Below are 487,456 nucleotides of genomic sequence, written 5' to 3' on the forward strand. Positions count from 1 at the left end.
GGCTCAGTCTTTCAGTTTCCCAATTCCCGAGAGAGGAGTTGGATTTTTGGTCCAGCTAATCTTTTCAGGCCTGTCCTATAAACCCTAGGTCATGGCTGATCGTGACAGTCCTTTCACCCCTACTGCAACCTGAATAGCAATGCCTAAACAGTCACATAGTGCAGGATATAGACATTTAGGGCAGCAGAAGTTTATGGCAGGACAGATTCTAGCACTTATCCGACAAATATTTACTGAGGGTTTGCCATGTGTGTAAGCCACTATGTGGGAGCTGGGGACTGTAACTGTGGACGAGATTGACAAGGTCCCTAAAACCCTGTGGAGGCCAGTGAGTTTTAGACAAGTGAGATAGTAAAATCAAAGACTGTGTTAAGTCCTAGGAAGGAAATAAACCAAGCGATATGATGGTTACTAGGCTGGAGGTAGAGGAGATTACTTTTAATGGGATGACACAGAAGGCCTGTTTGCAGAAACCATCTCTGAGTTGAAACCCAGGGAGAGAATGTAAAGGCTTCAAGGTGGGGAAGAATTTGGCATGTTTGAGGAAAAAAAAAAAAAGAAAGAGGGGCGCCTGGGTGGCGCAGTCGGTTAAGCGTCCGACTTCAGCCAGGTCACGATCTCGCGGTCCGGGAGTTTGAGCCCCGCGTCGGGCTCTGGGCTGATGGCTCAGAGCCTGGAGCCTGTTTCCAATTCTGTGTCTCCCTCTCTCTCTGCCCCTCCCCCGTTCATGCTCTGTCTCTCTCTGTCCCAAAAATAAATAAACGTTGAAAAAAAAAAAAAAAAGAAAAGAAAAGAAAAAGAAAGAAACAAAAGGAGTCAACTGAACAGAGTAAGGGGTGAAGTCGGAAAAACAGCGGTCAGATTATGCAACACTTTGTGGCCCCCAGTGAGGGGGATGGTAACCAGACCCTCCCAAGGTTCAGACTATCAGATGCATGCAGAGAAAGTTTGAAGTGCCCTTATTGGGCACTCGTTGGGCGTGGAGCCCACTTAACATTCTCTCTTTCCCTCTCTGTCCCTCCCTTGCTCATGTGTGCTCATGCATTCTCTCTCTCTCTCTCAAAAAAAAGTCCAGTCTGTCTTTGCTTTCTGCTCAGTTTTGCTGTGAACCTATAATTTAAAGCTTCTACCCCCTCTGACTCTCAGTGGGAAATTTGTGTTTAGCTTATACTTTTCCTCTTTTCTTTCTCTTCCCTCTCTCACTCTGCTGTGTCTGGGTCTCCTCTGGCATTAGGGGTGGGGTGTATGGGTTTGGGGAGGGCAGAGAAGTGGGAAGGAAAGGAAAGTAAATAAAGTCTGTCACATGACTAATGCCATCAGAGGCAGGCGTCCAGGTGCTGATTCTCTTGTTAGGAGCATTTAAGGCTTCCTTGGAGGCCATACCTGTGGAACTTAAGATCCCTCTTCAGTCATAACTTCTTCTTTTTTTTTTTTAACATTTATTTTTGAGAGACAGAGAGAGGCAGAGCATGAGCAGGGGAGGGGGGAGAGAGAGAGAGAGAGAGAGAGAGAGAGAGAGAGAGAGAGAGAGAGATACAGACTCCGAAGGAGGCTCCAGGCTCTGAGCTGTTTGTCAGTACAGAACCCGGTGCAGGGCCCGAACTCACGAACTGCAAGACCATGACCTGAGTCGAAGTTGGACGCTCAACCGACTGAGCCACCCAGGCACCCCAGTTATGACTTTTTGATGTCCACTCTTCCAGCCTCTTATTTGAGTTGGCCACTTGTCCATGCCAAACACAGGTAGGGGAGGCTCCCCCATTGCTGCCCTTTCTCCTTGTCCCACTGTGGAATGTATCGGCCCCCTTCCCTAATTCAGAATTCTGCAGGCCAAAAGTGGGTAACCGCCTTCATGAATGTGCATGAAGACCCCAATTTCCTGGACAGACAGGTCTGGTTCACCTCAAAGCTCTCACAATGGTGGTTGCACAGAGATGGCTTTCTAAGTTCCTGTAGTCAGCAGGACTCACCAGCTTGGGAGAAAGATCTGGCAAACACCACCAGTCTTTTGTAGTGCTTCCTCTTTATAGTGGGGTGAACGTTTCATCCTCTTTCATGATTTCTTCTAATGGATTCCTTTTGAATTTTTCTCTCTCCCTGATGGAGGCTGGAAGTGGAGGTTTTAGAACTGGTCTAGTCAGTTTTTAGTAAGTCTTTGGGGATGAACAGGTAGGTCTTCTTTAGAAGGTGAAGATATTTATGACTTGTTCTCTGCTTTGGAATTTTATAACTCATTAGCATCCATGCCAAATTGAGGAGGGAGGAATGCCTTTTTTAAGCAAAGCAAGTCTCAGTTTTATACTGAGATTCATGGCATCTCAGAGTTTGGAGAAATCTAGAAGCCATTTAATCTGTTTCCCCACCAATGCCATCAGTCCTGTTTACAACTTGATGAGATGTTATCCAGTTTTCATCTGGATACATCCAGGAAGTAGGAGCCCATTTCCTAACTTTCAGATCTCAGCTCTGTCAGTTACCATATTAATTTCACCAAATCATTTTAAACCCAGTTCCTCATCTAGGAAAAATGTGTAAATAGTATCTTATTTCAGAACATTGTTGGGAGGATAAAAGAAGATATATAAATTGCCTAACCCAGTCAGAGAGGAGAGCAATGTTGATTCCCTTTACAGGTCCCTTTAGGGGACAACATATTTTTTTTGGATTGTCTTCACCCAGAGAAAAATATTTCTCATATTGAACTGCCTCTGTTATATTTTTAGCCCTTCCCTTAGGCTCTCCCTTCAGTGGTCACATAGAAGGTCTTTTCTCCTGCCACTTGACAGCCTTTCAGGTATCTCTGATTTTAGTTGAAGGCACTGGAGATATTAGAGAGAAAACTCCAGTTTTTTTCTTTTCTGAGCCTTGGAGTCCAGGTAGCCGTTAGACTTTGGTGTGACTGCCAAGAGGGATATTGAGTGAATGGGGCAAAGATGACATTTCACTTTCCAACATCAGTTCTCCCCGGCATTGGTGAGTTTAATCACAGGCTGGCTATGATTCTATAGGATCCTAGCCTGGAAAGTGTGTGCGCGTGCGTGTGTGTGTGTGTGTGTGTGTGTGAGACAAATGTCGTTAGACACTTGAACGCCTTTGAATGGTGCTATTCTTTGCCACATTGCGAGCACTTTATAAGATCGTTCATTGCCCTGAATGAGTGGTTAAACGTGGAAGCTACAAAGGAAGCCAAACGGCTCTCCACGAATACCTAGGCGAGGGTTCAAAAACTCCTCTCAAGGGCGAGCTAAGGGAGTCGCCGCTAAGAGGCCTCTTTTGGGGTGGGTGGAGACTAGCCTCCGGCTCCAGTTCTTAGGCACCGCCTCTTTCGCCCGCGGGCTGACCGCTAGGCGGTGCTGGGGAGTTTGCCGCCCACCAGCCAAGGCGCCCCAGTGCTCACTCTCACTCCTCATGCCCTGCCCGGCTGAGAGACTCCAACTCCCGTGGTGCTCTGGGAACGGGAGGGAGGGAGGGGCTATGAGAGAAGAGGGACGCGAGGGCGGGCTTTCCGGGAGTGTGCTTCCGGCGTCGGCGGCCGCGGCCGGGGACTGTGTGAAAGCGGTAAGATGGCGGCGGCGGCGGTGGTGGAGTTCCAGAGAGCCCAGTCTCTACTCAGCACCGACCGGGAGGCCTCCATCGACATTCTCCACTCCATCGGTAAAGGTCGCCGCGCCCCCTCCCTGACCCTGCCGACTCAGCTCGGCCTGTGCGGGTCGGCGGCGGCGGAGCGGGGCCGGGCTATCCGGCTCTGGTGCTGCTGACTCACTGTGTGTGAGGGGGGCCGGGCCGGGGGCACAGGCCGCTCGCAGCTCCCTGGAGCCCCCTGGGTCCCACCCGGGTGGGAAGCCCCGAGGCAGCCCTGGCGTTCCCTCGCCGGCTGCTGACTCACGGTGGGCTCAGCGTGGAGTGGGAGGGTGGGCCGAGCCGGGGCCCCCACCACTCCCCAGCCTTGCCCCAGCTCTGGCCCATGCGGGCTGGCCCGGGACCGGGAGCAGTGCCGGCTGGCGGGCTTGTCGCGAGCAGGACTAAGAGCCTCGATTTGAAGGGCCTTGGCGAAACCCGCTGTAGACAGGGTTTCCCGCCGTTGTTATCAGCACAGCCCGCTCCGGGTGGCAGCGCGAGCGCTCGCTTTGCTCTTGGAGTTTTCTTCCTCGGGACGCTGGGAGCTGCTACCTCTCCCCAGCCTCCCATCGGAAGTCTCCACTAAAGGGAGACCTCTCTCTGAATGTGGAAAATACCGAGGGGACACACACTGACAATTGGCATTTGGTTTGAAGAGGTGCCCGAGACGTTCCTTTGCCCCCGTGTAGGGTGTAAGAGCGAGATGGGAGCGTCCGACTCGAGGAGGTGACTAATCGTCCTGGTCTCCCTTGTAGAAGGTGGGAAGTGAGTTCGGGGAGTTAGTTGTCAGCCGCGGAGTTCGGGGAACCGGCCGGCTGCACACGGCCGGAAGAAATTAAAGACACTTTTCGGTACATTGTAGTATGATTGCCTTAGCTTTGCGCCCAACAGGAAAACTGAAATGGGAGCTCCAGCCAGTCCCTTACGACAGGTTTCTATCGGGATTCAGGTGTGAACAGAAATTTGTGAGGACAGAAGGCTTTTAATGTTCAGTCGTAAAGGGTTCGGTTAGGGCATGGGCTTGCTCTTCACTGCACATGTAGTAATGTGATCTTTTTAATGTAGCTTGAGAAGATTCGAATTGGATCAACAAGTAGTGTAAGAATGCACGTGTATGTGGGACCTCCAGGATGTTGGCTTTCGTGTTGACTTCCTAGTCTGTTGTATTTTGATATTCCTGACTTGCAGGGGAGAAAAGACAATGACAGGATCTTGATGTCTTTGTCTTTGGGGTTTTTGGAGGCTCGGAGAGGAGATGGGGGTTAAGATGCATCTGTGGATGGATCGTATTGGTAAATGAAAGGTTTTCGTTTTGAAGTTCTGATCTTGAATTAAGTTGTTATAGTTACAGAACTGAGTCATCTCAGTCACACATGTATTTTTATTCTGTGAGTACACACGAATGTGAGAAGTATGGATTTTATTTTTGTATGTGTGCTTAGTGCCTAATATTTTGTCTTTTATAATGTGAAACTACTAGTAAAAATTGTAGTTGGAACATTTTGTGATTTCCACTCTACTAGGAGAGAGTTGCCTGAAAGCCTCCCTGTTAGAGCAAGCTTGAGTCATGATGGTTACAGCCGTACTTTTTCCAGACTCCATCATGGAGTATCAAAGTCTTGGTTTTTGTCAAGTCATGATGCTTTGTAAGAGAAGTGATAACTAGTGATGATCGCTAAAATTATCACCACAAACTCGGAGAGGTTATTCAGTGTGTGAGTGGTAGAGTAGTTATTAACAGCTGAAAGTGGGACAGATAGAACAAAGTTATTTTAACAGGTCCTGCATCCATTACAAAGCACCAGTCCTTCCTAAGGATCACACTGGAGCTTTGATTGGGTTGTTCTTCCTGAACGGCTTCCTAGAACTGCTTATCCCTAGCACACCCATCAGTGAGGCTTTACACAGGTTTAAAGTTTATTGAAAGACTTTTGGCTTTTTACTCATCAGTAACTTGGTCATTTGATTTTAGTTTGTGGCAGGTAAACGTATACGTATGTTTAATATTTTCAGTAACATAGTGCCCAGCATGGGGCTTACCACCACAAATAAGAAGAACTTGTTTGAATTTTGCTTTAACCAAGTGACTGCAATGGAAATTTCAGTGTAGGTGGGTAAGGGAAATTCTAATTGATAGAATGAAAAGGCACATTTAAAGTCAGAGAGAAATCTATTTTTATGATTTACATGGGACGTATCCCACATGTTGATTTCACTTTTAGAGTTTGTGCGTTTGTTTGTTTTTAGCTATCTAGAACTTGTCTTTTGGTGACAGTGTTTGTAATTGGTCTTGTGAGGGTGAAATTTCCCTCAGTCTTCATTTTTTGTCAGAATTTTAAGAAGGTTTGCATTTTCCTCTCCTAGTGAAGCGTGACATTCAGGAGAATGATGAGGAGGCAGTGCAGGTCAAAGAGCAGAGTATCCTGGAACTCGGGTCTCTCTTGGCGAAGACTGGACAAGCTGCAGGTAAGTGCTGCAAATGGCTTGCTTTCTCTTTTGCCTGAAATGTTGGGTGAGGTTTTTCAAGTTTCTGTAAAGGATCCTAGGAATGCATCCACACAGTTTATTGGTAGTCATTTTATTGTCAACTTGTTGAGCTTCGGTTCTTTAGGAGGAAGCTGGGTGAACTTTAAACTCTGTTCTTCCGTGGAACGGTTTTGTTCTGCGGGTGAGGGAAGCTCCTGGCCCTGCTGGGATATGGTGGTCTCTGATTTGCTTCTGGCTGGAATTTTCACTGTGTTCCCTTACATAAGGGCAGCAGCACGGGTAGCAGCAGTCTTCAGTGACTTCAGCTCTGTTTTACTTAAGATGGATAGCGACTTGGGCCCTTGTCTTGAAAATGACTAGGGACTTTGCATCCAAGTGAGTCGAAGAGAGAGAGAGAGAGAGGGAGAGCGAGAGGGAGGGAGAGCGAGCGAGAGAGGTATGAGTTTCTTTGGGGGGGGGGGAGAGTGAGAGAGAGAGTGAGTCCTTTTTTCCTGATACAGAGTAAGTAAGACAACAAATGGAAAGAGCCTTCCCGAGATTTCTCCACTGTTACCTGGGACTCTGTGCATGTCACTGCCCAAACATTCTAGTTGTAATTGAACCACTGATTTTGTAGGCTTCAGATGCTATTCTGATGATGGGTGTGTGTGACCTTGGAATAAGAGACCAGGAAGGGTCTTTGACCAGTAAAGTAATAGGCTTGAGAGAGAAGGCTGCTTAAGCTTAAAACGGGTGATTTTTTGTCAACTTTAACGTGAATTTAGATCTTATTTAATTAAGTGGATTAAGCTCTGGTAAGTGACCTCCTGGATTACTTTCCCCGAAATAATATTCCCCAGAAGGTGTAAGTTAGCAAAACTTCTTGAACTTGAGAACTAAGATTTTTCGCAGTTGAGGATAACTAACTTATTATTAAGCTTAGGCAATAGAAAGTTGAGTAAAGATGTATGCAATTAGGAGGATGTGTTTATATGGGTTTTGTATCTTACTTAAAATATCATTAAAAATATTTAGGATAAAAACAGTTTTTAAATGCTTACTATCAACTAGTTGCATTTTTAAGCACAAAAATGATTTAGTTTATTGCATCCTCAAAACAACTTGATGATGTAGATACAATTGTCCATTTTACACCTAAGGAAACTGAACACAGAAAAGTTAAATAACTTACCCAGTCACTTATTTAGTATGTGGGAGAGCCAGGATCTGAATCAATTAGTCCCACTTCAGAGCTCATAGTCTTATGGTATAATGGTTATTGCTTTCTGTACTTAATCATTTATGGATTATCAGTGGTTGGTACTGGTTTTTTTCCCTCCATTTAGAAAATTTATTTATTTACTTATTCATTTACTTATTTTTGAGGTTTATTTATTTTTTTTTTAGTAATCTCTACATCCAACATGGGACTTGAACTCATGACCCCAAGATCAAGAGTTGCATGCTCTTCTGACTGAGCCAGCCAGGTGCCCCTGTGTTTGTTTTTGTTTTTGTTTTTGTTTTGTTTTTTTTTTTAGTCTGATTTCCCTCCTATTTAACATATTTATGGATTTCTTTGGACTGTCAGTTAATGTGAGCTTGGTGTTGCATAATAGTTTTGATAATTAGTCCATACACGATATAATTAATAAGGTAATTTTCTTGAAAGAGGTAGAAAGTCAGATGAAGTGATTTAAGGTTTTTCGGTTGTTGAAATATCCAAATGTTTGTTTTCCTCCAGTAGCACGGATAATTACAAGTAGCATGTAGTATAGTCAACACTTCAAAAATTTATCCCAAAATATTAACTATTCTGTTTGAATTTTATTTATTTGTTTATTTCTGCTTGAATTTGTTTATAATTTTATTTATTTATTCATTTTATCTTCTTATTCCTTGCCCTTCTCCTTTTGGTGACTCAGTACCTGAGAACTTTAGAAGTTCTTTTGTTTGATTTTTGGTTCCCTGAGAAGAGATGTCTATTCCCAACCTACAGTTTTGTTTTATTATGCATTTAATATACAGCTAGCACTGTGCTAAGTACTCCATTAAAAAAATGTAAGATAAGGTCCCTGACCTACAGCAGTCATTTGGGAATTAGTGAATAAGGCAAGGTTGGATGCATGATAGTAGTTGAAAGTGGTGCTGAGCACCATCAGACACGATGGCCGGGGTCAGGATCTGCAGATATCATAGCCTGAGATTCTAAAAGGATTATGTTGAATTCTGTGAGGTTCTAAAAAGGAAATTCTGGTCATATAAATATAAATAAATAGGAGGAAAAAGTCAGTAGATTCTGTGGGAATAAAAAAAAATTGGTGAGTCTTTGGCAACGAAGAGGTCATTTGTTTTCTGGTTAGGGTAAGAAGAGTAACACTCAGCGTTTAGAGCAACTACTGTAATGCTAGCAGGTGCTAGAGGGAAGGCAGGCTGCTTAGTTCATGTTTCACTTCAGCCTTTTCCGGGAAGGAAAATGATTTTCAAAAAGAGAAAGAACATATCAGAAAGAGAATTAAAGCCAAGTTAGGTGAGAGAAGAGAGAGCAGATAGTCTCTTTAAATAAGTTCAAGTCTCTAGGCTCTGACAATTTTTGTCTTTTAATATCAAAAGCGTAGTTCTAGCAGATATATTTATAGAGCCACTATTATTATTCCGAGAAAAGTCATAGAGGATGAAGAAGTATTGAGAAAACTGAGGATGGGCAAATATTATTTCTCTTTGCGTGAAGATAATGAGAAGAATAATTTCTAGACACTTTAAACTGGTAATCATTAATATCTGGGACAGATTATTTGATAAGTAGGTTTTAATCACTTAAGACAGTGGGTTTATTAAGAAAGGATTATTCCAAACTCACCTCCATTCTCTTCTCTGGTTAGCTTTATCAGACCAGTAGATTTGCAGAGCTCCATAGGCAGGGGCTTGCCAGCTGTTTTTGTAAATAAAGTTTTGTTGGAACACAGCTACACCCACTTGTTTACATATTGTCTGATGGCTTTTGCACTACAGTGGCTGAATCGAGTACCCGCCAGTGAGACCACATAGCCCAAAAAGCTGAAAATATTTACTATCTGGCCCTTCACAGAAAAAGTTTGCCCATTTCTGGGTTAGAGGAATGATACAGATTACATGTAAGCAAGATATTTGAACATTTTCCATAATATTAATGATAGGTAAAGGGTATGAAAATCATTTGTCAACCTCAAGGGAAGTCTCTAGCATCATGTCCTGGGGATCTGTCCCTATTTTTCTGGTCAGCATCTGGCATTATGGCTAAAGCCATTTCAGAAGGCCTGCTTGTTTTTGTAGATGACTCAGTACAGTAGAGGACAGGATTAAGATTCAAAGTTACTGCCAAAGCCAGCAAGATTAAATTCAGTGTGGTAAGTATAAAGATACATACTTAAAAGTATTTATCAAAACAGGGAGATGGGGAATTACCTGTCTATGCAAAAAAGACCTTAATGGACTCGGTCTAAACAAAAAATGCTATTAGGAAAAAGGAAGTAGGCTACCTTGTGTTACATGTGGTGGCGAGATCAAGAGAATTAGGCCATGGCTTTACTGGTCAGATCCTACCTGGAGAGTTGTTTTCAGTTCTGGGTTACCACAAATGGTATGTTTGCAAACTAGAGTTTATTCAGTGACAAGGAATCTAGAAACCAGGACATTGGGGGAAGAGTTGAAATAGCTAAAGATGGTTAGCTTGGAGAAAGGGAAAGTTAGAGAGATATAAATGGTAGTTATCTTCAGAGATTTGAAGCCATGTGGAAAGAGGGTACAGACTTGTGTTTTAAATAAAGGAACAATTTAGTTTGACCAACATCCGAATAGTCTACTTTCTGAACAATTTCTGTCATTAGAGATTATTCAGAATTGTTCTGTCATAGTAGGAAATACTGTGGGAGAAGGGACATCGTACTAGACTACTTTTATTTATTTATTAAAAAAATTTTTAAGTTTATTTATTTATTTTGAGAGAGAGTGAGTCGGGGAAGGGCAGAGAGAGGGAGAGAGAGAATCCCAAGCAGGCTTTGAGCTCTGAGCACAGAGCCTGATGCGGGGCTTGAGCCCACTAACTGTGAGATCATGACCTGAGCCGAAACTAAGAGTTGGATGCCCAACCGACTGAGCCACCCAGGTGCTCCTGTACTAGACTACTTTTAAAAAGCTATGATTGTGAGGGCGCCTGGGTGACTCAGTCAGTTAAGCGTCTGACTTAAACTCAGGTCATGATCTCACAGTTCGTGGGTTCGAGCCCCGTATCAGGCTCTGTGCTGACGGCTCAGGCTGGAGCCTGCTTCAGATTCTGTGTCTCCTTCTCTCTCTGCCCCTCTCCTGCTTGCACTCGGACTCTGTCTCTCAAAAATAAATACTAAAGAAGTTTTTTTTGTAAAGCTATGAGCATATAATTAAGATTTGTATAAATGTAAAAAGAATTTGAGAGGGAGAAATCAGTGTGGTCTGGAGTTGTCATGGAAGACTCAGCAGGACTTTAGCTGGACCTAAAAGGATATGTAAGGTTTACATAGGTCAAGAAGGTGGGGGAGCGATTCTACATGGGAATGCAGCAGGAGTGAGACATGAGAGCAGAAGCATGTATAGTCTATGCAGGGATGAATGGAGTGGCAGAATGGGAAAAACCTTAGTGGAATCAAAGGTCAGTACTGGAGAGTGAAGAGAAAGATGAACTTTTCTATGTATAAAGTTCCTTTTGTACCTGATGCAGCCCCATGCATCCTGTTACTGTTCAGGCAGATGAGGATTTCAGGACCCTGAATTAGCATTCTCGGGAGGGTGAGGTTTGCTTGCCCTGAATTAGAATCCTCAGGAGGGTGAGTCCACAATTGAAGAATATTAAAGAGGCGGTGGCACTAAAGTAATTTTAACCTACATTCCAAATACTTTCTTAGTTATTGAGTTGAAATATTCTACAGTTTTTACTCTTGTTTCTAAAGATGTTCCCTTAAAATTACTGTTCCACCTTCTTTTCCTGTATAAGAGGAGAAAGACTTCTGTGGTGGACACCTGTTTTGGTCATAGTTTGGTCAAAGATGCTCCCTTAAAATTACTGTTCCACCTTCTTTTCCTATAAGGAGAAAAACTTCTGTGATGGACACCTGTTTTGGTCATAGTTTAAGACTTAAGCTTTGCAGATTAATGAGGAATTTTAAATATATCTTTAATGGATAGTATATCTTTAAGGGGAATACATCCTAACTTTTCTGTGAAAAGTTTATTCAGAAGAGTGCCAGGGAAGGGATATTGCTAAAAGTCTAACCTGGGGGAGAACTTTGAAAAGGGAGGAGGAGGAAACCTGGAATTGAAAATCTTCATCTGTTTAAGGGGGAGAGCTGCCACGGTGGACTTGGAAATTCAACAACAACAACAAAACAACCCTCCTGTAACCTGATCAGATTTGTTGGCTATGAGGGAGTGATTTTCGCCTCAGGTGTCAGAAGCACAGCATATTTCACGTTCTAGAAAACTGTGTTCTGAGACTGAGGGCTTTGCTTTTTATCTCTCATTAAGATGGGTAAATGAGGCCTAGAGACGTGAGTTTTTCCCAGGGCCCTCATAGTAATCCAGGAGCTGAGTTACGGAATGGAATATGTATTTGGTATATGTTGTTGACTCATTTTTGCTACTCTGTTACCTGCTAAGAATGCTTTATGTTCCTACTATGCTTCATTTAGATGGATTTTATGAGCTTGGATCATTATTTTAATGGGTATTTTGTCTCTAATATTGATGTTTACTTTTTCTTTTCTGAATTACCTTCCACGCAGAGCTTGGAGGACTCCTGAAGTATGTGCGACCCTTCTTGAATTCCATCAGCAAGGCTAAGGCAGCTCGTCTGGTCCGATCTCTTCTTGATCTGTTTCTTGATATGGAAGCAGCTACAGGGCAGGAGGTAAGCTACTTTAATGGCAGAAGGTAGACCGTACGGAAAAAAATCTGTTTCAGTGAAAGAAATGCCTGCCTGCACTGTGGTGCTAATGTGGAAGGGACAGCTGGGAGGACAGCTCAGGACTTATCATGTCAGTTTCTCTTTGTTACAGGGCATTTGATACTTTGGGTCTGTTCCATGCTTTGCTTTGTAAGTGGAGATTGTCAGTGGTCCCTGGAATCCTCATTACATCAGGGTTACAAACTGATTCTTGTCTTTGAGGTATTGTATTGCCACACCTTTGTAATGTTTTCTGTGTCTGTGGTACCTTTCATTCTGTGTCACAAAGCTCCTTGTGAGCACTAAGTCTTGTGGCATCCCTTCCTGGCGTGTTTTGTACCGCATATATGCCTTTATTGAGGGGTGAGCATCCATGTGTTTGTGTCTTGTGTGTGCGGAAGTGACTCTGGTGTACCTGTACCTGTACGTGTTGTCTGCAAGTTCAGACCAGACCTGTATTGAAGAGTGCCTCTTTGGAATCAGTGCCTGTTTGGAATCAGTGAGCCTCTTCTGAACTTTTAAAGATAGCTGTATTTCTGCACTTCGGGAGGAGACACCACCAAAGTTAAAACTTACTCTGTAAAAAGCAGCAGATTCAAACAGGGTATATTCTGGTTGCTTAAATCTGTTTGTAGGAAGAATATAGTTGTTGTCTTTCCTATAGACACATTGCTTAGTAGTCACCGAGTGCCTGCTGTGTGCCACGCACTGTTTCAGTACTGGGGATACATTTGTAAAAACACAGTCACTGCTCTCATGAGGCTTATATTTTAATGAGGAAGGCAGACAATAAATATATAAAATGTCAGCTATGTAAGGACAGGGGTAGGAATTGCTGGTTGGTTATATGTCTAATTGTTTGCTGTAATCTCTGTGGCTATACAAGTAAAAGGTATGAAAGGGCACAGTAAACATTGAGTAAATAATGAATTTCAGAAATCTAGGACATATGGATCCCACTTTGAAATCAGGTCTTTTGTAAAATCTGCTCTCTAGTCTTAACGATTCTTTGAAACCTAGTTTAAATACCATATGCCAAATTTATTTGTAGAAAATCCATTTGTAGAGAAGTCTTCAAATTTGTGGCAGAACTATGTTTCATGATGGTAGGTCAAAAATATTTATTTATTTGTTTATTTATTCAAAATGTTTACTTATTTTTGAGTGAGAGAGCGTGTGTACGTGTGAGCTGGGAGGGGCACAGAGAGAGGGGACAGAGGATCCCAAGCAGGCTCCGTGCTGACAGCAGAGAGCCCAACATGGGGCTCGAACCCACGAACTGTGAGATCATGACCTGAGCTGAAGTCAGATGCCCAACCAATTGAGCCACCCAGACACCCCAAAAATAGATAATATTTAGATGGCTGCCTTTTGAACCAAAGCATTAGAACTATTTTTATGAATGACTCAAAATAAAAAAGTGATTTTAAAGGAAGGGGTGTTACTCTACTCTAACTCAACTTTCAAAAAAATTTATCATACTTTGTTCTCGTGAAAAAGTGACACCATCTTTTGTTTGAAATAGGGTGCCTTATAATGGGCTGACCAAGAAACATTAGTGTGAAACAGATTGATATGTGTTACTTGGAACTTTTTTTTTTTTTTAATTTTTTTTTAATGTTTATTTATTTTTGAGACAGAGACAGAGCATGAATGGGGGAGGGTCAGAGAGAGAGGGAGACACAGAATCCGAAGCAGGCTCCAGGCTCTGAGCTGTCAGCACAGAGCCCGACGCGGGGCTCGAACTCACGGACCGCGAGATCATGACCTGAGCCGAAGTCAGACGCTTAACCGACTGAGCCACCCAGGCGCCCCTACTTGGAACTTTTTAGGCAGGAAAAATTAATTATCAAAGCTGCTCCTTTGTACACCGACGTCTCTGGAATTTGTCCCTTCACAGAGCGTAGAGTTAACTCCACGGATAGAGCTGGATTTGTTTAATCTTCAGTCTTCCTACTCCTTTGTGGAAGTCTATTAAATCATAATTTAGCACTGTCCTGTAATTGACTAGTGGGATTTACTGGCCTTATCATGTGGCCCCATGTCTGGTTAGGCCCTCCTGTCTAACATATCCTTGTCTCTGCTTTACTTTTCTTCATATTTATTTTACTTTTAACATCTGTTTACTCCTTAGAATATAAGTTCCGTGAGGGTAGCTACTTTGTCCTGTCCATTGCTGTACCCTTGGTACTTAGAGTAGTTTGGCGCAGAGGAGCTACAGAACTAGTATTTGCTGGAGGAGTGTGTGGATTATGCCTTCCCTGTGGTAGATGCGTAGGAGATACTTTGTTGAATTAAGACATAAATTTATTGAATTGAGATAAAAGTGTGTTGTTACTACATTTCTCTAGGGGACTCAAGGTCTCTGGCTTGGGGAAATTGGAGCTAGTGTTCATCTTGGAAAAACCTAGGTTCTTTTAATATTTGATTGAGTGATGGGAAAGGATGGGGAAGCAAGTTATAGGTCCCTGTCACAGTAGTATTGCAGCCTGAGGCAAAAGTTGTTTCAGAACATTGTTAAGAGGGCTAGGAGTTTTATGCTGGGGAGTTTGGTACCCAAGAGGTTGGAGGAAGGAATTTTTCCTTGCCTTTTTCTGATTGGGGATTGAGCAGAAGTCAGATAGATCTACAGAACAGTTTTCAGCTTGTCATATTCCAAAAGGTGAGGATTGGGTCAATGACAGCACTAAGGGTTGGAGCCCAGAAAGTGAGGATGTATGTGTGATGTAAGGGGGTGGGGTAAGAGAGTGAGGGGATGGTTGGCAAGGGGAGAGGAGTGGAGAATTGGGGTGAGGAGGGGACTGAACCTGACTCTTGCCAGAGTGAACTGAAATTTCATTTTTTTTTTTTGTAATTTTTTTTTTTAAACATTTATTTATTTTTGAGACAGAGAGAGACAGAGCATGAACGGGGGAGGGTCAGAGAGAGGGAGACACAGAATCTGAAACAGGCTCCAGGCTCTGAGCTGTCAGCACAGAGCCCGACGCGGGGCTCAAACTCACGGACCGCGAGATCATGACCTGAGGTGAAGTCGGCCGCTTAACCGACTGAGCCACCCAGGCGCCCCTGAAATTTCATTTTTTAAAAAGATTCATTTTTTAATTTTATTTTAAAATTTATTTATTTATTTTGAGACAAAGAAAGAGTGCGTGTGTGCACACATGAGCAGGGGAGGGGCAGAGAGAGGGGAGAGAGAGAGTATCCCAAGCAGGCTCTGCACTGTCAGCACAGAGCTTGATGTAGGTGCTCGAACTCATGACCTGTGAGATCATGACCTGAGCTGAAATCAAGAGTCAGATGCTTAACCGACTGAGCCACCCAGGCACCCCTGTAAACTGAAATTTCAAAATTAACTTTACCTTTCAGGGATCTCTAGGTAATTGACTATGGAAAGCCATTTTTTGGTATAGTCTATCCAACTGAAACCACAATAGTACATTTTAAGAAACCTTATATTGAATCCTGTTATTGAAACAGTTATTTCAGTGGAAAGGAGTTCATGCTAGAGGACTTCAGACTTGGAATAGTAGTAATTTTTCTCCCATAAGGATTTAGTTAGTAAAGTCATTTTAAAAATACTTAAATGTCTGAATGGGAGCCCGGGGAGTCAGAGCCTGACTCTTGATTTCGGCTCAGGTCATGATCTCACGTTTTTGTGAGTTCAAGCCCCACATTGGGCTCTGCGCACTGACCTTGAGTGGAGACTGCTTAGGATTCTCCCTTTCTCCCTTTCTCCATTTCTCCCTTTCTCTGTGCCCCCCCCCCCATCTCTCAAAATAAATAAATAAACTTAAAAAAAAAAAGAAAACTTAAATGTCTGATTTCGACCACATCAAGGTTTAGTACTCAATCAAGGTTTAGTACTCAAATAAGGGCTTCCTCTAGAAGCATGGGCTTCTCATACATTCTTATCCCCTTTATCAGTCATTGTCAGCATTAACAAGGCACAAAGCCTCAAACAAAATAGTTGTGTAGCAAGGCCAATGGCCTTTAAAATTTTTACTTAATTTGAGGCGCTGGTGTCACCAATTACAGTCCTAGATAGTGCAGAATATGCACACCTGTAATGGGTAATAGGTCTCAGTTCAGTTTGTAAAAAAGTCCCTGCTTTAGGAGAAATACCAGTACTGACCTGAACGAGAGCACTGGAGATAAGGTCAAGTTCTGATCCCAGTAGCTGTTACGTGACCTTGAGCGAGTCACTTGACATCTGGACTGTCAGGGAAATGGGGACAGGTGAGATGCTGGAGTAGAATTCAGTGTTTCTTAACTAGAAGTCTACATCCAAGTGGCCAGGTTCTGTTCGAGACTACTGAATCAGGAGCCTCGGCGTCCAGTTTTGTATTCTCTGAAAAAGCTCCCTGTGTAAAACTGGCATGGTAAGCATTTCTTAGCCCTCCCAAGACTTACAGGACTAAGGACTCTTGTATTTTCATTGTTAAACATATTCAGCAAAGTATTTTCAGTTCCATTCACATTATGAACTGATCTGACTTTGAGGTTGGCTTTTCAGAACATAATGCAGAACACTGAAATTGTGGTTGGCTTGCTTTTATTTTAGTTTTTGTAGAATTTTTATTAGGTCGGTTGAATTTAGTGCTGGAGATTAAGTAGCCACCAGGGGGCCTCAGTGAATTGTAAAGGTTCCAGTGACTCTTATGGTGGTGAGTCCGGTAAATACCATGTAATGTCATCTGTTTCTTCACTGAGCTTGGAACTTAGGATCTAAAGGCAGATGATCTGTCAATCTGGATTATGTTCCTTTCCTTTTCCTTCCTTACACACCTCTTAAGAGAACTTTGGATTTAAAGACTTGTTGTATTAGCAATTAGTTCTCTAGAAAGTTCAGTTTCTTTTTATCTTATGCTTTCATTAGGAATCTTAATAACAAAACTTGCCTCAACGGAAGTGATATAAGATCTTAATATGTATATAAGTGATATAAGTAGTTAATATGTACTTTCTCAAAGCTAAGATGTCACAGATGCCTGATGGCATGTAGACCATCTAGCGACAACACTTCTTTAAATCAGTTACTTTGCATGTTATATCACTGTTTGGGTGGCAGATAGAACTGGGGGTTCAAAGCACCTTTATTTATTTTTATTCATTTTTTTAAAAGCAGGCTCTGTACCCATTATGAGACTCAAACTCACGTCCCTGAGATCAGGAGTCACATGTTCTGCTGACTGAGCCAGCCATGTGCTCCCAAAGCATACCATTAAATAAAGCTTTAAAGTCCTTTTAAGTGCTAGGCTAATTCTAGTTTTTTTTTTAATTTTTTTATTTTTTTACTCCGTTTAGTATGTGCTAAGTGTATTGTATTGTGATGATGAATCGGTTGGTTGCACTTCTTAGTATTGGAAAGGGCCTTTAGAGTCATATAAGCAAGTGTTAGGAACAAGGCATTTGTGCTTAGTCTGAGAATTTCTCCCCTTTATTACCAGTGGGTTCGTATTAACACATTACTGTTACTATTTGCAGAAGTTTCTGCTTTAAAGATTTCTCATCCATTGTAGAAATCTATATTCCAGGGCTATATATGTTGGAAGTTCTGGGTTCCTTTTGGGAAGGTAGGAGAGGAATCTTAAAAAGGAAGCTCTTTTCCAAAAGAACACAATCTAAGCACAAAAATACTTTGTAAAAAACCAAGTTGATTCTCCATTATGATGTAACCATTACACTTTGAGATACTGTGGATCAAGGCATGTCCCCTGTGACATTAAACAGAGCAACATGGGTAATATATAAGGAGGGAATTAAAGTTGTTCTCCAAAGCAAGGTCTGTGGGAAGAATGTGAGGACATCATGTTGCACGTACTGTCTCTTCATTGCAGGTCGAGTTGTGTTTAGAGTGCATCGAATGGGCCAAATCAGAGAAAAGGACTTTCTTACGCCAAGCTTTGGAGGTATGTGCCTACACTAGTACTGATTTCAGGTCTTTGGGCATTAGACTGTGAATGTAATTAACACCATTCTGATCAAAAGTATTTTCAGTAATTTTGTATTATCCAGGCAGCCAAAGGTTATTGATAGTAATCCCACTCAGGAGAATACTCTGGTGGCAGTTTTGAGATAGACCTGCTGTTTGGCTCAGAAGAGTAAGCAGTAGCACAGTAAAGTTAACAATCACTGGCCATGGTAGGAGATAATGGGCTGGATTTGGTGCTCTCTCCAGGACTTGTGTATTCAACAGTAACAGTTCTGTGACTGTCAATCTTTGATTTCTTTCTTTGGCCTTTTTCTTTCTTTCTGTCAGTCAATGCCTTTTCTCTTTCCTAGGCAAGACTGGTGTCTTTGTACTTTGATACCAAGAGGTACCAGGAAGCATTGCATTTGGGTAAGTAAGCTGGTAGAAAGTAATAAGGCATCCTAGCTGGCTAAATAAATGTATTCTGAACCTGGCCACTCTTACTAGTTACATACTAACAACTTATGTTCTGTTTACTTCTAAGAAGGATTTAAAGTGGCTTACATTTACTGAACCTGTCATGGAAAAATGCCATTTGGAAGTTGTGAATAACTACCCAGAGTTAGTCTGTCAGATTTAGAAACCAAAAGGATCAAACTGCAAGTGTTTGACTATTACATTTACTATACTTGTTTATAATTATATTTAAAATCTCTTAAAGCCCAAGAAGTTAACTGGTGCAAATGTATATGGCAGCTAGAGTGGTCCGACTAAAGGCTTTCCCTGTGTGGCCTTTAAACACCCTGGAGTCTTTGCCTGCTGCTTTTTTTTTTTTCTTTCTTTCTTTTTTTCTTTTTTCTTTTTTTTAAATTAGTGGGTAGATCTGGACTATTTTCCCCAGATGAAAGATTATGGTTCTCTATTAAAGTTGAAAAAATTGCCAGTATTAGTTTTTATCCAGCAAAATGGGATTTCATATGATTCAAATAGTAGCATTAAAAAAATAACAGTTTTATTGAGATGTAATTCATAGACCATAAAATTCACCCTTTTATTTATTTAATAAAGTTTATTTTGAGAGAGAGCGCACACATGCGTGAGCAGGGGAGGGGCGGGGGGGGGGAGAGAGAGAGAGAGAGCGAGGAAGGGAGAGAGAATATGAATATACTGACATGGGGCTTGATCTCGTGAACTGTGAGGTCGTGATCTGAGTCGAAATCCAGAGTCAGACACTTAACCAACTGAGCCACCCAGGTGTCCCCAAATTCACCCTTTTAAAAGTGTACAATTCATTGTTTTTTTACCACTGAATTTACACGAATACAGTATATTCACAGTTGTCCAATCATTCCACAATCTGATTTCAGAACATTTTCATCACCCCAGAAAGAAACCTTGTACCCATGTACCCATTAGTTATCACTTCCCATTGTCCCCCCCCCAGCCAGGCAAGCATGAATCTACTTTGTGCCTCTATGGATATTCCTATTCTGGGCATTTCTTATAAATAGAATCTTGTAGTATATGGTCTTTCACTTGGCATATTTTCAAGGTTCGTCCATGCTGTAGCATATATCAGTACTTTATTCGTTTTTATTGCTGAATATCCATTGTGTGGTTATGCCACGTTTTATTTATTTATTGTCTTTTTTATTTTAGCCATCTTCGTGGGGGGTGCAAGTGGTATCTCATTGTGGTTTTGATTTGCATTTCCCTGATGACTAATGATGTTGAGAATCTTTTCATGTACTTATTGGCCATTTGTATGTCTTTGGAAAAATGTTTATTCAGTCCTTTGCTTGTTTTTTAATTGGGTTGGTTGTCATTTTATTGTTCACTCTAGATACAGGTCCCTTACCAGATACGTGGTTTGCAAAATTTTTCCCCCTATTTTATGGGTTGCTTTTTTACTTTCTTGAATAGTGTCCTTTGAAGCACATTAAAAAAATTTTGTTTTTAGATGTTTATTTGTATTAGAGAGCCAGACAGTACGTGAGCGGGGGAGGGGCAGAGAAAGACAGAGACAGAATCTGAAGCAGCTCCAGGCTCTTGAGTTGTCAGCAGAGCCCAACGTAGGGCTCAAACTCACCAGCTGTGAGATCATGACCTGAGCCGAAGTTGGACGCTTAACTGACTGAGCCACCTAGGCGCGCCCCTGAAGCACATTTTAATTTAAAGTCCCATTTGTTTTTTCTTTTGTTGCTTACATTTTCGGTATCATACCTAAGAAATCATTGCCTAATCCCAGATCACAAAGATTTACTCCTGTGTTTTATGGGTTTAGCTCTTATGTTCAGGTCTTTGATTTATTTTGAGTTAATTTGTATATATGATGCAAGTCTATTTGGATTTGATTTTCTCATCTGAGATGAGAAGAAGGTGTATTTGGAGAACAGTGGCATATCCAGAACTCTTTCCTTCCCCCTCCAATCTTAGTGCCTGGCGTTTCTTATGTAGTATTATGATTGCTAGACAGGAAGAGAATGAGACCAGGTGGCTGTCTGAACTGAATAACTAGTTTCAGCATGTTCTGGGTGGAGATTCTCACTGTATTCAGATCTTCTGAGTAAGCTTATAGGATTTTTGGCCCTAATGTTGTCTTTAGTATGTAGAAAACTTCAAAGAGGTCTGTGTTTCTCTTTTGGAAGAGAAAATAGCACATAAGTAAAAAAAAATTAATTCTTGCAAATAGACTACCTCTCTTGAGTTCAGGCCAGTTTCTTTATCCTGAGTGTTCTTATGAGGGTGGGAGAGTGAGACGTTACAGTATTAAGGTATTAAGATTATGGCTAACAAAGGGGTATATATTTTTTCCTGCTCCAGGTTCTCAGCTGCTGCGGGAGTTGAAAAAGATGGATGACAAAGCCCTTTTGGTGGAAGTACAGCTTTTAGAAAGCAAAACATACCATGCCCTGAGCAACCTGCCGAAAGCCCGAGCTGCCTTAACCTCTGCTCGAACTACAGCAAATGCTATCTACTGCCCCCCTAAATTGCAGGCCACATTGGATATGCAATCAGGTAACACCCTAGCTACTCATGGCATGTTTTCTTAAAGTTCATCTTATCTTACAGTGGGGAGGAATGGGGGGCATGGGGATGGAGAATGTAATTGGCTGATTCTACTCAAGCTTCTCAGAGAAACCAATTAGAAGGATACATTCCTTCCTATTAACTTGCTGTTAACTGTCTAAAATATATTAAGAACATGGTTATCTGTGGTGGTCCAGGCGACATGATGGTTGTTATAGCCAAGAGCCTAGAATGGTCTCACAAGTTTAAAAAGCTCCCTTAACTTCCATCTTAGTCACTCATTTAGGGTGGTAGCACTTCTCTTCAGAATTAGACTACCCAAGGCTCTTGTCACTTGGAGACCTTGGTAAAGCATGTTGGACTTCTCCATAGGGCCTCAGATCAGGGCTAAAGGAATGCCTCCCCTACTACCCCCAATTGCAGTTGAGTGTAGTGGATACCTTTCTGATGGAGTGTGTGAATATTGGGGCTAGGAGGCCATGGATTGGCAGGAGAATGCTTTTTCTTGTAGCTAGCAGCTTTTATTCTAGTTTATCATCATTATTGAAAGAGCACTGGAATTGGAGGCAGAAGACTAGTTTAGGGGCGCCTGGGTGGCTCAGTCAGTTAACCATCTGACTCTTGATTTCAGCTCAGGTCATGATCTCACGGTTCGTGAGTTTGAGCCCCTGAGTTGGGCTCTTTGCTGATAGTGTAGGGCCAGCTTGGGATTCTCTCTCTCTCCCCCTGCACATACTCCCACCATCCCCCCTCTCAGAATAAATAAGCAGTAAAAAAAAAAAAAAAAAAAGACTACTAGTTTGAAGTCCTGGTGTTACCTCTGCAATCTTTGTTTATAATTGTATAAGCGAAAGAATACCTGTCCTACTTGCTTATCAGGTATTGTGAATATCACATGATATGTTTTATCATTCAGAGGTTAAGAGCAGAAGCTCTACAAACTACCTTTCCTAGGTTGAAATTGGGGTTCTGTCAGTTTCTAGCTGTGTGGCTTTGGGCAAGTTATTTATCTGTAGCTCATCTGTAAAATGGTGATAACAGTCGTACCTTCTCATAGGATCGTGGTGAGGATTAAATGGGATGATGAACGTGAAGCTCTTACCACAGCACCTAGCTTTCACCAGTATTGGCACTTGCTTTAAGCTGCTCCTCTTTCCTTATGCCCTCCTTCATGGGCAAGAGATGAATTTGCATCTGATTTCTCAGAGGAAATGGAGGCCCTGTGTACATGAACCCTCTTCTCATTCCTCTCCAGAATTTCTGTCACTGATTCTTTTACCTGTCCTTCTGTTCATTCTGAGTCTTCAGTCTTTCTTCTCCCCTTGGATCTTCCTGTTAGTCCTTGAACTGCCCCAGCTACAAAAGCATAGGCCTTTCTCCTTTCTAAATTGCTGTCTTTTTTTCTGTCAAGTTTCTTGAAAAAGCTGAAAAAGTATCCTTCCTTTACTGACTCCTTGAAAGAAGTCAATAACTTCCTTATAACCTCTCCTTTTGGGGGGAAATTGACCCTATTGAACACTCTAGTCTTCTTTGACATCAGTGTCTTCTTGGTTCTCCTCCCTTGACTGACTCTCTTTGGTCACACTTTGCTGTTTCTTCTTCCTTGTGACTGACTTTTAAGTGTGGGTGTTTCTCAATGTGTTTCTTAGCTTCTTTCTCTTCCTGTTCTGTTTCCTGTCTCAAATCTCATACTCACCTGTGGCTTTCGCTGCTGCATGCCACCAGTGGTCTCTTCACCTAGACCTTCAGTAGCTTCCCTCTCTCCTAAATTCCAGGTCCAGATTTCCAGCTGCATAATGGACATACATACCTAAATGTCTCAGGCGTCTCAGTCTCAACATGTCAAAAAGCAAAATTATTATCTAACTCCTCTCTCAACCTTTTTGTCCTGTTCAAGTGAGTAGTATCATTATTGGTTTAATGTTTCTCAAGCTACTGTCTGGGTTAATTTTGACTCCTTTTTCTCTTCACCCTTCATATCTAGTCAGTTGCTAGATCAGGTTTAGTTTGTCTCCAAACCTGCCTCCTCCTTCCCCATCCTACAGTCACTGTGCTAATAAAGGTCTGGGGCATTGGAGCAATGTTTTGCTGATGTAACCGTTGCTGATTACTTCTCCCAATCCACTACTGACCCCAAAGTCATTTTTCTCAAACACAAATCTGATCATGTAACTCCTTTATTTGAAATTCTCCAGTGGTTTCCTATTATTCCCAGGCTACATTTTACTTTAACATGGCAAGCTAAAGGAAAGCATCTTTTCATCAGTTACCAGATAACTTCATGTGTTCCTACTTTTGTGCCTTTGTGTATTTTGTCGTCTTTGCCTGGAAATTCCCCCTTCTCATCTATCCCCTTGGCAGACTCCTGTGCACCCTTCCAGATCCAGTTGTGCTTTCTTTTCTTTTGGACTTCCCTATCAAAGCTCTATTCTTTTGTACATGGTGCTAGTCTTGTTTCTCTTTTGGTGACCATGTTTCCCACTGTGTGACTGTGAGCTTCATGAGGGCCTTTTCTTCATATTTTCTCTGTAGTAATTATATCAGTTTCTGGCACATAGTAGGCATTAATATTTGTGTTGAATGAGTGACAGTCTCAGTTTTTTTGTTGCTGTGTTGTTTTGTTTTTTAAAAAAATTGTTTTTTAACGTTTATTTATTATTGAGACAGAGGGTGAGCAGGGGAGGGGCAGAGAGAGGAGGAGACACAGAATCTGAGGCAGGTTCCACGCTCTGAGCTGTCAGCACTGGAGGCGGGGCTCGAACTCATGAAACTGTGAGATCATGACCTGAGCTGAAGTCAGACACTCAACTGACTGAGCCACCCAGGTGCCCCATTTTGTTTTTTAAATAATAAACCTCCTGTGGGATATGGGTGGCTCAGTCAGTTAAAGGACCAATTCTTGATTTCGGCTCAGGTCGTGATCTCATGGTTGTGAGGTTGAGCCCCAAGTCAGGCTCTGTGCTGGGTGTGGAGCCTGCTTACGATTCATTCATTCATTCCTTCATTCATTCTCTCTCTGTGTCTCTCGCCCCCTCCCTCCCTCCCTCCCTCCCTCTCTCTCCTTCTCCTTCTCTTTCTCCCTGCCTCTCCCTCCCTCCCTCTCCCTCCCTCCCTCTCTCGCTCTGCCTGCCCCCACTCCATGCTCACGTGTGTACTTTCTCTCTCTCAAAAAATGTTCTCTTTAAATAAATAAATAGATAAACCTATAATAGCCATGTTGCTTGGAGTCCTAATGTGGGCCCTATTTATTACTGTATTTGGGAAAGCAGTATACCAGTTCTTGGCCCTTATTTTACCTTTTCTTTTTCTTTTTCTTTTTCAAAACTAGTCTTACTGTGGGTCTGGTCTGTTCTCTTCTAGCTCAGGACCAGGAGGTGTGGGAAATGGGGATTTGTCTAATCTAGTTTATCAGTGTTAATAGTTTGTTGGACATTCTTGAGGGTGCTCTCCTTGGCTACAGAGAAGGGTGGATTTTCTCCAGCTCTCTTTAGTTAAGAACAGTAGAGAAGAAGGGTGATTCCTTTAGCCTCAAAATGAGAGGTTTCTTGGGTAGAGTATTTTAAAAGTACTGGGGTGTGGCACATACACTCAGTAAATGGTTATTAAGTCACAAGTTCCCAGATGGTGTACAGGCATGCAAGTATATGATAGGTGGGTTTAAAATGTGCTGAAACACGGGACACCTGGGTAGCTCAGTCAGTTAAACAACTGGCTTTGGCTCAGGTCATGATCTCACAGTTCGTGAGTTCGGGCCCCGTATTGGGTGAGCTCGAGCCCTGCCTTGGGTGACCTCCACTTCTCTCTCTCTCTCTCTCTCTCTCTCTCTCTCAATCTCCATCTCCATCTCCATCTCCATCTCCATCTCCATCTCCATCTCTACCCCCCTCTCCCTCCCTCCCCCCCTCCCCCTTGTGGGATTCTCTATCTCCCTCTCTGCCCCCAGCTCACTTGCACCCTCTCTCAAATAAATAAGTAAATAAACAAACAAATAAATAAAATGTGCTGAAACATTGTTCCCTTGGGTCACGTGTAAGCAGTTTTATCCTTTTATTTCAAGTTGCTGAATACTTTTTCTGTGCATCTTGATGTTAAGAATGTTGGGAAGCACTGTGGTAATAAACAAATGGGGCTGAGGTCTGTAACCTCATAAAGGCTGAAGTGGAGTTAGAACTAATACAGACTCTGAGGGCTTAGATGCCTCCCAAGCTAGAAAAAACTAAATTTCACGTTATCCCAAGTGATAGTGTAGGTTGCAAGTAATAGCAAGTTCAATCAAAGTTAGCCTTGTTGGGAACAACCCAGCTTTTTTTTTTTTTTTAAGGTTTAGTTTTTATTTTTGAAAGAAAGAGAGCACTGGCAGGGGAGGGGCAGAGAGAGAGGGAGACATAGAATCCAAAGCAGGCTGCAGGCTCTGAGCTTGTCAGTGCAGAGCCCGATGAACCCACAAACCATGAGGTCACAACCTGAGCTAAAGTCGGACACTTAACTGACTGAGCCATCCAGGTGCCCTTCCAACTTCTAAATGATAGAGAATTATTTAAACTGTAGTCTATCAGCAGAAGGAAGTACTGCTTAACCATGTCCAGTTAAATTAAGTTCATATGTCTAGCATTATATGAAGTCTATTGATTGCATCTAGGCAAAAGCACACCTGTAAATGACAAGTATCTGAAATGAGAGTATAAGAGATTGGATTTCTTTTTTCTTATGAGAGCTGCTTACATATAAAAATGTCAAGCTTAGGCAAGCTGTCTTAAAGACATGTTACCAAAACAAGTCATTCAGGCAGTCCAGGATATTTGGTTGAACTTCCTGACCTATGAGGGTGATGTCCTGGAGGCTAAACGTGGCCTTTTCTAGTGGCTTCAGAAGATAGCAGAACCATGGTGGTGATGTGATGGGAAGCCTGGGGAAAGATGTTAGCGCTCCCCACCTGCCCCTGCGTTTTAAAGGTTTTTAGGATCCCCTTTGAGTAGGGTCTCTAACTCCTTTGGAATTTATATTGTCAAGATGACATTGAACTTGGTGACTAAAGAACTGGGTCTAATCCCAGCTCTGCCACTAGCTGGCATTGACTTTGGGGCAGGCCCTTTATCCCTTCCTGACCTCATCACTAAGTAGATGGGGTTGGGATAGATTTCTGAGGCCCTTCCCAGCTCTGATCTTTGATGGTTCTATTATTTCATATGGTTCTTACTCCTTTCTTTTTAATGCCCAGGTATTATCCATGCAGCAGAGGAGAAGGATTGGAAAACTGCATACTCATATTTCTATGAGGCATTTGAGGGTTATGATTCCATCGATAGCCCCAAGGCCATCACATCTCTGAAGTACATGTTGCTGTGCAAAATCATGCTCAACACGTAGGTACACATTAACTTGGGGGTATGAGAACTCAAGTTCTTCACCTCAGTTTTTGGCCATACAGATGGCTTGCACAGGGAGTTGGGCTGGTTACAGAAGCAGAAGTGGCCACCTCTGGGGCTGGTTGACATAGAGTGGGGGGATTGAAGGTGTTCCAGAGCACATTTCCTTGCTAGTCTTTGAGAATCAGGGAGACAGATTTTAGAAATCTCCTTTCCAGACTCTCTTGGAGTGTTCTCATCATCCTGCAATTATTATGACCAGAGAGTTGCTGAGCACCAGACAGTGGGCCTGGAAATTAGCTTACAGTCCAGCACTGGCCAGGTGGGCCACCCAGAATGGGGGTGGGTTAAGGAAGAGGTTAGGGAGAGGTTTGAGAAAGGGGACAACAGCAAGTATGACAGATCTTTTCATAAGGAATTCTACAGAATTTATCAACATTCCTTTGGGAGTAATGAGATATTGACCGACATTATTCTGTCTGTTGGGTCTACTACTTTTGGGACGTTCAGTGCTGCTTTCTTTTTAATGCTGGAGTTTTTCTGCTCTCAAGTCCTGGGCTTAGGCAGAGAGTGAAGAAAGCCTGCCTTCTGTGAGGTGAGGGGCCTGTGGGTTTGGGTGTGGGGACTGTTACCTCTATGGGCGGTCTTCTCCATGGAATTCTGAGACAAATTTGCCTCAACCTATACTTAGAAGCCTAACATCCTGGAGCAGTTGACCAAGTTTGTCTTTTTTTTTCTAGCCCAGAAGATGTCCAGGCTTTGGTGAGCGGGAAACTTGCGCTTCGGTATGCAGGGAGGCAGGTAGGGAATACTTTGACTGCAGTTCTGATCCTCTTCTCACTCTGAGGCCAGCACATTGTCAGTCATGATGCACAGTGAGACCAGTGCTCTTCAGCTCTCCATTCTGTATTCTCCATGTGATCCCCCTCGCCCCCTGCCACCCCTTTCCCTTAAGGCCATGCAGTGTGTTTCCTGTACTGTTAAATTCTTGGCCTGGAGAGTCTGTGCTTGGTGCTCTTATGGACATCAGGTGGTTTGAGGGAGTTATAAGAACTGAACCATAGCACTTGCACAAGTTAGGTTGCATTTTGCTTTGACCAAAAATTTTATCTATCTTGAGCCTGATTTGTTAACTTAATATGTGCAGACTATGAAATCTTGGGTTCTCCAAGAATCTGGAGCCTGGCAAGGTCTGGTGCACATGTGCTTTAGGGAGGTTGAAGTGCTTGGTGCAGAAACTAGGTTTTGATGGCTCATCCAAGTGTTGCTCAGTACCTTTCCAATTCATGTCCTCAGTGTGTGTGGTGCAAGAGGCCTTTGATAGTCAGGAGGGGCCCCTTTTGTGCCTGAGTAGGTATGAGTATGACCTGTGTAAAGGTGGTCTCAGAAGTCTGGACCATCCCTTCTTTGTACTTTGCTTGATTATCACTAGTAAAGTAAAAGTAATCTTTCTAGATTTCAAATGCAGTTGTCTCTGAACAATAGACCCATTAACAATCCTATTATGCCCTTGGAGGAATGGCCCTAACAGATGGAAGAAACTGTCCTTCTCTATAAGTGGTCCTAAATGGCTTTTCATCCAAAAAAGTTTCAGCTCCCCTCGTAGTTTTGACCACAGGAATAGTCGTTATTACTACATTGAAGGACTCATTGCCTGTATGGAACTAGAGTTCAGGAAATGGGCTAAGAGAGGTCTCAAGTGTCCAGGACAGGGTCAGGTAAGTAGTAAATGGTGGAGCCAGACTTTGAACTTGGGTTATCTGGCTCTCATTTCCAGGCGTTTCTAATTGTGACATCTGTTCTGTCTGGCATAAATGCTGAGACAGACTAATGATTAGTTTTGCACCATTTCAAAGTCTGCTGTGTAACACATAGCGTCCTTATGTAAGTGCATAGGCTGGTACGAGAGGAGGTCCTTCTGGTCCTTTGTACCTTGATGACCACTTTCAAGCAGGAGTCAGAACAGTCTCCCAGAAAGATTGTAGATGTCTTGCTGAGTGGAGACTTGATAGCTTGGTGAAGTGCCTTTTATTAACCAGGTTAGAAGTTGCTCTCAGCCACTGATTGTACCTTCATCCCTCTGTGGCATTTTAACATTGAGTGTAATATGTAGAATTCTGGTGTCTCAGCCCTAATGAAAATAGACCTTGGCTCATGCTCTGTACCAAACCTGGGAGAATGAGAGTTGATGAAGCAAAGGTATGATCAGGTTTAAGGGCAAAAAGAGTCTGGGGGCTTGGGCATAAAGAGCCTTGGAGGAGGGGTAAAGAGATCATAGTTCTCTCGTCATTTTCTAGCTTTTCTTCCCAGGCCTCTGAAAAACAATGGTGGGGCAGGTTCTTCCTTGCATCCAAAAGTTGTGTGGACATAGCATACTGCTTATGACATTTAGTGGATGAGGTCTGAGTGCAGAATAGATCACTTTCACTGCTTTTCTCTTTACTCTTAGACAGAAGCATTAAAATGTGTGGCTCAGGCTAGCAAGAACAGATCACTGGCAGATTTTGAAAAGGTAAGCATGGTATCGGGTTGGTAGGGAATTGGGTGGAGGAGAGGGGCATTTACATACTTAAAAAAACCTTTTTGTTTGTAAATAATAATAGTTCCACAAGAAGTTTCAAAGATAGTACACAGTGATCCCATGTACCATTCACCCAGTTTCCCCAATGGTTACATCTTAATTATAGTACAGTATCAAAATCTGGAAAGAGTTGAGCACTTTTGTACAATGAAACTTGTTGAGTTGTAATACCTCATTTATATATAGTAACTTTCAGTTTCAAACATTTGTTTCTGTCATCCTTTTCTACTTAATTTTTCACAACAACCTCTTACCTGCATTTTATAGTTGAGGGAGCTGGGGTTCAGCGAGAAGGCCCGAAGCCCCACAGCTCACATGTCAGGGTTCGATGCCAGGCTTGGCACTTGTTCCACATTCCACGGTCTCAGGGTTTCCTTCAGCTCCAGAAATGTCAGCTCTGCTTCTCGTCTGTCGGCAAAGGAGAAGTCTTGATGTATGCTAGTGGACTGGAACACACTTCCTCAGTTCACTCTTCAGGCTCTCTTTGTCTCCTCTGCCTTCCACTCATTGTTAGTGACGGTTTGAAAAGGGAGAACTTGCCTGAGCAGTAGTGTGAGACTTATCTGTTCTCTTCTGAGCCTCTCTTCTCTTAGTCTGAGTATATTGACCAACCTAATAAAAACAAACCTAGATCTAGGAAGAAAAACGTAGTGTGGACAGAGGCTACACCATTTGGCTCTGGGTGATCCCCAAGATTCATCATCTTTGCAGAGCTTTCTTGCTGGTTTCATTCACTTCCTTACTTGTCATGATTTGCTTGCTTAACACCTTATAGCACAGCTGGCATGAGGCTGGATATTGAGACCACTTCTCAGGGTAGATAAATTACATTCATGAATAAACAAAATAGATCATTTTATTTTAAAGTTTGGGATGTTTGATGGGACACTTCTGTTAGTAGGTGTTCCTTGGGAAAAGGGTCTGGGAAACCCTAGGGCTAACCAAAATTAGATGCTTTGCTTTCTGTTAACTGCAGAACTGTATGCTGATGTTCTTTGAACGTTTATTTATTTTTGGGACAGAGAGAGACAGAGCATGAACGGGGGAGGGGCAGAGAGAGAGGGAGACACAGAATCGGAAACAGGCTCCAGGCTCTGAGCCATCAGCCCAGAGCCCGACGCGGGGCTCGAACTCCGGGACCGCGAGATCGTGACCTGGCTGAAGTCGGACACTTAACCGACTGCGCCACCCAGGCGCCCCAATGTATGCTGATGTTCTTGTAAAACTCCACGAGCCAGTTGTGGAATGCATTTCCCGTTATTTACCTCAAAAAACTTTTTTCCTTTTTTTTCACGGAGACCCTATTCACTCTGTGGATACATCTTGAGAACTGCTTGTATAGTTGATTTGGCTTTCAAGCTGAGCTGTTCTTGGGGCTTACGTGGTTTGAGCTGTCAACGTGAGACTTTCCTATAGAAAGATGGTGCTGAGAAGGGGCGCCGTCTTTTAGTTCTTGATGTTTCTTTTCTTCTACTTTCTGTCATAACTGGTCTTTCATCTCAGACCCTCCATAACTTCAGTCAACCATGGATTTACAAAGTCCAGCAGACTACTTAGGAAGCTAGGAGTAGTGTGCCTTTCAGGTGCTTCTGTGTGCCAATCTCTGTGACCGGCTCTCTTGGCAGGCCCTGACAGATTACCGGGCAGAGCTCCGGGATGACCCAATCATCAGTACACACTTGGCCAAGTTGTACGACAACTTGCTGGAACAGAATCTGATCCGGGTCATTGAGCCTTTTTCCCGAGTTCAGGTAAGGACCCTGCGGGGGACCCTGGTTCTTCTCTGGCTAAGCGTTCTCTCTAGCTCCCTCCCTTCCCACACCTATCCACAATAGGAACTTGCTTCCAGGGCTGTGTCTGGAGGGCTAGAGGCTTGAGCTTTTCTTGTGGAGGTGCTGTGGGGTGGAGGCCGGGGAGATGGCCTCTGCTTGTAATCTGAGAGCAGTCCCCTCCTTGCTTCTGTAGTCACCGTGCCTGTGGTAGATACTCCTGTAGGGGCATGTGGGGTAGGAGTGTGTGTTGTCTGGCAATGAGAGGCAGGCAGACGGACAGAGCACGAGAGACCTAAGCATGACCAGAGACAGTCCGTCCCAGAGAGACGCTGGGCCAGGTTTCAGGAGACACAGCAATCCCACCCCCACTCTACCTCCATCTTAGAGGCAGAAGCATGACTCTCGGTGTCGCTGTCTCTCTGCCTTTTCTTTTAGATTGAACACATATCTAGCCTCATCAAACTCTCCAAGGTAAGCAGTCCTGAGCTTGTCTTGGGGGTGGGGACGGGGAGAGGGGCACATGGAGGTGCTGGCATTTACACTGGATGGGCCTGGTTGGAAGGTCCTCAAGCTTCTTCATGTGGTAAGGAGACCACGAGCTCAGAGCTCGAGTTGCATTGTTGCCGTTTTGTTTTCGATCCATTTGCCCTTTTATACAAAACTTTCATGCCCGTGTGATCTTTGACTAGTGGATACCAGTCCCTTTCATCATGTGCTTTGATTTTAGGCCGACGTGGAAAGGAAATTATCACAGATGATTCTTGACAAGAAATTTCATGGTGAGTAAGTCATATAGGCGAGGGGGCTGCTGGTGGTGGGGATGCGGATGAGGCATCACGCTCTTGTTTATCTTGAAAGGAGATGTTCCATTTGTTTCACCTGGTGGCTCCCTGGGATCCTTGCCCCTCTTATCCCCATAAGAGAATGTGTAATAGACATGTGCACATGGAACATGGAGATGCTTTCTGGTTCTCCTCCTTTCTGCAGAAAGGGAGGCAGCTAGGGAGTGGGCTGCTTCTCAAGTGCTTTTGTGTCTAATCCGTTCTTTTACCTGGGTTGCCCTTGTGTTTCCTGCAGGGATCTTGGACCAGGGGGAGGGTGTCTTGATTATTTTCGATGAACCCCCAGTAGATAAAACTTATGAAGCTGCTCTGGAAACAATTCAGAACATGAGTAAAGTAGTGGATTCCCTCTACAACAAAGCCAAGAAACTGACATAGGTGAGTGCTGGCTCCGGGACCCAGGCCTGGGCAGCGCTGTCTTCTGCCTGTCGAGACTGAAAGCCTCCTGGTGGCCTCGCAGCTTCCCCGATTGACACTGCTCTGTCTTCTCTTGCAGAGTTGGATCTGTAGCGGTCCTTTGGAGAGTGTGTGTGGCGGGAGAGTGAAACCTTTGGGGAAAATGCTAGGAGATTCTTTTTTCTTTTTGTTCTACTTTTCGCTCGGAAAGTTTTTAAATCCTCATTTGGTGCATCTGTATTCCAGCCAATAGGTGTGCCAGTTTTCATGTAATCTTTACTGGCCCGACTTGGGAGTGGGGAAATTGCTTAAAAAAAAAAGAAAAAGAAAAAAAAAAGGTTATTCTAAATAAAAGGAAAAAGGCTTACACTACCTAAAGCTGTGCTCTCTGCCTCCTGGGAGAGGGCCGCAAAGCCAGGCGCTCCGCCAACCACTGGGGCTCCTCATCCACCTGCTGGGCGTCAGCTCTCCTCCTCTTCAGAATTGGGTGTTTGCCTGACCATCAAAGCAACGACTTTTTATTCTGTTTGTACTGAACCAAAACAAACAACTGTGTATAGACTGCTATTTTCTTTTTTATTTGAAATGCGGCGTTTCGGTGTTCTTCCCCTGCCACGTGGCCTGTCTCCCGTCCTCCCCCCGACAGTGGCTCCAGCACACCGGCCGGAGGTCCCGCCGCAGCCGCACCCGCACAGCTCGCGCCGACCTGTGGAGGAGTGGGGACGCGGCCAGGAGCTAGTGTCCACCAGGGCCACGCGGGAGCAGTGTGGGCCCTCAGGGGGCCTGCTGTGCATGTGGCTCTTTTTAACACAGTAAACTAGATTAGACGTCAGTGTTTTAATTGCCCTTCTCTGCTCTTTTCTGTCCCTTCTCTTTTCCTCTCAACCAGGAGACCGTCACATGTCTCTCTCCCTCCCTCCTTTCCTCCAGGGGAGTCAGGCTGTCTGAAATCCATCAGCTTCTCTCCCTGTCCCCCTCCTCCTCCTGCTGTCAGATGGATTTAGTCTTTTTTTAACAAGTGAACATTGGAAATGCGACTGTGGGGTGTGGGGCTTTTGGTGTTTTTGTTTTCGTTTTTGTTTTTTTAAAATCTTCGTTGTTGGGTTTTCGAGCAACCTCATGTCCCCCTCCCAGGGAGCTTCTTTATTTACCTCTTAGAAATCGAACGGATGGGAGGTAGAGCATTGTATTTCCGCATGCTTTGTTTTATGATGAGATCACATAGCAAGGCTTTCATGCCGTTTGGGCAGGTAAGCTTCTGTACCTCCGTCGTGCTCAGCTCTATTTTCTTCCTCTCATCTCTTTGTCTTCTCCTCTCCTCCTCCCCTCATGCCTCATTCCCGCTGGCCTCCTTTTTCTTTCCCTTTCTCAGATGATCCTTCCAGGTTTTCGTAATAAATTTATATTTTGTAAAAGGATTTTGTTGTACCAGGTTTTGCATCCTCACTGAATCTGACTGGCTTTTACTTTCCTCTCCAAAATCAGGTTTTTTGTTCTCAACATCTCTCCCCGTCATGTCCAGTCACTGTTTTGGTTTTGGCACCATCAATATCAAATGTACAAACGGTTCTTGCTAACCAACACCAGGTATATCTGATGTTCAGATGAGTTCCAATAAAAACAATTTTTTTTTTCAAAAAGTGTCCTTTCTTGAGTGCTGGAGGGCTTCTGATCAAGTCCACACAGCTCTGTCTAGCCTTCTAGACTGGCCAAACCTCTGGTATCTCATTTGCTTCATGGGAGACCTTTGGACCCAGGGTGAAGTGGAGGGCTTCGGGTAAGAAAGTTGTCGGTGAGGTCGGAGGCGGGAAGTGGTGTGCAGGTATCCTTCCGTTTTTCCAAGGCAACACGGTCCAGTGAGGACACGGTTTGGGTTGTAATCCTCTGCCGCTTCCGTGGTAGGTAATTGTGGTGTGAGGGTTATATGAAGTCAGGGGAGTCCTGACATTCAGTTGTGGTTGTGCTTCTAGTTGGAATCTTTTGGAAAAGCCGTATGATTTTTCACACAGCCCCTCAGACCCCGGGAGTGGTGGTTTGAGGGGCTCTGAGGCTGACAGGAGAGAGGTGTGTGCTCTGGCCGCCAGTTTACTTCAGTCCAAACCACTCTCATTCTGTTTTAGTTTTGTATAGTCTCTTTGTAGTTTCACTTGTGGGAGGATTTTGCTTCACTAAAGGACTTTAAGAGATCTTCCAAAGGGATCCAGTCAGCCCTAGAGCTGGAGAAGAGGGAGGGTTTCCCAAGCCTAGGGCAGCCCCGAGGAGCTCAGTCGGCAGCAGCCCTTTCCTCTGCTCCATTTGTGGGTCTGATGACCTCCTCTAGACCCGTGCTGTCCACTGTGTAGCCACTAGCCTCATGTGGCTGTCGAGCCTTTGAGATGTGGGTAATTCGAAGTGTGATGCGTTGCAAGTGTAAACACAAACCAGACTTCGAAGACTTGGTATGAAACAAAAAATGTAAAATAGCTCAACTTTTTAATATAGATGTTGAAATATTTTGAGGATCATGGGTTAAATAAAATATATTATTAAAACCCACCTGTTTCTTTTTTTTTCTTATTTTTTTAATGTGGCTACTAGAAAATACTCAATTTTATCTATGTGGCTTGCTTTTGTGGCTCACGTTACACTGTTTTGGACTGTGCTGCTCTAGACCTCTGGGACTGCTTTCCCTCCCTGGCCTCCAGGAGGCTGGGTCTGGACACAGCTGAGAGGGTCCGGTGGCCCATGGGCTGGCCTGGGCCAGGCTTCCTCATCTAGGGACCCTTCCTGGCACCAGCGTGCATCAGTGCCAAGGCTTTCTTGTGTGCTAATGAGACAGCGCTGGTGTTGGGAGCAGAGGCTGAGGCGCTTGGCTCTGGAACACTGCTGAGTACTAGTTATGTAATCTGTGCTGCCCAGAAGGGCCACTAGATGCTGCTCTGTGATCCCTGAAGGAACAAAGCATGGCTTCCTCAGAAGCCAGGGCTTAGCCTTGCTTTATCTGGAGCCCTTTCTGGAAGGTAGCTGGCTGGGGCCTTGGCCTCTCCTTCTTGGGGTAGTATGGGAATGGGGCCATGCAGAGGACGGGATTCTCTGATGATACACAGGAATGCCAGCTATAGCATAAGGCTAATGGCATAGATAACAAGGAGGCTGGCCCTTCTAGAAGCTAGAGGCAGGCTATAGGATAAGTAGGCTGATTGATGGGGTTTGGAGCTCTTCTCTGAAGAAGACTGGGAAGAAAACAGCTCTGCTTCGTTCAGCCGGGTCTGCGTTCTGGGGCCTTGATTCTGCCATTTGTGGCAGAATATTGACTTTTCTTCCTTGCCTTGCAATTGGAGCTGTGATGGGGGCTTGGGGTGGTGGTGGTGACGGTGGGTACCTTGAAACAGTGGGCATGGCCGGGTGGATAGGACTTCCGGTCAGCCTCTTTCCTCAGTCACAGTAGCAAGCGGGCTGGCAGTGCACGTTTCATTCATGCTGTGCTGCAAACATGGCTTTGCCTTTGACACGTGAGGAGATTGAGGTAGTAATGCAAAGAGCTCTTTTTGAAAGTGCTAGGGAAGGCTGGCTGAACAAAGGCAAGAAGAGAAGATACCAGAGTGTGGTCAGATTGGAAAAGGCCCAGGCAAGTGCATGCTTCTTAGGTTTGGGAAATTGAAATGGGGTAAGGTGGACCTTGGTGCTGTCTGCCATGAACTGGAATAGCTAGAACTGAAATTTGTAGGTACAGGGAACAGGGTGGGTCCAGACAGTTCTAAGGGGAGGATTACAGGCTTCGAAATCTAGGCCCGTTTTGTGAAATGGAAAGCATTTAACCTTTGCTCAACACGAGAATCTGAAGGCGACCCTGAGAGGCAATATGGACAAAGGCTGGGCCTCTGGGCCTCTCCACCTGGGGCTGGTGGGAGAAGGGCTTAGCCTTAGAGAAAAGAGAGTAATTGGGCCAGGGGGCCTGGAGGAGATTACCTCTTCAAGCTCCTTACTATAGGGAAGGAGGGTTGAGGATCACTCCATTTTCAAAGCAGGCAGAGGTTGTACACCGAGGAACATTTGGAGGGAGGGGCGCAGACAGCTAAGGGCCTGCTTTCATCTAAGTTAAGATGACAGCTGCTGTGGAGGTTTCAGAAGTAGCCCTCTGGGTACAGAACAATGCATTTTCCATTCTACGGTCACCAAAGTCCCTAAAGCTTTCAATTGCCACTATTGACAGAGAAATCGCTGGGTAGTACATACACAAATTCTAGCGCTTTCTGACTCGATAGCAGCATTGTTCTGTGTAGGGCAGTAGGCAGAACTGGCAGAGCTGGCACAGGTTGACAGCCTCGTGTGAAGTGGCCAGGGAATTGGGTAGTCTAATCTGGATTACCACTTCCTTATCTTTTGGTCCAGAGGTGATAATCTGGATTAAGATACGGATTGGAGCTTCTGTTTCTCTGGTTTGTGGTCTACTCTAAATCAATTTACAGAACAAAACTAAAAGAAAAACAAATGAATGATTCTTGTGAAGGATCTGAATTCTTGTCTGTGAGAGGAATTGTTCTTAGTCGAGTCAGAATTTTACAATTTTACTGGTGCCAGATCTTCAAATAATACATGTTTTGCATGAAAACCAGTTAAATCAGAGGATCAGAGGCTGGTTGGAAAAACGGTTGCTTCAGCTTTACTAGAACTGGTAAGAGGGCCAGTGGAAACGTCGAGGTCACATCTGTGAAGGACTGGCCCGTCTCTGGGGCAGCGGACGACCCAGGGGCTCTCAGAGCCCTATTGGTGTGGGAAAGCCAGGCGGTATTTGCGGACCAACCCGGAACGCCTACGCCTCTTTGGCCTGGATTTCTATTTACCTCTAGGCCCGGGGCATTTACCTGGAGTGCGGGAACAGAGGACCCGGAGGGGGAGGCACGAAAGTCGATGGGACAGCCCATCGGGATGCGAGTGGCTTCAGCAAAGGCTTCTCCTCCCCCGGCGCCCGAGCATCTTTCCCGGGTGGCGAGGATGTTAATGGAAAAAGGGATCTCGGAGTCCCGGCCAGCCTCTGTGGATGGCTTCTCGTGCGGCAACCTCAGTCCGGGCGGGCCGCGCGTCGCCAGGGCGGGGACGCGGCCGAGAGCGCCCCCGCGGCCCGCGGCTGCGGGCGCCGCGGCGGGAACAAAGGCAGCACGTGTCTGGGCGGGGCGGCGGGCGGGTTCGGCCCTCGGCTGCGCGGGGCGCCCGGGACTCTCACGCGGCCGGGCTGCTGCTGGCGCGGCGGCGCAGAGCGGGCGGCGAGCGGTGCGGGAGGGGCGGCCCCAGGGGCGGGGCGGGGCTGGCGCCGCGAGTACCCGCCGCCACCGCCCGAGTCCGGGTCCTCCAAGGGGCGCGGCGAGTAGAGGCGCTCGGGATCGCGGCCGCGTCCCTGTCCGCACCGCGCCCGGCTGTCGCTGAGGACCGCGGCGGCCCCGGGCTCCCCGGCCAGAGCAGGCCAGCCCGGCGCGTGGGCCGCGCGCGCGCGCCCCCGACAAGGAGGCCGCGGAGGAGCGCGCCGGGGCGGGAACGGGAGCGCGGCGGCGGCGGCGGCGAAGGCGGCCGGCGGGGGGCGGGGCCGCGGCGTCTGCAGAACCTTGGACAGAAGCTCCGGAGCCGCCGCCGCCGCCGCCGCCGAGCGCGAGCCCCGCCGAGCCGCGCCGAGCGCGGGGGACCGCGGGCCCGAGCCGCGGCGCGCATTGCGGAGGGAGGGCGCGGAGCGCAGGAGCCGCCGCCTGCCGGGTAAGCCTGCGCCCCGCGGCCGCCCGCTGCCCCCGAGGAGCCGGGGCCGGGGTCGGGGTCGAGGCCGCGCGCGGTGTCGAGGCGGGGGTCCCCGGGCACCTCCCGCCGGCGCCCGGGCCCCACCCGCCGCCGTCCGGACCGCAGCGGCCGCGGCAGGCGGGCGGGGGGTGCTGCAGTGGAGGCGGCCGGGCTGCGGCGCGGGGGCGCAGGGGCGCGGGGCCGGGGCCAAGTCCGCGGGGGCCGCCTGGGCCAGGGTGGAGGAGCGCGGCGCCGAGCCCCGCCTGGTGCTGAGAACCATCTTGTTTTCCACGCAGATCCGAAGGGGCAGCACGCGCCCCCGGGAGCGCCCCCGCCTCCTGCCCGGGGCCGCCGCGGGCTCGCTGAGCTGTCTTCTCCCTCCGGCCGGCAGGCTGGGCGCACAGGGGCGCGGGCCCCCGCCCGGCGCGCAGCGGCACCATGGGCACGGTGCTGTCCCTGTCCCCCAGCTACCGGAAGGCCACGCTGTTTGAGGATGGCGCGGCCACGGTGGGCCACTACACGGCCGTGCAGAACAGCAAGAACGCCAAGGACAAGAACCTGAAGCGGCACTCCATCATCTCCGTGCTGCCTTGGAAGAGGATCGTGGCCGTGTCGGCCAAGAAGAAGAACTCCAAGAAGGTGCAGCCGAACAGCAGCTACCAGAACAACATCACGCACCTCAACAATGAGAACCTGAAGAAGTCGCTGTCGTGCGCCAACCTGTCCACGTTCGCCCAGCCCCCACCGGCCCAGCCGCCCGCACCCCCTGCCAGCCAGCTCTCGGGCTCCCAGACCGGGGTCTCCTCCTCGGTCAAGAAGGCCCCGCATCCTGCTCTCACCTCCGCAGGGACGCCCAAACGTGTCATCGTCCAGGCGTCCACCAGCGAGCTGCTGCGTTGCCTGGGCGAGTTTCTCTGCCGCCGGTGCTACCGCCTGAAGCACCTGTCCCCCACGGACCCTGTGCTCTGGCTGCGCAGCGTGGACCGCTCGCTGCTTCTGCAGGGCTGGCAGGACCAGGGCTTCATCACGCCGGCCAACGTGGTCTTCCTCTACATGCTCTGCAGGGACGTCATCTCCTCCGAGGTGGGCTCGGACCACGAGCTCCAGGCCATCCTGCTGACCTGCCTGTACCTCTCCTACTCCTACATGGGCAACGAGATCTCCTACCCGCTCAAGCCCTTCCTGGTGGAGAGCTGCAAGGAGGCCTTTTGGGACCGCTGCCTCTCCGTCATCAACCTCATGAGCTCCAAGATGCTGCAGATCAACGCCGACCCACACTACTTCACACAGGTGTTCTCCGACCTGAAGAATGAGAGCGGTCAGGAGGACAAGAAGCGGCTCCTCCTCGGGCTCGATCGGTGAGCCCTGTAGCCCGCATCCTGGCTCAAGGATTCAATTCATTTTTAAAAATTTATTATTAAGCAAATCAGATTTTGTGTACAGTATGTGTCTAGCAAAGCCACCGAGGGCCTGTCCCTTCCCACCTTCTCTCCTTGGGGTTTTCCTCAGCCCTGCTGAGAACTCTGGGCGCTTTTGAACTCCCGAACCTTGTGCAAAACCCAGAAGATGTATCCAGAGCCACCCAGGCCACCGACCTCTCGACTTTGGGGAATTCAAAGGACTGACCTGCCTCTGCCACCTGTGCCCTTGCTGGACCAGGGCAGGTGAGGCTGCCCGCTGCGTCTGGCATGGGAGCCGGAGTTGGGGGGGGCCTCTGGCCAGTTGGCCCAGGGAGCAGTTGGCATTTCCGGTTGGAGGTCCTTTTCTGGCTCCTGTTTTGGGTCGTCCATTCTCCCAGAGGCTTGTGGAGCTCACCGCCCTGACCGAGCCACGAGTGGGGTTGTGAAGGCCGGATGCCCGCCACCCGGGGACCACTCTTCAATCATGGAGAAGCCGGCCTGGTACAAAGATTGCGTCCTGTCGTTTGGCCGCACACGACCCTGGTTTGCTCTTTTTTCTTTTTTAGGGAGAAGGGCTTTCCTTTAGTGAAGACACAGAACTTGCCCCCTGGCCACCCCTCGTCCCCTGCTCCCAGCCATGTTGGTGGTGTTGGTCAATGAGCTGGTTTGACTCATGAAGTTCTTTGATTTGGGGTCCTAAAGGAGTGGGGTGGAGCTAGGGACAGTTCCTTTCCTGGGGGAATTTTTCATTTGACTAATGCAGCTCACTCACCCTGTGGCGGAGGCCAGGGCAGCTGCAGGTGCCCATTACCAACAGCCTGCCTTCCAGGCGGGTGGGGGAGTCGTGCCCGAGACCGGCCAGTGCCCACCTAAGGGCTAAGGCCTCTTGCCGGTGCATGTGACATTTTGGTCCACAGAGCTGGGGTGAGGGGGTGATGTCAGGGATCAGGGTGATGTGGTAGTGATTGCAACCCCCACCCCCTTCCCCACCCCTGTTCATTTAAAGCTGTTTCCAAACAGTTCAGTTTCTTCTGAAGACGAAGCCTTGCCCTGCAAGGCCCGAGGAGACCACTGGATCTTGGAGACAATTCCAAGACGGGAGTAACGCTCCTGCTTGCTTCCGAAGCCTGCTGATTCTGCGCCTGATCATTTGCAGCTGCTGCTTGGGGTTTCCGCCTCACCCCAGCGGCTGTGAGAACACGCAATGTGTGCTTAATCAGTTTCCTTTCTGATTCTCCCAGATTTGGTGGCTTGGGACTTGGGAGAGGAGCGGGAGAAGGGAGCCAGTCTTCCTCCATGGCCCGGCACTCCGGCTTTGGGGAACAAAGAGCAACGTGAAGCCGCTCTGGAGACTTCTCTCTCTTCCAGTCCCAGTCCCCCCCCCCTCCTCCCGGGGAGCGCTGGCATGGGGGGGCCGGGGGAAGGCAGAGGGTCCTTTGACACAGGATTAGGTTCCAGGTGGCTGCTGGTTTCGGCACAAACACTACTGAAATTGACGCTTAACAAGAGAAAGCTGTGAAACTGAGGCCCCGGTTTAAGAGGAGCGTTCGGTTCCCAGACCAGAGGAGGAGGGCCTGCCCCGTGCTGGGAGGGCGTTTGCTCGGCTGCGCCTCAAGGCCCACGGAGCCCTCCCGGGGCCTGCCAGATAACCTGCCGTGGAGCTGGAAGGAACCTGCGGCTGCCCGCACTGCTGGCGCAGACTGGCCGCTGCCCGGGCGGAGCTGTCGCACGGCCTGTCTGTTCAGATCCCGCCGCCACGTGCGACCTGAGGTAGGAGGCCCTCGGGGGCAGCAGGCCCTGGCGGCTTGGAAAAGGGAGGTTCGGGTGCCAAGGCTCAAGAGGAGGGGGCACGTGTCCGTAGTCCACTCGTTGGGCGGCTGAACTTGGCCTGAAGCTGTGCAGTTAAGTTGCATCCCCAGGATTCCGGTTTTGTGCGTTTCCTTCTCTTTCTCCGTATTTATTTTTTTATTTCTTGGAGGAGGTGCAAATTTCAGGAGTGGTCGGGGACTTAAGGAAATAAGTCTGTGGTCCGCGCCACCCCCCCCCCCCCAACCCCCAGTGTGAAGCCTGCCACGTTTCTCCTCCCTGCCCTTGCGCCGGTCAGGATTGTGTGAAGGAACCCATGTACTTGAGCGTGCAGGCAGTGAACCCATTTGACATGCTGCTATGAAGACTACTTTTAGAACAACACTTAAAAAAAAAAAAAAGGAAAAAAAAAACCTAACCTACGGAAAAAAAAAACAAAACCCTTTATTCTTTAATTGTTGCTTTTACAGTGATATTGTGCATGCGAACCAGGAGCATTTTGTGTCTTAAGAAAAATAATCTTAGAACAGATGGCTGTGAGCATTACACCCGTCGACAGAACAAGTCACAGGAATAATAGTTCAGGATTTGGTTTTCCTCTTTTTCTTGTAAACCTGAAGGGTTGATATATTCTTTCCATACATTATTAGAATCTAGTTTTGTTCCAAAGTTGTTAAACTTGCAATGAAAAGAAAATGTGCCATTTTTTTCCCACTCGGAATTATTCATAGCTGTATATTTGAAACTGCTAATTATGCGTGCGGTGTATGTTCTTAGTGCAATTTGTTCTGTAGTTCCTCTTTGACCAAACCGTGGGTATTGTTAACATTAATTTATATTTGTCTCATCCTGTATGTGTGTGTGTAGTGTGTTTGTAAGTATGTGTGGTTTATAATCTGACAAGGTCATGAAGCTCAGTTTGGCTGTAATTTAATTCCCCTTCCCTTATTTTTATTTATTTTTGTACTGTGCTGATTAAATAAAAATGCACTGACCATCCATTACATAGGCCTCTTTTTGTGGGCATGCCATTCACAAGTGGGGGTGGCGGGGGGGCTAGTAGAAATGATTCCTCCGCTCCAAACGTAATTGGATTTGTGTTATGGGTTGTGGGGGGAGAGGAGGGAGGTCAGGGCTCAGGGCAAGGGCTTAACCAGTGTGTTCAAAGTTAAGGTGATTAAGAGAGAAGCACAGGTGAAGTCAACTCTGGCTTAGTAGGGCATCGGGGGCAGGAGTTGCTCCTCAGAGGCTCCCTTGGCTCTGCGGAGCTGGGTGAGAGGGCCCTGCGGCCAGGGGGTTGGGGGGCGGGGAGGAGCAGGCCTAGGCGTGTCCTGGGGAGGTGCCGAAGGGGCACCAGACCCAAGACCCCATTTACGGGGCTTGGCTCTGAGGCTGCTGCCCCCACATGTCCCGGGCCAGGCTCTGCTCAGTGCCCGTCGCCGCGATGCCAGGATGCCGGGATGCTTCCTCTCTGGCCAGCGCGTGTGGAGGGGTGTCCGCGTGGCTTGGCCCTGCCAGTTTAGTTCTGTGCAGGTTTCCAAGAGTGACCAATCCAGCCCTGGGGCTCCCAAATCAGCAGCCACCATGGCCCATGATTGTGGCAAGGGTGGGGCCCCTACCGGCTACATGGCCACTGCTCTGTGCCCACTCCTGCCACCCGCCTAAGCTTCAGGGCCTAGGGCAGCATGGACTCCAGCCTCCCCAGGACCTGCACCCTGTGGTCCGGAGGTGCCCCTGGACACTAGGAAGGCATTTCCACCCAGCTTGTACCTTGAGAGCTGTCGGCTTTGTGATCGAGGCCACGGACTTTTCTCAGGGCGTCTCCCTTGGTCTGATTCACAGAAGCGGGGCTGCACGTGCTTCTCCCCCTATCTCCTCCCCATCTCCCCCCCCCCCCCCGCCCCAGCTTCCCCCCCCTCCCCCGCCCCATGATGGTCACCGGGTGGCTCCAGGGCGTGGGGATGCTCTGCCATCTCTGCACCTAGCTCACCTGCAGCCCCCGCCCCCACTCTGTCCTGAGAGGTCCCGATGCCTCCGGCTCATTCTCCTGCCACCCCCATGGTCCCCAGCCAGCCGCTGTGGGCATCGGAGCCCTTCCTTCACGTAGGCGCTTGGACTTCAGTCACGGTGAACCAGGTGAACTTCGAGCCTAGCGCACGGGCCTCAAAATGGTGGAACAAAATGCTTCCATTGAACGCCGCCGCCTCCTGGCCTTCCCACAGCTTTCTTCTCGCTAGCTGTTTAATATTTTTGTTCAGAAGCCTCCAGTAAATTACCCTCCATTTTACCTTATTTGTGCCTCATGCTCCCTCCCATCCCCTGGGATAACAGCTTTTTACCAGCTGAAATGTCACAATTGTAGGTATAGTTCTCAATTACAGATAAGCAGGACACCTTTAAAAATAAGATTTAATGCTTTATTGCTCTTGACGGTAAATCAAAATATGCTCTAGAAATAAAGTTAATTTAATGGAAAATAGGAATAAACGCAGCAAACCATAAAACTGCATTTAATTAGATCAAGAGAAACACTTCATTGCATACAATCACTGTGTCCTCGGGCTCTCCCCGGGCACCCAGGAAGCATGACTGAGACCACACCCTCAGTTCCTGGTCGTTCTTTCCTCCCACGTGCTGGGATAGGACATCACGAGAAAGTGCTTGTCGACCGCCCTCGGCGGGAGGCCCCTGCGCTGGGCCGGGGAGCCACAGGCGGCCCTGGAAGGCAGGAGAAAGGACTCCAGCCTCAGAGAAACCCTCATTGGCATGTTCCATTTCGGTGTGTCTAAAACATACCTGTGCACATATCTAGCGTAAAGCAACAGGTGTGGGGAAGTCAGTGGAAAGGAGAGGCGCCGTTCCAGTTAGGATGGTTCAACTAGTGTCAAGGTGATTGGCAAAACTCTGTTGCTAAACCAGGCTGATGGCACCTCTGTGCTGTGCAGGCAGCTGACCAGGCTTCGAGAATGAGAATGGGTGTCGGAGGACAGGATGCCAAGAGGACTTTTTGTTGCAAACTGCACGGGGTGCGGATGTTTACAGACCCTGGGAAGTCGGGGCTGGGGGCGTGTGTGCATGAGAGCAGGCTGCTGGGACCACCTGGGGGTCAGCCAGGTGACCATGTCAGGCACAGGACGCTGTGCTCAGGCACTTGGTGTGTTTTGCAGCGTCAATGTGGCGGGTCGGGAATGTGGCGGGGTTGGGGGGGGGGGAAGTGGGTGGGGGGTAGGGTGCGGGCAGCGTCTGTGGCAGAAAGTGAAGAAAACAGCAGCACGTCCTTGTGACACCCTGCCGGTCTCCTCCTGAGCCGTGGGCTCACCCTCAGCGCCCTCCCCACACGGCGTGTCCCAAGTCCCTCCTTTTAAGGCTCCTGGCCTGGAGGCCTGGGCTGCCCAGAGGCTCGGGGCGGAGTCCTCAGCTGTGGCTCAGGAGCAGGGCGGTCTCAGGAAGGCATGTGAGGTGCCCGTGCTTTTGGCCGGGCACGGACCGGCAAGACGGTGGCCCTCTCCCGGCGCGAGGTCTGTGTGCCCAGCCCGGGCCCCAGCTGCGGCAGGGGGTGTATGCAGGGCAGGGTGGGCATCCTGGCCTGGCCTGCAGCGCCAGGACCCCCCAACTCTGTTTCTGTCACTCCGCCCCTCTGGCCCCGGTCCTCATTCTCCAAGTAAGTAGGAAACAGAGGTGTGGGAAGGGGAAAACATCCCAACTCCCCCCTCCCCCCCCCCAAGCACTCACTCCCTGGCTCCCGTGACTCCGTTTTCTTATTGGTGTTCTGACAGGAGTGTGGGCACCACAGACGCAGTACCGGATGAGCAGCCCTGCAAGCCACACCGTGTCCGTGTGCAACCACCACGGGCCCAGGCCGTGTGGTAAAGGAAGCTGGCCTTTGGAGCACCTGCTCCCTCTCGGAGAGGTGGCCTCGGGCCCCGGGGCACCCGGCTGGGCTGCCAGCTGCCAGCTCCTGGGCTGAGGGGCCGGCCCTGCAGCTGAACCTGCTCACCTGGTGGCTTTGGCTGACTGCTGGGGGAGGGGCTCCGCCAAGGAGCGCTGAGCGAGGTCCCGGGGCGGGGGTTGGGGGGGGGGGGGCTGTGGTCACCTTGGGGGAAAGAGGGGTGGCAAGCTGGACTCACGGAGAGAGCAGGGCTCCATCCCCGGCCAGTCCCCCAGGGAGCACGTTTTTGGTTGGGGACATCGCGTCCACCCCTCGCAGCCCGGGTCGCTGGTCAGCGGGTCAGGGCACACTGACCTGACCTGGCCAGGGGGCGCAGGGAGGGCAGAGGTTTCTCTGACTCCAGGCACCATCAAGTTGTCTCCGAGGGTATGAGCCCAGGGCTCTGTGGCAGGGCACCGGGGTCTTGGGTTTGTGGAGTGAGGACCGTGGAAAGTTGGGGCAGAGGAGGATGGAGACCAAAGGCAGAAAGGCAGCAAGGAGACCTCAGGGGAGGAGCCTTGGAGGAGGCAGAAGAGGGCTGGGCTCCAAGCACAGACCCTCCCGAGCTGGTTTGAAGCGGGCAGCAGCGGGCAGTCAGCAATTAGACGGGGGCCTGCGATGCGGAGCGGCTGGGGGCGGGGGGCTGCCCGGCTCCGCGGCCCCCGCGCCCTGGCGAGGCCTCCCCGGTGAGCGGTCAGTTCCCGGGCACGCTGAGGATGAAGCCTGAGCGGTTCTTGGTGAAGTCGGGCTCCGGCTGGTTGAGCCGCGTCTCCACGGAGACCGTGCACTTCTTCCCGTGCAGGCTGCACTGCACGGGGTTGGTGACGTTGACTTGAAGGTGGCGCTTCTCACTGGAAGAACCGAAAAGAGAAAGCCCAGACGGGCAGTTAGCAGGCAGCCGGAGTGGGGTGTGCTTCCCTGGCAACCCCTGGGGCTGGCCGATCGCTGAGCTGCTGTGGGCCTCGCGGGTGCCCTGGGGTCACGGTCCCAAGTGGTGCCCCCGGAGAGGGCGAGGGCGGCCAAGGCCGGGGCTGGGCTGCAGCCTCAGGCCAGAGCCAGCAGCCATCAGGGGCCTGCTGCCCGGCTCCGCAGCACCTGGCCTGTAGGGCTGGACCGGAGCGGGGAAAACGTGGTGGCACCGGGGCCGCCGAGGCTCTGGCCTCAGGCTGAGGGCCTTGGGGAGGGGCGTGGGGTTCTGATTCGGGACGACTGGTTGTCTTTGGTGGCAACTGGGAGGCGCGTCCAGGGGTGACTGGAGGTTCTTGCCCGCGCGCCTTCCCTGCCCAGAGGAATGGCTTCCAGGAGTCCCACCCCGGCTGTGCCCAGCGGAGAGAGGCGCCTTCTGTCCATCCGCTCACTCCTGCTGGCTCAGCCCCGGCGCCCGGGCTCATGCCCCTTCAGCTGCTTTGTGCCTGAGAGATGCAAGGGGTTAAGAGGAAGGCCTGCGGCATCTGTGGGTGCTGGCCTGGTGCAGCAGGGCCCCCCGGGCCCCTGCCCTTGTGCCGCGGAGGACGGACGCAGCCGAGGTATTTCAGGCTTCCTCCCGCCCCTTTCCCGCCTGCTCTCTCACGGGGTGTGTCCCACGGGCAGACAGTGGATCAGGAAGAGACTCGAGGTTATCACTTGTGGGCATTAGGTGTCTTAATACTTAATGTCTTGCTGGCTGCAGCTAAAACCTTGGCTTAGCTATTTTTAATCAGACTTGGACATAAAAATAGAGTCCACCAGAGGCAGTGACTCAGGCACGGCTGGATTCCTGGGGGAGCCAGGGCTGCTGTGCAGGGTCAAGGTGTGGGGCCCCGAGACCCTCGTCCCGCTGTCGGGCTGGCCCAGGGCAAGCCAAGCCCCTGCGCTCAGCTCTGCCCGCAGCTGGAGATGCCTCCGGGACCCCGAGCCTGCACCTACCAGGGCTTGGTCAGCCTCCGTGTCCCTCTTGTCACCCTGCCACAGCCTCTGGGCACCTCTGGCTGGAATCATGTCCTCTGGGGATGTCTCCCTTCTGACCCTGGCAGAGGCCTCCCCTTTGGCCTTCCCTCAGTGCACTGCTGGGGACAGCCTCTGCCTCCCGCCTTCTGTGTCTGCGCCTCTCCTCCCCATGGTACAGCAGTGTGCACACAGTAGGTTCTAGATGCACCTGGCGGACTCAGACCTGAGGAAATGGCTCTAACAGGGCCACATTCCAAACACTGAGGCGGGGGATGGGACGCACCAGCCACCCCCACGTTCTTGTCTTGGTACAACTGGGACATTGCTACTTTCAATAGGGCCCTTCGGACTCCAGACCCTTCCCAGTGCCCTGAGTACAGTATCTGCAGAGAGCTGCCCCCGACTTCACTCCTCCTCCCTCTTTTGGGCTCTGGGTGTCTCCAGTATCTGCTCTGCAGTCTTGGTGCAGGGTCGAGGCAGGTGGGAAACCTAAGAGGAGCGAATGGCTACCGTGGAACGGGTCACAGGGTAGCAATGCCCGACTTTGCCTTGAAAACGGAGGCCCCGGTGCAGGGTTGCAGGACAGAGAAAACCGTAGAGAACCAGTGCTCCGATTTGCTTCTCCCCACACTGGGCGGGGCTGGGAGTTTCTGTCCCAGCCTTTCTGTGTCCCAATCGGGGAGCAGTCCCAGCACGGGTACTGGTCTCCGCTTAAAAAAAATTTTTTTTTCAACGTTTATTTTTTTTGGGGACAGAGAGAGACAGAGCATGAACGGGGGAGGGGCAGAGAGAGAGAGGGAGACACAGAATCGGAAACAGGCTCCAGGCTCTGAGCCATCAGCCCAGAGCCCGACGCGGGGCTCGAACTCCCGGACCGCGAGATCGTGACCTGGCTGAAGTCGGACGCTTAACCGACTGCGCCACCCAGGCGCCCCTGGTCTCCGCTTTTAGAATGAGAGCCCTGGAGGGCAGGGAGGACCTATGGGGCTCACACACCGCACTGTGTGCACAGGGACGCTCCCCAGGTGCTGTCGGGGGACATGTACATTTGTAGCTGCACTGCTGTCATGGGTTCACAGGGCCACCATGACGTGCGGGCTCATGTCCTCTGCTCGGCCGGCTGCTTCCTCCCAGGAACACATCTCTGCCAACCTCAGGTGCTCCCTGCAGCCTCGTAAGTGCCGGGCACGATTGGTTGAGATCCTTGTAGGGCTCCAGAAGGGAGGCCTGCTACTTAGCAAAGGAATATTCCGTACTGTCGCCTTAAGTGACAGTCTGTGCCTGTGCTCCTGCTCCTTCCCTTGGCATAGCACTGAGTGGCCCTGCCCTGATTCCCAGCCTATCTTCATGGGGTGCCGAGGGGTTTTCCCAGAAGAGGGGGGTGAGGGGCTACATGTAATGCTTTTTAAGTATTTATTTATTTTGCGAGAGAGAGAACAAAAGAAGGGGAGGGGCAGAGAGAGAGAGAGGAAGAGAGAATCCAAAGCAGGCTCCCCACTGTCAGCGCAGAGCCCAGTGTGGGGCCCGAACCTGTGAACCGCAAGATCATGACCTCAGCTAAAAACAAGAGTCAGACACTTAACCGACTGAGCCACCCAAGCGCCCCTACACGTGATGCTTTTAGAACAGAACAACACTGCAACAGAACAACATTGGCTGGAGGAAGAACCAACTTTCTGGTCTCAAGAGCTGGGCTAAGCCATCATCTGCCGGTGCCATCCGTACACGGCCATCGACAGGTGACAAAGGAAGATGACGTGGTTCCTCAGTAAGTCACACATAGAATTATTACCACGTGACCCGGCGATCCCTTCCACTCCCGGAGATCTATCCGAAAGAACCGAAAGCAGATGTTCACACAACATGTACAGGAATGTTTATGACAGCATTATTTACAGTAAACAAACGGCAGGACCAATCCGAATCTCTACCAACTGATGAAGGGACAAAGTATATCCATTCGATGAAGTGTTATTCAGGAAGTACTGACACAGGCTACAACATGGATGAACCTTGAAAACATGCCAAGTGAAAGAAGCCATGTAGTGTAGAATCCCACTTACAAGAAATGTACAGAGTTCCCAAATCCATAGAGACAGAAACAGGAGTGGGGCGGATAGGGACTGCTTCCAGGCTTTGGGAGGATGAGAATATTCTGGAACTAGACAGTGGTAATGGTCGCACAGCACCGTGAATGTGCTGAATGTGACTAATGGTAAATTTACGTGTCTTTTACAACAATTAAAAAAAAAAAAAGTGGATCGATCTAAAGGAAACCTAAGAACTTGCCTTCAAACCATGTTTTCTTTTCTCATTTCAAGCTCAACTGAAATGGTTTTAAGACCAGCAAGGGGGTGCTTGTGCCTGTGCTGGAGACAGGACAGTAGCTGGGTACAAGCGGCAGACAGGAAGTGGACATTCCGGAAGGGTCATCTGACCTCTCTTGCTGGAGCTTCCCCACATTGGAGATCTTCATAAAGCTCGAGCACCTTCTTCATTTCGTAGAGAAAGGAGAGCAGATTTAATAGGTGGGGGCAGGGTATCTCCCCCTGATGGCACGCCAAGCCAATGACAGCTGCCGTTGGAGGCTGGCTGCAAGGGGGAGGGGCTTTTTCCTCCCCATCTTCTGTTACAGGATTTAATGGCTCAGCAAACTCTGGAATTCGGGGACTTTCATCTTGTTTCATCTGTTCGAAGCCATCACTGCCGGCAAATGGCCTTTATCAAATTACGTTCCTTCATTTTGCACCTAGGCTCCCGTCCTCATGAGAGAAATCTGTGGATAAACGCAAGACCCGATCCATGGGGGCCCCCAAGTGAGCCCTGTATTTTTTGTAGGGCCTGCACAGAGCAGGGCAACAAAAGTCTCCTCTCGTCCAGCCCCGCTCGGACGAAGCCCGCTCAGCTGGGACGTGGAGACGCCCACCCACTGGTCTGCTCCGATGCCCCCCAGGACTCGCAGAAGCGAACGGGCCAGCTTCTCTTCTCAGTGGCGTTGCTGGCATCCCCTGCTGGAGTAGTGGTGACCCTGTTCTGCTAAATGCACTTTGAAGGAAAATGGAACGGGAGAGGGGGGCAGGGCAGGGCACTGCCTGTGAACGCATCCTCTGGGGGCTGGCGAGGTGTTCCCGAGAATGTGAGGCTAACGCTACGCGCTCCCGTGTTTGCTCACAGGATGTGGCGGGAAGAAGCTCGCCTGGCACCGAGCACAGGCAGGCTGTAAACGGACGCTTCTCACAGTCATCAGAGGTGTAGCAAGCGTGCCGTGACGGGCCCCAGGGTCCCCGGGTCAGGCCATTCAGCCAGGCGCAAACGCGGAGGCTCGGGTGCTCGCGGGGGCAATGCCACGGAAGGGGCGACTGGAGCTCGTGTGTGTAGCTGCGTCACTTCAGGAAGCAAGGCCCGCTGCTCGTGTCAGACCACAGAGGCCTAGGAAGTGCTACTTCTTTCTCAAAACCCGGCTCTAGGAAGTGCTACTTCCGTTTTTGCCAGGGCCGAGTGGCTCCTTGGACTGCGGGCACTTCTAAAGCGAGTCTAACGGTCCAGTGCCATGCGGTCCTGAGAGTGGGGGTGTCCCACCTCCTGGTCTACCGAGTCCCGTTCGAGTTTGCCTCTGGTGAGGTATGGGGTCACCACTTCTTTGTGGAAGATAAAACTCCCCTTGTCATTGCGTGGCTCTCCGCAGGCAGCTTGTCCCAAGGCCCCCCGCCCCTCCCCAGCCTGGCGCCCGCCTCCACAGCACTGAACCGGTGGGCAGAAACCCCACGTGCCCTACTTGTGGCCCTGCCTCTGCTCTCTCTGCCCTGGCCACCATCACCCTTTAAAAAAAAAAAATTTTTTTTTTAATGTTTATTTCTGAGACAGAGACAGAGCACGAGTGGGGGAGGGGCAGGAGAGAGAGGGGGAGACAGAATGTAGAGCAGACTCCAAGCCCTGAGCTGTCAGCACAGAGCCCAACTCGGGGCCTGAACCCATGAACCACGGGATCATGACCTGAGCCGGAGTCAGATGCTTAACCGACTGAGCCACCCAGGTGCCCCAAGGCACTCCCATTCTTGACGGGGTGACAGGCACACACGAACACCCTGTGATTCACATGGGATGCATGCAGGAGGGCCACGTGGTGACATCAGACTGGCACCTCAGAAGAAGGGGGACTCCTGCAGGAGCAAACTTACTCCTTAAGTATTGTTTTATCTTTAGTCCCTTTCATCTCAGACATTACCCCACAGTAGTGTCACCCATGCCTGTGGTTTCGATGACAGTTACCCAGTCAGCGTCCCCAGCCTAGCATGAGGTCCAAGCACATATCTGCGGCCACCTGCTAGACAAACGCCCTGAGCTGCACCGACAGCTGGGTCTTCCTGTGTCCAACACTGAGCTATCGTCTCGGACCTTTCCCCCAAACTGGTCCCCTCTTGTCACACCCACGACTGCAAGAGTGGTCATCATCTACCTGGTCACGAGACCCGCAAGCCGGGAGTCAGCCTGGATCCCTCCTCTCCCTCTGCTGCCCTCAGCCAGTCATCACGCTCTGTTCACCGAGCTTTCTCGGTTTCTCTCCACTGCCACCATCCCAGCCCAGGACTCAGCCCTGCTGAAGCCTCCCGATGGATTCCTCTGCCTTCGGTTTGCCCCACACCCCACTTCAAACCTGTCCTCCACCTTGCCCTCAGACATATCTCCTCAAGGCACAAAAGGAGCCCGTTACTCCCCTGCTGAAACCCCTTCAGTCATTCCCCAGAGCTTTCGAGAACTGCCCGCCCCCGCCCCGGGCTGAGCCGAGTGTCCCGTGTCCACTGCTCTCTCGCGGCTCCGAGTGTGCAATGGTGCTGTGCTGGTTCCAGCAGCACGATAGGAGCTCACAATGGCCCTGATGCTTACCAGGGTCTAGAAACGTGAACGAAATTCCACCGAAAGAATATTTAAAATCAAAGTGGAGGCTGAAAGAAGGAAAGGATGACCTCCAGGAGCTGGAAGGAAGGAGGGGACAGGAGGCCACTGTGAGAGGGAGGGTCCTGCAGATGCCAAGGTGGGCACATGCTGGCTTGAGCAGGAGACATGCCCACGCGGGCCACATGGGAGGGTAACTGGGTCTGAGGTCTGGAATGAGGCTGAGCCCTTGCAGGCTGCCGGATCCAGAAAAAGGTCACCCGAGTCTGCCTTCTAGCCTGGCAAAGTGGGAAGACACACAGTTTTCCAGTAAAGACTGGAACCCTCAAGGTGTCCTCACTAAACCTCTTGAAAAGCAAACCCCACTGCAGATCACCAAAGGCAACGAGCAAACCTTCAGAACTCCCACAGGGAAAAGACACATTCCTTGCAAAGGTACAGACCTTTTTATCAAATGTGAGAAAATAATGAAAACACAGACTCTTCCAAGTGTTTAAGGAAAATTACCACCAACCTAGAATCATCGAGCATGAGGGCAAAAACAAAGACTTTCTCAGACACCAAGGTAAATTTAAACAAGCATTCACTGTATGCATGTATGTATGAATAAATAAATACGACTAACTTTGGGGGTTCAACCCAACACTGATCTAAAGTCCTGGAAAACAACAACATGAGAGATGGGGTGATGGTCCAAGGGAGGCATTTGGAGGGCCTTCATCATCTGGGAGGAGGGTAGGGACGCTGATGAACTTTAGATTTCCTAAGACCTGCGCGGGTGTGAAGAAAACTAATGGTAAACAAGAATGTTCGACGGAAACATGCAACTCTGGAAGAAGTGGAAGGAAGGGGGAGAGAAACTCTGCCTCATCTAATGCAAGGCAGAAAACAGGAACCAAAGCAGCCAAGAAGCAACATGGGAACAAGAAATCACTAGCGTGGATGTGAACACCGAGGCGTGTGAACCTGTTACAAGGGACTTCTCGCATTTAATTTAGAAATGCAGCTACCTATTTGCAAGATACCCATCTAAATCATCATGACAAAGAAAAGTTAAATGAAACCAGACACGAGGCAAATACGAATCACAAGAAGGCTGGCAAAAGACGCCGCCCGAACGAACTTATTAGGTAATTGTTTTCTAAAAAAAAAAAATTTTTTTTTAATGTTTATTTATTTTTGACACAGAGAGAGACAGAGCATGAATGGGGGAGGGTCAGAGAGAGGGAGACACAGAATCCGAAACAGGCTCCAGGCTCCGAGCTGTCAGCACAGAGCCGGATGCGGGGCTCGAACTCACGGACCGCGAGATCGTGACCTGAGCCGAAGTCGGCTGCTCAACCGACTGAGCCACCCAGGCGTCCCAATAATTGTTTTCTTTATCAGAGAGTAGTTCAGCAGGAGGGTTGTTATGTTTATCTGCCATCATAGAAAATGATCTTAATGTGCTTTCCTAAAACACAGATCAGCAGACAATATTAAAAGAACATAGATTTGGGGCCCCTGGGTGGCTCAGTTGGTCAAGAGTCCGACTCTTGATTTTGGCTCGGTCACGATCTCACGGTTCGTGGGGTCGGGCTCTGTGTCGGGCTCTGCACTGGTGGTGCGGAGCCTGCTTGGGATTCTCTCTCCCTCTCTCTCGGCCCCTCCCCTGCTCACATTCTCATTCTCTCTGTCAAAATAAACTTAAAAAAAAAAATACTTTAACCAAAGAACATAGACTTGAACCCAATTAATAAGCTTGGGTGGGGGGACCTGGGTGGCTCATTCTGTTAGGCGGCCGACTTCAGCTCAGGTCATGATCTCATGGTCTGTGAGTTTAAGCCCCGCATCAGGCTCAGAGCCTGGAACCTGCTTAGGATTCTCCGTCTCCCTCTCTCTCTGTCCCTTCCACGCTCGTGCTCTCTCTCTCAAAATTAAATAACAATAAAAAAAATAATTTAAAAACAAGCCTGTGTGTATGTGTGTATTCACTATGCTCAACAATCGGGCACACGTTAGAGAAGCGACACTGGGCAGGCGGATCAGGTACTAGACCACAGAAGGAGTGCGGTAAATACCTAAGAATTACCATCAGACAGAAATTACCTTCTGACTATGCTATAACAAAAATAAAGGTGAATACAGGCATACCTCGGAGACCCCGCAGGTTTGGTTGTAGACCCCATGATAAAGCAGGTCCCTGAATCTTTTGATTTCTCAGTGCGTGTAAAAGTTAAGTTTACACTATGCTGTAGTCTACTAAAGTGGGTAATAAATAGCATTATGTCTAAAAAAAATGTACATACCTGATTTAAAAAATACTTTATTGCTACAAAAATGCTAACCCTATGTGAGCTTTCAGTGAGTCACAATGTTTTCGCTGGTGGAGGGTCTTGCACAGTGTTGACGGCTGCTGACCGATCAGGGGGCCGGGTGCGAAGCCGGGGTGGCCGTGGCGGTTTCTCAAGATAAGACAATGAAGTCCGACTCTTCCTTTCACGAACAATTTCTCCGTAGCACATGATACTGTTCGATAGCATTTTACCCACAGGAGGACTTCCCTCAAAATTGGAGTCAGGCCTCTGGAACCTTGCTGCTGCTTCATCAACTAGGTGTATGTCATATTCTAGATCCTCTGTTGTCATGTTGACGTCTTTGCTGGGAGTAGGTTCCGGCTCAAGAAACCACTTTCTTGGCTCAGCCGTAAGCAGCACCTCCCCATCTGTTCCAGGTTCCTCATGAGATGGCAGCCCTTCAGCCCCACCCTCAGGCTCCACTTCTGACTTTCATCTTCCTGCTATCGTACCACATCTCCACTGAAGTCTTGAACCCCTCAAGGTCCTCCAGGAGGGTGAGAATCAACTTCTCCCAAGTTCCTGTGAACATTCATATTCTGACCTTCCCATGAATCACAGATGTTCCTAATGACATCTAGAACGGTGAATCCTTTCTAGAAGGTTTTCACTTTACTTTGCCCAGATCCCTCAGAGGAATCACTATCTGTGGCAGCCATAGCCTTCCAAAATGTACTTCTGAAATAAGACTTGAGAGTTGAAATTGCTCCTTGACCCATCTCCATCGGCACTCTTGGGTCACCGGGTGCTTTGTCAGGGAGCAGTCCTGTTTTGAAAGGAATCTTTTTCAGAGCACTAGGTCTGAAAAGTGGGCTTAAACTATTCAGTAAGCCATATTGTAAACAGATGACTGTCATTGAGGCTTTGTTGTTCCATCTGTAGAGCACCGACAGAGCAGATTTAGCATAATTCTTAGGTGCCCTAGGATTTTCAAAAGGTCAACCAGCATTGGCTTCAACTTACAGTCACCAGCTACTTTAGCCTCTAAGAAGAGAGTCAGCCTGTCCTTTGAAGCTTTGAAGCCAAGCATTGACTTCTACCTACGAAAGCCCCAGATGCATCTCCTTCCAAGAGAAGGCTATTGCACTTACATTGAAAATCTGTTTCTTGCAGCTGCCTTCCAGAATGATCTTAGCTGGACCTTCTGGAGAACTTGCTGTAGCTTCTCCATCAGCACCTGCTTCACCTTGCACTTGTGTGTTACAGAGATGGCTTCTTTCCCTAAACCTCATGAAGTAACTTCTCTGCCAGCTTCAAACTTTTCTTCTGCAGCGTCCTCACCTTCGTCAACCTTCACAGAACTGAAGAACCTTAGGACCTTGCTCTGGATTAGGCTTTGGCCCAAAGGAATGTGGTAGCTGGTTTGATCTTCTCTCTGGACCACTCAGACTTTCTCCAAATCAGTGATTGGCTGTTTTGATTTCCTTTCCTTTCCTTCCTTCCTTCTTTTCTTTCTTTTCTTTTCTTCCTTCCTTCCTTCCTTCCTTCCTTCCTTCCTTCCTTCCTTCCTCCTTTCCTTTCCTTTTTCCTTTCCTTTCCTTTCCTTTCCTTTCCTTCCTTTTTTTCTCTCTTTCTTCCTCTCTTTCTCTCTTTCTTTCAAGTTTATTTATTATAAGAGAGAGACAGTGTGAGTGGGAAGTGGCAGAGAGCGAGGGGGAGAGAGAGAATCTCAAGCAGGCTCTACACTGTCTGACGTAGGGCTCGAACTCACAAACCATGAGCTCATGACCTGAGCTGAAACTGAGAATCAAATGCTTAATTGAGCCACCCAGGTGCCCCTGGCTGTTTCGTTTTCTTACCATCCATGTGATCACTGGAGGAGCACTTCTAATTTCCTTCAAGCACTCTTCCTTTGCATCCACAATTTGGCTATTTGGTGAAAGAGGCCTAGCTCCAGGCCTGTCTCAGCTCTCGACAGGCCTTCCTCACTAAGCTTGATCGCCTCTAGCTTCCAATTTACACGGAGAGACGGGTGACACTTCCTTTCACCCGAACGCTTAGAGGCCACCGTAGGGTCACTAACTGCCCTAATTTCAATATCGTTGTGTCTCAGGGAATTGGGAGGCAGGGGGAAAGGATGAGAGAGACGTGGAGTGGGGGTGGGGACAGAACGCACACATCTACTTATGAATTCACCGTCTTATATGGGGCGCAGTTCTGGGCACCCCATCACAATTAGAGTAGTAACATCACACAGATCACCACATCCAATACAATAATCATGACAACATCTGAGATAGCGGGAGAATTCCCAAAACGTGAGAGATACAAAGTGAGCAAGTGCTGTAGGAGAAACAGTGCCAACAGACTTGCTCGACGCCAGGTGGCCACAAACCTTCAGTTTGTAAAGAATGCGCTAGCTGCGAAGGGTAGTACAGTGAAGCCTGATAAAATGAGGTATCCCTGTGTATGTGCTTCCAAGGATCCTTAAAAATTTTTTTTAATGTTTATTTCTGGGGGGGGGGAGGGGCAGAGAGAAGAAGGGGGAGGGGCAGAGAGAGAGGGAGACACAGAATCCCAAACAGGCTCCAGGCTCGGAGCTGTCAGCGCAGAGCCCGACGCAGGGCTCGAACTCACGGACCGCGAGACCGTGACCTGAGCCGAGGTCGGACCCTCAACCGACTGAGCCACCCAGGCACCCCTCCAAGAATTCTGATTACACTTCTCCATCTTTGATCTGTGAAGCACAGCAAAGGGACACACCATGAAGCAAGGCGTGTCTGGATAATAATAATAGAACGATAGCAGAAAAGCATATGGTACGTGCCTCGCAAATACCGGTTCGTGAGATCCTCGTGAGAGCATGTGGTAAGTTCCATTTTCAGAAGAGGAAATAAGGCCTGAAGAGGCTAAGTACCTGCCAAGGTCACACAGCACAGCCAGAATTTGAACCCAGGCAATGAGGCTAGAGTCCAAGCCTTAAGCTCTGTGCATCCTGCCACTAAAATAGTCATTGGACTTTGTTAGCTGCTCTGCCTCTTTACTACATGCTCTGAGCACAGCAGAAGTGTTTTTCATCCCCCCATTGAGAGCTCCTAGCGCAGCATCTAATACAAAATAGGAGTCGCATAAAAGTCTAGAGAAAGAATTTTTTTTTTTTTTTTTTAAAGACATGACTGAGAAAGTTGCGGGGATTCACTGTGACATACGACACCAACCGGAAGACCCGAGGCCAGCCTGGCGCATCTTCAAAGCAGTGTTGCTGAGAGGTGAGTCCGTCAGGCTCTCGGGCACACGGGCCCCTGGCACCTCACTCTGAGCAAGGGTCTGTTTACGTGGAAAGGCCAAGTAAGAGGCACCAGGCATGCTCACGGGGATGCTCTTTGGAGAAGGATCCCTTTGCAAAGTGAATCATGGCCTTGCTTGGTGAATCCAAGCTTTCCCATGGTAGGCGCTCCTGCCCCTCTGCTAAGGAAGTGCTCAGGGAAATAAAAACACATGGTAGGATGGCAAACATGTGGACTGATGGGTTCCGGAAACAAAAATACGTAAACACACACGTGGTGACTAAGGCTGGTATTACGTAGCAGCATGCCTCGTGCGGTCATAAAACGGTCTTGAATTGGGGGAGCGGAGGCTGAAAACCACGCGTTCATCGAGAACCTGCCACGTACGAGGCAGTGTATTAAACATTTTGCCATCCTCAGTGCCTCTTTCAATGCTTCCCCAAATCTTACGAGGCGCTGAGATCATGCCTGTGCTGTAGACGGGGACAGAGAAGCTGTCAAGGTCAAGGATTCCCCGCCGTGCAAAGTGCTGAGGCCACCCACCCCTAGGCCCAGGGGGTCCACTGAGCCCCCATCTGTTCAGTCCCACACGGAGGCGCTCCTCTGGCTCTCGTGCCGGCCACCAGCTCTGTGGCGTGGGGTTCCTTAATCGTTGGTGCTCGTGAGTCAGATTCGAAAGCATTTGTCATCCGCTGTGAGGACGCCGAGGTTTGGACTTTCTTGCCTACGACCGCGACCCCCTTTTACCACTTGTGTGTTTCTCTTTCTGGGCATTTCCTTCTTCGGCCCCTGGCCCGAAGGCGGTTGACGTTGCCAGGCCTGGCTGATTCCAGGCTGCCAAAGAATGGGGGCTCTGTCCCGGCGCTTGAAGAGTTTGTGCACGGTTTTGACTATTCCCTGGTGCGTGTTGGTGTCTTGACTTTCCATTTGGTGTCCCCGAGGAGGACACCGGCAGGTTGCTGTCCCCTGTGTGTGGGCAGCCGTGCCCTGGCGAGGTGGGGCAGGGCCCGGCCTCCGCGTGCCGGGGACCACCGCTCGCTCTGTGATTTGTCTCCCCCTCTCGCCGTCGGAGACCAAGGTGGGGAGGATGCTGCATTCTGCTTTATTTATATATTTGGAATCTGGACTCTTTCTTTAAAGGCTGCGTTCCTCTGTCCCTCCCAAAATGCCCAAATTGATGCTTTACGCGAGGGATAATGAAGCCTCTGAAAACCGAACTGTAAGAACAAAACCATACCCTCAGCTCCCTCAAATATACGAGGAAAGAACAACAAACAGAAGTAACAAAACACAACACCGCCAAATCAAACAAAAAGCCTACCACAAAACAAATGGGCCCGCGGCTGTGAACACAGCTGCATCTCAGGCTGGGTCAGGGGGACACCCAGGCCATGTGGCATCACCTCTGACAAGAGGACGGTGCCTCTGGAGGCTGTGGAGCCTTTGGGGGACATCTGTGTGAAAGCTCCACTTTCCTGCCTCTCTCTTCCACCTCCCCCTTCCTCTCTCCCCCTTCAACTTCTCGTCTTGTGCTTGTGCTCTAAGGGGCTTTATTTTACCAAAAAATATCTGTTTGAGAGTTGTTGTTGTTTTTTTTTAACATCTTTGCTGTTTCCTGCTTACATCTCTACTTCTCCTATCTTGACACTTCTGTTAACAGCACTGCCAAAGTTAGCACCATCTGTGAACACTGGTGTTTATTTTCTCCTCACATCATTAATGAAGGTGCTAAATACGACTGGACTGAACACGCACCAGGACCCACATCTTCTTCTGAACAGATGTGCGTTAGTGGCTTGTCAGGAACACCATCCTATATTTGCCTATTCAACTCCCCATCATTAAGAGGCATTTGGGTTTCTGTTTGCGTGTGGCCCTGGGCCACTCTACAGAGGGGCTAACAGGATCGCAGTCCCCGCTCTGAGAACTGAGCACTGAGGGGGGTTACACACTGGGGGCGTACATACTAAAAGAGAGTCGTGAAAAGAATGTATACATAAGCTTAGTTATTTTCACTGGGTTGGGACTTATAGCATTAAAAAATATTTATTTTTGGCACAATACAGCGGGAGGGGCAGAGAGAGGGGGACAGAGGATCTGAAGCGGGTTCTGTGCTGACAGGGTGACAGCAGCGAGGCTGATGCGGGGCTCAAAGTCACGAACTGTGAGATCCTGACCTGAGCCGAAGTTGGATGCTCAACTGACTGAGCCACCCAGGTGCCCCTCTTTTTTATTTTTTTTTATTTTTTAAGGATGGCATTTCTTAAAACATTTTTTAATGTTTATTTACTTTTAGAGACAGAGATCGAGCATGAGCGGAGGAGGACACAGAATCTGAAGCAGGCTCCAGGCTCTGAGCTGTCAGCACAGAGCCCGACGCGGGGCTCGAACTCCCGCACCGTGAGATCATGACCTGAGCTGAAGTCGGATGCTTAACCAACTGAGCCACTCATATGCCCCAAAGGATGGCATTTTTGAACAGTGTTAGGAACCAAGAAAAATCCAGGGGCTCCTAGGTGGCTCGGTTAAGCGTCTGACTCTTGATTTTGGCTCAGGTCAGGATCTCACGGTTTGTGGTTCAAGCCCTGCATCGGGCTCTTGTGCTGACAGTGCGGAGCCTGCTTGGGTTCTCTCTCTCCTTCTCTCTCCGCCCCTCCCCCGCTCACTCTCTCCCTCAAAATAAATAAACTTACAAAAAAACGTTTATTTACAGGCTCAGGAATTTGTCAGCATTGTCTTGAAACACGTTCTACATCAAACATCTGTGTCTAAGGCTCTGGGCTGCAAGATCAATAATAAAACAGCTCTGTTCTGAAGGAGCTCCAGCCCCTGGAGGGAGGCAGACTTAAACAGCTACTCTATAAGGCGCTTGAGTTGGCACCATGAGGTCTAGAGAGTGCGTTCAGGAAGCTCAGAGTGGAGGGAAGTGCCCACCACCAGGCAGATGTGGAGGCTTTTGTCGAGAGGGGCAGCCTCTTGGGCTGTGTGGCCCATGGCTCTGCTAGGCAGATACACTGTCTGAACAAACTGGGCTCTCTCCATGACGACAGGCTCTCAGTGAGCCCAGTGGGCTCGCCCAGCATAGTCAGTGTCTCTCCTTCCTTCGATAACATCCCCCTTTCTCTAATTGTGCCTCCTTCCTGAGGCCTACCTGGGCTTCCCCAGCCCACAGAGATCTCTAGAACCCTACAGACAGGAGGCAATGAACTGCCCCTTGGAGGGTGAGGAGGACTTAGAGATGACCCTGAAGCTTGACCTAAAAGTGAAATTTAGAGCGTGTGCAGAAAACGGCAAGCATGGGACTGGAGTTCAGGATTGAAGTGTGTTTGGGAGAGGGTGGTGAGAGCCGAAGCCAGCCAGATAGGCGGGGGTAAAGACGAGCAAGGAGTTGAGGCTTAACTTTGTAGGCAATGGGGACATCCTTAAGGGATCTCAAGGAGGGAAGACAGATAATACTTTGTCTTCTTCTGTGCACATACCATGATCTGAAACTGACTTGTTTGATTGGCTTGCTCACTGTCTGTCTTCCTATGGCTCCCAACCCCTTCCCAAAAGTAAACTTCACGGGAGCGGAACCTTCTCCATATCCCCTGTGCTTGAAAGAGTGGCTGGCATACAGTAGGTGCTTAATAAAAAGCTAATATGTAAAATTGATAGAGAGGAAGCAGGTATGTGGATGAGAGATTGATGTGGGCATTTTCAGGCTGGAAGACCAGTTAGGAAACTGCCAATCAAGGGAGTAAGGACTGTGGTCGGTAAGAGGGCAAAGCTGAGTTAAGTCTGAGATGCATCAGGGTAAGAATCTGGTGACTGACTAATGTAGGTGGGGAAAGGGAGTCTACCAATGTTCCTAGCTCTTCAGCTTGGGTGAGGGAAGAGAGAGAATGAGTTTGGTTTTGGCCAGTGTGGAGCTGAACTTCCTCTGGAAAATCATCCAAAGGGTTTCACTACACATGATGTATGATGTCGACTCAGGGGTACACAACTCATTGCTCTCCTTTTCTTAAGAGAAACACATGAACCGGTAAGGCAGGTCATGTATCACAACTGTTTCACAAAACCTACTTTGTTCACGCATGCTATTACAATATGATTGTGGTGCTGTGTTCTATTAGGCAAATAAGCCTAGAATTTGAAAATGCACTGTTAACCGTGGCAAGCACAGCAGCCTGTCTGAGCAACTGTGCCTTCTGCGACCTGGCTGCCATTCTCCCCCATTCCGAGCCCCTTAGTATTTCAAACTCCCTGTTAAATGTTACCATTTTTTTTTTTTTTGCACTTTCCCCACCATTCCTTCCAGCAATCTTTATCTGAAAGTACCCAAACTTTTAAAGCAGTATTTCTAGGAGCGATAGTACACATTATAAAGGAAATAACAAAGAGAAAAATGAAAAGAAATCTTGGCTTTGCAAACAGAAGGTCACATTCTCTAAAACTGTGGTGCCCTACAGGAATTTGGAAACTGGTCAGTGTCCCATGACAATCGGCAAATTATGTTTTACTCAATGGTTAGTTCAAGTCCCCGTTTAGGGGCCGTTACCACATCCAAGTGCTGCTCGCCGAGCCTGGAAAAAGTGATTTCTCTCGGACACCCAGCAGTCTTGTGGAACTGACTATACCACACCTGAGAGTCGGCCATTCCAGATAGTGGTGGCAGTGGCAGGGCAGACCCGGGGCCTGGGGACCTCTAGGTTCTTTGTATCTCTAGGAATTCTGCTTAATCAAGGGAGGAGACCATGGGGCACAGTGGAGGGAACCTGCCCTTTGGAATTAGCTGGTCTGGGGTTTGAGCTCAGCTGTCTGGCCCGGGCCCATCACCTGCTCCTTTGAAGCTCAGTTTCCTCCATGGGGGTAGTTAATTAACAGGGAGCAATGCCCTCTCTCCCCAAGGGCTTTGGTGAGAGGTGGAGAAAATCCAGGCAGAGTGGCTAGCACAGAGCCTGGTGCTGAGTACGTGCTCCATGAACGTCTGTTAATGGAGTGAAGTGCTTCAGTGAAGGAGGTTCTCACGTTTAGGAGGTTGGTTCAACAACTGACGTGAGGCCAAAGGAGCCCTTGTGTCTCAAGGCCTCTTCGCTTGATCAAGGACAGCCCTTTACCCAACAACTCTGCCACCTTCTAGGGCCATGCTGGCGAGAGGCTTGTGATCCCAGAAGGTCCTTTCAACCTGTTCTTGGGTACTTAAAAAATCCCATTTAAGCCGACAAATGATGATGACACAGTTCTTTTTATACATTTTCCACCTCACTCTTACTAAATTTTGCTGCCCATCCAGGCAACTGTAACCCACGGCGAAGCATATTTGATTAGGCAGCAAGGCACTGGGGATTTTTGTTCTGAGGGGAATTCAAAGAGTTTAAAACAGAAGCAACCATCTCATAAACCAACTCCAGAGCCCTGAGATGAAAAGAAACAAACTGCCCACTTTCTACCACCTGTTTGAGAACAGAAGGGTTTGCATGCAGTTATGTTAGCTAAAAAATGTACCCTCATCTCACTGCGGTACGGAAGCCTTCACCACACGAATGCTTTTGATGGAAAATCTGCCCCCTGCTCCGATACACCCTTTCATGCTGGTAATAACAGAGGCGAAGCAGGCCTTTCTATCAATATGTTCCGCACACTTCTTAGCAGCTCTGGTTTTTCTATTCTGCATTTGCTATTTTAAGCGAGTACATAATGCATCAATTTTCAGACTCTTACTCAACGCCACTGCTATAGAACTGAGAACTCAGTAATCTTGTCAGGCAGCACAGAACAATATTCCAACAGATGAAACATTCCATGCAGCCTTATTTCCCTTTTCCTGGGATGGGGCATCTATTTCTGGCCCTGTAATGAGAGAGGAACCAGTGGCGGTGGTCCAGTCCTTCTTGTTCAGGAATCCCACATCACAGAAACCACTCACCATGCTGTTGCTGGTAGACACATCAAAAGCCCCATGGGGTCTCAAGTCTATGCGACTGCTCTCTTACTTTTCAAGTTCCCAGAAATGGGTTGTATGGATCCAGGCTGGAGCATGCTGGCTGGAAATGGGAATGTGGGCTCTCTTAAGCCACATCTGAGCTTTTCCTGCCTGCCATGAAGAGTTCCAGTTCTCTCCATGATCACTAACTAAAGAGCCCAAGACTAACCTTGATTTCCCTGCCGCCCAGTCTCCTAAGAGAGTTCAACGGGAAGTGCCCCCAGGTGGCTGCTAGCCAAATTTGCCTTGACCTCGAGTGTAGGCACCACTCTAGTTGAAAGTCAGTTGCAGGGGCGCCTGGGTGGCTCAGTCGGTTGAGCGTCCGACTTCGCTCAGGTCACGATCTCACGGTCCGTGAGTTCGAGCCCCGCATCGGGCTCTGTGCTGACAGCTCGGAGCCTGGAGCCTGCTTCGGATTCTGTGTCTCCCTCTCTCTCTGGCTCTCCCCCCGTTCATGCTCTGTCTCTGTCTCAAAAAAATAAATAAATGTTAAAAAAAAGAAAGTCAGTTGCATCTAATATCTTGGTGGGCAGTGTAGGCAGATTTCCCTGCTGTGTGTGTACAGCCTTAGTGGCCTTATTTACTGCTTGCGGGGTCACCTGGGAGAGAGGACAGAACAATCCACCTCTACACCTGTTGGCTCACAAATGGGTTAGTCACACTTTTCAAAGATCTACTCTGGCTGGTACAATGGGCTGAGGCATTCCTACCAACGTTCCTCCAGTGTTTATCTCCTGACAATTAAAAATGGCACAACAAATTAGATTGCATGAGTGCCTGAGTGATTCTGCTGAAAAATGAACAATTCCATAATAACCCTATACCACTGCTTTCTGTCTAAAGAACGATTTCATAGCATCGAATGATTCAGCCATCCCGATGGGGACCTTGCATTACTGGCTCAACTTCATTAGCATGAAAACAAGCAAACCACATACACTCTTCCTCTGGGGCTGGAAGTCAGACACCCTGAGCAATATTTAGGTCACTGCTGCCCGGGCAAGTCTGAAAAATGGTTCGTGCCCTGGATAGATAGTTACATATTTGTTTTAAACGACTATCGCAGAAAGGGACCCACAGGCTTTTTAAGGCAAAGAGAGGGAGAGGTTCCACGAGCAGGACTGAAACAACCTGAAGTGGGCTAAAGCAAATAATCTCTTTGTCCAGGATAAAGTGTATTAGCGTCAGCTTATTGGCCGAAATAGAATCTCTGGGTTTGGTGAGCAAAGTGTCCCCACTTCCTCTGAGAAGCCCACAGAGCAATGATTCGTAACCTTGACTGTGCACCATGACTAGAGAAGCACTTGCAAAACAGGGCCCTGATAGTGGTCAGGCTCCACTCCTACAGACTGACTCATTTGGTGTGTGTGTGGCCCCCGGACATTGGTGCTGTTAAGCCCCAGGTGGCTTCCTGAGCCACACCGTACTGCAGATCACCAGAGCTTCCAGAATGACTGGAAGAAGAGCTGGCCCTGACCTGCCTCAGACAACTGCTCCAATCAGCTGCTTGGGAACTGCTTTGGCAAATGACAGGGTTCCCTTTATATACAGTTTAACTGATTCATCAAGTTTCTTATTGTGATGCATTTCAATTACACAAGAATTATTTGGAGCAAGTATGTTATAGAGCTATTTGATACAGGAGGGGTTGAGCCTCTGAGAGGTCACAAAGCAGGGCACCTGGGTGGCTCAGGGTGGTCAGGCATCCAACTTTGGCTCAGGTCACGATCTCACGGTTCGTGAGTTTGAGTCCCGCGTCAGGTTCTGTGCTGACAGCTCAGGGCCTGGAGCCTGCTTGGGATTCTGTGTCTCCCCCTCTCTCTGCCCCTCTCGTCATGCTCTGTCTCTCTCTCTCAAGAATAAACATTAAAAAAATAAAAATTTTTTGAAAGGTCACTAAGCTTGGAGGAGGGCTGTAGAGATAAGCACCCTGCCAACCCCCTGGTCCCATCACTCTGTCAGTACCCTCCCATCCACTTCTCTTCACCTCTGTATTCAACAGGTACATACTAAGTGCTGACTGCGTGCCAGCCCCTGAAGACCCAGTGGTGTGTAAGACAGGTCTTGCTTCTGCCCCGCCCCCAGCTTACAGTCTGGTGTGGAGACTTACACACTCATCCCCATTTAGCCAGGATTCTGGGAAAAGCACTGAACATAAACAGTACAGGGTGCTATGGAATCACATAGATCTACTCTGGGGGAAATATGGAAATGCATTCTCGAGGAAGTGATGTTAAGTTTTAATATCATGCTTTGTTTTAAAAAGTGAATAATAAATGCACATGGTCTAACACCCACAGGTACGAGGGTATATGTAGGGAAAGCAAGTTCGCCTTCTACCCTGTCCTCTGGCCTCTTGGCCCCCTCCCTACAGGCACCTGCACTTCCACTTTGCCATCAGTGGTCCAGACAACTTTTGTGTGTGACTCTATAGGATAAATTCATTTATTTATCAGCGGGTGACTTTAAAGCTGAAACCTCAGCCATACCCATCCTCAAGAATGCCTTTTATTTCTGATGTAGGAATGATGGCAATGGGGCCATGGTATGCTGAGGAAACCAGAGGATACTAGAGAGCCACTGACTCAGGGCCATGACAAGAGCGGTCCCGGCTTTGGGCTGTGAATCAGCGTTTCATCACTTAAATGCTGAGTGTGACTTTCAGAACATGGAAAAGGTTGTTTCAATGCCTACAGGTAAACCAAATGCCTACTTATGTGTTGGATAGATACAGCTAGTATCTAGAAACTGTTTCTTTAGACCACGCTGTACCACAAATGTTTTCTTTTTGTATGATTATTACTTTTTCTTGTAAAGAAGAGGGCACCAGCTAGAACATAAGACAATCTGACGTGTTAAGCTGTGCCCTCCACTAGAGCTGCTCTGTTGCCCCAGGACACAGGTGGATAACAGAAGGGTTTATGGGTTGGGGGTCATTACTGTGGCCTCAGCACCCTTAATTACCAGGTGACCCTGAATGCTAACAGCAGCACAGCACATTTTGGTACACACTGCCAACCCAAAGAGCCCAAGCCCTGGACGTCCTGATCTGGGGGCAGCAACCTCACCTAGATAAGGAGCTCGTAGTGGATGAGCTCTCTGAGGCCCGGATGCAGTGAGTTTGCAGGACTTCCAGGTCCGAGTCACTGGGGTGGGGGGTGGGGGGTCGGGGGATGGAGGGCAAAGTGGGCAGCACCTGACCTCCTTTGTCTGTCCTGCGCTCCGGTGGCCAGAGAGGGAGGGCCACGGCCCCAGGGACAAGGAGCCACGGATGGGCGTCCAGGTGAGAAAGACCAGCTCCTGTTCTCCTGATCCCCCTTTGAAAAGACTGGTTTCAAGTGAGGCATTAAAGTCTCCAAGATTAGCAAAGGGGCGCGTGTGGACCGGCCCAGTTCCCCCCGGCCCCCTCCCCACCCCCCCATACCTGCAGCGGGAGGGTGGGGGGCAAGGCGACAAAGGCGAGGGGGAGGGGGAAAGAGGAGGGGGTTGGGACGGAGGTGGGGGCGCAGGCGGCGAGCGAGACAAAGAGAAGCCGCAGAGCCCAGGGTGGGCTGCGGCGGGGGAGGCGGGCCCGCAGAGGCTGCTGCTTTTAGCTCCGCCGCTCCCCTGGTCGCCATGGCGACGCGCGCATTAGCGATTCCCTCTGACATTGACAGGCCGCCGCCGCTGCCGGCCTGGGGCGGGGGTGCTGCGGGTGGAAAATGTGTGCTCACACACACGCACGCCCACCGAGGAGGCCCGGCAGCGCCAGCTCCTTCCAGACTGTAGTTTAATGCATCATTTATGCACCGCCCCCCCCCTCCCCGTCCACCCTCCCCCCTTCCGGCTGTTTTTATTTGTTTGTCTTTCTAGAGAAGGTGATGATTTGGGGCTTAGCTCATCTGCTGGCACACTGAGCTCACTGGGTGGCTGAAAGGGAATGGGGATATGGATTTGGGTCAGCTAACAGGGTGTGATTGGTTTAAGGCAAGAACACTAAGAAATGGGGTATCTGGGCGAATTGCAGGCTCTTTCGTTTTTCTCCTTTACACCAGGCATATATATTGGCCAGAAATGCTTAAAAGCGGGGGGGGGGGGGGGGGGGGAAGGGCTACCCCTGCAGACATGTGAAATAGGATTATTGGAAACCCTGAAGACTGAGGCCGCAAGAATCATCCTGCAGCCGTTTGCCACACATGACAATTTTCCTGCTCAGATTCCTGCTCCAGAAAAATCAGTCTGTTTTTTGTTTTTTCTTTTTTGGTACTTGGAGCCCAACCTCATGCTATTATCTCTCAGACTGTATTTCTGCACGAACAGGGAGAGACTCGTGAAACTACCCTTTGAGGGCAGAAACTCACCATCTCTGTAACTGCTGAGCCCGTGATGGGACACTAGCTGAGGGGGATGGCCTGGGTACTGGGCTCAAATGAAGTCTCTAGAGAGGACTTCCCAAGGTCAGCCTCCCGAATGCAATAGGGACTGAGCCCAGAAACATCCTGTTAGCACAGATGCCTCCCTTTGAACTCAAACAAAGACCAAGGGGTGTGGTTGGGAAGTTTCTGAAAACTCAGCGAATAGCAAAAACGTGGGCAGGAACACATGCCTTTTTATCCACCAGGCGAAGTCTCCCCTTTATGACACATCTTGCCTGGGTCTGGAGCATCACACTTTGTAAGATATTAAAGAGGCATGTTGATGAATAACAGGCGTGTGATGGGGTGGTGTGGGTTGGCAGGAGCTGGCTCCCAGCAGCTCTGCTCTCAGCTGCTGTGGCCAGGACTGTGGCATTCCCAGGGATGAGAGCACACCGAATCTGACCGGAGTGCCATTTCCTGACCAACAGAACTGGCTCTGTCTGGCTAGACAGGTGCTGTGTCCATTCCAAGAGTCCTCTGTGTTCTGTGCTAATCTTGGAAGTCACCCTGGGATCCCAGGGTAAGGAAGGATTCTCAACCAGGCCTTGCCAGAGCCACCGACAGAAAAACTGAATAAAAGCAATAAATGTGGGGGCACATGGGAGGCTCGGTCCGTTAAGCGTCCGACTCTTGATTTTGGCTCAGGTTATGATCTCCCAATTCGTGAGATCGAGCCCCGCATCGGGCTGTGCGCTGACGGTGCGGAGCCTGCTTAAGATTCTGTCTCTACCTCTCTCTCTCCCCACTTCCCCTCACACTCGTGCACGAGTGCGTGCGTTCTCTCTCTCAAAATAAATAAACTTAAAATCAAACTAATGCGAACTGCTCTTATGCCTGCATTCCAGAACTCTAACCTTCCTGTATTCAAAGATGACTGGCAAGGCGACGTTCGTCTTCCTTGCAGGTGGAATGATGGAGGTGGAACAGGGGACAGAAGGATGAAGAAGCTAAGAACACAGGGGCAGGGAATTAGCCCCTTTGTCCGGCATTTCCTGACCAGTACGACTGGGGAAAGCCTACAGACAACACACTATCTTTCTACACGTTGACCTAAAAGACCAAACCTCAATTCTGGAAGCTCAGAATTCTAGAAGTGGGCCTTGAGAAATGATCTGACCTTGAGTTGTACTTTAAGCAGAGAAACATCTCAAACATTCTGGCCAGAGGCTATTTATTTCCTGAAGACCTCTCCCTGAGGGACAGATGGCCTGTGCCTCCCTCTGGTATTACTGGATCCTGACAGCAAAGTTCTTCTAAACCATGACAACCAACCTACTCCTTGGAAACACACCTAAAATAGGGACAAGGCCCAAGCGATATACGGCATTTCTGTAGTCTGGAATGAGCGTTATGACAGTGACATTAGAGCAGTTTTCCTTTAGAGGCTGACTCTCTGTGATAAAGGCCCACGAATTCCCACACAATCAAGAACAAACTGAGAAGGAGTCTGAGGAAGTGAAAGAGGAATTTTCAATGCCTCACAGAAGCCGCTTCTATGTTTGGGAGGCAGAGCTTGAAGGAATACTTAAATATACATAAGTAGTGAAATGAGTGGCCAAAAACTTAAAATGATTTGGGGAAACGTGAATTTGCAGAGATATGGGTGGTGATGACTTCTTTGTCCACAGAACCCTAACCAGTCGCCCTCGAAATAAATCCCGATTTCCCTGAAATATTCCACATATTCATGTCTAATAAAAGGTACATATCCTCCATGAACAAATAATTTTATGTTCTGTGGTTAAAGAACATGTTAATTTAAAGTGGTATCTGGGGCTCCTGGGTGTTTCAGTCGGTTAGGCGTCTGACTTCAGCTCAGATCATGATCTCGCTGTTTGTGGGTTCAAGCCCTGCGTTGGGCTCTGGGTGGACAGCTCGGAGCCTGGAGCCTGCAGCCTGCTTCAGACTCTGTGTCTCCCTCTCTCTTTGCCCCTCCCCCGCTCATGCTCTGTCTCTCTCTCTTTCAAAAATAAATAAAACATTAAAAAAATTTTTAAATGGTGTCAAATACATTATCTTCACAGGGCATCACCCACTTTTTGTCTTGACTCCCATCCCACATGGAAAGCGTGATTTTGTCTCCTAATGGTGAGCAGAAACCACCAGACCTATGGATCTTTTGGTTTCCCATTGGAAACCAGAAGGAAAGAGTTCTGTCCCAAACTACCCTCATTTCCTGGAGGCCTTTCAAATGTCTGATGTGAAGATGAGTTAAAGCACTACGGGGTTTGGAGGGGACATCTGAGAACATCTCACCTGCAGGTGAGACCCTGTTACCCAAACCGACAGCAGACTCCCAAGGGACTGGGGCACGGAGCAAGATGTGAGGCCGAGACGGGGAGGGACAGGGGGAGGACGGGACAACCTGGTACAAAGCCGGTGTGAGGCTAAGGGGCAGTGTGAGGATGCTAAGGATAGGGAGACCCAGGAGAAACCCGAGCAGGGGTGCAGAGCTCCTAAAGCCAAGTCCGATTTATGCTTCGCGGCTGAGGGGGTCCGGCTTCACCTGTGCGTTCTACCGAGCAACATCACGCCGCTTGATGTCCTCACTCTCTCGGGGTCCCCCGAGCCTCCTGGACAATAGCCGGCCCTCACACCACGTCCCCTGCCCATCCGCTGCATGTGAGAAGGATGGCCCGGAAGAGAAGGAAGGGAAAGAGCAGGCAGGACCAGCAGGGGAGAGAGGGGGTGAGCACAGGGGTGGACCCCTGTTATACTCCTGCAACTTCATTTTACAGACAAGGAACCGGGTGCAGGGGGATGGTGAATTGTGCACGATCACTGAGGTGGTGAGTGGTGAAAGTGAAACCCTCACCCGGGCTTCTGCTCTCCGATTCGGCACCCATTCATCCAGTCTCTGGGAGGAAAAGGAAGCACCGGGTCTCACCAATAACGAAAGGGCGAAATAAATTCAAATCAAACGCAGAAAAACTCTCCACAGGAAACTGAGGAGTCTCTAAAAAACCAGTCCATTTAGCCTCTGTGACAAATAACGGAACTGGGGCAACTGAGCATCCACACTGCCAGGCAGTGTGCCCTGGGCAAATTTCTACACCTCTCCAAACACACGCTTCCTTGGTCATGGAATGGGGATCACAGTTGTATTGCCCTCATCCAGATTTTGTGAAGATCAAAGAGTCATGAGCCATGGCAAAGAGCTTTCTTAGCACAGCGCCTGCAGCCTAAGCACTTAACCAGCGTCTGCTGGTACTATTATTATGATTACTACAGGGCTGCTACAATCGGGGATAAACCTGTTTCCTTACTGGAAAAAGGCCATAAAAAAAAGTCTGCTGGTGCTTTTCTATGCATGGGAAAGTATATCTATTGTTTGGGGAGGGGGGGTACTAAATGGGTATATTTTTTAAATTCCCCATAATAATAATAATAATAATAATAATAATAATAATAAAAGGATCCTTTTGCTTTTGTCTTGGTGGAGCAGGCTTCCTTCTGACATCAACTTTTTCTTCTACTGGGGAGAAAGTCCCAGTCTCAATTTCACAACTAAAAAAAAAAAGGGGTTTCTTAGGAAAGTGTCATAAACACCTCCACCCTAACGGGCTCAGACTATGATGGAAACCACGAAGAAGTGACTTACTTCTGTATTTCATGACTTTTGTTTTCCTTAGGAAGTCACCTGGACCTGGATTACAGCTGAGAAGAGGAACTCTTAGTCTGAAAGAGCTCAGACGTCAACGTGTTTTTTCCTCCATCTGTAAAATGGGTACAATGAGGTTCACGCAATTTGTTCGAGTGGGGAACTGCAAGTTCCCGGTGTTATGTCCTCGGCTCCTGGGGTGATACACCTCTGATCACTGATCCAATGGCCCAAAGACAAATCTCCCTCCCTCTCTCCCTCATTTCTGTGGCTATCTCATTCAGAAACCCAGCTCCTCAAGAATTTTACATTCCTGGTTATTTTTAGACTCATTTAGTTTGTTCAGACACGGTCACCACATGGCATGCAGCTGTGGAAAGCAGCTGCTGTGGTTTGATTTCTAGTCAATATTACTTGACATTTCTTGTCAGGTGATTTCTAAAATTTCTTTCTTTCTTTCTTTCTTTTTTTTCCCCCCGGGGGATCTCAAGACTTTTCCCCCTGGATTTTGAGGTGCGACATCAGAGCTGTGCATCTGAGAGCCTGCTCCAGGCTGGGGATGGGGCCAGAATCCTGCTAGAAAGGAATATTTCTTTCTATTCTCAGGACCCAAACTTCTCAGCCCCAGAACACTCAGGTCCTGACAGCTTCCTGAAGACCCTCCTCTCAGTTTTGTGCTTTGAGTGAGGGGCTGCTGTCGCCTGGTCTCAGGAAGAAACGAGGAAGGATGAGGCAGGTAGCTGGCCTGCCAGGAGCCTACCTCAGTGACACTAGCTACCATGTACCAGAGGCTGGGTCACTCCGCTGAGGTGAAAGCCGGACTGGATTGGCTGCAGGCTTCCTCCTGCTCCCCCTTAACAGCTTTTCTCCCCAACAGGTGCTTACCTGCCTTTCTCTGGCTCACTCAGCCATCAGTCTCTTGGCTCAGCCCATAACCCCATCCACCATGATGCTTTTGCCTTTAGGAGTTTTGCACATTCTGTTCCCACCTGGAAGACTCTGGGTCCTTTTTCCGGACCAACGCTATTTCTCATTTGATTCTCAACATCAGCATCCCTTGGGGAGCCTCTCCCGATCCTCTAAGACAGGGTTAACTCTCTCTTTGATGCACTTAACACCTCGGACTGTAATATTTTTATTACAAACAGGCCTGTTTATTCCTCCAGTCTCCCCACTAGACTCTAAACTCCTGGGTGGGCTCAGGTCTTCTCCACACTTGCACCCCCACTTCCCAGCCCAGCGTCCGGCCTGGCATACAGCAGGTGCCTGGCAAATATGTGCTGAATAATGTTCCAGGCTCACCAAGAACTCCCTCCTCCTTTTCTCCCCCCCCGCCCCCCGCACAGTATTTTTTAGACTGTGTCGAATTCTTTGTTCTTCAAATCACTTCTGTAATAAGCTTTCTATTTTATCACGGCATCTATTCAAGTCAAGTCCTTTGTCAGTTCTGAGTTTGAAAAAAATCTTCAATTCTGCAGGTACGGACAAAAACGTGACGCCGTGTCTGACACAAACGAAAAGTGAAAATCGTGGCTGGATAACCTGAAAACAGCTAGCGGCATCTGTATCCTGGCCATCCTTCCTCATGAAGCCTTCGTTTTTGTGGGCTGGTAAGTTTTGACCCTTGTTTTTAAGGTGCGGTTATTCTCGACAAGGAGACAGCATAGGTTTCCAACTAGGAGAGAGTTCTCTCAAGAGAGTCCTTCTTACAGTGGAGGAAGTTTTCAGTTACATACGGTCTCCACTCGCGTCCCTTCTCCCCGCCCAACCGTGTGCTTTAGGCAGACAGGAACGAACGCACGAGCCACGGTTATCGGGCGGTTACCTTCAGCAGCACTGCCAGCTTCTCCACAACTACTTTGTGCGAGATGACGTTCCCCAGCCCTCACTGCTGCGAGGCGTTTGGAGGTGGGAGTGCACACAGCGTGTACCACGGCGGCACAGCCCTCTTCTAACCGCAGCTCGGCAAATTCAATGCTGGGCCGCAACAACGGCCAGAGGGACGGGGTCCCCGCACACACAGGGCTTCGGAGTGGCCCCAACGGCATCTGAAGCTGGGCCTGGTGCTACCAAAGCAGCCCCGGGTCCTGGCAAGAGGACCGGAAGGGAGGGGACGTGCGGCCGTCCGAGGGCCGTGCGCAAGGAGGCAAACGTCACGGAGTGTCCAGCCTGCTGGGGACACTGCCGGGCACCATGGGCTATAAGCTGAGGGTCTGCCTTCTGTCCTCGGTGACTTTACGGTCTAGAAATATTGACAGGAAGGCAGAGGCAAGACATCTCGCACAGCAGTCGAGGCTATGCAGATGAGAAACAACCTGATTCTTGTGGCAACAGCACTGGCCTGGGCGGGATCTACCCTGCTTAAGGCTTATACCTCTCCTGCCCCGGCCCCGGCTGATGTTTGTGGGGAAGAAGGGCTCGCCTGACTGGAGGAGAAGCAGGATACCAAGGACGCTGTTGCTACCACAGGTGGCAGAGAGTGACTGGGTGACGTGTGCTAAGAAGCTGGTCCCCTCAGATTAAGGAAGTCAAAAGGGAGAGGAGCTGGCCCGTATAAAAAACTTGGGGACACGTGTCTGGGAATGATGGGGATGGGTGGTATGGCAGGCTGAGTAGCGGCCCTGCAAAAGGTATCCACATCCGATTCCCTGGAACCTGAGAATGTTACCTCACACTGTAAAACAGGACACTGCAGATGTGATTACATAAGGCTCTTGAGATGGGGAGGTTATCCAGGATGATCCAGGTGTGCCCTAAATGCCATTGCAAATGTCCTTGTAAGAGAGGCAGAGGGAGATCTGACACGGACAGAAGAGAGAAGGCCACATGACTGCGGAAGCAGAGACGGGAGCGATGTGGCCACGAGCCAAGGGATGCCAGCAGCCCCCAGCAGCTGGAGGAAGCTTGGAATGGATTCTCCCCTAGGGACTCTGGAGGGAGCTCCGTCCTGTGGACACTCTGATCTGAGGTCAAAATCATTTCAGTGATAACGACTTTCGACTGCTGGCCTTCAGAAATGTGACAAAACAATTTCTGTTGTTTAAGTCACGAAGTCTGTGGTCACGTCTTACAGCAGCAATGAGAAACTTAAGATACAGTTTAGATGTGCCACTTGATGAAGCTTCTGATTCAGTTCCCACAGGCATCGTGTGCTGGGACCAATAAGAGAGAGGGACAATCATTTCCTATTATCATATTCACTATGTAGAGCCAGCATCAAAATTCTGCACACATCCGCACACACGTGCACGCACACGCACGCACACACATGTGCACATACGCGCATACCCCTCTCCTGGATTTGAATCAGCAACCGCTCTCATCCAGCTTTGCAGTGTTAGGTCATTTCTGAGAGGAATTCATAGTAAATTGGAACAGGTAGCTGTGAACTGAGAAAAAGAATCATGAAGGAATCGCGGAGCCAGGGGTGGGGGTGGGGGTGGGGGGAACGGTGCTCCCAGAAGGCATCATGGACGCACAGTGGAGACAAGAGTGGGAAGCAGAAGGCAAGGACTCACTTTAGAGGAGCAAGCAGCCTGGACAGAGGGAGCACCGCCCCCACCCCCTCAAGAAAAAGGAAAAGAGGAGGACTTCTTTTGCAGTTCTAAGAAGATGCTCTGTCAAGGAGAATTTATAGGGATAAAGGAATGCCTGATGAGTTTTCTTTCTATTTGAAACTCTTTTGTAGGGATAAGTGTTATAACCTTGGGAATGGGATTTACTTGAAAAAGAGGAATATGGGAACATTGCAGAGCGCGCTGTGTGAACGTGGCCAGGACAGTGTGGTGGGAGGGGGTGCTGCCTTTTGGTTGGGGGGCAACTTTGGGCTCCTGCTGCATTTTAAAGGCGGGAGGTAGGTGCCTTTAGCTTAAGGAATGATTTTGGGTTTGGGATGCTGAGGTGTTTCTGTGGTCCTTGTGAGGGAAGACACAGAAGGGGCACAGGGGGTGAGAAATCCCCCGGGTTGAGAGAAGAATGCCCTGTCTGTAGTTGTGGCACCATTCCGAGAGGCTCTCCAGAGACAAGGCTCCTGACTATAGAACAGGTCCTATGCCATCTTCTGTCACATCAGCAAGCTTGGGGAACCAAGCAGCCTTCTCGTTGCACACTGGCTCCACAACGTCAAGAGCTCTCCGACGTACCTACATTTCAACAATAGCGTCTGGAGTCCCTAATTCATTACTGGTCAGCATCACCTAGTGAACATTCACAGTATCCACAGCACTGGAGGTTCGTGAGGGTTTGCAGGAAAAGTGGATGGCACAGGTCTCTCTATTCTCCAGGAAGAAACAGACAAATACAAGTAAATCCAAACCCAAATGAAAACACAGGTGACAGGTGTCTCAGGTGCTGACACCAAGAGGAAGTAGCAAAGAACCCAGAGGATCTGTATTCACCGAGCCCCCATTTATACTGTATCTGTGGTCTTGAAGAGTCACAGAACTGCTTTAAGTCTTTCTAGCCATCTGTAAAATGGGTTTACTAGAATAACAAATGGCTCAGATTGTTAAAAGAGCTAAATGAGATAATGAATACAAAAGCCATCTATCTATTTATTTGATTTTATTTTTTCGTAATCTCTACACCCAACATGGGGCTTGAACTCACAACCTCGAGATCGAGAGTCACACGATCCACTGAGCCAGGGGGTGCCCCTGAAAGCACTTTTAAAACATTAACTGTGGTCTTAACATATGTTACAATGTATAGCATAAGGAAATATTAAGAAACTTACACTGAGGAGGGTAGAAAAATGATAGATGGTTAGTGTAGTTCCAAGAATATCATAATTTCCTTGTGACTCATCAGGACACTCTGGGACAATAATTAGAGCTATCGCTCAAGAGAAAAGAACATCCTGATATTGAGCATAGTCCACATGGGGGTTGGTCTGCCCCCTTCTTTTGGTGCTGTCTTCTTTCCCTTTGGAGAACTGACGCACCCCTACTCCAACCATGGGCGCAGCCGCCCATCACAGCGCCTCACTCCCCGGCCTCAGGGCACGTGATCTGGACCCTACTCCCTGGCCTCAGTGCTGGAGCCAGGGTGGAGGGCACGTGATCCAATGTGGGCCACTCACAGACTTTCCTTGGAGGATTCATATATTTGAATGAGGCGAGCTTTCCCCTTTCCTTTAGGTTGCTATGCTGGCATAATGCAAGCCTGGAGCGGCCTGTGGCCGACAGTTCCCCTGTGTAGAAGCAGCCTGTGGTAGGACAGAATGAGGCCAACACACAGAGACTGGGGAGTCGGGTTAGGGGAAGAAAAAGGATCTTGACAGCAAGCAAGTCCTTAGTGCTAGTGCTTAAACCCCCAGGGTCCTTCACCTCCCAGTTCCTTCCAGGATATTCAATTTCGGGTTTCAACTGGTCACGTCATCTGAAAGAGTTCTGATTTATATAGTGGGCTTACTCGGCGATACCACATAAACCCCGACGAAGGGCAAGTAAGAATGTTGTTGGAAAAAGATTCTACAAAGGTCATTGTTTTCCCGGAAAGAAAAGTGGGGGGGGGGGGGGATCAGCTCAGCATTTAGAGATATTAATCCCCAATTTTCTAAACCTGGCTCAGCACTAACATCCTTGGGTATTAATCAAACAAAAAGGCCATGTGCATGTATTATGATGCATGCCAGCAGAAGCATTCAGTGAAGGTTTGACCAGATTATTTTAATACCTGACAAGCACGATCAGCATAGGGGAGTGAATTCAAAATATACACAGACGGTAACGCTGAAACGTGCAAGAGAGTGACTGGGACAACGTTTAAGCTTCTGGAGTATTAAGCACCAGATACTATATATTTCTTCTGGTTTGCTTACCGAACAGGGAAAATTCGTGCCTCTACAGTAGTATCAGGGACCACAAAACGGTACTTAGAGGTGACTGCACTTGAAGCTTATACTTGCTGTCCGTGGTTACCTCGCTGCCCGGCTGCAGACTGCCATGAGCAAAGAGCCCAACTGGTGTGGAGTGGGATCCAATCCGTTGTGCTCCTCTAGGAGGAGAACACTCTGGAGGTCCCGCACTGCACCATCCCTGCCTTCAATATGGCCACTGAGAACCGCACAGACAACTTCCAGTCTAAGTGCTGAGAAGGCAGCTGTCTGGAGCAAGTATCAGAGACAAAGGAAGGATAAAAATGTGAATGGTGTTCTGACCTCCATCTCCATTTTATTGATCAACCAGGTACATTCTGCCTTCTCCTGAGCTACTACGAAGTTTCTATTTGCTGTTAATTGTGACCACGAAGTGACAGGAATTTAGGAATTAAGAGATTGCTCGCAGCAAATGAAAGAGTGTAGAGCCAACATCTTATGATGACCCAAGGCCTTAAAAGGGGTGCCCAGAGTGGGATACTTGGGTTACTTTAAGAAGCATAGATGGGAGAATATTAAAAGTTGAGGACAACCATTATGAGGTGGCTAGTGTCACAAAAAAATTTTTTTTTGGTCTTTTTTAAAGTTTATTTTTGAGACAGAGAGAGTGTGAGTGGGGGAAGGGCAGAGACACAGGGGGAGAGAGGGAGAATCCCAAGCAGGTCTCATGAGGTCAGTGTGCAGAACCTGACGTGGGGCTCAAATTCATGAAACCATGAGATCATGACCTGAGCTGAAATCAAGAGTCAGACGGCCCAAACCTTGGACTGAGCTGGCTTCTGGACACCTCCTCTTGGGTAGGAGGCCGTCGGGGTTACTGTGCAACCACCCACCCAACTGCTCAAGCCTGATGCCTCCAGATGCTCCTTGACTCCACCTTCTTTCTTTCTTTCTTTCTTTCTTTCTTTCTTTCTTTCTTTCTTTCCTTCCTTCCTTCCTTCCTTCTTTCTTTCTTTCTTTCTTTCTTTCTTTCTGCAGCAATCCTGTAGATTTTTACCTTCTAAATCTCGTCCAGAACCACCTTTCCTCCCTTAATCCTTACTGCCACCTATCCAGACTTGCACCGCATCTCACCAAAATTCCCGTAACAGCTTCCTCTCTGCTCTCCCTGCCTCCCAGCCCCTCTTCAAGCTGCAACCAGAAGGATCTTACTAAAACACGAATATGTGAGTTACAAATCTGATCTCTTGCCTGAAACCCTCCTTCTGTTTCTCATTGGCCTCAGGAAGGGGTCTGAACTCCTTCCAGTGTCTCTGGGCCCTGCTTCCCTCTCCAGTTACGGGCTTGTCACTCTCTGCCCAGCTGGCTCAACTATTTTCAGTTCCTCCATGCACCAGGCGCTCTGTCCCCTGCTGGATTTCACACTTGCTTGTCTGTTTGTTAGCACACTCTTTCCTCTAAGATCCTTCCCTAGTTGAAGTTCATGCTAAGGAAATAATCTGCAATGTCAACAGATACTTACTACAGGATGCTCACAATATAATATAATATAATATAATATAATATAATATAATATAATATCCTGCACATATTATAACAAAAAATTTGGAAACTTCCAAAATGCCCAGAAAACACAGAGCATGAACAGGGCAGGGAGGCAGAGAGAGAGGGAAACCCAGAATCCGAAGCAGGCTCCAGGCTTTGAGCTTTAGCACAGAGCCTGATATGGGGCTTGAAGCCACCAGCCGTGAGATCATGACCTGAGCCAAAGTCAGATGCTCAACCGAATGAGCCACCCAGGCGCCCCCAGAAAACACATTTTATAAACAATTTTAAACATTTGCACAAAGTTTTGTGTTAATGGGAAATTACTCGAGTCATGTAACTTTCCAAAACTTCATAGATATTAAAATAAGAGTGCAGGGGTGTCTAGGCGGCTCAGTCAGTTAAGTGGCTGACTTTGGCTCAGGTCATGATCCCGTGGTTTGTGAGTTCGAGCCCCGTGTCGGGCTCTGTGCTGACAGCTCAGAGGCTCCAGGCTCTGATTCTGTGTCTCCCTCTCTCTCTGCCCCTCCCCTGCTCATGCTCTGTCTCTGTCTCTCTCTCAAAAATAAACATTAAAAACAATTTAAAAAATAAAGTAAGAGTGTAGTTATTTTTGCATGACAACATTATTGGTGATTTAAATTTTTTCTTTAGATTTTTTTGTTTTCCAAAATTTACCCACGAACATGGAGCAATTACTTTCATAATCTAGAAAACACACACACACAGTTTTTATAGCTTTGTATCATTTTTAAAAAGAACATCTATGAGCAAGGTTATATGAATGTAGATGTAAACAAGGTGAAGATCCCTTTTCTCAGGGAGAATGTGGAAAGTTGAAATCCTTAACTAGGACGGTATCTAGAAGCTTTCAGTGAGTCCTGCAATAATCTGTTGCAAAGGGGGAAGTAAAAAAACAAAAACAAAAACAAAAAAACCCAACACGGCTGAAGAGTTTGGGGGAAGTTTCTGCTAATGTACCACGGACAAATGCTAGGGCTAATATTAACTCCTCATTTTGGGACGTGTGTTTCAGTTACTGAAAAAAATCCCCCCCCTTCCTTTTTACCCCCTGTGGATATGGGCACATGTTTTGGTGGTGTTGAACCAACCAGCTGGAGGGCCACAAGAAGAAATGAATGGAGTGAGCAGAATATGGTGAACTCTCCAAATCCCCAGCTGCGATGCTTCAGTCAGCAGGGAACAACAGGTGTCGTCCTTGTCAGTCTGTGTGACCAACTACAGACAGAGAATGGAAAGTTAACACACAGAAGTTTTTGTTCTCCAGAAAAATGAAAATCATTCAGCCAAGTCCATACAGCTGTATCTCGTGGCCATTTGCGATCTGTTAGTCTTTGCAAAGTAACGGGAGGCATTTAGTGTGGGCCTGAGAATATTACATACAAGGGGGAGTTTCCCACTGAAATAAGAAGCATGGATGCTGTTTCCATGGAAGGTTCCTGTCTAAATTAAATCTGGAGTTTAATCCACAAGCAGTGGTAGAAGAAAATGGTATACTTTTGGGAAAACAAGACAAAACTTTTAGCTTACACAAAGATGGCATTTTAAAGCATAAAATGAAAATACAGCAACTTTTGCTCACTTGACTGCTGATTAAATTTTCACTTTAGGGGCGCCTGGGTGGCTCAGTCGGTTAAACGACCGACTTCAGCTCAGGTCACGATCTCGCGGTCCGTGAGTTCAAGCCCCGCATCGGGCTCTGGGCTGATGGCTCGCAGCCTGGAGCCTGCTTCCGATTCTGTGTCTCCCTCTCTCTGCCCCTCCCCCGTTCATGCTCTGTCTCTCTCTGTCTCAAAAATAAATAAAATGTTAAAAAAATTAAAAAAAAATTTTTTTCACTTTATACGCTGTGGAAAATGGTATGGAGTTTCCTCAAAAAGTGAAAAATAAAACTACTCTCTGATCCAGCAATTGCGCTACTAGGTATTTACCCAAGGAATACTAAAATACGAATTCAAAGGGATACACGCACCCCTATGTTTCTAGCAGCACTCATTACAACAGCCAAGATATGGAAGCAGCTGAAGTGTCCACCGACTGATGAGCTGGCAAAGATATGGTGTACCCACAATGGAATATTATTCAGCCATAAAAAAGAATGGAATCTTGCCATTTGCAACGACATGGATGGAGCTGGAGAGCATAATGCCAAATGAAATAAGTCAGTCAGAGAAAGAGAAATACCACATGTGGAATTTAAGAAACAACACAAATGAGCAAAAGGAAAAGAGAGAGAGAGAGAGAGAGAGAGAGAGAGAGAGAGAGAGAGAGAGAGGCAAACCAAGAAACAGACTCTTAACTGTAGAGAACAAACTGACGGTTACCAGAGGGGAGGCTGGTGGGGGCATGGAGGAAATAGGTGACAGGTATTAAGGAGTGTGCTAGTCGTGATGAGCACTGGGTGATTAAGATGCAAACTTTAAAAAGTGTTTTTAAAAGTGAAAAAGATTCACTTTCTGACCTACCACAGAGCATTTGCTGCAAAGCATATAGTAAATAACTAAGTAATCGAGTAACTAATTTAACAACAAAGATTTCAGTCTCTTTGAAGGGAGGGAAACAATACATTGTGCTTATACAGTATTTATATAAAAGCCTATAACATTGAGATAATACTTTTGGGGATCTCAGAGTGTTTCCCTCCAGAAGCAAGGTTGTAGCAACTCGAGGGGGGAAGGGCAAATTTCTTTCTTACACTTAACTCTCTTCCTGCAGTCTGTACTCAGTCCTGAGAGGCAGAGCCCAGCGAGAGGCAGGGGAGCAGAGCGGAGTTAAGGTCTCCAAGGCTACAGACTTGGGTTCTGCTATTTTCTGGGCCTGGTGCAAATGAAATCACAAGTCATAACTTGATGAGGGGAAACAAAAGAAGATCCTAATGTGTCAAGTCATTTAAAACTGCAAACTGAGTTTTATTATTGCAGCTGGATAAAATGAGTAGGCTCTTATAGGTTTAGATATTAAAAGGAACCATAAATATGGATGTGTGGGTTAAGTAAGTGATGAATCGTCAGGCTGGCTTAATTTCTCAGATTTTTTTTTTTTAAGTTTATTTTATTTTGAGAGAGAGAGAAGGTGTGAGCAGGGGAGGGGCAGAGAGAGAGGGAGAGAGAGAGAGGGAGAGAGACAGAATCCCAAACAGGCTCCGCACTGTCAGTGCAGAGCCCAATGTGGGGCTCGAACCCACGAACCGTGAGATCATGCCCTGAGCTGAGATCAAGAGTTGGACGCTTAACGACTGAGCCACCCAGGCGCCCCAATCTCCAGATTTTTATTTATGCATTTATTTATTTGTTTATTTATTTTTAATGTTTATTTTGGAGAGAGAGACACAGAGAGAGAGAGAGAGACAGAGACAGAGACAGAGAGTGAGCAGGGGAGGGGCAGAGAGACAGAGAGACACACACACACAGAATCCAAAGCCGTCTCCAGGGTCTGAGCTGTCAGCACAGAGCCTGGCACGGGGCTTGGACCCACAAAATGTGAGATCATGACCTGAGCCAAAGTCAGATGCTTAACTGACTGAGCTACCCAGGTGCCCCTCAATTTCCCAGATTTTCATATGGATAATTCTAAAGGCAAGGCCAGTTTATTAGCTGCTTAGGATTACATGTGAGTTGGAAAAAAAATGATAGTATGAATAAAGAAAATACTAGTATGCCATATATATTTCATTATCAAGTTTGAATTATATCTTGGAATCTGATCTGGGTCTGATCTGTAGAATTTCCCACTTGACACCCTTAAACATTGGCAATGTTCCAACAATTGTTACTGACTTCTTTTAAGCTTCATTACTCAGGATTTCATTTTGGTGGTTTGAAAAAAAAGTCCCATGAATTGCATCCTTTCACAGTTAGAAATCGAAGGGTTCACACTTCTTGTCAGCAGGAAGTGGAGGTTGGGAAGAATTCTATTTTTGGAGTTGAAAGGCCACCTTTGACCCAGAAATGTGCGGTTGGATGAAAGCTGTTTCTCTGTTCTGTCTTACTTGATTTACCCAAGAAATGGAGAAACGTACAAGAGTACAACTTCAGCAGACTTGTTTCCTCTTAGGGCTCTGACATAGGCCCATATCAACCACATCTCAAGAATTTGAGATTTTCAGGTGTTTATTTTGGTCTTGTGTGACCCATGTAACAGTCATTTAAATTATTCAAAAGCTTCCAAATTGAAATCCTGACTGTCTTCCAAGATATAAAGGTCAGAATTTATTCTTCTAAGTCAGGGGATGGGAAAAAAAGGCCCATGGGCCAAATCTGGCATACTTCTTGATTTTATTAAAAAAATTTTTTTTAATGTTTATTCATTTTTGAGAGAGAGACATAGCACAAGCAGGGGAGGGCAGAGAGAGAGAGAGGGAGACACAGAATCTGAAGCAGGCTCCAGGCTCTGAGCTGTCAGCACAGAGCCTGATGTGGGGCTCAAACCCACAAACTGTGAGATCATGACCTGAGCTGAAGTCAGACGCCCAACCAACTGAGCCACCCAGGTACCCCTACTGCTTGATTTTAAACAAAGTTTTATTGGAATACAGATATGTCTGCTATTCATTTACATATTATCTATCGATGCTCTTTGTGCCCTAATGGAAGAGTCAAGTACTTGTAATAAAGATTGCATGGTCTGCAAAGCCTAAAATATTTACTATCTGGCTCTTTACTGAAAATGTTTGTCTACTCCTGGCCCTGATGAGAAATTGAGGGATTAAAGAGAAGGTCTATAGAAATAGTGACGTTAAAGAGCAGGCGCTACAAATGCCAGTATCATAAATGATTAGTTTTGGGGGCACCTGGGTGACTCAGTCAGTTAAGCACCCAACTTTGACTCCGATCATGATCTCATGGTTCATGAGTCTGAACCCCATGTCGGGCTCTCTGCTGTCAGCACAGAGCCTGCATCAGATCATCTGTCCCCCTCTCTTTTTGCCCCTCCTCTCTTGCTCTCTCTCTCTTTCAAAAATAAGTAATTTTTATTTATTTTTTTACTAAAAAAATTTTTTTAACGTTTATTTATTTTTGAGACAGAGAGAGACAGAGGATGAACAGGGGAGGGGCAGAGACAGAGGGAGACACAGAATCTGAAACAGGCTCCAGGCTCTGAGCGGTCAGCACAGAGCCCGACGCGGGGCTCGAACCCATGGACCGTGAGATCGTGACCTGAGCCGAAGTCAGATGCTCAACCGACTGAGCCACCCAGGCTCCCCTCAAAAATAAGTAATTTAAAAAAAACGTTTAGTTTTTAGAGTCTAATTACTTCATATAATGGCATGAGATGTATCTGTGACAAATAAAGTCTTTTTAAAAGTTTATTTATTTTTAGAGAAAGAGAGCAAAAGAGAGTGAGCACATGAGTGGGGGAGGGGCAGAGAGAGAGAGAGAGAGAGAGAGAGAGAGAGAGAGACAGAGGGAGTCTGAAGCAGGTTCCAGGCTCTGAGCTGTCAGCACAGAGCCCAATGTGGGGCTCCAGCTCATGAACCGTGAGATCATGACCTGAGCCGAAATCAAGAGTTGGACACCTAACCGACTGAGCCACCCAGGTGCCCCTGAAACGAATAGTTTGGACTGAGGGCCACTAAGTAACACAGGTGTCAGGAGAGAAAGAAATGACTCCATAGGGAAGGAAATGTAATCCTAGTATACTACTTGGCACCAAAAGAAACAATGTTTATAAAATTATAGAAATATAAATCCTAGTTAGGGGTTTCAGCTTTAGAGTCAATCATCAAAGTATAAAACAATGTAAATATTAACGATGTAAACCTGTAGGTGTCAAAAGTTCAAGCAGGGACAGTTACATCTTCCTCCTTTGACACGGTGGTTGGTTAAGAGAGGTCATGTCTGAAGTTGATGGAGCATGAAAAAGAGATTCTTGTATGTTTTTGTATTTCACCGATTCCAAAACTCATACTTTTTTTCCTGGCCTTTAATATCTTTGAAACCGGAATGCTCCTTACTCTTGGCAATACTTTAATGTTTCTTTATTAAAAAAATTTTTTTTAAATGTTTATTTTTGAGAGACAGAGACAGAGCGCAAATGGGGGAGGGACAGAGAGAGAGAGAGAGAGAGACAGACAGACAGACATAATCTGGAGCAGGCTCCAGGTTCTGAGTTGTCAGCACAGAGCCCGACGCAGGGCTCCAACTCACGAGCCATGAGATCATAACCTGAGCCAAAGTTGGACACTTAACTGACAGCCATCCAGGCGCCCCATTGACAATGCTTTAAAAGTATAATTGTTTCTCAAAAATTAAACTTAAAAAATAAGGTATAATTGTCAGCATTATTTTTCCTTGGGGGAATATAAAATAGTGGTGCATCTTATAACAGATGGCATCTTACATCTGATTATATGGTATTTTGAACTGTAAAAGCAACAAAGAATAAACCGAAGGTAATGAAAAAACTAACAATAATTGGAAGGAAATAAACCATCATCTTTTACAGTCAAAGGTCAATCTTATGTCTAAATATGAGAAATTAAAAAGATGACAGTATAGCATGTTGTTTATATATTCATTTTATTTCATTATTTTTTTAAAGATTAAAGTAATGTCTACAACCAACGTGGGGCTGGAACTCCCAACCCTGAGATCAACAGTCCCACGTTCCACAAACTGAGCCAGCCAGGTTCCCCTTTCACTTTAAACCCATCCACTATTTGATTTTTTAAAAACCACATTGTATTAGTTTCTTGCAGCTGCTGCAACAAATTACCACAAAGCTGCTGGTATACATGCATTCTCTCCAACGGTTCTAGAGGCCAGAAGTCTGAAAGCAAGATGTCACCAAGGCCACGTTCCTCCCAAGGCTCTAGGGTTCCCTGCCTCTGCTGGATTCTGGGGGCTGTGTCACTCCAACCTTTGCCTCTGTCCTCACCACCCCCTCCTCTGGGTGTGTCAAGCCTCCCTCGGCCTTTCTCTCATAAGCACATTTGTGGTGGCATTTAGGACCTGCTTGGATAATCCAGGGTAATTTCCTAATTTCAAGATCCTTAATTTAATTATATTTGCAAAGACCTTTCTTTCAAGTAACTAATACTCACTGGTTCTAGGGATTAGGACATGGACATATCTTTGGGAGCCATTATTAGCTTACCCATGCATTAGTTTGATTTTTTAAAAATATAAATCTTGGGGCGCGTGGGTGGCTCAGTCGGTTAAGCATCCGATTTCAGCTCAGGTCATGATCTCATGGTTTGTGAGTTCGAGCCCCACATTGGGCTCTGCATTGACAGCTCAGAGCCTGGAGCCTGCTTCGGATTCTGTGTCTCCCTCTCTCTCTGCCCCTCCCCTGCTCATGCTCTGTCTCTTTCAGTCTCTCAAAAATAAATAAACATTTAAAAAATTACAGAAAAATTATAAATCTTGTCATTCTACAACTTGAAGTCCTTTGGTAGCTACTCATAACTTCTAGGATCAAGTTCAAATGATGTATTGGTTAAAATTAGTCTCTACACCAAAAGCAAAAAACACAAGAGAAAAACAGATCCACTGGACTTTAAAATTAAAACTTTTTGTGCTTTAAAGGACACCATTGAGAAAGTGAAGAGACAACTCATAGGAGTGAATATTTGCAAGTCATATCTGATAAGGAACTTGTATCTAGAATATACAAAGAACTCTTTAAAAATTTTTATTTATTTATTTTGAGAGAGAGAGAGAGAACGAGAGAGAGAGAGAGCGCGCATGCAAGTGGGGGAGGGGCAGAGAGAGAATCCCAAGCAGGTTCCACGCTGTCACCTCAGAGCCCGATGTGGGGCTCGAACTTACAAACAGTGAGATCATGACCTGAGCTGAAACCAAGAGTCGGACACTTAACTGACAGAGCCACCCAGGTGCCCCAGGATATACAAAGAAGTCTTTGAGCTACATAATAAAAAGATACAATGATTTAAAAATGGGCAAAGGATTGGGGCACCTGGGTGGCTCAGTCAGTTAAGCGTCTGACTTCGGCTCAGGTCATGATCTCATAGTTCATGGGTTTGAGCCCTGTATCGGGCTCTGGGCTGACAGCTCAGAGCCTGGAGCCTGCTTCAGATTCTGTTTCTTCCTCTCCCTCTGCCCCTCCCATGCTCGTGTTCTCTCTCTCTCTCTCTCTTAACATTAATAAATTTATGAATGGGCAAAGGATCTAAATAGACATTGCTTTAAAATGATATAAAAATGGCCAATAAATCCATGAAAAGGTGCTCTACATCATTAGTCATCAGGAAAATGCAAATAAAACCACAAAGATACAGTTCATACTGACCAGGATGGTGGTGATAAGAAAGACAGTACCCAGTGTTGGTGAGGAATAGAGACACTGGAACCCTCCTACACTGTTGGTGGAAATGTAAAAGGGGTACACCTGCTTCGGAAAATAATGTGGCAGTACCCCATAAAGTTAGACACGGAGCTACCACATGACCCTGTAATCTCACTCCTAGGTATATACCTGAGCAAAATGAAAACAAGTCCACACGAAAACTTCTACAGGAATGCTCACAGCAGCATTGTTCATAATAGCCCCAAAGTGGAAACAACTCATACGTCCACCAACTGACAAATGGATAAACAAAATGTAAGTATATTCATACACTGGAATATTATTTGGCAATAAAAAGGAGGTACTGACAGGACACACTGCTACGGCATACGTGGACCCTGAAAACATGATGCTCAGTGAAAGAAACCAGTCCCAAAGGACCACATGTTATACGACTCCATTGGATGAAACGTCTCGATAGGCAATCTATAGCGACAGAAAGCAGACTGGTGGTTGCCTGGGGTTGGGTAGGGGTTTAGAGGGAATGGTGTGTGGGGGGTGACGGTCAAAGAGTATGGGCCTTCTACTTGGGGCGAGGAAAACATTCTAAGTTGATAAGTGGATCGTGCACAATTCTGAACGTACTAAAACCCACTGAATTGTAGGCTCTGAATGAGTGAAGTGAATGGCCTGTGAGTTACAGCTCAGTGGAGCTCTTCATGGCCAGATAGACAGTCTATAGCCTCAGAGGGTCCACACTCCAGTCCCAGCCCCAAGAGAACGTGCAGGTGGACAAGAGAGGGCATGCGTGCAAAGCCTTCACAGTCTCTGGCACGAGGTAGATCCCCTACACGTGCGGCCGTTACCCACCTGACATTTGAAGCTTTATAGCACTCGGCCCCTGCCGATCCCTGGCCCCCTTCCACCACTTCAACCCTCCTTTCAGGCAGTCTCCACACCCCCTCCCACCCCACACGAAGTTATCCTTAGAGCTCCCTGAAACAGCGTCAGCACATCCTGCTCTTACTAGAATGCTCCTTTCCCCCTGCCTCCCCCCGCTAATTCCTCCTTTCTTCCCCTTCTGTTTCCTCAGCTTTCTCTCTTCTAGAAGCTTCCCCCCTGTAGGCTCCGAAGACCGCCCTATCCTTGGCTCCGGGTCAGCCGTTGTTTCTCTCGGCTCCCACAGCTGCCGGCACACCTCTGGATGACGGCGCTTACCATTCTGGATGGCATCTGTCCACCTGCCTCAGGTCTCATTCGTCTTTTTAAAAAAAAATTTTTTTTCAACGTTTTTATTTATTTTTGGGACAGAGCGAGACAGAGCATGAACGGGGAAGGGGCAGAGAGAGAGAGGGAGACACAGAATCGGAAACAGGCTCTAGGCTCTGAGCCATCAGCCCAGAGCCCGACGCGGGGCTCGAACTCACGGACCGCGAGATCGTGACCTGGCTGAAGTCGGACGCTTAACCGACTGCGCCACCCAGGCGCCCCTCAGGTCTCATTCGTCTTTACGTGCTCGGGCCCAGCACAGCGACACAGGGTAAGGAATGGCAGTGCCAAACAGCCACCAGGACTACACAGACTCATCGTAGCAGCCGGCAGTCTGGCAAAAGCTCTCCTAGGGAAAGGGGAGGTTTCCCCCTCGCTCTCCAGACTGGAGAGCTCCCCTGTTTCTCTGGCACAACTGCTCTGGTGCCCGGGCTTACGTGCACGTGTGTGCAGACTTGCCCCAGGGCCCGCTTCCCACAGAGTGGCAGGGAAATGGGGCACACTGCCTTTCCTGTGACACCGGTCAAGCCCTCTCCAGCTGTGCCCCTGTGAGTTTATTAACACTTTACTGACGCACGTGTTCAGACGTGTGTACTTAACGGGAAGGGACGTCTGAAGAGCACACACAGCATGATGTTTACACCTTGCAGCATATGGAAAATACGTTCGCAAAGCCTGTAGGAGGTAATGCTCAAAAAGAGCCGACAGTCTGGGGACAAGAAGGAATGACTACTTTCTGAATACTCCCCCCATCATAAGCACAGTCAGTAATCCGCCCGGTGAGGTCTGTGTGAAATGCCCCGTGACACTCAGAAGCGGCGGGTGCCCCAGCCCAGACGCATCCAAGCCAGGGTGGCATGGTGTGGGCAGCAAATACCACGGGAAACTGGGTGCAGTGATCTTTATCTTCACTCCAAGATGGATTTATCTATCCCTGAGAGTTTAAACACAAGGGCTGCCATGTTGCACGGCTCCAGGGCTGCCCTTCGTATCACCGCCGAGGTGACAGGCGCCCGTAAGATGGTGCATGGCAGTCTGTGTAGCCGTCAGAGGTGGCCTTGTTAAATCTTGATCACATACTGGGGCGCCTGGGTGGCGCAGTCGGTTAAGCGTCCGACTTCAGCCAGGTCACGATCTCGCGGTCCGGGAGTTCGAGCCCCGCGTCGGGCTCTGGGCTGATGGCTCAGAGCCTGGAGCCTGTTTCTGATTCTGTGTCTCCCTCTCTCTCTGCGCCTCCCCCGTTCATGCTCTGACTCTCTCTGTCCCAAAAATAAATAAACGTTGAAAAAAAAAATTAAAAAAAAAAAATCTTGATCACATAACCCTGTGTGTATTAAAGCAAAAAGGGCATGCTTATTTTCATATGGCACTGGTCTCTTATTTTATTATTTTCTTAACACTGTCCAAATTGTCCACATGACTTAATGAAACAGTGATGTATTTTAAAGGAACCTCCAAACATGAGGAGGGTGTAGTTGGTAAAAACTTGCGTTATTAGCCACATTGTAGGGCAGCATTCTTAGCAAACGCAAGCAACCTTCTCCTGTCCCATGTATTTTGTTGGTTAGGGTTAGAAAAACAGTGAAAGGCCACTGAGCTCTCAGGCACCCAGGAAAATACGATAGATGTCGTTTCTGAAAGTCAGCACCTTCGCATCTCGACAAATGAGAGTCAATGACACATCCTTCCAAGGTGTGCCAGTCAGGCAACTGCTTGTCCTTATCTTTATTAAAACACAAAAGGATCAATACTGGCACGTGCATGTCACATCCCCCTTCTATGTTCTATGCTATTCTAAGAGTATTTTTAGTTCGCTGTGATTTTCCTGTCTCTAAACTGCCTCTCCTCCTTGTAACTGTGTGCAGACTGGTCCACCGGCCTCAGGATACCTACCTGGGGTCACTGCTTAATGTAGGAGGGGGAATCTGTCCACCTTGTGAGGTCCCATTAAGTCGCACCTCCTCTCTGACCTCTTCCCCCCGAAGGCCCTGGCCTGGACTCTGCACCTCTCTTTACGCAAAGCAGATGAGAACATGGGCCGAGTTGGAGAGGATGAAGCAGAAATCCTGACTCTGCCACTTACTAACCACGGGCACCTCTGGCGAGTGATGTGGCTCTCCAGGTCTCAGTTCTGTCATTTGAAAAGTGGGGGCAACACCCATCTCAGGGGGCTCTTAGAGGGCGCAAGGAGAGAGCGCATGTAAAGCAGGTGGTACGGTGGTCATGCCCGGCAGTCAAGAAACCGCAGCACGTCTCTTTCCTTCTGAATGTATTCTGTCCCTGTTACTGGACTGTGAACACTTTGAGGGGTCAAATATTTACCCAACTAATGGGGAAATGGATGTGAGAGGAATGGAGTACCATTCTGCTTCCTGCCACCAAGGCGCTCCCGAGGAATCATGGCCACTCCCTCACTTGTGTCCCGACCTGGCCCCTAGTTGATCGACCAGACTGCGGCTGTGTTATCCTGGCAGCCAGATAGTAGATTTACATTAGCAAAGACAGCAAGGTATGGAAGGTTAATTATGATTCATTCTTATTGTGATACATTACCTCTCAGTTCAAATTTTATATGCAATTGACCAAATGAATGACACCACTGATTTCTGATGGTATCCACGTGATTGTGTTTTTTGTTCCATATTCTCTCTCTCTCTCTCGCTCTCTCTCTCTCTGTACGACACTGAAGAATGGAAGTAGGGTCACAAGCTCCCCCCCCACCCCCCACTTCTGTTTGTATGCTCTGTGAATTTAAGGTCTGTTTCCTTTTCCTTAGATTTTTCTAAACGACATGGGATACTGGGGCGGTACGGAAGCCCCTGGACTAGATTGCTATGATCATTAATTTCATTAGGCTGGATCAGGGCGAGCTTATAATGAAGACTCTCGGGATTCTCACACTCTCAGAATAGCAGGCACTGAGGCCCTCACAGACCACGTGGCTGCACGTTCAGGCACGGATTCCCTCCCCTTGGCACGCCCGCCTTGCAACACCCAGCTTGTCTGCGTGTCGGCCCTGGCTGCATGGACAGAAATGGCTCTCCCACTATGGATTTAGGCACTTTGGGGGCTGAACAGGAGCTCATCCGCTCTCTGCTTTTCCTTTGGAATTCAGTAATGAACTCATTAAATCGCCAACTTGTTGTGACAGGAAGTCATTCAGATGCTGATGCTATTGCCATGGAAACCATCCCTGGGCTTGGAACTCTGTCTGTCTCTGCCGAGGAGCACTCTGGCTCCGTAATTACTGTCATCCCCAAATAACACGGAGCCATCACGGTTCTGAGCAAGTCCAGAAGCAGGGGCATACACAGACTCTCTTCTGCTTTCAGATGAATCCTTGTTGGTTTTAGTATTTTTAGCACACATTTCTGTTCTGTGCCAGTTGTCTTTTTCTTTCCTACATGCTGGCTCCTTTCCAGCACCTTTCCTAGAGAAGCAGACAAAGGATTTTTTCGGGGATGATAGCTGTCAGGAATACTGTTTAAAGAGAGCCTACCGCTTTCCCCAAATCTCTGTGCTTCCAAATATGGAAAAATGAATTCTCCTGCCTTTTAGGAGGAGCCCCAAGAAAGGAAAGCCAAAGTCCATTATAGTTCATATTCTATAAAACTTCAACGTTTATGTTTATGGGTAGGTCAGTAATGCCCAAATGCAAATTCAGAGATGCAACACAAAGTACATCGTGATGTTTCCTTTCCTTTGCATTATGGAGAGTCCTGTTGAGCTCTGTGACTAAAGGCTGACCAAACCACCAAGAAGGAGAACCCATCCATCCCAGGCAGCAATCAAATCATTCTTGTATATGTTATGGCACCTGGACTACAGCAAATCTTTAAACATAACCGTCACTTATGCAGTGCCTGAGACACTGGGCCAGGCATTTCATATTCTGTTTCATGATTTAAATGAATCTGCATGAAAATCCCACGAGGCAGGTATTTTCATTCCAATTTTACAGTGAAGGAATGTGCAGCTCAAAGCAATTAGGTACATTAAATAAATGCCATACCTTCCCATACGGCACAGGTGTTACCACACCACACCTCCTGTGCTCCTGTGTCCACAGGCATCCAGGTGACTTCCACTGCCTTAGAATCATAGATGCTCAGATTAGGAAAAGTCTTTTGTGATTCTCCTTCCAACTGACACCTTCTAGGACATCCCAAGCGTAGTCTGGTTTAAGCTTATGTGTCTCCAGGGATGGAGACTTTACTAAGAGCAGCAGCATTTGGACAGCCTGGCGTGAAAGCCCCTCTTAGTCTACTCCTGACACGAGGAAAGAGCAATTACTGGCTCTTCTACTGAGCCCCAAAGTGAGAAAATCTGGCTCTGGCCAAGTTTGTCCTCTACAACATCCAGGTACAGATGGGAGAAGAGGGAAATGGGGAAGGGGTCAGAGCTATGGCTGGAGCTGGCTTCGGGCCTGAGCTGAGCAAGAAGGTCTGGGCAGGTCATGGACCGAGGTTGTTCGCCCCACAGGAAAGAGACCTGCTCCCTAGTGCTGGAAGGAAACTGCCGTTTCGGATGAGACCATGAATGGATGTCTGGCCCTTTCTTCAGTGTCATTTTTTATTTCTGTATTTACACATCATACACACACACTCTCCACAAGCTGCATAACTTTTTACAAATATGAACACCGACATTTAGAGAAAGGCAGTGAGCAGAGACCTCTGGGACACCTTCTGAAAATGTCAGCAAGGTCATGGGAGGAGTTCAACAGGGACCTTACAACTTTACAAAGCCCTATGGTAAGTGGTGTTAAAGGTACTGCTTTCTGCTCATGGGAATGAGATTTACTCTTATAAATGTTCATTTGTCCCTGCCTTAGAATATAAACTCTTCTGTGGCAAGGTCTGGGAGGTAGGCAGGTTATCTACTGTCCGTGTGACCTGGGGTACGTCTCTTTCATCTGAGTGCCTTGATATCCTCACTGGTCACGTGGAGGAGACCATTAATTCTGTTACCCACCTTACGGGAGTACATTGAGGTTAAAATGCAAAGTGCAAAAAAAAATCTACAAAAATCTTTCTAACTTAGTATTCTACGAGAGTGAATAGTTTACAGAAAATGTAATTTAGAGCCCAATATTTACAATATGTTAGGTCAAGTCTCTTTACAGTTACCAATGAAACAAAATGATTTTCAAAGCTTCCAGCAATGATTTAAGCAATATTCAATATAAAAAATTTTCAATAGTGGGTTTTTGTTTGTTTGTTTGTTTGGTGTTCACGGTCTCATGATCTAACCTGTTGCAAAGATTAAAGCAAAATTTTCCACGCTTAATCACAAAGGATTAGTAAGGCCCCTGTAATACTGCATCATGAAAAACAAGCAGGTCACAGAGCCCAACATTTTTAGTCTTTCTGGATTTGTTTTCTAAGTAATTTTAAAAGGTACTTGTAAATACATCCTGCCTTACTTCTAAAAAAGCATCTGGGGATAGCCTATAATAAAAGGAACAGATATAATAAAAGTGAAGTCATTTAAAAAGAATCTTTTATTCAATTCACAGCCATTTCTTCTTAATAATATCTGTGAAACAGATATGAATGTAGAGTTACAAATGAGATCTCCTATAGTTTTTGATGCTGAAAATATTTTAGGCACTGTAACTAAGCAGGGAGTGGCCAGTGTCTGGTGACAAATGACTTCTGGGCGGTGGGGATCTGTGAGATGGTCTAAACTATAGGACTCAAAGAGAATGGACATTAATGTGATTACAAAATGGATTAAATCAATGTGTGGTCCATTCCCAGATCCTGTGGCTTATTTCTCTTTGGATGTAACAGCTAGTCTCAGGCAGAATATGTTAAGAAAATCGCACAAAGGGGAAATGAGTCACTTACTAAAACCCAGAAAAGCTTAGGCTAACCAGCTAGACAGAGACTCGACCATGTCTTTTTCTGCCTCTGTTCTACTTCTACATCCCGAGAGCATCACCTCATCTGAATCATGGGAGAAAACTGTTTTTGGCAAATACACGTTGGACATATGCAGACTTCCTCTTGCTCTTTCTTCATGACACACACACCCCATATCCAGTACGCTTTGCAATGCATGTGGTTTTTAAGAAATTCAGCAGTCTCACCTCCATAATTATGTCTGACCTAGACCAACATTAAAATATTTTGTTCTCCCTGTGAGGGCAGCAGTAAGCGTGAGGTTCCACCTTTCCTTGGATGACAGCCCATTATCCTTTCCTGCTCTCTTGCAGTCCTGCTGAGAGGAGACCCCTGGCAAAGGAACTCTGTTTTGGTCACATATCGGTACAGTGCCTAGCACATTGTTGCTACTTGATAAATAGTTCTTTCTCGAGGGAGTTGAATAAATATTTCCAGTCTCTCCTCCACTGGCTATTACTTTTTCCTCAGCTTACAAACACGTTCAGGTCTTCTCCGTTACATAAAAGACCAAAAAGGCTACCTGTTCATTTTTTCCCCAGCAGCCATGAAATGCCCCAAATTAAGATAAACTATAATGCTGGTGCCTTCTCGCTACTGCTTTCTCTCTCATCACACCCTCCAGTTAAGCTTCTTACACTGGGGTGTGATTCCCTTGATCCTCCGCAGTGTGCTATAGAATGAGGAGCCACAGAAGAAACACAGAGAATCTTCTGGGAAGATTGATTCCAAGTATGTAACTGGAAATAATTTAACACGCGTTTAAATTAAAGCCAACATCTGGAATGACAGAATGAAAAGTAGCGTTGATTATTAAAACAGGATTTTGAAAGAGACATGCCAGAGGCCGCCTCAGTGTCTGATTCTAGTAAACGTTGAGTTTACTCTGTGATGGCGAGGGGAGTTCCTTAGAAAAGCCTGAAAAGCACTGGTAAGTAGATGACTATCACAGCAGGTGACACATTAGCCTAGAGGTAAGCACTACAGGTGCTGTGGGATCTCTGAGGACAGACAGGACAATGTTGGGGAGGGATGGACAGTATTTCCTTTACAGAAGAGCTGATATAGTAGCTCTTGAAAGATGAGTGGCTAACCACATGGGGGGGGGGGTGGGCTATCGCTGTGGGCAGAGGAAGCAGTATGGACAGCTCTAAGGTGTTGATGGATCTGACATGTAAGAACAGGGAGTCTAACGGTAGCTGAAAAAGGAGGTGGGTTTTGACTGTCCGGTGAAGAACCCAAGTATCGTGCTAGAAAATCCCAGTGCTGGAGACCATTCTCTATCTTTGAAACTCTTTTTCTCTTGGCACCTCTTGGAACATTCTGGTCCTCTGGCTTCTTTGACAGTTTCTTGGTTCCTTTGCTTATTTTTCCTCTTCAACGCCCCCTCTCTGACTCCTTGAATTCTGGTGTTCCCCCTGAGTTCCTGTGTGGCCATGTTTTTCTTCTGGTTCTCCACACAAGGACTGTTTCATTCCCTCTCTCCGCTTTGACTTCTGTGAAGCCACAGGCTTCCAAATCTTTTTTCCCAGGGCAGACATTGCATGGATATCTCCACCTGAACTGACAGATAGCCTTTCAAAATGAGTAAGTCCTAAGCCTACATCATTTCCTGTGCTCCTCCCTCCCCTCCATTCTAAGGCCCTGTATCTACTAGTCTCTACAGTCTGGATTAAAAGAACCACGATCTACCTGGTCACCCAAATAAAAAGTTGGGAGTCGCCAGCTCCTTTGCTCATGACCCACAGCCTATCAGCGGCCGCTAACTGGCCTCTGTTAAATAGATCCTCGCCTCTCAGTCTCCACCAGGGATTCTCAACAGACCAGAGGTTCTCCCATCCCCTGCACCCCAGTTGAGAATCACCGTGCAGAATGAGAGAGGGGGCACAGGCTGTGCAACTGGACCATGTCAGGATGGAAAAGGTTAGAATCACTGGCCTATGTCTCTCTGGGCCACAGCTGCAACAGCTAGTTAACCGGTCTTCTGGATACCAGCTCCTTCCCCTCTAAAGCCTCCTCCACAATTCTGCACTTATCTTTTTAACACAGAAATCTCATTAAAGACAAGGAGTTATTGAAATTGACAAAATAAAATGAATACGGAATAAGAAGAAAACATCAGTGAATATTTATCTGGTCTTTAGATGAGTGAGACTTTTTAAATCATTCATGCAAAAGTTAAAGGAAAAGGCAGATTTGACTACCTACAAATACAAAGCTTCTCTAGAAAAAAATACTGTAATTTAAAAAGATGGGCCGGGAAAACATGTGTAACGTATACGAGGGTTAACAGTCCTAATATCTAAAGCGCTCTTACAAATTAGTAACCAAATGATAAAGGCACCAAAAGATAAAAAGAGGCAAAGGAGGGGCGCCTGGGTGGCTCAGTCGGTTGGGCGTCCGACTTCGGCTCAGGTCATGATCTCGCGGTCCGTGAGTTCGAGCCCCGCGTCGGGCTCTGTGCTGACAGCTCAGAGCCTGGAGCCTGTTTCGGATTCTGTGTCTCCCTCTCTCTGACCCTCCCCCGTTCATGCTCTGTCTCCCTCTGTCTCAAAAATAAATAAACGTTAAAAAAAAATTAAAAAAAAAAAGAGGCAAAGGATATGAACAGTTCACAACACATATACAGATAACAAGTACTCAGACCGATGGGAGAAAGTATTCAATCTCATTTAAGAAAGGTAGATGAAGAAGCGCCTGGGTGGCTCAGTCAGTGAAGCATCCAACTCTTGGTTTCAGCTCAGGTCAAGATCTCATGGCTCGTGAGATTGAGCCCCATGTTGGGCTCTGCACTGACAGCATGGAGCCTGCTTGGGATTCTCTCCCCTACTCTCTCTGCCCCTCCCCTGCTTACGCTCACTCGCTCCTTCTAAAAATAAATAAATAAAATTAAAAAAAAAATGTCGTACTAGAAAAGAATACTTAGTGACCCAGGAAGACATTTCAGAATGTTTGCTTCATATGCTTAAGTGAAATCACAATGATAAAACAGAACGTATTAAAAAAATCTCATTTTTGGAAAACTACATATATCTGTATGCGAAGAGGATATAAAAATGTTAACAATGGTTTGAATGTGTGCTTACAGATTGTTTTTCAATGTCTCGGTGTACATTTTCCAAAATTTCCAACATATAGAGTTACTTTTGTTATCTGGGAAAAAAAATGTTTTTAACTGGAGACACAAAATTCTCCTGTGTTTGGGCTGCCTATTGTCTACTTGGACGGAGCCCAAATCCTGTGCCTGATAGGCAAGCCCTGTCACAATCTGGCTCCTCCGTGGCTTCCTAGCCTGCTCTTCCTGACGGGAGTCCCACATTGGAGGCCTCCTCAGTCATGCGCGTGTCCACCAACAAGCCTTGTTGTTCTAAGCCTCTGCCCGCACAGCTCTGCCCCTCCTTCCTCTGCACCACACTCCCGGGATTGGTTAATTTCTCATTCTTCTAACTGGTCCACCTGTCCTACTCCTGCTCTTTCAACTCCTCAAGCTCACCAAGTTCTCTGCTGCCTCGGGGCCTCTAGATCAACTATTTTTCTGCCTGGACAGGTCTCCACATGACCAGCTCCCTTTCATCTTTTCAGACCCTAAATGACACCTCTTCACTTGGCCTTCTCTGATCACTCTATCCCTAAGTAAGTTCTCTTTCTCAGAGCCCTGCTCACTCCTCCTGAGCACTTACTACGAATAAAATTATTTTTATTTATTCGTTTACTTGGTCTCAGTGTGTCTGCCCCACTTGAGTGTAAGCTCCGGGAGGCGGGGGCTGTGACCCAAGGCCTCACAATTTAGCCGCACACAGTTGTCTGTGGAATGGACAGACAATGGAAAGACCAACTGTCCTGAAAAGCCTGCCTCTATGTTCCTGTGGGACCTTGTATGCACATCTCTGCCAGCTTCTCCCCTCTCTAGTTGTCCAACAACAATGTGGTTGCTTCCTTACAGCTGCTCCCTGAAGTGGTCTGCAACTGCTCTGAGAGGAAGACGGGGTACGGTGTGCAGGCCTGGAACGCCACAGGCACTCACCAAGCGTGCGCTCTGATTGAATGCACGAGGGGGGTTTCTGTGGGGTTTCAAGCGGTCGAGGAACCCCTTCTGGGACTGAGCAATCACTACAACACAAGCAGATGATGAAACGCTGCCTGGGGGTCAGCCTCAGCTCACAGAAGGTCACCAAAAATTAGGCAGACACGTGGGGTTTGTGTCTATGAAAAGTTTTAACTGCATTAAAAATTTTTTTTTAAGGTTTACTTATTTTTGAGAGAGAGAGAGAGAGAGAGAGAGAGACAGAGAGAGAGAAAGGGGCAGAGGATCCAAAGCAGGCTTCGTGCTGACGGCAGAGAGCTGGATGTGGGGCTCAAACCTCTGAACCATGAGATCATGACCTGAGCCGAAGTCAGAAGCTTAACCAACTGAGCCACCCAAGCACCCCATTTTAAGTATATTTTTGAACAGATTTTAGCAACTAGTTAGCAACTAATTCTTGAGCTTCAAAAGAAAAAAAAAGGCAGGGCAAATAGGGACTTTACAGTGTTTTTGAGTCTGTCAGAAAGTACATTACGTAAATTCCTTAATCTGAAGAATTTATAGGTTCCTTGTGGAGCCTGATAATTGATGATGTTTCTTTGAAAATGTGCTCCCATTTAAAAAAAAAAGGGGGGGCACCTGCGTGGCTCAGTCAGTTGAGAGTCCGACTTTGGCTCAGGTCATGATCTTACGGTTTGTGAGTTCGAGGCCCCCGTTGGGTTCTGTGCTGACAGCTCAGAGCCTGGAGCCTGCTTCAGATTCTGTGACTCCCTCTCTCTCTGCCCCTCCCCAACTTGTGCTCTGTCTCTCTATGTCTCTCAAAAAATAAATAAATGTAAAAAAAAAATTAAAAAACAAAGTAAAATGAATTTCAGGGGCACTTGGGTGGCTCGGTCCATTAAGCGTCCGACTCTTACCTCAGGTTCATGAGTTCAAGCCCCGCGTTAGGCTCAGCACCTGGTGTGAAGTCTACTTTAAAAAAAAAAAAAAATGAGGGGCGCCTGGTTGGCTCAGTCGGTTGAGCGTCTGACTTCAGCTGAGGTCATGATCTCACGGTCTGTGAGTTTGAGCCCCGCATCAGGCTCTGTGCTGATAGCTCAGAGCCTGGACCCTCTTCGGAGTCTGTGACTCCCCCTCTCTCTCGCCTTCCCCCTTGCTCTCTCTCAAGAATAAATAAACATTAAACATTAAAAATAAATAAATAAAATGTGTTCCCAGAGACCCCAAATATTTTACAAATAGTGCAGGGAGTCACTCCAACTAAGCAGCTGATGAATGACTGTCCAGTTTCACTCTGATGAGTGTACAGATGGTTAGTGACTCATGGGATAAAACATCAAGTCCAAGATCTGAACAGTGCAGGTATCATTCAGTAGGCTCACGTGATCCTTTCACTCACTGGCCTTAACCTACTCTGTAAAAGTGGGCCCAACCGAGATGCTCTGTTGAAGCTTGTGAGGGGCTGGCAAAGTTTTCCTGTGAAGGGCCAGGCAGTAAACATTTCAGCTTTGCAAGCCACACAGCCTGCCTTGTAACTAGTCGACTTGGTTGTTGCAGTGTGGATGCAATGAACGGACATGGTGGTGTTCCTATAAAATTTTATTTGTGGACAATGGATTTGAATTTTATAGAAACAGGTGTCACAAAATATTTTCTTTCTTTTCATTTTTTTCCTCCAACTATTTAAAAATGCAAAATCATCTTGGTGGTGAGCCAGATTTGGCCTGTGGGCCAGTTTGCTGACTTCTGGGTTAATTAAAAAAAAAAAATTAATGTTTGTTTATTTTTGAGAGAGAGAGAGAGCACAAGTGGGGGAAGGGCAGAGCGAGAGGGAGACACAGAATCGGAAGCAGGCTCCAGGCTCTGATCCGTCAGCACAGAGCCCGATGTGGGGTTCGAATTCACAGACCGTGAGATCATGACCTGAGCTGGTCGGACGCTTAACCAACTGAGCCACCCAGGCGCCCCTGGGTTAATCTTTGACAGTTTATCTGTGTGGGCAGCTGTGGGACACTGAGAGATAGGGCTCTGATCTCAAAAGACTTAGGTTCCAACACCCAAGTGCCCAGGCCTGACAGAAACAATTTATTTCTGAGTCCAACCAAACTAGAGTGATGTCAGGCACTAGACAGTTAACATTTAATTTGAGATGGAGTGACAAGGAAAAAAGACTTCACCCTTGGAGGTGGAGAGAGTTCTTTGAAGTTTGATTAAAAGTGATTTATACACACTTTATGGGAGCACATTATATTAGTGCTTTTTCACTGCAGGATAAACAGAAAATAAGTAACGGGCCACTCTCATCACATGCTCGCACCTGTGGTTCGAAACAGCCAACAAACACTCTCCATTCAAGGGCTCATTGTCAGATAACCACCGCTGACAGGAAGGCAGCCCAGAAATGTCTGCTCTTTTCAAGAGAAAAAAGCTTCCTCCGCAATTCTCACTGGTTTCTATAGAATGAATTCCCAGGGAGATGAGAGGAAATAGAGGTCATCTACAAGGTCCGTCTCCTCTGCCCCTCTCATTTTCTATTTTAAAATGTGCTTCCGTTCTAGATATTTCACGCCTCCTGCGCTGGGTGGTACCGGTACCTTACACGGTGGGGTAGCAGGGTCCAGAGCACAAGACGCAGAGGGTACAGACACTGGAGCCGTACTGCCTGGGCACATGTCCGTTACGAATTAGCTGTGATCTTGAGCAAGCTACTTAACCCCTCTGTGCCTCAGTTTCTTCAGCTATAAAATGGGGATAATAATAGCACCCACCTTCAGAGCTGTTGTGAGGCTTACATGCGTGAGCATATGCAGCACAGGGCTTTGAACAGAGCCTAGCATGGAAGAAGGATCGGGTGAGTGTTAACTCTGTTTAGTACTGTCTTCACGTGCTTACCAAGCACCGCATGCACGTGTAAGCACACACACATGCTCACACAGTCTTAATCTGATCCTCAGCTTGCCGGGTATCACCCCCTTGTTATAGAGAATAACAAACTGAGGTTTACTGGCCCAAGACCAATCGGCTATGAGTCTTCTGTGAGCCAAAGTGTCCTTCAAGGGCTTCTAAATCACTGAATGGGATCTTAAATTTCCTTCCCTTTACCTATTGGGGAGGTTCCTTAGAGAAAAGATTGTATAAAAAAATGTTGTGAAAAAAAAATCACATACCTGTCAGCCATATGCAGTAGGGATCGCAACTGTTCAAAGTTTATCTTCCCCGGGTTTTATTACCATTATCTTTTTCTCACATGTCATTATTTCCATCCTCATACTCTTCCTGCTATCTTAAGCTTCCTTCTCTTTTTACTGACTACCCATCTTCAGTTTCTGGGAATGTAAATAAATTATGTCCATTCCTAGCCCCAGAACTTTAAATGAAGGATTTCTTTTGTCACCTTCTGTATTTATCACTTCTGTGCTGTTGCAATGCGATGACCGAGCAGTCACCCTGTAGTAATCCTCCTTCAACTGCAAGAGTGTCTGCAACAAACTGAATGTTCCTGTTGTTAAAATATTAAACTATCTGGGGAAAAGCCTCATCCCTCCTTTATGCATAAGTATGGTAATTGATTCACATGGCCATGGTTGGCCAGCAGAGACATGGTTTCTAGTCTGTACACACTGCTGAGGCAAAGCCAAAGAGAAGAGTAGGGAAATTTGCTGCACGTACGTTAGGGAGGGTTTGAATTAAAAAGAAATTTGAATACGCACAGACGTACGATAAATGATCCATATGTAAAGCTTTTACACATCAAGTTACAATTCTGACTCTCAAGATGAGCTGGTGGATCATTCAGAGGAAAGCTACATTAAACAATTTTTAAGTTTATTTATTTACTTTGAAAGAAGTGGGGGAGGGGTAGAGAGGGAGGGAAAGAGAGAATCCCAAGCAGGCTCCGAGCTGTCAGCACAGAGCCCGATTCGGGGCTCAAACTCTCCGGTGGTGGGATCATGACCTGAGCAGGTCTGACTATAACGCGCAGCTGCTCAACTGACTGAGCCCCCCACGTAGAAAAGCTACACTTTTGAAGATACTGACAAGCAAACTAGCATCATTGAGAGCCACTATTGCTAACTCAGTCTTGTAAGTTCTGCACTTTTCATGCTTTCATTTTTCCAACTTTTTTTTCTTTCTAATTCCCAAATTTATGCATGTTCATTATAAAAATTTTGGAAAATGGGGAAAGTATAACAGAGTAGAAATAAAATTTTACTCATGACTATCTCACCATCCAGAGAGAGAATCACGGTTAATATTTTGACATAGTAACACGGTAATATTCATATTTTACATATCCTTCTACTAATTAACTTGTCAATAAAAAGTTAAAATTATTTTTTCTTTCAATTTCCCCTTGATTACCAAGCAATGGATGGTCACTGAAATAAAGCCAGAAAGCACAGAAAAGTTGAAAGAAGTATAAACTAAAGCACCTAGCATTGTCCACTTTGGTATATTTTCTTCTACACTTTTCATGACTTAAAAAAATTTTTTTAATGTTTATTTATTTATTTACTTATTTTTTTGAGAGAGAGAGAGGGGGAAAATGAGCAAGGGACAGAGAAAAAGAGAGAGAGAGAGAGAATCCTGAGGGGCAGAGAGAGGAGAGGGAGAGAGAGAGAAGTGGGGCTTACTCGGGGCTCATGTTTTACCTGAAGCAAGGCTCAAACTCACCTGATGTGGGACTTGAACTCACAAACTGTGAGATCATGACCTGAGCTAAAAGTCAGATGCTTAGCAACAGAGTCACCCAGGTGCCCTAATGTTTATATATTTTTGAGAAAGAGAGAGAGAGAGAGAAAGAGAGAGAGCTCGTGCATGAGTGGGGGAGGGGCAGAGAGACAGAGGGAGACACAGAATCTGAAGCAGGCTCCAGGCTCCAGCTGTCAGCAGAGCCTCACGTGAACCGTGAGATCATGAACCCGAGCTAAATTGGATGCTTAACCGATTGAGCCACCCAGGCGCCCCTATGACTTTTTTGAAAATGTTTTTTAGTGTTTATTTATTTTTGAGAGACAGACAGAGTGAGAGCAGGGGAGGGGCTGAGAGAGAGAGAGAGAGAGAGAGAGAGAGAGAGAGAGAGAGAGAAAGACAGAAAGACAGTATCCAAAGCAGGCTGCAGGCTCCGAACTGTCAGCACAGAGCCCGATGCGGGGCTCGAACGCACGAACCGTGAGATCATGATCTGAGCCGAAGTCAGACATTCAACCGACTGAGCCACCCAGGTGCCCCAACACACCTTTGATTACCGATGAAGTTGAAATGTTTTCAGATGTTTATGAACCATTTCGTTTTTTTTTTGAACTGTCCATTTTCTTTGCTGTATGAGGTATTTTTAAATACATAAATAATGAAATTACTGGAGAGGAGGTTAATCTAAAGCTCGTAAGTATGAGCCCCAGCCATTCCAAACTTACACGGGAGGAGCCAGAAGGTCTATCAGGTCTTTCTCTCTCCTCCCTGCCCCTCATGGCATGCAGTCAATCCCATCTTAAACTGCTATGCATCGACCTGAGCTGCTTAATATCTGATTTAATGTATTTAGTTTCATAAACCCTTTCTTGATTAAGTATGATGCTTATTTTGGTTTACTGTTTTTCCTGGGTGCAAGGCCACATGGGAATGTGGGAGTAGCAGCAGCTAGTGAGATGGACCAACAACAGATTAAAATCTGCTTTGCTTTGCTTTATCTGTAAGAATCTGGAAGTCAACTTGCTGCCTCCAGCCTGCCCACTGACGACAAGTGGACTGTTGGGAGAAGCCCCTCCCATGTTAACAGTGGCGGCTTCCAATGACCCACGTGGAGTCCTCACCACTGTGGGCCATGCAGCTCTTGCGTGGGGGCTGTGAGCAGAGCCCAAGCACAAAATGAGTGGGTCCTCGCACCTCTCCCGTTTCTTTACCTTCATGATTTGGCCACAGTGGGCTCAGAAGGGGGCTATCGAGTAGCAGGTAGCTTTTTCTTTGTTTTTTTAAAAAACTTTTAAAAAATGTTTATTTTTGATAGAGAGAGGGAGAGAGTGAGCGAGTGAGCACAGGCAAGGGAGCAGCAGAGAGAGAGGGAGACACAGAACCTGGAGCAGGGTCCAGGCTCTGAGCTGTCGGCACAGAGCCCGACGCGGGGCTCGAACCCAGGAACCCACGAACGGCATGATCATGATCTGAGCCAAAGTCATACGCTCAACCACCTGAGCCACCCAGGCGCCCCGGCAAGGTAGATTTTTCTTAACCTGCGCTCTGAAGATTCTAATTACTCACACAAACCTGGATATGAAGCTGACATCAGCTTCCTTCAGAGTCACTTAGAAAATCTCGGTCAGCGTGAGTCCCTTCCCTTTCTGAGCTGACACCCTATACTTAGCAATTACAGTTAAGTGGCCACGCAGGCAGTGCTGTGGTGCAGGAACACGCCAGGGTGAATTACACACCCTCCCTCCCGTCTAACCAGAGCCTACTGACTACCTGCTTCCTTCTTTCCCGCCTTGGATATTTATTTAGTGCTTCTTGTGTTAGGTGCAGTGGATGACCCAAATACATGCATGGCATATCCCCTGCTCTCAGTGAGCTTGTAGTGCAGTGGGGGAGACACACGAGGCCTACGGCTAACTATAAAATGAGAGGGAAAGTGACAATGACCGCAAGAGATAACGAAGAAAAAGCCACAGAGGCCCTTCCATGTATCCCACTTTCAGGCCTTTCCCTGAGGAGCCATCAGAGACTCAAAGCCATGGACACTGCCAAAAGCACTGAGCGAAAGCACAGTAGTGAATCCCAAGGCCCGTGTGCATTGCTGTCACACTTATACAGTGATATGTGATCACGCTAGAGACAACATACCCCCCAATCTCACAATTACCCTTGATGGGAGGTATCCCTTCCTACTTCATAATGTGTAGAAACTAGAAATAATTTCATTAGCCAGAAAATACACTCATGTGCTAAACCTGTTCCTTAAAGAGGAGATTCTTCTTTCTAGCAACAGAGGGCATCTTGGTAGTGTCCACGTTTACGGTGTAGCTCCCAGGTCTGTGCCCCTGAAACTGTGTCCCCGCCGGGCCCTGGACACCTGACCACAGGGAGCAGTGGCCGACATTCTGTAATCTGTTCCACCCTTAGCTCTCGAACCTCTGCCTTGCCGCCGCTGCCCCTGAGAGCAGCTGTCCTTTACCTGCCCAGCAGCCCTCTGGTTGTTGTGGACATCGACCTATTCAGGACCAACCTGAGCTAGAATGTGGCCATCAGGAGACACTCTCACCTAAGGACTCTGTTACCGGTGATATCGGAACAGGGAACCCAGAGTTGAGGGTCAATTCCATGCACCTGCTCTGGTGTGTTTCTAACTAAGATCAAACACATTCAGTGCATAGAAGTCCTTTCATAGCTTCCCAAATAAATACTCATTTAATACGTAATTACTGAGCCTCCAGAATGTAGACACAGTCCTTCTTGTGGAACTCACCACAACTTCCTGAAAGGGACAGATGCACCCCTTCCTTGAGAAAGTAAAGGCAGCCGGTGTGGCTCTGCAGGTGAGTGACAAGAGCAGAAGGTACAGCTGCTGGCCTTTTATATAACATACCTAACAGGGCGAAACTACCGAGGAGACAGAAGGTTCTCGGCGAGGCTAAGGGACACTGAGAAAGGGCCACGAATGGAGGGGGGTGGGCCGACAGAAGTTAATAAATTAAGAAGCAAATGAAGAAGGAAGACGTGAATCTGGGTGTTTGTCTAAGCATCCTGAAGACAGGAACCTTGTTTATCTTGTTCCTGGCTGCACCCCTGGTGCAGAGAACACTGCTCAGCAAGCAACAGGTGCTCAAAAGATACATTTTAAGCGAATGACTGTTGGGACAGTAAGAATCATGATGACAATAATAAGGAAATTGGCCACTATCAACTGAGCACCTACCCTGTGCCACACCTGTGCCAGGTGCTTGGCCAGACTAACCTGAATCCAACAACATGCGAAGCTGGCATTGTTCTCCTCGCTTCACTGATGAGGCATCGAGGAATTAGGAGGTAGACAGAGGTTCATAAAACACCCAAGGTCTCTTGCGCACAGATGGACTTAAATGCATACCAGTGTCTGTCCGGAGCCTGTGTTTTCCCTGCTGTGTCACTGCTTCTCAAGCATGAATGTACTAGTAACTCAGGCCCTGGGCCCTTCCAGATGACTGGGCCACTGTGGGGTCTCCTGCTGTCATCATGCTTAGTCATCAAGCCCAAGCAGCCCCACGGGAAGGAAGCGCAGGTGCGCCACAAGGGGGCCAGCACGGGTGCACACCTATGAAGCATGTTGACTGAAAGCGCCTTGTGTATTGAGGCCTGCTTGGCCCAGTGGTGCGAACGAGGCCACTGTGACAGCTTCCGTCTCCATGTCCAGTGAACTCATTTCTGTGGCTTAGAGATACACCCGGTCCGAGGCAGCCATGTCAGAGATGCATTTACTAGTTTCAGAAAAGGTAGCTGTGAACCGTGGGTGGCTCAGTAAAACCGGTTGGTGACACTAGGAAAGCAATCCAAGCATGTCGCAATAATGGCCCGCAGCAGCTTCCCAGGACAAGACCATGCCACCTTCTAACCCAAACTTGGGTGATCAGAGCTCCTCGACCTCACTAAGATCTTTTCTTCAAAAAAAAACCATTAAAAATTCTCCCCTTAAGACTTTCTCAGAACCTTCTCCCCATCTCTGTTTTTTTTTAAAGGCAGGTTGATAAGGTACATAGCTACTATTATTTCTGAAAATTACTAAGACCTTAAAAGACTAGGGCCACATTCAGAATATCTATGCAACTTTCATCCTGTTCAGAAAATTACAATTGGGCACAGAGGTATTCTTAGAACCAGCACTTAAGCAAGTTTGTGTTTAGAATATGGTTAGAATATAGTTTGTTTTCAAGGCAAATAGTTGCTAAATCTCCTTCCCTCTCGGGGCGCCTGGGTAGCGCAGTCGGTTGAGCGTCCGACTTCAGCCAGGTCACGATCTCGCAGTCCGTGAGTTCGAGCCCCGCGTTGGGCTCTGGGCTGATGGCTCAGAGCCTGGAGCCTGTTTCCGATTCTGTGTCTCCCTCTCTCTCTCTGCCCCTCCCCCGTTCATGCTCTGTCTCTCTCTGTCCCAAAAATAAATAAACGTTGAAAAAAAAAATTAAAAAAAAATCTCCTTCCCTCTCTGTGAGAGTCTTCTCTGCCTCTAGACTCTTCCGTCTACAAATTGTCATCTTCATGGCATAGAGCTGTCTTTCCAGAACACAAGTCTGATTAGTTCGCTCGCTTTATACAACCTACCAACTTCTTCTATATAGTACATGTCAGGTGGCTATGGGATTTATCATCTGTCTGGGCCACTCCTGAGAGTTAAAGGGACAGCTCTATCAATTATTATGTTGGGGCAACAGGCCTAACCAGGCCTGTCCCTGGCAAGCGAGGATCTATGGTCATCCCACAAAGAAGGTGCCTGTCAGCTCTCCCTGACCCTTCCCCACCCACACCAGCTTCCCAGAGGTACCTGCCCTTCCTGCACTTCCCAGAAGCACACCTCAGCTCTGGTTAACTTCTCTGCTGGATGAGTGAGTGTTCCTGCTCCCAGACCAGCTCCCAGAACAGCCTCACACATTCTCCGAGGCAGAGGTTAGTGGGGGGGGGGAGGCATGCAGTTTTAATAAGCCTTTCCTGGATTATCAGTATTTGTATTTATACACACTTCCCTCTCTAGGTTGTGAGCTCCTAAAGGTCAGGGGACTGAAATCACCCTGTGGATACTCCCAGTGTATAAAGAAGGGTGTTTCATCTGTCTTAGGTGCTCAGTGAATGTTAGCTGATAATGAATGAACAAATTCCATGACTAGAGAATGTTGCCTTTCCAATAAATACAGAGTTCTGGGTTATAAATAAATGTTTATGACTATCGTGTTTTATTAAGAGTCACCGACTGTCTGGCAATCATGGAAACTTCAGTCAATTTCCACATACGTGAGTGTATGGAAAAATAGTATATGAGTAATTTGTTTTCTCGGTGGTGAAGACGGTAACAGGCATATTTCATTTCCATTGTTCACTGGGGATCGTATTGCTCTGGGCCAAAATGCTGAACCTGCCGAGTGGTGACTAATGTCAGAAGTGCTCTGAGTTGTGTTGGGCCCAAGGGCATGCAGGGCTCCTAGCCTTTAACTCACATGTGGTGCTCTCAGACCCGCGACAAATTGCGGATCACTGTTTGCTACAGAGAAGACACGGTGTGAATTCTTGTGTGGCCCTTCCCTATCCAACCTGTTTCTTACAGTGGTGAACACCCAAGAGAAGTGGAAGGAAACTCCCCAAAGAAGACTGAAAAATGTCACCTCCCACGGGGTGAGCAATGGAGTACACACCCAGCAGTGTGAATTCCCTCAGTAATGTTTTCCCTCTCCCAAAGCCTTAATCTTGAAGTGATGAGCAATGATTGGTAAACTCTTAAATCTAGAGAAATCTGCATTTCCAGTTACTTTACAGAGTGAAGAAGAAAATGCCCCTCAGTAGTCATCCCCTATGACAGCTTTTTGACTGGCGTTGATCCTTGGCACACCTAACTGCATATAGTAGAGAGGCAGAGAGTAAGATCCGTGAATAAAGGAGACACGAAAGGTCAGAGGTGAGTCTATGAAAGTGTCACAGGTGAGTCACTAGGTGGTGGTGGCTGTTCCCACAGCCCCTGAGAACCAGAAGAAACCACAGCACAGGGAATTTTGGTTTAGAAACAGGACAAAATTTCCTGAGTGGGATGTTTAAGATCATTAAATAAATCACCAAGGGAGCTGGAGGTCCTTTAAAACAGAGCAGTTACCAAGCAGTCAGGGATGAGTTCTGTTTAAACCTGACCACTGCCTTGAACTCACGGGGATCATTAAGCTCTTCCCAAACCCACAGTCTCTCACGATACTCCATTAACTGCCAGCGAAAGATGAGCAGAACTCAGAACCAGAGGGGCCTCAAGAGGTCGTCTGACTGGCTCTCGTCAACCAGTATTTTTAGGGTTCACTAAGGACAAAAAGCAGTAATACCTGGAGGTGCCATCATTTCACCTGTCTCTGACAGTCAAGAACTTGTCCTAATGTTGAGTCAAACTTTCTTGGTTTAAGATGGGGACAAGACATGTAAACACTTATCCACAATAAGCTAAGATCATCGCACTTTCTCAGGCTTTTCTAGGCTCCTCATGCTTCCAAAGCCATTGCTGGAAAGTTCAAGAAAATCTAAAAGACTGGGTGAAATCTGACTTTGACATGACTGCTCTGTACCCAGGTGGATTCTACAGTGCCAAGTTTTGGGGTCTGAGGTATTAAATATTAAAAATTTTTTGTTTTAATGTTTTTATTTTGAGAATAAAATATTTTTATTTATGAGAGAGAGAGAGAGAGAGAGAGAGAGAGAGAGAGAGAGAGAGAAAGAGCACGAGTGAGGTAGGGACAGAGAGAGAGGGAGACACAGAGAGCAGGCTCCAGGCTCTGAGCTGTCAGCACAGAGCCCAATGCGGGGCTCGAACTCATGGACTGTCAGATCATGACCTGAGCCGCAGTAGGACACTCAACCAACTGAACCACTCAGGTGCCCCAATATTGAGGAGTTAGGGATGGAACATGGATGGAATTTTTGCACATTTCTGCTCCACACACACACACACACACACTCTCTCTCTCTCTCTCTCTCTCTCTCTCTCTCTCTCTCTCTCTCAGCCATAGCTAGGCTTCCAAGAACACAAGCCACAGGGGGCACAGCTCTGTTGCTGGGGAGGTAAGGGAAAGAAGTAACATACTTTTTACCCCAGGCTCCAGGGAGGACAGCGTCTGGGAGGCAGAAGGTGGGGCAGAAGGAGAATCAGAAGTCACAGCAGTAAACAGGCTAAGAGGATGGAGGGAAAAGGGAATAAAAACACACAGAAGAACTTCTCCTGAAAGTAACCCCAACCACTTGGAGGAGGCCTTGGAAGGATTTTTCTCCTGCTCCTGCTACAGTAGGTGAGTCAGCAGGACGCGTGCTAGCTGGGATGGAGAATGAACGCAAAGGGGTGGGAGGGGGTTGGGACCTGCTGGGAAGGTAGGTCATTGCCAATGAACTGACCACAGGTTTCTAGCTAAAACATTATACTTGCAGCCCCCACCCAGCCCTCCCTCAGCTGTCACCTTCTCAGTTAGCACCTATCCCTATGGCTGCCGTCCTTCTGGTCCTTCTGACTGGCTCCTTCAGCAAGCCTTTCTTCCTTGCCTGGAGCTCTCCGTTCCATCAAGGTTGCCAAATGGCCTAGAAAAACCGCAAAGGCTGGTAGAGACTGGGGTGGTTCTCTAGAAGGTGAAAGAGGACAGGGAATTTTTTTTTATGTTTATTTATGTTTGAGAGAGCAGGGGTGGGGGAGGGGCAGAGAGAGAGGGAGACACAGAATCCAAAGCAAGACCCAGGCTATGAGCTTTCAGCACAGAGCCTGACTTGGGGCTCGAACTCACGTGAGATAAAGACCTGAGCCAAAGTCGGATGCTTAACCGACTGAGCTACCCAGGCACCCCTAAATGCAAATTAAATTAAAAAAATGTTTATTTATTTTAAGGGAGAGACAAAGAGCCTGAGTGCAAGTGGGGGACAGATGGAGAGGGATGGAGAGAGTGAATCCCAATCCCAAGCTGACAGCACAGAACCCAACGAGGGGTTCGAACCCATGAAACTGTGAGATCACGATCTGAGCCGAAACCAAGAGTCGGTCGCTTACCTGACTGAGCCACCCAGGAGCCTCTCAAATTAAATTAAATTAGAAATGTTCAAACTCCTACAGGTCAAGAAAGGAACTGACAACTAACCTTTTCTTTTGCTACCTGCTGGCACATTTTAACGTGGAAAATTCTTGGTATTATTTTGACAAAATAAGACTTTTAACATCCTCCCCCCACCAACCTACCACCGTTCAATTAATTTGGGGGAATCAAAAAGCACTTCCATTCCACATGCAGAAAATCCGACGCTGTTGAAGTGACTGAAATCATTACCCTTTTATTCTTTAACAAAGTAACCCACGCAGAGGACTGGAAAAACCCCACAAAACTAAAAGCAACGGTCCCTTGACCCGCTGCTCCTTTCTTTGGTACTTGTTTCAAATCGCTTCTATTTCTAGTTCTTCAATCACTGAATAATACGCTTAGGCTGTTCTTTCTGACTTTATCAGGTTTAGACGTTAGCTTCTGTCTTCCTTTCATGGCAGATCTGCATGTCTATCACTAGGAAGCCCCTCTCTCCTCCTCATCTATACCTTCATCAATACAGCTCTATCACTCTTGATCATCTTTATTACTTTAAATAACAGATGCATCCTTTTCACTTTATTCTGTCAAGAAACCATTTCTTTCTGGCTCACCATGTGAAGTAAGGATATCGGCATCCAGCTCCTTTTAGCGCTTCTGGCTTCCCTCCAGCTCCTGCCTCCTGTCAGCTCTACTTTCATATGCTTGGGGGCTGAGAATGCTTCTTTTGTGACATCTCCCGGCATGGGCTCTTGACTGTACCTCCAAAAGGTGCTTCTGTCTCAGACACCCCTCTCTCAGTCAGGGCTACCCCAGCTACCAGGGGCTCCGGCCAGGTATCAGTCCTGTGGTCCCCTTCCGTCTCATGTGAGCCCTGTCATTCTCACTGTGTCCACTGCTAACATGCTAGTGCAGGTGACCACCTTTGATGTTCCGGACCAGCCATGCCCTTGTCCCTGCTACAGTCCATCCTCTACAAAATGGCCGGGGTGATTTTCTTTCCTGAAACATAAATCAGCTCACATTGCTCCCCTTGCTAAAAAAATAGTCTCTCTCCCTGCAACCCCCTCACTGTTGCCCATAAGGCCTTAAGTGATCTGCCCTGGGCTATCTCTAACTTCCATTCCCTGCCCTCCCCCCTCAGGCACACTGCTCCAGCAGGACTGGCCCTTATCTTTTGACCATCACAGAGAATTCCAGTTTTAGGATGTTTGTTCCTGCTTGGGAGAACCCCGGGTCTTTTCCCTGTCATTATTTAAATCCTAACTGGAGCGTCCCTCCTTCTGAGAGGTCTTTCATGACAGCAGAGAAACCTCCTGACCCCAGCTATGCTCTATCATCATGTTATCCTTCTTCTTCATGGACTCGAGACATTATTTTACTGATTTATGTCTGTTTATTGTTTACCTCCCTTCCTAGAATGTGAGTGCTGAGGGCTACTTTGTTCACTGCCTGCATCCCGGTCACCTAGAGGAGTGCGCCTGGAATATAAAAAGCATTAAAAAGATTCATTATTACCAACTCGTGTTTTGGTAGGGTCTCTATGCTTTGTGTAAGATTAAGTTCAAAAGCTGGAAATCAAGCAGTGTTTTATTATTGCAACCATGTATTATTCATTACTTAATGGAGTGCGTAAGTAATGTCCCCAAATACATTCTCTCTTAAACTCCACCCTCCCCCCATTTACAAATTGCCTTTTCTCTTTCATGATCTAGTTTTTACAGTTAGATAAAACCCTCTGAATCCCCCTTTCCCTAGGTACCATTCATTGAAGTCCTCTACCTCCTTGCTCTGAGCTACACTGATTCCACACCCGCCACTTGGACTTTATTTCCCTCGTGATTTGGACCTACTACCTCTCGGCTCTCATCTCTTCCTGCTTCTTCTTTTATTACCGTAGTTTGTTGGAATACATCTTCAGAACATTTCCCAAGAAAGGGTGTATGAAAAGTCCCTGTTTGTCCGATTGTGTTGTTTCCCTTTCTCACCTTTTCCTTTCTTTTTCTTTATTAAAGATTTTATTTTTAAGTAATGCCTACACCCTACCTGGGGCTCGAACTCACAGCCCTGAGATCAAGGGTCACAGGGTCACAAGGGTCTACTGACTGAGCCAGCCAGGTGCCCCCTGTTTTCTTTCTTTCTTTGCTTGCTTGCTTCCTTCCTTCCAACTTCACACTGGACTGACACTTCCCTGCTGGGTAAAGAATTATCTGGTTTGACAACACTTTCTCCTCAGGGCTTTAAAGACAATTTTCCATTGCCTTTTGGCACTCACTATAAGGGGAGAGAATTCACATGTCCACACTTTTAGGTATAATTCCAGTCTCAATTAAGACTTCGCACAAAAGATGTTTACAGTAGACAGAGGGAACACAATTGTATCAGTCCTGGCAAGGAATGGTTGCTCAGACTGGTGCATACAAGACAAAATTACGTCAGGTTAGCAAATTTAACTGACTCTGTTTGAGTTAGTATGTTAAGCAAATAAACTCAGTTTGATTCCTTCCAAATGTAGGCACTGCGTCTACACATTGTTCTCTTGATCAGGCTACCTACCGTCCTGCGTCATTCCTAATACTTTTCTTTTTTTTTTTTTTTAAATTTTTTTTTTCAACGTTTATTTATTTTTTTGGGACAGAGAGAGACAGAGCATGAACGGGGGAGGGGCAGAGAAGGAGGGAGACACAGAATCGGAAACAGGCTCCAGGCTCCGAGCCATCAGCCCAGAGCCCGACGCGGGGCTCGAACTCCCGGACCGCGAGATCGTGACCTGGCTGAAGTCGGACGCTTAACCGACTGCGCCACCCAGGCGCCCCCCTAACACTTTTCTTAGCAAACCTCTTCTTTCCAGTACTCCCAGTTCACTTTCATGGCCTTTGGCACAAGTGCAGCTGCTTTTCGTTACCCATTTGCACACTTGGTGTGGTAAGGAACGGGGTCTGGCTTACTGCTGGATCTCTGGCACCTAACTAACCTAGAGAAGGCCTGGCATTTTTGAGCCGGGGCTCATTGTCATAGGCTGGGAAAATGAAAGCAAAGGCATGCAAGGTGAGCTGCTGTTGAAGCCCAGAGAAAGTCAAGACGCTTACCCCTCTCGAGCTTTTTAGGCCCCTGGTCCTAACATAAAGGCAGTGGCTCTGAGAGATCATGAGCTTTGGAGTTGGAGAACTTGAATCTGACTCTGCTTTGCCACTTATCAGCTGTGTCATCTTGGGTAAATCATTTATATGTTCTGCTTTTATTTATTTTTAAATTTTAATTCATTTATGTGTTTGGAACCCCACTTTCTTCCTGTAAAATGGGGGTAAGTACATCTACTTTGTTGTAGAGGAACTTTGAGGATTAAATCACATACTTTATATAAACTGGCACAATAGTAGGATCTTTTTTAAAAAAATTTTTTTAGTGTTTATTTATTTTTGAGAGAGACAGAGACAGAATGCGAGTGGGTTAGGGGCAGAGAGAGAGGGAGACACAGAATTGGAAGCAGGCTCCAGGCTCCGAGCCGTCAGCACAGAGCCCGACGCGGGGCTCAAACTCATGAGCTGTGAGATCATGACCTGAGCCAAAGTTGGACGCTGAACCGACTGAGCCACCCAGGTGCCCCCACAATAGTAGGATCTTAAGAAGCAGTTGTTGCTATTATTGATACAAATAAAAGCCATAAAAAGTGGACACATAGAAATCAAACCTAAAGCACTAATTTGGATGAAAAATCCAGTCCATATTCTGTGAAATAAGACTAAGCATGACAAAAATATTCTAGAGTAAAACTGAAATAATTAACAAGTATCTAAATGATCTGAGGTTCCTTTCAGTCCAGACCAAATGTCCTTCATGTTTCCTGTGGCTCTGCCCCTACCACCATCGACTGATCTGGTCTATATAGCTCCGTCCATTAAAAAATCATTAGGCAGAAGCCTCAAGCTACCAAGTCTTACATTCGATTTCTTTTGTATCCTTTTACTTAGTGATGAACATTTTGAGTAAAAGGTAGAAATTAATAAGGTGTTATTATAAGTTTTACATTTATAATATGCTTTGATTACACAAGATTAAATATACATGTGGTGTGACTGCATACAACACGGGAAGTGACTGTTGGGGTGATTTACGGATATCGACCTCATTATTTTAGTCCTATTGGATGTGGTGAGTGCTCTGTCTGCCCAGGGGCTTCCTCTTTCCATCCCATTCCCTTCAGGTGGTCTTCCTTCTATTACCTTTTTAGGGTTCCTGTTCCTTTCCTTTGGAACTTGCCCAGATGGCTGCCCCTTGGGGAGATGACAGCTAGCCTGAAGGATCTGGAATGAACTCATCACACAGACTGGAGGATTCCCAGGCTGCCTCTCTGCTCAACTACCCCGAGTGGCAGCCAGCCCAGAGTGTGTTCATGTACCCACAGCAATGGAAAAGAGAAGAGGACTTTTGAAAAGGTAGGTTCCCATTATGCTTAACCTCAAGGAAGCGTCGTTTTATTTTGGTTTGTGGTCAATCAATGCCCTCCCCTGAGAGACGCGGCAACAGGGGAGGTGCAGAAACAAGGCAGGCAGGAACCTCAAAGCCACAAAAAGCCTTACATTTGATTCCTTTTTGCCTACTAAAGGGAATCCACTAATAGAATAAGAGAACAAAATTGCAATACACTTAGCTTGCTGCCAGGCAGATCAGGGGTGAGGCAAGGAGAAGGAAGAGGAAGCTTGTCAAGCATCTGTTTTCTCAAATGTGCAAGACAAAGAACAGCATGGAACCGGCAAGCTTGCCACTCTGCCCTATTTGCTATTTGGGTTCCAAGGACTGGAACTGATGGCAAAGTTTTGAAGCTTTATATTTAAAGGAACGTGGGTCCCTGACCCTCTTACCCCTCTGTCCAGGATGGACACAACACAGGACAGCCGCTTTAGAAATCTGCATTAGCCACCTGCCAAGGCTTCCTGAGGACAATGTGATGTTCTAACTCTAATCTTTTATATAATAAAGGTGGAAGAGTTTTCTCAATGGTACAAAACTCTAAAGAAAATTCGGTAACACATATCAAAGACACCTCACACCCTGTTCAAGATATCAAAATCACTTATCGGACTAAATATGATGGTAGTCTGTGTGCCTAAGAAGTGTGCTTCTACAAGTTAGTATCCGTATTTTCTCAATCTGATAAACATCAGCTTTGATTTATTACTGCTGCTCCTTTAAAAAGAGTCAGTGACTCAGAGCAGAGATAATGTGCAATATCTAATAGTTAATCAAGACTTGTCAGGTGCTCGGATGTTTATTTTATACCTTTCATTTTGCCAAAGGTGTCCTTTCAGGTTTGAGTTCTGTTCTTCTGAACAGATGGCTATCATGTAACTAACAATGCTGAGTTTATTTACCAAGGATTTGTGGTCTAGTCACACGAAAGTGAATATGATTGACCTTCCACTGGTGACAGGTGAAAACAGAGCCTAAATAAGAGGCCAGCAGATGGAACTTTGAACATTCAGAAAGAGGTTTCAAAGAGACCCTAGAGTCGGTTGTTAGAATGCTTCGGTTTATAAAACATAAGAAATGCTTGGCAGAAATTGTATATAAGAAGGTAACAGAATATGGCTTTGAAATTTCATATACATAAAATAAGTTACTTGGTGAAAATATTTCCCTTTGTTAGTGGTCCTAAGTTCTTTTTTCAACCACATGAGAGGTCCAGTAAGCTGCCATCAAATGACAGGCGGTTCCACGGGTAGCGAGTCTCAAGACTATCAGAATCCCTGTGTGCACAGGGTTTAAGAACTGCACCCTGGTATTCTCAGGACCCCTAACTACTTCCCAATGACAGAATTACTGCTTTTATGGCCAGCAGAGTAACAACTGTAGAACTTTGCTCACCCGGGAATCGGGATTAGCCAGCTGAGTTTAGAACACATCTGCAACTGGTTTCAGGTTCTTACACCACACACGGCGGGAACTGGTCTTTTTGAAAATGTATGGTACAAAAAAAATTAAACTTTTGAGTTTAAAACCATAGAATTTCACATAGAAAGAGAAGGTAATATTTTAAAGATCAGACTATACTTCCATTCAATCTTATTATTATTTTTTAATAACTTGGCTTTTGCCCCCAGTGCTTTAGTAACGGCACTTCCAAAGGCCACCAAGTCAAATGGACTTTTCTGGGGCTTAATCCCCTTCACTGGTGAGGCATCTGGCCATGTTGCTCCTCTTCTTTCCAAGAGATGACTTCACCCAAGCCTCCTTCTATCCTGCTGACCTCCCACCCATGACACCCAGGAGTTGCCTCGGGTTCCAACCTGGTCCCTCTTTTCAGTCTACATGTTCTCCTTGGTGACTTCTTCCAGCTTTGGCATCAATTCAAACTCATTAAACTGCCTTCCAGTCTTTGATGATCTGGTCATTCTTCCACACCTTTCTGGTAGTATTTCTTTTCTTTTTAAATGTTTATTTATTTATTTTGAGAGAGGGGGAGAGGGAGAGAGGCAGAGAGGGGGGAGAGAAGGCTGGAGAGAGAGAGAGAGAGAGAGAGAGAGAGAGAGAGAGAGAGAGAGAGAGAATATATATCCCAAGCAGGCTCTGGGCTTTGAGCATGGAACCCGACTCGGGGCTCGATCTCAAGAACTGTGAGATCATGACCTGAGCTGAAATCAAGAGTCAGAGTCATGACTGAGCTCCCCCAGGAGCACCCTTTCTGCTAGTGTTTCTTGCCACTCCCATCCACACAGCCTCTCATGCCGCCACACGAGACTACTTCTCACTGTTCTCAGACAGGACCCACATGCTTTCAAATATTTCCTTTATGGCTTTGTTTATGCTTTCTTCTACCCAAAATACACTGCCCCATCTCATCTGCACATCCCTCCCCAGGCCCCAGATCCCAGGCCCACGTTTGTTAACTGCGTTATTGACATATCACTGATATACGATAAATTCCACATATTTCAAGTATGTAACCTGACTAGTTTTGAGGTGTGTGTATACCTGTGAAAGTATCACCACACTTAACATACCCATCACCGCCAAAAAAAGTTTTTGGTTTTTTTGCAATCCTGTCTTCCTGCCCCTCCCCGCTCACTCTCTTTTCCTAGACAACCACTAATCTGGTTCCTGTTACTATAATTTGTTTTTCCTAGATTTTATATCAATGAAGTCATAGTATGTACACTTTTCAGGTGGACTTCTTTCACTAAGCATTTGTTTTGAAATGAATTTTGAAATTCACCCATGTGGTAGTGTGGTTGCACAGTTCATGTTTTTCATTTCTGAGTAGGGGTCGCCTAGATGGACCACACTTTACTTATCCATTCACCTGCTAATGGACGTTTGGATTGTTCCTTGGTATTTGGTTGCTACAAATAAAGCTGCTGTGAACATTTGTGTGTAAGTCTTTACGTGGACATTTGCTTTCATTTCTCTTGGTTAAATACCTCACAGTGGCATGACTTGAAATATATGGCAGGCATGTGTTTAAACTAAAAAAAAACACACTGCCAAATTATTTCCCAAAGTGATACAATAAAGGTGACAATATAAATTATTCAATTAATACAAATTTCCCAAATGGACAGTACAGTTATCCAAAAATTGTTCAATAGCGCCAAATCCTATCTTAGGGAGAAAACATTCAGTCTTTCATTATTAAATACAGTAGCTTTAGATTTTTCATAGATGCCCTTTATCAGATTAAGGAAGTTACTTCTATTGTTAGTTTGCTGGAGTTTTTATCAGAAATGAATGTTGAATCTTGTCAAGTGCTTTTTCTGCATCTACTGAAATATCTGACGGTTTTTCCTTTTAGTTTTATTTATATGGTAAATTACATACATTGATTTTTACATCTCCATTTCCAATGAATACTGCTGTAGTTGTCTTTCCTTATCATATTTGCTTCTGGTTTTGGTATCAGGGTAAGGCTGGCCTCAGAGGATGAGTTGGGAAGTATCCCCTCAATTTTCTGGAAGAGTCTGTACCAAACTTGTATAATTTCTTTCATAAGAATATAGAATTCACACCGGTGAAGCCATCTGGACTTGGAGTTTTCTTTGTGGGAAAGTTTTAATTACTAATTTAACTTCTTTAAGAGGCACAGAACTATTCTGGTTATTTATTTCCTCTTGTGTGACCCTGGGAAGTTTGCTCCTTGCAAGGAATTTGTCCATAAGTCATCAGACTTACGGGCATAAAATATTAATAAAGATATTCCTGGTTATCTTTTTAATATCTACAGAATCAGCATGCATGTCTCATCTTGGTATTGGTAATTAGTGTCTTCGGTTCTTCCTCATTACCTGACTAGATGCTTATCAATTTTATTTTGGTCTCATTGATATTTGCTCTTGTTTTTCTGTTTTCTGTCTCATTGATTTCGGCTCTCATCTTTATTATTGTGTTTCTTCTGTTTGCTTTGGTCTAATTCGCTCTTATTTTTTCTTGTTACTTGAAATGGAAGCTGAGGTTACTTATTTGAGACCTTTCTTCTTTTCTATTCTAGGTATTTAGTGCTATAAATTTCCACCTGAGTGTTCTTTGAGCAGCATTACACAAATGTTGATATGCTGTGTTTTTATCTTAATGCAGTTCAAAATGCTTTCTATCCGTCCTTTTAATTACCTCTTTCACCCCTGGGTTACTTTGAAGTGTGTTATTTAGCTTCCAATTATTTAGGGATTTAGCAGAGATCTTTTCGTTATTATTTCATTATGGCTGGGATCTATGAATCCATTATATTAATTGTGACCTGTGTCATGGTCCAGACAGAATGCAGTCTATCTTGGGAGATATGTCTGGAAAGAATGTGGGTTCTGATGCTGTTAGGTAGAATGCTCTATAAATGCTAATTAGGACAATTTGGTTGATAGTGTTCTTCAGGTTTTCTATACGCTTTCTGTTGATTTGTTCTATCAGTTATTGAGAGAGGGGTATTGAACTTGGATTTGTCCATTTTTCCCTGCAGTTCTACCAGTTTTTGCTCCCTGTATTTTGAAACTCTTATTAGAGGCATAAACATTTAGGTTTGTTATATTCTCTTCAGGAATTGACCCAATATTACTTTGTTACTGCTATTTTTTAAACTGATAATTGTCTTTTAAAAAGAATTAAATAACAAGGAAAGAATCTGATAATATTTACTCATGTAGCACTTATTTCTAATGACCTTTATTCATTTGTGGAGATCTATATTTCCATGTGCTATATATAATTTATTTGTTTATTTATTTTTTATTTTAGAGAGAAAGAGTGAGAGCAGGGGAGAGGGGCAGGAAAGAGAGAGAAAGAGAGAGAGAGAGAGAGAGAGAGAGAGAGAGAGAGAGAGAGAGAAAACAGAATCCATGCCAGTGTGGAGCCAGATACAGGGCTTGATCCCAGGACTCTGGGATCATGACCTGACCCGAAATCAAGAGTCAGATGTTCAACCAACTGAGTCACCCAGGTGGTCCAAACCTTTTTTTTTTTTTAAGTTTTTTTTTTTTTTTTGAGAGAGAGAGAGAGAGAGAGAGAGAGAGAGAGAGAGAGAGAATATGAATGAATGGGGGAGGGGCAGAGAGAGAAGGAGACAGAGAATCCCAAGCAGGCTCCTCACTAGCAGCACAGAGCCCTACGTGGGACTCAAACTCACAAACTGTGAGATCATGACCAAGAGTCAGATGCTTAACCTGTTGAGCCACCCAGGTGCCCTCCATGTGCTCTATTTTTATTCTGCCTAATGGACAAAGTCTTCAATTCATCTTCATTTTGAAAGGTAGTATTGCTCGGTATAGAATTGTAAGTTGACAGTTTTTTCCATTGGTATTTCCATTGGAAAGATGTTGTTCTGGGGTGTGTGGCTGGCTCAGTTGGTAGATCATGCAACTCTTAATCTCAGGGTCATGGGTTTGAGCCCCATATTGGGTGTAGAGATTACTAAAAAAATAAACTTAAAAACCAAGAAGATGCTGTTCCATTGTTTTCTCGCTTTCATTGTAACTAATGAGAAATCTGCGATATCTTTATCTTATTTCCTTTGTACATACTATGTCCTTTTCCTCTGGCAGCTTTTAATATTTAATTTTTTACTACTGGTTTTGGGCAATCTGTGATATGCCTTGGTGTAGTTTCTTCATGATTTCTTGCATATAACTTTTAGGATCTGTGGGTTTATAAAATTTTTATTAAATTTGGAAAATTTTCAGCCATTATTTCTTCAAATTTTTTTCACTCTTCCCCTCCTGTGGTGGGAACTTCATTTACACATGAAGTTGTTCCACAGTTCACTGGTGATCTATTTCTTTTCCAAAAAATTTCTCTTTCTTGCCTGTGTTTCATTTTGGATGGTTTCTACTGCTGGGTCTTCAAGTTCACTAGACTTTATTTCTGCAATGCCTAATATGCTGTTAAATCCATCCAGTGTATTTTCATGTCTAACACTGTAGTTTTCACTTCTGGAAGTTTGATTTGGGTCTTTTTGGATACCTTCTGTGTCTTCAACTGTTATAATGCAGTGATAATAACCATTTTAATAGCCTTGTTGGCTATTTCTAACATCTGTGGCAATTCTGAGTTGGTTTTGATTGCTTTTTCTTCTCATATTGGGTTGTATTTTTCTGCTTTCCTGCAGGCCTGCTATTTTGATTGAATGCCAGATATTGTGAAATTTACCTACTTACATGCTGGATAATTTTGTATTCCTTTAAATATACTTGAGCTTTTTCTGGGCTGAAATTATTTGGAAATAATTTGATCTTTAAGTTTTTATTCATTTTTTTAAAGTAACCTCTATACCCAACATGGGGTGTGAATTCCCCACCCTGAGATCAAGAGTTGCAGTCTCTACTGAATGAGCCAGGCAGATGCCCCTAATTTGATCTTTTTGGGTCTTGCTTTTAAGATTTGTTAGAGGAGGGGCACCTGGGTGGCTCATTCAGTTAAGTGTCCAAATTTGGCCATCATGATCTCATGATTCATGAGTTCCAGCCCTGCATTGGGCTCTCTGCTGTCACTGAGGAACTTGCTTCGGATCCTCTGTTCCCCTCTCTGCCCCTCCCCTGATCACATTCTCCCTCCCTCCCTCCCTCCCTCCCTCTCTCTCTCTCAATAAATAAATAAATGAATGAATGAATGAATAAATAAATAAAACTTAAACACAACAAAAGGCTTTATCAGGGGAAGCCAGAGCAGTGTTAAATCTAGGGCTAATTATTCCCTAGTACTTAAGCAAGACCCTTCTGCATGCTATATGCAATGCCCTGTTAATTATGAAGTTTTCCAGTCTTGCTACTGGGGACTGGCACTACTCCTCACTCTCTGTGAGTGCCAGGCATGATCACTGTTGACATTTTTGCATTATTCTTTTTTTCTCAGGTAGTTTTCTAAAACACATGCACTGATCAGTGTTCAGATGAATACTTAACAGGAATCCCTGCAGATTTCCCGAGTTCTCTGTGTAGCTGTATCCTCTGTTACCCTGTCTTGCAAACTTTAGCGGCCTTGGTCTCCCAATCCCCAGGTTCCACAATGGTTCCCCCTCCGTGTGCTGCGGCCTGGATATTCTCTCAAGGCAGTAAGCTGGGGCAACTGCAGGGTTCATCTCATTTGCTTGTTGTCTCTCATAAATCATTATCCTTTACTGTCTGATATCCAGTGTCTTGGAAACTCCTGTTTTATTTACTTTGTCTGTTTAGAGCTATAATCAGAAAGGAGAGTAAATCTCATCCTTGTTATTCCATTTTGGCTAGAAGTGGAAGTCTGCCACTTTTTTTAAAAATAATTTTTAAACATTTATTTATTTTTGAGAGACACAGCACAAGAAGGGGAGGGGCAAAGAGAGAGGGAGACACAGAATCCGAAGCAGGCTCCAGGCTCTAGGTTGTCAGCACAGAGCCCGATGTGGGGCTTGAACTCAAGAACTGAGAGATCATGACCTGAGCCGAAGTTGGAGGCTTAACTGACTGAACCACCCAGGCGCCCTGGGAAGTCTGCCACTTTTAACTTAGAGATCTCTGTGTAAGCCTAATACAAATTCCACTTCTCTTCGATGAAGTTTTCCCAGAACATTTTCCCCATGTCTTACTCCTGTCAATATACTCTGACTTTAAAGTGCTTTAAGCCACTTTCTTTAAACTTCTACAAACTTATTACCAGTTATACACTTGTCTCCTTTGATAGATCACCAACTTCTTGATGGGAGGAGTTTGGTCTTTGTATCCCCATGTGTGAAGATGATATCTGATGTGTGACTGAGCCTCAAGAAATATTTTTTCCCTGTTTCTTGGTGCTGGCTAACCAGCACTGACTTTCATTTTATTTTTACCATCTTAGCCATTTGTAAATGCAGAGTTCAGTACTGTGAAGTTTATTTACAGTGCTGTGAAACACTGCCAGAACTTTCTCATCATTATGCAAATAGAAATATATATTTTTTTAACTGAATGAACAAACGTGGTGCAGACCTTTAATTTTACAGATAAGCCATGGAACAAAAAAGTTTGATCTGCTCAAGAGCTTATAGCTAGCTGATGGCAGAGCTAGGCCAGGAGCCACACTGTCTGTTTCCTGTCAAACATGCATTTCTACTAGGTCTGTTAACTCACTGCATATGCTAAACACAAAGACGGAGAACTGTTCTGCATCAAAGAAGCTTCAGATGTGGAAAGCCAGAAGTTACTAATTCTGAATGGCATAATTTAGCTAGGCTGGGCTTGATTTTTTCCCCCCCATTTCTTTTGGTCAGCAAGGAATAGAATATCTCTTAACAACTTGTTCCCTGATTTTTTTTTTTTTTATGACAAGGAGTTCTCTGAGCCATCTAGTCCTATAAAGTTGCTTTCCTTTTCCATTTCGTACAAAAATTTCTTTTCTCTTTACAACCTCAGTCGGATTCTTTTCATTTTGTGTGATATCTCTATCCTGACACCTCTCCTCCTAAGACCAGGATATAACTCCTTGCTTCATTTCGTAATGATTCTATCTTACCAAGGATGGTGTGTGGATCAAGCTGATTTTTTTTTTTTCTCCACTATGAAAATTTTATGTGAATCTACTGGTTACTAGCTGCTTTGTTTCTGGAAGAAAAGATATCCTAAAATAATCTCATAACTTTTAGATATATATATTTTTTGGTTTTCACATTTAAAACGACAATTATAGAAAATGTGCCATTCCATAATTTTTGAGACAAGTTACAAAGGAGTCTGAGCCTTTCTTATTACTACTGCTCTTCACAGATCTCATGACTAAGGAGACATTTGTTTGGTCCAGGAGCTCTTGCACAAAGGGTGCACATGGGTTCTTCTGGATTCCTTTCCACACAGCACCTGTTCGTAGTTAGGACCCACTTCTCAGCCTCTAAGCTGGGAGCCGGCTTATGCACACAGCCTCTCGTTGTAGTTTTGAAGTCTTTTACTCATTCTGCAGTTGCTGATCTGAGCAGGAATCCCTACATTTTGCACCCTTGTCAGCTTACTGACAAGGAGAGTCTGAAATTACTTGGAGTTCTTTTGTTGTTAAAAATAAGTTAAGGAAAAGCTGCAACCCCCAGCATACAGTGTATCCATGGCTGTTCTGGTAGCTCTTTTAGTTGATTTAATATCCTGAATACCCATTCACTTCTGTCCCTAGACGTATGACATTGCTTAGAGCTGTAATCCTGTAGCCAGTACAAGGCAAGAGGTGTTCACTCATAAAGGGAAGGAGACTGTAATGGAGTTCTTCCTTTCTTTCATATACAAGGAGGGCTAAGTTACCGTCTTCTGGCAGGCAAGAGCATACATCAGTGGGGAAGGGCTTAGAGCGTCCTACAGCCAGGGGGCCCCAGCGGCCAGCCTCAGTGTCCAGGAGTCCCCAGCGGGAGCCCGCTGAGTGCTGGCCACTATTCCAAACACCAGGGCAACTGGTGTGAACAGCTCAAGTACAGTTCCTGCTAACTTGGGGGCTTATACTCTAGCTGGAACGCATGTGATAAAGAAAGAAGTAAAGGTATAGTGCCAGAAGGAGATGAGAGCCGTGGGGAACAGTTAAGTAGGGCTGGGGGCAGGGAGCATGGGGTGGGGGGTGGGGGCAAACTGTTATTCTCTACCAAGATGGGCAGGGAAGGCCTGATGGGATGACAAGGGAGTAGTGGTGAAGGATGTCCCTGTCAGAGTAATACTGTGGTTGAGTAATACTTCCAGTTTCTAGTACTATGGAAAGTGGGCATTTCTCTCTGTGTCTTCCTATGTATCTCTATTGGGGACACTGAGGATGGTAAATTGTGGTCACTCACTTTTCTCTCACCATAAATCAGATGTTTTTGATAATTATAATTTTAACTGGCCCAAATACTCCATGAAGGAGATGGACTATAATTTAACTAACAAATCCTTTACAGTTAGCTATCTACATTGTTTTCACCTATTGTATTTTCATTTGTTTTACACTTTTAGTTGTTACATACACTGCTGTGATTAGAAACCAGGCATCTCAGGAAAGCAGTTTGGGAATGCAGAGGAAGGGCCATGAGAACACGCATTTGGGGTCCAGGACAGAGGAGAGGGAGACACACATGGGAGTGGCGGGCAGGCGGTGAGCAGTGACTGTTGGATGAGAAGGGCCAGGAGCAGAGGCCTTTGACTTCCTCTACCTCAGGTCAAGAGGCCTCATTTCCCCTGGCCCCCTGCCTGTGCTTCCCGGGACAAACCAATGGCCTGCTTATTGGTCTGAGTCTACTCTTGAGTTAAAAGAACAGAAGCAATGATGTTCTTTAAAAAAATTTTTTAATGTTTATTTATTTTTGAGAGAGAGGGTGGGGGGGGAAGGGTCAGAGAGAGAGAGAGAGAGAGAGAGAGAGACAGACAGACAGACAGACAGAATGCGAAGCAGGCTCTAGGCTCCGAGCTGTCAGCACAGAGGCTGACGCCGGGCTTGAACCCATGAACCGTTGAGTTCAGGACCTGAGCCGAAGTCGTATGTTTAACCAACTGAGCGACCCTCAAGTTAAGCAGATATTACAGATACTGCTAAATAAACAAACAAACAAACAAACCCAAAAAACAAGAAGCAGATGGCACTGACTTCAGGCTTTCATCCACAAAAACAAAACAGGAAAAATAAGTTTCTATGCTTATGAGTTGGGGTTATAATTGAGGTTTCCAGCATCCAGACAGGCAAATGCCTGGACAGCTGCTTAGGGCAGATGGGTCCTTTGACAGCTTAATATCGCTGAGTTTCTGGTGACTCTGCAGTCAGGGCAGCCAACGTGAGACCATCTGTTTACTAGTGGGCAGAAAAGCTCACGACCAGCAGGTAGCCACTGCTGAGGATGAGACACAAACCCAAAACCGAGTCAGCCATTTTCATAACCTCTGCAAAGCAAACTGGCCTGGCGGGCCGCTGGCACCACCACCAGAGACAAGGGCTACGTGCCTACAAAACACGACCACATGGAACGAGGATATGCCCAGAGGTTTTAGGTTTGTAACGTTTTTTTATTTTTATCTTTTTTTACTTAAAAAAATATGGGATGCCTGGGTGGCCCAGTTGGTTGAGCGTCCAACTTCGGCTCAAGTCATGATCTCAGAGTTCATGGCTTTGAGCCCCGGGTCGGGCTCTGTGCTGACAGCTCAGAGCCCGGAGTCTGCTTTGGATTCTGTGTCTCCCTCTCTGTCTGCCCTTCCCCTGCTCACGCTCTGTCTCCCTCTCTCTCTCTCTCAAAAATAAACATTAGAAAAAAAAAATTTTTTTTTGAGTATAGTTGACACGATGTTACAGTTGGTTTCAGTTGTGTCCCAAGAGGTGTTATTTGGGTTTATTTCAAAGTATTCAAATGCCATAAGATAGATCATTCACTCAGAAAGCTTTTTTGTTCTTTTGTACTTTTCTAAATGGGAAAAGAGAATATCCAGGAATTCAGGCCTATATAATAAGCCTAAAAACTAGCTGTCATTTGTTTATTATTAAAAATGAAAAATTTTTTTAGATAAGTAACACATATATTTAATTGCAAAAGGTTTACGAGGAAAAATAAATAAATCTCCCACCTACCTTTCTCCTAGTACCCTATCTCCCCTCTTTCCCTCCAGAGATAACATTGTTACCCATTTCCTGCATATCTTTCCAGATATTGTCTATAATATACATAATCATGTATGTATGGATACATATATACACACACATATAAATATATACAGATATGTCCTTATAACTTTCTTATTGGCTATATTTAAAATGAACAAAGCCATATTAAAGCCTCTGAGAAGAACCACAGTAAAGAAGCCTGTTTAACTTTATTAGCATATCTACTGGTATCTGACTTTGGGTCCCCTCCCCTCCCCTTTGGCATAATTTCTGATCTGTGGAACAGGGCCAGGACTTGAATGGTATGGCTGTATCAGGTGTTTCTGGATGGCATCTACCCTGGTTGGTCTGTGCTTGAGCTGTCCTTTTTTTTTTTTTTTTTTAAATGTAAAGTTTATTCTTATATTTTTCTTTTTTATTCATCTGCCTTTTCTTATTTTCTTTGCTCCTTAGTTTCATATCGCCTATGCACAGTTTTCTTGCTCTTTTCTTTCTGGTTTATTATTTGCTTTGAGCAGGGCAGCTATTTGCTGAAATGCAGTTGTTTTTTTTTTAAGTTTACTTATTTATTTTGAGGGAGAGACAGAGAGAGAGAGAGAGAGAGAGAGAGAGAGAGAGAGAGAGAGGGAATGAATCAAGAGGTGGGGGTGGGATGGGTGGGAGAGAGGATCCCAAGCAGGCTCCGCACTGCCAGTGCAGAGCCCCATGTAAGGCTGGATCTCATGAACTGCGAGATCATGACTTGAGCAGATGCCAAGAGTCAGACACCTGACCGACTGAGCCACCAGGCACCCCTGAAATGCAGTTCTTGAAGAGGTGAGGGCACCATGTATGGCTGTCCTATAGCTTCCTTTCAGGATGTGAACTCACATCACCCTCTCTCCAAACTGCAGTATCGTCTGCACGAGGCCACTTCTTCCCTCAGCTGGGTGTGTCCTTTCTCTTGACCTCCTCCAGACACTGAGGTCAGCATGACTTAGAAGTTCCTTTACGCCACAGACACTCTTGGACCAATTTGGGAGCATTTTATTTAGGGTTAAAAAAAATCTCCACATGAAAGTGAGATTAGACTATAATTTTCTTTTTTTGTGCTATCCTTCCTTGTTTTGGGTATAGTGTTGTGCTGGCCTAATAAAATGAGATGCTCTTTTAAAAAAAATTTTTTTTTAATGTTTATTTTTGAGAGAGAGAGAGAGACAGAGAGAGAGAGACAGAGAGAGAGAGACAGAGTACAAGTGGGGAAGGGTCAGAGAGAGAAGGAGACATAGAATCTGAAGCAGGCCCCAGACCCTGAGCTGTCAGCACAGAGCCTTAGGCAGGGCTAAACTCACAGAGTGAGAGATCATGACCTGAGTCGAAGTCAGATGCTTAACCAAATAAGCCACCCAGGCACCCCAAATGAGATGCTCTTTTATCAAATTTTTTAGTTCTCTCTCTTCTCTCTGATACTTGGTTGGAATTTTGCTCATGGATTTTAAGTCCTAATCCTCTCTCTTTATAATTTTTTTTTTTAAAGTTTGTTCATTTATTTTGAGGGAGGGAGGGGCAGAGAGAGAGAAAATCCCAAGTAGGCTCCATACTGTCAGTGCACAGCCCAATGTGGGGTTCAGTCTCACTAACTGTAAGATCATGACCTGAGCCAAAATCAAGAGTCAGACACTTAACTGAATGAGCCATGCAGGCGCCCTTCTCTTTACGATTTTTTGAAGATAATGACTCCTGTTCAAATCTAATCTATCAATGCTATATTCAGTTATTCTGAGCCTTTCCTTCTGAGTTCTAACCAGAGAACCTTTCAGAATGTACTTTAGGGAAATTACCTGGAAGATAAAATATTTGTCTGAACTTAAATCTCTCTCAACTTTGGATTTCTGCAACTAACCCAGGGACAAATAAGATCATGTGCCACATCACTGTACTTGTAAAACACAATACAATTTTCTTTAATGTTCATTGATTTATTTTGAGAGAGAGAGAGCGAGCGAGGATGGGCAGAGAGAGGGAGAGAGAGAATCCCAAGCAGGCTCTGTGCTGATAGCACAGAGCCCATCATAAGGCTCAATGCCATGAACTGTGAGATCACGACCTGAGCCGAAATCAAGGGCTAGATCCTTAACCGATTAAGCCACCCAGGTACCCCAACACAGTGCCATTTTTAAAGTCACACCAATGATATGATACTTGGTAATAAGGGAAAACAGCTAGTAAAGAAATCAAATTAACCATTCCTTATGAAGTCAATATCAAGTTGCTGACTAACTCTAAGTCGAAATTCCAAGCCTGAATTTCCTGGGGGCAGGGAGGAGGGGTTTTATCTCTTGTCTATGCTTGACCTTTTATTCATAGAGTAAGAACATCAAGAATAAACTATAAAAAAATCTAGCATTTTGACAGCCTTCTCTTCCTCCCATTGATAATTTTTAAAGATGTTTAAAATTCTTCCATATATTAAAGATCGGAGGGAATACAAGTAGAAATGTTATCTCAGAATGCATATGCTAGGGAGAGACAGCAACTGACCGTGCTAGGACCAGTTTCCCATTTCCCCCTACTTACAGAAGCATTCAATAAGAGTTGGAATTTGCTAAACAAGGACCCAGACTGAGAAGAAATATTTTCCAGGCAAAAACTATGCATTAGTACAGGCATGCGGATTAAAATCCCTTTAATTGTCCTTACTTTGTTCTAACTATCAGAAGGAAAAGAAGCCTCCTAAACTGAGCCATGACTTTACTGTAGAGATGCCTTCTCCATGTCTTTCCCTTCCATTCTAAACTCCTTAGTATCCTCTTAGCACTCTTTGGCAGATGGAAGGGAATTTTTCAAACTTATCTGTTTATCATTGTTTTTTGGTAATTCCTTAGATTCTTATTTTTTTCCCACCAGATGACCATTACGCATTATTTTATCCACACCACCGAAAAACATTTAACTACATATCTAAGGACCTATTTTGATCTAGGATACAAAGTTTAATAACATAAAATAAATGGTCTGCTTATACTGCACACACTGATCAGCAAAATGAACACAGTCGAATTAGACAGGTGGACATCTGATTCTAGATATGTCTTTGTTTAGGGAAAGAAAAGCCATATCTAAGTGAGAAAAAACAACAACACAATACTGATAAGGAAAGTCAAAGACCGCTTCTGGCAACTTAGGAAGTGTCATCGAGGAAGAAAAGGAACTGGACCCTGAGTTTTGAGAAGCAGTCTTCCCCTGGCATCAGGGTGGGGGGGAGGCGGAGACAGACAGTTTGCCACACTGGAAAGAACATCTGACTTTGGAGTCAGAAACACTCTACCCCAAATGCTCGATGATGTCCTATGGGAAGGAAGACCCCATCTCTAAAACAACTCCAGTAAATATCCAGACAGATCATTCTCTGGTCCACATCGTCCTCCGGGTCCATGCTCTGTGCATATTTCTCACATCACTGTTCACAACACACACCCACACACAAATACCCCAGACATCTAGGTTCACTGTGAATATGTCATGTGCCACACCCAAACTCTGCGTTTTTGTATAGGTTGTTGCTTCTCTTAGAAATTCCTTCAGTCTTCATGTACCTATATGTCATCCTAAACCTGTCTTCTAATTTACATTCACAGTAGACACAATTGCTGATTATATTTGGGATAAATGAGAAGCTGTGACAATAAGTATATAAAGTAATTTTTCTGTCTTTTGGATTTCTGTCATTGGACTGGTGATGAAGAAATCACACTTGGGGAAATTCTGTCATTTTTCGTTCAGCTGGAGGCTGGAATAGCAGAGGATCATTCCTAATCTTGAAACTAAGCCTAGATGCTAATTTTGCCTTCTGTGGAATGGATGATTTATGTCGTTCTTCTAAAGGAAAATAACTCAATACAATGAAATTGGCACAAAGCAAGTTCAGTAAGAATTATGATGAAAGATTTCATATGTTCAAAACCTGCCTCAGTTACAAAAATCAAGCTTTACCTCTTGAAATGATTCACCAGGACTCCAACAAGTTCTCCAATTCGACTCTCATGGGTTGGCTGTTTGCTGAAAAGGCAGACAATGAGGTCTTTGTTGTCTTTTGTATGGAACACTACAAGTTGGTCCTTTCCATTGGAGACACTCAGACCAGTCAACTGCAAAGACATAAAACATGGAAAACTATTAGGATGGTTTCTCAAAAGAATAAATTTAAAAATACATTTCGTAATTATATGCATAATATACATATTATATTATATATGTATAATTTTAAAAATAAACTTATATATAATATATATTTATATATATATATTTCAGTTTATTTATTTTGAGATAGAGAGTGTGTGTACATGAACTGGGCAGGGGAAGAGAGAGAGAGAAGGAGAGAGAGAATCCCAAGCAGACTCTGCACTATCAGTGAAGAGCCTGATGTGGAGATTGATCTCCCGAATCATGAGATTATGACCTGAGACGAAGTCAAGAGTCAGATGCTCAAACTGACTGAGCTACCCAGGCACCCCTAATAATGTATTTTTGATCAGTGACCCTGGTAGCTTCAGTCTTTTCCAACTTTCATGGAACAAGCAAGATGGAAGGAAATCATAAAGATAAGACTAAAAATCAGTGAAACTGAAAACAGAAAAATAATAGAGAAAAATCAATGAAATAATGAGCTGGTTGTTTCAAAAGATCAATAAAATTGCTAAGCCTCTAGTCTAAGGATAAAAGAGAGATAACCTAATTACCAATATAGAATGGAGGAGGGGATAGCACTATAGACCATACAGACATTAGAAGGATAACAAAGAAAAATATTTTCAACAACTCTGTGTACATAAATTTAATAACAAGTAATTCCTTAGAAGCCACAAACTACCAAAACTCACCCAAAAGGCAATAGATAAGCTGAGTACTGCTTTATCTATTAAAAAATGAAATTTGTGGTTAAAAACCTTTCAAAAAAGAAAACTCTAGGCTCAGGTGACTTCACTGGTGAATCCTACCAAATGTTTAAAGAAGAAATAACACTGGGAACACTTTGTAACTCATCTTATAAGGCCAGCATTATCCTGATACCAAAAAAGGATAAAGGCAGTACAAGAAAACTGTAAACCAATATCCAAAACCCTTCATCAATGTGGATGTAAGAATGACCAACAAAATATTAACAAAGAAATCCAACAACATATAGGAACAATAATATACTATGACCAAGTAGAGTTTATCTAAGAAATGCAAAGCTAGTTCAGAATTTATTAATTAACCAATGTAATCCATTGCTGCAACAGAATAAATAAGCCATGTGATATTATTTGATGCAAAGAAAGTGATGAGGGATAGAAGCAGAAAAATATTCACCTTTAGCCCAGAAGGCTGACCTAAAGCCTGCATAGTTTCAATAAGGATTAAATATGTGCTGGTTGCTGCTTTCTTAAAGGGTCTCATGACTGCCTTTAAATCTCACCGACAGTTCACATCAAACTGAATGACAAGCACTAGACAAATCTTGAGAAAGCAGTTTCACAGGCAGAAATTTGAGCATTTATTTTTATTTTTTATTTATTTATTTTTAAGTTTATTTATTTATTTTGAGAGAGAGAGAGAGAGAGGTAAAGTGAGTGCCTGCACGCAAGTGGTGAAGAGGCAGATAAAGAGAGATGGAGAGAGAGAATCCCAAGCAGGGGCTCAACTTGGGGTGTCAACTCACAAACTGTGAGGTCACGACCTGAGCTGAAATCAAGAGTCAGATGCTTAACCCAATGAGCCATCCAGGCGTCCCTAGTTTTAAATATTTTTAAAGATTTTATTTTTAAGTAATCTTTACACCCCACGTGGGACTTGTGTTTACGACCTTGAGATCAGAGTCACATATTCCACAGACTGGGCGAGAGGGGCTCCCCTTGATCTACTAGTCCCTGCACGTCCCTTCCCCCTTGAGCACAAAGCATATAACCACCAGCTGCATAGAGCAAAAGTGCAGCTCTTTCTGCCCACAGAGCAGAGAGCTTTCCCCGTGCTACTTACATAAACTTACTAATTTGCACTGTAAAATGTCTGAAGAATTCTTTCTTGGCCATTGTGCTCCATGACCCACCAACATTTTTGGTGGCCCTGCAAGGGGATTATAGGGGGAATCTAACAGCCTCAGTGCGACCTGCTAAAACCCCTTTATTCCCCCAGCCTCTACTTCTTGTTCTTTTCCAGAGATGTCCTGAATAGTACAACCCTTCGGAATGTGTCTTGTCTGAGTGCTCAGGAGAGAACCTCTTGCCCGTGGCCCTACTAATGGGAAGACAAACTTCTGCTGCCTGGCTGGACACCAGTACCTTGGCTGTAATGGCGTTGGGCTCAGAAATCAGTCTCTGTTTCATCTGCTCTTTTAATACTTGTATACTCAAGTATTTTAATACTCTTTTAATACTCATCACAGGACAGACATACATGTCCCTAGGATGGCCGCTGATCTCAAGACTCCCATGGAAGGTTTCCTCCTAAATAATCCAGTGTGATCCCTCAAATGGGCATAAAATCCAAGATACATCTGACCACATGTGATTCCTGAAAGTGACTGGTGGGAGCTATTATCCAGTTGAGGCACTCACCCAGCGGGGGACTGGATCACAGAGAGGGCTCACAAGAAAGTTTCCTGGATTAGATAGGGGTTCCGTACTTTCGTTTCTTCACGTCTTTCATTTGTCTTGCCCATGGGCTGTTTGGCGTTCTCAGTCCTACTCTCAGGCTGAAAGTACTTCTAGCTTAGATATATGTCACTTAATATGATACCAAAGGGCCTCTACCTCATCCATTAATAGTAGATCCAGAGTCTTACAAAGGGTATTGTTACTGGTTACAAAATATATTGATACCCCCAAAATGGAAAGAGGCAGCTCCAATTTCTGTGGCATTTCAGTCCAATCACTGACACCCCTTCTCAGGTAGTACAATGGTGTCAGAGTGGTTGAAACTGAGGGATGCTTCCCACCACTCTGAATCCCAGGGACCTTCAGCAATATTCCTGGTGGGATGCCACTTAGAAGCTGAGGAGGATTTTGGTAATGGACTCCTAGTTAGTTAATGGACTCTCCTCCATTTGTAGGAATTAACTACAGGATCAGCTTCCTTGATCCCAAAGGATTTTCCTTTGGGCTGTTGTTACCTAACACAACAGAGTCAATCTGGACAATAGGATTTAAAGAAGAAGTGCCTCATCTTTTTCTGTAATAATGCTTGGCCTCAATGTTCTCTGAAGGATGATAAAAAAAAATGACCCATTGATGGGTCTTTAAGGTTCAGTACTATTTATCAATTGGACCTTTTGGTAGGCACCAGGGAAAATGGACCAAAATCCCATAAGGTCAGGCCTTTATGGCCCTCTACCAAAACCCTCATCTGTCCATACTCCTTTAGGGGGCCCGAGGACACCCCTCTCCTCACCCTTTTCTTCTCAATCCACCATCAGCTGGCTGCCCAGGCCCGTCCTACTTAACCCACCACCCTCCCTGTGTTTTGTCATGTTTTCTATGTGCACCACTCCCTGCCCCCATCTCTCTGCCAAGATCCTGTATATACCTCCTTCTTTTTCCTGAGTTATTCTCTCCTCTTTGTTTGCTTCTTTGTGTGTCAGAGCCGGAATATATCTTGAGAGTACTGGATGAATGTTACCTGACTCTGGTTGTGTGGGGTTTTCTCCCTCATTCATTTCGTAGGTTAATGGCTATGATCATTGGAGCCAGTTGTCCTGTAAGTCTACCTCAGGATGGGGACCTTAAAGAATACTCCCAAGAAGCTTTCAAAATTCCTTTTGCTTCAGGGAGGTTCCCTGTCTTCTCCACCAGACATGGACTGCCTATTTTCACTTTTTGTGGATGGAAACAAAAGGTGTGCCTGTTCATCTGTCTGTGCTGATGAGCTTTAGGACTGAGAGAGTCCTTTTTCTCTGCCCTCTTGCTGGCAGCACCTCACCTCTTCTGCCTGCACCTCCCCCTGCTCCTCTTTCCCCACCATGTTGGGTGCCACTCGCATAATGGCTCCTGTACCATCCTTCATGCCCTCAGTGCCATTGGCTCCTGTTCCTCCTCTCCTTGCTATCAAGGAGTGGAGAGCACCTCTCTTTGGACTTAAACCGCTCACTTCAGATTTCCCCACCGGTGCCCCAGGTAAAAACTGACAGTGGGGAACAAACTGATTGACATTTAGTGTGCCCAGGTGCACACTTAAATTTGGCATTTAAGCTAATTTGAGTTTGTTAGTTTAATTAAAGGTAAACATGTCTTTAGAGTTATCAGCACTAAATATAAAACTTTTATTCTACCAAGGTTTACAAAAGGTCAAATAAACTCGTGTTATCGCTGTTGCAATTTGTCAGCAGAAAGATGACTTAAAATGATGGTTAATTTTGTCTCAAAGTTTTCACGAGTAATTGTTAAGAACAAGTAGGCTGAATAAATAAAAGATTAATGGGTAAAACTTTTATTTATTTATTTATTTATTTATTTATTTATTTATTTATTTTTAAATTTTAAAAATGTTTGTGTATTTTTGAGACAGAGGGACAGAGTGGGGTGGGGGACAAAGAGGGAGACACAGAATCCAAAGCAGGCTCCAAGCTCTGAGCCGTTAGCACAGAGCCTGATGTGGGAACTAAACTCACAAACCACAAGATCATGACTTGAGCCAAAGTTGGACCCTTAACCCACTGAGCCATCCAGGCACCCCATAGGTAAAACTTTTAAATAGCTTTCAAAATTTTTGGTAACATGAAACTGTGAAGTTTTTTTTTTTTAATATTTATTTATTTTGAGAGAGAGCTCACGTACTCATGCAAGCAGGGTGAAAGGCAGAGAGAGAGAAAGAGAGAGAGAGAGAGAGAGAGAGAGAGAATCCCAAGCAGGCTCTGCACTGTCAGCTCAGAGCCCGACACAGGACTTGATCCCATGACTGTGAGATCATGACCTGAGCTGAAATCAAGAGTTGGAAGTTTAACCAACCGAGCCACCCAGGCGCTCCTGACACTTGGAAGTTTTGCTAAGTTAAACAATAAATTGGATTGAATTTATTGGATATCTAAGTCTTTTCCAAATAAATGCTAAAGCATATTTACTAAATGTAGGTTTGGGCTTTTGGCTTCTTACCACAGAGAAACTGAGGATGTTGGGTCTATGGTAAACTTGCTTTATGCTTGGTTGAAAGGTTGTACTATGGAAAAACATGTTTTTAGAAATTATGAAATATGTTCATGAAGTTCAGATCTAAAGAATTTTGGTGTAACAGACCATTCACAAGTGATTACTACTTAATTTTCTTTGGAGATTAATGTTTCTAAGAGTTAGAATTCTGCTAAATATAATTAAGACTGAAGGACGGGCGCCTGGGTGGCTCAGTCAGGTAAGCGTCCGACTTCGGCTCAGGTCATGATCTCACAGTTTGTGGGTTTAAGCTCTGCATCAGGCTCTGTGTTGACAGCTCAGAGCCTGGAGCCTGCTTTGGATTTTGTGTCTTCCCCTGTCTCTGCCTCTCCCCTGTTCATGCTCTGTCTCTTAAAATAAATAAATGTTAAAAAATTTTTAAAAAAGACTGATACACATAAGGAAAGCAACTCTGTACGTAGGAGTGGAGGATTATGAGAAAGAATACCTTTTGTTGAGGGAAAAAGAAATTCTGTCCTAAAATGAGATTGGTTGTTTGGGCAGAAAATGTTTACAACAAAATCTGAATGCAAAAGAAAGTTGTAGAAGGTTTGTAAAGGGAATTTTTTGGAAAAGAATTTTATGTATGGTCAAGATTGAGCTTGAAATGAATGGATTTTAAAAGTACATTGGCATAAAATTGAAATTCTGCTTTTCTCTGTGTGAAAAAGACAAAGTTTTATTGGATTGTTGTCTGCTTTTGATAAGAAAATACAAATGAAGTTTTTTTTCTTTTTCTTTATCTGCCCAGAAAACCAAAGCTTCTGTGTTTTGTCGTTATCAGGTCTTTGATTACTTAAGAAAGTTAAAACTTCTCAAGTTTTGCTAACAACTCTAGCTTCCTGTAGAATCTCTTACTGCCAGCGCAGTTAAGTGTAAATATTAAATTTAGAATGATCTATAATCCTGTTTAGGCATATACTTAAAAATATATAAAAAATATAATTTCATATATTGTAGAAAATATATGAAATTCCTGAAGTTTTAATATGTTCTAGTATAAGGTCAAAATTAAATAGTTTTAATTATTAAAATGCTATGTGTCACAGGAATAACTAAATTTCCTTGTCAGCTACATTATAATGAACTCTCTTATCAGATCTTTAACCATTCTATTTTTGAGTCTCTTGTGGTTTACAGTTATTGTTCCGATGCTCTTGCAGAATGAGTTTTGTCTTCAAGGAGATTCAGGAAACTGACTTTTGACAAATACAGGTTTTTGATATCTTTAAAATCATAAAACTAAAATGGTTAAGCATATCCAGAACTAATGGAAGAAGCTGCATCTGAACAACTAGAATTAGGAGAACGGGACTAAATAGACTGAGGAAGATGATTATGGTTTTTGTGACTCTTATTTGACACACTGCTGGTTTCCTAATGTTTGCTCTTCTAGATTTAAAGAAACCTTCTCTTAAGAAATCCATGACTTATAGAAATGTGATAAAGTTTTCTTTCGTGAACAAATTGAAACATTTAAATCTTTTCTTTATTGGAATCCTCCAGAATTCAGAAACTCCCAGTGGGTATTCTATCTTTCTTGGCAATTAGTTATTTGCATAAGTTCAATAAGAATTTGTTCTATTTGTAGTCTCCTCAAAAAGTTAAAAATAGAACTAACCTCCCATCCAGCAATCACACCAATAGGTATTTACCCAAAGGATACTAAATACTAATTCAATGGGATACATACACCCTGATGTTTACAGCAGCATTATCTACAATAGCCAAATTATGGAAAGAACCCAACTGTCCAACTACTGATGAATGGATAAAGAGGATGTAGTATATATGTACAATGGAATATTACTCAGCCATAAAAAGAATGAAATCTTGCCATTTGCAATGACATGGATAGAGCTAGGCAGCATAATGCTAAATGAAATAAGCCAGTCAGAGAAAGACAAATACCACATGATTTCACTCATATGTGGAATCTAAGAAACAAAACAAATGAGCAAAGGAAAAAAAAAAAGGGAGAGAGGCAAACCAAGAAACAGACTCTTAACTACAGAGAACAAACTGATGGTTACCAGAGGGGAGGTGGGTGGAGAGATGGGTGAAATGGGTGAAGGGGATCAAGGAGCGTACTTGTGATGGAACACCAGGTGACGTATGGAACTGCTGAATCACTGTATTGTACACCTAAAACTAATATTACACTATATGTTAACCAACTGGAATTTAAAGAAAACTTAAAAAGAATCTATTCTCCTTGTAAAGGACACCATTGGAAACACTGGTTATATTACTAAGGCTTTGACTGGAATGTCCTATGTAAGAGAGACATGCATAGACTCAGATATGACCAGACAGCTCTAAGGAATTAAGGTTGACTTTATGGAGTCAATAAAGCCCCTTGAAAATGTTGGCCTGAGGGGCGCCTGGGTGGCTCAGTCTGTTAAGTGTCTGACTTTGGCTCAGGTCATGATCTCACAGTTTGTGAGTTCAAGCCCCGTGTCGGGCTCTGTACTGACAGCTCGGAGCCTGGAGCCTGCTTCTCATTCTGTGTCTCCCTCTCTCTCTGCCCATCCCCCCACTTGCACTTTGTTTCTCTGTCTCTCTCTCAAAAATAAATGAACATTAAAAAAAAAAATAGAAAATGTTGGCCTGATACCTTGCTTACAGAGTTCCCAGCAGCCTTACCAGGTGAGTAAAGAATGTCACTTCCTGGCAGGTGCAGGAAACCTCAGGATATTTTAGGGACCTCAAGAAGAGGAATGCACCCAAATCTATAGGTATTGTAGGCAAGTCTGATGACAACAATTTGGCTCGGCTCTACCCTTGAGCAGCTATTAAAAGTTCAATCGAGAGGGGCACCTGGGTGGTTCCGTTGGTTAAGCGTCTGACTCTAGATTTTGGCTTAGGTCACGATCTCACAGTTGTGAGACGGAGCCTCGAATTGTTGGGACTCCTCATGTGGAGCCTGGTTACGATTCTTTCTCTCTCTCTCTCTCTCTCTCTCCCTCTCCCTCTCTCCCTCCGCCCCTCACCCACTCACATGGTTGCGTATGTGCTCTCCCTCTCAAAAAAGTTCAATCTACAGATTCCTTATAAAAAGTTTCCACAAAACAGATTTTATTATTATTTTTTTTTTATTAAAAAAATTTTTTTTAACGTTTATTTTTGAGACAGAGAGAGACAGAGCATGAACAGGGGAGGAGCAGAGAGAGAGGGAGACACAGAACCGGAAGCAGGCTCCAGGCTCTGAGCCATCAGCCCAGAGCCCGACGCGGGGCTCGAACTCACGGACCGTGAGATCGTGATCTGAGCTGAAGTCAGACGCTTAACCGACTGAGCCACCCAGGCGCCCCAAGATTTTAAAGGATCTATATGATCAATCACTATTCTTGCTGAGCTTATGTAAATAATTAGGCCAAGTTTGTTAAAACTGGACTTGTTTTACAAATGAATCAGTCTTGATTTGGCTATCTCTGGAAATAAGGGTGAACTGAGAAAAATTATGTTTCTCAATAATGCATCCTTATGGATGTTAGGTTCTAGTTTTAATTAGCTGTCTTTAAATGCTTGTTGTTTGCCTAAGCTAGACAACTTGGGGTAAACTTCAGAGATACTGCCATAATAGCTCATATATAGATAGTCTTCCTGTTTGTTACTCTGTGGGGATAATAAAAGGGACCCCATGGACATAGATTATTTAAATAGCTGGACAATGGAATGGGTACCCCAACAACTGGGTAACTCAGCTTTTACCCTGATCAATTCTATGTGTCTGGGATAACACAATTGCTCCTTAAAACCAGATTATACCCCACTCCATGGAGTTAACTATGGACTTATAGAAATAATGGCTGGCTGAGCCCTGGGTTAGCCTGGATGTGGGAGAATGACAACGAACTGAACGACGTGCCCTCATATTCCTGTGAACCAGTGGAAGATCTCAAAATACTCTTTAAACAATGAGATAAGAAAAAAAAATGGAGGTCTTTTTTCTTGTACTTGACATCTACACACCATACCTAAATGGAACTCTTTTGTACAAGGGGCACAACACTACGCTGAGCTCCAAAACCAATCTTCGGGCTGGGCTTGTGGGTCACTGTCCACATCAAGCACTTAAGGTCTCCCTTGCTAAGACTCTCCATTACAAGGTACAGATTGGCATTATTTACATCCACACATAGCTGAAATGATACTACATCCTAATACCAGCACATGTAGGGATGCTTTTATCATTAAAAAGAATGTTTCTTGCTGACCTATGGTAAATGTTACATGGGACTCTCCAGGCCAAAAGAGGCCTTTCTCTTATCCTCAAACTATCAAAATTTTAACTGAATATGCCAATCTGTGGATAGTCTGACGACAACAAATTCCTTGACTATTATTTGAGATAATACCCAGGAAGGATTATCTCAAATACGGGATGGATATATGTGGCTTACTACCACAATAGGACAACTAAGCCAAAAGGCCCGTCCCTTATGCTAAGAAGAGAAAAACCATACCCTTGATTCATAGCCCAATAGTACCGGCTAAATGGAATGGTTACCCCCATAAGCCTGTGACCATACCATTATTTTATAGGCAACTGACTGGTTTGCTATTGATTAGACAAGGTGATCAGGCATCAGATGGCTAGCACCTAATGGAACACAATGGTTACATGGGCCAAATTTTTGGCCATGGCTTCCACCAGGCTGGATTGGAAGATGTACTATAGGTTATGCCTAGACTCATAGCCATAGCACTAAGACTATCACAAGTCCAGTGAATCTTCCATAGCTAAAACAACGATGGACAAGGTCTGCATTCCATTATATGATGATATGATGATCTGACATCTATTTTTCTTCCATCAGTAGGTCTAGAAGATGTTTTATGGCACATAGAGGCCCTTGATAAATATGCAATTAAGATCTTAAAATGACTCTCAAAATAGCATTACATTATTAAACACCAAAATGACCTGAGTGCATAAAGCAGTTCTACAAAATATAATGGCTATAGATGTCTTAACAGCAACACAAGGAGGAGTGTGTGCCATTATTAAGGCAGAATGCTGTGACTCCATTCTGGATTATGACAAAAATATAACAGGACTACTTAATGATATGAATAATCAAATTGATGCTCTTAAAGACCCTACATTTCCACTTAATGACTGGTTACATTTGTGGTCCGGAGGTGGACTATGGTCCACACTAAAGTGTCTTCTCATTGCTTTTCTTTTCTTTTTTTTTTTTTTAACTTTATTTATTTATTTTTTTGAAAGCAAGAGAAAGAGAGCACGAACATGGGAGGGAAAGAGAGAGAGGGAGACAGAGAATCCCATGCACTGACAGTGCAGAGCCCAATGTGGGGCTCAAACTCACAAACCATGAGATCATGACCTGAGCTGAAATCAAGAATTGGAGGCTTAGCCGAGGAGCCACCCAGGTGCCCTTCTTATTTTCATTATAATAATAATGCTAATGTGTTGTCCCTTTGGCTTTGTTCTTTTCTATTGCTGAGATACATGCAAGCAGGTGCCAATTCCTTCACTCAAAAGATCCTTACTACTCAAAACAAATTCACCCAGATGTCTTCTCTGTACTCTACAGCAATGGCCTTCTATTATACTTACTTGTAGGGACAGAGAGTGACCAATTTCAGTCCAAAGGTAGGGATATCTCTATGATCCCTGACAGCTTGAAGAAGTTACAGAAGATGAGCCCCTCGCCCTTCAACAACCTTAAAAGATTTAAGGACCAAAAATTGGTCAGGGGGTAAATGATGAGGGATAGAAGCAGAAAAATGTTTACTTTTAGCCCAGAAGTCTGACCCGTATACAGCCTGCATAGTTTTGATAAGGATCAAATATGTGCTGGTTGCTACATTCTTAAAGGGTCTCATGACTTCCTGTACATCTCACTGATAGCTAATATCAAACTGAACGATAAGCACCAGAGCAATCTTGTGAATGTAGTTTTTTTTTTTAATTAAAAAAAATTTTTTAGTGAATGTAGTTTTACGAGTGGAAATTAGAAGAAGCATTTATGATCTACTCCCTGCACATCCCCTCCCCCTTGAGCACTAGGCATACAGACACCAGCTGCATAGAGCACAAGTGCAGCTTTTTCTGCCCATGGGTCCTGTCCCCATGCTACTTAAATAAATTTCCTAAGATGTACCTTACGATGTGTCAAGAATTCTTTCTTGGCCGTTGTGCTCCACGAGCCCACAACAAAAGCACCTGACAATATTCAACATCCATTCATGATAAAAACCCCTCAAGAAACCAGGATTAGAAAAGAACTCAACCTGATAAATCACATCTATATAAATGCCACGGCTAACAACACACTTAGTGGTGAAAGAGATCTTTCTGCAGAGATCAGAAGCAAGGTAAGGATTTCCATAGTCACTGCTGTCGTGCAACATCATACCAGAAGCCCTAGCCAGCGCAATAAGGTAGGTTTAAAGAAATTTAAAAGGCATATGGGTCAAAAGGGAAGAAACGAGAGTCTTTATATTATTTGATTACATGATTGTCTGCATAAAAAAAACCCCAAGGAATCTACAAAATAGCTCCTAGAACTGGTAAGTAGGTTTAGCAAGGTCACCAAGTCTTGTTGGTCACAAGGCCAACATGCAAAGATATTTCTCTATACTAGTAATGAACAACTGGAAATACAATTAAAAAAAAATTTTTTTTAACATTTATTTATTTTTGAGACAGAGAGACAGAGCATGAATGGGGGAGGGGCAGAGAGAGAGGGAGACACAGAATGGGAAGCAGGCTCCAGGTTCTGAGCTGTCAGCCCAGAGCCTGACGCGAGGCTCGAACTCACAGACTGTGAAATCGTGACCTGAGCTGAAGTTGGATGCTTACCCGACTGAGCCACCCAGGCGCCCCTGGAAATACAATTTTTAAAAATAAAAAATTTTTTAAAATGTTAACTTAGTTTTGAGAGAGAGAGAGCGAGAGAGGGAGAGAGGGAGGGAGAGAGAGACGGAGAGAGAATCCCAAGCAGGCTCTGAGCTGTCAGCACAGATCCTGACATGGAGCTTGACCTCACTAACCACGAGATCATGATCTGAGCCAATATCAAAGAGTTGGAGCTCAATCGACTGAGCCACCAAAGTGCCCCAAAAATTAAAAAAAATTTTAAGTATAGTTAGCATATAATTTTGGAAACAGAAGTTTATAAACAAAACCATCCACAGCAACTCCAAAAACAAAAATACTTATTTTTTTTCCAAAACCAAAAATACTTATATGTAAATCTAAAAAAACATGCGTAGGACCTACATGCTGAAAAGTACAGAATCAAATCAAATTGTTGATGAAAGTAAATAAACAGAAATAACAAATTCATAGATTGGAAAATACAATATTGTTAAGATGCCAATTTTCCCCAAGTTAATCTATAGATTTAATGCAATCCTAACCAAAATCCCAGCATAACATTTTGTAGATATCAATAAGCTGATTTTAAACTGTGTATGGAGGGGCACCTGAGTGGCTCAGTCAGTTGAGTGTCCAACTCTTGATTTTGGCTCAGGTCATGATCTTGTGGTTCAAGAGACTGAGTCCTGTGTCAGGCTCTGTGCTGACAGCACAGAGCCTGCTTGGGATTCGCTCTCTCCCTCTACCCACCCCACTTTGAAATAAATAAATAAACATTAAAAAAAAAAAGTGTGTGTGGAAAGGCAAAGGAACTAGAATACCCAAAACAATTTGAGAAAGAAGAACAAAGTTGAAAGACTCACAGTAGTTCATTTCCTTACTATAAAGCTAAAGTAATGAAGATAAGGTAATTGTCAAAGGGATAAAAACAGATCAGTGGACCAGAATGAAGAGTCAGAAATAGGTACAAACACGGCCAACTGATTTTTCACAAAGCTACAAAGGCAATTCAATGGAGAAAGGATATAACTTAGACATTTGGATAACTTGGACCATTTCAACATTCACAAGTCAAAAGAAATAAACATCACTTTAAATCTCAGGCCTTCTGTAAAATGAATTCAAAATGGATCATCGATGTAAATGTAAAATGTAAAACCATAAAACTTTTAGAAGAAAACAGGAGAAAATCTCCATGGCCTTGGATTGGGGAAATATTTCTTAGAAATATCACCAAAAGTGTAACTCATAAAAGAAAAAAAAAATGTTAAATTGAATTTAACCAAACCGAAAACGTTTCTTTGAGGAAGACGCTGGTAGGAAGATGAGTATATAAAGAACTCTTAAAACTCAACAATAAGAAAGCAAACAACTCAATTTAAAAATAAGCAAAGGGGACCACGTGGGTGGCTCAGTTGGGTAAGCATCTGACTCTTGATTTCGACTCAGGTCCAAGATTAAGCTGTCAGCGTGCAGCCTGCTTGGGACAGTCCCTCTCCCTCTGCCCCTCCCCAGCTCATGCACACATGGTTTCTCTCTCTCTCTCTCTCTCTCTCTCTCTCTCAAAACAAATAAACATTAAGAAAAAAGTTAAAAGTGGGCAAAATATTTGAAGTCACTTCACCAAAGAAGACATACAGGTGGCAAATAAGTACATGAAAAGATGCTAAACATCACTAGCTATTAGGGAAATGCAAATTAAAACCATGAGATACCACCACAAACCTATCAGAATGGCCAAAATAAAACAAAAGCAACAACAAGAACAAAGTGACAAGCTGGTGGAGATGCAGAAGAGTTGGAATTCTCATACACTGCTGGTGGGAATGTGAATTGATACAATCACTGGGAAAACAGTTTGGCCATTACTAAAAGAGTTAAATGTAGAATTACCATGTGGGGTGCTTGGGTGGCTCAGTCAGGTGGGCATCTGACTTCGGCTCAGGTCACGATCTCATGGTTCGTGAGTTTGAGCCCTGCGTTAGGCTCTGTGCTGACGGCATGGAGCCTGGAGCCTGCCTCAGATTCTGTGTCTCCCTCTCTTGGTGCCCCTCCCCCGCTCATGCTCTGTCTCTCTCTCTCTCTGTCTCAAAAATAAATAAAACATTAGAATTACCATGTGATCCAGCAATTTCACTCCTACGCATATATCCCAGAGAAATGAAAACGTATGTTCACTCAAAAACTTAGACAGGAATGTTTATAGCAACTCTATTCACAATGGCCCCAAACTGGAAACGAATAGAATATCCATGGATAAATCAACTATGAACATCTCTACAATGTAATGCTATTCAGCAATAAGAGGAATAAACTAATGAAACAAATTATTGATATGCAACAACATGGATACATTTCAAAGGCATTATGTTGAGTGCAAGCAGTCAGCCTCAATAGGTTACATACTGTAGGATTCTGTCTATGTGATACTCTCTAGAAGACAGAACTATAGGGATGGACAACAATTGGTGGCTGTCAGAGTTTAGGGTCAGGGGTAGTCTGACCTAAGGGAGTTGTCTGGGGATGATGGACGACTGCGTATCCTGCCTGGCGTGGGGGCTACACGAATCTATACATGTGCGAAGACCCGTAGACTGTACACAACCACCAGCAAAAGCCAATTTTGTTACATGCGAATATAAAAATACAGCTCCTTGCTTATTTTGATCCCCGGATAGTCTACTTTGGTCAGTAAAACAGAAGTCTCAGAGATTTCTCACTCTGTGGTTTGTTCTTTCACTGCAGAAAATACCAAAGTGCCACCTCCTGGCCGCCACAGGTGCTGTCAGTCTGGCAATCAACACCGACAGGGCATCCGCTGGGGGCAATGCAGAGCGCCAGGCTCCCTGGCGGGGATGGAAATATCAGAGATGCTGAAGGCATAAGCCTGCTGTAGGGGGATTCACAATCCAGTTGGACCAGTGGAAGAGACAAACAAACAACTGGAAAACATTTTAGCAGTTCGTATATTTGGAAGGCCACTTAGTTTCATGTCCGTATTTTACGGATAGGGAAACTGAGGCTCACAGAGGTTAGTGGGGTCTGTAGACGTTGGAACTAGAACTCAGGTCTGCAGACTAAGCCAGCACCATGCCCTTTATCATAAGCTTTTTCAAATGTCACGTACAAATGAACAGAAGCTGCATAAGTAAGTACTCCTAAACGTCAAGTGAATACATGTTCATAGGAGGTGAGTTCTCGGGTTGATTTTAAAGAATGCCTGGGTCAGTGCTTGAAGGAAGAAGGAGAAGTATTTAAGGCATTGGAAATCACTTCACAAACCTATGTGGATCATGGACTTTCTGAGGCCACTGGTAAGAGAACATATCAATCTTTCTGCCACGTAGATGTATCCCATCCAGATGATTCTATACAATTAAATTAAACATACCATTGTCATTTCTAAAAACATTTTATGTCTGTGATGCTTCCCTCTCATTTGATTTCATATGCAAAATTCGAAACTGAATTTATGTAGCACTTCGCAGGAGAGCTTAACTAGAGCCTAATAAAATGAGGATTTTAACAGCAGCGACTCTGCCAACATACCCCGGGAGCCTTGGCTGCAGAGCTTCAGGGAGAAGAGGTTCAGTGGCACATGCTGGAACCGTCCAGATGGAAGACCCCTTCCAGGTGCTGCCTGGGCCAGGGGGAAGGAGCCCAGGACTGTTTTCTCAGCTCCCTTCCCCTCCAGGGGCAGGCTTCTGCCCCTGCCTGTCCAGCCCGTCTGGCGACATGCTGCTTCTGGTCCTAGGAAACCCTCATGTGTAGGCTCAGACCTGTAGGCCAGAGCCCCAGACAAAGAGAGGGAAGAGACCACCCAATTTCTTCTGCTACACAAATAATGAAAGATTAAGCCCCTGGTGGGGCCCAGGCGGGACACACAGCACCCAGAACGTCTCCTGGTGTCGTGGGAGACAGGACGGTAAGTGGGGAAAAGCAGCACGGAAAGGGAAGACTTGGGTGCTAATCCCACTTCGGCCCTGTGATTATTCGATCACATGACGGAGTGAGTCACTGGATTTCTTGGAGCATCTGTCTCCTCTTCTACAAAATGAGGATCATACTAGACGCCTCATCTACCTTATAAGTCTGTGGTAAGGATCAAATAGCAGCAACTCAGAGGTATACGAAGATGAACAAGCAAAATCCCCTCCGCCTTCAAGGGTTTTTACACCCTAATCTAAAAGGAGATATGCCAGCAATGCCTGCACTGAGGTACATCAGTTAGGGAAGGGGTCACTCTCTCAGCCACACACATAAATCAGCTTCTCTGAACAAAAGTGCAACTCCTTATCCAGGCTTCACTCTGTTAGTTACCTTCTTCTCTCTCATCATTGGTGGGATCTCTGTGCTATTATAAATCAAAACCTCCCTCTTTTTGATATTTAAGATTTCGAACAGGGCAGATACAGTCTCTGATTGTAAACCACCTCAGTCCTCCCAGGCCCTCCTCAGCAAGGACGAGCAAACGGCGGACACAGCTAGACAAGTGAAAAGCTCTGGCAGTTCAGGAGGAGGAGGCTTAGTCTGGGGAATGAGAGCAGGTGTTCTTCTTTGCCATGGAGTAAGTGCAAGAAAGCAGGGCAAACTAGAACAAAATCCCTAATTTGTACTTGCACTTATAAGTACAAAACAGACCAATATTAGAAACAGAAATCATTCTGAAAGATAACCATGATAAATTAAAAACACAGTGGTTCAAAACATCACACTGCACACCTTAAATATATGTACAATTTTTATTTGTCAATTATACCTCAATAAAGATAGGAAAAAAACCAAAATGAAAGCAGTAAATAACAAACAGATACTGCAGAAAATCAAGTAATTAGAAGAAAATTTCTCAATGTCACAAAGATTTTCAGTCTTTAGATAGAAAAGAGTCACAGATACCAGCCCAATTTAATTAAGAGAGAATCATATGGAAATGTAGCCCACAGGAAGTTTTACATTTCTGAAACACAGGGGATAATATCTTCAAGTATCTGGGAACAAAAAATAAGTTTTCTGCACAGGAAAATAACTTTAAACTTTACATACTTTTTAAAAAGTGTGTCTCTTTTGTCTGAAAATGTAGGAAGACATGGAAGAGGAAAAATATTAATATTGTCATCACTCACAGGAGGAAATAACTAAATCCATTTCAAGTTTTTAAATTATTTTAGTTTAAAAAAATTTTTACACCAGACTTCAAGCTGTATTACGAAGCTATAATCATCAAGACAGTATGGTACTGGCACAAAAACAGACACTCAGATCAATGGAACAGAACAGAGAACCCAGAAATGGACCCACAAATGTATGGCCAACTAATCTTTGACAAAGCAGGAAAGAATATCCAATGGAATAAAGACCGTCTCCGTTGAACTAATGGAGTTAGTTAGAAAGAATATCCAATGGAATAAAGTAGTGCTGGGAAAACTGGACAGCCACATGCAGAAGAATGAACCTGGACCACTTTCTTACACCACACACAAAGAAACTCAAAATGGAAGAAAGGCCTAAATGTAAGACAGGAAGCCAACAAAATCCTTGAGGAGAAAGCAGGCAAAAACCTCTTTGACCTTGGCTGCAACAATTTCTTACTCAACATGTCTCAGGAGGCGAGGGAAACAAAAGCAAAAATGAACTATTGGGACTTCATCAAAACAAAAAGCTTCTGCACAGCGAAGGAAACAATCAGCAAAACTAAAAGGCAACCGACAGAATGGGAGAAGATATTTGCAAACAACATATCAGATAAAGGGTTAGTATCTAAAATCTGTAAAGAACTTATCAAACTCAACACCCCAAAAACAAATAATCCAGTGAAGAAATGGGCAAAAGACATGAATAGACACTTCTCCAAAGAAGACATCCAGATGGCCAACCGACACATGAAAAAATGCTCAACATCAGTCATCATCAGGAAAATACAAATCAAAACCATAATGAGATACCACCTCACACCAGTCAGAATGGCTAATATTAACAACTCAGGAAACAACAGATGTTGGCGAGGATGTGGAGAAAGAGGATCTCTTTTGCATTGTTGGTGGGCATGCAAACTGGTGCAGCCACTCTGGAAAACAGGATGGAGGTTCTCAAAAAATTAAAAATAGAACTATCCTACGACTCAGCAAGTGCACTACTAGGTATTTATCCAAGGGATACAGGTGTGCTGTTTTGAAGAGACACATGCACCCCAATATTTATAGAAGCAATGTCAACAACAGCCAAAATATGGGAAGAGCCCAAATGTCCATCGATGGATGAATGGATAAAGAAGATGTGGTATATATATACAATGGAGTATTACTCAGCAATCAAAAAGAATGAAATCTTGCCATTTGCAACTGCGTGGATGGAACTGGAGGGTATTATGCTCAGTGAAATTAGTCAGTCAGAGAAAGACAAAAATCATATGACTTCACTCATATGAGGACTTTAAGATACAAAACAAATGAACATAAGGGAAGGGAAGCAAAAATAATATAAAAACAGGGAGGGGGACAAAACATGAGTCTCTTAAATATGGAGGACAAACAGTGGGTTACAGGAAGGGGTGTGTGAGGGGGGATGGCCTAAATGGGGAAGGGGCATTAAGGAATCTACTCCTGAAATCACTGTTGCATTATATGCTAACTTGGATATAAATTTAGAAAAATAATAATAAAAAAATATTCAATATGAAAAAAAATTTTATAGAGAGGGGTACCTGGGTGGCTCAGTTGGTTAAGCATCTGACTTTGGCTCAGGTCATGGTCTCACAGTTTGCGTGGTGGGTTCGAGCCCCACGTTGGGCTCTGTGCTGACAGCTCAGAGCCTGGAGCCTGCTTTGGATTCCGGGTCTCCCTCTCTGTCCCTCCCCTGCTTGCGTTCCTGCTCTCTCAAAAATAAATAACATATATATAAAAAAAAAAGCAAGCCATGTGGCGCCTCGGTGGCTCAGTTCGTTGAGTGGACAACTCAGGCTCAGGTCATAATCTTGTGGTTTGTGGGTTCAAGCCCCGTGTCGGGCTCTGTGCTGACAGCTCAGAGCCTGGAGCCTGCTTCAAATTCTGTGTCTCCCTCTCTCTGTCCCTCCCTAGCTCACACTCTCTCTCTCTCTCAAAAATAAATAAACTTTAAAAAATTAAAAAAAAAACTAAGCTATTTACCAGCAAAATGTATTAAAATTTTTTTTTGATGTTTTTAGAGACAGAGAGAGAGGGAGAGTGCGCATGAGTACGTGTGCATACATGAGTAAGTGGGGGAGGGACAGGAGAGGGACAGAGAATACCCCCCCCCCCCCCCCCCCCCACCAAGCAAGCTACATGCTCAGCGCAGAGCCTGCTGTGGGCTCATCTCACACCGTGAGATCATGACCTGAGCTGAAATTAAGAATCGGAGACTCAACGGACAGAGCCACCCAGGTGCCCCAGAAAGTAAATCCATTTTATTCTTGGTATTGATGAAGAGATCAGTTTAAACTTTTTTTTTTTTAATTTTTTTTAATGTTTATTTATTTTTGAGACAGAGCATGAATGGGGGAGGGGCAGAGAGAGAGGGAGACACAGAATCAGAAGGAGGCTCCAGGCTCCGAGCCATCAGCCCAGAGCCTGACTCGGGGCTCGAACTCAAGAACCGTGAGATCGTGACCCGAGCTGAAGTCGGACGCTCAACCGACTGAGCCACCCGGGCGCCCCGAGATCAGTTTAAACTTTTAACAGTAATCATTATTAGAGTTAAAATGAATGTATAACTCTTGAATCATTAGTAAAAAGAGGATAAATAAAACTTGACCAACATAGCAACTAAAAAAAAAAAAGAAAGAAAGAAAAAGAAAAAAGCATATAAGCATTAAAATAGAAAGCACTGGGGCACCTGGGTGGCTCAGTCGGTTAAGCATCCGACTTTAGCTCAGGTCATGATCTTGCAGTTCTGAGTTCAGGCCCCAGGCCCCACATGGACTCTGCTGTTAGCACAGAGCCCCCTTTGGATACTCTGTCCCCATCTATCTTTGCCCCTTCCCCACTCACACACTCACTCTTGCTCTCTCTCCCTCTTAAAAAAAAAAAAAATTTAAAAACAGAAAGCATTTAAAACATACGATTAAGAAAAGAAAATCTTGTCAGTTTCTATTAAAAATGTGAATAGGTTACAACTCCTTTACTGGGTAAAACCAAAACTAAACCAAAAGTTAACTGTTTGTTTGTTTGTTTATTTATTTTTCCTTTCAATATATATATACTTTTAATTGTATTTTTTATTTTTTAAAATTTACATCCAAATTAGTTAGCATATAGTGAAACAATGACTTCACTAACCCTTACCCATTTAGCCCATCCCCCCTCCCACAACCCCTGTTTATTTATTTTTTAATGTTTATTTATTTTTAAGAGAGAGAGAGAGAGACAGAGTGTGAGCGGGGGAGGGGCAGAGACAGACAGAGGGAGACACAGAATCCAAAGCAGGCTCCAGGCTCTGAGCTGTCAGCACAGAACCTGATGCAGGGCTCGAACTCATGGACCGTGAGATCATGACCTGAGCCAAAGTGGAATGCTTAAAAAATGACTGAGCCACCCAGGCACCCCAACTATGCTGTTTATAAAACATCTAAAACAAAGACATGGAAAGATAAAAAATGAAAGGATGGCAAAGACATATCAGAAAGAAAGCAGGGATGGGAATAGTAGTAACAAAGCAAAATTCAGGGCTGTTTTTTTGTTTGTTTTATATCAACAAAAAGTATAACTTAAAAAATGAAACCCACCAGTCTTCATGCATTGAATAAAAAGTACTGAAACATATAAACCAAAACTGTTCTAATACAAGAAGAATGGACTGAATTATGATTTTAGTGGGTGGCTGAGTCTTTAGCAGTTCAAGCAAACAAAAAGTAAATGAGGGTGGAGGGAGGCTGAATAATCAATAGATTTGATTAGCAATTAAATGGAACTTCTAGACACATTTAATATGGTCCCTGAAACATTTATGCATATTTATTATGTATTTTTGTATTTACTTATACATGTTTATTAGGTATTACGCAATGAAGAAACGCCTCCTCCCCCATTACAGAAAGTAGGGTAAGTGGTTGGTTGCATTCTATAATCACGGTGCAATAAAACTAGGAATCAAAGAAAAGGTTAATAACAACAAAATAACTTCATTAGTGAGAATGAAAAGGAAACAAGCCCTGGACTACAGAGATTAGAGTTGCAATTACAGATAATAAATTAACGAGAAAGAGATTTTACACATCGAAATTCACAGATGCAGCTAAAGCTATGTTCAAAAGAAAACAGGTTGTCTTAGATACTTTTATTATTAAATAAGGAAGTAAATACCAAAAATCCAGAGAAAGACTAAAAGAAATCTATCAAAATAAAAATTAGTTAAGAGAAAAGCAAGAGTGGATGAATGAGAAAAACAACTTCTATAAATCCAAGAGGTCTTTGCAAAGACCAATAAAGGAACCAAACCCTTGGCAGAGTCTAATTAAGAAAGCGCAAGGCAAAACCACAAATACCTAACATTACAAATGAGAACGAGAGTTAAGAAAAGGTGTGTTGACTTTAGAAATTATAAGAGAGTAACATTTGTAATTTTATATTAAAGGAAATGAACGAAGGGGTGCCTGGGTGGCTCAGTCGGTTAAGCGGCCGACTTCAGCTCAGGTCACGATCTCGAGGTCCATGAGTTCGAGCCCCGCGTCGGGCTCTGGGCTGATGGCTCAGAGCCTGGAGCCTGCTTCCGATTCTGTGTCTCCCTCTCTCTCTGCCCCTCCCCCGTTCATGCTCTGTCTCTCTGTCTCAAAAATAAATAAATGTTAAAAGAAAATTTAAAAGAAATGAATGAGTTTGTGAAACGAATGAATTTTAGGAAAAATACAAATTACTGAAATTGACTCAAAGAAAAAAAATCAAAATAGATTCCTAACTGTGAAAACATTCTTTTTTTTAATTTTAGAGAGCGAGAGAGAGAGCGCACAAATCTTAAGCAGGCTCCAGGCTTAGCACAGAGCTTACTTGAGAGCCTACAGAGAGTTGTCTCTCTCTGCCCTCCCACCCCCCAAAATAAATAAATAAACAAAAAAAAAAAAAAAAAAAAAAAAAGGAAATCACTTTCCTAAATGTTACTGGGCACAGATGATTATTAGGGGCAAACTTTCCAGGCCTAGGTAATTCCTATGCTACTGAAAATGCTTTAGAACCTAAGAGAAAGGCAGAAACCATCCTGGCTCATTTAATTCTAGTAGCAAAATTTGAGGAAGATCTCTTCTTACACACACACACATGCACACATGCACGCATGCACACACACCACTCTGACAAGGACAAATAAAAAATCCAAAATAATTAAGAAACTGAATTCAGCAGGCTAATACACCATGACCAAGAGGGCATATTCCACAAGTGTAAGGATGATTCAGTAATAAGAAATGCATCAGTATCACTCAGTTTATCAACAGGTCACATTTATGTAGTGTCTTTGTGCTTGTCCAACTAGAATTATTTCCTTGCAGTCAGGATTGACAGCTTTCACTTTTATAGGCAAGTATAAAGTCTGGTATTTGTATCATTTTTATTTTACAATACTCCATGGTATTTCTCTCCATAGTAGGCTGGTAAATACTCAAATGTATTTATACTTATATCATGACTATAACATTTGGTTTAATTTTTTCCTGACCACCTAGTAATCTTTGAAAAACAATTTTAATATGTATTTTGAGAGAAAGAGAAAGAGAGAAAGCACGCATAAGTGGGCAAGGGGCAGAGAGAGAGGGAGAGAGGATCCCAAGCAGGCTCTACCCTGCCAGCACAGAGCCTGATGTATTCTCACAAACTGTGAGATAGTGACCTGAACCAAAATCAAGAGTCGGATGCTTAATCGACTGAACCACCCAGGTGTCCCCACCCACTGTGGAATGGATAAAGGACAGAACAGTAAGAACAAGCATCACGACTGAGCATAGAGAATTGTTGCCTGGATATTTTAATACAATTTTTATTTTTAAAAATTTTTTAATGTTTATTTTTGAGAGAGAGACGGAGAGAATCTGAAGCAGGCTCCTGAGCTGTCAGCACAGAGCCCAATGCAGGGCTCAAACCCACAAACTATGAGATCATGACCTGAGCTGAAGTTGGACCCTTAACCGACGGAGCCACCCAGGCACCCCAATACAATTTTTAAATGAGAGAGACTAAGTATATTAATAGATACCTTTTACCTCTTATTATTTTTACAAATAGCAGGTAAAACAAGAGTTAAGTGGAAGTTAAAGCATATAACTCTATTCCCACCAAAATACTCCATATAACTTGACCCATCAGTCAAATAAGATTTTAAAAATCGAGGTATAATTAACATAAAACAAAATTCACAGATTTTTAAGTGTATTGGTGGATGATTTTTGACACCTAGGATACAGAACATTTCCATCATGCTAGAGAGTTCCCTCTGACTGTTCTTTTTAAGTCAGTTCTATATTTGTAAGTCAAATTGGCTTATTTAGCTCTTGAGAGATCAAAAGATGAGCTCATTACTTTAGACCTAGAAATCCATGGTTCCACAGTAGTAAGAACAAAATTCACAAAACACTGAATTTTCTCCTTATCCGTTTGCTGTTTTCATGGGTTGTACAACTAGGACTATGAGAATGTTACAAAGAAAATTGTTATTCTTTGAAGATGATCAACCAGCCAAATGCTATTAATGGTGATCTTAGAGGAGCCACTTGAGTTCTTATAATAATACAATACAGAGTCATTCAAGATTACTTAAAATAGGTGGTTTGGAATTTAGAGTTGTTTTTGGTTGCCTTCTTGTAGTAAGATTTCTTGTGCTAGAATTCAACTTCATTTGATTTCCTTTAACAGACGGACCGTCCTTGGCCTCTTGACTTCCAGTTTTCAATACTCAAAAAAAATTATGTTGAGGTTATGAACCCATAGTTGTTGGACTAGATTCGATCTCACTTTGTAGGACAAGAACCAATGCCAAGTGGAAGTCTATAGTTGCAGAACTGTTCCTGGAGATATAATAGCACACAGGGTCAGGGGGCAGGGTTAATAGTCCTCCAAAGTACACTGGAACTACATGTCATTTTGCTATCTTTTTTGCTCCATATTCCTCTTTAGTTCCCTGTTTGCGTCTTTATGTCTCTGCCTTTCTGTGTGCGTGCACATGCTTTGTCGGTGAAATTGTGGGACCCAAGATGCTAGCTGTAAATCCAGAATCCCAAGCAATAATTTCAAGAAGCTGAAGATTTCCGGAGATACATGAATCACAAGAAAAGGCTCTGACATTTTATGACAAAAGACTCTAATAATGTAATAGACCATGAGCCCTTCAGCTCTTGTTACTTTAAAAAGAATTAATCTTTTAAAATGATGATTGAGCCCTTGAAAACCATCAAGGACTAACTAGGGAGGAGAACATATGCTTTTTTTTTTTAATGGTGTTTCATGTCTGGTTTTCTCTCTGGGGCCTCTTTTTCCAGACCTTGTCTTCTCGAGTGGGAGGATTTTGTCTCTTGTGTGGTTAATGCTCTCTACCTACACTCCCCCCGCCCCAAATACCACTTAATAAACAAAGTATTGTGCCTACTACTTTTTACCCCCAGTTTGAAGTTTCTGTTCTAAGAGTTGGTCAAGGAGAGGAGAGGCAACCTCTGGGAATAACACCCCACAGAGTTGGCATGAAACACAGCAGGAAAAGGCATAGCGGGGTCCCTGGGGCCGGGGACTACACTGTTCCAGAGTTGCCAGGTGGGAACAGGCAGGGGGGTGGGCTGTCGGGCTCAACCCTCCCCGATTTGGTGCATTCTGCATCTGTGCTGACCCTGCCACTGGGCTGGCAGCAAGGAGGTCAGCCCGCCCAGGACACTGGTGAGCAGGTCAGAACGTCAAGGGAAGGACATGAATCTACATACGCTTCTAAGGGACTTCATTATCTTGTGTTTTTTTTCCCCTCTGACCAAAGATGTGCCTAACACACAAAGAGCCTTCATAAAATTCTAGTGGCCACTTAATTTCTTCATGTATCTGCTTGTATTTTGATACACACACTTGGCCTTGTGGATTTACTATTCTTTCATTCTTTGGTTTGACTGCAGAATCATAATATTTATGCTCTTTTGATCTCAATTAACAAATTGATTTGGCTGCTCAGTGATGGAGAGAACATTCTGTTCATGCTGTTTTCCATTCAGAAACTTGGAAGGCAGACGCTCTGACTTTCTGCAGGACGCCTGGTGACTTTATTTCTCATTTTGTCTCTCGGTTCTCTGTTCATCTGTCTCTCTCAATCTCCATCCTTCTCTCCCTTTGACTCCTTCTTTCTCCTCCTCCTCCCCCTCTGTGGCCCAGCTAGCTATAAATCAGAGACCCTAACTGTGCAAGGCTGTCATAATAGCACATAGTTTAGGGAAACTAAGAGTGCACCCCCTTACAAACGACCATCACTTGAGCTAATTACCCCTGAGCCCCTATGTGAGGGGGCTGGCTGTCCTGGGGCTGCTGTGCGAGAGGAGCCCAAGCCGCTCACAGAGGGCAGGTGTTGACGCTCTGGGCAGCAGAGCTGGCTCCCGTTCCCCGGCCCCAGTGCCACACAAGTGAGCGTCAGCGGGTTCCCATGATTCCAACCCTCAGTTGTTGAGTCATCTGTCATCTTCAGCCTCTGAATCTTCCCAACTGAAGCTAGACACTGTGGAGCTAGGACAAACTGGTTCCACTGTGCCTTTTCCAGATTCCTAACTCAGGGAATCCATGAACATAATAAAATGGTGGTGGTTTTACTCCACGAAGCCTCGGGAGATTTGTTATACAGCAATAGTAACTGTAGTAACTGGAATAAAAATTGGAAGGAGGAGTGAGGTGCTATAACACAGCCCTATGTAGCTGGCGCTGGCTTTGGGAAGTGGGGGGAAGCCTGCTAGTAGAATCGCGATGGGCTTTAAGGAGGTGGCCGGCGAAGGCCACAAGGGAAGCAAGGAGAATGATATTTCAAGCTTGGGGATGGGAGACCCTTGTTATGATGCGGCAGAAAATCTGACAATGCTGTTGCCTATGGGAAGGTCGAGACTGGAAAATGTACCAGACAAATTCAACGATTTAGATAAGGATTTCTAGATAGAATATTGAAAGTGCCATCTGGCTTCTTCTTGCTGTCTATGAAAAAAATGTGAGAGGCAAGAGTTGGTCTTAATAAAGAACTGTTCAGCTTTCATACAAAATTTAGAGGAAGTATAAAGAAGCTGGCACTTGCGGGGTTTCAAAATACAACTGTTTCTTATTCCCAGCTTCTCCAGATGGCAAATGAGTCTCAAATTAAGAAATGGTTTCAGGGCAATGATCAAATCCGAGTGGGATTGTAAAATCCTCTGTCAAAACCTCAGAAAGATCTAAGGCAATGCTGCATAGAAACTTCCAGACAGACTAAAGGCTCTCTAAACATCTTTAGGCCATGTCTTACACATTTTCTCTATTAAACGGTAGGGGCTTTAAGACTCTTAAGAGCCGTGTCTCATGGTAGCTCGCAAGGAGCCCAAGGTACTGGAGAGTTTGTCTTGCAGAGATCTGTGGGTGTGGTTTCTGTCTAACGTAGTGGATTATAAATTGATGCACAGTAGGTCCGTGAATATCTCACAGGAATTCTATCAGGCTGGACTAAGAGGGATGTTATAAAATGTGACAAGGCTTTTGGACCCTCAGCCCCTGGTGGGCAAGAAGCAAACTAAGAAGGCTAACTCAGATGCAAACACTGTGCCCTCCGTTCTCCATCTCCTGGAATAGACGGTGTCCACAGGAAATCCCACTCTTGCATCACCATTGAGTGTTGGCTATGTGGGGCAGATAACTTGTCTTTTTATTTTATTTTTGAAAAAAATTTTTTTTAACATTTATTTATTTTTGAGAGAGCCTGAACAGGATAGGGGCAGAGAGACAGGGAGACACAGAATCCAAAGTAGGCTCCAGGCTCTGAACTGTCAGCACAGAGCCCGAAGCGGGGCTTGAACTCACAAACCACGAGATCATGACCTGAGCCGAAGTCGGACACTTAACCGACTGAGTCACTCAGGCGCCCCTGACTTGTCTTTTTAAAGACCTGAAGTTCAGGGGGCGCCTGGGTGGCGCAGTCGGTTAAGCGTCCGACTTCAGCCAGGTCACGATCTCACGGTCCGGGAGTTCGAGCCCCGCGTCAGGCTCTGGACTGATGGCTCAGAGCCTGGAGCCTGTTTCCGATTCTGTGTGTCCCTCTCTCTCTGCCCCTCCCCCGTTCATGCTCTGTCTCTCTCTGTCCCAAAAATAAATAAAACGTTGAAAAAAAAATTAAAAAAAAAATAAAGACCTGAAGTTCATAGTCTTCAGATTGGAAGAACTCTAGCTGAGGAATCGCACCTGACTCAGATGATGGGAGCCTGGACCTCAACCCTGAACTTGTGCCATATGGGGAGGAGAATTGGGGGCATCTTGGGAGGGGTGAGTGTATTCGGAAAGTCAGAGCAGTGAAAAATAATCTACCAACGGGTAGACTGTGGAGGATTTAAAACAAAGTCACAAAATCTTTGATGTTCTTCCTGCTGAGAGATGGGGTCTCTGTCCTTTCCCCTTGACCAAAGACTTACTTTTAACCACTAAAATGCAACTGAAGGGACGCTGGTGACATCCAAGTTTAGGTACACAAGGGGTGCGGCTTCTGCCTTAGTCACTGGCACACTCATGCTCTGGGCCCTGAGACACCTGGTAGGAAGTCTGACTACTCTGAGGCCACCATGTTGTAAGGAAGCCAAGCATCAACAAAAGACCTTAGAAGGCTCTCCAGTGAGCGGCCCCAGCCTTCAAGTCCTCTTGGCCGGGGCAGCAGTCAGGTGAGGCAACAAGCCTTCAGTTATTCCACCCCCAGCCCTTGGATCACACCCCAGCCTTCCAGTCTTCCCACTGGAGGCCTCAGACATTGTAGAGCAGAGATGAGCCATCTGCTTTGCTGTTTCTCAATTTGTGCCCTACAGAACTCATGTCCATAATAAAATGATTGTGGTTTTAACATTGGGATAGATTCTTAAGCAACAATAATGACAAGAAAATCGAGAAATCTTCATTTGGTAAATGTATCATGGAAAGAATGCATCATTTGGGAAACCTAAGTGTATTCCTTTACAAACAAGTATCACTTTCAACAACTTTTTGAAAATTTTACCATGTTGGAAGAACATTTAAGGAAATACTGTATTTTAGAAATGTTTTCCAGTTTCATTAAACGTCATAAAATTAACTCGTTTACTTTCTTAAGGATTCCGAGTTGTTATGGGTAAACATCAATTAGTAAATGTGCTTTAAAACATGCATCTGCATGGAGTTCATATGATCGTATCTCTGGATCACAAGCTCCAAAAATCAAACATGTGTAAACCACATGACATTCTAATGGTGAAATAAAACCTATCATACAATATGTGCGTCATGAGCAGTAACAAAAAATTGTCTTGGGGTGCCTGGGTGGTATCCGACTCGGCTCAGGTCATGATCTCGCGGTCTGTGAGTTTCAGCCCCACCTGGGGCTCTATGCTGACAGCTCAGAGCCTGGAGCCTGTTTCAGATTCTGTGTCTCCCTCTCTCTCTCTGCCCCTCCCCCACTAGAGCTCTCTTACTCTCTCAAAAATAAACATTAAAAAAAACTGTCTCAAAGCCAATATAAATGACCTTATACACAAGCATTTAGTTATGAGCCCAGTACTATTGATCAGTGAAAATAATTGTAATCAATTGGTTAAAGGGCTAAGTTTATATCACTGATTGACAGGGGCTTTCAACCCTTGATTTGAACAGCTTGATGAAGTAACTCAGTAAAACTCTTCAGTAAGTTTCTAATACCAATTCATCTAACTGAATGAATAACATGGCTGTATTGAATTCCAATTGCTTCCAAATATTCCACATCTTTTCAGGGATTTAGGGCACCATCAAGAAGAAAATGCACAACCTAGATAATGTTCTCATTATGAATCAACTTCATACTTAACAGAATTAAACAAAAACTCCTTTAGAAACTATCACACAGGAAGCTGGGCCTGTCATAGCCTTCTCTATTAATTTAAAAAAAAATTTAAGTTTTTATTTATTTATTTTGTGAGAGACAGAGACAATGTGAGCAGGGGAGGGGCAGAGAGAGAGGGAGTGAGAGAATCCCAAGCGGGCTCTTGCTGATAGTGCAGAGCCCGATGTGGGCCTCAAACTCAGGAAACTGTGAGATCATGACCTGAGCTGAAAGCACGAGTCAGAGGCTCAACCAACTGAACCACCCAGGTGCCCCTCACTTTGTTGTGCATACCTCATTTGTGACATGCAAATTTGGCTGTTTCATATTTAGATTAAACCTGTCAAATTCCTTACTAGAAAAGTGGTTAGAACCTACAAATTCTTGGGTATCAGCCAAGTGGCTAATTGCTTTCGATTTGCTAAAAATCTCAGACAGGCCTGTTGGAGGTCTCTATTCTAGAATATCTGAATATTTGAGTTCCTGGATTTGTCTTGCAAGTTGGAATTCAGTAGTTTCATAAGAAATTGAATTTTAAGTCCAAGAAGGCTGCTCTCAGGAAAGAGCTCAAGAAATCACTTCAACAGATTTTAATACCAAGCCATCTAGTGGAATCAAACTCAGTCCCTTCTGAGTCTTCCCATACTTCAATTTTCATATATTGCAACTGTCAATATGCCTGCCTGTAAGAGACTGCCTTTTAATTACTGCTTCAGGTTTACTGTTGTGGGCTTGGAAACAGATCGTCAGATTCATCACAAGGGTGCACGAAACAAGACAAATGGCCCAAGAGGGCACTCCTTGAGAAAGAGCATGCAAAGTTTAGCGTGCAAACTCTGTCATGTGTATTCTGACTATTCAGAAGGTGGAAACGAATTCTGACAAAGGTAAAAATCCACTTATGTTCTATTTATCTCCTATGGCTATGCGGTCAGTTGCTATCAACCTTGGCTGAGTATTAGAATCACTGAGGATACTTTGATGTATATGGTCTGGGATCGGATTGCACATCTACAGTTTCTTAAAGCTTCCCAAGTGATTCCAACCACACACAGCCACTGACTTAGGTAAAGCTATTAAGTAACTGGGTCCCACACAGTCAAATTATTATTAAAAAAATTTTTTTAATGTTTATTTATTTTGACAGAGAGAGAGAGAGAGAGAGAGAGAGAGAGAGAGAGAGACAAAGCGAGTGGGGGAGGGGCAGAGAGAGAGGGAGACACAGTATCCGAAGCAGGATCCAGGCTCTGAGCAGTCAGCACAGAGCCCAACGTGGGGCTTGAACTCACAGACCACGAGATCACGACCTGAGCTGAAGTCGGATGCTCAACAGACTGAGCCACTGAGACGCCCCTCAAATTATTATTTTAAAAAGCTAATTGTTTTACTAATTGAATCACATTTTATATTATCCATTTTAAGTTCATTTTTTTCCCTCTCTTAAAATACCAACTTAATTAAGTTACTGTCCTTATTGGTATTTTAATTGAATTTTTTTACCCTTAAAAATTTTTAAAAAAATTTTTTTTTTTTAATGTTTATTTATTTTTGAGACAGAGAGAGACACAGCATGAGCAGGGAAGGGGCAGAGAGAGAGGGAGACACAGAATGTGAAGCAGGCTCCAGGCTCTGAGCTGTCAGCACAGAGCCCGACGCGGGGCTCGATCTCACGAACTGTGAGATCGTGACCTGAGCTGAAGTCGGACGCCCAACCGACTGAGCCACCCAGGCGCCCCTACCCTTAAAAATTAATGATCCTCTCGATGCAAAAATATTATTCACTCATAATTTTAGGCTTACTTTCCTTAACCTGTGTTTGTCAACGAGTTGAATCCATTTACACTAGTACCTTTTTCTTTTAGGGATGATGAGTGATTTTCCAGTTGTATCCTGGTCATTTTGGGTATTGTGCTATCAGACACCGGATCTAATTTAAGCCTTCTATTTGAGCAGGCTTTTGCTAAAAATGGACCAGTAGGGGAAGAAGGCACCAATGCATTATTAGTGCTGGATGGGAGTGGGAGTCCAGGCCTCCGAATTTGGTCTCTATTGACACCACCGTTTTTTAAAAAAAATGTTTATTTATTTTTGAGAGGGAGAGGGAGAGAGAGGGATAGGGCACAAACAGGGGAGGGGCAGAGAGATAATCCCAAGCAGGCTCTGCATTGTCACTGCAGAGCCTGATGTGGGGCTTGAACTCATGAACCGTGAGATCATGACCTGAGCCCAAATTAAGAATCAGATGCTCAGATGCTCATGTGACTGAGCACCCGGGTGCCCCTCCAGTGGTACCACCTTGGCGAGGAGTATGAGAGGAACCTCACAACCCCCAGGAGGGGGTGGAAACCTAGGATCCTCACCCAGCCTCCCCTGATACTATGGAAAGGGAAATAGACACCTACCTTGCCCTGGGTGGGAGGTGGAAATACGGGCTCCCCTTTGGGTCTCCTCGATAACACCCTAGCAGGGATGGGGAGGGAGGCCTCTTTACTGCCAGCCAAGGGCAGAGGTCTAGGCTTCCACCTACGCCTTTACAGACAGAAGTGTGGGGTGGGGATGGGGTTTTCTGGAGGAGTGTTTATTGTCACAAAGGTTTCTGTTTTATGAGGCTGCCCATTTCCTGGTCCTTTTTCAAGAGACAGCAAGCTTTTCTCATTCATGCCCGTTAGCGTTTCTGGGCTGGGGGCTTTTCCAGCACCCAGTCCCAGGGTGTGTAGGGGGCAACAAGAGAACTCCGAGAACGTTCTGCCATGCAGCTTTTCAAGTCCTAACATCCCTAGCTAGTCTATCTTCTATCTTTCAGAGTCTCCTTATGTTTGTTTTATAATATAATTTCCAGGGTTTTTAGTTGTATTTAGTGAGAGGGACAGGGCAAAATGCATCTATCCCATCTGGTCCAGAACTGGAAGTCTGAACACTCTATTCCAGATTATACATGCAAACAAATGAGAAAATGTGGTTTTCTCCTTAGGGAATTTGTAATGTGGTTGAGGAGTCAGAAGGCACAGATCACACGCGTGGACAACATGAGCCCTGTTTGGGGAAAAGAGGCTGCAAGTTTCCCTGTCATTAAAATACTGCTAATTCTCGAATGTGAATGTCAAGCTTAGACCTTTCTCTGGGGCTCTGGATGGGTGGGTATTTCTGCGTGTCTGGGGAAAATGCAGGCAGGGGTCTCCTGGAGGGCCCATCTGTTGGACCTGGCCAAAAGGAAACCCCTCACCTTGCCCTAACCAACCTCCCTCTCAAAGGCCCTATTTCAATTAAGAGCCACCAGTCATACCACGTCCCAAGCCCAAAGGAGAGGGCAGGGTAGGATGAAAAAATGATCTAAATTAATGCAGATAGAAGATGAAACCAGTGCCTGGCACACAGAAAATATTTTTTCTTAATGTTAACTTTAAGACTATCTCAGAAACCTCCTAGGGCTTGTCTCTCCCATCTCTGTTGCCATTGCATCCAACGAGATTATTCCAAGAGTCTCTGAAATGGTCTGTATTTCACCAGCCTCTCCGCATTTCAGTCCATACTTTGCTGTCAGAATTAGCGTCCTAAAAAATAAACCTCATCGTGTCACTTAAAATCTGCTGCTCTGCATTGCCAAAGGCCGTAGTTCACACACCCCATTAAGAATTTGAAAAAAGCAGGGGGCGCTTGGGTGACTCAGTTGGTTAAGCGGCTCAGGTCATGATCTTGTGGTTCGTGAGCTGGAGCCCTTCACTGGGCTCTCTGCTGTCAGTGCAGAGCCAGCTTCAGATCCTCTGTCCCCCTCTCTTTCTGCCCCCCTCCCCCACATTCTCTCTCTCTCAAAAATAAACATTAAAACAAAAAAAATTTTGAAAAAAGCAGGACAAGATTTGGGTCAAGAAATCAAGAGTTGATTAAGAGCTCATGATTTGAGCCCTGCACGGGCTCTGTGCTGACAGTTTGGAGCCTGCTTGGGATTGTCTCTCTTCCTCTCTCTGCCCCTCTTCCACTCTCTCTCTCTCTCTCTCTCTCTCTCTCTCTCTCTCAAAATAATAATCTTAAAAAAAAAAAAAAGAATTTGAAAAAAGCTGGGGCACCTGGCTGGCTCAGTCAGAGGGCATGTGACTCTTGATCTCAGGGTCATGAGTTTGAGCCCCATGTTGGATGTAGAGATTTCTTTAAAAAAAGAAGATAAACTTAAAAAATAATGTAAGTCAGATTATGTCACTCTTTAAAATGAAAAAATGAATTTTGAAAAAAGCTACAAGTGTCCACTAAAAAAATAATAAACTTAAAAAATATGTAAGTCAGATTATGTCCCTTAAAAAAAATTTAGGGGCACCTGGGTGACTCAGTTGGTTAAGTGTCAGACTTTGGCTCAGGTCATGATCTCGCAGTTCATAGGATGGAGCCCCTTGTTGGGCTCTGTGCTGACAGCTCAGAACCTGGAGCCTGCTTTGGATTTTGTGTCTTCCTGTCTCTCTCTGTTCCTCCCCTGCTCACACACTCTCTCTCATTCCCTCTCAAAAATAAAGTTTAAAAAAAAATTGAAACATTTTGACACAAGCTAACAAGTGCCCAGTGCAGAAAAATGCAGAAGTGATTGCATATACTTATGAACCCCGGGAAACTCTTCCTTGTCTGAGAAGCCATTTCTACCCACTCTATGCACGTGCACAGCAATTCACGCTTATCTTTGTTTTAGCATTTAATAGTTTGTATCGTGATGATTTCTGTATGTTTGCTTCACCCACTTAAAAATTAGAAGGTGCCCTGTCTTTCTCATCTTTGTTTCCCTGGTACATAGCATAGTGCCATAGAACCAAAGTTAGCAGATAATCAAATGTACTGAATGTGTAGAAGACAATGAGAGTAAAAGGTAGAGATGAGTCAAAGGTTCTCTTTGCTCAGGAAGTTCTGATGGTTCCCATGTGTTCCTCTATCAAACCCACACCCTTATTCGAAGCCTCCAAAGCACGTTCTTCCTGGTTGCCTTACAGATAACTGCCGCCTCACTTCACCTCTGGATGTTTTCGTCTACTCTCTGGTCTCAGCTACCACCCATTAATTGCTTCCCAATCTATGTCTCTATTCTGGATTGTTCTCTAGACAGTCCAATGTCATCCGGCCTCTCTATTTTATGTTCCTCAAACACCTGAAATGAAATCCATTTAGGACTGAACTTACTTTCGTTTCCACACCCTCCTACCACAGCCCTGCTTCCCTCTGCACTTCCCACCTCGGTTAGTAACCAGCGCTGCCATCTGCCCAAGCTGATCAGGAGAGAAACCTATGAAACTACATTCTTTCCTCCCCTCAGTGTCTATGTCCTGTCGTTTCTACCACTTAAACAGCTCTTGAATCCAGCCCCCTTAGTTTCTTAACAGGATTACAGCAGCTTCTTAATTGCCTTCTCTGTCTCCAGTCTTGACTCCTCCAACTCACTCGTCGACACCCATTTACTGAGCACATACTGTATGGTAGTAGCAAGAGTCCATGACCCTTCTCTCATGGCATCTCTGTTCTAATGGGGAGCCTTGGGGAACCAGACTGTAAACAACTGTGTAATGTGAAAGGTGGTGACCCAGTCAATGAAGAAGAATAAAGTAGCAGTGTAAAGGCATAGAGAGGCCCAGGATGGAGCTGGGGGGTATCATTCTAGAAGACCCGTTTGAAGTTATCTGGGGCCGGGACCCCAAAGGTATCTGGGAGAAGAACACTCCAGGCAGAATGAAAATCAAGAGGAAAGAGTCAACAGTGTGGACGTGGAGGGGGACTTTATCCTATTCCTGTGGATTCGCCAGGCACAGGATTGCCAGTTTGCAAAGGGGGCTACGAGCAGCCTGTAATTATTGAGTATTTTGCTATGTAACAAGAACTACACTAAGGACTTTAAAAGCATTATTCCAGGCTTATTTACATGCATCTTATATCAGGCTTCAATACTCTGCTGAGGTGGGTGTTTTTGTTAAAATGGGGCGCGAATTCAACAAACCCCCATAACACTTCCATGCATCCTACCATGTGCGTTTGCCAGACCCCACTGGGATGTGATTTCTCTTTTATCCTTCACCATTTATAGTGCAATACTCCTTAACTGCAAAGTAAGATATGTTCACAACTCAACCAGCTTTTGTAAAAGGGTAAGGCACAATGGAGCAGGGACGTGAGGACAGCCATTGGAGGTGGCTGCCTAAGGAGCAAATGACTGCTCCATCCACAGAAGCCAAAGAAGTAATTTAGCGAAGCCAAGAGAGACGATCCCGAACTTGTTGACTTAGCCCACCAGATTTACCCCCACCCCTGGCACACTGTAAAGATGTTTTCACTTAGATATAATTCTAGTAAGATGAAATATTTATGGCTGTTACATTAAAAAATCAGATTCTCTCTGGGGTGCCCCACTACTTCATTATAATAATTCAGTGTAAAGAAAGTTTGCTCCGGACTTCAACCAGTAACAGAGAGACAAGCTCATTTAACACCTATGAGCTCAGGACCAGTATAGGGTGCCTCCCAGTGATGTGGGGAGGGTCAAGTGAGACAGTGTATGCAGATGTCCATCATAAGGGATGAGAGCCATCATGTATGAGGTGATTTTACTGTTATACTACCCTTGTTTAAGGAGACTCTTCCTTTTGAAGTTGGACGCTTAACTGACTGAGCCACCCAGGTGCCCCAAGGAGACTTTTCCAATAAGACAGTCCTCAAACATAAGACCATAGTCAGTACCTTAAAGAAGATTTGATTTTTGATGCAGCGGACAAGATCTCAGGGCTTTCCAGAAAAAGCATACACATACACACTTCCTCTCTCTCTTCTCCCTTCCTCCCTGTCTCTGTCTCTCGGTCGTGTGCGCGCACACAGGCAAATGTAATGGCAGAGGTGAGTTTTGGGGTAAGCCCAACTTTTGACAGAGGTTTTTAAGAAACAGCCAGAACAACAAAAATGAATATATTTGGGGAACAAAATAATTAGATCAGTGGTTCTGGGACCTGACTACACACTGCACTCACCTGGGGAGCTAAACCATGCTGATGCCTATGTCTGCCCACACAGAGTCCATTTCATTGGTCTGGCTTGTGTGTGTGGCCTGGGGATCAGAATTTTTACAAAACTCCCCAGGCTATTCCAATGTGCAGCCAAGTCTGAGAACCCCTGAGTTAAAAAGCTACTGACATTTTCAGTTTGGCTTTAAAAGTGGATACTAAATAAAAGCAAATTCAAATACTCCCAAGTATCAGGTTAGCAATGGAAACATGCCATTTTTTTTTTCGTGGGTTGCCTGAGACTGGAGTCCCTTTTCCTATTTGTTCCTTCTTGGAAATGGGAGGATTGCAATTCAGAGAGAAACAGTTGTGCAAATTAGAAGCACAATGTGGCAGCTCCCTTCACAGGTGCCGGTTGGCGGGTTTTTTTCCTTTCTGACAAATAAAACAAAAGGTTTTCTTTTTCTCTTTTTGTATCCCCATGGACTGTACCTCGAAAGCCTCTGACATGCAGAACACAGCCAATACATGGGCCCTGGTCTTGATCATGTCATTTCCTGAAGGATCCCCAGGGCCTACAAGTCACTTATCCATAAAAGGTTAAGATGAAATATTAAAAAAAATTTTTTTTAAGTTTATTTATTTTTGAGAGAGAGGGAGACGCAGTGTGTAAGTGGGGGAGGGTCAGAGAGAGAGGGAAGTGCAGAATCCGAAGCAGGCTCCAGGCTCTGAGCTGTCAGCACAGAGACTGACGTGGGGCTTGAAGTCACAAACAGTGAGATCAGACCTGAGCTCAAGTCGGACGCCTAACCAACTGAGCCACCCAAGCGCCCCAAGATAAAATATTTTAGAAAGCAATTATGATTGTGAGAAAGACATAAATAAACAAGGGAAATGGGGGAGACAGAAAGCGAGAGAGCATTCTAGAAGCCAGAAGATGCCTCGTCATATGGCTCACTTCGGCTTGGGTGTCTAAAAAACCTGTATTAAAATCCTGCGTGATAGGAGAATTGGTTTATCCGTTTATAGAATGATACTGAACTTCTTGCACAGGATTCTTACAAAGATGGAGATGTAACATAGTTAAATTACCTAATAAATGCCTGGCATCGGGTGCATGAGAAATGTTAGTTCTGTCATTTCTTTCCTCTTCTTGAAATAGGATATTAGTTGTGTGTGTTGTTTGTTACAAAAAGGAGGTAGTGGGAGCAGTTCACCATCGGGACCGTGAAGTCCAAGGTCCTCAAGGGTGTGGGATAACAGACTAGGGTGGGAGAGTTGTGGCCTTGGGTGGGTTGCCTCCCTCTCTGAGGGGTGGGTTCCTCCTGAGAGAGAGGTACCATGGTCATCTGAACGTTAGGGCTGCCGCGGGCCTGTGCGGACGGGCTGGGACACTTCTCTGCCTCTCTCCTGGGTCCATGAGACTTTGTGGGCAGACTGTGTGATGTGCTGTTGCACTGCCAATGCCTGGCAAACGCACAGCGTGTAGTAGGTGCTCAAAAGTGTTTCCTGCATAAGAGAGCTCCGATAAGACACTTATGTAAAAGGAAGCCTATTATTGCTTCAGCTTAGTGACATCTATTTCTGCAAACGCAGAGATCTTTTTATGTATATGCCTCCATTTAGGGCTTTGCTTTAAAAGGATCTTGTTCCTGGCAATCTGACCTCTGGATAAATAGGGTGGTGCTGTACTAATTTTCCTATACTTTAGTGGTTTAAAGGCTTTGTGCTTCTTTAATGAGATAGCTTTTTAAAGGAGTCATAAATTGGTTCTAATGATTGTTGCTTTCAGAAACTGATTTAGTGCATCTTTTACATTTGTAATTGAATTTCCAAGTATAGTACTGATGAAAATGGACTCTACCTTGTGCCCCAAAGCACTGACTTTTGACATTATAAATCGGTTGACTTAGTAGTTTAACATAAGCAATGGTCTCTAACTGGTTTGACAAAAAGCATCTACTTCTAAACAAATGCCAGGAAAATAATCAATTGGGTAGCTCTGAAATTCTGACTTCTTCGTCTCTTACTAAAAAGAAGAAAATTAGAGAACATGGCTAACTGTCACATTTCTTAGAAGTGTTTTCAAACCATGTGACTTACTTGAATCCAATAATAAAATCATTGAGTGTTTAAAGAAAATTATAAGGAGAGTGGAAAAGTGGTTTCATTGCCAAAGCTGCCAGAGCAAGAAGAGATTTTTGAAAAATTAAACTGAAATCTTAATATCTGTATCTTCACAAAAAATTCCTCTTTAATACAGACATCACTGTTTTCTAAGAACAGAGGTTCTAGAGTCTAATACTTCTAAGCAACTCTTTGTTGTAATTGGCAAAAATATAAACGTTTGCACAAGATGTTCCAAATAATACAGATTCTGGGACTTACTGAGAATTAATTAGGAAGGTAAATTTATTACCTACATAAATAAATGAACAAACCCGAGCACATTCCATGTCGACATCAAGGGGCTATATACTTTCCATTAAAGAGGACTAATAAATACAGTTTAAAGGCTCGAGGGAGGAGAGAGGGGAGAAGGCTGGCGCACAGCAGCTCAGGCGGTGCCAGACATCAGCTGACCGCCTTCATTGAGATTACCATGGAAACACCTTCTCCTGGGACTCCGCCATGAGGGCAGGGTGCTTTAGCAACGGTGATCGGGAGCAGAGCCCACAGCGATGGATTTCAGCAGGGCTCACCCCTGTACACATTATAAAGACGATCCATCTTCCAAATGAAATGATAGCTTTCTAGCCAGTCACTGTCAGATGGAGTAATAAAGCATGAAGCCCGGCATAATTACAACCCGTTTACCTCTACAAAACACTCACATGGGTTCTGATAATTGTCTCTTTTCTCTTCCCTGCTTGCCTGTATTCTCCACAGAACTAAAGGAGATATTTGTGTAATTAATTGGCTACTTCCTTGGCCATCAAGCCCACACCGATAAAAAGGGACTATATCAAACAGCATTAGTGGGCAGATTCAAGCATTTTTCAAAACCAACACAGCTCACCAACAAAAGGACAAGAAGAGTCCCAGCTGAGGTTGGGTTAAATGTTTCAGTTTATGTGGTCTCACTTGAAACCAGTGAACAGATTTTATGTTTACGCAAATTAAACTCGATCTTGGCAACCAGCTCCCTGAGTGCTGGCTGGGGTGAGCCCATGTCCCCGTGAACTCACAAGACACAAGCTCGTTGATTCACACGACTCACCTCAGCCATGGGGTGCAATCTTTTCCACCCATCTATAGTGATCTCTAGGTTGATTCTCAGAGTTAAAGAGGTTGTGATCAAAGTTCTGTACATGTTACTAATTATGTAAGTTACCTCTTGACTGTTCTCCATATCAAGCCCAGCAACCACGAGTCTCCCAGCTTTGCAAAACATTCAAATTCTGACCCTCCTTCCCATGTAAAACTTTCAACCTTTCTTGACATTGGAAATGATGCTTTAATTCGCTATTACAACTTACAAATACAGTGTAGAGAGTGACTCAAGGCGGATGATGCTAATCTGACAGTAACAAAGAATCCAGCTGGCTGAAACCCTATCCCAACTCCGCACTATTTGTACAAAGAAAGCCACTCTGTGGCTAAGACAGGGGTCACTTGTAACTTGAATGTTTCATTCTCAGACTGCTGTTTATAATTACTCGACTGTGCCATTTGTGAGAACAGTGCTTACTGAAAACAGTCTCAAAAACCTGTCATGATTTCCTATTTTTATATTTCCTGCGAAGAGCGACTGGACTCATTGCTAAATGATAAGCAGGCTGGATCGTTTTTGCTAATGAAAGAGAAAAAAGGTGTCAAATTTATATTTTAATTACATTTTGTTTAGGCTTACATAAAGATCAGTCTTTCTCTCTTGAACACAAACCAACTGATGACAGAGACTGGACGGTGATTCCTGAAGAGATTAACTGGACCCCGGCATACACTGAGCTACGTAGCTTAGGCTACGAGAAAAATACATGACGCTACTACATGACTGTTAGAATGGCTAGAATTTAAACTGACACTGGCAAATACTGGTGAAGACGCAAAGCAGTGGGAACTCTCATGCACTGCTGGTAGGAATGCAAAATGGTACAGCTACTTTGGGAGACAATTTGGCAGTTCACATAAAGCCGGACTTAGTCTTGCTACATGATGTAGCAACTGCACTTGTAGGTATGTACCCAGATGACCTGAAAACTTGTGTCCATACAAAAACCTGGACGTGAGTGTTCACAGCAGCTTTATTCATGATGGTGCCAAACTGGAAGCAACCAAGATGTCCTCCAATAGGCAGAAGGATGGACAAACTACGGCACACTCATACATTGGAATAGTATTCAGTGATAAAAAGAAATGAGCTACCAAGCTATGGAAAGAGATGGGGGCACCTCAGATACCTACTGCTAAGTAAAACAGGCCAACTTACAAAGGTTACAAAGCATATGGTTCCAGTGATATGATATTCTAGAAAAGGCACAACTGCAGAGACAGTAAAATGATCAGAGGTTGCCAGGGTTTGGGGGAGAGAGCTACAAGTTGTAGAAATAAATAAGAAATATAGAGCTTTCCCTCCTGGCTTGCCTGACAATTGACCACCATTACGAACAACATAGTTATTCTCTGAGCCAGGAAGTTCATGACTAACTGACTAATATGGCAGAAACAAATGGTCATCTATGTCCTTCACCCCAGAAAGGCAACAGAAACTAAGAAATTTGGGAAAAACTGGCCAAAACATACAAGACCACATCAGACACCATCTTTGTATTTGGATTTAGGATGCATTTTGGTGGTGGTAAGACAAATGACTCTGGCACGATTTAGGACTCCTTGGATTACAGGAGGAAAATGAACCCAAACATAGACTTGCAAGACATCGCCTACATGAGAAGAAAAAGACCTCAAGAAAATAGCAAAAGGAACACAAGAACAGAATGGAGAAGGTCGGGGCGGGGTGGGGGGGGGAATGCAGAGGACAGTGCCGATGCCAGCACAAGGGAGTAAAGGTTCTGTGGTGGCTGTAGTCACCTGCAGGGACGGTGCAGGCTTTTCATGAGAGGATTAATAAGCTGTAAAAACTTAAACAAAAAAGATCAAGAACAAAGTATTAGAAGAATTCGGTTATGAAAAAAGACTGGGAAAAGAAGCTGAAAATAACAGGTATTGTTATAGTGATGGGCAACTTATCAATATGTAATTATGTGATGGTGATATTTATCTTTATTTTTATGCTAAATTCTAGCCGTGCAGAGGAGAATTTGTCTGTTTGGAAACAGACAAATCCAGACGAGACCAGTTCTAGACTCTAAGAAGTCAGTGTCATGCAGACTGTGTGCTGGTGGGGATGTAGAGAAACCAGAACTCTCATATACGGAAAAGAATGTAAAATGGAGCTGCCATGTTGGAAAAGTTTGGTAGTTTCTTACAAAGTTAAACAAAGGCCATATGTTAGAATAATTAATTCCACTCCTAGATATCCACCAGGGAGAAATAAAAGCACATACCCACATAAAGACTGGTATGCAAATGCACCTAGCAGCCAAATGTCCATGACATGGTACATACAGAAATGAAATATGGTATATCCATTCAGTAGAATATTACTCAGCAATTAAATGAACAAATCAATGACATACGGCCCAACCTAGATGAACCTCCAAAGCATACTGAGTGAAGGAAGTGAGAGACACAACAATACCTGTTGTATGATTCCATGTATATGAAATTTCTAGAAAAGGTAAAAGGATAGGCTGAAGTTGGGAGCGGGGATTTACTGCAAATGGGTACAAGAGAACACTCTGAGGTGACAGAAATGTTCTAAAACTGGACTGTGTGATGTTTGTACAAAAGCATAAATTTACTAAAAGTAACTGAACTGTACCTTACAATGGGTGAATTTTAGGGTCAGTAAATGTAGGAGTTTGCTAGTACAGCCATACAAAGCCCCACAGAATGGATGGCTTAAGTAAGTTCTGGAGGCTCGAAGTCCAAGATCAAGATGTGGAAGGGTGTGGTTCTTCTGAGGCCTCTCTCCTCCACTTGTGGATGGCCATCTTCTCTCTCTCTGTCTTCACATAGTCTTCCCTCTGTACCTGCCTTTGTTCCAGCTGCCTCTTCTTAAAAGGGCACCAGTCATACAGGATCAGGTCTGACCCCAATGACCTCATTTTAACCTAACTACTTCTTTAAAGACCCTATCTGCAAACACTGCCACATTCTGAGGACTAGGGGTTAGAACTTCAACCAATGAATTTGGGGGAAGCACCGTTCAGCCCATTACAGTAAATGATAATTTAATAATGCTGTTTTAAGAAGTCAACCTCATGAGGGGTGTCTGGGTGGCTTAGTCAGCTCAGGTCATGATCTCACAGCTCATGAGTTCAAGCCCTACATCGGGGTCTATGCTGACAGCTCAGAGCCTGGAGCCTGCTTCAGGTTCTGTGTCTCTCTCTTTCTCTGCCCCTCTCCTGCTCATGCTCTGTCTCTTTCTCCTTCAAAAATAAATAAATGTTGGGGTACCTGGGTGGCTCAGTTGGTTGGGCGTCCGACTTCAGCTCAGGTCATGATCTCACAGTTCATGAGTTCGAGTCCCACGTCAGGCTCTGTGCTGACAGCCCAGAGCCTGGAGCCTGCTTTGGATTCTGTCTCTCTCTCTCTCTCTCTCTCTCTCTGCCCCTCCCCTACTCACACTGTCTCTCTCTCTCTCAAAAATAAATAAACATTAAAAAAATTTTTAAAAAATGTTAAAAAAAAATTAGGGGCGCCTGGGTGGCTCACTCGGTTGAGTGTCTGACTTTGGCTCAGGACACGATCTTATGGTTCGCAAGCTCTGTCCCTTTCTTTCTCAAAAATAAATAAAAACATTAAAAAATGTAAAAATAATAAACAAATAAATAAAAAGCCAACATCATGAAAAAAAGACTGTATGTGGAGGTACAGTTATGGACTAAAAGACATGTACCTCTACAATAGGAACCTATTTTGAAAAATAAGTGTAAGACATTCTTTGAATGAGTGGAGAAATTTGACTAAGTGCTAGATACTAAGTGATATTATGGAAATGTTTTTTTCTCAGATATGAAAATGGGACGATAGTTATGAAGGAGAAGGTCCTTGTTCGCAGAGGCATATACACACAGGAGCATTTGGTGGCAAAGTGTCACGAGAGAGAGCAAATACAGCAAAAAAACAAATATTTATTGAATCTAGGTGGAGGGCATAAGGGCATTTATTCCCTTACTATTCTTTCAGCTTCTCTATACATTCGAAAAACTTGATAATAAAAAGTCAGAAGGATGGAATTAGCATTTAACACTGAGGAGGCAGAGAGTTCTCCAGACAGGAAAGACACCGCTCCCCAAATTTCCTTTATTCCTTTCCTTCCTTGCTAATTGAAGTAGGAAACGTATCCTTCTATGAAGCTCACACCCAGTTATAGCTTTTTGTAAGTGAGAAATGGTTAGTGTTTCTACGGTTCCTGCCACACAAAATCCAGAATAAAACATAACGTAGATTCTAGAAGTTTTAAAGTTTGGCATGGAAGAGGCTGAGACACACAGGTATAGCTCATTTAAACTAACAAATGACAACAGGGTACCTGGGTGGCTCAGTCGGTTAAGCACCTGACTCTGGATTCTGGCTCAGGTCATGAGCTCATGGTTTGTGGGAGCCCTGCACGGGCTCTGTGCTGACAGGGCAGAGCCTGCTTGGGATCCTCTCTCTCCCTCTCTCTCCGCCCCTTCCTTGCTCTTTCTCTCTCTCAAAATAATAAATAAACTTAAAAAAAAAAAGAAAGCAGATGACGAGATCTTTTTTTTTAATGTTTATTTTTGAGAGAGAGAGAGAGAGACAGAGCGTGAGTGGGGGAAGGCAGAGAGAGAGAGGAAGACAGAGAATCTGAAGCAGGCTCCAGGCCCTGAGCTGTCAGCACAAAGCCCAACACAAGCCCCAAACCCATGAACTGTGAGATCATGACTTGTGTCAAAGTCGGACACTGAATTGACTGAGCCACTCAGGTGCCTCAAAGATCTTTTTTTTTAAATAGGAGTAGCAAAGCGGTGACCTATGGGCTGAATATGGCCAACAGATGTGTTTTATTTGGCTTGCATGACATTGAACAATCAGGAGACTAACATCAAATACAGACTTCAGCTCTTTTTAGGGGAATCCAAAGGCCTGGCATAGTGGGGCTCAGGCATGGCCATGGCGATTACAGTGGAGGGATGACTGCCCTGTGGTAGAGTATGGGCTTCATTCATTTCTGAACCTGCCAGACTCCCAAAGGAATTTGACATTAAGACAAAGAAAATGAGGAAATGTTGTCACTTTTGATGAGATCTGCTTTACCACCCTCCTCTGCTCTCTTTCCATGTATATGGCTGTGGCTAGTGAGAACATCATGCTGGGAGGAAGGTGAAATGGAAGGGGAGGGATTTGGAAATTAATGAGTGGTACTAGGCCGATTGTTTATACGCAGGGGGGAAAATGAATGCAGGGCTACAGCGTCACACACACACAGAAATCAATTCTAGGAGCACTGTGGCTGTCGATGTGAAAGGTAAAGCAATAAAGTGTATAGAGTACAACAGAAGATGCCTTTGTGACCTTGGGATGGGGAATGACTTCTCAAACAAAAAAACCCCTGCATCAACCTCAAAGGAAAAAAGTGCTCAGCTGAGCTGCATTAACATAAAAAAAATTTTGTTCAAACCCACCATTACAGAATGAAAAGTCAAGTCACAGAGTCAGAAAATATATGTAACGTCTGTAACTGCCAAGGGGCACTTGTGCAAAATATAAAGAGAACTAGAAATCAACTTTTATTTTTTATTTTTTAAAATATTTTTTTGACATTTATTTATTATTGAGAGACAGAGAGAGAGCACAAGCAGGGGAGGGGCAGAGAGAAGGTGGGGAGACACAGAATCAGAAGCAGAATTCAGGCTCTGAGCTGTCAGCACAGAGCCCAGTGTGGGGCTTGAACTCACAAACTGCGAGATCCTGACCTGAGCCTAAGTCAGACGCTTACCTGACTGAGCCACCCAGGCGCCCATAGAAATCAACTTTTAAAAGACAACTGAATAGAAAGATGGGCAAGAGAGTCACAAAAGGCATCCAAATGATCCATAAACACACAAAAAAGGTGCCAGACCTTATTAGTAAAAAGGGCAATGCAAATACAAAACACAATCCACATCTATCAACAAGTGAATGGATAAAGATGTGGTATATATACATAACTGTATATTATTCAGCCACGAGAGAAAGAAATCCTACCATGTGGACCAAATAAACCAGACAAAGAAATACTATATGATCTTGCTTACACGTGGAATCTAACAAAGCCGAACTCACAGAAATAGAGAGTAGAGTGGCGGTTACGGCGGCTGGCGAGCAGGGGAAGTGGGAGATGCTGGACGAAGGGCACAAGCTTCCAGTTGTAAGATGAGTAAGTTCTAGGAAACTGCTGAACGGCAATGGTGATGGCAGTTAATGATACTGCATTATATACTTGAAAGTTGCTAAGCGAGTGGATCCTAAAATACTCTCACCACAAAAAAGAAACTGTAATTATGTGATGTGATGGCGCTGTGGGCCAATGCTAAGGTGGTAACCATTTTGCAACGTGTAAGTGTATCACATTGGCCCACTGTGCACCTTACACTTGAACAATGTTATATGTCAATTACATCTCAATAAAGCTGGTGGAAAAACACCCCACAATGAGTAACTGCCACATACCTACCCAAACAGCTAACACTGAGGACAGTCTCCATAGCCAGTGCTGGAGAGATGGCGGCTGCACCTGGAACGGTCACACGCTGTTGGTGGAGGTGTACATGAGCACTCTCCTTTGGGAAACTGCATCTGTCCACTACAGTTTCACGCCGGGGTAAGTGTCCAATGAAAGCGTATGCACATAGACACTAAAAGACAGTGACCGGGAGGGAACATAATGGGGCTTTCTGGCCTATTAATGGCCTGTGTCACGACTTTGGTAACAGCTGAATAGATGGGTTCACTTTGTGATCATTCATCAAGCTCTACCCTTAAGCTTTGTGCACTTTTCTGCATGTAGGGTATACTCCAATAAAAGAGTTAAAATATTTGCCCGGATGTGAACAGGTGGGCGGGGTATGCCATATGTCAATAAAACCTTCCAAGGGTCTGCTAATCCAGTGACCTCAGGTTTACTTCAATTACCCCAAGCCTCATGAGAAAGTTTGAAAATCTCTATTCTAATGGGATCCTGTCACCAAAAAATAGAATACAAAAGCAAAGATATATTCAGTTCTAGTTCAGACACTCATTTTCAAAGAGAAATTGGACTGGGACTATTTTACGTATTGATATAAGGGATTAATAATACTGCTTGTCTGACCTGTTAGAGAGATGGTAAGAGTGAATATTGGGGCAATGGCAGAGAAGAAGGGGATTCCTTTCTTCCGTCCTTCCCTCCTCCTTCTCTCTCTCTTTTTCTCTTTCTTTCTTTCTTTTCTTTCTTTCTCTCTCTCTCTCTCTCTCTCCCCCCCTTTCTCTTTCTTCTTCCTTCCTTCCCTCCCTCCCTCTCCTTCCTTCCCTCCCTCCCTCCCCTTCCTTCCTTCTTCCTTTCTTTCTTCCTTTCCTTTCCTTTCCTTTCCTTTCCTTTCCTTTCCTTTCCTTTCCTTTCCTTTCCTTTCCTTTCCCTTCTTTCCTCCTTCCCTTCCCTTCTTCCTTCCTTGTAGGCTTCATGCCCAGCACAGAGCCCAGTGCGGGGCCTGAACTCACCACCCTGATATCAAGACTGAGACGAGGGGTGCATGGGTGGCTCAGTCGGTTAAGTGTCCGACTTTGGCTCAGGTCACGATCTCATGGTTCTTGTGTTCAAGCCCTGCATCTGGCTCTGTCTGTGCTGACAGCTTGGAGCCTGGAGACTGTTTCACATTCTGTGTCTCCCTCTCTCTCTGCCCCTCCCCTGTTTGCACTCTTTCTCTTGTTCTCTCAAAAATAAAACATCTTAAAAAAAAAAAAAGACCTGAACTGAAATCAAGAGTCAGTCAGATGTTTAGCCAACTGAGTCACCCAAGTGCCCTGAAATTTCTAAGTCATAAAATGAAAAATGCTTAGGGACACCTGGGTGGCTACTTGGTTAAGCGTCCAACTTTGGCTCAGGTCATGATCTCACAGTTTGTGGGTTCGACTCCGTGTTGGGCTCTGTGCTGACAGCTCAGAGCCTGGAGCCTGCTTCACATTCTGTCTCCCTCTTGCTCTGGCCCTTCCCCGCTCGTACTCTGTCTCTGTCTCTCAAAAATAAATAAAACATTAAAAAAAGAAAAGAAAAATGGTTATCTTTTAGTTTGTTCTTTTTTCTTTCTTTTTCCTTCCTTTTTTAAAGTTTATTTTTATTTATTTTGAGAGAGCATGAGAGAGTGAGAGAGCAAACGGGGGAGGGGCAGAGAGGGAGACAGAATACCAAGCAGGCTCCATGCCATCAGCACAGAGCCCAGTGCAGGGCTTGGACCCATGAACTCTGAGATCATGACCTGAGCCAAGATCAGGAGTCAGAAGCTTAACCAACTGACTGAGGCAGCCAGGTGCCCCTCTTCCTTCTAGATTTTAATTCACTTCTCTTTAAATGTTTTTAATTCTGCAGTATGTTTTAGTGTTAACAGAAACTGATGAGAACAATACAACAGATACTGATCTGATAGATTCTTATATTTAAAAAATAACTTAGGGGTCGGGGCGCCTGGGTGGTGCAGCCGGTTAAGCATCCGACTTCAGCCAGGTCACGATCTCGTGGTCTGGGAGTTCGAGCCCCGCGTCAGGCTCTGGGCTGATGGCTCAGAGCCTGGAGCCTGTTTCCGATTCTGTGTCTCCCTCTCTCTCTGCCCCTCCCCCGTTCATGCTCTGTCTCTCTCTGTCCCAAAAATAAAATAAAACGTTGAAAAAAAAATTAAAAAAAAAAAAAAAAACTTAGGGGTAATGCCAGTGCAGTAGAATGTTGGCTATAGGGTAACAGATTCATGTGGTGTTATATACATTAATTCTTTTTTGAATTTTGAATTTTTTAAATTAATTTTTTGTATACATAAAATGTATACAAAACAGATTGTTTCACAATAAATGAATTTGAAATTTGTGAACTTCCTCCCTATAGAAAACACATACACACATGTACTACGAATTATCATATACAAAATAATTGGAAAATATACCACTAAACAGCCCATGGCTTAAAGAAGAACTCACAATGGAAATGACAAAATAATTAAAATGGAACAACAAGGATGATACCACATATTAGAACATGTGAAGTTCAGCTCAAGGTCATTAATACACACAAATTTACAGTTTTAAATGCATTTTTAAAAACTAAAATTTAAAAACAAAAGCATCCCTATCAAAATAACATCAGCATTCTTCACAGAGCTAGGAACAAACAACCCTAAAATTTGTATGGAACCAGAAAAGACCCCGAATAGCCAAAGCAATCCTGCAAAAGAAAACCAAAGCTGAAGGCATTACAATCCTGGATTTCAAGCTGTATTACAAAGCTGTAATCATCAAGACAGTATGGTGCTGGCACAAAAACAGACACTCAGATCAGTGGAACAGAACAGAGAACCCAGAAATGGACCCACAAACGTATGGCCAACTAATCTTTGACAAAGCAGGAAAGAATATCCAATGGAATACAGTCTTTTTAGCAAATGGTGCTGGGAAAACTGGACAGCGACATGCAGAAGAATGAACCTGGACTACTTTCTTACATCACACACAAAAATAAACTCCAAATGGATGAAAGACAGAAAGCCATCAAAATCCTTGAGGAGAAAGCAGGCAAAAGCCTCTTTGATCTTGGCAGCAGTGACTTCTTACTCAACACGTCTCTGAAGGCAAGGGAAACAAAAGCAAAAATGAACTATTGGGACCTCATCAAAATAAAAAGCTTCTGCACAGAGAAGAAAACAATCAGCAAAACTAAAAGGCAACTGATGGAATGGGTGAAGATATTTGCAAATGGCATATCAGATAAAGGGTTAGTCTCCAAAATCTATAAAGAACTTGTCAAACTCAACCCAAAGAACAAATAATCCAGTGAAGAAATGGGCAAAAGACATGAATAGACACTTCTCCAAAGAAGACATCCAGATGACTAACAGACACATGAAAAAATGCTCGACGTCATTCATCATCAGGGAAATAGCAATCAAAACCACAATGAGATACCACCTCACACTTGTCAAAATGGCTAACATTAGCAACTCAGGCAACAACAGATATTGGTGAGGATGCGGAGAAAGAGGATCTCTTTTGCACTGCTGGTAGGAATACAAACTGGTGCAGCAACTCTGGAAAACAGTATGGAGGTTCTCAAAAAATTAAAAATAGAATTACCTTATGACCTAGCAATTGCACTACTAGGTATTTATCCAAGGAATACAGGTATGCTGCTTCAAAGGGGCACATCCACCCCAATGTTTATAGCAGTTCTACTGACAATACCCAAAGTACGGAAAGACCCCAAATGTCCATTGACAGATGAATGGATAAAGGAGATGTGGTATATATATATAATGGAGTATTATGTAGCAATCAAAAAGAATGAAATCTTGCCATTTGCAACTATGTGGAAAGAACTAGAGGGTAATATGCTAAACAAAATTAGTCAGAGACATTTCTCCAGAGAAGACAGACAAGTGGCGAAGAAGCACAGGAAAAGATGTCTGGCATCATTAGCCGCCAGAGAAATGTCAATCAGAACCACGATGAGATACCACCTTCACACATATATGTCTGGCACATATTCGGCAATCACTTGTTGAATGAAGAGTTTAGTTATTGAGGCTGTAACAAGACAATGTGATCTACAGCTCTCTAAAACCCCAAATGAAGATAATTCCTACACTGGCATTCTAACTGAGGTGTAACTCCCCATTTCTTGAGTCTCCTTAAGTCTCTGTTCATTATGCCTCAAGATCGAGCAGAAAGAAATGAGGCACCAGGATGCTACAAGAAACACCTCTCAGACGGGATGTGCACCTGGTTGCTGCAAGCTTGTCAACAAGGAATAGGATCTCTCCACCCAGCATGTAAAGCTGTGGTTTGGAGAGATAAAGCAGTCATTTAACCGATCTCTGGGGAGCCCCTAGGAGCTGCTGCATGTGCCCATTAGAGTTAAGTGCCTGGGGCATTTAGGTGCTACTGCTTTATACAAGGTCAATGGGTTAGGAGATGCAGAGATAGTAAATTGGTTGAGTACTTTTTACGGTGCATTAGGAAAGCAACAAATATTGGTCCCATATTGCGGGCTGGAAGCAGTTAAGGAAACACATTCTGCTAAAAAGCACTGATGAAGACCAGATTTAGAAACTGATTAGACACATAGCCAAACTACAGCATCACCTAAACTCTTACCGCAATGGGCATCCATGAGCATGATTTAGTTTTTGTTTGACGAAGACTGGGATCCAGGAGATTGGAACAGGTGTAGGTGGGAGGAGTCCAAGGGTGCCTGAGGAAGCTGCCTGTTTGAAGCACTTCTCTCCTATTGACCCACCCCAGCATGCTCTGTGACCAGGGCCCAAAGATGACTTTGGCCTAAGGTCAGCAGTCAAAGATTGTAGGGGGAAGGGATCAATTATGCCCCAAATGAACTGTAGTAATTATCCATGCTATCCCAGGAAAAGTCAGGGAAGACGACGCATGGATTAACAAGTGCTTAACAAGGAACTACGGTAGCAATGTGGATCATACGGAATTGGTTGCTATGGGGAGGCCTCATCTGGAGCCTGTGTGCAATATGTTACTGCAGGATGACACTCGGATGGTTTGTTGGGTTGGCTGATTTAGATCTAAGCCTAGTGCTGGCCCATGCCATCTGGCAAGGACGGCGACTGTTAGTAAGAAGACACACAGAGAGAAGTAGAGCCTGAGAGGATGGCAGGAACGCAGACTCTCCCAGCACTCGTGCTGCTCAGGGGGCTACAGGATAACACAGCCCCTTAGAGCCTCTTTCAACACCGAATGGTAGCATTTCCTTAGCTTTCGCCAGATTCTTCTCCCTGACTACCATGTGTATCCTCATTAAAAACATTACTCAAGACAGTATATGGTCCCAATCTGTTTCTTGGGGGCAGAAAAGCTTAACTGAGACAGGAAAGGAGCCTATGAAAAAGACACGAGAGGCATGAGAATGAGAAGGGTGTGGGCCCCTCAGCTATCTGTTCTTAGCGATTACTCTGACTTCTGAGAACTTTCCAACTGGATTCTGAAACAGTGTTCCTATAGTTCTTATCTTTCTTAGAATAACTCATAACCGATGGTACTAAAGGGAAACTAGAGCTCTTTCAATGCATTAAAAGAGAGGTGAGCAAATGGAAGCCCATTGAGAGATTTCCTTCTACTCCATTTCCTTCAGCGATTCTTTGCTGACCATTTAGCTGTGAATGTTCTCGAGTCACCTGCCCCCTTTCTCTCTCTAGACTCATAATTTCAGCCTCCAATTCGAGAGTGGATCCACTCTCGAATTTTTATCTTGAGTGCTGAATTCTTTCCTCCTCTATATTGGATTTCCAATTATCTGTGGAATGTATACCTTCCAGGTTTCACCACTGCCTTGAAACACAACATGGTTAAAACTGAGATCATCTTCTTCCTTCCCTTCCCAGTTTCTTCACTACTCTTATCATTGTTTAAAGGTTCCTTGTCTTAAACTCTGTTTAATTTCAAAATATTCTGATCATACAGAAAGTTTAAAGAAAAAAGCCACAAAGACTCATGTTTTCACGATCAACACTTAATAGTTTGCCATAATTGTTTCAGACTGAAAGAACATTTTTATAGATCCAGTTGGAAGTCCTCTGTCCCCTTCAACCTGGCACCCTCTAAGACGCAGCCGCTACTCCAAAGTTAATTCTTCCCAAAGCAGACCCCGAGACAAAGGCTGGTAAACATACAGAAGTGATTTGGGAGGGGCAGGGACGCTGGCAAGGGAGTGGGGAGATGGTTCAGGGAGAGAAAGGCAGCCAACAGGGCCTTGTTAAACCAGCTACCACCGTGGGCTGCAGGCAAAGGGGGTTCTGACAGCCTGATGGGGGACTTTTGACAAGGACATTGACGGTCGGAGTCAGGAAGGTGTGCCCAGAAATGATCAGGGGGTGCAGTGGGATACAGGTAGAGGACTGATAGCATCCGTGACAGTGTGCACCCATTCTACTGACATTGTTTTACCTTTACTGCAATTGTTAAACGCCGTTAATTTTTATATTATATATTGTTTACAACATTGACAACGATGCTGATGATGAAGGGGAACAGTGACACACAAGTCACCATGAAAAAGGACGGCAGTTTGGCAAAATAACTTCGGTTCAAAGAGTTGCGTAGCTATTTATTGAACTTGTATCAAGTGCTCTGATTGATCTCCCTTTAATAGAAAATAAAGAAATAAAACACAGGCCACAATTTATTTTTTTGTTTGTTTCCACACTTCATTTGACTTTGACAAAATCTGATTTTCTCCCATATCCTCCTTCGTCTCCTACTCTAAGACTGCAGTTATTAGGCTTAAACTGTGATTGATACATGAGATTACAAGTGCTTACCAAAAAGACAATATGAAATCAAGAATGTCCTAGAATATTATTTTCTTCTTAGCTGCAATCCATTAGCCTTTTTATTGAAAGGGAGAAAGATGCATGTGTGTGTATTGGGTTGGGGGCAGGGAGTGTAATGGACACAAATTGCAACCCCATAATCAACCCTGCAGTGACGTCCCAGATCATTTAGCAAACCCAGGAATAGTTTCCCTTCTGTGGTCCCTCACAACCAACAGGACTCTTGATTTAACAACATAAAACTACAAAACAGTATGTTTCCTATTCCCTTTTGCAGATACCAAAAGGATTTAAAATAATCTTTAAATAATACTCCTCATGGATTCTATTATTGGACAAACACAGACCTCTCTCCTTAGGAACTAGCAGACAGACAAAAACCACCTGACTCTCAAAAGGATCTGGTAGTCAGGAGGATCTTTCTGAAGAATCAGAACCAACAGTCACTTGTAAAGCAGACCACATACAGCAGGAGAAAAATTAAAAAAAAAAATCTTATATTGAGATTCGGGGAGATATCCACCAAATTTCATATTTCAAATGAGAAATGATTATAGAATTTGAAAACCCCATGGAGAACAGCTGAGTGAGTTTAGATCAGAGGGAAAATATATTGGTGAAAAGAACTTTTGGGAACAGCACACATTTTACCTCTGAAAAAGAGGTAATGGTTTCATAAAGTAATTCTCTACTGTTTTTCTACCTGATTCCATTTCCCTATAAAAACAAACCTCTTGAAAATATATAAGAAAATACATTATGTGTCACAACATTTAAGCAGTACGTAAGATTAGGAATACAGAAAGATCACACAGAATGCAGAACGCTTACACTTGGCTTTTTAAAATGCTTCATTAATTTATTGGTAACTTCAGATCCTTCTTCTTCTTCTTCTTCTTCTTTTTTTTTTTTTAAATAGGCTCCACACCCAACGTGGGGCTTGAACTCATGAACCCAAGATCAAAAGTCACACGCTCCAGCCAGGCACTCTTGGATCCTTCTTATGGAAAATTGTGCATTTGTACAAAACATAAGATTGGCATACAATTTCAGGAATTCATGGGCTCCCTAAAGCCCCAAAGGTTGTAGTGATCAATTACTGAACCACTTGGGGTCCAGGAATACAGGTTAAGAATCCCTTATTCAGAAAGGAGCAGAAAACACTTACATTATAGAGCGGAATTGTCTTCATCACCTTGTACTGTTTAGTGGGGTCCATCTTATATAGGTGACGGTCAGTGACAAAAATTGCTCGGTCTTCCACCTTACTAAATCGATTCACCTGTAAGAAAACAAACCAATAAACTATAATATCTCACCCAGAATGAAATCAAATTATCTGCAGGAAAACCTCTAGGGGCAGCAGTGGCTGGTGGTGGAGACACATTCTTGAACAGGTATGTACCATGCAAGGCCCGTTCTCCTGGATGAACAGAGATCTAGAAGGAGTAGTGGTTTCTGGGTTTGTAGAATTTTACAATTTAAATTTCACAATTTTAGGGGCGCCTGGGTGGCGCAGTCGGTTAAGCGTCCGACTTCAGCCAGGTCACGATCTCGCGGTCCGTGAGTTCGAGCCCCGCATCGGGCTCTGGGCTGATGGCTCAGAGCCTGGAGCCTGTTTCCGATTCTGTGTCTCCCTCTCTCTCTGCTCCTCCCCCGTTCATGCTCTGTCTCTCTCTGTCCCAAAAATAAATAAATGTTGAAAAAAAAAATTAAAAAAAAAAATAAATTTCACAATTTTACAGTTTAACAGGGAAAACAAGAAAAACCCGGAAGAATTATGGGACTAAAAACACGTGACCGGACACTATTAAAAAAATGAAAAGACGACCCAGAGGATAGGAGAAAATGTTTTGCAAATCACATTTCTGATAAGGGGCTTGTATCTCTAAAGGAAGAGAACGTATATTGAACCTAGGATATGTAACTCAATAATAAAAAGACAAAAAACCGGGTAAAGGATTGGAACAGACATTTCTCCAGAGAAGACAGACAAGTGGCGAAGAAGCACAGGAAAAGATGCGTGACATCATTAGCCGCCAGAGAAATGTCAATCAGAACCACGATGAGATACCACCTTCACACCCACTAGAATGACAATAATAAAAAAGACAGGTAATAACAAATATTGGCCAGGATGTGGAGAACTGGAACCTTCATCACTTCTGGTGGGAATGTAAAATGATGCAGTTGCTTTGGAAAACAGTCCAGCAGTTCCTCAAATAGTTAAATATAGAGTTAGCGTATGACCCAGAAATTCTACTCCTAGGTATATACACAAGGGAATTGAAAACATAGTCACACAAAAACTTGTGCATGAATGTGCACAGCAGCAGTAATCATGACAGTGAAAAAGAAGAAACAACCTAAATGTCCATCAACTGATGAACGGATAATAAAATAGGATATATCCGCACAATGGAATATAACGTGTCAGTAAAAAGAAGTAAGTATTGATACACGCTGTAACATGGATGAACCTTAAAAAGATTATGCTAAGTAAAGGAAGCCAGTAACAGAAGACCACATATTGTGTGATCCCATTTATATGTAATGTCCAGAATAAGCAAATCTGTAGAAACAGAAAGTAGATCATTGGTTGCCTCAGCTGGGGGAGATGGAAAGTTTGCAGGGCTGACAGCTAAGGAGTTATGAAAACTGTGGTAATGGAAATACAACTCTGTGAACACAGTAAAAGCCAATGAATTGTATACTTTAAAATGGTGAACGGTATGGTATGTGAATTATATCTCAATAAAGCTATAAAAAACATAACCCCTATTTGAAACAATGCATTCTGCCCTTTTCCTAATGCAAGGGATAGGTGTATTTTAGATGAAATGTCCTTAAGTATAACGAGTATGTCACTAAATCTACATGCTCAAAAATGGACAGTGCCTTCCACAGGCAATGGTACAAATGCCTCATAATTACTACCGTCCGTAACAAGAGTGGGCCATGTGGAAGGGCAGTAAATGCCCCCCAAGGAAAGGATTCAAGCAGAATCAAAGTGAATGCCTGATGTGGATGTGGTAGGGGGATTCCTGCTTTGAATACAAAGACTAGAGTCTCCAAGGTCTCCTGACACTCAGATTCTGATTCCTTTACCTGACTTTCAAGAGTTTTTCCTTTTTTCAAAAAAAATTTTTTTTAATGTTTATTTTTGAGAGAGAGAGAGAGGGAGACAGAGACAGAGTGTGAGTGGGGGAAGGGCAGAGAGAGAAAGAGAAGGAGATGCAAAATCCGAAGCAGGCTCCAGGCTCTGAGCTGTCATCACAGAGGCAAGGCTCAGACCCATGAACTGTGAGATCATGACATGAGCTGATGTTGGACGCTCAACCAACTGAGCCACCCAGGAGCCCTAAGAGTTTTTCTATCTGCCACTTTTCTTTTTATTTTTTTTTATCTTAAAGATTTTAGTATTCTTCTTATTTTTGGGGAGTCTCTACACCCCACGTGGGGCTCAAACTCACAACCCTGAAACCAAAAGAGTCACACGCTCTACCGACTAAGCCAGACAGACACCCCCCGTTCTCCTTTTTAAACTTTATTTCTGGAAGGGCTCTGCTCCTGACAGGTTTCTTCATGTTATTCTCTCTCTTAAATGTTTGTGATTTTCCACTCTCCCCTTTTTTTTCTATATATATTTTAAGATATTGCTCAAGTTCTCATTCCGTTACAAAGCCTCTAAAATTCCTAAAGTAAAAAATGATCACTCTTTCCTTGGAACTTCTATCACACAGTTGTAGAATGAATATATAGGATGCATGTAGAGTTAAGAGTGAAACCAAAAATTAACATCGCAACTAAAGGCACAGGGTTTTTCTAATAAAGCAGGATACTTGAGAATACAACGAGCTATTGGCCAAAGCATTTTTGCTCACGTAAAACACCAGATCCTGTCCCAAACCCTTTGTTCTGAAAGAAAGGAAGGTTTGCTGATGCTTATAAATTCCAAGACAATAAAGTTAAATCTATCCTTAGTCTCTATCTTCTTATTGTGAAATTTAGTTACTATCTACACTTCTCTACTAAAAGGGCAAAAGTTTTCATTTAATAATTGTAAAGTTTTAATAATTTCAAAGACACTTGTAATTTCTAGACCATGGATGCTTGTTATGAAAAAAATATACTTGTTAAAATAGTTGTGCAGAACACTGTGTTTTATTTATTTTTTTACGGTTTATTTATTTATTTTGAGAGAGAGAGAGCAAGTGTGGGCAGGGAAGGGGCAGAGAGAGAACCCCAAGCAGGCTCCATGCTGTCAGCACAGAGACTGATTCGGGGCTTGAACTCACGACCATGAGATCATGACTTGAACTGAGATCAAGAGTTGGATGATTAACCAACTGAGTCACCCAGGCGCCCCTTAGAACACTGTTGGTTTTTTTTTTTTTTTTAATTTTTAACGTTTATTCATTTTTTGGGGAGACAGAGCACAAGCAGGGGAAGGGGCAGAGAAAGAGGGGACACAGAATCTGAAGCAAGCTCCAGGCTCTGAGCTGTCAGCACAGAGCCCGACACAGGGCTCAAACCCATGAACCAGGGGATTGTGACCTAAGCTGAAGTCAGAGACTCAACCGACTGAGCCACCCAGGTGCCCGCTTTGTTGTTGCTGTTTTAAATATTTTTTAATGTTTATTTATTTTTGAGAGGGAGAGAGACAGAGCGCAAGTGGGGGAGGGGCAGAGAGAGAGGGAGACACAGAATCTAAGCAGGCTCCAGGCTCTGAGCTGTCAGCACAGAGCTTGACATGGGGGCTCAAACTCACGAATCGTGACATCATGACCTGAGCTGAAGTCAGACGCTCAACCGACTGAGCCAGTCAGGCGCCCCTAGAACACTGTGTTTTTAAACTTATAGTTGAAGCTATGTTTGGCACAGGAGATTGATTTTACTCATGAAACTTGTGATAATCTGATTATAACCTCACTAATCTAGATTTAAGTAACTCAGCCAGTATAAGAGATTACTCAGATTATCTTAAAATTGGAAGTATATAAAAAAGCTGCTTCCCTTGTAAAGTAGCCAAAAATAAGTTAGCAAAATAGTTATAAATAAAACTTACTTCAAAACAAAGTAAAAACCTTTTTTTTTTTTTTTAAATGAAGGTCAAGAAACAGCAGAATATTTTATGGTAAAAGTACTCAGAAGAGTGGTTGCCTTTGGTGGTGGTAGGGCTTGGCTCAGAAGGGGCACGAGAGGGCTTTTCAGGGTGACGGAAATGTTTTATATTGGGACAGGGCTGTGATTTACATGGGTGTACTCACCAGCCAAAACTCACTGAACTGTATACCTCAACACAACTACAGAAGCAAAACAGTGTAGCATCTCAAATATCCAGGGCTGATTCTTATTTACTGCTTTATTATTTCACAGACAGTAATTCTGTCTTCCAGCCAGACTGGAAGCTCCTTGAGGGTCACTGTCACATGGTGGCTTTTTTCTTACACCTTGCAGCACCCAGTACCAAAGTGGGAGACTTGTAGCATTTACTCATCTGTTGGTTTTGAGAGCACTTTTAACCCCACAAGATAATTTCAAGAGGCATTCTTCCCCACGTGAGCCAGTCAGTGTTGGTGATAAGAACTGTCAGACTAGAAAATACAGCAGCACACTGGGGAGGTTGCGTAATGTGCGAAACAGATTTCCCCAGTGGCAAATGAAAGCACGTTTGCTCAACAGCTGAAGTCCCCGTTGCCTGGTTTGGTCTTGGAAAACCATTTCTGCACTGAAGAAAGAGGAACTGTGGATTCTGGCCTTCTTGTTTCTGAGGCTGGAAGACTATCAGTTAAGCTATCTTTTTAATAAAAAGCTCCCTAACATAGCATGCACTGTAGAAGCGCATGGATTGCTCATCTGGAATTATTTTCTTCTTCTGGTTGGAACTGTTGAGATTTATTTGCACATTTTCTTTTATCTCATGAAGTGTCTGTCCCATGAGTTACTCTTTTCCTTCAGAGTCTATGTCTCTGGAGGGCAGGATCCTCAGCAGCAGCCATCACTACAATACTCTGCACAGAATGCTGACTGGCCCCGGGAACTGTCCCGGGTGGATCTAGGAGAAACATTTGTGTCTGTACTTGCAACTCCGTATTACTTGGTCGTAGCTACCCTTAAAAATAGACTCACACTTTCATGGAGAAAAGGGTCTTTCTATAATCGGACAGCTAAAAATGATATTGAATTAATTTTTTCCTACATTTTAAAAAGATTGTATTTATTTATTTAAATATTTATTCATTTTTGAGAGATAGAGACAGAGCTGAGTTGGGGACGGGCAGAAAGAGAGGGAAATACAGAATCCGAAGTAGGCCCCAGGCTCAGAGCTGTCAGCACAGAGCCCAATGCGGGGCTCGAACTCATGGATTGCAAGATCATGACCTGAGCTGAATTCGGACACTTAAAACGACTGAGCCACCCAGGTGCCCCATTTTTTCCTACATTTAAAATCCAACACATGATTCCTATTAATTAGAAAAAAATTATACTGGTAAGCATTTCCTTAAATTAAATAATTTGATAATTTTTTCCCAAAATTGCAACGTACATTAAAAATATTTTTTTAAATGTTTTTATTTATTTTTGAGACAGAGAGAGACAGAGTATGAGCAGGGGAGGGGCAGAGAGAGAGGGAGGCACAGAATCTGAAGCAGGCTCCAGGCTCTGAGCTGTCAGCACAGAGCCCAACGCGGGGCTCAAACTCACAGACTGTGAGATCATGATCTGAGCTGAAGTCAGACGCTTAACTGACTGAGCCACCCAGGCGCCCCTCAATGTACATTTTTTTTAAACATTTATTTATTTTTGAGAGACAGAGAGAGAGTGTGAGTGGGGGAGGGGCAGAGAGCGAGGGAGACACAGAATCCAAAGCAGGCTCCAGGCTCTGAGTTGTCAGCACAGAGCCCCACGTGGGGCCTGAACTCACGAACTGTGAGATCATGACCTGAGCCAAAGTCAGATGCTTAACCTATTAAGCCACCCAGGTGCCCTGCCATGTGCATTTTTAAGCACTCTATAAGCTGCTGATGATATACAAAGGAACAACATGAAGCCCTTGGTTATAAGAATCTGAGTCTAGTAGTTGAGATAGATAAGAAATTAATACGTGAAAATAATTTCACATAAAAGAAAATAAATCTAGATAATGGGATAGGGAGAAAATGTACATGTCTGTGTGATTCTGTAGAGTGCCAGAGAGAGTCAGAGTATGCCCATGTTTGTAGGTAAATCTTTCCCTAACAGGTAGAATTAACCTCAGAACATTTCATAAACAAGGAATGATCTATATGCTAATTGGGATGCTTCAATCTTAGATTTGGGGAATAGTTAAATCAAAACTGAGCACAAAAAATTTCTGAACCACTATAATGTCATGTTCCTCAGTGGAAAAAGTTCCTCAGAAGGAAAAGCAAAGCAAAACAAAACAAAACAATGAAGAACACTAAACGCCTCCCCCCTCCCCCCAAGGTAAAGGGGAAGCCACACTTGTGATTATATATTCTCCATCCCTGCTCCCAAGACCACATTTTCAAGATGCAAGTGAAGCAGTCAGAGATAAATTTGAACACACCGTTACCTTTGGCAGGATCCACAGCTAACTAAATTAGGACAGGTAAGACGGGACACAGCAGGGTAGCAAACAGCACACTCAAATTTAGGTTTTTGAATTTTATGGTCTCCTCCCTTCTGCCTCATAGTTTTAGAAATCAGTCAATTTGCTAAACATTTCTTTTTGAACCAAAGCATATTTTTCAGCCTTCAACTTGACGAAAAATGGTATCTGTAATTAAGAGGAAACTAGAGTCCAAGTGGCAATTACTACTCTTGGTAGTAATTATTTACTTCACACAGTAATGGTTTTTGCCATGAAAGGGAGGTGGCCCTTGTCAGAAGACTTGAAACAAGGTGACTGTGGAGCTTCTGTGTCAGCATTTTTTCTAAGTGGTTCTACACAACACCAACCTCAGATGAGGCTTCGTGAAAGAAAGGGTTCCAAGTCAGGTAGGTTTGAGGAACGCTGCAAACCATGGCCTCCCCAGGGATACTCGTAACCCATGAACATATTAAAGGTTCTGAGAATTCTGCCCTTAAAAGAGTATATTTAACTGCTGAACCCAGCGTTTCCCAATTATGATACAAGGAATCCTTTTCAAAGACAAATTAATATACATTCAACACAACACTGGCCTGTGAAACTCATGTTGGAGAACACTAATCCACTCATCATTTGTATCCATCTTAGAGTATGGAGACTACAGAGCATCTACAGTGGATCCTGAATAATAAGTAAAAGCAGTCCCTCCTCTTGGGCAAAATCTCATGAGGAAATACATGTGCGTTGCACAAGAACATGAGAAAAAGGAAAGCTTGTTGCATAATTTCATGAGTTCACACAAGAGTCAACAAACAGAGCACACTGGTAAAGTGGAGAGGACTTTCTTTCTGTGATGGGTCCATGAGTTAACCTGGAAACCAGAAGACCAAAACCTCAAAGCAGAAATGTTATTGAAGTGCTGTTTAGAAATGTTACAGTCCTTTTTACATAAAAATGGAATTTCTAAGGAGAACAGGTCATAAATCTCTACCTTGGGTTTTAACAACTCAAATCATCCTTAAAACAGAGCAAGTGAGTGGCAAGGACATCATGTACCAAGGAAAGAGCTTTATGTTGCGTAACTCAGCTGAATCTAAGTGGCAGAGAGAAAATTTTAACATGTCTATATAAATTTATAAATTCAAAGTTAATTAAAATAATTATGGCATAGGAACACTCTTTTTCTTTCTCTTAAATTCATAAAGTAATAGAAAAATTGGCTCACAGACTCACTACTGGATGAGAGCTCATCTTATTTCTTTCTATTCCCCATGCTGCAATCCTCAACCAAAGAATCTATTTATAGTTTTAGTCACCACCACAGGGGGCCAGAGATAAAGTTCCCCTGGACAGTTAGACCAACAGAAAACACATTATTGGTGAAGGGAGCTATTTGCAGACATCTCCCACCTTTAAGGACATTTTATAACTGTAGTTAATGGAAAGTGGTCGTTTCAGAAAGACTCAAAGCAGAAAGGAAAGGGCTTTACTGAAATCATACCAAGTTTACCTTGGCATGTCCTTGGGATTGCTAAGTTTCTAAAAAAGGCATTATCTAAACTCAACACCAGCAAACCAAACAATATGATTAAAAAATGGACAGAGGACCCAAACATTTTCCCAAATGTATGCAGATGGTCAACAGGCACGTGAAAAATGCTCAACATCACTCATCGTCAGGGAAATACAAATCAAAACCACAATGAGATATTACCTTACACCTTGTCAGAATGGTCAGAATCAAAGACAAAAAATAACAAGTGTTGGTGAGGATCTGGAGAAAAAGGAACCCTCATGCATTGCTGGTAGGAATGTAAATTGGTACAGCCACTGTGGAAAACTGTGGAGATTCCTCACAAAATTAAAAATAGAAATACCATATGATCCAATAATTCTGCTACTGGTTATTCACCCAAAGAAAATGAGAACACTAATCAAAATGATATTTGCACCCCTATGTTTACTGCAGTATTATACAAATAAGGAAGATGTGAGATATCTATCATAGAATATCACACAGCCATAAAAACAAATGAGACCTTGCCATTTGCAACAACATGGATGAACCTAGAGAGTATTATGTGAAGTGAAGTAAGTCAGACAGACAAAGACAAATACCATATGATTTCACTCATATGTGGAACCTAATAAAGAAAACAAATGGTGCGCCTGGGTGGCTCAGTTGGTTAAGCTTTCGACTTTGGCTCAGGTCATGATCTTACAGTTTGTGGGTTTGAGCCTCACGTTGGTCTCTGTGCTGACAGCTCAGAGCCTGGAGCCTGCTTTGGATTCTGTGTATCCCTCTCTCTCTCTGCCCCTCCTCTGCTCACACTCTATCATTCTCTCTCAAAAATAAACATTAAAAATATTAAAAAAAATAAAAATAAAAAACGAATAAAAAAAAAGCAGAGTCAGACCTATAAATACAGAGAACAAACTCGAACTCATGGTGGCCAGAGGGTAGGGGGGTTGAGAGGGATGGGCATTTGCATAAAGGGGTGTAGGAGAAACAGGCTTCCAGTTATGGAATGAAAAAGTCATGGAAATACAAGGGACAGCATAGATAATACAGTCAATGATATTTAATAGTGTGGTTTGGTGACCTATGATAGCTAGTGAGCATAGCACAATGTAGACAGTTGTTGAATCACTATGTTGTACCTGAAATTGATGTAACACTGCATGTCAACTATACTCAAATAAAAAAAAATAAATTATTTAAGGCATAGTATGAAGAAATATTATTTTCCACTGAATTTAGAAATATAGGAGCATGACTAAGAATTTTTCAGCTTTTATCCAGCAGGATCCAGGTAGAGACATGCTGTCAGACATCAAACTGTCATCACTGGAACGACAGAATCAGACATCAGGTTTTTCCGTAGTAGATGACATAATTCTTACAACCATTCAATGCTCTTTGGTCAACTGTTCTGATTACTAATTTCTCATATAGCTTGATACTAGAAAGGGAGTACCTTAGATAGTAGATATGAGAATTCAATAAAATGATACATTCTGTTGTGAAATTCACCAATTGACATTGTGGCTTATATATGGTTTTGTGTCTGATTCTGGTCAGCAAAACCATTTCTTGATTGTCTGATCAACTCCAGGTCTACTTCTAAAAGAGTTTCCAGATCTATGAGTTCAGAATTAGACTCCAACATACTGTCAGCAAGCTTTCCTTGGTGATGTTTATTTCATTCGGAGTTTAAAAAAAGTTACTGTCTATTTTGTTAAAAAGTCTGTATCGTATTGAGGTGATCTCTTCTTCCTCAGAATATTTGAATACCCCAGCCCGGGGTCACCACTATCCTACTTTCTTTCTCTATCAATGCAACTAATCTATTACTTCACATAAGTGTATTACAATCTTTGTCTTTTTGTGTCTTATTCACTCAGATAATATCTTCAAGGTCATCCACCCTGTAGCATGTATTTCATTCCTTTTTATGGCTGAACAGTATTCCATCATGTGGATACATGTATTCTTTATTCATCTGTCTGTGGACATTTGGGTTGTTTCTACCTTAACTACTGTGAAGAATGCTATGAGCATTGGTATGCAATTGTCTTTTCAGGAGATCGAATGATTGATTGATTGAAAGTTTATTTATTTATTTTGAGAGAAAGAGAGAGAGAGAGAAAAAGCGGGGTAGGGGCAGAGAGAGAGGGGGACAGAGGATCCAAAGCAAGTTCCATGATGACAGCAAGATCCCGACCCAGGGTTCAAACTCACAAAAGGTAAGATTGTGACCTGAGCTGAAGTCGGATGCTTAACAGACTTGGCCACCAGACGCTCCCGTGTCACTTTGGTTTTTAAAAGATGTATTCGGTGGGTGGTGACTTCTAGGTTGACAGCCTTTGTCTTCTTTCAGTACAAGAAGCTCTCACATCCAACTGTCTTCTCATTTGCATTGTTTTCTGACAAGGAATCTGATGCATCCGCATCTTCCTCCTCAATCTTTTTTCTTTTTAAAATGCTTATTTATTTTGTGAGAGAGAGCATGAGCAAGCAGGGGAGGGGCAGAGAAAGAGGGAGGGAGAGAACCCCAAGCAGGCTCCGCACTGTCAGCACACAGCCCAATGTGGGGCTCGATCCCCAAAACTGTGAGATCATGACCTAAGCCGAAATCAAGAGTTGGACATTCAACCGACTGAGCCACCCAGGTGCCCCTCTTTTTTCTCTTTCACTGCTTTTAAGCAATTTGATCATGTTGTGCCTTGGTACAGCCTTCTTCATGTTGCTTTGTGTTTGGGGTTTGTTGAGTTTCTTGAGTCTAAGAGTTTGTAGTTTTCATCAAATTTGAAAAAATTTCAGCCATTATTTTTTCAAATATTTTAAATTTCCCCCTTCTCTTCTCTCCTACAGGGACTCCACAAGCACATGTATTGGGCCACTTGACATTGTCTTGCAGGGTCCTAATTTTTTGCTCTTTTTTAAGGCGGTGGCATCTTTTTCCCCCCTTTTCTCATTGTGTCTCATTTCAGGTACTTTTATTGCTGTATCTTCAAGTTTACAAATCTTTCTTCTGCAATATCTACACGCTGTTAACCTCATCAAGTGAATTAAAAAAAAAAAAAGACCTTAGAGGCTGTTTTTTATCCCTATCCGTAACATATGCATAACAATTATTTTAATGACTTTGTCTTTTGTTTTTTTGTTTTAATGTTCATTTATTTTTGAGAAAGAGACAGAGCGTGAGCAGGGGAGGAACAGAGAGAGAGGGAGACAAGAATCCGAAGCAGGCTCCAGGCTCTGATCTGTTAGCACAGAGCCCGACACGGGGCTCGAACTCACGAGCCATGAGATCACAACCTGAGCCAAAGTCGGATGCCCAACTGACTGAGCCACCCAGGTGCCCCTGACCTTGTCTTTTAATTCTATAATCTATGTCAGTCCTGGATCAGTTCGAATGACTGACTTTTCTTCTCATTATAGGTTGTAGTTTCCTGCTGTTTTGTAAGCATGGTAATTTTGGATCCAATGGCACGAATTCTGAATTTTATCTTTTGGGTGCTAAAGAGTTTGTATTCCCATAAATATTTTTGAGATTTGTTCTGGGGCACAGGTTTCTTGGAAACTGTATGGTTCTTTTGGGTCACGTTTTCAAGATTTGCTGGCTGGGATTAGGGCAGCATTTAGTCAAGGGCTAATTACTCCCTAAGAGCAATGCCAAGATTTCTGTCTGTACTCTCCCTGGTATCCAATGAATCATGAGGTTTTTCCAAAGGTTGGTGGGAGCAGGTACTATTTGCAACCCTTGGTGAGTGCTGGCCATTGTTGCTTCTTACCCTTTGGGGTGGTTGTTTCTCTGACCTTGGGTAGTTGCTTCACATGCACATGCTGAGCAGCGCCCAGATGAACACCTGCTGTGGACCCTCTGAGGCTATCTGGAGGTCCCCCTATGCAGCATGCTGTTCTTTGGCTCTCTGCTCTGCAAACTCCAGCTGTGTGATGTCTCCCAGCTCAGCTCTCTTGTTTCACTAGCGGAGTCTACTGAGCTCTGCCTTGGCTTCCCCACTCATCCACAGACTAGAAAGTCTCTCAAGGAAGTAAACCAGCTAACTGCAGGGCTCACTCATTTACTTCTTGTATCTTAGGAATCGCCATCTTCCCTTGCTTGATGTGAGTGACTGGAAAACCATGGTTTCAAGTTTCTTTAACATTTATCCTTCTTTTGTTCATCTTATAGCTACACTGTATTCTACGGTGCACATACACAATTTGTTTGTCTAATCATATATTTATGTAATTTTTTTCCCAGTTTTTTGGCTGTTACAACATATAAAACTCTATTTTTTGGATATACGTGTGAATATATTGTACACTAAATCCTGAGTTGTGGAATTCCTAGATTAAGTGGTCTGAGCATTTAAATTTTTGATAGCTATTGCCAAACTATTCACTCAAAAGGCCTCCTACCAACAGTGTTTCCTCTAAATTCTTGCATACACTGGTTGCTATCAACATCTTAAAGTTTGCCAAACTTACAATGGAAAAATATTTCATTATTTTGACCTGAATAATATTGCAATTGTGTATTGTTTCAAGATTTGAAAGAAAACAACTGTAAAATCACCCAAACCTGGGCTTTTGTTATGAGATAATTCTTTCCTCCTTTGGGAATATATTGGCATATTTGTCAATATTTCTTCTGGGGTCAAGCTAGGAAATATTTTTCTTAAATTCACCCATTTCATTAATATTTTGAAGTTTATTTGCTTAATTTTGCACAATGCTTTTATTAATTATTGCAATGTCCTCTGTATGTTTTGAAAACAAGTATTCTACAATTTTAAAAAACCAACTATGTCCCCTGCCTTCCACTCTCCAACTTCCACACTTCTGCCTGCCCCAAGGCCATCATCTATAGGTAAATAACAGTCCACACCCATGTGTTGCCTCAGATAAGCAACTATATTCATAGTTCATAACGTCCCCCTTCCCCCACCTCCCAAATTCTCTGTCCTTCTCCTTTTTCTAACCTATGTCCTTCCTCCCTCCCCTCCTTTAAAATAGTAATAAAACATGTATAAAAAAATACTAAATAACCATCTGGGGTGCCGGGTGGCTCAGTCGGTTGGGCATCCGACTTCAGCTCAGGTCATGATCTCGTGATTCGTGAGTTTGAGCCCCGTGTTGGGCTCTCTGCTGTCAGCCCGGAGCCTGCTTTGGATCCTCTGACCTCCTCCCTCTGCCCTTCCCCAACTTGTGCTCACTCTCTCATTCTCTCTCTCAAAAATCAATAAAATATTAAAAATAATTATTAAAGGGGCGCCTGGGTGGCGCAGTCGGTTAAGCATCCGACTTCAGCCAGGTCACGATCTCGCAGTCCGGGAGTTCGAGCCCCGCGTCAGGCTCTGGGCTGATGGCTCAGAGCCTGGAGCCAGTTTCCGATTCTGTGTCTCCCTCTCTCTCTGCCCCTCCCCCGTTCATGCTCTGTCTCTCTCTGTCCCAAAAATAAATAAACGTTGAAAAAAAAAATTAAAAAAAAAAAATTAAAAAAAAAGGTACTAAATGCCCATGAAATGCAAGGTAGACCGGCACGTGCTAGGAAAGACTCACACGCAGTAAAATACAAATCCCTGATCTCGGGGAGGTTCCTCCCTAGAAACAGTTACCAAAAATCTCCACTTCCCTTACAAAGGCTTCAGAACCTATCCCTGAAGCCGAAGTCACGTCAGCCATTACACCCATGCCTCCCCACAGGCAGGCAGAGCTCACTGGTGGTGTAGCTAGGGATGGACCTTGTGTGATGTCTTCCTGCAGTCACGGCTAGTTTAAGTTCATCTGAATGCATCTTTTCTTCCCACGGAGGTCTGTTTCAAGCCCGCCTCACCTTACGGACGTGACAGGAAAAGAGGATGTTCATGTATTTGTCCTTCCGTTTCAGTTCATTTGCGACGGGGACAAAAGTGCCTGAGGTCTGAGGTGTATCTGGCTTCTGAAAGAAAAAGGAAACATGACAAAATGAGTCTGCTTAGCATTTTAGATGAAAAGGGAATCTTTCGGTTGCCTGCTTTGTAACCATGCTCAGTTTCACACACATACTTTTATCTCCCATCCCAGATGGTGAGCAGCTAAAGGGGTGTCACAGTAATACCGGAGGGCCTATAAAATTTTTAAAATAAGGGATGGGAGGGAGAATGAAATGTTGCTTTGGGAATAATTAATATAAAGGTGGTAATTAAAAATTGCTGCTGACTTATGCAAGGGAATGTTTAAATGTGTAAAAATTAGGTTGTGGAGTGTACCTAATACATATGGCACAGAGACACAGACAACCTTTTTTAAAGCAGGAGAAACATCAAATATTGCACAGTTAGAAGCAACAAAATCTTTTTGTTTAGTATCTTATCACTTATAGAAGTTTAGTTTCTGTAGGTGTCTTGTTCTTTCCACAAATTCTTGCAGAAAAATTCTTCCCTTTCTGTAAATCCTTCCCGTAAAGGGAGCAGGAGTCGACTGTACTTTGTTCTCCTGGACGTACCGAAGCAAGATAGTTGCCCTCCCAGGCTCTTTGCAGTCCCAGGTCGGCCCTTTGGCCTTTCAACATTTCCATGGCTGCAACCTTTGCCCTGACTTGGGGCAGGTCAGAGGCGGGCATGCTCTTGATGAGCTGGGATGCTCTCCATCTGTAAGTCAATAAACGAAATATATTAGGATTTACAAGCCCAATCCCATTCATTCCCCAAAATAACTGAGCTGCCATTAAGCAGAATTTAAACCAAAGTACTTGCATGCTACTCAATACAACAACAACAACAACCAAAAAAAAAAAAAAAAAAATCAAAGATCTCCAAAATATACACAGAGCTTGTTAGACAAAGATTTGCATAACTTTCTTTGTCATTTGTGTGTTCTGAAAGCAACTAGAACTTCATGATACGTGGGTTCTCCTAACAGTTATAGTTAGAGCACAGAGAGTTTGGATTCATCACTCATTCAATCAATAAATGCTTCCTAGGCACTTACTAAACTCCTGATGCTGGGTGGTGGAGGCCCAGCAGTGAACAGTCGGATAAAGGTCCTTTCTGCTAGGTGCTTACATTCTAGAAGCAGGGACAGACAGCAAAGAAACCAACAAGCAGGAGTGACGTGCTAAGTGCTATGGAGAAACTCAGGCAAGGAAGGAAGGACAGGGGTGCAGTGGAGAGCAGGAATGGGTTTGGGGTGTTATTGATATAGGGAGGTCTGGGGGGCACCACTGATCAGGATCTGTGAGCAGAGACATTCAGGAAGTGAGGGGGCTGCGTGGATATTTGAACAAGAGCGTCTTCTCCAGGAAGAGCACAGTAGTGCAAGGGTTCTAAAGTGTGTACCTGCTGAGTGGGTTGGGGGACCAGTGAGGAGCCCTGTGAAGCTGCAGCAGGAAGGGTGTGGGGGAGGGGAGCAGGTGGGGAGGCCAGAGAGGAGCCCAGGGACAGATCCACACAGCCACGGAGGCCATGGTGAGGACTCTGGCCTTTACTCTGAATGAGACTAGAAGCCACTGGAAGTTTCTGAACAAGGAAGGGACATGACTTGACCCCTGCTTTACAGGATCATCCCAACTGCCGTGTGAAAGAAGGCTGGAGTGGGTAGGAGGCTCTCTGTGTAATGCACATGGGAGAGATCAATGGCTGGGATTGCAGAGGGAATGGTAGAGGCAGAGACAGGTGTTGGGCCAAGATGTGTTTTGAAGGACACGCCAGGACAGATGCTGATGTATTAGATGTGGAAGCAAGAGAATAAGGGAGAATTTAAAGACGACTCTGAGATTGTTGGCCCAAGTAACTAAAAACATAAGTTAATCTATTCCTGATTGAGAAAAACAAGCACAAAGCTTTTATTCTATCAGAGCCATCTGAGCCCTGCATGCACTTATGCCGTCTTAAAGCAGGGGAATGGAAGCAAACCCAGAATAACAACATGCCCAACTCCATCTCATCCTCCTCCTTCTCCTGCTCCTTGAAAGAGAGCAGGGGTAGAGGGAGGAAGAATCTTAAGCAGGCTTCATGCTCAGCACGGAGCCTGACACGGGGCTGGATCTCACGCACCATGAAATCATGACCTGAGTCGAAATCAAGAGTCAGACACTTAACCAACTGAGCCATCCAGGTGCCCCCAGAACTTCTTTCTATCAGATGGAGTAATCGGGCTGGTGGTTCTCTGGCTGTGCTTCCTCAGGACATGAGGATGAGACGCACCTAACATGGAGAGGCGGTGCTCTCTCCCCTAAGTAGGTACACGAAATGTTAGACTGCTTCCATCTAAGACTTGCCCAAGATGTATTCCATTTTCAAGAGGGTGACTTGAGCCTAAAGGTTTGTTTTTCTCTCTTAAATTCCTACTGAAATAACCAAATAAATATAAAAACGAGGAAAAACTCTGTAGCAGCACCAGCAAACGAGAACGATATCAATGAACTGAAAGACATGAAGCATTTCTTAGAGATTCGAGGCAGACGGGCCCGAGCCGCTGGTGAGGTGGCTCAGTGCTGAACTGTGCGGTCCACTTGGTGGGAGGAGAGGAACCTCTTCAGCAGAAATGGTACGGACAGTCCTTGGGCCTGAAGTAGCCAGGGCTGGTGGCCAGGACAGGCGGTGAAGGATCTCACGGTGGGCGATGTGCCAGTTCTCCTCACAAAGAATGGCTGCCCATGGTGAGATGGGGCCATCTGCTGCAGCAGACAGCGTCAAAGGTAGCAGGATACAAACACAACAGCCATGGAAGAAGTAAAGGCTCAGCCTAAGAGTGCAATCCTCTTCTCTGCTCTCTGGGGCCAACTGACACTCCAATGGGACAGACTGTCCTAAGGTCATTCCACAAAAGGCTGGCAGAATGACAGGCTGGGAGCAGTTGGTGGTCATAGTCAAGGTCAACTGGTGACGGGCACATCCTACAACACTAAGCGGCTTGCTGAGCAACTGCCCCAATTAGCCCTCAGGTTCCAAATTTTATTCTCAGTGGGGGGATGTCTTTGCTCTATCTGCTGGTCTGTTTTTGGCCTCAGTGCCCAGTCCGTCTGTCCCTTCTTCACTACCCACAGTGGCCCAGGACAAGGCCTATACGTGACTGACTCCAGAGGCATGCTGGGCATCTGATAAGTTAACTGTCATCTATAAACCTATGTAGCCCCCAACCACATGTTTATGGAGGCCATAAAAATCACCAGTCTCGACAACATGGTAAGGGGGGCAAAGCTGAGCATGAGGAAGGCTCCCAGTCTTTCCAGAATGGAAAAGAATTACTGTGAGGAACAGGAGCGAGCTTAACCATGATTAGACAGGCTGCGATTTTAGAAAACAAACAAAACAAACAAAAACCCATGATCAGAGTGGAATCCTTTAATTTCTCAGTAGTCCACAGATCAAAAAAGTTAAGAATAAATTAAGTAGGATACAGTGACTACATCAGGGGTTGGTAAACCACAGTCTGTGCCAAATTCAGCCTATGGCCTGGTTTTGTGCTGCTCGTGAGCTAAGAATAGTTTTTACATGTTTGACAAAACCAGAGCAAAACAAAGGAAAATATGTGACAGAGACCATATGTAGCCCATAAAGCCTAAAATATTTATTATCTGGCCCTTAACAGAAAAAGTCTGCCTTTAGATGAGATTAACACAACTGGCAGGATTCATTTAGTGTGTGTGCACACGTGCGTGTGTCTGTGTGTGCGCAAGGTTAGCAGACACAGCAGATGCGTTATTTTCAAAGTGCTCATTAACCTAAGCCCCAAGAAGGCTGGGACTATCTCTTATATCTTTATTTTTTGTCACCATATCCCTGGAACCCAGGCCAGTGACCACGACACAGTTGGCCTGGAGTAAGTATCTGCTAAACGAATAAACTGAATTTTGCAATAATTAATCAATTATAGGCCATATACAAAACCATCAAAATCTAAAAAGAAGACTGTACAGGTCACAGTGCGACACAGTCAAATCAATAATTCTTGGTGGCAATTAAAAATACTACATAGATCTTTCTTGTCATGGACAGGTCTCCCCACCCCCCCCAATTTTTTTTTTTTTCAGAGAGAAAGAGAGAGAGGGAAAGACAGTGATTCCCAAACAGGTTCTATGCTGCCAGCATAGGGCCCAACGTAGGGCTCGATCTCATGAACTGAACCTTGACATCATGACCTGAGCTGAAATCAAGAGTCAGACACTTAACCGACTGAGCCACCCAGGTGCCCCTCCAAAAATTTTAAGTAGTCATATAACCTTATTTGTGTAAAAAAAGAAAGGAAAAAAGTCTCAAATGATATGTGATATGCATACACACTCTTAGTATGAACAAACATTTCTACAGTGTTTATTATGTGTCAGTTACTATCTGAAACGCTTCATAGATCTATTTACTCATAACCTTTTCAACAACCTTACAAGCAGGTACTACTATTATGCTACTTTTACCGTAATACGGTATGGAAACTGAGGCACAGAGAGATTATCTAGTTTGCCCAAGGTTACACAACCAGGCAGCAACAGAGACCGAACATGGACCCAGGCTTCAGGGTTTGTGTTCTTAACCATTATACCATGCTGTCCCTTACATGGGGGCATGTGTTTGTAAACGCACAGACACAGACATATATAAGGGTGCAAACTAACTGTTAATGAGTGATTATCTCAGGGGAAGGAAATATGATGGAGGAGAGGAGAGGAGAGGAGGTATGGAGAATTTCAACTCGATATCCTATATATTTCCGTATTATTTCACTTAAAAAAAACCATAGTGAGCATGTATTCATGTACAGCTTAGCTACTTTTTAAATTATGTCAAAAGTGCAGGTTACAGATACCGTTCTTGAAAAACACTTACCTGTGCGTTAAAAAGCCTGCCAAGGTTTACAGTGAACATTGATTGTATTAGATCTGAGAACAGAGGTAATTTTGCTTTCAGTAATTACTGTTTGATTTTTTTCCTTTTTATGAGGTATCATTCCTCTTTCTTTTTCTTTTCTTTTTCTTTTTACAAAAGGCAAATAGGATACATATTAAAGCATTTTTTTCCTCTGCATTTTTAAACATCTTTTGATATCTGCCACCAGTTATACAGAGCTAACTCTAAAAGAAGATGAAATCTGATTTAGCACAGAATTAGAAATTAGTTCTTTTACATTCAGTAGGCCAATTATTTCATCGTGTTCTTTGGGAAATACCCCAAAGCCACATGACCACATTTGAGACTCCTAGCTTAGTGTGTGTCACTGGACGGCTGTATCTAAGCCACAGCTAAATGTACCTGGTGCCCAGTGGCAACAAACAGGCTACGTGATGAAGGGAGGGAGCTGTGAGTAACTAACTGCACACTCAGATTCAGGGCAGCCTGCCAAAAACGAAGATCAGCTGAAAAGATATTAGATTTTACATGGGTGTTTATTTACTGTGTTAAAAAAAAAAAAGGTTGCTTTAAAATAACTGCGTTCCCCCTTGAACTTTAAAGTCATCTGGGAAACTTTAGAAAGAACCTCTGTTTGGCACGCCTGGGTGGCTCAGTTGGTTGAGCGTCTGATTCTTGATTTCAACCAAGGTCATGATCCCAGGGTTGTGGGATCGAGCCCCGCGTGAGGCTCCGTGCTGGGTGTGGACCCTGCTGGAGATTCTTTCTCTCTATCCCACTTGCACTCCTCTTTCTTTCCCTCTCTCTCTCAAAGGAAAAAAAAAGGACCTCTGTTTGGGCCCCCCTCCCTGGTTCTGTTAAACATGACTTTCTGGAGGCAGGATGTGGGCATCGGCATGTTTCATAAACTCCTTGGTATGTTTCATAACCAGGATAGAGAAGCAAAGGATTAACAGACTTTCTGGTTTGAGTTTTATGTGGTGATTTTAATAAATAGTTATTTCTTGCTCATAAAAGAAAGAGATAGCATGTAACAGCTTAACTATGGCATGATTCAGGGGTTGTGCACACTGCTGTCAGCTGTGTGCTGACACAGGGAAAAATACAAACAGGTTCCGCTATTTTGAGAGGTAAACAGATGCCCCGTTGAAAGCAAAACCTTCAGACCTGAAGACATGAGGTAAAAGTCACATGGGCAGATGGCTGGGCCAATACCACGGTCTCAGATTTGTGACTTTATATATTAAGTGTGTTACCATAAATGGAAGCAGCAGGCTCTTACCTATTAAAAATTGACTGTAAGGCCTCCTCGAAACGGCGAAGAACTTTAGGTGGGGTTGGCCACTTCACGTGCTTCCCGTAGTCCTTCATGCTCTTGACGCCGTGGAAGCGTCTGGCAACCTCGTGAATGTAGGACTTCACTTTGTAACGTCGGTAATATCTGATAATCGTCAGAGCTGCCTTGGTTCTCTTGTACCGCATGCGGGCCAGCGTGCCTCGCCACACCTTCACAACAGAGAAAGAAAAAGTGTTGCTGGCTGGCTCAGTCAGTAGTACATGACTTTGAAATCGTATACGCTCCTCTACTTATGAAGTACCAACGTGGGATCTTGCGTATTGCCAACAAAATCAGGCAGGGACAAAGCACGTCAGTTCTGCCTGCCACCAACAGATGGCGCCAGGAGTCACGTTGGTCATTGGCTTCAGCGGTCTACCTGTTCATGACGTCCACCGGGCTGGGCTGTGTGCTGACTCTGAAGCAGAGTCCTTGAACAGTCATGAAGAGAAGAAAGCCAAAATGCAAATGTATCTGGACAAATATTTATTTATTTATTTATTTATTTATTTATTTATTTATTAAAAAAATTTTTTTTTCAATGTTTTTTTTTTTTTTAATTTATTTATTTTTGGGACAGAGAGAGACAGAGCATGAACGGGGGAGGGGCAGAGAGAGAGGGAGACACAGAATCGGAAACAGGCTCCAGGCTCCGAGCCATCAGCCCAGAGCCTGACGCGGGGCTCGAACTCACGTACCGCGAGATCGTGACCTGGCTGAAGTCGGACGCTCAACCGACTGCGCCACCCAGGCGCCCCTAAAAAAAATTTTTTTTTAAACGTTTATTTATTTTTGAGACAGAGAGAGAGCATGAACAGGGGAGGGGCAGAGAGAGAGGGAGACACAGAATCTGAAACAGGCTCCAGGCTCTGAGTGGTCAGCACAGAGCCCGACGCGGGGCTCGAACTCACGGACCGTGAGATCATGACCTGAGCCGAAGTCAGACGCTTAACCGACCGAGCCACCCAGGCGCCCCTCTGGACAAATATTTTAAGGATGCTGAAAGGAAGCAGGATGAGTCAGAACCAAAAGCCATCAACGTCTACAGTTCTCTAATGAAACCTAGCTTTACACAGACTACACCACTGGCCGCTAGTGTCCCCTCACGCTGCATTTACAAACGGACTTCTACACAGCCTGTGTGGCTCCCCTCCCCAGGTGCTGTGTAAATTTAGATGTAATCCCGCAATTTAGATGTAATCCCAGGGAAAGGGTAAACCAGATGACCAAGAATCTTTTAACATCTTTTCTGTGCTCAGAAATCAATCACACAATATATAAATGTCTCTGTGCCTGCTTTACCCAAGCATGGTGAAGTCAGAGGTACCTATGCTTTTCCTTCAGGGTCCTCTGCCCACATTCCCGTACTTCTCAGTCTCTCAAGTAAAAAGGAATTTGGCATAATCTCTACTTCATTGTTGGCTCTTCCCCTCCACCACCAAAACTTACTCCTTCTACAAGACTTCCAGCATAAACCCCTTTCTCTTCCTTATTTGCTACTACAGTCTCCAAGACCCCAAACTACACACATCACTTTTTTCAACAAACTGCTCGTACACACTGCCATCATGTTCTGGTTGATAGTTACTGCTGCTAATTAATTAGCCGTTCCAGTTCCTGGGCTGTTGGTATCGACCCCCCCTCCCCACCCCGTCTCCAGCCTCCCAGGACCAAGATTTTCAACCTCTAGTTCAAAGCCCACAGTATGGGGCTTCCAGACTCCCTCAGGTTTCTTTCATTTCCTCTTAAATCCCCACCTGTGCCCACCAATTTCTCAGAAAACCTTGTGTAATGCCTCCTTTATTACAGTCATTTTAGGATTTCTTCATGCCGACTCCTAAACTGGCATATCATACGTGCTTGCGATGTTCTCCTTTTTTCAGCCTGCTGCATGATACGGATAGATTTTTTTTTTTTTGCAAGCGACATGTGAGGTCACCAAGGGACCCCGAAGAGGAACCAACGAGTCAAGAAAAGCCATGCTATGTAAGGGAAACACGACACATGAGCAGTTTGCGATGGGAACCTAGAGCTCACGTATAAACAGAATATATAAAGACCATGAGGCAGGGAAAACTTGTTTCTGCACGTGGCGTCAGTACAGCAACCCTTTTTAGCCAAAATGGCTCTCTTCCCCGTTGCCAAATCCATCATGCAGATGGCTTTGTTACGCCTCCACCCTAGTGCTAAAATAAAGGTCCCTTCTTTAGCATCTTGAAAAACCAAAAGAATACAATTACAGGGTGGAAGTCTGTGATTCAATTTCTTAAACAAAACACAATTTTCAAAGTTTCATTTTGTTGGTTGTTTTTCTCTTTAACAGAAAGGCAGTTAAGACTCCCTGGAGCCATACCTGTATAGGAAATCAATTTTTAATTTTTAAGGAGGGTTCACAGAGTTTCTCATTAAAATGTTTTTGGTTTAATTCTTTAGTAATTTGTGGGGGGGAAAGTATTTTATAAGTAAGTGCTTCTTCAGGGGGAGGTTTTAACGTTTAACAACATTTCATCTTTGTTTTTGGCTTCTTTGGGTTTTGCCTAGTTAAAAAAGTCAGATGGTATTTTACAAATCAAATGCTGATTTAAAAAGACAGCAGCTTTTCCTTTCGCCCACCTGATCCCACTGCCCCACCTCACAGTCTCAGTCCACACAACTGTTCTAACTACTGCTTCCAGTAGTAACAAATAATGCACATATACTGTTATTTCTTGGCTAATCCCTTTGGACATTATCCAGATTATAGACATTGGTGATTTGGCTCTCTCACCTCCCTCTTACCTCTCCTTTATCATCCCAATAATAATCACATCAAACATTTAAGTCGATAGTATTTACATTACACGTTATACTATTATATAATGCACAAATGATTTACATAGAATATACACTAAATATGTTACATATAGATTCCCTCTATCTCTGCGCTTTACTTTGTCATGTAAATCCGTGCTTGCTTATAGTCAATAACTGACTCATTTTAAAAACCTGCTTTACTTTCTATATACCTACTGCTAATTTTTGATGGTGCTCTAACAGATCCATCAAATGATCAGTGATGACTTTTCTGATTGTTGAGTACATCACCTGTCTTTTTCTTTGATATTCCCCGTAACCTTTATGCCCCTTTGGCCTAGGGCACAGTTCCTATCCCAGAAACTTTTTAAACTACTCTTCCATATTGGATCCCCGAGGATTTGTCTTCCTTTTTCTTGGTTTTCCTCCCTCCAATAGCTTCCAAGAAAGGGTGCATGTCCTGTAAATTTCTGTTCTCTTTGATTTCCTTGAGAGTAAAGCAGTTGTCTAAAATGCTGTGTCTTGGAGGGCAAGAGCAGAGGGGCTGAGAACAGGCTCTGGACACAGAATGCCTGTGTTCAAACCCTGGGTACACTTGGGCCGGCTTCTTAACTTCTCTGACTTAGTTTTCTTACCTGTGAAACAGAGATGACAATGGTGCTTAGCTTGTACCCGTATTGTGAAGATTGAAGGCGTTAATACACATAAAACCCTTAAAAAACAATGCCTGGTAGATAGCCAGTACTCAATAAGCACGGGTAGTTATGACTATTCTTTATTTGTCATCAGCGGGCTGTGTTACTTTCTTTTTTGTGTGTGAAGACTTTTTGCCTCAGTCGCGTGTCCGTGCATCCTGGAAACTCTAATGAATGTGAGCCATTCTTTCTCAGCCTACTAACTGCCCCCAAATAGTGTTGGATTGGGTATTGTTTCATTCTTCCACCTGTAATGTGGACCAGATGTCCATTATTTATATGCTTTATTTAGTCTCCCGGTTGTCCAAGAGGAAGGAAAAGAGAGCTGGGGCTTGAGGTAGCTGCCATCGAGCTCCTTCCTTAAGAGTAAAGAAATGTACCAGGGGCGTCTGGGTGGCACAGTCGGTTGAGCGTCCGACTTCGGCTCAGGTCATGATTTCACTCGCGGGTTCGAGCTCCGCGTCGGGCTCTGTGCTGACAGCTCAGAGCCTGGAGCCTGCTTCCGATTCTGTGCCTCCCTTTCTCTCTGCCGCTCCCCTGCTCACACTCTGGCTCTTTCTCTCAAAACAAACATTAAAAAGAAAAAAAGAAAAAGAAAAGAAATGCACCAGAAGTTTGCTTCACTGAGTCTGGGGTGTCTTGTAATCTCGTAGCTTGATTGAGGACAGCTATTCTTTTTTTCCACGTCTTGTGGAGCTTTCTCTTGATTCAGCCCTAATATTATTTCTCATAGGCGCTTCCCTTATTCCTTGTCCACTTATTGATATATCAGAGGCAAGGAAGGATGGTAAACCTTCTGGACTCTTCCTGCCTGAGGGAGAATGTCTTCTGGATGGAAGAAGGGATCCCTAGACGGGTGTGGATTATTCCAAGCCTTCCCTCTGGCACACCTATACTCAATGCTAACACCAGCAAAAGCAGTGAGACTTTTCAGAATTCCCTCCTTGTACTTTTCCATGTTCCACTCTTCTCTTTGAAGAATGTACTGATCTTTTTAGTACCTTCGTTCAGTTTGGTCCCACTTTTCTTTTTCTGGGTGGCCTTTCTCAGCTAATGGTATGAAGTTGGGATCTTTTCTTGGTTTTGGGGTTCACAGCATGTTCTTTGGAAGTTTTACATTTTTGTTAATTTCAGCAAATTTTGGGGAAAGAAATTTTTGTGAGCCTGCGGGTATAGTGCCAACTTTATCAGAAGTCCCTTAGGCTTTAGTTTTTTCACTCAGAGAAAAAGTAGCATTGAAAAACTACAGAGGAAAAGGACTACATGAAAAAAATTATTCATGTATTTTTCCTTGTAATCTAAGCATATTTGGTTTAAACAGATATACTCCCATAAGAGTTTGTTAGTCTGTGCAGGGGAGGGATGTTGTTGATTTTCCCACTTTCCTCTTTGTTTAAAGCAGCTTAAGCTGTTGGATTTTTTGAGAGTCATATAAAGCTTGTGCCTGTAGAGGACTTTGCCTCATGATGGAATGTCAGAAAGCAGAGAATTAAATGTTACATTCAATAAGCAAATGTTTAATATTTATTTGCATATGTCTAGAGAGGTTCAACAAAAAAACAAGGGAGCCAAAGGGGCCCTTGTTAAAAGGGTATTAACATTAAAGAGGAACTAACTAGATACTATATGTTTTAGGATATGATGCAAGAGTGGAAGCTGAAAGCTGAAGGAGACACAGTGGGATCTTGGAGGGAAAGTTAATACGAAGATATAAAGCAGAAGGCAGGCTGACAGGGGAGAAGGCCAGCAAGTCATTTCTTAGGTAGGAAAAAGGACAGAGGCAAACAGAGAGGCTGACTCGGAATAGCCCAGGTACAAAGAGACCATCAGAGAACAGTGGATACATCCTTGCTACTGAGAGAATCCAATTCCTCTCCTGTGTACCTTTACCCCCTGTAGGTGACTCTGCCGACACAGTAGCCAGAGTGATCCTTTCAAGACCCAAATCAGATCATGTCACTTCTCTGCTTAAAACTTTGCCACCATTCTGCATTTCCCTGAGTAACAGCCAACCAAAGCCCCCACACTAACTTACAAGGCCCCACGTTCTCTGGTGTGGTTACCTACCCCCTGCCCTCGCCAACTGCAGCCACCCTGGCAACCCCCCTCCCACACAGGCCAGCCACCCTGCCATCTACCCCCAGCTACCCCCCCCCCCCACTCCTCCACCAACACCCCTCACACAGGCCAGCACCCTCCTGAGTCCAGGCCTTTCTTTCTTTTTTTTTTTTTTTTAATGTTTATTTATTTTTGAGAGAGACAGAGAGAGAGCAAGTGAGCATGAGTGGGGGAAGGGGCAGAGAGAGAGGGAGACACAGGACCCAAAGCAGACTCCAGGCTCCCAGCCATCAGCACAGAGCCTGACATGGGGCTCGAACTCACGAACCGCGAGATCGTGACCTGAGCTGAAGTCAGATGCTGAACCGAGTGAGCCACCCAGGCGCCCCGAGTCCAGGCGCCCCGAGTCTGCTAATTGCTCCCTCTGCCCAGAATGATCTTCCCCCCAGATATCACATGGCCAACTTCTTCACTCTCTCTCTCTGCATCCTTGCTCAGTGGTCACTCTCCCAGTGAGCCTGGCCCTGACCATCCATTTAAAATTCAACTTGTCTCCATCTTCCCCTTCTGGCACTCTCTGTTCTTACCATGCTCTATTTTTTCTCCTGCCTCTAACACTTGACCCTCTGCAACACCATGGAACTCACGTATTATTGCACTGTTTACACTCTCCTCCTACTGGAATGTAAGCTCTACCAGGCCAAGAGCTCTTTGTCTTTTTCGCTCACGGATGATACACCACTGCCTAGAATAATGTCAAGGACACAGTAGCCTCTCAACAGTATCTGCTGAATGAATGAATGTTTTCACCTTCATCTTCCAAGCCTCATACTAAATCTTTTATTTTGGCTGTCATGTTTTCCATTTTCAAGAGCTTATCTGTGTTCTCCAAATATTTCTTTTTTTTTTTTTTAATTTTTTTTTCAACGTTTATTTATTTTTGGGACAGAGAGAGACAGAGCATGAATGGGGGAGGGGCAGAGAGAGAGGGAGACACAGAATCAGAAACAGGCTCCAGGCTCTGAGCCATCAGCCCAGAGCCTGACGCGGGGCTTGAACTCACAGACCGCGAGATCGTGACCTGGCTGAAGTCGGACGCTTAACCGACTGCGCCACCCAGGCGCCCCCAAATATTTCTTTTAAAAGCACATTGCTCTTGGTTAACAAAAACAACATCTCATTTTTCCTCTCTGTGGATATGAATCATGGTTTTACTTTTTACACTGCTCCCTGCATTGTATATTACTTCTAAGTCCCTTATTCTCCCATTTGTCTTGGTCTCAGCCTTTTGTGCTAGAGGCCTTCCTCAAATGTCCAAATGTCTGGGGATCTTTGGCCGTCCATTACGGAATGCCACTCAAAAAATCTGTGTATGTGCTTTATGAATGGGAGCTTTAATACATAGAGTAATTAGGTGGGGACCATCTGTGAGGAACTCCAGAATGTCAGTGTCTTAGTGTTTTTCCTCTTTGCTGCCAGAATTCTGAGTAAAGAGGCATGAGGTGGGGTGGGGGTGGGGCGGTGGGGAATCTTTAGAATCCAGATTTTCACTTAATTTCCTTGGTTTCAATGTCGTGCCTGACTCCTCTCCTCCACTGTGCCTGGTGTTCCCCAGAGCCCAGAGCTTCTCTGGTTCTATTTTTTCAGAGTAAGCTTCTTCTACCAGAGTGAGACTGAGGTCGTCACCTGGCTTTGTGAGGTCTGGGAGGAGACCTTTATTTTGCTTTTCATACAGGTTGTCAACCAACTTCCTCCTTCAGCTCTCCTCCTTACCCTTACCTCCAGAGGTTCTTGGCCCTTCCCACTCCTGAATTTTCTACAGCCCTGTGGATGGGTAAACTGGCTTACCTGTCTGCCTTCTTCTCTGCAGGCACTTAGATGTCAGCTTTCTCCACCTGCTTGGGGGACTAATCACACATCCACTTACTTCTAAAATTATGTTGATGTTGTTGCTCTTGTCTGTTGTTGCTACGATGGTTCTATTTGTCCTTGTGGGTTTCTACCATTTTTATCCCTTACTGCTCATTTAGGGGTTTTGAGAGGGAGTGGATATAAACACAATCTGTCGTGTTTAAGCAGATGTTTTTATAACGCCATCTTAATTCTACCATGTTTTCCTCTGGTGCATACTTCCTCAGTGGTCAGGCATTTCAAAGCAACATCTGGCTGTCATTAAAGTACAAGATCCATTTTGCAAAATATGTAGGATTCTAGGTTATGCTCTATTAAGAAGTAGGTCAATTATGTATCTTCAGCTTAGTCTCAGAAATAAACACAGGTCAGCTTTCCTCCCCCCCTCCCCCCCGGTTCTCTGTGTTTTGTTTTTCTGTTTTTGTTTTCTAGTACTCATGGGGGTTGTGCCCTTTCTGTCCTGTTCTCAAACAGTTCCCCAGTACTCTGAATTGGATATTCTCTTGGTTTCCACAACCAGAACCCTTCAAAATTTCAGTTCCCCAGGCCCTCCATGCCTAGGGACAACTTTTGGGAGAAGCATCTTCCCTATGTTTCTAAACTTAAGTTCCCCCAGATAGTTATTCTGGCAGAGTTCTGACAGTTTCTGATTGTTAAAGAGTTGTAGAGAAGAATTTATTTAGGTAAAGGTTGAACTATAAGCAAACCGTAAAATCCACAAAATCTATCCACATACCCCATCAAATTACAGTAGTTCCCCCCACTCTTGTCCATGGTTTTGCTTTCTGCATTTTCAGTTACCCACAGTCAACCATGGTGTGGAAGCAGATGGTACTCCTGAGGTATCATCAGAAAGTCAATAGTAGCTTAACGCTGCATCACAAGGTCAATGTCATTCACTTTACTTCATCTCATCACATGGGCATTTTATCACCTCATAATATCATCATAAGAAAAAGGTAAGTACAGCACAATAAGATATTTTGAAAGACAGAGTCCATATTCATATAACTTTTATAATATAATGTTATAATTGCTCTATTATTAGTTATGGTTATTAATCTCTTATGTACTTTTTTATAAATTAACCTTTATCACAGGTATGTACATATGGGAAAAAAGCCCACAGTATATACAGGGTTCACTTCTATCTATGGTTTCAGGTACCCACTGGGGATACTAAAATGTATCCCCTGTGGACAAGGGGGAACTACTGTAGAATATGATGGCTGCATCCTATTGTGGATATTTCATGACTGACTGATTAATGAAGGATTGGCCTCTTCTAGGAGTTATTTTTTTAAAAAGACTCAAAGACAGTAACATCTTCCCAAGTTATTCTTCTTCAACTCAAATATTCTATGAAGGATAAAATGAATAAAGACTTAAAGTACTATTTACGAAGTGCCAGTGCCAATGTTTTTACCAGAATAGCAGGTTAGTATGTAACAAGAAGAAAATAAGACTGAGTGGATAGAATTTGTAGGTTCTTGGCATATATTTAGACACAAAATTCTTTAGTTTTATAGATAAATTAATAGCATCTCGAGGACACAGGGGGAAATTAAGAAGTAATGAAATAACCAAAGCTTTAGTCAATAAACAAATGTAAAACCAGTAAAATAGACAAGAACAAACGAACGAAAGAAACAAAGAAAGATGTGAGTCTGATCATTATAAACTGTCCTGATGAACTTAGTAGAGTGTGTGTAGGCTTGTGTATGCCTGGTGGAGTGTAATTTACCATCCCTCAGCTGCTTTACCATCGTCTGGCTGACTAACTTGCAAAGTCAGCTGACTTGTAAACCTTCATTTAGGACTCATACATTTTATACACGGCCTTGTCCAGAATGGATCTGGCTAATGGTGGCCTCACAATTCTTCAGTCTACACAATACTGCCTGCTAATCACTTCTTTACTATGATGATACCATGATCTGACAGCCTACTTGCAACTGTAGCTTCAAGAAGCAATTGGACCTCTTGGTCAATTAGTGTCAGAAGACCAGCTGAGCATTAACTCTATCAAAGCCCCACATGCAATTATTTTGAAGACAATTAAAAATAGGGGCGCCTGGGTGGTGCAGTCGGTTAGACGTCCGACTTCAGCCAGGTCACGATCTCGCGGTCCGGGAGTTCGAGCCCCGCGTCGGGCTCTGGGCTGATGGCTCAGAGCCTGGAGCCTGTTTCCGATTCTGTGTCTCCCTCTCTCTCTGCCCCTCCCCCGTTCATGCTCTGTCTCTCTCTGTCCCAAAAATAAATAAACGTTGGAAAAAAAAATTAAAAAAATAATTACTCCAGCTAATGGGTTAAATAGTTCCGATGAGCCTTTCAGGATTCAGCCCTGTTCAAATGTAAACACTATGTGGCACTGTGCTGAAGTGACTGCTCTCTCTGGTTTGACTTTGTTTTCTTGAAAGAGAGTGTATAAAATTGATAACTCACGTTCAAAATCTCTTGAGGTCAAGGCTATCTCAAATCTTCTTTTTGACAGAGAATAATAGGCTTTGGTCACGTGTGTAGGCATGTGAACAGATCCGATGAGGCATCTTAGGGATGTTTCAGCTTTGTCTGAAGATGTCTACTGCTTTGTCCACCCCCAGATCTACCTCCATCTAATACTGATAGGTACAAGTTGGGCTTTTACCTTGTGTAACAAATGTCCTGACTTTTCTTCCTTTATGTTTAGTATTTAAAACATGCAGGACTCCTTAAAAAGGTAACCCAGTAGACCTTTGCTTTCAGATGCTTGCAAATGATCTCAATTTTAAATGGTTCCCTAGACCATGCAAAAGCTCACACAATAACTAATATTTGAAAGGACCTGCCAATGGTTCATCCTAACATTCTTTTCTATAGCGTTCCAAAAGTGAATTCTGGGACACAGAGCCTTTGAAATGCTCTCTGAAAAAGAGTTCCATTTTCATTAAATCCAGGAAAGCTGCACACTGTAATTTCTTTTGGGAAAGTCATGATGCACATTTAGCATATTAAAAGCTCTGAAAAGTTTCATGTAAATAAATCTATTTTAACTTTGTTCAACAGAAAGTAAAAAACATATTTGACTACAGAATCCTTTGTGTACAGATTACTCATTTGGAAGGGAGTCAAGATATACCATCCCAAAATATGCTGCTTTGGCATAGCATTATTTTGAGCATTGGTTCATTCTACAAGAATTTCCTAAATTCCTACTGTATGTGTAGCATCCATAGGGAATATGAAGGAAGAGAGGAGATACCCATGATATCCTAGAAAAAATGCCTATGAGATCTCTGGAAAACAGCTACAAGTAATTCCTTAAAAAGTAAGATCCAGTCATGTAACAAAGCTTGAATCCTCAGCCACAGTGAGACTTTTTCAAGAAGTCCAGCACTGCCCAGAGGGACAGCTCCCTGACTAGCACAGTCTGGGGGTGGAGTACAAAGAGTCCTGACCCGGAGCAAGAGGCTGGCATTCCCCTGGACTACTGGGAGAATTTTTCAGTCAAATTTTGGAGGCTTCAGGTTCTTCACCTGAAAAGTGAGGGTGTTGTATTAGCTAACTTAAAAAAGCAAGCACTAGTATTCTGTTAAATAGTTACCGGTAATGAGAAATATTTAAGAAAAAATTAAGAAAAGTTTATTCAAAGGTTCTTTCCAATCCAAAGTATACATGGAATTGACAACCACAATCTTTGGTTTCCCTCTGATTACTGTTACTACTCATAAGGGAAGGGAGAGACAACGTTATTTTACTACTATGTGCCAGGCCTTGTGCTAGACACGTGACGTACATTAAAAATAGGTATTTAAGGGGTGCCTAGGTGGCTCAGTTGGTTAAGCATCCAACTCTTCATTTTGGCTCGGGTTCTGATCTCCCAGTTCATGGCTTCGAGCCCCGCGCTGAGCTCTGTGCTATGATTCTTTCTCCCTCTCTCTCTCTCTGCCCCTCCCCTGCTCACATGCTTGTTCTTTCTCAAGATAAAGTTAAAAAATATAGGTATTTAAAAAGCACTTCTTTTTGAAATATGCTGTTATAAGTTTCTCTAATAATTCCCCATAAGAAAAACCACAAGGAATATATTTGACTTAAGTTTCTTTGAGTCATACATTAACATATTTCTACTGGCAAATGCTTGACTTTGGGGAACACTCATTTTCCAGACCTGAGATCTCTGCTTCTACAGAGGAATGCAACCCACGTTCACAACTCTTGCTAACAGCCTGGCTCTGGTTCTAGGCAATGTAAGATGTTGCTAGCAGGGTTGTGTTTAGACGAGTGCTCCTCAGTGTGTCCCCGTGTCTCAGCATGCCATCAGTTACCAGTGCAGGGCTGTGTTTAGACGAGTGCTCCTCAACGTATCCCTGTGCCCCAGCATACCACAGTTACCAGTGCTCACCATGACAGGGATATTGGGGAAAGATGTTTCTTGGGGGAAAGAAATAATCTGGACAAGGGTGCTTGGAATACTTAGGGTGAACAAGAAATATTCTTCCTCTTTTCATTTCCCTGTCTTAGACTGTACTTAGTGTAAGGGGGAATAGCATAAGAAAATGTACACTTAATAAGGACAGATACTTTTTTGACAGTTCAAGTTTACACAGGTTGAACATAATAGGATTAAGGAACTATGAAGACCATTACTGGTCATAACTCAATTACCACCCCACCCCAATACAATGGCATTGAGTGCATGATTTATAAGAGCAGGCAATACATGGGATCAAATTAGTATGTAGTTCATGCTAGAATAATGTGGTGACACAGAAAGAGATGTTACTATTTAGAGAAAGATCTAGATAAAGTAAAATGCTAGATATGCTCAGTGATGTTGAGGTTTTACATTTGCCCACCTAGCTGTAACTATTATTATTATTGAAAACCCTACTAGAAACATAATCTTGTAAGAACTCCTACCATTTCTTCCCCCCAAAATATTTTGTAATACAATATTTGAAAAGTGAAGTTTCTTAGTTATGTACCAAGCAAGTCATAACAGATCTAAAATTGATGTCAGTAGGAATGTGATTAATTTTTCAATGAACTTCTCTAGAATCTATTTAAAAAATATTTATATACATATATGTGTATATGTTATATATATAGATATACATACACATACACACATATTCATTCATTCATTCATTCATTCATTCATTCATTCATTCTCAAGCTAGTTAACATACAGTGTAGACTTGGCTTCAAGAGTAGAATCCAGTGATTCATCACTTACAAATAACACCCAGTGCTCATCCTAACAGGTACCCTCCTTAATGCTCATCACCCATTTTCCCCACCCCCATCAACCCTCAGTTTGTTCTCTGTATTTGAGAGTCTCTTATGGTTTGCCTCCCTCTGTTTTTACCTTGTTTTTCTTTCCCTTCCCCTTTGATCATCTGTTAAGTTTCTCAAATTCCACATATGAGTGAAATTATGTGATACCTATCTTTCTCTGACTTACTTTGCTTAGCATAATATATATTTCTAAAGTAGGCATCACATGCAGCGTGGAGCCCAACTCAGGGCTTCAACTCACGTCCCTGAGATCAAGACCTGAGCTGAGATCAGAGTTGGACGCTTAACGGACTGAGCCACCCAGGCACCTCAAATAAATTTATATTTTTATCTGTCATTTGTAACTCTTTTTCATGAACTGTGTATTTCTAGTCTTTTCAATCCATTTTCTTTCACTTGTCTTTATTGACTTATATGAGCTCTTTATAAATGAAAGGGATGATCCTTTTGTCAATGGTGTTTTAAATCTGTTTCCAGGCGGTGACCTTCTGATTCTGTTTATGGTATGCTGCCATCCAGAAGTGGTTTTTCTGTTTTCTTCATTCAGTTTTAGGTAGTCAAATGGACTCATTTTCTTTTATGATTAAATACATATTTTATACAAAACTGGGGCCACATAATAATCATAAAATGCTCTGGAATGGTTTTTATTTGATACACCAGGTACATTTTCCCATGTGATCAAAAAGCCTCCTGTAATGTGATTCTGAATGACCTGATGGTACTCAGTCAGATAGATACACATGGTTCAGTTAACCAATAGTCTGCTGTAAGACAGTTTTGGTGTTTTCTGTTTTTGGCGTATTCTATTGGTGTAAGATATTTTTGATGTTTATTTATTTTGAGAGAGAGAGAGAGAGCAAGCCAAGGAGGGACAGAGAGAGAGGGAGAGTGAGGATCTAAAGCAGGCTCTGTGCTGTCAGCGTGGAATCCAATGCAGGGCTCCATCCCACGACCCTGGGATCACAACCTGAGCTCTTACCGAGAGTCAGACGTTTCACCAACTAAGCCACCCAGGCACCCCAGAGTATTTTCTATTTCTTTTTTGGCAATCAGGAATATCATTTTAGTGGTATCATCATACCTAAATTATTGCATATAAATGGTTTACGAGGTTCTAGACACAGAATTGCTGTTGTTTTCACCTACCACATACTAAAGTTCCCATTTCCAAACTCTACCATGTGAACAGTTAAAAAGAAGTGACTAGGGGCACCTGGGTGGCTCAGTCGGTTGAGTGTCTGACTTCAGCTCAGGTTATGATCTTGCAGTTCGTGAGTTCAAGCCCCGCGTTGGGCTCTGTGCTGACAACTCAGAGCCTAGAGCCTGCTTCAGAATCTGTCTCCCTCCCTCTGCCCCTTCCCCACTCATGCTCTCTCTCTCAAAAATGAATAAACATTAAAAAAATAAAACTAATTTATAAAAAGAAGTGACTAAACTGATAATATATTGTTGCTATGATGAAATTACTTTATTAGTGTTATTCAACTTTTTAAAATTCACCAGCTATTTGAAAGGTTTCTTTTGTGAAATATCTCCTCATTCCTTTTTTTTTTTTTTTACCTATCACACACTCATAATTTTACATAACGATTTGTAAGGGCTTTTTATATATGAAAATAAGACAACCTTTTATTACATTTGTGAAGATTTCTTAGCATTTTGCCCTTTACCATCTCCTGGCCATGGTTTTTGGGTCAAGCCAATAAAACACAAGAAGAATTTGGACAGGTGGTTCTGAGGAAGGAAATTTCTCACTCTTCTGAGAAAACATCCAAGGACTTCTTTCTGAAAGTGACTCTCCTTGACCATGGAGAAAATGTGGCTGCTGAAATTGTTAGCAGCTATCTCACAACCACAAGGGGGAGCCACACTTAGAATGAAGAGGATTCATAAGCAGGCACAACGAAGTCTTGTCATCAAATCCGTTACAAATTCTATGCTGGTTTGAACTGCACTTTCTTTTGTTTTCTTTTACTCTCTCTTTTATTTCTTTCTTCTTTCTCTCTCTCTCTTTTTTTTTGCAACTGAACACACTGTGATACATTTTTGTTTTTTAGAAACAGAAATTTTATATGCTTATGCAGGGATACCTATCAATCTTTGTCTTTTTGTATTATTCTTGTGCTGCTGCTATACTTAAAAAGGCCTTCTCCACTTTAAAATCAAGTATGTGCCTATAAAATGATTTTGTTTCGTTAAAATGTAAACTCTGTTGGAGATGCGATGGGGGAACTCAATCACAAGCGGAAGAGAGCCTTTATTTTACAATCACTTCATGAATGTCAGGACATTGTGTCCATCCCAGTAGATTATCCATAATTAAAGATGTGTGAAATGCTCACTAAAGCTTTGGCTTCTTTGAAATACAAATGAGTTACTAGCTATAGCCATGCCTGTGACAGGAGAAATGTCCTATTTGGATCAACCTGTTGGGAGTGGACTGAATCTAAGTCAGCTCCTACCTGGGCACGCACTTTCATAGTTAATATTGGAAATGAGGATGACTCCTCTGAAACAGTGGTGGAAAAAGCCACTGGTAAGTAATCAGCAGGGGGATTATACACACACACACACACACACACACACACACACACACACACATATGCTAACAAATATTTAATAAATAAAAATAAAATATTAGTATGTATATATTATACATATAATTATATGTATACATACATACACGTATCTACACAGACATACATACAAACTCATAAAATTACCTGATTGCAAAAGGCATAAGGTATAGTGAAAAGAATATATACTATGGATCAATTATAAGAAATCAGCAGTTTCATGCAAAGTCAGAGCAAGCATCTTTTTTTTTTTTTTTTTTTTTTTTTTAAATTTTTTTTTTTTTCAACGTTTATTTATTTTTGGGACAGAGAGAGACAGAGCATGAACGGGGGAGGGGCAGAGAGAGAGGGAGACACAGAATCGGAAACAGGCTCCAGGCTCCGAGCCATCAGCCCAGAGCCTGATGCGGGGCTCGAACTCAGGGACCTCGAGATCGTGACCTGGCTGAAGTCGGACGCTTAACCGACTGCGCCACCCAGGCGCCCCAGAGCAAGCATATCTTGAATTCAGAGAACAAATCAGACTGCTTTTCAAATGAACACCAGCATTAGACCGCCTAATGTGTTCTTTGTGTATGTGAACCTTAGAGATATTTTAGGATCATCAAAATCCACCTCCTCCTCCTCCTTTTAATTTTTTTTCCATTCATCTCCACTGGCTTGTGATCAATATTTCATGGACTTTTCTATAGCTGCCCTGTAGGCATCCTTCCAGAAAGGCAAAACCCAAATTCCAACTGAAAACCTGCACAGACCTAAACCCTGCTGCACTGAACCTTGAAGAAGTGGATGTGCACCAGCAACAAAGCAACAAAAAGTGAGAGCACATTGTACTGATATCGTTTAATTTTGAGAGAGCACAGGAGGGGGCAGACAGAGAGAGGGCGACAGAGGATCCGAAGCGGGCTCTGTGCTGACAGCAGCGAGCCTGAAGTGGGGCTCGAACTCAACAACCACGAGATCATGATCTGAGCCGAAGTTGGCTCAACCGACTGAGCCATCCAGGCTTTTATTTTTTTTAATTAAAAAAAAAATTTTTTTAACATTTATTTATTTTTTGAGAGACAGAGCACAAGTGGGGGAGGAGCAGAGAGAGAAGGAGACACAGAATCCGAAGCAGGCTCCAGGCTCCGAGCCGTCAGCACAGAGCCCGACGCAGGGCTCGAACTCATGAACCACGAGATCATGACCTGGGCCGAAGTTGAATGCTCAACCAACTGAGCCACCCAGGCACCCCTATACTGGTACTGTTTAAAGTGCCTTCAAGATGTTCAAGCTTTGTCTTGTTGCAGCCTCTCTGTGTATGTACCCCCCACCCCTGCTTGAACGTTCTCTCCCCACACTCTTCCTAGGGTCACATCCTTCTCATTTTTTCGGCCTTAGCTTAACGTCACCTCCTCAGCGAGGTCTTCCCTGACCAGCCTATCCAAAATACGTTTCCCTTGCCCTTGGAATGACTGCCCCAACCGAGCCCTTCCTTTCCTTCATGGCTGTACCCAAGGTGTAATAACTTACGGACTTATTCTCTCACTACTCTTCGATGAGAATGTATGCTCTGTGAGGACTCGGACTGTTTCTATTCATCACGGCATTTCCTGCAAGTGCCCAGCAATAAGCACATATGCCGAATGAATGCTTATTAGCTTGAATAAACTAAATGATCTTTTTTGTAAGTTTAAAAAAAGAAGACTTGCTTGTGTGTCAAAAAAGGCCCCAGAGGTGTTTTGCATTCAAGAAAAGCTCGGTAACCTTGGGGTTTAAGAGCTCATTTAAAAGAAATAGCTTATCCTGGTGCATAACTGCGAATATGTGCCAAGCAAATTATGAAGTGTTTAAGGCAGAAATACACGGCAGCTGCTGGGTCTCGAGTCTGAGTGGAATTTCTAAATCAATGCTGACGGCTGATATGACGGTTCTAGGATGGTTCTAGAGCAATCCAGTCATTGAGCACGAATAAGTGACAACCTGAGACGCTGCTGCCCATTGCCAGTGAGTAACCTGCTGTGTGAAAGTCTGGTTTTCAGTGAATATTCCTTGCACATTAAAAGAATTTCCTGAAAAATATAACATCTATGTCTTAAATAAGTTGGCTCTGCTACAGCTATGAAAATGCAGATGTTCGAAATTAAGTTCCTTCATTCTAGTTACAAGACTTTTCATGAAAAATTCCCCCTTTGCCTTATTTTCCTTCTTTTGACCAAAGTCAACACCTCAGTGTGAGTGCATTTTATCAGGTGATTTAGGAAAATGTGACGCACTACATCCTTATTCTCTCTCTTAAGGTCAACGAGACTTAAGAGCCCATAAACTCTACTGTGTGTTATTCCTTCTCATGCAAGGCCTATGGGTATGACAGAATCCCTCTATTATTAGAATGAGAGGAGAGAAAAAAAATATCACAGGCTGGGAAATGCTATCAAATTCAAATATACAAATATTGTATACTGGTTTTTCAAATGAACAAAAATCAGATTCCAGTTAATGCATATGGAACCAACTCCTGGTTGGATTACTTCGATGAGCCACTATTCAAGCTCATAGGGTACAGATGACATGAGAAGATACTGTGATTACTACAGCTTTGGCTTTAACTCAGCAGCCGAGTTTTGGCTTTAACTCCGTCTGCTCCAGTTTATGGCTCTTTTTGAGAGGCTATCCAACAAATATTCTGTTCTTCCACAGGGGCAGAAAAATCTTTGCTTCTTTTTCATATCTCCATGGAATCCTCTGAGTCACTCCATGATGACAAAGAGACTCCTAAAGAGTCTTAAAGTTTCCATGTCTTTAGAAGTTTATCTCCTAAGTAAAAAATCATGGAACAAATCCTTTAGGATCAACACTTTCAGGAACATATTTATTTGGCCAGACTAAGTCCATAACGGTCATAGCTCCTTGACTTACCAAATAAGAACTATAGAAAATGGTCTTATTACTAAATAGCTTTGCCTTTAGTCTTGGATTTTATTCCCCCTCCCAAATAAGTATATTACTAGTTTGGCTATAAGTCACTGTCACCTACAGAGAACAATGTGCTAGGTTATATTATTACAGCAAATATTTATTCCTTCCCTCCTGACATCCATGGGCCATCCCAGTGATATGATCTGCTTTGGTCATGGGATATAAATGCAGATAACCTGAACAGCTTGAAATGTGCTTGTGTGGTCAACCTTAACCTCTTAGGCTTTGCCATCACCATGAGAACATGCCCCAGAGACCTACTAACTTCAGAAAAATGACCAATATGTGGAGCCAATCTATACTCCACCTGTGGCCTGAGATGGGATGGCCACATCCCAGATGCATGCGGAAGAAATACATTCTGACTGCTGTATCCATTAAGTTTTAGGATGATGTGCTAGGCTGAATAATGGACCCTTATTTATTTTGAAAGAGAGGAGAGTGAGTGTGAGCAGGGGAGGGTCAGAAAGAGGGAGAGAGAGAGAGAGAGAGAGAGAGAGAGAGAGAGAATCCCAAGTGTCACGGGGTTCAAACTGACAAACCATGAGATCATGACCTGAGCCGAAATTAAGAGTCAGACATTTAATCAACTGTGCCACCCAGGTGCGCCTCCTACCCCCCACTGCTGAAGAGACTTCTACCTCTTAATCCCTGGAACCTGTAAACATTACCTCCAATGGAAAAAAAAGGACTTCAAAAATATGATTTGGGTAAGAATCTTGAAATGCATAGATTTTCTAGATTGTCTAACTGGAACCTAAATGGGAATACATGTATGTTTATAAGAGGGAGGCAGTGGGAGAGCCGAAGACAGAAGAGGAGGCAGCCTTGTGACTGTGGACACAGAAATCGCAGCCACGAGCCATGGAATGTGGGCAGCTACCAGAAGCAGGAACAGGCACACAGTGGATCACCCCCTATAACCATCAGGGAGGACAAGGCCCTGGCCACGCCCTGATTTGGGCCCAGGGACACTGATCTCACACTTGTGGCCTCCAGAACTGTAAGAGAATCAATGTGTTTTTAAGCCACCAAAAATTGGTGATAATTTTTTACAGCCCTAGGAAATTAATACAGGCAGAGTGTGGCATAACTATGACAATAGTTAACCGATACAAACCCAAACCAATATTGCTAATAATATTAGTATTGATGACATCAATGTTAATATTAATAGTGAACCCATGGCATTTACCACGTGCTAGGCATTGTTCAAAGTATGCTGAATATGTTAACTCACAACCACACTGTGAAGTGGGTATATTTTCCCTTCATAGACGAGGAAACTGAAGCACAGAGGCCTGAGAGCATCCCCTCCCCCGTCCCCCGTAAGCGTTGAAGCTGAGAGTGGAACCGAGTGCCATGTGGTTGACTCAAGTGAACAGCTACCTGCTGGTCAGGCAGGGGTGCAGTCTAGGAATCACACAGAAGCGAGTGATGTTCTTCAACTCTGGCAGCAGAGTTAGAGTGTAAAGTTTGTCTTCCCAGTTGGGAACAGCTCTTGTGCCTACTAATTAATTACTCCATTTGCTTGGTATTCTGAAGGTATCTCATTTAAATGCACTTGAATAGATCATAAGTACGAATGAATATCTTTGGTTTCCTACAGAACGTAACTAATATGAAACTTATAAATCCCGAAGCACCTAGTATTGAGTAATGATAATATAATTACACTATTGACAAATGCCACCCAGTGTCACTGTGTTGGGGCCCTGGGTAAAACAGAAACAAGGGTAGAGACACTGCCGCCCTCAACAACTTGCTATCTAGTTAAGGAGATAAGGCAAATGTGCAAAATTAATAGATGATCTACAGCCTACAGACATAATAGGAGTCAGCAGGAATTCTGGAGCTGAAAACTTCTTTTTCTTAAAAAAAGTTTATTTATTTTTGAGAAGGGAAGGGGGAGGGGGGGAGAGAGAGAGAGAGAGAGAGAGAGAGAGAGAGAGAAGGGATGTGTGTGCAAACAGGGGAGGAGCAGAGAGAGAAGGAGAGAAGAGAGAGAATCCCAAGCAGGCTCTACACTGTCAGCACAGAGCCCGATGCAGGGCTCAAACTCACGAACCATGAGATCATGGCCTGAGTTGAAATCAAGAGTCAGATGCTCAACAGACTGAGGCACACGGGCACTCCGGAGCTGAAAACTTCTTATGATGGATCATCTAGCTGAGAGATCCTCCACCCTGGCTCTCCCGTGGCATTCCTTAGGAAGGACATTCATGTGTGCAACACATTGCTCTCAGGGGTTGTAAAACCCCTAATGTGCTTTTCTCACACACTCAAGGAAGCAAGTATAAATTTTATAGAAATAACCTCGAATCAGCTCTTACTTATAAAATAATTATCTTCAATAACTTAGTATTAGTAGCAAATTACTCATAATACACCTCATACCTAATTGTGATAGGTGCGCCCATATCCACATCTATCATTTTACAGAAAAAAAGAGGTGACGATTTAAACCTTACACGAGCTTGAAAGTGACAGCCGGCCCATGGCTCCTGCCTCCCATTGCAGTGACTGCCTCAGAGCCACATCCAACTGACGAATGGGTTCTGGAGCCAGAAGTAAAGACAGCTTTATTGAGACTGGAATAGCCGGGAGGGCTTCAGTGAGGAGGCAGAATTGAGAAGAGCACTGAAGGCAGGGCAAACAGTCCATGAGAAAGCACACAGGAGGAGAAGTAAGGTCTGCTTGTGAGGTCAGTGAAGAGACACTGGTGTTGTGCAGTCACTGGTGTGTGTAATGGAAGATGGAGCTGCTTGGAGCCAGATTCTGGAAGAGCCTGATCTTCACTCTGTATGTGATGCAAGGGATTTTGAACAGAGAAACATCACTAAAACAAATGGGGATATTGTACAGAGGAGGGTCAAGGAAGGACACCAGGAAGATCACACGGAAGTGTTTCAGGGGTAGAGGACCACGGCATCGCCACGGGTCTGCTGATTTTCACCCTGGAAAAGCCCTTACAGTACACACAGCATGACCACAATTTAAAAGTGTGTGTGTGTGTGTGTGTGTGTGTGTGTGTGTGTGTAGGAGAGAGCAGGACAGAGCCTAGAATGATACATTCCATAATGTTAAAAAAATTTTTTTTAATGTTTAGTTTTGAAGGAGAGAGAGACAAAGCGTGAGCGGGGGTGGGCAGAGACAGAGGGAGACACAGAATCTGAAGCAGGCTCCAGGCTTCGAGCTGTCACCCCTGAGCCCGACACGGGGCTTGAACCCACGAACTGCGAGATCACAGGCCGAAGTCGGACGCTTACTGACTGGGCCACCCAGGTGCCCCATTCATAATGGTAATAGTAAGTTACCTTTTGGGGATGAGATGATGGGTGGTATTATTTCCTTTTCAAAATAATTTTCTATATGTTAAAATGAACATGTATTACTTTATAATAGAAACTGTTAATTAAAATTTTGGATAGAAATAATGTAATGATAGCTATATGTTGTTCCTATTTATAATCCATTTAAAGTAAAACAAACTTGTGAATAATTCAAAGTACTTTGCGCTTAAATGACAAATCCTGGCTGTATCCTCAGTTCTCCAAACCAACATATTTTCTATGAGTATTCAGTTTTTTTCAGTGTTTGTATCTAGACAAATACAATAAAACCAACTCAGGACAGCTGACAACTAAACATCTTATTTTGAAATTAAATTTTCTTCAAAATACAGAGTCTCATTGTAGTGCTGAATTTGAATAGATAGCGATGTTTGGCAACATTAAAGCTTTCTGACAAAAACCACTGAATATAAATAGTCCTAAATTTTCTTTAGTAATGAATAAAGCTCCAGAATGGAATGACTCATTAGATCCTCCTCAGTATATATAATGGGTGTGTGAATGTGTGTGTGTGGAGGGGTGTGTGTGGATATTTCTAGAATTAGCAGTGTGGCTAAAAAGGAATCATATGGAGCATCCTGTGTTGTAACATGTTTTCACTTAGCATTTATTATAAACACTTTTATTATTATTAAAGTTAAAAAAATTTGTTTTTATGTATTTTTGGGGAGAGAGAGAGAGAGAGACAGAGCACAAGCAGGGGAGGGGCAGAGACAGAGAGAGGGAGACTCAGAATCTGAAGCAGGCTCCAGGCTCCGTGCTGTCAGCACAGAGCCTGACACGGAGCTCGAACTCATGAACCATGAGATCATGACCTGAGCCGAAGTCAGACGCTCAACCGACTGAGCCACCCAGGCGCCCCTACTATTAAATTTTTTTTACATAGTTACATTGTTATATCTGTTCTCGATTGTACAGATATACCATAATTTATATAACTAATTTCCTAACATTTTTCTCCACTATTTTCCACTTTCATGACATGTTGAAAATTCTTCCAATTGAGTTTTTATATTACATTCACAAGAATTTCCCTAGTAAAAATTTCCAAAAGATTAGAGGCAAACTAATTTTAAAGTTTTTGGAAACACATTGCTAAATTACCTTCCAGAAAGTTATCAATTTACTCTTATGCCGACAGTACGCATATACTCAGCAACACTGAGTATGATTTTTTTTAAAATACTTTGAGTATTTGACAGGTGAAAAAATGGCTGTTGGCCATTTCCTCTCTCTCTCTCTCTCTCTCTCTCTCTCTCTCTTTTGGCAAACTGATCACCCATATTTTTGCTCAATTTTTTAATGAGGTATTTTTTTGAAGGGCCTTTTGTCTGTTAAAGGTATTTATATTCTGCACTTGCTGAAATAATAAAAAAAAGGAGTTTAAGGCCACTATATGTCTTCCCATAAAGACAAAGTGAATGCTCTAAATATAGGCAATAAATAATGATACATTTCCCAGAACATGCTGAATATTTCATCAACTTTTTTTTTGGTTAGAAAAACTTAATCGTCCAAGCAGGCTGTGTGCCACCTGCCACGATAAAGAATATGAACAATTACTGATAACACTTGGATTTCTTGGTAGTAGTTACATAAATTTGCTATAGTAAGAAAGGGAATAAAATAAACCTCAACACTGCAGCCCTCACACTTAAACCACATGTATTCCATTATATACCTAATTTGGTAGTTAGTACATACTTTATCATCCATTAAGTGTCTTAACTTAATGAAGTATGTGGCAAAATTATGTACCTTAGAAAAGTCTTTTTTTCTTTTTAAAGTTTTAAAAATCATCTTTTTTGGGGGGGTGATTTTTTACATTAAATATCAATGTGGCCACTAAGCAGTAAATGCCCATTATAAAACATTTTCATCATTGTCTTTAATATTTGTCACCCAATTATTTCCAAAAGGATCTGAGGGAGCTTACAGTAAAAGTTCCATAGACAATGGAGTCACCCAAGTAAAGATAAAGGAAAGACAGCTGGGCGACAGGGCAGGGGTGTGGGTGGGAAGGGAGACAATCACACATGAAATCCAGGGCATCTGAGTACAAATCTGAGCCCGGAGATTCCTGGCAGCAGCAGTAAATGGGAAACTTAATGAGCGGCAGGGATTTCATTATTTAATAAGGTTGGTAATTAAAGCAAATACTCCCTGCACCTAAATATGTTTTATTTTTACATAATAATTTTTGTTCAGGGGGAAACAGTCATTGCTCAGCAGTGATTTAACGGTATTGTTTGGCCTGGCTGTGCACACCGTCAGCTACCTGGGTAATACAGCCCTCCTCCAGACAGGCTGTTGGTTGTACACATCTTCTCTGCAACATCTTTCATCTGAGTCTGGAACAGCAATCCTCACTGAACTGTTCAGAAGTTTTGTAATTTAATGTAAACATCCATTCACAGATCACTTCCCCTTCACTAATTAATTCCTTACACACAGTCCATCTCTTGAGCTTCCAGCCATTAAAAAAAGAAAAAGCGCAACGAAAAATGCAGCCAACGTTTTTTTTTTTTTCCCCTTCCTTTTTTTTTTTTTCCTACCACCACCTATAGGGGCCAGAAAATGTTGTCATGGAGACGACAGCTGCTGGGCTATGAGTGACAGGTCTCAAGAGAGAAGTGTCTTGGAAAGGGAACATCTCAAGTTAAAAAAAAAAAAAAAGTGGCGAGGGGAAAACCAATGCAAGTTCTTTTACTAAGCATAGCAGGGGAGCTCGGTTGAAAGGTGTCTGCAAAGCTAGCACAGAATAAAAGCAACATTTCACCCTTTCTTTCACCTAACATAGGAAATGTTTTCCTTCCAAAGGGGAACGGGTTCCTTTTAAGCAAATCTCAAGCATATGTACATATCTTGGCATAATTACATTTTAAAATTGGGATTCACACTGATGCACCAAATTGGTTGCCTTAGTAATGAGATATCACCCGGGCAACGGATTTGCTGCTCTTTCAGGAGAGCAAATCATCTGCTTCCAACTTATGGGGGAGCAGGCTGGGGAAGGGGTGGCAGGGGTTTCTTACTGGCAGTATCTGAGAGGAGATAAATAAGAAACAAATTATTTTTCACATGTCACCGTTATTTTCCAAATATGCTTTTATCTTTTTTATTCATCAGTTAGGTGGGAGGAGAAAAAAAGGGAAGCTGAAGTGGGGGCATGGAAAGAGGGTGGGAAGGAGGGAGGGGAGGGAAGGGAAGGAGGGGTGGGGAGAGAGGGAGGCAAAGAGAGAGAGAGGGAGGCAAAGAGAGAGGGAGGGAGGAAGGGGAAAGAATGCTCTGTTGTTCTGTTAAATTTCTGCTGAAGCACTTTTATTGTTCTAAGAGGCCTTTGCATTTGTCTCTATGTAAATACTACATGGCATCAGTTATTGGCTATATTATAAATCAACAGAAATTTTCTTCGCAAGAGTAAAATAAATGACTTATTCATGGTAATGTTACTGTGACAGTGCCGCTTAGTAACACACACAGTGGTAGGGCTTCTGTGTTCAGTATTCATTTACAAATGCCTTACACATGAACAATTCTCCCTGGTTTCTTCATTAAGAACATACATCCTTTCCCATACCTATTTTCATTACCACAAGATACCAAGAAATGTTCAGTCTACTTTCTCACTCAAGGATTCCGGTACTTGGTCTGTGTTCCTTCTCCTCCTGCCCTCTGCTTTCATCCTGATCAGCTTTACCATGATGGTGACCCATAAACCAGTGGTCTCCTAAAAGCCCGATTAAGTGGGCACTTCTCGGTCCTTGTTTTGTTGGGTGCTTCTAGGCTTGATACTGACCAGTCCTTCTCATCTGAAATCTGCTATACTCCTTTTGCCTTCCTGACTCATATGTCCAACGGCTTGCTAGTCATCTCGACTTGAATGTCTGAGGTGCCCACTGCTAGGAGGTGATAAATACCCCTACACAGAGTGAGCTTGCAGGAGGGTGAAGGACTGACTTAGGTGTCAATATCAGATTGGTCAAAATGAAAAAATTCTGATAACTGAAATTGCTGATAAGGTTAGGGAACAATAAAAACTCTCATATGTTTCAAGGTAAGTTTAAGTGGGGACAATTATTTTGGAAAGCAACTGGGTAATCCTTGGTAAACTTGAAAAACGTGCAGACTCTAAAAACCTAGCATTTGCAGTGTGTGTTCTGTTCCTTAGAGAAGGAGTTCTTAGGATGTGGATTGGAGAACCTTGAGATTGCTGACACCCTTCCAAGGGAGTCTCAAAAGAAAAGCTAATTTCATAATACAAACCAGCAGGTTATTTACCTTTGTAATTTTCATGCTCTCATGAATCTAACAGTGGAGTTTTCCAGCGTCTCTATCACATGTGATAAACATCACCACTCTGATAGCTAATGGAATGTGAGCTGGTATACTCTTGAATTTTCTAAAATTTTTAAAGTTTATTTATTTATTTTGAGAGAAAGAGAGCGTGAGTGGGGGAGGCAGAGAGAAAGGGAGAGAGAGAATCTCAAGCAGGCTCCTCACTGTCAGCGCAGAGTCCGATGCGGGGCTCGAACTTATGAATGGTGAGATCACGAACTGAGCTGGAACCAAGAGTCCAACACTTAACCGCCTGAGCCACCCAGGTGCCCCCTACTCTTGAATTTTCTAAGGTGGGCTCTTGGGGTCCTCAAAATTTGAGAAGACCTGCCCCACAGAGACTCAGGCACTTGTAGAAAGGAAATGTGTACAATGTTCACTGTAGTAGGAGTTGGAAGGATCAACTGAAAAACTGAGTATAATTAGGAAAACAAATGACTCTTTAACAATGAAATGGCATAAAGAAGTAAAAGTAAATAAACTAGAGCTACAATTACGGACCCAGAAAAATTTGAGAAACAAGCTGCGTGAAAAAAGATCAAGTTGCAAAAGACTTTGTACAGCACAGTGTGGTAACAGGGTATCACAACCATGACAAAAAAAAATATACTCAAATCAGAGGCTGCCAGCCTTGAATAGTGGTTATTAATGAGGAGCCATGACAGAATGGGAGCTTGTGGACCAAGTCCTGAGGACAAGTCCTGAGTTAGTTCCTTACATCTTGTTAGGTAAACAAGAGAAAAGGTTAGTAAATATTTATATACTTGTTATAAAATGCAAGCTAACTCTAAATTTAATTCTGTCATTGGAGGTTGCACCACAGCCGTGTATGAGTGCGTCCTAATTATCCATATGGCTGTTTTCTAAGAAGGGCAAAGAACTTCCCTGTAACATCAAAAGAGCTGTTTCAGTAACTCCAAGGACTAGGACTAGTCTCTGTTGATTATGGAGAACAACATCTGTTATTTTCGCAGAAAAGTTTGTTCCCTGTATTTGTCATAGTTTATCCCTTAGTGATGATTAGCCCACTGCAATAACAATGATCCAGTTCCAGTGAACTCAACCTGTATCAATGGTTCATGAAATACAGATTAAGGTCTGTCCTCCTTATGAATGTATTTTCAAGTAAAATGTGAATCTAACAGAGTGTTTTTCAAACTTCTGGTACCTCTTCTTCCAGAAAGCCTTCTGTCCTCCCCTCCGGAGGGTCAGGGTCTCCCCTCTGGGCCCACCTAGTAGTGATTATATGCCCAAGAGTGTCTCAATTACTCCATTCACTGGTTGGAGTTCTAACACCTCTCCCTCCTCACTAGGCTGTCAGCTTCTTCTGGATGGAATACTGTTCATTTTTATGTCCCTATTCAGTAATGAATGAACAAATCCAGCTTATTACTTACATAAAATGCATCTGAGCACCCTTCTCCCACACAGCCACATCTCGCAGTGTTGGGAAGGAGGTGGCAACTAGCCACCTACTTCTTGCAACGTACTGAACAGACATATAGTCAATTTGGTCAAAGGCACAGTTTTTCCTTATTCCTTTCAACATTTAGGCAAGGTCAAGTGGCTTTTTTTTTGGACCATAAATATTCCCCATGAATGAAGCAATGAATGGATTGGCACTGGGGGGCCACAATCTCCTCTCCTCCTCCCTGTAATTAAGATTATGCTTTGTCTACAGTCATCCTAACACACCTTTCCCAACCTACTCGTGGCTCAAAAGTCACCTTCACCAAAACAAATAAAAATCTCTTCTCCTGGAGCCTATATTCTCAGTAAAAAAGGTAGAGTCATTGATTACTTTTCATTACTGTATAAATATACATATATGTCAAAAGCTAGTTCATACTTTCAACATAAATGTTCCCTTCCAACTGCAGTAAAAATGTATCTTAGTTCACATACTTAATAGTAAATGACTCGGACATCATTCGATGTCTACCAAGGTCCTTTGATAAAGGAATTTTGCCAAATCACCTTCTTCCTCTCTGCGTATGATGCCACAATCACCTTTGTGTCTGGATTTATGACCTTTTCTTCAACAGTGTGAGTCATGCCATTGTGGTTAAAGAGAACAGTGGGTAAGAGTGTGTGCAGAAGGCTGGCCTATGGGACACGTCCCAGTGCTGGCCTTCAACAGCTGTGTGACCTTGAGTGAGTCCCTCGGGTACTCGTGGCTTTAGTTCTCTTTCCTCCTAAATGAAAGTAATACCAGATGCTCATTCACAGGATTCTTATAAAGATCCAGTTAATATATGTAAAAGTGCCCAAAATATTGCCCATCACTTAGTAAAGATTAGTTACTGCATTAGATTTTTTTTTTTTTTTTTAGGGCAAAAGTAATCAATTTCAATCAGTAATCATTTAAAGATAATTATTTTGCTTTTAGTCTCAGAAAGAAGATACTTGACTGGTTTCGCAAAGAAGTCAGTGAGCCTTGTTTGAAAATGACATGAAAGCCCCCGAAGCTTTATGCCGCTACTTGACCAAGTTTCACAATAAATGATACAATAGGGAATAGGGGCAAATGAAAAACTAAACCAATAAAATCCACTTTTCAGAAAGTGATTCTATTCACACTTTTTCTTTTGGCTGGTTTACAAAATTATTATACTCAGGTCGGTGTCAACCTTTGAGACTATTTATAATTAATAGCTATGATCGGGGCACTGGGGTGGCTCAGTTGGTTAAGCATCTGACTCTTGATTTTGGCTCAGGTCATGGTCTCACAGGTCGTTGAGTTCAAGCTCTGGGTGGGACTTTGTGCTGTCAGTGCAGAGCCTGTTTGAGATTCTCTCTTTCCATCTCTCTGCCCCTCCCCCTCTCGCATGCATTTTTTCTCTCTCTCAGATAAACATAAAAAATAGCTATGATTGTATTCTCAGTTTTAGAATTTGCTATTTTCACTCTCTGCTTATGTTTTAATGAGCTACTTTTAATCCTTCACAAGATTCTTTTTGTGATTGGGGCTATAATATAACCCAAGCATGAAAATATAAAATGCACGTTTAGCAAGTAAGTACAAGAACATACAAACAGTATTATAGTTAATTAGGACAAACCAACCAGGCAGTCCTTGTGATACATGAGCTGCCTTTAAAACAAACCATTTTTAAGGATGAAATGATATGTCACTGAAAATCATAATTAATATGCTGAAGCCTAATGTGTTCCCTTCTAGAAGGTGCCTCAGCAGCAGGGCTCCTATCCCTAACAATCTGTGGGAAGACATTTCTAAGTCAACTGGGAACAATAAACACAAGCTACATATTAGGTGATGTTAAGGAAGTATTATGAATTTTAAGTGGAATGATAGTGGTGTGCGAAAGTCCTTATCTGTAGAGACTATAATAGCATGTGAGGGCAAAATGGCCATACATCTGGGAATCTTCTTTTAAAAACATCAAGCCAGGGGCGCCTGGGTGGCTCAGTTGGTTGAGCGTCCGACTTTGGCTCAGGTCATGATCTCACAGCTTGTGAGTTCAAGCCTCGTGTTGGGCTCTGTGCTGACAGCTCGGAGCCTGAAGCCTGCTTTGGATTCTGTGTCTCCCTTTCTCTCTGCCCCTCCCCACACATTCTGTCTCTCTCTCAAAAATAAGTAAACATTAAAAAAAAATTTAAAAACCCATCAAACGAAACCAAACAAACACACATAAAAACATAAGGTGAGTACTAGACAAAATAGAATAAAAACAGCAAAACACTGATAATTGTTGCAGCTTGGAGAAGGCAACATGGGGACTCTTCATGCTCTTCTTTCTACTTTTGTGAGGATTTGCAATGCTTCCTAATAAAAATGTCCAAAAAGAAAGAGAAAATACACCTTCTTCCAAGTTATACTCAAAAAGCGGCTGTATATTAGGCCCTCCAAATTCAATAAATTCTAGAAACTAGAGTTAGTACACTTCACATTCCATGATTATAATGCAGTGAAACTAAGTTACTAACAAACTAGAAAGTGAAATAAAACATACCCATAAAGCATGGTATCACCTGGAAATGATTTTCAAATGTTTATCAATTTTGAGAAAGAGTGAGCAAGTGAGCAAGGGAGAGGGGGAGGGGGAGACAGAGAGAGAAAATCCCAAGCAGGCTCCGTGCTCAGTACCCCAATGCGGGGCTTGATCTCACGACCATGAGATCATGACCTGAACCAAAACCAAGAGTTGGGCACTTGACTGACTGAGCCACCCAGGTGCCCCTGGAAATGACTTTTAAAATATTCTTAACTAGCCAACAGATACATGAGAAGATGCTCAGCATCACTAATCATCAGGGAAATACAAACCAAAACCACAATGAGATACCACCTTATACCTGTCAGAATGGCCAGAACCAAAAAGACAGAAATAACAAGTGTTGACAAGGATGTGGAGAAAAACAAACACTTGTGCACTGCTGGTGGGAACGCAAACTGGCACAGCTACTATAGGAAACAGTATGGAGGGTCCTCAAAAAATCAAAAATAAAAATACCATACGACCCAGTAATTCCACTACTGGGTATTTACCCAAAGGAAATGAAAACACATTTGGAAAGATATATGCACCCCTATATTTACAGCAGCATTATTTACAATTGTTAAGATATGGAAACAACCCAAATGTCCATCGACAGATGGACAGAATTTGTGGTATATATATATAAAATGGACATATATGGATATAGATATACACACACAATGGAATATTATTCAGCCATAAAAGGCATGAGATCTTGTTGTTTGTGACAACATGGATGGACCTAGAGGGTATTATGTTAAAAGAAGTAAGTCAGACAGACAAAGACAGATATCATGTGATTTCACTTATATGTGGAATCTAAAAAGCAAAACACACAAAAAAGAGAAACAGACCCATAAATCTGATGGCTGCCAGAGGGGAGGAGGAGTGGGGGGCTGGGCAGAATGGGGGAAAAGGAGTGGGAGGTACAGGCTTCCAAATATGGAATGAGTAAGTCACAGGGACAAAAGGTACAGCACAGGAATATAGTCAATAATATTGGAATAGCGTTGTACGATGAGAAATGGTGGTCACACTTGTGAGGACAGCACAGCATGTAGGCTTGTTGAATCACTGTCTGCTACACCTGAAACTAATGGAGCATGTGTATCAGTTAGCTCAGCTCAGGAAAAAAAAAAAACAGTAAATACTTTCAAACAGAAAAAAAGAAGTTTAAGACAACTTTTTGGGAAAGAGGAAATCTAAACATAAAAATAAATGATAACCTATCAGGCCCAACAGTCACAGCAAAAGTAGTTCTGGAAACAAATTCCATATCCATTAGCAAATGTGAAAGACCAAAATGCATGAAGCACCTAAAACTCCAGAAGTTGGAGAAAAGATAATCGCCTGCTTGTTCCTGCTCTTTTCGTTCCAAAAAGAAGGGACTGCTGAAGATAAAAGGCAAAATTAATAAATTAAAGATGAGAAAATGGTGGAATGAATAAATCAGAGAGCTGGTTCACTGAGAAAAAAAAAACAGTGAAATGCATCATTAACTAAAGTTGATAAAGAAAAAAGACAATGGGCATAAAGCAAATACACAGAGTAAGAATAAGAAATGTTAAGAGGAATGACTAAAGACACAGGGAAGATGAAAAGAAACCTAAAAGGTTTCTCTGTTCAATTCTATTCAATTAAATTTGAGAACCTGTATGATTTTCTAGGAAAATATAAATTACCCAAACTGATTCCACAGAAGACACAAAATAAAAACACATCAATGATTATGAAGAACTAGAGAAAGCTCCTGAAGAGTTGTGATCTAAAAAATGCCCCTTCTTAGATGTCTTCACAGGAAATTCAACCTGAACAGATCACCTCCAATGTTACTAGATCATTCCAAAACATGGGAAAAGAAGGTTACCTTGCTGAGGCAAACATAATATTGACACTGAATTGATTAGTACAATTCTCAGAACTGATGGCTCAAAAGAGGAAAAAAAAATTACATGAGCATCTTGGTTCTCGTGAAGAAGTAGTTTCACTTACTTCAAATCTATTCTTTTTTTTTTTAAACATCTATTCTTGATTTTGAAAGTACTCTTCTTAACACAACAGAAATAGATGGAAACCTCCTTCACATGCTCAAATGTATCCACCTCCATCAGTGGCATGCAAAAATAGAAACCCACTAGAAGGAGCACCTGGTTGGTTCAGTGAGTTAAGCGTGTGACTTCCACTCAGGTCACGATCTCATGGTTCGTGAGTTCGAGCCCCACGTAGGGCTCTCTGCTGAAAGATCAGAGTCTGGAGCCTGCTTCAGATTCTGTCTCTCTCTACACCTCCCCTGCTTATGCTCTATTTCTCTGTCTCTGTCTCTCTCTCAAATATAAATATTTATTTTTAAAAAAATTTTAATGTTTATTTTTGAGAGAGAGAGAGAGAGAGAGAGAGAGAGAAAGAGACAGAGAGACAGAGCATGAGCAGGGGAGGGGCAGAGAGAGAGAGGGGAACACAGAATCTGAAGCAGGCTCCAGGCTCTGAGCTGTCAGCACAGAGCCCGACGCGGGGCTCAAACTCATGAACCGCGAGATCAAGACCTGAGCCGAAGTTGGATGCTTAACCGACTGAGTCACCCAGGTGCCCCTATAAAATAAACATTTAAAAAAATTAAAAAAGAAAAGAAAAGAAACTCACTAGAAGCATTCCCCATAAATTCAGGAACACTTCAAGGATGTCCAATATCACCATTCCAGGAAATTTCACAAAGGAGGTTTTGCAGCAGTGTGGTCCCTTCCCCATAACGCGACTGCCAGTTTGAGGGCAGTGGCTCAGAAATACAGCTAATCCTCACAAGAGCAAGAAGAAATTTTCCCATGTGCCATCTCAAAAGGACTCTGGACTTTACATGCTTCTGTATGTCCTTTATCAAACATTATATACAATGTGTTCAAATACTGCTGACTTATTGAAGATCACTATCCTACAATTCCATCCTGAACTCCACATAAAATTGGAAACAACAATCACATGTGAGGTTAGCCCACATTTTGAATATTTTTATCTCACTAGCTTGAGGTCTTTTCCTCCTTCATCAGCTTTATCAAAACCTCTTTTTCATACTCACATATTTTCCACCCTTTCTTCCCCACTCATTCCTTTGTTTCCCATACCTGCTTATGAGACTGTGCCAATTTTTCTAAGACCTAATAATCAAACCACTACCATCTTCTAATCAGGAAGCTACCGTTTAAGCAAAAAGAAAATTCTACGAGCCTATGAACTTCAGGAGGCCGATGGATCTGAATCCTTAGAGCGTGAGGCTTCTATTATTTCCTGTAAAAACACATCTACAGTTTCACATAATTGTAATAGAAGACTGCCAATTGACTTTAGACTCAAACTTGACTGTGTCCCTGACAATTCCTAGTGCCATGGGTGCTACAAGGTTCGAGCCACATTTAGGAAACAATAAACACTGGGAAACCCATGGCATGTAGTGTGAAGCAGGTCAGGAGCTGGCAGCTGTGGAATTCATGAGCTATAATCCCAGGGTACCCACAACTGCTTGGAGGAAAATGATTAAAGCCTTAAGATATTCCTTTAAGAAAGAATGCCTATGGTTAGTAGCCTTCAGTATGTGACGTAAGGGCCTTGAGCTCATAACTACACCACGGCACACTGGAAAGGATAATTCCATTCTTAGAGCTAGGATCAAAGCTGTGCGAGCTGAAATGGTCTCAGTGACCATTAAGACCACTGTCTACAATCAATTTAGACGCCCTTTAAGAAAGGGCTCATTCCCTCAAATGAAGACACAATTCACAGAGGCACTATCTTATAGATGGATCGAGAAAGCCACTCTTCAAATCCATCAACCAATTCCAAATTTGTTAATGGCCACACAACAGATAAATTTCTCTAATCCTTTTCCATCTCCCTTTGAGAATCCGTCTTTCATATCACCTTATGTGACAATTTTGATCTTGCCCTATGATTCCCTAAAATGAGAATATAAACTTAAAACTACACATGCATCAAAAACAAGAAGGGAGAGTTTCTTGAGGGAAGCCATACTCTACTTCTCTTTTAAGACAGCAACGTATTTTAAACTAAATGGGTACAGAATATTAGAGAATCATGACTCTTTGTAATGCATTTGGTATGAGATTTTCATTAAGAATTTCATTAGGAACTACTGTCTTCTTTCAGGATTTCCCAATTTATGCAACAGATAAGCATCTTATTTTCTGAGAATTAATGAATACAGCATATAGAAGAGAAATAGTAAGAAAGCCCAAACCAGAAAAATCCAACCTGAAGACTGAAAAAAGCTGAAACAACAAGATCAGCTGGGACAGACAGGCCTCACAATACACGTGCTCATTACACATGTCAGCTCAGCCCCGTGTGCTCACTGCTGAGCTGACTGCTGATCTCTCAGCACCTCCTTGCTTAAAGCTGTAATTCTGAAATCTTTTTTTTAAATTTTTTTTTTCAACGTTTATTTATTTTTGGGACAGAGAGAGACAGAGCATGAACGGGGGAGGGGCAGAGAGAGAGGGAGACACAGAATCAGAAACAGGCTCCAGGCTCCGAGCCATCAGCCCAGAGCCTGACGCGGGGCTTGAACTCCCGGACCGCGAGATCGTGACCTGGCTGAAGTCGGACGCTTAACCGACTGCGCCACCCAGGCGCCCCTGTAATTCTGAAATCTTTAAATAGTGTCTTCAGTGCTGCCTGGAAACACCATCTTATTTGGTCTCTCATTCAAATGTGATGTAAGGAACACACACACACACACACACACACACACACACACACACACACACCCTCAAATGTAGAGGGTAGGTGGGTAAGTGAAACAATTGTGTACTGTGAAAGAAACCGAAGTATGACCTTTAAAAAATCTCACTGGCCGTTCTGATTCTTTTCCTATGGTGATGCAGAGAGGTATACACAACTGGGGTTTTGCATAAAAAGCTTTTTTCAGCAGTCAGGCAAGACATTCAGGTTTCATGTCATTCAGAAAGGGTGTTTATAAGACTAAAAATATCCAGTGCTTCAGTGAGTCAAGCTCTTTCATGCATTAGCTGGTGGGAGTATAAACTGGTCCAATCTTTCTGGAAGCCATCTGACAAAGGGGACAGAAAATCTTAAAAGTGCATATCTTTTAAACCGAAAATTTTGTGCCTGAGAATTTATTCTGAGAAAACAATCAAGGATGATTACTAGTACTTACTAGTAGCAGGAATAGCAGTACGAGTAGTAATAACAATAGCTAACATGTATTGAATTCTGGGTCAGACACTGCAGACCTGTGCACTGAAGCGGGACCTAGAGAGTGAAAAACTGGAGAAACCTAAACATCTGGTGATAGCACATTGATTGAGGAAGTTCTAGTAAATCCTATTAAGGGCTAAGGCAGCTATTATGAATATGCAAATAAAAATTTACACACATAAAGACAGAACAAAAAAGTTTACACAAGAATATGGCATGATTTAATTTATATTTAATATAAAATTATATTTTAAAAATATAAAATTATTTCTATGTTTTTCATCTTCCTACATGAAAACTTGTACTGCTACTACTTATGTACTATAAAACAATAAAAGTCTTGGAACTCTAGATGTCTTTTTTAAGATGGTCATTTCTTTTTTTTTTTTTTTTTTTTTTTCAACATTTTTATTTATTTTTGGGACAGAGAGAGACAGAGCATGAACGGGGGAGGGGCAGAGAGAGAGAGGGAGACACAGAATCGGAAACAGGCTCCAGGCTCCGAGCCATCAGCCCAGAGCCTGACGCGGGGCTTGAACTCCCGGACCGCGAGATCGTGACCTGGCTGAAGTCGGACGCTTAACCGACTGCGCCACCCAGGCGCCCCAAGATGGTCATTTCTTAAAAAAAACCCAAGATATCTGGAGCAATTTCACAGATCTCCTAAAATGTCAAGCATATGACTAAGTATATGATGGAAAACAGGACGCACTAAACAGATCATCTGTAATTCTTGATACTGAATGCTTAGTGGTTTAGATAGTGACAGTGTAGAACTATACATTTTTTACAAATCAGAAAGCAATGCAATTTGTATCTCTTCTGCAGTCTCTGTGGTTATGCAGTTTATTTCTTTAAGAACAACTGTTTTGGGAGCGCCTGGCTGGTTCACTCAGAGGAGTGTGAGACCCTTAATCTTGGGGTCGTGAGTTCAAGCCCCACGTTGGGTGTAGTGATTAGTTAAATAAAAATTAAAGAAAAAAAGAACAATTTTGGAGGTTCTGGTTTTGGTCAACATCATTAATTTTGCCTCTTCCAACTTGCCATTACATTTCTATTAAGGTACAGAAACAGTATGACAATACACTGAAAGCTAGTTCTCACAAGTTAAAAACTGTAACACAGTATGACACTGGCATAAGAATTGTCAATGGAATAAAATAGTGAGTTCTGAAAACAGACTCAAGTATATATGGGAATTTATTATTAGACAAAAGCAAAATTTCAATATAGTGGGAAAAAGAGGAATTTTTAAATAAACTGGATTACAACAGCTGGTTTTTAATTTGGAACAAAACAGAGCTGGACCCTTAGATAACACCATGTATAAAAACTAAATCCCAGAACCATAACTTTTTTTGAAGAAACTCAAAGATATAAAGAAAAAAAAAGATAAGACCTATTAAGTGAAAAATTTCATGTCAAAGAGTATACCATAAGTGGAGTCAATGACAAATGATAGCCTAGGAAAAACACCTGCAATAATAAAGATAATCGCTCCCACAAATTCATAAGAAGACAAAGAACCCAATAGAAAACTGGGCCAAGGATGTGCATAAGCAAGTAACAGAAAAGGCAATCCCAAAAGACCAACAAATACACCTTGTCATGAGAATACAAAATTAAAGTAGCAACGAGATATCATTTCTTATTGATAAGAATGGGAAAAATTCAAAAGCCTGGTAAAAGTCATTGTGGTTAAAAAAAAATTAGGGAGGGAAGCCTGGGTGGCTCAGCCCGTTGAGTGTCTGACTTCGGCTCAGGTTATGATCTCGAGGTTTGTGAATTTGAGCCCCACATCCTGCTCTGCTCCTGACAGCTCAGCTCGGAGCTCGGAGCCTGGAGCCTGCTTCAGATTCTCTGTCTCCCTCTCTCTGTCGCTCCCCTGCTTGTGCATGTTCTTTCTCTCTCAAAAATAAATAAATAAACTTAAAAAAAAATTAGGGAAAAGAAGTTCACTTACATTGTGGGCTACAAAATGTGAACTGTTTATATGGATGATGATTACAAATATAATATATACCCTTCAACCAACAATCTTGCTCATGGGAATCCAGTGCACAGAATGAAGGCATTAGCTGGGAATGCAACCTGGTGCAGCCACTCTGGAAAACAGTATGGAGGTTCCTCAAAAAACTAAAATAGAACTACTCTATGACCCAGCAATTGCACTACTAGGTATTTAACCAAGGGATGCAGGTGTGCTGTTTTGAAGGGACACACGCACCCCCATGTTTATAGCAGCACTATCAACAACAGCCAAAGTATGGAAAGAGCCCAAATGTCCATCGATGGATGACTGGATAAAGAAGATGTGGTATATATATATACACAATGGAGTATTACTTGTAGCAATCAAAAAGAATGAAGAGTATTATGCTAAGCGAAATTAGTCAGAGAAAGACAAATGTCATATGACTTCACTCATATGAGGACTTTAAGATACAAAACAGATGAACATAAGGGAAGCAAAAATAATATAAAACAGGGAAGGGGAAAAAACATAACAGATTCCTAAATATAGAGAACAGAGGGTTGCTGGAGGGGTTGTGGGAGGGGGGGATGGGCTAAGTGGGTAAGGGGCATTAAGGAATCTACTCCTGAAATCATTGTTGCACCATATGCTAACTTGGATGTAAATTAAAAAATAAATAAATTATTAAAAAAAAATGAAGGCATTAGCATTGAAGTATTGGTGCATAGGATGAAGTATTCCTATATGTATAAGGAAGTCTATTAAAAGTATGGAAGATTTGGGGGTGTCCAGAAAAGAGTTAACACAGCAGGCCTGAGACTGTACCCTTAGAAAGGCCTGCTTCCTTTTTTTTTTTTTTTAATTTTTTTCCCCATTTATTTTTTGAGAGATAGAGCACAAGTGGGGGAGGGGCAGAGAGAGAAGGAGACACAGAATCCAAAGCAGGCTCCAGGCTCTGAGCTGTCAGCACAGAGCCCCACGCAGGGCCCAAACCCACAAACCGTGAGACCATGACCTGAGCCGAAGTTGGACGCCCAACCGACTGAGCCACCCAGCCACCCCTAGAAAGGTCTGCTTCCAAGGTTGGCCCTTGGCTAGTATCATGTCTGGGAACTTGGCTGGAAAACAATTTTACATGCTGATATAAAACTTTCCCTAAATGGTAAGAGTGGCTCGATGCGGTTACACTGCTTGTGCAAAGAATGAGGTTTATGCTAAATGCCTGATTTTCTTCTGGGTATCTGGGACTTGGGTACATGTTAGGCAGAGGGTGCCTACATAATGAATCCCCAGTAAAAATTTTGAGCACCGAGTCTCCATTGAGCTTCTCTCGTAGACAACACTTTGCACATGCTGTCACAATCCATCTCTGGAGGAATTAAGCATGTCCTGTGCAACTCCATAGGGAAAGAACTCTTGGAAGCTTGGTCCTAATTTTCTCGGGATTTTGCCCCATTTGCCTTTTCCCTTTGCTGATTTTTGCTTTGCATCCTTTTGCTGTAATAACTTTTCCTCATGAGCACAACTATATCCTGTTAGTCCTTTTAGTGAATCACGAAAACTGGAAATGGTCTTGGGGACCCTGTGACACAGGTGGTGAGAAGTGGGCAGGCAGAGATGGTAAATGTGGGGAAAGAGAGTAACAAAATATTATTAAAAAGTCACCATGTGAACCACGACCTCATTTATTTTATAGCATATATGCTTGAATATATGCACAGAAAGATATTAGCAAGGATGGGCACCACAATGTTAATGGTTTGTTACCTCTGGATGGTGGGATTTTAGGTTATTTTCCATGATTTCTCTTATGTTTTTCTATATGCTTTGAATTTGTTTTTCAAAGTGTACGATAAGTACACTTTAATCATATAATCAGAAAAATATATAAAGCTATTTTTTATTTAAAAAGGAAATAAAAGTCAATTGTTAGATGATTCTGGTTTAAAATAGCATTTCCTAATGCTGCCTCTCTTCACTTCCTGTTCCATTTCTATAAGGTTACAGAAAAAATAAAAACACATATCACGTAAAAAGTTAGGTGGTTAATGACCTATTCCCAGAAGCTGAGAGAAATTTCCAATAATTTTATGGCTTGTGGAGTTGGTTTAAAGAACATAATCAGTAGATCACCTATATCCTACCCTAGAATGGCCTGCCTGAGAATTCAGAGGAAGATCCTTATTTCCTGCTTCACTGCTTTATGTTTAAGAAATGCAAGATCTATATCACAGAGAAGACTGGACAGCTTTTCCTCCATGGCACGGGTGATGGCTTCTGAAGTAGCCATCCTTTCTCTTTTAGAATCTCCCCTTTCTAAGTAGAAATTGTAGTTTCTCATCAGAAACAAAGCAGAGGTACTGTAGAGAGGACAAAGAAAGAGTCATAGTAGGTGAGAATACGTACTGTACAAGAGCTGGCTTGTGGGGCTGGGGGCGCCATCTTTGATTAGCAGAACTGCCGCAGACTAAAGTCTGTGGGACACTGTCAACTGAGGAGGTGAACAACCTGCCAGTGGAGACTTAAGAACAGGATTCTATCAGTCATCAGGTGGACAGAAAGTGAGTTCAGGGTAGGGCAACTAAATAATGTATGTTCTATACCGTGACACTTTAGAGAGCGAAACTAACAGTTATGAGAGACAACAGGCACGGACCAGGACTGTCCCAAACAAATGGAGAGAGACGGTCACTGTCCTTCAGGGCCAAACCCTGAGCCCGAGTCAATCTCTTGAATAGGTATAAAGGAGAAAAACAAAGTATCAGATCTGCAAAAAGAACGACAACAAAAAACATCACTGGTAAGTACTGAAGATCACTGAAGATCAACATAAAGGATTTAAATATACAGAGGAACAAGATGCAGGCAAATAATTTACCATGGCAGACAGAAAACAGACACCAACTGCATAACACAGATCTGAGTAAAGGCAATACAAGAAACAAAACAAAACAACAGTTAATAGAAAAACTGTTTCAGGATGAAATGGAATTTAGTGTGCTACTCCAAAAGATTTTCTGAGTTCTAGGCAAAATACATGATAGAGACCTAAACTTAGAAACCTGTTGGCAATTGGGAAGGAAGAGAAAACCTTCATTATTTGCACATGATATAATCAATTCCCCAGAAAAACTAACAGGATCAACAAAGGTTTCATTCTGGATACAGATAAACCAACATAAGCCCATATTATTTCTCTGTACCAACACTGGCATGTAAAAAATTCACAGCAGTAACAAAAACAATCTAGGAATTAACCATGAATTCATAAGGCCTCTCCCTAAATCTAAAGGTCAAAGAAATGATTTAAAGAAGCCCATTTTGTACTCTTAAGATGATTTAATACTATCAAAATGTTAATTATTTCAAATTAATCTATAAATTCAATGAAATCCTAATAAAAATTATTGTTTAATTAATGAATCCGATAAACACATTAACACATTAATGTTTATATTGCAAAATCAAGGTCTATGTATAGGTTAATCCACCTTCATAAAGAAGAGTAGAGAAGACAACTTATTCTACCATCCACTAAGACATACTGCAATAAAACCCATGTGGCATCAATGTAAAAATGGGCAACTGTATAAATACAACATTCAGAGATGGAATATATACAATGACAGTTGTTAAGTGTTGCCCCACAAATCAATGGGAAAAGGTCACAGTGTTTAGTAGACGGTACTGAGAAAACGGTTCACTATAGTGAAGAAAATGAAACTGGATACCTACGTAAAACCAAATATGTAGACAGGTTCTAAATGAATTCAAGATCTAAATGTGGAAGATCCAAGAATACAGTTCAGTGGAGAAAACAGAGGCTAGTGTCTTTGTGACTTGGAGACAAGGAGAGCCTTCTTCAACAAAACATAAGGCAAAGACTTGATTACATCAAAATTAAGGATTCTCTTCAACAAAGCATACGACAGATACAGTTCATGAGAACACCTACAGAATAGAATGTATTTAAAATGTCTAACGTGAAAAAGTGATTAATGTCCAAAATATTCAAGGAATTCCCACTAATCAACAAGAAAATGATGCCAGCTCCAGGAGAAAAACAGACAAAGGATACAAACTGGCAGTTTATAGGAAGACCCCAAAAGCAAGCAAGCATTTAATGAGATGCTCAGGTTCAATGGTAACCAGAGAAATACAAAGTAAAAGAACAATGAGATATTATACCTATCAGTCTTGCAAAATTGAGGTGACTAGAAGGTACGAGTCAGGATGTGGGCCCTCGGTAACTCCCACAGGGAGCTGGTGGCCATGCAAACTGGGAGTCCTCCCGGGGAGAAAACGGGCACTACTTATACCAATCAGGTCTATGTACACCCTATGGTCCAGCAGCTTTTCTCCTGGTACGTATCCCACAGAAAATTCTCGCAGAGGCACAAGAGTTTTAAAAATACCCATCTATAACTTTTTATCTTAAAATGGCCCATATGGAAGGTATGGAAATAGGTATGGCATACAAGAAGAAAAACATGAGTGAGTGAATGAAGTGAGAAAGGGGGCCCTGCGCAGAATTATGACAGATACTACAATCCACTGAGCTTTATGTCACTACCCCACTCTTGAGTCAAGTGCTGGTGGTGGGTAATGACGGGTGAGGAGGGGGTGTCAAACACATTGACAAAACTTCTGAATTACAAGGTAAAAAAAAAAAAAGCCCGTTACCCAGTTAAGCTGAGGGAAAAAACTCAGAAAATAACAAGAGACAGAAAGCTGGCTGCTTCAGACATCCCTCCAACTTTAAATATCAGAAGATAAAATGCCTTGAGTTTTGAGGATAGAATAATTTTGAGCTCAGGCAGCCAAATAAATTTCCCATGTGTGAAGACAACAGAAAACATTGTAAGATATGCCCCGATACAAAGAATATACCATCATGAACATTTCTTGAATCAAAGAAAACATTCAATAAATTTTTGAGAACATAAAAGCAAGAGCTGATCCTTATATATAAAACATAAAACTACCTTTTGTAGAAAGAGGACAATCCTCACAAGCATCTGGGCACGGAGTTCTTCCAAGGTAAACAGTGTTCGGGGTGTTCGAATGAAAATTTTGGTTTTCCCATAAGCCACATCATCCTGAAAACCACAATGTTCAACCAGCTTCTTGACAGCCTCTTTGTCTGAAGGGAGGTCATGGTTGGGCCAGGTGAATTCAGAGATCATCTTGTATCTGTGTGAACAGGGCATATGTTAATGGAGAAAACCTTATGGTCTCAACAGATACAGAAAAACTATTCAAAAATATTCAATAAATTCAAGACATTTCATAGAAAAACAACTTAGTAACGAATTCTATTCATTAATCTGGTAAGAGATGTAGAAAAAGACTTGAATAGATACAATACTCCCTCATGATAACAACTCTTACTAAACCAGAAGAGTCTTTTCTTAATTTAATACAGGCTCACCTACCAAGAACTTACAGCAAATATCATTCATAAATGGGTTACCTTTGCTAATTCTCTCATAAACAGAAATAAGACAAGGGATACCCCAATCATGGCATTAGTGAGAACCATAAACAAACTGGTATACGACTGGGGAAGGAACAAAATGAACATTATGACTTGCTTCAGAGGAAATCAAGCAGATTTGCAGATAAACACTATTATCACTAAAAGAAAACCAAGCATATAAGATCAATACACAAAAGCAAATTGTGTTTCTAGGTACAAGCAGCCATGTTGGCCCCTCGTAAGGTGGCTCACTACACACCAGCTTCTCAGGAATGAAACTGAGCAAGAGTCACAGCCTGCTTTCAAAAGCGACATTCTAGGGGCATGTGGGTGGCTCAGTCGGTTAAGCGTCTAGCTCTTGATTGTGGCTCAGGTCATGATCTCATGCTTTGTGAGAGCCAGACCTGCGCTGTCATCACGGACCCTGCTTGGGATTCTCTCTCTCCCTCTCTCCCTGCCCCTCCTTTGCTCTCTCTCTGTGTCTCTCTCAAAATAAAGAAACTTTGAAAAAAGTGACATTCTATTACTTCTGCCACCGGGAGGGGATTACCAAGGGCATGAGTACAGAGAGGTGGGGATCTCTGAAGGCTGGGGCCATCTCAGAAGGCTGCCTACCACAGCACTGTTTTCCCCCAGTGCCAAGTTGTTTACTACATGTAGCCAAATTTAGTAATTTTTTTTTCATATATTACGTCTGAATTTTAATCCATAGCAAGAAAGGCTCTCTTCCTACTCAGGCGACAGAATAATTCACTTATGAGTTCTTCTAGTAGTTGGATGCTTTCATTGTCTACATTTAAATCTTTCAGCCATTTGGGGTTTATTTTGGTATACGGTGTGAGAAATGGATCCAACTTTAATCTTTTGTCAAGTGGTCACCCAACTGTTCCAACACTATTTACTAAAAAGTCCCATCTTTCTCCCTGTGATTTAATATGCCATTTTAATCATATACTAAATTGTATGTACTTCAGTTTATTTCTAGTTATTATTATTATCACAGACATTCTGGTCTGTTTCACTGCCTTGTTCATCTGTGCATCAGTCCCGTTTTGTTTTGTTTTGTTTTTTGAGAGAGACAGTGTGAGTGGGGGAGGGGCAGAGAGAGGGAGGAAGAGAGAAACCCAAGCAGGCTCTGCACCACCCACCAGCACAGAGCCTGAGGCGATGCCCAAACTCATGAACTACAAAATCATGATCTGAGCCAAAACAGAGTTGGAAGCTCAACCGACTGAAACCCAGGCACCCCAGTCCCATGTGGTTTTAATCACAGATGTCTTAAAGTATTTTTTAATATCTGATGGTCTCTCCTCATCCTTTTCTTTTTAAAGGTTCTTTCTAGCTACTCCTGCATGTTTATTTTTCGATATGACCTTTAGAATCAATTTGCATAGTTTCCAGAGGAAAATAATCACAAACAAACAAAGAAATCCTTGCTGGCATTTTTACTGGGTTCCCACATTAAATTCATTAAATTTATCTATGATGTGGAACTGTCTCATCTAAGAACAAGGGATATCTTTCCATTTGTGCAAGTCTACTCTTGTGCTTCTTGGGAGTCTTTAAATGGCCTTCCCAGGGTTTTACACATTTCTTGTTGAGATAACACAGACATCTAAGTGGCTTCTAATCCCTTCTTCTTGATTTATCTCTCTTTTCTTAGATTCCATGACACCATGCTCTCCCTGGTTTCCTTCTGTCTCTCTGGATATTTCTTCTCAGTCTCATTTTCTGGCTACTTCTCCGCCATTACTGGACCCCAAAATGTTGGTGCAGGCCAGGGCTCGTAATAGGTCCTGTTCTACATAAACCTCTCCACATGACCTCATCTATTCCATCCACTTTGTTTGTGTGTGTGTGTGTTTGAGAGAGAGAGAGAGAGAGAGAGAGAGAGAGAGAGAGAGAGAGAGAGAAAGCAAGCAGGAGAAGGGCAAAGTGAGAGAGAATCCCAAGCAGGCCCCGCACTGCCAGCACAGGGCTCTACTCAGGGCTCAAACTCACAAACCATGAAATTATAACCTGAGCTGAAATCACGAGTCAGATGCTTAACTGACTGAGCCACCCAGATGCCTCTCTATCCACTTTAGTTTTCAATTCATGAATTTATTATCCATGCCAAGCTCTCAATTCTGAGCTTCAGATGCATACATCCAACGCCTACATAAATCTTGAGGGCATTTTATATTTCTCTTTCACTCTTTCCCACTTCAATGCCTTCAGTTACTAAAGCCAAAATCCTGTGAATTGTAATTTGATCCCTTCTCTTCTCTATCCGTCCTTCTAATTCATCATCAAATTCTTTTGGGTCTACCTCCAAAATATATTTAATATTCAACTATTCTCATCTTTACGGCCACAATTCAAGCCACCATCAAGTTTACTGCTATAGACTCCTGAATTGTTTTCCATTTCTTCCCCAATCCATTCTGTATGCTCAGCTGCCTCAGTGGTTTTCTAAAAAGCCATACATCATTTTTATCTTTTACTGCTCTCCTCTTTTAGCACAATACTCCAATCACCCTGGACTTCTCTAGGGACCTATAATGTGGTTGCCTCTTTCCAGCTTCAAAACCTTTGCATATGCTGTTCCCATTGCCTCCAATGCTTGTTAATCCACTCCTTGAAAGGCTGGCTCCTTCTAATCCTTGAGTCTTTTCTTCTTTCATCGACCATCAATCCCCCATTATTCTTCTCTATACACTTAAAAGCCTATTCACCTGCCCCATAGGGAGAGAAACAGAAACCAAATACAAGCATTCAACTATGAAGACAGAGGTAATACACCATATGAAGAAAGGAAACAAAATCAGAAGCATCCCAAATTCATTATAAAACTGGAATAAGAGTCAACATCTGGGCTATAATACAGGTAGTGATGGTGTGTTTGAAGTTTTAGGCACACTGTAGAAACTGGAAGCAACTTCTCTGCCATAGCGCTCAGCTAGGGTGTTCTTCCTTTCTTCCCAGTTGATAAAATGGCATGGACCCCAGTTCTCCAGGAAACCAGCATCCTGAACTTGTGGATTAAAAAGCTGAACTCCTGTGCTTCCTGACAACTAGTATTATCTCCCTGAAAGACTTTAGCAGGTTATCAGAACATTTAAACTCCTTCTCTTTTTTCAATAAAAGAAATAAAAACAAGGAAAAGTGACAAGTAAAAATTTAGGTTCAATCCCGCTTCAAAACATCTGCAAAAATTCAGAGTGGAAATATTATTTTTTTCTCCTAACATCATTGGAAACATTAGTCCAATGTCCTTCCTACACACCATCTATCCCACCCCATGTCATACTGTTAATTCGTTCAGTCAGTATGACAATAAAATAAAATGGCAATTTCTCAACTTGAACAAATTCATTTTATGTAAAGTGGATGATAAACACAGTCTGCAGAGTAGAAAGGGGCTATTTTTCCCAAATGCATACCCCACTGTCTCATACGACACCCTTTCTAGATGATTCTAGAGAGGACCTAATCTCAACTCACATAACCATCAATTATGTAGACTTGTCTTTCCACAATTCTGTCTTTTAAAAGTTAAGTCTAATACATTTATTATGATTACTACTATGTTTCAGGTTTCTCAACTTCTTTCATATTTTCTATTAGTTGTGCTTTCTGTTTGCTTTTTGCCATTTTCTCTTGGATAGACTTGAGTTTTCTTCATTTCATTTTATTTTCTCCTTCGATTTGAGAGCCATCCATTCAACTGTGAGGCAATGCACTGTTACAGATGGTGGGCTCAGAAGTCAATTGCTCAAGTTCAAATATGGCTCCACCACGTCCTGGCTCTGTGACCTGGGGCAATTTCTTAACCTTCCTGTGCCTCAGTTTCCTCATCTGCATAAAATGGGGGGTACCATCTTCTCCTTATCTGGTTGTCACCAGTGACTTAACTACATGCAGAGCTCTCAAAACAGTGCCTAGTTCTCTCTCTGCCCCTCCCCCACTCACATGCATGTAGGTACTCCTGCACTCTCTCTCTCAAAATAAATAAACTTTTGAAAAAAAAAAAAAAGAAAAACAGTGCCTAGTATATACAGTGAGCACTTCACAATGTTAGCCACTATTATCATTATCTTAATATTTTTAATATCTAAAAGTTATATATTTATATGAAAATATATGCTTATTTTTTCCTGTCTAGTTAATTATCTATATCCTTCCCATAAAAAGCACAAAAGTCTTTACTTCTTTATATTTCTCATACCAATTTTAATTTTTGTTCCAGATTATTACCAAAGACTCCCCCCCCCCCCCCCCCCCCGCCACCGCACTTACAGTTGATATGTGTTTAGAGGCAACAAAAGTTTTACTGATTTGTTCAATATTACTTTTTGCATTCCATTTTTCTCTTCTGCATTTATTTTTCCTTTTGCTCTAGAAGACTTTTTAGAGAGGATCTATGAATACTAAACTCTTTGAACCTATATATGTCAGAAAATATTTTTATTGTACTCAGACTCTTAAATGATAATTTGGCATGGAATAAAATTCTAAGTATAAAGTTCACTTCCCCTCACTGTCAAGATATTGCCGCTTTGTCTATTTGCATCAAATGTTGCTAATGAGAAGTCTGATATCCATATAATTTTCATTCCCTGGTAGTATTTTTTGTCTCTTTTTTTTTTTTTAGGAGCTCTAAGTATCTCTCTTTATCTCTTACCATTCTAAAAGTGAACATAATGTACTTAGGTTTCATTTTTTTTTTAATTCACATGCTTTACACTGAAGGCATTCTTTCAGTTTGAAGATTTCTGTCTTTTTTTTTGGGTCAGGAAAATTCCTGGCCACCGTTTGTTCATACAGTGCGTCCCCCCTCTTCTCTCCGCTCCTCTCGCTCCTGCTGAACAGGTGTTGGCACTCTTGGATGAAGCTTATGTACTGTCTGAGCTTTCTTTAGCATCTCCCATCTCGTTTTCTCTGTCGTGAGATCTGGAAGAAGTCTTCAAACTTGATCTTCCAGCTCACTAATTTGCTTTTTAAAAGAAGTTTAATTTTTTTTAATTGTGGCAAAATTTACATGCAGTAAAATGCACACATTTAGGTATACAACTCATCAAGTTTTGAACAATGTATACACCCTTAAAACTGACATCCGTTAAGATGCAGAATATCTCCACAATCTCAGAGAGCTCCTGGCTCTCCTTCTCCATCAATTTCCCCACTCCAGAACTCACACCTGTCCTGGTTTCTATCTGTTCTTGAACTTCATATAAGTGGCAGCCTAAAGTATGTATTCTTTTGTGACTTATCTTTTTTCTCAACATAATGTGTTATTCATTCCCTCTAACGCTGGTTAGTAGCCACTGTACAATTATCCGACAAGTTGCTGACTCATTCTCCTACTGATGGGTAATTCTCTCTTCAGTTGTGTTTATTCTGAATGTGTTTAATCTCTAATGATTCTTTTTAAAAAATTTATTTATTTTGAGATAGACAGAGAGAGCAAGCAGGGGAGGGGCAGAAAGAGAGAGGGAGAGAGAGAATCCCAAGCAGACTCCACACTATCAGCTCAGAGCCCGATGTGGGGCTCGAACTCACAAACCGCAAGATCATGACCTGAGCTGAAACCAAGAGTCAGACGCTTAACCAACTGAGCCACCCAGGTGCCCCTCTAATGATTCTTTTCAATATTTACCTGTTCTTATTTCTAACTTCATATTCCTATTATATAGGACCATAATTTCTCTCCTTCATCTCTCTGAAAATATTAAACAGGCTTGTTCCAATGCCATTTACTCCTTGGTCTGATTCCTCAGGGGTGAGGTTCTGCATCTGTTGAGATTACTGTCTCTTTTTCATTGTCTGGTCTCTCTCAGACATTTGGCTGTGATCTCGTCTACTTCCATAGAGTCCTTCTGTGTACATCTTGGCCTTGGTGGGCCTCTAGTCAAGTGGCTACTGTTGCTTCCTGGGTGTTGGCCATTGTGCCTACAATGTCTCCCTTGTCCTGGCCACTGTGGCAAACTCCAGCACAGCAGCCGGGATGGCTTCCTGAATGGCAAAGGCAGTCTTTCCTTAAAACTGCAACCTTGGTTGTACCTGGGTCTTCACATCTGTTTCACATCAGATTTAGGAGGGAGTCCTATTTCCAAGTTCACTGAGACGACCCTCCCCCCCCCCCCCCCGCCTTCTTGATTCCATAGCGTGGTTGTGCATTTTCTTCGTTTTAAAGACACACAATTTACATTATTTGGGAACATCAGATGTTCTTGGGGTAAAAGTGGATTTAAGCTTACACTGCTAAGACCGCCATTATTTGAAATTCACAGGTTCTTTCTGATCTTTCCTATTGTATTTTTATGTATGTTTTAGAAAACATATTCCCATCCTTATGGCATGTGTCTCATGCCAAGAAAAAAACACACCAAACCCTCCTGAGTTGAATGTAGAAGATATGTATGCACTTACAAAATTCCTTGTCTCCTCCAAGTCAAGCTTGCTTGCTTACTGTTCTCTTACCTCAGCTACTCTCCACGGCTCATGGAGTCGGATCATGTGTCTCATGATCACACATTTTCGGTTCAGCCCCATCCTATAGTTACCCAGCCCCCACCCTGCTCATTTTAATTTCTGATTTTTTTATGGGTGGTAACAAAATAACAAATTCTGACTGAGTAGTTGCTAGAATTCTAAGAATAATAACAGCAGACAAGCAATCTCTCTAACATAATTCTACACTGTTTGAAATCAAGACTCAGAATGAACACATCTCTATTCATGAAAACATTCCAACTTTACAGCCTCAATAAGCAAATGAAACACCAAGTCTAAAGAACAGTATGATTTTAATAAGGAAGATGGTCAGTTTTGAGCATGACCTTTTGATCGATGTCAAATCAAATTCGAATTTTCCAGGCTACTGTGCTTTACTCATTCTAGGGGGTCTCCATTTAGCGCAATCTCTTTCACTTCTGTGCAAAAGCAGCTGAACACCGGTGGAGGAAAACAGTAACGCTGGTCGCCTCACTGTCCATTTATAACCTCAGATCTCACACGGACGCTCAGATCTTCCTGGTGGCAATCCTTCCGTATGAACCTGTGCTTTCCCACTCTCCAAAATGAGATTTCCTACTTCCCCTCAAACCTCCCACACCACCCCTCCTTGTCCTCACTCTCCACTCCTGGTCTCACCTCATACTTGATTAAGGACACAGAAGCAGTCAGATAGGAACATGTTCATAAGCCAGCTTTTGGGCCTTTCTGCATCCATATTCGTATTCTCTGTCTTTTGTCCTGTTGCTATGGGGGAAGTGTCCCCGCTCTGACCTAGAGCTGACAAACCTTCCACCTGTGCTTGGGATTCTGAGCCTTGCCTTCTCAGGGATATCATGGTGATGACAATGACCTCCCTTTCTCCTGCACCACCAGGTTCTCCCTCTGTTCCGCATCAGCCCCACCTGCATACATTCCCTAGTGTCTCCTGACCTCACATCCCACTCCTGCTCCTGCTTCCTTCCATTCTTCCTGCCCTCATTCACGGCATGGATACTTGAGTTGTCTACGGGCATCTGGCCTCTCACTTCGCCTTCCCAACCTGTTCAGATCGGGTTCTGCACAACCTATCCTCCCTTGACCCCTATGTTGCCAAATCTAATGCTTAAGCTTCTGCCTTTATCTTACTTGATTGCGCAGCAACATTTGATCTGACGACTCTGCTTTTTCTTTTTGAAATACCATCTTCTTTCGGTTTCTGTGACATAACCCTCCCCTGGCATCTCATCTGTCTCACTGGTTGCTCCTTCTCTTCTCTTCGGTGGTTCCTTCCTCTCAGATCGCACAGGATCTGAATGGGCTCCTTCTCATGTATCCAGCTCTAAGACTTTATATAGGACGTCTACATTAACTACTCCAGCATCTCATCTCCAGCCTGCGCTTCCTCCCGGAGCTCCAGATGTGTGTTTAGTAACTTACTTAATGTTTCTATCTAGATTTCTCGTAGCCATTTCAAACCTAATGGTCAACAGACAAATCTCAATTCTGTCTTTGCCCCTGTTCCACGACCTCCTCAAGCTTTTCTCTTACCCTGTCTTTTGTCGGCATATGGCACTATGCTTACCCAGATGCTCATGCCAAAACCTAATTGTCACCCTCTGTTCCTCTCTATTCCACTCTTATCCAGCCAATCCGTGAGCAAACCTTGCCAACTTTCCCCTAAGACATACCTCAAATGTGTCCATACCCTTGGATCTGTAAGAATCTCTTGCTCATGGTGCTATCAAGCCCCCTTCCCTGGCCTCCTACAGTGACATCCCTAAATGTCACCTCGCTTCCTATCCACACGGCAGCCACAGTATCTCCTCAGATAATCGTAAGATTGTGTTGCTCCTGGCTTCAAATCCACCAACGGGTTCCCACCACATTTAGCCAAAATCGCAACTGTTTAGTCTGGATTACAGAATTTGACATGATCTGGCCCCTGTCCACCTCTCTGATTTCACCTTATACCACTGCCCTGTCCGTGAGCAGCCTCCAACCACACGGCTACATTTGCTACCTAACATACCCCACTTACCACTACAGTAGAGCCTTTCTCTCACTGTTCCCTCTGCCCTACCTGCTCCTCTCTCTGACCTTTGTATGGCTGGTTCCTGTCAGCATCATCTCCTTAGAGACTCTTCTGACCAACCAATATTTTATCTATTTATTCACATTTTGTGGAATCTGTAGTCTGTAGAAAATGTTCAATGAATGTTTTTAGATAAATAAACAGATGGAATTTAAAGGGACTTGATGAGTCCCAGTTGTCCACTATCATCATCATGACTAACAATAAATAACAGCAGTGATGATATCTTACATATAGTGAATGACTGCTATATGTCAGGTTCTATTTTGAATTTTTTTTTTAATGTTTATTTATTTTTGAGAGAGACAGAGAAAGAATGCGAGTGGGTTAGGGGCAGAGAGAGAGAGGGAGACACAGAATCTGAAGCAGGCTCCAGGCTCTGGGCTGTCAGTACAGAGCCTGACACGGGGCTCGAACTCACGAGCCGTAAGATCATGACCTGAGCTGAAGTCGGATGCTCAACCGACTGAGCCACCCAGGCGCCCCATGCCAGGTTCTATTCTAAGTGCTTTATAGATATAGATATATAGATATGGATATGGATATGGATTATGGATATAATCTTATTTAATGCTCCAGAAACCCTAAAAAGTAGTTACTATTATTACCCCCTTTTTATACATGAGGAAACAGAGGCATTGAAAGATTAGGTGATTTGCCCAAGGTCAAAAAGCTAAGAAATAGCAAGGCCAGGATTCAAACCAGGTAGACTAATTTCAAGGTCTTCATGATTAATTGCTTAATATTTTGTTGTTATGATAATTACTAATACTGGTAATGACAAAGCAGCATTAATTGAGCATCCATTATGTGCCAGGCACCTAGCTTTTTTACTTAGGCTTATTTAATGAGGTAGTATTATTATACTCATTTTATAGATGCAGAAACAGAGTTGGACATTAAATTTCTGGCCTAAGATCACACAGCAAATGAGTGGCATACCCCGGATTCCAACCCAGATGTGCCTCCAAGTCCATGCTCTTCCTCCCATGCTATATGGCCCACATCTTCTCCCCAAAGAATGAATCTTTTCTCACGGCCCATAAACCGCACACTTAGGGAGAGTCTCCTGCTGACTCTGAGAAAGTCTTTCATATTTGCGTTTCCCTCAACTCTTCCTCTTTCAACAGATATTTAGACTATCTGACACGTGCTGACAAAGCGTCACACACGGGGAGCACTCCGGAGTTCTCAGGGTCTGCCAGGTTCTTTGTTTAGTCCATTCTCACCTGTGAAGAAACTTCTCGTAGGTCTGGCGGAAGGCAAACCCCGCCCGCCGCACCCTCACATTTTCCAGTAGTCCAAGATACTCTACTTGGTGGCGACAGCGCTCATCGTCAAATATCTGTGGGGATTTCTTGTCATTGGGTTTGATGCAACGTACATAATAGGGCTCCTAAAGAAATAAATCAGCAAATGGTAAGTTTCACTGGAGAAAAATCCCAAACTAAGGATGCTAATGTGTAATTAGTGTTAATTGTGTCAAATTAAGCTCAGTGCCTCCAATTTCTCAGACATAAACTTGGGAATAGTTATTCTTCCTTCTCCTTCAAGACTGGAAGTTCTTGTGCATTTAGCTAAGATTTTGCTTTATTCTAGGAATCATCAGGAATTGTAGAAAGGGGATAAAGCTAAGGGGTAAACAGTTGAGACATGTAAACATTGAGTTTATGTGTCTTGACAGAAAGAAGGTTAAAAAGTACCAGAAAGAGTAATTTAATAGAAAGAGGCAGGAGCCGTGCTAAAGATGAACTGCCATGAAGAATGTGCAACGTAAACACAGCCCTGGCACATGGCAAGTGCTCCATAGTGTCAGCCACCATCATCACCACCACTGACATCATCACAGTAGTTTGTGCTTTTGAAAACGAGATTAAAATTTATAAGGAGAGAAGTTGCAAAACCTCCTGTAGGTGTCAGGGACTCTAAGAAAGAGCCTAGCAAGAAACCCCTCCCTTTGGGCCAATTAAGTTTTGTACCATGCATCAGATCATAACTCCTTTTAAGTATAAAACTGTGCTGGCATAGATCCTGGTCTGCTGAAGGTAACAAATTATCACTGGATGAATCAAGGAGGTCAAATGTATCCTACTTGCAGAGTAAAGAGTGTCGTTCCCTTCTCTGATCTATTACCTAGCAGACACACAGATGCACTTTAATTAAGAGACAGAGTCTTCTGTAGATAATTAGGCAATTTTGAGCTCCACTGTGGGCTGGAGGTAAAAAGTAGTAGTAAATAATTTAAGAAGTAGGAGAGATTTGAAGAATGAGAAGTTACTTGCATTCTGAACGGAGTGAGTTTTCAACATCTACACAGGAAGCTCCAAGTATAGACTTATCATGCTACTTTCCATGATGAAAAAAGAATGCCACTTTCTTCCTTCTTCTAGGCCCTACTGTATTGGTTTTCTATTGCTGCTGCTGCAGAGTACCACGGAGACTGCTTAAAAGCACAAAGTTGAACAAAAATCAAAACGGCTGCACTAATGCTCCAGTGAGGTTGGATCTTAAAGGAACCTTCTTCGTCTCTTCCGTAAACCTCCCTCTTCCCTTCTTAGCCTTTTGCTCCAGGAACCTGGTACCAGCCTAAAGACACAAGGAAGGGGGCTGGTATCACCCACACAACTGCTGTCAGAACAGGCTAGATCCTGTGTGTCCCTATAAAACGCCCCAGCCCCTTCCTCCGGGAGGGCTTGCAGTTTTTGAAGGCCCTGGCCTGCTGCGCAATAAAGCTGTCATTCCCCTTTATCCCAAACTCTGTCTTCGAGTTATACTTCGGCTCCGAAACACGGAGGTTGCTTTTTGACAGCACCACAAATTCAGTGGCTTAAAACAACACAAATTTATTCTCATACAGTTCTGGAGGTCAGCAGTCTAAGATGGTTCTCGCTGGGCTAAAAATCCTGGTGTCAGCAGGGCTCTTATTTTCTAGAGACTCTTAGAGAGAACCCACTTTCTTATCTTTTCCAGCTTCTAGAGGCTGCCCACATTTCTTGGCTTATGGCCTCCTTCCATCTTGAAAGCCAGTAATGAGCAGCCTGTCGAGTCTTTTGAATGATAGACCATCTCCCTGGTTCTGACTCTTCTGCATCCTCTTCTTTCCCTTTGAAGGACTCTTAAATTTACACAGCGCCTACTTGGATAATGCAGGAGAATGTCTTTATTTTGAGGTCAAAAATCAGCAGTCTTTACTCCATCTGCAACCTTCATTCCACCTTGTCATGCAACATAACATGTTTACATGTTCTGGGGAGTCAGGCATGGACAACCTTGGGGGGCTCTAATAAAATCTCAACCCCCCACCCCCGCCTCTCTGGACTTTGTCCCAGGTTTCTACCACAGAACTTCTAAAACCCTTGGAATTTCCTCAGTGGTAGGAGTATCTTTGTTATGCTAATGAAACAACTGAGACCCAGTTCCCAGACAGCTCCAGGACAAGGAGGGGGCTGGGGGGGGGGGGGGGAGTGTAGTCATCACAAAAACCCTCCACAGGATTAGAGGGATGGGACTTTCAGCAGCCTGACCTCCAGGGAGGGGAGGAAGGCTGCAGGTTGAGTCCAATCACAGACTCAAGATTTCACCAGTCATGCTTAGGTCATAAAACCCCGATTTAAAAAAACTCAGACACCGAGGCTCCAAGGAGCTTTCTGGTTGGTGAACATATTATCCCATGGGGAGGGTGATGGACCCTATCTCCACAGGGGCAGAGGCTCTTGCTCTCCGGATGCCCAGACCCTCCAGACCTTGTTGCTCTGTGTATCTCTTCATCTGGCTGTTCTGGGTAGTTAGTGTCAGGATTGAACTGAATTGTAGGACACTCTGTTGGGGTCACAGAGACCTGGAGCTGAAATGCAGAGCCCATTATTCTGCCTAGCATACCCGCCTCTTTTCATCACATCTGTGGCAGATTTAAAAAACAAAGAGCTTTTTGCTGTACCTCCCAACGAGAGGCGAATTTTCCACCCCACTCCTGGGATCTGGGCTGCCCTTGTGATGTGTCTTACCCAACAGAATATGGCAGAAGTGATACTGGGTTATTTGTGGAGACTCATCCTTGAGAGGCTTTGAACTTTTGGAACACTTCTTCCATCATGTGAAGAAATCCAGGACTAAAAACTAGATGCAGAAAGAGGCCAAGGTATCCCAGTCACCCAGCATGTGAGTGAGCCATTTTAGACCATGTAACCTCAGCTGACCACAGCCACCTGGTGAGCCAGTGGGACTGGCTAGTGAACCCCCCAGATCATGAGACACAATAAACTGTTGTTCGAGGCACTAGATTTGAGGGTGGTTTGTTATCAATTAACAGACAACTGATACTTCTTCCCTATTCTGGAACACCAATCCTTGGCTTAGGTATTAAGCAAAGGATCGATATTGTTATAAAGTACAAGCAGAATCTTACAAATAGTGATGAGTGACAAAACGTTCACTGAATCTGTAATGGAAGATTTATAGGGAAAGACTGCAGCTCCCTTTTAAAATCTTTTTTTTTTTTTTTTTTTGTAATGCTTATTTATTTTTGAGAGCGAAAGGGTAGGAGAAACAGAGCATGATTGGGGTTTGGGGCACAGAGAGGGAGACACAGAATCTTAAGCCGGCTCCAGGCTCTGAGCTGTCAGCACAGAGCCTGACACGGGCTTGGAACTCATGAACTGTGGGATCATGACCTGAGCCGAAGTCGGACACTTAACCAACTGAGCCATCCAGCTGCCCCAGTGTGGCTCACTTTTTAAAAGTTTAAGTAAATTTAAAACAACCTTAATGGGATGGGGAAGGGAGGTGGGGGTCCTATTTATGTGAGGGCTACAGGGCTTTTATTGCTTGATGGATAAACTAAGAGAGTGTCACTAGCACAGCAAATATCAAAATGCTACTAAATCTATCTGTACACTTTGGCAGTGGTGTAACAGGATAAGCATCACATACGGAGAAAGGGGAACCCTCTTGCACTGCTGGTGGGAACGCAGACTGGTACAGCCACTCTGGAAAACAGTATGGAGGCTCCTCAGTAAACTAAAAATGGAACTATCCTATGATCCAGCAATTACACTATTAGGTACTTACCCAAAGGATACAAAAATACAGATTCAAAAGGGCACATGCACCCTAATGTTTATAGCAGCATTATCAACGATAGCCAAACTATGGAGAGAGCCCAAATGGCCATCAACTGATGGATGGATAAGGAAGATGTGGTATATATACACAATGGAGTATTAATCAGCCATCAAAAAGAATGAAATCTTGCCATTTGCAATGACGTGGGTGGAACTAGAATAGTATTATGCTAACTGAAATAAGTCAGCCAGAGAAAGACAAATCCTATATGATTTCACTCATATGTGGAATTTAAGAAACAAAACAGATGAACATATGGGAAGAGGTGGGGAAGAAAAGAGAGAGAAACAAACCACAAGAGACTCTTAACAATAAAGAACAAACTGAGGGTTGATGGAGGGAGGTCAGCGAGGGAGGGGCTAGATGGGTGATGGGTATTAAGGAGGGAACTTGTTATGATAAGCACTGAGTGTTGTATGTAAGTGATGAATCACTGAATTCTACTCTTGAAACCAATATTGCACTGTATATTAGCTAAAATTTAAATAAATGCATCTAAATAAATAAATAAATAAATAAGCAAGCAAGCTGTATTTATTTTAAAAAAGAGAATAAGCATCACACAGAATCAGGACACTTGGGCATTCACTGTCTCTGCTCTTAACTAACTATGATAGTCTCTCTGGACCTAATTATCTAATTTATAAAAAGAGAGTATTAGGGCTTCCACTTCAGTAATGATGGACTAGTTTATTTTTTTTTTATTTAAAAAAATTTTTTTTTTCAACGTTTATTTATTTGTGGGACAGAGAGAGACAGAGCATGAACGGGGGAGGGGCAGAGAAAGAGGGAGACACAGAATCGGAAACAGGCTCCAGGGTCTGAGCCATCAGCCCAGAGCCTGACGTGGGGCTCAAACTCACGGACTGCGAGATCGTGACCTGGCTGAAGTCGGAAGCTTAACCGACTGCGCCACCCAGGCACCCCATGATGGACTAGTTTAAACCAACACCCATGCTGCAGACATCTAGAATCGGCAATTCAAATATTTTAAAAATTTTGCTTAAAGACAGTGGAGAATTATGGGGACCAGAATCTAGCAGGACCGTGGAAGTTTCCAGGTCTGAGAAGTCCTTTTTCCTGGGGGAATTTCCCAACTCCAGAGGAAGCAGATGGGATCTGGGTAGAGGTTTTGGCAGCCTCAGGGGGCTGGCAGGACAGAGATCAGAGAGCAGGGCCTGAAAAGGAGGAGGTCATGGGTAAACCCCTCTCACTTTGGGCTGGGATCCGAAAAGGCTGCCACTAGCAATGAGGGTGAGTCAGAAGCAGGCAGTCCCTCACAGGGACTTGAAATAGCATAGCTCTTGGTTGCCTAAAAGGAGCCAAGGTAAATCTTTCCTGGAGAAAGATTACATAAACTTAGGTCTCCAGTTATTTCTATAAACAATTTTGCCAATATTATGTTGGGAGCAAAATAGAAATTACCCAGACACATAAGGAACCATGATAACAAGAATTAGAAACAGCAAAACAGTATACAAAACAAACAGACCTGCGGGGATCCACATAATGGAGTTAATAGTGAGAATACAATAACTATGCTTACCATGCTCGAGATGACAAAAGACAATACTGAGAATTTTTAGAGAATCAGAAACTATGTATGTAAAAAATGAACTGAATCAATTTAAAAACACAGGACTGAAAAATACAATGATGGAAACTGAGACGTCAGTAGATCAGTAGACAGGAAGATTACGAACAGCTGAAGGTGGGTGAGAAGAAATTCCCCAGAATGAAGCATGGAGAGACGAAAAGATGGAAACAAAAGGAGAGAGGTTAAGAGGCATAGTAGCTATGGTGAGATGGTCCGAGTAACTCAAATCCTGAAGGAGAGGAGACAGAAGGGGAGAAGCAGTATTTGAAGAGCCAATAGCCAAGAGTTTTGCAAAACTGATGAAAACCCAACTAAGACAAATTGAAGAAGTCCTATGAATTGTGAGGATAAAAAACAAAACAAAACAACAACACTACACTCAGAAAGTCGTAGTAAAACTTCTGACTACCAAAGAAGAGCAGCCAGAGGAGAAAAGATCCATTACCTCAAGGAGCAACAAACAGACTGACAGCTGACTTCTCACAAGAAACCACGGGATCCAGAAGACAAAGGAGTGTTATGTCTGAAGTGCTGACAAAATTGCCAACATAGAATTTTGCACCCAGCAACAATATTCTTCCCAAACGAAAACAGTATATGATATTTTCAGGTAAACAAAAGCAGAGACTCTGTCAACAACAGACTTCAAATATAATAGGATAAAATTCAGGCATAAGAAAAATGGTCCCAGATGAAGGTTAATGGTACAGAAAGGAAAAAAGAAGTGATAAATGGATAAATCTAAACACATACTGACTATATGTAGTAACAACGATGATGATGTCATCTTGCTGGCCACATGCGTGCACACGTGTGCACATGCACACACACACGTACACTTATAATACATGACCAAAATAGCATAGAAGTTGAGAGGAAGGCAAATGGAATTAAAATGTTTTATGGACCTTGCATTGTCTAGGAAGGAAGTAAAAGTGCCAAATAGTATTAGATTTTTTACATTCAAGAATGGGATTATAATCACTCAACCACCAAAACAATATTATGATATAAATCTTCCAGAATAATAAAGAGTAATCACAACACTGAGTGGCAGGGGCCAGAGGGTGAGGAAAGGGTGCCTTCTGAGGTTTAACTAAATATTCTGACTAAAGGACTCATAGGCACATGTGGCATGAGTCTACTCAGGACAAAAACATGGCTTGCCAACAGAAGTGTCACAGTCCTTGCAGCAGTCCACACAGCAGTCAGGTGACAGCTTAAGGACAAAGAGATAAGACCCACATGGGGCAGGCATGGAAAGTACCCTTGGTTTAAAAGCCTCATGCCCCATAGTATCTAATATCCCTTAATGTAGGTCTGAAGACATAGCTTCCAGGGTTCTTAAAAGGGACATTCTTAATACAGGAGTCACCACAGTCAGGGAAGCCCACATAAATCATCTCCACCAGACATTTGATATTCTCTCAGTGGAGATGCAATTTACAAAAAGGGGTAATTTTTAAGTCACAAGAAATGTTGCACAGTAATACTGTCGAGATACACCTTACTGGGTTAACAGGGGAACAGAGCTAGAAATTTAACTGAGGTTTAGTTGTGAAGCAGAAGGAACAGAATTTTGTTTACTCTTTGCCCACAATCACCAATCTAAAAGAAAGAAAGGAAAGAGAAAGAAATACAAAAGCATCAAACAGAAAGCACTAACGAGATAGTCCAATTAAATGCCACATATAGAAACTACATTAAAAGTCATGTAGAGTAATGACATATTCAAAAGACAAAGATTGTCAGATTGCATAAAAAAACAAATCTTACTATATGCTACTTACAAGACACATACTTGAAACACAGGGTTACAGAAACGTTGAAAGTAAAAGGGTGGGAAAAGATACACCAGCAAACCTGGCCAAGAGAGAAGGTGGTGTAACTGTTTTATTCATGCAAAGGCAAAAAGTGATACAGAAATAGAGAGGCATTTCATAATGATAAATAACTCAAACACTAGGAAGAAATAATAGTTCTAACTTGAACAAGCCTAAATAAAGTCTTAAAATATCTAAGGCAAAAACAGAAGATACAACAAGGAGGAAGAGACAAATTCAGAATCACAGATTTTGGCATTTTCGGCACTGACAAAACTAAGAGCTTAGTAAGAACTGGACAACAATATAATTAGCAACCTTGATCTAGTGGATGTGTACAGAGTATAACACAAGTTATTTCTCTCTATATAAACAAAATATATACATAAAGAACATTTAACAAATTCCTAAGGATTGAAATCACAGAGAGTATATATTCCCTGACCAAATGATATTAAGCTGGAAATCAAGAGCAAAGGATAATTAGAAAAATCGTATACGTCTGGGAATTAAGAAACATAATTCTAGGTGACCTTTGGGTCAAAAAGAAAATTACAGTGTGAATTTAGAAATATTCTGAACTCGATAATTTATAATTATGTGGGCAAAGCAATCTTCGTATAAGGTATTACTGGAGTAGTATAAGTAACTTCACTAAACAAAAACCAGTTAAATGGAATTTTACCAGTACTGATGATGCACAGGAAGTTAACACTAGCTCAGACACTAATGACCAACTAAGGGGTGGGGGGAATCCTATCCATCCTGTTCAGTAATATAAAATCTTCAGTTAAGGAATCTACTGGAAATACTCTCTCTATATTTAATCAGCATTCTATCTCAATTTATAAATGCCGCCTCCTCTCTCATTTATAAATATCCAGACTGACTCAGCCTAAGAAACTCTAAATTTGACAAATTCAAGAGTCTTATAAAGATTAAACGGAAAGAGTTAATACTGATCTCATTCTCTGGCATGTTTTAGCCTGTTTCTCCCTCTATTTTATGTAAAAAACATTATTTGTGAAGGCACACTGATCGGTCTATGTATTAGCCAGAAGGCACTGTAGTTAGACATCTGCCTATCTAACTTGCTTTGAACACTGCCAAATAGAGTCACAGGCAAATTCAAGTTCATTTAATAATTTACTGACCATCTGTTTAGGGTGCACCTCATGAGATATCAAGAGATATATAAAATTAGTAGAACTCCCTCCCTATGTTTAAAAGACTTATAATCCAGGTGGGGAGACAAGACATGCATTGAATACATTGTGTAGATTCTGAGACAAAGTGAGGGGTCAGGACTTCCACTTCTGGTGGTGGAGGACCAAGTAATGCTACAAGCTTCCTGATGAAGTCATTAGGAAAAGCGCTAGACAGATATGGGAAGGGGGGGGTAATCTTCTCAAACGCATCAGAGAGCTAATAAGATAACCAAGATGAGAGTAAGACTACAATGGAAAGTGGTGGGGCCGGACTTCAGGGCAGTTTTCATCTGGACAGCCACGAGACTACCACAGTTTCTGACGGCCTTGTGGGGCCAGGGGGCTGCAGGTTGGAACCCAAAGCCATAGACAAGGGACACTGGTCTGCAATCCTAAAGAGCTAACCCTGGGAGTCCAAGGTCGATGGAAAACAATTTGGTCCATTGCTGACCCACTCCAGATCCTGAAATTGGGTTGGGGTGACCCTGGATTGTCAGAATTTGTCTGATACAACTTTTAAACTTAAATGTTTAATTTTTCTGGATTCTTTTTCTTTGACCAAATTGACCATTTGTATCTTTTTTTTTTTACATTCGATGTAATCACTACATTTGGATTTATTTCTACCATCTTAATTTATCCTGGCTTTTCTATGTTCTTTAGTCTCCTCTTTCCTATGTTTTATAGAACTGATTACTTACTTCTCATTCTGACCTCAACCCAACTCATTTCTATTCTTTTACTGACTACATGAGGGAATTTAATATGCATTTGTGTGTTATTAGGATTACAAGCTAAGTAATGTTTTTATTATTTTTCTGAATAACCGATGACCTTAAGCACCTGAATTCTAATCCCTTATCCTTCTAACTTATATACTATTATTGTGCTATTGGATTCTCATCTGTATTTGTTAAAGTTTATTTTTATTTGAGAGAGAAAGAGCAAGCAGGGGAGGGGCAGAAAGACAGAGGGGGAGAGAGAATTCCAAGCGGGTTCTGCACTGTCAGCACAGAGCCCGATGTGGGGCTCGAACTCACAAACTGTGAGATCATGACCTGAGCCAAAATCAAGAGTCAGATGCTTAACTGACTGAGCCTCCTAGGCACCCCTATTCTAAATTTTTTTTTTCAACATTTATTTATTTTTGGGACAGAGAGAGACAGAGCATGAACGGGGGAGGGGCAGAGAGAGAGGGAGACACAGAATCGGAAACAGGCTCCAGGCTCTGAGCCATCAGCCCAGAGCCTGACGCGCGGCTCGAACTCACGGACCGCGAGATCGTGACCTGGCTGAAGTCGGACACTTAACCGACTGCGCCACCCAGGCGCCCCTAGGCACCCCATTCTAATCTGTATTTTCAATCCAATATTATTTTAGTTTATTTATGCACACCCACCTATTTACCAATTTCTTTGTTCTTCTTTTTGCATTTCAGACTTTCATTTTGTATACTCTTCCTCCATCCTGATATGTATGTATATCCTTTAGAACGTCCCTTAGTGCGCTTGTAACCCTCTCCTCTTTTTCAGAAAGATTCTTTATTGTGTCTTTGTTCTTGAAACAAATTCATTCTCTTTGTACAGAATTTTGGTTTACAGTTCTTTTCTTTCAGCCTGTTATTCTTTTAAGTGGATCTGCTTTTAAGGCATTTTCTTAGTCTTTGATGTTCTGGGATTTCACAATGTGCCTAGATGCAGATTTCTTGTAACTGTTCCAGCCTGGGATATACCAGACTTCCTGACTCCAAGAGAGTGTTATCTTTCATCACTGTAGAAATTCTCAGCAATATACCTTCCAATATTGCTCTGCCCATCCTCTCCTTTCCATGAGTAACTGATTAGATGCACGTTAGACCTTTTCATTTTGTCTTCCATGTTTCTTAATAGTGTTTCTTTTTGCTTCATTTCTTGGTCTAAGTAGAATCCTGGATAATTTCCCCACTTCTTTCTTTCATTCCTCTATTCTCTCTTCAGCTTTGTCTAAACTGATGTTAAACCTATCCTTGAGTTGCTAATTTTAATTTCTATCAATTGCCTAGTTACTTGCTTTTTCTCATATTTTTAGGCCTTTGATTTCTTGAAACATACTAAACATTCTTGTATTGTTTCTGATAACTCCATTCTAAGAAGTTTTCATGATTCTGACTCTTGCACCTGGTACTTTGTTCATGTGTGTAGTAATTCTTTGTGGTGAACTCCTTATTTTCCTTAAAACTTTATCTGTGGAAATTCTTGAAGGTCTGGTTTGAAGGTGGTTTCTTCAAGGAAAAAAAACTGTTTGCTTCTATCATATGCTTGGGGATCCCTGGCCATGACCATTTCAAACTAAACTGTTGATTTAAGCTTTTTAGGCCATCCAGGTAGTGTGAATTTGGATTGAAAACCTCATGAAAACTTGCTTACAATGATAAATTCTCCAGAAGTGTTCACTCCCGCTTCGGCTCAGGGCCATGGACCAATATAGGCAGTTTTCCTTTCAGATAATGAGGGATTATTTCTTGTTCACTTTATATGCATCCCTTTGAGGATGCAGTCCTTTGGAGACCTGCCCATGTGTGTGCACATGCACGTTTGTGTATAATCTCTTATTAGACACTCTACTTTGGGCAGGCCCTGGGCTTCACTTGAGGACCCAGCCTTGAACACCTATGCCCAAAGTTACCTACTTCAACAAATCCCCAAAGAGACAGCATCTTCTTTTTCCTTAACTTCTGCCTTCACTCAGTCTGTGGCCTGCATGTTCCTTACTTTCTTATTAGTTCATGGCTGCATTCAAGAAGTGGATTTTTATGTTTTACCTAACATTTTAGTTGTTTTCAGTCGGTTTTAGTAGGTGCTTTCTTCACTATGTTCCCAGCAAATGCATTAGTCATATATATTTTTAAGATCTTCCCATGGTCCTAGATGAAACTGATATCTAATTTTATTTTCTCATATTAACCTACTATGAAGGGAATATTAATCTCATAAAATGAGTTGGGTAGTGGTCTTTTTCCTATCCTCCAAAACAGTTTATATATAATAGGAATTACTGGCTTCTTGGCGGATTTATAAAATGTATCTGTAAAACCATCTGGGTTTCATGTTCTTGGCAAATCTGGGAGAAGGCAGACTTCTGATTAGTAATTCAGAGTCGTTAAGGTTACTAATTTATTCAGATTTTCCATGTCTTCTTGAGTTAATTTTGATAACATATTTTTCTAGAAAATTAATTTTTCAAGTTCACTGGCATAGAGTTGTGCACAATATTCTATGCCTTATAAAAATCTCTGTATTATATGAATACACCTTTTTTTCATTCATAATATTGCTTTTTCATCAGTTTCATTAAAGGTTTGTCTATTTGACTAATTTTTTGACCTATTAATTTTAATTTTTGCTTTTCAAAAGTCATTTTCTTACTTCTGTCTTTGATTTTCTTTGGGATTCTTTTTCTGGTTTCTTGAGTGGAGAGGTGAACTTAACTCATTTACTTTCAATCTTGTTTTTTTTTTTAATAAAGATATAACAAGTGGATCACTTTAGCAGCATTCTACAGATTTTGATAAATTCTTTATCATGTAGGTCCATGTATTTTATAATTTCCATTGTGATTTCCTCATCAATATGTGAGTTATCTAGGAGAGGATTTTTCCCTCAAGTTCCCAAGCACATTAAAAAATAAATAAATAAAGGCTGCCCTTCATTTTTATTTGCTGTGAGGATGGAGACTATATCTAAATGGTTATAACTTCCTTTGTGATCTAGTATATGGCCAGTTCTTGGAAATGTTCTATGTATACTTGAAAGGGATATGTATTTCCTATTCCCTGGGTGCAGCGTTCTTTTGATCCATTAAAGTTTAAATTTGGTTTTCAACGCTTCTGCCTTCTTACTTGTCCGCCTGAAACATCAGTTTCTGGTACAGCTGGTTTAAAATCTCCCACAAGGATTGTGAACTTGTCAACTTTCCTTTTAAAATTGTTTTCAGGTTCTTTTTTTGCTTTATGGAGTTTATGGATAATCACAGCTATATTGGTAGGTACCTAGTTCAAAATGACTCTATTGTCTTGGGTGTTTTCATTTATTGTTATTGATCTCTTTATCTGTATTACTACTTTTTGTCTTAAATTCTATGTTCTTTCACATTAATGTTGCTTTTAATCATTTTTTGGGGGGGGGAGGGCTTGATGCATTCTTGCTCACCTCTTTCTTTTTCATCGTTCTGCATACTGTTCTGTTTCGGTGTCTCCTAGACAAGCATATGCCTGGATTCTCCATCTGTCTAGTCTTCTTAGTCTATTTACATTTATGGTGAATACCGATTATTTACACTTATTTTGTGTTTTCTAAAAGTAACGTTTTCCTTTGTTGCTTTCCCACCCACCTTCCTGCCTTCTATTGGGCTGAGAGGATGTCTTTATTCCTCTTCTTGTCCCTGTTCTCTCCCTCATTTCCGCTCCTCCATGAACACCCAGACTGGGAAGCTATAGCACAGACTGCCAGGCTCGCTGCCTACCTCCTACCCAGCATCTTTTGTTCTGAGGCAGAATCCTTACTTCTAGCTAGGTGAACTGCTGACCAGAATAAAAATGCACTTCCCAGCTTCCCTGGAAACTTGGCATAGCAAACAAGATGGAAGGAGCATGCTGTGTGAGGCACCCAGGAAATCTCTTAGGGCAGAGGCCCCAGTTGCCACCTGGGGCCAGGAGGATGGACGCCAAGTGCCAAGTGTGGCTGAGCAGAAAGACAGAAGGGAGCCAGCTCCCTAACCATCTTAAGGGTGCCATACCCATCCTGGAATACCTTCTTCTGTACCTTGTTTACAGGAGAGAGAAATAAATGTCTCTCTTGTTTGAGCCCCTCATTTGGGGATCTCTCTTTTATTAGCAGCTGAATGCAATTCCTGAAACAAATTACAGATGGTTCTAGAATTTTAATTTTTATTTAGAAAGAGAGAGTGTGCATGCGATCAGGGGAGGGGCAGAGAGAAGGGGAGAGAGAGAATCCTAAGTAGGCTCCACACCGGGCATGGAGCTCGATCTCACGACCCTGAGATCATGACCTGAACTGAAATCAAGAGTCAGACACTTAACCAACTGAGCCACCCAGGTGCCCCTGGAATTTTTGTTTTTTAAAAATGCACATTTAAATACCAATTTTAGAAAATAAAGGTGACTCTTTTCTAGTTAATGAAATACATCTAATATATTTTATAAACTATAACATATTCTATAAGCATGTTTTATAAGATTCTGTATTCTCCATTTCTTGGGTCAAACGCCTCCCTTCTAGGTTCACCGTCCCTCTTGCAGGATGATGCAGGTTGGAGCTGACATGCACAGAGAAGCTAAGGGACAACAGGAACACTTCTAATGGTGTTCTGGTCTTCGGTCCTGGTATCCTCAGCCCTGCCTTTCTGGAGGTTTGATTCTACAAGTCAACAAATTGTGCTTATTTGTTGTCATGTGGGGCCAAAGAAACCTGACAAAATGGAATAGAACGCTACTGAACAGATGTGTTCTTGTGCATTTGCCTAATTTATCCACAGTGAAGTAACCAGAAACAGCATAGATTTAAATTCTTAGAAAGGAAGTTGTTTTTTTTTTAAAAAGATAATAATGAAGAATAAAAAACACATGAAAAGCACCAGAACAGGGAAATTTAAAAAAAAAAAAAAAAAAGAATAAAAATAATGAGCCCCAGAATGCTGCCTAATTTATCAAACTTATCAACAGCAGCAGTTTGGGCTAGAAATCTGCTCTTTAATGGGGGGAAAGAAACAGACTTAAGTTATCAAACAGTACTACACCTGAAAGGAACAATAAAAAGAAGAAACAATGGTCAGTAATACAACATTTTATTTCAACTTTTGTAACAGCTTAAGGACAATACTTAAATACTAAACTTCCTCTTGAAACTCTATCTGGTCATTTTGTATATGGACACGAGATACAGATGGCATATTACTGTTTTTTAAAAATCTTTATTTATTTTGGGAGAGAAAGAGCATGAGTAGGGTAGGGGCAGAGAGAGAGGAGACTGGCCTGAGCCGAAAGCAAGAGTAAGACGTTCAACTGATGGAGCCACCCAGGCGCCCCTGGCATATTACTGTTTAATTCAAGATTTATTTATTTTTTAAGCCAAGCCCTCTCTTCAGTACAGGGCTGAAGCTCATTTTGCTAAGCACACACTCTATTTTAGTTACATATGTATAGTTTTTAAAGATCTCACTAAGAGTTTCCCCTTGTCAACAACCATAAAAAACTCAAATTTAACGAAAAGCATTTCATCTGGCATACAACTATTTCAGCCAGCCATGTTAAAAAAAACAAAACAGGGATAAGAATTCAATTACAACATTCACTTTAAATATCTATATGGTTCAGTGCAATTTATCATAATTACCTAAAAAGCGAATCATACGTTCTCTATAACATATATCAAGAGGGGACCAATGACAGCAAATGGTGCTGACCACCATCAAAAGTGGCGATAAAATGGATACGTAGAAAAGAAAATAATTACCTTTGATGCAAGGTTGTCCACTAAAGCGATCATTGAATTCTTAAACAAGGTGGCAGCGGTCAGAGGTCGCTTGGTCACCTCTGTAATACTCAGTTTGCCTTCGGGCCACATATTCTTCAGCACGGGATTTGAACTGAGAAGCACAGAAAGAGCAATGAGAATGTTACATTCAAATCAGCTGAATAGAAACTGCTAAGGAATCCTGCTGGGCTGCACCCTGGAGCCACAAGGGGACTGCAGACTGGAGCCACGAGTGGACTACACCCTGGAGCCATAGTGGAGTGTAGACTGGAGCCATGAGTGGACTGCACCCTGGAGCCACGAGTGGACTGCAGACTGGAGCCACGAGTGGACTGCACCCTGGAGCCACGAGTAGACTACACCCTGGAGCCACGAGTAGACTACACCCTGGAGCCACGAGTAGACTACACCCTGGAGCCACGAGTGGACTACACCCTGGAGCCATAGTGGAGTGCAGACTGGAGCCACAAGTGGACTGCACCCTGGAGCCACAAGTGAACTGCAGACTGGAGTCACAAAGCCTACCTGGAAAAAAGATCCCATCCAGAAAATTATGCTGAGAGAGCATAGTGGCAGATACCATATCACAGATGGAGAAGATGTGTCCAAACTATCCTACATTTAAAAAATTCTTGGGGCACCTGGGTGGCTCAGCTTGTTAAGTATTCAACTCTTGGTTTCAGCTCAGGCCATGATCTCATGGTTTGTGGGTTCAAGCCCTGTGTTGGGCTCTGCTGATAGTGCAGAGCCTGTTTGGGATTCACTCTCTCCCTCTCTCTGCCCACCCTGCCCCTCTCTCCCTCGCTCTCCAAATAAATAAATAAACTTAAAAAAAAAAAAAAAACACAAGATTCTTGGGGCACCTGGTTGGCTTAGTTGTGGAGCATGTGACTCTTGATCTCGGGGTTGTGAGGTCATGCTCCAGGTTGGGTACAGAGATTACTTAAATAAAAAAACTTAAAAAAATTCTTTAAACTTCTTTAAAGTGACATCTACATTATCATTACCTAGGACCCTCAAATGGTTAACACGGCTCTTAAAATACATACATAAAATCAAAAGATTTGGGTGGTCCGCAGGAGGAGGACAAGCCACTAGTGAAAAACGATGCTCAATGTGGCATGGCAGAAAACATGGGCACGAAAGGAGCTTCTCATCAGAAGAAACACTCACACAGAACAGATAACACGACAAAAAGCCAGCTCTTTCTAACAAGGCAGACAGGAATATAAAAGAACCATGTTTACATTGCCTTCCAGTAAATCCCTCACTGCAGCTGAATTTGCACACTCATTTACTGGCAGTTACAATATTTTATTGATGTGACACTAAGACTGTTGCCATCCAATTCCTATGGTGTACTTCAGGCCAGTTTAAATGCTAAAAATTATGTAAAAATCATCATTTAGCTCTGTGGAGACTTTTTTTACAACATGCGTGGTGGTCTCAACTCTGATTTGCTTCCTGTTTCATTTTGGGTGTCTTTGATTTTAAAGTAATTGGAACTCAAACTGTTGTTTCCTGGAAACTTCTTTCTTCCTGCCTTCCTCTCCTCCTTTCTCCCTCCCTTCTTCCTTCCTATTTGTGCACAGTTGTCACATGACGTTACATCGGCTGTAGGTGTACAAACGGTGACTCCGCATCTCTAAATGTCATGCAACGCTCACGTCCAGTAGCTACCACCTGTCATCGTACGATGCTATTTGTCAGAAATCTTTTTTTTTTTTTTTTTAGTTGGGGGCTGAGAAGAGAGAGAAAAGACTCGGCAAGGACATTCTCTGCTGTGTTTACTACTGCCATCGCTTTGCCCGCTGTTCTTTCCCTGGTGTAAAACTGAGAAAACTGAGGTGGTTCCCCAAATACCTAGTAAACTTCTGCACACAGAGGCCCGAAATGACAGGTGTGAGATGCCAGAATAAGTGCCCAGAGAGCAGAGAGGAAAAAGGGAGAGCTGAAGACTGACCGGGCCTGTACAGAGCAGCACTCCCACCCCTCGCCGCTGCTAGCGGGGGGTGCTGACTACCACCAGAAGCGGCGCTAAAATAACCCTATGATCTGTGTGTGGCTCAGGGTCCCCATTTCACCCCTCCCTGCTCCTGTCCCTAGACTCCCGGTGAGCGCTGACCATCAAAATGACCGCATAAGGGCGTACTGTTTCTCCTGAAATCTTCCATTCTAGTCTTTAGCAGAGAGGATTCAAGGCAATGGTTTTCAACCCTTAGTTCAGAGGAGGCCTGGGTGTCTCCCTAACACTTACTGATAGAATTACCAGAAAGTAGAACATGTGTGCTTTGAAAATTCTGACGCAGCCCAAAGACTGGAGATCGCAGACTTTGAGTCCATGCGTTTCTGCCCCAAATTCCACCTTACTCACTGTTGGCCATACTTAGAGATTATTCCCATATTACTTGGTAAATGGAGGGAGGAGAGAAGGTTGGAAATGAAGGAAATAAGATGTTTATTATGATTATTGTTAAATAGTTGAATTCATATATAATGAACCAAAAGCGATCCATACAATCATTCTAAAGAGAAAGAACTTTTCAGGCCAGTAAGTCATGAATGTAATATTAAAACAGTTTTCAAACGTCTAAAAGAACCCTTTTCTTAAAAGGGAACCTTATTTATCCAGAAACCCAGTAGGCTTAATAGATAAGACAGAAGTTGCATGGCTTAGAAGTGAGGAAGTCAAGAGTGAAGTCTGTGCACCTGGCGTGCCACCTGCCGGCTCCCTTCCTCTCCATTTACACACACAAGCAGCTAAGCACTACGGATTCTACGGGTAATAGTTTTCACTTTCAGTTAATAAACTAGATTCTCACTGCTATTTGACTTTCCAAGCAGGTTTTCCAACAGGGGAGGACAGCCTGTCATACCAATGCAAATATTCCATGTCATGGTCGGATTTTTCACTGGAAATAAACCCACATGCAGCTTTGTTTCTACATGAATCCTGTGAGCTTGGGATTACGTGAGCCCAACACTAGGAGGTGGAGCTCCTCTCACTGAGCTGGACCTGTGGGCCAGAAAAAATTCACGAAGGTAATGAAGGCTGGGGCGCCTGAATGGCTCAGTCAGTGGAGGGTCTGACTTTGGCTCAGGCCGTGATCTCACGGTTCGTGAGTTCGAGCCCCGCATCGGGCTCTGTGCTGACAGCTCAGAGCCTGGAGCCTGCTTCGGATTCTGTGTCTCCCTCTCTCTCTCTGCCCCTCCCCTGCCCATGCTCATGCTCATGCTCTGTCTCTGTGAAAAATAAACAAACATAAAAAAACAAAAACAAAAAAACAACGAAGGTAATGAATGCCACCTTCTGTAGCCTCTTGCTACATATCCTGGATGCCTTCTCCTGGCAACACATGCTGATATTGCCACTTGGCTGACTGAGGCCGTTTACTCCACGGAGCAACGCCAGACTCCATCACTCGTCCCTCAAAATGGGTGCATCTTACCTGAAAGTTCAAGCATTGGAACTCCTTTCTGAAAGTCCCTTTTCCCCATGACCAGCTTTTCCACGGACCCCTCTTGCATTCCCATGTCTCTGTAACTTTCTGGTGCTGACAGCTCCATCACTTGGTGGCTTCAATATCCATACAGACGTACCATTTAATAGGAAAACTTCTTGAAAGAACCGTTTAAACGCAACATCTCTACATCTCATAGTCCGTATTCTCTGGAGCCCACCTCAACCAGACATTTGTTTTCATGACTCTACTGAGACCAGTGTTGTCAAGGGCCCACCTGACCTTCATGTCAGCAAATCCGATGGTTAATCTCGGCCCTCACAGCATTTCCCTTTTGACGGTATTTCACAGAGTTTATGATTTTTTTGGGGGGGGGTGCCTGGGAGGCTCAGTCGGTTGAGCATCTGGCTCCTGATTTCATGTGAGGTCATCGCCTCACGGTTCATCGGATCGAACCCCGCATCGGGATCTGCGTTGATGGTGTGGAGCCTGCTTGGGATTCTCTCTCTCTCTGCCCCTCCCCTGCTCTCTCTCTCAAAATAAATACATGCATATTTTAGAAAATCACTTTGTTTTTGGCTTGGCCTCTGTGACACCAGGTTTCTGGTTTTCCTCCTACTTCACTGGCAGCCCTGTCTCCTTTGCTAGTTCCTTGTTTTTTGCTAGACTCCGAACGCTGGAGAGTCTCAGGGATTAGTCTTTTTGACCTCTTCTATTTATCTGTGCTCACTCTCATTAATCTCATCTAGTCTTACAGCTTTACATACTGTCAATAGACTAGGGACCATGAATTTATAGCTCCAGTTCCTCCTTAACCCCGAGTTCCAGATGCGGACCTACAATTGCCTGCTTGGCATTTCCAGCCGAGCGCCCAACATTATAACATGTCCAGGACAACACGCTGGGTCTCCCCCACCCAGCTGGTCCCTCCTCAAGCATCCCTCCCCCAGTGCTCAGGCACCGTCTCAGATTTCTGTTTTTCTCCCTCACACCACACATCCTATCCATCAGCGTATCTTGTTGGCCTCACTTTCAAAGTATCACCCGCTCTGACCACTTTTCATCACCTCTCTTACTACCATCTGGATTACTAGTCTATTTGGTCTCTTCATTTCTACTCTTGCCCTTTATAGTATGTGTTTTACACAGTAGCCCTAGTGAGTTCTTTAAAATATAAATCGCACCCTACCATGAATTCCAATGGCTTCTCTTCATACTTCATCCTTACCTTGGCTCACAGACTCTTCTTGATCCACACCCTGCCAACCTCCTTAAATTCATTCTGTATTACTCTTCCCACCTCTCACTCTGCTTTTAGCAGCACTAGCCTGTTCTCAAGATACCCACGCTCACTCCCACCTTGGAGCCTTGGCACTGGCTGCTCTCTGCCTGGAATGCTCTCCTCCGCCACGTGTTCATGGCTTACTCCCTCACTTCATTCAGGTCTCTGCTCAAAAGTCACATCTTTTTTTTTTTAATGTTTATTTATTTGAAAGAGAGAGAGAGAGAAAGAGCGCGCGCACACACGAGTGGGGTAGGGGCAGAGACAGAGAGGGAGAGAAAGAATCCCAAGTAGGTTCTGTGTTGTCAGTGGAGAACCCAACACAGGGCTCAATCTCATGAACCGTGAGATCATGACCTGAACCAAAATCCAGAGATGGACACTTAACTGACTGAGCCACCCAGGTGTCCCAAAAGTCACCTCTTTTAAGAAGCCTTTTCTGACCACCCTTCTCGATAATGCCTCCCTTGACCCTCCTTGTCTATAACCTTCAATCTCCTACCTACTTTATTTTTCTTCACGGCAACTTGCCACTACCAGAAAGTTACTTATTTTGTTGCATAAGTGGTCACCTCCACTGGAGTAGAAGGTTCGTGAGGGTGGGGCAATAGCCTAAATTTTTTCTCAGCTGGATTTCAGGATATAGAAGAATGTATGGCTCATAGGTGTGCAACACATTTTTGATGATCTCCCGACCAACTGACTATGCAGATTTAGTATATGAGTGACTACACGTATCTCTAGTCCCAAAGAAGAAACTGGCTAAGAATGTCTTCTTTATGGCCCTCTTTCCAAAGCATTCCTACAGGGTTTGAACTTACTATCCTTTGCCTGGTTTTACTTAACCACATCTTTTCCACATTTTCTTGGATTGTGAAAAGGTTCTGTCCACTCAGATTCTGTCAACACTGACATCAGATGCCACGCTGATGTTAAAAGTGGTCTCTTGGGGCGCCTGAGTGGCGCAGTCGGTTAAGCGTCCGACTTCAGCCAGGTCACGATCTCGCGGTCCGTGAGTTCGAGCCCCGCGTCGGGCTCTGGGCTGATGGCTCAGAGCCTGGAGCCTGTTTCCGATTCTGTGTCTCCCTCTCTCTCTGCCCCTCCCCCGTTCATGCTCTGTCTCTCTCTGTCCCAAAAGTAAATAAACGTTGAAAAAAAAAAATTAAAAAAAAAAAAAGTGGTCTCTTAGTTGGAGGCAAAAGCATTACCATGGGAATCTGCCACTGGCCTACTTCGGGGACACCGGGAGGGGTGCCAGAAGGATGGTAGTAGTGAACAGAAAAACTGAGGCAACCCAAGGGAAATCAAGGAAAATGATATCAGCAGCAGGGCCTTGCCCTAAATTGATAGATCCCATAATCACAAAGTAATATATTATTTCATTCATATGATCAAATAGAACTAGAAAGTTTGCCAGAAGCTCTTAAAACTGTCACATAAAAGTAATCATGTGCATATGTATTATGCAATATATATGTCAAAGAGCTTAATGGAAAGATAGTTAATAAAATTTCAATCCTACCTGTTATACATGAGGCGCTTGAAATCTTGAAACAAAGTGTCTTTATTTTTGTCAATAAATCCAACGACTGAATAGCTAATAGAGGGAAAAAAAACACAGAAAACATGCATTATTCACTAAGCAATAGCCACATTTAAGCTTTTCTACAAATCTACAGGCCTTTCCAGTGTTAATGATGCAAGCAATCATCTGTGGAGCTGATACTGTCCATTTTGTTCTGTGTTTAAAAATTCCAAATTTACCTACTAAGTAGAGGGCATATTGTTTTTATTCCTCAAAAGGAGAGCAAACATCAATCATTATGATTAAGACTGCCATTTTCTACTGCTTGTTTACTGCTTACCTCAAGAAGGGGACTCTCAAAAAGATAGCTGTGTTTATCATCCAGCACTCCTAAGATCAAAGCAAAACAGCAACAGACAGGAACTACTAGTCTCTTCGTAGGGAGGTCAAGTGACTTGCCTAAGGTTCTCTCAGTGTATTCAGGGTGGGATAAAAGAATCCAAGGAGAACTGCAAAGGACGGTAAGATTTAGATAAGCAGAGGGGAAAGAGGAAGGGAGATCACACAGGGAAGCAGATCAAATGAAGGGGGAGGAGCAGGCACATGCATGGAGTGCTTGAGAGAAAACCAGGAGGGACAGTGTCAGGTGCTGAGTGCCCACATAAACTTGAGTTGGTGATGAAGGAGGGATCGGAGCTGCTCTGTTACAGGGGCAGGTGTGGACTCCAGGGGCAGCAAAGGTGGTGCTGGGGGCAGGAAAGTAATGGAGGACTCAGGGTGACAAGGACAGAGGCTCAGGTGTGAGGCAAACAGGAACTCTAGATGCACCTGCTCCCAACGGCTCTACCTTGTTGCCTGTCCTTAACAATCAGATCAGTGTAGATAATTCTCAGATGTCTAACCCAGACCCCTCGCTGATGTTCTCACCTCACATATTTGATTCTCTAAGAAGATTCCTTCAGGCTGCACAGCCCACAGGAGCTTCAAGGTCACCAGGTCCAAAACGACTTCCTTGCCTCCCACATCCTAGATCTGTTTCCTAAGACCTTCAAGTCACTTTTGACTGAAACCTTGAAGCCACCTGACTCTTTACCTATTGTCTAACCTGTAACATTCAAACTTCATAGTCCTTATTTTGGCCTTTAAGTTCTCATTACGATTTGATCTCAATCTACTTTTCCAGACATTTCTACTTCTCTATGCTACAAAAAGGATACAGTCCACTTAAATGGACCTAGTTACTATTTCCTGAATATTTCTAGCACCCTTCCCACTTCTCCCTTTAAAAATAATTCCTAGAATCTATGGACTAGCTACCATCAGCCTTCCTGGGTTTATCACACAGAAATACTACATCATGTGCTTATTCTAAATTCTGACAATACTGTTATTAGTCATGTGGTGATTATTTTAGACCATCTTTTATTGTCCTGAGGTATGCATGTAAATGTGTGGATATATATGTACATGCATATTTATGGGTATAAATAAACACACACACAACCATATATGTACATATGCATCTTACATGGGAAGCTCTTCGTGAGCCGAGAGCACACCTTATAATACACTGTGCACAAAGGAGATATCCACTAAGAATCTAGAAAGGGACTGAAGGGCTGAAAGAGAGAAGGGGAAGTCTGAGGCATTGGATATCCCTCAAAAGGGTCAGCTAGCATCCAGGACTAGGAGTCTGGAAACCTAGCTACAGTCTCAGCTATTCCAGAAACTTGCAATGTGACCTTGGGTAAAAATTTACATAAGTAAAGACTTTACATAAGTCAAGACTTTACATAAGTCTTTTAATCTGTAAAACAAAGGGGACGGGCTGGCTGGTCTCTATGGCCTCTGACCAGCTCTGCTTTTATGCTTCTGAACTGTATGAAAGTGTCCTGTAAGTGAGGCCTGCATTTTCAGCGGGAGATGTCTGCACCGCGCTGGATCCTCCCTCTTAGTATTCTGGAACCTGGGAACAGGACCAGAAAAAGTGGAATATGGTGCTATTCCAGCACTAATGGCTAGTTTGACAGATGGGGTGATAATCTTGAGCCATATTATTTTATGATTCAGTTTTAATTTAAATCAGGAACAGCTATTAAAATCCCTTCAAATGTCTTTTCAGCATTTGTAGAGATGATCATTTGCCTTTCTGTTGTGTAATCTCTTCCTGTAATGGGTTTGATGAATAGAACTCCTAACGTATAAAAGAAGGACAAAGGAAAAGAGGAAACTTTAAACAATAATAAGATAAGAGGCAGTGTTCAGTGGACAAACCATCCTAAGTGTAGTAGGCTGAAGAACTGCAACCCCCCCACCCCAAGACATCTTTGTCAAATTCCCTGGATTCTGTGAATGTGACCTTACACAACAAAAGGTGTGATGATGCTAAGGATCTTGAGAGGAGAAGTGTATCCTGTATTACCCAGGTGGGCCCTAAATGCCATCACAATTGTAGTTTTAAGATAGAGGCCGAGGGAGATTTAACACAGACACACTGAAGAGAAGGCAGCATTGTGACCACAGAGGCAGAGATTGGAGACATGTAGCCACAAGCTACTAGAAGCTGGCAGAGGTGAGGAACAATCCTCCCCCAGAACCCCTGGCATATGGCCCTGTGGACACCTGGAGTTCAACTTCTGGCCTTTGAAATAAGAATGGATTTCTCTCTTGTTAAGCCACTTGTTTTTTTATAGTAGCCCCAGGGAACACAAATGCTAAGGTGGTTATATTTTTAGTCATATTTTCTTATCAATGTCTACTTTTCTTACATTGTGACCAGAAAAACTGGCTTATGAGAATTTTACTTTTTCAATTAACATTTGAAAAGTAATATGGCAAAACTAATTTTCCTGTAGTTACCCAACTGCTTGTAGTTCTTCACACACAGTGGTGGCTCTCGGCTCTGGAATGCCCTCCCTCCTCCCTCCTCCCTTCATCTTTTCCCTAAGCCTCTCACTTTTAGGATTCAGCTTGGATACACTTCCTCCCCCAAAACCCCTCTATACTCCTTGCCCTGGGCTAATGACTTCTGTTCAATGTTTCCATAATGCCTTGCACATCTCTAGTTTGACCCTTCTCATTCATTAGAGTGACTTATGTATCTGCTACACCCACCACTGAACTGTTAGCTTCTCCAGAAAAAGACCCATCTTACCCATCTTTCTATATGTTCTTAACATTCTTCCACAATTTATTTATCCATCAGCTAATGTGAGTGGCATCTATGCCATAGTGGCCACACTATGTGCATGGCCGCCATAGTGTGTGTTCAAGAAATGGCTGAAAAACAAGGAATGAATGAAGCTATGCCCTTTTTTTAAAGTGAGGAGATGAAAATATACTGGCCTATGAAATGGTGGAAAAATGCAAATAAATAGGAAAACAGTTTTTATTTTCTCTGGTTATATTTTCTAAAATGAAGTTGCATGCCAGTCATCGTGTTAGGTACCAAAGTAAGATACTCACACAACATCACCCGCGTAATGTCGAATTCGAAAGTCTCGATCAAACTCCAGGATTTTGTCTGAGGCGCAGAGCTAAGAAAATCAATAAGGAGATTATTTTGAAAACGGCTATTTTCACTTTCCTAAAAATATACTCCAATTTCATATAAGATGATGATAGTGTCACAAATCATGATACCATTATGAATGAGATAATGCCCCACCACGTGAGGCTTATATGGCAAAACCTTCAAGCTTACACCGGAAATCCACACAGCTGGACTTCATTTCCCAGCCACCCTTACAGCTGGATATGGCCAAGTGACTAGGTGCTGGACAATGGACGGTGAGTGGAAAGGAAGTGTGGTTATGTCAGGCCAAATCTGGTAAGAAGTGGGTGATCCTTTCTGCACTTCCTTTTCTCCTCCCATTAGCTGGATGCAGAGAAGGATAGTGGCAAGGGGAGGGAAGAGCTGGAAAATGGAAGAAGTCCAAGTCCCTGGGAGAGAAGTGCTAAAATCTTGGCTGCTGCCTGGGTGCGGCCCAGCCTATCTGGAGTCTCTTTCTCTTCCACACTCCACTCAAGGAGCACCACACTGAAGGCTTGCTGTCTGCTAAGTGCACATGTCTCAGTCAGTCCTCACAACTGATAAAGTAAGTTAAGTATTATGAGCTCTCTTTTACATACTAAGGCCCAAGTCACATGGCTTGTAAGTGGTAGCTCTGATGATTCTTGGGACCAGACGTAATGTCTGTGCTCTCCACGTACACAACGGCCTGGCTAACCTGTCTTTTGCTAAGCTGGGACTCAAGTTCAGGTCCATCATTTCAAAGAAGATCAGCCTCCTGCAGCTCTTTCTCATGGAAGAGGAATACGTTCCGGACAGGCAGTTTTTATATAGCCTGGTGGTCTCCACTGCTTTCTGTAATTTTCCTTGTTATAGTAACACCCAGACTTCTTTGTCTGCCCTGTGAAGGATCACTTGACATCCTACAGGTTCTAAAGCAGACATCCAAGAATCCATAAAGCACTGAGTGCACTTACGTACAAAAACTTAAGTTTCAGTATGGTGGCTTCTATATTGATAACTGGACTAGTAAAGGAATAATTAGTTTATTAGTTAGACAAGTGAATAATTCCAGGAAATGAGAGTCAGGTTTCCGAGGTTCAAATCTTGGTTCTGTTTTTAACTTAACTTTTTAAACTTAATACTTTATAAATTTTTAATTTCATTTCAATTTTAATAATTATTTCTATCAGAGAGTTGTCCTAAAGGTGAAATGAGATATGGAGACCAACATAACATACATAACATACAGAGGGATCTCCAAAAAATTGAATTCCTCTTTCCTTCTGTCTCTCATTAACCATTTTACAAAACCCTTTTATTTATAAAACTCCTCATGGAAAAGGACCCAGGAGATGCCTACGCTGAGTATTCTCACATTTGGATACTGCAAAGTCTCAACCGATCTGAACACAGAAGATTTTAGCTTTTTCTTTCTGAAAAGAAGTTATCATTTAACAATACTTTAAACAGTAATTTCATGGTTTATTGGATCATTTATCTGTCTCCATAACTTTAACGTCTAAAAAACAATTCAGCCCCATAAATAAATACAAGGCAGAAACTTATTTAACACGCCCATAACTCAAGATAACATGTAACCAATAGCAAATGATAATACCTGGCTTAGCATACAGCAGTATAGCATTATTTAAAGAAAAGGTTCATAGTGATGAAAATATCCTGACTGCTTGGTTATTTCATTTCTTTCCCTCATTAGGGCAATAATCCCAGAAATTAATTGGGACACTTTAAAGGTCCCAATATCTCAGGACTTGTCTGGGGGATGACAAATCCTGGAGGAAGGAGCTACCTGGTTTGAGAGTCAGAGAAACCTGGGTTTCCACATTTAAAGGAAAAAAAAAAGGGGTGCCTGGGTGACTCAGTAGGTCAAGCCTCAGACTCTTGGTTTCAGCTCAGGTCATAATCTCACAGTACCTGAGTTCAAGCCCCACGTCAGGCTCTGTGCTGACAGCTGTGGAGTCTGCTTGAGATTCTCTCTCCCTCTCTCTGCCCCTCCCCCCCCATCTCTCTCTCTCTCAAAAAAAAAAAAAAAACCAAACAAAAATGTTTTTTAAAAAAATAAAATAAAGGAAAAAAAAGAAAATTCCCATTTTTGCAGATAAATCACCATTTCACAATTTCTTATTAAATCGGTGGCAACTCCTTAAAAGTACTATGAACAGTTGCTACTTTAAGAATGAGATTATGTTTCAAAATATTTGGTGGACAAATTTAATTCAGGTGTATAAATGGCCAAGGTGAATCAAAATGAGGTCACTTCTCATATGAGACTCATAATTAATTTATTTAAATGAAGTGGAGCCTTGCATGTTTTAGTTTTAAACTGAATATTCCATAAGATCTATTTGGTATAATCGTGACCAATTCAATTCAATTTTACAAACATTGATTAGGTACCATCTGGTAGGCAGGATGTAGGTGAGTCTCCAAAACCTGGGCTGGGATTATAAAGGGCGTGAGTAACCCAGCTCTCTGACAGGACATCTGCCCACGTAATAATACCATCTTTTAATGGATTGCTCTAAATAGTGTAGGTTGCTTCTAACTTGGCTCACTGCTCTGTCCCCAGCATCCAGGATTACGCCTGGAAACAGCAAGTCCTTGTATCAAATGTGGGAAATGTTCTGACCAGAACCCTCATGTCAAAGGTCAGACCGTAGTATCTGACAGCCGACCGACTTGTAGAAGGGATCCAAGTCAGTCCTCAGTAACAGACCAAGGAGAATCTTTTAGAAATAAACTGGCCTAACATAAATATCAGTCAGTAATCTATTTCTTGATGATTTGTGCTTTTATCCAGTTAATTGTGGATTCTTACTCTTCTGATTACACAGTTTCAAAGGGGACAAAGTCAGAAAATAGATTTGTGCAAAAAAAGAAAAATGGCAGTGTGTCAAAGATTTACATGGAAATATGGAGGAGCAGAAATGTTTGCTCCTTTCTTTATGGAAGTGATGGTGCACGGAGCCTGTTTCTACTTTAGTCTATGGCTGCTAGACACGCCTGTATTGGTAGAGTGTCGGCGGACCACCAGGATGACGGTCTGCCCCTCCCAGGACAAACACAGTATCTGCGAGGCACGGCACAAAGATCTGATAACCACGACCGCCACCACCCATTACAGAAATGTCATCTGTTTAATGACATTTTTAGAATGTGAAAAATAGGGAGCTTAAAAGGACACCCATTCGTTTGAGGGAATGAATTCCTTGTAACAACGAGAATTATAGCTAGAATTCCCCTCATTTCAAGAAAGTCATATAGCCTGAAGAACTATGGCAGAGGACACATACTACGTTTTATAACTGATGACAGTAAAAAGTCAAGGACAAAAGCTGTTTTTGGTGCCAGAATTATCCGACGCAGGAACAAAATTCTAGCACATGAACAAGGCCTCTGTACCTATTGGTTATAAATGACATCATGCTTTCTAAAATCATGTTCATTTTTCCTATTTCTAGCAAATTGAATAGTCTGGAGCTCCCTCTCCTGGATATTATGATTTTTATCAGTCTTGTCATCCCATAAACCAGACAGGCAGGATTTACTTACAGTAGTAAGTTGCTTCATGATTGCTTATGCTCTTTCTTGCTTAGTTGAGTGGACCTCTTTTAACCCAACATTTAAAACCATTTAATTGTGTCCAGCAATGGGGAAAATCCTACACATCAAAAGTAGAGGAAGTTCTCATGAAGCACACTACCTTTCGGCTGGAAAAATGACCATGTTTGCCCAATTTGCTGTTAAGTGCTTCGAGGAACATTTCATCGGTGACCTTGCCGACATTCATGCAGGCGTCATCTAGGATAGCAATGATCCCCTTGTGCTGCTGCTCCACAAGGTCCACGATGATCTGATTGTTGAAGTAATCAATCTGCAGGACACAGCACGGAAGTAATCAATCTGCAGGACACAGCACAGAAGCAGGTCCAGAGGGAACAGAGAGCGGGCCAGGCAAAACACCGATGCCTCCACTGGTTTCAGGAGTTTAGGTCAAGCTTCCTTGGTGTTACATATGTGAGTAGCATTAACGAGGTCTGATGCTAAAATGAGCACGTGTTCTACCACAGGTTTAGTTTTTAACTTCTTTGTTGACTCTGTCATGAACACTTTGTGTTACCTGAGTATAGCTCAAGGCAAAAAGGATAAAGTTGGTGATATTTCTGTCATCACTAACTTTTGTTTGAATCCTATACCTAACCCTACTCCTTCATACTCTCAATCTCCCAATCTGTGTGCCATTAACCACAAGAGCCACACTCCACTAAAGACCGACAAGTAACCTTAAAGTGTTATTCGATATGTTACTTCATGACGTTAAGGTATCATACCACAACTTGAATTTTTAGTTGTATGGCCCCAGATGACTAAAACGCAAAAGAGCATCTTCTCCAGCTTCCCCAAAGTTAAAAAGCATTCACGGGTCTAACAGAGTTTTGATATTTCTCTGGGAAAAATACAAAAAAAAATCTAATTCGGAGATGAAAGTTTCCACAAAAGAGAAGAATAAACTTTTCAGGGGCACCTGGGCAGCTCAGTCAGTTAAATGTCTGACTCTTGGTTTCAGAGCAGGTCATGATCTCACGGTTCGTGAGACAGAGCCCCATGTCCGGCTCTGCACTGACAGTGTGGAGTCTGCTTGGAATTCTCTCTCCCTTGCTCTCTGCCCTCCCCACCTCAAAAATAAATAAATAAACATTAAAAAGAAGAAGTTCCAAATAACATCTGCCTTTTCAGCAACTTCAGGGTTTACACAAAATTCCTCTGCTACATCTGTTTATTTGGATGGTCTACAGCACAAATCTCACCACACTCACGCCGGACTAACTCAGGCTAGCTGTACATCATTTGAAGGTGGGCAGTCTGCTATCACACTTTTAGTCCTGTGTGTTCCTGTGTCCCCCTCATTCAGGAGGTACCTAAACTCGAGTGTCGTCTCCATCACCTACCATAAGACCTATACGTTCACAATGGACTATTACAGTCTCATATGGACTCCTGCTCCAGGCGCTCATGCCGGTTATCTGTCTGTGGGTTTCAGCTCTCCCTCTACTCTTCCAAGTTCTTTTCTGTATCCATGGACTGAACGTCTGCAGACTGGGTGGCTTCTACTTCCTTTCTTATACTTTTGCTAGTTTGCTAAATCAGTGAGTCTCAAGAGGATGACTTTTTCCCCCCAGGGGCATGTGGCACTGTTGGGGGACATTTCTGGTGGTCATGACCACATGTGCCATGGGAAGAGGCCACTAGGCGTCACGATGCACAAGACAGCCCCATAACAAAGACTCATCTGGTCCAAATGTCAATGATGCAGAGGTGGGGAAACCCTGGCCTAAATATTTACTTTTACTGTGGACATGTATTACATTTCCTAATTAGGGAGAAAAAGTTTTTTCCATCTTTCGAAAAAATATCCTTACTATTCTCAAAAAGCAGTAACTCTATACTAATTACTAGCTGAAGTCTTAGACTTTGGGAGTATAGAATTAAAGACTAAGTCTTCTGTCCTAGGAACAAAATAATTAAGTCCTCTAAAGTTCCAACTGTAAAACTAAAGCAATTAGTCTTTGCTGAGAAGTTCAGAAACTTTTAGTTTGTAACTTTAATGTTACTTCAGTGCTTAAAGTCGTGGCTTCCAAACCAGGTTCTTCCAGCAACCTTGATTACCAGGAGGCTTCTTGGGGGTTCCAGGGGGCAAGAAGAGATATGACGAGTAGCTCAGGGGCACAGAGGTCTCCCATTGCCACCCCAAATAGAGCAGCTTTGTGCCTAACAGTCAAGTTGTCAACAGCCAAAAATGACATTAACTACAGCACCAAAAGCCTGTAAAAGTGAGTCAAGCATTAGGGACCTTCTGATGGGAATCTACATATACCACCTCTGAAACAGACTGGCAGAAAAACACTGATTCTGAGACCACACAAGACTCCAGATCTAACAACCAAGGACATACGCGGATCAGGGACATATATCAGATGACACCAAGGGAATGCAACGAGCAGGATCCAGACTGTGGGCAGGTCCACAGGACAAACGACTCGTTCTCTTCGTTGGAAGATTGCAGGGAAACAAGAGATGGAGCAGGAAATCTATATGCGAGAGTCCTACCAACTGACCACAGTGTAAGAACCTTACCTGGATCCAGATTCAAACGGTAAAAACAAACCTGTAAAACAACTGAGGAAATGTGAACACTGCGTGGATATTTGAGGATATTAAGGAATGACCATTACATTTTTTTTTACTTTGATGATGGTATCATGGTTACGGTATTTGTAAAATGCAATACAATGTAAAAGGCTTTATATTTCAGAGAAGCACACTGGAATATTTACAGATGAAATAATATGATGTCTGAGATCTGCTTCAAAATAATCTGGGGGTGTGTGGGTGGGTACAGATCGACCCAAGACTGGCAACCCACTGTAACTGTTATGGTGGGTGACGGGTCCATGGAGTTTATTGTATTACGATCTCTGCTCTTATGTGTATTTTAAATCTTCCATAATAAAAAAAACATTAAACAAAATCAATCACTATGTTCAGAAATTGAGTTTTTAAAGGAAATAATTACCCAGAATAGAGATTTTAATTTGGGGAGACCTGGCATGTAGTTAGTACAGTAACAATTACCTTGGATCTAGCTTTTTGCCCCCTCTAGGACATTTATTTCCTGGTTTATTTTGTGAAGGATTTTTGCATTTTTAGGGCTTCTGCTCCTTTTTCAGATGTTTGGAATAGCCTACTAGAACTGCTGACTTTTCTCCTTATCAGCTATGCCTGTGGAATTGGATACCCCAATTATTAAAGGGTATTTTTGGCCAGTATCTCTGAATCACATCTGAATCATAAGTTTCATGATTAAATTTGCTATAAAAATCTAAGCTTCAGTTATACTGTGTATTAAATTGTACACCAGATCCGTTCAAAGAAAGCTGCATCTAAACTTAATTGAATTCCATCTCCAATGTGCCACGAGAGTTCACGGTGTAAATCAAAATTGTAGGTGATCCTATTATAAAGTAATAATACACCTTTTGGTTCATTTGTAAATTGGTAAAATTACACTAACATACTTGAACAAAATTTTCTTATGGTATTCTGATGTTTAACACATGATGGAAGGTGAATATGAAATTTGAGGCAGGACAGCTATTAATTATACCACTGTCTCCCTTTCTGAATGGGAGGAGACAGAAAGTAGGAAGGTGGGAAGAAATATAAAAGTAATTTACATACAACACCTCAAATAGCTTTTTACCATTACATTGGATACTTAAAAAACACTGTTCTATTTGGCAAGAGGACAAACACAGTTTTATAAACACAGTGACGTGTGGAAACTCAAAAGTTTTTGCATTTCTTTTCAAGTCTGTTCTCAAGACTGTTTAAAAATACAAATTTAAGGGGCGCCTGGGTGGCGCAGTCGGTTAAGCGTCTGACTTCAGCCAGGTCACGATCTCGCGGTCCGTGGGTTCGAGCCCCGCGTCAGGCTCTGGGCTGATGGCTCAGAGCCTGGAGCCTGTTTCCGATTCTGTGTCTCCCTCTCTCTCTGCCCCTCCCCCGTTCATGCTCTGTCTCTCTCTGTCCCAAGAAAAAAATAAAAAATAAAAATAAAAATAAAAATAAAAATTTAAAAGAAAAGTTTAGTAGGTTTCATCCTGTCTTAAGCAGGGGGTCTAATGGTAAGCAACAAGAGAGCCAAGTAAGTCATGCTCTTTGGCTGTGACGTCTGGGGGCCTGTGTCCTGGGGCAATCCCACTAGCTGGTTCTACCTCACTGCAACTGTTTGACTGTAACAACTGTCAACGTTCACAAAGGGCCATGAGGTGATAACAAGGTGTGACACGAAGGCAAGCCAATGGAAATAAATGTGAATGCAGGTGTTTCCATGCATGGATTTCAGAGAATATAAACCATATTACCTGGAGATAACAATGCCATTTAGATTACAGAGTAGAAATAAGACGAGAAAGAGGAAGGAAAGAAGACAAACTAAATTTGGAAGCCAAGTCCAGCCAATTTAAGGCAAAAGTCACTGCTCCGAGTAACTTCTAAATGACACTAAACTCTCCTAGACAGATACGAACCAGAAAACCCATGTGGCATCAGCTAGAAAGTGCAAAGGTGGTAACTCAGCATTTCTGGGCACCAACAAGGCAGGCCAGCAGCTTAGAGAAGTCGCACCTATCAACCCTGAATGTGACTTGTAATCGCATACCCCCAAAAGGGAAGCTAATGTTTACGTGTTGCACATACTCGAGAAGATTAAAACAAAACTCCTAAAATGGTAAGATCTGACATTGTCGCTGACACATGAAGCACATGAAGGTGCTTCCCGGAGAAGCCCACTCACATGCTTCCAGGGGATCCCCTCCCGCTGGTACTCCTCCTGCTCTTGCTTCAGAACCAGCTGGATAAAGAGCTGCTGCAGCTTCTCGTTGCAGTAATTGATGCAGAACTGCTCAAAGCTGTAGGAAGAGGAATCCATGAGGTTCAAAGAATTAGAAAATAAACAACAGAGTTTTAAGTACCTTGTCCAGTTTACCTGTTGTTGTCAAAGATTTCAAAGCCATAGATGTCCAAGACACCGATGACAGTGTTCTTCCCATGGACTGTGGTGTCATAGTTCTTAACCTCAATAATGTCATTGATGCGAGTAACAATCCAACAGAAAAGGCGTTCGTATATTGCCTGTGAGGAAAACGACATCATTAATTCTCAGTCCCCACATGGGACTGAGTCTTCTGTTTAGATTTGCGGTAAGTTTTACATTACCATCCACCTTCTCCTTACCATTCAATGTAGCTGTTGTTACTCTAAGCAGAAAAATTAGAAATGCACATCACCTGTTTAAAAACTACATGATGGGGGCACCTGGGTGGCTCAGTCGGTTGAGAGTCCGACTTCGGCTCAGGTCATGATCTCATGGTTTGTGAGTTCGAGCCCTGCATCGGGCTCTGTGCTGACAGATCAGGGCCTGGAGCTGCTTCGGATCCTGTGTCTCCCTCTCTCTCTGCTCCCCCCCGCTCACATTCTGTCTCCCTCTCAAAAATAAATAAAGATTAAAAAAAATTAAAAAAAAAAAAAAAACTACATGATGAAGGGGCACTGACCTGGCTCAGTCGGGTAAGTGTCTGACATTGGCTCAGGTCATGCTATTTTGGTTCATGGGTTGGAACCCCACATCGGGCTCTGTGCTGACAGCTCAGACAGAGCCTGGAGCCGGCTTTGGATTCTGTGTCTCCCTCTCCCTCTGCTCTTTCCCTGCTCGCACTCTGTCTTTCTATTTCTCTCAAAAATAAATAAAACATTAAAACAAATTTTCTCCAAATAAGAAAAACGACATGATGTATGCAACACTCAAGTAAATGGTTTGGGTTTTTTAAAGATTACTATCAGTCATTATGGCGTCCCAAAACCATTCCCAGGTGCATCTCTGTGCCCGGCTATATCAGTCATTGGCTGCCTCCCTTATAGAATTTGTTTCATTGCTTTATTGTGAGTTTCATCAAGTATTAAAAAGTGGGGAACCAGGGTGCCTGGGCAGCTTAGCCGTTTGAGCGTCCAACTCTTGACTTTGGCTCAGATCATGATCCCAGGGTTGTGGGATTGAGCCCTGTGTTGGGCTCTACACTGAGAATGGAGTCTGCTTAAGAATCTCTCTCTCCCTCTACCTTTCTCCCCTGCTCGTGTGTGCTCTCTCTCTAAAATTAAAAAAAAAACAAAAACAAAAACACGGGGAACCAATGAGTTAATCTATGTCCCAGTAGAACCCTATGGATTCTAAAAATATAAACACTGATTTATAATGCTACGTAAAGATCTGGACCAAAGACCATAGTTTGAAGTCCTTGAGAATGAAACACATATCCAATACCCAAGGACACTCACACAAAGACACCCGTGGACAGACGCACCACACACTCACACACACGCACGTGCTGATACAAACACGCTCTGCGGTGCCACATCTTTAGCACATTCATCGTCAACAGCTCCCTCCAGCTACACTGTCTCCACCTGCACTCATCTACACAAACTGCCTCCAGTTTTTGCCTCCCCTTTACTCTTTGATCCACTCTAGGCTCTGCTTACCTCCCACCGCTCCCCTGAAATGGTTCATCAAGGACCCCAAGCACCTCAGTGTAGGCACTTTCTTGTGCTTCTATATGGACATCTTAGTCAGACGCTCAGTCTCACTCCACCTGGTTTCCCACCCTTTTCTGGAAACACTCTCCTCTCTGGGATTTGTGATATGTCACTACCTTAATTTTCCTCTCATTTCACTGGCTGCTCCTCCTTGGTGACCTCTGATAGGGTCTCCCTTAACTGGCCTCAGTCCTCTTCACTCTCTTAACACCTCCTGAGTCATCTCCTTAGATATTACACAGTAGGAACATAATAATAGCGATATGTAATGGTAATATTCCCCCAATGCAGATCTCTCCTCCAAGCGCCAGATTCCTGTGCTTGCCAGCCTACCTGACAACATGCCTAGAGGTCTCGTGGCCGTCACAGACACACGTACCGCTAGGCTCCTGATCTTCCCATCTCCGACAACTGTTCATACTCTACTTCTAACCAAGAACAAATGACACCAGAAATTTAGGAATTTAGTCATTCATCCATTCAACAGATATTTGCTGAGTACTTACTATATGCAGGTTGTTGGAGACACAGTACTAAACAAACATAAACACAGTCTCAATCTCCAAGAGGCATAGGGAGTAGAATGAAGGAAAGAATTTCTCTCTCTCAAGGTGAGTTGTGTGGGATCTGAGGATAATTTAACCTGTTCAGAGTTCGGAGGCCAGGGAAAGCTTCTCTGAGAAAGTGGGCTGAGACCAGAAGGATGAGTAAGAGTTGGCCAGGAAAGAGGGGGAGAGAAAAGCAATCCAAGCAGAGGCAACAGCATGTGCCGAGGCCTTACAGCTGGAAGGAGAAAGGGATAACAACAAGCTGCAATTCCTGAGCACTGGAATAAAGAAAGGAGGCTGGAGTGTGGTGTGGAAGGAAGCAGGAGACATAGGCTAAAGCCAGACTACATTAGGAATAACCCTTGATTTTATCATTCCCCAGACAAACAGGGGCTGTGGATTTCACACCCCAAATACGGTCTGTCTCAAATCATCCTCTTTTCCCCATTTCTACACTACCTGCCATGGTCTCTCTCCTGGATGCTGAACTATCTCCGTAATGGTCTCCTCACTGCCACCCCCAGCCCCCATAAGATTCGCCATGCTCAAGCCAGAGCCATCGTTTTAAATACGCAGACTTGCTGTCACTGCCTCTGCTTAGAATCTCCCACTCTCCACTGCACTCGGATAAATCCAAATTCCTCTTGAGACTAAAAACCAAGCCTGAGACTTCTACAGGTAAAAACAGAATATGCGGCAACCTAACCAACCAGCAAAAAGACCAAGAAAACAAGGAAATGTAAACTTGGGGACACAAAACATGTGCCATGCAGATAACAGATAAAGAGTTAAAGTTACAAGCTCTTACAAACTGGCAATAAAATGAGAACGGCCTTGAAGAAAAACGTACAAAGGACATTACCAGGAAATTCTCAGAATGGATTTAAATACCTTACAAAAAAATATGGCAAGACGCTCAGATACACTAGCAATGAAAATTAAAGTAATAATCAAGTATTACCGTCCACCCATAAACTCAGTAAATTTAAAGCTTAAAATCAGTGTGTCCCGAGCTCTGGTGAGCTCCTTCCTGGGAGTCTGTCCAACGGAAATAAAAGTGCTGGTGTGGAGGGATACACACACACGGATCTGGCAGCATTATCTGTCGTGGCAGAAAAAGGAAACAAGGTGAATGACTTAGGAGGAGGATGGCTAATAAATCATGGTGCCATCACCACACAGACATTAAAGACAAGGGATGAGAACTCCATCGGGGAACCTGAGGTGGTCTTCATCAAACACTGGCGGAGCAAAGCAAAATGCAGGACAAGGAGAGGGCCCATCATTAGCTTCCCAGTCAGTCAGCTTCACTTTCCTCAGAATGTGTCCTGAGAATGACGCTCGCAGTCAGGGGGTTTTATGGAGACTGTGATGGCCCCAAACATCATGGTTTCTAAAAGCCTTAACCCACTTTCTAGGAATGTCTGGATACATCCTCACAGAAGTAGCGAGAGGGGTGGGTGGATAGGAGACCAAGAAGGTAACAAAGAAGCCACTGCTGCAGCCTTGGTAAAGGTCTGTCGACACCAGGCCCGCGAGAGTGTCAGTTAAAATCCCACCTTGGCAAAGGCGTCCCTTCCATAGCTAGCTTCTTGCTCCGTGTGCTGCTTGTCGATGATGTCGCGACCTGTGGCCACCGTCCGGTAGAGAAGGGCTTTCTCAACCATGTCCGTCTTGGTGGAGAGCAATTCTGCTATGATAGAGACAACCTTGCCATTGTCAATGAGAGGTGTGTCACCGTCCACCACGAATTTTAAATTTCCCTAAAGCAGGGTGAAGAAAAACAAGACGCACCATTTCCAGCCAGATTCTGAAACATTACATCCGGGATCTATTTGCCAACTTAAGATAAAATTCAACGTGACCTTGTTTGTAGCACAGATTTCCTACACACATCACGTTTATATAAAAATCTAGTGCACTGCCCATCTCTCTTCTCCAGACACCCATCTATCTTTTCATCTGCAGCGTTTGTTTCTGATGGACAGAGGTTTTACATTTTTATGTAGTCACATCTATGAATCTCTTGCTTTACGGTTTCCCTTACTCTGTGTCATACTTAGACCATTCCCACTCCAAAGATTTTATGAATATTTAATATTTTCTTCTAATACACCGCTTTCCCCCTTACGTTTAAGCTTCTAACTCACTTAGCATTTATGTCGCTGTGTAGTGCAAAGAATCTAACGTTATTTTTTCAGAAGGTTAGTTAGTTGCTCCAATATTATTTATTGAACAGTCAAACTTTTTCTCCTGATTTAAAATGTCACCTGTAGTATATATTAAATTCCCCCCCTTCCAACTTTGTCAGTCCTCTATATTTTATTCATTCAATAAGCAATAAATACTTACTAACCACCTACCAACTGTCCGGCACATGAACCAATCTGTTGATTAATCTGATGATATATTTGTGCAACAAGTGGTAAAGCACTGTCACTTTTACTATCATTTTAAATCTGGTAGAATTCGCCACGTCCCCTCTCCCCCCCCCCCCCCCACTACTCTTCTTTAGTACATTTATTTGATCTTCTTACATGTTCATTGTTCCAGGTAAATTCTAGAGTCGTTATGTCAACTTAAAAATAAAATTCCTGTTTGGCTTCTGAAGGATAATGTTGCACCTTATTTATAAACTGATTGAAAGAATGGGACGATTAATAATGTTAAAGTCTTCCTAGTTAGGGACATTTCTTTAAGAGAACAGCTATATTACCCTACAATACTTTTTATATGGGTCCCGCACATTTCACTAGAAGTTAAATCTTGCCACCTTAAAGTAAAAGGTGACTTTTATTCCAGATTTGAACTCATGTTGTCCCTCATTTTTTCTAAGGTTCCACGTTCATTATGTTTTCAACATCTATAATTACACAAATGGTAACGAAAGACATCTGACAAGCAGACCCCCATGTCCTCTGAGTTTGCTGTGGTATCGGAGAAAATGACTGACCCATGAGCTGGCCAACCTGGTCTGCAGTGTCGGCCACCGTGACCTGGCTATGCCTTTGACCCAGTCATGCCACCCTGTTAGGGCTCACTTCCCAACATGAAAAGTGAGATGGTCAAAATTCCAGTGCTGATAATTGATGATTCTACGTCTCAAGTGCTTTTAGAAATGTATTCTGTTCAGAAGTGTTTAGCTTATACCACTGGTGGTCACGTGGTTACTGAATACGTGAATCCTCGGAATTAAACACTTGAAAATCTGATGTACCAGTAAGACAACTAACTACAGCTAAGTTTTAAAACCTATAGTGCTCAGAAAATCCTTCATAATGTTATAAAATGATGGAGAGAACCACAGATACAGCAATTTCTTCAAAACGGAGAGAAATTTTCTTCATGTAAATTACTTTTAAAAGCTACAGGGGAAATGCAAAGTCTCCCGAAAGAGCCTCCTGTCTCCACAGGGAAGCAACATATTCTGAAAGGCGTCCCTACTCACCAGGTGAAGAATAGCAGCCAAAATTTTATACACCGTTTGAATCTCCTCAGGTTTGAAGCCAATTACTTTCATGGCTTCAGCTACTACTTTGAATTCTGCAGCATCGTTGATGGAAGACTGGGAATGAAAACGGAGAACTTAAGTCACCGACATTTCAGACGAACGTGAACATCTACCAATTAGGAGACTACGTTCAAGTTTAGCCAAGGTCTTGAGGCTGTTGTAGCAATTCACCAAATACCTCAAGAAAATGAAAATTATTTCAGGGGCAGAAACATCACTTAGCACACACAATGTCCATCTGTGTGCGAGATGGCCACCATCAGGCAAAATAAGCATCACATACTTGTCTGGAACCTTCAGTGAGGGAGCAAGTCCTGAGCTGCCTCACAGAAGCTGACTGCCACTCAGTCACAAGTGAAGAAAACATGAGACGTGGAATCACAAATGGAAATACCAGCTGTGGGAGCCTCTGAGACACACATCTGGCTGTTGTTGCCGGTGGCTTTTTCCCCCTAGAATTAGCCTTCTTGTACAGGCTGGGAATAACACTCTCTCTCTTGAACAGTCAGGCTTTTTATTTCACAGGTGGGGAAAAGCAGGTCCCCCCCAAAGCAAACCGGCCTGCCTCAATCGTTCAGCTGGCTATTGAATATTCTGGGATCACAACCACTTTTTTACAAGCATGCAGCACATCAGATCTACCTGATTTGGGGGGTTGCTATAGACTGGATGTTTGTATCCCTCCAAAATTCCTATGCTGAAATCATGACCCCCCGCCCTCCCAAAGGTGATGGAATTAGAAAGTAGGACCTTTGGGAGGTAATTAGGTCACAAGGGTAGAGCCCTCAAGAAGTGGGATCGGTGCCATTACAAGAGGCCCCAGAGATTCCTCATCCCTTCTGCCCTGTGAGGACACAGAGAAGGCTCCATCTATAAACCAGGAAGGAGGCCCTCACCAAATCCGCAGGCACCTTTATCTTGGACTTCCCAGCCTCTAGAACAGTGAGAAATAAAGTTGTATAAAAGCTACCCAATTTTTGGCACTTTTGTTGTAGCGGCCCAATCAGAATAAGACAGGGGTTCAAAGACAAATCACCAGTCTCGAGGAGCTGCAGCCATCAGGCTGGAAATACAAACACGTCTACAGAAATTCACAGTGAAGTGATGGTCAGCTGCCCATCTCCAAAGTCTTCCCAAAGCAGCAGCTTCAGAGGGCCTGAGCCCGACTGGTCCTCTCCTGGGTGAATTTCTCCTCTGGCCGGGACATCAAGGAGCTGCCCTAATGCTCATCTCGTGAGGACGGACACGGGAAGGGGTCTCTGAGTACATGTTCCTCTACTACCCAGGATGCAGCCAGGCAAGTTCCTCCACCTCCTGGTTCTCTGACCTTGGGCAAGATACTCAACTTCATCTAGTCTTAATTTCCTCATGGGTGAAATGGGCATAATAACGCATTTCTCACAGGGTTGCCATGAGAACCGAATGAGAATTACGTGAGATGCCTCCTTAGTTGCTAGCACATAAAAAGCACTTGACAAGTATCAGATATTAGTATTATTAGAAGCTGCAACTGTGCTGGAATTGCATAGAAACTTGGGGGAAAAATGTCCTACTTGGGGAAGTGTGGGCTGCTAGAACCCTGATCTGTTCACCTCTCTCCAAGTGCACGTGTCCTTCAGGACTGGTGCTCCCCCAGCCTCCAGGGGTAAATCTTCACTGGTGTAAACTAATCACAGTGATCCTGTTCCTCTGACCAGGTGACTGCACAGCCATGGGCCTGTGATGCTATTCTGGTCAGTAAGAAAGACATGAGGTTTCCCTAGCTAAAACGGGACATAAGCCAGGAACGTTTCCTCTGCCTGTGACTCCTGGAACTGCTGCTGCCACTTTGGGACCGTGAGGAAGATCAGCCTAAGCACACAAACCAAATCCAGTGAAGTGGGGGAGTTTTAAGGTAAAGAAACAAACAACATCTTGATCCCCACCGAAGTTGTGAAGGCATTAAATTAACCAACTCCTGAACTGTCACATCTCAGGGTTTTTTGTTCTGTGAGATAATTAAGTTCCTTATTGTTTTTGGAGACTTTTAATTGAGTTTTATCTTCCCTTTAACCCAAAGTATCTTCAATATACATGATTCCTATATTTTAGGGTAGTTAAGTAAAATTGTGACACAGAGTATAATACTTTATAATTACTAAAATCATGCTATTAACTTATATTTGTTAATGGGAAGATATTAATGATTATGATTTAATAAAAGCAAGCTTATTTAATCGGAGTTTATTGCATGATTCCATTCATAAATATATATACACAGGGATGCCCGGGTGGCTGGGTCAGTGAAGCATATGACTCTTGTTCTCGGGGTGATGATTTCAAGCCCATATTGGATGTAAGGATTACTTAAAAATAAAATCTTTAGAAAAAGAAGAGAAAAGAAAGGAAAAGAAAAGAATATACATAAACCATTATCAATAACTATCTCTGGATGGTAAGCTTTAGTTATTATTTAGTTTAGTTATTATTTATTTTTATTTTCTGCCGGTGCTTGGTTTTTTAGGTTTTGACTATGCTCACACATTATGTCTTTGTTTCTGTTAGGATGAAAAAGGAAGGCAGAGAAAAGAGGACTGGGAAACTCTTGGAAAAGGGAACCCAAGCGACATTTAGCTTAGAGCAAAGGCTTTCTGTGGGGGTGCCACATGACCGGGTCCAAAGCAATTTGGTCAATAAGACAATTTGATTAAAGAGGAACATTTCTGGTCACTGGCTTTTTCCTTTTTTTAATGTTTATTTATTTTGAGAAAGAAAGAGCGCACAAGTGGGGGAGGGGCAGAGAGAGAGTCCCAAGCAGGCTCTGAGCTGTCAGCACAGAGCCCCATACAGGGCTCAAACTCAGGAACCACGAGACCATGACCTGAGCTGAAACCAAGAGTTGGACGTGTAATGGACTGAAACCCCAGGAGCCCCTCTGGTCACGGGCTTTTTAAGTGCCGGTTTCATAATCCCCTTCTGGTCTTTGAGGGCCGCTCACCTACTCTCAGAAAGCTCAAAGCTCGAATGTTGCCCTCTATTGTCTTGTTTTCAATTAACTTTCACCCAAACATCATGCTCTGAGATGACTATAAAAGCAAACAAAACAAAACAACTAGGCAACTTGAATGTCAAACAACGGAAAATTAATCGTGAAAGCCTAAATATCATTTCTTTCCATGCATGGCAATAAAAATATGGCTAAATCAGCAATGCAGGTATAATTTGCTTCAGATGAATAATAATAAGAAAAAAAAAAAACCAAACACCTCCCACACCTTGGATCCTTTCCTTTCATAAATTCTTTTATTTTTCCTCTGACTACAAAAGCAATGTATTTTTTATTATAGAAGAAATTTAAGATATGAAAGAGTACAAGAACATGTACCTGTAACCTCATCCAACCTGAATCAGTAATTAAAACCTTGGTCTATTTCCCTCCATAGCTTACTTTATGTATTTATACACCTTTCCCCTAACAAAACAGGATAATATTGTAATTACCATTTTATAACCCACCATCAACAAACTACTATGTTATTAGGATTATTTGTAAAGTGACCGGCAGGAAAACTAATTAGAAATAAAAAAGGAGAAAAGCATCTGATATGTGAGTGCAAAGGACCCGCATGCAAATGAAGAGGAAAAAAGTGGAAAATTTTGGAGGCTGAATAGAAATGTTCCAGGGGTCACAAAACTATGTATACGTTAAAATCAATACTTGAAATAATAGTGAATAGAGATCTTTGATTCTCATTTTCAACCGAAGTGCTTTTAACGTTCCTTCTGTTTCCTAACTCGCCTGTGGCCAAATCATACGGTATCTTCTTTTGAGGTGGATTTCCTTGTCCTATCGATCTTTTTATAGTGTCAAAAAGAATAGGGTTAAAAGTTCAAAGAAAACACAAGATCACAAGACAGAAACTTCTTTCCCATCAGATGGTGATGAAATACAGAAATGGTTGTTGAGTGAAGTTGCTGACCAACAACGTAGTGAAGAGAATTTAAAAACCAGAAGAAGAAAAGAGTCACTCATTTGCTTAAAGGCATCAGGCTGGACTAGACTTTTATTTAATGTCCCCTCTCATTCTTTGATTCTACAACTCAGAGAAGAAGCCCTTACCTTTAACTGAGCTCCTACGCGGATATAGTTGTAAGATGACAGGGATTTCTGGAGATGTAGAGAGCGTAGTATCTGATCTGAACCTCCTTGGAGTAGCTGAAAAAATATTTAATTAGAAATAAATTGGTAAGATACATACACAACCAATTACAGCAAACATTCTGACAATGGTAATCTTGTTTTTACTATGGTCATTTGTCAAACAGGTGCCTGTGGGTTGTGATGGACACTTGCTAAACAGCCTCATTATCTAGACAGGATCGGGTTGCGTTTCAGAATTCAGAAAAAGTCAATATTGCCACAGAAGTAAGAGGCATCAGCAGACAGTCACATGCTGAACCACACTGGAAACACACAGCCTCTCCTCATCAATCTCTGTATCCAAGGCAGGAGCACCACCGGATAAATAACCATGGCTGCAGTGTTGAACAAAGACCAATTTTAACACTTTCATCCAGTGGGAAAAATACTGGGGAGAAGTTATGGGTTCTGGAAATAAAAATAACTCTTCTACATTTGGTAGAAAAATAGTTGAATGAAAACATGGTGAATCGTCAACAAAAACACAAGCACAATATGGGTAGCTTTTCTATACAGAACATGCCTTTGGAAGGCAGCATGTTTAAACTCTCTACACTAAACTGTATGCTTTGTTTTACTTAAAAGGTATAATTATCAGATTTTGAAAAGTGATCTTTTAAACTAAATACACCAGAATTTGTACATACGAACGAGCACCCTTAAAGCAGTTCCTAGAAGAAACTGAACTCCGCTGAATTGTATTCAACTTCAACTGTCACCGCTCAATTACCTGCAGAGACAGTTTCCACAGGGAAATCAATCTTACTGATTTATAGTTTCTCTTTGTACAAATCCCAAACAGCACTGCTTCATTGGATCACCTGCTTTATTTATTAGCACTGGTTTATATTACTTTTGGCTTTAAAAATCGTAATAATGTATCATACTTGTTCTCTGAACATGAAGACCTGCTAACAGAAAGGCTATTTTAAAAGATCTTGCCTTAAACTCTAAAAGCATTCTCAAAAGACGTATTAGATTTTTTTCCTAAGCAATCACAGCTTTGATGGGATAAAGAAGACAATCCTCCCTTGTGTTCATAATCGTTTTAAGTAATCATCTTGCTTTATAGCCTCCATGAGCAAAATAAAACTGAAGTTGTATTGCTATCCGTGGGGCTCCCAAATATGGGAACAACAGCTTCTATCAAAAATAAAACACAATTAATTTAACATATTCGGAACTTACCACTTCAAAAGCCTTTATAGATATTAAACTATTCTCTACATTGCAAAGAAATGTGATGCTCAACCAAGGTAGTCAGTCATGTGACTAGATCTTTATAACAATCCCGCTCATCACATCTCAGAAGCAGCATATGAGTTGGGGGGGGTGGGGTGCACGTGTGCACATGTGTAATGTGTTGTGGGCCAATGGAGACAATGGAGGCCCAGGACAGGGCAGAGCCCGGATATAGAATATTCATCCCTGGTACAACTGGGCAAATGATCGATTACCTGCACAACAGCAAATACTAACCTGATAGAAAGAATGAAAGCTTCTTTCTCCTGGCTGTTGCACAATCACTCGAGACTAAAAAACACCACATGAAATCGTTAATCTGAGAACGCACCTCAAGGTCAAAAAGCCACAATTCTCAGGAAATCGTATACCAACAGTGCATTTAAATGTCCTAACAGACCCCATGGATTACCCACCTAAAACTAGGCCTCCACTGTGCAATTTTTAATATTCTTTTTACTGCTTAAAACAGAGTTCCCTAAACTTTCTGAAAATGAAACTTTTTTTTTTTTTTAACCTGGAGCCTAAAGATGGAATTTTTGGGGGAAGGAGGATTGGAAGTGGGAAAACAGGAAGGAATGTTTAGGGAGTAATATTCACAACACTGCCTCCCCCCCAGGGTCTGCCAGGCATTTCAGTATATGTGCTGCCGAAGCGAGCACATGCCAGGCCATTTCAGAGCAATGCCTTATATCTTGTAGGAAAATCAGTTGAGCAAGATCAGTCTGTAAAGGCCCCTGCCTTAGATGGCTCCCAAAAGGCTGCTCTGAGAGGGCTCAAAATGTATGTTCATTCAAAGGGGTCCTTTTGATTGACTAGGTACATAAAGTGAAGCCCTAAAACATTTTGGAAAAAGACTGATAATACCTGGGATTTCCAGTCCTTTTGTAACTGACACTGACAAAAACACTTATTTCCTGACCAGTCTGACTTCAATTTAACAAAAAAAACAGATGATACTGGGGCACCTAGGTGGCTCAGTTGGCTGAATGCCTGACTCTTGATTTTGGCTCAGGTTGTGATCTCACACTCGTGGAACTGAGTCTCGGGTCAGGCTTCATGCTGAGTATGGAGCCTGCTTGGGATACTCTCCCTTCCTCTCTCTTTGCCGCCCCCCCCCCCCCATGCTGTATCTTTCAAAATAAATAAATAAACTTAAAAATTAGATTATACTGCATTACACTGCCATAAAGGATGCTACAAATAGAAACCAGAAGAAAATGAGATTCAAATTAATATAGATGGGAATATCAAATCAATATGTTGTACACCTTAAACATACACAATGTGAAAGGTCAATTATATCTCAGTTATAAAAGATTGTTATACGGGCATGATTCTGTGAGAAGAGTGTAATTTCAGAAACTGGACCCACTAGCTGTCCTGTGGTGCACTAAGGAATACAACAAGATGACACATGGGAGATGGTGGTGTCACCAGAGTGGAACTGATTAGTCCTGGCTTGGTCTTTGGCCAGACCTCACCCAGAGGGTGGCACATACTCGAATGCCACTCCCGCCCCCACCACAAACGCCCCTAAATCCTTATCTACAAAGCTCGAGCCTTTCCCAACCTGATATCCTAAGAACTAATAAGAACACAAAACGAGAATATCTTGTCATGAAAGCTGACTGAGAAGCACGAAGGGAGGCACAGTAGGATTAAAAGCTACTTTGAAGTCATTCTAGAAATCGTATAAGCACTATTAGGTTTAAACAAAATTCAGCACCCGAAAACATTACCCTCAGACGTTAAACACATTTTACCTTCTCCAATAAGTAGTTATTGATATGTCCACCAATAGGATCCCCCTTGAAATCAAAGTTGATATCCATGTATTTTCCAAACCTGCTTGAGTTGTCGTTACGGTTGGTTTTGGCATTTCCAAAAGCTTCCAAGACGCAGTTGGACTTGAGCAACATATTCTTCACTCTTGAACACAGATAAATGAGAGTCCTTATAGAGAGTTTTCCAGGCCAAGCCTTTTAGAAAACTAGATTTTGTTAAAGCACATCCAAAGGTTCATACGAAGATGCTGACAGCCGCGTTATTTGCGACAATAAAACAAACCAGTCAACCCTAACTGCCCACCAACAGGGTTGGGTAAAAGTTACTGTTTTCCTACTACAGTGTGAACTGATGGAGACAGATGTCCACAGAACATATTAATGAATGAGAAATTAAGTTGCAAAATAATATGTGTGGCAGGGACTGTGCGTGTGTATGCGTGAGTGTATGTGTATATGCACATACGTTAGTCGATGCTTAAAAGGCTGGAGGGAAGAGTACACTTCACTATAGTTTCCTAGGTTGACAGGGGAGGAGTTTGCAGAGTGGGATTTCAGGGACCTTCCACCTGGGACAAAAGACTATAATTTTTAGTTTAAGTGAGCATGTTTTATTTGTATAAAGAAAAATCTTTAAAAAAAGATATGTTCTCGGGCGCCTGGGTGGCTCAGTCGGTTAAGCATCCGACTTCGGCTCAGGTCATGATCTCACGGTCTGTGAGTTCGAGCCCCGCGTCGGGCTCTGTGCTGACAGCTCAGAGCCTGGAGCCTGTTCGGATTCTGTGTCTCCCTCTCTCTCTGCCCCTCCCCTGCTCATGCTCTGTCTCTCTCTCTCTCAAAAATAAATAAAAACATAAAAAAAAAATTAAAAAAAAAAAGATATGTTCTCAAGAGAAAGAATGGGTGACACAGAAAATGATACAATTTTTAAAAGTACTTGTTTGTAAAGCCTAAAACACTGAAATTTATTGCTTTTAGTTATACATTATAAAGACGGTCTTTATTAGTTTAGAAATCGCTCATTTTGTTTGAATGAAATCTCTCTATTGTATCAGTTACTTCATTCTTTATTCAATGAATGCTAACTTTCTAGGAAGCAGTGTCTCCCAGTGGATACTTTTTAACTTCATGCTAGACCTTAAGTCTTTGTTTTTATTTCACTGACAGAATTCCTCTTTTACCGGCACACAAGCATGCTTGCTATAGAAGTAACTGTGGCCGCTGAAATAACCGAATGCAGCCAACCCACTACCGCCGTAAGTGACCCCACAACCTCCTCTCTCTCTTTCTACACACACACACACACACACACACACACACACACACACACACACCACACAGAAGTATATGTTTAAAATGTGGGGAGGGGCGATTCCACACTATGGTAAACAAAGGCAACTATCTTTGTTTGTTAGAGACAGAGAGGGAGACAGAGGATCCAAAGCAGGCTCTGCTGACTGTACAGAGCCCAATGCGCGGTTTGAACTCACAAACGTTGAGATCATGACCAACTGAGCCACCCAGGAGCCCCAAGGCAATTATCTTTAAAACTCTGGTGAGATATGCTCATGAAAGACTAGTAAATCTACAAATGCCTTACTCTACTATACCAACTGAGTTTAAAAACAAAATGAAGTTAGTTCCCAGCCAGTGATTCTCCTGAGCTGCCACGGAAATTAAGATAACTTACATTCTTATCCTTGTTATAGGAGATTGCAAAGTCCGAATGATAAGTGGGATGTGTCACAATTAAGAAAAATGTCTCCTTGGGGCGCCTGGGTGGCTCAGTGGGTTAAATGTCCAACTTCAGCTCAGGCCATGATCTCACGGTTCGTGAGTTTGAACCCACGCTTCGTGGGTTCATGGACTCTATGCTGACAGCATGGAGCCTGACCGGAATTCTCTCTCTCCCTCTCTCTCTGCCCTTTCCCCATTTGCACTCTTTCTCAAAAATAAACATAAAAAAAAAAAGAAAAGAAAAAAAAGAAAAATGGGGCGCCTGAGTGGCTCAGTCAGTTAGGCATCCAACTTTAGCTCAGGTCATGATCTCAGGGTTTACAAGTTCGAGCCCTGCATCGGGCTCTCTGACAGCTCAGAGCCTGGAGCCTGCTTCGGATTCTGTGTCTCCCTCTCCCTCTGCCCTTCCTCCACTCGTGCTCTGTCTCTGTCTCTCTCAAAAATAAATAAATGTTTAAAAAAAAGAAAGAAAGAAAATGAAGCTCCAATCAGCATGTCTCCCCATTTTTATTCCGCCCTTACCTTTCAACCTCTGCTCTCTGACTGGGGTTGGTGATGGCCGCGATGTACTGCATAATGTACTTACTGGCTTCAGTCTTACCAGCTCCACTCTCCCCTGGGGGAAAAATTGTGCAAGGCTTAACACTGTAACTTAAACCAAGAGGAAGCTAGTTTTTACCAGAATAATTGCAAATTCTGATGTTAGTTACTTAAAATTCTTTACGTTTCATTGTTTGCTTTTATGAGTTATTTCCTCCTATCTTGACATGGTATAGGTTCTAACAGATCTGAAAATGTTGGAAAGAGAAGTAAAACTACTCTAGAAGTAAAATAACAAGTAGATTACAAATTAAGATTTAGCACAAAAATATCAAGAGATAAACTGTGGTAAACAAATTCCTTAGACCAAAGTCTTTGTACTCAGCTGTGACTCTTGAGTATAGCAGAAAAGCAACAAGCTAGTGCCTCAAACAGTGGCCATGGCTAAATTCATAAAACCTTATTCTCTACAGCAAATTTCTTTTAATCTTCATGAGGATGAAATAATTCCTCCAGAAAATTAAAGTTAGAGTAATTTTGGTGAAAACAAAGCAAAACAAAACAGCAGGCTCCAGACATGGTGTCACAGAGAGAGCATAACAGGTGGTGTAATGTGGGAAGAAGGGATCAATTTAGAGTGAGCTACCCAATTGTTAAATGTACATGCCTCCTGACTCAAGAATTCCACCTGCAGAAATTTATACTACAGAAATACTAAAAATATGAATATAATCAAATAATAAAAATAATCTTCAAAGGTTTAAGGAGTATTTCTGCAGACTATACTATGTGTCACAGCTAAAGTCTGAAAATAAAATGCCTGTCAGTAGAGGACCAGGCAAATAAATGATTCAACTATTCAATGGAATCCTACACAACTTTGAGAACCCCTGCTTCTGTAGAGGTATGCTAAGGAAAAGTGCCCACTCTGTGTTGTTAAATGGAAAAACACATGTAATAGCGTTTATAACGTAATTCTGTAATATGTTTATAATACAATTTCATATGCATGTGTGACTCTATGTATAATATACAGAGAAAATGTATAAAAGGACCAACACTAAATTAACAGCTGTTACTGCTGAAGTTTTGGGGGTAACAGGTTATTCAGAGGGAAGGGGCTTTTGCTCTTAAACACTTACATGATTGTTTGCTCCCTTCTTTCTTTTATAATCAGGCAATATTGCTTTCATCATTTAATATAACATAGTCCTAGGATATAATTCTCCAACATTAAGTTACATAACTCCTCTGACCCTTAATATTCTCACCTATGAAGTAGAAACACAACTGTCCTACCACCCAACAGTTTTGATAACCAAAATGGAATGAAGATCAAAAAAGTAGTTTTAAAGTATAAAGCCCCTAATGCAGATGTGAGGTATTATTAGCACCAAAATAAATTCCCACACTTTGGGAGAGGCCATCCTGGGTCAGCGGGCAGATACTTTCCCTGTCCTCAATTTACTACACAAGATTCCTCGAAGAGCTCAGCTTTACTCGGAGGGGTCAGCTCCAGCTCTCGGGCACAGAGTCTATCACCTGTCTCTCTGCTCTTCAGGCTTTAGAGCTCCAGCCTCTGGCTCTGAGAGCCCATCCCTGGTCCCCATGCCTATATGGTCCCTTTCACCAATCCGACTTTGAGTTCATTCTTCATTTTTGGTAACTCAGGACTTCATTTTCTTGGTTTCATTCTGCTATTATTTAAAATGACTTTTTGTTAACATTTTATCCAGTACTTTTATGTCTTTGAGGTGAGAGGAAGAATCTCGCATGTTGGCTCAGTCTACAAAATTGACCAGAAGCCCATCCACACGTAACGTGTATTTGCAAATGAACCGAGACTACACTTTGGTCAGAAAGGATTTCTTGGTTAATGCTCACTGTACTTTTTTTTTTCTCCAATAAAATTGCTTACCTTTCTAACTTCAAAAAAGATCTATTCAACAGTTTGGATCCTTGAGTACCTACTAAGTTAAATGGATTTTGACCCTGAAAGTACAGGGGATCCCCTCTGAATACCTGATATCACAATACAAGTGTCTTTTGAGCGCCTCTTCATAGCTTTGTAAGCAGCATCAGCAATTGCAAAAAGATGAGGCGGTCTCTCGTACAGCTCACGTCCTTTATATTGCTCAATTGTGTCTCTCCCATAGATGTTCAGCAACTTGTAAGGATTCACAGAAACAACGACTTCTCCAATGAATGTGTAGATACGCCCTTTTTCAAATCTGCACAGGACCGAAAGAGATGGAAAAAGGAACAGCTATGGTTACAAAGAAACACTGTCTTTCCGAAGAGCCTCATTTCCAAGAAAATCCAAATATCCCGGGAACGGTTTCTGAACTGACATTTCGTTAATTCTGAATTTAATTTTAGAGACAATGCTTAGGTTGTGCCCCTTCAGATGTTGCTGGCAGAAAAGACCAGTAGGAGTTAAAAGCCAGGAAAGAAGAAAGAATTTAATTTTTTGTGGACTGGATAGTTCCTATTTCTGAAATATGAAAGGATAAGTAGGTGCTACTAAGAGCTTTAGTAAAAGGAGAAACAGAAGATAAAGCAGGTCTTGGAATCTACCTAGCCAGATTTTCAATTATAAAGAAAACTGTCCAAATACATTTCTTTTTTTGCTCCCTCTTGAATCTGCACTAAAATGTCAGTAAAGGAATAAGAACGCTAAAGTTCATAACAGAGTCATAGAGGAGACGCTTCTGGCATACATCAAATTCATTATTAAAAATTTTAAAAAATTTTTTTAATGTTTATTTATTTTTGAGAGAGAAAGAGACAGTGCAAGCAAGGGAGGGGCAGAGAGAGAGGGAGACACAGAATCCGAAGCAGCATCCAGGCTCTGAGCTGTCAGCACAGAGCCCGATGCGGGGATCGAACCCACGAAACGTGAGATCATGACCTGAGCCGAAGTCGGATGCCCAACTGACAAAGCCACCCAGGTACCCCTCAAATTCATTGTTTTAAATGATGGCCTAAAATTCCATGGTGTAGATTATCATTCTTTAGTCAATCATTCCCCTTCCTTCCTGCTATTACAAATAATACTGTAGGAAATACTCCTGACACATAATCTTACAACTCAGTGCTTTTATTTCTGTGAGACAGCTGGTTGAAAGGTATGTGTATTTTTTTTATAAAGTATTTCTAACAGGATCCCACCTTTTTACCATAAAATTCTGGAATGCTGCCCATTATGTGATTTGTATGTATCACCGTGCATAGATATATTTGATAAGTGATTACACGAGCATGGAAAAATATGGAAGACTACGTGTTCTGTTTCACATACCTTTTCTACATATAACAGGGTGATGAGGAGGGAGGCTGTGTGGGTGGATGGAAGGAAGCTTTAGGAACAAAGGGGAAAAAGAAAACCCCTGGCATATACAGTATGACTCAACTGCACAAAATCGTGTATCTATATTTACCAAGAAAACATTTAAATATAAAACTTAGAAAACCCATATATAGTCACGGTTTATACACTACTCACACATATAAACACACACGAACCAGAGCTAGGCCAACACCCAAATGGACATTTTTATACAAGTTGTTGGTAACACACTCCACCTGCTGAGAGGCACAGGAAGGACACAGAGCTCCCATCCAAGAAGGAAGGGAGCACCAAGACGGGCTAAATGCTGGTTCCCGGACAACGACCACATCTTTAAGAACTCTTGCTGAGGACCAGAGCAGCAGGGAAATAACTAATTCTTTGGGACCACAAGGGCAAGGACCTTAAACTTCCTTCACAATGGAATGAAGGCTGTTGGCTATAATTAGGAGTGGAAACAAACAGATGCTGATAATCAACAGTAGATTAAAACCAAGATTTTATTAAATAGCTAATATATATTTAAATAAAAGCTATTAATCACCACTTTAAGATTTTCTGTGCATTTTTCTACTGTGGTTTTCCTGGGAAGCCTAACTGTTGGATGCCAAGTTTACATGGTGGTTAGAAGCACAGACTTTGGAGTCCTTTACATCTGGGTCTGAATGCTCACACTGCAAATACGATAGCTGTGCGACCTTGTAAAACCACTTCACCTCCACGTGTTTCACTTGTAAAACAGACAATTGCACCGCACTCTCACCCTGGCATTGAGTAAGTACTTAAAAAAGGGGGTGGGGTGGGCAATTAATCTATGCTTCCAATTACACTCTGCATGAAAAATATTTTTAATAAATGCTTTTATTTTATTAACGTTTCTACTTAAATCACAATAATCCCTACATGTGAAGAATCAATTCAATAATCGTAATCTGATTCCCTGCCTCAGTTGTTAATCAACGAACAACAAGCCACAAGCAAAATGTCCACATAACTCATGTTCAAACACCCCCCAAAAGTAATGAAAGGCTAAGGTTCACTACCCAAGCCTTTCTGGCTTAACCTGAAAATTTGCAGGACATTCTCAACAGCTGTCTTCAAGGATGAGAATTAAAAGGACATGATTCTTTAGTTTTAGAAACACTGTCTAAACAGGAAGAAGAAGAAGGGGGAGGGGGAGGGGGAGGAGGAGGAGAAGGAGAAGAAGAAGGAGGAGGAGGAGGAGGAGAAGAGGAAGAAAGAGAAGAAGAGGAGGAAAGAGGAGGGGAAGGAGGAGGAGGGGAAGGAGGAGGAGGGGAAGGAGGAGGAGGGGAAGGAGGAGGAGGAGGAGGAGGAGGGGAAGGAGGAGGAGGAGGAGGAGGGGAAGGAGGGGGAGGGGGAGGAGGAGGAAGATGTTGGGAAAAAGAGATTACCTCACAGGTGTGGAACTCTGTGAAATAAGACACAGCAAATAACATACGAGATTAGAATGCTGTTCTAAGATTCCAGGTCTGCCTAATCAGTAAATTCCATTTTATTCCAAATAGAGTATTTTGCTTATCAAAGCTTCTAGACATCATGTTTGTAAAACACAATAAACTACGTGCATAATAGCATCAAATGCACAAATATTATCGTGAAGAGAGCGGCAAAAGGTCAACGAATTATGGTATTAAATACAATGCCTCGGTAATTTATAAAATGTTAAAAACTTACTTGAAACTCTCAGGTTGGTTACCACACATGAAACTTTCAGTTTGGTTAAGGCTTAAAATCACCACTAGATGGTGCCAGTGTACACAGTAACACCAACCCAAGATTCCAATTTGCTTGGGAAAGCCTCGCATATGAAGTTAGCACTAAGGTAATGTAGTCACCTGGTTGGTGTGCCTCCATGAGGAACTAGTGTCACGATCCTCAGCGACAAACAGGGTGAAGCCACCTCTTATAAGAGACCAAGGAAGGCATCTCTATGTGTGTGAAGCTTGTGTGACAAACTTTTATAATGCACTCTTCAAATATTTATTCAATATCTACTCTGTGCCAGACACTGGGCCTGACTCTGGGAATTAAAAGATGAACAAAGTGCAGGGAAGTGTTGCAAATAAATACTAACAAATGATAGGTAAGGTAATGAAGGCAGGTACCACGTTGGCAAAGATGATCACAACACCCCTTTCAATGAGGAACCGAAAGAGAAATATACTAAGCTCAGAGCGAGGCACGCGAGGCACGCAAGGCCTTTTGTGCCGCGGCCTCCAAATTCCTCTTGACTCTCCTAACTGCCCTCCACACATCCACCTTCAACACCTCCCGATCCCCTCTTTCCGTCTCAACCTGCTGTTACATTAATGAGATACTTACGGTCCCCAAGGACACCACGACCTCATGGTTTGCCCACAGGTTCATTCTGCCTACAATACCTTGTCCTCACCCAGTCTCTTCCTCCCCCCATCTCCTCAACAGGTTCCCACTCCTTCAAAAGCAAAACAAAATGAAATGAAACCAGAAAACTACCTACTAGGGGACAAACACCTAGCCTCAACTCTGAAACATGACCTAGGAAGAACAGTTGCAAGGTGCCGTGAAAAGTAGACGCGGGGGTGGGAGGCTGCCGAGAGGGAGCAGGCACCTGTGCGTGTGCAGGCTCCAGAGCAGAGCACCCCCCACAGGAGGCTGCGGTTCTCCAGGGGACAAACCAACCATCTTCTCTGAGAATGGCAGAGTCTCAGGGTGCTGGTGGCTGTGGGACAAAAGGAGTCCCATTTGGCACTTCTGAATAGTTAGTTGCAAGATGGGACTGAATGAAGAAATGAGTAGACATTACATTGTTGCATTTACACTGCAATCAATTACAATGCAATTGTAATGCATTACACTGTCCGTGTGGTGAGGCAAATGAGAAAAAGCAGGTACAATTCTCTGCAGCAGGTGATATTGAGCAGTGAAAACAGGTGCCACCTTACCTCCCAGATGTCTCATGGCATGCTCACAGGGCTTGCCTGCGAGTCAGGCAAACTTCTTGCCATTTCAGTCAAAGTGAGAAATAACTCAGCATGGGTGGCTCAGTCGGTTAAGCGTCCGACTCTTGCTTTTGGCTCAGGTCATGATCTCACAGTTTGTGGGTGGGAGCCCCGCAGAGGGCTCTGCACTGACAGTGAGGAGCCTGCTTGGGATTCTCTCCCTGCCTCTCTCTCTGCCTCTCCCCTGCTAATGCACACTCTGTCTCTCTCAAAAATAAATTTAAAAGATTAAAAAAAAATAATGATCCCAAACTCAGCTATCTACTGGTCATTCCACATACTCTCTTTCAATAACTAACTAATCCAATAACTAAATAATCCAACCACATTTACTCAAAGATGGTAATAATCAAAAGTGACCCAGAATGGGGCCCAGGATAAGACATGATAAGAAAAACTAGGCAAAGAAACTGATAGGACAAAAGGCAGATCAAGAATACCCATGAAAAATAGGTATGTCATAAAGGAGAAAAACTTTGGAAAAATATTTCTGCATGGAAGCAAAACACATAAAGAAAATATAGCCCTCTAAAAACCAAGAGAACAAAGAAAACACCACTTAAAAATAGAGAGACCAGGGGTGCCTGGGTGGCTCTGTTGGTTGAGCCTCCAACTCTTGATTTCGGCTCAGGTGGTGATCTCACAGTTTGTGAGATGGAGACCCACATAGGGCACAGCGCTGGCGGTGAGGAGCATGCTTGGGGTTCTCTCTCTCTCTCTCTCTCTCTCTCTCTCTCTCTCTCCCCCTCTGTTCCTCCTCAATTTGCATGATCTCCCTCTCTCTCTCTTGCAAAATAAACCTTTTTAAAAAAATAGAGAGGGGCGCCTGGGTGGCGCAGTCGGTTAAGCGTCCGACTTCAGCCAGGTCACGATCTCGCGGTCCGTGAGTTCGAGCCCCGCATCAGGCTCTGGGCTGATGGCTCAGAGCCTGGAGCCTGTTTCCGATTCTGTGTCTCCCTCTCTCTCTGCCCCTCGCCCGTTCATGCTCTGTCTCTCTCTGTCCCAAAAATAAATAAACGTTGAAAAAAAAATAAAATTAAAAAAATAGAGAAAAAATGTTTAAAACCATTTTTTTTGAAACAGGAGATGAGAAACCAAAGAGCTCAGGGAAACAACAGGAGAAAACCCCACAGAAATGAAGACCACATTAAAAGACATCAGAATGAGGGGCGCCTGGGTGGCTCAGCTGGTTAAGTTGGTCAGCTCAGGTCACGATCTCCTGGTCCGTGGGATCTGTGTTGACAGCAGGGAGTGTGCTTGGGATTCTCTGTCTCCCTCTCCATGTGCCCCTCCCCTGCTCATGTGCTCTCTCTCAAAATAAAATATACATATATATATATATAAAGATAATAGATGGGAACGGATACTGCTGAACATACAGACAAGAAGAAAAGCAAGCAAAATGAAGTGGAAAAACAAAGTTCAAGTAGAAAGCAGTATAGAAGAGGGAGATAATGGAGATCACGTGACTGGGTCTCTGAAGACTTTGGTGTGATAATGGTGACATTTCAAAATGGCAAACAATTACACCAAGAACGTATGTCGACAGAGTGTGTCAGAAAACAGGTCAGCCACCTGGAAAAACAAAATCCATAGATCATCAGTGTGATGCCTTGAATTGTGCTCTCCCCCACAAAAGATATGCTGAAGTACTAATCCCTGGTACCCGTGAAAGTGACCTTATTTAGAAACAGGGTTTTTGCAGATGTAATCAAGATGAGGTCATTAGAGTGGGCCCTAATCCAACACGACTGGGTTATGAGAAGAGGAAAATGCCATGGGAAGACTGAGACAGATGGGGAGGACACCACGCAATGACAGAGGTGACAGGCGCAGCTGCGAGCCAACGTCACCGTGGGAAGCTAGGCAGAAGCAAGGAAGGATTTCTCCCCCGCCAGTTCCAGACTGACCCTGGCCCTGCTGACACCTTGATGTTGGACTTCTAGTCTTCAGAACTGTGAGACAAGAAATGTCTGACCTTATTTTTAAGCCACCCCATTTGTGCAATTTTGTTTGTGGTATTTTGTTATAGCAACTCTAGGAAACTAATACGACTAGTTATACCAAAATAAATTCCATGAAAGTGTCTCAGTTTCACTTCATGTCTAAAGAAATGCAAATCAAACCAACAAACAACAGGGTACAATTCTCCACCTACACATGAGGAATTTTGACAGTGAACAATGTCAGCAAGAGTATGAAGTCACAGGTGTCTTCCCCATCGCAGGTATCACCTTCACTGGCGGGACTCCCTCTTAAACCATTCTCCACAAAATATAAATCTAATTTTTCATTCCTATCCTTAAATCTTTTCAATGGGAAGTCTTAATGTCAAGCCAATTTGACATCCCGATATTGGCTTATCTCACGTCAGCCACTCCTGATGACTGCTCTGGCCAAGAATAAAACAAGATCCTTCCCCATCTAAACTGCCCCTATCCACCATCATCCCACACTTGTTTCCTCTATGGTAGTTACCACAAGTAGCTTCTTGTTGGTTTACTTTCTGTCTCCAGAGGAATATGTTCCATATTTACCTTGTTCATGGCTTTATCTTCAGCATGCAATACAGTGTTGGAACTTACAGGGGATGGGTAAATATTCGATGAATCAAAAAATAAAGGAAGGAATGAATGAGTCCCCTTCGCCCACCTCCATTTTCTCAGCAAATGGTTTGCATCCTATTTATAGAGAAAATTTAGGCCGTCAAGTATGGAAGACTTTAAATCGCCTACCATCATTACTTTTTTTTTTTAATTTATGTACTTAGTTTCACTTCTCTTATTTCCTTATGACTTTCAAAAGTGGGAGGAGGGGAGATTAAATACAGCAGGATATCACCTAGTTTTTAATGGGCCACATCCTTATGCTCAACTGAAAATAACCTTTCCTTTCACATGGGCAATTTCATGTACTCTGGATACAAACAGTAATTTATATTCCAGGAAAATATAATTAAAATAGTATCTACTCTGACTCACCCTCTGGGACATGTTTTTCACTGTTAGGGAAGGAAGCTGCAACGTATGCAGGACTGACTTGGAACTGGAGGTATCAGTTCAAACTGGTGGGGTGCAGCGGCTTGAAGGGAAGGGAGAGGGAGAGAGAGAGATGTGGACGTGAGCACACATTTCCTAGCTCTGCCCTCTAAGGGAGCTCAGAAGCAAGGACACTCAGATGTTGGCTTGTACACTATTCTTCTTAACTAAAAGGACCCAGGGATCCTTAGAGAAAAGCTAATTCTGGAGCTGGGGCAGGGGAAGTACAAGATGAGTCTGAAATGTCTTGTTGAGCCAGACTGTAGGGAAGTACTCAAAGAATGACAGGGACATAGCAAAAGAAACAGGAATCAGCGTAAAAGGCTCCCACTGGCCAAATCCGGAACCACATGAGCACTAAAATAAGTAATGTCAGTGACATTATAATCCCCCAAATAAAACAAGAATCTAGGAGTCCGTACTGATATAAAATAGAAGTGAACTGGAGAAGTAAAAGCTCTTCCTTATGGTGGAATGACAACAAATACAAAAGGAATGACGTTGAGTTAGAGAATTATCAGTGCATGCTAAAACCAGTAGCTGAGAGTGTGATGAGGAACAGGATAGCTACACAGCCGCAAAGTATCTTCTGCAAATTACTTAATAATTACAAAGGTAAAGACGATAACTTTTACAGGAGAGAAACCCTGTAAGCATTAAGTGGCCATTAACTTTGACTTCATTAACTTTGACCAGGTGCTCAAAGTTAATATCACCTCTATTGACACAAATTGACATATGTGCCCGTGATGGTTAATTTTATGTGTCAACTTGCCTGGGCCAGGAGGTGCCCAGAATTTGGTCAAACATTATTCTGGGTGTGCTGTAAGGGTGCTTCTGGATGAGAGAAACATTAGAATCAGTGGGACTGAGCAAAGCAGAGTGCCCTACCCAACTGGGTGGGCCTCATCCACTCCAGACAAGACCTGATAGGAACAGAAGGGTGAGTAAGAAACAATGCTTTGTCTCTCAGCCTGATGGTCTCTGAGCTGGGGCACAGGTCTTCTCCTGCCCTCACACTTGGACTCAGACTAGAACTAACACCATCAGCTCTCCTAAAATTCTAGCTTACTGACTGAGGAGTTTGGACTTCTCAGCCTCTGTAACTGTGTGAGCCAAAAATCTCTCTATATGTGTGTTTATAAACACACACACACACACACACACACACACACACACACACACACACACACATATATCCTATTGGTACTGTTTCTCTGGAGCAGTCAGACTTATGTGGATTTTGTATTGAAAGTGGTTCTAGAGGGACGGAATTTTAAGAAAGTGTTCTCTGAGTTGTTTCTGGAGTTTCAGGAAATGGCTCTCTGATCAGATTTAAGGCCACTAATGACTCTATTTCCAGTAGCAAAAAGAACAGTGATAGTCCATGGTGTGATCTGGCAATAAAAAACATATCTGCAATGAATACTCTTAATCAACCTCTTATAAGAAACAAGAAGGTGGGTGATTGTGAGTATATTTGCAAAGATTTCTGGAAAACTAACAAATATATGAGGTTGGCTGGTTAACTCTTAATGTCACTGGACAAAGTGATGAGTGAAAAGAATGGCTCAGGGATTCAAATCCCCAGCTCAAGTGCTACAAAAGGACCTAAAGCTTCTTTTCCTGTAGCCACAGGGCTTAGAACACAAATACTGTGCCTCCTGATATGATGTGGTGAGGACACAACAATCACTTTTGTGGTGTCTGCCAAAAACATTTAACCTGAATCTAACCAGGAGGAAACAGAAGATAAACCTAAATTGAAGGACATTCTACGAAATAACTGGGAAAGTTCACAGTAAAAACAACAGCAACAACAACAGAAAGGCTGACACTCTGGAAAACATTATGGAGGTTCCTCAAAAAATTAAAAATAGAACTACCCTGTGACCCAGCAACTGCACTACTGGGTATTTACCCAAAGGATACAGGTGTACTGTTTCAAAGGGGCATGTACCCCAATGCTTATAGCAAAACTATCAACAAGAGACAAAGTATGGAAAGAGCCCAACTGTCCATCGATGGATGAATGGATAAAGAAGATGTGGTATACTTATACAATGGAGTATTACTCAGCAATCCAAAAGAACCAAATATTTCCATTTGCAACTATGAGGATAGAATGGGAGGGTGTTACGCTAAGCGAAATTAGTCAGAGAAAGACAAATGTCATATGACATCACTCATATGAGGAATTTAAGATACAGAACAGATAGGGGCGCCTGGGTGGCGCAGTCGGTTAAGCGTCCGACTTCAGCCAGGTCACGATCTCGCGGTCCGTGAGTTCGAGCCCCGCGTCAGGCTCTGGGCTGATGGCTCGGAGCCTGGAGCCTGTTTCCGATTCTGTGTCTCCCTCTCTCTCTCTCTCTGCCCCTCCCCCGTTCATGCTCTGTCTCTCTCTGTCCCAAAAATAATTAAAAAACGTTGAAAAAAAAAAGATACAGAACAGATAAATATAAGGGGAGGGAAGCAAAAATAATATAAAAAGAGGGAGGGGGACAAAACATAAGAGACTCTTTTTTTTTTTTCAACGTTTATTTATTTTTGGGACAGAGAGAGACAGAGCGTGAACGGGGGAGGGGCAGAGAGAGAGGGAGACACAGAATCGGAAAGAGGCTCCAGGCTCCGAGCCATCAGCCCAGAGCCTGACGCGGGGCTCGAACTCACGGACCGCGAGATCGTGACCTGGCTGAAGTCGGACGCTTAACCGACTGCGCCACCCAGGCGCCCCCATAAGAGACTCTTAAATATAGAGAACAGAGGGTTGCTAAAGGGGGTTTTGGGAGGGGGGATGGGCTAAATGGCTAAGGGGCATTAAGGAAATCAGTGTTGCACTATATGCTAACTTGGATGTAAATTAAACAATAAATAAATTAAAAAAAAAAAAAAAAGGAGATACTCCAGGACAGGAAGTTGTTTGAAAATCTTTTTTAAAGAAAGTATATTTACTTCTTTTGTTAGCTACTTTATTTTTAATTAATCAAAGGTATATAAGGCTATACATTAGAGATTCTAATCAATATGAGATAACCAACATTAATATACTCTGTTCACTTAATACTGAATAGAATTAAAGAAAATCATCTATACTTTTAAAATCTGTATAGCTTTATCTTTTATGAATCTATAATTTGTTGACATTTTAAAAATATTAAATACAACTTTTGGATATCAAAAAAAAAAAACACCCTGAAAGACTAAATACTATTTATATTATAAGAAATTAAAGAGACCCAACAACTAAATACCAGGCATTCTCATAGGAAGGTTCTTATAATTCTTGCATTTTTCTATAAATGTAAAATTATATACAAATTTAAAATTGCTAGTAAACAATCCAAGCTTCTTCATAGAGGTTTAGATTTTTATTAATTGCTTTTGCACAAGCAATATAGACTCTTAGTAAAAATCCAACAAATATAAATGATTAGATAGTGAAAAGCGCTTCTAATCTTTGTCACAACCTCCCTGGCTAGAGGCAGCTACTGCTGCTGGTTTTCTGTAAATTCTTCTAGAAATAGGTTATTCAGGGGCACCTGGGTGGCTCAGTCAGTTGAGAGACTGACTTCAGCTCAGGTCACGATCTCACGGTTCATGAGTTCGAGCCCCGCGTCGGGCTCTGTGCTGACAGCTCGGAGCCTGGAGCCTGCTTCATATTCTGGGTCTCCCTCTCTCTCTCTCTCTCTCTCTCTCTCTCTCTCTCTCTCTCTCTCTCTGCCCCTCCCCCGCTCATGCTGTCTCTGTCTCTCAAAAATAAATAAACATTAAAAAAAATTTAAAATAGAAATAGGTTATTCAAATACATACATATCCATACAGATAGTCTTATACATGAATGACATTTTTTCTCCAATTGAAATAATGAATCTTGGCAATAGTTTCATATAAATAGGGAAAAGCCTCATTTTTTATGCCTACATAGTATTTCATTTCATGAGTGAACACACAATAGTATATTTAATTAGTCCCTACTGGACTTTTAGTTGGTTACTCACCTTTTTTATCATGGACAATGCAACTATAAATACAACGGCATCTATGTCTTTGTGCATATGTGTATATACACCTGTAGAACACGCTTTTAGAACTAAAGTTGCCGCATCAAAGGATACGCACGATTTAAATTTGTGAATTTTTGCCAAATCATTCTCCAAAGAGGCTGCAGCAACTTATACTTCCAGCTACAGTTTGTGTTCTGGGTGTGGCTTTTTAAACCAACGATGCTGGCCCATTTCGAAAGGACAGATTATAAGGCAGTTTTATTTTCAAAGTACACAAAACTTTGACCCTTTTCTTCCCTGATGGAGGAAACTTATGCAATGACCATCAGCTTACTGCCAACTTCCAATATGTTCAGTTCACTCTCCCCAGTTAAATGAGAATCTCTCCCAAGGGTGAAGGCATTTTGTTGCTGCTGCTGCTTCTGGCAAAATCATGGCCTCTGTGTGATGGAATCAATTCATTTAATCCCCTTTGTTAGACTGCACGTTCTTGAAGTGGGCAGGGACTGTTTGTTAGAAAGATTATGAGCATCAGAGTCACACAGCCCTGGAGCCCTAGGCTTGAATCCTGATTCTGCTAGTTACTGATCGTGTGCGTTTATGAACACCTGAGTTACAAAGAATAAGGCATATAGTATTATTGTACCAAAGACTTCCAGACGCAGACAATGCCGTGTAGTAAGCACAGTGACAGAGGTTTAAAAATTACATATTTTTAAGGGGCGCCTGGGTGGCTCAGTCGGTTAAGCATCCGACTCTTGATTTCGGCTCAGGTCATGATCTCACGGTTTGTGAGTTCGAGCCCTACATAGGACTCCTGTGCTGACAGTGCATAGCCTGCTTGGGATTCTCTCTCTCCCTCTCTGCCCCTCCTGTGTTCTCTCTTTCTCTCTCTCTCTCTCTCAGAATAAGTTAAGTACACATTTAAAAAATCTGTCATTTCCCTGTTGCTCCTATTCTCTTTCTTGTTCGCGTGTGTGTGTGTGTGCGTGTACATGGGTGGGCACACCCCCACCATACTGTTTCAGAAAAGATTTAAGGCAATAACAAAGACAGAAAGGATACTATGGAAGCTTAGACAAGGGATACCTAATCCAGTTTTAGGAGTGGGAGGGTCCAAAGAAGGCATCCCAAATTTGAATTTCTTGACATCTGAATTATTAATGTGATTATACAGTCTCCATATAGGTAGCTCTAGGCACTTCCTGACTTATATACTGCTTTCAGAGCACCTGAAATAGGATGCTTTATTTTGCCTTTTTATTGACATACCGAGGCCCTGAAAAGAGAACGTTTGAGGAGACCACTGTAGCCCATCAGCGAGATGGTGGGATCACATCAGCACCCACCTCCCGGGACGGTTACAAGAACTGAGACCCTCTGCTCACTGCAACACTTGGAGCACTGCTGGCACAGGGTTAGGGTACAGCGAGATGCATGAAGTCCTGTGACAAGGCCGTCTGGATGGCAGGACAGGCCCCCTTCTCCGGGGCGCTGCATCTGTGCCGCTAACCCTCACAGTGACGGTCACTGTGCTAGCATAACGAATCCTGATCCAGCTCGGCATCGTGTCCAGAAAGCGTTCTCCCAGTAGTTTGCAGGGACCCTCTGAAGTCAGAAAACCTTCCATCAAAATGTTTAGGCTTTCCACAGGACACAGGAAACTTGTGAGAGGGCCACTGACAGGGGTTTGACTGACTTCCCGAGTTCATCTCTTGGTTTGCTTTTCCAGAGCAACCTCTCTTCCCTTGAGCCGCGCAAAAGGTTGCTAACCAGAAAGTATGGTCAGAATACGCCTGGCTGAATTGTTTTACCTTTTCCTCCCTTCCTTCCAACATTTTTTAATGTTATTTATTTTTGAGAGAGAGACACACACACAGGATTAGAAACAGGCTCCGGGCTCTGAGCTGTCAGCACAGAGCCCGACGCAGGGCTCGAACTCACCAACAATGAGATCATGACCTGAGCTGACTGAGCCACTCAGTCCTTTCTGTACTCCCTGTACCCCCTTCCTTCCTTTCTGTAATGAAAAAACCCCTTGTTTTTGATATATTCATTTTTAGATAATACTTGCTTTTTCTTTTCTTAAAAAAAATATGTTCTTAATGCTTATTTTTGAGAGAAAGAGTGCATACCAGCAAGGGAGGGGCAGAGAGAGAGAGGGAACACAGAATCCAAAGCAGGCTCCAGACTCTGAGCTGTCAGCACAGAGTCCAATGTGGGGCTCAAACTCACCAACCCATGTGATCTGAGACAAAGTCGGATGCTTAACCGACTGAGCCACCCAGGAGGCCCAATGCTTGTTTTTTCAAAACACACTTCTATGATACAGTAAGACATGCCTTGCAGAGAAATACTAACTTTAAACATTCTTATTGCTGTCTGTAATTTTATTGTATTCACTTGTTCATTCACGCAGTAGTTATTAGTGCCCACGTCCCAAGCACTGTTCTGGGAGCCATGGTGAAGGAACAAACAGGCAGACCCATCTCTCCACTAATTCAGGGTGATGAGGACAGACGTGAGGGCTGCGAGGGGAGAGGCGGGTGGGTGGTTGAGACCTTGCAGTGTCGTGGGCTTTTGGAGGTTATCTCCAGGGCAGATTTCAGGCACTGATCACATTTGCTTTTTGCAAGCCCCTGTGACTGTGGGCCGGAGAGGACTGAGTGCCTGGCAGTGGAGCAGTGAGAAGGCCACTGCTGGCGGTGGGTCCCACCCCACTGCCTGGGTCCTGGGCAGGGATGACTGGGGCCCTGGTTGGGGTGGAGCTGTGGGGAGAGGGAGCAGAGGACAGGTTTTCAGAGCAGAAGCAGGACTGACTATATAGAGTGACTTACTGGATGTGAGAGGTGGAACAGAAGGAGGGGTCAAGGTTGCTCACACGACCAGTGGGGCTGACCACAACAGCACCTGTTATACAGCACTGGGGCAGCAGAGGAAGAGCCTGATTTTGGAAGGTGACTGTGAGCCACACAGGCTGTGTTGGGTCTGAGATTCCTGAGAAGAGCCAAGTGAGGATGCGTCTCACTCTTCTTTCTCTCAGGAGCTAATTAAACCTGATCCTTTGGACACAAAGGCAACAACACACAGGATGGCAGATGCAGAGTACCAAGAACATAGGGAAGGCGACCAGAAATCCCAACCTGTTGCCGAGGGCAAATTCTGTGAGGAGGCCACATGCCCTGCTGCCCAGTAAGAGACAAGAGATTGGGTTTTATTTTAATTTTTTTATTACCTGAATTTGATTATGTCAGGTTACTCAGCCATTCTCCCTTCCTAGTATAAGGAAATGGCAGAAACAAACACAACACCTTCCCCACCTGAAGGCTATTGACCAAGGTCCCAGGCAATGCGGTCAAAATAATACTCCTAATAATACAATAGTTCCTTCTCAGCTCACTGTCTAAATTCTTGACCACAAAAGACACTTTTACCAAACACTACTATTTAGTTACCGAGCAAAAGGAAACAAAACATTTTATAGTATATTTCAATGAAAACAAGATTAAGTCTTGAGGACATTAAAAAAAAAAAAAAAAAAAAACCCGCCTTGTCAGATACGGCATAGCAAATCAGGCCCGCAAATACACCACCTGGGCTGACATCTGGAAATGTACTGCTTTTCAGTTTTTGTTTTTTTGTCTGCTGGGGATACCTGAAAAGGGTTCAATTTTCAAGCCTGTCACTGCAGTGAGAAGGGTACTGGTCAGTTAACCACTTTGACAGAAGAGTCTCTACAACAGCTAAAGTCAGGACATGTCCACGATGGGCGGAGAATCACTGTTAGGTTAGAGCACGTGTAACTTCACACTGCTGAAAATGAATCCCAAAATGGCTTCATTTTGATCTTCCAAGGAAAACTGCTCTTTTCATGAGATTATAAATTTTATAAGCTGACCAAATCCTGTCTGTTTTGGTCATCATTTGTCACTACATAGCTTTTAGACAGTATTTAATTATTTAATTGACTGGTTGGTTTTGCCAAAATCCTAGCAGAGGAAATACAGAGACTGGTGAACTGGACCACAGTAAAATCACTCTCAGTGATGTTAAGAGTCTTTATAAACTATAGGTCCTCAGACTAACAGATATTTAAATACTCCCATGCATTTAAAATTAGTAAAGCATGGGGCACCCAGGTGGCTGAGACAGTTGAGCAACCGACTTCAGCTCAGGTCATGATCTCGTGGTTCGTGGGTTTGAGCCCCGTGTCAGGCTCTGTGCTGACAGCTCAGAGCCTGGAGCCTGTGTTTCCCTCTCTCTGCCCCTCCCCCACTCATGCTCTCTGTCTCAAAAGTAAACATTAAAAAATTAAAAAAAATAAAATCAGTAAAGCACACACAAACGCACACATACAATGAAGATGTTACATATTTTACAAGGTTAGCATATGAATACATCCCAATAAGTATTATTTAGCTATGAAATAAATGCTGATTATCTAATAATGACAGACATAAAGATCTAGACCAAAAAATAAGAATGAAACTTTTCCTATTAATAACATGATGCTATGTTTTGTCCTCCAACAAGTGACAAATACAATTTCTCCAACACAAGGTTCAACTTCTATGTATACAAAACTTATATATATCCTTTTTGTCCATTTCATTTAAAAATGATTTCCTACTGTATTAACCATTTGGCTCTCTGGCATGCCTAGGGAAGTGGTTAATTGCATTTGCCTTAACCAAGTGATTAGCCTATTTCTAAGTCAACACTGCTCAGGAAAATGAGCAAGACCTGGGCTGGAGTTGGAAACCCCTTTGGTAGAAATGCACAATTACATGACATGATAACAATTATGCATTTAAAATACTATAAGCCACTTGCACCACAGTACTGAACACTCTTACCCTGACCCTCAGAGAGGAATCCTTTTCACCTTACACTAGCCTTAGATATTCGGCTCTCTGGGCGACAGGAAACCTAACCTGTACACTCTGTCACTCTGCCTAATTTAGTGAATGACGGAAAACCTAATCAGGCTACTACATCACTTTTTAAAAACCGGAATTCCTTATGCCGATTTTCGTCACATAGGAAGGCTCTGATATAGCTAAAGCAAGGTTTTCCTAAGAGCTACTGACACTTGAGGCAACCAGGTAGGGGCCTTTCAGGTACAAGCTGGGTAGGACCTGTGGCAGGAAACACTGAAAAGAAATAAATGGTTAAGCAGCCAAGTGAATGGATTATTTCCATCTCAGCGACTGTGACAACACCTGTTTTAAGTTCAGAAAACAAAGTCACACTAAACTAACATTTACTGTGCCAAGAACTGCAATCAGATGTTTTTCATGTCTGTTGCTAATTATACTTTATTAAGTATTAATAGAAAAATTTCCAAACCTTCTTTTGTTGACATCATATGCCCAGTTACAGGTGAGAAGGAAATTACCATACGATTAAAGCAATCACCTAATCACCATCTCTGCCTGGAGGAATCTCAGTTAGAAGCACAGCTTTCACTGGCCTCGAAAGGAGATCTATTTCTGTTACAGAATGGATTGTGTAAAAACAGGAAAACTGGAAAGCTTCCCAGATGCTCCTAAGTTATGTGTTTGGCTATTGTTTCTGTTGGGTGAACCACAGAACGGAGCAGAGGATTTTAAAACCAGCAAAAATTTTTATTGAATGAATGAATGGTCAGAAACTCTGTCAGCTGGCTCTCCTTGGCTTTGTCACAAGTCTATAACACCCAATAAGGCCACATTTCCTCAAGTAAAGCTTTTAAAATTGGCATTAACCTTATACTTCTTCTATTTGGCACTTTCTCTTGGTTTGTGGTTGGAGGGTATTTTTGGGTTTTGGTTTTATTTTTTCTAAACAACCTTCTTTGTGTCTAATGTAGAGGAGGGGTTAACTTCCTTTCCCCTATCAGCCTGTAGAACTGGTGTCACTTAGGTGGCCTTGCTTTAGGACAATGGACAGCAGCCTCAAGGGCAGGAGGAGGTTAAATTGGCACACTGGCTATTCTGATGCTGGGAGTGTCCGGAGGCACATGGAATTTTCATGATGCTGATCTGATGATACTGTCACTGCTCTGATGCCAACAGACCCAAAGGAAGCTTAAGAGGGTCCGATGGCATCCTCAAGTGAAGTACCAAGTGCTGCTCACTGGGGCCCCTCAATAATGCCTGCTGGTTCTGCAATAGAGTTGTTATGGTAAGGACAAGGGAGCTGGATATGGAGGAATTTAAAAAAGATATAAAAGGCAAAAGACATCAACTATTACCACTCTGCAAAGGGTTTCCATCGTCACATGCTATTTGAGATGTTGCATTTTGCAACTTATTTCCCATATTGTAATCATGTCTCCTAAGAGACCGTGAGCCAGATTTCTTTCAAATTTATTTCTGCTTATTCCTAGTATACTGCTGTGGCATCCAGGGGAATTTTTACTAAGGGAGGAGGGACCTGGAATCATGAAGAGGTGAATTATAAAAACTTCAAAATATGAAATGGACTCATATTCAATTATAAAACTCAACACATTCCAAAAACAAACACGATACAGATATCCTACTACCCTGCTTTATGCTGTCAGTCCTTCTGCACTCAGGAAAATAGCCCAGCGCTCTGCTCTCTATACTCAGGAATACCAGACATGAGGAAGTGAACTAAGAGAATAAGAATGTGGTGGCAAAGAAAAGAGTCAAAAACTAAAAACAGATCAAATACATCAGGAAATGGAAAAAACAAATAATTTTCCTTATTTTTTCTTAGTTCCTAAAGCAGAATTAAATCATTTTTATTGCTAGATCAAACCGAGAAAGGAATTTATGTAAATAGCTTGGTTGCAAATTTAAGGCAAATACTACCATATTTATTTTTTAAGTGTCATCCCAACCAGGACTGAATTCAGAGCTTCCCAGGCCAGTGAGAGAAGATTTAGCTGCCCCCAGAAAGCAGCTGTCCTCCAGTTCAACCGTGCTCAGTAAACAGTTTCCCGAAACGTCTGTTAATATTACATCTCAAAAAGTAAAAGGAAAGTGAAGCCTACTTATCAATAGCATTATTTCCAAAGCTTTCCTTAAATAAGTCCCATCTTCCTCTGTGAATAAGAATCGAAACGAAACTATGTGACTGAATGTAAAAAATTAATATTCTGACTTTATAATTTCAGGAAATACTTTGTCTCAAGTTTGTGCTTATAATTCGTCTAAGCTTAAAAAGTCAAGGGTCTGGCCAACAGATCAGCTGGCCCGGTGAGTGCACACGAGGAGGCCAGGGTAAGGGTTCCGCTGGTGCAGCCAGGGTGTCCTGCAGGGTAGGGGTGTCCTGCAGGGTAGGCGTCGGGAGGCGGCCCATATGGGAGGGAAATTACTTACCTTCGGGAGGACTGAGAAAATAAGTAAAATATTGAGGATGGAGGGAGCCGGTTTCTCACTACTGTGGAAGGAAATTACAAATTTCGAAGGAGATGGCTAAAATAAACCCCACGGAGTCAGACTGCGATGGGAGATATCAGTATGAACTGATGGTATTTAACACAAAGAAATAGCACATCTGTGTGTCCCCGCTCCATCCCTTCCTGCCTCCCCCCATCCACCACCTGCCAAGCTCTTCTGACAAAGTCTACAAGCAATGACATACCTACTATGTCACTACCCAACAACTATGCCTACTACCCAATCTTGATTTCCAAATGCCACACAGAGACGATACCAATGCTTTTTGGAGAAACGGCTGATTTCCTCACTGGGACAGGAAAAAGCACAAGATGAGCCTGGAATCTTACTGAGCCAGAAAATAAGGAAGTTCTCAAAGAATGACAGGGACATATCAAAAGGACACTGCAGCAGGCTGAAAAGGCTTCCAAATCTAGGCCCAACAGTTTCACTTTGTTTCGGAAAATAAGGAGAATGAATTCTATGGTTGACTATCTTTGTCCTCTATTGTGGCTATGTGGAATACAGCTTTTATCCTGACTGGCCTTCTAGGAGACACATACCATTGGTTAGACCAAAGTGTGGGGCTGAACTGGCACAAATTCATCACCACAAATGAACAAACAGTTCAGATCTGTTGCTTGTTTAAAATATCTAATACGTGGATGCCTACACATTAGCAAAGACGTATACACTTTGCTAATAAGGTCCTTCTTTAGATTCAGAGAGGCAATGCATTTATTTCTGCTTTGAATGCTTTCTTATGTCAGGGTACTAAAACTGGATGCAAAGACAAATTTTTTGGTTATTAATTCATACAAAAAATATTTTCTCTGAGTTTTGGTCTTAATATCAACTACAGGAAAGAATTTTTTTTTTTTTTTTTTCTGGAAAATAACTTTGTAAGACATGGTATCAATTATGTTGGCCTTAAATGTTTCCTTTCCTCAAATTCTGACTAAAAGATTAATCACTCAGGGAAGAAACATCTTCGTTACTGTTGACAATCTGTGGTTGAGAGTTAGCTCTGACTTTTAAAAATAATTTTCATATTGAAATAATTGCAAACTTAAAAGTTCTCAGAAGAGCATTAAAAAACTTCCAAATACCCTTCTCTCAGATTCCTCAATTGTTAGTATGTTTTCATATTGTCTTATTCTTAAATATGTGTGTATGTATATGCACAGAAATAAACATACACACAATTATTTTATTTATTTATACAAATTATAATAACCTACTTTTCAAAGATGGCCCAACCGATTACAGCCACAGGATTATACAGTTGACCCTTGAAAACATAGGTTTGAACTGCACAGGTCCACTTTCACAGATTTTTTACAGTACATTCTGTAAATGTATTTTCTCTTCCTTAGGATGTTCTTAATAACTTTTTCTCTTCCCTAGCTTACTTTACTATAAAAATACAGTATAAAATATGTATAACATGTAAAATATGTGTTAGTCGACTGTTAATAGCATCAGTAGGGCTTCTGGTCAACAGTAGGCTATTGGTCAAGTGTTTGGGAAGTCAAAGTTACACTTGGATTTTTAATTGCATGGAGGGTCAGTGCCCCAACCCCCATGTAGTTCAGGGGTCAGCTAAATATCATTTTGTTCTTCAAATGGCACATAATTCAAATTAGGAAAGGTAACTGATGGCGCTGGTAAAGCTGAAGGTTTTGTTTTGGTGTGGTTTGGGCTCTTACGCACTAGCCCCTAATCAAATGAAGCTGTCTACAGAATCCAGGCCGGCAAGATAGGTAAGTGAAGCAGAAAAGCAGTCCATAGGACACAGAGGGGACGAGACAAGTGTGTGCCCTGTATAAAGGGAGCAGCTATTACTCTAGTAGATGATTCCTGTTTTGCAATGCGCACCAAGTTGTGCCAAAACTCAGGGCTAGGGACAATGGATTTTTAAGGGATATTATCCTATTTTAAAAATGGGGCTGGGGCGCCTGGGTGGCGCAGTCGGTTAAGCGTCCGACTTCAGCCAGGTCACGATCTCGCGGTCCGTGAGTTCGAGCCCCGCGTCAGGCTCTGGGCTGATGGCTCGGAGCCTGGAGCCTGTTTCCGATTCTGTGTCTCCCTCTCTCTCTGCCCCTCCCCCGTTCATGCTCTGTCTCTCCCTGTCCCAAAAATAAATAAAAAACGTTGAAAAAAAATTTAAAAATGGGGCTAATGTTTATAGGTAATAAAATTGGTTTGGGGGGAAAAATACACACACACATTCATCTGTAACTTGTAAACAGCTCACCACACTACCAGTTGACAGGTGTAATAATAGTTTCTGGTGATGACTAATAGAAAGTTCTGATACCAGAAATAGGTAATAGGCATTGTGCAAAGCAATGAAAAAAATGACCCTGCCCTTAGGACCCCGCAGTCAATTCTCTTGCAAAGGAAGCGATGCAGTACAAACTACATGCAGTATAAACAAAAAAGGAAGACTGAGCTGGCAAGGACTGAACCCGTATTACACAACAACATCTGCAAAACAGAGCTCTTTAAAGGAATCTTCTGAGTATCGCTACTTACAAAGAAGCTGATTCAAACACAGTAGTTGCGAAGATGATTCAAAAGAACTAAGACTTTTGTTTTTAATTTTTTTAATTTAAGGTTTTCTAAAAGAACACAAGCAAGGGAGTTCCCTTGGCATTTAAGGGCTGGCCTTAAGATTTATCTGGGTGGCTCAGTCACTTAAGTGTCCAACTTTGGCTCAGGTCATGATCTTAAAGTTTGGGAGTTCAAGCCCTACATTGGGCTCTGCACTGACAAATTCTCTCTCTCTCTCCCAAGCTCTCTCTGTCCCCTCCCCCACTTACATTCTCCTTCTCCTTCTCTTTTTCTCTCTCAAAATAAACAAAGAAAAAAAAAAGATTTATCTGGTAAAATCAGGATTTATACATTACTAATCAGTATGACTAAGTTTAAGTTTACTTCTGGCTTATAGAACAATTCATCAGTTAATCAAGATACTACAACTACTCATAATTTAAAATTGATCCAATTTGTATTTTTAAACAGCCTTCCATCCCTTAAGAATTATTTCAAGTCCTACCATCTCCATAAGGCTCTCTGTGTGGCATCTCTAGCCTGAATAAGCTTTCTCCCTGCACTGGAGGTTGAAGACAATTGCTGTCTTTACAATTTATTAAGTGGATGCTGTGCTGGGGCATCTCCACTATTACCCTACTTAAACTATTTCATTTTTTATTGCTATTTAATATTTCAAGTGTCCCTGTATTTCTTTACATTCTCCTTAGTTCCCAGAACACTTGCTCCCAGGGCCCCAGTCTGCAAACTGTTTCTTGCTTAGCCTGTGGAAGGACAGAAATGGAGGACATTTAGAAACTTTGATGGCAATTTGACGTTACAGTGACAGCCAGAGTGAGATCAGTGAACTCATTTTGTTCACAAAGTTTAGACCATCCTGGACGCTGTGAAATTCTTACGGTGAGGCCGTGTGTGACCCAAGCTGGGTATTATCCTCCACAGTAGGAGCACTAATCCTTCGGGATAGTTTAACAGCTCTCATGGAAAAGTACATAAAAACCTCAGAAAGTATAAGCAGTTATTTTCATTACTTGTTATGTTTACAATCATTTAAATTTTTAACAGGGCCTGTTTTAAATTTATAGTTTAGCACTATTAGTTTCACCAGGAAAATAAAATTTGTATTCTTTTTAATCCAGTTTAACTTAATCCCCAATCCTTGGCAAAATGATCTTCATTCACAGCCTTTTTTGTCTGGACAAGACACATCTTTTCCCAATGTAGCAGTTGGAGTGAATGGACTATAATGGTGAAAGCAAGTGCAGAGAAAGGAAGACCAAAAGAGCCTGAAGTAGGGTGGGCTCTGAGGTGTGAATCTCTCACATACTGAGTCTGGAGCCAAAACTGATGGTCAAGTGTGTTACTGGCAGGGATGACTGACAGAGCAATAAAACCATAAAAATGAGGTGGCATTTACACAAAAAACATAAATAATCTCAAAAGCAAAAGAATTCTTTGAAAGAAAAAGTATGAGCTTAAAAGGCTGATATATTCAGCAGTCTAACCCTGGTCAAAGCAGCCCCATCGGGACACCACGGTTGGGGGGCACCTGGGTGGCTAAGTCAGTTGAGCACTGGACTCTTGATTTTGGTTCAGGTCATGATCCCAGGGTCATGGAATGGAGCCCCATCAGAATCTGCTTAAAGACTCTATTTCTCTCTCTCTCTCTCTCTCTGCCCCAACCCTCCCCCCGCCCCAGCTCACAATCTCTAATAAAAATTTTTAATTAAAAAAAAAAAAAGACACACCAAGGTTGGAGTTGAGCTCTTCCAAAGAAGCATTGGCCTTGGACCTGATCCTGGAAGAGTTATTTTGGAAGCTGTGCACTCTCTGCTGGGGTTTTAGAGACTCTCCCCGAGTTCAAACGACATCGCTCTTTTTGGGCCATGTGTAACTTCAGGGATTAAGTTGTCCTGGGGTTTGATGAGAGATGGGAGAACATGATTATAAAAGTAACCTTATGCCACCACACCTAAGGTGTTACACGCTCTTTATTTTTTCAATTAGAGTTTAAATGTCTATTTTATACCTCGTTTGTAAATGAGAATGTCTGGCTTTGTAGAAAGAGTGCATTAAACCTGTAAAAGTGAACCTTCCTATTTGGAATGCCTAAAGAGATTAATACACTTTTAAAATATTTCTCTTCAGGGTAAGAATTAGGTCATCTGTTACTGCATTTTTATAGCTCATTGGGTGTTTAGCTTTCCAAGGCAATGCTAGTCAGTTCCTTGCTTGCTCAGGGTGAATGAATTACTTATTTCTTTGCCTGCCCTTTAGTTCCAGCATACTGAGGAAAGGAATGATGCAGAATACATGGTGAATGGCTTTTCCCATTTTATAACACTGGCCACATGCATGGCCTAACGCGATAACATAAGGAAGGACAAATACAGGTGGATTTTGCAATTCTCTCTGCTCTATACATATTACATACCCACTTACATAATAGAGCTATAAAATAATTTCACTTAAGGTAAATTAACAATTGTATAATTCAGATTTCTCAACCTTGAATTTCTCTTTTCATGAAAAGACTCCAGGGTCAACCTAAACCAGATTGACAAAACCCCACAGAAGTTAGTATGCATGAATCCTACTATAAACTATAGTGTTAAAGGTGGTTTAAACATTTTATTGTTAGGCTGAAAATATAAAAAATAGTGGTAAAAATATTCAAGCAGGGTAAGACTTAGTCCCACTCTCCAGAGGTTTCTGTTGTTAGTCACTTCTTCTGGATCCTTCCAGAAAACTTTATGGGCCTGTGGCTCCATGTTTGCGTATGGCAAAGACAGAGCTGTAACCCCAGACATTCCATCTCTTCTTCTGCACTTCAACCCCTTCTTGTGGTTAGGCAGGGCCATGGTGTTAGTTCTGGCCAACAGCCGTGAGACGTCCATACTTCTGGGCCGAAGCACAGAAAAGCTGGCATGGCACTGCCGAGGTGAATGAGGAAGCTCTGTGTGCGTGAGAGGCGGAGCCACAAGATCAAAGCAGCCCGAGGGCTCACTAGGTCCTGAGAGTCTCCTGGACCCATAGGTTTTATGTGAGTGAGAAATAAACCCCTGTTATGTTAAGCAGCTGAGACCTGGGGGGTGTTTGTAACTGAAGCATAATCCATCCTATCCTAATTCGGCAATCTTTCCATGTTAGCGTATGTGCATACCTTGTTTTTCTAAACAACAGTACAGCTATGTCATAACTGCTGGGGCACTCCTACTAGACTCTCAGGTTGCTCCTAGCTTTCTTGTTACTCGTTACTATGAACATGCTATCATTAGCATCATTTTACACACAAGTCTAATACATATACAAATATTTTTAAAAAAAAATTTTAACATTTACTCGTTTTTTAAAGAGAGAGAGAGAGAGAGAGAGAGAGAGAGAGAGAGAGAGAGAGAAACAGAGTGTGAGCAGGGGAGGGGCAGAGAGAGAGGCAGACACAGAATCCGAAGCAGCCTCCAGGCTCTGAGCTGTCAGCACAGAGCCCGACGCAGGGCTCGAACTCATGGACCGTGAGATCATGACCTGAGCTGAAGTCAGACGCTCAACCGCTCAGCCAACTGAGCCACCCAGGTGCCTCTATACAAATATTTCTGTAGAGTAAGTAAATTCCTTGAAATAAAATTCCTGAGCATAGAATGTTAAGTTGAAAAAAAATTTTTTTAAATAAGTAATCCATCAACCATCACAATTCAAAAGGCACACAAAGGAATGCAATGGAAGTTTCCTTCACATCCTATCCCATAATCTCCAGTACCTTCCTCTAACTATAACCAATGCTAACAATTTCCTATGTGCCCTGAGAAATTATACATATATAAATTTTATAGCCCTTATGTACATACGCAAATACGTGCATATATATGCATATGTATATACACATGCACATATGTATATTTAGGGTGGATTCTGAAAGATAGTTCTAAATTGCTTCTCAATGAGAGTGCCTACCTCCCCATACTCTTCTAGGGCTGTTTTTATTTTTTTTTTCAACGTTTATTTATTTTTGGGACAGAGAGAGACAGAGCATGAACGGGGGAGGGGCAGAGAGAGAGGGAGACACAGAATCGGAAACAGGCTCCAGGCTCTGAGCCATCAGCCCAGAGCCTGACGCGGGGCTCGAACTCACGGGCCGCGAGATCGTGACCTGGCTGAAGTCGGACACTTAACCGACTGTGCCACCCAGGCGCCCCTCTAGGGCTGTTTTTAAAAGAAGAGGCATTCATGCTGTGTTTCTGTGCTCAGCAGTAATAACAACTGCTAATATTTGGGTAAAAGCTTCACATTATCTTTCCTATTTTTTTTTTTTTTTTTTTAGTAATCTGTACACCCAGTGTGGGGCTCAAACTTACCACCCTGAGATCAAGAGTTGCATGCTCTTCGCACTGAGTCAGTCAGACGCCCAAACCTTTCATATTATTATCTTAATAGAAGAGGTCCAACTATAATTGTCAGGTGAGCTAATAATCTATGTAGTATTTGCAAAACAAATTCACGGTGTTCAAGCCGCCCCAGAGGCAGGCCAAAACTAGCTGATGCTTCCTCTTGACCTAACAGCGGAAGTGGATTAAAGAGGGGCTGAGGGTCATACGCGACAGGCAAGGACAAAGTAAGACCAGCTGTGTGCAGGTGAGTGGAGAGGTATGACCAGGGAATAGCAAGGAGACTGATGTGGCTGAAAGGTGTTTGCAAACCCTTCGGAAAAGTGGCAGCACAGTGATCGTAGTGACCGACAAGGACTAATATGACATAGGTTGCATCTGAAAGGCAAGGAAGCTGAACAGAAGAGGGCCCAGATGGCAGACATGAGGCTGAGGAGGAAGGGTTGGGGAGCTGCTGGCAAGAAAAGCAGGGAAGAATTGCCAAGAGTGACCCTGAAGTTCAGGGTTCTTGGGTATGGTGGATGTACGTTGGCAACTGGGCAGCCGGCATCAGACTGTGAGAAGGGATGTCCACGGGTAAGTGAGGTCTAAAGAGCACACTGAAAATGAGTACTTCTGATCACGAGTTTTCATGTTTATAATTCTGGGGAACTATAAGATTAAATCTGTACTTTTAATATAACTTTAAATAACTCTGTCCACTCATCACAACTTCCGGGGTTTGGGGATGGAAGTATTTTGGTTGGGGAGATGTTTTTGTTTGTTGTAATAATTTTTATGGCCTTTCAAAAAGCAGATATACTAAATTATTTCATTTTATAAATTCAAAATAAAATTTTTAAAGAATGATTGATTGGTTTATGGGGCGCCTGGGTGGCAGTTGAACGTCTGACTCTTGATTTCGGCTCAGGTCATGATCCCAGGGTCGTGGGATTGAACTCTGTGTCAGGCTCCGCACTGAGTGTGGAGCCTGCTTGGGATTCTCTCTCTCTCCCTCTGCCCCTCTCCTGCTAATGTGTATACATGCATATGCGCACTCTCTCTCTAAAATAAAGAAAAAAAAAGTTGTATTTATTGATTTAAGTAATCTCTGCACCCAACGTGGGGCTTGAGCTCATGACCCTGAGATCAAGAGCCGCATGCTTTTCCAACTGAGCCAGACAGGTACCCCTGAATTTAATTCTAAGTGATGGTTACTTGACTCTCACTGTTACACTGAAGCCCTGGCACACAGATAATGATTGAAAGGATGGTTTCACCAAGACAGGGGTTCCTTAAGAAAAAAGAAAGAGGGCTACTGAACTGAGATGGGCTATAAAGGATGACGAGGGCTCAAAGCAGACTAGGAAATCACGTGAGAGTGAAGGAGAAGAGGGGCGCCTGGGTGGCTCAGTCGGTTGAGCATCCAGTTTCGGCTCAGGTCATGATCTCACCACGGTTCGTGGGTTTGAGCTGTGTGTCAGGCTCTGTGCTGACAGCTTGGAGTCTGGATGGAAGCCTGCTTCAGATTCTGAGTCTCCCTCTCTCTCTGCCCCTCCCCTGCTCATGCTCTGTCTTTGTCTCTCAAATAAACTTTTTAAAAATTAAAAAAAAAAAAATGAAGGAGAGAAGGGGCAGAACCTTTGGGGGCTGAAGAGCAGCATTTTGAAATCCGTATTTCCAACTCAAATAGTTCTTCCAACTGCCTATGGACTACTTCCATGACGATGTCTCACAGGCACCCCAGACTCTGTCTGTTTAAAACAACTCAATTAAACCCCTGTCCATCAAACCTACTCATCCTCTTGTCTTCATCATCTCCATGAAGGGTACCCAATTAGCCAAGAAAAAAGCAGAAACCAAATGAAGCTCTTCCCCCATCCCTATGTCACGCCAGTAAGGATGCCACAGCTACGCCCCTCACATCTGTCCTCCATGCTCCAGCCCCACTCCTAAACTGATTTTCTACCAGTACCCACCACCTAGTTTTCCTGACTTCATTGTGACTCCCAATTCACTTTTAGGTCTTTTTCCTTCTTTTTCTTTTAATGTTTATTTATTTATTTTGAGAGAGAGAGAGAGTATGAGCAGGGGAGGGGCAGAAAGAGAGGGAAAGAGAGAATCCCAAGTAGGCTCTGCACTGACAGTGCAGAGCCTGATGTGAGGCTTGATCCCACTAACTGTGAGATCATGAGTCAAAATCAAGAGTCAGATGCCCAACTGAGCCACCCAGGCGACCCTAGATCTTTTCCTTCTAATTACAAAATATTTCAAACTCTGCAGCAGACACTGTTGACTCTCTACTCAAATTCATCCCCCAAGGCCCTTCTTGGACAGCAGAGCTCTGATTCTGCTCAGTTCACTCCCCTCCCAACTCACTCCTGCTCAGGGAACAGAATCTTATCCCCAGCTCCAGGAAGACGGATCTTAGTCTAAACTAAAACTGGGAATTCCTGTCCCCTTGTCAGTGATCAGATTAGGAAAGTTTCCTTGATCTGAGTGAAAATGAGGTGGAAATCCTCTTAGAACATTGTCACATGCACACAGTGCCTGAATCTTCATCTTGAGGTGAAGGGAGCCAGCCTAAGAGGACAAGTCAAAATGCTGAGAGAATGGGAAGGACCTGGGTCCTTGAGGACGTGACTGAGCAATGGGATTATGCAACCTTGGATCCATCCTACGTCTGGACTTTTTTCTACAAGAACGAAACAACTCCCTTGCTGTTTAGGTCACTTTTATTTGGGTTTTTTTGCTACTTGTAGCCAAAGCACTCTGCTACAGGGAAAAGGTGATGAGCTTAGCTCTGAATGCTGAGTTTGAGTTCCTGTGGGATACCAGAGGGAAAGCAAGATGTGAGAGGAGAGGGTGCTTCAGCACATAAGTGATACTGAGAGCTACGTAAGAGTATCTGAGGTCTCCAGGTCCCACTATGACTAATAACGGCTAACAGTTATTCAGTGCTTCTTAGGTGGCAGGCCCCATTCCAAAAGTACTAGAAGAAGTACTCCTTTTATCCTTACAACTCCTCTTCTACATTTGGCAGAAAAGAGGACTGGAGCGGTTTAGTAACTTGCCAAAGGTTCCAAAGGTTGGGGACTTGATCTGAGTGCTAGTGCCATGATTCAAACCCAGCAGTCTGACCATTGAGCAAATAAATGCTCTTAACTCTGTGCACCATCTTACCTACACCTGAATCACAGGAAGGGAAAACAGCCTAGTCATAATTAGCAGTATTCACAGAAGTGGAGACAAAACACAAAATTTCTGAAGGCAAAAAATAAAGGAATGGGTTCACTTTGAGGGGAAGAACGAGGCTTAACAGTAAAAAAGGCTGAACACGAGGGAGCTGGAGAGACAGCGGAGGACCGGGGCCGGGGCAGGGCCCGGGACTCCTGTGCAGGACCACGGAGAGCACCATGGAGACACCTCCACCTGCCAAGGAGCAGAGTGTCACAACACCCTCGCTGTCTGGTCTAAACAAGATACTAAGTCACTCACAGATAGGAAAAGAATATTTACCGAGTCCTGAAAAAATGCCAAGCACCAGGCTAGATAGGAACTTCATGCCCATGCCATTTAGCCCTCACAATAACTTTGACCACATGGTGACACGAGCTGCCCGTGAACAATTCCAACACGCCAATATAATTTATAAGCATGAAGTCATTCACACCCATCAGCAAAGGAGAGGCATGAGCTGTTGAGTTCTGCATTGTAGAAAGGGAATTCTATGTCATGACGGTGTTAAGACCAGAGCTAGGGAGACCAGTCAGGAGACAGTTGTGTCCAAAGCTCCCTTAAGAAGGAATGAAATTAGAACGTGGTGGGAATCAGGTTCAAAATATATTCAGGAGACTGATTTGACCTCGTCGGGGTGGGAATGGTGAGGAGAGAGACAAGTCAAGAACAGCTAGATTTCTGGCCCTGGCATTACGTAGAGGGTTGAAACCAGAGTAGCTTTTACATGTTGGTAAATTTCTCAAGGCAGCAAATATGTTTTAGAAAAGTGACCTGCCAGAGCCCCGGTCAGTCACATAAAAACTACATTTGTGTTGACATTTTAAATGTATCCCTTCTCTTTTTCCTACTGCACTTACAAATAAGAGTAAATGCACTTTGGATTTGTAAACACAGAATATGACCTTATAAAATGGGGTGGGAGGAAGAAGGATAAACAGAGGGCCTACTTAATCAGAGGGGCCATTGGTTGGCTCCTTCAGGAAGAGCCAAGCAATTTGGAATAATGAAAATGAGACTAAGACTCAGCAGCCTATTCTAAATGAAACTTTTGTTTCTTCTGCGTGGAACACATTACAAATTAAGACATAAGTTAATCATTCTTGACAACTTAAATATTTACTCTGGAATTGCTGTATTAGCTATTAAATGTTGCCTTATGATAATGTTCATTGCAATAACAAATAAACTTCCAGCGTTCAGTGGCTTACCATGAGAAGTTTATTTGTTATTCACACATTAGTCCAATACAAATGTTTCTGGGTGGGGGAGTAGACCTTTGCTCCAGGAAGTCATTCAGTGACCCATTTGACAGAAACTCTTCCATATTCAACATAGGACTTCCTAATTGCTTTAGGCACCGATCACCGGACAGCAAAAAGAGGCAGAAATGGAGACTCACACGGGGGAGGGCTTTTATGAGTTAGCCCTGGAAGTGGCCAGACCTCAGAAATTCCACTGGTGAGTACTCAGTCACAAGACACATATAACTACAAGAGAAGATGTGACCAAAAAAAGAAAGGAAATAAGTTTTGGTGAATAGTTGGCAGTCTCTGTTGCAGATGGGAAAATTCTGAAGACAAAATACAAGACTTATTCATATGTACAGAGCCTGTCTCAAAAGAAGTAAGAATTCAAGTACTCAAATATAATTCTGTTGAAAAATACCTTATGTGGGTGCCTGGGTGGCTCCGTCGGTTAAGTGTCCGACTTTTGATCTCGGCTGCGGTAATGATCTCACAGTTCATGAGATTGAGCCCTGTGTCAGGCTCCACACTGAAAGCACAGAGCCTGCATGGGATTCTCTCTCCCTCTCTCACACACACACAAAATAAATAAACTTAAAAAACAAAAAAAGAAAAATACCTTATGAAAAAAATTACCCTATGAGAGATCCATTTCATTGCATAAACTACTGCTAAGAGAATTGGAGAATACAAAAACTGAAGGAATATAGAAAAAAACATAAGATTTCTAAGATCTTGATTTATGGAAGTTGCTCATTTCAACCGAGATTTTCCAGATTCACCAACAAGATACTAAAAATATTATGGTGGAAGAAATCATTCCAAACTCGTGGTTCACTAAGAATCATAAATACTATTTCTAAAGTACAAGATCCTAGTTAGTGGATATTAATTACTTAAGTGTCTTAAGTTTTTCATTTGTTAACTCTTATTTTTATAATTTTATGTAAATCATAGTTATTATTTTAGGTAGTTCAAGCTCAAGGAAACAAGACTCACATATGGAGGTTTTTCCCAAGAGACAACCTCCAGATTCATAATTAGTTTCTCTGAATGGAAATTTATAAACCAAGAGAAAGTTCCTGATTTATTAATCAGGATAATACTAGCTTATGTTATAGGAAGAAATAACCCCCTGAAATCCCAGTGGATACCACAATAAAAGTTTACTTCTTGCTCATGTAAACTTAGTCGTGCAGTCGTGCAGCCAGGCAGTCCGCCATCTTGCAGATCTGCCAGCTGGAACATGCGGCCTACAACGCTACCATGGCAAAGGAGAGAGAAATGAAGAAAGCACATTGGCTCTTAACTACCTTGGCCCCAAATGACACATACCACTTTTGCTCAGAGTTCAGTGGCCAGTACTGGTCATGCGATCCCAACCTAATAGCAGGCTAGGCAAGGAAATGTAGAGAAATACAAGGTTATTCAGTGATTACTGTCTCAGCCACATCTGTACAGGCCATAAGTTCCAGCTCCTAGGTACATTTCCCATTGTAAATTTAAAAATTTTATTCTGACATATAAATTAGCTTCTTGTAAGTTTATTAGCTAGTACCAATAAATCTGATAATCAAAATGGTAAAACTAAATTTCTGGGCTTGCAAACCCAAACAAGTCCTTTATGCATGGTGACCTAGTAGCAGTTAACATGATCTGAAGCCCTATGTGAAGTAGGGCTTAGCATCTTAAACAAGGAATCCATTCATCCACCAGTCAGTAACTACTTATTGAGGATGTCTATGTACTAGTATGATGTTTAATGTGAAGGAGACGGCAGCAAAAAAGACACATTTGGTTCCTACCCTGATGGAACATACAGTTAACTGGGGGGCACAGTTTCTTAAAAATTACCAATAACTGTATTATTATAATCTAGATAAACTAGAGGTAGATAATTACCAATAACTGTATTATTATAATCTAGATAAACTAGAGGAATGCAAAATGCTAACAGTATTTCACATGAGACCTGGTTTAGGGGAGGCTTTACTGAGACAAAAGCAGGGCCCTGTAGGATAAGTAAGGGTTAGACAGGTGATGGGGAAGGGGTGATGGGGAATGTTCCAGTTCAAGGGAACAGGGCAGGCTGTAGTAGGAAGGACTGAAAACTTACTCCAATATTAATTATTATCTCTAGTTTTGAGCTTTGAAATAGTTTTAATAATTCTTTTGGTTTCTCCCCATTTAATGGCTGTAATGCTATTAAAACTGAATTTTAAATATAGTGTGATCTTAACCAATCAAGTTTGCAATAGACTACAATTCTTTAACTGTCTCTTCAAATACTAGGGGAAGGAAAAAAACATTTGAATACAATTTTTTTTTGAACATGCTTACCCCATTTATTTGTAACTAGTGAATATTAGTTCATTGTTTGAGACAACTGCTTTATATTTAAAAAGTAGTCTATATGTAATAGATGAACAACCCAACTGCTGATACTGCAGAAAATTCCTGGACATAACATTAAGTATGAGTTTAGTATTCAGTATCGAAACCCTAATCCATATTTTATTTTTTAATTTTTTAATGTTTATTTTTGAGAGAGAGCATGAGTGGAGGAGGGGCGGGGGACAGAGGATCTGAAGTGGGCTCTGTGCTGAAAGCAGAGAGCCTGATAGGGGGCTTGAACTCATGAAACGTGAGATTATGACCTGAGCCAAAGTCGGACACCCAACCAACTGAGCCACCCAGGTGCCCCGAAACCCTAATCCATCTTTACCATAAAAACAGAATCTGCCTTCTTCAAATACAAGATAGTCATGTTTTTTAACCCAAAAGAGGGAGGACAAATGGCAAATAAAGTCATGTCGTCTAAACTTTTTGGGAAGGGGGAATTACCATCATTCATCGATGTAACCTACACCAGTAGCTATTTGTGCCGCAATGTTCTATTTAATGAGACACTAGTCTAGAATAGTCTCTAAACTCCTTTCCAGGCCAACCTATTATAATCCTAAATGCATATGGAAATTTTTTGTATTCACAAATGCCAGCCTGTCAAATTTATGCATAAAACTCTGCCCTGAATAATCACCTTACAATAAACTACACATTATTGTATTTTGTAAGTTTGTATAACATGTACATTGTACCACAAGTTGTACACTGGCACAATTCATACACTAATTGGTAGTAAGCTGTGCAAACTACTAACACTTCCATTGTGCATGGAAATGTCTAGGAAAGTAGAGAAATAAATATGGCCCTAGAACAAATCATATAGACTATGAGAACAAATATATTTGAAAATTATTCATCTGGGTAGTGAACCAGAAGAGAAGTATGAGTTACTGTTTCAAGTTAAATATTGGTATATTGCTATAAGTAAAATAAAAATAGTATTCATCTACTAGTTACCTCACTGCAACGCTGTAAGAAGGCATAGGAAAACTAAGCTTTTTACAGTCCTAGAAGATATAGGACTGAAGCTTCTCTATCCTGCTGACGAACAGGAAAACAGCCATATTATTTAATGGTTCAGCAACAAAACAACTTGGAAAAAGAGTGTATTTCTATCTCTCTTCATTATAGTCATAAAATGTATATACATTTTCTGCATTTTGAAAACAAATATTTTATACTCAGACACTCAAAATGATTGCAGTTTTAAAAACTGGTCTTGTCAGCTCAACACAGGAGTTGCCATTTTTTTTTCTTTTTTTTTTTTTTAAATTTTCTTTTTTTGAATGTTTATTTATTTTGGGGACAGAGAGAGACAGAGCATGAACGGGGGAGGGGCAGAGAGAGAGGGAGACACAGAATCGGAAACAGGCTCCAGGCTCTGAGCCATCAGCCCAGAGCCCGACGCGGGGCTCGAACTCACGGACCGCGAGATCGTGACCTGGCTGAAGTCGGACGCTTAACCGACTGCGCCACCCAGGCGCCCCTAGGAGTTGCCATTTTCAAGGAACCATTTTCAAGGATAGTTATCCTTCCCAGCTATAAAAACCTATAAAGTTACAACTTGTTTTTAGTTCAAAAACCTAAAAAAGTGAGGTGCCTGGGTGGCTCAGTCAGTTGAGTGCCTGCCTTCAGCTCAGGTCATGATCTCACAGTTCATGGGTTCAAGCTCCATGTCAGGCTCTGGGATTCTCTCTCTTTCTCTCTCTCCCTCTCTCTCTGCCCCTCTCTCACTCGCACTCTCGCTCTCTCAAAATAAATAAAAAATGATTTTTAAAAAAATCAACTCAAAAACTTAAAAAAGATTAACCAAACTAAGAGAGAATTTCAGTAAGAAACTGATGTTACCTCTTCCTGCTGTTTCTCCTAACCGTTCACAAGCAGCGTAACAACCAACACTTACTGAGTGTTACCAAGCCAGGCACTGTGCTAGGTGGATTACACACGTGATCACAATAATCTGATGGATTACACACCTCTTATGTTACAGATAAGGAAACTGAAGAGGTTGTAGACTCTTGCCCAGGGTCACTCAAGTATTACACAGAAGAGCTGGGATTCCCCCAAGCTGTCTACTTCTAGAGTCAGTGCTCTTAACCACTCCTTCCTCCTGCAAATACTCTGTAAACATACGTTATTTATGCTAATGCTCAAACTGGATCACTGCTGCCCCAGAGGTCTCTGCCCATGGTCCCCAGCACCACCACACTGTGGTGTCATGGGAAAGCCTCTGTATGGAAAGGTTGGCTGAATATCCAACAGAAGTTCCACCTTAGAAGTGGGTCAATACTGCACTGCTTTGGAGACTACATGAGTGCCCGCAAGAGCCTTCTGGCCCACAGGTAAAAAAGTGGGGCATGTACATTTCCAGCCTTTTGTTCTAGAAGAGATGGTGAAAGACCATGTTGAGAGAAATGTAAAAGCCTCCTCTGTAGCCTGAGGTTTAGAGACCAGGGAGGCGTTATAACTGTGCTTTGTAGTCAGAAAGATGTACGTTCCAAATCCTAGCTCTACCACTTGCTGTATCTCTGATCTGGGGCAAGGAGCTAATCTCTCTAAGCCTGTTACCTCACCTATCATAACACAAAGGTTGTTGTCTCAAGCACTAAATGAGATAGAGAATGCAACATGATGCTGGGTCCGCTTTCCTTTATGTCTTAACAAAAAAAAACTTTTTAATGTTTCTTAATTCTTTGACAGAGAGAGAGGGAGAGAGAACATGAGGGGGGGAGGGGCAGAGAGAGGGAGACACAGAATCCGAAGCAGACTCCAGGCTCCGATCTGTTGGCACAGAGCCCGACACGGGGCTGGAACTCATGAACCACGAGATCATGACCTGAGCTGAAGTCGGACGCTGAACCGACTGAGCCACCCAGGCGCCACTTGTTTATTTCTGAAAGAAGTAGGGGAACCCAAAAATCTCTAAAATCCTTTCCATCTTTAAAATCTCGTAAAGTTCTGCCTCATTTTCAGCTCAAAAAACTTTAAAAGATTAACCAAAATTAAAAAGATTTCTACTACAGAGGTTGATGCCACCTCTTCCTTGTTTTTTCCTTAAACTGGAATGTGAAAAAGTAGGATATGCCTGGAAAGGGTTCAACCTACAGAAAAGGAAGTCAGCAGTTGGAAAGCCACTACAGCTGGTTATTCACTTTATTCTGAAAGCATTGGGCCTGTTGATACAATCACACCCACAGGAAAACTTCATACAGTTGGCTAAAGGCCATCCGAAATGACGCAGCAATAATCCATCACGTAAAAGTCAGCCGTGTCACTGATTCTGTCCGGCTAATTTGGTTGCGCGAGATGAGACCCAGGCCACCTTGGTTCCATCCAGGGAAGTGAGGAGACCAGCAGGGATCCCCGAGGATTCCTGGGGCAGGAATTGCTGGGCCTAGAACCGAGGGCTGTCTCACGGCTGCTGTTTCTCTCCTCGGTCAGCCCACTCTGCCATGTTTATGAAACAGCTCCCTCTGATTTGATGAGTCTCTGTGCTTTCATAAATCTGACTCCCATACGGTTTTGCCTTGCCTCAGCCCCCTCCCCTCATTCTCTGCATGAGGTGCTTTCGACCTTGATCTTGCATATGTGACATATGCATATACACTCCTCTGCAGGCAATTCTCTATACTTTGATCAGAGTCCTGGAAGGGGCAATAACCCCACAAAGGAGTAAAAACCACTGTCCTATCTCATGACACTCTAGCTATAGTACCTCTCCTGGTGCCTCTCTTACTCATTTGGTTTCCTAATTCCAAATTTCTAATAGAGTAATAGTAATGGCTACCATATATGGAGCTTTGAGGATGAGCCAGACAGTTATAAGGATTTTATGTGGATAAACTATTTTTAATTCTCAAAACGGCATTATAAAGGATCTAATATCTTACAGAAAGGAAATTGGGGCATGGTGAACCTTGAGTAACATGAACTACTCGTAAGGTTACACTACTAGTAACTGGCTGAGACTGAAGATTCCAAAGACATGGTGCTTAAAATTTTCTGAATCAAGGGGTGCGTGGGTGGCTCAGTGGGTTAAGCATCCAACTTTTGATTTCGGCTCAGGTCATGATCTCACGGTTTGTGAGTTCAAGCCCCACATTGGGCTCTGTGCTGACAGAGCGGAGTCTGCTTGGGATTCTCTCTCTCCCTCTCTCTCTGCCCCTCCCGTTCGTATACTCTCTCAAAATAAATAAACATTTATATATATATTTAAACTTTCTGAATCAAGCCACAGGTTGCTGGTAAGACCACAGGCGGGCATCCTTGGATCAAGTCCAGTCGCAGCTGTGGCAGGGTGAAGGTGGATGGACACGGGGGGTCAGATGGCTTGAAACACAGCCACTGCCAGGCAAGGACACAGCAGAATAGTTTCTCTTTAAAAGAGTGTAGGTGGTGGGCAGTCACACTTAATAACTAATATGTCTACTATTACCATTACTTTCATTGTTTGTCTTCTAGGAATATTTCAAAATCAACAAGGTGATTAATTAAAACTTCTCCTTAAGAATTACATAAGAAAGGTACGATACTGTGGGAAGAGAAATAAGGGGTGGCCAGGAGCCTGTCAGCTGAAGAGATATAAAACTCAATCACACACATGCACACATACACACAAATGAACACACCCCTGACTGGCGTGAGGCTTCCCTATGGATGTAGGGAGAGCGAGTCCTGCCTTAGGACTGAATAGCCATGAAGAGACCTAAATGCAAACTACCACCTACCTTTATTCTCCCAATCCCTAACAGCCTGTTGTGGAAAAACTCCTCTTACTTACAAACAAACATAAATTTATCTCTAAAAATTACTACTGAGAAAGAGAGGGGAGGATGGAGGGAGGGAGGGAGGGAGGGAGGGAGGGAGGGAGGGAGAGAGAGAGAGAGAGAAAGAATGCAGGAAATTAAAAAAAAAAAAGAATATATTCCAAGATAATTTTTCCCACTAGATAAAAATCATGGTCCAAACCATTAATTTTAAAATGATCTCTGTGGTAGGCAGATTATGCCCCACTCCTACCCCCAAACCTGTCCATGTCCTGACCTCTGTGAATCTGTCACCTTATATGGCAAAAAGGAAATAAGGTTCTGGATAGAATTACGGCTCCTAATCAACTAACGGAGGTAGAGTAGCCCAGATTACCCAGGTGGGGCCAATGTAATCAATCACAAGTGTTCTTAAAAATGAAGAGGGGGACACAAGAGAAGTCAGAGCTGGAAGGAGATGGGGCTGTGGGAGCTCAGGGCTCTGTGATGTGAGAAGGACTTGACCCTACCACTGCTAGCTTCGAAGGTGGAGGAAAATGACCCCAAGCACAGAATGCAGGCAGCCTCTAGCAGCTGGGAAGGGTGTGCATCAAGGGGGATTCTCCCTGAGATCCTCCAGGAAGGGACCCAGGTGTGCTGACAGTGTGATTTCACCCCGTGGACCCACGTCAGATTTCTGACCTCCAGAAATGTAAGATGATGAATGTGTGTTCTTTGAAGTCACTAAATATGTGATAATTTGTTATCAGTAATTTGTTGAGCCTTTATGAAATAAGAGCTGTAAACAAAGATAAAACAGTTCCGAAAAGAAAAGAAATGATACAGGCGCCTGGGTGGCTCAGCCAGTTAAGCGTCCAACTTCTGCTCAGGTCATGATCTTGAGGTTCATGAGTTCCAGCCCTGCATCATTGGGCTTGAGCTGACAGCTCAGAGCCTGGAGCCTGCTTAGGATTCTGTATCTCCCTCTCTCTGCCTCTGCCCTCATTCTCTTTCTCTCTCTCCCAAAAGTAAATAAACATTAAAAAAATTTTTTAATTAAAAAAATAAAAAAGAAATGATATAAGTAAAAGTTAAAAAAAAAGGAACTAGCAGAGTTCAGAAAGGAGATGAAGAGTAAAATCAAGTCAATATGTAAAAAAAAAAGGTAGTAATGGTAGCAACAAAAAGGAGCAAAGAACCTGTTAAAAACATAGCTCGGGCTATGGAAGATGAACTTGAAAAACTGAGAAGCGGGGCGCCTGGGTGGCTCAGTCGGTTAAGCGTCCGACTTCAACTCAGGTCACGATCTTGCAGTCCGTGAGTTCGAGCCCCGCGTCGGGCTCTGGGCTGATGGCCCTGATTCCTGCTTCCGATTCTGTGTCTCCCTCTCTCTCTGCCCCTCCCCCGTTCATGCTCTGTCTCTCTCTGTCTCAAAAATAAATAAACATTAAAAAAAAAAAAGAAAAACTGAGAAGATAAAATGGAAAACAAAAGGATCGAGAGAAAATAACAGATACAGGAAATGACAATGGCAAACTAACAAATCCCGACGGGGATTTTTGCTTCTAATGTTTATTTATTTTGAGAGAGAGAGAGAGAAAGAGCACAAGTTGGAGAGGCGCAGAGAGAGAGGGAGAGAGAATCCCAAGCAGGCTCTGCACTGTCAGTGTAGAGCCCACTTGAGGCTCAAACTCACGAACTGTGAGATCATGACCTGAGCTAAAATTAAAAGTTAGATGGACACTTAACAGACTGAGCCACCCAGGTGCTCCCTGACTGGGATTTCTGGAGAAAAGAACATAGCTGAAAAGGTGTTCTGGGATATAGTTCAATAAATTTAAAAAGTTACCTTAAATGACCTTAGTGAAGGGCTACATACGTTCTACAATAAACTAATAGAGATGAATGAACATCAAGACACAGTGAGGTTACTGTGCCTTGAAGATACAAAAACAAACCCCCCAAAATGAATTCCATGACCATTAATAAAAAGAAAAAACAAATCAGGCCACAACCACCTATGAAGGAAAAATCAGGCTGGCTTCAGACTTTCAGGAATACTCAATTGCAGAAAACAGCAAGGATTATACAAAGAGAAGTATGAGTGCAGAATTTTGTACCCAACAGTCACTTCAGTACAAAGGCATCAGGCGGTTACTGAAAAATGTGCAAGGATGGAAATGAAATAGTTCACATGAGTCGATTCTGAAGAAACCAACAGATGAATAGTTATCAACCCAGGGACGAAGGAAGAAACTGTAGCAAAAGGACTGGAAGCAGATGCTGGATTCATAAATGAGAGAATAAAAATGTTACAAAAGAATGACCTATGTTAGAAATAATAACGTAATTAGCAAAATTCAGAAGACAGAGGAGGAAGAAAAGCAGAAGATCATTTAAATATTTTGACCTCCTCATCTTCCATAATGGGCGTCAGTAGATACTTCTTAGAACTCGCAGTCTTAGCCATGATGAATACATGTTATCATTTAAAGGTATAAAAGTAGGGGTGCCTGGGTGCCCAACTCTTGGTTTTGGCTCAGGTTTAAGTGTCCAACTCTTGGTTTTGGCTCAGGTCATCATCTCATGGTTTGTGAGTTTGAACCTCAAGCTGGGCTCCACGCTGATGGCACAGAGCTTGCTCGGGATTCTCTCTCTCTCCACCCCTTCTGTGCTTGCGCATGCACGCTCCCTCTCAAGATAGATAAACATAAAAAACAAAACGAAAATCCTTTTAAAAAAAGTGTAACAGTAAACTTGTACCCAATAGAGCTAATTGCTTACATGATATCCTTCTACCTTTCTTCCTTACTAATAGGACCCCAATTTGGGTCAGGGACGCAATGTGCCCACTTAGAAATAGTCACCTTCCCAGCTAAGGGTGACAGCCAGGGTGAAGTTGTGACATAGTTCTGGTCAGTAAGACCTATTTGTAGGGTTTCTAGGAAGTTTTGCATCCTTAATGGAGGCACCCCTTTTCCTTGGCTTCCTTGTTTTCTTTTTGTCTGGAACGTAGATGGTGGACCAACTGTGGCATAACCATGAGATAAGCAGGAACAGTGACGTCGGAAGCCGAGGACAGCCAAGTGGGACAGCACCAAGTGCCAGGCTTACCGGTGACACTGTGCAGCCATGGCACCCACCCAACCGCTCACCTCCATACTGTTCATTTTATGAGGAAAATGTCCCCTATTCGGTTAAGCCACTGGTGATGGAGTTCTAGTCCATAAAAACTAAACATAACCCTAACTGAAAATCACTTGAAAAAACTAATAATAGGAACGTAGCGAATCCAAAATCGGGTGATGGAAGGGAGAGCGGAACGTCAAGTTGTAGTTATGTAGGTAACTCCTAGGGGAAAAAACCCTAAAACTAACTGTAAATGCTCAAATTGATCAAAAGGAAAATACACATAAACCAATGCAGCCACCAAACACAGGGTAAAACCCATTTAAGAAAGTAAAAAGCAAACAATATATTCAAATTCAGACAGAACTAAAACCAAGTATCACAATCAAACTCAAGATCACAATCAAATTCCATGCTGAACACTGAACATTCACTTGGAACAAAGCAATTCTCCCAAAACTGGCCTAATAAACTTAATGGAATTAACATTTGAAATCTTAAGGAATTTTCACTTTGAAACTTGAAAAGCTGGTTTTGAAGTTCAACTCTGAAGAAGTAAAGAACAAAGAAGAGATTTTTGTCCTCTCACACAGCAAAATGCAGTATGAAGGGTCAGCTCTCATGGTTATGGTAATCACATTAATACTAACAGTTTACTGCTCTTCCAATGCTTGTCTGTCAGGCAAGCAGGGGCTGCCCTAACAGGCTTTATGAGTATTATCTCATTTAAACCTCACATCCCTGCAAAGTAGCCAGTACACCACCCCTAGTTAACAGACTGGGGTTTAGGAAGATGGGATCTCCCCCTGAGGTCACACAGCCAGTAAGTAAGTGCTGGCTAAGTCTGACCCAGGAACTCTTCCTCCAGAGCTGATGCTCTCTCTGGTCTAACTCACTACACACAACTGCCTCTCAGCTGGACGGGTAACACAGTGAAACAGACTCCATTCATATGAAAAGCATGTGATAAAGGTGATATTTCTAAATAATGAGTAAAGGACAGATTATTCAATAAATGGCTCTGAGACCAGTGAGCCTCTACGCTGAAACAAATAGATCTCTACTCTCATATCTTATGCAAAGGTAAATTACAAATGTATTCACAACTTAACATAATAAACAAAAAGGTAGATGAATATTTTCATAATCTTGGATCTGGAAGGGTCTTCACAATCACAATACCAAACCCAGAGGCTATAAAAAGCCAACAGATTTGACTACATAAAAATTTTAAACATTTTTTTTTTGGCAAAAGTTACTACACACAAAGTTAAAAGAAAAAATGAAAAATATTTCCAACCTATACAGTAGACAGGAGTAATACATATAAAATTATTAAAAGCAATAAGAATATGACAAACAGTCTAATAAAAACCGGCACTTTGGAATACAGAAATAGCTAGTATGTCTAGGAAAAGCCATTCAAACTCACTAACAATCCAGGAATGTACAGTAAAATAATAATACCATTTTTCACCCATCAGATCAGCAAACGCTGTTTACAATCGCAAAATCTAGTGACAAAGGGATAAAGTTTTTCATTAATAGGAACAAGCATCTGAGAGAGGGATTTAGTAAAATGTATCAAAGGGCCTTAAAATGATGTTTATGTGCACATGCAAATGGCTCAGCAATACTATTTCTAGGCCTCTATCCTACAGAAATACCAGCTCAAATGTGTCAAAATACATATACAAGAGTATTGACTGCAGTGTGCTTATAATGCCAACACATCACAGTTAGATCTGTGCACAGGAGGATGATTCTACTCAAACAGAGACACAGGATGTAGCCTCTGGAAAGAATGAGGCAGAACTCAATACAGTGGCACAGGAAAAGATTAAGGGCATATTGCATTAAGTGGAAAAGAAACCATACTGTAGAACATTACTATGGCACGGTGCCTTTTATCTTTTAATTTGAAACTACGTGTGTGTATACACACACACGCACACACAAACACACTCATGGGATCTGTCTCCCTCTCTCTCTCTCTCTCCTTCCTCTCTTCCTCTCTCCCTCCTCATACATACAACTAGTTGGCTGTCCAGATGCTTGCATGCTCTGGAAAGAGATACACCAGACTTTCAGTGCTCACTTTTAGGGAGTAGGATTGGTGGAAGAAAGGGGAGAGAGAAAATTTCACATTTTACTTGATTCACATTGAATGTTACTAGCGTGTTTTCTTTAGTAATTAAAAACAAGAAGGATAGAAAAGTACATCAAATTAAAACAGGTGAAAAAATTAATTAGAATAGAAGGTTTTATCCAAAGAATAGCATACCTTTGTTTTTTCAGCTGTGGCTTATTTGAAAATTGTGATATTAGAAATACTTGCTGAGCTTATTCAGCTTTGTGTGGAACGTTTTCAAACCCAAATTAAGTACTATTAAAATAATAATGTCCACACTACATTCCTTTATACCACAGGTTGTTTCTCATTTCAGGATGAACTTTAAGTAAGGTAACGTGTGCACATTCACAGAGTTTTGAAATGCTTTTGGTATTTTTAATTGCCTGAGCATGCTGAAAGTTAACTTAATAGGTAATAGTTAACAGAATATTACTATATTACAAAGTTACAGTAATTAAAACAGTATGGTATTGGCATAAAAATAGATCAGTAAAAGAAAATACAGAGTGCAGAAATGAACCTATGCATGTATGGCCAGTTAATTTATAACAAAGGAGCCAAGAACATAGAAGGGTTAGAAAGGATAGTCTCGTCCATAAATGGTGTTCGAAAAACTGACAGCCACGTGCAAAAGGATGAAACTGGACCCCCATCTTACACCCTACAAAAAGATCAACTCAAAATGAATAAAGGACTTAATCATAAGATGTGAAACCACGAAGCTCCTAGAAGAAAACACAGGTGGTAAGCTCCTTGATGTCCATCTTGGCAATAACTTTTTGGATTTAACATCAAAAGCAAAGAAAATGAAAATAAAGCTAAGTCGGACTACATCAAAGGAAACTATCAACAAAATGAAAAGACAACCTATGGGAAAAAGTATTTTCAAATCATATGTCTCATAAGGAGTTAATACCCAAAATATATTTAAAAATCCTTCCAACTCAATGGCAAAAAACCCAGTTAATCTGATTTTAAAATGGGCAGAGGAACTGAACAGAGAACCAACCCAAATGTCCATCAATGGATGGGATGAAGAAATAAAATGTGTTATGGCCCTTGGACATATGTGTGTTGGCCCTTGGACAACATGGGGGTTAAGGTACCAACCCCCCCACCAATGTGCACAGTCAATAATTTGTGTATGACTTTGACTCCCCCAAAACTTAACACTAATAAACTCCCTATTGTTGACAGGGAGCTTTACCAATACCATAACAGTCCCCTGACACATATTTGGTACTTTATATGTGTTTTATATTGTACTGTTAAAATAAAGTAAGCTAGGGGCGCCTGGGTGGCGCAGTCGGTTAAGCGTCCGACTTCAGCCAGGTCACGATCTCGCGGTCCGTGAGTTCGAGCCCCGCGTCGGGCTCTGGGCTGATGGCTCACAGCCTGAAGCCTGTTTCCGATTCTGTGTCTCCCTCTCTCTCTGCCCTCCCCCGTTCATGCTCTGTCTCTCTCTGTCCCAAAAATAAATAAAAACGTTGAAAAAAAAATTAAAAAAAAAATAATAAAGTAAGCTAGAATGAAGAAAATGTTATTAAGAAAACCATCTGCGGGGCGCCTGGGTGGCTCCGTTGGTTAAGTGTCTGACTTCAGCTCAGGTCATGATCTTGTGGTCCGTGAGTCTGAGCCCCGCATCGGGCTCTGTGCTGACAACTCAGAGCCTGGAGCCTGCTTCAGATTCTGTGTCTCCCTGTCTCTCTGACCCTCCCCATTCATGCTCTGTCTCTCTCTGTCTCAAAAATAAATAAACGTTAACAAATTTTTTTTTTAAATAAAAAAAAAAAGAGAATCATCTGGGAGGGGTACCTGGGTGGTTCTGTGAGTTGAGTGTCCGACTTCTGCTCAAGTCATGATCTTGCAGTTTGTGGGTTTGAGCCCCACGTCGGGCTCTGTGCTGACAGCTCAGAGCCTGGAGCCTGCTTCGGTTTCTGTGTCTCCCTCTTTCTCTGCCCCTCCCCAACTCATATTCTGTCTCTGTTTCTCAAAAATGAATAAATGTTAAAAAAAAATTTTAGAAAAAGAAAAAAGAAAATCACCTGGGAGAGAAGATCCTTTCACATTGCCATAGGGTATTTACCAAAAAAAATCACGTAAGTGGACCCGTGCAGTTCAAACCATGCAGGTGCTGTACACAGAATAGAATATTATTCAACCTTCAAAAAGAGTGAAATCCTATCACCTGCTACAACGTGGGTGAACCCTGAAAACATGCGAAGTGAACTGAGCCAATCACAAAAGGACACATATCGTAGGATTCCACTTACACGGGATATCTAGAATGGTCAAATCCATAGAGACAGAAAGGAGAATAGTGAATACCGGGGCTGGGGGTGGGGTGTGGTAAGATAGGGAGTTAGTGCTTAATAGTCATGGAGTTTAAGTTTGGGATAACGAAAAGATTCCAGAGATGGACAGTGGTGATGGCTACACTGAATGCTACTGAAATGTACGCTCAGAAAGGGTTAAAATGGTAAATTTTATGTATTTGTTTTACCACAATAAAAATTTAGTAGAAAGCCTTACATTTTTTTTTAAAAAGCACGGTGTTTTCTTAGCTCTCTGTATTCCCAACCTTCAATCCATTCAACTAACATGTACCCAAAAAGTAGGAAAAAAAGCCATTACTAGGTTCAAAGACAAATTCTCCAGAATCTAAAGTCCACAAAACAGACGCTCAGTGACTACGTACAGGAGGAATTATCTTTTATGCCAAAGCAATGAGGAAAATGCAAGCTTAAAAAAAAAAACAAACCCTTCTCATTTAAGCAGACAAACATTTTCAAAATTATTTTCAGAAATCTGACTTGCAGGTAAAATCTGGTGCCTATCCTTACTTATTAACTGCATTTTCACTAAAGAAAATGGACAACATTGAAAAGCATCAAAAAACAGCAAGTCAGAACCACACCACTGGCGAAAGCACATGATCACTAACCGCTAAATACTGGGCAAAGAATAAACACACTGAGCATGGAAGACGTTACAAGCACATTGAAAACACTTCAAGTAAGACCTCAGCGGATGAGCTGAGGTGGAAGCCAGGGATACAAATGGCAGGAATTATTTTCCAAAAAGGCTCTGGGTAAGAGGTCATTGTTTCGTGTAAGTAGATCAGACTGCGTTTTTATTCTTCCGTGTTATTAGAAGGAGAAGACAGGAAACAGGTGTGTACGTGGGAGTCACCCAGAGAAGAAGCCTCTTGGCAGTGGTATGCCCTGTTCCAATGTTGTCTTAAATCTTGTATTCCAGTGCAGGAGGTGGGTGGGGACCAGGGGAGGGAGGGGAGTAGGGAATGTGCAGTGTAAGCCACTGAGCAAAATCACTCACTTCATATTATTCAAAGGAGTGAAAGGGCTATAGGATTAAGTTTTGCCACTTCCTATACATTATTCTCCTTTGAACTTCAACGATAAACATATGGGACTATATTCTGCATTACTGGTTCTGTTGATTCTGCATTTTACCGCTATGGAAACTGAGGCACACACAAGCTGAATAAACTTGCCTGAGGCCACGCTATTCGTGGATGATGGAGTGCGGGTGTAAACCTGAGGTCTGACTCCAAGGCTCGGGACACCCTGAGCTACACCACCCCACTCCCACCCAGGCAGGAGAAAATAAGTTAGGGACAAAAATGGAAATGATAGAAAATATGCTAGGGTGGGTGCCAAAATAAACTACAAAACATTTACTTTTAAGATGAGATCTTGAAATAGTAGCAAGAAAGAGTCAGCTAACAGGGAGGAGCTGAGCAGGCCCTGAGTAGGAAATTAGATACATTAAGGGTATTTCTGAGCAAGGGCTTCTCAGGGTGCTTTCATTCCCCCCCCCCCTTTTTTTTTTAGCAGATATTGACCGGAATATCAGACATGCCTATTTTCAAATACGTGGATAAAGTCATGTACCCAAATCAAAAGTTATTTTTTCCACTTTGACTCCTATCCACACCTCCGCATGAATCCTGGAAATGTGGGCTTCCAGTCATTCCTGAGGCAGTACCTCAGTTTTATCGCTTGCTAGGAGCTGCTCCTTAGGTCTCCTCTTGTTTTTCAAGAAAATGAGGAAATGAGTAGAGAGACAAGAGACACAGACATGACAGAACACCTGCCTTGTGGGGTTTTCTGAAGCGGGAACAAAAAGTATCTATGAGGTACACGATCCCTTATAAAAGGTCTCTCCCTCCCCCTTACTGTTAACGAAATAAACATTTCTTCTAAGAATAAAAGAGTTGACCTAATAGGTTTAGTCATTTTAATTGAGGTATCATCAATTTTCCCAGGTAACTGAAGCTTGGTCCTAGAGTCCTAATTAAAGTAATAGAGAAAAAGAGCCCCAGGTAAAGGCCTGAGATGGTCTCTATGAATAAGGGGCACTGATTACAAGATCTATTTCAGCTTTCATGAAATTAAATTTACTTTTTCCACCTCAACCGTGTTCTGAATAACTGGGTTGAACAGAGTCATAACATTTAGATCAAGATATTCATCATTAACGCAAACTCCTCCATCCAGTGAAAATGCCATTTATCACAACATAATTATCACTGACTATCATACACAAAGTGTATAACAGCATAGCACCCCAGGAGCCACTAACACTGGATTAAAGTGGGGTAGGCAGAGCTGATGCTCTGAAATACAGTAGGGTGCAAAGTGGATAAAAATAATGCTGCAGAGATATGATCTACTGACATAAAAATGTTCTTAAACAACAACACATGAAAGTGTTTTGTACCTATTTATGGCATGAATCCATTTTTATTTTTAAAATAAAATCACATAGGCATTCATTTCACCTCTACACAGTTATTATATGTAGGGTAAAAACAGTCTGGGCAGATATATACAAAATATTAAAAACAGTTATCACAAAATAGAAGAATTAGGTTTTTTTTTCCTTTTACTTAAAACTCATTTTCTAAATTTTCTACAACCAAAGGAAAAGGGGCTCAAACTCACAAACCGTGAGATCACGACCTGAGCAGAAACCAAGAGTCGGATGCTTAACCGACTGAGCCACCTAGGCGCCCCCAAAAGGAAAAGATCTTAAAAGATACTGACATGAGTGCAAAAGACAGGGAAGGATGAGATTTTTTTTAATTTATCACTGGCCTGTGATCAATAGATAGAAGAAATAATGTCACAAATTTTAAAAAATGGAATGCAACACATTTTTTAAGCAGCAATTTTGACAGAGTGCTAATCTAATCAGAAATTCTTTCAAAATTCTGCTAAGAGAATATTTTTTTCAACGCACATCATGTTCATTTTGAGGAAAAATAAATAGGCTTTAATTTTTTTTTTTTTGCTATGTTAGATCATGCTGAGTTTTAATGCAGAAAACCTATGAAAAGTACCCTTGAATATAAAGGCAGCAAAGTAAATTCTCACAGATGGAATTTCATTTTTGTTCTAACTAATTTGTGAACACTGCTTAGGAAAACCCATGCTGATAGAGCATTACATGCTTTCAGATAATGAAATACTTAGTAATCCCATTAAAATATCTGTTAAAGAGAAATGTGATCATCAGGCTTCCACTAATTTGTTTTTAATATGAAGGCTTAGGATCAATTACAAAGTAACATATGCTCAAATCTAAATAAACACAGTAAAAAAAAAACCCACATAATTAATTACTGGTATAATGCAAATAACTAGACTCATGTGTGGTGAAAATTACTTTTTTTTTTTTAAGTAGGCATCACACCAGTGTGGAGCCCAACACAGGGCTTGAACTCACAACCCTGAGATCAAGACCTGAGCTGAGATGGAGAGTCAGACGCTTAACCACCTGAGCCACCCAGGCGCCCCTCCGTGTTACTCTTAAACAAATATTTAGATAAGCTCATGTTGACCTGTTGCTTCCTTTTCTTGGAATGTGAATTGCCTAATCAGGTAACCAGGCTAGCCGTAGTCATTACGCAGGAGTGCAAAGCGTCTGTCACTGTCTCCTGACTTTTCCTAAGTGAAGCAATGCAGTGGCACAGACCGAGTCATACCTGAGCCCCTGTCTCGGCTCAGCCACTTACCAGCTGTGTGACTTCAGCTACCTGGCTCTCTAGGCTTCTACAGCCTTGGGGACAGGGGGACGATGTTCCATGTGTGGTAAAAGGATTCATCAGATGAATGCACGTAAGGTATTCATACAGTAGCCTGGCAGGAAGGAAGTACTCAAAAAAGTGATACCCTACCTAGCTCAAATCCTGGCTCTACCACTTAGCTGTATGAACTTGAGCAAGTTACACCTCTCCGTCTGTTTCCCCAGGTGCAAAATTAAGCTAATTTAGGGCTGTTGTTCAGAATTAATACGTGTAAACTGCTGGAACTGTCACTGACACATAGTGTTACATGAGTGTCAGCTCCTGTCAGTATATGAATGAGGTGGAGCTGAGTGGGACTTGTGGGGGCTGCCTCCCAATGCTTCTTGAATCTATTTTCCCCTACCAGAGCACTGTGTTGTATTCTACCATCTTCCAGCCTGTTTTCAGTTTCTCTACATCTAACATCTACAGATTGAAGGAAATGCCTGAAACAGAGCAGACTCTCCACAAATGGTTCTCAAAAAAAAAAAAAAAAAAAAAAAAAAAAAAGAATGAATGTAGTTCCACCTTTTCACCAACTCAGGCTCTGTCTTTTTCAGGTGGTGCCTGAGGCCACTGCCCTAATCCCAGACATGGTCAAATGCTTTTCGCAACACATACAGTTAATAATAAATGCTACTTAATTGGGTATGTAAGGCTAAACATTAAAAGAAAGGGGAAAGATTTCACTAACCAATAAATAAATCCCCCATTTCACACCACTGTATCAAGATGGCTATTTTCCACAATTTCTTACTAAAGTAAATACTATTCAGGAAATCCTAAGTAACACTAGAGTAAATACAGTATCCGTGGTTATGTATTATGAAGTGTTCAGCTATAAAAATGCTTAAATATGATTTCTGGCTCCCAATCTTCTGACAGCCGATATTCCTAAGTTAGGGATGAAGTCTGGTAAACTCTGCAATGTTTTCTAATTACATCGTATGCTTGTTAAAATTCACTTGAAATCTGAGAACAAACACTAATGAGAAGGGCAAAAGAAGCTAAGAAAGTAAATTTGGAGTCAAGGCGGCTGCATTTGAAAACATCGATTTCGGGGGTGCCTGGTGGCTCCGTCAGTTTAGCATCTGACTTTGGCTCAGGTCATGAGCTCATGGTTGGTGAACTTGAGCCCGACATTGGGCTTGCTGTTGCCAGCACACAGCCTGCTTGGGATCCTCTGTCTCCCTATCTCTGCCCCCCACCCCCGAAAAAATAAACATTTAAAAAAAATAATAATAAAAATAAAAATGTTGGGACGCCTGGGTGGCTCAGTCGATTAAGTGTCCAACTTCAGCTCAGGTCATGATCTCACAGTTTGTGGGTTCAAGCCCCGCGTGGGGCTCTGTGCTGACACCTCAGAGCCTGGAGCCTGCTTTGAATTCTGTGTCTCCCTCTCTCTCTGCCCCTCCCCTGCTCATGCTCTGTCTCTCGCTGTCTCAAAAATAAATAAAACATTTTAAAAAAATAAATAAAATAAAAATGTTATTACACTAATTTTACTGACTTGGGAAAAAGGCATGTTTTATTTTCAAAGTAAAACTAAAAAGCAAATGCAAGTAATAGGGGTTATACATGATTTAAGAATCCACTGTCCTTTAAAATGCAAACAACTTTTCACTTGGGTACAGGTGAGCAACTTATTTATCTGATCTATAAAATGTTTTCGTGTCTACAAAACGTGATCTGAAATTTTCCCAAGGCACTTCTACATGATTCTAAAGCACACACTGTTGTGTACGGCATTCCCCTTCCTGGGTGTTCATATATTACACTCCCTTAACAAGTTCTCTCAGAATGGAATTTACATCTTCAGCTTGGACTTCTCCCCTGAACCTCAGAATAGTATATCCAGCTGCCCACTTAGCATTTGCAGTCAGATGTCTGTGGGGCATTACACATGTAACGTGTTCTAGCTGAGCTCCCGATACTGTCCCCAAGCCCGCTTTCCCCACCCGGCAGCTGATCTGCTAGCAGTACCTGCCCTCAGACAACATCCAGAACCTGACTGCCCACTGCCTCCGCTGCTGCCATTCTGGTGCAAGCCGCCATCGACTAACCTGGATCATCGCACAGCCTCCCACTTGGAATCCCTGCCTCTGCCCCTGCCTCCTCTTCAGTTTGTTCTCTCTGTGGTTCTGTTACCATGTTAGGTTCTATCACATCAGTCTTCTGCTCAAACCCTCCAAGGCTTCCGATCTCAGACACGTGTCACAGCTTTCCATCAGCACTCCCGACTCCAATTCACCCTGAGCTCTGACCCCCCTGTCCTCCTCACATCCCCACTTCTTTCAAATGTCACCTGCTCCATGAAGCTTTCGCTGACCACCTTACATGAAGTTTGCACACCACACTACCCCCCTACCTCGCCCCTCTCTGTACTTTTCCTCCACAGTATCTGCCACCATCTAATGCACTGTGTATCTTCCTTCTTCATTGTTAGTTTCATTGTCTCCACTCACTAGAATAAAAACTCCAAGAGGGCATGGACTTTTGTCTTTTTTGTTTCCTCTAGAGTCAAAAATGGTGCCTGGCATAGAGTAGACACTCAATAACTGTTTGCTGAATGAACAAATGAGTCCACTTATCCAAAATTTAACATCTGACATCATGTTTAACCTGATCAATATTAATTAAGTACAAAAGACAGAAGTCCAAGAATTGCCACCAAATTAGTAGGCCACTTTGGGAGAGATGGCAAATCGTTCGTTCGTTCATTCCTCATTCATTCATTGTCCCAGTCACTGGGAAAACAGCAGTGAACAGATATGGTACCTGCCCTCGTGGAGCAGACACATGATGGTGTCCATTCCCCTGTTCCTACAACCATGATCAAAAGGTGCCTGTGGGTAAGGTCAGGGTCAGCAAGCCCCCAGTTTTGCAAGCATGACCCTCAATTCCTTCTTCCCCCTCACCCAGTTCTGAACCCATGAAGCAATCTGTCATCGAGACCTCTTGGGTCTCCCTCAGGTATGCATGCTATGCGATCAAATCCCCTCATTCCAGTAACACTCAACTCCCCGCCCAGCCAGCATCATCTGCCCCCTGAGAATTAGGATGTTCCCCCAGCTTCCATCTTGCCACCAGTCTCTCCCCATCCAGCTGGTCTTACACACCATGGCTGGAGTTATATCGCCCCCTAAACGCACACTACTCCCTTTCCTAAAGGGAGTCTTTAATAACTTCCCATTGCCTATAAAGGGGCATACAAGATCCTAAACAATCTGTCCCAAACATACCTTGATAGGCTCATCAAACACAGCTCTGGTTTTCTGCTCCAGATACCATTCCCTGCGTGGCTCCTTGGCAAACACTGATTAATCCATTGTTTAATACTTGACTGAAATGTTACCTCCTCCAATTCCCTGCAGAAGAGAAAGCTGCCTGCTCTGTGCCCTCAGAACATTCTGTTCATACTTGTGCTGTAGCACTGAAAACATTACGCACAGGCTCCTTCGTCACTGTACATGCTCACTGAAGACCATGCCTTACCTACTCTTTGAACTCTACACTTAGCAGAGCACCTACAACAGTAAAGCACTCCATCAATGTCTTGAATACACGAACAGAATCGCCACAAAGGGTTCTCTTATCCAGCCCAGAAACCTCTTCCCTGGAATGCCTTCTACCTGCTGATTCCAGTCCTGCTTGAGACCACAGGGAACACAACAAATGCTTTGTCACACAAATGCCTTTCTAATTGGAAAACAGCCATCAGATCCTTTTCAGTATTTTTTTCTCCGAGAGTTCTTTCTGCCTTCTTTCACATTCCACAGCCCAGAGTCTCTTTGCTATCCTGGTTGTGCTTTTTCTGAACATCTTCTAAGTTTATATCCCTTTAGAATGGTGGCATCTAGGGGTGCCTGGGTGGCTCAGTAGGTTAATCATCCGACTTCAACTCATTATGATTTTGCAGTTCATGAGTTCAAGCCCCTCATGAGACTCTGTGCTGATAGCTCAGAGCTTGGAACCTGCTTTGGATTCTGTCTCCCTCTCTCTGCCCCTCCCCCGCTCATGCTCTGTGTCTCTCTCTTTCTCTCAAAAATAAATTAAGAACAACATTAATAGAATGGTAGCACCTAAAACCAGATAAATATCACTCCTTAGTTGTAGTTAATCCTCTTCAATTAATCTACCCTAAAAGAGAATATTTGGAGATTCACACTAATTGTAGGTTCATATTGAGCTTACTATTGACTGAAATTTACAATTTTAATTGTTATTATTTATTTTTATGTTTTATTTTGAGAGACAAAAAGAGAACGAGCAGGAGACGTGCAGAGACAAAGAGGGAGACACAATCCTAAGCAGGCTCCATGCACTGTCAGCACAGAGTCCGACACAGGGCTTGAACTCATGAACCATGAGATCGAGATCATAACCTGAGCCGAAATCAACAGTCAGATGCTTAACTGACTGAGCCACTGAAGTGCACCACCACCCCGAATTTTTTTTATTAAGTAAACTCTACCCCTAATGCAGGACTCAAACTCATGACCCTGAGATCAAGAGTCGCATGCTCTACCAATTGACCCGGCCAGGTGCCCCTTAACTGAATTTTTCTAATGTTTGAAGATTAATAGGTTTCATTCTAAAAGCAATGCTCATTAAACATTTTTGTAAACTAAAAATAGGAAGAAAAAACTAATCCCACCAACTAGACATCTACTGAATAAATTTTGTGAATTTTTTAATGCATAAGGGACTTTTGTTTCTTTTGTATTTCTCTAACCATATTATTCAAGTTATACATATCTCACATATCATAATCATTTAAAAATATTTCTAGTTGAAAATAAACTGTGATTTATTACACACTGACCATGTGCTATTCTAAAAGTAAACCAGCAAGTTAAGTATTATTATGATTTACAAATGAGAATATTAAAGCTTAGGAAAATGAACTGACTTATCCAAGGCCACACATACAATTTTTTCCCAAATATTTATTTATTTATTTATTTATTTAAAAAGTTTTTATTCTATTTTTTTTAATTTTTTTTTCAACGTTTATTTATTTTTTTAAGACAGAGAGAGACAGCATGAACGGGGGAGGGGCAGAGAGAGAGGGAGACACAGAATCGGAAGCAGGCTCCAGGCTCTGAGCCATCAGCCCAGAGCCTGACGCGGGGCTCGAACTCACAGACCGCGAGATCATGACCTGGCTGAAGTCGGACGCTTAACCGACTGCGCCACCCAGGCGCCCCTATTCTATTTTTAAAGTAATCTCTACACCCAACATGGGGCTCGAACATACAACCCCAAGATCAAGAGTTGCACGTTTCACCGACTGAGCCAGCCAGGCATCTCCTCCATTTTTTTTTATTAATGAGAAATGTAAAGGGGTAATTCATATGAACCATAGAGTTGTTGAATTTGGACATATGTTATAGACCTCTGTAACTGCATACAGATTAACAAAGGAAATTTTCATCACAGCAGAAGGTTCCCCTGTGCCTTTTCTCAGTCAATTCTCCCGCCCAGGAGTAACTATTCTGATACCTGTCATGATCAACTAAGTTGCCTGTTCTTGCAACACATAAATGGAATCATTTAGAAGGTGCTCCTTTGATCTCTCTTCTCTTGTTCACCATGATGTCAGTGAGATTTGTTCATGTTGTTTGTTGTGTGTGTCATTCGTTTGTTCTCTTGTTATTGCCACACAGCATTCCATATAGGAGTATACCATAACTTGTTTAATGCATTCGCCTGTTGATGTACGTTTGGATTGTTTCCAGTTTGGGGCTACTTTATTATTATTATTATTATTATTATTATTATTATTATTATTATTATTTTGAGAGAAAGAACACATGTGCACATGCAGCAGGGGAGAGGGACAGAGGGACAGAGGGAGGGAGGGAGGGGGAGAGAGAGGGGGAGGGGGAGAGGGAGAGGGAGAGGGAGAGAGAGAGAGAGAGAACTCTCAAGCAAGCTCCACGCCACCAAGGGTGCTGCTCAATGGGGCTTGATCCCAGGACCCTTGGACCAAGACAGAGCAAAATCAAGAGTCAGACCCAGGCGCCCTGGGGCTACTTTGATTAAAGCTGCAAGGAACAACCTTGTTTATGTCTTCTGGTAGACACTTGAACTCATTACTCCTGAGTATATACCTAGGAGTTAGAAGTGCTGAATCATAGGACAGGTGTATAGTTGGCCTGGGAGATACTGAGAAAGGTTTTCCAAAGTGACTCTCCCCAGCAATAGGTAATGAGTTTACCTGCTTCTTATCTTCATCAATATTTGGTTTTTTAATTTTAGTTACTCTGGGGAATGTATCATCTGGTTTTCTTTTAAAGTGCCCCCCCCCCCTTTTTTTTTTTGGTAGGAGTCCCTTTTATGTTCTGGTTGTAAGTCTTTTATCAGATATATATATTGTGAAAATCTTTTCTCCTAGATGTGGCTCATATTCATTTTTAATAGCTATGTATTATTCTCTCAAGTAGATAAGTCATCATTTATTTTTCTACTGCTGGAGGTTTAGACCACTTCTAATTCTTACTATAATTAAATGCTTTGATGACCATCTTTTAAAGCTCTATCTGTACCTAAAATGTTTCCTTAACCTAGATTTACAAGAAGTAGAGTTGCTTAATGTATATGACCATTTGGTATTGATATACACAGAGCCAAAAAGCTTCAGAATGAACTCTATCAATTGATGTTGGTACTCAACAGTGCGTGAGAATATCCATTCACCATGTCCTCACCGACTCTGGCTTAAAAAAAAAAAAATTATCAGTTTGATAGAAAAAAATTATCAGTATTTTGTTCTTTTAATATTTAGTTCTGTGACTACTAGTAAAATTAAAAATATTTTAATTTTGCTGTTTATACTTTACTTTTACAAATGGTCTGTTCATTTTCTGCATATGCATTTACCTATTGGGGTCTTTAGAATTGTTCTCATTCATTTAACATATTAACCTTTTTCTTTTCCTTTTATATATATTTAATATACAATATATGTGATATTTTTAAGATATTTTTATTTATTTTATTTACTAGAATCATTTCCTGGGATGTAATTTGCTTTGGGCTTTTAAAACTTTTATGTGGTCAAATCTGTAATCATACCCTACCTTAGAAATGTCTTTTCTTGGGGTACCTGGGTGGTCTAGTTGGTTAAGTGTTTGACTCTTGATTTTGGCTCAGGTCACGATTTCATGGTTTGTGAGTTCAGTTCGTGAGTTCGAGCCCCGCACTGACAGTGCAGAGCTAGGTTGGGATTCTCTCTCTCTCTCTCTCTCTCTCTCTCTCTCTCTCTCTCTCTCTCTGCCCCTTCCTGGCTCGCATGTGCACACATGCAAGCTCTCTCTCTTAAAATAAATAAACTTAAAAAGTCTTTTCTCCACAATATTCTGTATATATATATACTCTATGAGTATTTCTCTGTAAATATTCACATCCATTTTCTTCCAGTTTTTAAAAATATTTAACTCTTTAATTCCTTAGCAACCTTTTTTGAGGGTTTTGTACTGGACTCATCTCTAAATCTTATCTTTTCCTAAACTGATAGCCAGCTGTGGCAGTACCATTTATCAAGTAAATATTCCTTTCTTCTTCGGATGTATGATGCATACTTAATCACTTATTAAATTTTTATACATGCAGCAGTCTCCTGGGCTGTCTTTTCAGTTCTTTCAATTTGTCCTTTTATTCTTGCTGTATTGGGGAACATCTATAGCCTTATACAGACATCGCATACAGCCTTATAATTATTTCATTTGGCCAATATTCACTGAGCACCTACACTGTGTTAAATTCTAGGATTAAAATGGTCAACCTGACACACCTGGTCTCTGTCCTTATGGCACCTACGGGCTGGTAGGAAGATGGAGACAAGTCCTGGGCAGTGACAATAGTGTGTGATATGGATGATAGGATATGCACAGGGAGCTAACAGGCCCCTAACCTGGAGCTGGGGAATGAGAAAATGGTTCCTGAAGGGGTGATGTCTTGTGGCTGAGGGGGAGGTGTGCTAGAAAGCTCTGCGCTAGCAGAGGCTGAGAGCATTTCACTGCGAATGGAGCACGAAGGTGGCTGAGGCTGGACTCATGCAAGACCTTCAGTGGGTTCATCCTTTATCCTGAGGGTGAGGCAAGCCACTGAAGAGCTCAATCATGAAGATAAGCATTTTAGAAAGACTACTTGGCTGTAAGAAGATGAAAAATACTTTACTAGAAGAAGTCAAGAGGACAGCCAAGAAGCTACTTGGAGTACCAGTGGTAGATTAGATTATATCCTGGTTCCATACTCTTCTCTTTCAAACTTTTCTATGCCACTATCACATATTTATTTTTTCCATATTAATTTTGAAATTACTTAGCCAAGTTCCCTCCTGTACACCTGACTCCACTCCAATCCAATTGGGACTTTAACTTACATTAAATGTTTAAATTAACCTATGAAGGGTTACAACTTCATATATTGTTTCCCCTAAGGTTTTTGAAATAATTGCTGCTGAGCCATATCTCCTTTTGTGATATAATTATGCAAAAATAATGTATGGTTAGCAAAACAAAAATGGAAGGGAAAAAAGGCAGGACAGCAGAGTCTTAATTTTGACCATAAATACAGGAAATGTCAAAAACCAAAGGGAAGCAAAAGCAGGGAGGACTAAGCTCTAAGCCAAGAAGGCAGGCCCAGCTGTTGGAGAGAGACAGATGGACAGTTGTTTTTTTTTTAAAGTTTATTTTCAGAGATAAAGAGAGAGAGTAAATGGGGAAGGAGCAGAGAAAGAGAGGGAGGGAGAGATATTCCCAAGCAGACTCTGCACCATCAGCACAGAGCCTGATGTGGGGCTCAAACCCATGAACTGCGAGATCATGACCCAAGCTGAAGTTGGATCCCTCAAATGACTGAGCCACCCAGACGCCAGTTTTTAAATTCAGTGGTAAACAGAGATATGCCTACATCCCAATGAAGAAAGAACCTTATTTTCACAAAAGCCATGCAATGAATAAAGAAAAAAACTTCAGCCAGAATTCAAAGCATATGGAGGCTTACCAAAATAGCTAGAAGCCGTAGTAGTGGGGTCTAAGAACCAAAGCCACGAGGAAGACCCTAGGAGAGACTAATGCTTTAAAAATCTGGGTCGAGCTACATGGAGTCACACACAGTTGCTAACTGCTTGTAGTCTGGCCTCTCACACCAAAGCAGAGTGAAGCACCAAACCTGGAAATTCTGTGACAGACAACCAATCGGGGTAAAGGACTACCTTCAGAGAAGGAAAGAGAATGAAGGAGAACCTCAGAGGAAGGAGACTGACCCTGTGAGAAAGAAACTGACCCTCCTTATAGTTTTCAGTATTGATAAATAAGAATGAATACATAACTCTGCCAGCAGACAACAGAGAAACTGCCCGTGTTGTTATGCCTGCATATTTATTCTCAGGATTTTTGAAGCATTTTTTTTCACAAGAGATTTGTTATTCTGAAGATGGCCTGAGTCTTATTTTCCAATATGAATACTGAGATATGTAATTCAAGTCGAAATATGAGAAACTGGAAGCTTTCATGCTCTGAAAAAGCTCCTTGAGTGAAAATGCCAGAAAGACATAGTTCTCATGCACTTTCCTTTCCAGGGCGCCCATTCAAAAGTTGTCTCCTTTAGAAAGAAAGAATATTTACTTAAGACTTTGTTCTAGTTACAATCTGCTTCTTAATCTTTTTATCTGCGCAGAACATAATTCCTTCATTCGGGAGATGTTTACGACACTCCAAGGCACTGGGGCTATAATGATAAAACGGCAGATGTGCTTCCTACCCTCTTGGGACTCACAGTTCAACAGGGTATACAAATAATTAGATAATTAAGAGTACAGGGCCCAGGGTGTTACCAGAGCACACGGGAGGAGCAGCTGGGAGTTCAGGAAGGCAGCTTGGAGGAAGTGACATCTACGGGAAGGTTATGTCGATATCTCACAGGACCTACAGACTGGGACTCAAGCAAAGAACTGGAACCAGATACTGGAACAGGGTGACCCCACCTGGGTGTGGGTTACAGGTGTGCTCTCCCAGAACACTGTAGAACACAGCTTCCTAACCTGTGCTCAGATTACAGGTGTGCCTACCAGCCATAAGCACAGCCTTATCCATTTCCCTCAACAGGCAGTACTGATATTACCATTTTCTATGTGGGACATGACACGAAAAGGGCTGGGAATCACTGCTTGTAAAATAAGCTCAGGGAATGCTGTTTTTACCTTTCTGCTATAATCGATTCAAATTCATTCACATTCTTCTCTCATTGTTTTCTCATTGCTATCATTGTTTTCTACTCTCCAATCTTCACATAGAACTTGACTCCCAACAGTTCCAAACATGTATACATTCTGAATTTCAGCCACCAAAAGGAGAGAAACAGGATTTCATTTCAAATACGAAATCCTGGTGAAGAACGGTGATTGGTCCAATTCAAGTCAGGTGTCCACTCTTGGACCAATCAACGGTGGCCAGAAGGAGGACTGCCTTGTATTTATGCTGTGGTTCCCAGAGTTATACTTGACTAGATTGGAGGGGGGCTCCTACTCTGGTAAAACACCAGGTGACCACTGCAAGATTTGAATACTGAAGGAAAAGATGCAGGAGAGAGGGCAAGGACTAATATTCAAAAGAGAAAAGTCATAATTGAGAAGTTCATGTCCCTGTGAGGATGAGAAGAGACAGGACCTGTGGACAGGGAGGATGGGACTGGCCTAACAGAAGAGGATGAGCACATCTTCTACTGAGACAGGAGGGAAGGAGGAGAGAATGGGTGCGGAAGTGCCAGCAGGAATGGGCATTCAGGTCTGAAGAAGTACTTCTTTGAGTAGCAAGACGGAAATATGCGGCTAATGGAAAGAATATGAAAAAGGTACTGCACGAAATGGGAGAAAGAAGCCTAGGATACAGCCGAGGAGGATACAGCAGATTTACGACAAGTGAGGTTAGCAAGTGTAAATTTATTGACTAAGTAGCCTAATTTTCTCCAGCAAGGCTCAGCAGCCCTTGTACTGGGTCTATCATAACAGCAAACAAAAAAGACCAGTTTGATAGGTCCAGGGCTTGGCTTTTGCCAGGCGAGGGTCCCTGAAACAGTGTGATGATGCAGTTCAAGGTTGAGAAGACGGATGTGATGGAGTTCGAGTTGATAATCCTGAGTCAGGAGGAGAAGTGGGACGCAGTGTGGGAATACCAGGGATGACATTTGGGGAGATGACGAAGAGTACAGGGAATGTGAAGCATGAGAAGTTTAGGTGGCTGTAAGTTTTCTGAGACAGTTAAGTCCAGCAGTGTCCCAGTGGACAGGACTCACGTGGGCCCTTTAGAAGTCAGATTCACACTGGACTGACGGTTTCTCTAGTACTTTTGTTGGTCAGAAATACTCAGTTAGGGGCGCCTGGGTGGCTCCGTCGGTTAAACATCCAACTTCGGCTCAAGTCATGATCTCACGGTTCATGGGTTTGAGCCCCACATCGGGTTCTGTGCTGACAACTCAGAGCCTGGAGCCTGCAGCCTGCTTTGTATTCTGTGTCTCCCTCTCTCTCTGCCCCTACCCTGTTTGTGCTGTCTCTCAAAATTAAATGTAAAAAATAAAATAAAATAAAAATACTCAGTTATTCCTCCAAGTCTTTACACACTTTACACACTTAAGGGGTCACTCTCTCTCCTCCTCTCTCTTGCCCATATCCCCTCCCCCTCTCCTGCTTTTTCTCAGGTCAGATGATCTACTCCAGTCGGGGGAAGCTGTATGCTATTTCCAAGATATTGCTGGCACTCAACCTTGCACCCATGGTGTTTTCCATGCCTTCTCCTCACTCTCATTCAGAGTACACCTCCCACGCTATGTATCTAGACCACAAAATCCCACCAACTTTAAAAACCAGGTTGAGTATCTAATTTCTTCTAGAAAGCTCTCCAAGACTCTACCTGACCCAGATCACTATTTCTTTCTATTTCTTTCAATACATGTTTTTTGTTTTTTTTTTTTTTTTACTCCACACAGTTAATATTGTTGTTTTATTCCTAATTCTCTTTAAGGGCAGGAACTACTCTTAAATTCAATTTTTAAGCCAAATTTTGTGTGTGTGTGTGTGTGTGTGTGTGTGTGTGTGTGTGTGTGTGTGTGTTTAACTGGAGTCTATGAAATACCTTTGATTTAAAGTACTCAACCAGCCAGGGCACCCGGGTGGCTCTGTCAGGTGCCCGACTTCAGCTCAGGTCATGATCTCGCAGTTTGTGGGTTCAGGCCCCACGTCCGGCTCTGTGCTAACAGCTCAGAGCCTGGAGTCTGCTTCAGATTCTGTGTCTCCCTTTCTCTCTGTGCCACCCCTGCTTGCATTCTGTCTCTCAAAAATGAATAAATGTTAAAATATATATACATATACATATACATATATATATACATATACATATATATATGTATATGTATATATATATATGTATATGTATATGTATATATATATATATATATAAAGTACTCAACCAGCCAAAGAAGTAAACTCCATCTTATTCTAAAGCTCATACACCACACTGAGTATTTACAAAGAACAAACTCTGGTGACTGAGGAGAAAATGGAGAAGTGTGTTTATATAAAATGTATTCAAAGCCAAATAACCTGCCAAATCAGTAACGGAATGTTGAATGAATCAAATGGAATGCTTAGTACTGACTACTAGCCTTATGTTTCTTAGTCACTAAATCATGTTTTCTATGTGGTATGCCAAGGAAATCCAGAGTCACTGAATTTTCTATTTCCCTACCTTTTAGGGGAATGTAAGAGATGGAAGTAAGGGAGGAAGAAGCAGTTTACAGATCCAGGAATCAGAACTAAAGGAATGGCAGTGGGTTTCTTCAAGGTAATACAGGCAAAATGTGGGCTCTACAGTTCCCTAACAATATGTCCACATAAACTTATCTAGCTGAATTTCAAGCTAAGATTAACATGAAGAAAATGCACCAGCAAGGATAAAGCTTTTTTTCCCAAATGAATATGGCAATACTCATTCTGAAGACATTTTCATGCTCTGCTGAATTAATGTTACTTCCCTATACAGCAATCTCACAATAAATATAAAAATATTAAAAGCACACACACTTTGGGGCTCCTGGGTGGCTCAGTTGGTTGAGCCTCCAACTCTTGATATTGGCTCAGGTCATGATTCCAGGGTTGTGGGATCAAGCCCCGCACTGGGCTCTGCATTAAGCGTGGAGACTGCTTAAGATTCTCTCTCTCCCTCTGTCCCTCTCCCTGCTCACGCTCTCTTTCTAAAATTTAAAAAAAAAAAAAAAAAAAAAAAAAAAAAAGAAAAGTTACACACGTCGACTCTTTATTTTACTTCTAGGAATGTATACCAAGAAACACACACACACACACACACACACACAGATATTTGTTAGTACAATGATATCTATTTATTAGCAAAAAAATGAAACCAGCTCACCACTAAATTGATTAAATATGCCATTGTATGAAATACAATAACGTGTTAAATAAGCGTACAAAACATATGCTGCTGAGTGAAAAAACAAGCTTAAGAAGAGTATATACAGTGTAGTTTAGTTTTTATAAAAACAAAATTTAAAGTCACACTAATATGTATGTATACCTGTATATGTATGTGTATTTAAAGACAGACCTGTACACCAATTAATAATGCCATGGGGGATATGAATTATGAAAATTTTTTGTACATTCTATATACAATGCTTGAATTTTTAACTTTGTGTAACTATTATGTTTGTAATTAAAACCTATAGATCTTTTAAGTAGATGTATATCTATTCACATGTAAAAATATCAATAATACATTTTTAAAAATGCAGGCTAAAACAGCATGTTCCCATATTTGTGGGAATTTTATTATTTTTTTAATGTTTTATTTATTCTTGAGAGAGAGAGAGAGAGAGAGCGAGCATAAGTGAGGGAGAGGCAGAGAGAGACAGGGACACAGAATCCGAAGCAGACTCCAGGCTCTGAGCTATCAACACAGAGCCCGACATGGGGCTCGAACTCACAAGCCATGAGATCATGACCTGAGCCAAAGTCAGATGCTCAACTGACTGAGCCACCCAGGCACCCCATTTTTAAAAAAAAATTTTTAATGTTTATTTATTTTTGAGAAACAGAGAGAGACAGAGCGTGAGCGGGGGAGGGACAGAGAGAGAGAGAGTGGGACACACAGAATCCGAAGCAGGCTCCAGGTTCTCAGCTATCAGCACAGAGCCCGATGCCGGGCTTGAACTCAGGAGCCATGAGATCATGACCTGAGCCCAAGTCAGACGCTTAACCAACTGAGCCACCCAGGCACCCCTCACCACCATATTTGTGTTTTTTACAAAGTTACACATGTATAAGAAAAAGATACCTGAAAAGACACATCAAAACATAGATGGGGTTCCTGGGTGACTCAGTTAAGCATCTGACTCTTGATTTTGGCTCAGGTCATGATCTCAAGGTTTGTGGGCTCCTCTGTGTTGGACACCTCTGTGCTGACAGCATGGACCCAGCTTGGGATTCTCTCTCTCCCTTTCTCTGCCCCTCCCCCACTCATGCTCACACACTCTCTCAAAATAAATAAATAAACTTAAAAAAAAAACAAACAGGGGCACCTGGGTGGCTCAGTGGTTAAGCATCTGACTTTGGCTCAGCTCATGATCTCCTATTTTGTGGGTTCGAGCTCCACATCAGGCTCCGTGCTGACAGCTCAGAGCCTGGAACCTGCTTCAGATTCTGTGTCTCCCTTTCTCTCTGCTCTTCCCCTACTCATGCTCTGCCTTCCTCTCCTTCAAAAATAAATAAACATTAAAAAATAAAATAATAATAAAATAAATAAATAATAAAACAAACAAACACACACTGGGGTGCCTGGGGGGCTCAGTCATAAGTGTTCGACTTCAGCTCAGGTCATGATCTCACAGTTCAAAAACTCAAGCCCCGCATCAGGTTCTGTGCTGACAGCTCAGAGCCTGGAGTCTGCTTCAGATTCTGTGTCTCCCTCTCTCTCTGCTCCTCCCCTGCTTACACTCTCCTCCCCCTGCCCTCAAAAATAAGTAAACATGAAAAAAATTAAAACAAACAAAAACACTGACAATAGCTATTCTGGATGGTGAGATTTTGAGTGATTTTTATTTTTGTCTTTGTAACTTTCTATCTTGACCATATTTTAAAATATGGACATGTGTGTGGGGCGTCAGTTAAGCATCCGACTTCGGCTCAGGTCATGATCTCATGGTTTGTGAGTTCAAGCCCCATATCAGGCTCTATGCTGACAGCTCAGAGCCTGGAGCCTGCTTTACATTGTGTCTCCCTCTCTCTCTGCCCTTCCCTAGCTCACACACACACATACTCTTTCTCTGTCAAAAATAAACATTAAAAAAAATGGACATATATGTATGTGTGAATTTTTATACATATAATTTTCATTTATCAAAAAATCTGTCTTCAATTTTCACTTTCAAACCTTTTCTTTTTTTTTTTTTTTTTTGAAGTTGGCTGCACACTCAGCTGGGAGCCCAATGAGGGGCTTGAACTCAAGACCCTGAGATCAAGACCTGAGCTGAGATCAAGAATCAGACACTTACTCAACTGAGCCAGCCAGGCGCCCCTCACTTTCAAACCTTTTTAAGAGCCAGTACATTTCAACCACAATTCAATAATAATGAATTATTTTGTCTCCCCATTTAGTTTTTTATCTTAATTTTGTTTTCCTCTCCCTATTTACATGACAGACTATAGGTTTTTCCCCATTAAAAGCAGCAATCAATGGAACAGGGGAAAGAATAGGACTGAGATAAGCAACAAAAAGTAGTTGCTTCCAATTTTGCTATGAAAAAAGACCGCGGTGCCATAATATGGATAAAGTCCTTTTATATTTTCAATTTATGAGTTTCAAAGAGCTTTTATATCCATGATGGTATTTGGTTCTCAAGTCTATGCAAAAGATAATCCTTACTTTTAAGATAAGTAGCCTGAGTTCAGAGGCGGTCTCCGACTGGTGAATGACAGTGTTAACTTGAACAATCCAATATGGTAGCCACTGACCACGTGTGACTATTTAAATTTAAGTCAAATAAAATGATATAAAATGTAACATTCAGTTCCTCAGTGGCACCAGTCACATTTCAAGAGCTCAACCACCACATGTGGTTAGTGGCTGCCGAACTGGACAGTGGCAGAGAATATTTCCAGCACCACAGAAATGATGCGATTCCCACTCCAAGAACATTTTCCACTCATGTGGTGGCTTTCTACACCCTTGCTTTGCCCTCTTAAAAGAAAGGAAAATATTACTTAATGATCTTCCTCTAAAAAATATGAATCGCTGAAAAATTATAGGAAAAAAACCTGTGCCAAATTAGGGTAACTGAAAAACAGCTGGTACCGCTCCAGAAAAGCGAGCAGTGGGAAAGGGGTACAAGACGAGCCTGAGGTGTGGCACAGTGATTCGGGGGCTGCTACCTAGCAGCCACTTGCCCTCTTCCTCCTCTGTAACAGAACTAAGACTGCGTTTTGGTATCTTATCCTGCCTCACACAGACTTGGTACCTGAGTTCAAGAACTGGACTGCAATGCAACTTGGGCTTAATGAAACGACAAGTCAGCTCATCGTGTGACACCCGTACGTGGTATTGATCTTGACTTCTGAAAGGTCAAATAGCAGAATACCTACTTCAGCATCATCTCAGGCATTACCAAAAAAGTGCATATATGTCATGCGATCATGCATGTTACTGTTATATTTATATCTGATCAGCATAACAGAGTCTGCAATGTGGACAAAGTCACTGAGACTTAGTAAACTTATAGGTCATCTGTAGGTATGCATCTACATGTATCTTCAGGTGAAAATCTAGTTTTGTGCTTTATGGGCTGAAATTCTATCATCTGAAATAGAAATATGTCTTGCAAAAATAAATGACAGTAATTAGTGATATATAGAAAACTGTTTGTTTTATATACAGAAACCATCAAAATTTTCAAATCATTGGGGCACCTGGCTGGCTCAGTTGGAAGAGCATGCTGTTCTTGATCTTGGAGTCGTGAGTTCAAGCCCCACACTGGGTGTAGACATTACTTAAATAAGTAAATAAACTTTACAAAAAAAATTCAAATCACTAAATAAAAATGGAAACAGACTGACAATATAAATACAAAGAAAACCTATCCCAAGGTAAATTTTGGGAGGAACAATATATCCTTTTGCAGCCAAACATTCATAAAAATGAAAATAATCAAGACAAAACACAACAGAATAGATGAGAACATAATTCTCACTTCCATAGAATCATAAAATCAAATAAAATAACTGCTTAAAAATTGTACTGTATTTCTTAGCTTTGTGATTCTATTTAGGCCATGAGACTTTTAATAAAAGTCTCAATCTGGGAATTCGTCATCTCTTGTGGGAAGGAATAAGAAGCACAATGTCAACTCTGCAAAACTTCTATAGAATGAAACATCAGTACAGGGAACTGTCATGCAATTTTCAATGGAACAAACATGGTGAAGGTGACGAATGGTTTTGGAATCACAAGCATATGCTGCTTTGTTCACCTGTTCCAGAGAATAATTCTAGCCCATAGCCCAGTGAAAAGAAAAGTGAATGACCGGCCTTAGGCAGAAAGATGACGGCCATTTCTCATCTTTCCTCAGCTGAAGATAAGACACAGGACATACTTTAGAACCATATTACCAGGAACTTACACAAAATGTGTGATGAAATAGTAGCTAACACATGTTAAAAATAAGTCTTGTGGGGCTCCTAGCTGGCTCAGTTAGTAGTGTGTGACTCTTGATCTCAGGGACGTGAGTTTGAGCCCCATGTTGGGTGTAGAGATTAAAAAAAAAAAAAAAAAAAGACCACTTTGAACAAAAGAAAGCTTAATACTGCAGCACACAACAGTACCCATATAGCAAGACTTCTTAAGAACCAGTGGTTGCTTGTCCAAAAGTAAATCATCTGCTGAAAAGTTACTAACTGATGAACCATGAAGGACAGGTATTTCCTATATGACAACTGCTACATAAAACCTTCCATCATTCCGTTCTCAGAGAAGATGCTGAAATAGATATGTATACAACAAAAGCATGCAATGAAACCTGTGTTGCCCTCCCTTTCACTTCAATTAATCAAGATTAAATGAGATGAAAGAGATATGATATGAATCTTGGACCAGAAAAAAAAATTGCTATGAAAGGCATTATTGGAGGCAATTGGCAAAATCAAATATGGACTTTGAAACAAGACTATTATCTAATTCAGTGTAAAATTTCCTGCTTCTGATACCTGCACTGTGGTCACATAAGACACTCTCCTTGTCCTTAGGAAGTACACACTAACGCATTAGGAGTAAAGGGGCACGATGTCTGTAATTCACTCTCAAATATTGGTGGGTATCAAACAATTGGTGAATCTGGGTGAAAAGTATGTGGGAACTCCTGTAACTTTTTGGAAAGTTTAAATTATGCCAAAGTAAAAAGTTGCCAAAGAAGTTAATTCATCTCTCTCTTTACATTTCCTTAGGAAAACAAGTAGTTCTGTGGTAGCTGAGTCTCTGAGTGAGCAAGGAAACAGAATGTTCTGGATGCTGCAGACACCTTTAGTTTGAAGAATCACCATAGTCTGTCATTAGCTTTCTGATGGTCACACTGCATCTAAAATTGATTCCCTCCTTACAGCACAACACACTCTTGGTATGTTGTCGACCAGTGATTACTCCCAGCTTGAACTATGGGTGCAGTTACTCTCTAACCCGGCCTCCTGCACCCTTACTGTCAGCATATGTAGCTCATATTTGTTCCTTAAAATATATGCTTTAAGAGAATTGCCCTATAATAAAAATGCTCCTACACAGCCATTTCAAAGACAATGCCAAGTTCCCTAAATTCCTGTGCATCAACACAAAGTTAGATAAACTATATATTATAAAAGAAGAAATACACTGCTAGAAATAAGCATTATATAGTAAAACACGTACACTTGGAAGAAGCCGTGCTTTAAAAATCAAGCGTCCTCCTCTTACAGTTGAGTTGTAAAAACATGTTTGAAGCCTGGACTGTAGAGTTTCATGTACTCTCTACAGTCTAAAACAAAACACAGAAGGAAATACACTTCACTATCATGACATGGCATCCGCAAATTATATGTCTAACCCTTCAGCTTATTTTAGAAACTCTCCTCACTAATTTGCTTGTGTTTTTGAATAGCAAGTAATATGTTTCCAATCATGAAAGGTTACAGGGAAATTTTTGTGGTTAAAAACTGGCCTTCCATTGGCATAAAAGTCATCAGCCTTACTGCAGTCCTTTGGGAAATAATATTTTTTTTCATCCTTGTCAAGCAGCTTTCAAACCAATTTAATAGCTACTGTTCCCAAGAATGGTTGTTTATATCCATTGAAAACTGATGTCACTCAAAACCATGTAAAAGAAAAAACAATAGTAGGATGAATAAAGAAAATATTTCTTTATAATATTTTAAGAGAGAATCTAACTATATTAACTTTTCTCATAAAAATAACAATCATCCGGGGTGCCTGGATGGCTCAGTCAGTTAAGTGTCCAACTTCGGCTCAGTCACGATCTCACAGTTGGTGAGTTTGAGCCCCGTGTCGGGCTCTGTGCTGACAGCTTGGAGCCTGGAGCCTGCTTCCGATTCTGTGTCTCCCTCTCTCTCTGCCCCTCCCCTGCTCACGCTGTATCTCTCTCAAAAATAAACATTTAAAAAATTATATTTTGCTTTCCCCTAACTTAACCTATGTACCTCGTTTTTGTTTATGATGTATCATACAAGAATATGCCAACTTTTCTTTTCCTAACCTTTCTTACTTTAACCAACTTTTTGTAAAACTCAATGACAAGAATCAGTGAATTCCCAGGGAACAGAGTAGTACCAAGGCCTGGATGGAGCCTGGTTGTCAGGTTTCCATGGAAGTCAATCTATTTTTTTCTCATTTGTGAAAGAATAAACCTCCTTGTACTTAAAGTTATTTAATGTACTTGTGCAGGAAATTTTTTCAGATGGCCAACTGACTGCTTTGCTTCTCCCCTGCACCTGGGCTGCTGAGAATGCCAGAGAAACTGCCCAGACCCATGATGGGGAGCTACAGATTTGTGGTTTTCAACCTCAGGAGAACCTTCAACACTACTTGGTGATCCTCATGGTTATCCTCGACCGGCTCCCTCGACCAGCACCCACGTCAGAACGTGAACCCGCTCACCCTCACCTCAAGCTTGAAGTTTCTGTGTGCCCTCCGCTCTCAAGTGAGTCTTGCCTTCTGCTCCCAGAAAAAATGAATCTGTTAGATGGAAGCTCCTCCAGCTGCCGCATAGCAGCCTATACTCATGGTGTGATGACCCTTCCTCGTGTCCCTGAAAAAGAGGTGGCCCTGGAGCTTGGGACCCCATCCTCTCTCACTTCCTCAGCATCTCCTATTCCCTCCAAATATGCCAACATCTCAGGCACCTTTTAAAACAAATGACATCCTTGGGGCACCTGGGTGGCTCAGTTGGTTGGGAGTCCAAGTCTTGATTTTGACTCAGGTCATGATTCCAGGGTCGTGCCCATGCTGAATGTGGTGTCTGCTTAAGATTCTCAATCAATCTCTCTCTCTCTCTCTCTCTCTGTTCACACTCCCTCTCTGAAACAAATAAAAAAATTTAAAAATGTTTTAAAACAAACAGTATCCCTTCCATCAGTTCTGAGCCCCTCTACATAACAACCCTGTCTTTCCTGTCCTTCACAGCTACGTTCCAGAATGAACACATCTGCTTCATCCATTTCTCAGCTCACTGTAAGCTGGCTAACCCCCTATCATTATGCTACCACCTGTATACCAAACCTGATGGGTCTGTCCATCCTTGGCGTCTGTGACGTCAGCATTCACTACTGCCGATGCTTCTTTCTAGAAATCCTGTCCTCTGAGGGCCTCTCTCATACCATTACTTTCTGGTCCATCTACCTCTTCTACTGACTTTTTGTCTAATGAACTCCTTAAATGTTAGAGCTGTTGTCAGTGGGAGTATAAATTAATACAACCATTTTGAAAAACACTTAACAAAATGTAAAACTTTAGGGGTACCTGGCTGACTCAGTCCGTAGAGCATGCAATTCTAGATCTCAGAGTTGTGAGTTCGAGCCCCAGGCTGGGTGCAGAGCCTACTTACAATAAAAAAATAATAAAATGTAAAGCTTTGCCTTTGTTTATACCTTTCAACCAAGTTATTCTACCTCTAGGAACCCACGCTAAGAAAATGCTGTAATCAAAAGCAAGAAAACATTGTAATCATAAATAATGAAAAGAAATAATCCTCACACAGAAACATTAAATGCAATGTTATTTATAATTTTAATAAGATAGTACTGTGCTTGAATTAATGCTCAATGGAAAAAATATACAGTGGTATCTAAACTGTATGGAAAGTATATGCACAAAAAAAAAGTCTGGAAGAAAATAATCCAAATGTTAATAGCAATTTTCTTGGGAAACAAGAATTGAATTATTGGTGAATCTCATGGTCTTTTAATACTTATGCACTTTCCAAGTTCTCCATAAGGGTCATTTGTATATTGAGAAGGGGGGTAAAAACCCATGTATGATAAACAAATTCAATAAGAGGACCCAAACTCTTTTTCTTTCTTTCTTTTTTTTTAAACATTTATTTATTTTTGAGACAGAGAGACAGAGCATGAACAGGGGAGGGTCAGATAGAGAGGAAGACACAGAATCCGAAACAGGCTACAGGCTCTGAGCTGTCAGCACAGAACCCGACGCGGGGCTCGAACCCACGAACCGTGAGATCATGACCTGAGCCGAAGTCGGATGCTTAACTGACTGAGCCACCCAAGCGCCTCCAAACTCTTTTTCTGAAAGGAGGTGTTTGTCTTTTCTTCTCACTGTACGCATTCTCCAGCAGTAATCTCATGTACTCCAGAAGCATCAGGTGTCATCATATCCAGAAGATGCTGACACCTACATCCCTAGTACATGCCACTCCTCTAAGTTTTGTGGCTTCTAGACAATCCAGTGTAATGACTCACAAGAATCACAGCCTCAGGGAGCCTGGGTGGCTCAGTTGGTTGAGCATCTGACTCTTGATTTCAGCTCAGGTCATGATCCCAGGGTTGTGGGACCGAACCCTATGTCAGGCTCCACCCTGAGCACGGAGCCTGCTTAAGAATTTCTCTGTCACCCTCTATCCCTCTTCGCAGACTCTCTAAAAAAAAAGAGAGAAAAAGAAAGAAAGAAAGAAAGAAAGAAAGAAAGAAAGAAAGAAAGAAAGAAAGAAAGAAAAAAAAAGAAACTCAGCCTCAACCTGCCATCTTACCCTCCATCCACACTCCAAATCTTTCCTCTAGCAACACCATCCCCAAATTCCTACCTTGGTGAGTCAGACAACCCTCTGGCTCCACTGATACCCAATTAAATACCAAGGCCACTCACACCCACCTCCTCAGGACATCCGGAAACCATGCCTCCTCCTCTCCTCCCTCTTCCTCTGTGCTCTCACCTTTCAGTAATTTCCTAACTGGCCTTCCTACCTCCAGCTTCGGCCATGAGATGATAGATCCCCTTCACAGTACCAACTGCTATTATTCTAGAATGTAAACCTGATCAAGCCGTCTCCCTCACTCAAAAACCTTCAAGGGTTCCCTAATACCACATAATGAAATCTAGAAAGGATGCAAGCTTGGGACTTCCTGAACTCACTCTCTCCATGCCCACCTGAGAACGCCCTTCTCATCCTTTAGTGCAAATGTCTCTTCTAGAAAGCTTTCTTTCCCCTCACCCCTCCCTGGCCCAGAAACAGTTAGATGGGTCTTCTGAGGTCCTGCAGCCCACCATCTGTGTCTCTACTGCAGCCTGCTTCACACTGCTGTGATTATTTGTATCTGCCTTTCCCTCTAGATTTGGGTTCAACGTGGTCATGGGCATGATTCTACTCATCTTTGTCTCTAAAACCCAGCATACAATTGGCGAAAAATTAGAGGCACTAAATGCTTAAGTGAATGGATGATTTGGCTCACAAACAAAACAAAATACAAGATGAATTAACAACTTAAGAATTTTTTTTCTACACAACTGAACCAATGCTCTAAGAATCAATATATGTAAGAGAGTAACTTTTAACAAGCAAATTACTGAAACAAGTAATAAGTTCCACATTATGACATTGTGGGATCTGCCTTAAGTTTACATAGCTATCTTGCAGTGATTTTTAAAGTATGCAAGTCTTTAACTCAATCCCTAAGAACTTTTCACTAGCTTTTTTTTTTTTTTTCCAAACGTGAGGCCCACTTTTCAAAGTCACCTTTAATATAGATACTCCTTTCAAACATAAGCACAAATTTGCTTAATTTCCTAAAAATGGGGCGGGGCGGGGGGGGGAAGTCAGATACTCTTTTTACTAGCAATGTCAACAACTGGAATTATGCTGGAATCAGTCAAAACTAGAGAACACTAAAATCTCCTTTTCACTTCATGGAGAATTTCTTTTCCGTTCCTTCCAAACCCATGCAATAGGTAATCTCTGGGAAGTTTAGTTTATTAATCAGAGTTATCATGAAGACCTAACTTCATAAAGGGTTATAAAGAAATAAAAATGGATGCTGGCAGAGTGGACACAATTGAAAATTTATGAAAAACAGAGATCTCCCTTGCTTAGCTATTTAAAATTCCTCATAAGTGAGTCACCCTCTTCTAAAAAACAAAATTCCACCTGAAATAAACCTGAATGTGAAGAAGCTTGCACATACATCTAAGGAAATCAACAGCAGTTTTTCCTGGCCTGAAGCGGAACTCATTGGCGAAACCAACTGCAAACTACAAATAATAAAAAGTAATTCTTGCTTCACTTTAAGATATGCTATATGAAGTATATATAGTGGTAACAGATTTAATTTCACTTAACAAACTAATATTAGAATTAGTTTGCACTTCTTTTTTTTTAATAATTTTGTTTTACATTTATTTATTTTTGAGAGACAGAGAGAGACAGAGCGTGAGTGGGGAAGGGGCAGAGAGAGAAGGAGACACAGAATGTGAAGCAGGCTCCAGGCTCTGAGCAAGCTGTCAGCACAGAGCCTGATGCGGGGCTCGAACCCACGAACCGTGAGATCATGACCTGAGCCGAAGTCGGACACTCAACCGACTGAGCCACCCAGGGGCCCCTAGAATTAGTTTGCACTTCTTGCGCAGAAACCAACTAAGCTAGTTAAGCAGAACCTGGGATTAAAAACACCCCATAAATGTGCAATTTTTCAAGGCATCTGAGACTCAGAATGAAAAGAGAGAGTAATCTGAAGAGAAGTAATAAACATAGGGTAAAGGCTGAAGTGGCACGAATAAAGGTTGTAACAACAGCTACAGAACACAGGAATTGGGGGTAGGGAGTAGGAATACTTTGCTGGGTAGTGTGCTGGCTGAATCCACGTGCTATACTAAGTAGCTATACTGTGGTCTCTATGGGACACCAACGTATGATATACAAATGCATATGTACACGTGTGAATGTCGCCTCACATACATACATCTTATATTTAGCAGTAGCTTTTCCAGCCTCTGCAAATCCCCTGAAGTCATGACATATCTTCAGCTGACGTTAATAGAACTGTTGGTTAATCCTCATTGGCTGCAAAAAGGTTTATAATGCCATTCATAGATCAAAGGACTTTTACCAACTCTTAATTACTTGCTGATTTTTGTACTGTTTCCTCAATCCTTTTTAAACGCAATTTATTGAAGTATAATAGGAACACAGAAAATTCCACAAGTCATAAATGCACAACTTGATGAACTACCACAGTGAACATACCTGTGTGCCACGCCTATGTCAAGAAAACTCTTACCAGCAGCCCCAGAAGCCCTCCTGTCACCTCCTCCTAACCACTTCTTCCTCTCCTCTCCAAAAATAACCACTATCTTGACTTCTAACATCGCAGATTACTGTTGCTTGTTTTTGAATTTTATATTGATGGAGCACAGATGGTTTTGTATTGTGTCTGGGTTCTTTTGCTCAATATTATGATTGTGAGATTAATTCACGCTGATGCATGTAGATGTAGTTCATTCATTTTTGTTGTTATTCTGTCATATGAATATCACAATTTATTTCTCCATCCCACCACTGATGAAAACCTGTATTCTTCCCTAGTTTTGGTTCTTACTCCTTACTACATTTTAGCTTCTAATGTAACGCCTTCCCCTTATTTCCAGACTGTAGGTCTAGAACTATTTTTTTTGTGTGCTTCATACCATTCAAAAAACCAAAAATCTGTCAACTATTACAGATCAATTCTTTAGAACCCAAACTAAACAGTGAAAAAGGAGGCCACGACAGAGTAACACATGTGGCAAAATGTAATCAGCTCTGAGAAGTGTGGCGCATACACTTTGTTTCTTTGTGTTTGTTTGTTTTGGTTTTGGTATTTTGAGAGAAAGAAGTGAGCAAGGGAGAGGGGCAGAGAGAGAGAGAGGGGGAGAGAATCTTAAGGAGGCTCCACGTCCAGCGAAGAGCCCGACAAGGGGCTCAATCCCCCCTGGGACCATGACCTGAGCCAAAACCAAGGTTCGGACGCATAACCAGCTGAGCCATCCAGGTGCCCTGTGGCACAGTGTGAAGCTGAAGCTCACACTCTTTGTCCCCTGCTATTATGGGCTACAGGACTAGCTTTCGCTGCCTGAGGGTGGATTCATTCTCATTCTCCTTTTACAATCATTTTGTCTTTTTTACGTTTGTTTGTTTGTTTGTTTGTTTGTTTGTTTTTAACGTTTATTTATTTTTGAGACAGAGAGAGACAGAGCATGAACGGGGGAGGGGCAGAGAGAGAGGGAGGCAAAGAATCTGAAACAGGCTCCAGGCTCCGAGCGGTCAGCACAGAGCCCGACGCGGGGCTCAAACTCACGGACCGCGAGATCGTGACCTGAGCTGAATTCGGACGCTTAACCGACTGAGCCACCCAGGCGCCCCACGTTTATTTATTTTGAGAGAGAGAAAGGAGGAGCAGAGAGTGGGGGAGAGAGAATCCCAAGCAGGCTCCATGCTGTCAGTGCAGAACCCCACACAGGGCTCGATCTCACAAACTGTAAGATCATGACCTAAGCCAAAATCAAGAGTCGGTTGCTTAACCAACTGAGCCACCCAGGCGCCCCCTTTTACATCTGCTTTTATGGAAGATATTTCAGAACAAATAGCAACATACAGACAGCACTGAATCGAGCAGTTTTAAACAACCTGAGTTGCCATCACCCAGATGTGCATGCAGGTGCTATTCGTGGATGAGGTTGTTTTGGAAATGCCGTGGACCATGCAGCTATGCTCTGGTCGGTGAGGTCACCGTGCATGGGCACAGAAAGGTTTCTGATTCACGGGAGGTAGAGAGAGAGAGAGTATTTAAACCACAAGCTCAGCAGCTCCCTTCCTCCACATCCTGACCCCCACTGATTCTCCAGATTCCAGCACTTGGCTTCTCATCCCCTCAGGGGTCTCACCCTTTGATTAGACTCTCTCCTCCCTCAAACTGCTCTCTGGCCTGCCTCCTTCCCTTCACCATTTACTCATATTCAAGTCTCCAGGCTTAAAAATGACAGAAAAGCAAAAACCCATCTACAACCTCCTCTAGCTGTGGCTTCTCTCCTTCCCTCAGAGCAAACTTCTTAAAAGCCGCACCACCACTAGCCGATTCTACCTCTTCACCCCCACCACTCACTGTTCACCCCACTGACTGCCTTCCACCTCTGCCCCCCAAGGAGGCCGTGCTCATTCAAGTCTCCAAGGCACTCCCCAGCACTGTATCTACCAGACTCCTCTTCCTTGACCTCTGGAGCGCTCACCCCCACCGTCCACACTCCCCTTCTCTTGGCCTCTGGGATAGCACACTCTGCTGTTTCCTTCCAACCTCCCTGGATGCTCCACTTCAGGTTCCTGTTAGAATTCTTCTTCTGACTGTCCCTTAAATGTAGATTTCCTCAGGGTTCAGCCTGTGGCCCTTTGCTCACTCTCTGGCCTCTTTTTGATGATCTACATCCCACGGACATGTCCCATGGGCACCTTGATCTCAATGGGAGAGGCGTTCTCCTTTTTCCAACACTGGTTTCAATATCTACCCATATAGTCAGGATCCTTATTCTGTATCACTGCCCCTGCTCCTTTCCTTATGTGAGCAGCAGCACAGGTAGGAGAAAGGGTACGGGCTTTGAAGTCATGCCAATCTGGTTTCAAATTCAAACTGCTTCTTAAATTAGCAATGTGACTTTGAGAAAGTCATTTTCTCTCTCTGAATACATGTTTCACATCTGGATGAGTGTAACAACTATCTTGTAGAACTGAATAGATTAAAAGAGATGAATGAATGAATGAATGAATGAATTAAATAAATTAGGAACCATCTAACACAGTGCCTTATGTCTCATAGCTATCGCAATCATAGTTTCCTCCTCATTTTCCCTTTTATGGAAGCTAGTCCTGTCTCTCTAACTATAGTGATCTGAAAGCAGGGCTCTCCTATATGAACCCCCCAAACCTGTCCGACTCGTCTTCTCCTGGTCCCTGAACACATCGTACCATTCACAGAGGACTTCTGCAAGGAATGCTCTTCCTGCTGTTCTTAGGTCATGCATACCTCAGTCTTACTCATGCTCTACACTGAGCCCCATCTCACACCTTCAGAGAGGCCTTCCTTAATCTCCAAAGCTCACAGAAACATCCCCCTGGTCTGAACTGCATAATGTTGGTACCGACAACCTGGCATTTATTCTATACTACTCTATGGAAGTCATATACTTTTTTTATGTCAATGCCCTTTTCACCCAAGTATATCACAAACTTGTAGGGAGCTACATATGGTTCTTAGTATATAGTCTCTAGCAAAAAGTTTTTTTTATTGTTTTTATTCTTTTTAATGTTTATTTATTTTTGAGAGGGACAGAGACAGAATGCTAGTGGGTTAGGGGCAGAGAGAGAGTGGGAGACACAGAATCCGAGGCAGGCTCCAGGCTCTGAGCTGTAAGCACAGAGCCCGATGCGGGGCTCAAACTCACGAGCCATGAGATCATGAACTGAGCCGAAGTCAGACGCTCAACCGACTGAGCCACCCAGGCGCCCCTAGCAAAAAGTTTTAGATAATACCTGTTGAATAAAAAGTCAATCTCATTTGATTCCTAATAACTTAAGGCATAAGCATCATTTAATAAATTCAACTATTACTTTAAAATATGCATTGAGACACCCAGAATCTTAGAATTTGGGGCTTCAGAGGCCATGTAAAGCAACCTTACAGATGCATGACACCCCTTTACAACAATCTTGGTGAGTAGACCTCCAACTTCAGTTTCAATAAATCCCCATAACCAGAAACTCACCACACATCCTTTCAGAACCTGTTTGATGTTAGGTAGAAGTTACTTAAAAAACAGAAAGAAAAACACAAAAACAAAAAACCTCAAACTTACCAAAAAAAAAAAAAAAAACCAAAACCAAAACCAAAACCAAAAAAACCAAAAAACTTGCAAGTACCTTCTTCCTTGCTGAACTACTTGACAGTGATTTTGACCTGATGCCCCACCACCCATTCATATATATTTCCTGCAAACAATGACATTCTCCCACACAACCACAACATAATCATCAAAACCAGGAAATTCAAGTGTGATACATTTACGAACAATGAATTCTCAAGCTCCATTCAAATGCTACCAAATGTCTCAATAATGTCCTTTATAAAGAATCCAGCTCAGAGTCATGTTTCTACCTTTATGTCTCTTTAGTCTCCTTCATTCTAGAATGTTTCTTCAGTATTTCCTTTTCATTAACTTGACATTTTTGAAGATTAGTTTCTTTGTAGACTGTCCTTCAATTTGAATTTGCTGGATGTTTGCTCTGCTTACATTCAGGTGATGCACCTTCAGCAGGAATGTCACAGAAATGATACTGCATTCCCACTGCATCTGTGCACATGGTATGCGATCGGATTTGTCCCATTACTGATGCTGTTTCTTTTGGTCACATGATTAAAGCAGTGTCTGCCAGGCTTCACTGTAACAACATTCTTTTTTTTCTGTGACATTAATTAATGAGCATTTTGTAGAGAGATACTAAGTAAATATCTCATTCCTCATCAAAGTCCCAGTTGTTAATTTATTAGTTTATGTAAGTATGGACTGTAGTTTCCCATTTCAGCTTGATGCTCAAACTGACCCCGATTTGGACAATGGGAGCTCCTTCAAGCTGGTTTCTATGTCTCCTTTACATTTCCATCATTCTCTGAGGACTTCCTTGTTTTCCGGCACAGCAAAATACCCCATGCTCATCTTGCTTCTTTCTGTTTTAATGCAAAAAGGAATGCTACTCACCTCTTTAATTAAAAAAAAAAAAAGGAATTATACCACTTATTTCATTAACTATATCACATACCTGACATACTTTCTGGCCAATACATACACAGCCGTGTTCTTCCAGTGTGACCTATAATATTCCACAGTGTGGAGGGACAGAAGCTCCAATGCTTAGGATGCTTCCGGACTCTGGCCTCTGCACCTCTTCATCTAGCTGTTCACCTGCAGCCCTTATTATGCTCTTTATTTGGAAAAGGCAAACAAGTAAATGTTTCTCTGAGTTCTGAGAGCTGGTCTAGCAAATCAGTCAAACTTGAGGAAGGGGTCACAGCAATCTCCTATTTACAGCTGGTTGGTCAGAAGCACAAGTGACACCCTGGACTTGGGGCTGGTGTCTTGAAGTGGGGGGCAGTCTGGTGGGACCCAGCCTTTAATCTGTGGGATCTGATGCCATCTCTGTGTAGATAATGCCAGAACTGTGCACTTTAAACTTGTAAGCCACACAGTTGGTGCCCACTGAGAACCGGAGAACTGCACGGTGGTAATGGAAGACACAGCACGGTTATCATGTCTCCTGTCCGGTTCCTTCAGTCATTCCTCAGTGACGTGGTCTCAAGTGCGCCCATCCCACCGAGCACTCTTTCCTGAGTGAGCACCATTCTGTCTGCACAGCCTGTAAAAGTATATACAGTAGGTACTCTTGGTCGCCTCTCCAGTGTCCTATTCTGTCCCTAAAATTCATTCCTCCTTAAAAGAACAAGGAATCTGATTTTGCTCTGGTATCTACTCCCTTCCACACAGTCAGGTGCTTCAGGAAAAGTGAACTCTATCCTCAGCTCTTGACTATTCCAAATCAATCGTGATAACCACATTCCTCCGAACCAGTGACGGGTTCAATAATCTGCGTGTGAGCAAATGCTGACCAAGGAGATATGAGGACATCTCGCAGGGGCTTCCTAAGAGGGAAACACAAGACCAGCACATGTTCCCCTCTCCTTCCTCTGGAGGTGAGGGGGTCTGGGTGGGATACAGGGAACCACCCCAATCACCTTCCACCAGCCTTTCACCAGCCTGAGGACAAAACCAGCATAAAAAGAAGGGCAGGCCTGAGATAATCAGACTAGTGGAGTCAGAGCCCTTGAGGACTGGCCAGAGCCTCCCTTATCACTTCTGCTTGTGTGAGATAGTAGGTTTCCTTTTTGTGTCAGCAGGTTTGTTCAGGTTTTCTTTTAGTTGCAGCCAACAACATTCTAACTGACGCTGGGTGGTGTGGGAACTACTCGGCCCTCCAGGAGAGGCAGAATTGAGCCAGAGAAGTTCCAAGTCTACATTTCCAGAGCAATGTTGACGCATAGCATAGGCTATAAAACCCTCATCGTTGGCACTCTCTCAATGTTATTTTGTGTTTATATCGTTGCCCTTCAGTAGAACTAGAGACTCACTTATTATTTACATTGTTAGCTTTTCCATTGTCTCAACCTGTTCAGATCATTTTAAGCAAGCATGTTCTAAGTGAGTAATCATAAAGGAAGTTTAAGAACTGCTACTTGATTCCAAAGCAATGGAGCTGAGAGAGGAAAAGCAAAAGAATAAATACACAGCTAGGATATAGGAAATTTTTGCTCTAGCAGTAACCAGGCCACTAACTGAGAAAAGAATCCTGGACAAATCGCATACTTTCTGTGTTCTGAACTCCATGTATCTTTACATCAGTGAGATAACCTCCAGGTTCCCTCCTGGCATTAAAATTCTATGACTCAGAGACTTCATGGCTCAGAATTCTTCTATTGCTTGAGGCATAACATCAGAAAAGAAAAAAAAAGCCCCCGAAAATCAGTAGTAGCCTATTAGTTACCGTCAAGATTGACTGATTTCAGACCAACAAAAGCACTGCTCTTGGGCTGACTACTCCAAGAAATAGCTTTGTCAGACTACAGATCAAAACAGGACTGTATTTGTGTTTACTATCGCCGAAGGAAAGTATAGAAAGCCATCGCCAACTCCGCACTCTATTCCCCAACCGGACAAAAACAAACATTCAGAACAGCCATCAGACCCAGGGAATTCTGGCTACTAAACTAAGAAAGCCCAGACTTCAAAGTATGCTATCACCCTGAAGTGACTGCAAGGAGGGTAAAGCCCTACAGTCGCTTCCAGTGTACCCAAAGCTTGAATCCTTCATTTCCCAAAGGCCCTTGGCAAAGTGTGGGCCCTGACAGCGCTCCATCATGGCCTGGCCCCACTCTGCTTGGAGACTCTGGCCTCACTGGATGCCCTTCGGGTTCTGAAAACACCAAGCGTCCATCTGTCACTATCTCCCTCTCTCCCTCCCCCGTGATTCACTCTGCCTGGCCCGAACTGCCCTCCCTAGCTCATTCCCACTCTGCACACCTGCCTCCCCCGCACAGATTCCTCAGCCTTCTGATCTCGGGGGAAGCCGGCTTCCTCGTGAAATGCCTCGTCTGTGACATGCACACCTACCGCACACACGCCACTGCCATTTTCCCATGAGGGGACCCTGTGCTTGCCCTTCATAGAGCCTATTACTACGTATTACTATTATTCTTTTGTTTGCCAATTCTGTGTGTCTCCCCTGCTGGTTTGTCAGCTCCATGGGACAAGAAACTGCGTCTGCCTGGTTCCCTTGCATCCCCAGGCAAGACAAAGCAGCCGTGGTTGCTATTGTACTTTCAAAGACAACTTAGTAACATGGAAAAATGCTGAAGATACTTTATCATATGAGAAAACTATTTACAAAATTATATCTGGTATAAGCATGAAGATTCCAAATTTTAAAATCTATAAATTTACATATGTTCAAAATATCATAAGGAAATATATCAAGGAATTAACCAGGATGGTATGATTATACTTTTTTTGTACGGGCAATCTAGTGACAGAAAGAAAAATATAGTATGATAACAGTGGGCAACCAAAACCACTGGATAAAAGAACAGAAAGCATGTTGTCAGGATGAAGAATAAAGTATGACTATCAAATAATTAATTGATTTAATAATCACAACAGAACTAAGAATGCTGATTGTTTGGATACATTTGTTAATATACCAGTCGGCTCACATTACAGTCACGGCCCATTTAGCTGCAATAGAACACAACTGTGCAGTGAAAAACCAGGCTGAATACACCTGCAGCTCCAGGATGGAGAGTCCAGGGCATCTACATATTCCAAAAGCTGAGTAATTCTCATACAAGCCAAACTTGAGAACCACCATCCCAGAATAAATCAAGAAGTTCAAGAAAGAGTCTCTTTTTCAGTAAAGCTTCCAGATGAAACAGGAAACTAAGAAGCAGGGATGCGAACAGTGACAAAGTCTGCCTTCAACTGCTGCCTGTCACAAATCAACAAGCAATCACGAAGTTCACACTGAAGTTCACATGGTGTGGAGAAGTCCACTCATCATACTTTGGTTTGTTCAACCACACAAATAATTCAAATACCAACAGCAGCAATACATTTTAGAGTAGCACCTTATCTACTCAGAACTCAGCCTTGGCCTACCTGCCTTTCCAGCCAAATGCATCAAAGCCATGGGAAAACAAAAACAAAAACAAAAACAAAAACAAAAACAAAAACAAAAACAAAAAAACTCTGAGCAGAGAAGATAGAAAACAAAGGTCTCCAAACTCATGCCCTATGAGTGATGTACCCAGTTCAGTTCCTCAGTCCTCATGAGAACACATTAACTCCTTTTTTATATACCTTCCTATAAGCACAGATTAAACAAATTAAGAGGGAAGAGCGAATTCACAGAGAAAGAATTCACTGAAAGAAACTGTAGAAACTTACCCAATATACACTAAAAAGTTAAACCGTTTAGGGGCGCCTAGGTGGCTCAGTCGGTTAAGTGTCTGACTTCTGCTCAGGCCATGATCTCACAGTTTGTGAGTTCAAGCCCCGCGTCGGGCTGTGTGCTGACAGCTCACACCAGGCTGTGTATTCTGTGTCTCCCTCTCTCTCTGCCCCTCACCCACTTGCACCGTCTCTCTCTCTGTCTCTCTCTCTCTCCCTCTCTCAAAAATAAACATTAAAAAAAAAAGTTGAACTGTTTAGATCAATTTGGTGTGGAGCAAAACATTACACGTATTTCAATAAATCCCAAGGGCATGAAAACAATTATTCCTAACTAGGATCATGATGATCTAAGTCACTGAGGAAAAAAGTTAACTTGCATTCTTCATCTTCCATATAAGGAAGCAAAAATGAGACAGCCCTGACATTTGAGTAGGATGTGTTAAGAACAATAACCCACCTGTTATCTCATCTGCCAAAATGACCTTGCAGTAGGGACCAGGCCCGTTTAAGACTAGAGTGGCCCAGAGAACTGAAGTAAACTGAAGGAAGTAGAAGTCGAAGAGTATAATACAGCCATGTCTAAATTTGGATGACTAAATTTATTTCCTTTGCTCATTACTTTATACTGCACTGCCACTTTTTAAATCATTTTGGTTGGACATATTTCTAACTGTGTATGTTTGTAAGGAGAAAAGCCATCTGGAAAGCGATCACCTGGAACAGTGGTTTTCAAACTGTTTTTCCAACGGGATAGCATTCCCTTCTGAACAAAAGTGTCTGGAAACCCCGGTATGTAAGAAGTAGAGCTGCTGTGCAGGAAGCAGAGAGGAGCAGGAGGCCTGAAGTCCTACTCCGCGCCTGCCTCTCAGGCACCTCCAGGGACACCACGGAAGGCAGACACAAGCCAGCACCTACCTGCATCAGCTCAGACCCTGGATCTGCTGTATAAAAGCATGTGGCTTAGAGATATTCCACAAAGATACAAAACTATAGAAAGCTGGTAAAAAGGTAGTCAATTTGCCAAGGTAAGCAACAACATAAGACAGCTCAAGGTCACAGCACCAGTGAGAACGTCTTCCTCTTATAAGATATGAGGCTTCATATGTCTGAGTTCTATTAGCCCTTTCAAAGGAAAAAACAGGTCTACCATTTCGCAAAAACTTATCTATTTGAGTGTGTTTTTTTCCAAGAGCAATGACAGTTTCATTTTCCTATCTTCCCAAAGACTGGAGTCACAACAACAGAAAAATGCGATTATACAATTATATAAAATACAATAAATACATAGTTCAGGCAGGAATCAAAGACGCAGAAATATTATACATTCATTTCTTCATTCGTTTTTAGAGGGGATAACATTTTGTCCTTAATGCATGGAAATGAGCCTTTGGAGACAAAGAAGACTTCATCTTCTTAAGATAAAGTTCTTGCCCTCAGGACTTGGAGATCAGAAGCAGGGCACAAATATGAGAAATATGACAGGACAGGTTGAACGGAGCTAGAAATGCTTCAGAGTGGTACCTACTGACATTCACTCTACAGATTTGTTATTTTGCTTTTTTTGTTTTTTTTGGTAAGGTTGCTTAATTATAAGGAACATGGGCTAGGGTGGCAGAATCAGGCTAACTCAATCTCGTATCAAGGACTATTCTTATTAAAAAAAATTTTAAATGACCTAGATGTCCATAAAAGTCCAAACTAAAACATGACCAATTTTAGGGTTATTCAAAATAAATGCAAGCTTTTTTTCTTTTAAAGAGTTTGACTTTTTTTTTAATTGACTATAAAATTTTTCTTGACTTTATATTGAACACAAAGCAGCGGTTTGAGATAGTCATTCGCCATCACCCTGACCCCGCTACGGACGATCTTCTATTGTACAAGTTACTCAAAGCAGACTTTGTGGTCAGAGGGGAAAAAAATTGTTTGAGTTTCTCTTGGTGTTTGCTTCATTGTTTTAGATGAAGCCATTTTTTCACTAACTCATTTGCTTCTAGCGCTTATGTGACCCTTGTGTATATAAGTGGCATGGTGCCCTCCCCAACCAGGTCTTCGTAATATGGCCGTGGGAGACACAGGGAGGAGAGGAATGAAAGCAAACTTGTGTTCGCTCCGTGATAGGTTTTTCCATCTATTCCAGAAGTTGTTGTTTTTGTTTTTTTTACCACTATGAATTGGCCTGTGTCTTTTTTGGAAAAAGCTATGTTCAGCAAGCAGTAAACAATCTTTTTAGTAAAGCAAAATAGCTTTACTAGAGTTAATGCTTTCATCTTCTTTAAGTGAAATACACTTCTGTACGGAGCACCGAGGAGCAGAAACATAAGGGAAATGAAGGAGGTCCTGTTCAGATGTAACAGTAACCAGTTCCACATGAGCAGCTGTGCCTGGGATATAAACTGGGATATTTTCAGGGGTGAGGTTAGATAATGAGACTGGAAGGTGGGCAAAGCACCAAGGAGGAATCAGATGATGCTCTTGAATCATGTCTCCATCAACTGAAGTCACTTATCAGAGCCCTTCACTTTAACATGGTCCACTTTCCACTAAAGTAGACCATTCTATTTCACCAAGAAATATTGAAAGCCATGATTAGGTTCACAGGCTGACTCACAAATGTCTCTTTAACCCACAATGGAATGATCATAGTATTCACCACGCAGTCTGGGTGCTGAATCTTGGAAGTTTTGTAATTAGACACAAAATAAATTTAAAAAATTCCATTTCCCTCTTCTAGGCCCAAAGATGAGTCACAGATAAAATTTTTTAATTGAGCAAAGTTTTTCTCTGGCACCCTCCCTGTCATCAGAGTGCCTCCCAAGAATGAACTGAGCTCCCACCATATCCTGCCCATCCCACCCCCACAACCCACCAGAGTTCAGTTCTCCACCCCAGGTCTGCCTGGTCCCTGAACAGTTACCTGCTGCAAAACTTTCTCAGAAGTTAGATGCTCACTCCCTCCTTCTAACTGATCCTGACCAGGCGTCTGAAAAAAGGACAGAGCAAACTGACGCCAATGTAAGAGAATTCTTATCAACCTAACTCTGTCTCCAGTTGGGAGAGTTTGGGAGCAGTAGAAGACAGGAATGAAAAAAGTGCAGACGATGTAGGGGAAAATATCCGGAGCAGTGGAAGCTGGCTAGCAGCAGGGCCAGCCCACTCGTGCTGAGAGTGGGTGGCAAGAGAGAAGGAAAGAAGGCTAGTGTGTTGTGAGCCATCAGGCAGCAGGACCCGGGTTGTTTCCAAGTAAGACGCCATCCTTCTACTTCCAAGGGTCTGCTTGTGTTCTACCCCTGCCACAGAGCACGTCCTCCCCACTCCCAACCCCATTTTCTCGCTGTCTGAATTCCCTCAGAATATTACTGTATAACACATGAGCCCTTCACACACTATCACCAGCACTGTTTTAAAAATATGCTATGTTGATATTAAGTTATCTTTTACTCCCAATTCAGCTATCCCCCAAAGAATGACCTTTTAAAAAGTAACCCTTACCAAAGTACCCACTAGAGTGATAAGCACACAGCAAGAGTTTAAGTAGTGCTAGCTTTTTGCATAAGTGTTTATTTATTAGAGAGAGAGAGACAGCTTGTGTGAGCAGGGGAGGAGCAGAGAGAGAGGGAGAGAGAATCCCAAGCAGGCTCCACGCTGTCATTGCACAGCCCGACGTGGGGCTCCATTTCATGAACCATGAGATCATGACCTGAGCCGAAATCAAGAGTTGGACACTTAACCAACTGAACCAACCACCCAGGTGCCTCCCAAAGTAGTTGCTAGTTTTAAAGCGAGGAGATTATACTAAAAATACATAAGGTCTATAATGCTAAGCAAAATAAGTCAGAGAAAGACAACCTATGATTTCACTCATATGTGGCATTTAAGAAAGATAGCAAGCAAAGGGAAAAAAAATAAGAGAGAGAGGGACAAATCAAGAAACAGACTCTTGGGGTGCCTAGGTTGGTAAAGCGTCTGAATCTTGATTTTGGCTCAGGTCATGATCTCACAGTTTATGAGTTTGAGCCCTGTGGAGGGCTCTGCACTGACAGTGCAGAGCCTGTTTGGGATTCTCTCTGCCCCTCCCCTGCTCTTGCTCACTTGCTCTCTCTCTCTCTCTCTCTCTCTCTCTCTCTCTCAAAATAAATAAACTTAGAGAGAGAGAAGGAAAGAAAGAAAGAAAGAAAGAAAAAGAAAGAAAGAAAGAAAGAAAGAAAGAAAGAAAGAAAGAAAGAAAGAAAGAAAGAAGGAAGGAAAGAAAGAAAGAAGGAAAGAAAGAAAGAAAGAAGGAAAGAAAGAAAAGGAAAGAGACTCTTAACTATAGAGAACCGATGGTTACCAGAAGGGAGATGTGGGAGGGGATGGGTGAAACAGGTGATGGGGATTAAGGAGTGCACCTGCTGTGATGAGCATTGGGTGTTGTACGTAAATGTTCAATTACCTTATCGTATACCTGAAAATAACATAGCACTGTATGTTAACTGGAATTAAAAGCTTAAATTATAGACATATGTGTGTATCTGCATATATACACACACACATGCACACACATGTGTACACACACATATATATGCATATATATTATAATCATATAAGGAAACAAACTACGGATTTTTAAAAAGTTTTTAAATGTGTATTATTTATTTTTGAGAGAGAGACAGAGCGCGATCAGTGGAAGGGCAGAGAGAAGGAAACACAGGATCTAAAGCAGGCTCTAGGTTCTGAGCTGTCAGCACAGAGCCCAATGCAGGGCTCATGAACCATGAGATCACCACCTGAGCCAAAGTCAGACCCTTAACCACCACCCAGGTGCCCAGCAGACTTTTTTTTTAAAGACTATCCTTGAAGTTCACCACCCAGCTATAGCACCTGGGGATTTCAGGCACCAAAGTCACCAACCTTTGTAAAAACAGAGAACAATAGACACAAAGAATAAAATAGTTTGGAATATTTATGAGTAATATGAAGAACTGATTTCCTTTTCCAAAGAGTTTAAAACTTCTGGAGACTAAACGGTGGCACACCTGGAGGAGCAGGATTAGGAATGAGTACGTTCAGGGTGACAGTTATGGAGGGGACTGGGAATAGCAACAGTGCTTGGTCCACAGGGCAGACTGAGAAGACAGAGCTGGGGACCACCCGCTGAGGATCCACTCTGCTTCGTCTTCCCAAAGACTAGAGTCACAGCACATTAGGCATGATGTTGGGTGCTTTACTGGTGCTATAATACAATCTTCACAATAACATCATCTTTACAGATGAAAAAACTGAGGCTCAGGGAGGCTAAGTAACTTGTCCAAGGCCACATGGGTGGTAGTACGTGGACAGAGATGTAAGGTGCAGATGTGTTTATCTCCAATGCTGTTGCCCTCTCCACTAGATAACCCCAACTTCATCTAGAATATTTTTCATCTTTGCCCCTCCCAAATAAAACCAAATGAATTTGTCTTAGTGAGGAAGGAAGAGGTGAAAACAGCTAGCTTTTGGATCAGTTATGAGGGCAGGGCAGGGAGGCAAGGCCATATGGGAAGGATTCAGGAAGACAGTTAACATTAGTTGAGAGGGAATTGTGTACCAAGCACTAACCATGCACTTTTTACATATCACGTGATTTCATCCCAATAACCCTAAAAGGCAATCATTTTATACATAAAGAAACTGAAACTTAGGGACATTAACTTACCCTAAGTCATAATGCTAAAAAGAGCAGAAGTGAGGCCGGGATTTGAACTCGGTCAGTCGGGTCTCAAATCTTGTGCTCTTTCCCTTGAGCCCCATGCCCTGAACAAGCACGCTCCACCTTTTCTTCTTCCCATAAGTGCCCCAAACTAAAGTTTGGGTAATGCTATTCTATTAAGAGATCTAACCAGTAATTATATATAGCAGTTGAACAAACAGGAGTCTGCTTCCCAGAGGAAATAAGACTATCATCTTGACCAAAGAATTTAATAGACAAAAAGACAGAGGCTTAGAATGTATATTTTTAAATGCTGTGACCCTCTGAACCTCTGTATGAGAGTACAGCTGCCATTTTCATAAGCTATGTTAGTGAGGCTCGCCACCAATGGGGCTAGAGCCACTGTTGACAGAAGAGTCCCCTACGAGATGGACTTAGCAGTGGCTGGGCAATGACGCAAAAACCCAATCCAGTCCCCAAAGCAACACGGCAATGAATGACAGAATCATCATACAATGGGGCCAGTCCTTGAGACAGGGTCCTTTTTGCTGAGTTGGCTCAGACTTCGGTGAGAATGGCAACCCATCAGCTGTCCACACTGGGATAACTCATAGTGCATACCACTTGCATGTGGAACATTAAGTAAACACACTTCTGTCTATACCAGACTCTCCATCTTTTGTCTGCAAGTCAAGCAGAAGGCCAAAGCCCACCTCTCTCATGTGGAAGCGGAGCCCTTCAGAAACCGTGCTGCAACGCCCCAGTAGCTGCTTCTGAGTGCTCAATTCCACCCACATCTGGCTCTACTTGGGAGCTAAATTCAGCAGAAGTCTCCAGGGTCAACAAATGACCCTGAATAAAAATAGTCTTGGAAGCCTGTCACAGAGTAGGAAAGGAAACAAGACGGCAGGGTGATTCACTCCAAATGGAAGCTCCAAAACCCAAATGCTCATTTTTGTCCCAATATGAGGCCAACGTGCAAAACAGGCACAGAGCAAACTGTCCTCTTCTGAAGGCCTCTGAAAGTGGTTGCCAAAGAATTTCACGGGGAAGCCAAAAAGATTTAGTGTGCCATTCACCTCTCCTGTAAATCCGACTATGGTTACTTCTAACTAGAACTCTGCACCAACTGCAGACTTACACATGCTTTAAAGACCACCCAGAGTACCTCAGGTTTTGCCCCAGGCAAGAAAGAGGTACCCTTTGTCCCACCAAATTTTCCAAATGACCAAGCAGCCACAGAGAAAGAGTACAGAGGTTGTGTGGGTGTGGGTGTGGGTGTGTGTGTGTGTGTGTGTACGTGCATGTGTGTAATTCTACAACTCATTTGTCCTGCCCTCACACGGTTAAACTATATTAGATAAGAACAATATTTTCAGAAGATTGTGTGCATTTTTTAAGTTAAGAATTCCACTGGTTGAAAAATAATCAACCAACATTTGATGGCGTAGTTAACTCATGTAAAAATGTATGGAACACACAGGTGCCCAGCACGACAGGAAAGGATCAGAGATGGGTTTGTTTCACAGCCACTCACTGGCACTGTCCTCTTCCAAAATCCTATATCTAATTTGGCATTCACAATTAATACTCTTTTCTTAAAGATGGTCCCCCCTCCCAATTGCAATGAGTCTTAAGGACCACAAAACCTGGATCCACATCTGGATAGGCTGTCTCTGAGGACCTCATTATTTGGTGGGAAGGCTGGTATGCAGATAACAACAATATAACCTGACCGGTTCTTTTAACAGTTAGGACCAAGCGTCCATGTATCCTGGGGACACAGGTAAGAGTATAATTAATCCAGACTTGGAAGACTGGGAAAGACTTCTCAGAACGGGTCTCAAAGGACGAGTAAGAGTGACAGGCAGAGTATGTGAGCAGGGGTGAGGAAAGAAGGAGGACATTCCAGGCAGTGAGAACAACCTAGGCCAGGGGTTCTCAACTGGGGATAATTTGACCCCTCCCCCAGGGGACACTTGGCAGTATCTGGAAACATTTTCAGTTGTCATAAATGGGAAGGAAGTGGTCCTACTTGGCATCTGGCAGGTAGAGTCCAGGGGTGCTGCTAAACATCCTGTAATGCACAGGACAGCCCCCCAAAACAAAGAATTACCCAAGCCCCAAAGTCAATGGTGCTGGAGTTGTGAAGCCCAGGTCTAAGCAAGGATCTGATAACAGGTTGTGTTAGGTTAAAAGAAGTTGCCTGCAGCTTTGGCAGTCACGATTTCAAATGACCGCTTATATGGAAGAGAAAAACCGGTAAGAAAAGTGGGGAGGAAAAATTCAATTTCCAAGGAGCCAAGATACGAGGCTGAGCAGATGCCTGATGCTCAAAACAGCTACCATCACCAACAAAGTTAGGACACCTGGAAGCCCACGGTGTATTTCGCTGCCCTGTGAAGAGCACATCTCCCTGGGATGCTGTCCTTGGCCCAAGATCAGCCCTGAGCAGCGGCTTGCATTTCCCTTTTACACACACATATGGCTGAGTGGGGAGCAGGGGAGCACAGGAGGACCAGATGTCCCATGCAGCTGGCTCTGCGGGATTCTAAGTTGGAGAGAGGGCGCAGGGCTGCTGTTAGTGCTGAAAGAGCTCAAGTTCAAGAACGGGCCAGCAAAGAGAAAAGGAACCAACCAAAGGGCTCCAGGTCCCGAAAGGAAGTGGCTGCAAAGAAAGCAGAATATGGTGGGAATACTGTGGCCGGCGCTGCAAGCGGTCAGGTCATTAGGGTTGCTGACAGGAACCAGGCCTGACCACGGAGATGGGAGGTGTCTGCGCAGGCATCTCCCTCCTGGGCACAGTCCCTTGAAAATGCAGCAAGGAGCTCACCACTGCCACCAAAGCCACCAGCACCTCCACCAAAAGGGAAAAAGAAATAAATAGAACAGATCTCCTCCAGCAAGGGACTTCTAGGACAGAAAGAAAGCGACCTTCAAAATACTAGCAGTTTTTCGTACGAGAGTAAGAAACATAAATTGAAACTCCTTCACAGATAGACTAACACACATCACCCCTTGAATCTTGCCTCATCTGATTCACACACACAGACACACACTGACGTCAACTTTCGAAAATAATAACAGCAAGGGGGAAAGTTACATCAATTGTGACAGCTGTCTAAAAACCAACTTTCTTCCAAGAGGGGAAGAAAGGTCGGCAGAGTAGCAAAATGAAAAGATAATTCCAAATGAACAATGTCAAAAAACCTTTAACGAACTAACCTTTTCTCTCTCTTTTCTCTCTCTGTGCAAGAAAAATGCTGTCACCAGGAAATGTGTTATGTACCCAGCATCATGCTGGGTGCTGCTATCAGGAAAACTACTATCGAGTTTGGATGCTACAGACCCCTGAAACAGCTACAGTGTTCAGTGCCTAACTATGTTACAAACCACAAATGAAGAGGGCCTTGCAGAAGAGCCAGGTGCAGAGCGGAGGACAGGACCCCCCTGACAGGAGTAAGAGAAGGAGCCAGAGCTTGGGAAAGGCAAGAATGATTGGGCTCATGCACCCACATCCACTTAAAGATGAAATACTCAAATTTTGCCTATCTACGACCATAAACTACACGGGGTATGGCCCAACCACCCGTGTCGCGAGAGATGAAAACACTTCTATGTCACATAAGTGCATCTGGATCTGCAGTGTTTCCAGTCACCTTTTGCAAAGTGAAACAAATGTCCAAGGGCCACAACAGCATAAGCCCAGTAGCTGACACAACTAAACACTAAAACTGCCTGGAGGGATATCAGGGTGATAGGAAATCCTGACTATCAGAGAGAGAGAGGACTGCTTTCCACCTGGGTAAAAGAGGAGGGCAAGGGTACTGCTAGTACCCTTTGCTGAGACTGTGTTTATCGCTACCGAGAACCAACTACTCCCGAGTTAGAAGTAAACCATGAACAATCACTGAACCTGCACATTGACAATTGCACCCAATTCTCAGAGTTGTCGGCTATACACACAGGCGAGACACGTACAGATGCATGCACATGTCTGAACAGCTAGGACCTTGACTGACTTGGCGACTGAGTGTGAATGCAGCCCTACTCTAGCTCTAATGAGCTTGGTGATTCCTCCCACAGTTCCCCAACACCAACTCCTTCTCCTTCAGACAACTTAGTGTATTCACTACCACCAAACAGAACCACCTTTCTCCCCTCCGCTCCTCTGCTCACACCACTGTATCTACCTGGAATGTTCTCCACCTAGACCAATCTTACCCATCCTTTGCAACTCACCTGAACTTCTCTATGTTGTGTTTCCCAGCCAACCTAGAGCACCTCTCCCTCTTCTGATCTCCAGAACAATTCATTTGTACAATTTCTTGGCCGAGAATCACCTTACCTCTATAAAGCTTAACTCTTCTATTGTTTTCTTAACTTTTTATTTTAATCAACAGAAAAATTTCCACTTTTCTCCCTGTCTTCATTGACATGCCACCTCTTTGAGGGGTAAGGATACATCTTACAGTTTTGGGGAACCTCCCACCTTACCTCCTAAAGTACTTTGCACAATGTGGAACCAAACTGCAAAGTCAAGTTAGGCTCACTTTAAATTTTTTTTTCATGCTTATTTATTTTTGAGAGAGAAAGAAAGACAAGGCATGAGTGGGGGAGGGGCTGAGAGAGTGGGAGACAGAGGATCTGAAGCAGGCTCCAGGCTCTGAGCTAGTCAGCACAGAGCCCGATGCCGGGCTTGAACCCACTGACTGCGAGATCATGACCTGAGCCCAAGTCCTATGATTAACCGACTGAACCATCCAGGCACCCCAAGTTAGGCTCACTTTCATAATGTTCCTTAAGATTCCAGCCCCATGCTTCCTTTGCAACCAATGATATGCAAAAGCGGAAAAGAATGTAAGCGCTGAAAAATTGTGAACATCCTCATTGTTTTACAAATTAGGAAACTCAGACACACAGACTGGCTCAAGGTCAGTTTGTAGTTGGCAGGTATAGAACTCAGATCTGTGCCCCTGTTCCATACTCTGGGAAGCCTGGCCAGAAGCAGAGGAAAACCCTATGGGGTCTGCAATTCCAAAGATCAAAAAACATTTTTTAAATTCTTAAATTAAAGTTTGTTAATTGGGGCGCCTGGGTGGCGCAGTCGGTTAAGCGTCCGACTTCAGCCAGGTCACGATCTCGCGGTCCTGGAGTTTGAGCCCCGCGTCAGGCTCTGGGCTGATGGCTCAGAGCCTGGAGCCTGTTTCCGATTCTGTGTCTCCCTCTCTCTCTCTCTGCCCCTCCCCCGTTCATGCTCTGTCTCTCTCTGTCCCAAAAATAAATAAACGTTGAAAAAAAAAATTTTAAGTTTGTTAATTAATACTAAGAAGCAGGGTTAGTTAAGCACTCAAACCTAGATCATGACTTTTACCTTATAAGCTTTTGGAGTGATATTTAGCTATAAACCTTACAAGAAATGAGGCTAGAACTTCCAGGAAACACCTCCTCCTTCCCCCCCAAAAAAGACTCAGTTATTTTCAAAACTCCATTTATTGTAATGTCTAACAAAATAAAATCAAAACTACTTAAAAAAATTTTTTTTTAATGTTTATCTTTTTGAGAGAAAGCTGGGGAGGGGCAGAGAGAGAGAGAGAGAGAGAGAGAGAGAGAGAGAGACGGGGAGAGAGAGAATCCCAAGCAGGCTCAGTGCTGTCGGCGGCCACAGCCCCACCCGGGGCTCCCGCGCAGAAACCACGAGATCATGACCTGAGCCGAAACGAAGAGTCCGAAGCTTAACTGACTTAGCCACCCAGGCGCCCTTCAAAACTACTTTAAAGTTCTGTTTACATTTTACTGTATCAAGAGTGAAATAATCACACGTCGAAGGGTTTTTAAAATAAATTAGTCTTGGAAGCCCATTTTGGGCGTTGAGTCGTGACTACATTCTCAAGGATGTCGGTAACACAAGGGCTCCATCCATAACTGCTTGAAAAAAACTGAAACCATGAATGCCTTGTCAAATTCAGACAGTTTATCTTGGCACTGGCCAGCAGAGCAGTCTCTTCGATGTCTGGAAACGTGTCTAATTACGTTTAGGAGAGTAACTAAAAAATAGCCAGTGTCCCGGGATAGCTCAGGGACCGCTCCACAGCATCCTGAATGACAGGATGGAACCGCGCCAGAAAAAAAGAAACGAACCAAGTGTAAAACCAGGATGAGACCCGAGTCTCTCTCCACAACAACCCTCCAGTCTCCCCAGGGCCTTCGTGGCCGCCACAACTCTCCCTGAAGTTCCTATTTTCCTTTACCTTTGTTTCCATTAGGTCACCCGGCCCGCCCACACCACTCACCTGGGGCCGCGCGCTGGCCGCCCGCACACCACTCGCACCCCTCCCCCCACCCCCCCGCGTCCGGACAGCGCCCCGGACACCCGTCTCCCGAGGGCGCAGCCCCGGGGCTCGACACGCCCCTTACACTCCGAGGCGGCCACACCCCGGGCGTCCTCTCTCGGGAACACGCGACCACCGAGCTCCGCGGGCCCCCAGACACCCCCATCCGGCCGCACTCCATCCCTCGAGCTCGGCGCGCCCCTGACACCCCCAGTCCCGCCGCACCGCAAGGGCGCCCCCTCTCGGGAGAGCGCAGGCTCACGCCCGGGCGCACGGCCGCTCCGCCCTCACCTGAGCCGGAGGTTGGCCATGAACTCGGGCATGGAGACGGTGTCCATCAGCACGAAGTCCGCCTTGCCGAACTCCAGGCTCTCCTGCTCCGCCATGGCGCCGGCGCACGGGCTCAGGTGGGCGCGGACGGGCTCAGGTGGGCGCGCTCGGGTCGCGGGGGGCCGGCGGGGGGGCGCGCGGCGAGCTCGGGCGGGGTCGGGGCGGGGCCGCGGCGCCGGGCGCGGGGCTGCGGGGGAGGGGGCGCCGCGCACCGCTCGGCGGGTCCGGGCCGGACGGAGGCCGCCCCGCTGCTCCTCGGCGCGCTCTCGGCCGGCACGGCGCACCCGGCAGTTTCCGCTTCTCCCGCGGCGGCTGCCCGGAGCCGTGGGGGACGGGACACCGAAACGGAGACGGCGGCGGCTGGTCCCGCCTCTGGCCTTGGTCTAGCCCCGGCCCCGCCCCGCCCCGGCCAGGCCTCTCCAGCTCCGCCCCGCCCCGCCCCGCCCCGCCGGCCGAGCAGCCCGCCCCCGCCGCGGCGCAGGCCGCCGCCTCCTCACCTGGGCGGCGCGCACGCGCGCGGCGGGCGGCGCGGGCGCGCGCCGGGCCCGGGCTGGGCGGCGGGGCGGCAGCGCCCCCTGGGGACGGGCGCTGGAATCTCGCGGGGCGGGGGGAGGGTGGGCGGTGCCGAGGAGGACCGACGTAGGAAAGTGGGTGGAATCAGGTTTCCAGAATTGCCTGCTCCGCGGTACTTGATGGCTGCCCACTGAGTTCCAGAAGCAGCTCATGGAGATATTGCGAAGATAATTCTTTATGATTGGTTCTATCACCTTGCCGCGAAGCCCCCCTCCTCCTCCTGTGCTCGCGTCCTCTCCATCCCCGAAATGATGGTTCGCCCACGGACTGAGAGAGAGTAATAATAGCTAACATCTGGAGGACACTTAAAATGCCCAGAGCTTTTCTAAGCGCCTTGGAGAATTCACGTAACTTGCCACATCGCTAGGAAGTGAGGAAGCCACAGTTACATCCAGGTTGCTCGAGTTACGAGCCACATGGCAGAATGCTTCCCTTCTTCAGTGTTCCGTGATCCATCTTTCTGTTCACTGACCTGAGCATGCCATCCAACATTACCTTATATTATTAATAAGTCTTTAATATATGAATGCATCATCTCCCTAGGATTATTGCAGGCCTCTTGAGCATGGGGCCATGCCCTAAATTTCTTCATATACCCGTTGGCAACCAGCAAGTAGCTATTGTGCTGCCTTGCTTATGTCGATATGAAATCCGCACTGGTTTAATAGAGTGGAATGAGCTCTCTGTCCCAAAAATAAATTACCGTTGAAAAAAAAAATTTAAAAAAAAAAAGAAAAAAAAATAGAGTGGAATGAGTTGTAAGTGGTCTCCAATTTATAGATACATTGGTTGAGCTTGGAAAATTCTTTTGGAACTTAGACTACATTTTCCCGATGAAGATATATTATACATGACTTTCTAAGGCAGCTGCACCTCTTCAGACTTGTGTTTCCCTTAAGACCATCTTCTAGGAAATCTGCTAGGAAATCTAGAGGCTCCCAAGGACCTGGCTGGGCTCCAACTCCATGGCTGAATTTGAGATGAGTAAACCAGACGGAAGGACCCCGCTCAGGGCTTGCTTCCGCTGCCAACAACCGACTCTAGCCAAGAGAGAGGGGAAGGCAGCTCGATCACCTCAGGAGGGCGCCACCTCTGCCATCAGGAAGCCATCCCAGGGGCACCTGGGTGGGTCAGTTGGTTGAGTGTGGGACTCTTGATTTGGGCTCAGGTCATGATCTCATAGTTCGTGAGATGGAGCCCTAGTCCAGCTCCAAGCTGACATCGAGGAGTCTGCTTGGGATTCTCTCCCTCTCCCTCTCCATCTGCCCCTCCCCATGTGCTCTCTCTCTCTCTCCCAAAATAAATAAACTTAAAAAAGAAAGAAAGAAAGCCACCCCAACCCCTGGCTCAGGCAGAGCTCAGTTGCAGCCTACCATTAGCAGCTCTCCCTCTTCAGAAGGCACCTCTCTGGCTCTCAGTGTCCTCATTTGGGGAATAAGGCCTCTGGGCTAGACACTTTCCAGGGTAGGGCTGTCCTTTGCTTGGATCATTATGTGGGTCAGTCAGTGGCTAAGCAGGTAACTGCATAATATGGTACATTCCTAAAATGTTTGTATTGGTGAGGCCATAGGAGTGAGGAATGGGACAAAATTTAAGATTTAAAAATTTTTGGGGCACCTGGGTGGCTCAGTCGGTTAAGCGTCCGACTTCAGCTCAGGTCACGATCTCTCGGTCTGTGAGTTCGAGCCCCGCATCGGGCTCTGGGCTGATGGCTCAGAGCCTGGAGCCTGCTTCCGATTCTGTGTCTCCCTCTCTCTCTGTCCCTCCCCCATTCATGCTCTGTCTCTCTCTGTCTCAAAAATAAATAAACGTTGAAAAAAAAATTAAAAAAAAAAAAGATTTAAAAATTTTTAAATTTAGTAACTTAAATTTTGTGAAATTTCGAGCAACCAAGGGAGCATACTCAGTGACCCATTGGAAATGGATGTGTGTGTATTCCCTGAGCCCTGGGGTTGTTAGGGCAAAAGTAATCCTACAGTGGGTAGGATCTACAATGGGATGTAGCTGTAGTTTTCAAATGAACAGAGCAAAGGAACTCTTGTGTGTGTGTGTTTTTTTTAATCAGTATCTTGGACAGGAGCCCAACATATAACACGTGTACAGAACATATGCAAAATGTATTTTATAAATTTATAAGCCCAAATTAATATAAAATCAGGCATTGAGACCAGTAAGGCTCTTTTGCTGAACCCATGTCTGTCCATTGGGGGTCCCTATCATCTTAAATCAGCTTTGGGATTCCGATTTACTTTTGAACGCTGTTTTGGTTGTACAATATCAAGAAAATCCTGATTTACATGGGGAAGCAGTAATTTGTTACTATTAGAGTGTTACATTCAGCCTTTTTAAAGGCCAGTGCACAGCTACAAATTTATTAATCAATGACACATTTACAAAATGTTTCAATATATACAGAGACAGCCAGAGAAACGAAACACTGAAATATGCATTTGAAGAAGACAATATAGAACAGGTTTGCTCATTATTAATCTCCTTTGTGATAACGTTTAGATATAAACACATTTGGATATGTATGTTTGTGTTACAGCTTAAAATATACTAAAAGCCAGGGGGAACCTGGGTGGCTCAGTGGGGTAAGTGTCTGACTCTAGATTTCTGCTTGGGTCATGATCTCATGGTTGGTGAGTTCGATCTCTGCATCAGGCTCTGCACTTACAGTGCGGAGCTTGCTTGGGATTGGCTCTCTTCCTCTCTGCCCCTTCCCTACTCCTGCTGTCTCTCTCTCTCTCTCTCTCTCTCTCTCTCTCTCTCTCTCTCTGTGTCTCTCAAGATAAATAAATAAAATAACCTTTACAAAAAAGGTGGGGAGCACTTGGGAGCCACAGTAGGTTGAGTATCTGGCTTCAGCTCAGGCCATCATCTTGCAGTTCATAAGTTGAAGCCCCACATCAGGCTCTGTGCTGTTAGCATTCAGCCTGCTTCAAATCCTCTGTCTCCCTCACTCTCTGCCCCTCCCCCACTCTCTCTCTCTCTCTCTCAAAAGTAATAAACATTAAAAAATATTAAAAAATAAAAAAATAAATTAAAAATATACTAAAAGCCAAAATAAAAGTTAAAATCACCAATAATGAGACACACTGACATGATGAGTGATATCATCTCCTTGGAAAGACATAATAATATCACTTACCTGCTAAAAATGTATCCACTACATCTAATTATGAAGAAACACCAAATAAACCCACATTAAGGAGCATCCTACAAAAAACCAACCTGTACTCTTGAAAAATATCAATGGCTTGGAAGACAAAAAAAAAGGCTGAGGGGCTGGTCCAGGTTAAAAGGCCCTAAAAAGACACCACAGCTAAAGGCAGTTTGTGACCTGGACTTTGACCAGAACAATGTAAAGGACAATATTGAGACAATCTGTGAAATTTGAATACAGACTATAAGTTAAATAGTAGCACAGCATTACTATTGGTTTTCCTGAATTTGATCATTATATTGTGGTTCTGTAAGAGAATGTCCTTATTCTCAGGAGATGGGTCCTAAGTATTTAGGGGTAAAGAGTATGATGTCTCAAATTGTTTGGCAAAGAATAATAATACATGTGGATATGTGTGTGTGTGTGTGTATATATATATATATATATATATATATATATATATATATATATATATATACAGAGAGAGAGAGGGAGAGATAAATGGATAAAGCAAATGTAACAAAACATTAATAATTGGTGAATATAAAGAATGTGTGGGAGGGGGTGCCTGGGTGGCTCAGTGGGTTAAGCATCCGACTTCAGCTCAGGTCATGATCTTGTGGTTTGTGAGTTCAAGCCCCGTGTCAGGCTCTGTGCTGACAGAGCCTGGAGCCTGCTTTGGATTCTGTGTGTGTCTCTCTCTCTGCCCCTCCCCTGCTCACGTTCTCTCTCTCTCTCTCTCTCTCTCTCTCTCTCTCAAAAATAAATAAACATTAAAAATTTTTTTAATTTAAGAATGTGTGGGAACTTTTTTGCACTCTTCCTCCAATTTTTCTGTAAGGTTGAAATTATTTCAAAATAATAAAGTTAAAAAATCAAATAACAGTCTAAAAGTGTCCTAACATAAAAACGTTTATTCTTTAGAAATCCTATAATACTTAGAAATGAAAGTCACATCAGAAATTTGCACATCAGATGTTCCATGACTGAAGAAGCCACACACACTTTGAAAACTCTGGTGAGGAGTGTCTGTAAGGTCTGGTTGCCACAGATATGCTAGGAGATTATAGATACCAAACAGACCATTTGAAACCCCAAAAATAATTTAAATAATTTATCTTTTCAATATATTTATAATTTAAATAATTGAATATGTAAATATCATCAAATATGCCCCAAGGAGGGTGCCACCTGTTCTCTGCCTGAAATTCCCTTCCCTATTGTCTCACCCCTCACCCCTATGGCCTAGCTAACCTCTGCTCAGCCCCAACATCACTTCCTCCAGGAAGGCTTCCCTGATTTCCTAAGTGAGGGTTGGCTGTCCCTCCTCGATACCCCCACAGCACTCTGGAAATGTCACTCCCATTCAACACTGAATACACTTGAGCCTCTTGTCCATCTCTCACCAGAGAGAGAGCCATGAGGTCTGGGGCCATGTCTGTTCTGTTCTTGGATGTAACTCTGGCACCTGGTAGCACAGTGCCTCAGATGTGAAAGCTCTTAATACACACTTGCTTGATAAATGAATAGGGAATGGTCTGTGAATCTATGGGTTGTGCAATGTGAGGTTGTCAACACCCCTCCCCACCGCTTGGTAGACTTTCTGCATTAAGATCAGTCTTTGTGCAGCGTTTATCTTATTCTCATCTCCTGCCCCTAGAAGCAGGTTTCAGGGCTGTGTTCACTTCTGTCCTGAGGCCAAGCCTGTGCACCGTATGTTCACATTAAACAAAAGCTATTGTTCCCCAAACTCCTCTGCAGTTGACCTGCTACTGGCTTATCCTTGAAAATCAACTCTGAATTTTCCAAAGCAAATATTTGCTCCCGTTCTCTCCCAGAATGCTTCTGGGCTGCCCCACCTCCCTGCCCTCCCTTCACCAGGTGCCCTGCATTCAGGAAGAGAGCTCACCCCAGCAGGAGTCCTGCAAGACAGAAGCAAGAAGGCCAGGAAAAACAACATATTCAAAGGCTCTTGTATACATTTATTTTATAAGCCCAAATCATCCTAGAGCAGAAGTAGAAAGGAAACTTTATGTTGCAAAATAACTTGATAATGCACTCGCATCCATATTAGAAATTACGTGGAACTCTCTGCCTGAGGTATTATCCAAAAGATGCTTCCTCCTCTTTCATGCCGAAGACTGGATTTGAACTATGAATGGTACATCAAAGGCAGCGTGTATGCTCTCTGTGGTTACTGAAGCCTAAGTTTTTTTAAAGTAAAAGCAGACCCAACAGTTGCCTCCCTGGTATCCCTGGTGGCTTGCCCACCTATGGACCTCCCTGCTCCACTCCCCCACCCTTCTATAGACATCTCACAGAACAAAGGAAAGGGATATGTCATCGCTGAGCTCACTGTCATGCACCACCCTGAAAGCCCAGAAAGTGACTTAAGAAGTTCATTTTCTCACCTATAGCTATTAAAGACAGAGGTCAGCTGGCCAATTGCTAAGGACCTGGCTCTGGGTTCTAGGGATTTCTTCTTTCTTTTTTAATTTTTATTTAATTTGTTTTTTAAATTCACACCCAAGTTAGTTAGCATATAGTGCAACAATGATTTCAGGAGTAGATTCCTTAATGCTAACCCTTCCCCATTTAGCCCATCCCCCCTCCCACACCCCCTCTAGTAACCCTCAGTTTGTTCTCCATATTTAAGAGTCTCTTATGTTTTGTCTCCCTCCCCGTTTTTATATTGTTTTTGCTTCCCCCCTTGTGTTCATCTGTTTTGTATCTTAAAGTCCTCATATGAGTGAAGTCATATGATATTTGTCTTTCTCTGACTGACTAATTTCGCTTAGCATAATACCTTCTAGTTCTATCCACATAGTTGCAAATGGCAAGATTTCATTCTTTTTGATTGCTGAGTAATACTCCATTGTATATATATGCGCCATGTCTTTATCCATCCATCCATCAATGGACATTTGGGCTCTTTCCATACTTTGGCTATTGTTGATAGTGCTGCTATAAACATTGGGGTGCATTGGGTTCTAGGGATTTCCATGCCTACTGTCCCTGTGGATCTAAAGCTGTGCTTACCTGTGATAGTGTTGAGTTGGGAACAAGGATCTTTCCTTAACTCTTTGGAAGGGCTGATACTGCAGACAAAGCTCCTTTTAACATAGTCAACCTGTGGGGCGCCTGGGTGGCTCAGTCGGTTAAGCGTCCGACTTCGGCTCAGGTCACGATCTCACGGTCCGTGAGTTCGAGCCCCGCGTTGGGCTCTGGGCTGATGGCCCAGAGCCTGGAGCCTGCTTCCAATTCTGTGTCTCCCTCTCTCTCTGCCCCTCCCCCGTTCATGCTCTGTCTCTCTCTCTCTGTCTCAAAAATAAATAAACGTTAAAAAAAAATTAAAAAAAAATAACATAGTCAACCTGAGCAGGGAGGAAGTTGGGGTATATCAGCTGAAGAGAGGAAGGAGAGAAGAACCCACTGTCCTTTGATGAAAACATGTGGACTTTCTCTCCCAAGACAAGTATATTAAGCACACACAAAAACCAGTTTATGCATGGACCCCTCTGTCCCTCTGCCCAAAATAACCTGTCTATGGATCCCAGGTTAAGAAGCCCAAGCTAAGGGAAGGGTCATACCACAGGTCCTAATCTTTGGGGAATGGAGAAGAATTCAAGAAACCATCATTGTCAGTATCCTGTGAGTCATCAGATGGGGACTGTCCCATAGCACATTCCCAAGCGTGGGCAGAGAAGCCACATGTTTATGGCCACAGGAAAGATAGCGTCAATGGTAGAGGAGGAAGCCTGGGACAGCCTCCAGAAACTCTTCCTGTCTGTGAAAACATAGTTTCTGACTATAAACATCTCCCTGGAATGTATCCTCTTTACTAATTACAGAAGTGCTTATCACACTGAGTTGAAGTTGGCTATCCAGGCCTCGTCCCTAAAGTCTCCAGGACAGAGGCCATGCTCTACTCACCCTTTTATCTCCAGCCCTCAAGCTGTGCCTGATGCCCTGTACATATTTTTTGAATCGCGTAGATGAATTAATTAGTGAGCTTATTTATTAGGAAAATGGGTGTGTGGGGGTGTAGTATTCTATTTCAAGGAGCCTGTGGCATTTCTCCAAGCCCCAAGCCAGAAAATCACTAACTTTCAATCTAGCCTGGCCATTGGAAGTGGTTCTAGAACTAGAACATTTGGGGGTGTGATAGAAACCCACCAGAGGGAAAGCAACAAGGCACGACCACAATCAGTTGATGGATTGATAATGTCTTAAGGCAGGATGTATCAAACCTTAAAGTGTGTACGAATCACTTGGGATGTTGTTAGAAATGCAGGGTTTCAGGTCCCACCTCCAGCCTACTGAATCGAAATCTGCATTTTGACAAGATTCCCAAGGGCTGCTGCTGTTGGTTTGCAGATGATACTTTTTTTTTTTCCTTTAAGCAATCTTTACACCCAGCCTGGGGCTCAAACTCACAATCAAGAGTCACACGCTCTACCAACTGAGCCAGCCAGATACCCTACAGACCATACTTTGAATAGCAAGATTTGAAGGAGTCTCAATGGTTGTATAATCAAACATATACTCCCTAGGGAAACTGAGTCCCAGGAAGAGCCCCTGCCTTTGACTAGATCAGAGCAAGGTGCTGGTAGAGCTAGGACCAGAACTCAAAGCTTCTGCTTTGAGTAGTGGGTAGTCTCCACTGCCCAATGTGGCAGTGAGCATTTGTGAGACAACATGCTGGGAGAGGAAGATAGAGAAGTCAGGGAGGGCAGCACCCTGGATCTTCTCCAGGTAACCCCAGTCCCTTCCTATTCCTATTTTTAATTGGGGGGGGGGGGGTGGCCTTCTTTTCTCCATATTTTTTTTTCTCCTCTAAAAGCTTGGTGTAGATGGGAATGCAAGCTGGTGCATTCCCACCATCTCTGGAAAACAGTATGGCGGTTCGTCAAAAAATTAAAAATAGAACAACCCTATGACCCAGCAATGGCACTACTAGGTATTTATCCAAGGGATACAGGTGTGCTGTTTCAAAGGGGCACATGCACCCCCATGTTTATAGCAGCACTATCAACAATAGCCAAAGTATGGAAAGAGCCCAAATGTCCATCCACAGATGAATGGATAAAGAAGATGTGATATATATACAATGGAGTATTACTCGGCAATCAAAAAGAATGAAATCTTGCCATTTGCAACTACGTGGATGGAACTGGAGGGTATTATGCTGGGTGAAATTAGTCAGAGAAAGACAAATATCATATGACTTCACTCATATGAGGACTTTAAGACAGAATAGATGAACACAAGGGAAGGGAAGCAAAAATAATGTAAAAACGGGGAGGGAGACAAAACATAAGAGACTCTTAAATATGGAGAACAAACAGAGGGTTACTGAAGGGGTTGTGGGAGGGGGGATGGGCTAAATGGGTAAGGGGCATTAAGGAATCTACTCCTGAAATTGTTGTTGCACTATATGCTAACTAACTTGGGTATAAATTTAAAACATATATTAAAAATAAACAAACAGAAAACTGGAAATTCAAAATACAAAAAATAAAAAATAAATAAAAAAATAAAAGCTTGGTGTAGAGGTTAAATAAGATATTGCTGGGGCTGGGAAAAATTTGGATTCTTTTCTTACCTCCACCTGACAAAGTAGCAACTATTCGGTACTAATATCATCCACCATTAATATTCGATTAGTATCTATAGTGCTGACACTCCAGGAACAGTGTGACATCATTCCCAAGGTGACATCTTCTAATCTGTCCCCCAAACTCCCTCTCCTCCTGCCGTTCACCCAGAGTTTCTCAACTGGTGAGCTTTGGTAGTATTCATTTCCTAGAATTAAGATCACGAAATAAGATGATGTTAAAATGCACAGTGTGAAAAATAAACAAAATACAATATAATGCACAGTGTGCCCCTCTGACTTTTTTGAATCAACAAGATTAATTCCTCGGACTATCCAGAGGTAGAAATGATATGAGCAGTGCTTCTCTCCAAATTCTAACAACCTGAACCCTAAAGAAATGATACAGGGGAAAAGTAGAAGCCACAAAACCAGGAGACCTCAGAAGCTACGTAGTCCAGTGTCCCACCCAATGTCTGAATCCCCTCTACTGTGTGCTGCAATGCCAGACTTACCTGAGCCACTTGACTCTTTCAGCCACCCCCATTCCACGTAGACGTCGCCGCACAAAAGCAGGCTCCAATACCATTTCACTCAGTCTTACTCCTGAGTCACTCCCCAGACACTCCATGCCCTGAATCCCAACTGTCCCATCTTCTTGTTACTCATTACCCCTATTTATGAGCTTGGTTTGTCCTTTGGATCTGATAGTCCACCAAGATAGGACCAGGTCGAAGTGAATTACAATCAAGGAGGAGAGCCAAGGTCATGGCCAGTTAAGGAAGCGCCTTCTATTTTTCTCAAGTCGATCTCCCTCTTAGAGTTTCTATCCGTAGAATTCTAACACAATTATCACTAAACTCTGTAAAGTCGGCCTTCTCAGTGTCTAAGGTCTGTGTCTGACTGTGCTTAGCCACGTCGCAGTCACTTTCTCCTAGTGTCCCCACCCTTTCCAAGTCTCTAATTAGCCCTTCTGTGCTGAGTAGGGTTCGGATCAGAGGAGCATTTTCCCCATACAGTTCTCAGGAGGCCTTAGGGATACAGTGGCACCCAAGCTTTAGATACTTGTACCGAGGCATCGATGGCGGCTGGGGATCTTCATTTCAGTAAGCAGCTCAGGAGATTTTGCCGCAGGTGGGCGGGAGGCCTAACTTGGGAGAAATAGTGATGGGAATTTTGGTGCCAGACACTCAGAGATCAGTTCCTAGCTTCGCAACTTACTGCCTGTGTGACCTTAAACAAATTAGTTTATCTTTATAAGCCTCGGTTTCCTCCTCTCTTCTATACTTCTGAGTATTAAGACCACAAGGTGAGATGTCTATATGGTGCTTTGTATAATTCAAGGCAGGTACTGAGCATTCAGTAAATACAAGTTAGCATTGCTGTTAGTGTAACTGCTTCTTTTATCTTCAGGATAGGGAACGTATTTATTTTTTAATGTTTGTTTATTTTTGCGGCAGAAAGAGTGTGAGCAGGGGAGGGGCAGAGAGAGGAGCCAAAGTGGGCTTTGCACTGACAGCAGTGAGCCCGATGCAGGGCTCGAACTCACCAACTGTGAGCTCATGACCTGAGCCGAAGTTGGATGCTCAACCGACTGAGCCCCCAGGCGCCCCCAGGATAGGGAATGTATTAGCAGGCAATTTATCACATATCCTTTTTAGCTGACTGAGATTTCTAAAAGATGCTGGTGAGTCTTCTGATCACCCTATGACTTCTCCCTATGTCAGCTTTGTGATTCCTCTCAGTAATTCGTCACCATTTCCATGCAGACCCATGGGCCTTGCACTTAGTAGGGGATCACAATTTGCTGAGTATTTTTTAATGAGTGAGTGCCATCTGGCCAGGGCTTCTTACTACACTCCCATGGCAACATCACCTCTGTTGTCACCCTTCTCCAGTGCTCTCCAGCATCTTCTGGATGTTACAGTGCTCGTTTGGTTCCCCATTGCCCCATCACTGAAGAGTGCCATCCCACAGATGACTTCTGCCAGTTTGTATTTACTTTGTTGCATTAAGATGCCCAGTGCATTTCATCATATATGCTCTATGCATATGTTGCATTTTTAACTAGACAGATAATGAGCAATGAAGCCAGTAAGAGGAGAGTAGGAGTTGAGGCAGTGGGTGGGATGTGCTTTGACAGCCAGGTCATAGACTGTCTTTTTCTTTTCACAGAAGTGTTCAGTATAGTTCTTTGTCACCAAAGAATTCATTCAGGGGAGTTGAGACTGCACCACGGATAGGCTACATTCCAAGTTCTCCATCAATGAATAAATACACACAGCAGCCATGCAGAGCACATGTATATAACGACAAGGAGAGTGGGGCTCTGGCGTTCGGGTTGGAAGGGCGGCAGAGCATGGGGTTAGGAGCAAAGGCTCAGGGAGGGGCCGGTCCTGCCATCGTGCACTGTGTGGGACCCCCGGACAAGTCACATGAGCCCTTCCAGACTCAGTTTCCTCTTCTGTAAAGTGACGGTAATACGAATACTGACCTCATATTGTTGCCCTGAGAACTAATTGCAATAAGGTACATTACACACTTTGTATGCGGTTGGGTACATAGGGCTCAATAAATGGGAGCTCCCAGTGCATCAGTCCCCACCAGTCCCCTGAGCTGGGGCTTCAGTGTGGCTCATAACTGGGAGAAGGAGGAGTTCTGTTCTGGTCCTTCTTTTGACACCCTGGTTCTCTGGCGTCCTCTTATCTGTTCCTTCGTGTGAGGCTGGGCATTTCCTTGTAGCTCAGCTGATAATGCTAATTGCGGGGAGTTCGCGACCTCTCCATCTAGGGTTTCTCAACCTTCAGTCTTGAAGGTACAGTGACTTCCTGGCTTCCCTATTCATGCTTTGTCACCTGAGTTCCTAATTGCTCTTGCACAGCCAGGTACCCCTCCCAGTGGAAATGCACACACACAAGGCACATCCGTGCAGAGCTGTTCCTCGAACCCCAACCCCTGATCTTGTGGGGTTGCTTCGGGAAGGTTTTACAGACCAATGAATCCTAAATCTGGCTGGTCATTAGATTCACCTGGGATGCTTTTATTTTTTTTAATGGTTATTTATTTATTTTGAGAGAGAGAGAGAGCAGGGGAGGGGCAGAGAGAGAAGGAGAGGAAGAATCCCAGGCAGGCCCTGCACGGTCAGCGCAGAGCCCAGCTCAGGGCTCCATCCCACAAACCAGGAGATCATGACCTGAGCCAAAACCAAGAGTCGGATGCTTAACCAACTGAGCCACCCAGGTGGCCCCAACTCACCTGGGACGCTTTAGCAAAAGATGCAGCTTCCAGGATCCCAGGCTCAGTCCTTTTGAATGGAAATCTTTGTGGCCAAGAACCACTATAATAAGAACACCTGGGGTCACACACGTAAAAGGAATCACTGCAGAGATCCGTGTTGCCTGGTAAATTAATGGCCATCAGGTCAAAGTGGTCACTCTCTCTTTTACATGGGAAGAACAGAGGAAAGGTTAACATTTTGAGTTTCCCACCTCAAGCTCTTTTCCAGAATGTACCATAAGCCTGCCTTATTAGACTCCGCACCTAGTATTTCTTAAGTGTTCTGAGTATTGTCTCCTGCAGGTGCAGTCACTAACCACTGATTTTATTAGGAGAGCGTGCCTTCCAGCTCCCCCTAGCAAACCCCTTTGAGGCGCTCACTTGCCTCCAGCCAGTGCTGTGACCTAGACATGTTAAGGATCAAGCCTTCCGCATGTACTGCATTTGCCTACACCACCTAAGATGCCCGAAGAAGAAGACTACACTGTATACTGCAGCCCAAGAGAAGTATGGGAGGGCCAGCTCAGCCTCTGGGAAGAAGAAGAGGAAGAAGAAGGAGGCCTATCTTGGTTACATGGGGAAAATCCTAAAGCAAGTGAGTTGGGGCTCTCCTGATGGAAGCTTAGAATGGCCGAGACCCGTGTCATGTGAGTGGCCCTGGGTATGTTCTTGACTTCAGCTTTTCTCACACAGGGGTCCTTCTTCACGCCCCAAGTTCCTGAAAAGTTGCGTGCAAACAGCTTCGATAAATTGGATCTGCAGATGGTGGCTATCTTTTCCCACTGGGCTCGCTGTCTGTTGGCAGTAACTCTGAACACCTGAGCTCTTCGTGTCTCTCTTGGATCTGTTGACAGGCAATCTAGAAATTGATTCTTAAATGCCCTCTTACAGAGAGAGGATTCACCACCTCGTCTGTTCTTCTTCTGTGAAGAGGCACTTACAACAGGTTTTCACTAAGTGGTGCTCTGTACTTCGAATGTACCTAGCATGGGTAGGCTTTCGTTCCTCCTTCTCGCCCACCCAACCTCACTTCGTAGCCTACAGTTGCAGAGAACAAAATCAGAGAAGGCTTCCCCTTTGGAAGAAGCTACGGGGAAGAGAAGAAGGTAATTCTGTGACAGATGTAAGAAGGGTTGATTTTGAATTTTCTCCATGACGATAGGGCAGGGCTGAGTGTTCACGGGTGATCGTTACAAAAGCCCCCTGTATTCCAGGGGTTTAATTTGGATTCTGTTGCTTATCCTAGGAGAATAAGGGGAAAATGGGATGAAGGAATGCTAGGAGAAGGAAAGAAATATGTGATATAGGGCCTGGTTTCTCAACCCCAGCACTTAACGTTTGGGGGCTGCTTCATTCTTTGTTGTGGGAGCTGTCTGGAGCATGGTGGGATTCTGGGCAGCATCCCTGGCCTCTACCCACTGGATGCCAGTAGCACCCGGTCTTCCAACCGAAAATGCCCAGAGACATTGCCCCCCACTGAGAACCTGCAGCTGGAGAACCTGCATTTTCTGGAAGGGCTCTCTGTGCGAGTTCTTGGACCGAGTAATCCTCTAATCATTAGTCTGTCCTTGGCCTGTCCTTCACTGCGTGGGTCTGGCAGGCCACTCTGCTTCTGCAAGTCTCCCAAGTGTCGGGTCTGTGCCTTGGGTCAGCCCCTCAGGGCATGCGAGGATAAAACATGTTGGTTGGATTAATGTATGGAGCGTCTCAGTAGAAGCCAGGTCTGCTGGGGAGCTCAGATGGAAACGATGTGGTCTGTATTGCAAAGGGGCTCACAAGTCCTGCAGGATGGGACCATGGAGGACATGGAGAAACCTTTCAAATACTGCTTCAAGCCTTTCCTTTTACAAAAAAAGAAACTGAGGCCCAATGTGAGAATATTACTTGCTTATATGACATCTCATGCCCATCCAGAGCTAGGATTAGAGTCCTGGGTGGGTGATCCTCAGGGCACCTGAGATCATTCTCCTGATGATTCCAGCTGCCCCTCTAACTTTAGACGAAGTCATGAATGACATAAAGTGGCGTGTGATGCAGGTTCTGAGAATATACAGAGCCCTGATCTTTAGTGGGAAGTTGTGGAACACAGATAAGCCAGAGGGGTTCTTGGGGAAGAATCCTAAAGGGTGGATAAGATTTGAAAGGTGGGGTTGGGGGTCAGCATGGTAGGTAGAGATGGGAGATCAACAGTGGTATGGAGACCAGAAAACGTAGGGACACATCCGAGGAAGAGCGAGTTTTCCCAGCGTGGCTGGAGATCATGTTGGCACAAGGAGGTAAGGCTGCAAATTGAGAAATGTTCAAACAAGATGCTTACTAATACGAAATACAGAGTGTGAACATCTACTCTAAACTTCTATCAGGGCGCCTGGGTGGCTCAGTCGGTGAAGTGTCCAACTCTTGGTTTTGGCTCAGGTCATGATCTCATGGTTCGTGGGTTTGAGCCCTGTGTCAGGTCCACAATGTCAGCACAGAGCCTACGTGGGATTCATGTCCCTCTCTCTCTCTCTGTCTTTACCTCTTTCTCTCTTGCTCTCAAAATAAATAAACTTTAAAAGAAAAACAACTCTCACTCTCAAACTTTAAAAAAAACCAAAATTATATTTTCCATCTTCTGAAGGTGTTGGATGTTAATTCCACTTCTGTTAGGAAAAATTAAGGCAAAAAACTTTTTTTCTTTTCTTTTTTTTTAAGAGAGTGTGAGGGGGGAAGAGAGAGAGAATCCTTTTTTTTTTTTTAGGTTTATTTCTTTATTTTGAGGGAGAGCATGTGAAAGTGGAGAAGGAGGCGGAGGGAGAGGGGGAGACAGAGAATCCCCAGCAGGCTTTGTACTGTCAGTGAGGAACCCAATGCGGGGCTGGAACTCATGAGTTGTGAGAACATGACCTGGGCTGAAGTCTGACACTTAACTGACTGAGCCACCCAGGTGTCCCAAGAGAGAGACTCTTTTTTTTTTAATTTTTATGTTTTTATTTTATTTTATTTTTGAGAGAGAGACTGAGTGCAAGCAGGGCAGAGGCAGAGATAGAGGGAGACAGAATCTGAAGCAGGCTCCAGGCTCTGAGCTGTTAGCGCAGAGCCCGACGCAGGGCCTCAATTCACGGACTGTGAGATCATGACCTGAGCCGAAGTCAGATTCCCCCCCCAAGAAAGCGACTCTTAAACAGGCTCCACGCTCAGTGCGGGACCTGATGCAGGGCTCGAACCCACCTGGGATGCTGAACTGAGCCACGGTCAACCAACAGAGCCACTCAGGTGCCCTTGAGGCACAAAAGTTTAAGTGACCAGAGTTAGTATGTATTCTACAGATAAAGGTGCTCTTTCTCACCAGCTACAAATTCCCCTTCCCCATCTTCCTCAGACAGTTGATAGATACAATGACCTAGTTTCTTTCCTCACACCCCTACCATCGTACCTGTGGTGATTCGTGTGGCCCCATGTATGCACGAATCCATGGAAGGCGTATGTGCTGGGTTAGACCATAAATTGCCAGCCTTGGGTGCGAAGCCTGCTCTGTCTTACCCTTGCGCCATTTCTGTCCCAGGCTCACCCAGACTTCGGTGGGTGCTCCTGGATCTCGGATGCACTGGGCTCTTTGGAGGACTGGCTGCTGGAACGGGTTAGCCTGGAGGTGGTTAGACTGTCCTTCAAAACCACAGAAAAGCCGTCACCAGCAGAGAGATCCCTGGAGCAGTTAAACAGAGATCCTCTTGGAAGAGCTTCTGTGTCAATGAAATGTTCTGAATGGCTCTGTTGTTGAGATGATTGCACTTGTCAAAAATAATCAGATATGTCAGAGGGCTGAGTCGGAAGACGAGGTATCAGATAAGGACCTGTTTGTTGCAACAGGAGTCTTGGTGCTACATAGGTGGTCTCTGGGTCCTGTGCTTTTAGCCTCTGACTTAATTTGTGGGGAAAAAAATAAAGGCATTTTGTCTTGTGTGTGTAATGCTTATTTTTTATGGCTTTAAAGTTTTTCTTAGGCATGCTTCTTCCCACTTGAACTTACCCATTGTCTTTTTGGAGGACACAGCTTAACCCATTATACCATGTACTCACCAACTCTCCCATCTTCAGCCCCAGGGTTAGAGACTGCTGTCCTGGAATGAATGCATGATTTTTTTTAAACCCCCTCTACTTAGATTTATAAGAACAACAACACCAAAAAAAAAAAAAAAAAAAAAAAGTAAAGAGAAAAAGGGTCTGTTTGTTCTTTGAGTATAAGACTCATTGCGTTGGTTATCTATGTAGCACTTAGCCTAATAGCATGTGTGTAGTGAGTGTCAAATGTATAAGCTGGTCCTAACTGTAGAAAAACAAAACAATTATAGTAGCATTATAAAAATATAATGATTTGGGAGCAGAAAGAATAAATGGGCTGATAAGCATGGGGAAGGATTCTGGGCTGAGGGAGCAGCCTGAGCAAAGGTCCTGAGGCAGGCAGGCAAGCTGAAGCTTATTAGAAAAAACCAAATGAAAGCCAGGGAAGCTGGGTTCTGGCAAGCAAGGGAGAAGTCTAGTGGGAGAGGAGGTTGGAGAAAAAGACCGGGGCCAAGTCATGCAGAGTTTGATTTTATTCCGAAGATGGTATGAAGCCACTGAAGGATTCTAACAGGGGAACTGACATCTTGTTTAGTTTTGTGGGTTTTGGGGTGTTTTGCCGTTGTTGAATTTTATCCTCCAGTAAAGTGTACAAATCTGAACACACCCCAAAGTTTTACATGTATATACCCAGATTAAGATACAGAACATTTCCATCACTGCTGCTGTGTCAAGAATGGATTGAAGAGTGTGCAAATGGGAAGGCTGGTCAGAGATATCTTGTCTGAGTGTAGTAGAGAGATGACTGTGGCCCACGTGAGTGTGGGTGGTTAGCAGAGAGGGGGAGAAGTGAAGGGATTTGAAATGAATCTGAGATAGAATTTGCTAATGGGATGGGGGAGGGGTGAGGAAAAAGTGAGGCTTCCTCGGTTTGGGGCTTGAGCCGTGTGGTGAACTGTGGTGCTGGCTGCAGAGACAAAGGCTGGAGGAAGGAGGACAGGTGTTTGGAGAGAGGCGACAGTTGAGAATATTCCATTCCGGACATGTTTTCAACACCAGTGAACACTGCAGATAGAGATGCCGAATGGATAGGACTGAACCAAAGATATAAGTTTGGGCATCGTCGGTATAAAAGGTGATGTACACGGATCAGAAGGAATGAATGTGATTACCTAGGAAACGGGATCAAAAGGAAAAGACAAGACTTTTCAAAACCGAGGTTAAAGAAATTCTAGTATTTAGAATCAGATGGTAGAGGACGGACACACCGAGGAGGAGAGATCTGAGACGTCAGGAGAGGGTGGTGCTATGGAGGCCAAGGGAAGAGAAAGTGGTCTGGTCCGCTGTGCACAATCCTGGGGACAGTGTGAAAGGGGACACGGAGGGGCACCTGGGTGGCTCAGTCGGTTAAGTGTCCAACTCTTGGTTTTGGCTCAGGTCATGATCTTGAGGTTTGTGAGACTGAGCCCCACATCAAACTCTGTGCTGACAGTGTGGAGCCTGCTTGGGATTCTCTCTCTCCCTTGCTCTCTGCCCCTTCCCCACTTTCTCTCTCTCTCAATCTCTCTCTCTCTCTCTCTCTCTCTCTCAAAATAAACTTAAAAAAAAAAAAGAATACACTTACAAAAAGAGACATGGACATCCAGGGCATTTGGCGACACGGAGATCATAGTGACCTTGAGAAGTCAACTCTCTGGAGCAAGACAGGGCATCAGGCAGATCTGAGCAGGCAGAAGAACGAATGGAGGTAGCCAGAAGAGACAGCTTTTTGGATGGCATTGAGACATAAGGAGAATTTTAGTGCTGAGAGGGAACAGAGACATGGGCGGGTAGACAGAGGCACTTGGTATGCAGACAGCGGTATTTAAGATGAGCTCAATCGTTTGCTGATGGGAATTCTGCAGGATGAGCTGAGATAGTAAGTCAGAAGAACATAGAAAAAGGCAAAGGGTCCAGGACCTTGAGAAGGAGGGGGTAGGATTCAGAGCAGAAGCAGAAGACGAAAGAATGAGTAAAAACACTGGTAAGTGTAGAGATTTCATGATCAAAGGGTGAAGAAGGCACCACATTTTTTCTTTCAGAAGGAAGCCAGTGAGTGGAAGAGGGCTGTGAGGGGGTTGATGAAATGAAGCTGTTGTCTGAGGGAGCAGGAGAGTGAGACCTGGGTCCTTGGGGACAGATGGCTCACCAGCAATGAGTGCCTGTGTTTGGCCTGTTATCACGAACCAATGGCAAAGCCCATCTTGCTGTGTGACCTTCTCCAGCCGCTGGTATCTGCTCTGAACCAGGAAGGAGAGAGGCTGGGGAGCAACTCCATGATGGACAATCCAGGCCAGCTAGGAGGGACAGGGGATGAGAGGGGTGAGAACATAGAAGACACAGAAGATATCAGGTCCGTAAACCGAGGTTCAAAGAAGGAATTTCTCTCTCCAGCATGCTTCAGCCTTAGCCCACCCATGAGTGCACATGCCTAGGAAGCAGCGGTGACACCCAGTGACCACTCCTTGAAGTGCACCTGCTCCGTGCAGGTCCTAAAGCAGCCTTGTATGAAATGATCTGGGGGTGATCTGCTCCACGTGGGAGCCACTCAAGCCCCACCCCATTCTCTCCGTCATTGTCCCTTGGGGGATTCTGTACCACCAGCCCTGGGCTCTCTATGGGGACAGAGGAGCTGCTGTTCAGGTGGGTAAGTAGAGGTGGACTGTCTGGGCACTGAAGGCAATCTGGAGGCTGTTCGCTCCGACTGGGGCTTCTCTGCTAGGGTCCTGCTGTCCTGGAGATTCAGGACAAGCATCATAGGACAAGTCTGGGCATTCCCAAAACCATGCGGGGTTTGGACAATGCTGGCTAGTGACACAAGCCTCTTCCAGCCCACAGTTGCCCTGGGGTGGGGGTTGGGGATTGTCAATCCAGCTGATTCAAGAGCTGAGTGAAGACCCCTCTCTCTTTACTACTCTCCAAGAGTTGACTGTCCTCAGGGATCTCCCTGACCCAAGCAGTGGGACCTGGCTTAGTCTAGAAGAAAAGCTGGGCTCCTCCCTATCTTCTGTCATCTATCATAGGTAGTGGGGTGACTGCTGGGCCCAGCAGATTCAGGAAGAGCTCTTTACCTCCCCCTCAACTACCTAAAAAGAATTGAGAGGAGGACCTGCCAGGAAGAGAGCTATTACCATAGATAACTACACTATGATATGGGGGGATGGGAGCCAGGGAGGAACCCGGCAAGGCCTGTTCTATGAAAGTCCTCAAGGTCCCACTGTTTCTGAGGGGCCTAGACATTGTTTACCAGACATTTATTCTTTTTCATCTTCCTGTGAATTTCTTTCCTTCCATTTATTTATTTAACATTTATTTATATTTGAGAGAGAGACAGACACATGCGCGCGCGTGCGCGCGTGCACACACACACACACACACACACACACACACACACACACAGAATCCGAGGCAGGCTCCAGGTTCTGAGCTGTCAGCACAGAGCCTCATGCAGAGCTCGAACTCACGAACCATGAGACTGTGACTTGAGCCAAAGTCAGACATTTAAGTGACTGAGCCACCCAGGTGCTCATTCCTTCCCTTTAAAGTCCCAGACCCCTACCCCCTTCTCCTCCGTTCAGAAATACTTATATACCTCATTTTGCTTAGCCGTCTTTGGTATTTCCATGTCTGTGTGGATTCCCCATAAGTACGAAATGAAATTTGCTTTTACATGTTAGTCCGTCTGATGTCAGTTTGAGTCTCAGTCCAGCCAGGAGGACCTTGAAGGGCAGAGTAAATTCTTCCTCCCTAACAGAGTGCACACGAAATTGGGATAGACTGGCTTTATCTGTTGTAGCCATGGCCAGGGCCATGACAACCTGCCCTGTTCTGATGCCCAGGTCACTGGAGGAAGTAGCAGTTTCCTGGTGTGGGTGGTTTGGACTTTGATGCCAGGAAGACTTGAGTCTACTCCCTGCCCTACCACGTGCAAGTTGCAAGAGCTCGGGTAAATCACCTCATCCCTCTGAGTCTGTTTCCTCTCTTGCAAACATGAACATACTGACTTTTCAGGGGTGATGAGAAGGTCAATGGAGATAGGCATGTAAGAGGCCTAATCAGTGTCTGGTACATAGTAGGTGCTCAACAAATATTCACTTCTTGCCTTGGTAGAGCACAAGCTTGCACTCACTGGTCAGAATGAAGACTCTTTCCTCCTTATCGCCCTCAGCACCATTTATGACCTGCTGGCTTCTCTTCTCTAACCACCGGGTTCAGTCTTCAATTTGGAAACTCTTGCTACGGCTTGGCATTCAGACTGAGTGAGGAGAGGCCATAGGTAGGGTGCTTGAATTTTGAGGAGCTGTCCAGCAACCATCCTTCTTACCTTTTTTGAGAAAACCCCCTTGAGTGTAGATGTATTGGAAGGAAGGGTACTGCTTGTGCCTCACCTCCCATGTTGGAGACAGAGAGGAGTCCTACCCAGAACTTTGAATCTAGAAGGAAGGGTAAAGTTGAAGAGAGGGTCACAATCATTTCAGGGAAATTGCACCCAGCCCCTGGAGCCCCTGTGGTACCTGTCCATTTCCTAATCTGGGTCTTCAGTTTCCTGCTGATTCTGTGGGCACCCCATGTCATTTCAACAAGTCCCCTTCCCACTGGTATAATCAGTTTCGATAGCTTGCAAGTAAGAACACTGAGTGCTCATCTCAGGTCAGTCCAGGGAGACTTGAGGGGCATGGGCTTGGTAGAATGATGGGAGACAGCTGGCTAGTAAATGCACTGGCACAGCCATAGTACTATTCTGTCCTCCCTGCAGCTGGCTAATGGATAGTTAATGGGGCATTTACACCACGTGTTTGTTTGTTTGAGCCTTATAGGGGAGGAAAAATAATTATCCCTCTACCCTTGTAGGTTCTTAGCTGAGACCCTCATGCAATGAAAAGATTAACAGGAGAAAAACAAACAGAAACTTAATAACATGTATACCTCCTGTACACATGGGAGACTCCCAGGAAAATGGAATAACTCCCTGAACCGGCCCAAGCCACCACCTGAAATACCACCTCCAGCTAAAGACAAAAGAAAGGTGTTGGAGGAGGTGGGGCCAGGGCAGTTATGGGAAGTTGGGGGTGGGGGGGTGGATAGGGGGAAGCACAGGAAACAAGGGTATATTATGCAAATTTAAGCTGGTGCCTTCCCCACTGGTCAGAGTTTCTATCGATTTAGGATTATCTTCTCTTTCTGGGACAGGGAGAACAGCTTTACAAATGGATATTTCCCAGCTGTCTGCTCCTCCTCATTTGATGGACAGCAGCATCTTCTGGAATAGTGCCAGGTGCATCCTGGAGACACAATGATAAAGGTCAGAGTAAACAGATTTGGCCACATTAAGTGCCTGGTCACCAGGACTGCTTTTAACTCTGACAGAGTGAATATTGTTGTCATATATGACCCCTTCATTGATCTCAACTACGTGGTCTACATGTTCCAGTATGATTCCACACATGGCAAATTCATGGCATAGTCAAGGCTGAGAACAGGAAACTTGTCAACAGAAAGCCCATCTCTATCTCCCAGGAGTGAGACCCTGCCAACCTCAAATGGGATGATGCTATTGCTGAGTATGTTGTGGAGTTCACTGGGGTCTTCACCAGGGAGAAGCCCGGGGCTCACTTGAAGGGTGGGGCCAAGAGGGTCATCATCTCTGCCCCTTCTGCTGATTTCCTCATATTTGTGACAGGTGTGAACCATGGGGAGTGTGACAACTCCCTCGAGATTGTCAGCAATTCCTCCACCACCAACTCCATGGCCCCCTGGGCCAAGGTCATCCAATGACAACTTTGGCACCATAGAGGGACTTGTGACCACAGTCCATGCATCACTGCCTCCCAGAAGACCGTGGATGCCCCTCTGGGAAGCTGTGGTGTGATGGCTGAGGGGCTCCCCAGAATATCATTCCCACTTCTACTGGTGCCACCAAGGCTGAAGCTCCACGTCCTCACCCTCAATGAGTCAGTTGTAGATCTGACCTGCTACCTGGAGAAAGCTGCAAATACGATATCGAGAAGGTGATGAAGCAGGCATCAGAGGGCCCCCTCAAGGGCATTCTGGGTTCTAGTGAGGACCAGGTCACCTCCTATGACTTTAACAGCGACACCCACTCTTCCACCTTTGATGCTGGGGCTGGCACTGCCCTCAGTGACCACTATGCCAAGCTCATTTCCTGGTATGACAATGAATATGGCTACAGCAACCGAGTAGTGGACATCATGGTCCTACATGGCTCCAAGGAGTAGGAGTCAGTCCCCTGGACCACCAGCCCCAAGTGAGAGCAGGAGGAAGGTAGAGGCCCTCAGCTGCTGGGGAGTCCTTTCCCCAACTCATCCTCCAACACACTGAGAATTTTCCTGACCTCTATGCAGTTTCCATCCCAGACCCCCTGAAGAAGGAGAAAGGCTTGGGGAGCCCCACCTCCACAGGTGCCATCAATAAAGTATATTGTCCCCAGCGAAACCAAGCCAAGCAAACAAAAACAAGACAAATGGAGATTTCCCTTCTACATGTGAATTTCTTTTGTAAAAGGGTAATTCCTAACGGTTTCCAGAGCTTCTCCTATCTGCTATTTCTTGAAAATCATCAGCCTAGGGGCGCCTGGGTGGCTCAGTGGGTTGAGCGGCCGACTTCCGCTCAGGTCACGATCTCACAGTCTGTGAGTTCGAGCCCCACATCAGGCTCTGTGCTGACGGCTCAGAGCCCGGAGCCTGCTTCGGATTCTGTGTCTCCCTCTCTCTCTGCCCCTCCCCTGCTCATGCTCTGTCTCTGTCTCAAAAATAAATAAAAACATTAAAAAAAAAAAAAAAAGAAAAGAATCAGCCTAAATCAATCCTTATGCCACAGAAACATATTTTGGGGTGACAAATTCTGCTTCTCTTCAGTCTTTTCCGTTTGTGTTATAAACTCCCCAAGGCTGAAGTTTTCTTTCATATATCTCCTACAAGAATCATAAAATCCTAGACCTGTGTAGGGGCCTAGAGCAGGCTGCCCCAAGATGGGCCACTTTGGCATGATTATTCTGAGTTAAAAGCAATCAAAACCCAGCAGATTCAGGAAAAGTTCTTTATCTCTCCCTCAACCGTCTAGATTTACAGCGGAAAGGAGAGCCTGTACCGGAAGAGAGCTATTAACAGAGATTTCTTTTTACCTAAGAAACTGATCTGCACAAGAGGGTGACCTCTGTTTTCCAAGCATCTCCTCTCCCTTTCCAGCTGACGGGCTTCCTCCTCTTCTAAGCCCAGACCCCTACCCTTCTCACGTAAGACATATACACGAGAATGACACATATTCCAGTGCACAGTATAGTGATTCAACAATTCTATACGTTACTCAGTACCCTTCACAGTAAGTGTACTCTTAATCCCCTTCACCTGTTTCACCCATTCCCCACCCCACCCCCACCTCCGTGTAAAGGTTGTTCTTAGGCAACCAACCTGAGCGATGGAAAGCGGAGTGAGGTAGGAGGGCCCACAGTGACCACCAGGCTGAATACAAACACGCCCATTAGGGGACCCACCCTGGGGCACCTGCATGGTTCAGTCCACTGAGTGTCCAACTCTTGATTTCAGCTCAGGTCATGATCACAGGGTCATGGGCTGTGCTGAGCATGCAGCCTGCTTGAATTTCTCTCTCTCTCTCTCTCTCTCTCTCTCTCTCTCTCTCTCCCTCTGTCCCTCTCCCCCACTCGTGCTTCCTGTGTCTAAAATTAAAAAAAAAAAAAAGGAAGAAAAAGGAGACCCATCTCAAAATATCCATAATCCCTAGCTGACCAATGGATTACTTACAACTGGGCACAGGTACCAAAAAAGGAAAATTCCACACTTTCCCACACCTCTTCACCTTCCCCCTTAAACCACAGCCCCCCACCACTGCCTCCTGGCAGCTAGTCTCTCCTTCGCTGTCCTGCCCGCTGCTCCTTTGCAATGTATCCAATAAACTTCTATCTCCTTCGTTCTGCCCTGGGTGAATTCTTTCACTGCCTTGGCCGCGGGGCCTCCACCTGATCCGGTGGGCCCACACTCCCCTCTGGTAACCATCAGTTTGTTCTCTAGTTCTAAGAGCCTCTTTTATGGTTTGTCTCCTTTTTTCTTTCTTTTTTTTTTTTTGTGGTTTCTTCTTTTTTTATTATTTTTTAAATTTTTTAATGTTTTTATTTATTTTTGAGAGAAGAAAGAGAGTGCCAGCAGGTGAGGGGCAGAGAGAGAGAGAGAGAGAGAGAGAGAGAGAGAGAGAATCTGAAGCAGGCTCCAGGCTCTGAGCTGTCAGCATAGAGCTGGATGCAGGGCTCGAATCCATAAACTATGAGATCATGACCTGAGCTGAAGTTGGACACCTAACCGACTGAGCCACCCAGGCGCCCCTCTTCCTTCCTTCTTTTCTTTTCTTTTCTTTTCTTTTCTTTTCTTTTCTTTTCTTTTCTTTTCTTTTCTTTTCTTTTCTAGAGAAGAGAGAGCATGAGCAGGAGAGGGGCAGAAGAAAAGAGGGAGAGAATCTTACACAGGCTCCACACTCAGCACATGATGCAGGGCTCAGTTCCATGACCCTGGGATCATGACCTGAGCTGAAATCAAGAGTCAGATGCTCAACAAACTGAGCCACCCCAGTGCCCCACTTTTGTTGTCTCTTAAATTCCACCTATGAGTGAAATCATATTTGTCTTTGTCTGACTTATTTCACTTAGCCTTATACCCTCCATGTTGCTGCAATTGGCAAGATTTCATTCTTTTTTATGGCTGTGTAGTATTCCATTGTGTATATCTATGTATATATCTATGTGTGTGTGTGTATATGGTCTCTATATATACACACATACGACCTCTTCTTTATCATGTGGTTTAGCTTCTTACCTCAAGGTCACCAAATGTTTAAACCACTGAGACAAAAATAGCACTCCATCCTTCTCAGAGTATTTCCAAGAAATTGGAAACACTCATTGTCCCCAGTTACCCATTCCTATTCCTATTCCTATCCGTAAGCCCATTTTCCTTAAACAGATAGAGCTAAAGGGGTTTGGGACAGTTTCCCCACAACCCAGAATGGGCTACTTTGGCATGTAGATTATTTTGAGCTGAAGGCAAGTGAGACCCTACAGCTCAAGAGAAACTTCTGTTTTTCCCTTAACTACATAGAAGAATCTACACTGGAGGGTCTTTCCAGAATAAGGGTTATTAGCAGAGATAAATTTTATCCGAGCGGCCATCTGTATAGCCAGGCAAACAGCCAATCCCCAAATATCTGTTCTTCTTCTCGTATTCCTTCCCTCTGAAGTCCCAGACCACTACCCCCTTCTCCTTAGCTCAGAATGACACATATACCCCATTTTGCCTGACCGTCTTGGGAATTTCCATGTCTGTGTGGATTCCCTGTATGTCCGCTATTAAATTTGATTTTCTCCTGTTAATCTGTCTCATGTTAATTTGATTCTTAGTGCAGCTAGAAGAGCCCTTGAAGGAGTCAGGAATTCCTGCTCCCTGCCATGGCTTCTCCATGAAAGCCCATTAGAGGGTAGCAAAATCACCCCTCAGCCTTCCTGTCCCTGAGTGTCAGCTGGTCACTGGGTCAGGCTCTCCATAAAACGGGTGAGCTGTGAATGCATGCACATGCATTGTATGCAGTGGGGAAAGTCCTGGGCCAGGAGAGCAGGCCTGGGGATAGCAGCCGCCCCTCTCCTACTCACCATTCCTACCCATGCCATGGGCTGTGTTTTGAGAGATCTTCTGAATTTCCCAGAGAAGCTGGAAATCTGTAGGTATAAGTGAAATTGTTAATTTTTTAAAATGTGGGCAACTAGATTTTTTTTTAATTGTAAGCCAAAACAAAAACAAAAACAAAAAACAAAAAAATCCAAAACCCAAAACCCCCCACAAAAACCCACAACCACCTCTGTGGATTTCAAGTAACCTAGGCATGACCAGTTTGCAGAGACTGTATTAAGCTGCCTGGGACCTAGTCTGCCCCCTTTGGGACTTGTCACCAGTACTGACCTTAGATTAGTTGATGGGGTCTCTGCCTTAACTCCCAGGCTGTAGTGGGCCTCACTCTGATTCTGCCTCTTCCTTACAGGGCTAGGAGTTTGAGGGCCAAAGGAGATGACCATCTAGAACTCATGCCTTCTTCTAGACCATGCTCCGGGCTCACTGGACTCTGAAAACAAGTCTGTCCCCAAAGCCCAGCCTGTCTCCAGAGCCTGTGTCCACCTCCATCCTTCCAAAGGCAACCTGTACCTCCTGGTGTGGGCATCCTTAGGCTTGAGGGATGGCAGAGAGGTGGCTGTTTGCAGAGCAGGGTTGGTGAACCAATAGTGTGAGTTCCCTTTGGTCGCTGGAGTAGAGCACAAACAGAAGGGGCAGGAGAGCCAGCCAGAGTCCTGCATTTCTCCGCTTGTCCCTGGCACAGCAACTGTTAGGGGTGGGCCTGCTTGTGTGTCCAGTGTGGATGAGACTGTCATGAGAGCTCACGCTGCTTTGCATCTACCCTGGGTCAGGCACTCTTAAATGCGCTGCATGCATCATGTCATTTGACCCTTTTATCAGCTCTGAGCACGCCTACAAGTAGTGGACCCACTTTGCAGATGAGGAAACCAAGGCACAGGGAAGTGAAAGAAGTTGCCCACAGCTAGAGAGTGGCAGAGCCAGGATTTAAACCACGGTGTGTAGCGGGGCGCACTGGCTCCCTGACCAGCCCACAGCGGAATCTGCTAGCGCTCCACGGCCCCCCTGGACGGCCGGCCCCATAGGGGTTGGGTGGCCGTAAGGACCCTTCGGCCTCCCTCTGAGCCTGGGGCCCTAGGGGAGAGGGGGGAGGGGTGCGAGGAGCGCCTGCCGGGTGGCTGAGGGAGGGCCTCCCCGCGGCCCCAACCCCCCGCCCACCCCTGGCCCGGCGGGGACGGCGGCGCCTGGCAGCGGGGGATTTGGACGCGGCGGCCGGCCCCCGCCCCCTCCCCCCCACCTGGGGGTTTGGCTCCCGGGGACTTTATCTCGATTCCTCGGCCAGCCCAGCTCCTTCCCGGCATGCCCCGCTCCTGCGAGCCGCCCGCGAGTCCCGCGCCCGGACTTTGCCATCGGCGGGGCCGGGCGGCCGGAGCGTCCCCGGGATGCGTCCTGCGGCCGCGGCCTGAGGTGGGTGGGCCTCGCCGCGCCCCGGAGCGGCGGCAGGGAGGGCGTCCGGGCGCGCCGGGGTCCCGGGGTCCGGAGATGGGGGCCGATGGCGGGAAAGGGGGGGGGCGGACCGGCGGCACCTTTGTTGGGGCCGCGGAGCCCGCGCGCTGCAGCCCGGGCGCCCACAAGTTGGGCAAAGTGGGAGCTGCGCGCCTGGGAGCCCTGCGAGCCTCGCGCCGGGCCGGGCCGGGCCGGGCCCGGGGTCCCTTCTTCTGACCTGGGTGTTGGGACGGGTGTTCCCGGCAGGGGGAAGGAAGGAGGCGGAGGCTCGGGGCTGTTTTATCCTGGTGGATTTAGAGCCCCTTGGCGGTGAAGAGGGTGGGACACACACACACACACACACACACACACACACACACACACGCCAAGAAACCGAGACCTACCCCCACGCTTACACAAAGACAGAGAAAGAGGCAAAAACTTATCCCGAAACACACAGAGAAAAATACACGGAGAAAAAGAGAAACACGCTCTGACACAAAGCTCCGAGAAAGGCCGCAAAAACTCAGAACGCTCATAGGGACTCAGAGAAACACACTCAGGACGTCCACAGGAAGCCAGGAAACAAAGCGGGTGGTCTTGGGAGGCCACGGTGCAGGGGGGAGGGGGGACAGGAAACGCTGGGGAGGGGGTAAGATGCCTGGAGAGGAAATGGAGAAACACAGAGACACAGAAATGAGAGAAAAGAAAAAGGGCTAAAGGAGGTAGCCCTTCAGGAGGGACAGTGTAGAGAAACACACATCTAGAGAAATTGAGGCAGACGCTGAGAATTACCCTCCCCACCCCCTTCCCCCCCCCTCCTATGGGAGATACAGAAATAAAAGAGACAGACCCCAGCCTTCTCAGCCTCTTGAGCAAGTGAGTTCCAGGTGGTAGGACAGCTCTGTGAAACTTTGAGAAAGGCCTCCTTGGCACTTTGAGCCAGCCAAGTCCCTATGTTGTCCACCTGGCAAACTCCTACCCATCCTTCAAAACCCAGCTCAAACAACATCTGCCCTGGGAAGAAGGCTTTCGCAGAAAATATCATACAAGTAGAGTTACCTCTTGTCCGTGTTCTCTGCATGTGACACAGCACAGGAGCTGAGCTGGGGAAGTGGTTGACCGGCAAACAGAAAACATGTGTCCATTTGTACACCTGTTTCTCAGCTCCTCAAGGTTTGGGGTTCATGTCTCAATTATCTCCAATCTTCAGAATCCAGCCTAGTGCTTGGTGCCTACTAGATACTTATTGAATGCCAACTGGGAACGTTCAAACCGTCTGAGGCATGTAGTATAGAATAAGTTCTGCATCATCCTGGGATCATAGGAACGCCTAGACCAAGGTCCCTCTTGTGCAGATGGAGAAATTAAAGCCCAGACAGGGGAAGAGACTTGCTCAAAGAAAGGCACACTAGTAGGAGCCTGCGATGCATACATAGTTCTCTGAGATGCCCTTGTTCCTCCGCCTGAGTCTCGGATAGGTGTGGAAGAACCCCCTGAATGAGAACAGACAATAGGCAATGAACATGTTACCATCAGTTGTAAGTTTCCAACACGGAAAGTGACAGTCAAATGCCTTTCCACAATGTTTAGAATCTTCTTCCCTTCTTAGAAAGGTGAGGGGAGGTGGATGCCCAGCCCAGTTTAAGTGAATGGGTTTCTGCTTTCAGACTACAGAACCTTGGACAAATTACTTAACCTTCCTGAACCTGTTTTCTCAACTGTAAAATGGGAATACTAATACCTACCTCAGGATCGTTAGAAGAGTTAACACACAAAGTGCCAGGCACAGAGTAGATTCTCAGTAAATGCAATCCTACCCTTCTTAGGAGGGTATTCTCTCCTGCACTTGGTGTAGATGTGAAAACAACGGTGTTAGTTATGATGTTTCCTTTTGTGCAGATTTGAAAAGCCAACCTGGTCCAGCAGGTGGCAAACTCTTAATTAGACAAAAGGCAGATTTGGGACATGACATAAAATGCATCTCGTTTCTGTTCAGGCCCTCAGGCCTCTGCAGGTGACTTGGGGGGAACCTGGCTCTCCGCACCCCCCCCCCCCCCAGGTAGGACCCCGCTGCCCCACTCTCTTTTGCTGCTTCTTTACCAAGGCCTGCTCTGCCCTTGTGTCCTTCAAGATTTAGCTCCTGCTGGGGACGTGACTGGGACCGAGGGAGCCACCCAGAAGTATGGAGACTGTGGTGATTGTCGCCATAGGTGTGCTGGCCACCATCTTCCTGGCCTCATTTGCAGCCTTGGTGGTGGTTTGCAGGCAGCGTTACTGCCGGCCTCGGGACCTGTTGCAGCGCTATGATTCCAAGTGAGTGGGCCTGGGGAGGGGAAGGGAGGAGGGGTGGGTCCTGCCAGGGGCTCCAACAGCAGAAAAAAAAGAGAGGAGCCCAAGGAGTTTGGTAGTGGACAACTCTAGCTCAGCTTTTTGTCTCTAAAATGGTACCCGAAGGCTCCCTTTCCAAGAAAGACCTCGGAGCTTAGCAATGTCCTGAGCCTTCTCTGACTCTGTCACTGAGTTAAGGAGAAAGTGACCGAACGGGCTCACCTACCACAAAGGTGCGGCCATTCATCCAGAAGTGGCCACTTCCCTTAGCATTTGAATAGATCCAACTTCTTTCCAGCCAAACTCGTAGGAACGGAGATCCCAGGCCTGCATTCCAGCCACACATGGAAGCAGCAGATACTGGGTTGTGTGAAATCCCAGCAGAGGACTGTCTCCCTCTTTGCATGGATTTCTTCATGATGCGTTTTATGTGCAATCTATTTTATAAGCATGATCTAGTTTTCCGTTTAGGGGTGTTTTGACAGGTCGACCCTTGAGGGACCATGGCAGGTCACCCTTAGTTTCTCTTATCCCTCTGTCTGAATCCTATCAGCATCTCTGTTAAGAGGTAGATAATTTGTGGGGCGCCTGGGTGGCTTGGTCGGTTGAGCGTCCGACTTCGGCTCAGGTCATGATCTCACGGTCCGTGAGTTCGAGCCCCGCGTCGGGCTCTGTGCTGACAGCTCAGAGCCTGGAGTCTGTTTCAGATTCTGTGTCTCCCTCTCTCTCTGCCCCTCCCCCGTTCATGCTCTGTCTCTCTCTGTCTCAAAAATAAATAAACGCTAAAAAAAAATTAAAAAAAAAAAGAGGTAGATAATTTGTAAATGCCCGTTTATATGACCCAGGAAAGTTCTGCTATTCAATGGAATTCTCTGGCATCCCCTGTTGTAAAGTCAGTGTTGTGATTCCTCCCACTTCTCCAGTAGAACGAGGAGGGGGTAGGACCAAAGTCCTTCCCGACAGTAATTCTGCAGACCAGGTAGGTTTGGGTAATAGGAACTTCGGCTTCTCTGGAAAAGGTAGGCTTGAAGGAAAAATGGGTTTAAGAAGGCTGTTATTTTGTGCTGAAGGAGCAGCCCTGTCTGATGCATCTCTGCCTCCTATGGCTGTGGCCCTGCCCTTTCTCTTAGTGGCTCATTTCATTCTGCTTCAGCTGTCCTTAGTGCCCTGCCTGCCTCTGTGACCCACGTCTAGCCACGTGCCCCACCCGCACCTGCGGTCCCACTAAGGTTAAATGTGGCTCCAGGACAAGGGGTCACTGCTTTAACTTGCTAACTTTTTACATCCTGTTGGGGGATATGTGGGCCTTGGTGAGGAGAGGGTCAGCGGTAGTCACCCATCGCGAAACCACTCACCTGGGCATTTCCTTCCAGGCCCATTGTGGACCTCATCGGTGCCATGGAGACCCAGTCGGAGCCGTCTGAGTTGGAACTGGACGATGTGGTCATCACCAACCCCCACATCGAGGCCATTCTAGAGAACGAAGACTGGATCGAAGATGCCTCGTAAGGCCTTGGGGACCGCGGACCGCGTACTTCCTTCAGTCCCCTGGAGATGGCACATGGGCCTCTGGGTGCCCTTTTCTAGGTTCCTTTGCCACAGCACTTGACCAGGCATCCGGGAGCACTGAGTCACTTCCAGCTCTTTCCCGGCCCTCAGCGTCGGGGGGTAGAGAATCAGATTATGTTATGACAGTATTTGTCCTTCCTCCCCCCATTCTGTAGATCTAAACACTGAGGCCCATAGACGTGTGGCAGAGGTTGTTACAGAGTCACCTTGATGTGCTTGGGTTATCCTTAGGGGGCCCGTGAATTTGACACCCAGGCTCCAGGGATGCAGCCTTTGTCTCCAGGATCCCTCAGGGATCTCTCCATCCGGCAGGAGCCTCTACATGTTGAGAAGTGTGTGCCATTGTCATTCACCAGCAGACGTGTGGGGGACATTGCATGTAGGACACTGGGCCAGTTAGTGCAGCTGTTAGGAATTCTACTAAATACGCTGTCTCCGAAACGTTAGTGGGTCTCTGCACAGCGCCGTGGGCACACACAGGAGGCGATGTCTAGAGTTGCCTGGGGTGGGGAGGTGGAGGTGGCTTTCATGAAGGCTGTCTCGGAGTGAGTGCCTTTTGACCTGGGCCTTGAAGGATGAGGTGCTCAAGAGGCTGAGAATAAGGGGAAAGTCACACGGGGTGGAGGGAACAGTGTCAGAAGCTCAGAGCTCTCAGAAAGCATGCCTTGAGAGGTGAATGCTGCCTGGGAGAGTGGGCTGGATACGGGAGGGGAAGGGAAAGGAAAGAAGGTTCCTCCTCATTTAGCTCGTGGACCTGTTCAGTTTAACCCTGAGGCAGTCCTGCTCTCGGTGGTGTCCCGGTGGGTCAGAGCTACATGAGGAGCCGAGCTGGTGGCCGGAGCCAGGTGGGCCTGCAAGGAGGAGCACTGACAGATTCTTCTTGTCTCCCCAGGGGTCTCATGTCCCACTGCATTGCCATCTTGAAGGTAATACTTTTGGATTTCCCATGAGATAAGGGGGTGGAGGGGCTCACCAAATCACCCCTGTGCCCACACTCTTTTTTTTTTTCTTTTTAACATTTATTTGTTTTTTTGAGAGACAGAGAGGGGCAGACAGGGAGAGGGAGACGCAGAATCGGAAGCAGGCTCCAGGCCCCGAGCTGTCAGCACAGAGCCTGATGTGGCGCTCGAACTTACAAACCGTGAGATCATGACCTGAGCCGAAGTCAGATGCTCAACCGATTGAGCCACCCAGGGGCCTCTGTGCCCAGACTCTTGAGGGGCATCTTAGGAAGGGCCCTGAACCCATGCAAGAAGGTTTTTAAACATGCCTGACGCTTGGGATTTCTGCTGTTTCCACTCCCTCCTGGGTGGTCTGTTATACGCGAGCATTCTCAAGACCCTTTAAAGGTTTTATTTCACCTGGTCCTGCTAATACAGTGGCCTGTGAGAAAGGCCACATACGTGGTCACTGGCCACATTTTCACCAATTGGGGAAGGCAGTGTGCCCGAGTCTGTGTAGCTGCTGAGGGGGAGTGGGCTCCCCAGCTTCTCTCTGGGCACTTTCCTTCATTAACAGAGAGCTCAGCCCTTTGCTCAGTGAGTTGAGTTCTGTATCTGGACTTCTCCAGTTACTAGAAAGTCCTTCATTGGCCCTCTCTGGCTGGGACGGTAGTCAGCCACATGGCACGGTTGGTGGTGTTGAAAAATCCAAACCATGAGTATTGTACTTGAAGGCAGATTTTTTTCTTCTAATTCCTGCAACCTCCATGATTGGGTGGAAAATTGCATCCAGTTTGTGTTTTGGCTAGTTTTTATAGTTTGGGGTAATTTTTATATTGTAAGCATTTTTTTTTTTAATGATTGTCTTGTCTCCTACAGTTTTTTAAAAAAAATTTTTTTAACATTTATTTATTATTGAGTGACAGAGAGAGACAGACATGACCATGGGAGGGGGTAAGAGACAGGGAGACACAGAATCCTAAGCAGACTCCAGGTTCTGAGCTGTCAGCACAGAGCCTGACGTGGGGCTCGAACTCACAAACCGAGAGATCGTGACCTGAGCCGAGACCAAGAGTCAGACGCTTAACCGGCTGAGCCACCCAGGTGCCCCAGCACTTGGTTTTTTAATCCTTGTGTGATAAGAATAATATTGAAATATTTGGTCAGTTGCAGATATTGGTGGTTTCTTCATTGCAGTAGCCTGGGAAACTACAACCTTTATCTTTTTGTCCAGTAATTATTCAAGATTTCAGAAACAGCCCATGTTTTCTCCGGTGTCATTCAGTACAGATAGGATGATGTCTTTCATCCCACGTCTCCTGTAGCTGTCTCTTTTGGGGGACAAAGGAGTGTCTACTAGGAAATTGTCCTAGGGTCCAGGATTATTTAATTCCAAGACGCTCTTTGGGTGTAGATATGGTTACAGACAGGTCTAATGACTAGAGCAATTATACCATATTCATTTCCCATCTCCCAGCTAGCTTGTGTCCTGGTACCAGGTTTTGTCCCCGTCCCTGCCTATGACACCTGAGCTGGGGAATAAGTCAGCAGCAGGAAGGAGTCTTACTGGATTGGAATCAATGGTCCAGCCTGAGATTCTCAGATCCAAGGAGAGGGGAGAGGCCCTGGGGTCTGAAGGCCCTTTTGGTTGGCCACCTGCCCTTGAGTCCCTGTGGTGGGGACTTGCAGGAGGGGCCTAGGCTCTCTCCTGGGTGAGCTCTTGGCCTTCTTTCTACCCTCTTTTCCAGCCCCAAGTAGGCGGCAGGTAATGGCACTTACTTGTCAGGGACAGAAAGAAGCACATCCAGGTTCTAACATCGGGGAGGTGTGGAAGTGGGGAACCAAGCTTTTGGGGGTGGCCAGCACTGTTGATGGATGAGAAAGGCCTCAGGCGGTAGTCATGCCTTTTTCCTGCTTTTTCCGAAGACTCATTCGCCATGGCCGTGTTGACAAACATGGTGTCACCCTAGATAATTGTTGAACTAAGTGCTGCTTTTGGAAGATGTGCTTCAAGGGGACAGTTGTCCTTTGTCCAGCTGTGTTCCTGAGGGTGCCCCACTGGGGAGATCTAGCCTTCTGGAAGACTAAACCATGAGGTGAAAGAATAGAAAGAGAAAGTAGGTTTTTCCCCCTAAACGACAAGGCGAAATTAGAGCACATGATTTTTCTTAGACAGATTAATTCAGCTTAGACTTCTCTAAGCCGAAACCGTGACCCTGATCTCAGCTTCCCACCCCTCCCTCCTCGCTGGACGGTGCCCTTGGCTTTTGCCGCTTCCATCCCATTTCTCTCGTCTGTGTGCTTTTCACTCAGTTTGCCCACTAGGTTAGGGGCCCCTGGTGTGGGATGGAACCCAAGGCAGGGGCCATATTTGTTTGTGGGGGCAGCAGAAACTCTTGGGGGAGCTAGAGTGCCCCCCCTCAGTCACCCCTCCCCTCCCTGCCGTGTTAGATTTGTCACACTCTGACAGAAAAACTTGTTGCCATGACAATGGGCTCCGGGGCCAAGATGAAGACCTCAGCCAGTGTCAGTGACATCATCGTGGTGGCCAAGCGGATCAGCCCCAGGTGAGCTGGTGGGCCTTGAGGTCCCCACCCTCTGCGGGGAGTGGGGGGACGGGGAGGAGGGAGGGACCGGAAGCTGAGGTGGCAGGCAGGCCAGGCTTCTTGAGGAAACTACATAGGTCACTTCAGTTACAGGCGTCCCAGACATTTACAGAGCATCCAGGAAGGTTTAGATTCTCAGAGACCAAGCCAGGGTTTAGATACTTGTCTCACACAGTGCCCCCCCGCCTCCCATGGGCCTCCTCCTCTGGTTGGCTTTTTGGGGAATTCTAGCATGTGACTAGGGCCGACTCTTCTAGTCCATTCTGCAGATCCCACTGTGTCTGCTGCCTCTCCCTCAGCCCCACACCAGCTGGGGCTGCCTGCCTTCCCTTCTTCCCAGGCTCTGGGCCAGGAAGCATATTTCCCGCCGGTGTCCACACCCTCGTGCAGCGACCATGCCCCACCCTGCCCTATCTGTACTGGAGACCAGTTTCAGGGACCTGCTCCTTGCCACTTCCCTGTCAACCACTGGCCCAGGCATGGCCCAGCCAGCAGCCTCCGGGACTGGGTGTGGGGATGGGGGGAAGAGAAGCCATACCTCATTCAGATCTCCCAAATGCCAGGCTGTCTGCAAAACCCCACGTGGGAGGCAACCGGCAGGACTGTAGTCAACAACTACACCCCCTCGTTTGGGCTTGACTTTGTCGAGAAGTATAAAGCCCTTTTCTTAGGGAGAAGGGTGGTACTGGGTTTGTGCTGCCATCTGGTGGTTGGTATGTGGATGTGCCTGAGTCGGGAGTTGGCCAGGTCCAGGATGTTTTCTCAATCAGCCAGGCAGCCTTACTGCCGGGACAGTGCCTCCACCTCCCCGGTTGGAATGGTGGCACTCCCTGTGAATTCCAGGGACTCTCGGTTTCCTGGTTGCCATGGCCTCGGCTAGATCACGAGGAACCAGCCCTCTGAAGGAATATGAGAGTTGGAGCACTTGAACTCTGTCCAGGGCGTTCAGTGAGTTGAGAAAGTAGGAAGGAGATAATCCCAGGGAGGGACTCAGCTCAGAAGAGTTCTTGGCTTTTCTGAACTGGAGCTGTCCCAGGTGGGTGTAGCTGTGGGACTTGTACCAGCCTGGCCAGAAGGCCCTGCAGCCGAGGCCCTGGGCAAGCACCAGGCATTCCTCTGGCCACCCCTTGTTAGTAGAGACTCTGCACTGCCCCTGTCTGCTGGACCTTCATTGTGCTTCCAGTCACTGCAAGAGCCACCCCTGGGGCCTGCGCAGTTCCTGTGATACCTGGTTGTCACGAGGAGGCATTGCCGGGAGCGGTGGGAGGAGGAAAGAGATGGAGATTTCTGGGGAGGAAGGAAGTCCCTGGGGCTGGGGATTAGCCCTGTTTCGAGACGGGGTGTGTGTGGCATTGCTCAGAGAGTGGACCTAACCTGGTGCACACTGGCCCGTCCTACTGAGCCCCTTGGGCTGCTTCCAGAATGTTCCCTGCCATAATTCAGTCAGTGCCCTTGCTTTATCTTTTTGCCTTTAACACTTCTTTCTTCATCTGGCCTTTTTTTGTCCCCGTTGTTTTTCTTGCTCCATTTATTCCACATAAGTGTGTTGATAGCATATTAGTTTCAGGGCGAGTGGCTTCAGCTCCAGGGCACTACAGAGAAAGGGGCTGGCGAAGACGGCCGCTGATGTTCTTTGCGTTTCCTCACCAGCCCCTCAGCCCCGAGACAAGAACATTGGAGGGCATCTACCTATTTTCAAGTGCTTTTCAAAATCAAACAATGTATCATAATTTTTTCTTCCTGACTACCACGCAGTCCAGGAGCGAGGATTTGGATGAAAATCTTGAACCGTGCAAATCAGAATGAATAGCAGCTCCTTTCTGAACTTGATTTAAAAAAAAAAAAATTAACGACGAATTGTACCGTATGTAAAGGAAATCCATTGGAGCAGTTTGGACCCAAATTAAACTTGTAGGCTTTGTGTGTGTGTGTGTGTGTGTGTGTGTGTTCTATATAACTATATTTAACCTTTTTTAAAAAACACAATAGTAGTAAATACTTAACGGAAGTCAAAATGCAGAAATAGATTGGAAAGTGAAGGAACCCCAACTTCCACCCCACCCCAATCCCTGGCAGTAACACGATTGAATGCTGGGTATTCCTCCACACTGCTCAGCGGCTGCACGTCATAGCTTTTGTTTATTTATTTTCATGCCAGCGGATCCATCAAACTTTAGATATCGTTTGGCAGTTTGCCCTTTTGATTTAGTAGCGTATCTTGAACATCATTCCAGAAGGGCGAGCTTAACACTTTTTAAAAACTATCGGGACTGAAACAAAACCCAAAAACAAAATACTCCCCAAATCGAACCAGAAGTCTTCCTGTTCAAGTCTGTCTGAGAAGGCAAAAGCAGTTGGAGAAAAGAATCACTAAAGATTGGGGCTCTTCAGTATCAGAAGAAAAGATTGGGACAAAGAAAGGTAGAAATGGAGGAAGAACAGAAAAGGACACCAGGGAAGTGAACTACTGAAATCCTTTTGCCTCCCCACAGAGTGGATGATGTGGTGAAATCGATGTACCCTCCGTTGGACCCCAAACTCCTGGATGCGCGGTGAGGAGGGGGGGGAGGGGTCATTCGGTTTCTCACGCGAGAAGCTCAGTGTTTTTATCACATCTGTGAGGTCCTCTGTCTGGGTTGTGGAGAAGGCTGCTGTATTGGGTTCCCAGGGCTGCAGGCCCCATTCATTTGAGTGTGAATGGTGATAGAGGCCCGAGCTCTTCCTGAAGCCTGGGATTAGGGGGAGCCAGTCTTAGACTTTGAATTTTTAGGATTAAACATCTGGCCACGGTAAATCCTACCTGCACCTTCACTCCCTCCCCTTTCCCGCATCTGCCTCCGCTCCCCCCAAAAAGCAGATGCGCCCTAGCTGTGAGTGCTGCCCAGGGGGTGGGTGGGTGGGGCAGGTGGTAAGCAGGGCAAAGGATGGAAGGGACAGCTGGGCTCAAGCTGTGCTCACGTTCTGCAGGACGTACCCAAGACCCCCGCTTGTGATCCTCCTGTAGTACACTGAGTATACGTTGGCTTTTGACGTTATACTCCTCTACCAGATGCAAACTCATTAGAACGAGCAGATTCTTTTGTCTCTTGGATTTACATGAGCATTTCATAGATCTGCTGTGTGATGATTGCCAGACTGCAGTGATTACAGTGGCTCCCAGGGCTTCAGTTGGTTTTTCTGCCCTGCTCCCATGCTCCGCCCCGCTGTGTCTACGGGCTCAGAATCTGATACAGTCCCCACCTGCATCATATACACTCACTCCATCAAAGATATTCTACAGTGAATCTTTCAATACTGGGAAAGAAAACACTCCTCCTCAGTTTGGTTTTCAATTAAATTTTGTTTTTAGAGTGGTCTAAACCAGCTCGGGGCCTTATTGACTCAAAATCAATAAGGGATGCCCCAGGCAGGGGTACGTCTATCGTGTTTTTAAGTGGGCAACAGTTGGGGATGCGCTCAGCCAATGGACTAGATCTGAATAGTCCTACAGAACACTCTTCTGGGAGATGTTAATAGGTGTGCTGCAGAAAACAGTCTCCACAGTCTTAAATGAGTTAGTGAGCCAGAGCACATTGTATTCTGTCCTTACAGCTTTATCATGCATGTTACAGGCTCAGAGAAGGCTTCAGTTAACGTTGTTTAACCCAGCCATGCCCAAATTTATTGGAGTGTGGAGCCATCTTTAAATCACCAACCTCTCGGGGAAGGGCCTCCAGTTTGGAGAACACCAGACCAGAGTCTGTCCATGTGGGCTTTGGTGCGTAATCCCTCATTCCCTAGGGACACTGATCCTGCTGCCTTTTCTAGGACTACTGCTCTGCTCCTGTCTGTCAGTCATCTGGTGCTGGTGACCAGGAATGCTTGCCACCTGACCGGGGGCCTGGACTGGATCGACCAGTCACTGTCTGCTGCGGAGGAACACCTGGAAGTCCTTCGAGAAGCAGCCTTGGCTTCTGAGACAGATAAAGGCCTCCCAGGCCCCGAAGGGTTCCTGCAGGAGCAGTCGGCCATTTAGTGCCTGCTGGCCAGCCTGCCGCTGTCCCTGGGTGGCTCAGCGGACCTTCCGCTTCTCCCCGTAGCGTGAGTTCTCGGGGGTTCAGCTGTACGTGCCGAGCTGATGCCTCTGCTGCAGTAGCAAATGCTGACTGGCGAGTGGCAGTCTAACACCGCGGTTCCAGGAGACGGCTTGCACCGTCTGCACAGCACAGCCTTAGAGACTGGTAGACCAGCAGCTTTATTTAGCCCACCTAGTGTTTTCAAGAAAATTGAGCCACCATCTAGAAATCACAGGGTTTCGCCCTGAAATCAGAGTTTCTGTCTTCTCTTAAACAATCCGAAGATAAGGCAACTCTGAAATGCATCTGCAGAAGACAATCAACTTGAACTCAGTGGGAGTTGTGTCTTTTGACAGGGCTTGTACTCGCTCTCTCTCACTCTCCTGGTCTGTTTCATTTGTTTGTATTATCTGCCCTGTCCCTGAGGCATCTGAGTCCCTCTTCCCCTTCCCAGGTTTGCCTTTGAAAGTGAGCAACGAGTTGATTTTTCCTTGTCATTGGGCCTGCAATTTTACCTACCTACCACTAGGAGGACAGTACACTTACACTTAGACTTCTGTCAAGCGAGTGGTTATTGACTCATTCGAACGTATGGGGTGCAGTGCGATGTATTTGAGAAGTCAGGGTGGGAGGAGGGAGCCTGAGAGTCCTGAGGACACATTGTGCATATGACCCAAAAAGAGGTATCTCAAGACCCTTCAGAGTTTAGGCGGAAGTGAAGATCCCACCATAAAGTAGTTTCCGCATGAGCAATGACATCCGTGAAGGTTGTATTCCCCCTTTCTTTTGGTTTCTGTTTATTTTTGCAAATATTGAAAGACGAGGGGCATTTTTATGACATGAGACCTTTGTGGGACCCAGAATCCCAATCACATAGTCCAGACATACATCCGAGTTGCTTAATTGCCATCATAAGCATATAGGAGAGCCGGAAGTACTTTGCTTCTCCCAGGATCTCAGAGCCAATGTTTCTCTTGGGAGACAGGGCTCTGGCTTGGGAGCTGCCTTGGTTCATATGCTGTGCTGTTTGGCATGTTTGGATCTCCGAGTCTGGTCCCATTTCATTTTCTGTGTGCTAACTCGTCAGCAGATGCCTCTGTCTGGTTCTAGAGAACCAGGAGCCCATATTTCCAAGATCAAGATTGGAGCCTTGTTTGTCACTGAAATGTCCCATTGGGCACAGTCCATTTTCTCCTGGAAAGCAGGATGCTTCTGTGTACGGGTTCCCACCTGGGAAATGGAGTCAGGAGAGGAAAGCTTGGGTCAGCTCGCTGTGGACTGATGATGGATTCCTGACTGCAGGGCCACCTTATTGGATTGTCCATTCCCATCAGCTCTGAACACATGCTAAGTAGCTAACTTGTCCTGCTGGTAGGGTGTGAATGGGGAACTTCCTCAAGGCCACTTTGAATTTTCCATGTCGTGGCCTCCACAAACAGACATCCACAGTCCTCCTGTTGTTTATTTTCCCTTCCTTTCAAAAACCTACATTCACAATGAGATTGGAAACCACTTTCTGCTAAGGGGTTGCAATGGCTGCCACAGGTATAAATGTCCCTGCCTTTGAACCTGGGTCAGAGCCCTAAGCCAAAGAGGGACAGACCCAAATTGGCATCTCAAATACCACCCAGGAGGCGTGGGGGTGGGGGGTGGAGGTGAAGTTTCCCAGCATCCCTGAAGCAACGCCCGCTGTCACCAACCTTCTGTGAGCCCTGGCAAGTCCTGGTGCCTCCCTGAATCCCTGGGTCGCTGCAAGGAGAGGTTGCTGAACGCCTGGGAAGTGTCTGCTGGCCTGCAAGATCTCCGATCTGGCTGCTGCGTGGTTTCTCTTTTGTCTCCAATGCAGGACAAATAAGTCTCTGGATAAGGTGGGTGTTGGTTGAGGTGAAAGCACCATCTGGGGGAGGAGGCCTCCCTGCCCCTCTTGGCCCTTTGCGAGTTGGCCGAAGTTACCTTCTCTGAGAGGGCCAGGTTGGTGAGCACGGGGCACCCAGCCTGGTGTGGTTTCCCAGGGGATGGACGCGTCCCAGGTCCCCGGTTCGCTAGTGGCTTTCTGCATGGTGGTAGCTCTCCCGTGACACACACCACCCCCTGCCCTGCCCTGGAGTAGGAGCGTCAGACTCAGATTGTGAAGACGGAATGACTCAAGGTTAGGCATGGAGTGTGAGACGAGTAAGATCTTCAAACTCAAAACAGGTTCAAATTTGGACTCTTGTCATTTACTGTGTAAACTTGGACAAGTTCCTTAACCTCTCTGGTCCTTAGCTTTCTCATCTATAAAATCAAGACTCCTTACTACCTCGTGGGTTGGCGTGTCAATCAAAGTGTGTGTGTGTGTGTGTGTGTGTGTGTGTGTGTGTGTGTATGTGTGAAATGCCCCGTAGTGTGCCTGGTACTGATTAGCCGATATTAATCCTTCTCTCCCCGAAGCTGCCCATGCCCTGAGGCAGGTGACCCAGATGGCAGCACCTCAGTGACCCTGGCTCTGTCTGAGCAGGAGTCTCTGTTCATAAGCTCTGGAACTGAGCAGCCAAACATGCTGGAATCGCTGCAGAAGGGAGAGTGGCCCAGCCTTGTCCCTGCCCCATCTCTGGTCTTTTTGTAACCTAAAGATGGATCTCTCCACCTCTTATCAGTGTTTCCAGGGTTGATTGCTCAAGCTCACATTCCTCCAGAAAATGGCCCAGGGAGCCTCCTCCAGCTTGTGACATCTTCCAGATGGAGCATGTGTTCCTGGCACCCAGCCCACCCTGGTGCTTACCCTGACCTGCCTCATTCCAGAAGTTCCTTCTCTCCAGAGGCTCTACTCTGTGCCCGATCCCATAGAAAATGCATGCACCTGATCTGTCAAAAACAAGACGACTTACAATTCAAAATCCCTGAGTTGCTTTATGACCTGGGACATCTTGGGAAGGTGTCAAAGGAAGAATTTGCGTCAATTTCTTTCTTTCCTTCCTCCACCCTCCTCTACCTCACTTCTAAGCCCTCCTGCCCCACCAAACTTGTCCAGTTTGCTCACCCTGGGAGAGAAGTGTGCTAGAGGCTGGGGCTATGAACAAAAAGTGCCCTCCCTGTCCTTAAGAAGCAAGAGGGACAAATAAGCAGCCGACTGAACCACAGCTGTGGCAGTGTGGTGATGGAGGGGTGCCTAGCCCGGGACCGACGGGGCACAGAGCAGGGAGATGGGAGTCAGTGAAAAAATCTGGGGGGAGCAGATGCCCCCGTCAAGACCGTCAAGGGGCAGAGAGGTGTTCTGGGCAAACTGGACAACACAGAAAAGGACCAGGAGAGCATGGCTGACTTGAGAAGTGCAGGTGGTTGCGGAGGCTGGAGTGTGGGGTGGACAGGATGCTAGATCACGGAGGACCCTATAGATCCTATTGAGGAGTCAGAGCTTTATTTCTCTGAGCAAAATAGGGACCACAGAAAGGCTTTAAGCAGGGGAGTGACAAGGTCAGATTAGCAATTTAGAAAGAGTCCTTCATACCCTATGACAATAGTCTCAGGCCCATCAATTTGCCTGATGCCACTGAGTACACATTTCCCCCCTGAGTCGGAGAGGCTCACGACCCAATCATGATATAAAACAGGGTGGGCAACTGGTTGGGAAGGAGGAAGAGGGACTAGGCATCAGAGTAGAAAGTGCCAGAGGGAAATACTGCGGTTGTGCCCGGGTCTGCTTCTGGTTGATATGGAACCTGTCTCTGTCAGAAATGCTGATGAGCAGGGCTTTAAGAATTTGGGGCATAACTGGGTCCTCGCTGCTTCATCCATCTGTGTTTTTATCATTCCTACTTTACAGATAAGGAAGCCACAACCTAGAGAGATAAGTAACTTTCCTCGAGCTAATAAGAATCCGAGCAGGAGGGGCACCTGGGTGGCTCAGTCGGTTGAGCATCTGACTCTTGGTTTCGGCTCAGGTCATGATCTCACAGTTCTGTGAGTTTGGGCCCCACATTGGGCTCTGTGCTGACAGCACGGAGCCTGCTTGGGATTCTCTCCCTCTCTCTCTGCCCCTTCCCTGCCCTCTCTCTCTCTTTCAAAGTAAACAAACATTAAATTTAAAAAAAAAAAATTCAAGCAGGAACTTCAACTTCCCATTTTGTGTTCTCAACCAACCACTCCCGCCTGCCTGGGGGCGGTGGGTGGGGAAATCCATAATGGGAAGGAAATAACAGATACCAGTGTCGTCCCATTTTCTTCTAGTTTTAATATTGTTCACTTAAAAAGTGATGGTTGTGACCCATAAATTAATTTCATGGCTCACTAATCGGTTACAACCCACAAGATGATAGTACATGGATACTAAAATGAGGGCTGGGGCATGGGTGAGGTATTCTTTCCATCCAACATGACTTAATTTGATCCGTTTTAAGTAAAGTGTGCATGTACCAGATTAGTGGCAAAAATTTATGGGGCAAAATGGAATAATTAATTTATTACATGATTGATCAGTTCAGGAGTCATCTGTTGAGCATCTACACGATCTAGCAATGAATAAAAATATAATGCCTCTCTTGAGGCGCATATGATCTAAGGTGGAAAGAAACCCATAAAGAGTCATTTTCAATATAATGCAGTAAATGCTAAGTAAGGGAACGCGTGTAATGAGAGCACAGCGCAGGGGCACCTAACCCGGCTCCCGAGAGTTTCCGGAAGGTGGTGATGTCTCAGAATTTTCAAGAAGTAGGTGTTGGCGGGGAGGAGATTGGGTGGGTGGGAGCAGGTGGAGGTGGAGCGGGACAGAGGACCCAGGAAGGGGAGTTGTGCAGGAGGACGTCCTCCTGTGCTCAGGAAATTACTGCCACCAGTGTCTGATGGGAGGAGAGGGTGTTGGGAGATGAGCCAGGAGAGCGGGTCGAGGACTAGACTCTGGATTTTTCCTCTGGGTGATAGGGATTTATCGAAAGTTGAAAAAGCTCTTAGTTTTTCTTGGAAAACTACCAAGTGATCTCTGCACCCTCCCCCGCCTTTAATGTTATCCTAATTTGATAGTCGAACAATGGCTCAGCATTGTGTTAATTTGCATTTCCCTGACTACTGGGGAAGTTAAACATTTTTCATGTGTTTATTAGCTATTTACTTATTCATGTCGTTTCCCCACTTTTCTCCTGGGATTTTAATATTTTTTTTATCGACTTATATGAGCTCTTTATATATGAAGGATAACAACCCTTTGTCATATTTATTGCATATATTTTCCCCAGCCTTGTCATTTGCCTTTTAGTTTTGTTTAGAATGGCTTCTGACGTCCAGAAGTTTTAAATTTGGTGTAGTCAAATGGATTGATTTTCTTTCCCTTAGTGATTTCTTCCATTGCTTTTATGCTTAGAAAATCCTCTCTCATCCAGAGATCAAATAAATATCGTTGAAATGTTTGAAGCAGCAGAGTGCCATGGGTGGGTGATTAATAATAATATTCACAGGTTAGATGTAGTGGTAAAAAAAAACTCAATTAAACAAACAAACAAAAGCCAAGGCAAAGCAGAAAAACAGTAGAAGAAATTAAACCTTCCTTTATCCACCACAAACCCAGCCCAAGGTTAAGGGTGGGAATAATCAGGGATCAAAGAGACAGAGATAAGGAGAGGCCGGTAGAGTCTTGAAGCACGAACACTACGTGGATCAGGCAGGCAGGAAGTAAGCTACACGTCCCAGGGTAGGATATGAAGGAACATGGCATGTTTGGTTAGAATCTGAGATGAAAAGAAACAGTGATGGGAGAGGGGGAAGAGAATCAGAAAAAGCCAAGAAAGCTTGCTAAGACATTAGGACTGTGTTCTAAGAACAATGGAGAACAATCGAAGGTATAATTCAAGTGATCCAAATAACTCTTAATGCCTCATGGAGCCAGTTAGCATAGAGTTTCGTTTAAGTAGTCATAGCCTGGCAGTCAAATGACAAACGACCAATGGAAGACCAATGACAAAATTCCATTGACAGTGGCACTGGTCTGCCTCTCTTAGTCTGGACCAGATGGTGAGAAGATATCATCTCTTATCTGTCCCTTTTCCTCTCTTCCTTGTTGCCAGGAAAGAGCCTGGGATCTGGAGGCAGTCAGACCCCAGTTTGGATCCTGACTCTGCCACTCCTTAGCCATGCCCTTTCCCATCTGCCTGCCTCCCTTCCTTCTGCAAATTCCATCAGACACCCATTATGTACCAAGCATTGTCTACGTGCTGGGGACACAGGGCAGAGGTAAACCATACAATGCTGCCCTAATAGAATTATAGGCTAGTGAAGGAAGACAGATGTTAAACAAATGATTGCTTAAATAAATGTAGAGTTAGGGGCACCTGGCTGGCTCAATCTGTGGAGCAGGCTGCTCTTGATCTTGGGGCCATGAGTTCAAGCCCCATGTTGGGTGTGGAGCCTACTTAAAGATTAAACAAAATAAGTGTAGAATTTAAAGTTTTTCAAGTATTTTAAGAAGAGAAATAGAATCTTATGAAAGATTATTAGGGGTACTGATCTATCAAGATGTCAAGGAAAGCTTCTATTATCTAGTAAATAGGGATCTACTATCTGAAGGATGCGTAGAATTCAGATGTTGAGGAGTGGGGTCACAAAGTCCTTTGGCAGAAGGACAAGAGGTGAGACAAGGCCAGTGTGACTGGAGAGTACACAGAGAGGAAGACAAAGGTGACAATGAGGCAGAAGGTCAAATCATGCCAGTCCTTGTAGGCTATGCAAAAGACCTTGGTCTTTATCTGAAGAACAATGAGAATTCATTCAGATGGTTTGTTCAAAGCTGGTAAAGTTGGAGTGGGGTGGGGCTAGAGAAACAATTAGATTTGTATTTCGAAAAAGTCCTTTTGCTTTCTATGTGGAGAATTGATTGGAGGGAGCCAGAGAAGAAAGGGGAGACCCAATGTGATTGCATCACACAAGGCAAGAGAAGATGGCAGCTTGGTCTAGGCAGGGAGAGGGGGATGAAAAGTTAGGGGAGAATAAATAGGACTTGGGTATGGGTTAATAATGTTCATGAAAGATTTCTGGGTTTCAGGGTTGCACACCTACATGGGGATCCCTATCCCCACAGATATAGGAAACACCAGAAGAGGATCAAGTTTGGGGAACAGGTTGGGGGTGGGGGAGGTTGAAGCCATGTGCTTTGGACTTGAAGAGTTTGAGGTGCATTTGAGATTTCTGTATGGAGTTAGGTATAATGACTACATCTCAGAGAAGACTGGAGATTTTTCATTGGTCATTATTGTTCAAGGTATAGCTCTGGATCTGATGCTAGGGAGAGAGAATGGAGTGAAAATAGAAGAGGGCCATGAGGACTCCAACATCTCATAGGATCTTGGGCCAGTGTGAGGCTCTTGTAGAGTTATTTTGATGGTTAGATGAAATACCATATGCCCCATGCCTGGAACATAGAGGCAATTCAGTAGATGTTAGATACACATCTCCCTTCTCTCCTTTTAACCGCTCTACTCCCTTTATTTTATGCTTTTCTATCTTCTGGCTCTATGTATTATAGCCAGAGACTTAAACCCCATTCTTCCAACCAGGGATGGCCCCAGGGCACCTAGTATAGACACCAGGCAAGCGCTGCTCTCCTCCAAGACCTAGCCCTGGAAAGCCTGCATCTTGAGCGCTCTCTGAAACTGAACTAAGAGACTTGGGGGCCTTTGCTTAGTTGACCAATGACCTGCATTTGGAGAACCAAATTTCTTGGCACACACAGCAACTTGTATCTTAGCATGCTAATCATGCCACCTCACATTTCTAGAACATGTTGTGTATTTTTCAGCGAGTTTTCATAACGATTATCTCAGTTGTTCATCACAGGATTTTTCATTATGAAATGCATTTGCATATTTTATTTACCTCTAATTCCTTCCCCACTGCTAAAACAATAGCGTTTTGAGCAAACGTGCATATGGATGATTTACAAATTCACTCCACTCTCTTTCTCAAGCTTGCTTTCTCTTGTGTTCCCGTTTTATTTTTAAATCATGAGTTTCATCTTCCTTGTCATAAGCCTTCACATGTTTCAGTGCTTCTCAAAATCACCATTCTGTTCTTTCTCTTCCTTTTGGCTTCTGCCCCCACTCGCCTCGTGGAGAACGAGGGCTCTGGCCCCCAGAGTCCATGGTTACGGCACATTCAGAAACTCACGTTTCTGACTCCTCTCCACCTCATTTCTCTCTGAAGCAGGTGCTGTTTATTCTGCATTGAAGCTTCATATTAGCTTTAACGAGAGATTTGTTATGCGAGACAACCTCAGGATCACGCAGCCCCATCCAGGTTCCTCCTTTGCCCCTGGTATCTTTAAGATTCTCTTCTATTTATTTTTTTCTTGAAGATTCTCTTCTGCTTCTCAGCCTCCCATCACTACTCTTCTCCTCTTATGCAGGACACTTCCCTGTTTTTCTTTTCTGGATTCTTCATCTTCTGCTACCCATGCTTATCCTCTCATTAAACATCTGGAGATTCAAACACCCATGACCTGGTCCTTGACCTTGAAGTGCTCACAGTCCGCAACAGTGGGTCTCAAACCCGATGGCGTATTTGAATCATCATATGAGGCCTTCAATAAAAAATATGAATGCAAGGGGCACCTGGGTGGCTCAGTTGGTTAAGCATCCGACTTCAGCTCAGGTCATGATCTCGTGGTCTGTGAGTTTGAGCCCTGTGTCAGGCTCTGTGCTGACAGCTCAGAGCCTGGAGCCTGCTTCAGATTCTGTGTCTCCCTCTCTCTCCGCCCCTCCCCCGCTCATGCTCTGTCTCTCTCTCTCTGTCAAAAATAAATGAACATTAAAAAAAAATTTTTTAAAGTACGAATGCAAAAGCCCTAACCCCAGAGGTCCTGCTTTAATCAGTCTTGAGTGGGGACCTAGGCATTGTTATTTTTTAAAGGACATCCTAATGTGCAGCCAGGGATGAGAACCACTCACTGGCCTAATGGGTAAGACAGATGTATAAACAGGGGCACCTGGGTGGCTTAGTCGGTTAAGTGTCCGACTTCTGCTCAGGTCATGATCTCACGGTTTGTGGGTTTGAGCCCTGAGTCGAGCTCTGTGCTGACAGCTCAGAGCCTGGAGCCTGCTTTGGATTCTGTGTCCCCCTCTCTCTCTGCCCCTCCCTGCTCACACTCTGTCTCTCTCTCTCAAAAATAAATGAATGTAAAAAATAAAAAGGAAATATGTGCAAACAAATGATTTTAGTATAATGTGAAGGCAGAAGCAAGCACAGAGGCTGGAGGAGAATGGAAGAGAAGCCCCTTATTCAACCTGGGAAGCCAGAAAGCAGGGGTGATTAGTCAGAGCAGATGACTCAGGGCTTCAACCCATCCTAGAGAAGCTTTTCACAGAGCCCTCCCCTCCAGCTTTCCAGTAGGAGAAAAAGTACTGAAATGACCTATGTTTTCTCTGCTGATCCCTCCCTGTCCTAGGGTGGTGCACATTTGGGCCACCTTGATGCTGTGTCTGACCCTCAGCCCCTATGCGCACTTTCCTCTCCAGGTTCTTTCTTTTCTCTTCCCCAGTTGTTTGGCATTTTCTTTGCCTCCGAAGCTCCCACAGACATTTCCTCTGGCCCATTGTCTGGTCCAAAGCTCATTCTGGATCTTGACGCGACAGTTCCCCTACGACGTCCTCTTTGGCCCCGCTGTGATTTCTCTTGTGATGGCTGAGCAGTTTGCTGCCATCGCAAGAGATCTGCTGGTGCCCCCCACCCCCACCCCGCCGGCCCCCCAGTGCCAGCACTGAGGCTGTGCTGTTAGGTAGGGTGGGAGTCAACCACAGCAGTGGCCTCCAGCTGGCCCCAGCTGCCCACCATCCTTCTGAAATGTGTTGCTGCTTTCTTGGCTGGCCCTCTCCTTTTCCTGGGTCAGCAGTCTGACGTTTGCTCTGTCTTGAGGCGGTTTCGAGAACTCCGGAGCCAGATCCTAAGTCCCTGGAGGCACTATCTTGGTTTTACAGCTTGGCCAGTTCTGGAATTGGCCTGGGAAACCATATTCTTCCCCCACGGCCTGCCCCCCACTCTCACTGAGGCTCACTGTACTCCTGAAACAGGACTCTACACACGGCTCCGTTGTTCACACTTCCTCACTGGGTCTCGTCTCATTCGGTTGGACAGCAGCCCTCTGATCTCCTCGTGTTTCTGCGGAACGTCTGTGTGTGGCCCTATACTCCCACTGCCACCTTGACTTTCTCTCTTAATTACCAGGATTCTGTTAACACAGACTTCTTACTTTGCTTCTTTGATTTTTTTTTTTTAAAGTGATTTCTGTTTCATTCTCTCACCTTTGCCATTTCTCTCTCTGCTTTTCATTACAGTTGACCTTTGAGCATCAGGGTTTGAATTGCACAGGTCCACCAATATGTGGGCTTTTTTACAGTATGGCCCTGTAAATGTATCTTCTCTTCCTTATGATTTTTTAAGTAAGTTTGTTTATTTTGAGAGAGAGGGAGAACGTGTGAGTGGGGGAGGGGTAAAGAGAGAGAAGGGGAGAGAGAATTCTAAGCTGACAGCACCAAGCCGGACACGGGGCTTGATCCCACGAACTGCGAGGTCATGACCTGAGCTGAAATCAAGAGTTGGACGCTCAACAGACTGAGCCACCCAGGAGCCCCTCCTTATGATTTCCTTAATGACGTTTCTTTTCTCTAGCTTACTTTATTGTAAGGATACAGTGAAGGATACATCTGGGTGTTAATAGGCTGTTGATGTCATCGGTAAGGCTTCTTCTGGTCAACAGTAGGCTATTGGTAGTTAACGTTTTGGGAAGTTGAAAGTTACACAGGGATTTACTACTATCTGGGGTCATAACCTCTAACCCCTGTCTTGATCGAGGGTCAACTGTATTTACTTCTACAAATGGGATTTCCTAATTTGCTCCTTACAACTTTGGCCTTATTCTTGCCTGTAAGACTGTCTCACATTATCTTTCCAGATGACCCAGCACCATTTGGCTTATGAAAAGGTGAACCAGACTCCCTTGCTGGGAGTCACTGCTGTTCGACCAGCTTCTGACATGATGGGACTTTGTGTACCATCCATGCCCTCTCTGGAGGAACACATCCCACACCCAGCTCACCGGAGTCCACGGGCTTCTTATAACATGCCTGGAAGATGCATAGGGGTAGCAACTGCTATTCATGTTTTGAAATTAGGAAAATGAGACTTAGCCAGAAGGACACCGAGGCCTAGAAGGGAACCAGCTCCTCAAGCTCATGTGGCTGGTAAGGGAAGAACTGGGGAGAGAATGCATCCTAAGTAATTCCCAGAGCATTACTTGCCCCAGGGTTCCGTACTGGACGCGACCATTGGGTAGCCAGCTGGTGCGAGGGTGAGTGCTGGATCCTGCCCTCAGGAAGTTTCAATAAAATCCTTCTTGGTGTGAGCCTATGACCCTGGCTGACTGGTCTGTTGGGTTAATGTTTCAGAATGGCAGATGAGTCACCGTGTTTCTATTTATTTTTAGGGTGTCAACCACAGGGACTCTGGGAACAAGGTTCAGCAACACCTTCCCTTGTATACTAGATACACAGCATGCAATATTTTCCCACTGGTTTTCTGGTTAGGACATGTTTTTAGTCGAGTGTCTGTGTTCTCTTTGGGTGAGCAGTCTACCAATGAGGCCAAACTCCATCATTCCAGATCACATGTGTGAATGTTCAAGGGTGGGGGTTTGCTATACTTCAAGCTGAGGCTAAAAAGGGGATACCTGTGTGGCTGGGTGAGAGACAACATCTCTTCTTCCCTTTCTTTTTTTAAAAAAAAAATTTTTTTTTCAACGTTTATTTATTTTTGGGACAGAGAGAGACAGAGCATGAACGGGGGAGGGGCAGAGAGAGAGGGAGACACAGAATCGGAAACAGGCTCCAGGCTCCGAGCCATCAGCCCAGAGCCTGACGCGGGGCTCGAACTCACGGACTGTGAAATTGTGACCTGGCTGAAGTCGGACGCTTAACCGACTGCGCCACCCAGGCGCCCCTCTTCTTCCCTTTCTTAGAGAACATGCAGTATCACTCTCCATAACAGTCTTTGCTCCTGCCCAGGAGGAGCGTCTAGACCGCTGGACAAAGGCTAACATTTATGGGGTCATCTTTTCCTGATGGGTGGGGCTACTGTGATTCGGGATCAAGAGCCAGATTGGCTGCTTCTTCTCTGATTCCCAACTTCAAACAGATTGCTCCTCTTCTACGTCATCTCAGAGGGGAGCACATTTGGTTCAGGCCCAGGACTATCTTCTAGAAGGTTCACATCTGTGTAGTTGAGCTTCCCAGTCCCATCTCAGCAGGCAAGCTTTGGGCGTGTGTATGTGTGTGGTGATATGTTCCAATACCCACATTTGGGAGTGTTGGAAGTCCTGTATATTTCCTTGATTACTTTCTGAATTCTCCATTGCAAATGCTAGGAAAGGCTGTGGTTTGGGAGCTGGAATGTACCAGAGTTGATGAACAAACTTGATATTTGCTTCCCATTTGGCTGTGATCTTGTGTGCCCACGTCACTGATTTGGGCACCTGTCATCATGGAAAAGGTGTGATAAGAAGTTGAAAAAGCATAAACACTGTGGAAAAGCTCAAAGGTAAACTCCTTTAAGTTCAAAGACACAAGGAATGCTCAGGACAACACAAAAGAGAAGTCATTTAACCCCTAACAGGACTCACCATCACAGCGCTGGGGCAGGCTAACGCTGAGGGAACCTGAGGAGACGAGGGGCCTTATGTGCACGGGGGCCCAACTACATGTTGGGAGCTGTTTGAACACCTTACATACAGTATTTCATTTAATCTTCATGACAAACGAAGGACCTCATGAGCCGGATATGATTATTCCCACTGACTCAAGGCTCAGAGAGGTCAAGGCACTGGCCCAAGGCCACAGGGTGACTTAGTAGCAGATTTGGGATGAGAATTAATGTCACCCAAGTCCCATTATAAAAGCCTGGAACTAGCCCCCGGGAGAATGAAGTGCTCCTCCCTGGAGGGGTTGGCACTGGGGAGGACAGCCCTGTCCCTCAGGCCTCCATGGGCCAGATGGACTGTGGTGTTATCCTATGTAGTGGTCCCTTTCTGAAGTACACAGAAGAGACAATTTTCTGCTTGGGGATAAAGTTCAGAAGGTGGAACTGGGTGGTGCGGTGCTGGCTGCCTGCCAGCTGTGAACAAGGAACCAGAATACCTGGAATGTGGTATGAGAGCCAAGACAGAGCAAGGCCCCAAGTTCATGTACTTCTAAAATTTTAATTTAATTTAATTTAATTTAATTTAATTTAATTTAATTTAATGAGTGAGCAGGGGAGAGGGGCAGAGAAGGAGAGAGAATCTTAAGTAGGCTCCACACTCAGCATGGAGCACGACATGGGACTCAATCTCACAATCCTGGGATCATGTGCTGAGCTGAAATCAGGAGTCGAACGCTCGACCAACTGAGCCACCCAGCGCTCCCTTCATTCATGTACTTTTGTCTAGGTGTTAGGAGGCCTTCATTTTTATGCCCGTAGCGCCATGGAGAGCTTGCTGTGGGGAATAAGGACATATCACTCTTCCTTCCCTTCAAGGTAAAACCTCTTGGAGGTTTTCCTTAGTCCTATTCAAATAGAATATGTGCCTAGGGAGAGCCTATGAGTGCTGGCACCCTCCTTAAATAGTGGGGTTGGAGAGAGACTCAGGACTTGTGCTCATTCCTGAGGTCTTGACTCAGCAGTCACCTCTTCCTACCTTTGGACTGGGCTGACACCTCTGCGAGAACATCCTCTGTGTTCCTTAGTTCTTCCTTAAGGTGCCTTTCAACTGTTGTCTAGTAAGGACAATACTAACACTTATACACTCATACTGTGTGCCCGGTATCAGTACAAGTATTTTGTATTTATTCATTCATTCAATCTTCGCAACATAGGTATAGCATAGGTATCATTATGTTTTGGAAAAAAAAAAAAAGGTGACTTATTTATTCTGAAAGAGAGAGATACAGAGCGAGCAGGGGAGGGGCGGATCCCAAGCAGGCTCCACCCACACGGTCAGCCTGGAGCCCCACATGGTCTCCATGACTACATTTCTAGCTTTCCTTGGAGTAAGTGTGGCTATTTGACTATGTTCTGGCTAAGGAGACGTCAGTGGAAAGATCATAGGATGCTTTCCGGAAGACTCCTTTAAAAGGGAAGAATCTGGTCCTTCTCCCTTTCTTCCATCTTGCTGCCTGGACAGCAGATCTGGTAGCTGGAGCTCAAGCTGTCATCTCAGAACAGGAGAAATCACATCCTCGGAATGACAGAACCTTCACGCTACCCTGAGTTATCTACCTCTGGATTTATTTCTCGTGAGACAGAAGTAAACTTCTGTCTTGTTTAAGCCACTGTTAGTTGGGTTTCCTGTTACTTTCAGTCCAGTCTAATCCTAATTGACAGCATTAAATATGGGTAAGAGCTAAGGTCAATAATTGTTTGTGAATTGACAGTGAGTCCCCAAGAGAAGCCTGGCTTGTCCTCTCTCCATCTCTCAGGTACTGGTGAGAGAGAATCTCGGGTTTTCACAAGAAAATGTCCTGAAACCCTGAAATGCCTCTTGTGCCTTATGGGTCTGGGCAGGTTTGCATCTGGAAAATGGGTTGTGCCTGGAACACGGTTCTCAGGTATGGTGGTCTGGGCTCTATTGGCCTTCCTTCTCCAGACACACAGGGACAAACCAAAGGGGCAGAGCCAGACTTAGGTTCTGAATATGGGCTTCTGCATCAGCTTTGCCCCACTGAGGTGAGCTGAGGAAGCCCCAGAAAGTCCAGAAGGATCAGTGAGGTGGACTGATTGCCTCTTCTGTTATTCTTGTTGCTGCTACTGGCATGCTTTGAAATTAATTGATGGTTTCCTTTTTTTTTTTTAATTTGTTCCTCCCTTTGCTTTTTCTGAATTAATTTTTTCATCGTGAAATATTTCAAAGATTAGACAAGAATAGAAAGGAGCATAATGAATACCTATTTACCCACCATTAAGCTTTATCAAATCTTAACATTATGTCATATTTGTATCAGATCTCATTTAAAGAAGTAAAACATTACTGATATAATTGAAGCTTCCTGTATATTACACCCCCCCTTCCCATTCTTCTCCCTCTTCCTCAGAGGTAACTATTACCATGAATCCACTGTTTATCATTCCTATGTATGTCTTTACACTGTTAGTACATATTTATGCATCCATTAATACAACATAGCATTGTTCAGCAGGGTTTGAAATTTTATATATAAATTGTAGCATACTCCACTTATCATTGGATTCTCCATGGAATAATTCTACCATAATGTATTTCTCCATTTTCCTGTTGATGAATATTAAGGATATTTCCTTTCTTTCTTTTTTTTAACCCAGACAGTACTGGTGGGACACATTGTGGGAGTTTCCTTAGGGTTAAATTGTTAGAAACTATGCCCCTTAAGTCAAACTATGCACCTGTTTTTGTACGGGGCCAAAAATTAAGGATGGGTTTTATTTACTATTTTTAATTTTAATTTAAAAAATTGACATTTTAGGGGCACCTGGGTGGCTCAGTCGGTTAAGCAGACTGACTTCGGCTCAGGTCATGATCTTGTGGTTCGTGGGTTTGAGCCCCGCATCGGGCTCTGTGCTGACAGCTCGGAGCCTGGAACCTGCTTCCGATTCTGTGTTTCCCTCTCTCTCTGCCCCTCCCCCCACTCACGCTCTGTCTCTCTCTGTCTCAAAAATAAATAAACATTAAAAAAGTTTTAAAAATGGACATTTTAGCCATTTTTAGGTGTATAGTTTAGTGACACTGAATACATTCACATTTGCCTCTATCCATTTCCGGAACTTTTTATCTTCCCAAACTGAAATTCCGTCCCCATTAAACAATAAATAACTCCTTATTCTCCACTCCACCATTCTACTTTCTGTCTATGAATTCGACTACTCTGGGCACCTCATATGAGTGGAATCATACAGCATTCTTTCTTTTGTTTCTGGCGTATTTCACTCAGCATAATGTCTTCAAGGCTCATCATGTTGTACCAGAATTCCTTCCTTTTCAAGCTGAATAATATTCCCTTGTATGTATATAGCACATTTTGTTTATCCATTCAACCGTGGGTGGATGGTTTTTACATTAAAAATTTTTTTTAAATGTTTATTTATTTTTAAGACAGAGAGAGTCAGAGCATGAATGGGGGAGGGGCAGAGAGAGAGAGGGAGACACAGAATCTGAAGCAGGCTCCAGGCTCTGAGCTGTCAGCACAGAGTCCGACGCGGGGCTCGAACTCATGAACCATAAGATCACGACCTGAGCCGAAGTCTGATGCTTAACTGACTGAGCCACCCAGGCACCTCAGTTTTTACATTTTTAATGGTTAAAAAATAAGAATATTTTGTGGCACATGAAAACTACACAAAATTCAAATTTCAGTGTCCAGAAAAAGTTTTATTGGAACACAGTCCACAGGCATCCATTGAAGTATTGACTACTGCTGCTTTTCATGCTAAAATGGCAGAGTTGAGTAGTTGGGACAGAGACTGCATAGGCTAGAAAGCCTAAAATATTTACTCTCTGGCCCTTTACAGAAAAAAATTTCTGAACCTTGCTCTATGATATGTAATCACTTAGGGGTGGAATGGTTGAATGGTAACTATTCTCCCCTTCCTCCCCTCCCCCTCCCCTCTCTCCCCACCCCCTTCAACAACTGCTTCTACAACTTCTCTTTTTCTTCTCCAAGGGCCCAGATTCTTTGTTTAAATGAAAGCTGGGAAGGGTTCTTCAAAAGCATTGTGTGGTTAGTTATTTGCTGTATGACAAAGAACTTTGAAATGTCAATGGCTTATAAGAAGTATTTATTTTGGGCTTATAGGCCTGCATGTTGGCTAGGGTTTGGCTGGTTTGTAGTGGGCTCAGCTCAGCTTGGCTTCTCGCTGTAGTTTGGGTCCAGGTCTTCTCCACATGCTTCCTTGGGCTTGTAGCTAACTGGGGCAAACTTTTCTCATTGAAAAACGAAGGGGTTCTAGAGGGTAGGTCCAGTGGCACGAGCACATTGCAAGTCTTTGCTAGTGTCATGCAAGCATCCCAATGGTCCAAGCATGGGGATATACACTCTGTCCACCATGAAGCCACGGTAAGAATGTGGGTGTACAATGCTCCCACAGGGGAGTGAAGGTCTGAGACCAATAATCCATCTAGCACAGGCATCAACTTTTTTAGCTTCAGAACTTTTCTTCAAACAAATCCTTACGTGGAGTTTGAATATATAATATAGACAAGAGTGAAGCTGTTCTGATAGATGTGGGGGGTGGGCTGAATCCTGCCCTGTACTCCCCTGCAGGGCCTCCTGGGATGTCTCTGCAGAGTCTCCCGATGTCATGGACTATCATTTGACAACCACCCCTCTTCTAGGAGATTTCATGGAGCTCTTCCTCCTCCAGGGTCCGGGGATCTGAAGCCATGGTTAAGAAGGAGCAGGCCTTCCTGAAGGTTGGGTCTCAATATGGGGTCCAGAAGGGGCACCTCCTAGAAACCAGGTATAGAGGATGCCTTGGGTCACACCTGACTGCCAGCAGAGCCAGACAACGGGTAGCAAACAACCCCGATTTGTTCCACGACTCAGCCCCAACCGGCTGGGTTGCTGCAACTCTCACTCCTTGCCTGCCTCTGACTCAGGTGCAGGAGATTGTTGTCTAATGGAACATCTGGCTCTCAGGTCACAGCGTCGTGGGGGGGGGGGGGGCGGGCATTGTGACGCTTATCATTACTGATTTGCCAGCACAGTCTTGGCGGTGCCTTTTGGGCAAGTAGGCTGTTGCTATTTGTAGAACTGAGCCAAAGGCCAGCCCCTTCCCATGTGGCCTCTCCACTTCCTTGCTCTCTGCAGTGGCATCAGCTTTTATTCCTACAGGCAGGTGGAGGCAAGAAGGAGGTGAGTGAGGACTTAGTGTCTACAGAGGCTTTGTCATACACTCACTTGTTCTCTGTGTATTTATTTAGCATCTGTTATGTATCAACATCTGGATTAGGCACTGCGCAGATAGTGAGAAACAAGAAAATAGAGCCAGATACCTGCTGTCTAACCCACTTGCTGGTGAAGACTTGTTTCCCCCAGATGGACAGATTTTCCAGGGTGACTTCTGTATACCTGGTGTTGGCTGGCTGCTTAGACCCACTGCTGCTGTGCCCTCTTCCCAGCCAGAGCAGCCCTCCTGGCATCTGCTACTTTCACCCTCCCTCTTGCTTCCCTGTTTGAACTTAGCACCATGAGCCCTTAGGGCTGCCTTCTTCAGAGGCCAGCCCTGGAGTTGAAATTCTCCCTCTACCCAACCCTGCCCTGAGCCCTGATCTGGCTTGTTCTCAACCCCTTTGCCCAAGACTAGAAGGAAGTGAGCACTTTTAAGGCCAGGTGTTGAATTCTTCTGATGATACAGTTAGATAAAGCTTCTGGAATAACTCCATTACCTTTGTAAAAATTAGCTTCCTTTGATGAGGAAACTGAGTGATGACTAAAGCTACCTTTTCTGGAGAAAGGAAAGATTATTCAGGAGAGGGGCAAGCTTCCACTTCTTTTCTTTAAAAAAAATATTTTTTTAATGTTTATTTTTGAGAGAGAGAGCAAGTGAGAGAGAGCGAGCACAAGCAGGGGAGGGGCAGAGAGAGAAGGAGACATAGAATCTGAAACAGGCTCCAGGCTCTGAGTTGTCAGCTTGGAGCCCAACACGGGGCTCGAACTCACGAACTGTGAGATTGTGACATGAACTGAAGTCTGACACTTAATTGACTGAGCCACTCAGGTGTTCCCCTTTCCTTTCCTTTCCTTTCCTTTCCTTCTTTCCTTTCCTTTCTTCTCCTCTCCTCCCCTCTCCTCTCCTCTCCTCTCCTCCTCTCTTCCCTCCCCCCTCCCTTCCCCTCCCCTCTCCTTTTCATTTCTTTTTTCAGAGACAGAGAAATGCAGATAGAGAGTGAGAGAGAATCTTAAGCAGGCTCCACACTCAGAATGGAGCCTGAGGCGGGGCTGGATCTCACACCCATGAGATCATGATCTGAGACAAAATCAAGAGTCGGATGCTTAAATGACCGAGCCACCTAGGCACCCTGCAAATTTCCACTTCTTATTTAGAATGTCTAAGGAACCATGGGCACCTGGCTAGCTCAGTTGGTAGAGTATGTGACTCTTGATCTCGGGGTTGTGAGTTCAAGCCCCACGTTGGGGACAGTAATTACTTTAAATTAAAAGAATGTTTAAGAAACCAGAACCAGATAGCTATTGCCTGCATCTTTTAGGGGTGCCGACTGTCGCCTTCTATCTATCTCCTCTGTTTTCCTGTCTTCCTGTTTGTCTCTTCTGCCAAGCCTGACTCTGCACTCCCAGGAACAGAAATACACACCCAAGAGTTCATGACTGCCTTTCAGTCCCATGAACTCCGTACTTGTTTGCAAGGCTGTTTTAAGCAGTGTGGGGTCTGAACTCAGCTGTTGTCCCCACATGGGAGCCTTTACAAGACAGTAGTGACCTGGATTTTAGATATAGTGGAGCCACATAGGCTCTGATCATTCCTTGGGAGCAGTGTCTCCTTGTTTTGTTTGTTTGTTTGTTTGTTTGTTTAAGTAGGCTCCACACCCAACATGGAGTCCAACCCCGGGGCTTGAACTCACGACCCTGAGATCAAGACCTGAGTTGAGTTAAAGAGTGGGACGCTTAACCGACTGAGGCCCCCAGGCACCCCTCCTTGTATTTTGGATGTTTGGTGTTTGATGGTTAGCCATGGGACCTGGCATTTCACAATGTTAGGTCTCTGTGCAGCTTAACTTATCTGCATTCTTGTTGACCCTTAATCAGTAAAGATGGTCTTGGCTTACCCACGGGACAGAGTTTGATTTATCGGATTGCTTTCTTTACTGAGGCTCAGGGGTAGGGCAATGCCTCCCCTCCCTTTTTTATTCAAGTATAATTAGTTCCAAATGCACAATATAATGATTCAGCAGTTCTGTACATTACTCAGTGCTCATCGGATGCCTTCCCCACTTTATATGGTCAAGAGCAGTCATCTTAACCTCTCTGACTCGCTTGTTCTTTGGCATGCGGGGGAGGGAGGGAGAAGATGCTGCGGTTTAAAAAACACAAGAGTATATGCTTCCTCCTCCAGATCTTCACCCTGATTAAATGCCCAACGTTAGCTTTTCCATGTATATAGGGATGCGAGTGTGTGTGTGTGTGTGTGTGTGTGTAAGTGGGAGGGTAGCATAGGCCACCAAGCACCTTTTTCATGGAACCATAGAGGGTTTGACAATGTTTGTGATTTTTCATTAAAATCTTGAATAAGAATGTAAGTAAGCCAAGGTAGGTAATACATGGCTCTTAGCACGTAATAACAAGAGGTAACATTTGTTAAGCACTTACTGGATGCTTTCCCTTATGTGAAATGCACAAGGCTTCTAATTGATTTGCATTATCATCATCCTTATTGACAAGTGGGTCACTCAGTTGGGAATGGCAGAGGAGGGGCTTGACTTCAGGTCAGACTTGGCATCAAAGCTCTGTAAACTCTACCCCTTATTGGTTGAGCTGTTGAAATGATTCTTCCATTGGAAACTTTTTTTCCTTCCTGACAGAAATGTTTCTCTTAGGATGGGTCAGAGGCCCAAATACAGGCCTGTGGATCACCAAAACCCAAGAGCTTGCCACTCCTGACTCCCTGCAAAGCCCAAGATTCATAGCTACCTCTTGGAAAGTTTTGAAAAAAGAGGATTTTCTTGTCTCAAAGGTCCCTCTGGCCCGGAGGCTGTTGAATGAGGACTCTTTTCAGTAAGTCATAATTCCCTTGAACTTCTCCCCCTGCTAATCCACTATGATGTTTATTTTTTCAAAGACCAATGTTTATTAGGCACCAGCTATGTATAAGGTCATTCCCCCTTTCTCCTCACACCAACGTAGGAATGGTGAAGTAGGTATAATTATCCTTATATTATAGTTGAAGAAATGGAGATGAGGACGCTCTCAATTTTGCGAATGGTGAGTGAAAACACCATAAGCCAAGTCATCAGGTGGGTGATTAGGAAGCATAGCTAGAGGATGACAGTGTTAGGAGGGGCTGTGCCGATCATCAGACCACACCCAGATCTCTTATTTCAAGGGTCAGGAAACTGAATGCAGCCTAGAGATGAAATGTCCGGCATCACACAGAACGTAGGAGCACAGGGGGAACGAGACCGAGGCTGCTTTATGCTGTATATAAATAAGACTGTTTTGAGCTCAGCACTACTGACATTTTGGGCTGAATAATTCTTTGTTTTAGGGGGCTGCCTTGTGCATTGTAGGATGTTCAGCAGTATCCCTTATTTCTACTCACTCAACTCCAGTAGCATGCCTCTCCCCAGTTGTGGTAACCAAAAATGTCTTCTGTCATTACTAAGTGTCCTCTGGGGGACAAAACCACTCTCCCGGTTGAAGGCCACTTCAGGCCCATTGAATAGCAAGAACCTGGAGCCTCTTCCCTTGCAGTTTGGAAGAGAAATTGTTTTGGGGGCACTAGGGGGACAAAATCTTTCCTCCCAGCCCAATCGTCCAGCACCTTTGGGGTCTCTGCTGGGGTCTCTGAACTCAGCCCAGAGAGAACAGCATTCAGAGAGCTAGGTTCAGGGAAAGTGTCAGAGGGGACACAGAATGAAAGCCAGACCTTCTGAGGGGTACACGTTATTCTCTCCATTTCCAAGATGAAGATGTAGGTGTTCAGAGGGTTGAACACACCCATCGAATCAAGTACGATCTCTCTTCCACACGCCATAGGGAGCCCCATACGATACCCAGGCTGACTGTTCATTAGTATGTGCTCTGGGCCCATGAACAATAAGGTCAGGGAGCTCCTCTTGTGTATTCTTCATCAATTACAGTAGGAGTGTATTACTATGAAGTTGTGCTCTGGAAAGATAGATCTCATCTCTTACTTGCTGTGGGCCCTGGGGCGGTTGGTTTTCCCGTTGAAGATTGCTGTCCTCACATTGACAAGATGGGGATGTCAGACTGCACCACCGATGAGCAGTCTTTTTGCTCTCCCCATCCACTTCCCCACGTTCCCAATCTTGACACTTGAACCTGTAACGGTGTTTATAGGTTGAATTGATTTTAATTAAAGATGAGAGTAGCTTTATGGAGGAATATGTATATTCTTAAAATTTTTTTAATGTTTATTATTTTTGAGAGAGAGAGAGAGAGAGAGAGACAGAGAGCAAGCAGGGAAGGGGCAGAGAGAGAGGGAGACACAGAATTGGAAGCAGGCTTCAGGCCCCAAGCTGTCAGCACAGAGCCCGATGCGGGGCTCGAACTCACAGACTTCGAGATCGTGACCCGAGCTGTAGTTGGCCGCCCAACTGACTGAGCCACCCAGGCGCCCCAGGAATATGTATATTCTTAAAACTCAGATTAACCTATTTCATTGACAGGAAAGATGTCAATAAAAATGCCCCTTTAAAGACACTAACATGTTAATAACTGGGCCTTTTTGAGAAGCAGCAACATGGAAGCAGATTTCTAACCATTTATCTTAAAATTACATCATGAGCCATATGGCCAAGTGAGACAGGCCACAGGTTAAGCATTGCTGGGCGTGGTCTCAGTAGTCTCTTAGGGCTGATGTGCATTTATGGTTGTTATGTGCAAGGATAGCGCCCCCTGGTGTAAATCCTTAAGCTCCACCAAAGCTGAAATTTGTCCAGTTGCTTGCACAGAAAAGGGTGGAGGGGCTTTGGGACAAGACCAAAGTTGGTTTATCAAGAGAGTAACCAGAGAATCACATTTTTGGAAGCTTCCCGGAGGCAGTGATGTCTTTGCCATCAAAGAACATGGGTTTTGGAGTCAGACTTGGCTTTCAAATCACTGCTTCAAGGCTGTACGCACTTGGGGAGGCCACTTCTTTCAGTCTCATTTTCTGTACCTGTGAAGCTGAGATAATTAATACCCCCATCTCGGGTTTGTTTTAGGAGTGAAAGAAGGAAGTGGGGGTTGGAAGAGTGACTGAAGATGAAGCTGGAAAGGTAGAACCTGATCATGAAGAGTTTATGTACCATGGCCAAGAGTTTGAATCTGACTCCAAGAGCAAGGGAGCCAGAGGAAGCCTGCAGGCAAAAGTGACATGATGGCATTTGTGTGTTGGAAAGATAACTGGTGGCAACAAAGACAGTGGAGAAGGTCTGTGACTTTGGTGGTGGTGATGGAGCTAGACTAGATGGGAAAGCCATTTTGGAAGAAATGATGTAATATGGCGGCTAATGAGATGGGAAGGGAGAGGGTGCTGTCAGAAAAGGCAACATGCATATGTACAGCTGTTAACGTGCTTTCCCATAAACCTACTTACCTCACTCTCATAATAGTTTTCTGAGCAAGATATTATAATCATTATCATTTCATATGTAAGGAAACTGAGAGGGAGGTTAAGCCAAAGGCTATATATGTAGTGAGTGGTCAAATCAGAACACAGGCCATCGGTTCCCAATTCTGCCTCTGTCTCTTAGGTCACACTGCCTCTCAAGGTTCAGTGGGCAGTCCCTGCAGAGTGGGAAGCAGTCTGCGACCAGGGGTGGACGTGTGCCGGGCCCCCAGGTTGTACAATCTCCCCGGTTGCTAAGAGTCTCTGATAATTAGAGTCCCCAGGTTGCTAGGAGACCTGGGTTGCTAGGAGTCTCAGTTTATTATAGGTCTTGGGTTGTTAGAAGCCGCAGGTTATTCAATTTTTCAATTTATTAAAGGCTTCATGGTTCTCAAAGGCCCCAAGTTATTAGAATCATCAGTTATTAGGGGCCCCAGGCTCTTAGGGCTCTAAGCTCTTGAAATCATTGGGCTGTTAGCCCACCCTGGTTGCTAGGAATCTCAGGATTTTAGAGGCCTTCAGTTTGTAGAGGCTTTAAGCTTTTGAAGGCGTCACTTTGCTGGAAGCCTCACTTTTCAACATATCCAGCTTGTGATGGGTCCCAAAGTGCTAAGGACCCGAGCGCAGATTTTTCGGTCCCGTGGCTTCCCAAAGTCGTGAGCCAAGCACGTGGATTTCTTCCTCCCATTCGGCCTCTTTCGGTCTGCTCAGATGATAGTCTAACTGCAGCTTTGGGTTTTCCTCCGGGGGTTTCATCCTGGGTGACCTCCTTCAGCCCCACAGCTGCATGGACCTGATTTATTCTGCTTGGGGTTCTAACCGCTTAGGCACTGGTTGGAAGGCCTTTAGAGCAGAAACTTGGTGCGATTTCTAGATAAGCCAGATATTGAAGCACACTTGGGTTATGCTTCTAACATTCACCCTCTAGCTAGTCGGTTTTAAGTAATCTTAAATTAGACTTTGCGAAAAATTCCAGAGTTGATTGCCCCTTTATTTACCATTATTTTACTAGCTTGGTCAGAACCAGTAAAACTAGCCTGTGCATGTTTCCTTTTGAAAACACTTTTTATTATCAAATAATTAGAGACTCACTGAAAGTTGCAGAAGTAGTAGAGAGAGAGCCCTTATACCCTTCATTCAGTTTCCCCCCATGGTTACATCCTCTATAACTATAGTATACTATCAAAATTGGGACATCCACTTTGCCACAATGTGCGTGTGTCATCCTATGTCACTTTATTCAAAAATACTTTTTAACGTTTATTCATTTTTGAGAGACAGACACAGAGCACGAGTGGGGGAGGGGCAGAGAGAGCGGGAGACACAGAATCTGAAGCAGCTCCAGGCTCCGAGCTGTCGGCACAGAGCCGGACGCGGGGCTCGAACCCACAAAGCGCGAGATCATGACCTGCTCTGAAGTCTGTCGCTCAACCAAGTGAGCCACTTTGCACCCTGTCTTATGTCACTTTATAATGCGTACATTTGTGTACCCACCATCCCAATCAAGAGAGAGAACACAACATCTTTATAGTCTCATCCATTTCTCTCCCTCCCCAACCAGTGTGTTTTTAAATGTACTCCCCTAACTGCTATTTAGTGCCTTCTGGGTGCCTCAGCCATTAATAGTTAAGGAAATACAGAGATAAACAGAACATACTCCTCATTCTGGAAGAGCTGGCAGACAAGGCTACCGTCAAGCACACTGTCAATTACAATGTAATGTGGTGGTTCTATGATAAAGAGAGAAAAGGTGCTGGGGCAGGAAAACAAATTGCAGGGTTCAGGAAGTAGAGTGTGTTGGGTTAGCACTTCCTGCAAAAGTCGCAATGCAAGACTGGTTTTGAAGGATGAAATGGAACTCTCTGGTGCCCAGGGGGAGAGATTTTTGGCTGATGAGTTTGGGGAAGAGTTGGTGGAAGCCTGTGGAAGCCCACAGCCTGGGGGTGGGGGCGGGCTGTGCAGGGAGCTGAGGCTGGAGAAGTGGAGAGAGAGATCAGACCGCCGAGGACCATCTGGCTGCTGCACTGAGTCACCAAAGGTCTCGTAGAGAGTCCTAAAGGTAAAGTCCTAAAGGTCACGTAGAGAGACCATTAGGAAATCATCGCAGTCCCAGAGAAGTCAGGCTGAGCACCGGCCAGAGTGGCAGGAACAGAGATGGAGACCCATTTTTGACCTCTGGGGGCCATCAGGATGAGGAGGGAGAGTGTGACAGGAATGAACAAGCACTTCTGTGAAGACGGATGTCTTCCCTTTTCCTTTGGGCGGTGTTGGTTTCCCTGAGAGTAAATCGCTGCGATGTAAGTCCCAGAAGATGAATGCTGGTAGAGTAATTCCCTGCTCATCCAGAGATCTTGTGACTTCAGTGAGGGCCAACACAGCACAGACTTGGATGAGGAAAAGGCCTCCAATCGGTTAAAACAAGCTTCCTGCTTTTACTTTGCAGTATCATTCGGTGCCTTTACTCGGAGCTCATTTTGACAATTCAGGTGCACTTCTCAAAAGAACGGTTACTCGGTTTCCTCTCCCCAAAATACTAATAATTAGAAACCACCTTTTCATTGAGTCTGCTTGGTGCCAGGTCCTATATAAGATGCTTTGCATGTTATATCATTAATCCTCTCAACAGCCCCGTGAGTGGCCGTTCTTTTGACTTTATAGGTGAAGATGTTGAGGGGCAGTGAGGCTAAGTACCCTGCCGAGGTCACAGGGCTAGTAAGTTTTGTAATATCAGAACCCCAGCCGAGGTCTGCTGCTCTCAGCCAGCTGCCCTGTGCTGTAGAAGCCACGAACCGTAAAAGGGGTGGGCAGGAGGTCAGCAGTAGTGGCACCAGGGCAAGGGAGGGAATAACGTTAACTGAGGAACCTGACAACTGTTACGTGATTTTCTACAAACCTCACACAAGGAGGGGATCAGTCAGAGTTCCCCAGAGGAACAGAACTAGTAGGATGTATATATCTATATCTACATATCCGTAAAAATGTTTGGTTACAATGGTGACCGCACATACACACACACACACACACACACACACACACACACCTTTAAAAAATTATGATAAGGCTTATGCAATTATGGAGGCAAGCAAGTCCCAGGATCTGTGGGGTGAGTTGGTAAGCTGAAGACCCAAGAGAAGCAATGATGTAGTTTCGGTCCAAAGGCTGGCAGGCTTGAGGCACAGGAAGAGCTGATATTTCAGTTTGATTCCATAGGCAGGAAAAAGGCTGATATCTGTGTTTGAACGCAGGCAGGGGGGTTACCTCTTATTCAGGGAGAATCAATCCTTTTGTTCTATTCAGGTCTTCCACTGATAGGATGAGGCCCACCCACATTAGGGAGGACAATCTCCTTTACTACATTGATCTGATTTAAATGTTAATTTCCACTGGGTGTTGTATGGAAACCAATTTGACAATATATTATGTTTTAAAAAAAAGAAAATAAATGTTAATTTCATCTAATGCGCAGTATAGTGAATATGGACAATAATATTGTATTATAATACTCAAACTTGCCAGGAGATTGGAACTCCATTATTCCAACCACTAGAAATAAATAATTATGTATCACGGTGGCTAATTATTACCACCATGGCAATCATGTGACAATGTATAAATGTATGAAATTAACAGGTTGTGCACTTTAACCATATACAACGTTACATGTCAAATATGTTGCAATGAAAAAAAATGTTGGTCTCATCCAGAAACACCCTCACAGACACACAGATAATGTTTGACCAAATATCTGAGCACCCTGTGCCCCAGTTAAGTAGACACATAAAATTAACCATTATACGAAGGAAGACAGAATAAAGGAGACACAAAACTAAAAGAATATGCTGGTGTGAGACTAGTTAGTGTAGGGTTAGTGACTTTATATGCCTAAGAACTCCTGATAACCATATCTTGCAATTACACTATGTACTGTGATCGGTGGTGAAAAAAACAGAAACATCACTTACGGAGAAGAGGTGAATTCTGTTTTTGATGTACTAGGTTTGGATGGACCAAGTGAACAGGTCTTTCCCTAGGGGCTCCAGCCTCTCCCTACGTGTGGCCAGAGGAGGACTTGTTTTTTCCATGCCCACAGTGTCCCTGGCACACTCTTTTGGGGCCAGTTTCAGTGCTCTCCTGAGAGAGTACCCTGGGCTAAAAGGTTTCTGAATCAATTGACTAGGTGATTTTCATTTCTTCATTTCTTTACCTAGAATTTAAAAAATCTTGTTCTTCAGACACATGAAAAAATGCTCGACGTCATTCATCATCAGGGAAATACAAATCAAAACCACAATGAGATACCACCTCACACCTGTCAGAATGGTTAACATTAACTACTCAGGCAACAACAGATGTTGGTGAGGATGTGGAGAAAGAGGATCTCTTTTGCATTGTTGGTGGGAATGCAAGCTGGTGCAGCCATTCTGGAAAACAGTATGGAGGTTCCTCAAAAAACTAAAAATAGAACTACCCTGTGACCCAGCAATTGCACTAGTAGGTATTTATCCAAAGGACACAGATGTGCTGTTTCGAAGGGACACACGCACCACGCACCCCAATGTTTATAGCAGCACTGTTGACAATAACCAAGGTATGGAAAGAGCCCAAATGTCCACCAATGGATGAATGGATAAAGGAGATGTGGTATATATATATATATATATATATATATACACAATGGAGTATTACTCGGCAACCCAAAAGAATGAAATCTTGCCATTGGCAACGGCTTGGATGGAACTGGAGGGTATTATGCTAAGTGAAATTAGTAAGAGAAAGACAAATGTCATATGACTTCACTCATATGAGGAATTTAAGATACAAAACAGATATATATAAGGGAAGGGAAGCAAAAATAATATAAAAACAGGGAGGGGGACAAAACATAAAAGACTCTTAAATATGGAGAACAAACAGAGAGTTACTGGAGGGGGTGTGGGAGGGGAGATGGGCTAAATAGGTAAGGGGCATTAAGGAATCTACTCCTGAAATCATTGTTGCACCATATGCTAACTAACTTGGATGTAAATTAAACAACAAATAAATTAAAAAAAATAAAAAAAAACACAAAAAATCTTGTTCTTTTAAAAAAAATTTTTTAATATTTATTTATTTTTGACAAAAGACAGAGAGAGAGAGGAAGAGAGAGACAGAGCATGAGCCAGGGGAACAGCAAAGAGAGAGGCAGACCGAGAATCTGAAGCAGCCTCCAGGCCCTGAGCTGTCAGCACAGAGCCCGACAGGAGGCTCAAACTCACGAACCGCGAGATCATGACCTGAGCCGAAGTCAGACGCTTAACCAACTAAGCCACCCAGGCACCCCTAAAAAATCTTGTTCTTCACAATGGGAAAATAGACATAGGGGACTCGTGAGGCATCTCCCAGTCTGCTGGGAGCAATGAAGAAGGTACTGATGTCATGTGATGGAGGCAAGATGACATACTAGCGTCAGATGCTGTGCAAGGGTACCAGGGACTCCCAGCTCAGCCCAAGTGGGCCAGAGGAGGAAGCCCAGCTTCAGTGATGTTTAAAGGACTAGAAGCCAACAGGGAGTTGGATAGAAAAGATGTGTTTGACAGAGGGAATAACATGAAGCATAGCATATATGACATGGATGCAAAGCATTATCACATATTTAAGGATCTATAAAAAGTCTGGTTAGGACAGTGGTTCTCAGCCCTGGTAGCATTTGGGGATCTCCTGGAAACATTAAAAAAAAAAATACTGATTCCTGAGCCCCACCCCAGAGATTTTGATGTGATTAGCCTGGGATGGGTCCTAGGCATCAGCATTTTCTCTAATGTGCTGCCGGGGGCTGAGAACCAGGAATGTAAGAGCTGCTTCTGGGGAACTTAAACCTGCAAGGAGTCAGTGGAGGGTCTCTACTAGGATGTGGTCAAGAATCTGAGCTGCCTTTGGGGCAACAGGAAAGTCTCCCGCAGAGCTCAGGGGAGAAATAAAGACCCACTGACCCCCAACTGGGACCTTATCTGCCCTCATAACTGTTCCTTTTGAGCTGCTGTTTCTTATTCACCAGTTAAAAGTGAAAGTCAAGTGGGAAATAACAAAACATACAATAAAATAAAATAAGCTGAAAGATTACTCAATAAAAAGAAGCGATAAAATAGTAAAAGCAGGCCAATGCAGTAAAAATCCCAAATCTCAACCAGACAGAATCACCACCAAGGGCCAGACAATAAAAGCAAGAGCTAAAATGTACTGAACTAAGTGGTAGGCATCTTCATGCATTACGAAAGGATTATTTCCATTTTACAGAGGAGCATAATGAGGCTTGGGGAGATTGAGCGCTGTGGTTCTAGTGGGCAGGGCAGGCTAAATAGCCAGTAGGGGGCAGAGCAAGACATTGAACTTGGGTGTACTGAGTTCAAGTCCAGAGCTCTGAAGGCTCAAGCCTGGCTGCACACTGGAGTCATCTGGGGAGCCTTTAAGAAATACTGATGCCATGGGGCACCTGGGTAGCTCAGTTGGTTAAGTGTCCGACTTCGGCTCAGGTCATGATCTCGAGGTTCATGAGTTTGAGCCCCACGTTAGTCTCTGTGCAGAGTGCTCAGAGCCTGGTGCCTGCTTCAGATTCTGTGTCTCCCTCTCTACCCCTTCCCCACTCGCACTCTGTGTGTCTCTCTCTCTTTCTCAAAAATAAACATTTACAAAGTTTTTTTAAAGAAATACTAATGCCAAAAAGACATTTCTCCAAAGAAGACATGCGAATGGTCAACAGGTATATGTGAAACAAAAACAAAAACAAAAACACAAAACGTTTAATGTCATTAATCATTCAAGAAATGCAAATCAAAACCGCAAGGGAGATATCACCTCATATTTATCAGGATGCCTCTTATCAAAAAAACAAAGGACCACAAAGCGTTGGCGAAGATGTAGAGAAATTGGAACCTTCATACGCTGTTGGTGGGAATGCAAGACGGTGCGGCCACAGTGGAAAACAGTAAAAATGAAACGACCGTATGGTTTAGAAGTCCCACTTCCGGGTATTTTTCTGAAATAATTGCAGTCAGGATCTCAAAAAGATATTAGCACTCTCGTGTTCACTGCAGCGTTATTCACAACAGCTGAGATGTGGAAAAACCTAAATGTTCCTCCACAGATGAATGGTTAGAGAAGATGTGGTATATGCACACAATGGTGTGCTATTCAGCCAGAGAACAAATTGACGGTTGCTGGAGGCATGGGGGGAGGGGTTAAAGGGGTGATGGGCACTTGTGAGGATGAGCACTGGGTGTCATATGTAAGAGATGAATCACTGGGTTCTACTCCTGAAGCCAAGACTACACTGCATGTTAACTACCTTGAATTAACAAGTGAAATGAACTGATCACAGAAAAAGACTTCCCTGTGGGGCACAGACACAGGTGTCACGTGTCCTTCCACTTCACATCTTTGTGCCTCAAGCTTTAGGGTCCGCGGCATCACCTTTGTCCTAGGCTTGTCCACACTGAACTGTCATCATTCAGATGCAGAAGGCAGGCCTTCTGTGGCTCAGCACTAAGGAAGAACTTTTTGCCAGTGCGAGCAGTTTGACGGTGAGGGAGGCTGCCTGAGGGGGCGGTGTGCACCTGCCATTGTCATCCCTGGGCAACCACCTGAAGGGTCCTGTCGGGAGCTGAGGAGTCATCCTTCAACATATTGTGGTGTGTGTGTGTGTAGATGGCCAAGAAGGGTTGGGCCTAGCTACTCCTAACATGTTCCCAGTCCCGAAATTGAGGGGTTCAGGGGGCCAGTTGAAGCTCAGTGGGCGAAGATGGTTCTAGAAGATGAGGTCACATAACTGGGAGGTTCCAGAAGCCTCTACATCAGTCTGGAGCCTGCCCTCTCGCATCATTCTCTTAAAGCTGTGTGCCTGGGGCACTAGCACTACCATGGGGGTGTCCTGAGCTGAAGCAGGGTGTTGGGTCACTGCTGCTGCCGCCACTGTCACTGCTGTGTCAGCTCTGGTGGGGACGACACCTGATCAGTGAGCCCCCTTCCCCTCTTTCTGCAGCTGTTAACCAGTCCCTGGCTGGCCTGGCCAGAGAGGGGCATGGAAAAAGAAAGGTCGTGGTCAACAATGGAGGGGGGTTAGTCCTGGGCTGGGAGAAGCACCCAGCTGTGAGAGAGAGGAGACCTTGCTGGCGGGTGTCTGGTCTCTGAATTATCAGACCTCACTCCTTGTACACCTTGACCTGCCATGAAACCCTCAAGATGAAATTAGTTTTAAATCTCTTGGCTACAAAAAGTCAAAAACAATCTCCATGTAGCGGTCAACTTGGTTTCTTCATCCATAAAGGGGGATATTACTCCTACGCCTCTCGAGTTGTTGAGAAGATTAGATGAGATTAAGTTAGAAAACATCCAGGAAAGGCCCAGCTCAGTGTCCATCAGGTTTGGAGAACTCAGTGAGGTTCCCCTGACTCCTGACCTCCCCGCCTCCAACTTTGCTGGGGAGGGTTCAGGCTGTTGGGGTCAGGACCTCAGGATACTTCAGTTTAAGCCGCCACTCCAAACCAGCAGCTCTGCTTGATGCTTAGGATGTGAAGAGAAACAAGATGGCCATTGTTCTTTGGAAGTTCGCTTCATGGTGGGAAAGACTCATGCATATTACAGTCCAGTGTGACAGAGGGACAGCAGAGGCACAGGGTGCTCGAGGAGCGTGGGGGTGTTGGAGAACTCAGCTCTGGTGTGACCCTTCAAGTATAATAAGAGTTAGCCATGGAAAGGAAGGAGAGGGCTACTGCTTCAGACAGTGGGATCACCATGAGCGAACGGTATGGCATTACAGGAACTCACTGTGTGAGCGAAAAGAGGTCCACATGGCTGGGTCACCAGGGGCCTTGTGGACCATGCCTAGGAGCAATGATGAAGGGAGCCAACGCAGGGTGTCAGGTGGCCAGGCTTTTTGTTTAAAAAAAAAACAACAACTCACGGTGGCAAATGTGTGTAGAACAGTTCGGAAGAAGAGTCAGGACTAGATGTAAGGAGCCCACCAGCATGCCGTGATGGTGGTCTGAACTCTTGGAGGGAGGGTACAATCAGTGGCACTTTGGGATCTATGGTTAGGGAAGGGTGAAGGGGGGTAGTGACAGAAGGAGTGAAGAATGCCATCCATATTTCTAGTTTGGATAAATGTGTTTAAAGCCAAGAATGTTTGAAACCCAGAAATGAAAGACTTAAAGGAAGCAGATTTTTGTGGGGACATCAGTTCTGTTTTGGACATGCTTAGTCTGAGGTGACTGTGGGATATCCAAGTAGAGATGTCCAGGAGGCAGCTGCACAGGACGTCTACCGTTCTGGGGAAGACGGAATACGACGTCATCAGCTGCGGGTGGCAGTTCACAGTGGGGCCGTCCACAGGATATCCTGATGTGAAAGAGAGGAGGGAAAAAGGCTGACGAGCATGCCAGCACTTAAGACGTAGGCAGAGTGGAGTCCATAAAGGGAATCAGAGGAAATAGCCTGAGAAGAAGCAGGGGACCCAGGAGAGGGGGCATCATGGAAGCCAAGAGAAGGAAGAGAGGCCACAGGTGAATTGGTCAGCACTGAGAGGGGCTGCTGAGGGCCCCCGTGGGACGAGAAGTGACAAGGCCCATTGAACTTGGCAGAACAGTTTCAGGCGAGTGGTGGTGGTGCTGAAGCTAACTGTCATGGGGCTGAAAGCAAAAGGGGAGGTGAGAAAGGGGTAATTTTTCCCATAGACGTTTCCATGAGAAGAGAGGGAAAGAGACCAGTCAGTATAGATAATGATGAGACCCAAGTGCATCCATGCATCAGAGGAAGGAGAGGCGGTAGGAGGAGGTGCCGAGGACCCCAAGAGAGGAGAGGTGATCCATGGGGCAAGGTTGAGAGGCAGGAAAGGGTGAAATCTGGAGTTCGCAGATGCGACGGACCTTGACAAGCGCAGGGGCGATGCATGGTCAGGCTAGAGGGGTGGAGGTGAGCGGGATGAGGCCACTGCTGCCTCAGTGAGGCAGGAGGTGAGGTCTTCTGGGAGCTTGGGGGTGGGTGAGGGAGGGGAGGAGGCTTGCGGACAGCCATGAGCGTCTTCAATACTCTTTGAGGGAAATGGGAGAGAGAAAGCTGGCCAAGGACGAGCATTAGTGCTGGTGCCAGAAATACTCCATAATAGAAATAACTAACCTATTTTTAGTACAAAAAGCTAAGTTCTCCCTGTGCCTTTCTCTTCTCATTCATTCTTTCAACAATCTTACGAGGCAGGTATTATTCACTTCCTCGTCGCATAGCTGAAGAAAATGAGGCTTGGGAAGTGTCCAAAGTCAGAGATGTTGAGCGGTGAGGAGGTGGGGTTCAAACTCAGGGCTCACTGAGAAGCCCCACCTTTAATCCACTTGTCACCCTCAATGGCTTGAAGGCCCATTGGGGTTGGAGGCCAGGGATTTTCAGGGACACCCTTTTGTGAGGTGTGTGGAAGTTTGTGTGTCTATCTCTGAAGGTGGACAGCAGGTGTGGTGGGATAGAGGTCACAGGAGAGGTGGGAAGATGTGTCAGGGGTTGGGGTCAAGGAGACACTGGAATGGAGGGTTGCCGGAGGAGGGGAGGGGGTAAGATGCAGGGATGGCAAGGCCATGGGAGTGGGTGGCTGAGACAGAGTGGAGGTCATAACCAGGGACGAATGTCCTCCGTGATATCGAGGGCTGGCCAACAGAGCCAGAGCTGAGAGGCAAGCCAAAGGAACCAAGGTCAGAGCTTCAAAGGAGAGAGGCTTTTGCAAGGTGATGGTTTAGAAAGGGTGGTGGGCACGCAGGAGAGTTTCAGTACCACCTCGGGGCCATGTGTATGTGAAAGGGCTGCCCCATTGGGAGGGCTGCTGGGTGGCAGTGTTGTACGGGGGACTTCATTTTAGTCCAGGCTCAGCACTAGGAGAGACTTCCTCTGATGGCCGGGTTTTAGGGACTGACTTACACTGTGATGACATTGCTGGGCCCTTGCCCTCCGGAAACACGTGCTCATGGCCATAACTCATGGAGCTCTGGAGTCCTGTAAACTTTGGTCTCATTCCAAATTCTGCCCCTTCCTAGTTGTGTAACACAGGGCTTTGGGATTCGATCATGCCTGGAAGGTGGTATGGAGCTCCAAATAGGCTCATGTTCTTCCCCATGTGGCCTCCCCTCTCAGCTTCTGGGGAAAGGATAGAGCAAGATGGAGAGGAGATGGCCTTAGGGAACCCTCTCCTGGATCTCGAATCTCAGAGGCGTGGCTGATGCTTCGTCAGGGCCGCAAGGGAGCTGATTTGCAATGTCGGAGCCTTCTGCCCCTTTCCCCAGGTACGCTCAGGCCCTGGTTTTCTTTTTCTTCCAAAGGGTAACCTTCTGTGACTGAACGGCCAGGGCTGTTGAGCTGTCTGCCATCTCAAAACCTAGCTGTGAGCCAGCGTGGCAGGGGCTGTGCATGGAAGCCAGGAGCTGGGCCCCCAGAAGGCAACTGTGCCCGCCGGGCATCATGCTGCTGGCCTTTGCTACTCTGCTCAGCTGCCTGCTCACCTCCAGCCAGGCCAAGGTCTACAGTCGCTGTGAGCTGGCCAGAGCCCTCCAGGATTTCGGCATGGAGGGATACCGGGGATACAGCATGGCTGACTGTGAGAACCCCTCTCCCTTCCAGGCTGCCCCAGGCTCCCCCCAGGTGCCTCCCCTTCCTCCTAGCCTCCCTCCCCGCTCTCACTCAGGGAATGTGGCCTTGGCAGTTTTCAGAGCTTCAGCTCTCCTTTGGACATCAAATGTTCTATGATGGGTAGGTGACACTCAGCACAAGTTCGATACATTAGAGGCAGGCCACAGGCAGCCCGGTCAGCATTCTCCTTCATCCTCTACCCCTGCTGCTAAGGTCACCTGCCAAGGGAACAGAATAGCTTAGTACCCTAATCATAATGGCCGCCGAGAGGATAGGATAGTCCCATTGACTTTTAGGGTAGACTGAGCAAACCAGTAACACCAAACTTTTCAAGCTGCTGGTAGATTTTTGGGAAGCTGTGAAGTCCAGCCACATCTGGACTCATTTTGTTTTTTTTTCTATTGCCTGCCTCCTTGCTAGCTCAGCTGTGTCTTCCTCGTCTTGCCTCTAAAGATCTGGCTCTTTCTTGTTCATTCAGCCCACAAAGATTTCTTGGGCCCCACTGTGTGCTGAGTGGTAAGGTAGCAGGGAGGCTGCTCTAGGAGTCAGGAGGCCTGAGGGAACAGTCTCGACTCTTGCTCTTTGGTAGCTGTGGTGACCTTGAGTGAGTCACTTGCTCCCCTGAGACTTGATGGAGTCATTTGCAAAGTAGGCGGGAGTCCGGCAGCCCTGACCACCTTGAAGCAGGAGTTGAGGCTCGGAGGAGGTACTATGTGGTGTCAGCACCGTGAGTGTCCTGGTCTGTGCTGGCCTCGGTCATCTGACCCTCAGGCCCACGTCTCCACCCTATGCAGGGGTCTGTCTTGCTTACTTCACAAGTGGCTTCAATACAGCTGCTGTGGACCATGAAGCCGATGGAAGCACCAACAATGGCATCTTCCAGATCAGCAGCCGGAAGTGGTGCAAAAATCTCAGCACAGATGTCCCCAACTGGTGCCAGATGTACTGCTCCGGTAGGGTCGGGCCTGAGCTTGGGGCTGCCTGGGGCCAGGCCTCTGCACCTGCCTTTGCTTCTTTCCTGGGGTGGTTTGCTCCTCTTGCCTTTATCTCTGAGTGGGAATCTGAGTGGGAGACCCTCTGGGCCTCCCAAGGAGAGTGGGATGGGGCAAGTGATGAGCATGGGTCCTTCATGAATCTGATTTGGGGTCCCGGATGGGAGACTGTTCTGAGAGATATAGGAATGTGGGGAGGGGAGTGATACAGTGACAGGGATTGAGAGACAGGATTGCATTTAGGATTGTGGAAGGTGTGTGTGTGTGTGTAAGAGAGAGAGAAACAGAGTGTGGATATCTAGCTCTGTCCCCTGTTCCCTCATCATGTTTCTCTGCCTCCCACCCCAGACTTGCTGAATCCTAACCTTAAGGACACTGTCATCTGTGCCATGAAGATAGCTCAACAGCCCCAGGGGCTGGCCAGCTGGTAAGTGACATGGTCTGGAACCCCCCTGGGTGATGTGGCCAGGGCTAGTGGACAGCAAGGGGGAAGTTTCTTTTCTGAGTGTTCACTTTGTTTTGGCCACTGTTCCCTGGCTTCACAATCTATTTTGCACATGACTTTCGACCATAGAGATCGCTATTTACAGACAACACGCTGAGTGTCAGGGAGGGCGAGGAATTCACTGCAGTTCATGGAGACAAGCCTGGCTCTCCCAAAATGTGCCTATGTTAGGGTGCCTGCCTATAGGTCCGCCAGACCCGGGTCTAGCCAACCTTGTCTGTGTGTTTGCTTCTTTAACTGTGGCATCTTCATCTAAACTAACTTTGGAGAAAAGCCCAAGACACATGACGGATCAAGGAAGCAATTCCTTGCTTGAAGCATGGGTGGGCACCCCGGAGCCTCATCCTGTCAACTTTCTCTTTTCCTGCCTGTTTCCCACAAGATGGCCTTTGCAGCCACCATCCTCACAGGCAAGGGAGTTGGATGAGGATCTCATGGGGCACTGGACTAGATCTTTGGTTCGCAGAGTGGCGTCTGAGGCAGTGGTCCTACAGCCTTCTCTGATGGGGGTCTCACTGCTTAGTCTCCAACCTCCCTTTCCCTACATTTCTGGATAAGAGACCAGCAGGGGTGGAATGTGGGGAGGGTGAAATATACTAGGTGGCCGTAGCCCCGGAACTAAAGACAGATGTGACTGTCACAAGGCAGGTAAAGCAGTCTGGGAGGCAGTGAATGTCAGCCCAGGAGTGGAGGGAAGGGAGAGAGACTAGAGGTAGGGGGATGGTGGGGAAGCCTTTGCAGGAGAGCTTTGAGAGATCTTTGAGGGATCTTTGAGAGATCCAGGGTCTGCACTAGGACAGTTGCAGGGGTGATGGACAGGAGTGGGGTTGGCTGGGAGGGCTGTGGAGGAGGCATGGGGACAGATGATATGTGGCAGTGAGGGAGAGGACAAGGTAGAAATGACTGTGAATCTAAAGAAGGTTCAAGCTGTGCCTTGACAATGGCTACAGCTTTGGAGATGTGTTGGCCTGGGAACAGTTGACATTCCAGGACCGGAATCTGGAGTGGGGCAGGATCGGCAGGACATAACACACAGCTATAAGGTCAGGAAGGGTGAGTGCAGGCTCGGCAGGAGTCTAAGGGTTTGAGGCCTTGGATACCCTACCCTGGGATGGAAGACATGGGTCCTTTTGGGTTAAAGGAAAGAACAGCTCTTTTATGCACTGGGAGTAAATTGATGTCAGGTATCACCTCTGAGATGTGGCTGAGGCTAATAACAGGCTGTGGTTCCAGAAAGTAGAAAGAGACGGTTTATTTCTTTCACTGCACATACTGAGAGTGCCAGGCTCTGTGCTGGGGCTGGGCTTCAGAGAGGCTGAGATCCAAGTCTTTGTCTTCGAGGGTCTCACAGTCTAATGGGAGGGACAAACGAGCCTCATTGATGGATCTATAGAGGCCCTTTAGGGGCACAATTGGTCATTGGGCTCTTTGACATTGACATCGTGGAGTTACCAAAGCTTGGAACCCCTGACAACTTGGGACTGCAGCACCCCAGGATCTTGTTTATCTTCCTTCCTCAAGATGCTAATGTGAGGCAGGAGCAAGGTAATGGTCCTGAAAGAGCCCATAAACTATAGTTACCAACAATTGAAAGACCAGAACCGGTAGCCAAAGAGACGTGGGTGTGGCTATAGTTCTGTCATTTACTAGCTACGGATCTTGGGCAAGCAATTTGCATCTGAGACTCAGTGTTTGATCTGGAGTATAGGGAACATGATACCTGCTTAATCTATGTTGTAGGGCTGCCGAGGGTGGGGGAGTGCAGACAAATGAGTGAGGGATAGGACAGTGTTATGTAGACTGTAAAGGGCTGTACGCTTGTAAGGTGGCATTACTGTCAGCAGAAGGAGCATGGTGTAAGAAAAGAGCACTGGACTAGGGCTCTGGACGCCAGGAGTCCAGGGCTTTGCCCCTGCCTTCCGGGTGAACTTGAACAAATTACCTTGTATCTCTATTGGTAAAATAAGGAGCCTAGACAGATGACTTTTTAAGGGCCGTTGTCGTCCCTTTTTACCCCTTCTTTGTTAGTTAATGGGGTTTACTTGTCCCTTTTTCCCTTTCTAGCCCCTTTCCTTACCTCACTTCCGGTTTAGAGCCCACACCTCCTTCCTGTTCTTCTCTGAGCAGGGACTAAAGGCTGCAGCTGATTTGGTCTCTCCTCTTTCCCATCCCTCACCCTCAGGGAGGCCTGGAGGCGTCACTGCCAGGGCAAGGACCTCAAGGACTGGGTGGATGGCTGTGACCTGTAGTAGGATCCTCTGTGGATGGACCGGGCCACGCACAGCAGGCTGGGAGATGTGGTGTGGTCTCTGACGCAGGCTTGGGAAGACAAGCCAACCAATAAAGAGTGGTTTAACCCAAGTGTGGTTCTCTGCTATCGCTGTGTTTCCTGATGGCATGTCAGAGCCAGAGCATCTCAGGGTTTCTTCACCGTCCAGCCGGGCTGGGCTGCAGGTGGGCTCTAGAAAGCCTACCATGGAAGTCTTGCTTCCATTTCTGGAGGCCTGGCGGGGGGGGCGGAGGAGGGGGTCAGTGCCTCCCTTGCCCATGTCTGGTAGAGTTTCCTAGACCCTCTACCTGGATCTAGGTTTGCCAGATTTAGCTAAGCAAAAAACGATAACCAAAACACGATGCTTGAGTTAAATTTGAATTTTGGATACACGACAAATATATTTTACAACATGTGTGTCTCTAATATTGCATGGAATGCACTTATATTAAAAAACTGTGTGTTATGTACCTGAAACTCAGACTTAGCTAGGTGTCCTATATTTTATCTGGTAACCTTACCCGGGTCTGGTGTGGTGTACCCCTGGCTTATCTGGGAGGGTCTTTGGGACATTTATTTTCTGTGACTCTGGTCACAGGGGTGGCCACAGTGCCCTGGCCCTCCAGTTGGTGACTGTTAACACACTGGCAGAAGCCAAGGAGGGGTGGTGGGTGGTGAGTGGAGACCACCACCCTGGGCTTCAGCTAGGTTCTCACCCTGCTCTCCAGTGTCCTCTAGTGGCAAGAACTTCAAGTGCTGGTGGCCACCCCAGCCTGGGTAAGGAAGTTACCCCTTGTCCTGCTGACCCTTGCTGGGAGGCTGGAGGATTGGGTGGAGGGTGTGGATGGCTTTCAGGCAGCACACCATACTTCTCTGCTTTCCTCAATATGTGGGAAGCTCTGAAGGAGGCGGCGCTGTCTCCCATTCACCTCGAGCTCAGAGTCCTCAGGATGGATGTGTCTGAAGGAGGAAGGTGGGCAGAGTCTCAGGATCACTGTGGATGTGGTGGCAAGAGAAGTATCTGAGGTGATGTCTGAGAGTTTGAGCCCTGAGTTGAGACTGTAGATTCTTCTGGAAAGGACTCAGAGAACCCTGCAGTTCTCTGCACGGTTGGCGTCTCCCAGGGAGAAGAGATGACTGGGATGTTGACCGCCCCTCCCTACCAACCTGCCATCTCCAAATCCACTGGTCAGCAAACAGCAGAGGGTGTCTGAGTTCCACAGTTGGTGAGGCAGGCCAGTCTCCTGTCCGCTGCTGGCCTCGTGTTGGGTTGCTCGCGTCACCAGAGTATAGTTGGCCCTGCCTCGTGTCCCACCTCCCCAGGGGAGCTTTTGATTCCAAGTCAAGGTGATGCTAAAGCTTGAGGGTTACTCACACAAGTGGACAGTGGTGAAGGAGAAAGTCCTTGCTGGGAGTTGGGGGTGGGGGATCAATGATGAACGGATACATTCTCATTAAGTCGTAGGGAGATACTGCTCTCTTTTTAGTATCAAAGCAACACTGTGCCTACCATGTGCCATGCATCACTGAATCTAGACCCTAGAGCAATTATTATGATGGGGATCTCCTTGTTATCCCCATTCTACAGATAAGGAGACAGGAGAGATAAATTTGTACCCAGGTCAATATGATTCCATGTGTGCTCTTAGGTCATTGTACTTTGCAGAGAGGTGGTTGTTCTGGGTCACCTGAAGTCCACTTTCTTGCTCACCTGGCTGGAGACCCTTGGCCCATTATCTCTGGATGATTCATACAGTCTATTTCAACTTCACTTTATGTTTCTGCTGCTTGCAATCAGTTGATTGCTCCACTGAGTGCCATTCACTCTGGAGTGGGTAGTGAGGCCCTCGGATAGATGCAAGAGTTGTTAAAAGGACTTGGAGGCTCTAGGCTGGTGTGATGGCCTTGGGGCCCCTAAAAATGGGACTGGGAAGCGGTCAGGCTTGGACAAAGGATCCTGGAGGCCTGGTGGTGGACCAGGAGCAGGTAGTGATGGAAGAGAAGAATCCGGGAGAGAGCCCTCATCTGTGCATGAGGGGTAAATGTCCATATTTAACCTGGAAGTTTCAATTTCTAAGTGATGTGCTCAGGTTGAGGACAGTAACCAGGCTATGTCCTGGCATCTCCCTGCTTCCACATCACATTCTTGCCCCACATTCCATTGTTCATTATGTCCAGTCTGTCTTACCTTTTTATTTAAATTTAAATTTAAATTTAAATTTATTTTATTTTACTTTTTTGAGGGGGAGGAGGGGCAGAGAGAGAGGGAGACAGAATCCAAGGCAGCTCTAGACTCCGAGCTCTCAGCACAGAGCCCAATACAGGGCTCGAACTCACGAACCGTGAGATCATGACCTGAGCCGAAATCAAGAGTCAGACACTTAACCTACTGAGCCACCCAGACGCCCCTCTTTTACCTTTTTAATATATCTGAAAACTGTCCCTTCTTTCCATCTCAGATACCACTACTTTAAACTCAAGCCCTTCGCACTTTTTTCCTAGGACGACTGCAATTTGGCCTTGTGAGGATGTCCCTTGCCATCCCGCCTCCTCCCTTCCAGTGAGCTTTCCACCCTGTTACTCCCTTGCATTCTGGCCACAGTGACTTTTCTCACCTTCAGGTTAAAGACCAAGTTCCTCGGCTTGGTACACAAGATCTTTCACGAGGCCGGCTCAGCCAACACCTATACATCATCTCTTAATTGTTCAGAAAATTTGCTGTGGCTGGTTTGCATCCCTGGCATCCCTGGGTGTAGCATGCTGCTTCATATCTGTCACCAGCCCCTGCCACTCTTCCCCGTCATTACACTCCAGCTGATCTATGCTGTCCTTTGAGGCAATAGGCTTGTTTTCACGGAAGGGCTTTCACACCTGCCCTCTGTCTTCCTGAAATGCCATTTCCTCAGATCTTTGCATGGCTATTCCTTTCTCTTCCACCAGCTCTTGTCTCCATCTCACTTCCTCAGATTGACTTCTCTGACCCCTGTAGCTGAAGGACACTCCTCTCCCCTCCTGTCACTGTCTTACCTCCGTAGCGTGTATTACTGTCTGAGATGATTTCATGCACGTGTGAATTTACATACATTCTTTTTCAGTCTCCTTATACTAGATTGTAAACACCATGAGGGCAGGAGATGGGTCTGTTCCTTCTATTTCCAGCACTTGGAATAGTGGCTGGCACATAGTGGGTTCTCAGTGCATGAATGAACCTGTTGAATGCATGACTGATGCACGAAAGAATGAGTGGTAGGCGGTCAGCTAATGTTTGCTGAATCAGTGAATGAATGAGCCCTGATACCTTTCAAGAGAGCAGCAATTCATGCAATGGTATTAAGTACCAGCTATGTGTCAGGCCCTAGACATCCCTCAAGATGGACCTGCTGCCCCTCCTGAGCCCCCTTGGGGAGACTTTCTACCTCTCAGGGGGACCACCCTGGCCACTTTTCATCCAAATGCCACTTACTTCCCCCTTGGCTATGTCTTATAGACAGAGTTCAGCATGATTTGGGAAGAGCTGGCACAGTGTTCCCCCTGCCCCCTCTTTTATCCTCGCTGCCTGACCCTGGGAAAGTCACTCCACCTCTCTGAGCCTCAGTGTTCCTCAGGGGCCAGAAGAGCTGATAAAGGCCACCTTGCAATACTGTGTCGATCGCATAATATAGAGCAGTGTGGCACCTAGTACAGGGCCTGGCACAGCGGGTGGAGGGGGGGGGCACTAAGAAATAGTGGCCCCTTGTTTGGTTTCCCTGAGCTCTGGGGGTCCACCTGGGGAGCAATGGTAAGCATATGTCCTGCCTGTCTTGGGATCTGGGGCATACCTGGGAAGCCTGCGCCATGTCCTCAACAGTTTGCTAAGACAGAGGAGGAGAAGATGGGAGACTGTGGGAAGGGGAAGCAGAAGGAGAAGGGGAATGGTTTGGACAAGGTGGCAGAGATTTCTACAGAAAGCAGGGAGAATGAAGTACGTTATTTTCCCTTTTTTTAGTCCAAGTCAGCTCATTCTTGACTAGTGTGGCTCCAGGAGACTAATGGGACGTGGGATTTTCTAGATCTTCTGTGCTGAGTGGGATGAATGCTCCAGAAGATGATTGGCTCCCTAAGGTGCTATCTCTTCTCTACCTGGAGGTACATCTGAAGCAGGCAGAGACTCCTGGCAGCTGAGGGGGATTCTGCCAAGCTCTCTTCTTGAGCTGGGTTCCTGTGCTCTGCCTGGGAGACTCGCCATCTCAGCTGGGTACACCTATTTTCTTTCCACTCCAGGCACTGGCCTGAAGCCTCCAGAGTGGGAGGCTGGCCTGGTCAGACGGGGTCCAGCCCTTACTGAACACCTCCTATGGGGTGGCATATGTGTGACCACTTCCTGCCTATGGCCAGCATTACAAACTGAGCACAAGCCTCTCTTCTACAATGTGCCCAGAATGCTTCCTGATGCTTCAGTAGAAGCCACTGTCCATGAGTTGGCAGGTAAGAAGGGCGGGGCTTCATCATGTGTCAGGCACCACACTGGTTCTTTCCATAGTTCATCTCATTACCCTCACAGCATGCTTAAGAAGTAGAGATTTTTAGGAGGAAACTGAGTTCCAGAGAAGTTCTAGAGTTTGGCCATGGTAATGCAGTTGGTGGAGCTGGGATTCAGATGGAGCCATTGGACCCCAAAGGCTGTGCTTTGTCCTCTGCATGTCAGGTCCCCACAGCTGACCAGCCCATGGACTCTAGCTGGCGGGACTCCTGGGGTTGGGAAAGCACAGTGGAGGGAGGGCAGTGGAGAAACTAGCCCACTCCCATTCATCAGGGGTCTGTCTTTCCCAGATCCCCCAGGTTCTTCTCTGCCTCTAAGCCTGTGCTCTGGTATTTGCCTGTCAGGCAAGGCTTTAGCCAAAACCTGCACCACCTCAGCCCTGCAGACACACGGGGTGCACTGTGCCTTGTGCACCTTGGCTGTAGCTCTCTCACCGCTCAGATTCTTGCATGCACATCTGTGGCCCGCCTCTGCCCAACTGGATCCCGAGCCCCCGAAGCTGTGTCTTCTTGGTATATGAACCCACAGTGCCTGGCACATAGTGGGCCCACAGAAAATGTCCATGGGGTGAGGGATTCTGGACAGAGACCCTGCCTGGCAGTAGGATATCTTCTTCCAACTGTTCCTTGACTTCCTCCAAGACTGGTTGAGTTGGGTATGCTTTGGTGCCCACCAATCGCTTTGTCTTGGCCTTTTTTCTTTCTTTTTGATGCAAAACGGTGATTTTATTAAAGCACGGACACAGGACCCATGGGCAGGGAGAGCTGCCTGTCTTGGGCCTATTTTAACTTGGATATAATTCCTTTTGAAAGGACACCACAAAGTCTGAATTCTTCTAAAGACAAATGGCCCATGATGGTGATAAGTTAGCCACATGAGCCACTTCCTTCAGAGGCATGGCGTGGAGAGCACCTTCAAGGAGAGAAGACATTCAAATTCCCCATCCCAATGCATCACTCACAGGCATTATCAGGGGCTGTTTATTTATTATTATTATTATTATTATTAATTGTGGTTGTTTTCAAGTAAAATTTTTTTAAATGTCTATTTATTTTTGAGAGAGAGAGAGATTGGGGGAGGGCCAGAGAGAGAGAGAGAGGGAGACATAGAATCCAAAGCAGGCTCCAGGCTCTGAGCTGTTAGCACAGAGCCCTACGTGGGGCTCAAACTCACAGACCGCAAGATCATGACCTGAGCTGAAGTCAGTCTCTTAACCAACCGGGCCCCCCAGGCCCCCCATTGTTATTTTGTTTTTTAAAGAAAAAACAACATTACCCTCCTGCTCGGAAATGAATGAGATGTCAACAGTCGTGTGTCTGGGGCTCAATAGCCCCCAGAGAACAGAAGGCATGCATTTCCTGCATGTGTACGGTGGGGCCAGTGGTCACGTTCCTTAAGAACCGGGCCACAGGGATGTTTGCAAAGCAAGCTGCAGCTGCTTTCTATGTATGCAGGTCTCCTCAGTCCTCAAAATCATCGCATGCATAAAATAATTTTATGAAATCACATCTCAAGGTTCTCTGTTCATATTCATTTTCTGCTCGCTCATTCATTTTGCCATCTGTGGGAACTCATTAGCACACAAGCTGCAGCAGGTGCCAAAGGTTTAAAAAAAATTATGGGGGGAGAAACTTGAAATTGATCAAATCCTACCTATCTTTTCTTTTTCCCTCCTGTAAATTGAAAAATGACAGCCATTATGTCATTTTAGGAGAAGTGTTGGTTGCTCTTTGTGGTGCTGTGGCGCTTTTGAGAAGGAAAGGTTGGCTCTTTCTGGACCAGGGAATCTTTGCCTAGCCTCAGGGCATCCCTAGGGGGTCGCAGATGGGCTCCGGGGGTCCATAACCCTCCTATAATAAAACTTATATATCTCAGTGACCATGTGCATTTTTTTCCCCTGGGGAGAGAGCTCATAGCTTTCATTTTATTTTGAATCCAAACAAGATTAAGATTCCATGTTTGACAAGAAGAAAACAGAAAAGAAGAAAAGATAGAAAGTATTTTCCTTAGCCCATTGAAGCCTCATAATTACCCTGAAAACCAGGCATCATTAAATACTTGTTTAAATGCCTGACTCCCATTCTCAGCCTGCGCTCATAGACTCTATGACTCTTCTATGACTCTATGACTCATAGACTCCCGCCAAGGGATTATTTGTTTGTTTCCTACCCCCTCTTCTTATATAGAGGGGGAAACTGAGGCCCAGAGAAGTGAAGTAGGTTGTCCAAAGTTAACTTTGGTCGGTTTACTGCAGAAATGGGTTGGAAAGTCAATCCTTGACTCTCTGTAGCCTGTGCCGCTGTTGTTTTGCTCTTGCAAAGTCAGTGAGCATAGAGTTGGGCAAATGTTAAACTGAATTAGTAAGAGACTCTCTGCCTCCCACCTGTCCTTGGGCTGGATTGGTTCCCCCTGACCTGTTTCTTGATCCCCAGGGAACTTCTGGCCCCAAACGCACCCAACCTATTAGTACTAGGAATATTCAGATACATGCACGAGATGATTCCATGTGCCAGGAGTCTCCGAGGAATGAAATAAACCAGACCCTGGCTGGGAAATACCATCACAGGCACTGGGAAGGCAGGGAAAAGAGCTGAAGGGCCTTAGTGACAGCATGCCCCTCATTCTTTGCACCTGCCTGTCTCTCAGTGGTCATTGTGGACAGTTTCCTCTTTCCCTTCTTTGCTCAGATTCCCTGGACCTACATTGGTGGTGTCCTTGCTCTAGCGCCCCTCCCCCCCCCCCCCCCCACGCTTGGCAGGTGCTGTTCTCTCCTTCTCCTTCCATTGCAGAACTTGTAGTCGTCTGTCTACTTGTCAGAATTCCCTGCTCACATGGTAAATCCCTTGGAGGCAAGTGCCTGGCACATACTGGACAGCCAATCAATGGGAGTCACAATCAATAGTGATCCTGTGTTCTTCCTGTGTTTCCCCTTCCCAGCTACGCCAGGAAACTTGTTCTACGCAGCGTGAGGTTGCCCTGGGTGTGAGTGGATCAGGGCGGGTGGCATCCGTGGCCTCTCGGAGCCCCCTTTCCTATTCTGTAATGGGGAGCTCATGCACTGCTGTTTTCTGGAGGGCCTCACCTCTGCTTCGAGTTTAACTTTCAAAATCAAATGAACACCTTCGAGTTTGTGGAAGAAGAGGTCCCAGGTTTCT

At 44.0% G+C, this 487,456-nt stretch overlaps 6 protein-coding genes, 1 long non-coding RNA gene and 1 pseudogene across 8 annotated transcripts; 7 read left to right on the forward strand and 1 right to left on the reverse strand.

Moving 5' to 3' along the window:
• Nucleotides 1-3,518: 3,518 nt before the first annotated feature.
• Nucleotides 3,519-33,572, forward strand: PSMD11 (proteasome 26S subunit, non-ATPase 11). Its single transcript, XM_047833067.1, has 14 exons — nucleotides 3,519-3,654; nucleotides 5,983-6,084; nucleotides 11,874-11,998; nucleotides 17,872-17,943; nucleotides 18,317-18,374; nucleotides 20,769-20,963; nucleotides 26,194-26,338; nucleotides 27,082-27,142; nucleotides 28,791-28,853; nucleotides 30,548-30,673; nucleotides 31,130-31,165; nucleotides 31,422-31,473; nucleotides 31,772-31,914; nucleotides 32,033-33,572. The coding sequence occupies exons 1-13, from the start codon at nucleotides 3,564-3,566 to the stop codon at nucleotides 31,912-31,914; spliced, it is 1,269 nt and encodes a 422-aa protein (XP_047689023.1). The 5' UTR covers nucleotides 3,519-3,563; the 3' UTR covers nucleotides 32,033-33,572.
• A 3,981-nt stretch (nucleotides 33,573-37,553) lies between these two features.
• On the forward strand, nucleotides 37,554-41,871 carry CDK5R1 (cyclin dependent kinase 5 regulatory subunit 1). Its single transcript, XM_047834022.1, has 2 exons — nucleotides 37,554-37,656; nucleotides 37,971-41,871. Exon 2 carries the CDS (start codon nucleotides 38,113-38,115, stop codon nucleotides 39,034-39,036), a length of 924 nt encoding a protein of 307 aa, XP_047689978.1. The 5' UTR covers nucleotides 37,554-37,656; nucleotides 37,971-38,112; the 3' UTR covers nucleotides 39,037-41,871.
• A 1,412-nt stretch (nucleotides 41,872-43,283) lies between these two features.
• On the reverse strand, nucleotides 43,284-401,914 carry MYO1D (myosin ID). The gene is made up of 22 exons (XM_047833109.1): nucleotides 401,721-401,914; nucleotides 307,628-307,836; nucleotides 305,588-305,681; nucleotides 303,308-303,473; nucleotides 301,779-301,832; nucleotides 300,219-300,314; nucleotides 296,057-296,173; nucleotides 294,168-294,371; nucleotides 290,457-290,602; nucleotides 290,265-290,379; nucleotides 285,612-285,782; nucleotides 281,839-281,909; nucleotides 278,371-278,445; nucleotides 272,085-272,217; nucleotides 257,056-257,222; nucleotides 246,761-246,968; nucleotides 204,555-204,778; nucleotides 198,934-199,078; nucleotides 198,283-198,387; nucleotides 184,508-184,621; nucleotides 130,731-130,885; nucleotides 43,284-45,659 (listed from the first exon to the last, which is right to left on the reverse strand). Exons 1-22 carry the CDS (start codon nucleotides 401,813-401,815, stop codon nucleotides 45,503-45,505), a joined length of 3,021 nt encoding a protein of 1,006 aa, XP_047689065.1. The 5' UTR covers nucleotides 401,816-401,914; the 3' UTR covers nucleotides 43,284-45,502.
• A 12,637-nt stretch (nucleotides 401,915-414,551) lies between these two features.
• Nucleotides 414,552-418,276, forward strand: LOC125151718 (histone H2B). Its single transcript, XM_053447896.1, is given in 3 exon segments — nucleotides 414,552-414,965; nucleotides 417,915-418,017; nucleotides 418,020-418,276. Coding segments are annotated over 3 exon segments (360 nt in total). The 5' UTR covers nucleotides 414,552-414,803; the 3' UTR covers nucleotides 418,115-418,276.
• Nucleotides 418,277-424,139: 5,863 nt separating this feature from the next.
• On the forward strand, nucleotides 424,140-424,686 carry LOC125151880 (glyceraldehyde-3-phosphate dehydrogenase-like; annotated as a pseudogene).
• Nucleotides 424,687-429,320: 4,634 nt separating this feature from the next.
• On the forward strand, nucleotides 429,321-441,638 carry TMEM98 (transmembrane protein 98). Its single transcript, XM_047833874.1, has 7 exons — nucleotides 429,321-429,561; nucleotides 431,714-431,895; nucleotides 433,284-433,415; nucleotides 434,372-434,405; nucleotides 436,872-436,987; nucleotides 439,519-439,578; nucleotides 440,834-441,638. The coding sequence occupies exons 2-7, from the start codon at nucleotides 431,765-431,767 to the stop codon at nucleotides 441,039-441,041; spliced, it is 681 nt and encodes a 226-aa protein (XP_047689830.1). The 5' UTR covers nucleotides 429,321-429,561; nucleotides 431,714-431,764; the 3' UTR covers nucleotides 441,042-441,638.
• A 17,162-nt stretch (nucleotides 441,639-458,800) lies between these two features.
• On the forward strand, nucleotides 458,801-465,688 carry LOC125151832 (uncharacterized). The gene is made up of 3 exons (XR_007146958.1): nucleotides 458,801-458,948; nucleotides 461,648-461,825; nucleotides 463,997-465,688. It is a non-coding gene; the product is annotated as an uncharacterized LOC125151832 (long non-coding RNA).
• A 6,536-nt stretch (nucleotides 465,689-472,224) lies between these two features.
• Nucleotides 472,225-479,858, forward strand: SPACA3 (sperm acrosome associated 3). 2 transcript variants are annotated; one of them, XM_047833184.1, is made up of 5 exons: nucleotides 472,225-472,369; nucleotides 475,710-475,984; nucleotides 476,811-476,969; nucleotides 477,357-477,435; nucleotides 479,696-479,858. In XM_047833184.1, the coding sequence occupies exons 2-5, from the start codon at nucleotides 475,798-475,800 to the stop codon at nucleotides 479,760-479,762; spliced, it is 492 nt and encodes a 163-aa protein (XP_047689140.1). In that variant the 5' UTR covers nucleotides 472,225-472,369; nucleotides 475,710-475,797; the 3' UTR covers nucleotides 479,763-479,858. The 2 variants fall into 2 exon arrangements, with proteins under 2 accessions (XP_047689140.1, XP_047689141.1); XM_047833185.1 differs by having other exon boundaries at nucleotides 472,225-472,349.
• Nucleotides 479,859-487,456: the final 7,598 nt, after the last annotated feature.

This window comes from Prionailurus viverrinus, chromosome E1 (assembly GCF_022837055.1).
Source record: "Prionailurus viverrinus isolate Anna chromosome E1, UM_Priviv_1.0, whole genome shotgun sequence".
Classification (NCBI taxonomy): Eukaryota; Metazoa; Chordata; class Mammalia; order Carnivora; family Felidae; genus Prionailurus; species Prionailurus viverrinus.

Coding starts and splice junctions, on each gene's coding strand:
- PSMD11 (XM_047833067.1), top strand. CDS start 3,564: ATGGCGGCGGCGGCGGTGGTGGAGTTCCAGAGAGCCCAGTCTCTACTC. Junction 3,655..5,982: donor CGACATTCTCCACTCCATCG/GTAAAGGTCGCC, acceptor TTCCTCTCCTAG/TGAAGCGTGACATTCAGGAG. Junction 11,999..17,871: donor AAGCAGCTACAGGGCAGGAG/GTAAGCTACTTT, acceptor TCTTCATTGCAG/GTCGAGTTGTGTTTAGAGTG.
- CDK5R1 (XM_047834022.1), top strand. CDS start 38,113: ATGGGCACGGTGCTGTCCCTGTCCCCCAGCTACCGGAAGGCCACGCTG.
- MYO1D (XM_047833109.1), bottom strand. CDS start 401,815: ATGGCGGAGCAGGAGAGCCTGGAGTTCGGCAAGGCGGACTTCGTGCTG. Junction 281,910..285,611: donor GTCATTTTTCCAGCCGAAAG/GTAGTGTGCTTC, acceptor TGATTTTCTTAG/CTCTGCGCCTCAGACAAAAT. Junction 198,388..198,933: donor AGGGCAACTATCTTGCTTCG/GTACGTCCAGGA, acceptor TTTTTCTTTCAG/AAGCCAGATACACCTCAGAC.
- TMEM98 (XM_047833874.1), top strand. CDS start 431,765: ATGGAGACTGTGGTGATTGTCGCCATAGGTGTGCTGGCCACCATCTTC. Junction 433,416..434,371: donor GACTGGATCGAAGATGCCTC/GTAAGGCCTTGG, acceptor TTGTCTCCCCAG/GGGTCTCATGTCCCACTGCA. Junction 439,579..440,833: donor CCCAAACTCCTGGATGCGCG/GTGAGGAGGGGG, acceptor TGCCTTTTCTAG/GACTACTGCTCTGCTCCTGT.
- SPACA3 (XM_047833184.1), top strand. CDS start 475,798: ATGGAAGCCAGGAGCTGGGCCCCCAGAAGGCAACTGTGCCCGCCGGGC. Junction 476,970..477,356: donor GTGCCAGATGTACTGCTCCG/GTAGGGTCGGGC, acceptor CTCCCACCCCAG/ACTTGCTGAATCCTAACCTT. Junction 477,436..479,695: donor CCCCAGGGGCTGGCCAGCTG/GTAAGTGACATG, acceptor CCTCACCCTCAG/GGAGGCCTGGAGGCGTCACT.